This window comes from Sparus aurata, chromosome 21 (assembly GCF_900880675.1).
Source record: "Sparus aurata chromosome 21, fSpaAur1.1, whole genome shotgun sequence".
Classification (NCBI taxonomy): Eukaryota; Metazoa; Chordata; class Actinopteri; order Spariformes; family Sparidae; genus Sparus; species Sparus aurata.
Genome location: NC_044207.1, coordinates 29,138,725 through 29,682,589, shown reverse-complemented (window position 1 = coordinate 29,682,589; position 543,865 = coordinate 29,138,725). Strand labels below are relative to the sequence as shown.

General features: G+C 43.2%; 8 protein-coding genes and 8 non-coding genes across 34 annotated transcripts; 5 read left to right on the top strand and 11 right to left on the bottom strand.

Moving 5' to 3' along the window:
• Window positions 1–6,937: 6,937 nt before the first annotated feature.
• Window positions 6,938–12,374, bottom strand: LOC115573251 (uncharacterized). Its single transcript, XM_030403961.1, has 7 exons — window positions 12,122–12,374; window positions 11,381–11,526; window positions 10,960–11,233; window positions 10,450–10,595; window positions 9,455–9,728; window positions 8,945–9,090; window positions 6,938–8,257 (listed from the first exon to the last, which is right to left on the bottom strand). The coding sequence occupies exons 1-7, from the start codon at window positions 12,181–12,183 to the stop codon at window positions 7,908–7,910; spliced, it is 1,398 nt and encodes a 465-aa protein (XP_030259821.1). The 5' UTR covers window positions 12,184–12,374; the 3' UTR covers window positions 6,938–7,907.
• A 24,924-nt stretch (window positions 12,375–37,298) lies between these two features.
• LOC115572007 (vasoactive intestinal polypeptide receptor 2-like) lies at window positions 37,299–78,826 on the bottom strand. 5 transcript variants are annotated; one of them, XM_030401736.1, is made up of 13 exons: window positions 78,531–78,826; window positions 62,792–62,900; window positions 57,207–57,323; window positions 54,433–54,524; window positions 48,328–48,425; window positions 47,523–47,655; window positions 43,823–43,970; window positions 42,387–42,447; window positions 41,165–41,234; window positions 40,878–40,969; window positions 40,053–40,182; window positions 39,898–39,939; window positions 37,299–37,679 (listed from the first exon to the last, which is right to left on the bottom strand). In XM_030401736.1, exons 1-13 carry the CDS (start codon window positions 78,579–78,581, stop codon window positions 37,506–37,508), a joined length of 1,317 nt encoding a protein of 438 aa, XP_030257596.1. In that variant the 5' UTR covers window positions 78,582–78,826; the 3' UTR covers window positions 37,299–37,505. The 5 variants fall into 5 exon arrangements, with proteins under 5 accessions (XP_030257596.1, XP_030257597.1, XP_030257598.1 ...); XM_030401737.1 differs by having other exon boundaries at window positions 57,207–57,320; XM_030401738.1 differs by lacking the exons at window positions 62,792–62,900; window positions 78,531–78,826 and adding an exon at window positions 58,033–58,217.
• A 7,363-nt stretch (window positions 78,827–86,189) lies between these two features.
• Window positions 86,190–132,711, top strand: esyt2a (extended synaptotagmin-like protein 2a). Of its 5 annotated transcripts, none has more exons than XM_030403852.1 (25): window positions 86,190–86,359; window positions 87,617–88,004; window positions 102,600–102,641; window positions 104,213–104,347; window positions 104,855–104,931; window positions 105,660–105,732; window positions 108,626–108,715; window positions 115,284–115,339; window positions 119,549–119,669; window positions 120,267–120,443; window positions 120,607–120,689; window positions 121,605–121,653; window positions 121,929–122,018; window positions 122,146–122,241; window positions 123,083–123,184; window positions 125,611–125,673; window positions 127,261–127,335; window positions 127,574–127,660; window positions 127,763–127,912; window positions 127,993–128,420; window positions 128,542–128,640; window positions 128,721–128,852; window positions 128,949–129,054; window positions 129,269–129,318; window positions 130,729–132,711. In XM_030403852.1, the coding sequence occupies exons 2-25, from the start codon at window positions 87,624–87,626 to the stop codon at window positions 130,772–130,774; spliced, it is 2,808 nt and encodes a 935-aa protein (XP_030259712.1). In that variant the 5' UTR covers window positions 86,190–86,359; window positions 87,617–87,623; the 3' UTR covers window positions 130,775–132,711. The 5 variants fall into 5 exon arrangements, with proteins under 5 accessions (XP_030259712.1, XP_030259713.1, XP_030259715.1 ...); XM_030403853.1 differs by having other exon boundaries at window positions 86,190–86,386; XM_030403855.1 differs by lacking the exon at window positions 123,083–123,184.
• A 2,849-nt stretch (window positions 132,712–135,560) lies between these two features.
• Window positions 135,561–349,818, top strand: LOC115573181 (receptor-type tyrosine-protein phosphatase N2-like). Its single transcript, XM_030403851.1, has 23 exons — window positions 135,561–135,916; window positions 148,451–148,501; window positions 166,397–166,510; window positions 172,415–172,529; window positions 173,082–173,226; window positions 176,179–176,545; window positions 177,106–177,420; window positions 177,944–177,984; window positions 180,110–180,483; window positions 186,911–186,997; window positions 200,105–200,184; window positions 245,071–245,135; window positions 289,156–289,368; window positions 302,482–302,679; window positions 312,084–312,231; window positions 315,403–315,476; window positions 321,944–322,021; window positions 324,521–324,640; window positions 325,839–326,005; window positions 332,738–332,791; window positions 337,410–337,474; window positions 343,680–343,753; window positions 346,517–349,818. Exons 1-23 carry the CDS (start codon window positions 135,823–135,825, stop codon window positions 346,586–346,588), a joined length of 3,111 nt encoding a protein of 1,036 aa, XP_030259711.1. The 5' UTR covers window positions 135,561–135,822; the 3' UTR covers window positions 346,589–349,818.
• A 5,175-nt stretch (window positions 349,819–354,993) lies between these two features.
• On the bottom strand, window positions 354,994–355,075 carry trnas-uga (transfer RNA serine (anticodon UGA)). Its single transcript has one exon. It is a non-coding gene; the product is annotated as a tRNA-Ser (tRNA).
• A 1,923-nt stretch (window positions 355,076–356,998) lies between these two features.
• trnas-uga (transfer RNA serine (anticodon UGA)) lies at window positions 356,999–357,080 on the bottom strand. Its single transcript has one exon. It is a non-coding gene; the product is annotated as a tRNA-Ser (tRNA).
• Window positions 357,081–357,828: 748 nt separating this feature from the next.
• trnas-uga (transfer RNA serine (anticodon UGA)) lies at window positions 357,829–357,910 on the bottom strand. Its single transcript has one exon. It is a non-coding gene; the product is annotated as a tRNA-Ser (tRNA).
• Window positions 357,911–358,708: 798 nt separating this feature from the next.
• trnas-uga (transfer RNA serine (anticodon UGA)) lies at window positions 358,709–358,790 on the bottom strand. The gene has a single exon. It is a non-coding gene; the product is annotated as a tRNA-Ser (tRNA).
• An 857-nt stretch (window positions 358,791–359,647) lies between these two features.
• Window positions 359,648–359,729, bottom strand: trnas-uga (transfer RNA serine (anticodon UGA)). The gene has a single exon. It is a non-coding gene; the product is annotated as a tRNA-Ser (tRNA).
• Window positions 359,730–383,203: 23,474 nt separating this feature from the next.
• Window positions 383,204–386,754, top strand: lactb2 (lactamase, beta 2). The gene is made up of 7 exons (XM_030401735.1): window positions 383,204–383,438; window positions 384,005–384,165; window positions 384,379–384,499; window positions 384,692–384,870; window positions 385,272–385,420; window positions 385,524–385,611; window positions 385,771–386,754. Exons 1-7 carry the CDS (start codon window positions 383,317–383,319, stop codon window positions 385,812–385,814), a joined length of 864 nt encoding a protein of 287 aa, XP_030257595.1. The 5' UTR covers window positions 383,204–383,316; the 3' UTR covers window positions 385,815–386,754.
• Window positions 386,755–389,670: 2,916 nt separating this feature from the next.
• LOC115572684 (nuclear receptor coactivator 2-like) lies at window positions 389,671–443,125 on the top strand. 8 transcript variants are annotated; one of them, XM_030403032.1, is made up of 25 exons: window positions 389,672–389,848; window positions 391,283–391,386; window positions 391,500–391,585; window positions 399,827–399,892; window positions 414,422–414,532; window positions 415,358–415,530; window positions 420,972–421,075; window positions 422,928–423,105; window positions 423,866–424,054; window positions 424,916–425,017; window positions 425,159–425,299; window positions 425,471–425,618; window positions 428,318–429,539; window positions 432,607–432,874; window positions 432,992–433,207; window positions 433,592–433,789; window positions 433,877–433,985; window positions 434,122–434,290; window positions 434,395–434,715; window positions 435,999–436,076; window positions 436,212–436,644; window positions 437,084–437,315; window positions 437,399–437,552; window positions 438,529–438,603; window positions 438,715–443,125. In XM_030403032.1, the coding sequence occupies exons 5-25, from the start codon at window positions 414,441–414,443 to the stop codon at window positions 438,724–438,726; spliced, it is 4,614 nt and encodes a 1,537-aa protein (XP_030258892.1). In that variant the 5' UTR covers window positions 389,672–389,848; window positions 391,283–391,386; window positions 391,500–391,585; window positions 399,827–399,892; window positions 414,422–414,440; the 3' UTR covers window positions 438,727–443,125. The 8 variants fall into 8 exon arrangements, with proteins under 8 accessions (XP_030258895.1, XP_030258892.1, XP_030258893.1 ...); XM_030403031.1 differs by lacking the exon at window positions 389,672–389,848 and adding an exon at window positions 390,156–391,110; XM_030403033.1 differs by lacking the exon at window positions 391,283–391,386.
• Window positions 443,126–446,412: 3,287 nt separating this feature from the next.
• On the top strand, window positions 446,413–475,765 carry LOC115571900 (ATP-dependent 6-phosphofructokinase, platelet type). Of its 4 annotated transcripts, none has more exons than XM_030401525.1 (22): window positions 446,413–446,653; window positions 451,706–451,779; window positions 453,203–453,280; window positions 453,785–453,974; window positions 454,069–454,234; window positions 454,546–454,590; window positions 454,853–454,961; window positions 457,629–457,724; window positions 458,381–458,473; window positions 458,587–458,712; window positions 460,395–460,459; window positions 460,787–460,856; window positions 462,998–463,144; window positions 464,941–465,011; window positions 465,588–465,675; window positions 466,800–466,952; window positions 470,095–470,259; window positions 471,761–471,822; window positions 472,528–472,639; window positions 473,046–473,145; window positions 473,316–473,421; window positions 474,767–475,765. In XM_030401525.1, the coding sequence occupies exons 1-22, from the start codon at window positions 446,545–446,547 to the stop codon at window positions 474,921–474,923; spliced, it is 2,382 nt and encodes a 793-aa protein (XP_030257385.1). In that variant the 5' UTR covers window positions 446,413–446,544; the 3' UTR covers window positions 474,924–475,765. The 4 variants fall into 4 exon arrangements, with proteins under 4 accessions (XP_030257385.1, XP_030257388.1, XP_030257389.1 ...); XM_030401528.1 differs by lacking the exon at window positions 466,800–466,952 and adding an exon at window positions 469,201–469,353 and having other exon boundaries at window positions 446,471–446,653; XM_030401529.1 differs by lacking the exons at window positions 457,629–457,724; window positions 466,800–466,952 and adding exons at window positions 456,154–456,249; window positions 469,201–469,353 and having other exon boundaries at window positions 446,471–446,653.
• On the bottom strand, window positions 455,266–455,359 carry trnar-ucu (transfer RNA arginine (anticodon UCU)). Its single transcript has 2 exons — window positions 455,323–455,359; window positions 455,266–455,301 (listed from the first exon to the last, which is right to left on the bottom strand). It is a non-coding gene; the product is annotated as a tRNA-Arg (tRNA).
• trnar-ucu (transfer RNA arginine (anticodon UCU)) lies at window positions 455,780–455,874 on the bottom strand. The gene is made up of 2 exons: window positions 455,837–455,874; window positions 455,780–455,815 (listed from the first exon to the last, which is right to left on the bottom strand). It is a non-coding gene; the product is annotated as a tRNA-Arg (tRNA).
• On the bottom strand, window positions 457,066–457,157 carry trnar-ucu (transfer RNA arginine (anticodon UCU)). Its single transcript is given in 2 exon segments — window positions 457,066–457,101; window positions 457,121–457,157. It is a non-coding gene; the product is annotated as a tRNA-Arg (tRNA).
• Window positions 475,766–475,815: 50 nt separating the features above from the next.
• Window positions 475,816–485,798, bottom strand: pitrm1 (pitrilysin metallopeptidase 1). The gene is made up of 27 exons (XM_030401524.1): window positions 485,580–485,798; window positions 484,558–484,663; window positions 484,123–484,229; window positions 483,832–483,983; window positions 483,415–483,529; window positions 483,173–483,269; window positions 482,824–482,984; window positions 482,581–482,707; window positions 482,160–482,248; window positions 481,739–481,867; window positions 481,516–481,629; window positions 481,344–481,440; window positions 480,946–481,080; window positions 480,657–480,795; window positions 479,608–479,724; window positions 479,387–479,516; window positions 479,135–479,255; window positions 478,970–479,046; window positions 478,718–478,883; window positions 477,943–478,043; window positions 477,722–477,842; window positions 477,579–477,629; window positions 477,370–477,482; window positions 477,153–477,275; window positions 476,582–476,727; window positions 476,246–476,348; window positions 475,816–476,155 (listed from the first exon to the last, which is right to left on the bottom strand). Exons 1-27 carry the CDS (start codon window positions 485,624–485,626, stop codon window positions 476,062–476,064), a joined length of 3,078 nt encoding a protein of 1,025 aa, XP_030257384.1. The 5' UTR covers window positions 485,627–485,798; the 3' UTR covers window positions 475,816–476,061.
• Window positions 485,799–543,865: the final 58,067 nt, after the last annotated feature.

The following is a 543,865-nucleotide window of genomic DNA, read 5'->3' as shown; positions in this document are numbered from 1 at the left end:
CAAATCTTAATAATCTGCTTGTATGATGGATTTCTTGTCATAACAGGGTGAAGTTTGTTACTAAGGGTGACACGGAGCCAGCGCCCAGTACACCACAGGGCCATCAAGCACCATGTCATCTGTAAAAGGCTTGTACCATTGTTTAAAGAGACTGTTCATTTCATTTGTTCCTACTAATAAAGGTTGTAAACCTAAATGGCATTTTGTGATACAGTCATTTTGTATTGGGGGGGGCTCAAAATAAAATGTTGCTTAGGGCCCCAGTTTGGCCAGGGGCGGCCCTGCACCCAGGTCATCGTGGACACATTTTAACCAGCATGCATTGTGATTTAGGCTGCGCGGCGCTTCACAGTGCTGCGATCATGAACTCACCTAGTTTTTAGGCTGTCTGCTTGTGAGTGTAGAAATGACAGATAATGTTTGTACTCACTTGTTTCCCGGCTGCCTCCAGGAAGCTGCAACATTCATTTGGTTATACGTTTCAGGTTAAGGTTAATAAATCACTGAGGGAGGAGACACACACACACATACACACTGAGGGAGGAGACACACACACACACTCACACACACACACTCACACACACACACACATACACACTGAGGGAGGAGACACACACACACACACTCACACACACACTGAGGGAGGAGACACACACACCCACACTCACACACACACTGAGGGAGGAGACACACACACACACACTCACACACACACACACGCACACACACACACACACACACACACATACACACATTGAGGTAGGACACACACACACACTCACACACACACTGAGGGAGGAGACACACACACCCACACTCACACACACTGAGGGAGGAGACACCCACACACACTCACACACACACACACGCACACACACACACACACACACACACACACATACACACATTGAGGTAGGACACACACACACACACACACACTGAGGGAGGAGACACACACACACATACACACACTCTGAGGGAGGAGACACACACACACACACACACCACACACTGAGGGAGGAGACACACACACACACACTGAGGGAGGAGACTCACACAGACACACACACACACACACACACACACACACTGAGGGAGGAGACTCACAGACACACACTCACACACACACACATACACACATTGAGGTAGGACACACTCACACACACACACACACACACACACACCGAGGGAGGGAGGATACATGCATACTTGTTTTTCTATTCTGGTGGGGACTTGTCAATTGCAGGTGCCCCGTGGGGACACCACTTTTTAGTTGAAATAAACAGCACGGTTTAAACTCACAAATTTTAGAGGGATTGTTTTGGATCCCAAAAATCAATGTGCTCATCAACATTTCTCAAATTTACAAAGCTTATTTTTGTCTGTTTTTTTGTATTCTGGTGTGGACGCTCCTATTTTGTCATATTACTACCCACCAATAGATGGCTCTGTATCACATTTATTTATAGCAAATTTATTCATATACATTTACAAGCCTTTAAGGTAAAAATGGAGGGTACATTTTTTGAATAAATTAAGTGCTTCAATTGAAAGACAGAATGGTGTCTATATCACATTGGTATTTTTGTCAATCATATCTAATTTGCATATCCACCATTAACTCTTGGCATTTGTATATTAACCAAGGATCTGTGCATATTGGACTCCACTATCAATAAAAATGATAAAAGTGCTTTTTTGGGGCAGCTGTGGCTGAGGGGGTAGAACGGTCATCCACTTATCAGAAGATCTGTGGCTTGATCCCTGGCTCCCGCTCCCCCAGTCTGTATGTCGAAGTGTCCTGAACCCCAAATTGCTCCTGATGACTGTGCATTCACCTCATTCACAAACGTTCAAAACTATTCCTACACAGGAATGATTTTCTGTTCCTGAGCAGTTGGCACCTTAGCCTGATCAGTGTGTGAACATGTGTGAATGGGGTGAATGCGATGTGGTAAAAAAAGCACTTTGAGTGGTCGAAAAGACTACAAAGGGCGCTATATAAATACAGTCCATATACCATTTCACTGTGATGTGCATTGCTTCCAACAGAACTGCACGTTATCTTGATGATGAGAAACAATTCAAAATTGCAAAACTTGTGTTGGTTTCAGTTCTCAAGTGTGGCAACACCAGTTTCTTTATCTCTGTTTTAGATCTCTACAGGCACTATATTTGCCATAAATCCAATTCAAACCAATGCATTTTTATTCATTTAAATGTTTTACTGACAAATGCTTTCCATTATCAACCACAACATTATCTCACATTCTGCCCATTTAAAAAGGGCAACAACAAAAAAGAAGTTTGAAGAATGTGATTGATATCACAAACAGACATTGGGAAACAAATACTTCCTGAGTCCAGGGCAACAAAGCAGCAAATATCCCACAGACTCAATCTGGGGGTATGCCAACAGTACAAACACGGTGAATTTGAATAATAATCACACGATTTTTCAGATATGAAAAAATAAAATCACAGATACTGCATTTGAAAATGTTTCAATTTAAACAAAAACCTCAGCGCTTTCAAACATAACTCTATGGCTCCAGGCAAAATATCAGCTTACCTCTTTTCTTTAACAGAGTCTCGCCTTAAAGCGTCAAAACGATTTTTTTACATAAAATTTCACTCCCTCTGACCTCCTCCCTTTAAGTGCCACTGGAGAAGTTTCAATGCATTTAAGACACTCTGTTTTTCCAGGAACCTTCCCCGACTGGATATAGTCCAAAAGTGTTTTCTTCACGGCCTGAATTTCTTCATCTCCCCATTTCCTTCTTTTTATAGCAATACGAGGAGTAGAAATATAGGTAGTAGTTGCAGCAAAAAGAGGTTTAAATTTACAGTATATCAGTATTAAAAGGGCTATATGTAGTTTTTCAATGAAATCACGTTTTTACTGCCTATTTGTCAACTGTAGCCTCACTAAGAAATAAACACCGCACCTGTTTTCTCTGTTGCTTGGAACAGCCACTATTCTGCTTTTTATGTGAAGGTATGAGGTCTGGTTGTAGCTGCCTACGCACTCTCGAGCCTCCTGCCAACTAGCTCCCAGCACAACTCCAATCCCAAACTCCCCATTAGGATAAAAAACAATAATAATAACCAATGTATGCGCTGAAGCCTGTCGGGACAACAAGAATCAGATCAACTTCGGGTTAAACAGTCAACATCAGAAAGGCTGGAGTCACAGAGACACTTCCGCTTTGTTTTGAAACTGACAAAACTGACCCAGAGTTGGCTTTCATCCTATTGGACAGGTAAACTAACATTACTGCAAATCATGTGAAATATATTGTGATTTTGTGCTTAAGTTGGCTCAAGTAAGATAATCGTAATAAACCTTGGTTAACGCCTACCAGTTGCTAACATTATCCGGTGCAGTTGTATAGCTTTCCACATTACTTAACCAGCTAACGCAATCCATATTACTGCCCTGTGTACCACCTATGTCAAAGTGTTGATTTTAGGCTGCAAGAAATGATGTAATGGTGCGAAGCAAATGTGGAGCGATTTGTTTCTATTAGTGTACAGTGATGCAGGGCAGTTAGTTATCATTAGCACTGGTTTGCTGCTGTTTGCTTTGTTGCATTGTTCAATTTAGATTTATTCTCATTTATCCAATACTACAGCTTCTCCACCATCTCAGTCACTGTAACTTACATGACCCACTTAATATGCATGCCTAGAAGAACTATTCACTACAGTAATGTTACGTCAGGGCTCTATATTTTGCTTGCATATGCCCTATATCAATACGTGCTAACAGAAAAAATGATAACAAGCACGATGTGCGAGTAACTACATACTACCTTAACCCAACTCACCCCGCCTGCCGTGCCATTTATCATACAAATCATACAATTTTCATCAACTGAACAATCACAACCTGGATGGGGCGGGACAAAAAATTAAGTTCGACGCCCAACAGTAAATTGTTTCAAATGTTGAACTTCTTCTGCATGAATGGTTATGATTATTGATTTATGTATGAATATGTATCCAATTTCATGGCCAAGGAAGTCAGCAAGGTAGTCCATTTCATTATCCTTTAAGTTGAGGACTTTGGACATAGTAGCCATGTGCTTCTTCAATTTGGTGGAGGACAATGCTTCTGGGTGGTTTGCCCCACAGCTTCGAGCCACCTGGCGAATAACATCTTATCCTCTGGAGTAATTGAGTGCTTGTGGTCTCCCAAACACGAACTGATCATCATCAGACACATCACACATCTGATGAGTTTTGACAAGTAACTCCATCGATGCCAGCATATCAGGTGTGAGGAGAATGGAGACCTTTCGTCCATGTTTGCCTCTTATCTCTATTCACTCGAAGTGCTTCTTCTCAAGGTCAGACAAAGCAAGCTCTACATCTGGATGAGTTGACGAGGTATCTCTCAACGTAAAACCACTCAGCGACATCTTGGATTCTTCTCCTTCTCTTCTTCGAATGTAAAGGATCACCTCACAAAGTGCAATTTTTGCAAGTTCTGCCCAGGGCTTCTTACTAGTTTCTTCTTCGAGCTTCCTATGGCACTCGGTTCTTTGTACACTGAGAAACTGGTGCAATTTTAGTGTCACAGATTTGTTTAAACACCCGCACATTGTTAGTGGTATTCTCATCACCTGAGATCATTGCTTCACATTCAACAATACTTGCTATTTTCTTGAGGTTCTGGTCTAACTTCAAGGCCAAAGATGGTGTTTTGTATGTGATTGTTTACTCATTGAAGCCAGCCACATTCCTAATTACCTCTATGACAGGGAAATTAGCCAGTACAAAAAAATCTGACAACATCTTCAACTTTACATTTTCTTGTTCCTTGGAGAAGAAGGCAGCCTGTCTCACTCATCTTTTGTCTCACATATTCAAGTTTTGTGACATCATGTCCATGCTTATTGAAGACGTGCTCCCCTAATTTTAGTATGCTTCTCTCTTTGCGGACAACATCTGTTATGTTAGCTTCATGCATGTTAATCACCAGTTTCCAAAATTAAGCATTGACACTGTCTGGAACTGGCTGAGCATATGCACAAATGGTCTGGACTCTAGTTTTTCTGGACTTTAAACCTTTGACTTTCTTGTTTTGTTGACATCTCTGCATGTGCCTCCATAGTGACCTCCTCTTGAGGTAAACCTCACAGTTGATACAGTGCATGTAATCGCCGGCTTTAACAGGTACACTGGACTGCTGATGGGGTATCACCATTCCTTTTCCTTGTTTAAGCACCTGATTAATATAGGCATGGTTCTCTATATTTCTCAACAAACTCAATGTATAACTACCAAGTATAACTGCCCTTGCCACTTCTGGTTCATCTTTGTGTTTTGATTCTAAATGGCGGGCCATTTTCCTTAATGGCTTTGAGCAAAACACGCAGTAGAATCTTTTGTCGTACAGTCTGTTGCCATTTTGTTTCTTCAGCTGAAGGGCTTTCTTTATCATTTGCAGCCACGGAACCGGAACGCGCTTTACGTCTTGTCTTATGTGGTTGGACATGTGCTCCCTGAGAGTTAGCTGAAGTTGTTTGCTGTTCTTTTCTCTTCTTACCCTTGTGCTGTTTGACTTCTTCTGCTGAACTGTCCCTTTCTGTCTCTCAAACAGATTGAGGAACATACTCCTCCTCGCTGACATCAGGGCTTGATAGAGATTCTTCTGTTGTATATCCAAGCATTTGTCTGTTCAGCTAAAAAAAACAAAAAGCTTAGTGTTAGAAGAAAGAGAAAATGCTAGATTTAAGAAGAAATAGTGAGATCTCGCCTCAAGTACAATATTAAACTGGATAAATAGTATAACCACAATGGAACATTAATTAACTGTACCCAACTGTGCCTAGACTTCTGCAAGTTGGTTTCTCAAGTGTTCTTCATTGTTTCTAGGATAGATCACTTCATCCGCAGACATTAAGATGAGCAACTGGACAGCCAATGCTGTCGTCTCCTCGGTCTCTGTAGCTGTTTGGTTGTGTCCGCTTGTTGTTGTAAACTTGTTGCCGACAGCAAGCTAGGAAAGGTCGCTACTTTCAAATTAAAAGCCCCCACCAAGAACCCAGTTCTAAACTCCAACGGGGTGCAATGTCAAGCTCTTATTTTGAAGACAAATTCGTTGTCACTGTTCACAGCCCAACTTTGTGCTTCACGTCACGTCACATGTTTACGCCTACCTCAGAAGCGGCTTTTTGGAGAAAGAGGAATATTACGCCTCCATTTTAGAAAGACAGGGCGGCACATTGCCATTGCAAATGTGACGCATTTTCTATCTAAAAAGGGTAACTGAGGGAGTAGACACACACAGACAGGAAGCCAATCAGGAACAAGAGGGAGGAGACAAACACAGACAGGGATCCAATCAGAAACAAGAGGGAGGAGCAGAACACAGACAGGGAGCCAACCAGAAAAAAGAAAGAGTAGCCGAACACAGGGAGTTTTTTTTTTCTTTTTTCTCGAGCCCCTTCTGCAAACTTCTTCTGCTGGAACTTAACGTACAGTCAGCTGCTGCTGCTGACGTTGTTACAAGTAAACACATGAGCTCGTCTCATGTTCCTGCCTCTCCTCCACGACGGAGAGCTGCAGGCCTGCGTCTGTCTGAACATGGCCGAGGGGGGTTGTGGGCGTGGCTGACAGGATGAAGCTAAACGCCGTCACACAATCAGAAAATAACTCTCTATTCATCTAATCGAAGGTCTGAGGACAGAGGATGTTGTTTGATGTACAGATCATAAAAGCTCACTGGGGCAACGTGATTGTGATTTTGTGGCTGTATGAATAAAATAGATTTGAGCATCATCCTACACCTCCGAGCTCGTATCTTCTAAGCTAACACTCTGGTTAGCCTTCATGCTTTCAGGGTCAGTGAACTGTAACCTGCTAACAGCTGAGTGGGAGCGTCAGATGGACTCACTGAAGACAAATGAAGAGAAGGAATCATTCAAAGAACGTCTCAACTTTTACTTTATTTAGACTTTTTATTTGCACACAAAAAACTAATGTTGTTAAAAAAGGCACGTTTGCATTCAGAGAGACAACATGTATAGAGAATGTCATTCAAAACACAAACTGTCTGCTGCAAATGTTTTATATCAGCGAAGGTTTTACAAGATAACAGATTTAAAATTAAGTTACAAAATGTTCCCTCATCGTCTCATTCTGACTTTTATGTAACATCTGATAATTCCAATGGATTTAATTTTTACACTTATAAGAATAATTAGAATTAGAACAAAAGTAAAAAGTATATGATGAAAACAAAATTAATTAAAACATGTCATGTATATAATCATATATATTATTCTTATATTTCAAAGCTGCTACATGAATAAAGTTTGATTGATTGATTCTAACATCAGTGATTAAGTGGAAGCAAACAGATCTCAGGGTACGTGTCCACAGACGCGTCATTTTCTCATGCCTGACAAGAAAACAGGCTGCACCCGATTGGACGAATGTTACTCGACAAGCTGTGCGCAAACATGTTCCTGAAGACATTTCAGGATTTAAGAAGTCCCGCAGCTGCAGAATCTGTCTTCATTTTCACTCAACAATCTTTACTTTTTGACGGCTTTTCATCTGATTTGCATAAAGTAACCATAAATTCAACTTTATGCAAACGAGGGGCGGGCGACCCAACGCCACGTCTCATGAAACATGACGCGCCATTACCTGAACGCATCGCATTTTTCCTGCAAAGACAGTGAACGAGAACCGTGAAAATGACGGATCCTGTGGACACGTACCTCAGAACAACACAACATGATATCATCACCACACAGATTATAATATAAACACAGTATTATGGATTCAGTTCAAACACATCTTATAAAGTTAAAGCGCATGCACGTCCTAAAATATGGAGTTAAACTACTGAGATGACTGCAGGGTCACTTATATCTGCGGAGCTGAGGAAACTAAAACTTCTGACAGATGAAATTAAACTTATCGTAGTCAGACTTGCTGAACCACTTATGGCCCTCAGCTCTTTCCATGACAGCACTCCTGTCACAATCTCCTGTTTTTTCCCCTGGAGCCCAGCGGTTGAACTCCAAGCGATGATCAGCCACCCAGAACCAAACCTCCAGGATGCAGGTGTAGTGGAGGCCCAGCCACAAGAAGGGAGTGTCGGCTCTCCGGGCCTCCAGCTCAGCCAGGGTCTGGTCGTCTTCATTGAGGATGGTAGCCAGGTCCATGCCGTTCCCCCTGCAGTGCTCCAGGGCATGTTCCCACGTCTTGTTCTTCTTGATCAGCTTAAAGGGCGATGCTACAAAATAAATGAAAAAAAACATACACAACAAGGGTTTTAAAACTGTGTTCTCATCTGGCAGCAGATCTGAACATGTACTCCATCATGTCGGTGTTTCCTGCTGTAAAAGACACAAAGACATCGCTCTCATCACAGCCTCATCCTCAGGAAAAACAAGCTACAACTTTTTCATTCTCATAAAGGAACAATCCACCCAAAAATGAAGGTCAGTCTCTATTTATCCACCCAGACGCTACAGGGAGAAGAGACTAACGTCTTTTCAAAGTAATTTTTCTCTCTCTTTTTTAAAGTTTTGAAACTAGTAACACTGTTTTCTGCCGTTAAGTTTGTAAAATGATTAAAGTGTAACTGTAAGTAAAAACGTAAAAAATCTATGAATCCCATCACAGTACGATCTGTCTGTTTCCTCAGAATCAAACGAACCTTGTGGATTGGAAATAAAATACAGACTACAGACTGTCTATGTGTTCCTGCATCAAACCTTGAGCTCTGTGTCGTCACCTGTTGAAAAATAGCCAAAGATCAACAAGCCTTTACCTCAATAAGATTCAACAAGTACACAGTAAGTCCATTTAAATTCCACCTATCAATACGCTTCGTGTTAAAATGCTCGCTGTAATGGAGACTTTTGAGTCGAGCATCATCAACTCACTGATGGAGACCGGATCAGAACATTTCTTGTACCTTTTTTGTTGCCATAGATCTCCACTTCACACAGAACCAAAGGCTCTGTTCCTGGAAAGGACACGGTGACGTAGCGCCCTGAAACTTGTTCAGCACAAGTATAGTTATTCCACTGCCCTTTGTTGAAGGGTCTCATGTTTGCACAGCTGAAAGAAAGAGAAAGATGAACACAGTATGAGAGAGAGAAACAGACAGGACATGAAGAGTGATGCTTCTGTGGGATGAAATCTCTGATTGGCTCTGAAGAAGCTGACAAAGGTAGAAAGTCCCACAGTCACCTGGGCATCAAACACACCATGAAACAGAATCAGTCTCCGCCCATAATCCTGAACCTTTTGTTAGGTTTCACCACATCTGTTATATTCAAGGTTCAATTCTGCAACATTCAGTATGTTTCTGTCAGTTCTAACCCTTGAGGTCGATCATGGACACATCACATGCAGAACAAAAATACTGGACGTACAGAAGCTTGAAAATGTGAAGCTGTTTAAAGTAACATGAAGGTTTTACATTTTGTTGTTGGTGCCGTTGTTCTCACGAGAGTTCCCGACGTGGATCTGAGCACCGGTCATATCAGTATGTTTCTCATCAGTGTTGTAGATGCTGATACCAGAAATGTCGTAGAAACCCAGCAGGTCAATTCTCCACCAGTGGTCCCCCAGCTCGTCTTTGGTGTGAGCACATGCTGTCTCATTCCCATCAGTAGCTCTTCCAGAAGAGTAGGGGACATCTGCTGTGTAGTTTGATGACTGGGATGTGATGCTGTTTGTTGTGTTGATGAGATCTGTGTTAGAGAAAAAAACAATATTCAAATGTTTTTACATGACAAGAGAGAGAAATGAAACCGATCAGTGTAAAGAAATGTTTGCTTGGTGCGCCTCCTGGGACGTGTTAAATGACAGAATGTTACATATTAAATCGTCATAATAACTTCATTTATATAGCATTCTTCTAAACAAGGTTACAAACTGCTTCACAGAAAAATTAACAGCAGATAAAAAAACCCCACACAACTAGAAAATAAAACAGAAGAAACAATAAAACATCTTGGGATAAAAACGGTGTTGTTAGAGTCAAATGATGAAACCCAAAAGTATTAAGAATTTATTAATCATATTTAAAAGTTATTAATGATGCAGTCCTCCTGAAACCTGAATAAACTAACTGACTTTAAAGGACAACACACTTTGTTTATAAGTGGCGGACCCTGCCACCTTCCCAGCTACCAAACAAGAGTTCTGAGGATCTTATTTTCCTCTGAGAACAGCTTGTTTATATCCACTTCAATTGATATTATTACCTCATTAATATTGTAAATGTTAAAGTTCTGAGTTTGAATTTTTTCTCTAAAAATTACGCAGTGCTCCTTCAAGCTTCAAATGATAAAATGCAGGATGAAATAGAGACGAAGAGGGTGAGATGAAAACATTTTCACTGTAATGGAAATGTTTGTGTCGACCGTCATCAACTCACTGATGGAGACCGGATCAGAACATTTCTTGTACCTCTTTTCTTGCCGTAAATCTCCACTTCACACAGAATCAAATGCCTTTCTCTTGGAAAGAACACGGTGACGTAGCGCCCTGAAACATGTTCAGTACATCTGAAGTCATTCCACTGCCCTCCTTTGAAGTTTTCGATCTCTGTACAACTGAAAGAAAGAGAAAGATGAACACAGTATGAGAGAGAGAAACAGACAGGACATGAAGAGTGATGCTTCTGTGGGATGAAATCTCTGATTGGCTCTGAAGAAGCTGACAAAGGTAGAAAGTCCCACAGTCACCTGGGCATTAAACACACCATGACACAGAAACAGTCTCCGCCCATAATCCTGAACCTTTTGTTCGGTTTCACCACATCTGTTATATTCAAGGTTCAATTCTGCAACATTCAGTATGTTTCTGTCAGTTCTAACCCTTGAGGCTGATCATGGACACATCACATGCAGAACAAAAATACTGGACGTACAGAAGCTTGAAAATGTGAAGCTATTTAAAGTAACATAAAGGTTTTACATTTTGTTGTTGATGTCGTTCTTCTCACGAGAGTTCCCGATGTGGATTTGAGCACCGTCCACATGATCACGGTTACTGGAGTAGATGCTGACACCAGAAATGTTGTAGACACCCAGCAGGTAAACTCTCCACCAGGGGTTCCCCTGCTTTTCTTCGGTGTGAGCACATGCTGACTCATTCCCATCAATAGCTCTTCCAGAAGAGTAGGAGAAGTTTTTGTTATCTGTGTAGTTTGATGACTGGGATGTGATGCTGTTTGCTGTGTTGATGAGATCTGTGTTAGAGAACAAAACAATATTCAAATATTTTTAAATGATGAGAGAGAAATGAAACTGATCAGTGTAAAGAAATGTTTGCTTGGTGCGCCTCCTGGGACACGTTAAACGTATTAAATCGGACCGGATCAGAACATTTCTTGTACCTTTTCTCTTGCCGTAGATCTTCACCTCACACAGAATCAAATTGCTTGTTTCTGGTAAGAACACGGTGACGTAGCGCCCTGAAACTTGTTCAGTACATTTGAAGTCATTCCACTCTCCTCCTTTGAAGTTTGTGATGTTTGTACACCTGAAAGAGAGAGAAAGATGAACACAGTATGAGAGAGAGAAACAGACAGGACATGAAGAGTGATGCTTCTGTGGGATGAAATCTTGAACGCTGTAAAAGGCAGAAAGTCATCTCGGCATCTGGGCATCAAACACACCATGACACAGAAACAGTCTCTGTCCATAATCACCTGTGACTGTGAGAGCTATCAGGGAAACTACGCTGCCACCACACAGATTTTTTACATATATATAATATGGTACCAGCTGTTAATACCATTCATCTCATTCCATCACATCAAATATATTTAAGGTTTCATTCTGCGTCATTCATCTTTAACTCAGTCTTAAATCTATCATCACAGGAGCTGTGAAACTGTCAATGAGACTGAAAATTTAACTGAAGATTTAAACAATCATTGAAACATTACATGCAGAACTGTTCTCAAAAATAAACTTTACAATTGATAAATGTTTTATTCACAATAAAAATAAATATTACAATCAAAATCAGAATAATTATAACTTTATTTATAGAGACATTATATAGACAAACAGGACATGCTGAAGCCTGAAAATGTAAAGTAAAGCTATTTAAAGTAACATGAAGCTCTTACATTTTGCTGTCAATGCCATTGTTGAAGGACCCAATGTGGACTCGGACAGGAGCACCGGTCATGATGGTATCATTCTGGTCTTTGCTGAAGATACTGACACAAGAAATCTGGTAGACACCCGACAGCTGAACTGTCCACCAGGCGGACTTATCTTGACTGTTAGGTGTGATTGTGGCACATGTGTTTGTACCTCCATCAATAGTTGTCTCAGGATGGTAGTCGTTCACTGTTGATGACTGGAATGACTTGACTGTTGTCCGAATGAGATCTGCACATAAAAACAAAACATATGTAGAGTAATTCACTTTAAAAACATCATGCATTTTTAGCTTTGAAATACTGTTTTAATGTGTTTTTATATGACTTTTCCTTAAAAAAAAATCCTTCTATATTTTGTGTTTACATGCACTTGCACACATTTTCTTTAGATCTTTACTAAAAAAAACAAAAACTTTTTCTATGTGAAGACATTAAACTGATCAGTGTACAGAAATGTTTTCAGTCCTACCTCCTGCTGAGTCACGGCACCTGTCGCTCGTTATGAACTGCGCTCCTCCTGTGAAATGTTGAACACTGTTTAAGAATTTCTGTTTCCATTCAGATGTTTTTGATTTCAGTAAAGTCAAAGTTACTGGCAGCTGTGACATCATTTGCTGGGTAATACAGCAGAATTACAATATCCAGTCCTTCAACACTTAGTGCAGAGCAGTCAACAGGAAGACGATAAATAAGGACTTTAGTTTAAAATCCCTGATTCACAGTTTTGTGGATGGGCCCTGCGTCTCATAAAGAGCTGCTTACCGATCAGAGCGATGAACAACAGACGCCACAGCATCTTGACTGTGGAGGAGAAAATACAGAAGCATCGATATCAGTTAAATGTTGGACACAGACGACCACAGACAGCTCAACCAACGACTTTAACTGCACTAATGAATCTATATTTACTTCTATAAGACGGAGAAAGACTCTGTGAGGACTCTGTGAAGGTAAAAGACAGCTGAGGTTGTTCTGACCTAACTCACCTTGTTCACCTCCTCTCTCCACAGTGACTGATGCTCTCTCCTGCAGCTGTATTCGTACTCGTCACCCTTCCTGCTGCTGCCTGTATGGAAATAGACTGATCTTACCTAATGTCATCGCTCAGAGTTCACATGTTGTTTTCAGCTGCAGACCAATTTGCATGTGTCGAAGTCTGCAGGTTCGGTTTTCCACGAAGAGCGCGTTGAGTTTCACATTCAAATGACTTGGCGGTTCTTTGGTATCTCATTCAACAGAGGAGGTCTGTAAGTGTAAACATAGCAGATTGTTGTTCCTCCACTGCCTCCAGGAAGCTGCAACATTAATTTGGTTATGCGTTCCATGTACAGGTTAATAAATGGGACTTTTGATGGACTGCTGACACTGTTTATACTTTAAACAGAGAATAACATGATAATATTAATCACATCAGTAGTCCTTAAAGTCCTTTTCCACTGCAACATTCATCTACAGAACTGTAAAGACGGTTTTTAATCATTTAATCACAGCAGACGGTGCAGATGTGTCGTGCAGAGGTGTGTACTGAGAGAGCGAGGATGACGTCACGGAAGGCAGCGAGGCCCTCGGCTGATTTCAGATCCGAGCAGGAGCCTTCCTGCATGTTATTTATCAGCACCCATCTACTTAATTTTCATGCTGTAACGCCCGTTCACATCTCAGAGGACTCAAGTAATAAACACCTGCCAGCTTCACCAAAGTCGAGTCAGAACTTGCCACAGAGGGTACGTTTGACGGGACATTTCCAGCCGTGTGGTGGCGACAGAACCAGATGTTTTTCTTTATTTAAGTATATTTTTTGGGCCTTTAGATGGCTTTATTGACAGTACAGCTGAAGACATGACAGGAAACAAGATGAGAGAGGGGCCCGCTCCACCAACTAAGCTAAACAGCACCCAAGAACCAAAAGTTTTTAGGGATACATCGGGGGGGTTTTCAGCCATTTTCATGGAAACCGAAACTAGACAATTTTCACAGGAAGATGGTCGATCTCCTGCTGTGTTTGTGTCTACAGATACGAGGATTTTCAAGGATATCTGGCAAATTTGTGGTTACATAACAGAGTGTTTTTCAGGATACATGGGGAGACTTCCAGCCATGTTTGCGGTGACCAAATCTAGGTGTTTTTATGGATTTGGAGTTTATGGATCCATGAGGACGCTGAGCAGCCTCAGGTCTCAGGTCATAGAAAGATTAGAGCCTGAACCACCTGACCTCCTCTCCACCACGGTGACCTGTGAGAGGACCGCCACGTGAAAGGCAGCTAACACGGATAGGACAGGCATGCATGACATGCAAACTATCACAGCAGAGACCGCTGTGAAAGGAGGTCCGTGGTGAAACATACAAACAGCTTCACACGCGGATACAATGTCAGGTGATATCCAGGAAGTACCCGAGGGAGACATTTGCATTTGAGGTCCTGTCACGACTGACACCCCCTCACAGCTCATAGATGTAAACCTCATCACAATTATAATATTAATCACATGACTCTGAATGCTTCTCATCTCTTTGTGCTAAGTGCATGTAGTTTTCTGTCATAATGTAATTACCGTACGTCGATCTGTGAGTAAAGCAGGTGCACCACAGATTCCCAGATTCGGGAGGTCCACCGGCTTCGTGGCACCCGAGCAGGGCCCGTTCACCAGCTCATCAGCGGACGACACAAAGCACAGGACTGCCGTACAGGATCCGGTGCCACTAATTGCATAATTAGAGTCTATTTCCAAGAATGTGGTGGTGAATGTTAGTGACCTGTGAGCCGCCGTCATGTTATCGGCTTGTTTACATCTCTTTGTATGCACACACAGTAAACATGGAGGCAGCACACACATATGCTGGGTCACACTTCAGGGTCTGAATCATTCAGAGGAGCATTTGAAGGCCAATTACGTCACAACGGCGTGGGAAGGCTGTCCCAGTTCGAAGGCTCCTCCAAATGCTCCTTCTTTTCCCGGTTTTTGGAGGATGCACCGCCACTCTCCTTTGTGTCCTCATATATCCCAAGACTCTTTGCGCGCCCGAAAATAAGAAAGAAAGAGAGAAAATGGCGACATTGCGTGGCGTAGATCGTCACTTTCGTGGGCCTGGGCGGCTGAAATCATGACGTAAGGGTGAAACATCTGGTGACGCAACCAGGAAATGCTCCAAAGGCCAGACTGTCACGTTTAACAATGGCTGACGAGGTTAACAAGGTCTCTCTGAAGGACTAAACTTCAAAGACCGTAAAGGACGGGTCCTTCAGAGGATGCAGACCCTGAACTGAGACGCAGCAAATGAACAATCCCTCCTCCTCATTATATTGTGTGTTTGGACATCTATAGGAAGGGAAACCTCTTTATTATTCATGACAGGATGCAGAATACTGAGAATTCCTTATTGGCACCAAAACTGGATTTGCCAGGGGACGTATATGGGATACACTCACATCCTGATGGAGAAGACACTGTAAAGTTTAAAATATTGAAATCAAATTGTGGAAACCTTTTCATACATAACATTTAAGGAACGTCGATAGAATTTAATCCCAGGATCCCTGTCAGGGTGACGGTGTGTAGCGTGTGGTTTGGGATCGGCCTGCATACCGGTGGTCATCGTTGGCAGTGATGGAGGAAGTATTCACATTCTTTACTTTAGTAAACGTTGGAATACGGTCATTGCAAACGACAGGCAGGTGAGGGAACCAAAGCGAGTGCGACACGGAAGAAAGTCAATCGGAAGTCCATCCATTCCTACGGGATTCTCCGTGATATTTAATGTGCCTGCATAACTCCTCCCCTCGTTGATGGTGCGGTCTGGAATTTGCCATCTAGTTAGCAGCCTGTTAGCGCAGGTTGCTCGTGCTCTCTCTCTCTCCCTCAAACAGTGGGCGTCCCACATCCACTCCTGCACTTATTTGCTCCTCCACGGCTGAATAATTGATCACAGCGGAGGAGAAAGAGAGGAGGTTGTGTGAGGCGGTCGGTGATCTCCTAATGGAGAGAGGTTGTAGCTGTCAAGACAACTACAAAGTAGACTTTGTCAGCTCTCTGGGCTCCGCTGGGACCTGATTAACTGAGCAGGCACAAGTTTAAAGAAAACTCTTTCTCCTGTCTTACCCCCTCTGAATATCTGATTCAGTGCTCCAGTACAGGTGGGCTCCTCTTTGATAAAACAGATAAAGGAAAGCGTATGGATGCAGCCCAGTTGCTCCGTACCGTATTGAAGCAGTGTTGTCCCTCCTCCCCAGTCCCCCGCTGGCCTGTTACCTCTTGTACGTACGTCATCACGCACAGAACGTGACTTTACTTTTCTGTGGCTCATTTTGTGTCGGTTCTGGTCCACACGCCCTCTCAAGGCCCCCACACACCGGCCCAACCGTTGGACGTCTGAAGCATTTGGAGAGACTCGGACGAGGTCGGGAACAAATATGTTTGGTAGTGTTCAGGTGCGTCGGAAGCTTTCGGAGCCGCGCGGACATTGTCGGATTCGACTGAGCATACGAAGTCTGAGGAGGTGGGCCGTCGGACGTCTGAGCCATTGGATTCTCTGATTGGCGGTGTGCTAGCGAATCAGCGCGGTGTGTGGAAGGGGCCGAATACTGTGTGCGCATTGGTTTTCTACGCACTCCGTTCCGTCATTTCTTGTTTTCATGCTTTGGAGTACTGGCACGAGACTAGCTGTTATTATATCCATTCAGGACGAATTAATCTGTGTTCATTTAGTAATACCTCACTGCATGTTTAGTATGCAGCTGTTTTTGTCTGAAATAGTTAAGTTTCGTTTTGATCGAAAGTAAAGAGAGTTCCGTGCATAAACCTCTAGTCCAGCCTCTTTCACACTAGAGCCAGCCGCTTATTGCATCTCGTGCAAGTGCAGAATGTACACGCTACTGTGGAGCTGGCAGAACATCGAAGTGGTGTGTTCAATGCAACTTTTGTGCCGAACGGGTCAGACGAGAGGCAACAGAGTGGTCGGAGAATGGTCGAATAAGGCAGTTGGACGTCTGGGCAGTGTGTGGGGGCCTTCACATGTCTGGATTTTTTGATTATGCAAGGCAGCTTAAGGCAGCGTAACACAGCGTGATTCGACTTCATGTCCACGTTGCGCACTCCCGTTTGTGCTCGTGCATGAGCAACCATATCGTGCCGAAGCAAACCTCATCTGACCGCACCTCAGGCTGCAAAATGCACTGCGCTTTAACTCAGGAACGGCACTGATTGCCTCGCGTGAGCCCAGCCCGAGCCTTCCTTAGCCTCAGGTGTGCGTAAACTACAGGTGAGGGACTTTGAAATACAAAAATGTGAAATAATGAGAGATTCTTTTTCCTTTACCTTTTTAATTATATTGTTTATTTTTGTTGCTTTTGTTATTGGGTTTATTTTTGTAATATTCTGTCCTTCGGCTGCTGCGGCAAAGAAATGTCCCCGTTTGTGGGACAATAAAAGAATACTGATTCTGAGGAAAGTATTGATTAACTGTTATCGATATCAGATGAAAAATGTCCATACACAACACTCACTTTTTCACATTTACAATGAAGCATCCCTTAAAGGGATATTCCGGTGTAAGTTTAATCCATGGTCAAAATCACCCTGAAACTGTGTTAGACTCCCTCTCGAGAGATCAAGTTAGCAGACCGCTAATTTACGGAGTTTTATCAACCTCAGAAACGACCGCACGACAACAATACACTGCAGTAAATGGATCCAAATATAAACCGCCACCAAAAAGCCACAAATAATGCTCAGAACAGCACCAAACTTCAGCAACAGTACAAATAGGGTCTCAGCACATAGTCCGGGGCATCTAACCTCCGCTAGGTTAGCTGGATTTCTATTGTGAAGCTAAAAACAGAGTTCAACTCTCCTCCATCAGCTTCTGGGTCGGGGAAGTCCCGACGCGACGATTACCGAGTGCGGTTAGAAATGCTCAATTCCGTTCTTTTCCCTGTCCGCTCTCGATAATAACTGTTATAAACTGGCAGGTAAGACACATATGAACTTTGATTGCTTTTCCATGGAGTCATAATCATACATTTTCATCCATGAGCCGCGGAACTCTACTGCACTCGGTAATCGACTCGTCGGGACTTCCCGTCAACAGGAAGCTGCTGCAGAAGAGTGGTAAATTTAGTCAGCTTTTCAGTAGAAATCCAGCTAAGCTAGCGGAGGTTAGATGCCCCGGACTATGTGCTGAGACCCTATTTGTACTGTTGCTGAAGTTTGGTGCTGTTCTGAGCATTATTTGTGGCTTTTTGGTGGCGGTTTATATTTGGATCCATTTACTGCAGTGTATTGTTGTCGTGCGGTCGTTTCTGAGGTTGATAAACTCCGTAAATTAGCGGTCTGCTAACTTGATCTCTCGAGAGGGAGTCTAACACAGTTTCACGGTGATTTAGACCATGGATTAAACTTACATCGGAATATCCCTTTAAGAAAGAAAGTTATTTCCTCCTCTGTTTAGTTCAGATTTAGGTGCTTTGTTTTCACATTCACACAACTAACTAAAAAAACACACGATAGACTTTTTCTCAGATGCAGCGTCCCAAAAGACTTGAGGGGTAATATATGTATATTTTTTCTCCAAGCCTCCTAAAAGTTTCCCCCGCTCCAACTGTTTTTATCTTCTTTTCCTTCCTTTTGTTTAATTCATGAGCAGCGAGCTGAATGTGCGTTCTGGAATATAAAGGATACACATGACCTTTGTCTTGAGATTGGACCCATTTCAGATATATTTGGAGAGATTACAGGCTCGGTTTTTTAAATTACATTCAGGCGAGAGAAGCCCAGAAAATCTAAATACTACAGAAAAAGCATCAGCCGTGGTGACCGAGTTTTCCAACCCGGGACACATTTATCTAAATATAGATCAGATTCGCAGAAGATACTGACAGCGGGAGGAGGGAGGGGCTGTTTTTACTTTATCTTATTGATAAATCCTGCCTGATTTATCGACATGCCTGGAAGTGTTCCAGTAAATTCTGCTGCTGACTTTTACCCTGAAATTACTAGGAAACATTAACAATGAGGGTTTTTTTCTGCTTCTGCATCTTGACTTTTAATAACTGTTGTGATGAAAATACAAATCAGATTAAGTTCATATGAAGCGCTGCCTGATTAAGAGCAAATCAGAGTCAGACAAACCTCTGACCCAAAGCCTCATAGGTAATCGGATCACATCATCGTTTGAGTAGTCAGCTTAATCCAGGTTACAATATCTGATGAGGAGATTTATCGAGCACCGTCAAAACATCTTAAACTAGAAATAAAACCAGGAGAGAGACATTATTTTAATATTAAAAGCTGCATTTTTCTGAATCCTTATCGTTGCAGCTGTTTGTTTTGTCTGGCCCACAGAGTTTTAGATTGTAATTCATTAGAAAGAGGATCTAAACTGGTATCCACCTAATGAAATAGTTCTGGTTTCATGCATCAAGGTTTTTTCAGATTTGCCTCTTTTTCCACTCGACCCCCAAAACAGAAAAAAGTGAGCAGAATTTAGTCTGTGAGAAAGTTTCCACACGGTCAGTTTTTTGAGGTCATAGTCACTTTTTAGGTTCAGTCAGCTAATTTACGTGAAATAGATTAATATGCACAGGTAAATGCAGATAAAGGTGTGACAGGCAGACGGTTCAGGAGTCTGAGTTTGTTACAGCGAGAATAATAATAATAATAGTAACCCGAACGTAAAACAAAACCTTTTTCATTACACATCAGAGGAACATCGATGTTCCCTCAACCCTCTGAATCCCGAGCCAACCGGCGGGCTCAAAATACTACTAATTTTTAAATGACTGGCATTTACAAACCATTTGTCCTATCCAAAAACCGAAAAAAACTGGCGTAATCGTCACATTCTCAAGTTACCTGAATGTATCACAAGCGACAAGCGCAACATGTCTAAACAGGCCGAAGAAGACGGGAGAATTTCATCAACCTCGCTTTGATTGCCATGTCTTCTTTGAAAATGTGCAGAAAATAAACCGCTTACTCTATCTAAATTCTGTAAAAAACAAATAATTCCACCCTTCTTACTGCTTACGGGAAGCCCTAAACGACGGACATACGCTGAGTATACGCGCTTCAAGAATTCTTTGAATTTTGCGTCCCATTGCATTGTCTTGCAGGCTGCTCAGAGCTGCTCAGCACCAACGAGCAGGCTCTATATGCCTGCTCTCAGTGCCTTACAAAACTTGTTTCAGGTCAAATTTAACAACTTATTTTTCCTATGTTCCTTAGGCCTGGGGGTACCTGAAAATGTGGTGTATACACTAATTCCTTATTTTTTCAATTTTTAAGAAAGATAAAATCACAGAAATTCAACTTCCGTTTTTCTTTTTTCTAATGATTTATAGCTTTTAAATTTTGGTACACTGCATGAAGACATGACTGGGTTACATCAGCCTATAGCCATGGTTGTCCTGAATCTATAGAGGTGCAGCACTTCACTTTGCAGTGAAAAATGAGACCACAGTGAGTAAAAAGGTGACAGAAGCAAAAAACAGCCAGAAACTGCATGGGATTCTGAAGATTAAAGCAGCATTATGTAGAAACTGGTCCCAGGTTTGTAACAATTTGTCAGATGTAATATGTGTGTAACGCTGTGATTCGACTCTCACTGAAGTTACACGGTGCAGAAACACGTGACGGAGACACCGTCAGTCTATTACGAGTCACCGAACCATCAATGTGATTTTCACGCTGTTACATAACATTGTTTTAAAAAGGACACAGGTTGATCTTCGGACTCCGGCATTTCGTTCCCAGTCGACAGTCTGCTTGTTGTGCTGCGGACCTGAGATCATGTCAGCTCTCGCAGCTGTGAGCGTTGGACCATGACAGCGCAGCAGCAAGCACAGAAACTCTTTCATCCCTATGCAAAGTACTTGTGTTTAGACCGAGTCGCTCAACGCGAGGAAACATCGAGCCTGGGGGCGATACCAGCAGCAGGAGTCGGGTCATATGGGTGGAGGATGGAGGATGGAGGGTGGATGGTGGAGGCGGGGCTTCTGAAACACTGACAGCTGTAATGGAAGTGAGAAGGGCAGACATGCAGCAAAGGAATGAGCTGGCTGTCATCTGACAACAAACTTTCACTCTACGGTGTCCCGATTTCATTCATTTCCTGCCATGATCAGGAAAGCAACATGTGAAGCCAACATCATTCACACCCTACACCTCAGAGCTACATCAGCTAAGCAGCCAACACCACCTCAACACAGCTCAGGGTCCAGCGTTTCGGATGTTGACTGCTTGCATTACACAACAATTGGTTACACCGGCAGCATGCTGTCGTTATGTGAGCTAAATGAGTGACCAGAAGTCCATTTGTGATGATTAATAACAGAATATTTAATTCAACTGTCCCCTCCCGACATATATCAGATTCAACTAATGTCAGAAAAGACTAATATTAATTTAATGTTATGTTAAGCTTGCCAAGCTGTCGATGCTATCGTTGTTTGCTTGTAATTTCGCTTAAAGGGATATTCCGGTCTAAATTTAATCCATGGTCTAAATCACTGTGAAACTGTGTTAGACTCCCTCTCGAGAGATCAAGTTAGCAGACTGCTAATTTACGGAGTTTTATCAACCTCAGAAACGACCGCACGACAACAATACACTGCAGTAAATGGATCCAAATATAAACCGCCACCAAAAAGCCACAAATAATGCTCAGAACAGCACCAAACTTCAGCAACAGTACAAATAGGGTCTCAGCACATAGTCCGGGGCATCTAACCTCCACTAGCTTAGCTGGATTTCTACTGAAAAGCTGACTAAATTTACCACTCTTCTGCAGCAGCTTCCTGTTGACGGGAAGTCCCGACGAGTCGATTACCGAGTGCAGTAGAGTTCCGCGGCTCATGGATGAAAATGTATGATTATGACTCCATGGAAAAGCAATCAAAGTTCATATGTGTCTTACCTGCCAGTTTATAACAGTTATTATCGAGAGCGGACAGGGAAAAGAACGGAATTGAGCATTTCTAACCGCACTCGGTAATCGTCGCGTCGGGACTTCCCCGACCCGGAAGCTGATGGAGGAGAGTTGAACTCTGTTTTTAGCTTCACAATAGAAATCCAGCTAAGCTAGCGGAGGTTAGATGCCCCGGACTATGTGCTGAGACCCTATTTGTACTGTTGCTGAAGTTTGGTGTTGTTCTGAGCATTATTTGTGGCTTTTTGGTGGCGGTTTATATTTGGATCCATTTACTGCAGTGTATTGTTGTCGTGCGGTCGTTTCTGAGGTTGATAAAACTCCGTAAATTAGCGGTCTGCTAACTTGATCTCTCGAGAGGGAGTCTAACACAGTTTCATGGTGATTTAGACCATGGATTAAACTTACACCGGAATATCCCTTTAATATTAGCTTAATTTAGCTTTAGTGGGGTGAATGACGACATGCTAAATTGTGGTAAAACACAACAATCTTTTGCTAAGTTGGGCTGCGAGCCTCCTGCCACGTTTCTTCAAACAGCAACTGACTGAACCGCTACGTCAGCCGGCTAACGACCGTTTTAGCTCCGAGCTAACTTGAATAGAACTAAAATGCTTTAATCTTACGGCTCTTCTATACTTTCCATATTTTATCGAACAAACTGGCTCCAATAATGACAGTGAAACCAGTCACTGGATTTATCCACTGCTTCACAGCTTCTTCTTCAGCTATGTAAGCTTATGAGAAGAAAGCAATTTTTTTGGCATTACATTTAACACTCCATTCAGCCCGCCGCACGAAGATCATTACAGTCTCAACGTGTACGTGATTGGATGTTTGGTGCTCTTCCTGTCGCTCCATCAGAAGCAAACCAAACATGAAAAAAGCGAGTAAATCCACGCACTTAATACGACGGATAAAGATTTTCCCCGCTGTAATAATTATCACTGATTGTGTTTATCTGCCCACAACACAAAATGTGAGCCGGGCACTTAAACGTTGCTGCTGTTTGTCTCACACCGTGTTCCTGCTCAGATGTTGGTGTTTTTCTGTGAGTGTGTGATGAAGCGGGCTGAATCTTACTGGATGGCGGGGAACATTTAATGACTAATCTATCCTTCGCTGATTCATGATGTTTGTGTTCTTGCTGGTTTTATGTGCACTTATGTAATGCCACTTTGTGATAGCAGCATTAATACATTCTGTGCTTTCTGCAGATAACATGTCTGCAGATGAAAAGTAAGAACTCAAAATTGGCCAATTATTCCGATGGAGTCGAGCAAAAAATCTCGAGTGCACGTCGGAAATGTTTCTGTTAGTTTTGAGCTGCAACGTCATTCGTCCTGCCACGAGATACTAATCTGCTGTCAGGCAGCTCTGAGGGAGCGTCCAGACTCTTTCATGAGTGACAGCGACAGTGAGTGGTGATGTTATCCTGGATACGTCCGCCAGGCTTGTGTGTGTGTGTGTGTGTGTCATCTGAAGACGTCTTGACTCTAACACAGGTCGACACCGACCACAGACCTCGCTGCTGTTAACGACAGAAAATTCACGTCGCAGCCGAATCCACAGAGTCGATTTCTTAACCCATCATCGGTCGTATCGCTGTGGTTCTTTTGAAATACAGCGCTCGAGTTGTTTCACTCAGCTTAGCATAAAGACTGAAAAGCAGGGTGCAACGTCAGCCTGGAGCTGTTGTTCTTTTTTTCACCACTTTATGCATCCTGTGACAGAGACTAACATGTTTATTATATCAATATTTAGTGAACAAATAGAACAATTATTCTGACATTTTGCATCAGCACTGACTGCTGTGGAGTATCTTTTGCATAGTGATGAAAATTTGTGCACAAGTCGAAATACAAATACTAAAATAATGAATCAGACAGACTGCAAACCATTTGAGAAACCTACTCGAGTAGAAGTAAAAGAAAGTACCTGATTACAATACTGTTTCTGTACTTTTAACATGGTTTAACGTTTTATTCATTGGGAAAGAAAGAAAGAAAGAAAGAAAGAAAGGAAGAAAGAAAGAAAGAAAGGAGGAGGTATAAATGAGTCGACAGAGATTAGATCCATTCTGTCACGTCACACTTCAGCGTCAGCAGATGAAACATGTGTTGTGTTTCCATAAATGTCAAGCTTGTCCTTCGGGTGATTCTCCAGCACGTTGGTTTACATCAGAGCTTTGTCACACATTAGTGAGGATCACTCCACGAGTTAAATAAAGAAACTGTGAGGAAAAGAAAACGCCTCAGGATGAAAAGATCTGCCGTAATTATACTTCTGCCATGAAATATTGAAAAGTTGATCGTATCTGTGACGGATGATTCAGCACAGACACACGAGGCAACGTGAAAAGGCTGAAAATGAAACTGGAGAGAATAACAAACCCCAAGTACAATCTTTATATCAATATTTGACATATCGTTGTTGTCGCTCCACAAAGTTGTCACGAAATATAATTGCAGGATTCATGTACATGGACGCAAACTCTGAATTGTTTTATGTGGCTTTCTGCACGATGTGTTTGTTAGACCTAAATTAACATCGACATGCAATTTATTTTTAAAATAATCTCTAGGATTCGCTCGGGTAAAGTTAGAGGAAAGATTTTGATTCCAGCCACATTTTGATTAAAATGTTAAAATACTAATGAAATGTAATTTTAAGGAATTGTGGACATTTTCCATTTGAATCTCATGTTAAGTCACATAAATCTAACTTCCTCAATATTTACCAAACTCCAGTGATTCAGGAACAGTTGGAGCAGATCCTTTGTTTTCTGAGATGTCTGCAGCAGATTTGTGGAACATTTGCTTCATTAGTTTAATTGTTTTTGACTCAGAACGTCTGAGAGGTCCAGATGTTTCATAACGGATCAACAGATTGTGGAGATCAAAAACATTCAGTGCTTCATGAAACAACAGTTGTTTGACAGACAGGAAGCCGGTGCGAGGATCTGTGAACCGGAGCGATGTGGTCGCGCTGGTCGTCGTGAGTTGATCCTCTGATAAATAAAATGTAATAAATCCTGGAAGTGTTCTAATACGTGCCTTGTGTGTAGTTTATCGTCCTCTCAGCTAGATAAAAGTCTTGACTGAGATCCTGGAAGAAAAAGGACACGACGTGCCCATTTGTTGACGGGGCGAAGGTCAACAAGAGCCTCGAAAGCACAGGGAATAAATTTGACTTTCATTTGAATCGATTTTTTTTTTTCTTTTAACGTCCTCCAGAGTGACGAGGTGGAGTCGAGTGCGGATGACTGACGGCGGCTTGATGGTTTCAGGTTTGGCCCGCCGTCTCAGACACACGTCTCGGCCGCGGTCGGCTGAGGCGGAGTGACAGCTCGCCCTCTCCCAACCCCCCTCCGGTTGTTACGGTAACAACGCACCCCTGAACCCCCCGACGACGTCAAAGCCGACAACTGCCAACGCCGGGCTGTCACAGTCTTATCAAGCGCTCCCCATCAGTTAGACACACAAACACACAGCATCCCGTCCCCTCCCAGACATAATCACACCACATTCGAGTGACAGGTAGAGGACATGAAGAGAAACGTCACTTTTACTGGACCAGCGTGTTCTCAGCCACCCAAAAAAACATCAGCTGATATGTTGGTTTTCTGGCTAAAGGAGGAAACATTACAGCGCAGTTGCCGGAATAAAAAATCGGCAGAGTGAGTCCACATTTTCCAGATTTAACCTGCAAAAACACAAACATTTCCGTGTTTTTCCGTAATTTTGCAGCTGTTGTTCTGGCAGCAAAACTAGATGTTTTTTGACAAGACATCGGGACATATTCCGTCCACGTTTGTGTGGATAAAACCAGGTATTTTAACCCGAAACATTTTCCTCTTCTAACCCTAACAAAGTGTTTTTTCTGAGCTGTGAGGTTACACTGTGCGGCTGTAGGCTTCGTAAGAGGCCATCCAGCCTGGACATTTTTAACCGATGCAGTCCTCTGAGAGAATGACTTCCACCCCCACCAACTGTGGTTCAAACTTTTTTGTTAAAGTGCCGTGTCAGCAGGCTGGAGGCCATGTTTGGATAGGTCATCGCATCAGTTGTATAAGGTCCAAATTGTAGACATGGTGTTCACGATGATGACACGAGGCCTTGGGTCATCTGTCTTGGCAGCTGCTCTGTAAACATCTGACTCCTCTCCAGGAACAGGTCACTGTTCATCCAGCCGCCATCACAAACGCCAACGGCAACTTTTTCTGGGCGACCATAAAACCACTGACACCTGAGCCGCTTCTCTTTAAAGATGAGCATCGTGTGGTTAAACGTTCCTGCATGTCGGGGTCGGTCCTTTACCTCCACACAGGAATTACCCAGCTCCCCCCAAAAAAGAACCGATGTGGAGCAGAGGTAGTCTTGCACAATCATTGCAATTCTGTCCGCATACCGTCAAAACCATGTTCCTCGTCACTTCACGGCTTGACGTTCTGGTTCCTTAACATTGAGGTCTGGATTTTAAATGCAGCAGCGCCTTTTCACTTCAGAGAAGCCTTTGATAATATTGGCCATTGCATAATTAAATGCAATTCCCTGGACGTTTCCCTTTGTTAAGAAGGGGAGCTTGAAAAGACTGTCCGGTTCTTTCTCTCTGGCAGGTGCTGATCCAGAGTCAGCAACTTTGCCACCAACACACTTTCTGCAGAGTGTTTGTCATCTCCACTGGCTGTACTGACATTATCCTTCCTTTCCTTGGCGTTTTCTCTTTGCTCTTATTCTCTTCTCTGCATGTTCTGCTGCAAAATAGGCTTAATAACATCAGACCAGAGTGTTACGGTGGCGTGGGAGAGAACAGGCGGGATTTCACTGGTTAACTGAAGAGGAAGGGTTCGCCGGCAGGACGAGAGAGGAACGTTACAAGATCTGGCAGAAGGGTGAATGGAAAATGGTCTGTTGAATCTCTGCAGGGCTGATGAGGGAGTGAGTGAGAGCAGATGAAATGGGAACAGGTGTGTCGATGGGTGGAGCTGCAAGGTGGTGGGAGGAAAAAGAGAGAGAGGTCCATCAGGTGGATGGATGGTAAATAGCAGTGAAGGGAAATGTTTGATCCTATCATATCTTAGCTGTGTCCCATGTGTGGATGCATCTTGAACTTCGTACTCAGAAACATAAACAAAATATACAACTATAGATGCAAAATAATAGCAGCAGCTGCTGAAAACACAGCAGAAGCACCGACCTTCACCACCAGGGACGAGGCTTTTCTCCGTCACCGTCTATAAAGATATATTTCTTCAGTCGGCGATGCCTGATCCTCCTGAGACAGAGAGGAAATTCAAAATGATGTTGCTTTTGTCCGACCCGGTCTTCAGCTCGGCGAATGATGTGAATATGATGTGAATCCTCGCTCCTCTTCACAAAGTGAGTTTTAGTGAATCGTCAGATCAAAGCTGCTGGTGAGCAGATGTTAGTCGCCGACAGACGGAGCGACCAGCTGGCTGACGACTCTTCACACCTGCTGATCATATTTCTCACTAGTTCACCAAGTGCTCATTAAAAAGCACGATGTTTGAGATGTGGCCTTGTTGAAGCTAACAGCGACGTTCACATCCATATTGTCAAGTTATTTCCTGTTTTATTTTGAAGTTCTGTCATGTTGTGCTTTTCATTTCCTCCCTTTGTCTGTTTTTCACCCTTTATATTCCGCTCTGCCCTTCTTACTCGTGGTCAGTCTGTCTTGTGTTCAAACAGGAGGAGCGCTCGTCTTCTAAAACAGTTTAATTACATCATTTTTTGAGCATCACAACCTCATGAAATGACCCGTTTCACTGTCAGAATCTGAGTCATCCCCGTCCCAACTTCCTGTGATTTGTTTCTGGCTTTTGCTTCCCGATCCTTTTTGATTTGTACTTTGCTGGTTCTTGTTTTTCTTCCTGTTTTGTTTTCTGCCTTCTGTTGCACTTTTTTTTAGATTTTTGACTTTGGGCTTTAGTTCCCTTCCTGCCTGTGCGTCTGTTTATTGGGTCCTCCTTCGTTTAACCGTGACACATATTGTGCTGAATAGTGTCAGAGGCAGAGCCATTTTTATGTGAGAAACATCTAATTTTAGGGCGACGCAGCAGAATAATGATCCTGAATCCACACAAAAGGCATCCAAGGTGTTTTTTAATAGATAAACAGGAACGGAGAGTCAGTTACCGGGGCCTCATTCATGAAATGCTGCGGAAAATCCACACTTAATGTTTGAGTACATATAAACGAGGAAATCTACAAAAATATTCTGAATTACAAGCGTCTGCAGGAGGTCAGACTTTTCAGGCACTACTCCTGATCTGTTATAATATTATAAGTGTTATTTTAAGTGCACGGTGTGTTTCAGTGCCTCCTGTATTTGGGGATATATTTATAAAAAGGGGTTTAGCTTTAACGTCAGCGCTCTACCTACCACGTCGACATAACGAGGTCCTGGAACAGTCTGTCAGTCTCTCTGTGAGAAACTTCTGGCAGTTCGAAACTTTTACTCACACTTCTTTTTCTTCTCCTGCGTCTTTCACATCCCTCACAGACAGGATCGTGTCAATCTGAGGCGGATGATGAAAGAGGAAGGAGGGATGTGAACTCGTCTCCCTGTAAAACTCTGTGGAAAGTAGCTGTTTACTTTCTCTCTGGAGGGCTGATTCATCCAATATTAGCTTGCTAGCCCATCATATCGACTGTAAAGAGCTGTAGGCACTTTGCCAACTAAGATAAGATGAGAATAAATGAGCCTTCATTGATCTCCAGAGGGGGGAAGGAGGGAGATAAATGCAGATACTGTGAATAGAAAAGTGACAGTTATAGTAGAAAGAGAGCAATTAGAACAGAATCACAAGCCGGACGTGAGAGTGGTGCCGCTAAAAGTCAGTCAGTCTGTCGTGTTTCTCGTGTTTCTCGTGTTTTTGTTTTCTGTTTCCTGTTTTATGGTGGCGTCCATCCCTCCTCTGGTTTCAGATGCAGCGAGCGTTTCCATCTTTCTCCTCGTGTTTTTATTGACCCCTCGTGTTTTGGACGGCTCTGCCTCAGCCCAGCCCCTCGCAAATGTTTGCCTGATATCTTTTGATTTTCCCGACCTTCACGTAAACTCTGACGTAGTCATGCGCTGTCCTCGAGTTGTGCAAAGCCCAGAATCATAATATAATACAGGATAATATAGGATATGGCATATCATCTATGATCTGTGTGCAGGTCCGTATCACATCACAGGGAAGTGACAGTAGGTCTACTCATCGCTCAGATGGCGTCAAATTAATTAAGAGCTGTCGCCTCGTTAAAAGGAAGCGATTATTATTATCATTATAGCCGACATGACTGACAAACGGCCGGCTGCTGGTCGAGTCACGACACCAGGAGACGTTTCCAGATGTTTTTGTGCACCAAAACAGGTATTAACAGTCAAACCATGATGTCTTTTTTTTACGCTGTAGTGTGACAAGACAGAAATAGAAAATTCAACTTGTACAAACTTGAAGTTGCAGCGTGAAGAAACGTATAGTTTTACCTTATCTGTGGTTTTACAGGAACGTACTGAGCTAACACGTATTCTGGCAGTCAGATAACACTAGAAATATTCTAAAAGTTAAAAAAGAAAACTTCTTTCAACCGTAGCAGCAAACAAAATAAAACTAAAAACACCGACATGATTTGGGCCCAACAGCAGACTGTGAGGAGCTGCAGCTTTTATTTTCACAGGCAGCGTTGGAGGGAGGGAGGAAGAGCAGATGGCCGGCTGCCATTTTGGTTGTGGGAGTTGGATGCAGGGGAGGATGTGGTTGGCTTTGCAGGTGGAGGCTGATAAAGACTGGCTGGGGACCCCGGACAGGAAAAACAGACGGTAGAGTTTGATGCAGCATCAACACAACACGACACAGTCCAGCAGCGACCGGCTGCAGCAGCGGGGTCTTTATAGCGAGGACGCCGGGGGCCGCGGTGGTGGACAGGTGTGCAGGACAGGAGAGCAGATTTAACAGTTTAGGTCTCAAAGATACAAATCAACCGGCTGAAAGTGAAAATAACAACCACAAAGTTGATGATGTCATCTGTGTTTACGTCGGTGAACTCGCGCTACGTGGATCGTCCGACTTCGATGATCGTTGGAGTCTCACGCCTGCTCTGTTTCCCTCATGAGACCTTAGTTTGGAAAATCTTTGTCTGGTATAGTGAACAAATAGTTTATTGACCCTGTTTGAATTGTGTCATGAATCACACATGTGATATTTGTCGGCTTTAGAGTCAATATAATCAAACTAATCAAATATCAGACTGTGAAATCACGTCATTATAAAGACGACACAGCCGACAGTCTCGTTAGTGACGTCGTCTCGTAACTTAAACACCATAAAGCTGCTCCTGTTTATTAGTTAACTCACAAAACTGACCAACTCGACTGCAGCTGTCATTATGAGCAGATTTATTATGATTTCATCTTATTTATTTTCTGAGCCCATTTGGCTCCATGTTGGTGTCGGTGACGTGTGTTGAGTGAACGATGAAGTTCACTGAGAGCTTTGACACCAAACTACATGAGATTTTACTTCAGTTGCGACAAACTGAGTTTATTGTCTTGGAAATTCATGACAAACATCATACGATACGAGTCAAACAGGATCAGTTCCATCCAGTGTTTCTTCTGATTTCAGGTCCCATCGGCTCCTCCGTCCTCCGTGGGGGGGGGGGCGTGACTCTCTGAGTGATTAGCAACAAAACAAATCAAATGATCGCTCACGATATGAAGAGATGGACTTTTCTTTTACAACAGACTGTCGCAGCTCAGCCTCACAGCTGCACGATAAAAAACCTCAAACTTTTTCAGCTGTTTGCATCCAAACTTTCCCCCCCGTGGAGAAACGGCTCCGCATTCGGAGATGAAGCGGAAGAAAAAAATCCATCTGAACTCGTTCTGCTCGGCTTTTTTGAAGCCGTCCCATAAATCTGCATGACAAATTCATAGCGGGCTCATTACGACTCGCTGTTTTTTTTTTCCGTGGACTCATTTCCTGGGACTGTATTTCAGGTTTGATAAAATGTCTTCACAGTGAATCTCCATCACAAGCCTGCCTGGGTTTATTATCAGCTTTTATTCAGTTTGAAAAATGTTCAATATATCAATATTCAGCATGTAAACAGTGTGTTTTCTACAAATGCATTAATGGGGAAATACAAATCTTAAAGTTTTAATACATGAAGCAGTTTTTGATTGATTGAAATTCAACATAAGTGACAAAAGTCAAGAAATGTGTATTTTTTTCCTTCTTTCTTGATATTTTGGGAGTCAGCTGGTCATTTATCTGATCAAACCAAACAAAACCGTCTCGTAAAAAGTTTCGTCCACATGCTGCTGGTCTGAAAAATAACTTTTTTTTTTAAAGCGACGCGTTGGTCCGACACTGGAGCTGAATTATGTCGCTGCGCAACTTGTAGAGTTATTAGATGTCACAGTTTCAGTCAGATTATATAATCTTCTCTCCTCTTTTATAATGTTTCGTGTCAGGCGAGAATCAACACCTTCCGCTCTCTCAGCCTTCTGTTTTTCTCTATTAAAAAAAAAAAGAAAAACTGCAGTAAAGATTGAGTTTCTGCCTCCGGATGACTCCACACACACGAAACAACCAGCGAAAATGAAGCCGAGCGCTCAGCCGTCGCGGTCGCCCAGCCCGCCTTCTTGTTCCCAATTAGCAGCGTCTTTGCCTCGAGTCTCAATGTCAGATCTGATCAATGCCGCTCGTCTTCTCGGAGATGACTGAACATCCAGCGCTCCGCCTGGAGGCCGGGCCGACCCCCCGAGTCCAGAGCCGATATGTGGAGAGGACGGAGAAGAAGGGAAATGAAGCATCATGTTTCTTTTTGTACTGTGTGTCCCGACGCTGTTGCTGAGTGTTTGTCACTCACTTTGTCTCCTTCTTTGGATTTTCTGTTAAAGTTTGAGCCGAGAAACTGTAAGTGTCTCTGTGGACATAAACTACCCGCCCTGTCTTTCTGTTCACTTCACACCATGCAGAAAATATAAACGTTTCCATTTTTCACGAGTGGAAGTGAAAGATACTTTTCTCCGTGCGTGCAAAAGTCTCGAGCAAAACAGATATTTCACGTGCGACAGCTCCGGTGGACACTCCTGCGGTCATCGGACAGTTTCACACTTTGTTTTTCCGCGGCGCTCTGACCGGTCTGAGGAACACCTGTGCACTAATCAGGCTGTTCAATCAGCATCTACCTGACCTCCGCACTCCCAAGATGCCAAACCTCGCATCCCACAGGACTTAAAGGGATATTCCGGTGTAAATTTAATCCATGGTCTAAATCACCGTGAAACTGTGTTAGACTCCCTCTCGAGAGATCAAGTTAGCAGACCGCTAGCTAACGGAGTTTTATCAACCTCAGAAACGACCGCACGACAACAATACACTGCAGTAAATGGATCCAAATATAAACCGCCACCAAAAAGCCACAAATAATGCTCAGAACAGCACCAAACTTCAGCAACAGTACAAATAGGGTCTCAGCACATAGTCCGGGGCATCTAACCTCCGCTAGCTTAGCTGGATTTCTACCGGGAAGCTAAAAACAGATTTCAACTCTCCTCCATCAGCTTCCGGGTCGGGAAGTCCCGACGTGACGATTACAGAGTGCGGTTAGAAATGCTCAATTCCGTTCTTTTCCCTGTCCGCTCTCGATAATAACTGTTATAAACTGGCAGGTAAGACACATATGAACTTTGATTGCTTTTCCATGGAGTCATAATCATACATTTTCATCCATGAGCCGCGGAACTCTACTGCACTCGGTAATCGACTCGTCGGGACTTCCCGTCAACAGGAAGCTGCTGCAGAAGAGTGGTAAATTTAGTCAGCTTTTCAGTAGAAATCCAGCTAAGCTAGCGGAGGTTAGATGCCCCGGACTATGTGCTGAGACCCTATTTGTACTGTTGCTGAAGTTTGGTGCTGTTCTGAGCATTATTTGTGGCTTTTTGGTGGCGGTTTATATTTGGATCCATTTACTGCAGTGTATTGTTGTCGTGCGGTCGTTTCTGAGGTTGATAAAACTCCGTAAATTAGCGGTCTGCTAACTTGATCTCTCGAGAGGGAGTCTAACAGAGTTTCACGGTGTGTTAGACCATGGATTAAACTTACACCGGAATATCCCTTTAAAGGATCCACTGCCAGCGCCACAGCACCGAGCCTCCCCAGAGGTCCGGTGTCAGAGCCAAGTCTGCTCACAGACGCTCGATGGTTGGCTTAACGAGGCGTCGACAGATGCAGCAGAGCGAGCAGAATAACACAGAGGGGAATCTTTCTACCAGCTCTACCAACACTCGATACCTTTTAAAATATACAAATTAACACACAATAAACATGATAACTTTCTGCACAGATGGCTCGCTTCAAGGAAGTGGAGCCGCTGACACTTTAACAAGCTGCTCGATATAAAATGTTTCTCCCCTCGACTTGTTTGGAAATCCATCTTTATTTATAAGTATTCATTCGAGCGGGACAAGAAAGAGAAAGCTGCGACAAGTGAGCGACGTCTGACTGACAGGAAGTTCATCTGACGCGAAGCAAAAAACAAACATGTCAAACCAGAGAGACGCTGCGAGATGTACAAGTGTTTGTCCCTTCAGTGTGTGGATGGATTTCACGAGGATTAACAGCTTCCACGCCCACAAAGGTTTTCAGATTTGTTTTCAGATCCAACCTCATGTAAATGTGAGCACAAAAACAATCTGTACAACCCTTGGCGAAGATCCAATCAGGCTGTGTAAGTGAAACATGATGATCTGTGACTGTTTGTGTTGCTGTATTCACATCAGGATGGACTCACAGTTTCTGACTGTTCCTGAAATGTTGCTCACATTGATTTCAAACTCGTAGATACGACCGGGAGGCTTTACAAGCTCCTGCAAGCTGCGATCCATTGTTCTCTTCTTCCAAGTGAAAAAGCTCGTCCAAGATCCCAAAAGTCAAAGTCTAAAGTCCGTCTCCATCGACACATATACAAACACATCACCACAGCAGCACAGAGGCAGCAACTTTCACCTTTTTGATCACTTTTAACTTTACGTAGTGTTCCAATATAAATCGTGATGTCTCGACTTCGTAGTCGTAGTCGCGTGTCCACAGTAGATCCTCCCAGAGTCTACACACCGGACCTTTTAATGAGGAGAAGAGTTACATTCACACATCACAACGCTCACAAAGATCAATTTATCAATCATTTTCTTTGCATGACATTCATGGTGTCTCTGTACAAATACACATGTTGAGTAAAAGACGCGATACTCAGCATCACGTCGGCCAACATTAAATACGAAACCGCTCGACGAACGCCCTCCACCGCTCGAAGTCAGATGTCTCATGATACAGTCGTGGTGACATCGTGTTTGCGATGTATTTGGTAACACTTCTCTTAAGGCATACAGCTGATGTGTTATGTTGTTTGATACGATTTGTGTTTGTGTGATCGCGTCGACGGCGGCCAGACAACACAGAGAACTTAGAGCTGAAACAGTCGAGCCATTTGTGAACGGACAGAGAATTAATAAGCAAGAAGTTGAGTCTTTTTATACAATAAATATCTCATAATTCAGCATCTTTAATGTAAATATTTGCAGATTTCTACCTTCTTCTGTTAAAAAATAACAAATCTGAAGGCGACAGTTTAGTCACTTTTTCTTTTTTTTCCTTTAACTCCTAGAAACCAAAGAATTAAATTAGAAACCAATCAATGGAAATGATTGACTTCTTCTGAAAAACCTCTAATATATGTATATATATGTGTAAATATATATATATATATATATATATATATGTTTGTAACATATTTCACAGTGCTGCTTTCTCGTCCCACGTCTTATCTACAGATCTCCTGAAGAAAAAGCGCAGTAAAGTCTTGGCTTGGCTTATTTTTGTGCAGCGCTTGTAGTGAAAAATATCTAAAATTTTCAGAAAGGTACTTCTGACGTCAACAGGTGATGATATTCACTGTATTTTTTGTTATCACACATCCTCCGTGCTTGTTAAAAAGTAAGAAAAACTGTTGCAGCCGTGTTATTTTAGATCACACTACCTTGTTCGTCATTGACCCGCCCTACTCTGCCTCTGATTGGCTACCTCCTGCCTGTTAACTACTGCACATGTGCAGCTCTCACCGAAGATTGAACCGAGGCGAGATGTCTCACTCTGTAGCTGAAGTGGAGGTTTCAAGACACGGTGTGAAAAGAGTTGCAGAGAAGAATAATGTGTTTTCTGAAGGACGCCCAAATAAAAGCCTGAACCTGACAATTTGCATAATATGACCTCTTTAAAAGTATATTTAAATCTTATTCTATGAGTTTTTCTGTCATTTGTTATGCAAACGATGCTCAAGTTTGTCTATAAGATTTCAGGACCCTTGATGTTGACCTAAATTACCAAATTAGGTAAAACTGATTTCCTTATTTTGCCTCCATTTGATTCGAATAATTAATCTAAATGTGTATTTGGTGCAGACTTGTGTTTGATATATCTGTTACAGCACAGCGGGGTCTCGCTGATTATAAATGTACATTAGAGTGATAGTTTGTTTTGGACAGTGCTTTAAAAAACACAACTGGTGTTTCTTAAATAAGATCATCTAAAACGTGCGACTTTCAATTATCCACCTGTTCTCAGACGATCTAACAGAATATTGTTTGTAAAGCTGGTGACTAATTCATAATCAGCGGTGTGAAAATGTGACATATAAACTCTTCTGTATGCCTTGAGTCAAGTGTCACCAGGATCTCTTTTTTGTCTTGTGGTGACAGTTAAATACGACATGTTAAAAGACAAACATTGCACAAAGCAAGCTTTTTTTTTTTTGTTATCCCACGAAATGTACATCAGATTTCACAAGTAAACTGACACGTAAACAGCCGTTTATCAGCAGCGATGAAAGAAAGGCAAAACACCGAAGAGTATCATGCAACTGCTGCGTAACACCGGCTGTATGAAGAACACAAATATTACTTCCATTTATAAGAAAAGTTACTTTCGTCTCCTGTATCCAGCTGGAACTTCTGCTGTCACCGGCGACCGATGACAGTGAAAACATGTCGACTCTAAACATGTTCTCACTGATCGATGTTTTTAAGACACACCGAACAAAATAGTCTCCGATAGCTAACGCTGTTAGCTTAGCAGCTACGTCAAAGATATCAACTTTAAAAATGGTGAAGATATCGACGGATCTCAGAGCTTCCCTAGACTTGAATCATGAGCTGCATGGAGACATTTTATGGATCCCTGGTGATAATATTTAGCTGGAAATCACACAAAGAATAACTTTATAGAAACAGCTAGTCTTCGTGTAGGTCCGCATTAAACTGAGACTGTTTCAGCACCTCCTCGTAGCTGCGTTCAACATTTCATCTGCTTCAACACCTTTTTTTAATTTTTCAGTCCAAAGTCTTTTAAGATTTGGCTTACTGAACCACATCTCGAGTATTTGCATTCCCTCGGATTAAAAAGATTCCTCAATGCTTAGATGGGTCTTATTTCCCCTGTGGGATGGGGCAGAAAGGATTTGAGAAAAGAAAACAGAAATTCAGGTGGGAGTGGATGGAAATCCTGCAGCAGCAGCAGCGAGGTGTGGGTTCGAATTAACAGACCTCCTTTATAAGACTTTGATTTGACGGTTTTTGTTCCATTATTTCGTGTTTTCAGAAGCATGTACAGTGTAGATCAGCACACGTCTCTGTGGGATGTGATCCCTCACTGGCTTCCCACTGGAAAACCTCAGTCCTGCCCTCGAAATTGCACAAAAACAAATCTGTGAAATGTTTCCTGTGTTCTCTCTCTCAGGCTGGAGTCAAAGCTGGAGCTGTTTGAATAAAGCTTGTCAACGAATCAGGTGTCAGCGGTTTTGTCACCGATCTCAGCAGAAGTTCCCGTCGGACACAAACGCTTTGATTACACGACGTCTTCGGTCTGAGCGACCTGCATTTTCTTCATCACGACAGCAGCAGTGTCAAAAACAGTCGAAGCACGGATGGATCTGGAGCATGCACAGCACTTCTCGATGACAGCAGTTCATTAAATATCCATTGAAAATGATGCAGTGTGTCAGAACAGTTCAGGTTCTGGATCAATAAAAAAAACAACAACAACAAAAAAAACACCCCGCTGTTTACCAGAAGCCCAGACGAGCCGGGCTCAGGTGCTGACCGGGGTCAGAATCCATTCATGAAGCGGTGATTTTAACAAGTATCAGATGGGTGCGGCCACTTTATTGTATTGTGTACTCTTGATGGTGATCAGAACCACTTTAGGTCCACTTCAGGTGCAATTCGAATGCCTGTATTGATTCCCACCCATGTGTTACTTTGAGTTAAAATCACCTGTAACACTGTTCGACCCAGTTCAACCTGCAGACGGTCTGATTGTTTTGTTTTTTTTAAAGGGTCCGTCGGGTCCTCACAGCACCGTGGTCTCCGACTGCAGGATGGACTGCGTTCGAGAGTTGCGGTGAAACTGCACCATGTGCTCCGACCCGTTCCTGGAGGCGAAGGTGCTGTTGTAGTGGCGATCTCTGCTCAGGCGGCAGTTCAGACACATACTCCGCCACTTCCTCTTCAGCTCGCCTTGAACCTGCAGAGTTACAAAAACAAACATGCAACAGGGAATCAAACTTCAGCTTGTGAAGGGACAAACCGACCTCAACAAAACATCTCGTCTACCCGCAAAATGTTCTGATTCATAGTCGGCTGGCTGTGATAAGACCTCATGATGAAACGGTCCAAATTTAAGTGGACTTTTTGTTTAGCACATGTTAAACTACACTGTAAACAGAGACCTTATTTAACCAGAGTAAGAGCCACGCAGCTTTTAAACACTGAGACAGATTTACGACTCTTATTCAAGACATAACAAAGCTTCACTTCCAGTCACATCGTTTCACTTTGTACAGCTCAAAATTGCAACAGAAAAACCTTTGGCTTCAGTTTCATCATTCAGAAGTAAATACTGATGTCACAGTGTAATGTCTGGAGGAAAATCACACCATCCACGCAGAGATTAGTTCTTGTAAACCTCACGTTCACGGTGATGTTTGGTCTGAAACCAGGCTGGGTTTTTCACACAGACATTGTGCGACCAAAATAGAAAGAGGCGTTTGTTTTTTGCCCGGTCGCTATCAACAGGTAACGTTGGAGCAGGTGGAAAAACTGTGGGAACTGTGTGAAGACGGAGAGCGATGGGAACCGAGTGAGAAGACGGATGTTCACTCGATGGAGAGCGCTCCGGTGTGAAAGTCTGATCCCGGGTTGATGCGTGTTTCCTCTCACCACCAGGACCTGAGACTGGAGCCATGCTGCTAGCGGTAGCCAGGCTGCTAGCGGTAGCCATGTTGCTAGCGGTAGCCCGGCTGCTAGCGGTAGCCAGACTTCTAGCGGTAGCCAGGCTGCTAGCGATAGCCAGGCTGCTAGTGGTAGCCATGCTGCTAGCGATAGCCATGCTGCTAGCGGTAGCCATGCTCCTAGCAGTAGCCAGGCTGCTAGCGGAAGCCAGGCTGCTAGCGGTAGCCATGCTGCTAGCGGTAGCCATGCTCCTAGCGGTAGCCAGGCTGCTAGCGGTAGCTATGCTGCTAGCGGTAGCCCGGCTGCTAGCGGCAGCCAGGCTGCTAGCGGTAGCCAGACTTCTAGCGGTAGCCATGCTGCTAGCGGTAGCCAGGCTTCTAGCGGTAGCCATGCTGCTAGCAGTAGCCAGGCTTCTAGCGGTAGCCATGCTCCTAGCGGTAGCCAGGCTGCTAGCGGTAGCCATGCTGCTAGCGGTAGCCAGGCTGCTAGCGGTAGCTATGCTGCTAGCGGTAGCCATGCTCCGAGCGGTAGCCATACTGCTAGCGGTAGCCATGCTCCTAGCGGTAGCCAGGCTGCTAGCGGTAGCTATGCTGCTAGCGGTAGCTATGCTGCTAGTGGTAGCCATGCTGCTAGCGGTAGCCATGCTCCTAGCGGTAGCCAGGCTGCTAGCGGTAGCTATGCTGCTAGTGGTAGCCATGCTCCGAGCGGTAGCCAGGCTGCTAGCGGTAGCCATGCTCCAAGCGGTAGCCAGGCGGCTAGCGGTAGCCATGCTGCTAGCGGTAGCCAGGCTGCTAACGCTCTTGATGCACCAGCGACGCCGACAGTAATACCAGAGGGTTAGTTTTATATTCATTATCACAAAGCGAAGTCTGTTCTTGTTTACGATGATGGAGTCTGTTCCTCTTTCCGTCTGTGACTTAGTTTAAACTTCTATCTGATCCGATCAGTTCTATTCACTGGATCTGGGTCGGTTTCAGCTCTTTGAGACGCAGATGTTCGGACTGGAAGAACGATGATAAGCCGTCCATGTTTTAAACAAGAAGGCCTCGCTGTTTGAATAATACAAATCCCAAATATGTTTAATTAAAATAATGCTCTGGTGAAATGAGGACACACACTCTCACATATTTAGCTCCGACCAAAACAAATTTCCTGAAATCATTTATCGAATGTTTCCACTTACAGACCACAATGAAATGAAGCTGTGTGTTTCTAAATAAGCCTGTTATCAGCCGAGCGCAGAAGCATTAATGGGGATATTTATAATTATATATTTATAATTATATAATTAGATTTTGTTATTTTTATATTTCTTTTCTTTTTTTTGACTCTCTAAATTTAAATACTAAGAGGGGAATTAATGTTTTGTGCAATTGGATTTTGGTTGGAGGTCCAAACCGTCGGTCCTGTTTGTGTTGACTGTGTTGAATCAGTTTCACTTCTCACTTAAATCACTCGATATCACTTTACTTACACTTTACACTTTACTTTACTAACTTTACTAAGCTTACCTCACAGTTGAGGAAGCAGTACAGGATGGCCACCACCAGACCCTGAAAACAGAAAACAACAAACATCAGAGGTAATTCAGCATAATCTCAAATTTACACGAGGATCACGTGTTGTAATAGACGTCGTGGGGTGGAGGGACTAAATAGTGCAGCACCTGAAAGGATCCGAGGGCCAGGTCGAAGAAGACCTTATAGTGTTCTGTGATGGATTCGCTGAGAGAGACAAAGACCACGTAGTGGATCCCAAACAGGGGGATCAGCAGGAGAGTGGATTTGGCCAGACGCCTGAGAGAAACACAAGGAATGAACAGTTATGAGGTCAACTCGGATGCTTTGTGCTGTGCTGATGGGAAAAAAGGTTTTGGAAAGCCACAGATGTAGTGTTGTATTATTCCTACTACTCCCATAAAAGATGGACAAATCCTTCCTGCCGTTCTCATTCTCCGGCTGTCACCTCTGCTCAGCCCTACGCTGGAATACAAGATCGCTGATGCTGAATATTCACGGAAACAAACAGAGAGATTCACTGGACCGAGCCGGGCACGTCCAAGTTCTTTTCATCACCTCTTGCTTTTCCTCGCGGCTGCAGGATGCGTGAACACCTGACGACTAGGCAGCGGCTCAGATTTGTTTCCTGGAGGGTAAAACTGCCTGAAGATTAAAACACGCTGCCTGTGACTGGGCCGAGACTCCGTAGAGGTTTCACCCCCCCCCCTCCCGCTTCTCAGAGGCAAATCATGAAACGCTGTCGAGTTGCATCAGCGTTCGCACGACTCTTATCTCTGCAGGCAGCAAAACACTGAGGGAGTAAAATCTGCAGCGGGCGTTTCAGATTATCAGGTTTCTTTGTTTCGAGTTTATCCGCAGCATCTTAACTCTGACTGAGCAGGTGAAGCTTTTACTGACACATAAACGTGAACTTTATGAAAAAAAAAACAGGTTTGTGGCACAAGTGGGTGGATTAATTAAACGATGAGTACCTGTATTGTGATTGGTCGTTGCCGCCCACGTCAGGACACCTCAGCTTCTGAATCAAGATCCGAATGATGCTGATGAACAGGATGAAGTTCACCTTGGAGACGGGGGAGGAAATAAAAAAATATCAGAAGCCCGACAACCCACAAGGGGTGATTCTGTTATTGCCGTGTTGGACGTTTTTCCACCCACAGAAGACTTGATGCTGATTTGCTGCAGGGGGTTTGTTTAATCCCTAACCAGGCACGTGAAACACCTGCAGATCAGCAGGAGGGATTGAAGCTCAACTTACCGTGATGGAGAATCCGATCGGGACATTGATCACCAAGTTCGGTACGAGGTTGTCATTTGTCTCCCAGCATCTGAGGGCACAATAAAGAACCATAATGTACATATTTTTCTGACAATCTTTTTGAAGTCATTTGTTTCATAAATTGAGTTTCACATCCTTCAGGGCAGATCTTAGTCAAGTCACAAATCCATCCATTACTTCTCGAAGGCTAGATGCAAGATTTCCAGCTCCAGCTCGTCCTGGAAAATCCCAATGTATTTCCACATCAGGCGGAGAATCTATAATCCCTCCTGAATGTTCCCTGGGTTTTATTTTTCCCGTCTGTATTTGTGCACCTTTTTCTGAAAGCTTACGGATGTGGTTGAAATCGAAATTGTGTAAGGGGAGTGTCGCCCAAAGGACACGATGATGAAGTCCGGACAATGCCGGATTAAGAGCCCTGGAAATAACCTTTATCGAAACATCAGGATGTATTTAACACTGCATCGCTTTAGCCTCCACTGGATGTATTTGCTCAACATCCTTGGCAACACATGTGGACAGGTACGATAACATTCTTGGAGAAAGACGGACACATTTTCATTCGTACAAGGGACGTAAATGATCTTTAAGAATCCCGCCTACGGTAAATCGATATTTACCTGCAGTGGAAAACAAAAAGTGAGTCGATTTGAGCCGAACTGCAAAACTACTATTTCCAATTTCCAAAAACTTCCAGATAAATCTACATCATCTTTCTCCACACAGTGAGGAGCTATAACCTCGCTGTCCTTTGTCACTGTTTATGCTGAAAGTCTCTTTAACAACGCGCCCACTCAGCTTCCACTCGCTTAATAACCAGCTGTAATAATGTGCAACAGAGCAGATCCATGATACCAGGCTCCTAATGATCACCGCTCGATGCAAATCCCACCAGCTGACTTATTCAATAACGTGCTCTTTGACATGGGATCTTATAATCCAGGAAGCTGAGCCCCTGTAGGATTATCCACCGACAGAATCTAATTGATAAAATATGATTTGTGGACTAATGAAACAACATAAATGCCTGTCGAATATCGACACACCGCTTTCAAACGCTGATGATGTCTCCTATCGCATAATAAAGGAGGAGGTAATAAAGTAATAAGTGCACAACGTTCGATGGTATGTTCCTCTGATGCAAAACAAATTACAGATGATTAGCAACGTGCTGCGGAGAGGTTTGTTTGACGGCGCTCACCCCGTGTCCTCCAGGTAAATCCTCGTCAGCACCCACGCAAAGACGAACACGGTGGGGATTCCTGCAAACGATCACAAGAAAACATCGATATGAAGAACGAGGGTGATATTAAAGTTTAATTCTTGTTACGTTAAGTCTCCTTCACCCACTTCATCTGACGTTTCCCCGTAAGATTTAGAGACAGGTGACCAACGGAAACACATCGTTACCTCGAACATTTTTAGAAACATTGAGGATCATTTTAATAAACAACTCAACAAAATATATAACAATGTTCTAGTCATTCTTTCATATTTGAATGCGGAAATGTTGGCGTAGTCCACGGGTTCAAATCACAATGGAAAAGTCAGAAACACAACCACCTTACATATCATAACTTGAAGCAATAAAAATGGCTCCAGCTACTTTAGTTGTTTAGTTTGTTTGCTGCGATGCTGTTTTGCCTTGAAGCTCTAAAAAAATGTTCAAAACTTCGACCAAGAGAGAACGACTTACTCCAAAAAGCTGCTAAACTTCCTGTTGAAAGGATATTCTGGTGTAAGTTTAATCCATGGTCTAAATCACCTTGAAACTGTGTTAGACTCCCTCTCGAGAGATGAAGTTAGCAGACCGCTAATTTACGGAGTTTTATCAACCTCAGAAACGACCGCACGACAACAATACACTGCAGTAAATGGATCCAAATATAAACCGCCACCAAAAAGCCACAAATAATGCTCAGAACAGCACCAAACTTCAGCGACAGTACAAATAGGGTCTCAGCACATAGTCCGGGGCATCTAACCTCCGCTAGCTTAGCTGGATTTCTATTGTGAAGCTAAAAACAGATTTCAACTCTCCTCCAGCAGCTTCCGGGTCGGGGAAGTCCCGACGCGACGATTACCGAGTGCGGTTAGAAATGCTCAATTCCGTTCTTTTCCCTGTCCGCTCTCGATAATAACTGTTATAAACTGGCAGGTAAGACACACATGAACTTTGATTGCTTTTCCATGGAGTCATAATCATACATTTTCATCCATGAGCCGCGGAACTCTACTGCACTCGGTAATCGACTCGTCGGGACTTCCCGCCAACAGGAAGCTGCTGCAGAAGAGTGGTAAATTTAGTCAGCTTTTCAATAGAAATCCAGCTAAGCTAGCGGAGGTTAGATGCCCGGACTATGTGCTGAGACCCTATTTGTACTGTTGCTGAAGTTTGGTGCTGTTCTGAGCATTTTTGGTGGCGGTTTATATTTGGATCCATTTACTGCAGTGTATTGCTGTCGTGCGGTCGTTTCTGAGGTTGATAAAACTCCGTAAATTAGCGGTCTGCTAACTTGATCTCTCGAGAGGGAGTCTAACACAGTTTCACGGTGATTTAGACCATGGATTAAACTTACACCGGAATATCCCTTTAAATCATTTTCTGACTGACTGTAGTTCTTTTTCCCAGCTCACCCCAGCCGATGAACATGTAGACGACAAAGTGTCTGTTCTCGAAGATGACGACGAGCAGCGTGTGGAGGTACAGACCCTCCACCAGCAGCCAGAAGAAGTTGGCCATGATGAAGTACTGGAAGAACACCAGGCTGGCTTTACATCCCACCTGAAGAACACAAAGGTCAGACATCTTAACTCTGCACTGAAAGGTTTAATGTCACACTATCAATAACTCCTCAGCAGGGACCATTAACCTTTAAGTCATAGTCCCATGTAAGTCTATCGTGCACACACCGTCTGTTTCTGTGGTACAGACTCGTACATCCGCGGAGACGCGGCGGGCTAACGGGGCCTTTATGTGGGTGTACGTTCCCGTTTTCCACTGGGGGCGATCGATGAGTTCACCGGCAGGGTGAGCTTTAATTTGCAGATCGCAATGTAACAAGCAGCGAGCAGACGGGAGTGTTAAAGGTCAGACGCTACGGGGATTTTTTTCACTCTGGAGGGGAAATAAAGACTGTTAACTAGGAAGAGTCCACGAATTCAGAAAGGATCGGATGACAGAACGTCACTCAACTGAACAGTCCACGGTTGCCATCTTTATCGTTGTGCTTATTTCCTGATTCAAATAATGATTGAGTTTGATTTCATACTGTATTTTTATTTAAGATACATTTAATTAATGTAAATGTGATTAACAGGGAAGCTTCTGTTATCTGGCTGCAAGTTTATATTCAAAACAAGTCGCAGACGTGCTGGAAATTAAAAAGTAATAAAATATTTGCTCTGTATTTATTGAACTTTCCAAATTAAACCCTCACAGTGTAACCTCCAGTTTATTATGTACAACAACAGCTCAAACTAATGCAGTCTAGTGCCATCAGGTAGGAATTAAAGATGGCTCGTTTGCGAACAAATCAGTTCGAAGGAACGACTCTTTAACGGGAACGAACTGACCTGATTCCACGTTTCACATCTCTCTCGTTCGCTCTGTCGTTCTCACAGACGAGTCGCTGTGTTGTTCACTGTTTAGTCATCAGAGTGGTGAAGAGCCAATCGTATGCTGAGTCTAGGACACTGTTACACTCATATGTGTAATGGAACGTAGTTACCACTCCAGCAAATAATCCAACCCTTAGTAACGACCTAGCAACAGAAAGGATTTTCTATTCCCAGATGATGAACTCTGAGCTGACGTTAATGTTTTATCGCGGTCTCGGAATTTCCTGAAGTACCGTAAAATACCAAATAATAGCCAGGGTGTTTATTTGTTTTAATCACTTAACAGACCAGGTGTTTATTTAGGATTAGCCATTTATTCCTTCCTCTCAGCGGAGGAAACGATTTATCCAACAAGCACTTGCGGCAAACTCCTCATCTCTGCTGTCACTCACGGTGGCGGACATTTGTTTCTCCCTGATCATTTTGCGGGACACTCTCTCGTGGCGTGCCTGTTTGCTGATAACTCATCCCCGCATGTTTATCCTCCCTAGCCTTCTTCCTCCCTCCAGCAGGCAGCCTGGTCCTGTCGCTGTCCTCCTCGGACAGACACTGAAGCTCTGTTTTATTTTATCGCCAATCTCTCACTCTCTTGGGGTCGACAGAGAAACGTCTAGCGGCTGCTTCTCCAGAGTTTTCCTCTGCATATTTTACGACAGAAAGTTTGAATTTCAAGTTGCACTTTTTATTTTTTTGCTCCAGCTCTGACAGTTACTATGTTGCCACAGGCGTGCTGTCATGCTGATTTGAGAACGGTCTAAATTTTTTGTTGACCAATCAGATTGCTTGGTCGGAACTACTTGTTGTATAGTGATCGTTAGCACGATCGTTTGAGAATGAGGAGCTGAGAACTGCATTATATGATTCACCGCTAAACCACGTTGTACCTGAAACGCTCCTGAACGAACGAACGATTCTTCCTGCCGAACTGACTGACGGAAACTGAATCTCAACATCGAACAAAGAAATCCACCTCTGGCAGGTATTAAGGAGCGAGTATCTGGTACGTATACTTAACTTTTAAAGAGTTTCATCTGCGTATAATGTCAATATCTGAACTTGTAATGAAGGAAAGTCCACCAAAGTTTATTTATTTTAAGTTGAGTTAAAAACTTGATCCTTAAATCTCGTGTTTTCATCTTGAGCCACATCCTGAGGCTGTTCTGAAGTCCTGCACTGCATTTCAAATTAATCAGGTATTTCTTGTTTCTGCAAACTTGATCTTTTAAAAACAAAAAAAAGAAACCCTGTCCACAGCTTCAGGGAGGATAGCAGCAGCTTAGTTGGCCTGGATTCAAAGCAGTAAGAAGAGAATTTTTCACCCAAAAAGTTTTTATTTATTTATTAAATGTCCAGATAAACTCCTAAATCCACCTCGTCCACATTAATGGGTGTGATTCAGACGGCTTCACAGTGCAGCTACATGCTGTCAGATGAAGCATGTTCACTGGTGTTGCAGTGATTCATTTGAACACACAGATAAAGGATGGAGAAATGGACGGTGCAGCAGGAGTAGTTGTGCGTCTGGATCCCTGGTGGAATCTACTGTATGTGCCGAGCCTCCAAATGAACATTTGATTGATTTTTCGGGGAGGTTTGTGCCGAGCATGGGATAATTTGAAAAGTTTGGCAAAGAAAAACAAAACAAAATGAACATTCTGGTTCTGCTGCCGGAGGAACGGGACGTCATTTTGCTCTGTTATCAAAACATGCCAACCAATATTCGGTATGTGGCCGGAGTTTCTGCATCATCCGCGGTATCAGTTAATGAACTCAATAATAAAAATTCAAAAACAGAAAAATGTGAAGCCTCGTTTCTGTAAAACCTCATTTACATTTCATTTTACAGGCTGTAGCTGGAAGCAGCGCACTGAAACAGTGTGCTGCTTCATGTTTTTTTTCTCTCTTCCTAAGGCAAAGACTCGAGAGAGGTGGAGGTGGAGCAGTGGCGTGCACAGACTTTTTGAAGGGCAGGGGCGAAAAGAAGGGCACTTTAGTGCATGTTTTGGCTCCCAAGAGGGCACTTTAGCACACGTTTTGGCTCCCAAGAGGGCACTTTAGCACGTGTTTTGGCTCCCAAGACGGCAGTTTATCATATTTTAACCAGCCAAGGGGGCCGTTTAGTGTGTTTTGCTAACCAAGAGGGCACTTTGGCATGCTTTTTTGGCTCCCAAGAGGGCACTTTAGGACACGTTTTGGCTCCCAGGAGGACACTTTAGCGCACGTTTTGGCTCCCTAGAGGGCAGTTTATCATGTTTTAACCAGCCAAGGGGGCAGTTTAGTGTGTTTTGTTAACCAAGAGGGCACTTTGGCATGCTTTTTTGGCTCCCAAGAGGGCACTTTACACGTTTTGGCTCCGAGGGGGGCACTTTAGCATGCGTTTTGGCTCCCAGGAGGGCACTTTAGCGCACGTTTTGGCTCCCAGGAGGGCACTTTAGCGCACGTTTTGGCTCCCTAGAGAGCAGTTTATCATATTTTAACCAGCCAAGGGGGCAGTTTAGTGTGTTTTGCTAACCAAGAGGGCACTTTGGCATGCTTTTTTGGCTCCCAAGAGGGCACTTTACACGTTTTGGCTCCCAGGAGGGCACTTTAGCACGCGTTTTGGCTCCCGGGAGGGCACTTTAGCGCACGTTTTGGCTCCCAGGAGGACACGTTTTTCAACAATTGGGCCACAAGGGGGGGCGACTGCACATCACTGAGGCGGAGGTGGCGATCTCACCAGTGACGGCTGGCTGGAGCACTGCGAGGTTCGGTTGAAGAGGATGTCGTCTTTCACCAGCACGGCCACGGCTCTCAGGATGAAGGAGAAGAAGAGGTTGAGGTGGATGTAGTTCCTGGTGCAGTGGAGCTTCCTGCGCAGGAAACAACACGATGAAATAAAGACAGTAACGTTCGATCGACATCAACCTGCACGGAGTCCTGAGATCATCTGCTTATTGAAAAATCTAAATACAGTCGGGTCACAGATCTCAACGTCATGATGTGTACCGGCACAAACACTTTCTGTTGGACACATTAGGAATAATCTCACCACACGGCGGACAGCAACCGACATTTTAAAGCAGGAATCTTACATTTTATATTTTTAATGCCTTGCTGATTTATGCATGTTTTCCACGTTGCTGCTGCGGTCAGATCTCAAGTGGCTTTTTAAAAAAAAAACACTAATCCAAACAGCAGATTAAAGGGAGAAAGAAAAGAGAGAGAGAGCTCCAATCAGCATAATTCAAATTAACAAACTGAATAAACTAAATCCAATTAACGCGTAAACTGAGAGGCTGCCACACACACACACACACACACACATCTGTTGACAATTAAAGATGAAGCTGTGAAATTAGTGCTCGTTCATTTCCGACCAAATTAAACCGACGGCCTCTCGTCAGACCGCTCGCGCGCCAATCAAGCGCGTGAAGATTTAAAAAAAAGGCAAAGACCTGAAAACTGAGCTTGAAATGAAGACCACCCACTCTCCTCCTTTTTCTCTTTGTTATCTCACGTTGCACAGAAACATGCCGTCTTACCGGAACAGACAGAGGATGGCGCTGCCCGTGGTGAGGGCGATCAGCGACAGGCTGTGACCCAGAGTGTACAACGTCTGCACGACCACGTAGAAGACGAGCTGCAGGCGAGAGACGAGAGGAGAAATCACTGTTTTATTCTTAGTGTGTTTGTCACAATTGATCCATTACGTTCTCATTCTCAGGTTTCAGATGGTGTGTTGTTTGTTTCGTTGATCTTTTCGGGGTGATTTTATTTTATTTTTTTTACATTTTTTTTTTTTTTTTTTGGCCCACCACCCCTCTTCGGAGGACAGCTTTATCTTTATTCAAACATAGGTATACAACCAAATAAAATTTAAAAAATGGTTTAAGTAGCTCTGAAACCCACACATATAGATATTTAATGACAGTTGTAGTCAGTATGTGTGTTAAGAACAGTCACTGTGCAATATACTCTTTGTTTACTTGGCTGTAATTCCTGTGAAATGGATTCATTGCAGTCAATAAATTATGAATTTCTTCAGTGACACAGATATCGTGATGTATCGTGGATGAAATGTTTTGCAATATATCGATTATCGCAGAATCACTGTATCGTGATATTATCGTTATCGTGGGCAAAATATCGTGATAGTATCGTATCGCGAGGTACCTGGTGATACCCAGCCTTAGTGTACATGCTTGAAAAGGCTGCATGTGATACAGCTCAATCAGCAGACTTGATTCTGTCCTTTTTACTCTCATCCAAGCAATGATTTTTCTTCTCACACTGCTTGAATAAATATATAAATCAGTGGAGGACAGAACGTTACACTAATATATCATCTGTTGGAAAAGATGTCCCTCCTCTACGTCCTCATCTGTTGAGGTTTTTCTACAGCGGAGTCATCACACAACTGATCCCACTCAATCTCTCAGGGACGCGAAAAGAGGGGTGCAAGTTTTCAGCGTTACGTCCTGACTGAAAGAATAATCTTCATAATTGTTGGACACAGCTGAAGCTCTGGCGATGTTCTCTGAGTTCTCTGCCAGCAAAGCTCACTGGTTTCGAGGGGCAGTGAACTGAAACGAGGAGGAGGAGGAGGAGGTGCGAGCGAGGACGGCACAATGGACGATTCAGCTGCACCGTTCGTGACCAAAAGTGAGCGAAACGGGGAGAGCAACAAAACAAGACCTCACAGGCAGACGATTAATCCCACAATATCTAAAGATGAAGGTTGATGCTGCGGTTTATATCACGGATGACAGACGGATCACATTTAAAACAAAATCAGTTTAGATTCTTGAATAAAAACACCAGATAACGAGGACACTGAGACTAAAGCACCATGTGAGGGTTTGTCTGCAACAGTATGGGAAGTAAATAGACTCTGTGACCTTCTGTCCTGCTTCCAGTCGGTGTTGTGAAATGTCATGTAGTGTGTCGGCACCAATTAACCGGGTCACATTCCTTTGATTCAGGAAAACAACCAAACACATTGCATTATTTTTGACCTTATAGTGTCCAGAGTTTTCACTTTTTAGGGGACATATTTTGGGGTCTAAATGTCTACGAGGTAACGGAAGCTTTAGAGTTGATCCAGTAGCTGAGAAACAGGCTGCAACTTTTGAAAGTTTGTGTTTTAGCTACTGACTCAGAATGAAACTGGAAGTGTGTAACAGACTCATGGGAAGGATCCTGCAGAGACAAACCTTTGTGTCCTGTTGTTCGAACAGCTCGTACATCTCTCTCTCCCTTCACAGCCACCAGACTCCATTCATAAAAACAGTAATTTTGCCGTGCAGAACATGGTCCGACGGGTTCATTTGTGTGTCTTCTTCCGAGACTTTGGTGTTTTTTTTAGCCTGTTTTGTTTTGTCTTGTTGTGTGCTGTTTATGTTTTTGTGGTATGCTGTTTGTCTTCTTTTTGTGATGCACGGTGGCTCTGTGAGAGCACCCTAAATTTCGTTGTACCCCCCACAGTACAATGACAATAATGGCTATTCTATTCTCCAACACTGTTTGTTCCTGTTACTGATATAGATTAAAAAATATAAAGATGGTTGTCGGGAGTGAAGGAAGAAGAAAGGGGAAATAAACGCTTTGCAGTCTGAAGAGTTTTTACCATCATGTAATTTGTCATTTTTCATTTTACTGGAAGATAAAATGCATCCTGGTGACTTTTCAGTAAAAGAAGATCAACTTCCAGTCAAAAGCAGGTTTCATGTAGCGGTTTTATGATTTTCACGGACAAAAAGAGAAACAGAATTATCAGAAAGAAGTCCAACAAAAGAGAAAATCTGCAACTTGACCAGATAAAATCACAAACATGACGCCTCCGACTGTCCGCCTCTGCTCTTACACATCAATATGTTTTACTACTATTATTATTTATTGCAGTATTACTTTCTGGCTGCTGTGACAAAGAAATGTCCCCGTTTGTGTGACAAATAAAGGAATTCTGATTCTGACGCTAAAACAACCGATTGTTTCCTGATTTCTTCATTCTCACGCAAACTTTCCAAAACATGGCGATCAATTAATTATGGATTGAACCAGAAGCCCTTCAGTTGTTTTTCTTTGCATTGTTTGTCTGAATGTGTCTCTGAAGTTCAACAAAACTGATGTAAAAATATCGCCGAAGTAAAATAAATGCATAAAACACGAGATAACGCAGGATCAGACGATTGTTTCAGTCTTTTCTGTAGTTTTCCTCTCAGAGGTTTCATCAGGACGTAAAAGTCTGCGTCTCGAGTGTTTTATAAAATAGACGTGATGCAACGAGGCTCTGGTGCTGCGGATGAAGCTTTGCATCAGATCTGAGGGTTTATTACGCTGTAAGTGTCGGAGGAGGAGAAAGACAGAAAATGTTGTTTGTTGATGAGAAAACTTCCCGGCATGAAGCGCCGACGATCTGATTGTGTCCTGCTGGAAAACAGAAACGGAGGTTGATTAAATTGTGTGTGTGTGTGTGCCTGCCTGTGTGTGTGTGTGTGTGTGTGTGTGTGTGTGCCTGCCTGTGTGTGTGTGTGTGTGTGTGTGTGTGTGTGTGTGTGTGTGTGTGTGTGTGTGTCCTGTTATCTTGCTTCCTCAGGACAAGGTGTTATATGTTTGAGTTCCTCTCCTGAGTTTGTTTTTATGAGAACATCGAGGTCAGTTTGTTTGATGAGAAGCTAAAACAGATGTGACGTCAGATTTGCATTCTGTTCAAACGGACGAGTCCGACCGCCGGTGTGTGTGTGTGTGTGTGTGTGAGTGTGTGTGAGAGAGAGATACGCCTCATGGATAAATCACTGTCAAAATCAACACGTCTTGTTCTGGCCGTCGTCTCAGCACCTCTCAGAATGTATATTTAGCCCCTTTCAGACATTCATTAAAGATTTCGCACCACGCTCTGCAGTCTGCAGAAGTTTTACAGTCGCTTCTTTTTTTAAAAAACGGAAAGTTTGGAAAGTAAACTTTGAATGAGGCAGAAGTCTGCGAGGCCCTCCATGTACAGACTCCTAATTTTAACCGTCATCGTTAAGAAGTGAACAAACAGAACAACACTTTGTTTTCTCATCGTGACACCTCGTGTTTTTATGCACTCCTGTCTTTACGAAACGTAGTACGACAGACTGGGGGAACAATCATCAGTATCAGGTTTGATTATCTGCAAAGAGTTTGAGGAAACTTATTTTGTATCTTCTTCCTTCTTCACTAAACGTATTCTGAGATATAATTTTCATGCAGTAGGCAAGAAACAAGAGCGCTGTTTGTTTTCTCTGACTGTCGCCAGAACAAAATCCTGGAATTAAACATTTCTGCACCGCGGAGACGTGCAAACGTGCACACGTACGTACGATATTCACATTCCTGCAAAGCTGACTTCATGTCTGGAGGTGGAGCAGATAGCAGACACCACTGTTCAAGACGGAGTTTCAATCTTATTACTAAGAAGACATTTTCCAGCCATGTTTGTGCCGATCCTCGTCCAAAGAAAGTTGTTAAATGTTTGATTGTTCGCTACGTCAGAGTTTATTCTGCAGATCTGTTTCAAACATTTTGCACACGACTCTGATTCTAAAAACACCTCAAGCGAGCGCACACACTTTTTTTCTGAAGTTCTTCAAAATGCTTTACGGAAACGCGTCTCGTGTTTAAACAAGCTGACGGATTCAAAACTTCTCGTACAGGAGTGAGTTATCTTTAACGGTGCAGGTTAATTAGCAGAACACTTTTGTTTTCTTTCAGATTATTGCTTTTTTCTCTTCTCGTGCTGTGATGTGACCCGTAAACTAATTACACTTTTCCGTCTCGTGTTGAAGACGTCGTCACAGACGGTCCGAACACACGTCTGCTGCTCACAGATGAAAGTTGGCAATTTGCAAGAAAAACAAAAAAAAAAAGGGGATTTATATTCTTTCAGCACGTGAAGCTTCTTTTGATTTAAGGTCGAGTAATCCAGCTCTCAAAAGAGAAGCACGGCGTCTGTGTGGTTCTGACGGTTTAGAAAATTTGAAATGTCTCTTTTTTCTTTCCTGTATTACAAAAGCTGAAGTTCATTCATGTTCTGACAGAATTCTAGGATTCCTGCACCTTTGAATCCTTTCACGCAGATATTGAAGTATTGCGGTTAAACATGAAAAGTCTACAAGAAATATAAGTGCGTCTTTTGTCCTGCAGCAGCTGAAGGTGAAGCACCTTTGATCTGACCGGCGTGAAATGTCGTTCGAGATGTTTCGGGTGGATTGTGTTGCAGAGGGAGCTGAGCTCGGGCCGAGACAGCAACGTAGGGAAAAGCAGGGTCAGAGAAAGTGGAAGAGTGACAAACGGGAGGACGGTTAATTGAACAAACACAATGAGCGTTTCAGAATAAGAACAGTCGTGACCAGAGCTGAACCTCGGCGGTGAAAGAGGACGAGAGCTGCAATTATCACGCCGAGGTCCAGCGAGGCCAAACATCCACACGTTCCGCTTCTGTGAACCGTTTGGCTGGAGGGTGAATCACAGCACGATCAAAACAACAACAAAACAAACTCGCAAAGTTTGTCCTCGAAACACCTCTGGGTGTTTTATGGTAATGATTCACCCCAGTCGGCACCATCATTAGTCCACGTCTTCTATTTCAGCAGCAAACCGTAATGATGATTGTTTGTCGCCAGTTGGAGGACAGAAGGGGTTTGCTGACGCCGCAGAGGAGGGAAAAAGTCAAGCGGACATAAAATGAGTCCAGGATTTTGTATTTCCACCCCAACTGGGTTTCCTGCTCCTTAAACCTGAGTCTTACACCAACGACACGCTCGTCCCGACCGCCCCGCCGTCCCTAGTTCAGTAACGAACACGTCACAATGAAAGCCATTTAAAAGCTTTTATTGTGAAGCAGCTTTACAGGAAACGTGTGTTTTCAGCAGCAGTAACTAAACACGACTACTGAAAGAGCTGAAAGTGAACACGACGAAACAGCAGAAGACAAACAGGACCAGAACAGATCCAGTTTTCTCTCAGGTTTCCTGCAGACGTGAGTTCAGTATCGATCAGTATTCGTATTTATCAGGAGGATTTATCTTTGTACCTCGAGGAGAAAGTCCCCAGACTCCCTTAAGAAATTACACGATTTTGTGAGTTGTTGAGTTCAGAGAAACTTTACAAACTTTGTGAAACGCTGTCTTTTAGATATTCATAATTATTTGGACCGTCTTGTAAATTCGGCAAGTGTTTCTTCATGTCACAATAATTATGTATGTTTGTCACAGTGAGGTTCTCCACCAACAGAACTGAACTGTTTGCACGTTTGATTGAAGGTTCGGATGTGAAAGCGTCGAGCAGGAAGCAGTTTTTTCTAAACTGAATCAGCCTGAAGGGTAATCGTGTTTCCACAAGTGTTTTTTTTTTCACTCAGTGACGCAAAACACACACAATTGCTGACATTTAAACACGTATCACACTTCTGTCGGACATATTGACCTTTTAAAGATCCGGCCCCTTCAACACTAACCGGTGTTAATTAACATCCGACCCCGCAGGCTTCGTCAATTACAGGCTGCTAATGGTCCGTGTAATGTCGCAGCAGCTCCTCCTGCTGCAGTCAGAATTCATCAGTGTTCAGTGACATTAACAGCAGAGGAGCAGCGACGAGGCGACAGAGCAGACGTAGTTCACTGTACCTTGTCCTGGACGATGTCCGACCCGCACGCGCTGTTGATGTTCGGGAAGACGTCCGACCATCCTGCTGACGTGCAGTTCTTGCTGATGTTACCTGTGAGGGAGGAGGAGCGACAGTAAAATCACCTCCGCACCAACTGAGACTCTCTTTGTGAACCAACACTGATGCTACCTTTTTAAAAACTCTTCCGACAGTTTGTATACCAATGTGCGTTTAAGTGAAACTTTCATGGTCACCGCAGAAATGCACAAAATCCGCCATAATCCTGTCTGGACTGTGTTAGTGTTTTGCAGGTGGTGGAGTGTGAATTTTGGAAAATATCTTCACTGAATGTATTTTGTTTGGATGGAAGCAATGAAAAAGGATTACAGGAGGATCACAAGCAGAGATGGCTGCCAAACGGCCTGAGTTGCACGAATCTGATGATATTTCCATCGATTTTTGTCGCATCAAAAGGAGACATGGAGACGTTTCCAGCCATTTTTCACAGGACGCCAAACCGTCTCCATCTGTGGTGTTGGCGACCACATCATGATGTTTTTTTCTGTGCCTAAACCTGACCAGAGCAGATGGACAGCGTTGTGACATGCGGGAAGTAGAAAACTGGACCTGAAGAATTCGGCCGGACAACCTGGAAACATTATGTCTGCCTGAAGCTGTTGACGGTGTTGTTTATTCTTCGGGACATTTGTTCTTTGGACGAGGACGTGAGTGCGTGTTTTGAAACGGATCCTCTGAGATATCATGTCTCCTCACCATTGTCTTGTTCTGGACTCCTTCCCGTCTCTCAGGTGCTGCTCATCAGGCCGTTAGCCTGCCGGATATTTGGATGAAGGAGATCTAGAGAGATTCTAGATCGTCTCCGTCGTTGTCCTCAGTTGGTGTTTTGTTGTCCTTTGAGGATGGAAGTCTGGTCGTCCTGTTTTTGTGCATTTGTTTGTTAGTTTATTAAATCTTTTCTTAGCCTCTGGGGCTGAAGTTCTGGGCCCAGATTTCCTCCATCTTTCTGTTCATTCTGGCCTGCAGACTCCCACAGTTTTGGTTAATTTTTTGGAATTGCAATTTGCACTCTTGTTCTGCGGTACGGCGTCCTTTTTTAATACGTTGCGGGTCGCAGAAAGAGCCGACTGTCACACAACACACCGCAGTGTTACTCCAAAACACGTCCCGTTAAAGTGAAGCCTGGTTTAACTCGGCGTGTTTAAAATGAGCAGCACGTCCGGGAGGCAGTGAAGCTCCCGAGGGACTTTTTTTCTGTGTGTCCTCGACGCCAGAATGGCTGCGATGCGCTGGAAGTTCATCTTTCCCAGAATGCACTGTAAAGAAAAGCATGGAGTGTCTCTGTTGCTCACTGACTGTAAGTAACGTCACCACACTTCTGCCTCACTACCCTCTTAACAAACCCTCTTCACAGTGTCCCAGCAGGGTAAACACGACGGAGGCTGAGCGAAGCCTTTTAACGGGTAACAGTGAGTCATACGTAGGTAGAGATATTAACACGATGGGATGTTGTTTTCACCGCCGCGATGTCCGCGGAAAATCCCACAGGGAGCGGCGCTGGGAGATGTCAGACCGAACTTCATTTACATTCCCGTCACATTTAACTTTATGTACCGTTAATGAGGATAAAAATAATGCTGAGTGCAGCGGAACAAAGTCTCAGTGAAGTAAAGTAAAGAAAAGAGTCGGACGAAAACTTTAAAATGCTTTTTTATTGATCCCAGAAACATAAACTGGTGCCAGATGTTGATTTTTCTTCCCCTTGGAAAATAATCCTCATTGTTTTTTTTGTTTTCTCTGCACTTTAAAACAAAATCAAGACGTCCGATAACTTCCTGAGGAGGATGTTCATCTAGTTCTTAATGTTTCTGTCAAATGTCGTGACTTTGGGAGGGGTTGGATCGGTCCCAGACTGGAGAAGCCTCGGCCTGAGATTGACCCAGCGCCCAGCGGCTCTGAACACGCCGCTGGGTGCTTACATAATGTTTAGTCATCAATCTACATCAGAACATTTCTCAGAGTGGAAGTCCAAAGCTGCCATCTGGTCGCGGGTTCAGCAGGGAATAACAGGGGCGAGATAACTGATGGCGAGCTGACGGAGAACCAGAGATTCAGCAGTCTGTCTGTTGAGTTGCAACACAATGACCTGATTGTACATCATCCTGTGTTTCTCTTCTGTGTATGACTTATAACTGCATGTAAGACGAGAGATTATGAAGGTTTCGTGAGATGCCGAGAGGGAATCTTCCAGGAGCTCCACGGAAAAACGGGTCCGTTGGAGTCTAAACCGAGACGACGCGCCTCGCTGAACTCGGGGGGCTCCCGGTGCGTCCTCGGGTTCCCAGTCAGATCCGATCAGGACATCAACCCCAGCTCCACCGCCTCGTCTGCATCTGAACACCTCTGGCTCGGAAAAAACACGGAGATGGCGACGACCGCGACGGCAAACTTTAACGCAGCAGTCCAACCAAGCGATGGTTGACGGGACTGTGGCTCTGAGCTCCACTTCCGAGGTCAAGAGGGATTTTTTTGAACCTCATGTTTTCCTTCACTTTACACAGAAAACACCCTCTTCTCTATTTACTATCATCTCTTATTGGTATCATGGGAAACAGCTCGTCTTATCTGATGAAGTCGGATGTATTCGTACGCGGTCGAATGCACAAATTGGACTCTCGCTTCTTTCATTTTTCACCTTTTGCTTCTGGGAAATCAATACGTTGTTCTTTTTATCTCAGCAGCTCATCATCAGCTGTGAATTAATACATTTCCTACCATTCCTCCCGAACATGGTCCTGAGGGCTCTCGGACAGGGGATGGTGACGACCTCGCCGACTTCGGCCGGCTCCCAGCATGCTATGCTGTCCCAGGCTCCTCTGCATCCGGACGCTGCTAGAAAAACCAAAACCATGGCTTCATGAGCACATTTTCCCACAGAAACACCAAATAAAGAGTCACAGACACGAGCAGATGTGTTAAAATAGGACCTTGAGGAAACTACATCCTCATGAAGCACTGTTGATTTCTGAACACGACCTTTTTAGACCCTATCAGGAGCGGAATATAAAGAAATGAGCGGCAATCCAGCCTCCAGACACTAAACAAACAAACTGCTTCTTAAAATAGCTCTCCCGGCTCTTCGGCGTGAGCTTTAATGGGTGCAGAAAGTGCTGACGGCAAACTAAACAGTCGACAGGCTTTTTAGCGATGGATGAGCGGAGACGGTGTGTGTGTGTGTGCGGTGTAGAAAACGTAGCCTCGACAATCCTCGCTAGAGAAACACGGGCAGCTATCGGAGCGTCAGACCGTAACGGAGAACGAAACACTGCGAGGAAAAAGAAACCGATTAGTGTCGAGTCGTTAGAAGATGAAATAAATAACACAGCCGGAGGGATGAGAAGCTAAACAAACGCAGCAATTCCATTTTTTTTTCTGTTTGCGGCGTTGTTTTGTACAGTGAGAACTGGGTGAGGATCAATTAAAATCTCACAGTTCAAGCGTTCAGCCGACGATCAAAAGTCGTGGCTTTGAGGAGCGAGAGCCGCAGAAGACGACTCAGCACCGGCAGAGCTCAGCATCAGCAGCTCCTCTCGCATCTTACACTCAGCTTTCTGCAAAGAGTTTCATCCGCAGCGAAACAACCGAGTCTTCTTCCTCCTTCAAACAGCAGAAGTGCATCAGCGTCTCCACAAACAACCTCCGCTCTGTGATCACCTGAAACACTGTTTCCGGTTGAAAGTACAAGTCGCTTTCTCTGATTCGCATTTTTCATTCAACGTGAGATCAGATCATAAAATCATCATCATTACTTACTTCATCCTTTTCCTCCTCGTCCCAGGAAGGAACGAGATAACGGATGACGACCATCCTTCATTCGTTATCTCGTTCCGTCCTTCTCACCTGCTTTTCTCTTACTCTTGTTGTTTTCTCTCTCTCCTCTTCTTTCCCTACAGTGTTTATTCAGTCCTTCCAGAAAAACACAGAGTTTTTTTGTGATTGTTGCGGGCAAAAATCCTTGATTATGCGGCACGTTTTCTTAAAAAAATGCAATGGAATATGCGGGATATTTATGCAATTATATGCGATGAAATTGCGGGAACTGTGCTGGGAATATTTAAGTTCTTGTTTTATTTCAGACCTTAATAAATACATGGCTCAAACTTACAAAACATTGATGAGTCAAACAAGTTCTGTAGCTTTACAAAAGGAATATGCTACATCTTCTGTAAATATGAATAAATAAATATGAAAAAACTAAATGTGTTCTTCCTGTTTTACAGAGGTAGCTGTACAAAACAGACATCTTCTGTTAAAATAAGTGCTTCCAATCCACAAAGTGCATCTCTTACTGTACTGTACATTACATACTACTAATATACTGACAACTGTAAGGTTTTTGAAACTAGTATGATTTTTTTGTTGGCAGATGAGACTGATTTGCGGGCTTCATCATGGCTTCATCGCGGGGTTTATAGCTTTTTGATGATGTTCACGTCGCGTAATTACGTCACTTCATAACGTTCCCATGGCAACAGGGGAAAATGGCTGCTCTTGTGTGAAGCAAACGCAACATTTTTCAACTTTCTGCTGAGATATATGTGACTTTTTGCAAGCCCCGCATATTTTGCACGGAAATCGGTAATTTATGCGGCGAAAGTGCCCTTTGTCCTTTGTTCTGATCCGCTGTCCGAATGAATTTGCACTTCCCTTCCTTCCTAACAGCTGGACCTCATCTAAACCTCGCAAAAAAATGTGAAATTCAGTTCATTAGACGGCTGAAAAGGTTTCAGAGAGTAACGAACATGAGGGGAAAGAAGTGGAGAGGGCACGAGAGGACGAGAGGGGAGGAAGAGCGGGAGAACAGATGTCTTTGGGGTAAAATCCAAACTCATCAGTGCATGAGGAGAGCTGCATCTACCCGCTAAGTGACCCGTTCTTCACTCCGTGCACTTTCACAGAAACACTCCGGACCGCCGTCTTTAAGAAACCACACGGCAAATGCACAGCAACACACATCTGCAGGGAAGTCTTCTCTCTCTTTCTCTCTTTCTGCTGTATGGTCTTTTTATTCTTTATTCACCAGGAAGCGACGGCCCACCGAGCACTGTGTTGCCCTAATTCAATTTCACGCAGTTAGTTAAACAGACCGACCTCTTTTATCCGACCTGTGTGACGGGATTCCATTAACCTCCTCCGACCACAGACCTTTCAATCAAATGTTTGAATGCACGTTGTGAAGGGGAAACTCACATTTTCATTTTGTGCATCATCCCAGATTTCATATATCTGGTGAGGGATCACGACCGTGAGCAGAGACGAAAGTGAGATCTGGTGGTGAATCTCCTTCACTTTGAACGTCTCGGCAGGTGAAAGGAAGCAGCAGGTGACTTCACGTCAGGCATGCAGGCAGCAAAGGCATCCGTGTTCCATAAAAAGCTGAATCCTACAGACTTAAGTGATTTTCAGTGACGCCACTGTGTAGTTTTTGTGGACTTGACTGTCCTGGAATTTGGTTCCAAACACGCTGAATGGAAGAACTTTTGATGATCGCCTGACTTTTTGTCACCACTGTCTTACTTTACTTCAGTTTGGGACCAAATGTCCACAGGACTGGAGCAGAAAACATTAAAGTCTAACATTTCTACATTATAAAAACATGTTAAAATAGAATAAGGCAATATCTAACATTTTAGAACAAGCTATTGTCCCACTCAAATATCGCGATAAACAATATTATCTCTTTCTACTCCCTCGGCTCGCCATCTTCTACCACTTTAAACCGTAAATAACATCAATTTGGTCTTAAAAACTAAGTCCTCCATGTTTGTATGTTAAAGTGATGCATGCATATGATCGAGCGTTGCCTCCTTTTCAAAATAAAAGCCCAAAGATGCTGAAATAGCTGTTAAATATACGATATTGCGAAGGAAAAAAGTATTTGACTGCATCTGTAGCGATATTCCATGATATGTAATTAAAAAGAAAGTGTTAGGTGGGACTTTATTAGCTGTACATCTTAAACTGAGTTGATCCTACGTGTTAAGGTAGCGGCGAGTTTCATTTGGTCGCCTGTTGCTATAAACTGAGTCAGAAAGTGAGGAAAGAAGTTGGCGAATGAACTCAACTGGACGTAACGTGAATAAAACTTTCACCTCGTCAGTGAGCGCTCCTGCCTGATCAGGCATGGTGGATGTTCAACAGTGACAATAACTCCCATGATCCCACGCTGCAGAAATTACAAACTGTGCCTTTAAAAATGTGAGATAAAGTTTCCTTCTTGAGCTTCGTTAACAAACGATCTCCCCTCCACTGATTCTGCAGCACTTCTGGAGCTTTTAAAACTCAACTGGAGTCGTGGCTTGAACTTTTTAAAACCAGCTGGCGGTGGTAGACTTCATTAATAAATAAACCTGAGGTTGAGGGTTTGAATCCCGCCGGGGCCGAGCCTATCAACGTGAACTTCATTTCAGACGAAGTCCGACAAATAGAATGACACGACGCTGCGAGGGAGCCGCGTTCTCTCTCCCGCCAGCAGACGTTTCCCCCCCGAGAGAGAGAACGAGAGCCGGGTTATTATTTTTGCTCTACTTCGTGTCGCTGAGCTTTAATTAACGCGACGGGGAGGATTCACATCACTGGAGAGGAAAGTCAGGCTCGTTAACACCGCGGGAACACTCGGGCGAATACGACTCTACTTTCAGTCCGTGGCAGATAAAAGAAAAAGCGGTGTGACATTCACTTGAGAGACGAGACCACCAGCTGTGGCGGTCCGGGCCCTCCTGAGCACCAAAACAAGAAGAAACGTCATTACAGCTTCATTAACTTGAATTTGTTTCACCTGTTTTTTGGTTTTTTTTTATCCCCCGGCTCATTTTGAAAGCCTCCAACTGACTGTGGCTTTTTTAAAATGAATGCTTTAAATGATTTAGCCACAACAATAAAGGCTTTTAAAAAAATATTTCCTTCCGTGTTTCTTCACAGTTTATTTTTCTTGCAGTCCCTGGATCGCCGTCGGAGTCGACTGTTTCTCCCTTTTTTTCCAGGAGTGCTGAGCAGAACTTTTTCTCATATTGCACGAAACAGAGCCAGAACCTCTTCTCCTTCTCGTGCTGAGATATTAGACTGTGTGTCACCGACGTCGTCACGTGAGCGTCTTTTTGCCACGAAGATATGCAGACGACGCACGAAGGAAAAGAGAAAAGCCCGGTTAACTCTCTCATTTCAAACTATCAAGATCATATAATAAGCAGCTGATAATAACACCGACAGTCGGTCTTGTTTCATAAATGTCGAGCCACTTCGGCGTCGTGATAATGAAGTGAGAAGTCGTTACATCAGAGCGAGCGTTTCCTCCGAGGGAAAACAGAAGCAGCACATTTAATCTTCATCACCACGAGTTTCACTTCCAAACTTTTCTAAACACGGTTCAGATGATTATTATAAGACTTCAGACAGCCGATAGAGTCATTTACAGTCATTATTAGAATGATCTGGAGCGAGTAAATTAAGATTTATTGATGCTTTCCACTTCATAAGATACAGAACTTCCTTTTAATCTGTAGATGTTTGTTTTCCTTTTGTTTTATTGTCGATGAAAAGCAATTCAAACATTTTGTCAACGTCTTATTTTTCATGTATTTCGGTGCTTTGAATGTTGTTTCTTCTGATTGCTGCTTTACAAATAAGCTATAAACTATTTGAAATTACTCTTTGGGTGATATCAGACCAGATCTGGCAACCCGCGCAGGAGAATCAGCACAGAAATACAGAAAATAGTTGTTCATTATGTGCAAAGTGTCGCGTTTGTTTTTCTGTCCTCGCAATCAATACGATGCGAACAGATGATGAGAGAATACAAAAACAAGTCGCACACATTATTCACAAGTTGATCTGCTGCGATTTTTCTCTCAGACGGTCCAGATATGAGTCGAGCGCAGCAGGTTTTTTATCGAACGCAGACAGGAAGTGTGCGCGTGTTTTAGAAGTGATCTCAGGTGTGATGACATCCACGGCTGCGTCACACAGGATCTACAGCCGCCTGCTCGTGTCTGCTCAGTGAGAGGAAGGAATCTGAACTGGAATCTGATGGTTGTTTTTCATTTATAGAAGAACCGCATCAGAATACAGAGATGTGATTTAAGTTAATATTAAAGCAGCTCACGTCCTCTCACAGCAGAGGCTTGAATAAATGCACAGAGCAGCGTGTGTGAGAGCTCATTCAGTCCACGCACTCGACTTCTGCTCCAACTTTCTTGTTCTCAGATCCGGTTCAGCGCCGCAAAGTTTTAGTTTGAAGTTTCTCTCCGCGCCTCTCGACTAAAATGAAGTTTCTAACTGCGGCTCGGTTGAGTGATTGTGACCTTTATTGCCGTCGGCAGCCTCCTCCTCCTTCCGCAGCCTCCGCAGACACTCCGCCTGGTCTCTCTCCACCTCCAACAGGAAGTTACAGGTTGGATGCCGCCCATCAACCTGTGGAGGAAGTGAAGTGAAACAATCAGCCAGGTGTCACGCAATTAAAAGTTTAAATATCGAGATATATTCGAGGGATGACTCTCTCCTTTCTCTTTAGCACAGAAATAAGACATTTTGCTGTTCATTTCAATCAGTGATTAAACTCAGAAACCCCTTAAAGATGTGAAAAGCACAGATTGAATCTATTTAAAGATCTTCATCCATCCTTCTTTCTGACGCTGGAGGCTGAGCGAGGCCGTCCAGACGTCTCTCTCCCCGGAGATGTTTTTCAGCTGCTCCTGGAGAATCGCAGGTTGCTCCAGGCTAGAGTAGATAAATAATCTCCCCAGTGTGTTTTGTGCCTCCTTCGGGGTCTCCTCACACTTGAACTATAGGCCGGAAAACCTCTAATCTGAAGGAAGATGCAGCGGCTACATCCTGATCAGAAGCGCTCTCGTTCTTTCAGTCACTACCCAAAGCTTCAGGATCATAGGTGAGGATGGAAAACTTCGATCGAGTGGTAAATTGAAAGCTTTGCCTTCTGGCTCAGCTCCCTCTTCACCACAGCGTTCTGCCACAACACCTTCATTACTTCGGAAGCTGCACCGCTCCACCTGTTAATCTCAGGCTCCATTCGACCCTCACGAACGAGACTGGAGCTGCCCTTCACCTGGAGCAGCGACTCACTCCCAACCCAGAGGGAACGAACCACCATTTCACAGAAGAAAACTGCAGAACTGCAAGTATATTCTTCTAGACAGATTTATTCTCATTAAAATTAAAACAATGTTCTGAATTGCTGACGTTCTGGATTAAATACCTGAGTCAACTCTCTATTTCCTTGTGGGGAACCTTGAATTTTAGCATTTGGCTCTTTTGATAATTAAGTTTTTTGTCATTTTAAGATGATCCTGAAATAAAGACGCCTTTATTCATCAAGAAACTTATTTTTTTTACGCTACCATTTACAGTGATACATCCGCCCTTAAGATGTTTTCATTAACTCGCTTGCAACCTACGCAGCAGCTTTTAAAGCTTTTAAATAATAAAGAGATGAAAATCGACAGAACACAGTGCAGAAGAAAGACCTAATGTTTATTATAATATATATATATAATAAAATATATAATATAATGTCTAACCAGCAAAATAAAATGGCAAAACGGCTTCATATCAACGATTTCTACCTAATCTGGACAGAGTTTACCTACAATAAAATCGGTCACACTTTATTTATATTGTTTTAATTAGTTTGATTATGTCTTTTAAGTACTTTTATTATTTTTTCTTGTTTTCCACCTGCAAAATCCTCATATGTGTAAACTTACTTGGCAATAAAAGCAATTCTGATTCTCATATCTGCTTTTTATGCCCAGATAAAATCACTCATGTGATTTATTTAGTCCTAATTTTACTTTCATATTTTAGTTTGTGTTTTTCTGGGCGGTGACCGGTGGAGGGAGGTACTCAGACAGAGAGTCGTGGTTATGATTGACAGATTAATACAAGGTCAAGATAAGCTGCTTAAACCGACCGGCCGACATCCAACATTCCCTCTTTGTGAATGTGTGCGTGCAGAAAAAAAAAACAAACTCCGGCACACAACAAACCGTCCAACGTCGCCAGCGTACGTGTGTGTGTGTTTCCGTAACTCTGCAGAAGTTGCACAAGCAGAGTGTGTGTGTGTGTGTGTGTGTGTGTTAAACAGGAATAAGCCTGTGATGTGGTCTTGGCAGAAACACAGACTCATATAAACAGTGCCGTCTGGTTACATCACGGTTGTTGATACAGGAGGAATATTCCGATGTCGCTGGCACGGAGAGCAGGAACAACATGTAAACACCAGCGTGGCTTCAGCTGCTTCCATCTGGATTAATGCTTCTACAAACTAAAGTCAAAATCCTCTGATCGCCTGCAGGAAAACTCCACGAGTCTGCAGGGACAGAGAGGAACTGTAAGATGTTAGGAGGAAGTCCCTTCTCCATCATCTATCACAAAGAATCAGCTTGTAATATAGTTTTCAGTTTTTCAGGGTTTTTTGTTGTTGTTCGACCCGACACCAGAACAAATGTCGGCAATGCACATTTCATTTTTACACGTATGTCTTTATGTGGTAACTACGCGTTTCCCATCTCATGTTTTGCCAACACTGTGCTTCTGGCCCGGTTAGTTTTAGCTACTTAGTTAGATTTTGGCTTAAAATACATGCTTTGTCTGCAGAAAATGGCTGAAAATCTACTCCGCTCGTTTTCTGCCGCCTCCCAGACGAACCAGAAGCTGTAAAATGCTTCTGCCTCCTTCTCACCCGAGTGTTTCTCCTGACACTGATTGTTTAGCTCATGGAATAAAAACTTTAACAAAGTGGATACACACCAGGGCTGAATCACCGGAGTAATACAGCAGCCGGCTGCTCTGACGTGTATTTACACATGAACATGGAGGGTTATTTATTTTACAGCTGGATGGAAACACAGTGTGGCTCGCTCTTTCTTTCTTCGCGCATCGATCACACGCTGCTTTTAGTGGCTTCTACCAACTCTGCTTCTTCATTTCCATCCTCTGTTGTCTTTCTGCTCCCTGCTTCTCTTCCTCTGTGGTGTCTGAAGACGTGTCACAGGCCTCACTACCAAACCTGTCTGTGTGTGTGTGTGTGTGTGTGTGTGTGTGTGTTGTTGATCCAGAAGTGAAGTATTTATCACAGTCCTCGATGGCTGCCCCGGCCAATTCCAGTATTTCATGCATGAGAAGTTTCGCCTCGGACCTTTGAATCTGAGTTGAATGGTTTCTCATCGTGACACGAAACAGCGTCTGAAAAAGTGTCGCCGTGGAAGGATTGCACTGTCGTCCACCAGTGTGCACGAACCAGGGGAGGAGTAACAGCAAAGTGACTTCTGCAGACGCTGTCTTCTCAGTATCACCCGACCCGTTCAGCCTCGTTCAGCCTGCCCTGTTCCCAGAGTGTCCTCCAGCCTATCAGCTCCTCTCTGGTTTCTTCGCCTCATCCACATATTTATATACACTTGCTCAGATATCTAGAGGCAACTAATCAAAATGCCTCATCAAGACAGCTCCAGTCAGTCATATTTCACCTGAAGCTATAGTCGAGGAAAGATTTTAATTTCCCTCGTCAGTGCAGGATTTAAATGTGTGTCATACTCTAATAAATCCACTGCTGAAACGGCAGGTTGGAGCAAACAAACACTTCCTTTGAACGCTGTGAAAAATAAATAAATCCCCAACACGCTGTTGAATCACAGCCTCAGCGAAACCGCCTCGAGAGTCAATGTGGCATCAGACATGAACAAACGAGCAGCTGTAGTCGTGCATCTGATCCTCACAGATTGATACAAAGAGTGTTCACAGTCCTTATCATAGATGTGTTTGTGGGCAGCGAAGCCTCTTCGGTCGATCAGATTACACACACAGAGGAAAAATGTGGTTTCCTGATTTGTTTTATCGCAGTAATCACGCTGCAGGGGCGACTCAGGGCACCATGAAGCTGCACTTTCTTCAACTAGCTCATTTTCTTGCTCCACGTCTGACTCTGTAACTTGAGTTTTATCTCAGTTTTCAGCATCTGCGATCTCAGAAAAACACTTTTTCCGTCCTCGGAAATTCACGCAGGGCCTTTTTTTAGGTTCAGCGCCTTGCTCAAGGGCGCCACGCAGAGCCGGTTAGCAGGAGGGGAGGGGAGGCCGCTGCTCGTTCATTTGTCCAGCTGGTCCTTTGGGTAACAAGCCTGCTATTGTGACCTGCAGGCGCCTGCTGCCCTGAATTTCAGTCATATGAATAAAACAAGCCTCGGTGAGGATCCACAGATATGACTGTTGACCTCAGAGTGGAGCCCTGAGGCACGACTCCACGCCGGCTCCTCCATCTGCTTCAGGGTTTCACTCAAAGAGGTCAGACTCACCAAAACCTTCTCCTCTCCTTCACCGCGGACATGTTGCAACGCCACATTTCTTTATGTTGATTTTTGTGTTATGACAGCACCATGCTCGTGGTCCGGTTACGTTTAGGCAGAAAACATCCCGTTCTCACTCTCAAATACAGCAGAGTTTGATGGATAGGCAGCCTGATATATCTTCTGCTTTTGTGCCAAAATGTTATCAAAAATACAGCAGTGAGCCACACCGGTGCACCGGATTACATGTTCCTTCACTACTGTAGTTTACATCCACCATCCTGCTGCCACACACATGCTGTGTCTCAATTCAGGGTCTGCATCCTTCAGAGGAGCATTTGAAGGCCGATTACGTTGCAGGGCCCTACAAATGCGTCCTCCTTTTCCCTCTTTTATGGAGGATGCACCGCTACTCTCCTTCGTGGCCTCACATGTCCCAAGATTCTTTGCACGCTCGAAAAAGCAGAAAGAAAGAGAGAAAATGGCAACATTGCGTGACGTAGATTCGTCACTTTCGCGGGCCTGGGTGGCAGAAATCGTGACGTAAGGGTAAAATATCTGGTGACACAACCAGGAAATGCTCCAAAGGCTAGACCGTCACGTTTAACAACGGCTGACGAGGTTAACGAGGTCTCTCTGAAGGATGCAGACCCTGAATTGAGACACAGCAACACTCACTGGAGCAACATTTCCTCCTGTTTGAGTAATTTCTGCAAAAAAAAGTAAAGTATCCAAATGTTCTGGGAAATTAATGAGCCTCTTTTTTTATTTTGAAAACTGTGATTAAATGTTTGTGCTCTGTTGAAAAGGATTTTACATAATCCATGAGAATGATTCGGTTTTTTTGTCTTTCATGGGATCTCTTTAGACAAAGCCAGACTTGGGGACAATCAGCAGTGTCAATCCCATTTTGTGTTATTTATCCGATGCTGTTACGCTCCAACGTGATTTACAGCACAAAGAGCCTTTCAGTGGAGTGGATTATGAGAACTTAGAAGACACCAACACCGCAGAGAGCTGTTAATATTTTTAGTACCTCTATTATCTTCTGCTCTGTTGTGCGCTGGCTGCGTATAATGGAAGCGAGCGCTTCTTCTCATTGTGTTAGTGTTCGTGCTGCCGGCACAAAAGCTACTGTTGGTAAGCGAGTCCACACGAGGAGTCGCAGCTCTGTGCTTAATCATAATGAGTTCTGCCTCGCTGCTTTCTGTGGCCTAAATACAACGACAACAAACAGCTCTCCAGAATGTGAAGCTGGAGAAAACCATCGCCCCCACCCTCACAAAATACATATGGGGACTCCTGCAGCGTCTGTAATGACACAGGCGTTTATTTCTGATGGGACAACAAGGAGAGTACAGTAATATTATACATCATAATAGTGAGTAATGACGCCGAATGATACGGAACATTAAAACTGATTTATTTACACTCACACGTCTGTGGCTGGAGGTTTAAAGAGTGGAACTGAGTACTTTTAGTCAAAAAACATTCAGTGATGAATGTAACTAAGTATATTTACTACTAAAACATTCAGTGGTGGAGTGTGACTTAGTATATTTACTAAAAAAACACTTAAGTAGAATGTAACTAAGTATATTTACCACTAAAACATTCAGTGGTGGAGTGTAACTTAGTATATTTACTAAAAAAAACACTTAAGTAGAATGTAACTAAGTATATTTACTAAGGTGGAATGTCCCTAAGTATAAATTTACTCAACAAAAAAGATTCAGTGGGGGAATGTAACTAAGTACATTTACTAAAAAAAGGACTTGGGTGTAAAGTAACTTAGTATATTAACTCGACAAAACATTCAGGGGTGGAGTGTAAGTAAGTATATTTACTCAAGTAACATTTCAATGTGCTTGTTCTAAAAATTTCAGTGTCAAAACACTTAAATATTGATATTAAATATTGTCATTTTTACTCCACTGCATGAATTCAAAGCTTTAGTTACGTAGCAGATTTTAGATTACTGATATAAAATATAAATCCACTATTAATTTGCTACATTATCATAGATTTAGATACCCAGCAGAATATAAAGTAAGAAAGTAATTCAAATTTGCTCCAGAATGCAGGTCTTTTATTTTGAAAGGAATATTTTTACACCTGTTGTATTGCTGCTTTTACTTCAGGATCAATAACTTATAGTGTCAGTGTTTAAGGTAATGGAGATATAATGGAGGAGTGGCTTCTACACAATCAGAGAGGTTGTCTAAATTTGACAACGATCAATTATTCACATGTGGAAAGTCCGTTTTTTATGTCTCTCCCTTTCAAACGCCGTCTTCTAACATATATCAGCTGAGTTTAACTACGAGCTCGATGGATGAACGCTGAATTATTGATGTGAAAGCCCGGCTGGACCTCAGTTGCTTCTCTTCCCTCAGGTGCACGTCAGCAGATTTCCTGAATCCAATATGAGACGGACTTTTAAATTCTCTACGTGACGCTACACATCCATGAGTTTGATCTTCAGCTCTTACCTCAGCAAACAAGCTCCGATGCAGAAGTGTAAAGAGCGAGAACGAGTCGGGAACTTACTGATGGGTTCAGAAATGTTGTTTTTTAGCTCACAACATCTGGATTTCCTGCAACAAACACGGCTGTAAAACATCACAACATCTGGTCAGAAATAATCAGATGGTGTCACGCTTACAAATGTTGAAACGCAGTCTGGAACAGTGGTTCCTGGCTTGGCAGCTGTGAGACAGCTCATAGAGCGTATGTATTGTGAGCAAACTTACATTACATGACTTAAATATCCCCAAACACAAGTTTTGGTGCCTGATTAACTTAATCAAGGGTTCTTTTCAACCTCCCTTATGTAAGTTACATGACTGCCTGAGGAGATAAGGCACACAGGATCGGTAAATTCTTTTAAATCACTTCTTAAAACTCACTTTTATAGACTTGCGTTTATGTGATGTGGTCCTTGTATGTTTATTTTTACTCCAACTGTCTTTGAGTCGTGTTTTTGTTTATTTTATTTATTACATGTCTGTTATTTCGCCTACTTTATTTATTTTCATCTCTTTTATCTCACCCACTTTACCAATTCTCAATCATTCCTCTGTTATTTCAAACATTTCATGCAAACGATTTTGAAATTGTAAATTGTATTCTTGCTTTGTCTGTCAAAGCACTTTGTAAACTTTGTATTTAAAAAGTGCTATAGAAATAAAGTTTATTATTATTATTATTACTGAATGTTGTGATTTTAACCTTTTATATTGATTTCCTTAACCTAACCAAACTGTTTCACATCATCATAACAGTCCACAAAGACGTCATATGTGAAGTGCTTGTCAGAAAGCTTTATTTTGAAAGTCTAACCGGACACTGTATATTAAGTTTTATTGCTAACATGCCCGCTGAGGCATTTACGTGCAACACTGGCGCTATAGAGGAGTAAGAAGAGCGTCGTAGTGTATTTGTCACATGAACGTAAACACTGAACTGAACTGTTGCAAGTCAAGAAAGAGTCTCAACATGTTGCTGCAAATCTTAAAAACTACGTGTATCTCACATGTTGCGTCACACTCGCGTTAACCTCGGCCAAGTCGCTACTTATCAAACCGACCGGGTTGCACGCACACCTCAGACGTGCAGCTCTATATTTATCTCCATCGCCCTGCAACACTTAAAAGACTCCAGAGGTGGTGAAATAAAAGAACACTGCTGATTTCCTTCCACTAAAAAGAAACATGCTCCACTTTTGTACACAGCGGTGAACTGGCTACAGGAGCCTGGCAGTGACAAATCAATACATTACCATATGAGCGAAAAGGCAGCTGCAGCCCTTGTGTGAGGTTCAGGTGACTCATCCAATTTGTTTCCTTTAAAATACCGACAAGCACCGCAGGTATCACCTGGCACCGCCTCAGCTTTTTTTTTTTTTTTTTTTTTACCTCATTTGTACATTTCTTTGCCCAAAAAGCGTAAAAATATATCCATCAATGCATCCCTCAGATCTGAGCTCCTCGTGTTTGATGCAGCCAGCTTTGTTTATACGGCTTTAAATAAATGTTCTCCGCCGGTGGTTTTTTTTTGCAGGAAGAGACGTACGGCCGCGATCTGAGCATCAGTGTGTTTGGCCAGGCGACTGCTGAGCGTTTCTAAAAGCCCCTGGAACTTTTAATGAGTTGTTACGGTGATCAAACTTCAAAGTGATGCTTAAATCTTTGGAGAATTGATTGTCGGCTCGGAGGCTCGGCTCGCTTTGGAGCTCTTCCCCCTTCTGTTGTTCCCCCGTTAACCGAAGGTGTGTGCGGCTTTGATTGCTGCTAAAGTGGGAGTAGAGATTTTGTACCGATTCCCTGATGCCTCGTTGTTTAAAGGCAACGTTAAATTCGCAGTGGGCCCTTCGCTTCATGATTGGAAGAGACAATGCCTGACTGCGGTGTAGGTTTTTTGTGGATGCTGAAGCTTCTTGTTGATCCGTCTGGAGGTGGAAATACCTGCGCTAATCCCCCCCTGCAGTCCTCTATCAGCCCTGCTGTTCTTTATGTAGACGCTCTTAATCATTTAATACCACAGGAGATGCAAACAACACATCTGGTGGTTTGGAAAAAAGGCAATAAATTCAACCCGATGACATGAACATCTAGAGAAACTTGAGGGATTTGGTCCTCAATTTAGCAGGTCTTTTATTGGACAGGCCTGGTTAAACTAATTTCTGTGTTCTTTCCTGACAGAATCTGAGAAGAATGAAGGCTGACTGGAGGTTTTTTCTCTCGTTGGTGGAGGAGGGAAACAGAAAACAATCAGGTTGTCTTGTCGGCAGCGGCGCCAACATCAAAACCGCTCGGAAAACACAAGGCGGGCCGTCACTTTATCACACCAACCGTGTCGCTGTCATGTTTCACCTCGCCTACAACACAACACATTATCTCATAATTAACAAACAAAAGTGCAACAAAAATGAAAGTCCTATGAATTAACTTCTCCAAGAACCCCTAACCTCCACCTGACATGGACTGTGTCACTCTTTTGACTCCTTTAGGTCCTTGGCACCCATCAGTATATAGTATTTTAGTATTTTAGTATTTTATTTTATAGTTATATATATTTTTCTTCTTGTTTTTGTAGCAGGAAGAGTCGTACAGCCGCGATCTGAACATTAAGTGTGTTTGGGCCGCCGACTGCTGAGCATTTCAAAAATTCCCCTAGAACTTTTAATGAGTCGTTACTGTTTTTCATCTCTTCTTTCAGACTGGAAACATCTGATAAGTCGGGAATTAAATGTTGAAGAAAAGGTGTTTCCACCTCCGACTACGTGCATCTGCACCATCTCATGTGAGCGTGAAATCTTCTGTGTCGCAGGAAGGAGTTTCTCTTTACAGTTTCGCCATTTCCATCAACCTTTCCTCGCCTGATATAAGAAAAAAAACACCTCTAATATGTCGATACGTGCTAATGGAGACGCGGTATGAACCGTTCGTCTCTCTATTATCTCCTTTAGGTCCTTGGCACCAATCAGTATATAGTATTTTAGTATTTTAGTATTTTATTTTATAGTAATATATATTTTTCGTATCATTTTTGTAGCAGGAAGAGTCGTACAGCCCAATCTGAACATTACGACTGCTGAGCATTTCAAAAATTCCCCTAGAACTTTTAATGAGTCGTTACTGTTTTTCATCTCTTCTTTCAGACTGGAAACATCTGATAAGTCGGGAATTAAATGTTGAAGAAAAGGTGTTTCCACCTCCGACTACGTGCATCTGCACCATCTCATGTGAGCGTGAAATCTTCTGTGTCGCAGGAAGGAATTTCTCTTTACAGTTTCGCCATTTCCATCAACCTTTCCTCACGTGATATAAGGAAAAAAACACCTCTAATATGTCGATACGTGCTAATGGAGACGCGGTATGAACTGTTCGTCTCTCTATTATCTCCTTTAGGTCCTTGGCACCCATCAGTATATAGTATTTTAGTATTTTAGTATTTTATTTTATAGTTATATATATTTTTCGTCTCGTTTTTGTAGCAGGAAGAGTCGTACAGCCGCGATCTGAACATTACGACTGCTGAGCATTTCAAAAATTCCCCTAGAACTTTTAATGAGTCGTTACTGTTTTTCATCTCTTCTTTCAGACTGGAAACATCTGATAAGTCGGGAATTAAATGTTGAAGAAAAGGTGTTTCCACCTCCGACTACGTGCATCTGCACCATCTCATGTGAGCGTGAAATCTTCTGTGTCGCAGGAAGGAGTTTCTCTTTGCAGTTTCGCCATTTCCATCAACCTTTCCTCACGTGATATAAGGAAAAAAACACCTCTAATATGTCGATACGTGCTAATGGAGACGCGGTATGAACTGTTCGTCTCTCTATTATCTCCTTTAGGTCCTTGGCACCCATTAGTATATAGTATTTTAGTATTTTATTTTATAGTTATATATATTTTTCGTCTCGTTTTTGTAGCAGTAAGAGTCGTACAGCCCAATCTGAACATTACGACTGCTGAGCATTTCAAAAATTCCCCTAGAACTTTTAATGAGTGGTTACTGTTTTTCATCTCTTCTTTCAGACTGGAAACATCTGATAAGTCGGGAATTAAATGTTGAAGAAAAGGTGTTTCCATCTCCGACTACGTGCATCTGCACCATCTCATGTGAGCGTGAAATCTTCTGTGTCGCAGGAAGGAGTTTCTCTTTGCAGTTTCGCCATTTCCATCAACCTTTTCTCGCGTGATGTCCGAAAAAACACCTTTAATATGTCGATGATATGAACCGTTCGTCTGTCTCATGCAACTACCAAGAAAAAAAAAGCCTATTTTTACCGTTCTCTGATAAATGTCCTCTTGCGGTCGGGTAAATGATGACTGGTGTTCTCAGAGGTAATGGGCTGTAGTCATGGCGACCCGCTGCAGATCCTGGACCCGGCTGACCCAGAGACGGACTCGACAGGTTGTTATTATCATCAGCCTTCTGCCGCTCTTGTACAAACAGTTTGACCTCTCCATCAAGTCTTCAACCTCTGGTGGAGGAAACATCTCCAGCTGTTTCCCCCTCATCACAGCGCCGTGTGCCATTTTATCTCTCCTCGCTGAAAATCGACAAGCTCTCAAACACTTTAGTCTGGAGCATATACAATTAGAATCGATCGAGCTGACGGGCTGAACGCATGGACGGTCGGCGAAAGTAAAAAAGATGAGAGCGGCGAGCGTTGTTTCATCATTGATTTTTTTGCCGCCTGTATCTATTATTTTCCAAAGCAGTGGAAGGCTTATTTTCTAAATGCAGCTCTCACTCGAAAAACTTTTATTATCTGCTTGTTTTGCACTGTGACACAGTTTTCTGCCATGAATCAGCAGCAGGCGCACGCCGATCATCACACTCAGGCGTCGGGGAGGGAGTGAGCGAACGCAACGCCTCCGTATCGACATGTTGATTAAACAGCGCGGCAAATTCTTGTCAACAGGAGCCGTGTAGTTAATTTTACATTCTCTTTGATCGGTTCGTTTCATTTGAGCGAGGAGGAAACATGATGTCTTCATTCCTCTCGGCTCCTCGTCAGTCACAGAGCGCGTGGAACTGTTCGCAGCGTGTTTGTTTTGTGTCAAACTTCCTGTTAGAAGTGGCGAGTGAACGCGCTGCACAGCTGAGGCGGTTTGCTTCTGTTCTTCTGGCATTAAAATGGAAACCTGTGAGATTCTCCAGGTCCCTTTTTTAACATCAGTGACAAAAACTGCTTCATCGTCCTTATGTCCTTATGTCTTTTTACAAGGATTATCTATAGATAATAGGTGTAATAAAGTTGGATGGTGCGACAGAGCGACTTTCTACATTCAAAGATGTTTAATTTCTTCTGTGTTGTGCAGCTCATGAATCGGTTTGTCCCCCTGACAAAAAAATGGTTTGAAAGTTGATTATTTAAAGGGATATTCCGGTGTAAGTTTAATCCATGGTCTAACACACCGTGAAACTGTGTTAGACTCCCTCTCGAGAGATCAAGTTAGCAGACCGCTAATTTACGGAGTTTTATCAACCTTAGAAACGACCGCACGACAACAATACACTGCAGTAAATGGATCCAAATATAAACCGCCACCAAAAAGCCACAAATAATGCTCAGAACAGCACCAAACTTCAGCAACAGTACAAATAGGGTCTCAGCACATAGTCCGGGGCATCTAACCTCCGCTAGCTTAGCTGGATTTCTATTGTGAAGCTAAAAACAGATTTCAACTCTCCTCCATCAGCTTCCGGGTCGGGGAAGTCCCGACGCGACGATTACCGAGTGCGGTTAGAAATGCTCAATTCCGTTCTTTTCCCTGTCCGCTCTCGATAATAACTGTTATAAACTGGCAGGTAAGACACATATGAACTTTGATTGCTTTTCCATGGAGTCATAATCATACATTTTCATCCATGAGCCGCGGAACTCTACTGCACTCGGTAATCGACTCGTCTGGACTTCCCGTCAACAGGAAGCTGCTGCAGAAGAGTGGTAAATTTAGTCAGCTTTTCAGTAGAAATCCAGCTAAGCTAGCGGAGGTTAGATGCCCCGGACTATGTGCTGAGACCCTATTTGTACTGTTGCTGAAGTTTGGTGCTGTTCTGAGCGTTATTTGTGGCTTTTTGGTGGCGGTTTATATTTGGATCCATTTACTGCAGTGTATTGTTGTCGTGCGGTCGTTTCTGAGGTTGATAAAACTCCGTAAATTAGCGGTCTGCTAACTTGATCTCTCGAGAGGGAGTCTAACACAGTTTCACGGTGTGTTAGACCATGGATTAAACTTACACCGGAATATCCCTTTAAAGAGTTATTTACAGGTGTGATGTAAGATTGTTTAGCAGATGTGTTCAGACATCCGCCACCACTTTTTCAACATGAGCCCTCCCCTGCTTCTCATTCCACGTTCCTGAGATTCTGTTTAAAGTCCTCCGTGCTGAGTCGGGTCTGGGCTGCACAGACACACGAGCTGAATGCACCGCTGTGGCCCGGGGAGCCTGCTCACACCTGAGTCCCTGTTGGCCTCTGGTTGCGACGAGGCTGCAGATGATGAGGCACAAACTGGGACACACACAGAGGGAATTAGCAAACACAGGACGGTTCAGTGCAGGAGCAAATATTAGCTCAAGCCAGAGGTTCTCAGTCCGGGGACGAACGAAGACGTCAGTGATCGTGTCAGTAGCGCTGCAGACCGACATCAGACACAACACTCAAACCAAACTCCATTGACTTTCTTTGGAATTTACTAGAAAAATAAAGGAAAAAAGGAACATCTGATATTGAAAAAAGCTTTTTCAAAGGCAAAAAAAAGTCCCACTTGAACCAAATTGGCAAAATGAACGATGGCAATTAATGTTTCAGCAAACCACAGATGTGGAGACACATTACGTTACTTTAGGTTCTATTTTCAATCTTATTGTTCTGACACTGTGCTTACGACAGAAAAAACACTTTGTTTTGACTAAAAACACCCGCCACATAATCCTGAAGTCACAGCAGAAACATCTGGATGTCTGGAATCATCCTGTTAAAAACATCCAGTGGTGTCACGCTTACAAATGTTGAAACGCAGGCTCGAACAGTGGTCTCTGGCTTAGCTGCCGCAACCGACACCATCTTCTCCACCTCACGGCTAATATACAAGTAGTTAATATGACATGTGGGATTAGATTCCTTCTGGCAACCGAGCGTTCGTGTTTGGCATCCTTCCTTCTGGAGTGCCCTTGAGCAAGAGAGAGCCCGGACCTGAGCGGGCGGCAGGAGACTCTGAGCTCATGTGAAAAGATTTTCGTGTACTCTGGGGTGGCAGCGTTCATCTGTTAGATAATTAGACCCTCACATTTGCTCTGGGTGACGACAACATTTTGACAGCCTGGTCTGCTTTTAGTCATAGGAGGCACACATACACACACACACACACACACACACACACACACACACAGAGCAGTGTTTATCACGGTAAAAGGGCAGCGCTAAAGTGAGAGAGACTGGAAACAGAAGTGGGACAACAGCTGCAGGACGTTTGGAGATTATGTCCACAAATGATCTTAATTAATGAAAAGAGAAATGCTTTCAGGCAAACCTCAAGCTCCCTCACACACACAAACTGTATACATGATCTATTAATCTGACTTTTTTTTCCTTTCTCTGCCGTTTTTTCAGAAGAGAATAGAAAACATTTTTCAGAGCTGAAGGAGACGATTGCAATGTGCTTCTTTTCTTCCTGTGCGACCTGCAGTTCGAAGCGGACACAGATAAGAATGAGCAGATGTTCACAGTTGAGATGTGAGAAGAGAGGAATGTTTTGGTGTTTTCACTTGAATAAATGAGTTAAAAATGACTAATTAACTATCAAAACACGCGCTAATTAAAATCCTTCTGCTCATATAATCACAGTTGTGTGATTAATGTGATTACACCTCAAATTTCAGTAAACTCAATCATACTTCATTATCAATTAATAGCAAAGAAGCTTCTCAAATATGAGTATTTGGTGGTTTACTGGGGTCTTTGGGTTCTTTCGAGAGCTGGTTTAGACGTACACAACTAAGTCTGCAGCTAATGATTGCTGTCATGAGAGATTCATCGTAATAATTGATTAAAATAAAACAACTAAATTGCATTTTTCAAAGCCCAAGCTGATATATTCACACTGGTGTCGTATAAACTGTCAGATCATCTAAACCTTTATCGATCCGCGACCCCTAAAAGTCCAGGTTGGTCATCATGACCTACACACACTTTGTCTCCCACAAACACACTCAATAAAGTTTGTATTTCAGGAGAATGACATCACCGGTACATCTAAAAACCAACCAGTCATAATAATAATTGTTAGCTGAGAGAAGTTTCTGCAAAAAACCACAGCTGAGCTCAAACTGAACGTTTCGTCATGCTGCAACTTTTACATCTGTTGGTTGAATTTTTCTATTTCTCTCTCATCACAGTTCAGGTGCAGACACAAAAACCACCCAGTTCGTCTCAGTAAAACACGGCTTGGCTTACAAACAATCACAGAAGAAAACGACTTTAAATGTCCCGAGGTCTCCTAAAAACATCTGGTTTTCATGCAACAAAAACAGCTGGAAATGTCCTGAGGTCTCCTTGAAGAACATCCTGGAAATGTCTGCAGGCATCCTAGTAGTGGAACTTGACCAGCACCACCTTCCCCTCCACCTCCTGATGTAAAAGGTGGCTAATACGCACATGATGTGAACATACCACGTTTGGTACAAATATCAACCTTGTGGTTCACAGAAACGATGACTGCTCACATCACGTCCTGCAGACAGAGCTCATAAAAACTTAAAATATGTGATTTTAATTTGTTCTCCACGTCCATCTGCAGACTCCTGGGAATGATCTCATCCTCAGGTTGAGAACCAACACAAAAAGACAATCCCATCCAGTGAAATGTGATATAACACTGTGGAAAAACAGCACATATGCAAATAGAAACCAGGCGTGCACAGTTATTCAAATATCAGCTTTTGCTCTCAGGAGACTGATTACTCACTGTAACCTTCATTGATATTTTACAGAACAATCCATTAATGTTTAAAAAGATAATGAGAGATAATTTTTTGCTGTTTCATCACAAATACAGGTCTAAAAAAACAACAGATTCCAGATATATGAACATAAAAAAGGCAGGATGTACAATATGTCACTATTACCTTGTTTCCCTCTTTAACATGTGTGTACATTATAATCTGAGTTTTAAATAAAACACCACTAGTATTCAGTTTTATGTAAATGTTGTAGAAACAAGACTCACCGTGAGCGCACACGCAGAGAAACACAAGGTGACAAAGAGCCAAACTTTCATCTTTTTTACTCCTCAGGTAGAAGGAAACCTCTGATGTCCCAACAGGAGAAACTCAAACTATGACAGGACTCCACGCCAGGATTCATTTAAACTCCACCTGAGACTTCTTCATCCTGTGAACGGGCTCAGAGTGATTCTTTAATTCCATTAAAAGTGAAAAAAGAAGAAGAAGAGGAGGAAGAAGTCAGAGCCGGTGATGCCTTGTATCCACACTGGTCACCTCCACAGAGCTGAATGTGCAGACAGATCAGTTACCAGCAGCTGCCTTCAGCTGTGAAGTCAGCAGCGACCAGCACACACACTTCCTGTGCTGCATTTCAAAATAAAACAGTGTAACAGGCAACAAAAAAAACATGACTTCTTTAAATCTAGGATGTACACAGTTTCAGCTTTACAAAATAAAGCTAAAGCTAAACAGCAGCTTTGCATTGACTTCCTGTCTCTTTTAGAAATTATTTTTTAATGTTTATTACTGGTATTACTTTATTACTTTACACAACTATGAGTGTGTGAGAAGACCATTACAGAACTGACTGTGCACCAGTGATGGAATGTAACTGAGTACATCTTTGAGGTATTTGTACTTGAGTATTTCCACTTTTTTGCCACTTTATACTTCCACTCAGCTACATTTGAAGGCAAATATTATACATTTAACTCCACTACATTGATTTGATTACTTTAGTTACTAGTTACTTTGCAGATTACTTGAATATCAGATTTGATAACTGGCCAAGTCGCCAAGTCAACACTAAAACTACAGTTCAACAACTTACAGTGTATGTTTGAGTAACTTGTACTTGTACTTTTTAAACAAAAGTACATTTATCACCAGATAATTACTTGTTATATTTAAGTACATGTCAAATCAGATACTTTAAAACTTTAACACACAATATTTCCAGCTTTACTCAAGTATGACTTTTGGGCACTTTTAATCACACCGCTGTGAACACGTCTATAATCCCGTTGATGGTCCTAAACTCAGTGTTTACCAACCTGGAACCTTCAAAGTAAAAGTCCTGTATTCAAGCATTTAAGAACAGTATAATCAGGAAATTGTACTTAATTACTTAGTATTAAAATAAAAGAGACCAAATGCATAGAAACATTCTCTGTGACTGTCTTTTTAATACAGGTTATTATGACATAAAAGCAGGATTTTACTGTTTCCGTTGGCTGAGGTGGAGTTCGTTTTGAATTATCAGAGTGCAATAAACGATTCTCAAATGTTGGTGATTAATCGATTGATTGTTTGGTTTGTAAAGATAAAAACAGGGACGCAATATTTTGTCTTTCCACAGCAATCACATCAATTTTATAAAAAACACGATGTCGATGTTGTTTACAGCCTGTTTCTGTGACTCCAGAGGCCGACATGTCATTGCAGAAACCGAAACCTTCACAAGGTGATCTACAAGACAGAGACTGTGTTCAAAAAAGACAGTTGACCCACATTTCTGAAAAAATACTTTGCAAAAGCCATAATTGCTTTTTGTTTTCGCTGGTAGCTGCTGGCACACAGCGTTAACATCTGCAGTTCACACTCTATCCACCTCTTTAATTACTACGATGGCTGCCATCCAGCCCTGTTTTTAATGGCCCCATTCTGTGCAGACAGTCGGGGCGACACAGAAGCTCTGCGTGACATGTTTCTCCCACAATAGATGGAGGCTGAGCAGCACAACAGGGGCGCCGGGTCAAAACCAGGGTTTGTTTGTGTGGCACACACTGTGAACTTTGAGTCCAAACACTCTCTGAACGACCCGCGACTGAGGCTCCCATCACAGGAACTCTGAACATATATGTGAAGCATATTTGAATGAATGCAAAACAAGAAACATGGTGTAAACTACATTGATCCTGCAGCAACTGTGCATGAGATGTGCGACATGTGCTGGTGACCAAAGCACAACATGATTAAACTCAATCGCCAGAGTAAATGTTGGCAAAGTACCATTCTGCAAACCCTCACGAGTTAGAGCCTCCTAAGAATCTTTACGTTGCAGCTTTAAAGGGATATTCCGGTGTAAGTTTAATCCATGGTCTAACACACTGTGAAACTGTGTTAGACTCCCTCTCCAGAGATCAAGTTAGCAGACCGCTAATTTACGGAGTTTTATCAACCTCAGAAACGACCGCACGACAACAATACACTGCAGTAAATGGATCCAAATATAAACTGCCACCAAAAAGCCACAAATAATGTTCAGAACAGCACCAAACTTCAGCAACAGTACAAATAGGGTCTCAGCACATAGTCCGGGGCATCTAACCTCCGCTAGCTTAGCTGGATTTCTATTGGGATGCTAAAAACAGATTTCAACTCTCCTCCATCAGCTTCCGGGTCGGGGAAGTCCCGACGCGACGATTACCAAGTGCGGTTAGAAATGCTCAATTCCGTTCTTTTCCCTGTCCGCTCTCGATAATAACTGTTATAAACTGGCAGGTAAGACACATATGAACTTTGATTGCTTTTCCATGGAGTCATAATCATACATTTTCATCCATGAGCCGCGGAACTCTACTGCACTCGGTAATCGACTCGTCGGGACTTCCCGTCAACAGGAAGCTGCTGCAGAAGAGTGGTAAATTTAGTCAGCTTTTCAGTAGAAATCCAGCTAAGCTAGCGGAGGTTAGATGCCCCGGACTATGTGCTGAGACCCTATTTGTACTGTTGCTGAAGTTTGGTGCTGTTCTGAGCATTATTTGTGGCTTTTTGGTGGCAGTTTATATTTGGATCCATTTACTGCAGTGTATTGTTGTCGTGCGGTCGTTTCTGAGATTGATAAAACTCCGTAAATTAGCGGTCTGCTAACTTGATCTCTCGAGAGGGAGTCTAACACAGTTTCACGGTGATTTAGACCATGGATTAAATTTACACCGGAATATCCCTTTAAGGTTTTTTAGGTTACATTTTTTAATGTCTCTCCTCACAACGTTGTGCTTATGCTCTGGTTAGGTTGGAGAGTTTGGCCAGTAACCCATATCCATCCTCTCCCTGCTCATGCAATCAAAGAGAGAAAGACATTTTCTGGTATCCCCGCTCAGGACTGGTGAACCCAAAGACAGCAGAACTTTTCTGGTCGCTGTGATGTCCACGTTCATCATGTGGTGATTAAGAAAGCAGGGAGCGGCTCGCTAACTGCTAACAGGACAGGACAGTGACAGCAGCCTTAAAATTCTTGTTTTGGTCGTCACAATAATGCATTAAGATAATCTGACTTCCTGTGTAAAATTGCTGGTTTTGGTCGTCGCAAAAACAGCTGATATACGATGGTTTTGTACAACTGCCAACCTCGGATGAATTTCTGGTTTGCAGGAACATTAAGTGCGAACATTTCATCCTGGTGACCGGACGGAAAAATGTCATTCTGAACCCAAAATGAATGCCCTGCAGAGCGGTCCATCAGTGCAGGAAAATAACCATAATTTAAATCCCTTTTTCTTTTTTTGGTGAAGAGAGATAATTGGTAGGTAGATATCAGTGCTGGATTTTTTTTTTATCTGAGGTCAGAGCCAAGTGAGAAACTAGAACTAGACATGAGAAACTTTTAGTCGGCTGAGATACACAGGACTATAATAACTCTAATTTCTCTGCTTCCAGATTTTCAGCCACGGTTTGAAATCCTAGAAAGTGTCTTTGAATGTCAAGTAAAGGTCAGTGAACTGCCTGATGGAGAAACACGTCAGCTTATCAGCAGAAATGTCACTTTGAAACCCCCTCCGAGATTTAAAGCTGCTTGATGAGTGAGTGAGGAGCAGCTGAGCATGAAACACACACACTGAAACCGTCTCTGTTATAAACGCACACACACACACACACACACACACACTCTGAGATGTGTACATGCTTTCTGTCTCTACAGTAAACTCAGGACGGCAGAGCGAGGACGAAGTGGCACGTATTTACACAAAGATGGAGAACGCCGGCTGCCCCGCAGAGTATCAACACGACGTTGAGACGTGCAGACAGCAAACGTAAAGCAGTGGCTCTCTAGTGCTTTATGGCCTGTGTATAAAGCCTAATTTAAACAGTGTGGTGGTGTGAGCTCACTATAAACAGAACAGACCAATCCTGATCCAGATGAGGGAAGAAACTATCATCTCGTTTTGTATTTCTTTTTTACTATAAATGAATTGTTTTTCACGTCCTGCAGTCATGAAGAATAATCTTCTTTCCAGGAAGAACATCTGGAAGCCTCGGTGGAAATGATAACAAGTAACTGAAGCTTTTTAATTGAGTCTATTAAATTTTTCCTTTTGTTAGAATCATGAAATATTTGATTTAAACCGTCTTGATCTCATAAAGTCAGAGCTGAGCTACTATGTGACAAAAACTGTCGCAATTCATCTTTCATCCAAACTTTCCCTCCATCATCGTTCCAGGTCGCGTCCGTGTTTTCTACACGAGGTGACTCGAGGGTGAAAGCTGTTCAATAAGGTAAAAATGAGTTTTCAGTGAAAACCTCCACCCCAGGTCAGCGTGCAGAACGCGGTGTGCAGGTCCGCGGCTCGGCTGAGGACATTTGTAATTCAGATTTTTTTTTTTTATTTTAGGAAAAACATGTAAATTTTATTCTGCTCAATCTGGAAAATTCAAGCAGAAATAAAATGAATGCAGCACCGAATGAAGGAGTGTGTTTCGCTTACTGTCTCTAAGATTGAGGATCAACTTGCAGTCTAAACCATTTTCAGTCAGTATGGACCAGAAAGATAAAACCTCTCCAAAATAAATCGAAATTAGATCTTTAATCCAATCTAATATAATCTACGACTGGGCAACTCCATCGCCTGAGGAAAATCCTTTAATGACCTTTCCATCAAATCGTTTTCAACATAAATACTTCTATATTTTTTCAAATAACGTATTAATGTGGGGAAAATCCCAAACCTAATCAAAGTAGCTTCATTTCACATTCATAATTATATTTTAGCTTACTTCTAGAATAGATTTCCATACTTTAGTGCTCAAACACACATTAGCTTTCTCACACTGTCCAGTCCTGCAGCACTGTCCCTTTAAGGCCCCCACCTGAATACCCAGTGTCCTCTGATTGGTCAACTCTCACATGCCTGAGCCAGCAACACTCAGTGCGTTTACATGACACTCAAGAAAACCGAATTACTGCGTTAGTCCGACTATGATCGGATTTTTAGGATGCATGTATACACCTTAGTCTGACTAAAATCGGACCGGATTGGATTTCTCATAGTCGGATTAAAACACCTAGATTATTCGATTGATAGTCACATTACTCCTGCATGTATACGTTCCATCAGATCAGATTTTGTGTTCTGCGCAGGCTCAAGATTTTTTTCCCGGGGCCGTGAGCCGGAAGTAGAAGGACGGCAGCGTCTTTCCTCTGAAATCACCACAAGCAAGAGCGTCATTGTGCATCTAGTTTGTGTAATTATCATGTACACCATATACGAAATGTACAAAGATGTAGCTTCGTCTCGCTCTTCGTACGCCATCTTTCTCGAATGCTGATGCAGTTTGTTGTTGCTGGTGACGTAAAGAAGTCAGCTGGAGGTGGCTCTGTTACCACTAGTTGAAATGGGTACAGCGCCACCTATCGCACCGGGGTATGACATGCTTCAGCCAATAATCTGATTTTCTCACCGTCATGTATACTCGGACAATTGCAGTTGTCTGATTGAGTGGCACAGTCGAACTATGGCTGTAATCTGACTAAGCTGTGCATGAAAACGCACTGACTGACAACAACAGAGAGGCTTTGCTAAATATTTTTTTTCCACTGTGAAGTGACAAGGAGTTTCAGGAGCTTCTGTCAGTTTTTGATCTTTTACATGCATAAGAATCCATATAACACTGACGGAAAGAAAAAAACAAAAACACATAAAAGATCTACTTTAAAACTGCTCCAAATCAGTAGATTAGTGTAATGTAGAAAACAGTACTTACCTGTTGTGTCCTGTAAAAACATATAGAAGGTTATCAAGGTGTCATTTTGTTCATAAGCACTTTTCTTATCAACCTGCAGATCATCTAATGCAAACGTAAGTAAATCTGCTCAGTGGAAAAACTGCTCTGGATAGATTAGAGTAATTCTTTAAGATTAGCCAATCAGGGCCTGGTTCAGCTGCGATGATCAATCACTAAGTGTGAGTAAAGAAGTGATTGATGATTGAAAAACACCAACTTCAAACTGAACCACTCAAAAACAACATTTCACATCTGACTTTGTGAAACACCTGCGATGTTAAAGAATAAGAGCTCAATGCAGGAGTTATATTTCACACGTGATCTTTTATAATGGAGCTTTAAATCAGGAGTGTAAATATATCAGCCTCTAAGTAATGAAGAACGTCTGAATGACTTCCCACTCTTTCTGCATCGTCACGTCCACCACATAAGTCTGGCTTGTCGCCGAACTCTTCAGGAGGGATTTTAAAGACCACATCACACAGATAGAAAAAGGTTTTCCTGATGCTTCTTGTCAGGCTTTGACCAAACACATGATGTAGGAGCCGCTTTCACGTTCTTATACTGTAAAGATGCTTTACAGACACGCCCATGACATCTAGAGGGGAAAAGCCCTCTGTGCAAACTCTGCTATCCACTGAGCAGTGATGGTCTTTATGCTGCTAAATGATCTTATTTCATGATGTTCTAATTGGTTTTTACATATTAAAGGTTTTGTGTATATCTGGGAATTTCTGGGTGATTCTGACATCCTGTCGGCCATATTAACGTTGAGTTTTAGGAATAATTTAGGCATGTTTAGAGGCCAAAGTCGACTATATAGAAGCTGATTCCAGTAGCCTATTTTCAGACTTGATAAATCCATATATCATCAAGTAGCTGAGGGCTGCCCAAAGTGGGGTCTGCTGGCTAAATCTGACCTGCCACATGGTTCAGTTTGGTCCAATTTGTTGTGAGTGAAAGAAACAACATTAATAAATTGTAATGTTGTTTTTTTTGCTTTATTTGTATGAGTTAAAATGCTCTTTGAATATGAAGGATCCTTAAAGAAAAACAACATTTTTGTGATTAAATTCAGGCAATTAAGGGAACTTTGGATACTAGGACCAATTTGTATCTTATTAATATAATTTATAATAGGAAGCCCATTTCAGGCAAGATTTTAAAAAGATGACAATTAAGCTTGATGAATGTAAAATGTTCCCATGATAAATCAGAATGATGAGATTTAAAAAAAAAAAAAAAAAAAAGTCAGAATTGTGAGATGAAAGGCCAAAATTGAGATAAAAATCATATTTATGAAATTAAAATGTGCCACAGTTTTTCATTAATTTATTTTCTTCAATTGGAAAATGGCTTCCATATGTTTGCTTTAAGTTTAAACCATTAAACCACCATTTTTTTGGCACCCCTACAATTGCCAAATCAATAAACAGAAAATATAAATAATAAAAACATAATAACTAGATATCATAGTAAAACCCTGAATACAATTTAAAACCTAATCTCTTGTAATAAGAAGAGTATTTCATAAATAAACTTCTGCCGAGGCTCTCCATCACTGATGTTCCCCGCCACAAGATGGCGCCTGGGTCCGCCGCTGTGTCCGTGTTTCGAAGCTCCCTCCCTGTCGGAGGCTGACCTTGTTCCCGCGATGACGGCTTCCTGCGGGCTGAGCTGAGACGGACTTGGCCGCCCTCACAGCAAGATGCACCAGTGAAGGAGAACCAGGGTTACCAATAAGTTTCGCTGGCCGTCATGCAGTGGACCGTGCCGGTACAGTAGCTCATCTATTCAGCCGGGGAGAGGGTGTCGCAGGCGGATACCGGTGAGTGTGTCGCTCGGTCGTTCTGCGGTGAGCGGAGAAGAAGAAGTTGGTGTTTTTTCGCTGGTGTTTGGTTTACGCAGTCCTAGCCCTGATACGTGTCACTTTATGGAGAGAACGTCACGACGGACTCCATTCAGAAAATCTGGTAGATGAGAATCGCCGTGCTTGACGGTGAACTTGTACATGTCGTAACGAATATCTGAAGTCACTGTTAGATTAAGTTATCGGTGCTCTTTTGTTCGGCGTATATAAAACCAAACCAAACAACACATATTTCAGTAGAAGACATAATCTCCTAACCGCTTCACACTTGTCGTTGCTATCCGCGGCGGTGTGTTTTGATTGCGTCGACAGCGGTTGAGGCACTTCTCAAAGTTGATATATTACTAAAATATAGTGTTTAGGCGTATTTGATGTATGCCGAATTTGAGAGCACTTTGTAATATATCTTAAAATGCAATCCTTCAAGTTCGTACTGATTTCAGTTCCGACAGGCGTAGACAAAATGAAAAGTGGACATTTTTCCGAGGGAGTTTCGTATGACGTCTTCTAGGTAGACAGTGGAATGACAGTTCAGCCAGGAGGCTGTCTGGACAGGCAGTAAAGGCTGTAAAAAAAAATTGTAGACTCAATAAACTGTATTTTTATGTAGTATACAGATAATAAAAGGCTAATAAAAATATTTTCTCTTATGTGGATCTGTGGGTGGGTGGAGTGGAGGCTGTTTGAGCTGGCATTTGCATGCTGGACTACCAAGTTTTACTGCCAACTTGTTGAAGGAAAATTACAGTGAGATGAATCCTCTGTAGTACGCCTGTTACTACACATTCAATATTTTAAATTAATCCAAATTTAAGGACTTTTATTGATGCATACTTGGGTTGCTTCCTCACAAATTACATTATAATGTTATTAAACTTTTCAGAACATAGATGGTTTTTAGGGGAACTTGGGCTCTAAAGAAAGGAAACATTCCTTCATTCTTTCCGACATTTATGTGCTGTCATTGCAATTCCTTTTGGTAGTGGAATGAATCATATAAGCTAGTAGTTTAAAGCATCTCAGTTGTACATTGGTGATGCGTCATCATGCTTAATGTTGTTTTATTCCCTAAAACTGCATTTCTGTCATATAGTTGTTTGAACTTTGACCAGTTCAACATGAGGCCTCTGCTTTCCAGTGATGAATCAGATGAAACGTTATTAGCTGCTGTGTTTGACAAGACGCTAACATTTGCTGTCAAAAATGTCTTTCCAGTGTGGAAATGAGTAACAGGATGGAGGGTTCGGAGGGTCCAGGGGTCCGGGCGAATGGACCCATCGCACCACCCAGCAGCCCAGTGGGATCCGGTATAGGCCCACCTTTGCCCCCAGAAGAGATGGGCGATGAACCGCAGTCATCTCTGACAGATGTCACCCAAATGTGGATTAACTTCGGCAAGACTTTTGCCATCATCTTCCCGATCTACATCTTGGGATACTTTGAGTTCAGCTTTAGCTGGGTTCTGATTGGACTCGCCGCGTTGTTCTACTGGAGAAAGAACTACGGCGGTAGGGACTACAGGATAAACCGTGCTTTAGCATTCCTGGAGCATGAGGAGAAAGCAGTGAGGCAAAGTGTGCCCACTGCGGAGCTACCACCATGGGTAAGTCCTCCAGCAGCATTTTATAGTCCTGATATCATCACTATCTTGTCATTCCTGCTTTGTATTGACTCGGCTCCAAGCGTCACACTTCCCCTGGGTGTTTCCTCCAGCCAGCGTTAAGTATACGATGACAACAGTGAGGGTTTGCCTGCCAGACTGGCTGATTGAGATCACTTGATTCGCTGCCATGTCCAAAATGTAACAGTGGTTTCATTTTATTCACTCAAAATATATCTACTTTTCTTTCTCTCAGCAAAACTGAGGATTAGCGTTATCCGAAACACCTCAGACAGAACATCACTCACACCCTTTTGAGTCACAGCCGATCAATTTAAAGGATCGGATTAATTTCCTGTAATAACCTCGTTTGGGTTTAGTGGTTAATCTCTCCAAACTCTTGAGTGTGAGGTGTTCAAACTCTGCTTGTAAAACACCCAATATCTCTTAAGTAACCATACTGAGATCATTTATTGGTGGAAAAAGCTGTTTCTAAGCTGCAAATAAAGAAAATTATTGGCAGTTTGATACTCAAAACTGGACAGCAACATGAGACCATAGGTTGCCCCAGTAGTTTTCCAGTATTTAACTTCATTTCTTGTGTGTTTTTCTATACAAGTTGATTATTTTCTCGATTAATTGATTAGTTGTTTGTCAGAAAATGATGAAAAATGTCAGTGTTTCCCAAAGCCCAACATGAGGTCCTCAAATGTCTTGTTCTTCCACAACCAAAAGATGTATATTCCACTGTAAAGTAGAAGTGAAGACACTAGAAAATGATAACTGGAATCTGATCATTTGTACTGTTTTTGTTCAGTTCTCAAGATAGTTGCCGTTTAATTGAATAGTTGGCAACCAGTCCTCTCATCGACGAATCGTTGCAGCTTTAGCTCTTCCCTCAGATGCTTTGCTGGGTGTTTTATACACAGTCGAAGTATCAATGTGTTGACATTCAGAGCGACCGGGCATAAACAGATTCATCATCTCTGACACGAGACACTCTGACACTTCCATTTTAAATCCACCAGGACAAAACAAACTGTGCAGCTTGTCCCAAATAGCCATCAGAAAGGTCACACGTTCTGCACTTTTGTTGAAGGCACACGAGCTCCCCGTCCCCCGTCAGTTCCCAGACCCCCTTTTTTTAAATTGTTTCGATCTCCGCCAGCCACCCGAAGGCGTTGGAGTCCTAGATGAATAATTTACACATGGCCTCTGAGTCTGCGGGGCTCCCAGGGCAGGCGCTGTTATAGCAGGAGAGTCATTAACCTGTTCGGATTTTCACTTTCTGTCGTCATCTCTTCGGTGTGGTTGCCTGTCGATGTGCAGTCAGCTTCACCTGCCACAATAATGAACCGGTGTGAAGGAAGAGGATGCTGACCGGCGTCACGCCTTCACATAGCTGTCATTCTCTCACTGCCGAGTCATTCTCTGGTTTTGACACGTGGCAAGTTCATCCGGTCTGAGTTACCAGTCACTAGCATGCAGGGACTGGAGATTGCTGTTGGGTGTGGACACACAAACACAGCAAAACAGTAACATTAGCTTGTCAGGGCTAACCCTGCTAATGAGAGTGTTTGACCCCGTGTTGGCAGAGATCCATAAGAGCACTGTGTTACATCCCAACAGCAGGGAGGTAAATGGAAAGCTTAAGTTCAGTAATGCATGATTGTATTTATAATTTCCACAAACATGATATATCAGGAGGGATTCTCATGGGTTAGAGACAAATATAGACCATTAAGATGAAACCATTGGATGTAATATCACAGCTAGTTGAAGGTAAAATGTTAATGTTAATGTTTGGTTGCAAGAAAAATGAAAAACAAGTGGAGATCCTGTATGGATTTTTGAAAATGATGGATTATTTTAAGGGATAACACGATGCCAGTGTCCTTTATAGAGGCTCTTGGATATTTAGGACACATTTAAACCCAATCCAGTGAAAAATAAGCGATTGCTGAGGTTTTGTACAAACAATAAAATGCTGCAATTTAACTCTGAGGGCCAAACTTAAAAAAACAACATAATTTTAAAGTATTTAGATTACAAGCTGTAGGATTTTGCAAAGTCGTTTAGTTGAGATATTTCATGACATAAACTAAGAAGCATTGAATGACTCATATATATATGTTGTATTTCATGATATGTTGCCTAATATATTCAAATATGGCGACTGCGTTATGCCGAGAGGTGTTTCTCACATTTTGTCCTCTGTATTTACATACATTAAAAACAGCGTAGGCACCGTGAAGGTCGACTTCTCTGCAGAGCAGTTGTGTTAGACTGTGCAGGCGTCCTGCTGTGGGTGTATGTGTGTGTGGACTTTGTGAAGCTGGCACTTTAAAACACACTCCCGCTGAGTGTGGAGGAGCATTTCACAATGTTTTAGCTCGTTCATTAGTCGGGGTGAGGCCTGTTTATTGGGATTGCGAAGTTCAGTTCAGGCTGTACCAATTATTTCAATAGCTTCAGACTATTATTCACAGACGGAGAAAAAGAGCTGACTTTTGATCCGCAGCATGCGATATATTTGGGTCTTAACTGTTCGTCCGTGTGAATTTTCAGGACCTTTTGTGTAATTATGAAGCGTTTCACACGATTCATCACTCAGCCTTTTTTCCCAGACTTGAGGGATTTGCTGCCTCTGTAATAAAGAGGCTTCGATTCCGCCATAACATCGTTCTGTTATCAATGATGACGCCAGAAAAAAACAGTGAGAAAAGCTGAGCGGATGGCAGCACACCAGCCCGACCCCGAGCGCAGCCTCCTCCCCTCACAGAGCATCCCATCAACACACCCGTGATCACACAGACCTTGAGAAAACACAGCGCTCAGCAACAACCTCCAGGTTTGCCGCACAAGGCTTTGCCGTGAGCAGAGGCGGAGTGGTGTCGAGCAGCTGGCGTGTTTGTTGTGTAGTGAGTCAGCGAGCTTATGTCTTCTCTTTATGTTGCACGTTCGACCGAGGCTGTCACAGATGTTTTCACCCACAACAACGTGGCGTTTGAATGTGTCAAGTGATCGTTGGCTTGATTAAAGGGAAATTTAAAGACCAGTGAAAGGATGTCACAGGGTTAACACGTCCTGATGACAAACAATCAGCTGTGAACTTTGACCCCTGAAAGACACTCAGACAGTCTCTTCACACTCTTCACACTGTTCTGCTTTACCTCTGTCACACTGACCTCAAACATCACTGATAAGACGCTCATAGAACGTGTCCGAGTCATCACAATGCAAACTGAATCAAGACTCTACAAGTAAATAGCTTTTATTAGAAGCTCTGGTGTATTTATGTGAGTTGCTTGTACAACAGTGAAGTTAAATTACAACCCAATCACCAGAATGAAGCTGTGATGTTAACATGTCTTTATCTTGTAACTTTGATTCTTTAGGTTCAGTTTTTGTTTGTTATATTGTGACAACACTGTGGTTAAGGTTTAGGCACAAAATACACTTGGTTAGGGTTATGAAAACATATTTATTCATCACAAACAAGGCTGGAAATATTCCCTCTTGTAAAATATATCCGGTGGTGTCACACTTACAAATAACGAAACACCGTCTGGAACAAAAGCTGCCCAATCTGTTTAAGAAACGCGGCAGGTAAAAGGCAAAATTCACTCCTTCAGGGCTGCAAGCAGGGCTGTAAACTAACTTTTTGGGACCGGCAGATGAAAGAATCTACCGGCCAAGTAAATTTTTTACCGGTCAAATAATAAATTGCCTCTTTTTGTTGCATATACATCTGTTTCAGTACTTTTCATGGAGATAACAGTATTATATAACAATACATGCTTAGAAAAGAGGCCAAAGTATTATTTAGAAATACATTTTAATATTATTAATTAAATTTCATAACATTGCAAATTGAAAACTTGAACAGTGCAAAACTTTGACAAAGGAAACACTCATCAATTAACTATCAGGCTCTGTAATAGACTTGTCAGTGGCGACTGTACCATAATAACATTTACACTGGATTTGATAGACGTGGTTTTACACGTTTTGTGACGTGACAACTGTCTCATATTAAGCCACTTGATTATCATACTGAAACCTAATTGAAGGAAGTCGTTTAGAAATGATGCGCAACTTAAGTACAACTTCCCTCAGCTCATGAGTTAGAGGTGTCGTCATTGCTGCGCTCGAATCACAATCACTGCGCCAAACTTTTAAAGAGCGGTGACGCGCACGCTACGTTGCTTCTGATGGGGAACTATTTTCTACAGCGGTGACGTCGGGGGAGCTACTTCAGTGCGACACACAACAAATAGCTGGTTTAGCACTAACGTTTGCTTCCGTCATAATTTATCACTTTACAGCTACTACAATGTTTTGCTATATCATGCATAATTTATTGCAAGAGCACGACTATCAGGACAAACATTTACCCGCCCCGTGGCATGTATCCCTCCAAAATTCAGTCGCCAGGGGAATATTTTAGTCGCATTTGGCGAGTGGCGACCTCTAATTTACAGCCCTGGCTGCAAGTGATGATTATTGTTATATTTCATTGTTGATTAACCTTTCAGTTGTTTTCCCAATTAATTTCCCAATCAATTAATTTCTTTTTTGGTCTATAAAATGTCAGAAATTGTGAAAAAGGTTGACACCTGTTTAGTCCAAAACTCAAAGTTATTCAGTTTTCTGTAAAAAGAAAGGAAATATTCCCATTAAAGAAGCTGGAGTCAGAGAATTTTGACTCTCTCTTCTAAAGAAAAGAAAAGAAGTTAAACAGATCGATCGTTTATCAAAAAAAATAATCGATACATTTGCTCATCGCAGCTCTATTGTTAATACTTTGGTAACGATAGACTTAGTGCTTGTAACAAATATAGTTACATTAAATATAAGTTAGGTGTGTTTGGGGTCTTTTGTTCATTTGTTGATTTATTATGTTGTTAATTAGATCCCAGAAAATCTAATCACACATTTGCATAATCCCTATAAAAACAGAGAAAAGGCTCATTCTCACATTTGAGAAACTGGAACGAGCGACATGTTGATTCGCCTGATGAATTAGCATTCGGCTGCAGAATCCTCTTTAATTGACTATTCTTAGTTTTTCTTTAAGTCTCTAAAAAGATGCATCATGTTTGTTTTCCCTGTAGCAAATGTCTCAATTTGCAAAACAGTGAAGCAACAAGTGGATTTTTATCTGAATGTTTCTGTTAATTTCATCATCCTAAAAGGAAAAAAAGGCCAAATTAATGAACTTTTCACCTTCGTTGCACAGCGGCAGACACAAACACTCTGTATGTCTGTATGTACAGTCACATCTGCAGGATAGCGGCACTCAGTAAACCAACTGTGTTCATCGCTGAAATGTGGGTTTTGGTGGAGAGCCCGTCGTCTTGGCTCGCTCGCTCAGAAAATATGCCTAGAATGAGGCTTGATAGGCAGCGTGGGCAGCAGCTCGTAGTTAACAGGCCAAGAATGCCCGAGGTAATGGTACAGTTTTATCTTAGTGGAGACAAACTGCTCTGTGCGACTGCCTCGAAACACAAAACCACGCTTCTACAAAGGCAAAGACAGGTTCCCTCCCTCGTGGACATCAAATTCAAGTCATGAGAAAACCAGATTTGAGTTCATGGAGCCGAAATGAGAGCATGATGAAGCGACTTCTGACTTAAATATGTTAAAAATGCAGTTATTTTGACAGATATGGTGATTGGCTGTGATCATTTCTGCATCACAGTTTCCGTGATGTGACATTTGTTTGGATCTTCACCATGTTTTCTTACATCTGGAGAACAAAATGTTCAGGCAGTGTGGATAATATGCATTTGGCCACATTGATTGTGCAAAATAACAAATTCACTGCAAGAGAAAGACTTTTTTACAAATCCCGTGTTCTGATTTTTAGTTCATTCCTGTCCAGTTCATTCTAATTTCATCCCTTTCTGACAGTTTACATCATGAAACACCAATCTTGCGTCAGACGGCTGTCAGAGTCGTGTGTGCTTTTGTGCTTCGGCCTCAGTGTTCGTGCGGTCTGTAACTCGGTGTGTCCGGTCGGGATGACTCGATCGCCGTGTAACCCATCGATCCATATAAGCAGGAAAAGGTTTATGACGAAGAGAGCGGAGATCAGAATTGTTTAAAGGTTAATGTAATTAGCAGAGCATGACGTGAAATATAATTGCCTTTTCTTTTCTTTTTTTTTCCTGAGCTGCAGCCACCAGCCGCTGCACTGATACTGTTCAGTGTTTGTACATTTTGTTTTCTCCAAAAGCCTTTTTCGCATCACTGAGCTCGAGATTAAGATACTACAAATTAATTTTGTGTGTCTGTTTGTCATGTCTGCCTGCTCAAACACAAGTCATCTCAGTGCGTTTAGTCATTCATCGTCTGAACTGGATCGTTGAAAGTTATTCGACTGCAGACGTGCAGAAGTTTGTGTGTAATTTGGGGCTTCGGGCAACAGAATTCCTCACAGCTTGCTGCCGGTTGTCAGGACGTGATGAACGTGGGGTCGGAGGTTTGATGAAATGTCTGCAGCAACAACAGCAGCAGTCAGCAGCGCAGAGGAGGAATGAGGTCGGTGGACTGATGGTCTGGAAGTTTTACACATGCCACACATACCACACACCTGTGATGACTGAACCTCAAAGTGTGTCATGCCGTCCTACAGAACCTCTGTTACAGGAGCACAGAGGACTTACTTGTGCGGTCAGTGTGCAGTAATACTACACATTTGTTTCAGGGTTTAGAGGATTTTTCCTGGCTCCACATTTTCTTTCCTGCATTTGGCCTTTTCCTTTTACAGGAGAGAGAATAAAGGGAAAGTTTCCTTAGAGAGAATCGGACCAGGAATTTTTACCCGCGATTTTGACTCATAAACATACCGAACCAGCTGCATTTAAAAGCTTTTACAGAACAATGACTTAAGTAGGTCTGCATTAAACAGGAGAGGTCAGCACCTCAATCATTTTAGCTCTTTTCTGAGCTTTCGACGATGGAATTAGTTTAATCCGCTGCTGAATTATCTGAGGTGCGGCAGAAAGCTTAGAAACTGCAAACTAACGGTGAAACTACGAAACAGAGCAGTTTCTGGATTATTTCATCGTTTGTGTTTGGATGAATTGTGTCAGTGTTCGAGTCAGAAAAGAGGGGTGCAGTTTGTACTCTAGGTGTGGAGGTGTTGGGTGGTGCAGGAAAAATTCAGGCTCACTCAGCTGAAACTTTTCCTTCGACAGTGAAACATTAAAACAACGTGGTTTGAAACGGTCTGACTTCACCGTCAGCCCGGCAGAAGACAGATATGGAAAGTTGTTCTGACCGCAGTGTAACTGTTTCCCTCTGCGCCTGCTTCTGTGTCGCTCCACCTTCTCTTCGTCGGGCATGGGTGGGGATTCCCTGCTCGTTTTCATGTGCCAAAGGGCGGGGCTGAGCTCCACAGCACAGAGTGGACACAGTGTGGAGGAACAGAGAGGCTGTGAGCTTTTCTGTCCTCCTTTAACCTTCAGTCTGTACCAAGGTTTGCTGACAACTCTGTTCTCCAAAGTCAGGACTAGTTAAAGGGACTTTTGTCTTGGTTAGAAAGTGTTAACATCCACATCTGTTGAGCTGAGTTCACACCCTCCACTGACAAACACGTCCACACATGCTGCAATTTTGACTTGTTGATGTAAACACCTCTAAAGACCCTTAAAGGGCTTAAAGTCGGGTTTATAGTCATTTTTAGGGACTTCCTGGCCACTGATATCCAGGGAAGTCTCCTGTCCAACATCTAGTGTCCATTCAAATGTATTCAAACTATACTGTCACCTGTGAAAAGTTGTGAAGAGAAAAAACACTCCAAAAACATTCATGCAGAGCCTGACATATCGTGGAAATCCTCAATAAACATATTGAAAAATAAAAAAAATTGATATTGCTTTAATAATAAACAGACATTTTTTGCATCGACTCAGGAGAAAAAACACCTAACGCAAATGTACAAACGGACATTTTTTCCCTGAATTTTGCCGTTTGCATTCAAGATGCTTTATGGAAGCACGCTTATTGAGTGTGATTGTTCTTTCTGTTTTTAAACAGTTTTGGTTACAGGCTCTCCTGCACTTTTGTATTTTGAGTAGCGATAGACCGATACATCGGCCGGCCGATATTATCGGCCGTTTTTTTTTGCGTTTTTTACGTGTATCGGCATCGGCCGATGCAGGCTGCTGCGTTCGCCGATCCGCCATTATTTACAGACAGGCGTCCACAGGCAGCTCCGTGTTGCTGGAGACGCTGCAAGAAATGGCAGAGCAGAAAACCAATCCAGTGTGGCAGCATTTCACAGAGCACTGTTCTGCCACACCTGTTTTTAATATTTGTTAAATATTGTTTAGTTGTTCTTGTTCTATCTCACCTGTTTTAATTTCAATAAATGTTCTTTTTTTTTAAATTGAGACTCGTAACATTTGTTATCATCATTGTGTAATTTTTATGATGTAAACTGAGGGAGCAAAAGTAGTATCGGCTGCAAATATCGGCTCAAGAAAATCGGCAGTCCGTATCGGTCAGAACCCTAAAAAATCCATATCGGTCGATCCCTAATTTTGAGGGTAATTTATTTGCCATAAAAGAGACAAAACATGCAGTAAACAAAGTTAAAGACAGATTTGATCGCTGGCTTTTTTCCTCTTAGGATCATTATTGTTGTCGTGAATTTGTTCGGCCATGATAATCGTGTTGTGAAAACTCGTAGGTTCCGTATCGTAACTTTTGTACAAAACAGCACCACTAGTTTGTGATTTTAGTTCAACACAAACCCTAAAAAATGATGCAATAAATAAAAAATATTCACGCTGTTTTGTGTAATTTGTTGCTATAATATGCAACTAAAATTAATCAATAACATATATAAGGCCATCTTTAATAAAATGATGCAGGGACTATTGCAGGTTGTGTAATCAAATTCTATTAAACATCCAGTTAAAAATGCAGTTTTGTCTTGGGCCTCAGCAGCACAATAGAGCGCTCAGTTTTCCTCGACTGATCCATCTCTGCAGTCTAACCTCCTCACATCCTCGACAGCTCGTCTCTCCCTCTGAGCCTAAATATAGACGTCAGAATGGAGCAACCGTCTCGTCGTGTAGGTTTCCTGTTTCTGCACCTTTCAACGCCTCCTGCAGTTGGAAGTGGAGCCGATCGAGCAGCTTCCCTTGTTGATTTTGTTGTCACCTTGTAGAGGTGAGTCACCGTGCTCTCATCAGCGGTGATGATGGAGGCAGCGACATTTAGAATAAATGCAGGAAATGCATTTTGTTTTCATGTCAGTTGCGGTTTACACGAGTAGATTCTCGCAGTACTCCGCAGGATCGCTCATCCTCTCCACACCTCTCGCTCACATGCATTGTATGTGGGGGGTGTGGCTGCAGAGGGTTGGGGTTAGGATTTCAAACAGCTGTTACATAGTTGAACTGTGAGTCTCACCCACTTGACTCTCAGAGAAACACTCGTACATGCGTAAGCAAAAAGAGATGCTCCAACCTGATACTGAACATGTGCCGAGTGGGATGGGCTGCTGGTTCTGATGGTTTACGATGGCTGTGTTGTGTATCTGCGTCTCTGCTGTGCACAACCTCAGAAACACTTTCAACTGACTGGCAGTATGCACATGTATGTGGATGTGGCAGCGTCAGGGGTCAGCTGCAGGACTGCTACAGTGACTAAATGTTCCCGCCAACTAATGAGCTAGTTTCAGAAGGAAAGCAAGGAAAGACGCTCACTATCCATAGAGTCTCGTTTTGATTTATAGCTAATGCAAACCAAACATTTCCTACAGCTGCAGCCTCCAACTGGTGAAACATAAGTTGACTTTCACCATAAAAAATGCGTCTACAGAGCAAAACGATTGTCTTTTCTGGGGTTTGTTTATTTGCCTTTCGCTTCGACAGTAAAATCCTCAGCCATCGTTTTGTCAGTCAACTTTCTTTACTCTCGTCTCGTTACAAGTGACTCCTGCTACCCTGCTGCTGGCTGCAAATAACCAGTGATAAAAAAGTAAGGGTCGACATTTGACTCGGTTGGTAGAGCAAGTGACCCGTGTACAGAGGCTTTGTCCTCGCTGCAGCGGCCTCGGGTTCGAGTCCCGACCGGGGAGCCTTCGCTGCGTGTCACTCACCCTCTCTCTCATCCTGTTTCCTGTCATCTCAATCCATCCTATCAATAAAGCCATATTAAGGGCAAAATAAAAAATGGTACATACATGACTCCCACTGACAAGCCTAGCAGCAGTGGCGTGCACAGACTTTTTGAAGGGCAGGGGCGAAAAGAAGGGCACTTTAGCGCGCATTTTGGCTCCCAAGAGGGCAATTTAGCGCGCTTTTTGGCTCCCACCCAAGAGGGCACTTTAGCTCGTGTTTTGGCTTCCAAGAGGGCAATTTAGCGCACGTTTTGGCTCCCAAGAGGGCAATTTAGCGCGCGTTTTGGCTCCAAAGAGGGCACTTTAGCACGTGTTTTGGCTCCCAAGAGTGCAATATAGCGCACGTTGTGGCTCCCAAGAGGGCACTTTAGCTCGTGTTTTGGCTTCCAAGAGGGCAATTTAGCACATGCTTTGGCTCCCAGGAGGGCAATTTAGCTCGCATTATGGCTTTGGCTCCCAAGAGGGCAGTTTATCATGTTTTAACCAGCCAAGGGGGCAGTTTAGTGTGTTTTGCCAAACAAGAGGGCACTTTGGCACAATTTTTGGTTCCCAGGAGGGCACTTTAGCACGCGTTTTTCAACGATTGGGCCACGAGTGGGGGGAATTTCCACCCTGCCCCCCCAGTGCACATCACTGCCTAGCAGTCAGTAGGCTTGTCAGCAGCGAGAACAATGGTGTAAAACTTTAAAGGCGAGCTTCAGCAGATCAGATCAGCAATTATCATGAGAGAAACATTCACCACCGGTAAGATGTGATTGATCGAGCGGCCTGAGCCTTCATCTTCATACAGTCTGAGCTCTCTGTTGTCCCCTTCAGTAACAGACGTAGTGCTCTTCTGGACTTCTGTTGAGGAATCATCATATTGTCCGTTTTTTTGTCATGGCGGATGCGTCAAAAGCTCCTGATTCAAAGCAGTTTGACAGAAAGCTCTCAGAGAGAAGACTGCGTATTACGAAATGCGAGTGTGTGTGCCGGTGTGGACGTGTTGCTACAGGCAGCAGAAATGTGAGGCTGTTGGGTGATGCAGCCAGACGTTTGCAGGCCTGTTAGACATTCCTCAACAGCTTACACTCCAGAAAATTCAAGTTAGTTTTTAGCATATTGTCTTTAATAAAGTTACCAAACTTCGATTGAGTGAGACCTGTGCGAGTGCACGACCGAGGAGACTGTCGGTGTCTAGAGACGTCCACACTGCTTCTGTTTTTTTTGCTTTGGGTGGGTTTGATAGTAAATCTGCTGGATAAGGGTGTTCTCCGTGTGTGAGCGGAGCGGAAGGAAGGAAGGAATGACCTTAAAAAAACCTTTGTCCCACTTCAGTGTAAAGAAAACATGAAGTACCATTGTTGCTGTAAAAGACAGGTGCTCCATATTTGTTTGAGGAAATGAATCAGTTTCCTTGTTTTGTCACTCTGTAGGCCGCAGAGTATAGCACAGCATTTATTGTCTTTTTCTTGCTTATCAAAGAGCCGTTATGGACTTACTCTTTCCTCTCTTTCATCTCTGTCGGCTTTGTTTTTCTGCTGCTCGTAGATTTTGAGTTTTAATCATCAGTTTTGTGTCTAAAGCTGAGTCATATTGGCTGCTACAGTAAGAGTGTTATTTCCTGTTTACTTCATTAGTAAACGAGGTGTAACAAGGTGAACTTCTTTGGTCTGAGAGCTTTTTTTCTCAGATCCATATTCTGTTTCATTCTCTGTTGTTTGCTGTGAAAGAGGAGCGAGTACAATGAGCCACTGGCCTGTTTTATTACACAGATGAGTCATTCTTTCCTCCTCTGGCTCTGATGGGTTCCAACTTCTTTGTGTTGGTTTTTTTTTTTTTGTTTGGGATCTGTGAAGTTGCAAACCTGCTGGTCTCGCTGTGATTAGTGCTGGTTCTTAAAGGACAGAGTTCAGACCGTCAACACGGACGACCAACAGTTTGCGCTCCAGTTAAATGCTCGGCTTCATTCCAGTAACTCTGGTTTCTCTGTCCTTAGGTTGTACACACTGACAATAACTGATGTAACTTGATTCCTTTGTTATTTTGCCGTTCGCTGTGCTTCAGATATGAGTTCCCATGACATCATCACACTATCGGGAGTGTTTCCCTGATGTTGCGGCGTGGCAGCTGGTAGAACAGACTTCCTCTGGTTCAGTAATGTGAGACTGGTAGAACAAGAAACTGTAAAAGGAGTCAAATAAGACTGAAAACTGAAAATACTCTTAGAGATCTCCTAGCTTAACCCAAATAACCTCATTTCTAAATAGTCTCAAGATCGTTTCGGACAGTATGTTTAATGTTAAGAGTTTGTAACTTCCTGGGAACTCATTAGAAATGTTTGATGACTTATCCTACCCTGGGGGGTGCATATGTTAATTTTTCCGTCAATAAACACCATCTTTATTTGATGATGCTTTGATGACTGTATAATAAGACGAGTGTCACTGGAGGAGTGTGTTGCTCAGGACCGGTCACTGCTAACAAACTGACAACCAGCAGCTTCTAAATGAATATAGAGCACCGAGATGATTATTGGAGTTCCCTGGTAGACAGATACTGGCAGCTTTCTTGCTAAACTAAGTGCTAACTGCTGGTAAATGTAACCTTAGCTGCCACAACTCGGATGGAAACTTGCTTACCTAAGTGAGGAGGTGTGGCTGACTCTTCTGCTAGTTACGATGCACCGTCTACAGAGCAAAGTGATGATCCTGTCCGGCATTTGTTTATTTACCTTTTCGCTTTGACAGTTGATCCTCAGCCATCGTTTTGTCAGTCAACTTCCTTTACTCTGGCCATGTTACAAGTGAAATATGACTCCTGCCACCCTGCTGCTGGCCCTGCTGCTGCATGTTACAGATGCCTCCGCAGTTTGTAGCCGTATCGTCGATTGTCTGAGGAAGTATTGATTTCTAAAAAAGTTAAACAATGGTTGGGGCTTTGGACCAGTAATGTAACAACGGGAACTTGTAATATGTTGGTCATAAAATGAAAGAATGAAATGCACTTTTGAAGTAAACAAAGTGTACATGCTTTAACTACCCTCAAACATCAACATGCTTCAAGAAGTCCAATCAACACTGTCAGCGTCCAGAAAAAGACTTTGTTGTCAGCTTGTATAGATAGTAGCTGGAATTTTAACCTGAAGAAAAACACCATGTGAGCTTGTTTTGTTTATGTGTCCACGTGGACTGTGCAGTAAGCATTCCCTGCATGGCTTCATGTGTCACTCGAGCTGTGTTTCTGTGACATTGAGTGACCTTGCATTCTGCATATTCTGCATGCTGCAGGCTGTTGTAAGTCGGTGGTAAGTCTGTGCTCCGCCAGCATGAACTGGCATGGATAGCGGCTAACAGAACACGATAACTCTGTATCAAAACAAAGAGGATGCAGCGTGTTTATCTGCTGTAATTAGGCTGTAAACGGAAGCCTGTCGTGCGTTCTTTGTTGTAATCACAGAGCAGCAGTTTCCCTTTTAACTAAAGTTTCAGACACTATCTCCCTGTTTGTTCTGCATTTGGCTTGTGTTGGACTTACAGATATTTCGTGTCATTGATATGACAAAACATCAGAAACAGCACACCCAGTGAGTCAACAGTAACACCAATACAAGCTAAAATGTTTGATGAAAGCGGGGCGTTTAGCGTTTAACGTGGTCTTAGCCGTAATAGTTTCTAATAAACTTCTCAGTTTCTAATCATGTTCTGTCTGCCAGCTTTGGCTCTGACTTTTGGCCCACTTACTGATCTCTGTGCAGAAGTCTGCCATGATAACTCGCCCTCAATGACAGCTGAACATGTGAAACATTTGTCTGGGAACTTGATAACATTTCTGCCAAAGTTGGTGAGCTTGGGAACAACCCGACCGCCAGGATAAATGTTAGAGTGTGTTTCTGCGAAACCAAAGATAACTTACAACTGAATGTTTCTGTAGGTTCTTGTCACAGTACTGTGCCTATTCTGTGGTTAGGTTTAGCCATGAAAAACACTTGGTTAAGATCAACAAAACATTGTGGTTTGGCTGAAAACACTTGTTTTGGTCGCCACAGAGATGTCTGACTTCCCGTGATGAAGCCAGTTCTGTCGCCACAACAACGATTTGAAATTTATGCAGGATTCCTTTTAAAAAACAGATTTGTCCCCAGAGAAATGTCTTGAAATATTCCCAGATGTCCTTAAATAAATATCCAGTGGTGTGACTGGAACTGTGGTCGGCTGTTTGTCTTATAATAACAGCACCACTATCAACAAATGCCACCTTGGACGTGTCTGTGGTTTGCAGGAACGTTAATTGCCAACATTTATATCCTGACACCTCGAATACAACATTTATTTTCATTTAGTTAAAGACTTTCACAGCATTGGCTTCACATAGATAGAACAACGATTTGTTTCTGGTTCTTGTCTGTGTGAAGAAGAGCCAACCGGGTCACATTTGAATAATGATTCTGACTGTTCCCTTTCTGTCTCTTGTTGTAGGTCCATTATCCAGATGTGGAGAGAGTGGAGTGGCTGAATAAGGTACACACTCACACACACACACACACACACACACACACACACACACACACACCAACTTCACATCTCTCTCCTCTCGCCCACTGCTTCGCTCCACATCTACGTCGCTCTGTTAGCCTGTTAGCTAACAGAGGCAGACAGACAGGTAGGGAATATAAATAGGATCTGAATCTGGAGCTCTGCGAGACCCTGACCCAGTGCTACCAGCTCCCCAGAGAGAGGCAGAGAGGGGGAGTGAGAGTGATAGAGATAAATCTAAAGTGAGAGAGAGTGCGAGTGGGATAGGAAGAGCATCACTTACTGTAAAACGCCCAGGTGGATTTCCAGTAAGAAGTTAATGGATGCAGACGAGCAGGAGAAGAGCGTTTTAGTTTCCACACCTGATGCAGTGGCTCTCATGTTTACTGTCGTGCTCGTATTTGTCTTTTATGGTTATTTGCAGGTACAGAGCGTCTGATTTAAGCACAGAACATCCATAGTAATCCATTTAAATTGATCAGTGACAGTCTTGATCATTTTCCCGATGTATATATTAACATTTGAGGCACTTTAGGCGGCGGCAGGATGTTTTCGAAGGTTCAGTTCACGGTAAAATGGCTTCCTGGCCGTGACTGTTTGTCTGAGTGCTGACGAACTTTAAGATAAACAATCAGTAATTCTACACCTCATATACAAATGCACACAGTGGCAACCATTTCTATTGGTTCAGTCTCTCTTTATGCATTCACGAACCGTCTGCAGTATCTTCATTAGCACTTTACTTAATGGGTTGTATTGCAGAAGTCTTCCAACGTGCCCACATTCGTCTGTCTGCAGTCTTTCACATTCGAGCCAAATGAACATTTTGCAACACACATTTCGGAGATGCCAGCTCTTTCCCACGAATAAAAAGTTAGTTGAGTGCTATTTGTTTTGGCATATTTGGGTATTTCCTGTAAAAACAAGCTGCGGGGGAGGGATGTGTCACGGTAATTAACTGGCATTAACAGCACTGAATGTAACGAGGGGATTTTCTTTGCCAGATTTGGCTCCTGGCATCCCGGAGCTGAGTCAGCTAATACGACTGCTCCTTGTATGGCTAACTGCACCAACAGGCTACATGTAGCAGCAGCTAGCAGCTACTTTGGCAACGAAGCTACCAGCATCTGTTTACGCAGAAATGCAATGACTCACCTCGGCACGTTCAGAGGTTTTACTGGTTATCAGCTGTTTAACAACAAGTTAAGCTGTCTGTCGAGAGCTGGAAGACAAACCAGAATACTTTTATACATAAAATATGATATAATTTTGCCTTAAACAGTGAATTAAGGTGTGTTTTTCTACATTCATTCATGATGTCCGCCCCAGGATGAGACAGAAATGTTTCTTTGCAGTTTCCAAGAAATCACAAACTCAAATATACCTTTTAAGAACACCAAAAAACAGACTTTTCCTTTGCACAACAGCTAATAATATCACCGAGATCGTGGCGAGTCATCCGACACAAGTCTTAGCTCCAACCTGCTGGAAACCACGTGCGATCTGGACGTGATGCACTTCGTCTAACTCCCTCTGCCTCTCTGTCCTCCCCTCAGACGGTGAAGCAGATGTGGCCGTTCATCTGCCAGTTCGTGGACAAGCTGTTCAGGGAGACCATCGAGCCGGCGGTGAAGGGCGCCAACCCTCATCTCAGCTCCTTCTGCTTCACCAAGATCGACATGGGCGACAAGGTGATGAGATAACACAGAGGAAGACGAGACTGTGACGGCTGCGAAAACAAAGAACAGTGCAGATGTCCTGTTGGTGGTTCTGTTGATTTAAATTAACTGAACGAAAAGTAAAACACGTTCAGAATGAAATGCTGCTGGACTTTAAAGATGTAGTTACTTGTACTGAGTGGGCCTAACCATGCAAAATGACTGTTTGAAGTGCAGGTTTTTGGATCTTTCATTGGAGTGTTTTCTATTTGTGTCTGCTTTGTTGCTGTTGAACTTCCAATGAACTGAATTTTATACCCGGCCTCCGTTATAGAACGAAGTCTGCGGGAAGACAAAAGCAGCAAAGTGAAGTGTTTTCTCCTCCTCTGTTAGCTCCAGACTGTCCTCACGCTGAGCCAGACTGTGCTCACATTTCAGAGTACAGCATCACATGTGGACAGTAAACAGCAGATCTGAACGGTTTTAATCGAGAGATGAAAAGAAAGACCGGCTCATTTGTACCTCTCTGTGTTTCTGCAGCCTCTGAGAGTGAACGGGGTGAAAGTTTACACGGAGAATGTGGACAAGAGGCAGGTGATCATGGACCTGCAGATCAGGTACGCAGCAAACCCAACCTAGCTGGTTAAAGACTACAATTACCAGCTGTTTCAAGACATTTCTGACCTTTTTTAACCCTTTAAACTCTGCAAATACTGTCAATCCAGTGCCTGCATTGGTATTCTTCCTTTTTGGGATGCATGTTCAGACGCTTCATATCCCTGAAATCTGTACAACCTAAGATAAAAGGTTATGCAAGTCACTAAACAATGCTGTGTTATATACAGGGTTTGTACGGGTGCGTGAAATCCTTGAAAGTGCTTGAATTTCAATGTTGTGTTTTCAAGGTCTGAAAAGTGCTTGGATTTTAGTTTAAGTGCTTGAAAGTGCTTGACATTATAACTCTGTGTCTTTCACAAAATTGGGATCAGACTGGATAATTAATTTCTGAAGTTTTTTCTATTATGAAATATAATTTTAGATGTTTACAACATAATACAATGTACATAATTGTGATAAAAAGTGAAGAAAAAATCATAGGTATATATATTCCTTTAGATATGTATTTTACCCCAGCAATAAGCTGCTGGAAAATCTTAAAAATGACCCTTAAAAGTGCTTGAAAAGTGCTTGAATTTGACCTTGAAAAAGGCGTACGAACCCTGTATATAGAAACATGAACAAAATATTTCTTAGCACTCCTGCAAAGTGTTCCTGCGGTCGCCTGCTCTGATTCACGACACAACATTAATCCTCTCGTTGCATTGTGTCTCGGTCGTCCTCACAGCTTTGTCGGGAACACAGAGATCGACGTGGACATCAAGAAATACTACTGCAGAGCTGGAATCAAAAGCATACAGGTACGACTGCGGTGTTGTGATTGAGAGAGATTGATTAACTCTTGAACAACATGAAAGCTCAACAAAGATCGATGGAGCTGGAACAGGAATATTAATATTAACTGATATACAGAAACTTTGAGACAGATGTGGACGTTTAAAGGTGGTCGCCCTCGTTCCTTCGACCGTGACCGCTGTAATGACCCGCGACCTCTCCGGAGACACTTTTACATAATGTGTTGACACAGGACTGATAGAGGAGATGTTATCTGCTCGGCTGTTAGCGGGAGGATCAGGCCATGTTTGCTGTTCAGAGATCAGAGAAAGTGAGTGGAGGGAAACAGTTAGAAAGATTTACAGGGAGAAACAGCAGCTTGTATAAGACAGAGTCAATATTGGCCCTTTGCGTATGGTTTGAATCTTTATAGCTGCCGTCAGTGGCGGGCTGTGTGTCAGCTTTTTTCATCTGCGCTGAGGAAATAAGTAGTTCAGACACTAAAGATGTTAACTTAGAGCTCATCAGCAGTAATGAGTCATGCTGGAGGAAGATTTTCCTGAGTTTTCTTCCCTTTTTAAATGTCAAACAACATCAGTTTCTTCTTCTCCGTGATAAATGGATCCTGACACAGTTGTTATCTGCTGCACATGATTTATAAAGCATCCCCAATCAGGCGGGATTAAGCTGCAGGAGGGCGACGGGGGATAAACATGAGGCTATCTCCAATCTTTCCACTGCACCCATTTTGATGAGCAAAATGTTGGTATTTGATTACTCAGAGTGAGCTAAGACCAAATTTGGCGATGCAGACGGTCAGACTGCATATCTGAGGTTTGAGTCACTGCAGCCACTGAGAAAGCAGCGTCCCTAATAATGAAAAGCTCAGAGAGGAAACATTCGCTTTTCTTAAGAATAATCAGCCGTGTCTGTAATTTCAGCTCGACGTGAAAGAAGCTTTGCCTCGGCTTTAATCTCCACTTTGTCTTTGGAGAGTTCGGTGACTGATTTAAGCCCAGATCGTCTCTCTTGAGTCCACCGTCTCAAGTTTTATAATGCCGGCATTTCACAGTCTGATAAACATGGAGACAGCCGAATGTCAGGGAAAGAGTTTAGGCTTTGTTTCTTGAAAAGCAAGAAGCCAGTGGGCTCCAGACGACGTCATAAAATGAGGTTGAAGTTACAAAACAGAGCTGTGAGGATCAAGTGTGACGTTATGCCTCCTTAGTTGTAGATATATGCGTATGTTTCAAAAGCTCTCCCACACACAAATACAAATTCACACTTTCTGGATTTAAGTTCCTCTCTTTTACGTGTGTGTGTATCATCACACATGCAGCCTGGTAGCAATAGAGAAGGATGGCTGAGGAGAAGGTGAATTTGATGCAATTTGGACTGATGACATGTTCAATATTAATAAACTTTGATGAATAAGCGAACAGCTTATAAAAGTTTATGTCAAAAAAGAAAATTACAGGGTGCTCTCAGATCTCTCTTTGTCTCGGTGCAAGTGTGCCTAAAGAATGCCAAGTGGCTTCCCTTTTTTTGGATATAACTTTGTGTTCTCCTTTAATTTCTAAAGTTTGTGCTATCATGAAACATCATTTTAGATGTGAACAGCATAATACAATGTACATATTTGTGATAAAAAGTGAAAAAACCCAGCGATAAGGTACTGGAAATTTTTGAAAATTACCCTTTAAAGTGCTTGAAAAGTGCTTGAATTTGACCTTGAAAAATGTGTACGAACCCTGTTTACCGTACTGAGACCAGCTCATCATAAAAAACACTTTATTCAAAAACCAAAACAGTCTGGGTTTCTCTTTATACAAATAACTTGAGGTCAGAGAGGAGGATGTGAAAATATTCCAGCTCTACGTGCTGATGCTGACCCTCTGTAAATCACCTCCATACTCTTTACCCTGTCTTCAAACTGATCTCTGCTGGTCTTGTCTTCAGTCCCAGTCAACTCTCAGGCTGCTAAACCCTGGTTAAGCCCCGTCGCACCTGGTGACTCTCCTCATAATCCGAGCTCTCGTCCCAGGAAAACTCTAATGTGACTGGGCCATAAGCTAATTAGCTAACGGTAGCTAGCCACAGCCAGGGATAAGAGCAGCAGTCGACGGTTACTCTGGTGATATGCTGCCCTCTACGCTTACTAGTTACCTTTGAATTCTGGCCATATTTTACAGATTACACCTTTAAAAGGAAGACAAATGACAGCAGAAGAGCGATCCAACACAAGCAACAGTTGAACATGACATTTTGTGTATTGTGTCATGAGGCGAACGTGCACGAGGGTGATTAGGAGACAATTTCGTGTTTGTTTTTTAAAATTTTTGTTCGTTAGCATCAGCTAATGAAATAATACGATTAAATAATCAGTTGCCGGACACTCAGGCTAAAACAACGCCTTGTTAAAAAATGAAAACCACAAGTGTTTGTGGTAGAAACTTCCCTCTCAACACTTCTAAATATAACCAAGGCGCTGCTATTAAAACTGAAAATAGCAACGTGTCGTTCTCAGCTCTCCATCACAGCTCATCAATGCTTTGCTGATATTTGGGAAGTGTGGTTGTTTTCTTCAAGACTACCCATAAAACCCTTCGTTGCAACATGTGTCTTCAGGAGACCATACATCCTGCCTCATTAAATGGGGTTAATTATTAAACTTCAACGCTGTTTTTGTTCTAACTGTTAGCACAGAGTTAAAAAAAAGTCTTCAAATCTGGCAAGCTGGCAAGTTTAGCGGTGCTGTTATCTTAGTTTCACATCAAAAAATAAAAGGAGCTAGTGATCACGTTATCTGACACAGTGACCTTCTGAAAAAGACATTTCACGAAGTCTAATTGCAGCGTTATAGATGAGATATACAGCGTCCACATCACTGATTCATAATGTTTCCTGTCCTCTGTCCAGCTCCATGGAACGATGAGAGTGGTGATGGAGCCTCTGCTGGGCGACATGCCTCTGATCGGAGCCCTGTCCGTCTTTTTCCTCAAGAAACCGGTGAGTACCTCGACCTTTGACCTCGTCCTCTGACTCTGTCATGACACGCACATGCAGAGAAGAAAGCCTTCAGAAATCTCTCTCTCTCAAGAGTTTGTAGAGTTCAGAGTTTTATTTTCTGATTAATACTACTTTGATATTAAAACAAAACTCTTGCTGATAGAGTCCTTTAATATGTTTGGACGTCCCTCTCTTGATACTGTATATGTTGACCGGATTATGCATCTATGTGTTACGTACAGTTCTACCAAACAACAGCATCTTCCACTTCAGTCTTCCTGAACGTTTTCCCATCAGCAGTCTTCATTTATCAGTACATTCCTCCTCTCTGACTGCCGTCTTCCTTCCTGTGCCTCTATCTTCCAGATTCAGGCTTTTGATACTGGTACCCACTTTTAAAAAGAAAGGAAGCAGCATCAAAAGCCTCAAACAGAAATGAGAAATTTTCATCCTGAAGTTAGACGACAGAGTAGCTGTAGACGTCTGTGCATCTAACAGTGATTTGATCTTTTTCTTCTGCCATCAACATGCAAGTGATTGTTTGAGATCTCAGGCTGAGATTGAGCAAACACGATCAAATATAAGAAGAGAAGAGAACTATTTTAAGGATTTTAGTCTGGATCAGGTTTTTTTTCCACTCAGAAAGATGTGTTCATTTATATCTTGTGCATCTGGGTGGAGTCGACTGATAAGCGGTCGTTCGGGCGTTGTTGTTGTTGGATGCTGCATCTTTCCATCGTGCAGCACAAAGGAGCCGACATGACGGCTGTCACATCAGACACAGGACCGTTTGTTCAGTGACGGACTGTCATGGGGCTTTTTCAAAAACCAGTTTTCTGTGTTCACATTGAACACACAGTCGTGTTGTGACAGACATGTTGCCTAGCTGCAGGCTAACAGCTGAGTTCTGTATCCTCCTCGACTCGTATTTATTTATACATGTTTGTGTCTGGAATGTTGTCTTCCTGATTCTCCACACTGTAATTTACTATGTTGGTCTTTCCTGCACACACACCATCTATCGCACATCTGTCTTTCCTGTGACCTTGACAGAGAAACTGGATTATTATAGACTAGCTGCTAAATCAGCCAGATTGTGCTACATGTTGGGAACTATCACCAGTGAAGGATCACCTTTCAGGAAGTAAAACACTGTCATTAATACAGTAAACATACACATGTTACAAGAGTAAATAAGACGACTAGTTGAACAGTTATTGGACGACTGCGTTAGATACAGACAGCTAGTATCGAGGCTCTCTTAGTTTCAGTCTCGAAAGGAGAGCAAGCAGCAAAACTCAGAACACTCTGACCAGGTTTGGTGATGAAATATATGAAATATAGTCGCTTACAGACACTTTGTGCTTATAAAGGTTATAAAACAATCAAAGAGCCTTCAGAGATCACGGTGCATTTTGCATTACAGCAAATTAAGAGCATTGTTTTATCTTAAATACCATGTTTCTGAGTGACAGTCATGCTTTTCTTACATGACTCATTCTGTGAATTCCCCACGCTACCTTGCTTCTCTTCCTGTGCCCGCCTGGCAGAGTGGCGTTGTGGTCTCCAGCGCTAACTAGGCCACAAAAAGCTAACCGCCCACCTCTGTGGTGCTGCACACACACGCGAACACACGCCAGCAGGTCACATGTGCTCACACTCTGTACATTTCATGTGCCACACGTCCACGCAGATTAACACGGAGTCATGAGAAAGAAAAAGTCTGGCGTTAAGATTAAAGAAAAACCGATTTCACACATCTAGATCAGTTTAGTGGTCGTATTAAACAGGACATACCACAGTGGTTACATAGCTCAACATCACTTGAGTAGCTCAACGTGTATAACAGCTGTTACAAACTGGATATGTGGAGAAGAATGTGGATGTCTACCAGTGGAAAGGATCAGATGAATTGCATTATGGGAAGAGGAGAATCAAGCGTGTTCGGAGCTTCACCTGAGCTAAGAGCTAAAAGTCAAGATGTCCCCAGTTGTTTTCTGTAGCACAGATGTATTTTCCCAGGATGGTGAAGGCCTCGCTCACACTCCTCTCCCTCTGATTGGCTCACCCTGAGATATTTACCTGCAGCCATGGATAAGAAAGAGTTGTGTCATTTCTGTTTTTTTAAAGCGATGGCGGACGGTGGAGCCCCTCAAAAGCTCCTCAAAGTTAGCTGTGCATACAAGCAGCCCAGTACTGTAAATCAATCAATCAATTAATACATTATCTGTCATCTATTAACTTTCTGAAGGCGTCTTGAACTTTGAACAGTTGTCGCGACTCTCCCTACTCAAGGGCACTGAACCAGACCAACAAATTCAATGAGTCCCGACCAATCAGAGGAGGCGTAGGGCAGCTCAGTCCTTTGTCATCCTAGGAAGAAAAACATGGTTTTCTTGTGCATGTGACCGACGAAGGAAAAACTCTGTTGGTTTCTGTTGTTTTTCTGCAGATACAACAAAATTTAAGTACTCAAAAACAAGGAGCAGCCGGCCACCATCGCCTTAATGTCCTTGTTTTCACACAGGAACACCCGACCATGTCACCTTCTGCCATCTCTGACTTATACAAACACACACACACAAACACACACACACACACACACACACACACTGATGAAATGCAGCCGTCCCGCTGCTCTGAATATCTACACTGCAGATGGGAAAATTAGAAGGAGTCTGTCTGGAAGGGTAAATCACAGGGAGCGAGGAGCTGCCACAGCACCACAACAACAAAACATTTAAGGGTCAGAATGTGAAAAACAAAAGTAGCTCTCAACATTTAACGCTGCTGAGCTCAATAGCTCTCATGTGTTTGCTTGACAAACAGCATTTCCTTCACCTTTCTTAAGAGAGGGCAACACAAATCATTAGCTGCAGGCGGACATGACAGCTGATAATGTAACGGTGAGAGACATTTAGAGGCTCTTGAATGCTGTAACCATTTGAGTAATCTTACACCAGACTGCCTGAGGCTCCACTGTCTCCTACTGTCATCCGCATCCTGTTTACAAAACCATTATGAAGAATTGCACTTGAACACAATATTGAATGCAGGAGTTTTATTTTTTATTCGCTGGACAAACTACTTTTACTTAAATAGAACATCTGAGACCCTCGTCCATCACTGAACACGAGTCTTGGGTTTGAGTTCATAACTTTTAACAAGCATAATGTTTATAAAAGTGGAAAATGTGCAGAGATATTCAGCAATTTCACATGTCTGTTTTCCGCATTGCTCTTCATTTGCTCCAGTTGTAATAACGGTTTCCAGCATTTGACATTTTAAGCCTCTTTCATAACCTCTTCAAGTCAACGGTCACTCTTAATCTCACACACATACACATGCAAACATGGGCACACGCAATCCTTTCTCTGACACGAACAGTTGCGTGTTTTTAAACACAAACACACCGACATCAGGTCCACGTGTAGGTACGTTAACCTTGACAGCCGTTGCCCGGCTCACACTCCTTACATGGTCAGTGGACTGGTGTTATTTTGAGCTGAGTGCCTTCCTAACATGAGTCTGGTGATTGTCTTGTGAGCTTGACGCTGCAGTTTGTGTAACGATGATTGAACACTGACCGGCAGTCGGTCCAGATCTGCAGCAGGAACACAGCAGCCCGGTTCAAAGCACAAAACAGATAATTACGTTTCTTGGGTCTGATTGATTTGTTTACTCTCTGAAAAGCGATTTATCTTGATTATCGGGATGAAGACCTGCCCTGTCTCAACCTGTCTCACTCAGGCCTGGTAGACGTTGCTTGGCCGCCAAACCCCAGCTCCATCTAGACCTCGATGCTATATATGATTAGGACCCTGTTGAAAACTATTTTAAACAGAGTATGTGTTGCTAAAAGTATGAATGAGTAGATAAAAGCTGCATGAAAAGTGAAGAAGCAAAATGAAAAGTTAGAAAAGCTTAAGGATACAGAATATTGTCTAAGGTAGGAGCTGAAGTGCATTACCTGACCAATGGCTGGTAGCCAAACTGCATTGCTGACATGGCTTGGTAAAACGAAGTATGACGGCTGAAGGAGTATAAATAATGCCTGTCTGGGACCCTTAACTTGACTAAAAACTGTTGGCTGAACTGCATTGCTTCAGTAATTACAGGGAAATAAACTGCATTGCTTAACTACTGATGGGGACTCCCTCGACAACAGTGCTACTAAAAGGGCTACATGCAGATAAAACAGTAGTAATACAACTCCCACTGCTATAATCTCTGCTGCCGGTACTGTCAGTACTATAATGCAGATCGTAGTATCAGTCTTACCTGGTACTAAGAACTGACACCAGCGTTAATCACTGAATTCAGTAGATGTAGGGTGTGTCAGGTGTGTGTGCTGTGATTCAGCCTTGCTCAATACTGCGGTGACTGTTGGACTGTTGGATGTCGTAATGACATAAAATTCAATATGTGACTTGTCCTTATAACCAGGTTCCTCAGGTAACCCACTTTTTTGCTGAAGTGTAACAACTGGGTTATAAAACCATGTTAAGCCCCCACATTCTGAGTATGAGAACCCTGGTTGACATGTGTAAAAATGTACGTTCCTGAGTGTGATGAACGGACGTGTTCCGGCCTGCAGTGTTGAGTTTCTTCATCTCCACAAACTCGGATTTGCACATCTTTTTTGTAGGTTGTAGTGCCAAAACAAACACATTGTGGAGGGCAGCACGTCTCGGACAGATTATCATTCCATCTCTCCAGACTGTTTTTTCCTGTCTCTACTTGAACTCGCTGAAAGGCTCAGTCACAGAGGGTTGAAAGGTTAATAATAACAGATTATCTTGATAAATTAAATGGTGGAAGCACTTTTACAGGCTCCATCAGGATTCAATATTTTTTATGGAATTATGGTAATCTAGTAATCTCTTTGAGAGCCTGTTGGATGGATAACAAAGACAAATCCAACAGGTCATGGACTCGTGGTTGCAATAAGAGTTTATAGATTTATAGAAAAACACAGTTCTGGTTATTCACTGTGCATCCACTGCTTTATTTAGGTGATAATAGGGTAGGGGGTGACATTTTACAATGTCATTAAACAACATTCCCTTCCAGTGCTCAGCAAACATCCAGCTCCTGCATTGCTAACTTTAAATGTTGAGTAATACCAATATTGTATGAAAGATGTTAGATATTTTAAGGTGTGTTGAAAAGCTGAAGCTAATCTGCATTGCTGAATTTAAGAGTTGAATATTGCACATAATGTATAAAAGATGTGAAACATTAGGTTTGAATATATATATTTATTTTACTTTAAGTATAAAAGTTAGGAAAAAGTGTAGGAAAGGAATATAAAAAGTTAGAAAAGTGGGATTTGGCGTAAGGATGCCCAATATAATGTAAACTAGGAGCTAAACTGCATTGCTGACTATAACAGTTGAATAATGCACATATTTTATGAAAGATTAAACATTAGGGTTTGAATATATATATATTTATTCTGCTAAAAGTATTAACAAGCAGATACAAGTTTAAAAATGTGAGATTGGGTGTAAGAATACCCAATATAATGTAAGCTAGGAGCTAAACTGCATTGCTGACTTTAAAGGTTGAATAATGCCCATATTGTATGAAAGATTAAACATTAGGGTTTGAATATATATATGTTTACATATATATATATATATATATATATATATATATATATATATATATATATATATATATATATATATATATATATATATAAATTTATTCTGCTAAAAGTATTAACAAGCAGATAAGTTAGAAAACGTGAGATTGGGTGTAAGGATGCCCAATATAATGTAAGCTAGGAGCTAAACTACAGAGAAAACTACATTGCTTAGCTAATGTCTGGAAGCTAAACTGCATTACTTCACGACTGACGGGGAACTAAACTGCATTGCAGAAATGTTGTCTGATAACTTAACTTTGTATAAAGAAGCAGCTGAAGGAGAAGTTTCAATAGTTTGAATGTGTCTTTGATTAATGGTTGTTTGTTAATGTCACTTCCTGTCTGTGTGAAGGCTAAACCCTGGCTGCCCCCCTGTATTGATTATTGGGTCGATTTACTTAAAGTTTGGCACCTCGGCTCCTGCTGTTGCTGCTCCGCTGACTCATGAGGCTGTCAGAGAGGAGCTGATAACGTCTCGTAGAAAACCTCGGTGCTGGGAAACTTTGGAGAGCATAAAAGTTTCACAGTGACAGAGACCAAAACTTGAGATATATTCACGCATAGAGTTTGACTGACTCAGGCTTTCAAATCAGATTAATTACTAATATTTAGTTCCGTTGTCATTCATCACAAGTGACATTAAACAAAAGCTGCTGTCAGGAAGAAATTTCACTCATTTAATAGGTAGTAAACATCAGCATTGTCTCCAAACATGAACACAAAATCTCAAACTATCAACGTTTTTTAATAATGCATTTGCAGCATGAATTTTCTGGGTTGAATACAGCTGATGGTCTCCTTTAGAACAGGAACTGCTGTGGGACCAAAAGGCGACTCTCAATAATACAATTTATTTGTGGGCAGTTTATTAAATCTTTTTATGAAAATCTAAATCATGTTTCTTCTTTATTTCAGTTGCTGGACATCAATTGGACAGGACTGACAAACATGCTGGACATTCCCGGTGTCAAGTAAGGAACTGTGTGTAATGATGGTGTGAGTCATGACTGTGTGTGTGTGTGTGTGTGTGTGTGTGTGTGTGTGTGTGTGTGTGTGTGTGTGTGTGTGTGTGTGTGTTTCTATTTTAAAATCTGCATTTGCACGTCTGTGTGTCATGTGTTGCTCTGTGCATCCATTGATTTTAATCAGAATAAATCAGTTTGCTGTAAGAGCAGAACGGTCTCTCTCACACACACACATACACACACACACACACACACACACACACACACACACACACACGCACACACACACACACACACACACATACACACACACACAGCTGCTCTCTCTATTAGCCAGCTAGCTTTCTGAGGAACTGTGTGAGGAAGTGTGTGAAGCACCTGGTCATGATTATCAAAGCAATCTGTGTGTGTGTGTGTGTGTGTGTGTGTGTGTGTGTGTGTGTGTGTGTGTGTGTGTGTGTAATACAGACATGATGTCATAACTATTTTGTCGCCATGAGAACGCTCTCCCTCAACAGCCTATGTTTGGATCTCTCTGCACACCCCCGGGGTTAAATGCTGCATCAACTTCTACTTCCTTACCTGTCATCTGGCAGTGCATTATGGGAATGATTTGACCTCATATGACACTGGATAAAAATATATGGTTCAGCTTCATGACATCTGGCTCCAACTGACAGCTGCTTTTCAATGCAAACATTATGAGGCCAAAGAAAAGACCTGAGAGTGACACTCAGCCTCAGACGTGCTTAATAGTTTCTTTCAGTGACTCAGTCGTTGATATAATAATCAATAATAAGTCGTCAGAGGAATTCAACAACAGAGCCGTGCCTTATTATATTACTTTCTTCTTAAACCACAGGAATCCATTCTAACATACCTCTTCTGAACCGTGCATGTGCTGTCTTACTGCTATCTCTACCCCCCAAACCTGTAAAAGAGCGTTTTCTTCCTTGTGTTTGAGTTTCTTGTAAACATTAAAAAAGTTCTGTTTACATTCAGTTTACATTTTCTCAAACCAGCGTTATTTACATCCATGTTTACTGGCAGAAAGTCCTCTTCTCTCCGCACTTGTCCGGTGCTTTGCTTTCATCACTGCCTGCCTGTAGATCAGCGGATTAGTTTGACACCATTGGTAGGAACCCACTCCTGCTCCGAGGCGCCGCTAGAGGTCAAAAACACCACAGGTTACCTTTAATAGAGCGAGAGTTGGCACGGAGAGCGCGGCTCGCTGCCAGTTTTCCCGAGTGGCCGGCTGCAACACAAATACTCCTGCAGCCCTAAAACGCTGTTAAGAGCGAAACGAGAAACCTTGAATTATGTACTTGCAAGGTCTTATATAACCTTTTGTTTAGTGAGCTGTAAATCCATTAATATCAGTTACTTGTAAAACTTTCTCAGATCCTGGAAACTATATTTATCTTTGTGTGAAAAGTCTTTTCTCTCGTGTGTCGTCTCCAACTTGGAAGCAAACCAATAAGCAGAAAAAGCTTTTTTTAGAAAGCAGCAGATGAGTTTAAAACACATTGTCTGGTCCTGATTAAACATTCATGGCGTTCACGGATCCGCTTTATTGAACGACCTGATTCTTTCTCTGCTAGCTCCCATCAAAATTGCCGACCTCAAAATCAGAAAGGATTTTGAAACCACAGCAGGTTTCTGGGCGTCCTGCCCCCCGAGAAGTTTCCTGCATCGAAATGTAAAGAATGAAAATAGCAAAATAAGTCAAATCAAACTGCATTTTTACGTCAAAACTTGCTTTTTTTTCTCCGAATAAAACACAGAATAATTCTCCCTCTATCATAAACGTACGTAGATCTGTGGCACAAAGTCATATTCATCCCTTTTCATTCATTCATTCATTTATTCAGTTTTTCTTTGTCAGCCTCTCGGTAGCGTTTGACGTGATGCGACCCCCCGTGACTGACAGAAAAGTCGACGTGGCACATCTCACAGACCCTTTCCCTTTAAAACTTATTCAAGAAATGGGAATTCTTCTCTCCAGGGCGGCTGGAATTTGTTTAAATATTCTCCCTCCTCTCTGTTTCTCTGTCCGAGGTGCAACGGTACAGCAGACTAGTGTGAAAAATAATAATAATATAGTAATGTGGGAGAATGTGACGCCGGGCAATGAAAAACGTGATATAAACGTGATTTATAATATAAGATATAACAGTCTCTGGGGAGATTTTTGTTAACTTCTCCATGAATATACCAAAAGAGTAGAAATGCTACAGATGCAATAAAAAGATGCATTAATGTTGTTGAAGTAGCTTCTTCCTCTTCTTCACTCCGGCTTCCACTCAGCGTCATCAGCCTCTTCTCCACCAGAGAGCTGGAAGTAACGTTTTTTGTTTTCTTTGTCAGGAAACTCTCAGATGTTTCACTTAAATTCAGTCTTTTAATAGAAAACTGAGATGTTACAGAAAAGCAATTATTTTAGTCCTTGTCAGAGAGATTTGACATGTGCCGACTCTGAACTCTTCACTGCAGGAAAACTAAAAAAAAACCATTGCGAGCACTCGGCGCTCTCTCTCTCTCACATCCTCCCCGATCTGTATAATGACAAAATGAAGTCGGTGCTTTTGAAGAGACTTTCCCAGTGGACACGCAGTCGGAGCCGTCCATCGCTCAGGCTCTTCTGCTGAAACCATTACGGTAACCACCGGATCACAGAATGGATTATGACCCTTATTTTTCCCTCCACTAAGTGATGGTATTTATAGTAACGTGATTATGAAAAGGAGAGCGGCCGCAGACAGAGATGTGATGTCGGGCTGGATTTAAAGCATTTCCAGGCTCCACTTTGAAGGAAGACGCAGCAGCAACAACACACTTTACATTTAGTTGTGTCGCCCAAGTCGTGGATGTTTTCTGTTGCTGTTCTTCTTTAAATGAGCTGCAAACTGCTGCAAGATGCTTTTTAAGTTTCACTCAAAACTACAAATGTGAAGCTCGTTCTGATAAGAGGATGAAGCGTTAATTCCACGCAGATCTTTGTGTGTAAAAGAGGCAAAAGTCGGGATCAGAAGAAGTCATTAGGATTAAATCTCTGGGCAGCGTCCATGTCGGCTGTTAATATTTCAGTCTGGAGTTGCTACATGTTTTTATTGCGCGTCCATCGATTGTTTTGAATCCTCCCAGTCCAGATTCTAAATGCCAGCAGAACAACCGGGCCTGGAGCTGGTTTACTGTTTGTTTTCAGCTCACAAACTCGCTGCGGTTTGCAAAAGACTCCGCCCTGAGAAATGTAGCTCTGCTTGTTCGACGAGTTGGAGGAAAATACCAGTGTGTGTGTGTGTGTGTGTGTGTGTGTGTGTGTGTGTCTGCTTTGAAGACCTGCCCTCACCACACCCTCCTCACTCTCTTCCTGTGTGTGAGCGTGAGGGCACTTTTTTTATTTTCTCAGTGATGAAATTGCAGGAAAACCTGAGGTGACCCTCAGCTGTGTGTGTGTGTGTGTGTGTGTGTGTGTGTGTGTGTGTGTGTGTGTGTGTGTGTGTGTGTGTCTGCTTTGAAGACCTGCCCTCACCACACCCTCCTCACTCTCTTCCTGTGTGTGAGCGTGAGGGCACTTTTTTTATTTTCTCAGTGATGAAATTGCAGGAAAACCTGAGGTGACCCTCAGCTGTGTGTGTGTGTGTGTGTGTGTGTGTGTGTGTGTGTGTGTGTGTGTGTGTGTGTGTGTGTGTGTGTGTGTGTGTGGGGTACAGCATCCAACATCTATCTGGATTTAATTGTGTTTAGTGGGCGTACAGCAGCCAGGGATCAGCACATCAACACTGAAGTCAACTTTGCATTGCAAATTCTCCTCTGAAGCTGGCCCAGGATCAGCTGTTTGAGGTTTAACACAGGTGGCTGCTGCCCTCTAGAGGAGATGAGGTGAAACTCCACAGGATCGTTGTCTGTAGTCAGAAGTTCATGTGTGAGCTGAGGACGAAACGAGAGACGCAGCTCAGATTATTTAAATACCTTCAGCTAATTAAATGAGCCGTATTCATCCTCGTGCTGCAGCCTCAGCTGTTTGTGTGTGTTTAAAGGGTCAGTTCACCTAAATCACACTAAAACAAATCATCAGAACTTCTTTCACTGACTTCCATGTTTTCTTTCCCCCTCTCCTCCTCCTCCTCCTCCTCCTCCTCCTCCTCCTCCTCCTCCTCCCCCTCCCCCTCCCCCTCCTCCTCCTCCTCCTCCTCCTCTGTCCATCCTTCTCAGTGGTTTGTGTGACAACATCATCCAGGACATCATCTACAGCTTCCTGGTCCTGCCCAACCGTCTGACCATCCCTCTGGTGGGAGAAGCTCAGCTGGCCCAGCTTCGCTTCCCAATGCCCAAGGTAACACAACACACACACACACAGACACACACACACACACACACACACACACACACACACACACACACACACACACACACACACACTGAAAACTTGAAAACAGCTGAACTTTCCTTCCATCTTTAATGTCTGAACTTTAGTTTCTCCTCATAATAAATCACTACAATGAAAAAGAAGTGATGTTCATTGTATTCTCACATCCTGTCCAGGTTCAGATTCAGATCATCTCACACTGAACCTGTGCAGTTGTCTTTGACCCTGTCTGATGAAGTGAAGTGCTCAGATTTCCTCTGTATCCGTCGTCACACCAGCAGCTTCTTATTTTAGAAGTAAACTACTCATTCTGTTCTTTGTGAGCGAGCAGGGAAGCTGTTGACTTCCTCCAATCTATTTTTATCCTCAGCTGTTTCCCCTTTTTATTTGACCGCAGGTTTTCTTTTAAGTAACTTAAGTTGACAGTTTTTTTAAGGAGTCCTCCTCGAGGCTTGAAGGTGCAGATTGTCCTTTTTGGTCAAAGGGTCAATGCACACTAAATATGTCTGTCCTCTTCTGGTCCAACCTCCTCTAACGCTCTTCGTCACCCGCCCGTCTCCTCAGGGGATCCTGAGGATCCACTTCATCGAGGCCCAGGACCTGCTGGGTAAAGACAAGTTCCTGGGAGGGCTCATCAAAGGCAAGTCAGACCCGTACGGAGTCATCCAGGTCGGGACTCAGCTCTTCCAGAGCAAAGTCGTCCACGAGACCGTCCACCCGAAGTGGAACGAAGTGTACGAGGTGAGCCGCTCAGAGGGAATATGAAATCATACGTCTGAATTTGTGTTTTCCTGCAGCGTCAGTGGACTCGTGGGCCTGTTCTCTAACACCTCCAGGTGTTTCTGTCAGGTGTACATCAGTCCTGTGTTCAGTGTGTGACGTTCATGTCTTTGTGTTTTTACAGGCCTTAATATACGACCACACGGGACAGAATCTGGAGATCGAGCTGTTTGACGAAGACACCGACAAAGACGACTTCCTGGGAAGGTACGACTTTCTGATGAATCAACAAAACACCTGAGATAACTTCACATACCTGCTCTGTTTCTTTAGTTACATTCAAAAGATACAAACACCATGTTAACTTGTTGTCTCTTATGTCTGGTGGTGTTTTTATGTTTTTCATGAGTGAGCCACACAGTTTGGATCATTTTCTCTATTAATCAGTTTGTTGTTTGCTCCATTAAATTTCTGGACATTTTATCCAAAGCGACGACGTCCTCAAACGTCTTATTCAGTCTACGACTCAAAGATATTCAGTTTATGCACATTTGAGGCTGAAATCACACAATTTAATAATAATCTTCTCTTAAAAAAAATCTAATTTAACAGTTGAGAACTGATCGACTGACTGAGTAATAATTTAGTAAAATGACGTTTCTATTTAAGTAAAAAATCCACAAAAAATCCAAATCATCGTCTTGTTTTTGGTCCTAAAAAAGTGTTTGTATTGTCATAAATTCAACATTTTGTGTTTTGGACATCAAAACGAGACATTCAAAGACGTCACGTTGGACTCTAATGACTTTTTTCCCACTTTTTGATGTTTAGACTGAAGATTCAGTGATTATTTGAAGAGATGATGAATCTGTATGAAATTAATTCTTAGTTGTGGCTCATAACATTAATTTAACATTCAAAAAAATCACTTTGTTGGTGAAAATGAAAGTTAAACACACAGATATACAGTCAAAGTACTGACACTACAGACTATAACGCACACTGTGATGAGAATAGTTGCACATCTGGATGTTTATCTTACAAAAATCTTACTTGACATAAAGAGTTTGTCCGTAAGAGTTTTTCACACCGAGCGTAACGAATATATCCGTTGTGACGAGTCGGCATCGTTAACAAACCTCTAATTGGAAGTTTTTGTGTCGTGTGCGACTTGTTTTTCAGCCTGCTGATCGACTTGGCCGAGCTCCAGAAGGAACAGAAGGTCGATGAGGTAAATCTGAATCACTTCCTCTCTGAACTACAGCGTCAGATCTGCTCCTAGACTCAGAAACTGAAACCTGATCTGGAAATAAATCTCTGCTGTGTTAAATCAAGTTGTGATAAAGTTTTGAGGATGTAGAGAAAAGTTTGTAAAACATCTGTGAAAATGTGTCTTTGATTTCTGTTTCTCTTCCCATTTCTGTGAATTTTGCTCTGTTGGTTAGAAATAGTCTTTATATCTTGTTATAATATTGATATTAACAGTGACCTCGTGTTTGTCTTCAGTGGTTTGTGATGCAAGATGTGGCTACAGGGAAGCTGCACCTCAAACTGGAGTGGTTATCTCTGCTGCCCACACCTGAGAAGCTGGACCAGGTACAGAACCAAAACCACCTGCCGCCGTCTTCTTCTTCTTCGTCTTCTTCTTCTTCTTCTTCTTCTTCTTCTTCTTCTTCTTCTTCCATCGAACCAAAAACTCATCTTCTCTCTTTCTCCCTCACAGGCGCTGATGAGCATCAAAGCCGACCGCTGTCAAGCCAACGACGGCCTCTCGTCCGCGCTGCTCGTCGTCTTCCTGGATTCAGCCAGAAACCTGCCTGTAAGTCGCTCTGGTCCGACCTCCCAGCATGCACCTGCAGCATCCTAGAGTCAACAAATATGACACCTGTAGATATTTATTAAGACGAAAATGGTGATTTATAGATGCTTCATCTTTCAAGGAGAGCTTATTTTCAGCACGTATATACATTTAGGAATGATAAGATTTAAAATACTTTATTCCTTTTTTGTTCTTACATACTGTTGAGCTGTTGTTTACCTTCATGCCCTTTGTTAAAGGGTTTCTGTTTGGTTATCCGTGATGGAAGCATTGTGTTTTTTCTGTTTGTCCGTCCCGTTCTTGTGAACTTGATATCTCAGTAACGCCTCGAGGAGGAATTTCTTTTAAATCTGGCACAAACATCCAGTTGGACTCGAAGAAGAACTGACCAAAGGTCAAAGAAGTGCTGCAGAATATGAGTTGCTCTGGATGGTTTAAAACACTGTCGGTCTACATTCAGAGTTCTCACCACAGTCTCACTTTTATCTTCTTTTCTAAACTTCTGTTCTGCTCTTCACTTCATCTCGTCTTAAAGCTGCAACAGAAAGTAAACACTAACGAAAAGATTGTTCTTTACAAAGGAAACATTCAATCAGTAAATGGAGAAGAAAATCAGCAGATTATTCTGTAAGAAAAGAGTAATATTTAGTTTGCCTACAGTTTCACAGAGTAGTATAAGAATGTTTCCTCGGGTTTCCTCCAGCGCTGCTAATGAGTGATCAGTGTTAACGAGATCGTCACAGCAGAACTTTATTTCTGCCGTGCCGCCTTCACCTTCCTCTTTTCAGCCTCCTCTTCTCCTCTGCTTCTCCTCCTCCTCCTCCCTCCTCCCCCTCTGAAGAGCGTCTTCGAGGGGAACTTGGGCTCTGGATACTTAAAAGAGAGGCGGGCGGCGGGCCTGGTGTTCTGCGAGAACACGGCCTCTCTCTATCGGACCTTATTTGTGAGTTCGCTGGCTGTTTTTCTGCATCCCAGAGTAGTTTTAACCGAAGCCGAGGTGTGATTACTTCTGCTAGAGCTCATCCTCCTTTTGTCATATTTTTGCTCGTGTTTTTATTAAAGAAAAAAAGAAGGTTTGAACTGTTTTGCCTGACGAGCATGAATCCCTGCCAGTGCATGAGTTGAATTCATTAATATTGTTATTTGTCATGAATGTTACTTGTTGGAGTTTGACTGATTACAAAGCCGAGGAACGTGACGGGAAGTAGAAAATTAGGAAAATGAGAACGTTCAAAAGCATCCTTCCTCCTCTCACCAGCTTTATTTATGTCGAGCAAACAGCTTCAGTACATCGTATGTTTTTATCATCAAATATACGGAGATAAAAAGTCCTGGAAGACATTAAGATATTTTTGATTTCTAGACTCGTAGAAATGCTTTTGAAGTGAAAACATCTTGTATTTGTCCTGTTGAAAGCTTTAGTTAACAGTTTCCAAACAGATAAGGTCGATGCCGTGAACATCCTCCACCTCCCAGGCAGTTAAAAGGAGTATTTGTACTCCACGTTGGAGTCGTAAATTAGTTTTATGCGTGAGCTGTTTGAGAGGAAGGAATGCATTTTGATGGTTGAGATTACCTGAGAGCAGGGAGGGTGAATTCTCTGGATTGCTTTCCCTCCATCCTTCCTGTATGAGCTCGTTGTATGTGAGTAGAGTTTTCCTCCCCTGCAGCTTTCCCTCTGTGGTGGGTTCTCCCCGGTCCTGCCACCAGGGGGCAGCACATGGCTACTTGGCTTCATGGCAAACTGAAGCAAAAGTGATGCATTTTAAAGGAATACACAGACTTTTTTGATCTGGCTGTTTGTCTGAGTTACTTAATCGTCAATAAGTCTGTGTGTTGCTTAAAAATCGGACTCTCTGCTCGCTTCCGCTGATCTGACATGAAGCGAACTGACCCAGATTATTCATGTGAGATCAGGATGAAAAGATGAAGTCGGTTTTATCGTGTCATTTTGAACGTTTTACCAACCTAAAGTCATGTTTTTTCTCTTCAGTTAGACGTTTGTGATCACATCCTGAGATACGTTAACATCATGTGTCCCGGTGTGATGATGAAAACAGGAGTGTGACCTCGTTATCAGATAGTTCTGTTGTTAATTAAAAGATAACTCCACCAGTGTTACACACATCAAAGTGAGAGGAGCCCTGCTGCATGTAATCTGATCAGTTGTCTGCAGTGCATTGTGGGTAATGTAGGCACCAGGTTTTGAAAAGAATGCATGGAATAAAAAAGGTGATATTTCTGGTTCTGCTGTATTGATTTTAATCATTTGAAACTGTCCATAATGAGCCCAATCAGTGATGTGCACAAGGGGGGGCAGTTGCCCCTCCTCGTGGCCCAATTGTTGAAAAACGTGCGCTAAAGTGCCCTCCTGGGAACCAAAACGTGTGCTAAAGTGCCCTCTTGGGAGCCAAAAAAAGCGTGCCAAAGTGCCCTCTTGGTTGGCAAAACACACTAAACTGCCCCCTTGGTTGGTTAAAACATGATAAACTGCCCTCTTGGGAGCCAAAATGTGCGCTAAAGTGCCCTCTTGGGAGCCAAAACACGCACTAAACTGCCCTCTTGGGAGCCAAAACACGCACTAAAGTGCCCTCTTGGGAGCCAAAATGCGCGATAAAGTGCCCTTCTTTTCGCCCCTGCCCTTCAAAAAGTCTGTGCACGCCACTGAGCCCAATCATCATAGACCAGTGGACTGCTTTTCATCACCTGCTGCCTACATTACCCACAATGCAACTCACCCACTTCTGATTACATACAGCCTCCTCTGTAGCCATGAAAGACTTTATGCTACTTTTTCACATATTTTTTTAACCTGTAAACACACTTTAATGTGTAAAATTGATGGAGTTACCCTTTAAATATGTTGTGTATGACCTTCTGCAAGAGGAGGAGCTTCAACACCAACAGATTTATACAAATATACAAATATATACATGTCGTATAATTATCAGCACGACATGAAACCATCTGAGCTTCTTCTCAACCAGAACGATTCCTTCATTCCCTCTCTGTCCAAATCAACCATCATCTCATGTATTCTGACTAGAGTCCGGCCGGTATGTTGCACATTGATTTATGGAAGTTTCTGCCGATCCATCAGCTCCGTCGGCGTGATGAATCCAGTACCGGTCGGACTCTAGCTGTGACCTCATGTCCATGTTTAACTGGTGACTGACATTAACCATGTGATCATCCTCCATGTTGTCTCTCTGTCTGTGTCCCTGTGTTGTGCTGATGGTGGTGGTCCTGTTCCTCCGTCCTGCATGCCCCTCCTCCCCCTAATAACCTGCTGGTGTGTGTGTGTGTGTGTGTGTGTGTGTGTGTGTGTGGAATGCTCTCTCCTGCCTTATCCCCGGGGGAAAATCAAAGCGCAATCCGTTAGAGTTCAACCAAGCGGGGCTGAAGAAGGCCTCGATCAGTAAGGCCATCAAGGTAACGAAGCACCGACATACAGAGGAGGGACACTGAGGAGCACGGAGACAGATGTTCACACAGACAGATGTTCACACAGACAGATGTTCACACAGACAGATGTTCACACTGTGTGGCCAAAAGTATGTGGACACCAACTCGTTATTGATCCGCTGCTGCAGCCTCCACTCTTCTAGTTCCAGATGTTTTTAAAAAAAACCAGCTGCAGGAATTTACTCCCGTTTAGCAACAACTGTATCAGTGATGTTCAAAACCAGGTGGTCACAAAAGGAAAAGAGACAAAGTGTTGAAGCTCCGTATCATCTAAAAAAAACCTCATTATATGCTGAAGCAGGTCGCAGATTACAAATAACTGATTGCCATTCGTGTCACCCTCCTCTTCAGCTGCAGCTTCCTTCACCGTGGAAGACGACACGCAATCAAAGATTTGTGACGAGATTAAATCATTTCAGAACTTTGGGGGGAAAGTTGCAGCAGTGTGGATCACCCAGTTTTAGCTTATGATGTCGCGTATGACTCCGTTGGTCAAGTCAGATCAGCTGGTCAAGATGGCAAGAAGTTCTTGACCGACACCTCGTCATTTTGATGAACATGATACATCTTAGCTTCAGGATGTTGTAGCTCCGGAACAATAGTTCATGAGACTGTCTGCATACTTTTGGCCACAGTGAACATTGTGGTTTGAATGCGAACATGGAAACGTCTTTTAAAAGCTGCATTGGTGCAGAATTGTGTAGAAGTTTATTCATTTCCTCTGGCTGCTTTTTGCTGTCGTTGCAAAATGTAACACACACAATATAACAATAAAAGCCATCTGTAATCAGTTTGAGGTCTTTCCACATTAAAGATTTTAGATAAACTCAGTAATGATCCACCGACAGACCTTTAACATTTTGAAACTGGACCATGATTTAGAGCTGTGTTGCTGCCGGTCTCCATCGGGGGGCGCTGCTGCGACAGGAACTGCACCTACTGACTGACTGCTGTTGTGAAATCATTAACAAACTCCACTAATCATGTTTGTTGACTAAAAGCTGTTCACCGTGTCTTTAACAATGTGTGTTGTAAATAACAACATTGTTGTCCAGAACACATTCACATTCTTTGATTCTACAAATCTTTTTCTTTCAAACTGATCTGGTCTGTTTACAGACTTCCTGTTTCAGAGACATTAATTAATTTCACATTTAAATCAACACATTTAAGCCATCAAGTGCTGAAATGTGTGAAGCAGCTGTGGGTTGTTTGGTATCACGGTAAAGTTCTGATATCTTCGACCCAAAACGCTCCGTATGAGCTCAAAATGTGAATTTTGAACGCTCAACACAAACTGCAAAGCTACATTTCATGTTTTTGTTGAAGCATTTCCAGTGTTATAAACATTATAGAAGATTTTTAATGATTAAGTGCACGTTTTTATGATTTTACATAACATGAAAAAGATGCTCAAGCTAAAGTTAATCTTGATCAATGCATCTTTTTTGTTTGAAAATACTCTCCTGTGATTTAACTTCTAAAATACTGTCGCAGGTTTGCTCGCCGTCGCTGTTTCTCGTTTGTAAAAACCTGTTTTTTCTTCTTCTGCAGTCCGGTAAGAAAGTGACCAGCGATCCCAGTCCGTTTGTCCAGTTCACTGTGGGACACAAGTCGTTCGATAGCAAGGTGAGACTCAGCAACATTAAATAAGTTAGTATAGTATAGTCTCTTATACTTCAACACTTTGGGGAATCTGTTACGTGCTTTCTTCTCCAGGATGAGATGGATCTTTTGTTTGTTTGCAGATGACACGGTGCCGTACACAAGATTTTATTCGTTCGAATATCTTCAGTTACGTGTGTTTGTAGTCTTGTCCCTCTGTTTCTCTTCCTTCTCACTCCTCTTTGTTTGTGTCCTCCTCCAGATCAGATATAAGACCAATGAACCCGTGTGGGAGGAAGCCTTCACCTTCCTCATCCACAACCCCAAAACCCAGGAGCTGGAGGTGGAGGTACGGATCATCCGATAGCTGCTCCGCTCTCATGTCTACAGATCCTTAATTCTTGGATGTTTGAGGGGCTGATGTTGTTGTTCCCTGTCTTCTCTCTTTTAGGTGAAGGATGACAAACACGAGTGCACATTGGGGACGTTAACGCTTCCTCTGAGCCGCCTGCTGGAGGCCGAGGACATGACTCTGAACCAGCGCTTCCCCATGAAGAACTCCGGACCGAGCTGCACCCTCAAGATGAAGATGGCTCTGCGGGTAGGAGGACGACCTGCAAGATGGTGGGGAGAAAAAAAGAGTCCTTTGTCTTGACATTTGTCCTCTTTGTGTAATTCCAGGTGTTGTGTTTGGATAAGGACACGTCCTCGCCCTCGGACACCACCCCATCCTCCGTGCAGGTCCGCAAACCCAGCTCCTCCTCCACCCCGCGGCCCTCCGTCTCCTCCGACTCCTCCAAGCCTCCGTCTTCCAGTCAGGACATCCCCCGCTCTGCCTCCGTGTCGGCCCAGGACCTGCTGAACCGGCGGAAGGAGTCCGATGATCCCTTCAGGTCCCCAGGAAGCATGGACTTAGGGCAAGGAGGAGGAGGAGGAGGAGGAGGAGGTCACAGTCTGGCAGAGACCGGGAGGAGCACCTCCAACCTGGCCATCTCTGGCTCCCAGCAGTATCTGGCTGGAGGCAAAGAACCGACGCCGAGCATCGCATCGGACATCTCCAACCCGTATGCCGTTCAGGAGCTGCAGACGAGAATCCAGCAGCTGCAAAAGTAACTTCAGCCGCTCACTGTAGTTTGTATCAAACGTCACTTTGAGAAAACGTTGTGCATTTGTTGGGGACTATTTTTAGCAGCGGATGAATCCATATTTCCACTTTCTCGCCCTCTGTAGTGGTTCAGGCCCCAGTCACTTCCCCCTGGGTGAGATCCAGCTGACGGTCAGACACAGCTCCCAGAGGAACAAACTCATCGTGGTCGTTCACGCCTGCAGGTACGGACCGATGACAGAGATGAGTCTCTTTACAACTCTCTCCTGCTCTGAACTAACATCTGTCCGTTTTCCTCCTGCAGAAACCTGATCGCGTTCACCGACCACGGCTCAGATCCTTACGTCCGCCTCTACCTGCTCCCTGACAAACGGAGGTCAGGCAGGAGGAAAACTCACACCTTCAAGAAAAACCTCAACCCAGTTTACGACCAGACGTGAGTCCCACTCCCCTTGCTGATGATGTCTACTCGACATGAGGAGGGACAGAGTCGTTAATACACTGTCTGCTCTGTCTCTCTGTGCCTGGTCAGGTTTGAGTTCACCGTTTCCCTCGTGGAGCTCCACAGGCGGACTCTGGATGTTGCGGTGAAGAACGGCGGAGGTCTGCTCTCCAAACACAAAGGCCTTCTGGGAAAGGTACAGACTTCAGTAGACGGGCAGACATCAGGGCGAAAGAGTCGCTTACTTTTAGATCCTTTGTCCAAATTATAAGTCTTTCATCGTCTTTATAATAGTTGAATTGTCTGGACATAATTGAATAGTGTCATTTTATATGTTAGATGTATGCAGTCATTCAAATGGGATCTTTATTTGCACCATTAAAGTGAACTCTGTTGTCTTTTCTCATCAGGTTCTGGTGGATTTGACCCATGAAGACATCAGTAAGGGCTGGACACAATGGTGAGTCTGTTCACACAAAACTCACTTTTTAATATGTGATGTTTTAAAGGTCCCATATTGCACAATGTGAGACTGTCGGTTGTATTTCATATAAAGCAGAGTTAGGTAATGTATACTGTGCTCATCAGTCTGGGAAAGTTCACGTGAACACCCTCTTAAAGGGATATTCCGGTGTAAGTTTAATCCATGGTCTAAATCACCATGAAACTGTGTTAGACTCCCTCTCGAGAGATCAAGTTAGCAGACCGCTAATTTACGGAGTTTTATCAACCTCAGAAACGACCGCACGACAACAATACACTGCAGTAAATGGATCCAAATATAAACCGCCACCAAAAAGCCACAAATAATGCTCAGAACAGCACCAAACTTCAGCAACAGTACAAATAGGGTCTCAGTACATAGTCCGGGGCATCTAACCTCCGCTAGCTTAGCTGGATTTCTATTGTGAAGCTAAAAACAGACTTCAACTCTCCTCCATCAGCTTCCGGGTCGGGGAAGTCCCGACGCAACGATTACTGAGTGCGATTAGAAATGCTCAATTCCGTTCTTTTCCCTGTCCGCTCTCGATAATAACTGTTATAAACTGGCAGGTAAGACACATATGAACTTTGATTGCTTTTCCATGGAGTCATAATCATACATTTTCATCCATGAGCCGCGGAACTCTACTGCACTCGGTAATCGACTCGTCGGGACTTCCCGTCAACAGGAAGCTGCTGCAGAAGAGTGGTAAATTTAGTCAGCTTTTCAGTAGAAATCCAGCTAAGCTAGCGGAGGTTAGATGCCCCGGACTATGTGCTGAGACCCTATTTGTACTGTTGCTGAAGTTTGGTGCTGTTCTGAGCATTATTTGTGGCTTTTTGGTGGCGGTTTATATTTGGATCCATTTACTGCAGTGTATTGTTGTCGTGCGGTCGTTTCTGAGGTTGATAAAACTCCGTAAATTAGCGGTCTGCTAACTTGATCTCTCGGGAGGGAGTCTAACACGGTTTCGCGGTGTGTTAGACCATGGATTAAATTTACACCTGAATATCCCTTTAAGTTAGAGCGACAACTCGGACAGTCTGAGAACGTTTTGGTCCTCGAGCTGCCGGGTTGAAACATGGCGGACGAAAGTAAACATTCAGCTGATGGTGAGAAACTTTGATCAAAGTCATCGTATCGTCTCGTTTTGTCTTTCTTGTCATACAAATACTGGAATCAGCTGTCAACACGTTCCGAGTGAAGTCAGAAGAGCACGTGAATGCCGCGTTAATAACTCCTAGACCTGCTTTATAATCATTCAGACATGAACGTCTCACATTCTACAATATGAGACCTTTAATAAAACACTGACGTCGGAGCCAGCTGAAGGAAAAGGAAGAAGCTGCAAGCTGCCAAAATAAAAGCCTCTGTCTCCTCCTGCAGGTTCGAGCTGAGCGGAGACGGCCTGGCGAAGCCTCACCAACTATAGACGGCTACGACGGGAACCATCATCATCAACATCATCATCATCATTACTATCATTATCATCATCATCATCATCGTATCACCACACTTCCACTTTACACACTTCCACTTCCAGTGTGGCTCTTTTTCTTTGATTTTCATTACTCGTAACTTGAACCAGAAAAAGCAGCTTTTGACATTTAATCACAGTCAGTCGCAAGGCAAACCTCCCCTTTAAGAAGTGAAAGGCTGATAGACTAAAGGGAGTATACAACGTGTAGAAGACTATATATATATATATCTCATAATGTTCTGCCGTGGAAAGTCTATACGCCATATTTATATCAGCTCTAGAGGACGACGATATCTATTTGTTTTCTTTTGCTTTTTGCAGAAGTTTCCTGCCTCGAGTTTCAGTAACGAGCGACGATGTACAGGTTTGTAAATATAAACGATGATGCTGGACGAGACAGACGGGGTATTTTTTTTAGAGAGCGGTGTGGAGAAGAGAGAGGCGTGGTCTCTTTGTACTTGGCCAAATGATTGTTTGTAATTTTATTTGATTGAATTTGTTTTTTGGTTTTTTTTTAATGACAAACATTCTGGACGGAGTTTCTGAAGCCGAGCGGCGGTCGCAGGGAAAGACGCCACCAAAGAGACGAGAAGTATTTAACTCTGTCGCGTTTTTTGGTAACGCAGCTTTATCTCTCTGTGATAACGCGTGTTAGCCGGGTGGAAAGATCTTTAAAGATACGAATATTGTTTTTAAATTTCATGCGGTTCAGTTTGCCAACACAGATGTTTTCCGCCTGTTGTTACACTGAAGATGAAGCCACGCTGAGTGTTACCGGTGTGTTTTTGTAAAACTGAATATTTGCACATATGTGTGTTTTATTTTGTCTAGCGGGGATCATCTTTGCTCTTAGTTAACATTTTTACATTACCTAAATTCATCAAGAAAGAAAAGATGTCTGTTTTTAAAGTTGTTTTTTACGTCAATTCATGAAAAGCGTTAACACGCCTGCACCAGTGTCGCTCTGTTTCACACACAGCGGCTTTTTAAAGTGAGAGGATTTTAATTTCGGCATTTCCTTTCCTAAGAAATGGGACATTGTGTATAAATCGCTTGTTTTTTTTGTTTTATCTCGACACACGCAGCGGGCGTCTGTCGACGTCATCATAAACTCCACTACAATCATTCTGAGTCGCTCACGTTTTGTTTATGAATCAACGTTAAGTCTTAACTGAAGTGTCGTTTCCAGCGAGACGCGCCGGCGATGAGAACGACATTTACCTTTTTTTCCTTTTGTTCGGTGTTCATACAACTGTCTGCACGCACATCGTATTAAACACTGCTTCGACTTTACAGCACTCGCTCAGAAAGGGATTTATAACAGAGACAAATGCACAGAATACATAATTCTTAATATCTAACAAGATGAATAAATGCACATATTGTCTACGCGGTCATACGAAGCCAAAGAGCAGCTTGGAGATGATGAGGAGGAGCTCGGTGTGACCTTTGACCTTCAAAACACACACAGACTTTTTGCCTTTCCGTGTTCGTATCACACATCAAGAAAGTATTTTACATATATGTACATGAACTGTGCCGTTCTGCATTTTATGTCTTTTACTGTTTTATATTTGTGTTCTCCAGCCGTCACCCTCTCTGTCCTGTTTCTGTGTTTTACTCTGTAAAGAATCACAACGATTGTCTGTCAGCCGTTACACAAACGAGAGCGATGCCTCTCTGGGTTTGTCCTCCGAAAAGGCGGTCCGTCTCCTCCGTCTTCTTAATTTATCTTGTGCCTTAAAAATTCACACGACCCAGAGAAAATATTTACATGTACGAAAAGAGTAACAGAACCAACGAAATGCTCCAACAGTTTGTTTTCCGAATGTCTCCTACATGTATTTTAAAACAAATAAAGAGCTTTAGCAGCATGGAGCTGTACAGCAGTGTGTCCTCTGATGAGTCTCTTTACTGTGTGTGTGTGTGTGTGTGTGTGTGTGTGTGTGTGTGTGTGTGTGTGTGTGCCAGGTGGTTTGTTACACAGGCTATTAGCATGATTAGCATTTAGCTAGTGCCATATACTTCCATCAGGAGTTGGTGGAGACCAAAATCAGAGTTTAAAGAAAGTGAACTTCTCCCTGAATTAACTCCTTGGTGTGGAAATAGAGGAATTATCCAGATCCTTAAATAAAATAATAAATAAATAAATAAAACATATTTATATATAATTTTATATACTTTTTACTCTTTAACTCTTTCAAAGTCCTGCCTTGGAAAAAGTCAAGTAAAAGTATGAAAATATAACCGGGACAAAACTTCAGAGTATGAAAGTAAAACTACTCAAAGGAGGAAAAAGTCCCCGTGACTGTTTTATATTATATCAATATACGTAAATCTTCTTTTCCATTAATGATTGATTGGTTGATTGGTTGATTGGTTGTCACAGGTCTGTCTGTCTGGTTGTCTTTCCTGGTTTGTGATCATGACGCTGTGCGCTGACTTTGAATCGTCCTTCCTTTGCTTAAAGACACCGGCTCTGTTCTGGGTTTGTTTCTGGGCCCACAGTCAGCCAGTGACATCGCTGGATAAATCCAGGAGTCGTCTGCATAATGACGGATATCAGGTATCGTGTTTTGCACAGTTCGCCTGCAGCCTGATTGGATTGCCGTTTGTTTTACTCCTGTTGGATTAAACAATTTAATTAATTTCGATTAATCACACTCCGACCCACTTTGACTTCCTCTGGATGTTGAAGTCACACACAAACACACACAACCACACACACAACCAGCACAAATACCACAAATGTAAAAAAAAAAAAATGGCTGACATGAGTGTTTAAAAATTAAAAGTGCATCGTGCAGAATCATCTGTGGCGAGATGCTTCTTTCTAGTTTGGATTTCTGCGGCGTTGACCAGATGATTTCTGAGACTCGTGGTGGAAATGTGGATCAGATTTTTACTCCAATGAGATTCACATTGATTTTAAGTTGATTATTTCATGGTATCAGGATCGTTCTGGTGTGTTTCTAACGACTTGACCTGCTGCTGATTGGCTTCATGTGTGTTTAATCAAACCTGGATGATTGATTGGGTTCACCTGTGGACTAACACACACACACACACGCACACACGCACACACACACACAATATAGAACCCTAATCAGTTTCTTTACACATTCTTCAATATAATTATAAATATACTATAAACACACATTTTAAAGGCATTTGTGGTCATTCTTATTCCAAACCTGATCTCACTTTCCTTCAGTTCAGCAGACGTTTCTGTCTCAGTCACCAGATGACGTCACTCCTCGAGTTCACCTGCCGTCACCTCAGAACCTGAAGGATTTCCGACAGCACCTGAAAGCAGCAGTAGTGCTGAATCAGAGCGAGGAGCTCTGAGAGTCGATCAAGGCAGAGTGGACCGGATTGATCCCGGATATCGGCTCAGTTGGACTTCAAAATAAAAGTGTGAGGAAAAGTGGGCGTGGAGAAATAAAATACGTTTCATGGGACAAAAAAACTTTCTGTAAGATAAATAATATTTTCAACGTGAATATTTATGAATAGAAACATTTGATCATAAACTGGACTCAAGTCAACTTCAGCCCTGACAAAAACACAGTTTAATCATAATTTAAAGCAACAAAATTACGAATTCATTGACAATAAATAAATAAATACATGTTTTTTTCCTAATATTGATGTTCTTCTTTATTGTTTTGCCACACGAACTATAGCAACACAAGCCACTAGAAATGTTAATTATTAAAAAATAAACATAAAAGGAAGATAAAAAGAATAATTAATTGAATACAATACTAATTTTAAAAAAGCTTTATATTAATTGGTGCATTGTTTATACTGTACGTTTGTCAATAATCGTTTTATTTTGAAATTTACTACATTGTCTATGAAATGCCATGTTCTGGAAAAACATCAACAACTGGTATTTGGTCAACTTTTTAGCTCTGTTTTTCTAATTTATCTCACAAGGCCATTGTTATTATTGCTACTGATGAGGTTTACACAGCCTAAAAAAAACTTAATTTGCTTCTGGAACCCACTTGTATTGTTTCCTTTGATCTATGAACCTGTTTGCTCCATAAAATTTGCAGCATACCATATTATATAGACCTTTATTTTGAAATGTACCACATATAAAAGGACATTTTCTGGGAAACAAAAACAAACAGCGAAAAAAATATTTACATTGCACATATAAATTAAACACATTTGAATTATTAGACATAATAATAATAATAATTAAAATGAAATCTCAACACAGTTTATGCTGAATGTTTTTAAGCCCTACTCTTAAAATTCACCTTAAAAGCATTTATTGTTAAATGATCTTGTAGCTATCTGATGGGATGTACGCTGATTTTTAAAATGTCAGGGGTGATGTGGCTATGCAAGCTGTTAATAGGTGTCATCCATCTGATGTCTGTATATTTATATTGATCTAATTTTAGTTTTTATAATAAATGTCTCCTGGATTTCTTCCGGATTTCCTTTTCCTCTGTCAGCGCACTATTTTCTGCTACAGTCTAATATTTATCATCTTTCTTTTCATTCTTCAACTGGGTTTTATAATAATCTCAACTGTGACAAATAATAATAATAATAATTATTTATTATCAGTAACTTGTCCACTGAAAAGCCAAATAAACAAATTTACTTTATTTGCTGTTGGAATCATCTTAGACTTTTCTTCTTATGTCCATGTATCTAATTTGCAGCCTCCTATAGGATTCCAGACATTTATTTTGAAAATCCGCAGCGGAAGCACCTCGTCCCTCCGCTCTCACCTTGACGGTGGCAGCTCGCGCCTCCAGCCGCGGCAGCAGCAGCAGAAACGCCCTGCATCCTCTGTCTCTCTCTCTGCTCTCCTCCTCCTCCGACATCCATCCACCCTCTCCGGCTCTCCTCTGCTCCTCTAGCCGCGGAGGAGCCACTCCGAGCGGGCAGCAAGACGAACCAAACCTCCCCGGAAGAAATGGCATTTTAACACTGGAGAGATTGTTTTTTTTCTTTCTACCCAGAAGAGAGACATGGATCCGTTTTCCTTCCTCCACCTCCTCCTCCTCCACCTCCTCCTCGTCGCTTCCCTCAGCTGCGTCCCCGCTTCTGCTGACAGGAGGTTCGGTGAGTAAAACGTCCATGATGATGATGAAGATGATTATTATCTTCATCTGATCTGTCTGCAGTGGAGACTCCTCAGAGCCATTTTGCAGACAAACCGGAGGAGGACTCTTGTTTTATCATTTATTTTCTGCTCTGTGTCAATATTGTATCAGCCCGCTTCACTGCAGCTTCACCTGAGCCGAGGCAAAACAAACACGAGCGTCCTGCAAAAGAGCAGAAATAATCCCTGAACACACAGATCATCATAAAATCAGAGCAGAGAGCAGCAGGAAGCAGCTCGGACACAGAAATCACACATTCATGTATGAAAGAGGGCCTCCGGCTGCTAGTTAGGACTGTTATTCAAATAAAAGAATATAAAAAACGAAGGTATGTGATAGATAAAATGTGTAAAATATGGATAAAACATGTAAATTAATAGAAAGTAACAGTAAATAAAGGGAAATGAGCTAAAATAGTAAACAAACATAATCCAGATTATTTAAAACACTTAAAACATAACAAAAAGCATGCAATTTAAGTAAATATATTCAAGTAGCAGATTTCTAATAAAAAATGAATGTATGTGATAGATAAAATGTGTAAAATATAGATAAAACATTAAACATAAATAGTAGAAAGTAACCGGAAATAAAGAAAAATGAACTAAAATAGTAAACAAACATAATCCAGATTATTTAAAATACCTTAAGCATGAAAAAAGCATAAAATATAAGTAAATATATACATATGGTGAAATAATAAAAGTAGCAGATTTCTAGTGAAAATGAAAGTAAAGTAATAAAAGTCACATTTTCTAAGATGATAATAATAAAAATCAACTAGTAAATAAAAATATGTCACAATAATTCAATAAATTCGGAGCGAGAAATATAAAAACTGAACAAAATAAACAAAATGAAATATATATATTTAAATAAAACTTAACATGTCAGCAGAATTAATTTAAATATTATACAATATTAGGATTTAACATGTGAAATGGGCTGAGGAGTGGCGCTGCTGGGCCACCGTACACTCGCTTGTAAACAAGAACAGGCAACAACCATCAGTGATAACATCAACGCTCAGTAATGAACACTGAAGTCTCCTGTTTCCAGACGCAGAGGCAGCTATTGATCGGAAATATGAAGGTGTGTGTGTGTGTGTGTGTGTGTGTGTGTGTGTGTGTGTGTGTGTGTGGACTCATGCACAGACTCTATAAATAGCTGGTGTCTAATATTCCTCCACTGATCTGAGATCAGGGAGGCTGCAGGATGACTGATGCAGAGATGTGTTGGAGAGGATGGTGAGGAGGAGGAGGAGGAGGAAGAAGCTGGTGCTCGGAGGGAGGTGAGTGTGTGTGTGTGTGTGTGTGTGTGTGTGTGTGTGTGTGTGTGTGACCCTCCTCCTCCTCCTCCTCCTCCTCCTCCTTCAGATTACATAACCAGCACACAGAGAGTATGGCTGCCACAGGACGCAGTCAGCTGAGGAGACGAGCGGCAAAACACCAGAGAAACCACCAGAGTTCCCTTTACGTCCTCTTCATACACACATATTCATCTTATTATAAGCTTATCTACCTGTGCTGTTATCGATATATGTGATCTAATGATGCTAACAACCTCACAGGCTCTTTCAGTTTTCCATAAACGTGATAGAAATACTGTCTTTACTCGTAATGTTCTACTTTTCTGTCTGAAGCTTCAGCGTCTGCTGCTGTTCAGTGGTATTTTTACAGCACTGCAGATATGAAACAGTGCGTGTTGTTTAGCCTGAAGATGCTACAGCTCAGTGTAAACAGGAAGAGGCAGCAAGGGGGTGGAGCTTAAACTACACAGCAACATTAGACCTAATGTAATACTTTAGATTAGCTCAGAAAAACAGCACGATGGTTGCAGCGTACCAGCAGCAGGCATGCTGGACTGTTGTCGTTCAGTCGCAGCTCGGTTTGGTTCAGGAAAAGATTTTAAGGTGGTTTTTAAGAAGCTTAACAAACACCTGGACTGAACCTCGCTCTGCTCTGTCATGTCACGTCTGCAGCGCTGTGCGACTGTTCAGACGTCATCCAACAAATCGAGAGCGAGGGGTCGACCCATGTGGCGATTATCAGAAATCAAGGAGACTGTAGACAAATATCTGGGAGCGATATTCATTTTGCAGTAAAAATGAAACTCAGTTCAGTCGTCAGTTGTCGTGTGCGGGACATTGTGTGAGAGCACGCTGCATCAGATTAGCACTTTTTTTAAACTGGTTGTATTTTATCTTGCAGTCTGACAGAGAAATCACCCGTACCTGCAGGTGTACTGTCAGAAAATGCTGAATATCGGCTCGGATTATCGTCCAGAACATGAACAGATCAGCCGGATGCACCGTGTTGTTCTGATATCGGGCTTCCTGAGACGGCTGCTGTTCACTTCCGTCAAAAACTAACTCAGCGTGGATTCTCCACAGATCTGTTTTATGGTGGCTGCGACACAATATGGCAACAAAGACGAGGAAGATGTCAACATCGTATTTAATCCTCCAGTAACTGATTTTTTGGCCACAACATAAACACGCTGCTTCCCTCCAGCAGTTAAGGAGCAACATTATCGCTCATTTAGAGTCGTGTTTGTCTTTATTTACTCTCTTGTAGCTCTGTTTTTGGTCTCCACCAACTCCTGAAGAGAAAACGATGTGACTAGAGGGCTGCTGCCGGACAGAAAACATGAATATTTATCTCAATAAGCTGTCCGCACACTCGACCTATCTAAGCTTTTCCTCTGGGGTTCCTGCAGACTCGGGACTGAAGGGTTTACAGACATGCAGAGCTGCAAACTTCATGGTTGATGACTTCTACAGAGTGAAGTATTAACTTGTAATGATTACTAGTGACAGGATGCGATGAAGCATTTAGCTGAACCGGTGCACGGCTGAAACATCATCAGCAGCCGATCGTCGATGAGAGGTTTACTCGTGGGTTTGAAGAAAGGAAGTTCCTGGCCTGAACATCGTTGCGGTGTCAGTAACAGCAGCACCGTGCTGCAGAACCAGCTTCCGTATCCGGCCACACATCGTCCATTATCACTAATAGTTTCTCTTACACACTCTTAAACCTTTTTTCCCTCCGTGTTGTTTGTGCTGGATGATGAAGTGGGAGCTGCAGCCGGCGGGGGAACGCTGCCCGGTCGAGGCACTATCACAGTTTCTGCTCCGCTGTGTGTTTTGGCGGTGAGTCACGGCTCGGCTGAACAGGTGACACGAGCTGCGTTTCCACCGCAAGTCATATCACGAAGGTCGTTTCACGGGATTTTGCCCGTTTGTGGTTTGGATTGGATCTCACATGTTGATGCACGCTGACAGGAAGTAAAGAACTGAGGTGTTTTTCGGCTCCTGGCATTTCAGGTGCTGTGTGAGCGAATAGGAACACTCCCCGAGCTAACAGCAGCTGAGGTTACATTTAGCAGCAGTTAGCGGTTATTTTAGCAGCTAGTGGGGAGGAAGAGCAGCAAAGAAACCAGCAAATATTCTCTCTGGAACACATGACCCAGTTTAAACTGTTGTGTTGTTGTACAGTAACCTGTGAGGTCCAATTGCAGGATGAGTCATCAACAGTTTAATGATTTTTTTCCAGGAAGCTGCAAACTCTAAAATACCATTAAAATACCTTCAGAGTAGCTTTTTGCTGCCTGAGGCCGGCGTATAGGTGAGAGATGGAGTAACACACTTAAAAAGCAATTTTGGCTTCATGGGAACTTTAATCATATTTTCCATGAGAATTCAAATGTGCTGTTTGTCACTATTTCTGGAGATAAATGTCCAGTTTTGGGTTTTTCTGCACATTAAATCTGAATCACTGATGACGTGTTGATGCACCAGCTGTCCTTCAACGTGCTCTGCTTCAGCTTCCTCGCAGCTGGAGTCACTTATAATGTACAAAGTGACCCTTCTCATTGATGATGGATGATGGTGATGTGTGTGTGGTCTCGTCAGCTGACTGTGTTTTCGATGTTAAACCTCTCTGTGAGGCGGATTTCACCTCCGGAGATGTGTGTCCGCAGATCTTTTCACTCCGCTCAGATCTCCTAATCATTAACCTGGACCTGGAGAAGGTCAGCGCTCGGTTACGCCTGGTGGGACCGTAGCCACGGCAACGCTCATTAACATTTAATTCATGCTGATTGGTCGGCTGGGTCGGGGGCCGGGCTTTCAGCGGCTGGTTTGCAGTCAGTGTGCTGCGACACGTGTGGACAGAAATCTGAGTTCAGCTGCAGTGAAACGTCTTCATGCAGCTTTTGATTCTTGTTCTCATCAGAGATAGTTTGTGAGTTTTTGTGTTTATGTCGTGTATTATATATATGATATTGATCTGGATGATATATTCCCAGAGAATATTGGCTTATTGTGTGTTTCCATTAACATATAGATTTAAGCACATTTGTTTAAATTGAGTTTTTACATTAACTTCAGTTGGATTTTTGACCTTTGGGAGAAAAAAAAACACTTTTCTGAATCATTTCTGACGAAGCGGACAGTCGAGCCACATGATTGATTGATTGATTGATCAGCTGCGTCTGTTTCCATGATATTCCCATAAGATTCTCGTTCCCAGATTATTTCTCACGTCCCCTCAAAGTGTTTCTTCAGGTTCTTGCGCCTGTTTTCTTGTGACGAGGGTCGTTACGTCACAGAAACACGCTTTGTCTAGACGTGTCTAAATGGAAATGAAAAGAACGCCCCTTCAGGGAGCACTTTTTTGGATTACGCACGATGTGTTTGTGTGGATTTGGCTGCGATGATGATGATGAAACTCTCACAAAGAGCGGAGGCGATGTTTCCAGGTGCTCCTGCTGTGAGGATTCCTGCTCAGAAGCTGCAGATTAGTGAGGAACACGGTGATTATGAAGCTGACGTCGTCTCTGTGGCTGAGCTGCTGTTCTGTTCGTCGCCGTTTGTTTTATCGATCATTGAGCTGCATCGATTTGACGTCACTCAGCGTGGATCGATGTTTCTGGAGCGCAGACTCCCCGTGGCTCTCTGCTCGTACCTGCTGCAGGGCTGACTGATATCTCCTCCTGCTCTGGTGTCTGCTCCTCGTACAGGTGACGGCACATCTGTTCAGAGCTTCTGTCTGAGGGAAACGTGTCTGTGTGGCCCTGCAGGGTTTACTGAGCCTGGTTCTGTCGTCCTGGTCAGCATGTGTAGCTTTAAACAGTTTGGATCGAGTTGTGTTTTTAACTGAGAGCTGATCGATCGATCGTCGATCCACCTGAGTCTCTGTTGTGTTTAATAGATTAAGTTTACAGTGACCTCAGTTTGGAAAACAAGTTACCTCATCGAGTTCGTCTGTCTCATCTATCAGATTATATTCACATGGTGGTCGTCCTCATTGACTGTTTACTGTGTTTAGTGTTAAAAATAGAATATTTGTATCTTCCCATCATTGAAACCTCGAAGATATACACGGCATGGTCGTCAATATATGGTGCAGTTTGAAGTATTTGCCTGATAAACTGATTTAAAGGTCCAGTGTGCAGGATTTATAGAGGCTCTATTGGCAGAAATGGAATATAAACTTAATTGTTATGTTTTCCTCGGTGTATAATAAACAGAAACTAAGACTTGTTGTGTTTTTGTCACCTTAGATTGAGTCTTATATGTCTGAAGCAGGTTGTCTTCAGAGTCAGCCATGTTTCTACAGGAGCCCAGAGTGGACAAACTCAAATACAGACGGGGAGGGTGAGACAGGGGGTCAACGCTAGATAGTGAAGGATGCTCTTGTTAGGATCTGGTTCAGTTTAGGCACAAAGATTCTTGGGTAGAATGAGGAAAAGATGATGTTCTGGGTCCAAACGATCACCATCCAGACACGACTGTGACAAAACGGCGTTCAGTTGGTTCACACCGGACCTTTAAACTGTCAACAGCTGTCGAATCAGAAACATAAACTCTCGCCTCCTGACACTTCCGGTTTATTCCAACTTTGGTTCTTAAACGAGTTGCGTTCACTACAAAACGTATCAGCAAGTTCAATTTAGTCGCTTATAATCATAATTTAGAGGAGACGAGTGACATATCTCTAAATCTGCACATTTAATTTGACCTTTCCCCGATTCAGTCTGTATTTTTCTTTCTATAAACAATGTAAATAACACTTTAAAGCTGTGCAACTCTGCAAATTTGATTCTCGTATGCAACAAGGAGTCATTACCAGCGTTTCGAGTGCACCTGCTTTCTGTTTTACCTCCACTTAAAGTGTTTCTCCAAGCTCAGAACATAAGGGAAAGTGATAAAGTAGAATAGCACGGTGTTTGTCTGTGACACAGTTTATCACACGCGAATGACGGCGACACAAAACTCCATTTGATGCACTGGAGCTCCTTAAAAAAAAATACGACTCGAATTGTCGGAAGAATTATAAATCCACGACCTCGACGGCTCATAACGAAGGCAGCCGGCATCAGAGAGCTACAGTTAAAAGAGCGCTCCGAATACAAAGCTCGGCTCCTCCGTTCCAACCAGATGGATGGATCAATGCCGCGGCTTTGAACAATCGGGGGAAGAGGAGCAGAGAGGAGGATGGAAGCAGAGAGGATGAAAGGACGAGGGAGGAGGTTGATGGCGGCGGCGGTTTTGTCGCTGCAGGAGACAGAAGAGTGGAAGACAAAGAGAGATTACCGCCAATTTAAGCAGGGCTGCACACACACACGCCTCCTAATTGAGAAACGGATTTCCCCGCTCGACTACGACGACATAAAAAGATGAAACGCTCCCTCTGATTCCAAATCCTCACTTTTTTTGCCTCTAAATTGTCAGGTGGCACGTTGTCCTGATTGATCGTCTCTCTGAGCTGAGGCCCAAAACAAATTATATTACTGTCATCTTAAAAAAAAGAGAGGAAACGTTGAAGTCATGGTCGGCTACACCAGAGGAAACACGTCTCCTACACACACACACACACATAGATATATATATATAGATGGACGGCCAATTAGGAAAGTCCTTTTTGATCAGCCATGGGAAAAAGAACTAAGTGAGAGTGAGCCAGACTTCAGATCTGTGGAGAGAGGACTAAAAATACAACAACAAAGAAAGGGAAAGCTTTTAGAAAGCCGGCTCCCCCGACTTGTTATCAGCTGTCCCGAGATGTAAACACGCCCACGCTGATAACATTGTGTGGAGGAGAGATGTTGGAGCCGAACGCAGAGGAAGCCATTTGTTGTAACTGAGACGGAAGGCCGCTCTCCTCTTCTGTGGTGACATCGGCAGTAATGAGCTGGAGGCGCTGGCCAAACGCACAAAAGCCAAAAAGTTCAGCACGCTAATGGAAACAGTCTGTGGAGCGTATCTGGTGCTGCTACGTTAGCATGCCTAGCTTACTGCAAAGTGTAGCATTAGTAGCTAACTCGAGCCACTGACTGTTAAACATGTTTAATGTATATAAACAGGTAAAGTTAAACTGTATTTTGTTTGTTTTTTTTTGTCTCCACATTGACGAACGTTCCCAAAACTTTACACGGCCGATTAAATCATTGGCTGTATTTGTCAAGGTGACCGCTCTCTGTTCAATCGATAGCCTTCCTCCCATCCCCCGTCAGGAACCGGCAGGTGTTGGATGCGAACGGACAGATGGCATCCTGGGAAATGTAGTGCCTTTTTTGTGTCAGCGGGCGCAGCTTGTAACGTCCCTGCCAGGAGGCATTAAAGGCCGCAGCCTGGACGCTGCTCTTTGCTCACAGGGTGAAGCTGATTGAAATTCCCTTCCTCCCGCGTCGCCGGGCTTGGCGCCGGTCCACAGTGCAATACTGCAACCTATTTCACACTCTGCTGGTGTGGAGTGATGAAACCAGACAGCAAAAAACTCAGGGTGGCAGCAGAAGTCCAACAGTAGCTCGCTGAGGCCATCCTCCATATCCTCCACCTCAGACCGGCTCTTATCTGGGAGTGAAATGAAAAGGAGAGAAATCTTCTTACCTCCTCACTCATCGCTTATTTTTCTTTAAGTCCTCTTCATAACGCGTCTCTAGATCACTTCAGTGTTACCATAAAGTTTTATTAGGAACTTTTTCACCTGTAACTTCTTTATTCATTATAATAAGCAGAGATGTTTCAGCTATCTGTACTTTTATCTTCTGACAACTGAACACAAATATCTGAACTTTCTCCTCCAAACAGGATCGCTACTTTAGTTTGATTCATTTGAAGATATATTATTGATTATTATTATTGAAATGTGTCTATTTGACGTCCTGGGAATGAGACTCAACAATCAACTGTCTTTGTGGTGCGTTCAGGAACAGCTGGGACAAAATCCTACTGATTCTACCTTTAACTTTAATAGTCTTTGAATTCTATTAATATGACGTGAGCTTCAGTTAGCTTTGAGCACAAATGTCCTTCAGAGGGAGACGTTTTACTCTGATACTCTGAGTACATGTCAGAGCCTGTAATCTATTACTTTACTGGAGTAAAGAAGCTGAATCAGTACTTCTACTTTTACCAGAGTCTCATCCTCATGTGTAAGATGCAAAATCATGTATTTATGCTTCTTTAGTACACTTATTTTGACCTCTTTATAGTAAATTTACAAAGAAAATGCCAAAAGGTTATTTTTTTTACCATTTGATCCCCTTTATTTACACAAAAGGTGTTGCTTTTTAAAAAAAATTGCATATATGGACTCTAAACCATTATATGAATACAATTAATAATGAAATTGAATAATATTAAAGACATAAAATAAAATCTTTGAACCATTAAATAACCCGTTGTGTTAAAAAATAGGAACTCCGCCCCTGCAGATGTAATCTAACAGAATTAATCTGTTGTTTTGATCACTTCACCTAAATAACATTTTTATTTTCTTGAATTTAATTATAAGCTTTGACATCAAATGTCAGGAAACATGTTTTTGCATACGGCATTTTGTTTTTAAACGTTATTATGATTCCCTCTCAGCTGGAAGCCTCTTGTATATTTTGGTTCTTATTATGCCGTCTTGGAGAAAAATGGTCCAAACGCTGCGTGAAGGCGCCCAGAGCTGCTGTAATGAAGCTCTGACTCTCTGTAAACAGCGTTTCTGTCTTACATTTTTCTGCTTTTAACAAGACTGCGCCTGCCGGAAGCTGCTGCGATCACTGGATCCTTCTCCACCCGAGATGTAAACAAATACGGCCTCGGGTGATCCCCCCCCTCGTTTAATTACAGCAGAACAGAAACATAATGAATATCCAGCAAACTTGACACAAGCGTATAGAGAATGACTTCAGTCTGACATGTCTTCGTTAGAGACAAAACTGCATCCTGGGTGAAAAAAGAAAAGAAGAAACGAGGCTGCTCAAGCTGTGAAAGTGCAGATCAGGTAGCTGCTGGTGACTTTTGGTGGAGGCAGGTGTTGTTTTGTTTTCACATGTCAGAAATACATTTGCATTCATTCTAATCTGGTTTGAATTGTTATGAGGCAGAAGTTACACACAACGTATGTTTCAACCTGTTCGTGCTGCCCAGCTAGTATGAAAACACTGAATCACGCCCTAAGATACTACCTATTGTTTTTTCGCTTCTGATCTCTGCCTCCCTCCGTCACATCTCCCGACTTAAGTAATGTTAGCCACAATGTTCCACTCATTTCTAGTGGTGAAATGCCAAGAAGAGCAGCAGTAAAGCAGTAAAGCATGTAAAGATAAAGACACATTACTGATACGTACAATATGTTTTGGTCAGAAAACACAAACAGAAACTTTGCTGATTGGAAAACTTCACAGGGCGTCTTTAAAACAAGCAAAACTCAGAATTGCAGAAACAGAATTGGAATAAAAACACGAAAATCTTTAACCAAGTTGGACGACGGGTGATCAAGGAGATTTAAGGAGCTCCCTCAGAGTCTGTATGTGTGTCAGTACAAGAAAGACAACATGTGTTGTTCACAGCAAAGATAAGCAAAGCAATACTGTGTGTGATCGTGTCCTAATGGCTGCAGCTTGTGGTAGAACAGGTAATCTGCTGGAGGGACCTGTGCAGCAGAAGTGGATGAATAATGAGCTGATGTACTCAAACTGTGATGCTGAGGTGCTGTTGAATCTTTGTCACAATTGAGCTGCTCGGTGACAGAAAGCATTTTTTTTTCTCGCACACATTGAAAAAATATGAAGCCATGAAATGAGAACATGAACTCACAGAGTGTAAATGTGGAGTTGATGGAGAGAGAGAGAGAGAGAGAGAGAGCGAGAGAGAGAGAGAGAGAGAGAGAGAGAGATGAGGGGAGGCAATCGCTGCCACACTCTGATCCCTGGAAGGAAGAGAGGGCTTCAGCGGCGAGCAAGTGTTGCCATGGTTACAGCATCCCGTGGATTGGCTGGTTTCAGCCGGAGCTGCAGTTAAAGTCCCCGGAGTGTTTCCCTAATCGTGTGTGTGTGTGTGTGTGTGTGTGTGTGTGTGTGTGTGTGTGAACACTCACCTGAGAGCAAACATTGTGACTGTTCATATTATTAGCACACCTTTAGCTACATAGACCTGAGGATCATTCATGTCCCAAGTATGAGAGAAAACACCAGGAGGAAAATACAAAACACCAGGAGTAAAAGAGAAAACACCAGGATTATATCAGATAAAAAAAAACAGGAGTGTGAGAGAAAACACCAAGAGTAAAAGAAAAAACACGAGGATTATATCAGAGAAAACATCTGGAGTGTGAGAGAAAACACCAGGAGTAAAAGAAAAAACACCAGGAGTATGAGAGAAAACACCAGGAGTATGAGAGAAAACACCAGGAGTATGAGAGAAAACACCAAGAGTGTGAGTGAAAACACCAAGAGTATGAAAGAAAACACCAGGAGTATGAGAGAAAACACAGAGAGTATGAAAGAAAACACCAGGAGTATGAGAGAAAACACCAGGAGTATGAAAGAAAACACCAGGAGTATGAGAGAAAACACCAGGAGTGTGAGAGAAAACACAGAGAGTATGAAAGAAAACACCAGGAGTATGAGAGAAAACACCAGGAGTATGAGAGAAAACACCAGGAGTATGAGAGAAAACACCAGGAGTATGAAAGAAAACACCAGGAGTGTGAGAGAAAACACCGGGAGTATGAAAGAAAACACCAGGAGTATGAGAGAAAACACCAGGAGTAAAAGAGAAAACACCAGGAGTATGAGAGAAAACACCAGGAGTAAGAGAGAAAACACCAGGATTGTGAGAGAGAAAACACCAGGAGTAAAAGAGAAAACACCAGGAGTATGAGAGAAAACACCAGGAGTATGAGAGAAAACACCAGGAGTATGAAAGAAAACACCAGGAGTATGAGAGAAAACACCAGGAGTAAAAGAGAAAACACCAGGAGTATGAGAGAAAACACCAGAAGTATGAGAGAAAACACCAGGAGTATGAGAGAAAACACCAGGAATAAAAGAAAAAACACCAGGAGTATGAGAGAAAACACCAGGAGTAAAAGAAAAAACACCAGGAGTAAAAGAGAAAACACCAAGAGTATGAGAGAAAACACCAGGAGTATGAGAGAAAACACCAGGAGTAAAAGAGAAAACACCAAGAGTATGAGAGAAAACACCAGGAGTAAAAGAGAAAACACCAGGAGTAAAAGAAAAAACACCAGGAGTAAAAGAGAAAACACCAGGAGTATGAAAGAAAACACCAGGAGTAAAAGAGAAAACACCAGGAGTAAAAGAAAAAAACACCAGGAGTGTGAGAGAAAACACCAGGAATGTGAAACACCCGGAGTATGAAAGAGAAAACACCAGGAGTAGAATTAGTAGTTTGGTAAATGCAGTTGTGGTAATATTATTACCAGTAGGAGTAACATAAATGCAGTAAACTTACATTAGAAAAGATTGTAATCTTTATAAAGTTTGTTTCACCAAATAGACGTTAATATCTCCAGGGTTTAAAGAATGGCTGCGTATCACCTGAACTCCAGCCACAGACACACTGATTAAAGCGCTGATGGTGAGGCTGTGTTCGGTCCTGATCCGGAGGAGCAGCTGCTGCCTGCTGTAGCTAATCAAATAAATCCTGTTTGTGTCGGTGCATGTGAAAGCAGAGAGACATTGTGTGTCACGCTGTTGGACCTGAGAGCCGCACTGTTACCTGCCGTCTGCAAACAGGACAAACAAATAACCGTCCCCATAATCTACAGCACGTCCAGAACTGTGTGTTTAACTGTGTGTGTGTGTTCAGAAGTCGTAGAGGACGTTTTATATGCTGCCAGATCTCCTGTAGGAGGAACAGATAAAAGATGGCTGCCTCCCCTCCTCCCTCAGAGGAGGACTGGAGGAGCCAGTTTGACGGATCTCCCTCACATGCGACTGTTTACCTGACAAATACAGTAATATTAGATATAAAGCAATATACTATTACAAACAGGCTTCTGTAGGAGCAGGTGCCTCATCTTAGGTACTAATCAAACAAATAGAAGATCACAAAAACAAACAACAAACTAAAAAAGACCCTTGAAAACACCATGAACAATTACCCAAATGTATATAAAGCATTATGCTGTATGTTGTGCTTCAGTTACGAGTCGATCTGCTGACCTGTGATCTGTTTCTGTGTCTACAGGTTGTCTGTTCGAGAGCGAGCTGTGTTCACCGTATGAGATCTGCGTCAACGGTAAGATGTCGCACACCAACACGCACATCTCGATGTCTTTAAACATGCATGTATGTTCTACTCTATTAGCATCATTAGCATCACGCACAGCCAGGCCACCAGCACACCGTCCATCTATATTAGCAACCAGATCCTGTTGGTTATTTTGACAGAACAAATTATAAGAGGTAACACGTCTGGTTTGGCGTAAAACAGTCGACCTGTTTTGGTTTCCAGGTGTCTTTGTAGTAACGCTGCCACCTTCTCCTCCACCTTAGCTAATTAGCATCCAGCATGAATGTGATTTACCACGTTTGGTACAAATGTCAACCTTTGATGTATCAGAAACATTAACTGCAAACATATCCTGGAGACTGAGCGGCTGACAGCTTGAATAGCTTTTGGACTTTGCACTGAAGGAGTTAAAGGTAAAGTGTGGTTCACCAGGAAGACGTCCAACAAAAGTTTCCTAAACATTTTTCATTCTCTGCCGCGGTAATGATGTTATTTAATGCGAGCACAGAAATCTGAGCTGCTGCTTTGCCTCGGCGCTCGTTCTATCCTCGTTATGGATCGACTGCTGGACCAGATGAATCCGTCTGCTGCGCTCTTCCCTCGCGGCCTCTCTGGCATCAATAGCGAAGGAAACCCCTGCTGTGAATCAACCCAGAATCAGAAAAATGGAGCTCAAAACTTGAAAGTCGTTCACAGAAAAAAATAATTTGCATGAATTTGAAGAGAGAGAGAGAGTTTTTATCTGCGAGTCCACCGGGTCGGCCGGATGATAACTGGGTTACCCTCCGGAGGGTCACGCCACATCTGTTCCCAGCTAACCTTTTGTTTTGTGTATCAGCCGATCAGCAGCGTTTACCGGGAAGCTCTCCGGCTTCACTTTATCAACATCTCTGCAGGACTTAAGGCAAAGACAGAGAGCCAGCAGCGATAACAGAGTACTATCATCTGTTTGTATGATCTCATTAAGCATGTGAATGGTTCTGTGAGGAGGTGCAGGTGGCCGTGCTGTCGGCTGCACAGACTGCGGCTCTGACCCGCTTCCTGACGTTTGTTTATTTCAGGCGAGGCGTGTTTGTTCTGAATTCATTCGCTCGGCCGTTTCCTGTCTGCGCGGCGTCCTTTTGAAATGTGCCCCCACCGTAATCAGATTGTGACACAGGAGGCGGGTCCAGCTCTGTGAGAGAATCGTGATGTCGTCAGTGAATGTTTTTTTTTATTTTTAGCCCGAGCTCAGACCGGCTCGCCGTCTGTGTTGTGACTGCCTCAGGTGACCTTCTCTCGCTTCCATGAGGGAAAAAAAAAAGGTGTCAGCTGCTTGTTGCTTCATGTTAGTTGGTCTGTTGTGATTTCAGTTCATTTCATTCTCTGCCTGCAACCCTCATACATACATTATGCCTTAATTATTCTCCTCTACAATAAAAAGATTAATCTGCTGTTGATCCGGGTGATATGGCTGAAGAGTCCATCTCAGTAGAAATGATAATTATTGATCATTTTAATGAGCTGTCCTGTTTTTCATGACTAAAAGAACAGACCAAACATTTTAATTTGAGGTTGAATGATAATAACTTTATGGATTGTCTCCGTCGTCGACTGCCTGAGGGTTGTTTCTTGAGATGTCGTCTTATCAGTATTGATGACGTGCCAATCGCGATACATAGTGCTGTTGTTTTATCTTCCAGACCTCGTTGTCTATAAACTATATCTATCTATAATTTTTAAAAATGCTTATCAAAATCTGTCTGAGCCCAACGTGTCTTCAGACTGATTTTTCTGTCCAAACAATCACAGAGAAAAGCAGTTAATCCTCCTCAGAAACAGCCAGTCTTTGACATTTCTGCTTTAAAAAATGATCAAAACGATTAACGATTCATTTTCTTTTGATCGGCTAAGCGTTGCTGTTCTCGCTGCCGCTGAGGACGTCGAGGTTTTGGCTTCAATCTTTTCTTTGTGGCAGCTTGAGGGCTTAATACGAGAAGGACGAGGTGAATTCTCATATATTTATACATTTTGTGATGTATTATTTCAAGTATTATGTCTTGAAATGCAAATGTCAAATTCTAATAAGATGTATTTAAATTTTCTTGGTCATGTGGAGCATTAAATCTTCATGTAAGGTGGTTCACATGCTCGGGGGCTGGAGCAAAACTTTGTTGCACAAAACTGTTTTTCTATTTTAGTTGAACTTCATATTTCACAGAGTACTGAGCTGAACATTTATTGGAAGTCTGAAAACTGTTTGCAGAACTGCAGCCGATGCAAAACCAGAGCTGAAGTGTATTTACTTAAAGAAGGAGAATAATGACCCGTCCGATCGGAGCAGACTTTAATTTGTAGTCATGATGGCTCCCGACATGTTTCCAGACAGCAGTTAGATAGGAAAGGAGGACTTTCACCTGTTTTGCAGTTCTGTCCAGGGTTTTTTTTTGCATCGCTGACTTTAGCAGCCGAATACAATTTACTGCTTCGTCTCTGTTCCTTCATAGATGGTTAGAAACCTCTCAGCTGGACGGCTGTTCAGTAGTTGTGATGCCTCGTTTCCCAGCTGTGAGGGAGGACTGTGTTCCCCTCACCACTGACCTCGTGTTTCTGCAGCGACTAACAACTCCGACTCCCACCGTCGCTTTTTGTCTCTTACCTTCAGTAGGAACGTGTGCCGCTGTGTGAGATTGACGTCTGCAGCTTGTGAGGTTTACAAAATGAGAGATGGCTTCTTTTTTTTTTTTTGTTTTTGGACGGTGGTCTGACAAACATCCGCCGCTATTTATGTAGCAGTGCTAATTAGATAAGTCCTCCCACACACAGCGTCTCTGATCGTGTTACTGTTGTAATAGTCATGGTGACGGTACAGATACGGTGAGCAGGCAGCGCTTATATGAACACAGATAGATAGATAGATAAACTGTATTTCAAACTATGATGGTTAAGTTTGCAAGCATGATGATCCAGTGGCTGGTGGGGAGGTGTGTTCTCATTGAAATCATCTGGTTTCGTTGCTTCAAACACAGAAAAATATCCTGACATCTTGTTAAAGATATCAAGTGTTTTCATGCTAACAAATATTGTAATTGTTCCTCCAGCAGTGGTCTCTGTCTCGGCTGTCGTCTCTCCTACCTGCAGCAAAACCACATGAAAGTCCAGCTCATTTACGTGTAATGTGACGAAGATATGACATGTGTTTTAGATTTTGGGATATTTGAACGTTTTGGTGGTTTTCTGTGATGTAAAATGCATTTCAACATGTATGTTCTCCTGCTCACTTGACTGCAGTTAAAGGGATATTCCGGTGTAAGTTTAATCCATGGTCTAAATCACTGTGAAACTGTGTTAGACTCCCTCTCGAGAGATCAAGTTAGCAGACTGCTAATTTACGGAGTTTTATCAACCTCAGAAACGACCGCACGAAAACAATACACTGCAGTAAATGGATCCAAATATAAACCGCCACCAAAAAGCCACAAATAATGCTCAGAACAGCACCAAACTTCAGCAACAGTACAAATAGGGTCTCAGCACATAGTCCGGGGCATCTAACCTCCGCTAGCTTAGCTGGATTTCTATTGGGAAGCTAAAAACAGATTTCAACTCTCCTCCATCAGCTTCCGGGCCGGGGAAGTCCCGACGCGACGATTACCGAGTGCGGTTAGAAATGCTCAATTCCGTTCTTTTCCCTGTCCGCTCTCGATAATAACTGTTATAAACTGGCAGGTAAGACACATATGAACTTTGATTGCTTTTCCATGGAGTCATAATCATACATTTTCATCCATGAGCCGCGGAACTCTACTGCACTCGGTAATCGACTCGTCGGGACTTCCCGTCAACAGGAAGCTGCTGCAGAAGAGTGGTAAATTTAGTCAGTTTTTCAGTAGAAATCCAGCTAAGCTAGCGGAGGTTAGATGCCCCGGACTATGTGCTGAGACCCTATTTGTACTGTTGCTGAAGTTTGGTGCTGTTCTGAGCATTATTTGTGGCTTTTTGGTAGCGGTTTATATTTGGATCCATTTACTGCAGTGTATTGTTTAGTGCGGTCGTTTCTGAGGTTGATAAAACTCCGTAAATTAGCGGTCTGCTAACTTGATCTCTCGAGAGGGAGTCTAACACAGTTTCACTGTGATTTAGACCATGGATTAAACTCACACTGGAATATCCCTTTAAGCTTTGAAGAGCCATAAATGGTTTTGGAGACAGCGATACATATTTAGATATTTGTTCCCAGCTGTCGGGATTTTACAGCAGGTCATGTGATCCGATCAGGACCGAGACTTTTGGCGACAGGAAATGGAACGAGGAACGAGGCCGGCGGCAGAAGGTCAATACTTGCTGCTCTCTACCACAAATATCCACAAAAGCTAATCATTGCGATACATTGGTATTAAAATGATTAAATCGGTCCTCGTCAGCTCGGCCTCTCTTTCAGTTTAAGTTTCAGTGAGCTATGAAAAGCTCCCCGGGTGGAGTCAGGTGAGGCGAGGCTGCGCTGACAGCTGGATCTCACAGTGGAAAAGCTGCGGCGGCTGCACCTCCAGCCATTGTTCCCTCCTGCAAGCGTGTCTGACCTGCTTCAATAGCTGCTGTCAAAGCGGCCCTCGCAGGCAGTGCCAGGCTGTTGTGCTGCTGATTGGCAGCTCGGGCTCTATCAGGACACACAGCAGCTCTGATTGCCTCAGCTCGCTATAATCTCTTGGCAGGGGAAAGAGAAAACAATGAGTAGGTTTGGTATTGTTCGGCTGAGGACATTCTCTCTGTTTCCCTTTTATTTATTTTTTTTCCCAACAACAAGGGAAGTGGAGCGACACCTGAAAAAATATCTCAATTCCCGCAGGAAACCAAGTCGTTCTCTTACCTTGAAGTCATTCAAACACGACTCCTGGACGAACACGGCAGCTGTGACAATATTACTGAGTGACGATCCATAATTTCCCCGCCTGAGGAATTAAACAGTCGCTCACAAAGTAAGTTAACGCTGAATAAAACGGAGCGTGGAGCCTGTAGAGCGACGTCTGCTGCTCTCTGTGGGTCGAACACTTCAGCTGTGCTCCTTCAGGCTGCGACCAACATCAGTGTGACACATCAGGACATCCACGAGCTGATGACGGCACCAGCTGTCCCTCACAGTTAATTACCTAAATACAAACAGAAAGACTATTCTGTAACTACTGTACTCTACTGTAACTACAAAATATAATGGTATATATATAAAAAAAAGGAATTGGAGTGTCTAATCTGCCTGATCCAAAGAAGAAGAAGGAACAGCAGCTTTTTTGGTACGCTGTTGTTGCAGTGCTGCATACTCTAACATTTCCCCGTAAATTGCATGCAGTTCATGTGCGATGGTTTCAGACACACTAAAAACTCTTGCACGCTGTTTTAATGTAGTGAACAGCATGCTGGGAAGCAGTTTGTAAAGGCAAACGCTAGTAGAGATACTAAGATAACATCAGTACAGACAGTGGATAAAGTTCAGTTAACTCCAATTAAGCCGATTAATTACATAAAGATGAATTTGTTGATGCCTTGTTGTTCATGTCGGAGGGTCCAGTAGTCCTGCAGACATGCTAATGTTAGCTGTGGCTGCTGCAGGGGACGGTGCACCCTTCAGCCTTTAGATATGTCTGATGTTTGACCAGGTGTCTCCTCAGGTGAGACGTGTAGTCCTGACTCTTACTGTAGTAATATTTGGTCGATATGCTTAAAAGTACTAAGTTTAGTTCCCAACCCTTCAGGTGAAGTGTGTTTGTACTTCGGACTACCCTGAGATTTTAATGCATCCCCGAAGCAGCCTGTAAGAAAACAGGAAACACAAATAATACCTTCTCCTGTAGGTACAATACAATTACATCACATATGTATATCACACAAACATTTAAATGTGTTTTCCCCCACAAGCACACCTTTATTCTTCCACCTCCATTCCCCTCATGGCACCATTCCATACCAACTGACCTTTAGCCTCAAAACAAAAGTCATATTCCTTCAAATCGTTTGCACCAGTAGAATTGTGGCAGTCAGGTTTAAATGTTTGCACGACAAAAGCCGTTATTTAAACAGACAGATGAAGACAGCAATATTACATATTTTGTGTCTCAAATAAGCTGCAGGCAAACCTGCTTAAATAAACATGATAACACAGTGATCCTCACCTCAGATTGTTTTACCTCCTGCATAACAAACCTCATGAATTTCCAGGATTGACGCAACAGTCCAGGACTCAGTGACGGGCGATAAGGCTTTCCACCCACCCCTGTGGACTTTTTGCTATTTTCAACCGTATCACCCCGACATATCCGGGTACAAAAGGAGAAAGGGCAGGCCGGCTGCGTGGAGAGACGCTGCTCCATCAGTGACTTGACATTTTCATTGTGACTGTCATATCAGCAGACAGAGCCACGCCGCATCTACCGCCGATGCATGGAAGCGTTTAAAAAGAGGTCGGCTTTAATACGCCGCAAAAAGTGCTCCTGATAACAGCGCGTTCATAAGGCCGTGACCGAGCCTCCGAACAGAGAGGTAGATAGAGGAGTTTGACTTGTATTCGCTTCAGTTCCAGTTAATGTTGTGATAGAAGGCCACGTCACGTCTTGTACGTTGACAGGTCCACCTAATTAAATCAGATTTAAGCATCTTTATAAATAACTGTGTTTCCGTGTGGTAGTTTTCTTGCAGAGTTTGACTCTGCTGACTTTCATTTTTAGCCCCAGCGTGCAGCTCCGTCTGCAGAGACAGATAAGGACGGCTGCCTGTCACTTAGACTTAACTCACTTTAAGCTTTTCCGATGTGTTTACACGTTTTTAACCACGACTGCAACCGGCGATTATTTTAACAGCCGGCTAATCTGCAGATCGTTCTCGTGATTAATTGGTTAATCGTTTTGTAAATTAGTTGTACTTTCCTACAGCCTGAGTTTTATTTTGTCTGAAAATCCACAATCCAGTGACCAGAATAAATGTTGTATGTTTAAGCCTCATTTCTTGTTGCAACTACATTTCTTTACGTTTCATTTTTCAATTTGATGTTGAGACAACACTGTACTTATTGTCTTGTTAAGTTCATGCACAAAAACAACTTGGTAAGGTTTGGAAAGATCATGTTTTGACCTAAATGATCTGTTTGTTCAACACCACTTGCACAGCTGGATATTGTCCTGAGGTCTCCTTATAAACGTCCACTGGTTCACACTTAGAAACGCAGAAACACTGTAGTTCCTCGTCAAAGTTTGACTCACACAAATGTTTAGCGGTTTTGCAGAAATGTTAATTACAACACTTTACCCTCGAAACTGGACTGAGAAGATCCATCAGTATTCTGTGAGCAATTTGAGTTGAGACATTGCCTCTCCTGAACCAGGACTTATAATTGATAAAATACTGAAAATGATTACATGTTGAGGCCAAAGAGAATCACACACCGATGGACCTGCGTTGTTAATCGCTCTGGTGATGTGACTCAGCCGATCAGATCTGTGTGTTGTCTTAAGTTTTGTGATTCGAGTCAGAAACACACAGACGAGAGACGAGATTGGTGGCAACAGTTGCAGAAAGTAAACCTCGAAATCAGAGCTGTGCATCAAGAACCATGTTGTGAAAATCAGGTTATTTGTGTTTGTTTAACCCAGATTTAAGTCTTAAGGTGCGGTGCGACGATGCGATAACATATCTTCAGCATGTGTCAGTGACAGATGTGTGTATCGTGTGAATCAACGAGTTGTTTGCTTTATGATCACCTAAATTTAATTCAATGCAATGTAGGTTATTGCAATATTACATCACGTAGGTGTGATCCAACCTCTCACCTTTGAGCTGCTTTATTTTTGTCGCAGCTGATCAAAAACACGGAGTAATTCTTTCACAAACATCATCGATTTTTACTTCAGTTTGTTATTGTCCTCGATTGTGTGTTTCTACGTCGATGATGTTAAAGTAAATTTCTCAAAATCTGTTATAAAAAGCCATAAAACCTCTTATAAATACATGCATATTCAACTAAGGACCATGACAAATACATATTTAATACATATGTACATTAACAGCAGCTGGATGGAACTTCCCACTTCCCGTCCCTTCGATTTAAACGGACCAGATCTGTGTGTTTGCTGACGATCGCTCAGCCTCGCAACAGATTAATCAGAGTTTTACCCCCGATGACTGGAGCTGAGCTGCGACGTGATGGATCGTATTTGCGCTGTAAAGTTTGCTCAGCAGTGCCGCGTCGGGGGAAGCTGCGAGGTTATCTGAGCTCTGCTAATATTTTCAGACGGGGAGATGTGGGGGGGGGGGGGGAGACGACCGGCGAGGTGGAGGAGGCTCAATCAATCTTGTTTTCTGCTTTTGTTTGCATCGGCAGTCTTTTGGGAGTCTGGTGAATTTGTTCTCATCACGCTCTCTCTGTCTTACTGCTTGTTGGAGGTTTTATGCACGAAGCTCTGAAACTCTGAATATCTAGATTATTAGAAAAGAGCTACAAGGACAGACAAGGACACAAGGTTAAAGAAAAAGCTGTGAATATCTTCTTGTTTTGTGTTGTAAGAACAGTCGAGTTGGGACATGTCCTCCATCTCCTGCTCTATCTCTGAGCTCCCCCCCCCATCCAAGGTGTTGATTGCTTCCCTGGGCTTTATTGTCAGAGCTGTAATGGAGCTCATCTCGAAGAAGCTTGCTCAGCATGGAAACGCTGATTTCCAGCAGAGAATACGGCCTCCAGTTATGCTTTAATTGGCATTAGTTAACTCAGCGAGAGGAGAGGAGAGCTGAGCTGGGTGGTGTGCTGGAGATGAGTTTTAATGTTCCTGCGCTGTGAACAGACTGTTTAAAACATTATGGCTCTCTGGTTTTTTAACATTAGATTAAAAAATGCAGGCAGAGCAACATCAGAAATGGACGAGAGGAGTTTTTTAATCAGCCTGTTGAGTGAATCAAGTAGTTGAATGTGAATATTAAGACAGTGAGGTGGACTTCTGTGCTGGTTTGAATGTACGAGACGCCATCAGTCATTTTAGCGCCCTGCGACAGCGTATGTTGCCCTCTAGTGGCTGAAATGACGATAAAGGAAACAAAGGAGGAAGTCAGGGAAGAGGTCAGTGTGGATGAACAAAACATTGGACCTCGACAAAGGAGACTGTCCGAATTATGGTTTTAAAGTGTTGTTGCGATGTGGTTGTATGTGTATGGAGGTAATACTGTCGAAGTGTTCACTTGTGAAGTACAGCAATTTTATCGGCCAAGTAAGAAATGTAGTTAAAGGTAAATATGGCACTTTGTGGTAACTGAAACATCTTGTGTTGGCTGTGGGAGCCAAACCTTCCTCCACACAACCTCTAATGTTGAGTCTGAAAACATATATTAATCTGCAGCTAATATTCAACATGCTGCGTCACCAAAAAACACAAGTTTGTGATCTTAGATTGTTTATCTGTTCAGGAAATGTGTTGTCAAGACTTCACTTGTATTGAATAAACCTCCCATCTACTTTTCAAATGCAACACAGAGCCTGAAAATCAGACTTGTTATTATCATTTTGCTGTAATTTGGCCCTGAAGCTATAAAACTGCTCCAATTAATGTTAAATCATCTTCTAAAATGTCATTTTTCACGTGATCAGAAGGCTTCACAGACATCATGTCCAGTATCTGCATGTATTGTTTCCTGAACGCACCCCAACTGTTCCCTGCAAACCAAGCCGGAGATTCACATGCCAATCCCTGACCACACACACACACACACACACACACACACACACACACACAGTGACAAAGGAGGGTGCTCTGTTTCAGCCCCCCCCCCTCCCTTCGCTGCCTCCCCGTGATTAGCTGCGAGGTACAGAAAGGCACTCGATGGAAATCGCCATGGCAACAGGAGCCAGAGGAGCAGGGCCCATTACCCATCTGCGCCCTGTTGCGTGTTGTCTCCCTTCAAAATTGCAAACAGTGGACATGTCACGATACACACACACGGGCGGCGAGGGCTGGAAATGGTCGCGGTTCAACCATTTTGAAGTCGTTGGGAGCTCGTGGACGGTTTGTGGTTGAAGATGTTGTTGCGTGACTCCATCTTTGATTAGATTGGCCATAGCATATACGTATGCAACATAATTTTCTCCATGCTGTCACGTTCTGATCCATTTCCACTCAGCTGTCATTGCTGCAGTGTTGCATGAGTGCGTGGTACTCGTGGGTCGGACCGCACCCATTTTAAAAAAACTTAACCTTCATTTTGATCCCACTTTCATTGTTTTGCAACGACTTCTTGCACAGTTGTGACGCCATCACACTGACAAATCTGTGCACAGACCGACTGACAGACGTTTAAATACCTGGCAAAGTATTCAAAACTGCTTCTGTATTAGTTCCTGTTAGTTTCCTGGCTTGTAACAGTTCAATACAAATTAGTTTTTATAGCTTTGCCACCGACATACGACACCGGGCCCCAGTGACTCTGAGGAACCTCTGAATGAGATGATATCATTTTGCAAACTGGCGTAGATAGATTATAAAACTGGAGGACAAGATAGTTTGTGCTGTCACTAATGGGAGCTGTGGTCAGGATGGAGCGTGACCTCCGAACACTCTCACACCGCCTCCGCCATCGTCATCGCATTCGCTCTGCGCCTGTCGGGCCAGACTCATTGGCGAGCGTGGGTGGTTATTGATCAGAAAGTGTTTGGTTTGACGGCACTTTGAGAGTGAATCCTGTAAGTATTCTCCTCTCGCATTATAATGAAACTACTTTCAAAACACAAAGACAACAAGTAGCCAAACATTCATTAATATGATGAGATGACAGGCAGCAGCAGATCAGCAGAAGACGGGGCCAAAGTCTGAATCAAAGTATAGACATCCCCAGAATTTACAGTAGTCCGCCTCAAATCATTTAAGGGGAACTGCCACATCTGGTTGAATTACCACACTGTATGTGCAGGGAGCTGACGGGTTATTGATCACAACCACTGACTCAGTGTGAACCTGGCCAGGTGCTGAGTTTCTGCTTCAAAAGTCATTTTCTGACTTGTTTTTTAAGTTTCAGAACAAACTAGAGACTGTCTCTTAAAGAGATATTCCGGTGTAAGTTTAATCCATGATCTAACACACCGTGAAACTGTGTTAGACTCCCTCTCCAGAGATCAAGTTAGCAGACCGCTAATTTACGGAGTTTTATCAACCTCAGAAACGACCGCACGACAACAATACACTGCAGTAAATGGATCCAAATATAAACCGCCACTAAAAAGCCACAAATAATGCTCAGAACAGCACCAAACTTCAGCAACAGTACAAATAGGGTCTCAGCACATAGTCCGGGGCATCTAACCTCCGCTAGCTTAGCTGGATTTCTATCGTGAAGCTAAAAACAGAGTTCAACTCTCCTCCATCAGCTTCCGGGTCGGGGAAGTCCCGACGCGACGATTACCGAGTGCGGTTAGAAATGCTCAATTACGTTCTTTTCCCTGTCCGCTCTCGATAATAACTGTTATAAACTGGCAGGTAAGACACATATGAACTTTGATTGCTTTTCCATGGAGTCATAATCATACATTTTCATCCATGAGCCGCGGAACTCTACTGCACTCGGTAATCGACTCGTCGGGACTTCCCGTCAACAGGAAGCTGCTGCAGAAGAGTGGTAAATTTAGTCAGCTTTTCAGTAGAAATCCAGCTAAGCTAGCGGAGGTTAGATGCCCGGACTATGTGCTGAGACCCTATTTGTACTGTTGCTGAAGTTTGGTGCTGTTCTGAGCATTATTTGTGGCTTTTTGGTGGCGGTTTATATTTGGATCCATTCACTGCAGTGTATTGTTGTCGTGTGGTCGTTTCTGAGGTTGATAAAACTCCGTAAATTAGCGGTCTGCTAACTTAATCTCTCGGGAGGGAGTCTAACACAGTTTCACAGTGATTTAGACCATGAATTAAACTTACACCGGAATATCCCTTTAATGCCCATCTTTGAACTCGACCTTCATTTGGATCTCAGCGACACACATGACGTCCACAGACTGTCCAGCTAATCATCCGTTAACATTGCTAGCTCAGTTCAAAAACCATGAGAGGAGGAGCCAGTTCTTGACAATCAGAACAGTCCAGACCCTGCGAAGCGATGGCAGATGTCATTGATCTTGTGGCGTGGAGGCGGTGGTGAGGGATCGGACCGGTCCAGATCTCCAGAGGCTACAGATCCATTAAGACACATTAATCCAGTTCATTAGGCTGGACTGAACTTCAGCCAGCATCTCCTGACAGTTCAGACCAGAAAAAAACACACAATGAGTCGCAGAGGAATTTATCTTAAAGGAGTTGTAGATTAGTTTCATAGAAGTTCTTTTATTTGAGTTCACTAATTGATGGATATGTTTAAGCTGCGACTGTGGGCAACATCTGCTTAGCATCGCTGGTCCATCACCTCCATCTTAATACGCACTGTGCGTCTGAGAAAAGAGGCCCCTGTGAATCCTCACTTTGCTCTAATCTGGACCATAAATCACAAGAAGACATGTCTGGCTCTGAATTATGGCCCTCTGGTAGTGAACTGGGATAAATTGCAGAGCCTCGGATATGCATGAGTATAATTATGAGAGATAATTCAAGATGTTCCTTCTGGGAATCGCAGAAAATGTTGTTACATGAGATCAGAGCTCTGTGGTGCTGGAGCTTACTCACCGTCTCGTTTGTCTAGTTTGTTGTGACGATATTATTGATAACATGATATTTTACATGTTAGCTGAGACACCTGTTGATAAAATATACTTCAGGTCGAGTTTTCTAGTCTGCGTCGTGGAAATACAGATTAAAAATCTTGACCTCAGACTTCAAAGTTCTGCCACATCGGTTCCGGCTTCATCTTTACTCAGACGTTATGGATCGACTCTGACCTGGAGCCTGGAGGCGAGACCCTCCAACGCTTCAGATCACTCGCTGTGGGAGGCTTTTGGAGATTATCTCGTACCGGACACAAGCCTGACTGTTGGCAGCGCTGCTTAAAGGAACTTCGGCAGGATGCAGCACAAGCTTAAAGGCAAGAAAGTCCAGTTTGAGGAACGGCTACATTTATAACGTCTATTCCACTCTGCTCCCCTGTGTCAGAGTAATTAAACTTACGTCTTGGCTGTGATACTGTCGCTGTAGATGGGTTTAATTATGAGGGATGACTCAGATGTTCAGAGGAGACTCGTGATGATCGTCTCAGCTCTGTGAGGGTCGAGAGGAGGAGGAAGGAACACATTCGTCCGTCTCCTGCATGATATTTCCATCTGAAAAGATTTTTGTGCAAATTTTAGATGAAGCAAAAATAAAATTAAACAAACAGATGCACTGTTAATGTGAATATAGACACCTTTAGAGAAGAGGGAGGGAAAGAACAACAATTTTCAAATTTTAGAAATCAAAAGAAATCTTTTATCTGAGAGATTTCTTCTGTACATGACAGTAATGTAACATAGCTTCCTGCTATATATACATTGTGTGCAGACTGCATGGAGAAATTAAAACCTACCTGGAAGAAAACATGACTGTAACATATTATTCTAACATATAAAGACATTGTAATGTGTCCTTTAACTCTGTTTTTCTTCTCTTTGATTTATGATCCATATCTTTGATCTTTGATGTCTTTACTCCATAAGATGTGGTAAGTTTGTATGTTCCCAGATGTTTAAAAAAAAAAGGAAAAGGAGGGAGACACAAGGCAAAGAATATAAATAACTAAAATTAAAATTACAATTGCTAACATAGAGTAGAGAGGCACTTCAGTCTCTTGTCTCTGGTCTCCGACATAATTCAAAATTAAAATGTCCTCACTTGTCTCTCAGGTCTTCTGTAAGCAACACATGAGACAGACATCCAGTTTCTCCGTTTCAGAAGTCCGGCGCCACCTGTTGTTGTTGTTTAATGAGGCGTTTCATCACATCACTACAAACCATTTATCTTTATTTCACACGTAATTTATTCCGCAACCAATCGTAGCTCCGAGCAGGAATGCAACTTTCTGAAGTTTGTGTGAATGTGACAGTTTCCTGGATCTAAATTACGGCTTTATGAATCTGCAGATATCCAGCTGTGTCCTCTGAGTTTTTCTTTTTCCTTCGTCCTCACTTACCTCAGACTTCCTCGCAGCGCGTCTTTTTTTTTTACTTCCGTCTCATCTGTAAACAGCAGACTGCACTCAGTGAAACAGTGAGGAGTGATTAGTGCCGTGCAGACCCGCCGCTGGTCATCCGTCAGCTGCCTGTTAAATGGAGCTTGCAGTTTGATTGAGATGGCCACAGTGAGGAAGAGGCTATTTATAGACCACAGGCCTGAATTACAATGTACCGGTGCCGTTATGTAACATGCGTACATGAACGTACACGTGCAGATATACAGTGAGAGGCAAAAACATAAAGACCTGCAGATGCAAACACCAAATATACAATATACAAATATACAAACGGCACAAATACTGAGAGAATTTGCATCTTTTACACCAAAAATGAATAATTTTACCACTAAGTGTAGGTGAAAGCACAACGCTTAAAGGGATAGTCCGGTGTAAGTTTAATCCATGGTCTAAATCACCGTGAAACTGTGTTAGACTCCCTCTTGAGAGATCAAGTTAGCAGACCGCTAATTTATGGAGTTTTATCAACCTCAGAAACGACCGCACGACAACAATACACTGCAGTAAATGGATCCAAATATAAACCGCCACCAAAAAGCCACAAATAATGCTCAGAACAGCACCAAACTTCAGCAACAGTACAAATAGGGTCTCAGCACATAGTCCGGGGCATCTAACCTCCGCTAGCTTAGCTGGATTTCTACTGAAAAGCTGACTAAATTTACCACTCTTCTGCAGCAGCTTCCTGTTGACGGGAAGTCCCGACGAGTCGATTACCGAGTGCAGTAGAGTTCCGCGGCTCATGGATGAAAATGTATGATTATGACTCCATGGAAAAGCAATCAAAGTTCATATGTGTCTTACCTGCCAGTTTATAACAGTTATTATCGAGAGCGGACAGGGAAAAGAACGGAATTGAGCATTTCTAACCGCACTCGGTAATCGTCGCGTCGGGACTTCCCCGACCCGGAAGCTGATGGAGGAGAGTTGAAATCTGTTTTTAGCTTCACAATAGAAATCCAGCTAAGCTAGTAGGAGGTTAGATGCCCCGGACTATGTGCTGAGACCCTATTTGTACTGTTGCTGAAGTTTGGTGCTGTTCTGAGCATTATTTGTGGCTTTTTGGTGGCGGTTTATATTTGGATCCATTTACTGCAGTGTATTGTTGTCGTGCGGTCGTTTCTCAGGTTGATAAAACTCCGTAAATTAGCGGTCTGCTAACTTGATCTCTCGAGAGGGAGTCTAACACAGTTTCACAGTGTGTTAGAACATGGATTAAACTTACACCGGAATATCCCTTTAAATCTAAGAATATCAGACCTTTGTGACTACAGCACCAATCAACTCCATCAAACTGATTTTAAGTACGAGCAGCACGAGATAACACAACACGTGTGACGTTCTCCAGCGTAAACTAACATCATCTCCTGTGCAGCCTCCAATTTTTGTATTGTTATTTTCTTTTGTTTGTGTCCAGCACCTCCTGTTTCAAGTTAAATGTGCACTATTTTGTCGGCTGTAAAGTCCAGAGTGAGTTGAGGCATTGGACACGACGTCTTTATGAAACAAAATATGACTCTAGCAATTACGCTATGAGTGTTTTCCCCAAACAGAGTTAAATGATTATGCGTAAAGTGGTTTCATAAAGACAGGCAGTGCTTCAACTGAGCTGAAGGTAAATGTGTATTTTCTTGTTAGTGCTGTGGGAACAAGCATGCAGTCAAAATGTACGTATGAAAACAATGCAGACGTGTAGAGACGGAGCTGAATTATCTCTAACGCAGTTCGAAGTGACACAAAATAAATGTGTTTCCTCTCCTGTGACGCAGCATGTTTTCACAGTCTTGTGGTGATTTCTCAGCGTTAAACATCAATCAGAGCGCTGAGAATTTCATTCTCTCCTCTGCTACTGTAGATCAATAACTGCTGCCACTACAACTAAAACAACTCCAGGTATCGATCGAGCTGTCCGACGCTGCAGACAGATGTGATGTGAATTCTATATTTAGGTTCCCTTCAGGGTGAAAGGTTGTAGGAAAAAGAGAAGAAAGTGTGCAGCAGGTTTTACAGTTTCACCTTTATCACACGAGCACTCTGTAGACATTGCTTCATTATTATGGGATGTTTTACACATTGATTCCTCGGCCACATTCCTCCTGATGAAGTTCAGCTCGTATTTGAATGTAATATAATACTGTAGATACGAATTGAAAGTATCCTGAGCTTGCACAAACGCACACTGCCATCATTGCATCCTGTCCACCGGGTTAGTAAATTAAATGCAGAGTGATGTGCAGGAGACAGAAGTGTTTGTAAGCTGTCACATTCGATCCCGTTCAGAGTTTATTACCTACAAAAGGCTCAGTGCACCACAGGCTCGCTCGTTCTTCCTGGTTTTACAACAGGTAGCGTTGAGCGCTGCTTGAAAACATCTCTGTTTAAATCCGTTCTTTGACTCATCCTTCCAGACACTTTCACCGCCCACAGCTTCGTTTTTTTTTTTGGGAGACAGCTTCCCGACAACCTTTTCCTACAGCTCGCGTTAACACTGCCCACATTGTGGCTCTTTAAAAGGAAGTATGACTGAGTGAGAAGTCACGCTGTGTGTCATGAGGCCTATGTTCGGTAGAGAAGTGATGAAAGAGTCGGAGGAGGAGGAGAGATGGAGTCTGCTGAGGCTTGTTTGTAGCTGATTTGTCTCGGAACTGTATCGCTGTGATCCGACAAGATCATCATTATGTTGTTGGTAAAATCACACAACATCCACCGGGGAACACATTTGCTGTGTCTCAATTCAGGGTCTGCATCCTTCAGAGGAGCATTTCAACGCCGATTACATCAAAACGCCGCGTGAAGGCTGTCCCAATCTGAAGGCTCCTCCAAATGCAGCGTCCATTTCCCTGTTTTTGGAGGATGCACTTGTGCTATCCTTCGTGGCCTCACATATCCCAAGATTCTTTGCGCGCCTGAAAAAGAAGAAAGAAAGAGAGAAAATGGTGACATCACGTGGAGTAGATCGTCACTTTCGCGGGCCTGGGTGGCAGAAATCGTGACGTAAGGGTAAAACATCTGGTGACACAACCAGGAAATGCTCCAAAGGCTAGACCGTCACATTTAACACAGCTGACGCGGTTAACAAGGTCTCTCTGAAGGACTCGCCTTCGAAGACCGCAAAGGCCGAGTCCTTCAGAGGATGCAGAACCTGAATTGAGACACAGCAACTATCTTTAACACAAGGTCCTTATCGCTCTGTGTGTGCAGCTAGTTAAAGTCGGAAAACGAAATAGTTGTCCGAGAGGCTCGTATCCCGACTGTGTGCAGGTGTGTGAGCGTTTGAATACAAATCCGAGACGGTTCCGAGTCTGATCAGATGGTCAATAAAGACTTACCGGGTTTGTCAGAGGATTTACTGGAGTTGGTACAAAGTGAAAATCTATGTGAGAATCTTATCCTCGCAAGTTCGGTGTGATTTAGGATCTCCTCGAGCCAACTGCTCTGTGAGGGGAGGGTGTTGAGAAGTCTGGAACGTGCTGCGTTATCAATGAGAAACTGGGTCGCCGCAGTAGAAGTGCGAGGTCAAGGAAAAAGTGTTTATATTTCACCTGAACGTTTACAGCTTCCTCCGACCTCAACAGGTGGTTTTATTCACTAAAACCTGCATATACGATACTATTCCAACAGAACATTCACTTTATATTCTTTCCTCATTGATGTTATTTTCCATCTGTGTGATAACTTGTGTTCCTTGATCATATGAAGCCTTTTAACGTGCCGAATGCTAAATATAACTTGTCTGTCTGTGTGTGTGTGTGTCGACAGATGGTATGTTTGGGAGGTGTCACTCTGTTCCAGTGAAGGAGGTTTACACCTATGATGTCTCCCCATCTGTGGTGCAACGCTTCAGGATGCTGCTGGAGAAGCTCTCCAACAGAGGTACACACACACACACACACACACACACACACACACACACACACACACACACACACAAAGACACATAAACACACACACAAAGACACATACACAGATACACGTAAATATAGCTAACAGTGGACTACGTCTCCACCCTACTTAGATGGTACCTCTGTTTCTGATCATTTTGATAAAACAAAAAAAATAGAAAATATTATTTTAATTTATTTTCTCATAATATTACTTCAATTGTGTTTTTAATGATTATTTTTTAATTGCTAAGAGTTGCATCCTTCAGCGACATATACCTACCACACATACACACTGGTACAATTTGGACTTGTCATCAAGGTGTCAGTGTTTATAAATATATTCAAATTTGGGATGTTTTACTTGTTGCTGACGCCAGCTCGCTGCTATCTGCTGTTAAACGTAGCTCGCTACCGTTATCATGTTAGCTGTGGGGCTAGCGCTCTATTTACTGACTCAGCCGCTGAGCAACAGCAGCTAACATGAGTTAAATGAACATCGGTAAATGGAGTCTGCTAACATACAACACCAACTAAGTTCCACATAGCCCCTTTGTGTGAAAGCAGAAACTGATTCTTGATTCCTTATTTACTCTTTTGTGAGGAATCATTGAAAGACCAAGTTTATCTATTCAAATTGCCTGTTTTGGGCAGGAAGTTGTAGCTGTGCCTCATCACATGTGATGCTTTAATGACGTGAATATATCACTGATACAACCCAGTTTCTCCAACAAAACCAACCCCAACAACAACTGACTTATTGATAAGAGAGGTGAGAGAAGTCCACAGTTGTTCAGCAATAACTAATCACAGTGGTGATACAGTAATATATTCATGCAACAACTTTTGCCTGCTTCTATTCTGTTCACTGCTCTTCATTCCTCTGCTTAAATAAATTCATACAATTTCTGTTTTTTAAACCTGTGTTGAAGTGTTGAACCATGATCAGAAGCTGTTTGTCACTTTCTCAGGTGTAATACGCTGCTGTTACTGCAGTTCACCACTAGAGGGAGGCAGAGCCCTGTGAAACAGCCCACTGGGCTTCAGAGAGTGTTTCCTCCACTTTCATCATGCAGCTTTAGTTTGAACGACAAGAACTCGACTACGCTTTAAAAAACAGACCGTTGTACTTCGAGTCTGTGTTTCTCTTTAGTGTCTCTGTTAAGTTGTTCAAGCCTGCAACTGTTGGTAAATAAGTACAACATTTATTTTGTCAGGAGATTACTCTTTCTTGAAATCTCTCTCGTGAGTCTGATTTTAGTGCTCTTCCTCCCTCCTCTCGTCAAACCGCCCCTCCTCCAAAAAAGAAAAACAAGAAACTTCTCCTCTGGTTTAATTTGCCCTTCGGCACTCTGCGGGAGAGCCGGAGAAATATTCTGATTTCACAGAGAGGCGACGAGTTCGGAGGCATTTGTCAGACGCTCTGAAGTGAAATGAATTATGCAAATGAGCTGTTTGGCCCCGGCTGTCTGCAGAAGCCATTAGGGAGGACACAAAACTCTAAAGACACTGAAGCATCTGCATTTCAGGCACCGCCAGTCCACTGGGAAGATAACACAGTTAGCTCCCTTCTTATCTGTTTCACGGTAGAAACACACACACAGGCATATATTCACATCGACTCTTTCTTTCTTTCTTTCTTTCTTTCTTTCGCTGATGTTGCACTGACCTCTGTAACTTTTGTGGACAGTTAAAGCTTCTTCTACTTTGCTTCGGTAATTAGATTATCTGTTACTCCACTACATTTATAGATATGTTTATATAACGATAACTTTCCTTCACCAGCTAAAACATTTATGTGCTTTCATGCAGGGCTTCTTCTCCCATCAGTGTGGAAATGTAGCCTAGCTGTTTTCCTTCGTTTACAGTTTTTATGCTAGGCTAAGCTAACTGTTTCTTGGCTGCAGCTTCATGAGAGTTTGGTTAATTTAAAGCACAAAAACCACTCAGTTATGTTTACGTAAAATATTGCTGATATTTGGTTTTACATGAGATGCAGACCCGTGTGTCCTGGGTGAAGGTCTTCTGTGTTTTTTGTGAACCATGGTTGTAATATTCTTGATGAATCTGGGGTCCGATGTCTCTGTGTTTTCCAGATGTTAGTGAACACATCAGTTCTGTCAATGATAATAACGTTATTATTGACAAGATTGACGTCAGAAAACCAAACAAAAGTAGAACTACGGCCCGATAGTTGGAATAAACTGGTAATATCCTTTTATCATATCCATCAGTGCTCTCTTTAATGGCTTTCCTTTTTCAGACAGCTGCTGCTGCGTTTGTGTTCACTCTCCTCCATCCGCCCACACACACAGAAACACACACACACACACACACACACACACACACACACTGGACTCTCCTCCCACTCACTGCAAACTAAAGGCCCTGCAGATGTGAAGCCATTTAAAAAAGCCAAGGTCAGAGCCGCTGTTCGCCGTCAGCGACGACGCTCCTCTTCAGTTCGCACACAACACAGAAACACTACTTGACCTCCGTGTTCCACCTCTGAGCGACGTTAAAGCAGCGATATGTTTTATTTTGATCTCATCAAGTGTCTGTCTGGCTCCTCCGCTACGATGAGTGGTTTACTACAACTTCACTAGGCTCGGTGCAGAGTAGTGTATGTATATATGATAGTTGGCGGTGTTGGAGTGAGGAAGAGCTGTAAAAGCATCTCGCAGGAGTTTGTACACAAGCTACATTGTGCAAGAGTTGGCTGGAGTGAAGATGTATAAGATCGATGTGCCGTTCAAATGATTGTGAAGCTGCTTTAACCCCTTAAGGAACACCGTTCCAACATAGGAACATCCTTCACTAAACGAACACCCTTCGTAAAAACAAATAGTTTTTTGCTAATAGTTTTAAGCATCAGATCTTAACAGTATATACTTACTGTTGGAAAGCTGAGACTGTCGTGATTATTTTAAGCCCAAAAAAGTTATTTCCAGACCATGTAATAGCCTTCTAAACTCACCATGACACAACATTAGAAAGAGCCCTCTACCGCAAGAAGCAAGAATGCCTACATACCTTCAGAGTGTTCCCTTTTTCCACAGCTACAACGTCATGCCACAGTTTTTCTTTCATAGTTCCCCAAGAGTCCATAGAATGGGAATATCCATGTCATTTTACACAAAACTAGCTACAAGTGTCGAACAAGCAAGAAACCCTGCAGGGTCTTAGCTTTCATTTGAGACCAAGATGATGTTTCTAGGTAAAGGAGTTCTCAAGTTATAAGCCTTTGAATCTCAGTAGGCGCTCGTGGAAAAAAAAAGGACCCAAGCAAAACGCACAGACATGCCTTTAGAAAGAAAATTGTGAAAAATAAATTTTTTAGTCTTTTGACTTCAAATTTTGAGTGTAGTAAGCTGAGACCTGTGGCTGTGACCTAATTGTGTTTGCTGTGTCCATAGACATACCTGAGCCCTTATATCTTAGTTTATTGACATTTGAATTAGACAGAAACCAAAACCTGTGTTCTTTCGTGTTTGGGCTTAAAATAATCACGACAGTCTCAGCTTTCCAACTGTTAAGATCTGATGCTTAAAACTGTTAGCAAATAAAACCATTCGTTTTTACAAAGGGTGTTCGTTTAGTGAGGGGTGTTCCTATGTTGGAACGGTGTTCCTTAATTAAGAAACTCAAAAACACAAAAAGACACGCCGAGGTCAGTTTTTGACTCTGACAAACAACTTGTTTTTTTGGTAGAAGCTTGAATCTGAACTCTCTCGATTTTCAAACGGCAGTGAGTGTGGTTTCGCTTTTGGGATTTCAGAAAGTAGATTTGCATAAATGATAAAACGAGCACTAAACCGGTGAAATCTTTGCCCGTTGTGATTTTGCCTATGGTCATAATTACTTAGCCACCCTGAAAATGGCCGTCGGTGGTTGCTTAATTAAGTCAAAATGTGGAAAAGGTTGAACAGAAAACGACTGAATCTGATGAAAGAAAATGCAAAATGAGATTTTTTATTGTTTATCGGCTGACCTCTGACCTCCTCACTGTCGTCTGCTTGTATTTTTTGGCCATCTAGAAATTAAAACTAATTATCTTTGTGGATACAGACGCCCTGAAAACATCCTGCACCTCCTACCTCGACCGGCCTGCAGCCTCCTGCCCACATTTCTGCGGTGGCTTCAGCCTGTGAAAAGCACAGAGTCGCTCTGAATATCCTGGCAGGGGCTCCGACGTTTATTAACCTGTCGTGTCAGATGCCGTCTGTTCACCCGCCGCTGACGCCCGTTTTCTCAGCCACCGTGGCCGCCATTAAAAGCTCCGTTTTATGGCTCTTTGATGGCGAAAGCTGGCCCGACACGCTGCGCAGCTGTTAAAAAGAGGCTTGTGCCTGGTTCGCGGCAGTTGAGGTCGTAACTCTTTTTGCGGGGGTCTAAAGACTCAACGCTCATCAAGGCGGAAGAGAAAGAATTAGTTGTGTTAACCCAAACCGACCAATAAAAGTTCAATGGGATGTTGGCATTGTTCCTATCGGTCCAACACATCTCCTCACCGTTCCTTTGGATTGTCTCCGTCCTCATCAACGTCCTTTACTTCCCCCAGAGTTCTCAGCTGACGGCGGCGGCGCTCTCCTTCTCGTTTTTTAAGTGCGTCCTCTGTGCTGGACTCACATCTCGTGGCATCACATCTGGAGCTGCAGGCTGTATTACTCGAAATCTTTCAGGAACGTCATCGTTCATCTGCCAAAATGCCTCGGTTCATGTTGTGCTTTGCGCCGCACAGCCATATTTCCGGTAACATTTCGTTCCGCCACCCCATCTGGTGTTGGCGCCTGCTGCTCTGTTCGGTTGCCAAAAAGCCGTGTTTGGATGCATGTTAAGCATAAGAAACAGACGTGAATGCCCAAGCAGCTCATCAAACTTGTCCTTTTGTGCTCTTGCTGAAATGCAGAGGAGATTTTTCCTTGTCACCGGCGCTGAAACTCTTCACTTGCCAATTCCTGTGAATGCACAGGAATGTGTGGCTGACATTGGTGCAGAGACAGTTTAACAACAGGGTGATAAAAGTGTTGCTCAGAAGGAAAAGAGATACAAATGATCCGACTGCTCATCGTCTTGTCCTCTGGTGCACTTGTTTCAACAAGTTATTGCTTAGTGCCTGATATCAGTCGCGTAATAAATCGTATCGATTGATGCACAAATGCAACCAGTGACGTTTAGGACATTGACTCTGAATTATCAGGTGACATTAAGTGGAGGAGTCGTTGCTAACACAGAATTGAATCTGTTCATAGTTGTATATATTACAAAATATTCACTTTAGAAAGATTTTTATGCCCTCTCACTGATGATAACGTTATTTTGGAGGCATTTTTTTTTACAGGTTCTTCCTCCCTTCCTCATATTTTGCACAAAAGTCCACTTGGAGTCAAGATGAACTGATGTGTTAGCATGCAAACTTTCACTTTTTTAACCAAATATATCCAGTTTTAACCTAAACGTCTCCCGTTGTTGCCTTTGCTCTACATTTTCTGTCGTGTTGGTGATCTGCTCCCCGGTTTCAGATGTGTGAGTACACTGAATTTACAATCAGCTCATCAGGCTCGTACTACTGAACTGTGGCCGTGAAGGAGGAGAGGAGAGATGGTTTCTGCTTAGTCACTGAAACAGCCAGCCGCTCACCAGAGTCTCCAAGGACGCCGCGCTGTTGCCTTGTCTCCTCTGCTAATGAGTGACCTAATGAGTTTAGGAAAACTACTGCGCGCTCAGCGAAATCCTCGCCCTTCTCTCTGGACCGCTCTCTCTTTTTTTTTCATGCATTAAGCTCACTTTTTGAGGAGTGTTACTCACAGTTCAGTTCAGTTCTTCTCTGCTGGGACACGGACGTGTAGATTGAACTCGGAAATGAATTGAATGTGTTTGTTGATGTCCTCTGTAGGTTTGACCTGGGAGGACGACACCACCCAGCAGGTTCTGGCCCAGGAGTTATCCAAACTGAGGAGGATTCCCTACAGGCCGCAGCAGAACGGACCTGTCTACGCCGAAGACAGCAGGTCAGATGTTTACCGGTCAGCGTCTCTGTACCGCTGTGTGTTCCCTGGAGATGTCTCGCAAAAGTTATTTTCGACTTGTTTTTGTGGGTTTTGACCAAATCGCTTCTTCTTCTGAACTCGAGGTCTCGTTATCGCCTGAGTGAGAGATGATGTTTCGTAGCAGCTTTATTAAGAAGGCGGTCGAAGTTTTTAATCATGTCTGTCGTACAAAAAAAAAAAAACAAATCTAATCACGACATGAGTAATGTGTACGCTACGTTCACTGCAACGTTAATTAAGAATGTTTATTCATGTTTTATGCACTCAGTCAGTCATTCATCCGTTTGTTTGAGCTAAGCGTAAAGACGCGGGAGTAAGAAATGATGATTGAATCGATTAGCAAAGTTCTGTAACTGATGCCGTCGGGTGAAGTATGAGCCGTGGTTGTTAGTGACAAACACGGAGGGTGACGTGCGATGCAAGTTAAAGTCAGGACACGCAAAAGTCTTGATATACTGGATCTTTTACTGATTGCATTCTCCTCGTCCCTGGCATGTTCGTCCTCTCCGACAGGCCGGCAGCTGAAGCGATGGACCCAGCAGACCAGAGGGTGAAGCCGGTGGAGGTGGAGCTCAGCAGAAATCTGCAGGCGTACCTCCAACGCCTCGGCCTCCTTCCCAAGACGTCGTCTGCCTCCGGACTGAGCACCCAGGGCAAGGTGAGGCTGCCGTCTGCCATGTTTGGGCCTCTGTGGGTCTCTTAGTTGCTGGATTATAGAAGCAGAATCAATCTTTTAATGTTAAAAAAGCCTGAGACAGTTTTACAGGAATGGAAATTTACTTAAAGGGATATTCCGGTGTAAATTTAACCCATGGTCTAACACACCGTGAAACTGTGTTAGACTCCCTCTCGAGAGATCAAGTTAGCAGACCGCTAATTTACGGAGTTTTATCAACCTCAGAAACGACCGCACGACAACAATACACTGCAGTAAATGGATCCAAATATAAACCGCCACCAAAAAGCCACAAATAATGCTCAGAACAGCACCAAACTTCAGCAACAGTACAAATAGGGTCTCAGCACATAGTCGGGGCATCTAACCTCCGCTAGCTTAGCTGGATTTCTACTGAAAAGCTGACTAAATTTACCACTCTTCTGCAGCAGCTTCCTGTTGACGGAAAGTCCCGACGAGTCGATTACCGAGTGCAGTAGAGTTCCGCGGCTCATGGATGAAAATGTATGATTATGACTCCATGGAAAAGCAATCAAAGTTCATATGTGTCTTACCTGCCAGTTTATAACAGTTATTATCGAGAGCGGACAGGGAAAAGAACGGAATTGAGCATTTCTAACCGCACTCGGTAATCGTCGCGTCGGGGACTTCCCCGACCCGGAAGCTGATGGAGGAGAGTTGAAATCTGTTTTTAGCTTCACAATAGAAATCCAGCTAAGCTAGCGGAGGTTAGATGCCCCGGACTATGTGCTGAGACACTATTTGTACTGTTGCTGAAGTTTGGTGCTGTTCTGAGCATTATTTGTGGCTTTTTGGTGGCGGTTTATATTTGGATCCATTTACTGCAGTGTATTGTTGTCGTGCGGTCGTTTCTGAGGTTGATAAAACTCCGTAAATTAGCGGTCTGCTAACTTGATCTCTCGAGAGGGAGTCTAACACAGTTTCACGGTGATTTAGACCATGGATTAAACTTACACCGGAATATCCCTTTAACTCGACCAGATCTGCTTTAGACTGAATCACCTGATTTGTTTTTATTCATTTGCTCCACAATGAAAGGCCATCCTGTTCCTCACTGCACGTTCAAGCTCTTTACTGCCTGCATCTTCTGCTGTAATACATTTTTGGAGAGTCCAAACTGTCAGTAGGAGACGTATGATTTACTATCAGTGAGCTTCTGTAAACTTCAGCTTTGAAAACACGAGGAGCAGGTGGGACATTTGTTTTTAGCCCAACATCTGCGTGACGCCCGTCCTCGGCTCGCAGCCACCTGCCTCTTTAACAGAACAGAAAGACGTGCACACTCACACACACACTGGAATAAAACCTCACACAATGACACACACACAATGACACACACACAAACACACACACACACACCTTCACCACAGGGAGTCCGGTGTCATCCTTCGCTGTCACCGCGCTCTCGCTTCTCCGTCCTAACTGATGGCTTCTCCCAGCACGACCGTTGCGAGCGGAATAATACCAGCAGAGAGTTCAGGAGTTCACCGCTCTAATTAATAACTCTCCACGTGACCGGCTCCCTCCGCTGCTTCGGGGCCGAGGGGAGCGGAGCGCCGCTGAATGAGCCGAGGCCTTTTCTCCTGCTGGGGGATTGTAGCAGAGGCCGCGACGGCTCGGGGGCCTGCAGGCGTCGCTCGGGGGGCTCCTGGCCTTTTTGCTGCTTAGGTTCACGTGTTTGGTGGAAATGAAAGAAGGAGCACGAGGAGCGATGGGGTCCGACTGTGGCAGTGACAAATATCAGAAGGGGCCTCGCACATACAAATCATAAAGGAGTATGATGACTGTTACGTGTGCATTGTTATGATAATTCTGCCGTTAGTCAGGCTTGTACCGCTCCTGTGCTCCTCGGTGGGCGTTAATGGAGCCGGCAGTGACTCTTAGCTTTTGTTGGAGCTGATGGATCTGGTAATATGATTATATAAATGGATGAATAACTTGTTTTTCTCCATAAAAAAGGGCCTCTATTTTCATGTCAATAATTATTTTGTTCAGATGAAGGATGAGAGTCTTGAATAATGAAGCACAATTTGGCTCCTGCGTCGCTGCGCTCTCGCTGAATTACACCACATAGTCTTACTTAGTTCAGCTTGTACTTACATACATGTACACATCTGTTTACATCTGTTTACATGTTCTGTTAAAGTCCCCCTTTTATCAATAATGTGTTTTTCTTCATGTTCCTGCAGTTGGATGTTTGAGCGTCGCTGTGTAGAAGGATGTTTGTGCAGAGTTCAACACTAAAAGGCCGTTTTCACATTCAGGGCTCAAAATTTAAAAGTTTTTCTGAGCTCACTGATGTCTGATTGTAAGAGGCGGAGCTTACGAACAGGATTTGTGACATCACAAAGGACCTTATGGTGAAGTAGGCGACCTGTGACCAGTATGAAATAAAAGATTCAGGACTTTTTTACAGATAGAGAAGGAGCAGGAGACATTTAAAGGATTTAAACAAGATATTATAACCTTTTTGGTTGTGCTCCGTCGTTGCCATATAGTCGAACACACTGCATGATGGGGAGGACTAATGGCGTTGGGGTTGGCAGTCCTGTGAATGTCGTGTGGAAAAACAGCAGTATTATGAAGGTGCTCATGCGGGATGACTGAGCATTTTACCTCTGCAGCGTGCACTTATGAATTCAGATGCACAACCGTAATATCCGCGCTCATTATTTCGGGACGGTGTTTCAGTTTTCAGACGGACGGAGAGCAGGTGAAATGTTTCTGTCTGTCCCAGAATTTGCATAATAGCACAGACTCACCTTGACACTGGCGTCTTTTTTTTAGTTTTTTAAAGGTTTTTTGTTTACGTTGTCTGCCCTGTTTAGACAGCTGACAGTCAGACAGGAAACTAATTAGCTTTGAACATTCTTGTTTCATTCAGCTTTCCTTTCTTTTTTCTTTTTGTTTCAGATTGACCGTTTCCAGTCAGGCATCCCTGCGGACGTCTATCGCTCTAAGGCCCAGACTTCGCCTCAGAGGATGTCCTCCTCCAGCTCTCTTTCATCTTTCTTCCCTCAGCCGAAGCAGAGACCTCCATCCGGACAGCTCCTCGCCACCCAGGCCGAGGGTGACCTTCTCCTGGCCGCCCTGAGGCGATATCTCTCCGGGCATCTGGGGGTGAGCCCCGAGGAGGAGGAGGACGCCTCGGCCCGTCTGAGAACCTTCTACGGCAACGGAATAGAAAACTCTGGGCTCAAGAAAGAGAGCTCGAACCTCAGGCCTCTGAAGACGGGAAGAACTCAAGGGGCGGTCAAGGACCCGCTGACGTCTGTGGACGGTACGTGTCAGAACATCGTGAAGACGTTTGTACCGACTCATCGTTCACTTTTATTGCTTTAAAGCATAAAGATGATGATTCAACTCTTTATCGCTTATTCGTTGGGACCACTGTGACACCAGTGATTACAGATTGTGTTGTAAACATGAACGACATGAAGTGGTTTTTAATTGGTTGTAAAGGTTACCGTGCAGCTGATTGAGATCTGAATCACTGCCGTGTTGTGAGTTTTCATGTGGTGACAAACACCACATCGCTCCGATGTCCCGAGGAGTCATTATACATAAATGACAAAATAGAACCAGCACTTTTCGAAACAGCCGGTATGACTGTGCAAGAAATACGCGAGACTCTATCTGCTTCTGCTCGTTAAAGGACTGTTTTATAGTCGTTTTATGGAACTCCCAGTTGAGCTCCAAATCTCCAGGTCCTGGTGGTGAGACTGTTTTGTCAACCGCTGTCAACTTCATGATTTCAAGTTAACGTAGGTCATTGTGAGCATTTCTATATTCTGGTGAGAACTCTCTCCGTCTGACTCTGTGCTCTCTCACCTCCTCCAGAGAGGTTCATCGAGAAAGTCCTGAATAACGTCGGCAGGCAACACGTGAACGTGGACACCCTGACGCCTCAGGACGTGGACCAGCTGTCCCGCCTGATAGCCGACGCTCTGCAGGTGGTCGACCAGGACAAGGGACCAAACAGAGGCCCGACCCGGGTCAGACCTGGACCGAGGGACCTCGGCGAAGAGCCGAGGGACGCGGGGGACGAAGAGGAGGAGGAGGCTGCCAGGGATGAGGAGGAGGACAGGCTGCTGGAGGGCGCTCCGACACTGAAGCCACAGGAGAGCTCTCCTGCGATGCCGGCGGCACTTCAAGGTAATTTTTACTCTGATTCATTTTTGTGTTTTTACACGATTAAAGTATTGAGCAGAAAGCTGGAAGAACAAGTGTGTGATAAACTCAGAGTTGCGTGGGTGGGATTAAACAAAAGAAGGCGCTCCGAAGCTGCTCGCCACAAGAGTGCAACATAAAAATCAATGAACATGAATCCTGTTCGGCTCGGTATGAACACAGTCAGCTCTGACGGTTTGCACCGAGCCGGTCAGGCTCAGATACAAACAGAGACTTCAAGAAGTTGTTTAAATATGGCTGAAAATAATTAACCGTATGGAAAAGTCCGAGCTTGGCTTGTTGAGGAACCTGCGAACACGATTCATGAGTTACGAAAAATTATGTTTGATATTAAGTAGGGATGAATTTGCGATTCCTTGAAATTTGAGAAGCCGCCTTTCAGCCCTCTGCTGTTTGATTAACACCAAAGTTTTCTCTCTTTCTGTCCTCCTCTCTGACGATCACACACACTCGTATGAATACTTTTTTACTCTCTTTCTCCCGACAGAGCGGCAGGCGGATACAGAGGAGCAGAATGTGAAGGACGAGGTAAGCAGCAAGAAAAAAAAACAATGTTTAAGTGTCAGAGTAAGGCTGGTATTATAAGCACTTGTGTGATATTCTGCGTGAGGAAGGTAATGAACCAATACAGCCTGCAGTTTTATAAAGAACTGAAAGTTGTATTTATCAGGTCCCGTACAAAAGGTGACGTGGTGAGAACTCAGTATTCATGTGAGAGACGCTCAACGATCAGGTTGTACGATACTTCAGTGCGAGAAGTTTTACAGACGTTACTTGACGGACTAAATCACATATTTAGATCTTTATTTTTCAGGTTGTTTTCCCACAAATATTGGAATTCACATTTACGATAACTGATAACGACCTTCTTCTCGTGTCAGACAGCGATATCATAACCTGTAATTTCACAGTTTCTTTCCTGTATTTTAAGTAAACCTGAGGGGATTCTGCAGCTGTAGGGAGATTTCTTTTTGAGATTTTCTTCTATTTGTTTATCGGCGTTTTGCAAACCAGCGTTAAAGGTGCATACCACCACCTACTGTGTCGGAGTGTTGAGAAGATACAACGCTTGTTAATTCATTGACAGCAATTTAGATTATCGGATCTGTTTAACTTCAACGACTGATAAACAATAATATACATTTCCCAACATTTGTCTGGCGTATATGAGTCATAGTGGTTGTTTAAAGGTGCGTTCACCACCACTTTTCTTCAATTATTTGCACAAATCCGCTCTAAAATAGCCGGATTACTTTATTTTGTTTGAGTTCAGGTCAACCCTGACTGAACTCAGCACTCACAGAGACTCCGGTTCTCTCTCTTCTTTTTCCATCTTTCTTCTCTCTAATGTTTCGCTCATGAAGTAAATGACATTTACACCTGACAGGAGATTCAAGTGACACTCATAAATCCCACTTTTAATTTTCATGTATTTGAAGCATCGTTAGCATCTTGTTGTGTACAGTTAGCCACAGTTAGCTTCAGTTAGCTACAGTTAGCATGGTCTCAGGTGTCTCTCTTGTTAGTGAAGTAAAGCTTTACTTGTCCACACACATTGTGAAATAATGCAGCAACACAACAGACTCACAATAAGCTAAGTCCTTCCTGCTCACCTAGCATTAGCATCACCTCCCGTTCTCTCCTCAGCAGGGCTGCAAAACCGATTCACCCACATCAGATAATGTAGTGACGTTACTTCAGTGAACACCTGGAGAGAGAGGTGACTCTGTCCACCTGATAGCAGCACACGTTAGCTCAGCTTTTAATAAACATCTGCATGATTTCATAGTTTGACTCCTTCCAAGAATCCGTGACGCCAGATAAACATAACAGATGGAGGCAGAATGTTGTTGAACGCGAGGTGCTTCTTCTTAGGAAATGTTATAAATGAGGAGCTGAAGTCACGCTGTGTGATTCTGGATGTTTTCTGGCATCATTCTTGACAAAAAAAAAGATAAATTCACCTCTCACGATTGTGTTTCAACATGAAAAACAACATAAATCTTGAACATTTCATCCGACTCGCTGATTTTAATCTTTCCAGATGTTTCTGATTGATGCTTTTTGGATGGATTTGCTTTTGAGTGTGACCCTTATTTCTGGATTTTAAAGTAAAAGGTCTTGAAAGCCATTTCTATCTCGCTTTCCCCCCAAAAAAACAATTTGAAACTCTGAAGATTTTTGTGCTTCTAGACGGAACAGATTCTAATCAGAGTGAGTTTTTTTGGCTTCAGCGGCGCCGTAGCTTTGCAGGCTTTTTTGGATCTTGACAAGACGAGCAATTACTAGCTAGCAGCAAAAAGGGATAATAGCATATTATAAAGCTATTCAGTGTAAACTCTGACAGGTTGGCTGGTCGTTGAGTCAAGGCAATTATTTCCTCATGCCTGTAGCTGTGGATTGCCAACACACTGACAGAAAAACTCCCACCGGCTCAATCTGAGCTGTGAGACAAAAGATCCTGATTGAACAATATCTCATTACTCAAGTATAATCTATACGTCATTAAAAAGGTTTATCAGTCACCACTTTGTCTCATAGATGTCTTCAAGGGTCACGAGATTTAAATAATTTGTCCTGACGTCGAGCTCTTAACTTCGTAGAGAATAAAACTTGTGTTCCTTTATTAAAATCACACGTTTTTGTCTTTCAGCCTGAGAGCGGAAGCCTCTTCACCAAACTTCTCGCCTACCTGGACAAAACCTCCTCCAACGGCGCTCCTTCCGCAAGAAACCTGGACGACGCCTCCCTGGAGTCGCCCAGAAGCCGCCAGGTGGGGCTGGAAAACGTCCAGAGTCGGACCAGCCAGGTCGGGGTGAAGGTGCAGAAGAAGGACGCCACGCAGTCGGTGGAGGAGGTGTCGGAGGTGCAGGGTTGGATCAAGGAGGTGGCGCCGCCTCCGGCTTCGCTCGTGTACGAGGAACCGCACAAGAAGACGATGCACGTGCCCGAACTTCAGCTGGACGTCAAAGCCGGCAGGAAGAAGGCCGACGACGACGTCTTCGGCTACGTCATCACCGACACCGAGTGAGTAGGAGGAGTTATATTCCAACCAGAAACAAACAGACGAGCTGTGTCGTCTCTGTGTGCTTTTATTTAAAGTATTTTTCCTTTTGTCTTCTGTTTTGAACAAATCCACATTAATATCTCGTCCTCGCAGTAATCGAGGCAGGAAATGTGTATAAAAAAATAAACATATTTAGTTTCTCATGCATCACAAAAGAGGTGAACCTGCCTTCACACTGAGCCAGTAGATGTCCAATATTACCCAGGATGCAACAGGAGGACACCGTCTTTTCTTATTCACACTGAGGGCAGAGTCATTTCCACACTGATTTCTCGGCGCCTCGCTTCGAGATTGAAGGCCTTTTACAAATTGTTGCCGTCGCGTTTGGTTTTTGTGCTCGTCCGTTTGCGGCGACAGGTGTAACTCTGACTCGAGGCCTTTTCTTTCTCTGTCCTTCCATCCTGCCGCTCGTCATTCGGACCAGAAAAACATAAACCTTATAGATAATTTTTTTGTGCGATGTGGCTGTCGAGGTCGCGCTCGCGGCTTCAATGTGCTTTTTTTTTCCCTCCAGATTTTAAGATGAGTATTTTTCAAAAACCTCCTTCTGTCCAGCTGTTGTGAAAGAAAGATACGACGCGTTTTAACCTCCGACCGAGGGCGTTGTGTTCGCTTGTAGAGTTTGTGGAGAGAGGTTACACAAAAACTACAGAATGAATAAATGAAGGATGGCTCTCGACCCTGAATAAAACCCTTCTGGTGCCAATCTGGATAACCTGATGAAAGTCTGAGCACTGAAACGTTGTCGTCATTAAACTTCATTGCCAGTGAAGTGGACAGCGTTCGGGAGTCTTTCTCCTGATTTTGTCGGCCTTCAGTCGTCTCCTGCACACCTGTCGATCCTAAGGTGTGTACAAGCTGCACTCTGTGGTGCCAATCAGGACAAAAGAACGGATCTGGGAGTTAGTTTTCACTTTCTTTAAACAATATGTGATTTTTCAGTGTATTTAATCTCTCAGGGAATAACGCATGGATTTTCTTTTTCAAGCGTAGCTGTCGTATCGATGATGTAACGCATCTATTTGTGGCTAATGAAGATTAATAACATAATAATAACGTCAGATGAGGATGATGAAACTTCTCAGGTCATCTTCTCAACTCCAACATGAAAAAACAACCACCGGATCAGAACCTGACCCAACCAAAAGTCGCCGAGAGCCGCGAGAATTAAACCAAGACTTAATACAATACAGTATTATAGGTAAAGTCCGACGTCTGAGCACAACCAGCGCAATTAAAAGTGGCGTTTTATGTTTCTGCAATCAACAGATTAAACGCATTTGGATAGTTGTGGTGTTGCAACCAGTGACCACTGTTCAGGACAGCGTTTCATCAAACGACGGGTTGTTGTTCACGGGTTGTCGAGACGTGTTTGTGGCGACAGAACCGAGTGTTTTAATACTGAACGTGATCTTTTCTTCGCCCAAACCAAACAATTTGTGTGCCTGAACCTGAGCGGACCGTCAGCACGGCGTCGCCACATCCTGAAACTAAAACATAAAGTTGCCACAAAAAGAAATCTAACGCTTGAACACACCCGTAGTCAAATTTATTCTGACGATTGGGTTAAAAAGAATCAAAAACAACAATTTAATGATTTAGACGTTTTCCTCTCATGTTCGAGCGTTTCCGTTCAGTCGTCTCGCCCTGGATGTCATTTTTCCAGCTTATTTCTCATCAAACACTTCCGTACGTCACGCAGAGCTTCAGGGGTCATGATGAAAAGTCTCGGCTTTAAAGGTGCAATCAAATGAAACCTTCAAATGAATCATACAGTTTAATGTTCGGTCTGCAGATTTCAGAGCTTTTTAAGATGCTCGTAGTCGTCGTCAAACTCTGAATGTGTCATTAGAGTTTAGTTCACACCAAGGTCCGGTTCTTTTGGCACAATAGTGCAGCTTAATGACTTTTAAAAGGTGATAAAGCAGCGAAAGACGTTTTTAACAAATTTGCGCTCAAGGTTTGAGCGTAATAATCCTTTTATGTGCGCCGAAAACCACCTGAACCTTTGTGAGATCTGTTGTGTGTCAGAAATGGTTACAAAGGAAGAGACAGAAGACAAGTTTTCCTGGAAATACGTCAGTCAGCAGAAGTTATATAAATGTGACGGCAGGTCTGACAGCGGTGCGTTCAGGCGCAGCTCCTGTAGCTGCGTGACTCGGAGGCTGCGTCGCGTTTTGATCACCAGGTGAGCAGATATAGAAAAGTTCAAGATGTCCTCAGTCACTCAGCAGATTCCTCTCTCACCCGTCACCGCGACTCTTTAAAGCGCCTCTTGACATTTCTGTAAGATCACTGAAACTCAGAAAGAACGCCGAAGTCATCCTCGACAACCTGGTGAATCTCTCCTGGAGAGCGCAGCGTCAGCCGGAGAAGAAAACACCTTCCAGACTTCGGCAGAAAAAGCAGGAGGCTCAACCTCATGGAAGAAAATGAAACAAAGCATCCTCTAGATTACTCTGAATGTCTTTCCATCAATGTGTTGTTGTCTGAGCGTGTGAAAGACACACGGGACGGATTAGCAGCTGATGGAGAGCTTGTTTACGCGGTCGACCTGGTAAAAATGTCGCACTGCTCTGCAAAAAACAAAGTTTAGGCAGCCTGAGTACAAGAAAGTTTCAACAAAAGCGTCTCTGATTTGCGTTCTCGCTCTGTTTCCTGCTCTCCTCATCGTCGCGCTGCGATGAGACGGGGAAGTCGACAAGCTTCTCTAAATCCTCATAAAAGCTGTACAACCCCCATCATCAGAATAAATGTGATGATTTCTGTGCTCTGGTTAGGTTTAGGCACAATAAACACTTGTTTAGGGTTAGAAAACATTATGGTGTGGATAAAAAAACAACTGTTTTCTTAATTTTGTCGCCATAAAAACACCCAGCGGTGAAACTGAAAAGATGATCCACTCCCTGATCCTTGATTCCAGTTATTAGATTATTATATTTTCCAGGCGTCTCATCATCTCCAAGTTTTAGATTTCAGGTTGTCTTGTCTTCCGGTTGCAGTGGCGAGAACTTAAAATACGTGCATCAGTGCAGGACCGCGGTTGTAACTTGACAGTATTAAATGCAGATTTCTGATATTTCTGGCGTCGCGGCGGCTGAGAGGAGGAAGCTCCTGGTCGTCTGAGCACATTATCTCCTCCCGTGTCCGTGGGTGAGGAGGAGGAGAATGAAGACAGGATGATTTATCACAGCTGGAGGAAAACACCTGAGGAAAACACCTGCTCCTGAACACACACACACACACACACACACAGATGCACACACACACACACACACACACACACAGATGCACACACACACACACACACACACACACACACACACAGATGCACACACACGTGGGCACTGAGACGCTTTTTCTTTGGCCACCTTTTAAACCCCTCAACCTATAAATGCTTTTCTCTTGTCTGCCATCCCACACACACACACACACACACACACACACACACACACACACACACACACACACACCACATGAGTCATAACGCACGTCGCTGCTGTGATTTGCAAGTTTTCGCTTCTTAACGAGCTTCAGAAGACGACACACGTTTATCAGCGCGTTTAAATCTACGACTGCTTTTACTTCTTAATTGATTTCACTCCCTCATTAACTTGATTAATAAAGAAGCAGTACAGATGGAATTGGCAGGAGGAAAAAAAATGCTTCTTCTTTTTGATGTATTTGTAGGTTTTGCTGGGGTCAGTGATAATAACTGTGCAGGAAACATCTGAACAGCAGTTATCCTCAGTTAACTTCCCCGTGAGGATTCTGTCCCTCAGTTTTAAACTCTTTGCACTCACAGCAGGTTTATAGACCTGCCTATAGAAAGTGTATGAGTCGAGGTGGGAAGTAATGAAGTACAAATACTTCTATACTTGATTTTTCAGGTATTTTTCAGATAATGTTTGTCTTTCCCTCCCTAACACCTGAACACAAATATCTGAACTCTTCCACCTCAAACTTTCAAAACAGGCTCGTTGCTTTAGTTTGATGCGTTGAGGCAGTGATGTGCACAACGGGGGGGGGGGGCAGGGGGGACAGTCGCCCCCCTTCTTGGCCCAATTGTTGAAAAACGCGCGCTAAAGTGCCCTCTTGAGAGCCAAAACGTGCGCTAAAGTGCCCTCTTGTTTGGCAAAACACACTAAACTGCCCCCTTGGCTGGTTAAAACATGATAAACTGCCCTCTTGGGAGCCAAAACACGCGCTAAAGTGCCCTCTTGGGAGCCAAAACCCGCGCTAAAGTGCCCTCTTGTTTGGCAAAACACACTAAACTGCCCCCTTGGCTGGTTAAAACATGATAAACTGCGCTCTTGGGAGCCAAAAAACGCGCTAAAGTGCCCTCTTGGGAGCCAAAACGCGCGCTAAAGTGCCCTCTTGTTTGGCAAAGCACACTAAACTGCCCCCTTGGCTGGTTTAAAACATGATAAACTGCGCTCTTGGGAGCCAAATAACGTGCTTAAAGTGCCCTCTTGGGAGCCAAAATGCGCGCTAAAGTGCCCTCTTGTTTGGCAAAAACACACTAAACTGCCCCCTTGGCTGGTTAAAACATGATAAACTGCCCTCTTGGGAGCCCAAAATGCGCGCTAAAGTGCCCTCTTGTTTGGCAAAACACACTAAACTGCCCCCTTGGCTGGTTAAAACATGATAAACTGCCCTCTTGAGAGCCAAAACGCGCGCTAAAGTGTCCTCTTGCGAGCCAAAACGCGCGCTAAAGTGCCCGTCTTTTCGCCCCTGCCCTTCAAAGTCTGCGTACGCCACTGGTTTGAGGAAAATTATGGATTTGTTTTATTTGCAGCGAGACGAGACAAAGACGTAAAAGACGTAAGAAGCCGTAAACAGACAGAGAGGGAGACTGGAATGTGGAGAAAAGGCGTGTTAGTGTCTCGTATCTGCAGAGAGTTTCTGATTTCTCTCTTTGTTGCTGCTCGGGACGCTTTACCAACCCAACATGTGTCTATTTGACGTCCTGGGAATGAGACTCAACAATCAACTGTCTTTGTGGTGCGTTCAGGAACAGCTGGGACAAATCCTACTGATTCTACCTTTAACTTTAATAGTCTAGACTTTTTACTGGAGTCATCTGTTCTCGTACACATTGATTTAACTTTCTGAGAAGTCTACAACGAGTTCCTCATAATTTAAAACTCTTTGCGTCGACGCTGATGTGCGTTTACAATAACTACACGCGATCAGGGTTCCCGGTGAAGTGGTTCTCCTCGTCTTTCAGCGGAGGTCGTTCTCATTGTCGAACATCGTCAGAGTCATTCGGTATGTTGAATGGCTGCTCGGATCTCTCTGACCTCGTCTCTCCCTGTCGGCACAAACTTTAAATGCTTAAAGCGAGGGAGGAAGCGGGGAGCGATGATTACGAGCTGCACATTTCCCTCTTCAGTATTCACATCGCCATCAAACGCCACTTCCCACCTCTTGACCTCGCTCCCACCTGACCTCACCTGGGAGCGTCTGTGTTGTCCGTGAAGCATTTTTTCCTCCTTGTTTTCTCTCTCGGACTGATTGATCGTTCTTTGTAGCTCAGAGTGCACGTTCGATGTTACCAGGAGACACAGAGAGATTTTCATTCTCTCTGTGATGGACAATCTCATGTGAAACTCTCAGTATTTTTCTTCTTCTTCTTCTTCTCGGTTTGTATTCCCTCAGTATCTTCTGTCATCCACCTGGATTCTGGAGGGAAACGCTCTCAGCTTTTGACTTTTGCTTAATTAGAAAATGACACATTTATAAAGAGAGTTTCACCTCAACGCACATTTGAATTTCAAAGAATTTCCTTTGCCCTCATTACGTGTTTACCTGCCACGAGTCTAATCCGAACAGATTCTGGATTTAAGTTGCGCCACTGTGAAGAGAAAAAAAAACTATTTGCCTAATCGGTTCAGTTCGCCGCGCGTACTTCAAAGTTCCACAACGTTAACGAGCGGAGAGACGTCGGCCTGCATTTGCATATTTTTATGGATGTTTAAATGTACTCCGAGGAACTTTTTGTACTAGTTGTGAATCCGCCGGTGTCTTTGTCTGACCTACATAAGCAAACAAGACCAACAGCAACGAGACTTCATGCGTCAGGACACTTCAGACCTCAATTCTGAAGTGTTTTCTTTTTCTTTACGCCTTTCTACGGGTCGAACAATTTTAAAGGCGTGGTGCTTCTGTAGTCTGGGCACCGTTTACTTAATATTGTTGTTATTGATCTTACATAGCGTGAAATAGATGCATTCAATCGAGGGCACGCGTCCTGCAAACAGCTGTGTTTTAAAAAAAAGACAAAAGGAAATCAAGATCTTTGTGATCGTGCTCTGAGGGGTTATTTTCCAGGTAGACTTGTTTTTGAGGTGTTGTGTTTTACTTTCTCTTCCTCTTCCTCATCAGTGGGCTGCAGACGGACGAAGGCCTCCACCTGATGGAGATCCTGGCTCGCATGGCTAAGATCCAGATGACGGACTTCTCCGAGCTCTCGTATGTATCTGCTGCTTCGTATCGCTCCTTGTTTTGTCTCATTACTGCCGTTTGTTCTCCCGACTGAAAAATCACCATCCAAACCTCAAAGCTGCGATTGTTTCCTCCAGGTTCAAATCATTCATTTGTCACGACTGTGTAAAATAATAATGCAAAAAAACCACAAAGCTGCACTTTTGCTGTCTTTGCCGCCATTTTGAATCGTCTATCTCTACCGAGACGGCTGAGATCCGTTTGCACCTGTTCTGGTTACAAAATGCCAATAAATACACTGGATGTGACACATTTCACACCATTTGTTGTCAGAAGCATAAATCCAGCAGGTTCACACATCTGGCTTGAGAATTTTCCAAGATTTTCAGCGGCTCATTAACGGCTTCATTTTCACACAATCGTCCGCGGACAATCAAACGCTGCACAGCTTTGAAGCGCAGAGAGAATTTATCAGTTTGATGCCAGTTTGTTCAACTTGTGATCACACATCCAGCACAACAGTTGGGATTATACATATAATGTGCTGTGAAGGTTTCGATCATGATGAGCACTGCAAACATAGCTCATGTACCGCACCAAGTATTCATCAATCATCTGATCCGGTCCGATCGAGGGGAGATAATCTGATGATACTTAAAGGGATATTCCGGGTGTAAATTTAATCCATGGTCTAACACACCGTGAAACTGTGTTAGACTCCCTCTCGAGAGATCAAGTTAGCAGACCGCTAATTTACGGAGTTTTATCAACCTCAGAAACGACCGCACGACAACAATACACTGCAGTAAATGGATCCAAATATAAACCGCCACCAAAAAGCCACAAATAATGCTCAGAACAGCACCAAACTTCAGCAACAGTACAAATAGGGTCTCAGCACATAGTCCGGGGCATCTAACCTCCGCTAGCTTAGCTGGATTTCTACTGAAAAGCTGACTAAATTTACCACTCTTCTGCAGCAGCTTCCTGTTGACAGGAAGTCCCGACGAGTCGATTACCGAGTGCAGTAGAGTTCCGCGGCTCATGGATGAAAATGTATGATTATGACTCCATGGAAAAGCAATCAAAGTTCATATGTGTCTTACCTGCCAGTTTATAACAGTTATTATCGAGAGTGGACAGGGAAAAGAACGGAACTGAGCATTTCTAACCGCACTCGGTAATCGTCGCGTCGGGACTTCCCCGACCCGGAAGCTGATGGAGGAGAGTTGAAGTCTGTTTTTAGCTTCACAATAGAAATCCAGCTAAGCTAGCGGAGGTTAGATGCCCCGGACTATGTGCTGAGACCCTATTTGTACTGTTGCTGAAGTTTGGTGCTGTTCTGAGCATTATTTGTGGCTTTTTGGTGGCGGTTTATATTTGGATCCATTTACTGCAGTGTATTGTTGTAGTGCGGTCGTTTCTGAGGTTGATAAAACTCCGTAAATTAGCGGTCTGCTAACTTGATCTCTCGAGAGTCTAACACAGTTTCACGGTGATTTAGACCATGGATTAAACTTACACCGGAATATCCCTTTAATCACAGATCTTTTTCCTGCTCAGCACCAAAAAGCAGACGAACAGAAGTTAGCAGCTAGCTTGTTTAGAAGCTGAAGCATTTAGACAGATAGTTTGGAGTCGGTGGAGACTAAAACATCTGGAAGTCAAGCCTCATGTTGATGCTCTGTGTCTCCCAGATGTGCATCAGGTTATAAGGTGAATATGTGTTCTGCATGTTTTAAATTAACTCGTTAACGTTGCTTTAAATGAGATTATAGTTATGATTATAGCTGTCAAAACGCTGCAGACGGATCTGAGCTGCACATAAGAAAAAAAGAAAAAACTTTGAGGGGTCGTTCATTCAAAGATATTCACATGGTTGTTTCTTTGATTCTTGCGAAACCATCTGCCTGATATGAGTTTTATCAACCAGTCGGATGAAAATCAGTAACGCATCGATAATATTTGGGAGTCATTTCAACACTTGGATCATCAGAAACATTATAGGAGGAGACGGCAAAAGGCATATATAAATAAAAAAGTCTGAAACGCTGGAGACATTAAAAGGATGTTGTGTCATGAAGCCACGAGCAGCAGAAATACAACATGGGGAGAAGGTGTATTAATCTTTTTACTTTACACATTTTAAAGATAGATTATAGATTGAGAGAAGGGTTCGATCTTGTTAGCTGTTGCAGAGATGGCTGTCGAGCAGCACGACTGGCCTACGAGGACGTCTCATCCCTTTTCTCCACTGAGATCTGCAGAGAACTTTGCGTAGATCTTTACCGAAGCCTAATTCAAACATTAAATCTGCACAAACAACCGTGAAAACAAACACTGTGTTTAAATGTAAAAACGCCTTTCAGGTCCCGGAGCCGAGTCCTCGCGATGTGATGTGATGTGATGTGGGCGGGTGGGGTTCAGGTTTCGGGTCTTTTGGTAAACAGCGTATACACAAATACAAAGTTAGCTCTCCGGCAGCGAGTTCAGAAACACAATAAAAGCATTTTAATGCGTATAACGTCCTTCTGAAGCTCTCGGCGGCCTGTGATTTAACAGCGCCTGTGGAAATGTTGCCCTGCCAGCTGTCAGACGGCCAAGCGGTGGAATTAAATTTAGAATTACTTCAAATTCATCACTGTGAGGTTTTGAAAATCACAGAGGACGCAGAGATACTCAGACTGGAGCTACTGAAGGGGGCCAGAGGTCTGACGGTGACTCATCTCATCTATACAGTCGCTTTACGTTCCCCCGACATCGACCATCCGGCACCTGTGGGGCTCGAGTGGGCGGCAGTTTTACTCAAAGGGGCGAGCAGCACGTTATGAAACTCCTCAGATATCTCCTCCGTGGATGCTGCTGCTGCTGCTGCTGCTGCTGCTGATGATGATGATGATGATGATGAGCAGCATCGGGGCGAACTGATGGGATAACCAGAAAAAAGAAAAATGAAAATAGAGATTTTTCCAGCAGCGCAGGGCGTCAAAAATCAGAAGTGAGGAAAGTAAAGAAAACAGTGTCCTCGCCAAGGACGGCGCCTGATTTTCATTCTGTCAACATTTCTCCCCTGCTCGGGGTGGAGGGAGGCGGCGAGAGAAGCTCGTCGGCGTTATTGACATGTTGGAGTCGAGCCGCCGCTAACTGCAATCATTTATTAATGAGACTGAACTCTGCCTGAACCCTCCCTCCCTCTCTCTCTCTCTCTGTCGTTATCTACTCCTCTCTGTCTTTCCCTCCGTCACTCTGTTTCTTCCTCGTCTTTCCTTCTCAATCTGCTTCTTCCTCAGTTTGTCAATCTATTTCTGTCTTCTCTCTCTCTTGTTTCTCTCTCTCTGTCCGTCCTTCTGCAGAGCTCTTGCCATGTGTTTTGCCCTCACAGGTGACTTTGCGGCTGGTTTTTTGAACATTTTTAATGCGGCGAGAAAACAACAGCTTCTGCAGTGGGTCGCAGTTTGAGCTGACTGCTGGGGATTACAGTCAGTGTGCAGACGGTGTAGAGAGTCTCGTATGTGGACGTAAAAGTGTGTTTGTGGCCTCGGTTGTCACTCTGTTGACGCAGCGAGGGACAGAAAGCGTGTAAATGTGGAAGTAAAAGGTGTATTGCAGGTTTTATTTCACAGTTTTGTCCATCACTTCAGTAGAATTGTACATCTAAGTTAGTTGATCCGACATGACACAGCCTCCATCAGCAGAACTAGTCTGAGTACGAGTTTATTGAATTGATATTAGTAATTGAATTGCCTGAGATCGAAATACGATCTTGTTGCACATTCAGGTTGAAGCTTCTCATGTCGGGTCACGCTGGAGTTCAGATATCAGTCGGACGATAGTGGCCAGAACCAGGCACGTTCATCTGACCCACGTGTTTGCCAGATCCGAGCCACAAGCAGGCCGTACCATGTCAGCCAAGACCGGAGCAGATGAACCGGAACAGATCCGGCCCTGCAGAATAGAAAAGGAACCCAGATCTGGACCATATGGCTGGATGGACGTGTCTGGCACAATTTTGCCAATAAAGTTTATTTCTAAACTGTTAAAATATCCTGCCTCCATCACACATGTGTTGTTTTATAACCATATTGTAGGAATCATGGGATGAAAAAGTGTGAGACCTTTCTCTGACAGATACAGAGATAAAAGTTTAATATTTTAAATGCGTCACTAAATAAACTCCGGCAGCTGTTAGTATAACTGGGTCTACGTGTGGGGAAACTCAACAGAAGAGCTGAACATTCAGAAACAATCAGCGCTTGATGAAAACGAGCCTCCCTGACCTGTTCCTGACATTATAAAGAGCATTATTTAACTGCTGCGCTGCTCTTCAGTGTTTGACGGAGTGGAGTTTGGACTCGATGAGTGATTTCTCAGGGCAATTATGAAAATGTGATTACAGCAATCTGTGCAGAATCATTTTGGATTATTGCTCTGTTATCTTGCGAGAGCAGCATATTTGCGGTATTATCAAGTATTGATTCTTTCAATGTCAGTCGCTCGGTCGTCGGCCGGCGCTGATTAGATAATGTGTTTGTCCTCAAAGAGGCTCTGCAGCGGCTGCATGCTACTGTGTTTTTTGATGGTGTTATTAACACCGGCAACGTGTCGACTGTGTACTTGAACACTTGTCAGGGTGTGTGTATGTGTGTGTGTGTGTGTGTGTGTGTGTGTGCGCGCTGAGGTTTTCATGCAGTGAAGTCGCTCTGCAGCGTCGATGAAGCAGCTTTGAAGTGGAGTTGCAGTAACACGGAGAAGGAAGGATTCATGTGAACGTTCATGTATTTGTGAGTGTGTGTGTGTGTGTGTGTGTGTGGACAGGTGGGGATTGGGCGGCTTGGGGTCGTGCGATTCACACACACACACACACACACACGCACATACCTTCACACACACTCCCACCCGGGCCCCGTTGTTCCCGCGGCTCCTCGCCGTGCTGGGTGGCCCGCACTGTTCTCCTGTTCTAATGCACCTTTTGTCTTTGTTCTCCTATTCTGGGAATGAAAGGAGGGGAGCTTTACACTGGGGAGGGTGATGGATAGGAGGCAGAGAAAGCGACAGAGCGACAGAGAGAGAGAGAGAGATGTAGATACGGAGAGGGAGAGAGAGAAAGCTGGGGGTCTCTTTTGTTGCGAGCGCGGTGAAAGCCCAGCAGGGGGAGCCGCCTTGACAATTTGTCAGCGGCGCCACGCTTATTTTTTCTCCAGAGCCGACCCGGCTCCTCACCGCTGTGGCACCTCCAGCAGAACAAGTAAAGCCCAGAGACAAAGGCTTTACGCTGACACTGAGCCCGCTGATTTACCCAGCATGCCTCTGGCTTTTATACCGCCCCTGCTTCTCAACACCAGCAACAACTGGTTTCCACGGCTTTTCAATCTCTTTTAACATCTCAAGTTTCCTCCAATTCTAAACTCTGATATAAAGATTTAAGAAGAGTGAAATGAACGTGTAACATGTTTTAATGGCTGCATGATTGCTACAAATTGAAATGTCACACAAACTTTATTCAACCCAGAATTAAGCGCGACATGTTTGGCAGCTCCTGAAACTTTCGGGTCTCTTGACTAGAATTCATAGATTGTGTTTGATCAAAGCTCAGCGGCTCAAACTCGATTTAAGTTGCCGTGTTTGTAGAAAGAAAAAAAAAAGGCTTATTTCATCACTTCATCACTAAGATCTGCTTCTCAAGAACAAAGCTTGTTTTGGCTGTAAAGATTTTAGACAGTTTGAACGCTCACGTCATCATCAGCATCAAGAACCGACATTATGTACAGAACAAAATATATTTTTAAAGGTGCAGTATGTAGTTTTTGGAGGGACATTTTAATCAGTGGAGACATATCGTCATTGATCATTATATGATTAGTCAAACTAAATAAACGACAAACACTTTATGCTGTTTTACGTTGTTTATATGTGGCGGACCCTGCCACCTTTCTAGCTTCACACCTTGAGAAAAGATTGTTTATTCAATTATGGAAAAAAAAATAATATTTCTGAGTTTGTTTTATTATTAATTCTGATTTTGCCTTTCCTCTCCAAAAATACTTACTGGCCCTTTAAGTCTACAGCGAGTAAAATTGTGACTGATGCAAATAAAACGCCCAGAAACTGTTGATGTTATTCAGTTTAGGTGTTTTTAGAGTTTACAGGGTCCGTACAGGTGCTTGAAATCCTTGAAAGTACTTGAATTTCATTGTTGTGTTTTCAAGGTCTGAAAAGTGCTTGGATTTTAGTTTAAGTGCTTGAAAGTGCTTGACATTATAACTCTGTGTCTTTCACAAAATTGGGATCAGACCGGATAATTAATTTCTGAAGTTTTTGCTGTTATGAAACATAATTTTAGATGTTTACAGCATAATACAATGTACATTATTGTGATAAAAAGTGAAGGAAAATCAATGAGTTTATATATTCCTGTAGAAAAGTATTTTACCCCAGCAATAAGGTGCTGGAAAATCTTTTAAATTACCCTTAAAAGTGCTTGAAAAGTGCTTGAATTTGACCTTGAAAAATGTGTACGAACCCTGAGTTTATTAACGTGTCGTAAAGTACAAACATGGTTCGGTGTCGTCAGCTTGTGTCTGACTCGACGTTCAGAGACCGTTTATTCTTTTTCCTCCACAGCAGAAATGTTTCCCTCGACGTCACTGTGTTGTTTCCTGAGAGTTTTAATGATCTTCTTTAAAATAATCTCGTTGAGAATGTTCCGTATCAGCATCCTCATTGATTAGCTCCTGTTCTTTCATCAGCGTGAAGGACGGAGTGGAGCTCTGTGGTTCTCACAGAGTCTCATCAGTCGCTTCAGGGACGGATGACGAGTCGGTCACAACGCTGAATCAAACTGTTCCCGTCGGGTCAGCGCTCGACTCCCACACGGCAGCATTCATTCAAAGACAAAAAGGAAAAAAGCATTTCAGACTTTAGAGAAAGCAGTTTGCTAAATGTTTTACTCTTTAAAAGAAGGAAAGATGTTAAAATAGGTTGATAAAGGTGAAAGTCGTTCATACAAATAGAACGAGAGTAAAAATGTCTGATATTAAATGTGCTTGGTAAAATAAAATCTAACATGTACAGTATTTAGATTTATGTGTACAATCTATGAAATGGTTCAATTCTGATCAGATATTCAGCATTTTTCTAATTATTGGAGTCAGTTTTTAAAATCCGATTGCCAATAAAGTAACTAGTAATTAACTAAAGTCATCAAATGATTGTGTTTGAGTAGAATTAAACAATTTAGCAGGTAGCAGAAGTAGAAAATGGAAATGCTACAGCAGAGTAAATGTACTTAGTTACTTTCTATCATCGGAGAAATGTGAATGTATAGCCTGTTCAGCCGGGTCACTTATCTTAGATTCCTCTGTTTTAAAGGGTCATTTCCACAAAAAACAAGAGGTTTTGATTGATTGAAAGATTACACTTATTTTCCTGTCAGTCTGTTCACAGGGACGTTTGTGGATCATTAGACGCATAACAGGGCAGCAAATGTTTTACTTCAGTGTAAATCACAAAAGAAAGTCCGTCCACCTCTTTTTATATTTAGGTAGAGGAAAATATCTCCCAGGTTTACGTCTCCAAAAAAGTAGAAAAATGAAACGAATATCTTCTGTCAGGATGGAACAGTGTTTGTCTTTGTACTCGGGCGAGCTGCTCTGTTAACTGTGAGAAGTTATATCGACTGTAACAGAACTGAGAGCACTGTATAAAGTCATAGCAGTATATAAATATATTTCCCTCCCATACGTTCGTCCTGCAGCTCATCCGTTTACCAGGCGGCAGCAGCAGCAGCAGCAGCAGCAGCAGCACCGCAGGCACCTCCACCTTCCACCTCGCACAATAGCTCCAGATTAGCATATTATTAAAACAACACAAATGTCTGTGAACAAAGTAGTTAGCGACCTGCGCGACCCCGGCCCGCTGAAAAAAGACAACAAAACTTCCCTTTTTTTTTTCCCTGACAGTTTCCTCTCGGGGGGGCGGAGAGCAGCAGCAGCAGCAGAGGTTCACGCAGCCTGAAGCGGAAATAAAAAAATAAAAAAAAAACTCTGGCAACATCTGAATCATAAAAAAGTGCGAGCCTACACACTGAGCCGGGACACAAAACAAACCTGGAGAGTGACTCACACCCTTTTTACGTTTTTTTTTTTTTTTCTCTTTTGGAACAATTCGATACTGATTAGATAATCCTGACGGTGAGCGCTTTCAGGCAGAGCGGCCTTGGAAATGTTTTTAGCAGCAGCGGCGGCGGCGGTGGCGGCGGCGGCCTGGTAGTGGTTGTTGAGGGCGAGAGAAGAGGGCGGCGGGGAAGCGTTGATGTGGGTGGCTTCGCGCGGCCTTTGACTGGAGCTGGCCCGCCGAATAATGATGGCTGTTGCGTAACCGAGAGTGTAGAGTAGACTGGATGTTTCTTTTTTTTATTGGGCACAGGAGGGTCGAGGTGATGTAATGTCTGTCTGAGCTGAGGGGGTCATATCAAAGAGCCGCCACTAGGAGGAGAGAGCGGGCCTGGATGACGACGATGATGGACTGATGTAGACTTTTTAAAGGCCAGAGGTGTGAACGCTGCAAGAGAAATCTGCATCTTTATCAGCCATTTCTCCTGATTTTGAGTCTCGAGTGTGTCTGTGTTGTTCTGCAATCAGCTGATGTCGGTTAAAAGCTTCCCGGGGAACAAATTTGAGCTCTAAAAGCTTCATTTTAAAACAAATCTCCGACAGTTTTTTTGGATTAAAGCGAGCGTCGGTATCTTGAAACAACAGCTGGTATCAGCAGAGAAGAAGAAAAAAAACACTCGAGTGGGTTTTCAAGTAGAAACAACTGATGTTTTCAAACTCATTTATAGAAACTTTCAATTTAAGGACTCTATAATAACAGAATGGCTCCATAAAAATGGAGGTTTTTGAAGTGATGAAAACAATTTACTGTAGTTTTTAGGTTCATTTTCGCTTTGGGAGAACTTCCTCCTTCCCTCACTAGAAATATTATATTTCTATTTCAGCACTCTTACAGTATCTTATGACTGAAGTTAGTGGTTGCTTTCTATATTCAGTTATTTTAGCGTCAGCGTGGGATAAGACCATTAAAATTACTGTTTTGGTGTTAACTCTGAGAGGCAGTCAGGAGGATTATTCTCCTCAACTTCTGTTCAACTTTTTGTGTCTCAACAAAATCTCAAAACATACCTCAGTACATTTTATCTTACCAAAATAAAAAGAAACAAGATGCTTCATTGCACTAGAAATTGATCTATATCCCCCCCAGTTCTCCCCTTTCAGGACCTCCCCGCCACCCGATAAATGCACAAATGGGGAAACACTCGTATTCCTTAGAAGGTTTTTAAGGGATTATATTTACAGGTATAGAATTTGCTGATAAATCCGAAGTTTTGAAGAAATGTGGAGCACTGAAGAGGTTAAATATCCCTGATTATCTCATGGCTGTTGAATCATAACAGCAGTAAAAACATGCCAGATATAGAAAAATGGAAAAATGTAAAAATGTCTGCCTCTAGCGGAAAACAATGACTGAGGATGGAGTTTGATGACATCATGAAGGGGTGGGGGATCATGGGAGTTGCTTGTCTTCATCCACAGATGACATGACGCCAACAGAAATATTCAGAGAAGAGGTTTAAAGTCACGTGACGTTGAGCTTCCTTCCTTCCTTTCTCGTTTTCTGATGTTTAAAACTGATATTTCCCTCAAAGTTACAGAGACAGGCGACCAATGATGTGCACGTTAGCTTGAATACAATTACAGATTGGCTCAATAGAATATATAACATAGGTGTAGTCGTAATGTTAATGTTTTCCTGTCAGTGCTGTCACTGGAAGGTTTTTCTCTTTGTGGTATTTAACTAAAAGGGTTCTATGACGTCTTTCACCGCTGACTCATTTAAAAAACAGTGTTTATTCCACTTTGTTTTGAAGAATAATCTTCCACAACTGTTCACAAAGTAAATAAATTGTTTTTGAGATTCATTATTCAGTGTCCTTTAAAAAAAAAGAAAGAAAGGAGCACCAGTGTTTTCATCTTTTCGATAAAATATAGATGATTTATCTCTTTAACGTGAGAGGATTTGTGTCTGTCGTCAATCAAACCGTCAGATTAGCGATCAGTTCTGTTGGATGGTAGGATTTATAGTTTCAGTTATCGTCCTCATCAGCAGATCTTTTTACACAAATCAGTCATCATTCGATTAAAACATCTGAATGACCAAAACATCAGATTTCTTTCTTTTTTTTGCAGCTTAACAAAAGTGATTTTTAACCACATTAATGGGTTTTGTCAGCCGATGATGTTGAGAAACCTCCAGAAAATCTCAATCTTGATGCATCTGTCTCTCAAAAAAGATACAAAAGTAATTTTTTATTATATTATTATGATGATTCTGTTTCCTCAATGATCAATATGAGTAACAGACGATGTTGTGATCACCTCGCGTGAGCTTCTGCTGCCGGTGAGTGACGAGGTTGTTCACCAGGTCTGGATGGTGGAGTGGATGCGGGGTCTCTGTGCGGGAGGTGCTCTGGGTGGCGGAGGCCGACAGATGGATATGTGATCAACTCAACGTGAGTGATTTCCCCCCTCTTCATCACACACGTACGCGTCGCACCGCGCCGGCTGATGAATCACTTCACAGATGTGACAAATACACGGGCCTCATCGTCGCTCGGAGGAGAAATAACGGTCAGACAAAAATGAGCCGGAGCATTTTGTGGAGCTCCCCAGACGAATGAGACACGTCTGTTTGGACGCTCGTACAGCAAAGAGCAGTTTACAGCAGGACGCCGTTACAGAAGAGACAGGAAGTTGAGTTGTTTTCTTATTTTTCTGCTCAATTCGAGCACTTAGCGCACTGAGTTTCCCCCTGGGGATTATTAATTTGACCTGGTCTAATTGCACCATAAATGTTAGAATAGTACAACATCACTGCTGTGAGTCTGTTGGCGCTGTTGTGTTTGTCTTTGATGCACTGACCTCAGGGACCGAGGAACCCAATTAAAAGCCACAATAATGACGGCGTGGCGCTGAATGTCAAACGGAGGCTCTTGATAAAAACGTTTGAGAGAGGAAACTTTGGAGTTTTTCTCCTGATGATGGGTGAAAGAGGAGAAAACTGGCTGAAAAGTAAATCAGAGGTGGAAGAAGCATTCAGGTCCTTTTACTGAAAGTGACGACGAGGAACTTTTAGGCGTTTATGAAACCGTCTCGTGATGACATATCGATATGTAACCTCATTGCGATCCATCCTGATGTCTCTATCAAAGATCTTTACAATCCATCCATAAACATAAGAAGTAAACAGCTGCATGAAATGGAGAAATCAATTCCTTCAATTTGTATTTTGGTACTTGGAGCCTCCATAACTAACTGGCTGGATGGATTGACGGGTAGAGAAGCGCACATCACATACAATTAATAAAATGTTTTGAAGGTTCGGAAGAGAAAAGATCTTTTAAAGGAAAAGTTCACCCAAAAGTGTAAATTCAGGCATCACCTCCTCACCTCCGTGCTGATGGAAAGTCGTTGGGAAGGACAAAACGACGTGCAGCGTTCTCCTCAACAGCTGACGTAGCTGGAGACTTGTTTTAAAACGTAGAACAACAGCCAAGGAAATACATAAGATGGCTCCATGCAAGTCTCCAGAAAAACAGAGAACCTGAATGAATCGGGAGTTTATTGACACGCTCGCCGTGCAGTCAGACAGGATTTGAGCTTTTAGCCGCTACTGTGAAGAATTTGGCTTAAAAAACGGAGTAAATAACGTCTTTTTAAATCAATTTGGTGTCCCGGGGGCTTTTTGAGACTTTGATTTTGCCAGATTTTTACTTTTTTCTTTAGCTACTTCCGTCCTTGAGGAGAACGCAGCAACGCTTTTTTGCTGTGAAGCTCCGGAAATGTGTTTTGGACTGTGAAACGTCGGCCGTCTTTATATCGGCGCGGGGGTGAGGAGATAATGACTGAATTGAATTTTTTCGTTTTGTTGTGTTTGTTTCACTTCCTGCGTGTGTCAGACATTTTGTGCCGACCGACAAAATTCAGGAAAGAAGACATTTAGTTCACAAGACAGAAAACTGTTATCTGTATTCCTCTATTTTTTTTATCTTTGAGTTTTAAATTGTACAGTTCCTGTGTTGTGTTTGCTGAAACAGAAGAGGCGGACCGCACAGCCTGCACAAACACACTCAGCAGCCCCTCATTCAAAGTGCAACAATTCAAATCCATCAACCTGAAACGAAAACCACTTTTCTGGATCCCTGAAAAAACATCTCCGCTGTCGGATCGGACCTGCTCCAACAATGATGTCACCGTATGTTATAATAGCGCTTACAGTAGCAGTCACTTCCTATAGCGGGGCACAATACTTCCTGGAGGGGAATCTGGTAATATATCTTCCTGCTGGGCCTTTTCGTCTGAATTACAGCAGGAAAAACAAAAGGTTAATCACATTGGGAGACTCCGCTCTGCCTCCCGACCACCCAGCTTCTCTCCATCGCTCCCTCGGTGTTTCAATTCAAGCTGCTTCATTGGCATGAATGTTGGATGAACGTTGGTTGGGAGGGGGGGGGGAGCTCCTTCTAAAGCAGCTAGAAAAAACAATACAGATGTCTTTTTCTGTCCACGTTGTCCCTCTTCTCGTCTTCTCATTCTGTCGCCCTCAATCTAAATCCATCACGACGATACGCTCTCGCAATCACCGCGCGTCGAATCAAAATGTAAATGCATCACAAGAACGGGCCTGCTGGAAATGCAATCGCTCGTCCGGGGGCCTCACGTATCAGAGCGTCCTCTTGTTGATGACCGAAAATCCCTCTCATCCCCGACCCTCCTTCTCTTCATTTCCCAGCGTGCTTAAATGCCGCCGGGCGCGTTACATTGAGATTCAAGAGGTTATCTGGCAGCGGTGATGGGGATTGCAGCAGCCTAAAGGATCGCCACAGGTTAAAGCTTTTTCTTTTTCCTTTTTTTTTTTACTTCCTCCAGCGCCACGTATGGCTGAGCTTTAATGAGCACAACTCATTTTCTCCCCCCCCTGTCTGAGAAACAAAACCTCGCCACCAATGGGAAATAGATTCTGAGGATGTGTTTTGTCTCACCGTGTGTGTGTTTGTGTGTGTTTGTGTGTGTTTTCCAGGGTGGTGGGCCCGGCTGTGACCTTCAAAGTGAGCCCGAACACTCAGAACGTCAGCACCGCAGATGTGGCCAACGTGGCTGGTAGGTGTTCCTCGGCTGAGTAATGTCGTCTTTATACCGACAGAGAGAGAAAAAAAAGACAGGCCATTATCATCGGTGCGCCGCTGCACCTGAGGCCCCCAGATGGACATTTTTTCAAAAAAGTAAAATGTTATTTTATTTATTTTTCTCTCTCTCCCAGTGTGGATTCTGAACATACCCCACACTGGCACGTCATGGCGAGTTTTTAAATTCCTTTGTGTTCAGTTTGGTTTAGTTTGGCTAAGTTTTTTTTTGGGTATTGGCCCATTTTGAAAGGAAGCCAGCAGGATTTTCTGTTGTGTCACAAATCTCTAAGCAGCCATGTTTGGCTCCATGGTGGCAGAGTTTGGACGTGTGCCTAAAAAAACATTGTAGAAAAAAAAAAAAAAAAAGAAGAGAGACACCAGAAATGTGTTTTGTCGGGGTAATGAGTCGGTTCAATAATTCCTTTCGCAAATATGAAAAAGTCTTGAGTTCTGGGGGGGAAAAAGGACGCACGAGGTGGCTTCAGTCTCGTGACGCCAATCAATATCAGTTGTGCGTAAAAGAACGAGGCGAGGATAAAGTTTTCAGAAAACTTTAAAATCTGGAAAAGGAGACGTGAACAATCCAATCCACGTCAAACTTTCTGCAGACTGCCATTTTTAAAAGAACTTGATTTTGGCTTTATGTCTGTAACAATCTTTTTGTTTCTACTGACCATATTTGGAGAGGGGGGAGCCGATTGGTGGTTGTTGTGGGTGTCAATCACAGGGTAGCCACGCCTTAAAGTAAACCCTGATTTAGCGTATATTCTGCTCGTAATGGGACCATAATTTATGGAATGAATGGAAAGACGTGAAACAAATGATTGAGAACATGAACTCATTAGGAAATTGTTTACTGAGGGAGTAAACCAAGTGAGAAGAAGGTGATTTTCTCCTCCCCCTGCTGGTCATGAGAAAGAATGCAGGTTTACGGCACTTCAGTGTTGGCTTCACATTTCAGACTTTCAGACATTCTTGGTCACGTTGAGAAGTTAAAACTAGCAGAACAGTGAATTAATATTCGCTGTAAACGTTGAAAACCTCGTCAGGTGTTCTCTGATTTTGTCCGCCTCCTTCTTTCTCGTGAAACCTGCTCGTCAGTCATTCTGTTTCAAGATCCTTCAAATCAAAAATGACTCGGTTCAGCCTCTTCTGTCACTCCGAGAGGGTCCCTGTAATAATACGTCTCAGAGTGCAATCCAGCAGTGAAGACACCGTGAAGGTGTGTGGGAGTGTGTGTGTGTGTGTGTGTGTGTGCACTGGGCTACAGTGTGACTCACGATAATGAGGCGAGGGTGTTGATGAAGTGGGGAATAAAGAGAGGAGGAATGTTTGCCATTAGCCAAGCTGTCAGTCCGGAGAGAGAGAGAGGGAAGTTTCCTGATATTCCCCGGGCCTGATTCCAGAACCGCACACACACACACACACACACACACACACACACACACACACACACACACACACACACACACTTACATGAGTAGCTCACTGTCTATCTTTTTTACCCCCCCGACATCTCAACCGTGCTTGATAATTGCAACCCCACCTCCTCTCACATGCACACACACACAGGTTTACACACACACACACACACACACACGACCACAACCTCCTCTCACATGCACACACACACAGGTTTACACACACACAGGTTTACACACACACACACACACACACACACACACACACTTTGTGCTGATTATGCAACGGCTTCTCTCCTGTTTTTAAGTGCTATTGTTGGCGCTCTCGTCCCCCCCGCCCGGCTCCGCGGGGTCACGGATGAGCCTCGATTGTTATTAATGCAAACATCTGACAGAACGTGCTCGAAATGAAATATGGCGTCCTCTCCGCTAAAGTGCAATAGTGTGGGCGGGCCGTCTTTAAAGTGTCGTTTGTCATATTCAACTAGAATATCAATCCATCCCAAAGCGTGCATCCCTCCCCCCCGGCCCCCCCCGGCCAGGGTTTATAGTGCTTTTCTGAAACATTAAGCTTTACACGGCCGTCGTAATGACGACGTTCTATCATCGTTTATAGCCGCTCCGCAGCGGATGGCAGAGGCTGGACGTCTGTCTCCTCCGTCACAAACTTGTGTGTTTTGGGAGAGTGCTCTTGGCAGCTGTGTTAAGAAATAATTCAGTTTTATTTGATTTAATCTCTGCGAATACATCAGTAAGACATCAGTGAAATGCTCAAACACAGAGCGATGTACAGCGGCGGAGGAACAGTTTGGATCCTTTTACTGTCGTCGTTTCAGAGGCTGCAGTTTTGTGACGCTGCTGATTTGAACTGCGTTGTACTGAGAGGAGTGTGTGATATCCAGAGGATGAATGGTGAGGAAAGAGACATTAACCACCAAGGATACGCAAAGAGAAGTATCAGAACACTGGATAAAAGTTGAAAATGTAAAACGGAAATATGAGAATATTATTTGATGTCATGATGAGACCCAGCTGGCAGCATTTTTTTGTTTCAGGGATGTTTCTTTAGGAATAAGTGCGTCTGGTGGCATCAATTTAAAAAAATAATTATTTAATCAAGTACATTTACTTCAGAATTATAGACCAAACTCTACAGACTCGTCTGGTTGGCAGCGCGGAGGTGACAAAATGGAAATTCTCCAACTCCAAACGATCTTTTAAAGATTGAAGATCATTTATTTTTGCATGTTAAAGCAAATAAAATCACTCAAGATTGAGAGCAGTTATTTTGTTTATATTATATAAATATTTAGTATTCATATTTTTTTTTACTCTACTTTCATATGAATGCTTAATGTCATTAAAATACAAATATTCTTGACTTCTTCTACATTTCAATGGTAATGCACAAAGTAAAAAAACACTGATTATTATAAATATTATATAGTATTTTTTGTTTTGTTTTTCTACCACAATATTCTCATTATTATAATTTTTTTAAACTTTTACTATACAGAAATATAATGTAAGATATCGTCATTGGTAAGTTATTGATCCCTTATTGGCGTCAGAGTCACAAGCAGAGGAAAAAACAAAGATTGAACGATTAAAAATGAAGTCAAAGCATAAAAATGATATAAAAACGACAATCGCTATTCACCTTTAACACACAGATAAGAACAAATGGACAGAATCATTTGCACCTATAGACACATCTGCCCTTTTAAAGCATTACATCATTATATAAGTGAAGTCTTCTTAGTGACGCATTAACATGTCAGTAACATTTTAATGTTGCAGGTGGAGGTGAGGCTCATTTTTAACCCATTTATCAGTTACTGCCATTACTGAGTCATTTATATGGAACATGTGTAGCTGTCAGGGAGTGAAGGTGCTATATTCCCTCAAGAAATATAAAAGTATAGAGAATTATAACATTTAAGAATACTCAAGTATAAATAGATCGACTGTGATTATTAGTGCGACTATCGATCCAGTTGTGGACGCGGTCTCACAGGAGTCCAGTTTAAACCTCATCACTGCTCTCCTTCTTACACCCGGATCGATTCTGACCCCGGACTCCGGATGCCAAAAGGTCCAATTAATGCAGCCGGGCCGACCAGACCTGGTGCTGCATTTTTAAGAAGCCACGTAACCACTTCTGTCACGCGCGTCGGCCCATTGTGCGGAGCTCCGGGGCCACCGGGGGCCATTGTCAAACGTGGGGGTGGATGTCAAGATGGTGGGCAGCGAGGTGGTGACCCCTCATTGTCCGGCTGAGGGTGGGCGGGGGGACCCGGAGGCTACTTCCAGCGGTGCGTCACGGCCGTGAGAACGGGACCCCGTGAATAGGCCGGGGGTCAGGGTCAGGACAGCGGGCAGCTCAATTAGCACTTAAAGCAGGAGGAGAGCAGCTGAGACATCCTGATCCTGCGCCGGCTGTTCATCTGACTTCTACTCTTTCTTTTTTCTTTATCCCACCAGCACTTGTTTTTGCATACATGCTAATCATGCCTCTCAGTGTGAGCGGAGCTGCTCACACATGCCCGAAAGCTGTCCACTCCCGGGACGACGTGGACGGTTAGGACAGTTGGTCGGTCTTTTCCTTCCATTACACTCTCCTCTCAAGTTAAACTAACCAAGCCGGCTTTGTCCGCGGCAGACAATAGCCGGTCGCTCAGTGAGTCAATGTTGCATCTGAAGTTTGATTTGTGTGTTGACATGTAAATAATTTGCTGGCGGAGAGGTCACTATCAGTTTAATAAGTTAAAAAGACATCGTCCCCCTCCTCTCCACCAGTGAATGCTCGATTTACATGCTAATTAATGGAATAATCTCTGAGCAAAGTGGCGGGAAGTGTTCATCATTCCCATCCAGTTCACATATCAGTCGAGAAGAGCTTCTCAGAGTTGTGTTGGTACTTTGTGTTTGTCTCAAAAATATCAACACATTTTATTTTAACTCTCTTCTTTATTTGCAGATGATGATGTTGTCACGTTTTGTCCTCCAGTGTCATTTCTTGCCCTTTTCCTTTTTCTTTCCCCCCTTGATGAATCCTTCAAGTCAAGGTGCAGACCATAAATATTAAGATGGCATAACATGTTGAATTTACGATGCTTTATCTGAAGGATGGATACATTTGAAAGAGTTCACACCGCACGTGTAATGACGACACTGCCTAAAAATATCGTTGAGATCACGATGGAAACACTGCGAGCCAATCTAAATCTACAGGAAACGAAATAAACTCTTATATAACACACGCACGTATTTACGAAGAGAAGTACATCCTGATGAACCAGAGGACGAAAACACTGACAGTCAGAGAAATTGTTGAACATGTGAAAGTGTCCTCACTGCAGCCCGAGGAGTCAGAGACGGAGGTGGAGGATTTATACCACTCGCAGTTACACTTTTCTCTGTATGAAAGCCAAAAAAACAAAACCTTTTCAGCCGACTGCTGCAGCCTGACGTCTTACAAGGTCTTCGGCCTTTTAGAGCCGACTCTGAGATTTTTAATGAACTTCTTTCAGCCTCACGTGGTGAAAACTCCTGGAACCACAGGTGAAACTAAAATCCTCCACCGGGTGTGAAGAAGCACCTGAGGAGACCCTGGATTGATATTTTAAGTCTCAACGAGTTGTTTTAAGTCATTTTCTATTCAAAAATGTACGAGAGCGAGTGAAAGCAGTGCGGTAGAAGTGCTGCTGGGTCTGTGTGGGGATCGAACAGAGGTGCTTTTTGGAAACTTCAGGTGTAATGTGCTTATTTCATTAAGTGGAGGGTAATATGGTCTGAATCAAAATTAAATTAAAACACCTTTTTTTACATTTTTGATTTATACAGGGTCCCTGTAAGGCCTTAAGAAAGAGTTAAACTGTCTTAAATTCAAATTATGTAAGTCATTTTATAGTCTTGGGTTTTAATTCGTGAGGTCTTAATCACACCAAACATTTTATATGATTTAATTCACCAAATGTTTTAATTTTCATTTAATGAACCGTCATTTTACTCGCACTTATCTGTCGGCAAAATGTAGATTAACCGCACTAATAATCATATAAAACCTTCCTCTGCACCTGAACATGTGTATTCTACTTACCTTTGAAATAACCTGAAGAATGTGAGTAAGAAAACGATGATTTGTCTCTAAAAAAGTATAAAATATTGACTTTAAAAGAAGTAAAGAAGCGTGTCTGTCAACTTAGACAATAATATCGGCAAAAACTTCACATGTTTTGGGCTCTGATGTGTCTGATACATTGATTCAGAAGTTTCGATTATCAACGATTGCACCTGCGGACGAGGAGGTAACGTCAGACTTTATTCCTGACAGCTGACATCTTTCCGTCACCGAGCTTCAAACCCAGATCCCGACGACCGACGGTGGAGGAAGGAGTTTGTGTTACTTTCACAAAGGCTTCGGTTGCGTCTGGGCCTTTTTTCTTTCCTTCCCTCGACTTCTCGTCTCCTCGTTTTCTTCCGTCTGAGTGGATTAGCATAGATCTCGTATACTGACAGGACTGACCTTCGCTGCAGCTAAACACTTGTCAAAATGCCAAATGTAATTACTGAGCTCTTTAGGTCAAAGTAATGTGTTTCATCTACCTCACTTCGCCCCGTTATTGATGTGCAGACCCTCGGACCTCAGCCTGCAGTCGAGTCCCTCTTCTTCCCGCCTCCCTGCGTGTGCCCGTGTGTCATAACAAATCCGGTAAAATGTATGCGTAATTATGCCTAAGTAATGCGGTCAAATTGTTATCTGCGCGGACGAGGTTTGCACGGCGCTGCGATGCGAGATGTCTTTTGCGTGACTTTGTCGGCCCGCGCGCTCTCAGATCCTGTGATTATGGACAATTTGAAGTTATCTCGCCGAGCTGCAGAGTGCTTCCCTCACACCGCCTTTCAACGGCCGCCACGACCGTCTTCACCGTCGCCGTTAACTGCTTCCTCTGTAAATTGCACGCCTGTAAAATTGTTAACCCTGTTCTGCTTTCTTGACATCAGCCGCGCCCGTTTACTTGTCTTGCATTTACATCAAAAAAAAAAAAAAGGAAATGATTCTCAAACCTCTGAATCGAACTTCCCCTCTCCATCGTTTCCTCCGGCGAAATGTTTTACGGTCATATCTGACAGCCGCTCCATACAGGCTGTCATTAGTAACGCCGCTGACTGATTTTGTGTCATCGCCGTCACTACGTGGAACTCCTTTAATTGTTCCCATTGATTGGCGGAGTGATTGCATTGGAAACAGCTCCAGCAGTTGGGATCCGTCCAGCGGTCTCTCTCTTCCGTGTGCCCTTCAGGAGCAGGCGAATCCATTTGAGTTAGCTTCATTCCAACTCACCTGCTAGTCAGTTTTCATCGCACGCCGAAGGCTAATCGATTCTAGAAGTTTCTCTCACCTGTTGCTACAGAAAAGAATCGACACGGTGGGGGAGAGGCAGAGATGAGGCGTGCTGGTGTTCAGTGATGCAATTTGCTGTGGCGCCGCGCCGCGTTTTTTTCATGTCTTCGCCTGTCGTCGAACCAGAGCTGGAGGCGTTTCGTGAATTGCAAGATGCCTCATCCGAGCTTTAAAAAGCCTGCACATCCCACCCCCCCTCCCCACCCGCCGATCCGGAGTCACCTGTGGTTATTTTGGTCTGACTTCAGAGAGCGGGGAGCTGCACACTGTCCTCTGGAGCTTTTGCAAGCATCTGTGAGTCCTGCCGTCGAGCGTAGGGGAGGGATGGAGGAGCGGGGGTGGGGGCACAGGTGTTGTGCTGAGCTCGAGTTTGCACAGCGGTGCAACGTGATCTCCGAGCCAACCGCGCCGCCACCCTGCCAGCCACTCAGCCAAGCAGCCAAGCAGCCGGCCTGATTTCCCCGGCGCTGGCACCGGCCTGCTGGCACTGCCAACCCCTCTCTCCCACTCCCGCAGCTGGCAGGATCTCTGCGAGTTGGCCTGAGCTCCTGACGTTTGCTGCGGGGTTGGCAGACCCCTCCCAGATGGCCACCTTGTAGCGAAGCTGGCTTGGCGCTTGCATCACTTTTGCATCATTCCCCCAGCTTGCAGAGCTGTAGCGGAGAAGGCTTCCGATGGTTGTGCTGCGACATTTCTGCTGTGGGAGTACTGTACGTGAGAGGCGGGGGTGCTAAACTCTGCTGCAGCTCTCACACTTTCCAGCCACGATTTGTCATTTCTGCTGTTTGTGAAGCTGCTCTTCAGGAACCGGTGACAGCTCTCGCACTGGAAACAGATGCAGATAAAATGAAATACGGATCTGGTTCCACCGTCCTGAACTCACACACATACATCAGAACCAACACTCCTTTTAATTTATATGTGAACAGGCCCATAATAGTACTATCTTTTACATTCAGAATGACGGGACAGTGTCAAGGTGCCTCTCGGCTTCATATTTTATTTATAATCTAATTTAAATCCGACTGCATTACCTATAATTTATGTCCCGCTAACTTTGTAATCCCAGCTGAACGGAAGAACAGACTTTGACCTCCCCAAAACTTGTTAGCACTGGGATTGAATAATTTAATATACATTTTTTAAACTGCGGCGGATGACAGTGAAATCATTTCACAGAATTTTCTTAATATCCTCACATTTAATGACCACGTCTGTCTGATGACTGCCCCTAATTATCACATTTCACCCCACTGTTTTTTTTTTTTTTCTGTGAGGATCCTCGGTTCCAGACACACGGTACCTGTAATATCATGAAAATTCAGTTATTGAAATGTATTAAAAGACATTTTTAGTGGCATCAGAGAACACGGGGGAGGTTTTCTTTTTAGTGCTGACAGGGAGGGAGGCCGTTCTACACTCTTATCTCCCTCCGTTCTTATCGTCTTTACATCACTATTTTACCGTAAGAGCATTCCTAAAATGCACCTTCAGCTTGTTTATCATTTAAAATAAAGTCGTACTGGACTGAAATTGATGCAAATGATAAAAAACTGAGATATATTCAAAGGAAAATAATCACTCTAGCAGTAACCCTTCACATAATACTGTGATTTTAACACTAAATATCAATAATCGTATCTTTGCAGACTGATTTGTAGGCAGTAACTTGATTATTTAGTTATAACGACTCACCACAGACCGTGCATGCTGACGATGTTGATCTTGCTAGCAGGATCGTGACGTTTGAGAACATCAGACGGAAAGAAATACTGGCTGTGTGGGGCTTTAATTTGATTTTATAGCTCTTTATTCTACTTCACTTGACTTCCTCCTTTGCTGCTGTGATAAATACTACAGCCAGTAGAGGTCGCTGCTAATCAAGGAAGGCAAACATGGGTCGTAACAAGCTGCTTTCACAGTCGACGTGTGTGGTCGTTTTCTCTGATGAGGATTGACTTCTTTCTGGCGTGCATCTTGTCGATCGTGCTCCAAAGCTCAATGGACGTTGCTTCACGTTTGAACCTATTTAGCGACAACGCTAATATGATTACTTGATTTTTGGCTGTCCACCAAGGTTGAAGGAAGGATTCTGGGCTGCTGTTCGTCCACCTGAGTGTTTACCCTGACATCACGAACACTAGACAACTCAGCCTCCCTCTGCAGCGGGTAACACTTCCCTCTCAGCGGGCGGCGACTCATTTTCCAGGTCGACTGCAGCTCAGACTTTCAGGACGGTCGTGACTTGTGTCCTCTGCTGCAGTTATTACCGACTCCTGACCGAAGCCGCCTGTTGCTCGCTTGCTCTCTCTCTCTCAGCAGCGCCGAGGAGGCCGCCTGGACCCGGCGACTCATTTTTAGCCGCCTTCAAGATGCCTGATGAGATGTAGAGGCAGACAGCTGGATTGATTGGCCCCTCTTGAGCGCACAGGCCTTGATTACAACTGCACTCAAGTGCACCCCCTCCCCTGATTTCTCTCCCCCAGTCTTGTTCTCGTAGTCTCCTCTCAGCCTCCTTTCTCATGATTTTCTTTTCTTTTTTTTTTTATCCCTGCAAAGAAAGAGGGTGGATAAGGAGAGACTGCTGAGGAGAGGGTAGAATAGAGCAGAATGACTAACGAAGACTCGTCTTTGCATGGTTTCTCCGTCGGCACGGGAAAGTAGAACGAGGCGAGGATGGAGCCGCCTATTAAGGGTTTGAGATGAATTTGGAATCACGCTTTGATGTGAGAGAATTGGATCAATATTTTAAGAATTGAGCCGGGATAGAGCTGGTAGTTTACCGAATCCGTGACAGGCTGCTTTTAAGTTTGAATTTGAGCGTTTGCAACCTGCCTGTCCTGCAAATTAGAAACCCTCGCCCTCCTCTGAACCGCCTCGTGCATTATTGTCAGCGCGGGGAGACTGTTAAACTGATTAATTCAGGCTCTGCACATCGCGCCATTGCAAATTGTTTCTGGTGGGTGGAAGTATTTTGAGATTTCTGGCAGAAATCTAATCCTTTCCTTTAAATAGAAATCATAAGAGGGTGAGGTCAACCAAATCATAACCACATTTCCTTGCTTTCCCTTGAGTTTTTTTTTTTTGTAGCCTTGAGGATAACTTTCAGGATTCTGAGGGCTGAATTTCATTGGTGGTGCTCAAAGCATTGAAAGATTACATTAAGAGATGTACAGCCATGATGCCACAGTTTCATCATCATTTCAAGGGCGTTCTTTAAAGATGACCCGTGGTTCTGCCCAGACACGAAGCCTTTTTCACGTGCAAAATCCAAATGATAGAAAACTACACAAAGAGAGCAGAATCTGTGACAACAAACTGAAATCCCAAGAGGTCTCCTCCTAAAACTGGGGTGTGTTGTTCTTGTTCCTGACTGACTGTTATTGTCGGCTGTCTTTAAAAAAGCACCGCATGTCTGCACACTGCTGTTTCTTCTTCTTTAGTCTCCAGGGACTAAACTTATATTCTGTCATGCTCAGTATCCTATTCATCATTTAAAGTGAATACCTGTCTTCTGTGATGTCTTTGGATGGATAAAGACAAATATATAGTGAGCGAATACTGTCCCTTCCTTAAAGGATTGTGCACACGGTTTTCTGTATTGTCTCTCTCCTATTCGCCAGAATGAATGTTGACAATGTACGTTACTGGAAATCACAGATATGTTCAAACTTCACTCGGTTCGTGTTATGAAAGTTGTGACTTGCCGGGTTCTCCTTCAAGTCTCCTGAAAGATATCCGGTAATCGTCGTCACAAACACAGCTGGAAAATGTCCCAACGTATCATTTAAAATATCCAGTGGTTTCACTCTTACAAATGTTAAAACGTCATGTCGAACAGCGGTCTCTCGCTTGACATCCTTCTCGCCATTCGTGACATGTCACGTATGGCGAGAAGGATCCCATCCTCCCATCCTTCTCGACAAGACGTTTTAACATTTGTAAGAGTGAAACCACTGGATATTTTAAATGATACGTTGAAACATTTTCCAGCTGTGTTTGTGAAGATGGAAAATGTCTCAACGTATCATTTAAAATATTCAGTGGTTTCACTCTCACAAATGTTAAAACGTCATGTCGAACAGTGGTCTCTCGCTTGACATCCTTTGAGATCGAGAAGGATGGGAGGATCCCGCCATACCTGACAGTGAGTGAAACCAGTCTTTCAGGAGACATAGAGTAGAACCCGGCAAGTCACAACTTTCATAGCATGTCAGGTTTCACTCTTACAAATGTAGAATCGTCATGTCGAACAGCGGTCTCTCGCTCGACATCCTTCTCGCCCTACGTGACATGACACATATAGCGTGAAGGATCCCATCCTCCCATCCTTCTTGACATGACGTTTTGACATTTGTAAAAGTGAAACCACTAGATATTTCAAATGATACGTTGAAACATTTTCCAGCTGTTCTCGTGAAGATGGAAAATGTCTCAATGTATCATTCAAAATATCCAGTGGTTTCACTCATACAAATGTTAAAACGTCATGTCGAACAGCGGTCTCTCGCTTGACATCCTTCTCGCCATACGTAACATGTCACGTATGGCGAGAAGGATCCCATCCTCCCATCCTTCTCGACATGACGTTTTGACATTTGTAAGAGTGAAACCACTGGATATTTTAAATGATACGTTGAACTCTTACAAATGTTAAAATGTCATGTTGAACAGCAGTCTCTCGCTTGACATCCTCCGAAATTGAGAAGGATGGGAGGATAGGATCCTTCCCGCCATACGTGACAGTGAGTGAAACCACTCTTTCAGGAGACTTAGAGTAGAACCCGGCAAGTCACAACTTTCATAGCATGTCAGATTTCACTCTTACAAATGTAGAAACGTCATGTCGAAAAGCGGTCTCTCACTTGGCATCGCTTGGCGACATGACACGTATGGCGAGAAGGATGTCTTTAGAAGGATCCCATCCTTCTCGCCAAACGTTACATGACACATATGGCGAGAAGTCTTTAGATGGATAAAGAGCAAATATATAGTGAGCTAATACTGTCCCTTCCTTAAAGGATTGTGCAAACGGTTTTCTATATCGTCTCTCTATATTGCCAAGTTTGGCATCCTTCTCCTTGGTAAGGATGCCAAGCGAGAGATGTTGTTTGAAAATGACAAATTCCCCCCATGGTTTGCAGAAACATGAAAGCCAGAACCAACAATAAATTGATCGAACTTTACTTTGTCTCTCTATCTAAAGCCTGATATACACATACAGTGCCAGACAACATACAACACAACATCTGAATCAATCCACAGCTGGAAATAGTCCCCCAGCACTTATTCTCCTGTTTGAGTAACATCTGTTAAAAATTACGGTGGCCAGCTCATTTTAAAAAAGTGACGAACCCTTCAAAATATTATATTCGTGAGCCATTTTAATTTTAATGTACCACCTCATTTGGAACCAGTGGTGTTGGAGCTGAAAACCACAGACTCAGAAACTATTGACAGACAGACGAACACGCAGTTTGTTTTGACGATTAGAAAATAAAAAACCTGCAGACTATTGACGGTTCACTCAAGAAATATGTGAGCCTGAACACGGCGTCTGGAAAACAGTCTGGAATTCATGCAATTAAAACCAAAAATCAACCAACCTTATGTAGTTATAATTTCTGAAGATAGATGGTAACGTATCCCCGATTGACTGCGTGGGTCATTTTTATCTTAATAGACTTTCTAACGAGGACCTGGGTTTGTACAAATTCTTTTATCTTTTAGATGTTTTCAGCCAAACCAACCCAAAACTTAATAATTTGGTCCAAGTATCACATCTCACATATCTCAGTATTGGATGGTTTGCCATTAAAATGTAGGTATTCATGGTCGCTATAAGATGAATCCTACTGATTCTTTTTATTGACTGCGTCCAGAAAGTCAAGGTTTTTACTTATGCACACTTCAATCGATGACAGAAGTCTTCTACAACTAATGATTGAATGCAAAAAGCTCCTCTCTAAATAAAACAGATGCAGCTATATTCATGAGAGGAACACTGACATCACAGCTCTGTAAGAATTGCACTTGCATTCACTAACTTCTGTCAGGGGACCTTCACGTTCACCCTCAATTTGGGGGGTGAAATCATAATATTTGATTTGATTTGAAATGGGATTAAAATCTTCAATAATATCTGTAAATATTTAAACCTCTGGATGTCCTCAGATAGCAAATTATCAATTGAATTATCAATATATTCCTGCAGCAGTGTGACAGAGATAAATAGTTTGTGTTTAAACAGCGCGTCTGCTTCTGTGGATTTCACGTTTTAGATCAGCGGATGGAAAATGTTGTTATTTTTTTCTGGGTTTGTCGTCCTGATGGACTCGTGTCGGTGTACAGCTCGAGTCGGTACGTTGTGCGAGTGGAGCGCACCTTGCTTTAATATTGGATCTGTCTTCTTTTTATGGGCGTTGTACCCCCGAGTTGAAATGTCCCTCACCGCTGCTGCTGTCTCCGTCTACTGCACCGTGTTTCATGTCGAGGAGAAGTGAGAGACAAAGGCAGTCGAGAGCTTCAAAGGCTGCGGGTGACATTTAGCGCTCAGTATCTTCAAAGACCAGGCCCTCTTTTGTAGTTCTTCTTTTTGTGTATAATTAATGTAGCCTTCCTACCGATTTTTCTTTTCTTTTTCGCCTCCTTTCTGGAGCTGGATTAGAACAGCAGATTAAGGAAGAGCACCTTAATTTTCAATTTGCATTCGGGGGAACTTCAAAACAGAAGCTCCGCTGACGAGATTTCTCACCGGCTGAGCGTGTCGTGGCGGAGAGGTGAGAGAGGGTTGGAGTGTGAAGCAGTCGGTGTGGCCACATGATCAAAGATTGTTTGGGAACTTGAAAGTCTTGAAGGTTTAATGCGAGAAGAAGCTGCGTGCTTCCTCAGGAGAATAATGAACTTCTTATTCGAGTACCAGAGAGCGTCTCATAAGAGTACATGAAAGAGAACATCTCAGGTGTAGTTTGTAAGATTTATTTACGCATCATGTCAGATATTACATAACTTGGATTTCTGTTCTCAGATTATGTCACTTTAACAGCAGTAGCCGTTTTTATGCTGGGCAGCAAGCCGCCAAGAGGGCCGTCCTTTTTGCGGCTCGGTCCGCGGATTTAGACGGAAGGCGGTACAGTGGGGGTCTGTTTTGATCTGCCAATTTGACACCTCAGAGGATGCACTTCTTTCCGCCTCCATTCCTATGTAAATCAGAGCCGTTGATGTCTCTGCAACTGCATGAGATGGGCGGAGGTGTCGATGACCTGCACAGCCGGGGAGTTTTAAAACCAGGAAACAGCTGATCACAGCAGTCAGTCCATCACTTCATCCGCGGACGTCAAGATGAACAACTGGACAGCCGCTGAGATCCAGGAGATGCTAGCGTCTCCTCGGTCTCTGTAGCTGTCTTCGTTGTTGTCCGCTAGTTGTTGTAGCGGCAAGCTACTAACGGTCGCTACTTTCAAATTAAAAGCCCCCCGCTAAGAACCCAGTTCTAAACTCCAATGGGGTGCAATGTAAAGCTCTTATTTTGAAGACAAATTCGACCTGATTCACTGTTCACGCCCGACTTGGTGCTTCAAGTCACGTCACATGTTTACACCTACCCCAGTGGCGGCCAAGTGGCGGCTTTTTGGAAAAAAAGGAATATTACACCTCCCTTTTAGATCTACAAGCGTCTAGTGACATTTGACTTGTTTAGTTTAAAGGTCCACTTTGTAAGAAAGAAGGTCTTTCAGTCTCATTCCCAACTCGTCAAATGCTGACGCTTCTGGATGCTAGCTGACGATGCAAGAACAATTTCAACTCGCCTTCCAAATCCACGTGTGACGTAGCCACGTAGCCAACACGGCGTCATCCTCTGACCAAATGATGCCTTATGTAGCCGATTTAACTCGTTCAAAACATTTATTTCCTGCAAACTTTCAAAGGTCACTTAACATTTTATGGACACATAACTTGCGTCTCGGGCCAAAAAGCTGCACTCGAACGCACCACAAAGACTAAAGCTGATGTCCAACTAGCTCGTATGTGAGAGAAAATGCCTCTCCGTACCATCAGGTATTGACAGCCTGCATTTGCTTTTAAAATATGGAAATGCAAGATTGTAAATATACAATCAGTTGTCATGATAAAGCAGCGTTTTGTGACACCACTCTCTCTAATATAGCCGCTCCTGGCAAACCTCCTGGGTACCTGTTCCCAAATACACTCTGAATTCTGGGAATTATCATTTGGAACTTGGGTTTTCTGGCGCTTTACTTCAGCGCTTAGCTAACGCCCTGTATTTCAGCTGAGTCACACTGGGTGAGAGCTTTGCTGTATCCAGATGAACTCTGGGTAAATGCATCAGTTGAATGTCTGAAATGTAAAGTGACCTCCTCTCCTCTTCATGATAAACTATGAATATTAATCAAACACAGAATCAGCCAGATTGCCCCCTCAGTATTTTTGGAGCGTCTATCTGTTGTGGACGTTGCTTCTTTTTTTTTTTTTCTCGCCACAGAGCTGCAGAACGAGCCGCGGTGTACATTACCGTGCTCATTTCATGTTAATGCGCCGAGTATTTCCCTGCTGGAAAGGGCAAGCGCGGATCTGTCAGTGGAATTGAGAGGGCTGCGTTTGGCTGTCAGAGTGATGGGGAGGAATGAATTATGTATCATTGTGTTAAATTTGTCACAGTGTTGTAATTCTTGGCCTGAAACTGATAAAACACCTGAAGCTGAAATGATATTTGTTCTCCAATGAGACGTCCATCATTTGAAAGGAACGACGACCCAACAGAATCACCGTCGGAGCAAAATGAAACCAAATATTGGCGCTGTTTGAAAAGGGTAATGGTTCCTATCTTTCAAGCCTTTTCGCTTTGCAAAATGTTAATGGTTTTATAAGCAGGAAGTTTAAAAGGACACCACACCTGAAATCATCCAGAATCTCTCTGTTGTGACTCAGACAGAAAAGGTTCATGGACTAAGTAAAGTTTGAAAGTTTTATTCACGTTATGTTTGGATGCCTTGGACTTCCTTTCTCAATCTCCGACTCTCTCCTGGAACTTACAGCGATACGACAAATAGTCAAGTCGCTTTAAATAACATAATTTGCTTGGATTCTCGTGGTTCTATTCAGGCATTTCAAGACAAAACCACATCAGCAAGCTTCTATCACATTAGATAACGCACTAGCTTGTATGACGTTTTAACAACTCATCAATAAAGCAGTAGTGCATCAAACCAACAAAAACTCTCTTCTCTTATTCCCAAATATCCACTGGATCCATTTCAGCAACATGTCTAGTTCAAATCACAGTATTTCTTTATATTTGTACTAAACAGAGGCAACATTTTGGATAAAACTGTGATCACAGATGCTTTTTCACTCTTTCATCTGCAAAAAGTCTCCTCTCACTTCACTGTGGACGCCATCGCCATCGCCATCGTGATCTTGAGATTTTAGCGATTTGATTGACAGCTCATGTAAGAATGGGGCGTCTATGCCCACCCTAGAGCCTGCAACAGCCAACGAGTGATCATGTAGATAATGAACCATTCTTTTCTTCTTTCTCCTCTGTCCTGAGCCACTTACACTCCCGCCTCTGGATGATTGATGCGTAATGTAGCGAATGAGCTTTCAGATCCAGCAATGGTCTTTATAAGTTTGGAGCGGCTGTTTTTCAACCCAAGCAATTGTTTTCTACTAATTTATTTGACAATCTTAAGTGCATAAAGTTAGTTTAAATAAGGGAATAAAACCCCAATTAATTTTTTTACCCCCTGTTAATCTCAGGTTGGGGTATTTTGAGGACTTTTTTTGCCAACTGCTTAAATATGTCATCAGAAAAACATGTGCCAAGTGTTTATTTTCAGTATATAATATTATCTAATTTGAACTTTGACCATTTAAGACTATATGATGTGGAATTATCGTGTTTTCCAGCTAACAGGGGAAGTTCCAGGTCATCTGCAGACTTGTTTTTGCATTAAAAAATACATAAACAATAAAAAAATGCAGCTTATAACATTTCAGAAGAGCCCACAACAAAGATGTGTAGGATAACTTTACATACATTTCCAGGATCCAGTCGAGATTAAATGAATATATAGTTGGAAGCTGGTTGTTTTATGTATCATGCTGCCTTACAAATATTTCAATCTCGTGGACACTGTCACTATATGCTCCGTATCATCTATCATTTCTAAAACTGATCCTTATTTCAGATGTAACAAAAAAAAAAAAAAAAGCTGCTCATTGTTAGAAAAGCCAGCGCTCCACTGAACACAGCAGACTGATTTGCATCTCTTAAATTACATTTTCTGACAAGCAGCTTCCTGCAGTAAAGTCAACAATGTAATAGACCGGCAAAGGTCAGGGTGCTAACTTGCCTAGAAAGTGGAGGGTGGAGGAGAGGGGGTGGTGGTGTGTGGGGGGGTTTGATGTCGTGAATATTGCTGTCCAAACACTTTGTCTAATTCTACTTGTTGACACGCAGGTGAGAGAATCAGCGCGGCGGTAATAAGATTGAGGAAAGTGTTGCATTAGCACCTTGAAGTGTAAATAGCTTCTTATATTGCCTATTAGACCTAGATAACCTGGAAGGGTGGAGGGCGGTGGTGCTGTTGTTTATGTGTGTGTGTGTGTGTGTGTGTGTGTGTGTGTGTGTGTGTGTGTTGGTGGGGGCTTCACAGAAAAGCATATTAGCTGTGTCAAAACAGTCAAATAGGAAACACACACACACACACACACACCAACTCCAGGGAATATAATTAGGGATCTTTTTTCAATCCCTCTCTGTGTTTCTGTTTTAATCTACGATTGATGAAAGACGGGTTATTTGTTTCTTCAGCTGCACACGCCGTGCAATATCCTGTCGCCCTGGCTGCCTGCTAAAAGAAATATCTGCCATCCCTCCACCTCCCCATCCTCCCCTCCTCCCCTCCTCTCTCCTCTCTTCTCCTCTGGGGTTTTTGCATTATAAAGAGATTTCATCTCATCCACCTTTAGCCAGGTTTTGCCTTTGATATTATTTATTAGCGCCGGTATTGAACAGTTCACGGCGCTATAGCTTCTTGAATGGGCCCCCCTCCTCCTCCTCCCCTCCTCCTCCTCCTCGTCGTCTTCTTCCCCACAATCGATACTGCTCCACATTACGTATACATCAGCTCGGAGTGCAATATCTCTCGCTCTCAACCTGCAGCCTAATTAAAAAGATAAGCGGCTTCGTTTGAAGCTCGCTTTAATAGGCCGCCGCCTTGTTTCTGGGCGTGAATATTGAATAGAATCATGACTTTGCCGGAGATTCGGTTCAGTTTTTGTGTAGATTACTCCGAGGTGACGGAGGGGTTGAATTTCTGGATGCTGTCAGTTCAGGTTCGCTCCTGTTGGGTTCTTATTGCAAAATCAGGGCGAGTACAAGATTCCTGTGACGTCTCAGACTCAGGAAATTACACGCAGTAGCCTTTCGGAAGGTAATATAATTATATAATTACAGGTAAAAGGTTTTGCAGGAAATGTCACAGAGATGACATCATGGAAAGATCACGGGTTTGAATATTTAATAAGTCAACACTGACCTGATTGATGAGATCTAGAGACACAAACAGGTGTCCGACCTCGAAAAGGAACAGAAAGATGCTACATGCTACGTGCTAAATGTATGTTAGCACTTGTGTCTGCGCCACACTGGGTTAGCAGTGTCCGTCTCTAAAGAAACTGGAGGCAGAAAGAATAAAGTTAAAGTCTAACCTCTCAGTAACAAATTGGACTTTTAGATTTATTCATTTTTTTTATTTAGTGTGTCACAAAACGTCTCCTTCTTCGAGCACACAACACAAAAAGAAAGTAGAATTTGTGGGCGAGATATTAACTTTTTTTATTTAAACAGTGCAGTCATTATATAAGGTGGCATTACTTGTTTAATGACAAACCATCTCCAGGATTTTTTGTATTCTAATAAAACCCATTAAAAGCGTGATGGATTGGAGGATTTGAATAGGTGGATATGTAGGTGGGTGACTCAGTCCCTCAGCCGGTTCAATCACTCTCGCTGATCATAGAAACGCCGGCCTTGACGTTTGTGTTGGGAGTAAAGACACCAAGACTTCTTCGACTGTTATCCAGCGTCGCCCAGGCCTGTTTCTTCATGTGGCCTCCAAACAGCAAAGGGAGTTAATTAAATAGTAAAACTGGCGAAAGAGTCTGAAAGAAATCCTCGTGTGCTTCTTGGACCTTGATGAAATGTTTGATGTGACGTTAAAGGCAAGCGACCAGACGACCCGACGACACTGAGAACACAAAGTAATGATGCTAATCAGGGTGGAGGAGGGCGGAGCTGATGGATGAGGGAAGGTAAGGCAGGTGTCAGTCAGGGATTTGAACCAGCAGCCGCGATTGGTTTAACTTCCCCTTCACGCGTACGCTCGCAGTGAGCTGATGGCAGAACTCATGCTGAGCCTCGGCCTCCGTGAAGCATCAGCATCAGCTGGAGGAGTGTGTGTGTGTGTGTGTGTGTGTGTGTGTGTGTGTGTGTGTGTGTGTGTGTGTGTGTGTGACAGAAATTTGGATCCACAACCGAAGCCACATTCCTCCAGACGCGTGGCCGGGCCACCGCATCCCTGACTACCAGCTGCTGAGAGACACACACACACACACACATACACACACACACACACACACACATACACACACACACACACACACACACACACACACACACACACACACACACACACACAGAGAGGGAAAAGCACGTAAACACACAGGCACACACATTTTAACCACTCTTATTACAGCTTCCTGTGTTTTCATCAGGCCAGTGTGTACACACACACACACACACACACACACACACACACACACACACACACACACACTCTCTCTCTCTCCACTGACTGCTGGCATTGGACCAAGTCCTGCATAATGGCTCTGCCAAGGCAGATATGTTCACCAGTTAACTGGCTGCTGCCATCACCAGCCGCCTCCAACTGCAACACACACACACACACACACACACACACACACACACAGATAGATTGCCTCCGCTGTAGCAGAACTGCATGAAGTTTGAATCACACATCCTGTTGTCATGTATAAAAGAAGAGGGCGATCCAACAGCGCTGTGCTTTATTTTCCAACTGGCAAAATTGTACTCGTCATTCATTTCCATTTATGTATTCAGACAAGAAGTTTTTACTCTTTAATAAGAAGTTTAATTACCTGAAGTTAACCAGACTGTCATTGAGATGGCAGATAAGAAAACAGAGTGAGTCATTGTTGGAGCTGTCATCGTAGTCGTTTTGTTGAAGAACCGGCCATGAAGCCATCAGCTCTTGTTGCAAACTGTGATTTCTGTGCAGCCCGACAGGCTCAACTTAGAGCGAACCCGTCCAGCAACACACACTTTTAAAGTTCTCCAAAGCTTCTAGTTGTGTCAGCTAACTGACCTGAATGTAAAGAATACATTTCCAGTTGCAGTCATCAGGTTATCTTCCACATTGCAGACGGTGTGCTGCCGACACCTCTGACACTGCAGACACCTCCGTAGCATCCTGATAGAAATGTAAACTTGCATTGTTTGCAAGTTGCTGCAGAGGTCACGTCGATATCATGTCCAGCAGACGTTTTAGAGGTCAGGAGATCGGGGAGGAACTGCCTACATGCTACATAAACTTCCCTCTTAATACCCCGAGATCAAACCTGTTAAATGAGTTCAGCCGCCGGGTCACGTTTGCATTTCCGCCGCCGTCCGCCGCCGCCGCCGCCCACGACGGAGACCCCTCAGATTTTCCTGAAGTCTGTCCGAATGTGAATGCGATATTGGCGATTATCTCCGGGGGCCACGGATCAGGAAGCCTCAGCTCTGCTCCCCACCACCACCACCCCCACCACCGCCGCCGCCGCGAGGATGGGCGGGTGACCGGCTGCGGCGGCTGCGTGGTGTTTGACGGACACAGTGTGTGATTTGCAGCGACAAGCGGAACAAATGTTGGTAATGAGGTCACCTTGGGCTGCAGGTCTGCATCCGACTTTCAAGCCTGATCTCTCTCTCTCATTGTCTGTCTCACACACACACACACACACACACACACACACACACACACACACGCGCCACCACTCCAGAGGAAAATCACCAGGCATTCAGACCAATCTGAATGAAAATGAGACGGTTGAGATTCAGGAAGAAAAAACGACGAGCGTGAGTCAAAGTCAAACACGTCCGTCTACCTGTGGGTGTTGTCTTTTTTGTCTTTTTAAAGAAATAGTTTTGTCTTCATATTAAAAGTGAATACAGTCATTAGAGTGTGAAGAACTACAAAAAGCTTGTACAATTAATGTTTATTAGAAATGACTGCACACAAAACAGACGTCGGGCTGCGCTGACGACGGATGTTTGATCAGAATGTCTGAAAATACTCAATATCATTTTGTCTTTCTTTAGGAGAAATACTCGCGCACGCCGTCCACTTCACCTGCAATCAACGTTTCGGTACTTAAACCTCAGACCAGATAACCAGATGAAGGTCTGAGTACCGAAACGTTGTTGTCATTAAACATAATTGCTTGTGAAGTGGACAGTGTGCGGGAGTCCTCTTCCTGAGTTTGTCGGCCCTCCGCTCTTCTCCTACGCACTTGAATTGATTTAATATCAGTTAGATATGATTATATTATAGTTTATATAAGCCACATTTATCATGATGTCACAAACTTTACTTCATCAAGACTTGGGTTTCATTTTCACGACTCTGGATGCTGTTTTTTCTCTCGGTTTGGGAAATGTTGTACCTACCGAAGACGTAAGGTGACAAAGAAATCCAGTCGGCGTGTGGCAGCTTTAAACAGTCAGACAGCTTCTAAACAACACATAAACTGATTATCTAAAGCGCGTGTGTGTTTAGAGGTAAACATTTACACGTCTCTAAAAGAGAAAGAAATCTGTGTGGGCACAATTAAAGAAGGTACGGTCGGATCTCTCCTCTGCGCCTCAGGCACTGCGATCACATTGTTGTTGGTTTTGGTTTTCAGTGTGTTTCATCCTTCGCTCGTGTTGTCAAACTGTTTCCATCAAGACTGTAAGCTTCAAAACATTATAAACCATGATAGCGCTCAATGAAATCTTGATATAAAATCTAAAGTGTTATTTTTCTAGTGCGTCCATCAGTTTAGAAACAACGTCAGATGATTCAAGGCACAAATTCTTGCCTTCTTAACTTCCTGACTCTGAGTTCAGACCCTTCAGAATAATGGTTGAATCCCTGCAGACTGCCTGCCGGTTTGGGTCAGGGTAGTATGCCAGTCCGTTGCTACCTCGGAGGTTCTTCTCAGTGTTTCCCGGCTGGAGGATGACTGACTGAAAGAGTCGATACAGGCTGATACCAACAGGCTACATCCGTCTCGGTCTCCGAACCAATCCGCTATCGCCTGATGATGATTGAGCCTCTGGGGTGACGTCCGATGAACGTGGGGGCTTCCGGCAAAGCCAGTGGCTATCTGGAGGACGGGTAATGGATATCCTCTCCAAGAGTTCCTCCTGTCTGCGTAGGAGCTTTCTTTACAGCTCAATTAGCAACGTGAGACGAGAAGACAACATTTCGGGTAATCGCATGCGGCGGGTTTGAAAAAAAAGCTTCACGGTTCCACCCTGGTTGCTTGGTTACCTGCAGAATACTGTACTTCACAAACTACAAAAGGAAACCAGAACACTTTTGTTGTTAACATCTTTGAGCGACTTTGTTTCGATCACACCGCCTCAAATAAAATCACTCTTTAGACCTCTGATCTTACATATATTTAGGAGATGTAACAAACACAAACGCAGCTCGACAAACTCCTGCAGCAGCGTCACTAATATCTGTTCTGGAGGCGTTTTAAAGTTTGTCTTCTCCCTTTAAAATCCACCTGTGCTCCTCTCAGCAGAGAAAGGGTGTTAATGATGGTGTACTCCTTCATCCTCGTACCTGTTGTTGACAGTCGATACCTCAGAAAATTGCCTGGCCCTGCCGGTAAAAAAAAAAACCAGGCCTTGGATCCACTGTAGGCTCCGGGGAGGAGGGATATCTCCCTCTTATCCTTTGAATCTGTCCTGCAGATGTAGCTTCTGAGTGGGCGCTGGCAGCTTAATGCCAGTTTACCCACCGGTCACTTCCCTGGCTTTTTTTTTTTTTTTCAGTCTGCTAGCGTGGCAGAGAGCCCAGGCTTTGGCATCTTTTTTTTTTTTTTTTTTAATGCCTGAGGCTGCCCTTTATTTACAATCTAGATTCTATCGCTCGGGCTCCTGAGGGGGAGCGCCGGTGTTCACTTCCCCTCCAAACACACCTCCCTCCCTCCCTCCCTCCCTCCCTCCCTGCGCCGCCGCTTTCTGCTCAAAGTCATCTGGCATTTCTCCAAAGCTGAGCCATCCTGAAAGAGTTTATAATCATCATTATTATTATGTTTTCGTTGTTAATATAACCGTTATTATGAGTAGAAGGCAGCAAACATCCATCCCTGCGCCCGGCCGCCCAGATGTCCCCGCAACAGAGCCGCAGTCGCTCGTCACATTTCAGGTGTCACTTCTTCGAATTTATCACTTCACCAGATATTTTTTCCCGCCTGGATTGTAATTAGGAGCCGTGGGACAAGGCGGCTTGTTCGGCGAGGATAACGTCTTGATGTGAAAAGGCTCTCTTATCGTGGATTTACCCATCAGGCCGCTGTGCCCCCGGGCTGTGTTGATACCAGGATGTGTGCTCCGGCGCCGTCTGCCTGATGCGGCCGTCACTGTGGGAGGCAGGCCGGAGGCAGGAGATGCTGTTTGTAGACGAGAAAAGTGACCAAAGTCTGTCTTTTCTTCCTACCTCTTTCTTTTTCTCCTTTCTTTGCTTTTGCACGTATTTACTCAGAAGGTCAAAGAAATATCTGACGCATGTTGTCGGGCTGATGTGCCGGTAAAAATATGGATAAACTGTTGCTTTTGATTGGTAATGTTTTGTGAGGCGACGATGGATGGATGGATTATTATTTTAATTTGGTTTTGCTTTAAATTCACAGATGAGTCTATTTAACTTGAGCTGTGTGTAGTCATGTTAAGATGTAGAACAGCAGCTACATGTCTTCATGTCAGATTTACTGCCCTGTTTTGTTTTCCTCTCAGGACGAAACTTAGCGCACGTTTTTTTGTCGATTCAGTGTGAATTATTCATTTCTCGTGTTCGGGGGCTTGAAGACGGAAGCGTGTTTAAAGCAAGCGAAAGGAAATCTGTCAATGCTGTGAGATATTTATGACCCTTCATGGAGGAAGTTAAAGGAGCTTTCTGTTGAATAAACAAAAGTTGTGGCATCTTTCAGTCTGACTCGCCAAAAATGCATCTTGTGTGTCCTTGAGCTGTGGCAGACGAGCTCAGTTAATTTCCTTCCTGATTAAACATTTACAAAGCTATTTTTTAAAAAGTAGTGAGCAATTCAAATGTAAATGATTGAAATTCATGTGCAGTTTGATGTAGATATGGATCCAGATGCAAACTAAGAACTACAGAGGAATCTCAATGTTTAATTTAAAAGTTCTGCTGAAATACGAGCTCAAACAAGCAGCTGATTTTGAAAAAAAACATTAATCAATAAAGACTTTATAGCACCTCACATGATATATTCAAACAGTTATCGGTCGTTGGTCATATTGGAACCTGTGGCGTTCGCTTCAAAACATTTCAGGGACTTTCCAGAGACTTCCTTCTTGTGTCATGTTTACAGTCCAAGTGGAAACTTCAGACACGAGAATCTGGTTGGAGTTGACCAACAACGTCTACAATCTTTTTTTTATATCAAAAGAAAGCAAATACGATAGAAGTTGGTTTCAGAGATTGCATTTTGGTTATCGCAACCAAAGCCCGCTTAAACACGATCGATCAATAATACTTGGACTGCAAACGGGAAATCAGAACACTCCCGATCGCAAAACCTCGTCCCTTCTCGTATTGAAAATAATACAAGTTACTGTTAAAGATGCTTATTGTGAGCCACAGTGAAGTTTCTTTTTGGGATATCAGGTGAAGAAGTATGAATAGCGACAGAGTTTGTGCAGGGTGGAGGTTGGAGGAGGATGGTCGGGTCCAACCGGGGCAGGACTTTGCTCCGTCTAAAGCCAGAAGAGGACGTGTTGGTAGTGTGATATGGATCCAGACGCAGACCAAAACAGATCTTGGGTCATTGAAACAGCTTCATAACTGAGGACTGTGCAGCGTTGGCGGAGGATTCTGAATGCTTTTCGTTTATTCATCCTGGAGCTGAATTCAGCGCTTCATTCCTTTTCAGTAACTTTGCTGGATATTAGAAAGAAGTACAACTCGTAAGTGACCCTCGATTTTTCTGTTGGTATTGACTGTCCTGTGCCAGGGTCGCTCTCGCTGCATGTTCTACGAACGTTTCCAACACAACAGCGGCGCTTTTTTTTTTTTTTTTTTTTTTTTTTTTGTGGTGGCTTCCAGTCGATACGGACCTTCTGAGAAACAGCCACGATGTGAACAAGACGAACAACCTCGAGCGCCTCGCAGATAGATTGTTGCACAGGCGGAGTGAGGAGGCGGGGAGAGAGAAACGATTGAAAGCTCAAGGTTTTTCTCCTCCAGCGGTTGGACTGTTTGTCCTCCCTCCAGTGATAATGGAGGATATTTCCTCTAAGTGGAATTTCAGCGGAGGAGAAGCTTTGCGCGGTTCCCCCGTGAGAGCCCCTGCTGCCTGACTGCCGAGCCGCCTGGCCTTGGCTGCAGCGCGAAAGCCAGCGGGCTGCATGGGGAGGAAAACACACACACACTTTCATGTATGTGAGCATTTAAAGGGATATTCCGGTGTGAGTTTAATCCATGGTCTATATCACCATGAAACTGTGTTAGACTCCCTCTCGAGAGATCAAGTTAGCAGACCGCTAATTTACGGAGTTTTATCAACCTCAGAAACGACCGCACGACAACAATACACTGCAGTAAATGGATCCAAATATAAACCGCCACCAAAAAGCCACAAATAATGCTCAGAACAGCACCAAACTTCAGCAACAGTACAAATAGGGTCTCAGCACATAGTCCGGGGCATCTAACCTCCGCTAGCTTAGCTGGATTTCTATTGTGAAGCTAAAAACAGATTTCAACTCTCCTCCATCAGCTTCCGGGTCGGGGAAGTCCCGACGCGACGATTACCGAGTGCAGTTAGAAATGCTCAATTCCGTTCTTTTCCCTGTCCGCTCTCGATAATAACTGTTATAAACTGGCAGGTAAGACACATATGAACTTTGATTGCTTTTCCATGGAGTCATAATCATACATTTTCATCCATGAGCCGCGGAACTCTACTGCAAACGGTAATCGACTCGTCGGGACTTCCCTGTCAACAGGAAGCTGCTGCAGAAGAGTGGTAAATTTAGTCAGCTTTTCAGTAGAAATCCAGCTAAGCTAGCGGAGGTTAGATGCCCCGGACTATGTGCTGAGACCCTATTTGTACTGTTGCTGAAGTTTGGTGCTGTTCTGAGCATTATTTGTGGCTTTTTGGTGGCGGTTTATATTTGGATCCATTTACTGCAGTGTATTGTTGTCGTGCGGTCGTTTCTGAGGTTGATAAAACTCCGTAAATTAGCGGTCTGCTAACTTGATCTCTCGAGAGGGAGACTAACACAGTTTCACGGTGATTTAGGCCATGGATTAAATTTACACCGGAATATCCCTTTAAAAGGTAGGATTGGAAGAGGAGAAAAGTCAGTCGGAGCATCAACCCTCCATCAATTAAAGGACAAAAATGTCCTTCATAGGTTTGATGTGGTGACACATTTTCTTACTGTCAGCAGTAATGTCTTGATTAACGGAGACGATACAGATTTATGACACATCCGTACAAACACCGAGAAGCTTCTGCTGTCAGACTTCTCAGGAGGTTTCTCTGATCACATTAGGGCATTGGCAGATGTTCACCTCCGTATGGTAATGCTGCTTTTTAGCTGTTCAGCGCCCCCTCACACCTAAACCGAACAGCTCGACAGCCAAAAGTCGACCTATGTTTCAACCGAACCAACGAGAGATTCTGGCTCTCCACTCGCACCTCCCCAGAAAAAATCATGCAGAACTGAGGTCAATAATATTTTAATTTCCATCATCAACACCAACCTCTCTACTCACGATGGCAGCACATCTCTTGTTGAAACTCCTCACAAGGAATTCCAACGGCTCTGCGTAGGCCTCAGATTCAGTCATGAACAACTCAGCAAAGAAGACAAATCTCTCCGACACACCGTCACATCGCTCACAACCCAGCTTGCATGTGTTACTAAAGAAAACAAGGACTTCAATGAAATTGTTCTCCCCGGACTTTTGGTTTCATACGACTATCCACCTCGTCCTCCTCCCCTGCGGATACGGCTGTTTTTCTGCTGTGGACAGACCTGAAGCTGAAGGACTGACGATTTTAATGTCTGTAAGAAGCTTCATATGCCTGATCGACGACTCGATCGTACAGGATATGTCCAGATTTATGTGTCCTATGCATCACACCACCAGCGTTTCAGCATCTCTAAGCGTGAAACCACCGGATAATTTCAACAAGACATTTTCTGGACCGCACCATGAAACTGAAAATTGAACCTCAAACATTGCAACCTTCAGAAATGTAGTCTCTACATGTCGAGGGTTTGCAGGAACATGCAAAGCAAATATGTGAAGTCACTGCTGATTCTCTCATTTTTATTCTCCGCCATGTCAACGCGTCCCGTTCCTACTTTGTAACACGGCGCTGTAGCGTCTGAGCCAACCCATGCTGCAGTACCTGGTGCTCAGACAGAGAAGTAAAAGCAAGTGGCTCTCTCCCTCTCGCTCTCCAACATGCTCTCTCACCCAGTCAGCCGAGAAGATGAGTCATATGTACTGTAAAGGTCATCCATCAGAGGGAGAGAGGGAGAGCGGGAGATAGAGGGGGAGAGGAACGGAGGGAGAGTGATGGAGGAGGGAGGCGTTAAGTGTTGGCTTTCCATGTCAATTTTTCTGTCAGGAGCAGTAAGTGGGGCCTCTCTTCTTCTACTCCCGGTGCTTTTTCTTCTCGCTCTCACTCGGCGATATCACCTCTGACAGCAGGACGGCCGCCGAGCCAACGCAAAATCATTTCTCTACGAAGGTATTAGCATTTAGTTTTTAATGCAGCGTGTGGAATAATTCTCTTGACATTTTTACAAGTTCGGCAGTCACATTTTCAACAGGCTGTAATGTATTTACTCATGATATGCTGAACAGTGAAGTATTACTTGGAAAAACTATGATTACTGATTAACTGTAATAAAAAAAATAATTAAAGCTTCATACGTTTAGTAATAAAAGACTGTGTGTAATTACAGTATGTTACATCTCGTTCTGATTAGAAATACTGGAAACTGAAAAATAATCTTTAATTAAAGGTGACAGACAGCAGGGAGGCATTTTCTCTAAATGTGCTTTTTTTAGCCAACACAGTTTGTTTTTTCATGGCTTTATTAATGAGAACAATCTCAATATATTTGACCTTTAATCAGTGCACAAATAATAATGAAACGAAAGGACACAACTTTGGTTTTAGAGGTAATTATTTACTGCAGCTTTTTATTTAACCTGCAACAACCTGATTGTTTTTCTCACAAATGTTGCGTTCAGGTTGAAAGGTATACACACAGAAATGTTGTGTTCACTTTATAGGTATTTACACGCAGATGTTACATTCAAGTTTAGAGGTATGAACACGCAAACATTGTGTTCACTTTAAAGGTATAAACATGCAAGCGTTGCATTCAGGTTTAAAGGTATATACACGCAAATACTACATTCGGGTTTATAGGTATATACATGCAAATGTTGCATTCAGGTTCACGGTTTATATACGCAAATGTTACGTGCAAGCGTAAAGGTTTATACATGCAAGCACTGCGTACAGGTTTAAAAGTATACACATGCAAATGTTGCATTCCGGTTCACGGTATATACACGCAAACATTTAAAAGTTTAAAGGTATACACATGCAAACGTTGCATTCAGGTTTAAAGGTATATACACGCAAACATTGTGTTCACTTTAAAGGTATAAACATGCAAGCGTTGCATTCAGGTTTAAAGGTATATACACGCAAACATTTAAAAGTTTAAAGGTACACACATGCAAGCGTTGCATTCAGGTTTAAAGGTATATACATGCAAATAGTACATTCGAGTTTATAGGTATATACATGCAAATGTTGCATTCAGGTTCACGGTTTATACACGCAAACATTTAAAGGTTTAAAGGTATACACATGCAAATTTGCATTCAGGTTTACGGTATATACACGCAAACGTTAAGTTCAAGCCTAAAGGTATATACATGCAAGCATTGCGTACAGGTTTAAAGGTATACACATGCAAATGTTGCATTCCGGTTCACGGTATATACCCACAAACATTTAAAAGTTTAAAGGTATACACATGCAAACATTGCATTCAGGTTCAAAGGTATATACACGCAGACGTTGCGTTCAAGCCTAAACGTATATACATGCAAGTGTTGCGTTCAGTTCTAAAGGTATATACACACAATCATTGCATCTGTACTGAAAGGTGTATACGCACAAACGTTGCATCACCAGTATATTGCATCCGTTCTTAATAGGTTAACAAGAAGATTATCATTCATTTATTTATGCTTTTGGCCACCTGATGAATTAATTTACCCTCTTTTAGCTCTGATTTTGGTCTCCACCAACTCCAGAAGGAAATTCCTGACTCTTTAGCTGCTGTGTTCACCAGCTAGTCTCTAACTGTGTCTGTCTGCCGATTTCTACAGAGAAGTGCTCTGGGTTTTTGTTTTTTTTAAAAAGCTTTTCTCTGAAAGTGTCTGCCTGTTGCAGCCAAAAACAATGCTATCAGCAGTGAGAGTGAAACAATACAGTGAACTTACAGCCAGACAGCTATACAATAAAGTGAAAGACACTTAAACCTTCCGCAGAGCCGCAGAGAGCTGCTGCTCACTGTTATATTTGATGAAAGGAATCAGAAAGGAGCTAAAGCACTGAGAACACAATACCCAGCATATATATTAGCCATTATTCAGCCTGATATTTATGAGTATGTCACATGTATATAAGGACCTGTAATTATACGCTGGCACAATTCAGCTGTCACACACTCTGATGGAGAGTCACGCACACACACGCCTCACATGTTTCTTCCCACTCAGTGCGTGCACATGAGAGCTGGTCATGTCAAAGAGGAGTGTTAATGGTGTCTGAAGTCTGTCTGTGTGATGAGGAGCTGTCTCACCACTCCCCGTCGCAGCCACTTCACACATTTCCCACTGACATTTTACATAGGAACATGCTATACGGTCATCAGTAGTCTGATTACTTCTCAAACCTGCTACTCAGTCCGAAGCGAAGGGATTACTCATCCCCCTGTGGACTGAAAAGGGTGGCTGTTAAAAGTTTGCAGTCTGGTCCTTCAGAGAGAACAGCGGCCGCAGTCAGTTTGAATTCACGTTGATGGATTCCAAAGGTCACCTGTAAGAGTATGAAACACGCAGAAAGCCTTCACACCAGTACATTATCCATGTTTGCACCGTCTATCTGCGTGGTTAGCATGTTCCCTGAAACCTTTACCTGTCTTTCAGTGGGACATTCAGACGTGATTTGCCAAAAAAACAGAAGAAACTCCAGGGTGCATTAGAGAACTTTGGAAGGTTTTTATTGTCACCTTGATTCTGTTTAGTGAGATGCCAGTGGACCCTTTTTCAATCAAAGATTTAAAAAAAAAAAAAAATAGCCAGATGCTGCTTCCATTTCCAGCCCATAGGGCGCTTTCTGCATCCTGATTTTTGAATACAGCAACTCTCACCCCACGTGTGTGTGGAAAAGGCTTTTTGCAATTATGAATATGATTGGAAAAAAAAGAGGTAAGGGTGCCTCCTGGACTCAAATTAAGTTTGTTAGACGTGCCCTCCGAAAAGGGATACGTGTCAAATCACAATAAAACTCCAAGGCACTCTCTTGTAAACTGTTAACTTGCCTTTACGGTCGCAGCATGGTCGTGTTAGACGTTGACAACAAAATCTGACGTGTTTCAGCATCGAACCTCGATCAGGGGAGTCACAAACATTGACTAAATATGATTGATTCCAATGGCGACCCAAACATTGATTTGAGTTGATGTTGGTTGTCATCTGGAGCTGCTCCTTGTTTAGTTGATACTGAGAAAAACTTAAATCTTTACGGGTTTGACTTCAGCCAGATGTACTCCATTTCTTATGTTACTTATTATTAATTAACAAGTTGCACATCATTTTGTCTCTTTTCATCCCAATAACAACATAATACATACATAATTCTGTTTATTCTCCTCTGCAGTCGTCGTCTTCTCCGACCTGATTCGCCCGGACGCAGTAAATACTCGCCTGTCTGGCGCTAAAACAAACACTGAGCATTATTTACAGAAACTATCCAGTGCATGTCAGCCGGCCTGTCACTGAGCTCCCCTTATGTCTGGATGGAGATGGAGAGTCGTTACCTTTTTTTTTCTCCACGTCCCGCCTCCCTCGCTCCTCGCCCGGGTGGATGCTTGGCTCGGCTTGTGGGAGGTTTGATAGATGGCGTTCCCGGCTTTGGCAGCCTTATCTCCGGCCCCGCCAAGCGATCGTCATCTGCCACTTATCAGCCCTATAAACACCCCCCACAAACACTCTGCTTTGGAGGGACAGCGAGGGAGTAGGTGGAGGAGGAGGGAAGGAGGGAGGAGGATAAGAAATGGAGGAGAAGAGGGGAGAAGAGAGGGAAGAGGAGGAGAGGAAGGTGAGAGTAGAGTATAGAATAGAGCACAGGGCAGAAAAGGTATCGTCTGAGTACCTTAATTTTGGCATCATTACAAAAAAACTTACTTTTATAACTCTGTTTGTGCCTGAACTTGAACAAGAACTTCACCTGAACAAAATACAAAAATGTACCTTTGCTAAAAGTTGGCAAAACTTTGATCTAAATCAGGAACTTCTGCCCAGAAAATAAGTACAAAGATCACAAACCTGATCAGGCTTTAAGTGCCAGCTGTTTGGTAGTCGATACGCTCAGACTCAGATCAACGTGTCCACCAAACTACACAATTAGAAAGGTAATCTATAACCAATTTCTGATCCGGTGCTCCCATCGTCAGGACAATATTGTATGATCGTGTCTTTAAAAGTTCGTCATTAGCTCACGTTTTCTCCCAAGTACGCCACTGAACTCATCTAAGGTTCAGGTCTGTTTATACGTCTGGAATAAAAGTTGTATAAAGTATTTTTTGGCTCCAGAAGGAGCTGTGCAAATTCTTATAAATTCCCTAAAAAGTGATGTCACATGAGTCAGTGTCAGTCGGGTCTGAAGAGTACAGGTTTGGAAAAGAAAACAATTGAGTTGTCGGTGGTTGAATTACGTTGCAGGTGATGTAAACGCTGTACTGACAGCAGCAGCGACGGTCACTGAACGGGACCTGTCTCTTCACTTGGTCGCAGTTTGTTTAGGTTTAGGCAGCAAAACTGCTTCGTTAGGTTTAGGAAAAGATCGCGATTTGGGTCGAAATAAATGCACTAGTTGCGTTAAAGTCGCGTAAGTTAAATCACCGTCGGGTTTATGTTTCACGCGGGACAGCGCTCTCCTCAGGGAAAGTTTGTTTTTTCGTCTATAGGTCACCTGCTTTTCTCACTTCATTATAACCATATTACTTTATTTCTAATTACTGCAATACAGTAATGAGTGAGTAACAATGACAATAGTCAAACAATGGAGTTCTGTTTTAAGGACAGATTGCGATCACGGTGTTGACAGTTGGTCGGAGGCGGGATATGAACAGCAGTCAAAATCTCAGGGTTTGTTAATGAGACCAAAGTGTGGATACTCTCTGAGAGGAGAGACGGAGCAAACCTTAACCAAACAATTGTCCTGGGAATGTTCTCTGAATGTTACAAGTGACTTTAATGTTTTGCAAAAGTCGTGTAACAAGGAAATACTGATACTGGAGTAAGAGACGAGGCGGGTGATGGAGAGGAGACAAGAACGGGGAGGGGGGAGATGGATTGTTGAGGAGATAAAGAAAGGAGACCATAAGGTGAGGAGAGAATAGTGACTAGGAAGGAAGGTAAGGAGGGAAAGGTGGCGAGGAGAGGACGAGTGGAGGTGGTGGTGCAGGAATCAGCCGCGATCCACAGGCAAAATTTGCACAAATCCAGTTTGTCGTCACATTTTTCTTTTTCTTTTTAGTTTCTCCCCCCACGTACTGCAGGTCAGCTCCATTTGTTGGAGTATTGGGTTTTATGACTCAAGACTCAATTTCTCAAAGGTCACCTCCACTTGGGGAATATTAGTTTTTTATGACAATTCCCTCTCAGAAAGAAAAACCTCTTTTACACACTTCCAAAAACCGCTCCAGTGGGAGAGTGGCTTTGTGAACGCCAAAAGACGGGACACAAAAAAAAAAAGAAATCTCCTCGTAAAAAAAACAGAGATTAAAAAATCTGTCGTTTTATGTGCTTGTATATATCACAGTGTGAGCGGCGATGTGCTAATGAAGGCTTGTTATTGGAGGAAGGGCTTCCTGTCTCCGTGCAGCGAGGCGTCGGCTGATGCAGGGTCATTAATTGTTGTGGGTGGTCGGGACGTGTTTTCCTGCCGGGGTCCCCGGTGTCATATCAGCTTAATGAATTGTTTATGTAAACTAATAGAGGTGTTTTAATACCTGCCTTTTAAAATGTGAACGAATCAAACGGAGCAGAAGCGGAGAGCTTAAATGCCATCGGTTAAAAGCGGCGAACGGCGTTTCAACGCAACGCGGTAAACAAACACATTACGGCTGTTGTGTAATTGTGGCTGAGCAAGTTCAGCTAAACGTGACATATGGGAGGTGTTGGACTTGATGACCGTGATGTTGGCTTAATAGCAAGAGGTTGGCACGATGCTGTAGGAGGACAATTCACATCTCATTTTATGGATGAATGTGCAGAGGATATCTGTAATATTTCCACAGTCTCACCGTGATGTTTAAAGGCAGAATCGCACAGATTGTTGAGAAACCCAACAGTTACGCTCTGATACTGACGGAGTTTATTTAACATTCAACTCAATCAGGTCTTTTCTGACAGTAACAATGAATTTAAAGGGACTTGTTCCAGTTAAAAACCTGCGAAGAACAACAACACCTAACTCTGCGATGCCGCCGAGGTTCTTCGCGTCTTTTTGCTCACAATCACCGATGGTTTTGTCTCAGCGCCTTCACCAACGATGTGATTAACGGCAGCAGGCAGCTGTTTTTTCTTTTTAAAAAGCCACCTTGAAAAGCTGAAATAAACCCACTGCTCAGATACCTGCCCGGCAACAAACAGCAGAGTTAGAGACTAACCGGTGGAAAAAGCTGAACAGAGCAGCTAAAGTTGGTGGACTAAATCTAACCAAACTGTAACTGGAGACCAAAATACAACCAAATAAGTGTAAAAATAATAAATACGTGTTAGAGCAGATTAAAACATTGTAGATGAACAACATGCATCACAGCTACATCCTGCAAAACCTCATCCTGGGGAAATATCAAGCTTTTACGGCGTTTCGATCAACTCGAGCCGAACTGAAACCGCTCGACCCGATTCTGCAAACTAGTTCTGCATCTGACATCATATTAATTGCATTTTATTATAGTTTTTGTATGCAACGACTGTCAAGGTATCAGCACACACCCCAGCCACAACCTGCTGCAATCTGGGAAAAGATACAGAAGTATCAACAACAACACGCCATCGATTCAATGTCAAAAAAGGACATTAAATGTACCTCGCTCTACATTTAAGAGTGGGTTTAATGTTGTGACAAGTTTATGTTTTATTCCACTGCTCAAGATATCCGATCGTTCTGGGGACCAATATGAGTTTTGGGGGGAAAAGTAAATTCCTCGAAAAAGAAACTTTTATTGAACTGGCAAAGCGAAAAGCGTGTCTCCTTATCTGAGGAGTGCTACAAGTTTTTCTTAGTTTCTTCCAGACTGAAAAATGAACCAAGCTAACTTCCTTTAGCTTCGTCATTTAGCATGTTGATATTGGATCCAAGCTGCAGTTGTAGTGCTTCTTTACTTCTTGTTAGAATTTAGTTTTGTGTTTCCAATCCTTTCCATCTTTTGCTTTCCTTCCTTTGTCTTCTTTCTTTTCTCTCCTGTCTTTCTATCCGAGTCTCCTCCATTCCCCCTTTTAGTTTCTCCTCCTCCTCCTCCTCCTCCCTCACCCCTTCTTTATCTGTCTCCTTCACACTTTCTCCCACCTCTCAATTTGTCTCCCCCATCTGTCTATCACCCTCTCTCCTCCTCTTTTCTCTCAGTCCTCACATCTCTCTCTCTCTCTGCCTCTTTCTCTCCTCCTTTAATGGTCTGTCGTCCCCCAGGTGGCCCTGGATGCCATTTCGGCCCCCTGCTTTTGAATTTAATTACACATGGCATTGTCTTCACAAAGCCACCGACACACACACACACACACACACACACACACACACACAAACGAAGACTGCATCCTAAATTACTGCAGGCAATAACACCCCGGGTGTGTGTGTGTGTGTGTGTGTGTGTGTGTGTGTGTGTGTGTGGAGATCAACAAGGAACAGATTGAAGGCTGAAAAGTTGATATCGGAAATCAGATTAATGCAAGTGAGAGCGAAAGCATATCTAATTAAGACGCCGCTGAAAAAACGAAAGCCAAATCTGTCCTGACAGAAATACTCACGACTCCGCGGTGTCGATTATGAGACGAAGAGTTCGTTTACAGAAATGTTGGAAGCGGAAGGAGAAATCTGCTCCGTGTGCGTCAATCGCTTCATGAATGAAAACTTCGATGTCTGATCACTTGTTAACTCTTCGTGGACTCACCGTGTCGTTCATGTGTGTGGATGCAGGTTTTGTCGCATCATTTCATCATTTTTATTCTATCTTTGCTGTTGAAACTGCAGTTTGGCCGCACGTTGATATTCTATCGTATATTAGTTTGTTATTAATTACATTTTATTCTGTTTGACTATAGTTTTTTAAATCTATGTTGCTATAAAACTCATCTTTCCAAGTGTTGATCACTTCTTTTATAGCTGGACACGACTCAGTTTGAAGAAAAGTGAACCTGTTGCACTTTTGTCTGGTAGTTTTGCTAAATTGTCTCCCTTTAAACGTAACCTCCTTTATGTCCTAGTAGTCTGAACATTCAATACTTGAATTTTCTTCTGAATTGATATTTAGTTTGTTTAGTTTTTTATCAGCTCACAAACTTATTTGTCAGAAGAATCCAGACTTCATTTTTACTTTTTCAGTAAAAACAAACCGGTCCAATATTCTACAATTTAAAGTTACCAAACAAAACAAAGTGAGACATTAAAAAAAAGAAAACAGATCTACAGACAGACTTTCAAGCCAAGGCTGCACAGGTATCAACATTGTACAGGTGTTTTTACAGGTTTGTGTTCAGTGGCGTTTTCAGGACCAAGGACAATTTTTTATTTTTTTTCCATCGTATTGAAGGAGGAATTAAATATTGTTTTTCATCCTAGTAAGTAAAAAATTCTGTCATTGTGATATCCGTGATGACTTTTCATGTTTTAGCTGTCTTAAGAGAAAATAATGGTGATGACTGAATCACTAGACTTATTTGTTTAAGGATATTTTAGCCTAATATCCAGTTGAATAGAACCCAACAGATGATGCCAATACCCATATGAGGGAGTCAGCGAAGTACACATGTATAATATACACACATGTTTTTGCAGTGATCCCTCAAACGTGATCACCAAACACTGGTTTACAAGTTAGCCGATATATATATCGATCAGGCTCTACTGGTGAATATATTGTAAGTGTTCTGCATTTCAAATTAAACACAACAAAACTCTTCACCGTCTGAAACAAAAGGCTGAACCTCACGTCCCATAACTTGTCCTGACTTTAAGAATCACAAACATTTCTTCCTGCTTGCTTTTTTATCATCTGCGAGACGTTCACTGACGGTTGGGAGCATCGGACTCAGATCTTGCCGGGGCACAGCGAGCGATATATTTTAATTTGCTCAGGGATCGTCGCTCTTATGATCAACTAATGTGATTACATCTCTGCACCGTGTCACTGCGGTGACGCTGCTGTGCCGCTCGGCCTGCCTTTGCTTTTTGAAGGATGGCTGTTGTTTCCTTCTCATTATACGGCTCCTGAAATGTACCCAGGAGGGTGAGTGAGAGGTATGGAGGTGGGGTTGGGTGGGGGTTGGTTAGTGGTTGAAATAACGACCCCTCGGTGCTGCGAAAGCATCTATTCTGTCGGTCCAGGCCTCGTGGAGCCGGCCCGGGCCTTTCCCTTTTGTCAACGGTGAAAAATGAAGCATTTCTGAATCCCCGGCACTCGCTGTGTTTCCCTCTAGGCGCCTCAGATACATTGAGTTAACATAAAGCAAAATTCAGGACAGGGGCGGCCCGGGTGACAAATGAAGCGCCTCCGTGTGTTTTGGAGGGAAAATAAAGGGGCCCCTTTTGTAGAAATGAGATTTGGTTCCCGTTACTTCCTTCAGGCCCAGTTTCTTTCCCCCCGCAGTCCAAACGCATGTGAGAGCCACAACGGAAGATGGAATATTCTGGAAAATGGAATAATCCGAGCATAGATCATTTTCCTTCAACTCGATCTCAGTCTGTAGTCCGTCGCTGCTTTATTCCCATTTTGTCACATTACGGCTTATTTTCACACCGCGCCGCGAGCCAGGCTAAAAGAAAAGTCGCCAGTCGCTCTGATCACGACACCCAGCCCGTCGCAGCTTCTTAAAAATGGATCCAATTTGGGTTTTGGAGAGAAAGCTCGCCGTGGTACAAATGAGGCACCTCGGCTCGCCTGTTCGCGAGCAGTGCTCTCATCCGACTTGGACTCATTTGCAGTCTGCAGGAGAGGGAGTAGCAATGGACGGTCCAGACAGCTCTTGGCTACATTTTGGGGAGAGGCCGCAGTGCCGCGTGTGTTGGGAGGTCCAAAGACGCGTTCGCTTAATTAGAGGCAGCTCGGCGTCTGTGATGTAGTCACGCTCGCTGGCCGCGTGGCAACTCACTCGGGGGAAGCAGACGGACGCCCGCGTGGCTGCCGAGTTTTCTGATTCCAACCCAACGAAAAATCATGTCGAGAGCTTTCATGTTTGTTTGTGTTTCTGTGTATCAGGCGTTTTACTCTGATTCTGTATCAGTGTGTAAATGTGTGTGTGTGTGTGTGTGTGTAGGTGTGTGTGTGCCTGTCAATTAGGCTTCCCCGCAGATGCAAGTCAAATAGGTTTTGCCTCACCAATTACCAGCGGCACTTTAGGCAACAGACTCTTTCCTTGTTCCACTGAGTTTAGTCCCAAAGTTGCCGTCTGTTTACCATCTCTGCCCGTTTCATTTGAACTTAATTAATCCTTTAAAACGTTTTTTTTTTTCAAGGGGAAAATCAATGCATTGGCACGACTACGACTTTCCCTTAAACTAAGTGACAGTATCTGCAGTTGGGAAAAAGAAGTAGAACTAACAAAAAGACGGACAGGAGCAAATAAAACAGATTCAATCTGTAAAATGAAAGTAAGCTAAAGCTGCAATAATGTGTTGTTTACTGCTACAGGCCGGAGCTCGTGGCTCCAGAGGCTGCAGAACAAACCTCTCCTCGACACTTTTCTTCCCCATCGCTCCCAAAATGAAACTTATCAGATTGAGATGTCGTATCTCGGGGAGGAAAAACAGACGAGTCCACACTTTTTGTCCAGCAGCATGACATCATCCAAAAACTGTCTCCATCAGTTCTGTAAGAAATGGTGGCTGCGGTTGTTTTGCCTGGTGGATCAGATAAAATGCTGGTACACTTCAATACATTATTCGCCACCTTGCTAGAGAATCTGAAAGTCTTATCAGCTGACTGACTGTAGTCTAGAGTCCAGGCTGACAAACTGCAGAAACTAGCTTGGGAAACCCTAGTTGTGGTGAGGAATGAACTTCTCCTTCAAGCTCATTGTCTTAATTCTTGGTCGAACCATTTCTGTCACATTTCACGTAAACAGTCGAATGCAGTTCCGGGAATGTCTTCCAGGAGAGACTGTCTGAAAATTAGCATATTTGTATTTAGACAACGGTACATCTCTCATACTGTAGGACAACCGGCTTTTTGTGCTGCAGTCTAATTTCAAAAAACAGTCAGATAACACGTCGAACGAACCACTTCCTGGTTCTGAGTGACAATTCTCACTGTAGCACCAACCACAGAGAGACAAAGAGTGAGTTAAAGGAGAACTTCAGCCGTTTTTAACTCATATCCCTGTTGATCGAGGTTACTGAGGGCTGTCAGTAGGAAAAATAACGTGAATTCTTTTGCACACTATTGACCAGATATCAGGACGGCAGCTAAAGCGAACCTATGGGGGCAGACATAACCGAAAGTGAAACTTAAGGATGTCTGCCCCCATAAGTTCGCTTTAGCTGCCGTTCTGATATTCAGTAAATATTGTGCCGAATGTTCTCGTTATTTTTCCTAATGGCAGCACTCGGTAACCTCGATCAACAGGGATATGGGTTAAAAATGGCTGACGTTCTCCTTTAAGCTTTTTAAATGATGTTTTACGGTACATGAAATCATTTAATTCATCTATTTTGTGATGCATCAACATGTAGACCTTCTTAAAAAACATGCTTGTATTTAATAAATATATTATATATCCAAGTAGTTATTCTTGTTGCCTTGGTTTGCCGACATGCAGTAGACAAATGCGATGAGTTCGACCCTCATGTCTTCTTTTTGGACAATTTTGACGACCCTATCCAATACTGATTTAGCAATGTAATATGAAATAACCAGGACGAGGTTCAGCTAAGAGCAGTCTACAGCTTTTAAAAACAAGTCTTGTAATTGTGAGTTAACAGTTCATTAATACAGCCTCCAAACGCAAATCAATAGCTGCACTGTTGACCACGCCCCCGAGAATCAATCGACATCTCCATCAGAAACATGTTCCTCCAACCCAGAAGCCTCTTCAGATGCTCCTCAGTGGACAGAAGACGAGGCGACGCTGACAAACCAATTCAGCCACTTCAGCTTCTGAAGGAAGCCGAGGCTGCAGTCGCTACCTGCTGACCGCGTTATTGAGACATGACGGCCCTCTTGGCTGTTGCACACATGGTGTTCATACGTCTCCGTCTGGAGCCTGGACGCCGACCAGTCAGCCAAGTCTCTAAAAGAAACAGTCAGAGAGGCTTTAGTAGTGTAAAGATTAGTCTATTTTTCACCTACCGTCATTAAACATGACCGAAACATGTACAAACTCGTCTGCTACCTTCTGATCAGCTGACTGGTCGGACGTTGTTTTTCTGTCGCCTTCTTCATTTAACTCACCAGATTTTTGCCACAATTTCTCGCAGCCAGTTTGTTCTCCTCTCTGCTGCCGTCAGCTGTCATCTCATTGCAAAATCGTGCAACCCTCCTCCACCCAGTTCGCCTCCAGTACTTCATATCCAGAGCCCAGGTTGGCTCGCCAGAATCAAGTTCCCATCTCATCAGATTATCGGCTATTTTCTTCATCCATCACCACCACCAGCAGTGTCAGCGCTCAGTCTGGGTGTTTCCTTTCCTGCAGCTCTTCAGATGACTGTGACTTTTAGATTCTCTCATTATCGTTCACTCAGAATAAAGTCCCTCCTGACTGAAACATTAAAGGGATATTCCGGTGTAAGTTTAATCCATGGTCTAAATCACCGTGAAACTGTGTTAGACTCCCTCTCGAGAGATCAAGTTAGCAGACCGCTAATTTACGGAGTTTTATCAACCTCAGAAACGACCGCACGACAACAATACACTGCAGTAAATGGATCCAAATGTAAACCGCCACCAAAAAGCCACAAATAATGCTCAGAACAGCACCAAACTTCAGCAACAGTACAAATAGGGTCTCAGCACATAGTCCGGGGCATCTAACCTCCGCTAGCTTAGCTGGATTTCTACTGAAAAGCTGACTAAATTTACCACTCTTCTGCAGCAGCTTCCTGTTGACGGGAAGTCCCGACGAGTCGATTACCGAGTGCAGTAGAGTTCCGCGGCTCATGGATGAAAATGTATGATTATGACTCCATGGAAAAGCAATCAAAGTTCATATGTGTCTTACCTGCCAGTTTATAACAGTTATTATCGAGAGCGGACAGGGAAAAGAACGGAATTGAGCATTTCTAACCACACTCGGTAATCGTCGCGTCGGGACTTCCCCGACCCGGAAGCTGATGGAGGAGAGTTGAAATCTGTTTTTAGCTTCACAATAGAAATCCAGCTAAGCTAGCGGAGGTTAGATGCCCCGGACTATGTGCTGAGACCCTATTTGTACTGTTGCTGAAGTTTGGTGCTGTTCTGAGCATTATTTGTGGCTTTTTGGTGGCGGTTTATATTTGGATCCATTTACTGCAGTGTATTGTTGTCGTGCGGTCGTTTCTGAGGTTGATAAAACTCCGTAAATTAGCGGTCTGCTAACTTGATCTCTCGAGAGGGAGTCTAACACAGTTTCACGGTGTGTTAGACCATGGATTAAACTTACACCAGAATATCCCTTTAAGAGGTTTCAAACTTACAAATCTTGTCTCTAACAGTATTTGAATGCACCTCAAATCTTGTTACTTGTAGTTATTAGCCGGGTCAGAGTGTTTTCTTTGCCTATAGGTGAATAATGTGGTTGTACATTATAAAGAGCTTCTCATTTACACACGGGTGTTTAAGGTCAGGTAAGTCTGTGGTTACGCAACGCTTGGCAACACGTGTGAATTATGTTCTGACAGATTGAAAGAGTGATTATAAAAGCTGTGGGTGAATTTGGACGAGTCAAGGCTCGCAATTTGCATATCCTTCATCTGCCTGGTGTGTCAACAAAGGGAGACTCGCTCTCGTTCTCCACACAGGTGTATTCAGATGCAAAGTAAAGTGCACATAATTATGTATCCTTTCTGTGTTTTTTCCAGAACATTTTGTTCTTGCTTTAATATGCGCTCCGCCGTGTATTTCAATTGCAGCCCTCCATTTGTTTCTGTTTAAGGTGACGATAAAAGAGAGCCCTGTGCAGCGTTTAATTCTATTTGTGTGGAAATTTGCTGTAATATTTGCCTGGCGGCAGGTCAGGTTTAAAATTCATATTTCATAAAGTGAAGATATGCTACAGTAATAGCTCATTTGCTTCTGGAACGGCAGAATTTATCGCGGAGCCCCGCGGAGGTGTTGTTGGCCTAATTCAGCGATGCTTTCATGTCTGGGAAGTGCTCACATGATAACCCCAGTGGCATCACCACCTTCACCACCTGCACCACCTGTTTGCTTCAATCTGAAATTCATTGTAAGCTTGGCACTGACCTCGGGTTAAAGGATAGTTGGAGTGTGGTGAATTTAGAAATATGTGAGTGGAGAGAAGGAGCAGAAGTGAAGGACAGCGTGAGAGAGAGGATATTCTTCGTTGAACTTTCTCCAGAGCCTCATAAATGTCTCACTCAAGTGCCGATATGACCATTCACTAACTTTACTACCTGATTTTAACCTCCTCACAGCGTCATGACTCGAGATCTGAAATGTGTTCTCTAACTTGGCTCACATGATAACCTCCGCTGCTTGAAGAACAGTGGCAGTTTAGTGGATGGGGAGCAGCTAATATCGTAGTGAACAGGGACAAATAAGAAAGAGAAACTCAAACACCGTTATGGTGCCGTTATTGCAGCTACTAGAGCGAAAATCCTTCCTACACATGAAGTCGTAAATCAACAAGACTTAAGAGTTTACAGCCACACAAGCAGCGCTCTCAGGCTGAGCTGCTAGCGAGGCTGTAAACTCTTAAATCTGATTATTCTTTTATTCTTCTCACTGATTGTTAACGGCAACACGCCACAGTGACGATGCTAACACGATGGTAGCTTGCTTTAGCAGGTGGTCTGATCGTGTGTCACTATGCAAACAATTTGCAAGAATAACTAAACACGAAGCCGAGGTGGAAGAAAATAGAAACATGTTCATCACGACAACACATCCTCAGACCGACAACTGATACACAAACAACTATATGTTGATTGCCAGTGATTGCCAAGAGGATTTATATCACTGTTTCCAACACAACACGACTGTTTAAGAAAACATTGTAGTTTCGGTTACTAGCAGTTCATTACTTATATCACTTACATTTTCTATGTGATGTAACTTAAATACGTGATTAAGTTAAAACAACTCATCGTTGACTTTAAGTCAGTGGTCTCCTGTGTGAATGTTCCAACAAGGGTTCCTCAAGATTGTCGATTCGATTCGATTATTGGTGCCACGATTCTTCAATTATTGTGATTTTTAATGCTTCTTTCCCATACACGATTGATTTTGTCTTCATCTGTGGCTACACTTGTAAATAAATAGCCTACCAATTAACTCAGTTCCTCTGAAACTACACTCATTAAGTAAATAACAAGGTTTTTTGAACATTTGACTTGATTTTTCCAAGACACAAAATGTTTTATTTTATGACTATGTAAACATTTGCACTTTGACCTAGTTAACTTTGAGCAGGGAAAGCTCCCTTCGCACAAGAGCCCCCTCTAATGGCGGAAAACACTGAAAACAGCAAATCGCGTAGGTCCTGTCAGTTACTGCTCCGTTTGTTGTGGTCCCACTCACTAAACAGTCCGGGCGGCACGCACGCGAAGGTTCCGGTTACGTGTTTTTTGTTTCGGTCTTGCGGCAAAGCATCAACGTTAATTAATCGATGCCAAATCATCACGTGACGCATCGTGATGCATCGCCACACCGATGAATTGCACCAACCTCTAGTGAATGTCCTGTGTTTGTTTGAGCCGACCATCCAGCTGCTCTTCTCTGGTTATAACTTGGTGTCTGTCCATTCTGCCCAACTGAAGAGGTCGGTGTGTTTACTGGGGAAAGTACCACTGCCAGCAACGCAGAAACAACAATGTGTTAATGCACACAACAGCCTGGACGACTTGTGCAACTACAAATCAGCCTAAACTTCCTTCTTTGCAGCTGCAATATTTGCCATGGCTACTCGAGGTAGCCATACTAATTTAATTAGCATAAATATGGATAGTTATAAACTCCTTGCACAGATAAGGTTATAATAATTCATGTGGAGAACAATACATGTTTGTGACAGATTTCATGGTGATCAGTCCAGAAGTTGGGAAGATATTTCCATTGATGATTAAAAGTTGTGATGAGCTGGAGGAGTTCACCTGCCGATCCTTTAATGTGTCAGATTTTAATGTAGACCATGAAACTCTCATACCTCCCTGATGAAGCCCACCGACTGTTGTGTTGATCGTTTGTCAGTAGGATCTCGACACACGGGGTGTTGGTACATCAGACTTTCATAACTTTAAACTGTTTTGCCTTGCTGCCTCTCGGGGCCTTTAGAGTATTAAGCTGCTTGCTTGATAGTGAAGACAGTAACGCACCGTCAGATCAGATTCTTATTTTCTGTTTGTGCTCTGCGGCTCTCGAATCAAAACAACATAATGAATGTGATATGTGTCTCAATAGAATGAGGGCAGAACATTTCAGATTCAGGATGTCTCCAGTCATCTGTGAGTTTCTCTGGTTGGACCAAACTGCATTTCTGAGGCGTTCGATCGATGGCGTTCTAGTTGTGCCGTCTATACGTTGTGTGTGTTTAAAGCTCAGGAGGAAGCATCGATTTTCTGTGAATCAGTCGAGTGCAAGAGTTGAAAAGCTGGTTTGGTGGAATTCGTGCCATTGATTAATGGTAGCGTCCGCACACACATGGATGCATACTGCACATTATTGAGGACACTAGAGATTAATCAGATTTTAAACTGTATGGAGTACTGGAGAGTACTGTAATGTAGATTTTCTGTTGTTTTTACCAACTCATTTGTATTTGTTGGTCTATTTTGGTTTAATGGGGTGTTTTTTCGTGTCGGGGTTGTTTCAACACAAACAGGCTGGGAGAATATTATATATTATTTACTGAAAGTCCTTTGAAAACATGTCGATGTTTTTCAGTTCACTGATGATTGCTTTTCTTTTTTCTTACTGTAGTTAAGCAGAAAGCAGCTCTGGAGAAGGAAGCCAAGGTCAGCATCCTGGAGGCCGGAGTCGCTGATGTGAGTACATCAGTTCACTTTACTTTTCACTTGGAAATCAAAGGGTTGGATGATAAGAAACAGATCATGATATGAGAGTTCAATCAAGCAGAATCATCCTACACTAAAGGGCCAAACGTGTGCGGACTGCCCCGACCATGTGCATGAATCTGCGGCACTGTATCGTGGCATCAGTGCGACTCTTGAGTCCAGTAACGAGGTCTGGCTCACATGTGGTGTTTCAGATCATCCTGAGGTTGAGACTCAACTCTGTTCACTTCCCTTTCTTTCCTTCTGTGCTCACGTCTGTCACTCATTCAGTACGTTTACATGCACAGCTTAGTCGGATTACAGCCATAGATAGATAGATACTTTATTTATCCCGAGGGAAATTCAAGTGTCCAGTAGCATACGAAATACAAAACATACATTAGACATACATTAAGCATACATTAAACTAAAATTAAAGACCCTAACCTTAAGAATAGAATTAAAAATAGAATAAAAGATAAAAGATAATAGTTCGACTATGCTACTCAATCAGACAACTGTAATTGTCCGAGTATACATGCCGGTGAGAAAATCGGATTATTGGCCGGAGCATGTCATACCCGGTACGCTAGGTGGCGCTGTACACATTTCAACTAGTATTAACAGAAACACGTCCGGCTGACCTCTTTACGTCACCAGCAACAACAAACTGCCTCGGCATTAAACAAAGATGGCGTACGTAGAGCGAGACGAAGCTACATCTTTTTTATACAAACGCCATCCGTCTACTTCCGGCTCACGGCCCCGGGGAAAAATATCGTGCCTGCGCAGAACGCAAAATCCGATCCGATCTGATGGAACGTATACATGCAGGAGTAATGCGACTATCAATCGAATAATCTACGTGGTGTAATTCGACTATGAGAAATCTGATCCGGTCCAATTTTAGTCAGACTAAGGTGTATACATGCATCTTAAAGATCCGATCATAGTCGGACTAACACAGTAATTCGGTTTTCTTGAGTGTCATGTAAACGCACTCACTGTCAGTACATCCTTTATAATTGTACCTCAAATCAATCAATGACTCACAAAGTAAACAAAACAGAAACACTAAGCAGGACCTCAAGAACAACATCTGAAAATCATTTCTGATGTTCGGTGTGCCGCTCCATCCCTGCCACCTCTCCCTTTCAATCTCAGCCTCGCTCCCTCTTGGTTTTCGTCTGGTAGCATTGCTATTCTCCACCATCTCTGCGGGAAATAGACTGCTGAGCGTCTGCACTCGCCTATTGATTCAAGAGTTAGTCTGCACCGATGACGGCACGCCATTCACCATGCTTATCAAAGTGGCAGCAGCGAGGTCTCACAGAGAAACGGCTGAAGAAAGGAGGGAGGAAGTGAGGAGAATGAGAGACAGAGAGAGAGAGAGAGAGAGAGAAGTCTGGAGGAGGAAGGGTGGAATGGAGGGTCTATTGAGGTGATCAATACCTCGCTGCAAACAGGAGCCAATTATGGCCAATCGAAGCTCTGTTGTAAGAACGAGAGGGGGAGAGAGGCAGAGAAACTCCCTCCATCACAGGCTGCCAGAGAGAGGGATAGCAAAAACAAGTCGGCGGCTCACAACCTGCAACAAAACATCCATCATCAGCCCATACGGTGTTTATTATAGTTTTATCATACACTGTGAAATAAGAATATTAGCATACTACATCACAGCTGACAGGTTAAAAATGCAAAAAAACAGAAAAAGTTACTTTCTCAAGAGTGCAGCGGAGACGATTTGTTTCCCACTCGAGTCTGCGAGGCGATGCCGGAGCGGCCTGCGGGTCGGAGCGTCGGGGCGGATTCTGCAGGCGGAGTTGTGCATTCTCATTTTCTCACTGATGCCTGCGTGTGTTTGAAATGAAGACAACATGAGAGCTTATTGATCCCCGTGGGGAAATTAAGTTGCTGCAGCAGCAGCAAAGGTAATGGGGAAAGATTGCGTGCAATAAAACCAATAAAGACGAAACAGTCGAACGGCAAAACACAACATAAATTACTGTGAGGCTGTACGAGTTTATGCACCTGACAGTCCCGCATGGGAAGTGCACTGCAACTTAAACACAGATAAGAGTAGTTTAAAATGATTTAGTATTTTGGACTTACAGAGTTAATTGTCTAATGTGTTTTTGAATATATGATAGGTCTATTCAAACAGGTTGTAAGTGCCCACAGACCACATTTGATTCTGCTTGTCTTGATTACTGGGCAATAATTGTCTTCGTCTATTGACTTTATTTCAGTCTGACATTTGCACTTATCTTGATTTACCTCCCTGAGAGTACGTTGTAGAATAATGAGAGAAAGAAAAAGGAAACCATGGCCACCTTCGATGGCCACAATTATGTCAAGAATCTAATCATTTATCACAAATAGTTGTACATTTAAGATCTGCTCTTGGCGTGTTGTCATCGTTCTTCGTGAAATGAATCCACGCTTTGGACCGTTCACTCCTTCCTCTCCACCATGACTTCCTTCTCGTTGCAAGTTTTCAGGAGTTGATTGTAAACTGTCAGAAAATATACCAACACTGATGTGGCAATTGCTACGAGAAGCATGGAGACATACGAATATGATGGATCGGATGGATTTTATATATTGTTTCTCATTATAGCAAGTTTTCCTCACTGGAATCGAGAGTCTAAGACCAGAGGATGTCGTTCTAACTCTAACCCCGCTGAGGCAACGTGATTGTGATTTTCTGCCTATATAAATAAAATGTATTTGATTTAATTGGACAATTAGAAACCACTTCCAACGGTTCCGGCCTTTGATTCCCATTGGTCACCAATCACAAAAGCTAACATGAGAAGTGAACGTGTTGTGAAAGAAAACATGTGAGCCTGAAATCTTAAAAACTGTCCTGTGCATGTCAACTCACCTGAATTTAGATTAAGTTGTGGATTTTTCTTTCACCTCTGCGGTCTATAGGCATGTTTCATCCTTATGTATGATCTGGATAAAGGTTGAGAAACCAAAAAGTCTCACACGTCTCGGTCGGTTGCAGGATCGGGAGCGTACCTATGTTCCCCAGGTCCTATGTTCCCCAGATCCTATGTTCCCTTCCTTTTTTTAAAAAAAGGGTCCTATGTTCCCCGCTTTTCCTTAACGGACCCAATAATATAACCCCCTAACCCCGGTTCCATACAAAGTGGGGAACATAGGACCCGGGGAACATAGGGATGATCCCGCAGGATCCGAGGTGTCGTCCTTCAGCCGCCTTCATGTCCGGCCCGATTGTCTCTGAGTGAATCAGCACATCTCCTGCTGTTCATTGTTCGTGGGTCAGTCACAATTCGTGACCGCACTCCCAAATTCCTCACGTATGGTGTTTTCTGAGAAACAGAGGCCGTAATTCACCTTTTTGTTTCTCTCTCTCTCTGCTGCTGTCCTGGTCTTTAGAATGGCATCGAGGGAAAACGCATCGAAGCTTCAGTGAGCATATTGATGTGACGTGCTCGGTGGGAATATCTGCTTTTCTCACTCTGAGTGCAGGCAATTAACTAAATAAAGGAAACACTCGAATAAATCTGGGGGAAATACTAAATACTCAGAGAGCGGGGAGACGTCGGTTTGTTAACCAGAACATCTCGGAGAGACACTTATTAGTTTAAGAATCCATTAATTCAATTATGCTTCTCAAGTGTAGCAGCGCAGCTGATTTGACAACAGGAAACATCATCGAAAGTTCATCGTTCCTTCTTCTCTGCTTTGACCTTAGAATAACATTTCTGTATTTTTATGAGTTCTCTCAAATGACTAATTTATGCCCCCGAACATGTTTAACTTGTAGATGTGATAGAAGTCTTGTTCTTAGTCTGCGTCCCTTCTTTCATACGGAGGACAGATTCATGTTGTTTCTTTGTCACGATGAGCTGCTGAACCCTCCAGCTGTGTTCTGAGGAGCTGGCTGGTGTCAACATTACCATCAGAATGTTTGTTATCCTGTAAAATACTGCGTATGTAAGGAATGTCAACAAGTTCACAAACCAAACCGAGAAATAAATGAGTTGAAGGAGAGGAGAGATGAACTGTACGTGGACCTCCTTCCTCCTCCAACGGGTTAAAAGCAGCGAAGGCAAAGACATTCTCATTGGAAGTCTGGATGGGGCGAGGACGCTGTTAATTTCAGGAAATTAATTAAGTAAGTAGAGGGAATGAGCCCCTAATCTGAGGGAACGATTTATCAAATACTCTCTCTCACACCCACCGGGACCCTGATCCAGTTCTGATATGCTGGTTCCGGTTCTAAGCGTATTAACTGTGTTTAATGGTTTTCACCAGTTATGATCAGCTTTGTCAGTTTCCTACACAAAGCGATAAACTGTTCAGTACAAGTACACATCACCACTGTTACTATCTTTATATACTCACTCGCCAGTACAAATACAACTGCTCAGACAACATTTGTTTTATGAAGATGTATAGATATTTTTAGTTTTTGTCGACACTGTTGGAAAGATGATATTCTACTTTATTTATCATAGGGGTCATATTAGATGGTGACATTATATTGGACTACAAAATGACACGTACTGTATGACCACTTCTAATACTGCATTATTTAAGCAACGATTGTAAGTGACGTAAATCTAGTACGTAACGTAGTCGTCATTTTAAAATGTAGGGCTGCAAAAGCACCTTGTCGTCTTTAGGTAAAGGTCAGGGTTTTGGTAAATAGAAGTATGTAACGTTATATTTCATCATGTTATGTTAAGTTATCCTACGTTACCTTGTGTCAAACTACCTTACGTTACGTTACTAATATTGGTTCTCAAGGTTAACGACTCAATTAACAGTCTTCTGGGCTCTCGTCCTGCCCAACCTCCCCCTTGCATGGACTTTAATCTTTTTCATGATTTATTCTAGGTCACCTGACTTCCTGTTTTGCTTCCGTCATAATCACCACACCTACTAGAGGTCTCCACCAACATTAACAACGCTCGTTTGAACCCCAAAACGACAGGTGTAGTCGTTTTTCTGACTAGGATTGGCTTTAGACCTTTCTGACAGACTTAACAAAAACTGAAAGTACGCAAAATTGTACTTTAACACAATCCATATATAGCCCAGTTCCTGGTGGCTTTGATAGATTACAACCCTTCATTAAAATCTCAAACATCCTCATTTAAGTTCTTTATAGCGCTTCATACGACCTGCTGCTGCTTGTTGAATGACGTGCCGTTACCTCACGTGGCTTCACGACTGAACGCGGCCTCACCGAGGCCATGAAGAACGCTGCACTGTTGTTTCCACACTGAGACTTGCGTCCAATTAAGAGAAAGTGTGTGTGTGTGTTGGGAGGGAGGTGGGAGATAAGGTTGCCGTGGCAGCAACCAGATTATAATTGTCCTGGAGTGGCACTAATCCCCCTCCACCCCGGCCAGCTCGTTTTGTTCACCGCAAATCAAGGCGCTTCCAATCTGTCTGAAAGAGCGATTTCACAAGTAGAGGGAAGCGGGGGGGACGAGGAGGAGGAGGAGGAGAGGAGGGAGCTAATGAAACAAACAAACAGAAAAAAACAACAGTAGATGGTCCTTTCCATCACTACTTAACACAGTCAGTGTCCGAGAACACCGGCACAAACACATATACACGAACACAGACTGGTTTGTTGCCTCAGATTGATTCAAGGTTCAGATGTGGTCGTGCATGCGTGATGAGCTTGAGCAGTAATTTAGCCAGTTTGACAAACTTGAAGGGGAAGTTTAACCCAAAATCAAAATGCCTATTATCTGTAGTGCTAATCGTCCATCTAGATTGCTTTGGTGCTGATTTTTGGAGATATCTGCCTCCCCTCCAATAAACGATGCAACTAAATGGCACTCGGCCTCGGGTGTAAAATTTGAAAACCTCAGTAGCGGGATCCCCTTCCAAAAATTCATGAATCCTGTTACTCGAGATAAGCCACAGACTTTATTGTGAACACTTTTTTATCGAGAGTATTTTCTTTCAAGAGCAACATCCGCCAACTGAATCTACAACATCTAGTCATGGACGAGAGGCTAGCTAACTAAGATTATTAAGCTAACTAACCTTACGGCTCAGCTGAGAACACATTTACGTCACGGTCACGAGCGTGAGCTTTGTTGTCCATGAGTAGGTCTTCTATGTGGTTGATCGCCCCCTGGTGGCTGGTTGCAGTATAGGTCATGAAACACCAAGATAGCAGCGCCTGTAACTGACATATTTTTGGTATATGAATATGAGTATTTGCCCTAAAGGGATATTCCGGTCTAAATCACCGTGAAACTGTGTTAGACTCCCTCTCGAGAGATCAAGTTAGCAGACCGCTAATTTACGGAGTTTTATCAACCTCAGAAACGACCGCACGACAACAATACACTGCAGTAAATGGATCCAAATATAAACCGCCACCAAAAAGCCACAAATAATGCTCAGAACAGCACCAAACTTCAGCAACAGTACAAATAGGGTCTCAGCACATAGTCCGGGGCATCTAACCTCCGCTAGCTTAGCTGGATTTCTATTGTGAAGCCAAAAACAGATTTCAACTCTCCTCCATCAGCTTCCGGGTCGGGGAAGTCCCGACGAGTCGATTACCGAGTGCGGTTAGAAATGCTCAATTCTGTTCTTTTCCCTGTCCGCTCTCGATAATAACTGTTATAAACTGGCAGGTAAGACACATATGAACTTTGATTGCTTTTCCATGGAGTCATAATCATACATTTTCATCCATAAGCCGCGGAACTCTACTGCACTCGGTAATCGACTCGTCGGGACTTCCCGTCAACAGGAAGCTGCTGCAGAAGAGTGGTAAATTTAGTCAGCTTTTCAGTAGAAATCCAGCTAAGCTAGCGGAGGTTAGATGCCCCGGACTATGTGCTGAGACCCTATTTGTACTGTTGCTGAAGTTTGGTGCTGTTCTGAGCATTATTTGTGGCTTTTTGGTAGCGGTTTATATTTGGATCCATTTACTGCAGTGTATTGTTGTCGTGCGGTCGATTCTGATGTTGATAAAACTCTGTAAATTAGCGGTCTGCTAACTTGATCTCTCGAGAGGGAGTCTAACACAGTTTCACGGTGTGTTAGACCATAGATTAAACTTACACCGGAATATCCCTTTAAAGTCACTTCTCTTTGCTTTATAACCACAAACCTTTGTTCACACTTAAAACTGTTAATGTCAAACAAGAATAACATCTAAAAGCCAAAGTTTTACTCTTATATAAAAACACACACATCATTCAACACGTCATTTACCACTATCGTCCAAGATTATATCACTAAGACCTGGATATGGCCGTGCTTCCAATTTTACCCCAGTGGCTACTTGCGGTATTGCAGCAAGAAATTACCCCTAAAGTCATTTTTCCCAGTTGATCACCATTATAGAAGAGTGGACTATAAAAGTGTTGAGGCCAGCAGGATACTCTACTGTGCATATTCATTGAAACCACAAAACCAAGAAGGAAACCTGGACACTAAACACTCTCCTGGCGTATACACTGGGCGCACAATCTCATTGGACTGAACTGGCGCCATCTTTGCATTCAGTTCCTCGTTCTAATTAAAATCTACACTTCTGCCTCCATCTTCACTCCAGCTTCAGTTGCGGCTCCAGTTGCCTGTAATCTCAACCCTAACTAAAACTGCCTCTCTTGTTTAAAACGTAACTGTGCGCTAATCTTTTAATGCAGCAAACAGATAGAAACAGTCTGTCCAATTTGTGCTTTTGTCACATTCTCCAGTGCTCGGCGGAGGAATGTAATCTCCACGTAATCCTCATCCACAACAGATAATCTGGATTTCAGAGTTCATCCTTATTTCGCAACATCGCAGGAGACGTTGTTGAATAGAGCCTCCCAGCGTGGAGGCTCTATTTGTTGTCCTGCTCTCCACCCACTGAGCCACAGTGAACGGCTTTCATGACGATTTCACTGAGAATATATTCCTGTCTGTGGTTGCTGTGGTTGGAGGGAAGCAGAGTGATAGCATCGCCCGTAATGACACAGTGTTATTGTTTGCTGCCTGCCCAGGTGCCTGAAAACAGAGCTGAGATTTGAAAGAGAATATTCATGAGGCAGAGACACACACACACACACACACACACACACACACACACACAGGATCAAGGTTGTCTTTTCTCCACCGTGCCCTGTTCTACCTTCAATTTTCATCACAAAGAGGAAAATAAATCAGAGAGGATCAGAACAAAGGCACGCGTGTGAGCTTGTGTACATACGTGCATACAGTGCTCACCTGCATGTGTGTGTCCGTGTGTGTGTTTGTGTGTGTGTGTGCGCACACACATGCATCCATCTGCATCTCCTGCGATAGATATTCAAATGGCTCCATGTGAAAAATTGAATTGAGAGGCTGTTGAAGTGCTGGCTCTTCTTTTTCTCTCTGGCCGAGACACGGAGCCCGAATGGCCTTTGATATGGTAATACCAGCTCACTGTGGGGGCCCTGAGGGCCAGATGCATGCTGGGATATGTCCCAGGTGTCAGTCATAGTGTGTGTGGTCTACCTGGTTGTAGAAGACAGTATACCTACTTTTTTATTTTCACATTTTTAAGCATGACGTTAAATATGCACCAGTAGAGGATTGTGCAGCATAAGTGTCTTTATAAGCTCTGTGGTTTGAGCATTACACAGTTTGTTAGTCAGCGTTGACCTTTCATCAGAAAATATTGAACATAAATTAGAATTATTTTATATTTACATGATTAATTGGGTTTTTTTATGTTAATTTGGAAAATATTAGTTCAGTTTTGTTTTATTTGTGCATAAATACAACAACAAATAACATGAATTTAAGGTGTGTCAGACGCGATGAAGCCAAATGTTTACGCAACGGACCTTCCCTCATTGATCATCAGCCTCACCGGAGAATCTCAGAGGACTAGAATGGAGTTTCATGACGTCAAAGCAGTAACGCAAACTCATCCACCGGTAAACAGAAAAGGAGTCATTCGGCTATTTTTAATCAGTTTACACACGTTTTAAAAACCCACTTTTATGCACTTAGTTTGGTATAAAAATGGTTGCAGTACTCAGTACTTTAACTCAAAAGAAACCAATCGTTAAACACGGAGGGTGCAGAACATAAAACACTCACATTAGCTGTTTTTCCCGAACGGCCATTTTTGGCCAGAAATGATAAATTGCCCATTTTATTGTAGAGGCATGAACACTTGTTGCCTCAGCTGAGGAGTGACGTCACGCTGTTATTCCCACAGCATTTGATTTTCCTCCTGAATCCATCGGGGTAGTTAAGATGTTAAAGCGCAGAGAGGAGGCTGTTAGCGGCTGATGGTCTGCTCGACAACGGCCCCCTGTTCGGTTTATTAGAAATCAATGGCAAAATAAATGTTGATGTAACTTATTTGAAGTGCTGCACACACTCCCTTTAGGCGCAGCCGGAAAAAAACAAAAAGCACAATGTGTTTTTCCTCGTTAGCTGAGTTTGTCACTTTATCTGGGCAGATCTGTGCGTGTGTCGTGGTGGTGTGGATCCTCCTCTCTGCTGTACTTACAGACACACATATTGTTCTCTGAGCTATGCTTCAGCCGACCGGCAGGCCGCTGCTTGCAGAAGCTCTGGACGCCCGCTGGGCTTTCTGGCAAACAGCATGACACTACAGACAGCTGGCATACAAGGCTCACACCCTCTCTTCCTATTTTCCCCAGGCGCTAAATGGGTTGTTAGGTACAGTTGAGGTCATCCAGGAAATGAATGCCCTGAATTTCAATGCGCCTCGACAGTCTGGATCGCCTGTTCTCAGACAGAACGCGCTCCCGAGAGGCTCCGCCGTAGCAAACAAGGTGCCGCGGTGTGTAATGACGACAGCATCCGGCCCGATATTGCGCACCTGTAGGCTCAGTCTCACGCCCTGAATACTGAGCTGTAATTAAGACCGGACGACGCTCCGCAGCACTGTTGTCTGCACACATCATTGAGCAAATGGCCCGATACTCTGGAAATGGCCCTGTCTTATTAACGACGTCTCACGCCTGATTAGCCAGCGGCATCTCGGTATGATGGTTAGGCGGCTGCGTCGTCCAATCACGCGTTAACATAAACAATATCGGCAAATGAAGAGAAAGACGAGGACGTGCGTGAATGTTTACCGAGAGACAAATACACACACAAATGAAAACAATGTTAAAGATGTTCTCTAACAACTCCAGAGCATCCGTGCTGCCGACGTGTTGCTTCTTCAGCACATGTAGAAACAGATGAGACTACTCCAGTAAGGTTTTACGTGTGACGTCAGCAAGTCAGTATTTGTGATGTCACCTGATCATGTGAGCTCCTCAAAAGGTTAGCGTCGCTGCTATAGGATCCGTTATATCAGAACTGGAGAGTTTATTTCTTTAAAGAGAAGAGAATGTTACGAAAGGCTTTTCGTGATGGAAAAGATCTCGTCGTTCTTCTCCTGACTTGCTTCGGTGAGAGTTTGATTTACTAACTGGCTCTGCTGGGGGGCGGAGCTATCCTTCTGTCGATCTGATTGGTCGATGTTAGCCTGTGATGAAGACAGATGGTTCGTCCAATCACCTGACAACTGCTTCTCACGGCTCCTTTCCAGATGATTTTGTGAGACAAACCACATCGAACATCAGATTCTAATACTTCACACGCTTTACTGTAATTCAAGAAAAAAATGGCTTGTAATAACGATAATGTTGCTAATAATGTTCAAGAAAAAAGAGTTGTGGCATCGGTATCTGTGAATATCGGAACTCCGGCATCAGAATTGGATCAGAACTAAAAAAAAAAGCAGATCGTGCTTGTCTACTGAAAGTATGAAGGCACAAAATACTCTGGATGTAGTCATGCTTGATTTTGTGAACAGTCGTATGAGAAAATTCTCAACCTGAGGCTTGTGTTTGGAGGACATGGACATGAAGATAAGGTGGAATAATAATATTGTTACTCTCGCCTTCAAGCTGCTAAACGGAGGATTGAAGAGGGTTAAAAAGAAAACCTGCTTCATGAACAAAATATAACAAATTCACGTGTTCGAACGACAGAAACAGAAAACAAGAGGAAACGTACATAATGTTCATGTTTGTACCGACTGGTTGCTTGTTATTTCTGAGTTGTTGCTGTGTTCTTCATTCTCTGCACATCTGCCTTCCCCAAATCCCTCCTCCTCGCGGTGATCAGCGCGGCAGCACCACACACTGCGTGGCGTCTGCAGCTAAAGGTTTGTGTTAGCTGGGAGGTTTGCTGCCCGTCTGCCGAGCCGACCAGACGCTGACAGGCAGGCTCGGAGATGCCGTTACCCAGGCACGGCACTCCCCAGGTGGGCACAGAGAGGACTGTCAGGGCCCGGAGGCTCAGCCATAATTACCCCCTCCCACCACAGCAACCATTACCAGCTCTCCCTCCCTCTGTGGGGCGAGCAGGATGCATCAGAGGCCTGGCTGGTGTGCTCTGCAGTCCTGCAGCTGATGGAGCTAATGTGTGATGGTGGGCTGATCTGTTTATACAGCTGTGGTGTGTGTGTGTGTGTGTGTGTGTGTGTGTGTGTGCAGGCGGCGTGCCCATGGGAATGCAAAATGCATGCATGTACATAATTGCATACGCTTCAGTCACACAGCCTTCATGAGCATCTGCAGAGATACACGCAACAGGGAAGCTGCAATTTGAAGACACCAGCCTGATTTATTACTGACATGTTAATACCTTTTCCCGTCAAGTGATAATTCTAAATTCTAATTATTTAAAGACTGAAGGACTACGCATCCCATAAACCATTGCAAATGGAAATGTATGATGAGCACATGGCCTGACATGTTGTGATTTTCATACTCTGTGATAAACGTAACGTAAACGATCTGATGGTGGCAGACAACCCACAAAAATCATGACTTACGTATTGAAGACGTTGCTGTCACACTTTAGGATTGTGGGTAATGTAGTACCTCTTCATGACGTGGTGAATTATTCTGAAACGCATTTACAGAATAATTGATGGGGTTGTCAACCTCTGGAACCTCACTACTGCCTCTTGAACAAGTCGCTAGTTGGTTAAGTCATGTAACAGCTATACCTGGCAGGTAGAAGGTGTAAATGTTTAGTACTAACTCATTTAAAGGGATATTCCGGTGTAAATTTAATCCATGGTCTAACACACCTTGACACTGTGTTAGACTCCCTCTCGAGAGGTCAAGTTAGCAGACCGCTAATTTACGGAGTTTTATCAACCTCAGAAACGACCGCACGACAACAATACACTGCAGTAAATGGATCCAAATATAAACCGCCACCAAAAAGCCACAAATAATGCTCAGAACAGCACCAAACTTCAGCAACAGTACAAATAGGGTCTCAGCACATAGTCCGGGGCATCTAACCTCCGCTAGCTTAGCTGGATTTCTATTGTGAAGCTAAAAACAGATTTCAACTCTCCTCCATCAGCTTCCGGGTCGGGGAAGTCCCGACACGACGATTACAGAGTGCGGTTAGAAATGCTCAATTCCGTTCTTTTCCCTGTCCGCTCTCGATAATAACTGTTATAAACTGGCAGGTAAGACACATATGAACTTTGATTGCTTTTCCATGGAGTCATAATCATACTCTTTCATCCATGAGCCGCGGAACTCTACTGCACTCGGTAATCGACTCGTCGGGACTTCCCGTCAACAGGAAGCTGCTGCAGAAGAGTGGTAAATTTAGTCAGCTTCACAATAGAAATCCAGCTAAGCTAGCGGAGGTTAGATGCCCCGGACTATGTGCTGAGACTCTGTTTGTACTGTTGCTGAAGTTTGGTGCTGTTCTGAGCATTATTTGTGGCTTTTTGGTGGCGGTTTATATTTGGATCCATTTACTGCAGTGTATTGTTGTCGTGCGGTCGTTTCTGAGGTTGATAAAACTCCGTAAATTAGCGGTCTGCTAACTTGATCTCTCGAGAGGGAGTCTAACACAGTTTCACTGCGTGTTAGGATGGATTAAACTTACACCGGAATATCCCTTTAAGATCTGTGTGAATCTCCATTAACACTAAAACCTGCGTTTCAGTAGGAGGAGTTTGAGTTTAAGGTCTGACTTCTAAATATCCAACAATGGATTGGATTTGTATGGTGCTTTTCAGTCACCCAAAGCGCCTGACAGGGTTCCAGGTTCCATTCATTCACACTCAGTCATACTGGTGGTGGTAAACTACGATACAGCTGCCCTGGGGCAGACTGACGGAAGCGTGGCTGTCATTCAGCACCTACGGGCCCTCCGACCACCACCTCAAACATACAGCAGTCATACACATTCACACAAGGCAAGGTGGGTGAAGTGTCTTGCCCAAGGACACAACGACCATGAAGCAGTTGGCTGGGCGGGGATCGAACCGCCGACCCTCCGAACATAGGCCGACCCGCTCTACCACCTGAGCCACGGTCGCCCCAACCATCTAAAGACCCGAAAACCTTGTAAAATCGCGGCGTTTACTCGTTATTTTTACTATGCAAAGGTTACATATTTCAACTCCTGCCACCACAGAACCAGAAGGAACGAGTTTCTCCTGTCGGTATTGAAACAGCAGCTGTCAGAAGTAGGAATCTCAGAAACTGACAAACTCATAGAAACGCACACAAAGCCGAGGTGCTGTCTCAGAGAGGTACGGTCTTTGTGCAGCGGCAGCAGGTGAAGGTGAGTGTCACAGTGCGAGAGCGTTCCTCCCTCTCCTGGCTGACGGCCTTGAGTCGCATTGTGCCTGCGACGCTCTGCCAACAAACACGGCAGCTGAGCTACAAACCGCACTCGCCGCTGGATCGAAAATCCACTTTCTATGGAAAATAACACAACCCTGACATTACACTCACAAAACCACGAGTATTGTATCTCTTCAGTTTTCTAGCATGTATCGGTGAAATCTCCAGCGTTTGCTCAGTACGGCTGAGATATCCTCCACTTTACAAAAAGATGACCATTCTTCTTACACAAAGGCAGAGCACACACTGACAAACACAACTAAAAAAGTGCTTTTTTAATAAATCACTACACTGCAGAATGAATCCTCTGCATTTCAGACAATTGGTATTTTTTTGCCTCTCTAACAGCAGATTGTCGTCTTCTCCCCGACACTCCTGGTGATTCACCGCTGTCTGCCGACATTTGGATTTTTTGTTGAGCAGACAGCAGGGCGAGTGATTACAAATATTTAAATGTACATTTGAGGCATTTAGCAGATGCTGTTTATCCAGAGAGAGACGGCCGCTGACCACGGGAGCAAAATGAAGCATCATTCCGATGATGAAGGACGTGAAGTATCTCCTTTGCTAGAATGCTGTACGGCAGGTAAAGCTTATGGCGTGAAACAAATTAAAAAAAACACTTTATTCCTCGAACAAGATCTTGTCATGCAGAGGACGCAGCGGAGTGGGATGTGGCGATGTGATTCACTCCAACATTTACATTTTAATCATTCAGCTGATGCTCCAGTCTGAAGTGAATGCAGCAGTGGATAAACTGTCGGGTCCCATATGGGCAGCGTTACATGCCTGCAGTATTTGAAGCGATTTAAACTTTTGCACAGCTCTAAAAAAAAAAATCCTGCTGGGAAGCACCGGGACTCAAAGGTCACGGCAGTATCATACTGTTCGGCTTGTCTCCTCCGCTGTACGTCACTGAGTGTGTGCTGAGGCTGTGGTTTGTCTGCAACAGGTAAACAAGCACTTTAACTGTTCACAACTTCTGCCACAGCAACTTTACCATCTTTACTGGAAAGTTACGTGTTAGAGTGACTGGTTTGGGGAATAGTTTCAATGTCTGATACTTTGAAAATATAGTATGTCACATTTTATAATAAACTGTTAGATCTTTGTTGAGCTGTGTATGCGCATTATCCCGAATGTTGCCAACAAACCAGTAAAATCAAAGTTATGTTCAAGGTAACTCTCGTTATAACTTGCAAACGAGACTTAACGTAACTTGAATAAAACATTTCCTCGTCTGTTTAACTCCCATGATCCCCCCAGTGACAGAAACTACATACTGTTCCATTTAATTAATGAAAACCGGAACAACACAAATTGTTTGTTTCAAAAACAGCAGAATTAACCTGTATTTGTCACCAAACAACAGTAGTTTAGAGTGAAGGTTTGATGAGTAACATGAAGATAACGCCAGGTATTTGTTTGCATCAATGTCATTGAATAAATAATTCAGGTTCTTCTTCCGTCCCGATACGGTTTGACAGGTTTTAATCGTAAGTCTGACAAAACAAAATGGCTATTGACCATATCACACATCTTCATCGGGGGGTGGCTTTGTAGGAATTAGTTGCAAAAAATGTATAAAATACTTATAATTATGTATTCGTTGGTGTGTAATTGCCTGAAACAAAAGACGCTGAGCCTTTAATACCTCCACAGTGAGCGGGACCTCTTCCATCTTTTTTCTACAGTGGCCCAGAAAGGACATCCATACACCGGGCAAAACGAGGCGTGATCATTTGGTCGCAATCTCCAACCGCTCGATTAGAGCTGTGCGATATTAGGATATATATCGTAGTGCGATATAAAAATGTCTACGTAGGATATAACCCTCTGTTGTTTATATCGTAATTTTAACGTGTAGGCTACTTGATTAGCACTGTTGCTACACTAACGTTAACGTACGCTACGGTTGTAATTTAATACGCCGTCTAAAGCACAACTCAACGTCGGAATGACCGTTGGATATCGACATTTTGAGTTCAAAACAAGTTTATTGTATGAAAGCGAATGTAACTGCAGCAACGCTACTGCTTTGTGGGAGCATTTTTACGTCAACCGCAAGGACTCGTTTCCGGCACCGGTCGCTCGGGAGTAAACAGAGGCAAAGCAGCACGGCGGAGACGGAGGAGAGCACAATGGAAGACGAAAATAACATGACTAGTAACGTTACATCAGACGCAGATACAGAAGCAGAGCCCCAAGAAGATTTGTGCCGAAAAGGGGGAACCGGAATTCCATCGTTTTGCTTTGGTTTGGGTTTAAAAAGTCAGACACCGACCAGACAACGGTAATCTGCAAAACATGCCGCCAACAAGTTGTTACTAGCGACTCGAACACATCTAATCTTTTCTAGTTTTTATTGTTTTTAATTATTCTTCTTTTTATTTATTACCTGCTGTAAAGCACTTTGGTACACCGAGAGGATTGTTGTAAAGGGCTGTATAAATAAAGTACATTTACATTTACCACTTAAAGACGCCGGGATATATATCATTATTGGGATATAAAATTAGCTATATCATGATATAACATTTTGTCCATATTGCACAGCACTACGCTCGATGATACGGAATCCTACAGGCTGGACCTTCAGCCATGATAATCACCATTTTTTTGACTCAATATTAACTCGTCAGACTTTTTCAGACTATGCTTTTCATCAGCATATTAAGTCTGATCTCTTGACGGGGAGATGGATCCGGTTAAAAACTGGCATATTTGAATGTTCAGACACATTTTATTTCTAACGTATTCCTTGTACTATAATTAACACATCAGCTCTGCATCCTGTTACAGTCAAACTGGCACAAGACTAAACTTCATTATTAGAAATTAGATCTTTGATTACTGATCAACATGATCACATTGGTTGCTGAGATAATTGTGCTGATTTAGAAATTAACTTCCCTCTGCTCCCTTTGTGTTGTCTAACATTTACAGTCGCAGCAGCAAACCTGACTCCTCGTTTGTTCAGTTGCTACTCACCATTTGGTTGCTCCGTGTGCATATAATGGGCTACTTACTGCATATTACCGCTGTTTGTCTTCTTCCTGTTGGCTAATGTAGCTGTTCTCAATCGCAGCACGAGCCGTGTGCTGAGCAATTAGCACAAATTAATCCCCCCTTTATCATATCACTGTTAGCTCCTGTGTGTCTTTGCTGATCACAAACAGTGGGGAACGCATTTCTATGCTGATGATGACGGAGTCACTCACCGGGGGGGTTGGGTCTAATTTGATCCAACATTTGAAGGGTTATACAATGAACCAGGTGGAACGAGGGCAGAGTGGGAAGTCAACACTACCTTTAAAGGGATATTCCGGTGTAAATTTAATCCATGGTCTAAATCACCATGAAACTGTGTAAGACTCCCTCTCGAGAGATCAAGTTAGCAGACCGCTGATTTACGGAGTTTTATCAACCTCAGAAACGACCGCACGACAACAATACACTGCAGTAAATGGATCCAAATATAAACCGCCACCAAAAAGCCACAAATAATGCTCAGAACAGCACCAAACTTCAGCAACTCTCCTCCACCAGCTTCCCAATAGAAATCCAGCTAAGCTAGCGGAGGTTAGATGCCCCGGACTATGTGCTGAGACCCTATTTGTACTGTTGCTGAAGTTTGGTGCTGTTCTGAGCATTATTTGTGGCTTTTTTTTGGCAATTTATATTTGGATCCATTTACTGCAGTGTATTGTTGTCGTGCGGTCGTTTCTGACGTAGCTTTAGCAAAATGTTTCTCTCGAGAGGGGGTCCTACTCGGTGTCACGGTGTAACCGTTAACCTGAGGTGCTTTGTGATGCGCCAGAAGGAAATCAGAGCATTCAAATATGAAAGGAAACACATGGGCTGACATTAAAGTGACAGCGACAAAAATCATATTTGACCTCGAACCTGTACAGCTATTAAACCATCTGCATTGTTTGGTGTTTTGGAGATATTAGCTGTAAAGACGTCCGCCTTCTCACCAATAAAATGGAACCAGATGGCTTGTGGTACCAAATAATACATTTAAAAAACACAACAGCAGTGTCTCGTTCCACAAAACCTGACTCCAATACTCAAGACAATCCACAGACCTTAGTGTTTTTGTTTCAGACTATAGCTGAAGCAACTTTTAGAGGCACCACTGCAAACGACTGTGGGAAGACGTGAGTGTTCCCAGCTGTGAAAATTGAGGCGGTAATGTTTCCCCGCGAGTTGAAATTGTTTCAGCTCAAACGGAAAAACTTGGCACTTAAGCCGAGGCTTCACTGCTCCGTTTGTAAACTCGCAAAACATGCAGAGACAAGAGGGTGTAGAGATCAGTCGTAGATGTCACACCGACACACTCTGCACACACCCGGCCTGTGCATCCATTAGCTCCAGCTGACACCTGCACAGTCGGTGCATCGGGCGACTGTGGAAAAACAACCCAAGCGGGTAAATTAGTGCAAGGAAAGTGAGGCAGACATTTTATTTCTTTAAACTTTGGTCTAAATTGGCTGTTTATCCAAATCCTTTGTATTCTAGTTAAGAAAAACGAATGAAAGCATGAACGGCACAAAAAAGATGATGTGTAACGGTCTAATCAGAGAGTTCGTTGACACACAAAAGTGGTCTCATGTTTGTCAGCCCACTACACCATCAAAACACGCCGTAATGGTCCAAATTTTTTAAAGAAAGTTTGATGTACCACACATTATTGCACTTCAGCCGCCTCTGCTGCCGTCCCCAAGCAGTTTGTGCTCCTTTAAAAGTGCTCTCCAGGCAAACAACCCCGCGCACACATAATGTTTTCGATCGAGCAATCTCCCATAGGTCTGACCTTGGCAGCTTTTATCAGGTGATGAATACTTGGAAAAGATTGCATTGTTTTTTTTTCTCCCTTTTTTTTTTTTAGCTGCCCACCAAACCACTGCAATCCTCTCTACCTCACAGCGAGAAAATAAAAAGATAAATCCTCGATTGTAGATTTCGACAAATTGATCATTCCGTCTCGGTTTTTGCAGGGGGGAAAAAAAAAGATATGAATGTTGATGAAATTGTTATCTGTTATCTCTGAAAGGACATCTGAGACAGACCGGTCCCCTCTTTGAAATCACAGGTCCTGACAGAGCTCGCCCGCACTCTGTAGTTTTCTGAGGGTGACTAATTAAAATGTCTGTGTTTTGATAATACTTATAAAACAGCCAGTGTCTAACGCGCACCCACCATGAAATGAGAGCGACGCCGAGCGCAATGGATGAATACCTGTCTTCTAGGTGTCTGTCACGAGCCGCTGATTGCCAATCAATTAGAAAACGCCACGACGGAAAGTTGATTAGAGCGTTCACTGCAAAGAAAATGGAATGTTGTGGAGATTCTTCTTGTTTATCTGAAACCAAGATACCAAAAAAAATAAAAGTATCAGATGACTGTTTTTGTTTTTTTTACCGTCTCTGCTGCTTTTAAAATGAAGAACTATTCTAGTGAAGTGCTGACTCACTGATGTCAAAAGAAAGTGGAGGAAATCTGCATATTCATAATGATGTAATCTTTTCATTTTACATTCTATTAATGCTTCTGCACACTTAGTTTCTTCTGCGGGATAAAAGTCAGCAGTCATCCTACCGGATCACATTATAGCTTCGAGGATAACTCAAAGAACTATCAGCAGGAGTCCAAAGACGAGTCGTCCATAACCAAGAAAAAGCCTCCAACATCAGTGAGTCCACATTCAGGGTCTTAGGATAGAAGGTTGTGCGATTGTTAAGCCCTGTGAGGAATTGTGAATTCGGATTTGTAGCTATATTAATAAACCTGACATGATTTTGAAGTTGTGCTTCTAAAGTTGACTGAAAGTTAAAAACTTGAGGGAAGAACTTCCTTTTTTTTCATAGATGTAACGTAATCATAAACACACAGAGTTAAGTAAAGAAATAGGATTGTTGTCTGGAGGGAAATAACTGAACTAAGGTTAATAAGTTTTGAGATCAGTCAGAGACCCCGGGGCAGTCGATGTGGGCAAACACACATTTCCTGTGTGTACTGCCGGCTAGCTCAAAGCTAACCTCTGTGTAGCTGGTGCCTCGGCTGTTCAGGCCGAATTCTCCATACATACAAAATGTTTAAACAATCTAGAGGTCGCCTTAACTTTTACGTTAAGCACAAGAGTTCAAAACAGATGACAGATGTGTGAAAAACGACATGATATCTTCGGTCCTCTGTCGCACTGTGAGAGTTTTAAAGATTGGCCATTGTCACTGTCTTGTGACCAAAGATATCCTGAGACTAAACACACAAAATAAACCATCTCACAATGTGACTATTGGTTCCAACGACCTGCATCTACTAACCGATCAAAAGCGTTTTACCTCTATAGCAGCACAGATGGATGACGCCTCTACGCTGATGACTGTTTGCTCTCTACTTGCGTTGTGGCTTTTAATTCATCGTGCAATCTCCACACATCAGACTTGACAGCACGCTCGAGGTTATTAGATTCATGCCGCACAGCAGTGTGGCTTACAGTAAACTCAGGCTGAAATCTCTCAATCTGTAGACACCATAACACGTTCAACATTTACCACAAAGCAGGAGGAATATTAGTGTACAGAAAAAGGAACATGTTTTAGTTATATAGTTATATAGTTCAGCTATGATTGATTTCTCCTTCGAGCATCAGTTTTGTACATGCAAGGCTTCATTTTAGACTTTCAAAATAAAAATTAAGGTTGTGAAATGGTCACAGGTTGGTTAGGTTTAGGAAAAGACCTTGGTTTTGGTTGAAATATCTAATAAACAAGTCAAGAGATTCAAACTCTCCTGGGTCAGCGTCCTGTGTTTGACCCCTATGGATTTAGATTTCTTTTCATGAAGCCTCTATGATGGGTGCCACCAAAAATGGAGGTCGAGTGGCACCTACAGCGTCACGGCAGCTGAACATACGGTTAAGGTTGAAGTCAAAGTTTTTGGCCATCGACCAAGCTGCTGTATTCGATCTGTAAGAAGTGACAACGGGCCGGAAAATCAGATTGTGATCCTCTTTTTTTAAGGGAAAATGATGAATGATTGGAAAAAAAACATTAGACAAAACTGAAAAGACATTTTAGGGTCCAATCTAATATTTAATCACTTAAATCGCCTGAGTGTGATGTTTACACCGTGCTGAATTACCAGTTTATCTGCATTAACACCCGGACAGTAAACATCTCTGAAGATCATTAATTTTTCTGTTCTAAGTTCACAACTCATTTGCAGCTCCTCCCTCCATCATCTGTCCTTCCCAGGCGGGATCGCACCACACACTCAGGTTGTAAATCCTCGCCACCTTGTCCAGACGCTTTTCTCCCGGAGAGCGCTGGCCGCCAGCACGCGCCGTCTCATTAGCATTGGCTCGGTTTCCTCAGATTAGCCATAATTAAACTGTGAAATTGGAGCCGTTACCTTAAGTCAGGACACGGCGAGGACACCATGAGCTCGGTGACAGCGCCGGGCGGGATGCTGGGGGGTGGAGGGGGTGGAGGAGGTGGTGTGAGGGGGCGTCCTGGCTCTCTGCCACCAGTCCTCCCCTCTGCTTTCAGAAACAGACGGCCAGTTCATGAAATAGGGATTCCCAGTGAGTGGCCTGGTCAAGATGAAGTTGCAGCATTGTTGCTGCCGCTGTGCCTGTTTCCAAGTGCAGCCAGGGGAAATCACTTTAACCTGTCAGTCATGCAGCTCATACACAGTCACGCTGACCACTACAAACACTGTCTGTCGCTGGCAGCCGCCGCTGAGTCTTTTTCTTCTGGTGTTCCTCTTCAATTTTGAAACGTCTCCGAGGAGCCAAATCAGTGCGAGTTCTTTTAAAATCGTCTGGAAACTCAGTTGCAATCGTTGGCAGTTTCCAGATTCGATTGCTCTGTTACGTAATCTGAAAACTTTCTTTCTTTTCTACCCTTTCTCAGACTCTTCTTTTAAAAATGTGCTTGAATATGAAGTTTACCGACGTGCTGGCCAATGTGTGCAGGCCTTGCTTACAAGCTTCTCACTTCCAGTTCAGCAGTCAAGACCTTTTTAAAGATTTAATTTGTAGAATAGTTGATTGTTGAGTCTCATTCCAAAGCTCGTTAGATACTGACGCTTTGGGTTGGTACTGTAGGTAAGTAGTAAGTAAATATAGAGTTCTGTTCGAGGATCAAACCGGGCTTCTTGTGATTCATTTTCATCGTGATCGATTTATCTGATCCCGTCACGTTGCTCAGGAGATTCATCATTAGACCTGTCAGCTAAAACACCTGAAGACATCCGAAACAAATTAAGCTTTCATGCATCGAGCAGCGCTGCTGAAGTGCAGCCAATTTTCTCCGGCTTCTCCGAATCGATGCTCTTTTCTTATCAGACAATGGACTGCTGCTTTTAAAGAGAGAGTCGGTAGCATTAATGTTGCATTAAATCAAATGATTGGCTGTTGTTGTTTTTAAAAAAATCTTATTTCATCGTCATGCTTCAGAGTCGTTCAGCACATACCGACGCACGACGAGTCGCATCCTGCTTCACGGTGAAGTTTTGTGTGGATTTTTCAACATCCGGTACATTTCTGCTCCAATATGAGGTTGTTCCTAATCTTCCCCTGTGCATTGGCTTTGAACAAACACACTGTAAACTTCTGAGTTCATGTCCCTTACTTGGTTTTTGATGTACTGGCTGAGGTTTGATGTCCTGTTGTGTCACTGTTTGTCATTCTTTGTGTTTCTCTTTCCTCTCTCTGGATTTTGTTTGTCTCACGTATACAGTTTTTATATCCTCTTTCTTCTTGGAGTTTTGTGAAAAATACAGGAAGTTTAAGTGAGACTGTCCTCTTACTGAAGCGTACGTAGAGGATGTTTGATTGGATATCTTCGACTGTAAATACCAGGAGGATTTAAATACGGAGGTCTAGTATTTGTATTTTCAAATCCAGGACGGCGGAATTATGCGAGACATAATTAAGCTCTAAAAACTTTCAACGTGTTATTACCCTTTATTCAACCTGAGCACCAACCTCTGAAAACAAGCTTGATTAATGTGTCCAGCAGCCTGAAAGGTGAGCGGTGAGGTGACAAGGTAACAAGTAACTTCTTTGATGAGCCGCAAATCCTTTCAATAAACACTTAACCTATGATATTCACCAATTAACTGGGTTATTAAAAAGCTGCTTTATCAATAGTCTGGTAGACTGTTTTTTAACCTTCAGCATATAAAACATTCCACTTCACATTTTTGTGATGGCGTTGCTTCTGCCGATGTCTGGTGAGCAGCTTCACTGAGGCAGTTATGTGCATTCAATTCAAAACAAGTTATTTGAATTATTCACCGTCTGACATCAGTTCAGCTGACTTCAACTTAATCAATGTTTCTCTCAATTATTTGTTATAGGGAGTGTTACTAACTGACCGATAATGGGGCTCTGATTTGTAACTTCTAGTTGATTGTTTTCACTGTCGGTTAACTTGTCGATCCGTCACTTTTTTTCTTGATTAATCGATGAGTTACATGGTCTATAGAATATCAAAAAAACAAACCCAATCGGCAGAATAAATGTCCATTGAGCACATTTCTGCAGAACCACAGATAAAGTCAAACTAAACGTTTCTGCGATTGTGCTCTGGTCAGGTTTCGGCACAAACACCACTCGGTCAGGATTAGGAAAACATTGTTGTTTGGCTCTGGTGACCACGATCACGGGTGGAGATAATCCAATTTCCTTTGAAAAATAGCCACTTTTTGTCAGAACAGAAACAGCTGGAAATGTCCCCAGATCACCTTTAAAATATCAACTGGTGTGATCGACAGGGTTAGGGGTCAGCAGGTCGGCAGCGTTGTTAGCCTGGGTGTTTTATGTAAAAGGCTGAAGACTGATGTGGATTTAACTCTGATGTTTGTTTATTGATTTGTGTCTGAACTTTGCTGCTTTTCTCCAACCAGGTCATTAACGTGTTGTTGGTTAAAATGCAGACATGCTTGCAGCTTTTGTGCATCCGACCTGCTGATGGCAGCTTGTGTTTGGCAGTACAGGATTTTGTTATTATCATGATGAAATGTTGGATTCAGATCAATTCCATTTAGTTGATTCAGGTCGACTTGTCGGGTCTTTGCGAGTGTGTAAGGAACATGGCCGACAGCGGTGAGGCCAGATTTGCCGAGTGTTTCTGTGCCAGGCGAGGAGGACGAGCGAGCGAGCATCACGCAGCGCTCCTGCACGCCAGAGAAATGCCTGGCGGCCATGTTTAGCGAGGAGGCCGTCCCGCTGGAGTTGTGCATTTAAGGGGCGGGCGGGATGCAGTGGGAGGTGATGGTGTGTGGGGGGGGGGGAATGAGGGGATTCAGGCCCAGGGGGTCGTTGTCATGACGATGACATGGGTCTGGACCGATGGGGTGCAGCTAATGATGAATAATTATGCAAGGTTTTTTTTTTCTTTCTTAATATCGTTGTTCTTTCTCTCCCTCCTCCTGTTGTGAAAATTGTGACCTCGCCCCTGATTTCCTGGTGTTTGGCAAAAAACAAGAAATGACTTTGATGAATGGAGACTAAATGGTGTTGCGGAGAATCCTGTTCGCCGTGGAAACAACACTCCCCCCCTCAGGCAGGGTCGCTGCCATTTTGTAATACGTGCTCCACGGGTCATATGTATTTAATATTCCACGGCTGGCTGTTTGCAGCCTTGCCAAGTGCGGCTAATGGCACAGTGCTAGCTTGTGCACGCTGCATTAATGGATTTAAGCGCACGCTGTAGCAGGGCGGGTGTAGCTGACAAATATTAAGGGAGAGGGGAGCCCACAGTCGGCCGTCATGAAGGTCATCTAAAACCTGAAGGCTCAAATGTTTGTTGTGCGTTCAGATTTAAATAAGAGAACATAATTACGACTGCAGGAGTGTCAGAAATGAAACAAGCAACGCACCTGTTGTATCCGATTTCTTATATACAGCTTTTACATCGTACACGTGTGTGTCTGTTGGTTTGTGTGTTTCTTGACTTCCTCACAAGATTAAAACTGGAGCCTTTTCGACGCCAACAATTTCCTCGTGGCTTCTTTGAATCGTCGGGACGTGGACGACTTCGCCAAAATCACCGTTATTATTTTCCCCATTGTGTCGTCTCTCCTTGCAGACACTCTCGTTGAGGTTTTTAAAGACACGTTCCAGAGATTTCTGAGTGGCTGGAAACACACAGTGGTGAACGAAATGACAAAAAAAAAAAATCTGTTTCACCAAAGCAATTTCCTCATCTCACACTGTGAACACTTCTTGGTACGTTAAGTACTTTTTCATCCTTTTATTTTTGAATTTGAGTGAACCAATCCTTTGATGGTGAAGGGGAGACCAACAATTTCTTAGTCCGTCAAGACACTCTGACTTACCCACCATGTCTGTGGCACTCACATGCGTATTATAATTACTAAAACAGCTAAAACAAACCAATTTCACTGACATATTTGTGGATGTAGTGAGCGTTTAGGGCAGCAGGACGTTTTATGTGGGAGTGAGTCAAAAGAAATGACAGTGTGTGTTCATGGTAGAGATGAAACATGTCACCCGGAGCAGCACTGAGGCTTACTGACGCATTTTTAACTTCCCGGTCTCCAGAATGAAATATCGTCGTTCTTGCATCAACGTCTTCGTTGTTGGAAGGCGAAGTGAGATAGCCGCCAAGCCAGAGACCACTGTTCAGGACGGTGTTTTAACATCTGTCATCATGAGACCACTGGACATTTTAAGGATACATTGGGACATTTCACACCCGTGTTCCAGACTCAAAGTCAATCACCATTAAATTTCGTTGAACAAATAAATCCCTGTATGGTTTTCTTTTTAAAAATCAAAAATCAAAAATAATGAGAGCTAGTTATGTGTGACAGCAACGCTTTGCACATCCAGCTCTCTCCCTCTATCACTCTCTATCTTTCACTCTCTCCGTCTCTCCAAACTAACGCTGGGGTGAAGCCGCCGCGAGCAGCCGCCTCGTTTGGTCGCTGCTCATTTAACCTTTAAGGTTTCGCTTCCTTTCAGTCCTCGTGAGCACGAATCCCTGAAAACGCTCCCTGAAAGAACTTCCGACGGCTCCCCTTTGACTATCAGCCTTGGGTTTATTTTTTATTTTTTTGGAAAATGTGCTGCTGCTGAGCTGAATGTTGAAAAGGAAAATATGTGCAGGAAAACATGCACTGCAGTGACACACACACATGCACACACACACGCACATGCGCACAAGACATCTCTACAAACATAGAAAACACACAGCCATGCACAAATATATATTCATTTCTGACACACACCTCCTAATCACCTCCTAACCCTTGCACGTAACTCGCACTTGTTCAAGACATACTGCCTCATACATGCCATCACACGCACACACACACACACACACACACACACACACACACACACAGGCAGCCAGCAGGCGGACGTGTGGGTGATTGAATGTGAGGGAGAGGCGAGACGACAAGCGTAGCATTCACCTTGATCAACAGCCTTTTCTCGCCTTTGAAGCGCAGTGCATGCTAACGCCGCTGCTCTATTTTAACAAGCTAATCTGGGCAGAGAGTCAACGGCAACACACTGCAACTACACACACACACACACACACACACACACAATGTTGCTGTGTTTGGAGGCTCTGTGCATGTACGTATGTGTAGGTTTGTCTGGTTTGTGGGGGAGGGTCACGCTGACACTTTTGGTGTGTAGTTGGACGTTTAAGAGAGCAAATCAGATTTACATCTTTTCTTCAAGCTTAAATGAATTCTGCCGTATCCAAGACAAATCAAATCTGGAGAGTTATATTTTGTGTTGTTTGTTTGGGCGATATCGTCAAGTTAAGGAAGCTAATATCCGTCTAACATTTAGTCTTCATGCCTCCTGGGGCGATCAGCTAACTCCCTGATAGCAATATTGTTGTGTCCACTCTCGTTGGCCAAAAGTTAGCCAGGTGTCACCGTCACATGTAAGGACACAGGTAGAAAGAGGCTCCAGTGATGCCTCTGCACACAGTACAGCTGTATGCAAGCTGCACCAAGCATTTATCTGATGTATTTATCTGTGTGCAAACAAGAGCAAAGTGATTGTCTCAGTTGTGGACCATCCATTAGAGTCAGCATGTGAAGCTGTCTATTGTTTTCCTGCCATTTTTGACCAAACAAGAGAAAAGTCGACCGTAGTGCTTTAAAACCACGATGGGTTTCAATCAGATCTGTGAGCAGGCTAATGGAAACACATGCAAGTCATTTTTAAAATGCATCAGTGTTGACTGGTGCTTCAGAAGATCCTAACCCTTAACTCCAATGCCCTCAGTGCTTCCGTTTTTTAAATGAAAACTCCTTTTTTAATGAAAATCTTAGCAGTAACCCTTCGTGTTGGCTGCAGGCCTGCCGCCGTACGGCAACCGCGCATCCATTAGATATTTATTTGTCACACGGAGGGAGGAAAACAATCCACCGGGACCCACAAGCAGATGTAAAAACGTCTCTAATGACGTGAGAAAAGTCATTGTTATCGCCTTCCCCTCAGTCTGCGGCTCATAAGAAAATAACCCTCAATTTATTTTGCACTGCTCTGAGGCATCCTCCTCACAGCGCAGGAGATGGCTGATAAAGGTGATGGTTGAGGGGGGATCCATCCATCCATCCTTCCCTCCCTCCATTGCAGCAAAGCAACCTGCCTGCGCTACAGAAAAGACTCCATTTGATGTGCGAGGAGGCAGGGAGACAGAAAACGCTCCTCTGTGCTTCCAGACAAAAGCCGACTCTTTTTTCGAAATGTCATTGCTTTCTCAGCCAGGAGGAGGACACACTCTGACCCGAGCCGGTCGGATCGAGTGTTGAAATAAGTCTGGAGCCTCGATGCTGTCATGACTGAAAAATAGATATTGGCTGTGAGAAGGTTGGCTGTGGCAGGGATGTCATTTGTGATGGCTGTTGATGAAATATATATAATATACAGTATAACGGGTGTAACAAAATATCGATACTACGATATATCGCGATATTTCGTCTTGAGGTACGTTATCGATACACTGGCTCAAATATGTAAGGGAATTATTTTCCGCCGTTCTATACATTATCTCGCTTATTACATGGTTACTTGCCAACACACACGTGTCTTTTTACAATTTATTTGTTACCGTTCATAGTGTTTTTCAGCAGAGAAATATAGTTCGCCAAACCGCTTCTCCCTCTTCGCTGCTTTCCTCTCTTTTTCTTTTCTTGACCAGTGACGACAACTCAGCCTTTTGCCAAGAGTTGAAATCACCGTATTTTCCAAAAATCTAGTTATTGTGAAACTCATCCATACTAGCGGCCTAGGAGTACGTTTTTTTCTGATATGAAGTAGACTACAGTCAGCTGACATCGCTTAGCGACCAAAGACGCTGTGGTGATAAGTGACCAGACTACTTGCGGAGCAAAGATTTTAGAGCGTGGAGTGCTACGAAATACGTGAATCAGAGGCAAAAAGGCCACTTTCCTTGACGACGGTCAAATATGCTTAGCAGCTGTCAATTAATTAGTAATTGACCGCCGAACATTGGGAAGGCCCATTCAAGTGAATGGAGCATTCTACTGCATTAAGAAGAGTCGTGTAATAACAATATTTAACAATATTTAAGTTGTGTGTCAGTGTGTGTGTTAAGAACCACTGTGCAGTATACACTTTGTTTTACTTGGCTGTCATTCATGTGAAATTGATTGACAGTGTTTTGTAATTCCTGTGAAATGGATTCAGCGCAGTCAATAAATTCTTAATTTCCTCAGTGACACAGATATCGTGATGTATCGTAGATGAAATTCCTTGGAATATATCGATTATCGCAGAATCGCTGTATCGTGATATTATCGTTATCGTGGGCAAAATATCGTGATAGTATCGTATCGCGAGGTACCTGGTGATACCCAGCCCGACAGTATAATGTATGCAGAATAAATTGTGTGAAAATATTAACGTTTGCTAGAATTGTAAACAGACAAATACTGGCATGTGGCTGTTTAATGCATCACTCCCACCACCTTCGTCTGGAGCTGAGCTGCAGCAGAGGCAGTTCATGTCAGGACAGACAAAACAAGCAGACGGTGGTTTAAAATGAATTCAGTGCGGTGCTGAGTTGCAATATATATAACAACTCACCTGTAGTCACCTTCACACAAGTCCTCAAAATAGGTGTTTTGCCGGTGCACACTGTAAAAATGACTCCTATTGTCTGATCCGTCACCTGGATGGTTACGTTCTGGTTGGGTTCAGGAAAGTCAAACCTGGTCGTTAAAAGTTTTGGGAAATGATTCAGGTGAGAGAAAGAAAAAATACTGATTTCTGACAGAAAATGGGAAACAAATCATGCTCTCTGGCGTTGAACCAACCAACCAACAACCCCCACCTCGTTAAATGCGTATTTGTTGGAAACCCTCACCTCTTTTGCTGAGTGTTACTCGTACTCGACGCCTAATAAGGACACTGGAGGACAATTTTGGGCTCGATCCCATCTCCAGCTTTTACCCCTGCACTCGCTTTCAATTGCCCCCTTGCCCCTCAGAGCAGAGTTACAAGGAGTAGTGGTTAAAATGTTACGACTCTTCAAACCCTCATACTTTCATAACGGCAGCAATCCTGGTGTTATCACGAGGCCATTTTTCATTTGAATGATCGAAATGGAAAAAGGTCGGCACTCGCAATTCATTCACAACTCAAATAAAAAGAAAGCTGCAACAGCATCCTGGGGTTAAACGCTGCAGGTCTACCAACCTTTCCCCCCTCGTCAAATAAACATAAACAAATGATGTTTCAATAAATGACCGGCGCTGTTGTTTTCTGAAGAGGACGATCGCGATTATTCTCCCTGATTGTGAGAGGTCAGTCGTCAGGCCGACATCAGCAGGAAAAACATCTACATGCTTGAACAAACGACCGGCTGTCGTGTTTTCTGGTGAGGACGGTCTCCCATTACTCGATGGCAGGTAACAGCAGTCGGCGCGCGGTGCCTTTAAGCTCTCAGGGTGTGATTGGACTGGTGAAATGGAGCTCACAGACTTAGACCGGCTGGCGGTGATGCAGCTCCGGCCGAGGCTGTCAGGAGAATCGTTTCATGCTCGTCTGTGCGACTGCAGGGGGAAGACAGTTACATCGGCCTCCACTGTCAAGCCATTTTCCAGCTCGCGGAGTGAGCTTAGCTCTAGGTACAAGACTGTGTGTGTGTGTGTGTGTGTGTGTGTGTCGCTGAGCCTGTGCACGTCCATGCAAATGAAGTTCAAACGTGGAGGCATCAACCAGTGTGTGCATGCTAAATATTTGCATTTATGTAACGGAGAGGGTTCTCTGTCGATCGTCAGGGCAAAAGCTCAGCAAAGATACACACTTTATGTGTGTGTATACTCCTGAATACAGAAATGTGTGTGTCAGTAGTCTGGATGCCTCAAATGATGTCATTAATAGCTGGAAACACACAACATAAACATATAAACATACAGAATACACATGTGGTGAGGTGCCCAAACTTCATAAATCCTACGTTATAAGTAATATTGCTGCATCTAGATGTTTTTTCTGAGTTTGAGTATCAGCAGTGACAACCATTTATCACCAGTTCTGAGAGACTTCATGTTGATGAAAACAAACCAAACCATAAAAAGGAAACAATGAAAGAGGAAAAGAGGCAGAAGAAGTATCCAGTGAACACAAAAACTAAAAAAGGTGCATCACAAATGTTGGTAACTCACCACTGAGCTCAGAAAAGCACATGATCAAGAATCTTTTAAGCACTAATAAATAAGTGATAATTTTTCCAGCCCTTTCTGCCTAGTCGCTCCAAAACGATGTAGTTTTAGTGACCGTTCAGGACTTTTCACAGTCGTCTCTGGTGCAACAAAACTGGGTATTTGAAGAAGACATCGAGACAAATTGCAAAAATCTCTGAGATGACAAAAATGTATATATTTTAAGGAGTCTTTATCGTTTATTTCAGCTGTTATTGAGTCAACAAAACAGTTTTTTTAAGTGTTGTGGAGTATTTTGCAACGATATTTGACTCACAAGATGAACTACTTTTTGCAACTGTCCTTTAGTCAACAGAATACGGATTTTTAAGGTAAAACATGATCTTTCCCAACTCTAACATCGTGTTTTGTTGGGGGGCTAAACCTAACCAGACCTTAATCACAGCATTCTCACAACATAAAATTGGAAACTTGAAATTAAAGAACCCATCTCTCATTGGCAAACATTTGCAATGCCAACATTTATTCTGGTGGTTGAGTTGAATCTGTGTTGTTCATCTTGCAGTTACCAGCAACAACATGAAACATAAAGCTTCTTCTTGTTGCTTCGTAAAACAAACTGTTTAGAAAACGGCCGTGTGGAAGCAGAACGTGTCGTTCCTCTTGAGTAAATGTAGCCCAGATTTTTTTTAAAAGGCATCATCGTCATCGAGTCCAATGAGCTGTGCAGACTTTCCGTTGCAGCGTGCATCAAACCTCGTCACGGTCAGTTTGTCAGTCAGCCCAGATGTTATGCTCGCGTACTGTATGTTGAAGATTTATGTCCCAGGGGGCGTCAGGGCCGAGGGGCTACCATATCATGCGAATGATGGCTCTTTTGTCTTGGGTGCCATCCCAGAAGACGAGGCGAGCGGGGGCAGGACGGTGGGTCACAGGAATCCAAAATATGTTGCACCGCACAAAGGACATCAGTTTGGTGGTCCGGGGCTGAATGAGCTGTCGTTTTGGTGAAAAACAAGAGAGAGAGCGCCTTTCATTTCGTATCCATCGGTGACCGTTTGAATATCACACAAGCCGTTTGCGGGTATCCAGGCGATGGCCAATGGTGGCCTCTGATGTCGCTTCCATCTGACAGAGCTGACGGCGGAGTTGATGTGCGTGTCGCGCTGACAAAGAGGCCGACGCGTCTGTTTTTTAAGGTTTTGAGATGAGTGATGTTTTCCCGAGCTCATTATGAGGAGACTGTTGGTCTAAATATCCTCCTGTTCGTCCAAAGTTAATGACAGCAGAGACGTTTTCACCCTAGGTGTCCTCTTCCAGCGATGGCGGGGGATGAAGTGGAATGATGAGAACTTCATTGTCACCATCAATCACAACCTGCAACACAACCATACTGATTAAGAGGACAGTTGATCAGGAGATCGTGGAAACGTACTGAAACATTGGATCTAAATGTTGCTTTGGATCAACTTAAAGGTTTTACTAGAGGCCTTTTGATTAAACGTTTAAAGGTAATGAGACTTGATTGAACAAATGTTTTACTTACGGTTTAATTTGATAGACAACCTGCACAAAGAGGGATATGTTCTTCATATGCAAATAAAGCTGCAACAACTAACTGACTTATTGATTAATTGCCAGCTATTAAATAATTGCCAACCGCTTTGCGCTTCTTAATATTTTCTGCTTTCTTTACTGTTTTTGGTTGTGGACAAAGCAAGATACTTGGAAACGTCCTCTTGGGTTTTTGGAAACAAGGATCGACATTTTTTACATTTTTACTGACATTTTATAAACCCAACAACTCATCTGTTAATCTAGAAATTAATGAACAGATCGACTATTAAAACAATTCTTAGTTGCAGCCCTGAAGGCAAACAGAACGACCATTTATGACCTAAGGCAGGGAAGTGAAGATAAAATAGCTTATTCAGGAGGAGTGTAAAACCTTGACAGTGTTAGTCTTGCTCTAACAAACAATTTAAATGTTAAAAAAGGTTTTTTTGTGATTGCCTGAAGCACCGTTTAAAACCCATGTTGGTCTCATTTTCACTAAAAAAGATTCAGGTTGCAGTTTTGGGAGAATTTTTATGTTTTTCTCAAAAGATGTTTTTTGTGCTATGATGCAAACGCGGCGTTGGTTGGTTTCAGGTCGATGATTTGACAGCTTGTATGATGTTGATTTGATTGTTTATTGTTTTTCAGACTCTTGGATGTGAAAGAAACACTAAGCTGTCTTCCTGCAAACAGACTGTGAGGTCGTTTAGATTTAACTCACGATGGATCGAATGATCTGTCAAGATTTTTCGCACATGATTCCATCAGAGAATCACGTTGTATCCTTCAGGTCAGTGACGTGCGCAGACTTTTTGAAGGGCAGGGGCGAAAAGAAGGGCACTTTAGTGCGCATTTTGGCTCCCAAGAGGGCACTTTAGCGCATGTTTTGGCTCCCAAGAGGGCACTTTAGTGCGCGTTTTGGCTCCCAAGAGGGCACTTTAGCGCATGTTTTGGCTCCCAAGAGGGCATTTTATCATGTTTCAACCAGCCAAGGGGGCAGTTTAGTGTGTTTTGCCAACCAAGAGGGCACTTTAGCACACGTTTTGGCTCCCAGGAGGGCACTTTAGCACGTGTTTTGGCTCCCAGGAGGGCACTTTAGCGCACGTTTTTCAACAATTGGGCCACAATTGTACACATCACTGCTTCAGGTCACATTACAGGTGTTGCGCATTGACTATCAGAACCACAGGACATGGTCATTTATCCATTTCTTGAACTACTTGACTTCTTGAATGATTCATCGAGTACCTTTAGCTTTTTCACTCTTTAACTTCTTCCATATTTTGATTACGTTCACCCGTTGCTTTGAGATCACGACTTCAACCGATTATCGCTTACTTCCGTTGTCGGATGTGGAAGAAAGTCTCATTCTAAACAGTGTTGTTTTTGGCAGCCATTTTAGATTTAGTCTTAGTCTTTGCTTTTTAGTTTTAGTCATTTCTATATGTGATAGTTTTAGTCCAGTTCTAGTCGACGAAAACTCAAACAGGTTTTAGTCAGTTTTAGTTGAAAAAACAAAAGAAGAAGTCTTTTAACAAATTCATTTAGGTCAATAAGTACAAAAGATCTACAAGCTCACAATGTGTTGCAATGTGTTGAACTTGTAGATCTGCTATTTTCACAACTTGTGTGTGACACTCTTGTATGAAGAAGTAGGGCATCAATTCATGAAAAAAACTGTTGAAACATGGAGATAAAAAGTTTCCGTCCAACAGCACTCTCCAATACTTATGGATTATATTTAAAATACGTCCATATATCTGGCGGTAGGTGTAAACATGTGACGTGACGTGACGTGAAGGTCGAAGTTGGGCAGTGAACAGTGACAACGAACTTGTCTTCAAAATAAGAGCTTTACATTGCACCCCATTGGAGTTTAGAAGTGGGTTCTTGGCCGGGGGCTTTTAATTTGAAAGTAGCGACCGTTCCTAGCTTGCCGCTACAACAACAAGCGGACAACGAAGACAGCAGAAATGTCACGTATTTTGAACGTCTGACAAACCACCCACTAACATTTACGTCCATTCTCGTCTCGTCAACGTAAACTCACATAGTCTCGTCAAGTTTTAGTCATCAAAGAGCCGCGTTTGTCTCGTCACCTTCTCGATATCGCCATGAATAAAAGGGGCATCAACGGAATAATTTCGTCGTCGTCATCGCTGACAAAAACAACACTGATTCTAAACTCGTCAAAAACTCTGGGCCAGCCTCCACCCCAGAGCATCAACTGGGAATGACGCTCAAAAATCAACTTTCTCACCAAATTGGACTTTCAAGCATGGCTTTTGAAGGTTACACAGTAAAAACACACAGTACGCAGATGATGAACTTCTATTTATGTGCAACTTTTTCAGCCATTTTCCTGTTAATTCTCATCTAGACTCCTCTGCCTGTTGCAAGCTATGTAGTGTTCAGGTGTGACAGCTGATTCAGTAAGTGGAAACATATATATATATATAGACATATTTGTTGCGCTTCACCTCTTGGCGTAGAGCAGAAGTACCCCCTGTGGTGCAAGAACCCCTGGTTGGGGATCACTGGCATCAAGGGCTTTGAATTCAAAACTGGTGGGAACACGAGGGCTCAGATGAAAGAACATGTTTAAATCAGTCTTCAACATACGTAATGGGAGGGATCGGTTGATGTCAGGGAAGATAATTACAGCGGGAAATATCTTGTGTAATGGTGCGTCCGTAGGGCAGAACCTCGGAGCTGAAATTACAAAAAATACCAGCACAAAATGTTGAGTTCACAAGGATTTGTGATTCAGGTTCAACCAATCATGACTGATTCTTGGTGTAAGGCCACAGGTTAGACCATTTCATAAAGTGCTGGGAAATGAAAATGACTCCCTGACTGGTGTAACGTATAGAAGACGCCGGCTGAAGTTCGGTATACGCTGACATTAATAGATTCATGGATGCACCGGAGTCGAGGCGTTTCCACCGAGGCGCTGACAGAAACCAGCGAGCAAGGTGGATAAACCTGCTGCTTGTAAGCTGCTGTTACAACTGTGATGCTGACAGAGACACAAAGAGGTGGAGGTGGAGGTGGTTACGGTTTGTGTGTGTGTGTGTGTTTCGGGAGGGGGGGGTGTTGTGTGTGTTGCTGCTAAAAAGGAAAAGGAAATGAAATATCGGCGCCCAAAGCTCCCGTAACTCTCTCCGCCTCTCCCAGTTCGGTTAGCTTGTGTTCAGAGTCGGGGAAGGTGGGGGGGGGGGGGGGGGGGGCTGCAAACTGAAAAGCCCCCCTCCCAAATCTCCTCCAACCAACAACCACCAACCAACTACCCCCCCCAACACACACACACACACACACACACACACACACACACACACTCAGAGCTGAGCAGGGTCCTCACTGCCTGCCACCTCCAGCTGTCGCCAACGGGGACAAAAGGAGGTGTGGGGGTGTCTGTGAAGGAGTTGGAGGGAGTGGGGGGGGGTGTTGAATAGAAAGATAAACTGAAGAGCCCCCCACCCCACCTCACACACACACACACACACACACACACGCACACACACACACACACACACACCAACCAGGAAGGGCCTTGTCATCTGCATTAGGCAGCATCTCCTCTCTTTCCCCCCTCACTTTCTTTTTCTAAGCCCAACAGCACACAGTGGTTGGATGGCACACACACACACACACACATGCGCACACACACTTGCGCACACACACTTGCGCACGCACACATGCATATACACATGTACTACATCTTTGGCTCATTCTTACAAAAATGTATATCCGAGCGTGGAAGTCAAAAGGTATTAACACCTTTGTCTCGTAGCTTTGCACAAATAGACACAAACATAAATGCACACACACACACACACACACACACACACACACACACACACACACCTTCCCATGTTAATTCTCTTGCCCTCCTCCCGTGTTTGCTGCAGCTGTTGGCCCTCCATTGGTCGCAGCGTCTCCTTCTCCACTCTCCACAGCTAATAACCCATTAGCCTTATTTGTTGATTAGACCTGAGCGTAGCCATGGTGTGTGTGTGTGTGTGTGTGTGTGTGTGTGTGTGTGTGTGTGTGTGTAAGGGTTTGGTCATCTCTCTCCAAGTAAGAGTGCAAACTGTTACTGTCTATTGCACCTTCTGTTTGCCAAAGAAGATTATGTCAGAGACTCTGATGAAGCCACAGATCCGTCCAACGTTTCACAAAAGGGGAAATTCAAATCATTTTTATTTCTAACAATGATTTAAGGAGGAAATTTGCTCCCTGGAAACTGAAGGACTCTTGTAAATTGACTGTGTTTTTGTTAGTTGGTTTCATTTGGAGTCCTCGGTCTGTTTTGTGTGGAATCAGCAGGGTTACACTCGATATTTCAGAAAGTCTAAACCCTCCGAAAACCGCGCAACTGTCGTCCAATTAGACTGAAGTAAAACCGGATTAATTACTTTTTTGGTGCTTTGGTGTTCGATAACAAGTGCCGGCAGGCTTTTACGTCAATTTAGTGTTTTAAAAAAGGGTTTTTTTGTGTTGTGTTGTGAGCTGGTTGTTAGTTTAGTTAACAGGACTCCATTTTTTTAACGTTAGCGACTGTTGCTACCTGTTAGCGGAGCAGAGAGAGGCTGTAGGATCCGCAGCATTATTAAACAATTTAAAGCAACAAAATGTAACTTCCTGCAGAAAGATATGAGATCGTTGGGTCTAATCCCTCAGACGGTCACGTACTGATGCTTTCAGAGGCTGTTGGGGGTCTGACGCAGCCCGAAACGACCTGGGAATGAAACTGTCGAGGACGGTTTTATTTGCAACACTTGTTTCTGAAGGAGATCCTTCTAATCAGGTTGCTGTGACCTTTGGTGACCTCGTTGCGCGAGCGAAAGGATTATTTGTGTCCTCTCTGACGGACAAAATATGCAGTTTCTTTTCTACTGTTTCTAAATCAACTCGCACATTTTGTTTTTTTGCTGTAATTTCTGTCCCGCCGTCTCGTCTTCCTCGCGGGCCGCCGACACGCTGGTTCTGTGATAAGCTAAGATCCAGGCGAGTCAGTGGGGGCTGCATTCGTAATCATCCTGAGTGGAATCCATCACACGACGACGGAGCTCTCAGAGAGAATGCAGTAGTCATATATTCACATATAATACGGGATAATGTAGTAGAAAAGTGAGTGGAGAGGCTCAGGCAGAAGAATAATGCGTATACGACACTCTCGTGTGCATTTTCTGAGTAGATGATTGAATTTTTTTAATGTTGTTTATCCCATGATGACCCGAGCGACTGGATGTTCCCCCTAATTGGCTGTTGATCGCGTCATTTCACAACTGAATGAGTCAAAGAAGATTTTTATTTTTTGGCGACAAGTCACGACGCATCAGCTTTGAGTTTGAGCACAAACATCCTCTCAACACGCCGCACTCGATCATAAAGTCTTAAAATCTTATTAAGGCGGTTGGCGAAGGAAAACACCGAGACGCCAGTGGAGATAATTCTGCTGCCGTTGAGAGAAACGTTCGGTCGCGGGAGTTTCCCTGAGTGGAGCTGCAGTTTTCTTGGCGTCGGGCGGCTGATCTGCCTCCGGATATTTCCACTCGTCTCCAGAAAACAAGTGAACGTCGGCACGCAGGCCGAGTGAATTAAAATTTGTCTCGAAAAAAGGAAAATAAGATTTGGGGCGCTAAGCGTGACTGTCAATGCGTTGTAAAGAGGAACGCTCTCATTTCTCTCCTCTCCTTCCTCTCAAACCTCCTCCTCCTCCTCCTCCTCCTCCTCTTCCCGCTTCTTCTCCTCCTCTTCATTCTTTCCCTGTTTCCTCATTTCCCCCCTTTTGCCTCACCCACCCCTCTCTCTCCTCTCTCCTCTCTCTCTTTTGCCTCCACACCTCCTCTTCCTCTCTCCTCTTCCTCTCTCCTCTTCCTCCTCCTCCTGTCGGCAACATGTGGAGCCGTCGCCATGGCAACGAGGGGAGGTGACATGTGCTGTAGACAGGCAGGGGGAAAAAAAAAAAAAACGGAGGGAGGGATGGGAGGAATATAAGGAGGAGCCCCACAGCGCACTTTGTAGTCTCTCTCTCTTTCTCTCTCTGGGAAAAAAAAAAAGAAATAGCATCTCATTCCTCTCTGTGGAAGTGGTGGAAGCTGCCGGTCCTCCTCTCCTCTCCTCTCCTCTCCTCTCCTCTCCTCTCCTCTCTTCTCCTCTCCTTACTCTCTCCTCGTCTCTCCTCTCTTCTCCGAATTGCGTCAGAGAACAGAAAAATTGGTGCATTTTTTGACTCTTTTTTTTTTTGCAACGGATGAGAGCGAATGGCGGAAAAAAAAAAGAAGAAGCAGGAGGAGGAGGAGGAGGAGGTGGAGAGGAAGCCGGGAACTTTCTTTTTTTATTTTTTTATATTTCAAAGGAGAGAGAAAGGGGATGAGGATGATGATGATGGGAGGTGATGAAACTCCCTCTCTTTCCCACTCACTCTCCCCACCTCCTCCTCCTCCTCCTCCTCCTCCTCCTCCTCCTCCTCCTCCTCTGCCGCCGCCGCCGGTGTGCTGCTGTCTCTGAGTCGGTGCAGCCGGACTGGAAATGGGAAATAGACGCGGGAGGAGAAGGAGGTGTCTGTTGCATCACCTCGCCATGGATCTTTGGTAGGATATAAATGTTGTTCTGCATGTTAATGTGATCTGGTTTTTCCTGCGATGCGTCCGCTACTGCTGCCGTTTGTTTTTCTATACCTAAAGAAATCTTTACGAAATGTGAAAGATGACGAGTCCGTCCTGCTGTCGCTTCTCCTCCTCGTCCCTCTGTTGGATTTGGGGAGTTGCGTTCTGCATATTTTAACACTCCATCCCTTATTTTATTGTGTTTTCTCACGCCGTGCACGTCATTATCTTGCAGCCGGAGGGAGATCCTCGCTCACAGAAATGCTTCGGCACATTTTTTTTTTTAAGAAATTGATTAGTCTCGGCCACAAGTAAGCATCCTGAGGTTGGACGCGATGATGGGAGTATCCGTGGAGTTTAGACGCTGATTGACGGCGCGCCCTGGCTGAGGGGGGCTTCATGCAGCTGCAGCTCGCCGTAACATCGTAATAACATTTCATTTAACGGGATTTGCTGCTGTTTTTAACGGCCTCACACCGCTGGAGTGCAAAACTTTAAACGTCGCTTTGCATTTATTTATTTTTTGGGGGGGGGAAATGTTGCAAGTGGTTTTCAAGTTGGTGGAGTCTCCTCATTTGTATGCAATGTGTGATATCGCCGAGAAAATTGATGCACGCTGGAAACATTTAAAGTGATCCTCTGCGTCCGTGTTGGTGAGGTGAATTATGGTATTTTTTGGGTGTTTTTTTTTTTTAAGTGTGCAGGCATGTGCAGTGTTGGAAGTGTTTGAGTGTGCGTGGGTGTGTTTGCAAAATGACATGCAAGTGTGCAACCTGCAGATGTGAGTGTGTGAAATTTAAAACCCACTTTGCAGATCAGCCCGCACGAACGCAGTCGACAGATCCACCTACTTACATGTGCAGGCTGGTGTGTGCGCGCTTCACGTGCACGCATGTGTGTCGGCGGTTGCGTTCCTGTTCCCGTTTGCTGAGAGCTTTTGGCTAAAAGAAGAAGAAAAAAAAAACCCCCGGCTGAACTTTTTTTCAAAGGATGAATCGGAGGTGAGGGACGGATCTTTGTTTCCTACAGCAGTCATCGTGGAGGAAAACAATAGCCGGCCGCCGCTCTCCCTCTGACCTTTTTTCACCCGTCCTGAATAAGCCGGAGCCGTGCAAATCCATCTGCCTTTTGTCTATGGAAGCCTGGATAATCCACACACACACACACACACCTCCCCTTCACACACACACACACACACACTAACCAGGAGACCTAACCCCTCCACCACCAAACCTCCATCTCAAATCCTGAATCCAAGAGCCTCACACACACATTTCCTCGCCTCACACTCTCTGAAACCCGCTTTGATTCCGATTTCTGAATTGATTTCGACTGCAGGTTCTGATCTGAACGCTTCCTGCACGTCACGCTTGGGCGTTGATGGCGAGGGGAGACGGTTTTCAAGCAAATCTGAATGAAAAATGAAAAAAAAAAAAAAAAACATTAAAAAAAAGCCTCCAAATTGTCTCCTTTCCCTCGCTTTCTGAGCATTTCTTGTTCTCTCCCCCTCCTGTTCTGAGACGCCTGCCCGTCTGTGGGGAGTGTGTCTGATATTTGCTGAAAAGGGTTGAACCCAGCAGCGTATACAGCCAGTCAGCCAGTCAGCCAGTCAGCCAGCATCCCTGACAGGGCCGATGATAATGCCTTTCAGCGAGGAGGAGCTGCACACTGTATGTCAAATCACGTTTGCCTATGTGAAATGAAAAATTAGCAAGTACAATCGCTTTTTTTTTTTTTTTTTTTTTTTTCCTAGCGGGGCAGATGGACAATAGGAGGTGGAGGCATGAAAGGAACTCCCTTCTCCCCTTTCTGCCTTTTTTGGGGGAGAGAATATATTTTCTCCTTTCATTTTCTGCCGCCCGTCTGAGCAGACCTGATCGAAACGTTTGATTTTCCTCCAGGAACAAACAAACAGGAACATCTTCTGTCCTTTTTTTTTTTTTCTTTTTTTCCCCCTCCTGCGTCATATGATTTAAATAAAACCTGACACACGAGCCAGGAACGGTCCAGATTAAAGCCTGGAGTGTCATTTCTCTCTGGCTGTGATCCTTCTTTGACTACTGAATTAACACCAGAGTCACACTGATGTATTCCTTTATCTTCTCCTCAATCGCAAACGTTGAATTTGCCGTATTTTCCGCCGCCGTTCAGCCTCTCTACATCGAACCCTCAACATGTAATTTGATTGAAAGTGCTAATCCGCAGGAGGGAGAGTGGAGAAAGGCCTCGGAGCTGCAGAGCAGAGCGCGTAACCCTCTTATTATACAAACAGGAGCGCAGGTGACACACTTGTGACGAGAATGCAAATACGGCTGTGCAGATTTGGGCGTTCGACACTTTTTCTGCTCAATATTTAAGTGTTTCACGCTGCGTTTGCTGTGCACGGCAGCGACTGCATGCTCGTGCGTGAGAACGCTCCACCTCCCGTCCCGAGCAAACATTTGATTTTGAATCATTGCGAATTTCTGCCACAGTCGTACACCCCCCGAGTCACACACACACACACACACACACACTGGACACACACCTCCCTTTTTTTTTTTTGCTGTTACTAACAACTGCAAACCAAACTTGATTAAGCAGGTGGGGTCAGGCTACATTTGTTTGAATCAATAGACAGACATGCTAGGCAGCCATGATGAAGAGACCGGGAGGAGGAGGAGGAGGAGGAGGAGGAGGAGGAGGGGGTGGAGGTGGAACCAGTGAGTGTGTGTGAGGAGGCGGGGGAGGTGGAGGAGGAGGAGGAGGAGGAGGAGGGAGGAGGGAGTGCTTTGGAAAACGCCGGCATCTGTCCCGTGAAAGATGACTGAGCTGTTGCAGTTAGAGCTTTGAATTATGGGCCATTACTAGCCGGGGCTCGATGCAATCCCTCTCCATGAAACTTAATTTGACAAAACAACGAGACGACTCGGGGACCAAAAATGACAAATGAAGTTATTTGATCCGCGGTTGTAAAAAAAAAAAAAACACATTTGTTTTATTTTTGCACGAGAGATGATTGCAGGGGAAGCATGTGGAATCAGCAGTAATGCATTATTAACGGCCTCGACGCGGACGGGCGACCGCTCGCCTACTTTTTTGTTGAGAACGCTTCCTCGACGGCTGATTTTCCGTCTTTTCGTTTCATTTCTCTGCTGCGATCTTTCACATTAAGAGCACGTGAATAACCAGATGCATTAAAGACACAAACTCCAATCAATTTGCGGCTGCTTTTTCTTTCACGGACACACAAACAAAAACAGAATCCGTGTTTCACGAGCAGCCTCGGTAGTAGTTTGCCGCTACGAGCAGGCAGATCTTCCGTACGCGCTGCACTTTCTCACATTTTCTGCTCCGTTTTATTATATTTTTTCTTCTTTTGGTTCTTTAGTGCAGCGCCCCCCCCCCTCCTCCCCTGTCAGAGACGCCCACTGTTTCCTTTCAGGGCCGTCACATTACTATGCAACCAGCTTTTACAGTACGGCTTAGAGCTCCCCAAGCAAATTGGACGCCCCACAAAGCGTCGGACAACTGTTGTCGCCCCATTGTGGGTCTTTTCTGCAGGCGCTCTTTATCAGGTGCTGAATGCAGAAGCAGCAATGAATGAAATCATGGGGGGGGAGGGGGGCACCGTCGAGTGGTGGTGGTGGAGTCGGTGGAGGTGGGGGTCACTCCCTGAAACCTCACAAGAATTCCAGAACAATCCGTGTGCAGGCGAGAGCGCTCCTTTTCCCACCTCCCAGGGTTTCAGGGTTCCTCTGTGCTGACAGGCAGGCAGGAGGGATTCGACAAGGCCGCCCCCCTTTTTTCTCCCGACCGCTTTCAAAGCCTCCTTTCCATTAACTCACCACGCCGCACCTCGCCTAATCTCTGTGACCTCTACCACCGAGGGACAGGGATTTTGGGTTTTTTTTCCTCCTCTCCTCCTCCTCCTCCTCCTCCTCCTCCTCCTCCTCCTCCTCCTCCTCCTTTCACAAGCCCGGCTGCCTTTCTTGTGAGGCTGAGAGCACCTTTCTCCTCCAGAAAATGAGACTAAACAAGCTGAATATGTAGCACAGAATTACCGAGGAGAAGGCTAATGGCGAGCTACAGGCAAGCTTTTTTTTTTTTTTACATTTCTGTGCCAGTAAATAGGAGGGAGAGTTTATCTTCAGCTGAGCTGCAGAGATGTGAAAAACACTTTTTTTTTTTTTGGCGATTGATTTCTTTTGATAATTCTCTGTCGGGAGGAATCGGAGGCCTTGTCGTTGGCAGCGCAATTTGTAGCTCCCTCTCTTCGGCGCCGGCTCTCTTTTGTTGTCAGGAATCATTACGCCGCGTGGTAATAATGGGGAATTATGTCGCCTATTGTGAACTCGTAGTCGTCAGGTAGAAAACGCAACAGGCCCATTATCTTGAGCTCGCTTAGTGTCTGAACATGAACAGCGAGCGGCGGCGGGAGCTGCAGCTCGTAACGTTCAATAAGACTTGCTTCCACTCGCTCGAATTATTGCGGCGCTGGTTTCTTTTTTTTCTTTTTTTTTATTCTCACGCACTCTTCAAACAGTGATATTCGCTGTACAGTACGCGTCCATTGTGTTATCGTGAAGCAGCAGACCGTGTGAAAAGAAATCTTTCATCTCCGGTTGTTTGCTGAAGGATCTGGTTCTCACGCGCCGGATTAAAGTTGCTGCCGGGGTTGAAACCGGGCAGAACGTCTGTTGCCGCCATTCGTTCACAGACGTGGAACGTTTCCTCCGGTGCGGTGGAAACGGTGCGTCGGCTGTCGAGGCACATGCACAAACGCTCTGCTAACGCGGGAGTTTTATGCATTCTGTGCACTCCTGGGCACAGATGGTGGAACAAACGCTTGTGATTATACTTTTCATCGAGCACAGTGATATGCATATTTATGTCTTTCCCGAAAAAAAAAAACAAAAAAAAAAGGGAAAGAAAGGACCCATGTGATGTTCGCTTTCATCTGTGCTGATGTACAATCAAACAGTTTTTTTTGGGATGAAATCATTGGAAGCACAAAAAAAAGAATCAATGCTTTTAAGAATAAAAAAAGGGGTTCAAATAGATCACAGATGATTTCAGTGCATGTGGTTTGTTTTGTGGAACATTTGGCGGAAGCTTTTTTTTAATCCGGAGGTATCAAACCGTGCGCCACGATTCGCTGCCGGTTCGTCTCCCAATCAAACACTCCAGCAGATGATGTCACAGATTACATCCTCTCGTCCTGATTGGTCGGTGAAACCACCTCTCGATCACTTTTTTTGGTGCATAGCTTCACACCCCTGCAGCTTATCTCCAAAAAAGCTGCCATCACGAGCTCGGACATTTTTAGCGTAGTGGATGAATCAAAGCTCTTGTGTTCGCTGTGAGAGCGCCGCGCTCTGCCTCCTGAAACCTCTCACCTCACGCAGAACAAATAATAATAGAAACACATTATTAACCCTCTTCTATCTGCTCTTCTTCTTCTTCTTCTTCCGACAGGGAAGCCAAATCAACCAGATCCCCACCAAGTACAGCCAGGCCGAGTCGACCAAGTTCCTCATCCTCACCGTCGTCTCCATCCTGTGCATCGTCGGCGTGCTGCTGGCCTCCACCGTGGTGTACTGCCTCCGCCACCGCTCCCACCACAAGCTGAAGGAGAAGCTCACCAACCTGGGAACAGACGCCACCAGCGATGCTACCGCCACCTATCAGGTAGGAGGTGCTACTGCGTAATGACATCATCCGTTTTTGTTTTTTCCAGTGAAATCGACGCTGGGATGCAAAAAAAACCATCGTGTCCAGTGATGAATCATATTTCACTCACATTATCCTTTAGAATCGTTGCACTATAAATTATTTTAACATACTGTGGAGCTCTGAAACCAATAGTTTGAAAAAAATTGGATACAATAGGAAGTGTGTAGCATTAGCCGCAGCTAACGTTAGCCGTTTGATGGTGAGGTTGATTACTGGGGCAGATATTCTGCATTTATCAGTGTTTTTTTTGTGTCCAGCTGACAAAATTGAATCATTCAAAGATTCTCTGCTTTGGCTGTGACGCTGCGTCTCTATCTGTGTCGTCACCACTCAGTCCCGCCCACAACGCTCTCTGATTGGCCACACTGACGAGTCTGAATCAGCAAAATAACTGGAACGTTTTCAGATAAACGAAGTGGATTGGAAGCATAAACTAGCACATTAGCCTCCTTAAATACGAACAAATATCAGGTAAAAGACGTCACGGTCGTTCCCTGATCATGTTTAGAGGTAAAACTACTTATATGAAAACACCAGAGAGGGAAAAGAAGGAAAGACGGATGAAATGAAACATAATTTAGCAGAATCATGTAGCAGCCCTCTTGGATTTTCCTCGCGACCTCTGACATAAAATCTAAACAGAGTCATTCCGACATTATTAAACATATTGAGCCGAAGCTTTAGCAGCTTTTAGATAAGAGCCTTTTTTTATTTTGCAGTGGACCTCAGCTGCAGGTTATTTAAAGCCATCTTGTGCTCAGATTGATGCTGTGTGCTGATCGCTGACTCCTCCCGGTCGCCCTGCTATAATTTGTTGTTTGACACATGAAGCGATTTCACCAATCCAACAGGTTTTTCCACCTCGAGTCGTTTTCCATTCCTCCTCCTCCTCCTCCTCCTCCTCCTCCTCCTCCTCCTTCTTCTTCTTTGCTTGCTTGCTGTAATTATCCTTTGGCCGGAATAGCGGGGTGTGAAATTTAATTTACAGAATCCAATATTAAGTGACTTTTTTTTGAGCAAAGAATTAGATTGAGATTTTTTCTCTCTCTGTCTCTCTCTCTCTGACCTTTTCCCCACCATGTTTTTAAATGAGAGTGGTCCTGTGAGCATTGATTTTATAATGAGCCCGGCCCGTCCCCTAAGTGCTTACATTTTATGCTCTTCTCCAGGAGGATTTTTATTTCTTTAACTCTTGAAGTAGACGCTGCTGCTGCTGCTGCTGCTGCTGCTGCTGCTGCTGTTAGAGGTTTACCTCGTCACCTGTAGAGAGTCAGAATGCACATTTCTGCATAAAGACTTATTGTGGGGGAAGAAGATGGAAAATTATATATGATTTTTTTCAGTCTGTGTGGATCAAACTGAGTGTTTTTCACCCGGTGACCACAAATCTTTTATCGTTCATGCTTCTACTTCTTCATTCTGCAACTTCACATCATGTCTGCTCTGCATATATTGAAATACAAACAATCTTAGCAGGATTTTTTTATTCAAATTGTATATTTATACTTCATAAAAGTTCAAAAACACAAGCAAAGCAGATAGAAGTCTAATTTTCAGGCTTTTTTTGCAGGACATGTATTGAAAAGAACATTTTTTTTTTACAATAAATTGACATTTTTTTCACCTGAAAGTTCATCCAGGTGTCCTGTTTTTAATTTATAGAGCAGGAGAACTAAAACCCTCACAGGAGGAAACATATAGTTTATTAATCAATACGTGTTGTTGATGGTTTATGCAGGCCTGGATTTTCAGGAATTATCTTTTTTAATTTCAACTTTTTGCTTTTTACAAGTAAATTATAAAATGCAAAGACTCAAAATGTATTTTTTATTAATTTCTGGTCATTATAACCTCCTTTTGTTTAAGACACAATCACCTAGAAATTAACTACTCGTCACTTTGGGAGATTTTTTACTTATTTATGGGCAGAAAACCTAAATTTTTTATGTTTTTACCACATATTTTTGCAGCGTTGAAGAAAGTTGCTGCATTTCTGATTTCATTTCCTTTAAAACAGTCGATGTAAGCTGTTAATCTTATATTGTGATGACATACTAAAAGATAAAAGTGGATCATTTATGTTAAACTCTGTTGTTGGTGGTTTTTAGATGTAGTTGTCTGTGTTGTGGTGGAATCTATTTTCAGACAAGTTCTGAATGTTTTGGTGGGTTTGTTGAGTTTTAAGATTACAATGACAAAATATCTGATACAGGCACATTAAGAGTACGTTGTGTTGTTGGAGTTGCGTGCATGTTACTGACCAACAGGTAACACCTGAAACAACCTGCATGTAGAGAGTGAAGTCGGTTTCTGACAGGCGTCGCACCTTCAGCTGTCTACGTACAACATTAGCTTTTCCCTCAGTGAGACCAACTTTTATCTTCACGCTCGCTCGCCTCCGAGATTCTGCATTAAGCCTCTAATTGGAAAAATGCTAATTAAAAATGCACACGTAGAACTGTGTTTACGCATTATTTATCTGATTAATGGCTAACGGGAGAAAACACTGGTGTTGCTGCCTCTCTGGGAGGTTTGTTCAGCTCCCGAGAGCTCCTCCGCTCGCTTCTCTTCCCCTCCGTCGTCTTTATCGAGTCTCGACAAGCGAGCCGCCGTCATCCTCAGTGAAAGACCTCAGTGTTCAGCTCCCATCTTAGCCGTGTAAGCCTCGTCTCTTTGTCAGCGCCGCCGTGTAAGAGGGGTTCCCTGGGCTGGATTCTGTGTGTGTGTGTGTGTGTGTGTGTGTGTGTGTGTGTGTGTGTGTGTGTGTGCAGTCTCTGGGGCTACATGCAATTAAAGCAGACAGGAAGCGGCAGGCTGCCTGACGGCCTTACTGCTGCAGCTCCTTCATACTGTGCTGTCAAACACACACACGGGGTACACACATAAACATGCACACACACACACACACACACACACACACACACACACACACACACACATGCATGCACACACTCACCAGCTCCTGCATGTTAATGACTCTTGCCCTTGGCGGCGTTCGATTGTGGCCTCACTTCACACACACACACACACACGTTTTGTTTTCAGTCTTCCCTTCACGCCGCCACCACCTCCCTCTGAATCTCCTCCACCTTCGGCTCTCCCCGGGCTTGTCAATCAAGCGCTCCCGGTGAAAACGCCGACATGGGATTGGCCGACGCCCGACAAAGGAGACATTGATTGACAGGCGTCGACGGAGGAGCGCGTGGACCGTGTCTGAGCGCTGGGCGGGGAGACGGCGGATGATGCTCGTCAGTCCGTCCGTCAGTCAGTCAGTCAGTCCCTGGATTACTCTGCAGCCGACAGGGAGCTAACAACATCCGTTTTATCTTCACATCTGATTCAAACTTTTTATCTCCTCCTAAAAGTCTCTCTTTCCCCCCTCGAAGTAGAAGAAACTATCCGGCAGCAGGATGAGATCGCCGCTCTAGATTGCAGCAGAACCCCAAATCAACAGATATTATCTTGAAGTTATCTCATCCTCAGATATCTTCGCCCGCGCCGTGAAATGTCTTGAAAAACGTGAGAAATACTTTGGAAGCTATAGACGAGAATATATTTGCATATTTTCTCAAGTCTTTAGCACACAGGACGAGATCTAATGACTCTAATGACGACACTTCTCACCCCGTCTCCGTTCCATTTCAAGGACCTTCAACAGGCGCGATGACATCGTCTTTAAGCTGTCAAAGAATAAGAAAACATTTTCCAGTACATCCCAATTTAGATTAAACAAGCAAACACAACTCATGTTCCACAGGATTATTTAGCAGCAGGACTATCAGCGGCACCCGTTGAGTTTGTAGCTTTAAACTGGATCTCAGTGTGAAGTTCTGGTGTCCTGTGCAGAACAGCGGTGAGTCTGAACGGGCCTCCATGTCACGCAGACTCAAAGGTAACTTATCTCCACCATTTTCAAAGTCCTCCACCATCCGGCTGCTGCAACAACAAGCGTTGGAGTGAACAAACTGTGCAGGACGATGTGTAGATACTTGAACGCACAGCGAGCAAAAGTTTGGAATAAGTTTGATTTATTTTTGTACGTTCCCAACCAGTAATTTGTGTTATCTCTTTATAACGATGACGGCTATCTTCCGTCCAATATTGAAGAAACTCGATTGTTGAGTCTCTGAGATGTTTTGGGTCGGTTGCCACAATCCCAAAGCGCCAATGGGAATGCAACTCAACAATGGAGTTTCTTTTGCTGTATATTGGAACTTTAATCACGTTTAGGACTCCAATCATTACTTGAAAGCGTCAGATACCATGTGTTAGCTTTAGCGTTGAACATTTCCATCAGATAGCGCCTCAAAGACCTTCAACACAGTCGTGTCGGTCCTCCACAGTTTTGATTTCACTTACGCAAAACTCGGTGGTCGTCAGGCGATGTGAGTCCTGATTGTCCTTATTCAACATTTGAAATGAGCAGACGCTGTGAGGATTAGCATGCTAGCTTTGTTTTACCGGAGCTGAGTCTTTGACATTCATTTCTCTAGTTGCTGCTTTCATTAACACACAGTAATGAAGTGGCAAAGTAAGTAATGAGCCACTTACTGTTTGGTGGTGATGATGTGTTTTTAAAATAAAACATTTTTACGTGCCAGTAGGACGAATGTGTCAACTTTAATCCCTCGGTGGAGCTTTTTATTCTTTATAAATAGGAGTCTCGTTCTTGTACTTTTTGTGGATTTATTTCCTGGCATGGTGAACGGCCACATTACAATATGTTAATCACCGGCCGAATAAGCTTTTGGCAGCTGCGGTCCAGACGTATTGGTATCAGAACTGGATCAGAATCAAATACTCTCCTACGTTTCTCTTCCGTCCCCCTCGTCCTCCCTCCCTCCGACTCCACCGTGTTGTATCACGTTCCCCCTCTTGTATTTGTTTGTTTGTTCAGGCGCTCGGGTGAAGGCCCCAACATTTGTTTTGGCCAGAGGGGGCATGTAAACAGAGGCGCCCCTGTGGGCCCGGCTGACACACCCCGACCCCCCCAAAACACCCGGTTCTGCCTCCCCCATTAGCGGGCTTTAATAAAGAGAGGGGTCGCTTTGGTGGCGGCACACGCCTCCCGCCACCGACACGCCCGCCGTCGCCCCCGGGGTTGATGCACGATTTGAGACGGTCATGTGGCGCCAAGTGGATTCCCTGGCATGGCGCCACATGAGAGGGGCTCGTTGGGTTTTTTTTTTTTTCTTTTAACATTTATTCATGCAGGGAGGGCCGATGAGGCACACAGGCGCCTTCACAAGCTCAACGTCTCCCAACATATTCGTTGTCGCGCTTCATTTTCTGGTTCTTTTTTTAGATGTTCTGTGATTTTATTACTTTATTTTGTGTCGTCAAGGCTTTTGTTTTATTCTGTCAGACCGGGAAACAACATTTAAAACACACGAAACAAGGACTTTCGTTTCGTAGCAGCTTTGGTATAGATAGAGTTTTTCTTCCGTCTCGTCTTTTAGCAGCGATGGAACCGTGTAGTATATTTTAGTTATTCGGATGACGAGCTCATCTGGGACGTATCGATGGTTCACGTGCTGGGAATCACTTTTACAAAGTCGCATCATGTCTGCCAAGTTTTTTACAAACGCTGCCATCAACATGAAGATTGATTCTCTCTTCATCAGACGGACATTTGTTTTCATTCATTTCGGCTCTGTTTTTTTTTTTAAATCAATTTGACTTAAGACTTAAAGCTCGTGCAATCCATCACGGCGAACATTTATCCATCTTTATTTATGATTATTCAAAGATAATGCAGTTGCGGAGAAATGGATGTTGGATTTAAGACCTGACAAGACGCATTTCATTCATGAGCTGTAAGAAAAAGATCCAGAAGACAGAAAAATAAGCTAATGTGGACGTCGGGCGTGTCCTTGAACGCTGTCCTCAGATCAGTCTCTGCATGCTGCCGTGTCTCCTGCAATAATAATGTAACGTTGAAGAGATCTGAAAGTTTTAGTCATTGTTTTAAAAGTCTCTAAAGTTTCTTTGTCCACAGAACATCTTTTGAAGCTTTTGTGCTAAACTGTGTTGCAGCAATCTCAACTGAAGCCGCTGGGATTGTTTTAAACATTAAAAAGACAACCAAAGGAAAAAGAATGGCTCCAAACAGCTCATCCAGCATAGGACAAGTCTCTGGAAGCCCTGAAAGCCAAGATTTATATGAGAAGATGTTATTTACACTCTTGATGTGCGGTCAAGCTCGTGTGCCCAGACAAAGTGGACGCTAACGCGTTTAGCTTAGCAGCGTCAGTGAAGATTTCAGGGTGTAAATCTTGTTTTTCCTGATGAATTTGGGCAGATGAGGTGTTTCTGGTTGTCTTCTTTTACATTTAAAACATTCAGTCATTTCGGAGAATGTGCTGCAGCTCTGTTTTGCTGTGAAGCTCCAGAAAATGTTTTGCAGACTGCCAAACTTCACCTGAATATTTCTCCATCAGCATCTGGGTGACTGAATTTGCCATTTTTGGGGTTGAATTGTTCCTTTAAGACAAGGTCCAAGTAGATTTTAATAACATACTGGGCGTAAACTGACATGAACTGAAAACCAACAACTTACAGGAAGGAAGGAAATCACTTCAGTAGAGGCAATTTATGCAAATCTGTGGTGTAACCAACTAAAATCTGTGTTTCAGTGTCTTTAAAGAGGTCCGATGTGACCACAGAGACTGTGGTGAGCTTGTTGATAGTCTCACCTGCTCTGTCATTAACTCTATAAGTTCACAAAGAACAGGCCGAGCTGGAGGATGCACACCGGGCTCCCGTCCTGATTATAACCCGGAGTGATTAACGTGACGCCGCTCGCCACCTGATGAAGTGCGTCCCGTCTAAAAATCAATACACAGTAAATAAAGACGCTTGTGTTCGTACGGCTCCAGGAGGAGGCTGTAAATGTGTGCTGTTTGGACTCTAAACCTGTCCTTGGTTATATTGTTCCTTCAATTATTATTATTTTTGTTGCCTTTTTGTCCCCTAATTGGCTCTCCAGGGGGAAGCCGTTTTGAACCAGTTTTAATTACATCATAAAAGAATTTGCTGCTGCGGCAAAAGTTCAGCGAGCGGGCTCGCCGAGAATACGAACGCCGTTGATCGATGTAAAAAACACCCACAATGCAGCGTGTCGTTGTGCTGAGGATGAAAACGCTCGAGGCGCAGACAGGAAACCAGACAAACCGGTGGTGTTAGAACAGTTTATGGGGCCAATCTTTGGATTTTATTAGACGGATGGAATTGGCCAGTTAGTGCGTGCTTAAAAAAAACGACTCTGTCTGTGAAACGTGCAGTGACATTTATTCACTCACCAGGAAAAGTTCTCCACGATGCTCCGAATGATGATGATAATGATATAAAGGAATTTTCCAGGAATTTGTTAGATTTTGTTGATTTCTCAGGCGTATTTGTGCCTCACAAATACGCCTGAGAAATCAACAAAATCTGATAAATTCCTGGATTGGTCCCTTCATACACATCCTCGTCTAAAGCTGACGGGATCTATTCTCGGCTCTCTAAGTTTTGTGGAAATCCCTCCGGTGGTTTTTGTGTAATCCTGCCGACAATCCAACCAGCAAACAAACAGACAGGTGATAAACTTTACTTTTGAAGCGGCTTTCATACAAGTGCTTTACGCTAAAAGTGAGGACGCAAGAAATAAAGAAAGTTCGCTTCACAGTTTTGGTACATACAAGTCGGTTAAAAAGTGGCAGAGTTGATGTTTTTTTCTTATGTTGGCGACAGTTTGTATTCTTCAACAAAAGGCAGCAGAGGATTCACGAGGCTGTGGAGGATTTATAAAAGGACAAATCGTTGAGTTTTGTGAAAGCCACTTTAAAAAAACACAAAGAGACACTTTAAAACCAACCCTGAGAGATTCTGGATGCTGATACGTGTCTCTTTCTTGTTCTAGTTAAAAGCCTGGCTGCAGACTTCTCAATCAATCGTAGTTTATCGATAGACAGACGCCTCATGAACACTAAAAACAACTGAATATTTCATTTTACTCGACATTTTTCAAGTTCCATGTCAGTAAAAAAATCTGCACGGCGGTTAATTCGGTCCATCAAAGTGTCCTGATGCAAAGCCTCATTATACATTCATCCAGTCATTATGCATGTAACCATTAAAGGAATTAATCATTCGATGCAGAATATTGATTAAAAATGGTCTTATCGTGAGATATATACGGTGATTTACAACAGCTCTGCAGATCTGAAACCACAGACGCACAATTAAAACTGATAAATCATGTCAAGCCTCCAACTATCAATCAAACATTTGAATAAATTAAAGTGATTTTGTAGAAATGTTGTCCAACGTCAGGTGTTTTTATCTGCAGCAAACCGGGGATACGTTCCAACTTTACATTTCTTTTGTCTTCACTTTTGAATGTGTTGTGTCAATGCTGTGTTTAAAGTTTTGGTCGGGTTAAGGGCAGAAAAACAACGTGATTCGCGTCAGGAACCAAATCTTGCTGTGCCTTGTGATACCTGGTTTTGTCGGCACAAAGATGTCATGAAAAATCAGAGTATATCACCAAAAATATCTGGTTTTGTCGCCACAAACTGTGCTGGAAATGTCCCAAAATGTCATTAAAACATCCAGTGGTTTCACATTTATGAGATTTCAAACGCTAAAAGAAATTGGCCAATCAGAGTTGAGTCAAAGAAATCCAAGTAGTGACTCAAGAAATTCTAGAAATTGTCGTTTTTCTCTTGGTAAATAACTTTAACCATCATCAGCACTAAAACATCCATTAAAAACGGAGCTGCAGGATTATAGAACTCAGCTCTTCCTCCTGCACGGTGTCCGTCTGCCTTCTCATGCCAGCATGTTTGTGTTCGCCTCCCACCAGCGGCGCTGTCAGAATCTTCTCCACCGGGCCCGAAGGTATCGAAGCACTTTAATAACCTGCACACATTTATGAGTCCGTGTCCGAGCTCGTAGATCAGTGTCAGCGCGCCGACCTACGAGGATATCAGCCTGGATCAGATACGGACTAATGAAGGCCTGCTCGCATTACCTCCACCGTCAATCAAACGCGCCCGTTAGTTAATCACCGGCATCGCTCTCATTAAGAAACACAGATACCCGGAGAGATTAAAGCCGCGGGTTCTTCTGCTGCATGTGTGTGATTTATGGTTTCACACATAGAGGATGTGACAGGTGTATTTTACGTTACGTGCAGAAATGTGACGTCCAAGATTACGCAGAATGAACCGAGCGGCGGGAGTTTATTGTCTCACACGAGGGCACATCGATCTGACATATTGATTACCGATGTATTAATTGTCACGCGGGCACTGAACGTGTATTTTACTGGCTCTCAAACCTCAGAAGAAGTCTTTCCCTTTCATGTAAATTCACACTAGGCTCTTTATTTGGAGATATTGCTCAGTCAGTGAAATGTCTCAACAGCTACTGGATGGATTGTAATCACTTTAACGATCCTTCTTTTATCTGGCGCAATTATCACAGCAAACTTCTTTTAGTTTTTGACTAAATAACTAGAAAGTGAGGTTCCCATCAGCCTCATCTGGGATTAATCTTTAGTCCTGATTACCAAACGCTAGCACGCTAAAACCCTACATTAAGATTAGGGGTGTACCAAAATATCGATACTACGATATATCGCGATATATCGTAGTATCGATATTTTGGTACATTCTGAATTTCTTCAGTGACACAGATATCGTGATGTATCGTGTATGAATATTGATTATCACAGAATCGCTGTATCGTGATATTATCGTTATCGTGGACAAAATATCGTGATAGTATCGTATCGCGAGGTACCTTATCGATACACTGGCGCCAAATATCGATATTTAATCATATTTAAGTTGCAGTCAGTGTGTGTATTAAGAAGAGCCACTGTGCAGTTTACACTTTGTTTACTTGACTGTCAATCAGGTGAAATTGATTGACAATGTTTTGTAATTCCTGTGAAATGGATTCAGTGCAGTCAATAAATTCTGAATTTCTTCAGTGACACAGATATCGTGATGTATCGTGGATGAAATTTCTTGCAATATATCGATTATCGCAGAATCGCTGTATTGTGATATTATCGTTATCTTAGGCAAAATATCGTGATAGTATCGTATCGTGAGGTACCCGGTGATACCCAGCCGTAATTAAGATGGTGAACATGGTAAACGTTAAACCTGCTAAATCACTGAGAGTGTGTTGAACATTATGATGTAGCTCACAGAGCTGCTAGCATGGCTGTAGTTCTTCTAGTTTTGTTAACAAACACTTGGTTACATTAAAAGTCTTATTAGACTGTCTTTTCTTTTCAAACATAACATTTTCTTGGTTTGTGGATAAATTAGTTTGTTGTCGATAAAGTTTTCAGTGAGAAAACATCCAACAGTGTATGTTTTCAATTTATAATTTGCTAGTTTGTGCTTTTGAGTCATGCATTAGCTGTTTTTTACTTAGCATTTCATTTTTTTGCAAATACCATATTCGGGAAAACTAGGAAGTCTGAAAGTTTCGTGGTGAAGAAGGTGATTTCATTGAATATCCGCCCACATTACAACAATATTTACCTCAACATGTATTGAAGAAATGACCCCACCATTATTTAATGATAATATTCTATTATGCTCCAATAAACACCTTAAATACATTTCCAGGAAACAGCCAACTGTTTCGAACTTCCCTTCAACAGGCCAGCGAATTAAAGTTCATCACAGTTGTTGCAGCTTAATCTCCAAGTAGTTTGAAACATATGATTAGATAATGTTGGGGTTATTTTCTATACATTTTGAGGTAAATGCTGCCGTAATTTAGGGGTAATTTCTTAGAAAATGTCAAACATGCTACTCGGTAATTACCACCTGCTCACCGTGACATTTGAAGACGCTGATGATGTTACACTGTTTTCTCAGAAGTTCAGATTGATCCTTCCGCAACAGCATGATGTGTTTAAATTTGCAGCATCATCTTGCAGATATCAGAGATTCAGACTCTCGTCGGAGGTTTACAGGTGAATCAGTCTCACCTTTATCATCTCTCTGTAAAATAAAACAGGCGAAATCTATATTTGGAAAGACGGCGTCTTTGTACTCGTCCTCGTGTCTGAAGTGCGACAGTCATTCACATCGTAGCTCATTGAAGTTGTGTGTTGGAGACGAAGGCGTGGAGGAAACAATGATTGTCAACATTTCATTGTGGTCACGTATCCAGACAGACAATGACGGTCAGTTCAGAAGTCTGAATGGAGAAGTTGTGGGGTTTTTTTTTTTTTCTTTCTGCTGAGACACTGACAGACTCGGCCAGGAAACTTTTCTTGTAAAGTTGTTATTTGTCTGGGGAAAGCTTGCTGAGCATGCACCGCTGTTTTTCACTGACACCCTGGACGCCGGCCAGCACAACAGCAGTCTGAGGTTAACTGCCGTGCGCTAGAAAAGTTTTTTTTCTCATTTGGCATTCTCGCACAGATGTTTTGCAGCCAGTCTGCAGGATTTCAACGAGCTGCCTCTCGCTCACCTCTCCGACCTTTAACTCTGAGCACAACACAGAAAGTCTTTACTGAAAGTTTCTTCCACGAAGGTCAGAACACATTAATCCCATTTCCTGTCGCCTGGATCCTCCCATTGTGCTCACATTTGCTCATTAAGCAAACAGTGGCCATTTCTACTTTTGTGTGTGGTTTTTTTTTTTTTAAGCTTTTGAACTTTCAAGCGCAGAAAGAGAGGACGAAATAATGAGGATAATCACGAATGAGCTTTATAAAGAGGACAATTTCTCGGCGAGACACGATTCGCCGGCCTTTGATGACAAACCTGATTATTGTGGCTCTGCTTTGACTCACAAATGTTAAAACTAATCTGGAGTTGCAGACGTTTTTATCCACTTATCGAAGTGTGTACGGCGCCTTCCTGCCGTCCAATCACAGGTGGTGTTTAAACAAATCACACTTTTTAACAAAGCAGGTCTGAACAATCCGACCCCGACCGCGTCTACGCATCTGTGAAAGTCGCACTGAGGTTTAAAACTCTGGCACTTCCAATTAGTCGGTAGAACTAATGAAGCTTGTTGCATCAGAAGTAAATCATTGTCAACATTACTCACTATTATATTACAAAACCTGGCGCGCCGGATGGTTTGTTACACACAACTATCTGGAAGTAAGTGGCTAAAAACTGATTGGAAATGGGCGGACGCTTTAAAGGGATATTCCGGTGTAAGTTTAATCCATGGTCTAACACACCGTGAAACTGTGTTAGACTCCCTCTCGAGAGATCAAGTTAGCAGACCGCTAATTTACGACGTTTTATCAACCTCAGAAACGACCGCACGACAACAATAGACTGCAGTAAATGGATCCAAATAAAAAAACGTCATCAAAAAGCCACAAATAATGATAAAAAAAACAAACTTCAGCAACAGTACAAATAGGGTCTCAGCACGTATTTTGAGGCATCAAACATTTGATATCATTGCCGGATTTGTCGGAAAAGATAAAGTTCTTGCAGTGTATTGTTGTCGTGCGGTCGTTTACGAAGATGCTAAAACTCTGTAAATTAGCGGTCTGCAAACTTGATCTCTCGAGAGGGAGTCTAACACAGTTTCACGGTGTGTTAGACCATGGATTAAACTTACAACGGAATATCTCTTTAAAGAAAAATACTTGACAGGTTATTGGATGAACTGTCTGACATTCATTGTCCATCACGTGCTCTGTTCAACCAATCGGACCAACAGTAGGTGAGTTCGTAAATGAAATCAAGCGCACGACTCCAAGCCGGGCACGATGGATTACTGAGATCACATGATCACGTGACCTTGCAAGGTGAATTTCAGTCACTGGCAGCAGAAAAAATTATGACACAGTGTGGAAAATATACAACATAAAAATGCGAGAAAGTCAAATTTATCTGCAGTTGGACATGTGACAGCTGATAGTTTTCACTTTCTGGTCATTAGAGTGAAACTGAGTCATGCAAAAGAGTCTTAAATGAGTAATGTGATCTGTTTTGTTGAAGTCGTCCTCTAAACATCTTGATTTACGATGCTGGTAGTTCCTACGTTGACTGATGTGTCCTCTCTCCTTCTCTCCCGCAGGAGCTCTGTCGGCAGCGCATGGCGGTCAAACCCCCGACCGAGCGCCCGGAGCCGATCTCCTCCAGGATCAACAGCGTGTCGTCGCAGTTCAGCGACGGCGGTCAAGCTGTCAGCCCGTCGGCACGCAGCAGCATCTCGTCCTGGAGCGAAGAGCCCGCCCACTCCAACATGGACATCTCCACCGGCCACATGATCCTGGTGAGTCCTGTCCTGTGAACCAAATCAAAATATTATAAAAATCTGTGCTAACTCACCGAGGACGTCAGTGGTTTGTCGGTGACATTAGCTGATGAAACTGATTTGAATGATGCATTCAAAGACTCGGAGGAGGACTGAGGGCTGTCTTTCAGCGCCGCACAGAATCCTTGGATGACTAATGACTTCATTTGTCGCTCCGGCTGAATCATTCAGACTGATGTTGGCATGTTAATCTAATCCGCCCACTTCACATATTTGGTGCAGCCAGAGCTGGTGAAAGGAGCAGACTCGGATTCACGTCCAAACTTTATTCAGCACAAGAGAAAGGAAAAGGATATTTTGAGAGGAAGGAAGGGTTTCATCGGTGAACGCCTTGTTCACACATCCTCGCCCTGATTCCAGACCTCTGAACTGCAGTCCACATCCAGGGCCGCACATAATCCTGACAACATAAATATACTGAACGCCCGCTCTACTCGAAGCGCTATGAGTCATTTTGTGTTGTTGTGCATCAGAGGCGCAACTGCGGTCGACCACATGACCTCAGAAATGTACCAAAACTGATTACTAGCTCTTGTTGGCGTGAGTTCCCGTGCTGTGTCATAAATAAAAGAAAAGAGGAGGAAGAAGGGAAGCTGGCAAGGAGGCAACGATAGCCAGGGAGCCGGCGTTAAAGCTAATATTGCTAACAAAGAGAGAGCTAACACCAGAAAGGGAGAGAGGTTGGCGTCGACAGTGACGTTCTGCAGGACAGAGAGCACGAGCATGTAGTAATACGAGTAATGCAGATTTTGGGAGAGCACATTTTTAAGAGGTCTGAAGTTCAAAATAACGACTGTGAGCTGTGTGGTCGAGGCCAAATGGACACAAGATGGTGATTAGCACGTGTTTTGGGGTTTAAGGACGGAGGAGGTCGTATGTTGCACAGTTTTTTAAAAGCTCCTTGAGGTAAATTCCGATTTATTGCTCATACTTTACTTACGTCATGAAAAACATCACGATAACTGCTCCCAGGAGCCGCGACCTCCACGTCTCTGACTGCTAACTAGTCCGGGCAAAGAGGAAAAAAACAAAAGCGTCTCACATGAGGTCAGATGAGAAGAAGATATCGTGGGTTTTCTCCGTAATCTTCGCGCCCTGACAGTCTCTGTAGTTTCCACCTTTGCTGTCGGTGATCCGTCTTCAGAAGCAGCTCCCACAGATTTCTCTACGTTTTCCTCTTTTATCCAAAACATCCCGTCACCGTCTCCTCTCTCACCGCTTTCAAACCATTTATCTCTCGCACAACCGGTGGAGCTGTTGTTTCTGTCTCGTCTGCATCTCCACATATATCACTCTTTTCTCATCTCTCTCCCTCTCTCTCATCTTTTTTGTCCCAGTGTCTCCTCTTGTTTTTTTTTTTCTTGTTTCTGCACATCTCATTACACCCACAGTTTCTATAAGCAGGCTTCTAACCCTCTCCCATCCTGCAGATGAAAATCTCTATTGAACCTCGGTCGCATTCTGTCGAGCGGGCGTCGTAAATTGCGATATTCACTTCAACCGCCCACAATCCTCGTTACCACCAACTCATCCCAACCCCCTCACTCCCTCTCTCCCTCTCTCTCTCTCTCTTCCCATGCATTATGGAGCTTTCGGCGAGATGTGACAGCGCGGGCTTTTTGATGTGTTCAATAGGCACAAAGATACTAATTACCCCAGAGATTTGCACCAGCGTTGTGTTCAGGAGAAGCGACTCCCTCTGCAGAGGAGAGCGGCTCCGCTGCTTTGACACAAACGCGCAAATCCCCCCCGCTAAAGTGTTTCTTTGGCAGCCGCGACACGACGCGAGCGGCTTGATGCACCTTCGGTCACGTGAGGATGAAAATAGATTTGCGACAGCGAGGTCGGATCTTTCTTCAGGTGCGTTTTGCTTCGTCTTCTGCCAGACAAACACACCTCGGCAGAGGCGGCGTCACTGGAGAGACGAGAGGGATGAAATGAAGCGTTGCTCATGTTCTTGTTACGTGTTTGCTCGCCGTGTGGGCCACAGTCTGGTCAGGAGATGACTGAGCTTGTGTCTGAGATGGACACTCGGGTGTAAACGGTGTGAGGGACGGAGAAGAAGAGCGTCTGATCTGTGTCGGTGATGGAGATGAATGTCCTCTTCAGTGTTAATATTCCTTTTAAAGCCTCTTCAAAGGTTTAAGAGACCAAAAAAAAAAGAAACGTAACTGTTTCAGAGCCTCGTAACGGAACAAACCCGCTGTAAATCTTCCTGTTTCAGTCCCAGAGAGAGAGAAACGTGTAATAACATCTTCATGTGACTCTGAGGCTGAAAGAGACTTCCTCCCGTAAGCTAACGTCGTGAAAGAAGCATCTCCAAAACAACCATTCGGTCCGATAGCATTTGGAAAGTCCACAACGCGGAGGATCAGGGAAGTTGAGGTTTTCTGGGTTCAGAGCGCCACAGAGCAGCTTTTGTCGGAATACATTGAGCTCTTTGGTTTCATCACGAGCGTGAAGCGTTTGCTCCAATCGTGGTCATTCACGAAGAGTAACAAAAGGACAGCCATCTTGTCGGCTCCGTCTCTCTGTTGGTTCATCCACGTAGCGCCGCTTCGCTTCTCGACAAACAGAAGTAAGAAGGCGCTCCGTACCGTAATCTCCCCAGTTAATCTGAAGAGGAGATTGTTGACGGCTTTGGAATCAATCTACATTTAAAACCATCAGATTTGCACAACCTAATTAAATTCCAATTGAATTCAGATAAAGGCGTTATAATCCTTTAGTCTGTACACGAGTCGTCGTTTATAGATACCAAACAAACTCAAATCACTCGTGCGCGACACGTAAGAATGAAAGTGTCCGCGTGCGCGGCCTTCATTAGACTCCTTGTCATAAACATGGAGGCATGGTGACGTTAATACAGTCCTGCAAAGCAAAAACATGTATAAAAGCCGTCATCATCCAGGTGCATAATGGAAATAACAGAGTTCAGAGAGTCCAGTGAACATTTATTACATCCACGTGTGACGTTTCAAACCCGTCTTCAGCCTTGAAACAAGAACTCGCGCAGAGATTACACAAAAATACAAGACAAACATGAAATACTCGACCCTACGAGTGGGATTTATTTGTAGGATGAACCCTGTAAGTATTCTTCAAATGTACGATATAATCCTTTAAAATGACCTGAACACGAGGACCACAGTTCAGACTCTTCTCTCCTGTGCACCGTCAGTGTTTGTGTCTCTACGTCCGACCTCACTATCAAACACAAAACTGTCGATATCGGACGATTAAACAGTTTTTAAATCGTCTCAGTCAACAGTGTCTGCAAGGAGACATCATGGCCTAACCTTGTTGAGTTGTTCTGGTCTCAGGACTTGCTGGTCTAATCCAAGTCAGGACCAGGCATGCTGTGTTTTCTACCCAGCATGCATCAGTGTATAGATCTGCAGTCTAGATGTGGATTGATGGAAGCGTATGAGAGAGCGAGGCAGGAAGCGAGGGAGGCATTAGAAGCCTGATCGGGAGCGATGATACACGAGCTACAGCGGTGATCAAGATCAATACGAGTGAAAGTGAGAGATACACATTCAGCATCCGTCGCATTAAAGGACGGTCGGACGCGGCGAGAAACAATCTGCCTCCGTCTTCTACCCGCGTGACTCAGCGAGCGAGGGGGAGTTTCCGTTCCATCCGCCGCAGCTTCCGTTTAACGTACGGATTATAAACACGAACGCAAACGGGCTCCATCACTGCTACGCACCGACTGCGCTGATGAGAAGTTGACGGCACATTTACCTCCACGTTTTCTGGTGTTGTATTTTTTTTTTGTTTTACTCCAGCGAGTAAATACAAAGAGGAGCGAGCGGCGAGGAAGCGAGGGGACGCTCATCGTCACGGAAAGTGATAACGAGAAAGTGAGCTGCAAACTTTAAGCCGCCCTTTTTTGTTTTTTTTTACTGTAATCTTGAACGCTGAGCTCTAAGTGTGTTTCAGCACCATGGACAGCTCCACACACACACATACACACACACACACACACACACACACACTCACACACACTCTCTGGAGCCAAACGGCAGCTCTGATTGGTCCAGAGCGTCTCCCATCCTCCCACAACAGAAACATTAGACAGCAGGGGGGGAAAGTTACATAACACCATTGTCATATCTTTAAAAAATAAAATAAAAAGTCAGCCTCTCTCCTGCTTCATCCTCACTGGACGTCTCTGTGTTTCCACCTCCATCAGCCTCAGAGGTCACGTCGTTTCCTCCGCCCGCAGAACTCCACAGAAACCTTTTGTCGAAGTTAAAAAAAAACCCAGAAAGAAACCAGAATCTGAGTTTTTTTTCCCCACATAATGGTGACAATCTGGGGAAATTGCTATTTGATGTCTTCCACCGCCCACCAGCCTCCGTCTTTAGTAAAGATTTTATGGATTTTGCAGCCACTTTCCCTCTTTTCATCCACCCTCCATCCTCCATCTCCCATTCATTAGTTTCTTTCTTGCACTTTGATGCTAATTTTATGTTTTTTAAATCTGTTTTCTGTTCTGATCTTTTTTTTTTTACACTCCCTCCATCGCTTCTGCAGCTATAGCTTTCTTTCTTTTTCCTTTTTTTTTTTTTTTACTGTTCTCTCACTTCTGTCCTTTTATTTTTCTGTTTCACAATTTTTTCTTTCCACTTCTCTTTTTCTTCCTGTCTGTCATTTCTGTTGGGACGACGCCTCTTGTTGCTGCTTATATTTTCGCTGTCAGCTTTACACGAAAAAAAAACAAAAAAAAAAGAAAGAAAGAAATATTCACACTTACAAAAGAGCTCATTTCAGATTCACATCATGATGTCAGCCGGAGAGCGGAGCGGGGTTTTTATTCCAACAAAACCGCGACCAGTCGACACGGTTTTTATTTTATTCTTTTTAAACTTTTCTGTTTCCCTTCTTTCCTTCGGCGAGGCATCACAGCCGGAGACCGAATCCATCACAGAGCGAGACGCCGCGGTAAAGCAAATATTTCATCTGACGCCCTGTCGCGCGCTCGAGTGAGGCAACTGTTGAGCGATTAATAAAAATCACCGGCGTCGAAGAAACGCGTTAGCTGATGAGCCACGCCGCCCGACCTCTCCCACCTCCCCCCGCCCAAAAAAAAAATTAATTGCCTCCCGTAAACCCTGGGCAAATTCCATGTCATCATCCACCCACTGGTTTTAATTTGAGGAGAAACAGCTTTCACCATCTTATCTGAGTTAATGTATTACTCGGTCCCATGTGACGGGGACCCGCTGCTCCACCACCACCACCACCACCACCCAGCCTACATCCTCTTTGCTTGTGTCTTAAGAGGATTAGTCGACTCTATATATAAAGCACATTATCTTGTCTTTTGTTGCCGGCCAAGTAAGTGTTATAGATTATACAGCAGCGAGCGCCTCCACCCAGATTAACCGTGCTGGGAATTTATTGTGGTGGCGGGTTTTTTTGTAGCTCAGTGGAAGGGGAGGGGGGGGGTCGGAGGAGGTCGCCAGGGGCAACGAGGGGCCTTTTAAATCACTCTAATGTCGGTCAGCTGAGGAGGAGTCGGACTCGTGTGTCAGGATGATGTCAGCTCTAAACTTGATACGACGGGCGGACGCAGAGCGATTGATCGCGTGTTTGTGGAAGGAAGTCATAAATGGGAAAGAGCTCAGACTGATTATCAGATGAAAAATAGCACAAAGAAGGAGATTATTCTGGGAAATATGTGATACTTTGAGGGATATTAGCTTGAAATGCAGTTGTTGTGTTAAATATTGGTGATAAATTCAGTTATTTGTAATCAGAAATAAACGTACTTCAGACACCGCGGGCTTCAATTTGACAATGTTTGTCACGTCTCTTAGAAAAAAGTATGATAGCAAAAAGAAAATGTAACTATTTTCATGTAAAACGGTGGAAATAGAGACAAAAAGGTAATTTGTTTGAGCCTTTGCCGTCACAGCTCCTAGATTTGACCCGCCTGATGAATTCTCATCTTTCTGAAAACACTTTCAATTATCGTTTTTGGTGTTTTTATTTGCTTCACGACATTCTGATTCACTTTCCCTGTTTTATTGACTTGCACCTTGTTTTGTTCCGTCTGTAAAAGACTTTCTAACTTATCGTTAAGTTTATTAAAGGTGGCCTAACACAAAAAACAGATTTTTGTTACGTAACCGTCGACGAGAAAACAAACAAAACCTTCAGACTTCAACTGTAATGAGGTCCAAAAGTTATAAAAACACAGATTAAGCGTTGCAAAACAGTTATGACCTTTTGTATCACCTGTCAGACATCGTGACTTCCTGTGAGCGGTGAAAGAAGCGTTCAGATCCTGAAGTGAAAGTATTCACTCACGGTTGTAGTTAAAGGGAGGGCAGCAGAGTGTTTAGCTTTAATGGTTTATTATTAAAGGGATATTCCGGTGTAAGTTTAATCCATGGTCTAACACACCATGAAACTGTGTTAGACTCCCTCTCGAGAGATCAAGTTAGCAGACCGCTAATTTACGGAGTTTTATCAACCTCAGAAACGACCGCACGACAACAATACACTGCAGTAAATGGATCCAAATATAAACCGCCACCAAAAAGCCACAAATAATGCTCAGAACAGCACCAAACTTCAGCAACAGTACAAATAGGGTCTCAGCACATAGTCCAGGGCATCTAACCTCCGCTAGCTTAGCTGGATTTCTACTGAAAAGCTGACTAAATTTACCACTCTTCTGCAGCAGCTTCCTGTTGACGGGAAGTCCCGACGAGTCGATTACCGAGTGCAGTAGAGTTCCGCGGCTCATGGATGAAAATGTATGATTATGACTCCATGGAAAAGCAATCAAAGTTCATATGTGTCTTACCTGCCAGTTTATAACAGTTATTATCGAGAGCCGACAGGGAAAAGAACGGAATTGAGCATTTCTAACCGCACTCAGTAATCGTCGCGTCGGGACTTCCCCGACCCGGAAGCTGATGGAGGAGAGTTGAAATCTGTTTTTAGCTTCACAATAGAAATCCAGCTAACCTAGTGGAGGTTAGATGCCCCGGACTATGTGCTGAGACCCTATTTGTGCTGTTGCTGAAGTTTGGTGCTGTTCTGAGCATTATTTGTGGCTTTTTGGTGGCGGTTTATATTTGGATCCATTTACTGCAGTGTATTGTTGTCGTGCGGTCGTTTCTGAGGTTGATAAAACTCCGTAAATTAGCGGTCTGCTAACTTGATCTCTCGGAATATCCCTTTAAGTAAACGCTGACTTTTTCCCAGTCACCTTTGCTCTCGGGCCTTGCACCATTATTTATCTGTAGGCAGCATTGTGATTTTGAAGCTGGTTTGAAGCTTTAATCTATAATAATCGCTCTTATTAATCACAAAAAAGGACGAATCCTTCCTTTTAATATCAGCAGCTGTGTAATAAACGTAGCGGATCAGCCAGCACGCTCCCTCCCTCTGACGTGTCGTCTCTCAGAGCACTTCAGCTGCACTTCAGAACTCCACCTGCCTCCTCCGTCTCCCTGCAGAGTAACAGTATCCCCCTTTAGTGCGCTGCCGATCCAAAATGGCCGCCGCATTACATCACCTCCCTCATGCGGCCCCGGCTGGCTTTTCACGCTGCCGTTTTTCTTTTTCCTACAGGTGCTTCAGATGGTGCGTCAGAGCCACAATGGCAGCATCATCGGGCTGGAGTCTTATTGCGTTGCTTTTTTTTTTTTATTGAGCACCTTTGGCAGCTGTAAGCCCCCCCGCAGTAAGGGGATTATTCAGTGTTTGGCCGACACATGGTGATCTCAGCACCTCCTGATTGGATTGCAGTAATCCCTTTACACAGCCACAAAACCCTATTACTCTGGCATTAGAGAGGGAGAGAGAGGGTGGAGGTGGTGGAGGAGGAGGGGTATCTGATGTAGGACTTGGTGTGTGTGTGTGTGTGTGTGTGTGTGTGTGTGTGTGTGTGTGTGAAATTCTGTTTGCATCTTTGAATCGATGTTGAATATTTGCAGGTCACGTGTTTCAAGTCAGTGTGTGTTTGAGTGTCAGCAGGTGTCTGTACTCTGAATATACCTGGATTTTGTGTGTGTGAGTGTGTGTGTGTGTGTGTGTGTGTGTGTGTGTGTGTGTGCAGTGTGGGGGTGGACTGTGTTTTTGTGACCTTATAAAGCCTTTATGTGCGGATTGTGCTTTAGAAGTGTGTGTGTGTGCATTTTTCTTTATCTTTGTGTGTGTGTGTGTGTGTGTGTCTTCTGATGGATACGGACCTCCTGCTGCTGTGTGCAGGTGGAGGGTCTCAGCTCGCGGCTTCTTGTTGCATCATTATATAACGACATAACAGAGAACTGATACAACAAGGAAAGGCGAGTGTTGCGCTGTGTGTGTGTGTGTGTGTGTGTGTGTGTGTGAGCAGGTGACATCATCGCTGACAGATAACACACCTGCACGTCTGGACAGGGTTCCTTTTTGTTCCTCCGTCAGCTGGACGTCTGTCCGCTCCGCCCTTTTTCCATTTTTTTTACAAACTCCTCTCATTTTTAGCAGAAAAGCCATTAGAGCCCCTTTTTTTTTTTTTTTTTTTTTTTTTGGAAGCTAATTCTGATTAAGATCAGCCCCCCCCCCATTTGTAACTGCCACCATAAATCATCGCCGGAGCCATTTAAAGAACCACGCCGGCTCATTCCGTTCCCTCATCCATTACCAACAAGCGCACCGGTCATATTCTGTGTGCTCGGGTGGCGCTGATTCTAAAAAGGCTGCTAAAAAAACAAAGCAGCGCCGGCCTCCATCAGATTCTGGCGGCTCCTGCTGCGGTCTCAGCGCCAAGATCGTTTGCCAAAGTGACGTCGTCTTCCTTAATTATGAACATCAGGTTGGTCGGTGATGGCCGGGCAGAGCTGGAGTAGATCAGACTCTGATTGAGATTGGCTTTGGTACAGCTAATAAGCATTTATCTGATAAGCGTGATGAAGTTTAGGAAAGATATCAGACTCTCAAACTTCCAGCAGGTTAAAACAGCACGACCATTGTTTCATTTTTCGCGTCCACGGAGCGCCAGATGGGCGGATTCGCCGAGCAGGACGACAAGAGCGAGTGGCAATCACAGGAAAGAGCGTCGGGATATTTTTGGTTGACTTTTTCTGTGATTGACAAAATAAGTGTTACCTGCTCCTCCATCTGGTGCTCCTCTCAGACGCAAACAGCCGCCAGCCTGCCACTTTAGGGAGAGCTTGTTGTTTTAAAGTTAAAATGACAGGCTTTGTTCATCAGGAGGACGAAGACGGCCTTCGCCAACGATTAACAGTCCTAAATACCGACACGCACCAGTAGATGTTGGTTATGAAACTGCTGTAACCCTTTGTTGTCGCTCCAGCTCTGTTTTCTCACCTCCTCTTCTCTCTCCTCTCCTTCAGTCGTACATGGAGGATCACCTGAAGAACAAGGACCGCCTGGAGAAGGAGTGGGAGGCGCTGTGTGCCTATCAGGCAGAACCCAACGCCTGCACCGTCGGCATGAAGGACGGCAACGCCAAGAAGAACCGCTCCACTGCTGTTGTAGCATGTAAGCAATGCATTTTTTCCTTTGCACGCATTGAATCAATGAGCCTCGATATTCAGTAAGTCTCATCATGAAAATGGTCGCAGAAGTTGGAAAAATCAGCAAATCGGCGTCTGCAGCTCCAAATCAGAAAAAGTGCTGAACGTTAAAGCTAAAAAAATAAATGTGTTGCCATTATTTTGATAGATATGACATTTGCAATGTGAGTTTTTGTGGAAATTGTCATTTTTGCATCCCGTTACCACTTAAGATAATCAAAAAATGATGATAATGTGAATTTTGTTCCAAATACGAATGTTCTCCTTCTACCTGGAGAACTGATGCGTCCCTAATGTGTCCATATACTTCACATCCAGGTAGTGAATGATCCTGCTTTATGTGCAGTTTGACTGAAGGAAGAGAAAAGAGAAAGAATCCAAATATATTAATTAAAAACCCTCGGATGGAAAACGTTTGCGTCTCGATAAAGAACAACGAAAAACGCCGCCACATATTTAAACATTTGGCCTTCATCATTTCATCGTTGAACTCACAGATTAATAACTTAGTGATCTGCCTCTCAGTTGTTGCCCAAGCGCTTACATTCCCATTGCGTAATGTGCCTTTAATGGTGTCGTGAGTACCAAAATAAAAGCCCTTGTTTGTGGACGGAAGCTGTGAGGCTCAGTTTGTAATATGCAGGAGATTTGACTTAAGACTTTTTTAGCAGGATAACAGTCGGACTGTAAAGTAAAGCGCTTTATCTCCTCCTGGTTAATGGAGCGCAGAAAAACTTTCATTTCTGAGTGGAACCAGAATTCATCCGTTACGCCCCCCTGATGTCGGTCCTCCAAACGCGGCGACATCACACCTCGCCAACCTCTCCACGGCGCTCCCAGAACACTCTGAGCCCGGGTCTCTTATTATCAGGAACCGGGAGCAGATGCAGCGAGCAGAAGGGTTGTAAATTAGTTTTCTATTAAAGCTCTCCTGCACCGACCTCATCAATGATTAAAAATTTCTAAGCTTCTGTGGAAATAGCCCGTCTAAAAAAGTGCTGTCCCATTCTCTCTCCAGCAGGCGCCGGGGCTTAATGAAATCCAGGTTGTCAGCAGGGAAAGCAGTTTGTCAGGAATAAATTGTGCTTCCTATTTGAAGCACCACTGGCTTTCTGCGAGGAAAATTAAAAAAAAAAAACTGGTGCGCCACTATCACTGGAGACTTCTGCTGGCCAGAGTGAAACGGACAAACTATATAAATGTGTCCCCTCTGGATGGCTGAGGTCCAGAGACGATGGAGGGCCGGTTCTCCTAAAACCTGTCCTCCTCACACGTTCAGTGTTTCAATCCGACTGCACAAACCACAGATCTGCTGAAGCTTTATGCACAGTGCTGCGCTCGTGGTCTGGTTAGGTTGAGGGTAAATAAACAGTTGGTTAAAGGGACAGTGTGTAACGATTTAAGGAATTTATTAACTCAAATCAACGTCTTCGTTCATAAGTAAGTCGTCATTGGTGTACAGTTACCTCTGCCAACAATCTGACTTATCCTCCTGAGCGAAGAATTACATCTGAATATACATAGCACGGGCAAGCTCTATGGAGGCCGCCATGTCTTCCCGGTTTTAAAAAAACTACGGACTGCCGAGAGGGACACAAAGCACTACGTGGTACTACGTAGTAAGGCTAAACGCGTTTTCGCTCAGAGCTAGCTTGACTGAGAGGGAACCTCTAGTTTTATAATAACTAACTACATCTTTACCTCATTACTTGAATCAGTAGAAATACTCGACGCTGTTGGGAAAGAGTCCATATTTTGAAAATGAGTTTCTTGTCCGTCAGGGCCACCGTAGCTTCCGGAACGTCTCCAACGTCTTCAGAACGGGAGGGGTGAGCGAAGGAGTGTTGCAGTGTAGAACCTCACAGCTAGATGGCGCTAAATACTTGATATATTACACACTGTCCCTTTAAGGTTAGGAAAAGATGTTTTAGCTTAAAGTACGTGGCTGAAAAACAGCTGAAAGTGTCCTGACATCTTGTTAAAAACTCACCACAATCACAGCTGGAAATGTCAGGATGTCTCGTCAAAAACACGTCCAGAAAATGTCTCATTAAAAGTATGAACGTTCACACTACAAAATGTTGAACTTGCTCAATTGCTCCACCCCATCCTGAATCCTTTAGTATACACATTTCTCAGCTTCAACCTGAAATATGTGCTATATTTTGAAAACTTTCGGATCTCTGGTAAACTTTTCAAATTCAGTCCAGTTCCAGATCTTCACCTTTGGCCGCAGGATGATCTAGTTTTGCCCGTTGGGGTTCTGCTTTCTCCTGGATGACTGCTTTTTCTGGAGTGGTGCTGAATAGTGAGAGGAGACTTCTTAACCTTAATCAAGTAGTTCTGGTGCCTGAACCTTACCTTGTCGAGGTCGCAGGTAGGGGTGGGCAAAAATATCGATACGGCAATATATCGCGATACTTTGCCGCCCAATACAATATCGATTTTTCAACTCCTAATATCGATATATCGCTGAAGAGCGACTCTGCTGTGCGGCGGGTGTATTTCTGTAGTAGAGAGAGTGGCTGAGGTCTTTGCAAAATGGATGGCAAGTTAACAACGCCTCCGCAATTAAAGTTGACGTTTGGAAGCACTTTGGCTTCAAAGTTAAGAGAGATAGCAAGAACAACGAGCTGGACAAAGAGAATATTACTGCCCGGAAATTTCATGGGAGTTAATAAAATGGAGAGGCTGTTTTGAATGAAATAGTTTTGACTCAATTTGTCCTCTGATCAATATCATCTGATGTACATATACAGGTACTTGTGTTTTCATCTTTATTTATATCGCAATAGCGTGATATCGTGATACGTATCGTGACCAAAGTATCGTGATACGTATCGTATCGTGAGGTTCTTGCCAATACCCACCCCGAGTTGTAGGTGTGTTGTGTAGCTACGTTGAGTCTGCAGATAGATCTAAAACTGAAACTGGAACTATTCTGAGATGAAAATCTTGAGAAACCAAAGGATAATAAACTCTTTCGGTCGTGGAAATGTACGCCAAGGCTCCACTGAGAGTCTCGTACACTCGACAATATGCAGAGAAACACCTAATTACAATGCATGTGACGAACCTGCCGAGCTCCTGCATTCCTGAGACAAAATGTGCTGAATTCCTCCGTTTGTGTTTCCAGATGATCACTCCCGAATCACCTTGAAGGTGGAGAACAGCCAAGGCAACTCTGACTACATCAACGCCAGCCCGATCGTGAGTACACCCTCTGCATTCTAACTCTGCGCTCCACGCCGCCGATGCTCCGGGCTCCCACGGTCCCCGCGGGGGCGTCACGGGAACAAAGGCAGCCTACCGTTGTACAATATAAATTTTGATGCAACGCTTGCTTAGCTTCACGCTAGTGTGTATGTTCTGCGCCATGAATATTAATGGTTGTAACACAGCAAACACCCCGGGCGAGTATTCGCTCGGGGAGGGGGGGAAGGCGTGGGAAAGGACGTGCACGCGCCTCTCGCCTCGCTTCCCGTTTGTGAAAACAGAATTGATCTGTGGGGTCTTGGGAAATGATTGTTTCTGACCTTGGGTTATGCTAATTTGACACTAGTTTGTGTTTACTGTTACGGTGCGCGCAACTCGCCGAGGCCTTTCCCCGGCGCAGCGCGGATTTAAACAGCAAAAAAAAAAAGGAAACAGCCCGTAGGAAGGAGACGGGATGAAGAAAAGAGCCGCGTGCGTTCAGTAAGTGAGTGTATCAATTTGGAAACCAGTGTTGGAATAGTAGGTCTGTGTTTCCCCCCAAGGCGGATACAGTGGTATTCCATTAAAAGCAACAGAAACGCTATGCATTTCAAATCTGGGCGTCACACCAAGATGTAGCTGAGTGTGTGCGTTCATGTGTGTGTGTGTGTGTGTGTGAGAGAGAGAGAGAGTGTGTGTGTGAGAAGGAATCAGAACTATACAGGAACAAAGGAGCAACACTGTCAAATGCCACAAACACGCAAAAAATGCAAAAACAGCTGCATCGTGCACACACACACCCCACGTGAAACACACTTTGATGCAGAAGCATGCACGCTCACACACACACATGCACGCTCACACACACATGCACGCTCACACACACATGCACGCTCACACACACACATGCACGCTCACACACACACGCACGACATCCTGCAGACGCCCACACAGACATGCAGAAACACACACCGAAAACACAGATCCTGTCGTGCATACATATGTTACTCTCTCTCCTCCCACACAATCACAGAACGTATACGAATGTACGGCGACACGTCGAGGTTATTTAAAGAACCTCTGCTGCCGACAGTTTGATTTCTCACCCGCGATTTGAAGGGAAAGACGACGAGAAAGCACGAGATGTTCGGGATCTTTTCCCGTTTCAGTCGCCTGTCCAAAACATCTTCTTATTCCGTTGCTCAAAGGTAGATGGATTGGATATCGCATTGGAGAAACGTTTTATCTCCACCAGCATCCATTCATAGACTGACGCTTTGGGTTGGTACATCAGGCCGGCAGCTAACCCACAGCGTCAGAATTTAAGGAGTAGAGAATATTTGTTTTGTTTCTTTTGGTTTTAAAACATCACAACACAACAAAACGCTCATATTTTAAGTAAAAATAGACTTTTTCATCCACATTCAAGGACTACTATATGTTCAAAATGATTAGAAATATCAGTAAGAAAGAAAGAAAGAAGAACCCCACACGTCCGCGTCTTATCTTCCTGCGAGTTGCTGTAAGTCAGATTTCCCTCCGCAGACCTCAGTGAGGTCACAGCGGCCGGATGATGTGATTGGTCGTCCTGTGCAGATGCAAAAATACAGTGAAAAAAGTCTCACTAACTCAGGTGTAGAGAGATCAATTAAGAGGTCGAAAGAATCAAATCAAAAGAAATCAGCAGATGAACAAACATTTTCAGACCAACTTTAAACTTTTTGCTAGTTTGAAACACAAACGAAACATCAAATAACAGCCCAGCTAGTTATATATTCATCCTTTTATACAGATTTTGGTGCTTTTTTTTTCTTGTTTTGTTAAAAACACAACCTGCGTTAACTGTCCGACACACACACATAATAACACAGTAGCACAAACTTACTCACAGACACAATCAATCACTCTCTCTTTCTCCTTTAACACTCACAGTTAGTCTAAAACAGACTCAATAGTTTCCTCACACACACAATCAATCACTCAGGTACGACTCAGTCACGCGTCACACACACACACACTCATTCGGATGCATGTCGTGTGCTGATAGCGCTGCCTTTAAAATCCTCCTCACACCTTTTTATTGACGGTTAAATTGACTTTCTTTGATTGGGAATTTAAAAGAGCCGAACTGAAGAAAGTGGAAAAGGCTGCAGGTCAAACTGTGTCCTCTCTATTCACTGTAAAGCGCCATATTACAGAGAAAAAACGACTTATTAAGACGTCTCTTAATGAGTTTCAGGAGATAATGTTGCAAAAAATGACAGTTTTCATGTCCGAATGACTTCACCTGGAGAACAAGAGATCCGACTGTAAGACTTTAAAGGACTTTCAGCAGGTGTTCCTTCCAGATTCACACCGCTGAAATGTAGTTATAAATGAATTATGTGGTTATGGCTGCTGACGGGAGTGAAGTCGGTCCAAGTTTGAGGGAAACTTTGAGGGAGGGAGTTGGAAAATCTGGCGGGAATGACGTCCTGTGGTTCACCTGTTGAATCAGTCTCCATGTGTCGTGTCGTGGGTTAGAGACGCCGTCGAAGAAGACGCATAACGTGGACGGCATCCATCTTTCTGAGGCTTTCTGAGCTTAAACTCTACCAGACTGTGACCAGTAGATCAGAAATAAAGTTTAATGGTCTGTTTCTGTACACTGACAGACAGTGGATGTACTCAGCGAATGCCGCGGATGGTTAGGATTCAAAGTGTGAAAAGGAGCTCGTTCACCTCGGTGTCTCTTCAGGATGATTGGTGAGGACAGCTGATAACGCTGCCTTCGTCTCCAGGGCAACGGAGGAGCATTTGAAGGAGAATTAAGTCACAACGCCGCATGACGGCTGTCCCAATCCAAAGGCTCCTCCAGATGCTCCTTCTTTTCCCTGTGTCTGGAGGATGCACCGCTACGATCCTTCGTGGCTTCACATATCCCAAGACTCTTTGCGCGCCAGAAAAAGAAGAAAGAGAGAGAGAAAATGGAAACATCACGTGGCGTAGATCGTCACTTTCGCGGGCCTGGGCAGCAGAAATCGTGGCGTAAGGGTAAAACATCTGGTGACGCAACCAGGAAATGCTCCAAAGTAGACCGTCACATTTAACAACGGCTGACGAGGTTAACAAGCTCTGAAGGACTCGCCTTCAAAGACCGCAAAGGACGAGTCCTTCAGAGGATGCAGACCCTGAACTGACACACAGCTACATACTGTAGATGTATTTTAGGGGTGAATCACAAAACATCCGAGTCTGTTGAACCTCCTTTAGTATCAAGTGGACCACTTTTCAAGAACTCCTTCACACAAAGTCAAATGTTTCCCACTAAACTGTAGTAACAGTAACTAAAAGTGAACAAGTATAAGTACATCAGATGTGTATGTTACAGTACTTGTTTGTGTACTTTACTGGGTATTTTTTCTCTCTACAGCAAATAAATATTGTTGAGCACATATTGAGAAAAATCAAACCTCCGAAACAAGATCATTATTTTAATAAATATGTAAAAATTACAGCAAATTTCTGTGTTTGGCAGCCACACACACACACACACACACACACACACACAGACACACAGACACACACACACACACACACACACACACTGTCAGCGCCAGCCCCCACTGAGGTGTCAGACAGTAGTAACAGTCGGCTCCATCACGAAACTTCATCAGACAGAGTTGTGGTGATCACACACACACACACACACACACACACACACACAGACACACACACACACACACACACACACAAACATTAGACTCCTTCCAAAGTAAAGACATAAAAGACGATAACGTGGATAATTGCACTTGTCACATCCTCCATTTTTGTTCCCCCATTAGTGTGTGTGTGTGTGTGTGTGTGTGTGTGTGTGTGTGTGTGTGTGTGTCACTCTCTCTCACACACACACACACACACACACACACACACACACTCGTGGGGTGTCGTTAATGGCAGGGTTGAGACACTTTGAGACATCAGGAAGCATTTTGTGTCCAAAGACTTTGAAAAGGAGACGGAGAGCGAAAGAGATCTTTCTTTCTTTCTTTCTTTCTTTCTTTCTTCCTTTCTTTCTTTCTTTCTTTCTTTCTTTCTTTCTTTCCCACCCCTCTCTCGTTCTTGTCCATCTTAATTTCTCAGCACCAATTTGTTTCTCCGTCTCCTTCTCTTTTAATTTCCTGGACACCAGCGCCGTGGATCAGACGGGACATTGTGTCATTTCTCTCAGATTCCTTCCAGATGAAACATGTTTTCCTCCTTGTCTTCACACTCTCGGGTTGGACGCGAGGACATTCTGTCATTGTTTCAAAAACACGACACTGTCATCTGCAAGTTAAATTTTGATTCGTCCCGATTTAGACCAATTTTGGGCTGCTGAAGCTGTAGTTGTGTAGTTTGCAGGATGGGAAAAGGTGTGAAAAGGATTTTACACTAAATGTGGTTGATTCCCAGCAGATTTTGCTCTCAGATGGCGTTCAAGATTGTTGTTGTAGGCACGCTATTCTCCAAAATATCATTATTAAGACCAGACGGGGGTGTCCACATACTTACGGCCATGTTCTGCTCTGTAAGTTGGTCCGACCCTCTGCAAAAAAAAACACCTGAAAGGTCCCAAACATGCGCTCTCCTCCCTCCAGCTACTTCCTGCTCCGTGACGCAGTTCCGGCCTCCCTCGCCGCCCTGTCACCTTCCTCTCCGACACTTTAAGTTCATTAGAAGTGCATTATTGTCTGGCATTCATAAAAAAAGGGAGCAGAGGAACATTAAAGACAATTTCGTGTGAGAGAAAAAGCCCCAGAAATTATCTGTCTTCCCCTCTGTAATTGCTTCCAGCTAAATTGGTCGTGCCAATTATTACATTTACCGTACAATTTGCATGGTAATAGGCAGGGGTGTCACTCACGTCCCCGCAGAAATTCACCTCACGTTCCGTCTCCCTGTCTTCGCTCGCTCCCCGACGCCCACGCCGTCTTCCTCTGTAATTTCCATTAAGTGTGGAGGATGTGGAGAAGGAAGTTGCTGAAAAACTCTCACCTCCCTCACAAAGACGCTCTCCAGCTGTGACGACGAGGAACGAAGTGAAACACGGGGGAAAAAACGGAGCAACTTTCCGCGGGTCGTTTTGGGGAAAAGAAAAAAAACTGACAGGAACAAATGCGGCGAGGTGTCGCGGTGATGCATGTCGCGTTTGTGGGGTGTCGTATTTCACGGCGCTCTGAGGTTCATTACAGGCTGCAGAGCACTAAATCACCTGAGCGGCTGAGCGGCTGAGGTGAAGTGGTCCTCGTTGACCACTCGCAGGTTGTTCCACCGCTATATTTGTTATTTATGAGGCGTTTTTTCTTTTGCCCTCTCATTTATTCTCATTCTGTTATAAGTTTTCTTTGAAAAAACTCATCGTGCCGACCGACTTTCCCAGGACAGATGGTTGATGAATGCCCTCATGACTAACGCAGACTTTAATAAGGAAGGTTTTAGTCGAAAAGTTAAAGAGTTAAGACGACCGAGCAAATAGTTTTGATTAAAAATTAACAGCACGGGAACTTAACCTGATTTTTTCTTTTTTTTTAAAGTTTTGCCTTTGAGGTCGTCCGACTCTCTGGAAGTTGCTACACTAACTATGTTTGAATTAATTAACTTTAACAAGGTTGGAATACAGCACTGAAAAGTTTGAAGGTAATATTGGAAAAGTTTTCCTCCCACTTCAGGACTGCAGGTTGTTAAAAGCTTTTTTTATTTAAATAATTAGCTGGCTCTTTAGAAAACGCAGTCGCCTCATGCGCACGTTAACGGAACCTCATGGCGACACAGTTTCCTCCTGGAAAGAAACATGAAAATGGCTTCGTACATGTCGTCAGGTGGATTCTGTAGTTTCAGGAAGCGCCTGAGATCCCAAATTGATTTGGTGCACATGTGCGAACGCTTCAGACGGAGTGCATGCTAACGCTTTTAGCAGTGAAGACAGTGAAGATGTCGGCTTTAAGAAAGGAGGCAAGTAACGTCTTTTAAAATAAGTTTGGGATCAGTTGGATCACGTCGGGTGAACTGTGTGGCGCCGTTTCATGTTTTAAAACAACTCCCCAGCGACTCAGTTCTGCTGTGAAGCCCCAGAAATGTTTCACAGAGTAGAAACTTCACCACTGACACACATTTAAAATTCAGTCATTATCTCGTCACCCCCCCAGTGAGCAGATAATGACCAAATTTTAATATTTGAGCGAACTGCTCCTTTAATACTCCGGGTAGAGTCAGTTCTTGTTTCACCGTCCTCTCTTCTTCTTCTTCTTCTCTCCGTCTGCCGTTCATCGTTAAAAAAAAAAAAAAAAAGGCACATCCTACTCACCGTCCTTGTAAATGTAACGTGAGACAGAATTAGCACAAGTTGAGTAATCGAGACAAACCAAACATGAATCTTGTAAGAAAGAAAAGAAAAGAAAGGAAATTAACTTCCGTATCAACCTGACGTCAGCTCTGTTTCCTTCTCCCTCTCTCCTCCTCAGATGGATCACGACCCCAGGAACCCCGCCTACATCGCCACTCAAGGCCCCCTGCCCTCCACCGTGGCAGACTTCTGGCAGGTAAGAACCGCACACACACACACACACACACACACACACACTCACACGCTCAAAAATCAATACGTTCCCCTCTCTTAAACAAGAGTTAGCTGATTTTTATTAGCGCAGCGAGCCGCGCGGGAGACCAGCTTGTTCGGTGGATGTCCTTATTAATCTCTCCTTCACCATCACGCTCGCTGCCCGGCAACACCTCTCTGCCACCACACACACACACACACACACACACACACACACACACACACACACACACATTGTTAATGCAGGGGGACGGCAAACACTTTTCCCACTGTCCCAAATGTTGGATTGGGTTTGGATCTGAGACCACGGGATCGATAAGTTATTCCAGCCAGTCGAGGCGTATATGTGTGTGTGTGGAGGATGTGTGTGTGTGTGTGTGTGTGTGTGTGTGTGTGTGTGTGCTGGAAGGTCGTCCCCTTGTCAAACACGTTGTGTCCGCGCTGCGTTCCCAGTGGAGCTGGTTACCTTCAGGCTGGAACGACAGAAGTCTCCTGTAGATTCGGCGCTCAGCTGCTGTTACTGTATAAAGTCACATAAACATCTAATTTCAAATATACATCTCATATATTTTATTGTCGTCGAGCCAAAGACAAAAACATCCCTTAGATTGAAAACTCAAAGCCAAAAAAAAACAACATTTAATCTGCAGTAAATCAGCGTTGTATTGCCAGTAATTCATTTTCTTTTCACATTATATTTATTTTGTTTAATTGTCGTTTTCTCTGCCGGCTGATCATTCAGAGCGAACTGTTCAGCAAATGTGCGAGTTCTGATTCGAGCCAGTGTCGCAGAGAGCCGGTGAAATGTGTTGTGATCCATTCAAAACGCTGTCATTTTTGTTTTGGCTCCTTTTATCCTCACATCGCTTTTCTTTTCTTCTACGCTTCAAAAGAAGCCAAATTAAAGCCGGATTTTCCTTCAAGTAAAAAGTTTCAAAACCTTTCAAAATTAGAGCAATTTGCTGAACGATACGACCGCGTTCGTGTGAGTGAAACTCTGCGGTGCGGTTAGTTAATACAGATCGAATACGCAGGAGAATAGAAACACACAAACTGCTTAATTGTGGTGATTAGAGGAAGCAGAGATGCGGGTCGTGCAGGCGGGTCGGTGATGGTGCAGTGGACTGCAGGTTCTGATACCTGACACGGGAACAAATTATAAATCAGGAGACATGCAGGAAATAATCAACCAGGGAGGAGACGGAGAGTTCATGATTCATCTCAGCTTCATTAAGCGACCTCTCTCTGCTTCCCTGACGTCTGTACTCAGGTTCTATCCGGGCTTCCTTGTTGTGTTGTGACCCGGTTAACTATCAAGAGTTATTAAACCTCATCCATCACATTACAGAACATCGTCTCCAACAGGACGAACTTCACACTGTCCAGCTCTCTTTTAGAGAAAGAGCAGCGCTGTGCAGTTCACTTCACTTCTTCTTTTTTTTTTCTCCAGGATAAATAAGAGTTTCAATTAAATTTGCATTTTAACAAACCAAACGGGTTTTTAAAAGAGGGCGCTCCGTCCTCCCAGCGCCGGCCGAGTTCCCACCCTGTCAGCTGAAGCAAATTAACACCATTTCTCAAAGAAGTGCACCGTCACATCTTTAGATCCGCGAGACCAATCAAGGAGAGCAGTGGGTGCTGGGACGGCGAGGGGAGGGAGGGGAGGGAGGGAGGGAGGGCGCGTGGAGGTGCCGTAACTCAAAACCCGCCGCAATTAACTCCCGTTAAATCTCCCGGCAAGGTGTGGCTGCGCTCCAGACTGAGCGGCAGGTGCGGCCATCTTGATTATCTAAGACGATGATGTGGGAGCGGTTTTGTTTTATGGCTTCCATTAACGGCTGACTGTTACCTCTGATCAGAGTCGAAAATGGATCTCCAGAGCCGGCCCACCCTCCGGCTGTGAGAATATGACTGCCAGCAGGAAAAAAATACGACCGCGTGCCGGGTCTCAGTGTGGAACGACCCAGCTGGGGGCGGGAGGGGAACCGCCTCGACAGCAATTACTTCTCCTGCCGCGACTTCCTTATAGTTTTTTTCCTCCCCGAAAGTTTGAGACACAGTAAACATGTCGAGGAGCGCTCGGTCTCTAACTGAGATTTCATTTTCACCCCGCCCCCCCAAAAGCAGACCCTTCCAACACGATGGATTTGAAACTGATTATGGACCAAAATCCAGAAAAAAAAAAGAAGAAACGCGTGGGCGAGCGAGGACACATGTCAGTGTTCCTGTTAGCAGACTCTGGGAGGTGTTGACAGCTTCGTATGAGAAGATCTCCTTCCAAATTAAGCTCGCAGCAACTTTAAGAACATGACTCTGACTCTGAAAAGTGCTTTCAAACTTTTTTTTTTTTTTTGAAGGACATAAACTAACATAAGGCTCCGAAAAGAAACTGCAGACGTTAGATTCATCTGATTGTAGATTTCTGAGATGTCGCTCCGGTGTTTCCTGACGCGGTCTCACTGAGTGTTTGTTCCGTCTGCAGATGGTTTGGGAGAACGGCTGCGTGGTGATCGTCATGCTGACGCCTCTCGTGGAGAGCGGGGTGAAGCAGTGCTACCACTACTGGCCCGATGAGGGATCCAACCTGTATCACATCTACGAGGTAAACCTACTCTGTCGCTGTTTAAAGGGATATTCCGGTGTAAGTTTAATCCATGGTCTAAATCACCGTGAAACTGTATTAGACTCCCTCTCCAGAGATCAAGTTAGCAGACCGCTAATTTACAGAGTTTTAGCATCCTCAGAAACGACCGCACGACAACAATACACTGCAGTAAATGGATCCAAATATAAACCGCCACCAAAAAGCCACAAATAATGCTCAGAACAGCACCAAACTTCAGCAACAGTACAAATAGGGTCTCAGCACATAGTCCGGGGCATCTAACCTCCGCTAGCTTAGCTGGATTTCTATTGTGAAGCTAAAAACAGATTTCAACTCTCCTCCATCAGCTTCCGGGTCGGGGAAGTCCCGACGAGTCGATTACCGAGTGCGGTTAGAAATGCTCAATTCCGTTCTTTTCCCTGTCTGCTCTCGATAATAACTGTTATAAACTGGCAGGTAAGACACATATGAACTTTGATTGCTTTTCCATGGAGTCATAATCATACATTTTCATCCATGAGCCGCGGAACTCTACTGCACTCGGTAATCGACTCGTCGGGACTTCCCGTCAACAGGAAGCTGCTGCAGAAGAGTGGTAAATTTAGTCAGCTTTTCAGTAGAAATCCAGCTAAGCTAGCGGAGGTTAGATGCCAATTTGTACATGGATTTAATTTACACCGGAATATTCCTTTAAGATGTCACTTTAAGTCTCTGATCTTTGAGTATGGAGAGTAAAATAGCTCACATTTACCTGCAAATGCATCCCAGTTAATCATGATAACCCATAGACGTTGTTGTGAGAAGTTTCATACACGGACTGTTTTTTCTTTTTCGCATCGCCGTGCTGAAGGAAGCTCTCACGGACGAGAGGCTAGCTCACTGAGCTAACTAAGCTAGCAGAAGAAGCTAGCAGTGGACGCTCACAACACCGTCTGTAGATTATCTTCAGTAGCTGAGTGATGATTTCTGGAAAGAGACGTTTGAGAGACATCTCTACGGCTGATATCTCCAAAACTCTGGATAGATTCGCAGTGTAGCACAACGAGTGTTTATGATTTTTAGTGTGAACTGTTCCTTTAAAATCTTACCCTCATTACTCTTGATTCAGTCAGCATGAACAGGAACACAAATAAGACTTAGGCGGCTAACGAGTCTCGCTGTCGCGTGCTCATCGTACGTTGGCGTGTCCTTGCAGGTGAACCTGGTGTCCGAACACATCTGGTGTGACGACTTCCTGGTTCGCAGCTTCTACCTGAAGAACATGCAGACCAACGAGACGCGGACCGTCACTCAGTTCCACTTCCTCACCTGGCTCAACCAGAACGTCCCGGAGACCAGCCGGACGCTGCTCGACTTCCGCAGGTAGGCGAGACGCTTTAAGTTAAAAAATCTGTACAAAAAACATTTAAAACCTAACGAAGACTTCCTGTTTGTCTTGAAGTTGCTTTCTTGCCCCATTTCTTTTTTTTCGGATCTGTGCTGTAGTTCTTGTCAGTGCTGACTCTGCTGTTGGCACGTTGAGGTAGGAGATACGTGTCTTTAAAGAACCTGCAACAGGACTGCGACCCGCCACTGCGTTCTGATGATGCCCGAACAAATCCAGAGTTTATTTAACCGAGACCGCTTCTTCACCCACGCAGAGTTTTTAACATATTTTCCGTAGCAGCCCGGTAACAAAGGCTTTTTTTTTTTTACTGTTTCACTTAGCGCCTTTATTAGAACTCCTCTTTTCAAACGCATAAAGTACTAAAGCCTGCTTTTAATGTTGATAGTGGAGGCATTGAGGTTTTTAGAAGGCCTTAAAGAAACTTGCGAAAGTCTTTTTGAAAGAGTCCTTTGATAACAGGATTCATTTCCAAAGCAGAACTTAAGAAGACGAGCACAAAAAAAATAAAATAAAAAGACACACTGCAGTCGGTTTCTCAGAGGCGCTGGTTACCTCACTGTCTTCGCTTCTGGCCACTCAGAGAGAGAGAGACGTGAGGAAAAAGACCTCAGAACCGTGTGACAGCAGCTTCATCTCTCCATCTACAAACTGGAATTCTTTTGCTGAACTTGCCCGTGAACCCGACAGCTATTCTTGCAGGCAGCGCATTCACTCCTCTGGTAGCAAGAACAACCTTACAACCTCCTCTGTAACGACCGTCCACAAGCGCGGACTGAAACAGAAGCACAAAAAGCAGAAATGTGGGCGCCAGGTGTGTAAGTTTCAACCTACAAAACATGTCCTTAAATGCACCGCAGTCGTCTTAAGTTTTCAAGGGTGCCGTTTCTTTAGCTTCTTTTCTAAAGCAGCCGCTGCTGAAAAGACCTGCAGGGCTGCCGAGGAGAATGTGCGAGGGACGGTGTCTGTGTGGACTTTTGGACGTTTTAGTTTTATCCTTTAAAACACAAACAAAGTGAAGGTCCTGGAGGTCCTGGAGGTCCTGGAGGTCCTGGAGGTCCTCGCTCCATCCCCTAAAAAAACCACCACAGCGGCTCTGAATGCTTCGGTGTCTCGCTGGCGGCGTAATAACTTCAAACCTCTCACTTCTTGCAGGAGTTCTGACTCGTGACCCTGAGATGCGGGCAGAGAAAATATCTATATATCCTCAAACATCCTGCCCTTTTTTTTTTTTTTTTTCCTCCAGTCGATAGCGGTGTAATTCAGGATGCATTGGGGGAACTCTGCCGGAGCGATCCTTTATCTCCTGCGCCTTTATAGCCGCTCCACCTCCTTCGACCTCTTTTAAACTGATATACTGTATTGCCTATTAGGTGGGCCCCCTCTCCTCTGATTCACTGTGATAGACCCCGACTCGGTTTTATATTTTTATATATTTATATATATATATATAGCCCCGCTGTCGCCGAGCTGCTGGAGCACATCAATTAGGTGAGATATCAAGAGTGAGAGTTTGTGGTCACAGCCATTATGAAAGAGGTCTGGTGGGCGTCACCACCCACCATCAGTTAGGAAATATTGCCTTTCCTCACAGGGCGGTGGGGTCAGAACACAATGAAGAAAGCGCAGAGGAGATATTTTTCACTTTTATTACCGGGGATGTGGAGCTTTCACAATAACAAGCTGCCCCGGCTTCTTTCTTTCCTTTTTTTTTCTTTTTTTCTCGTCACCTGGATGGTCTGAGGATGTCGGCTCACCTCTTCCTTCTCTTGTGCTCGTGTCGGCATGTTTTTTTTTTTTTTTTTGGTAACCTCACTCACATCTGACTGACTGACTGAGCCGAAGCATTGCTTTACAAGTCCTCTCTGCCCTTCTTCCCCCTGTTTTACCAGCTAACTAGCGGTTGCCAGTGTCATTTTTGTGATGTTGCAGCTAGTAATATAAGCCCAGTTGCATAGTCACAAAAGTGATCATTGGAGACTGTGACTCTGCAACCAAAGGGGCCTCACGGACCCCTCCCTCCCTCCTTCCCTCCTTCCCTCCCTTCCTCCCTTCCCCTCCTTCCCCCTCGTCTCCTCCCCTTCCTCTCTCTCGCTGTGCCCGGTGACCTGAGGTGACCTCTCGCCTTTTTGCTTGCTCACGGTTTGCCTGACTGCCTCTTTTTCTCACCACACCTCCCCTTCCTCTCTCGGACGCTTTTGTCTTTCTCTTCTGTCCCATTCGATGGTTGTTGACTTCTGCTCTCAGAGTACACGCCGTCCGCACTGAAAGGGCTGTAATCTGTAAACGGTCGCCTCGTCTTGTAGTGCGCAGGAGAAACAGGAGCCCAGGAAGATACAGATGGAGGTTTTGTGGCCGGGAGGTTGAGATGAATCCTTCACAGTCACAAAAATCTTTTGAGATTTTGGGATTACAGCAGAGAAACTATGTGATGAACACCTTCGTTTCCTCGCTCCGAGTCTCCTCTCTCCTCTCTCCTCTCACCTCGTCTCCTCGAGCTGCATTTAAGGAACTCAAAGATTTCCGGGTCATGAGAGGAGAGAGGACGCAAGGAGCTAGCACAAATTAGCATAAAGAAAAGCTACAATACCTTGGCCCAAGTGTTGTATAAAGTCCATAAAGTCACACTTAATGGAAGTTAAGATGAGGTGGTCGCTCGTGCAAATAGTACCTGAGTTAAAGTCTTAAGGTATCTGATAATAAAGTAAGTAGAAGTAAAAAAGTATTCGACCAATTTCCAGTGGATGGAGCTAAAAAAGAGCAATATTTACCTCCAGAATCGACGTGTAAAGTACTCGAAAATGGAAATACTCGTGTAGATTACAAGTACCCTTGAAATAGAGAAAAGTACTCCAAGTATTTGAGTAAATGTTTGACTACGTCTTGTGTCTGTACGATGGGTTTGTTGGGTGCACGGTCGCCAAATGATTCGGCTCTCCACGAACTGTTCGAGAGTCAAACAGAGACCAATGCTAACGCTAGCAGTGCCGCTAATCACCTCACCTGTCACCTGTTGTAACACATCGTCTGAGCGGCGGTGTGCAGGTCGGGACCTCTCAGTGTGGGCGGCGGTACGAGAGCAGACGTGTGGAGCCGCAGTGTGTTTCTCTCAGCTGTAAACAGCCTTTTCAGAGATGAGCCGGCTCAGTGTGGATCAAGTCTGAGCCTCTCATCTCTCCATCGGCGCGTCTGTCCTCCATCTATCACCTCCTTTTCTCATCCTCTCTCTCTCTCTCTCTCTCTCAGTCAAGCTTGAATCTCTCCTACGGGCTGTTTCCCCTTCAATCCCTCCCTCCTCCCTCCTCCTCCCTCCTCCTGCCTCCTCTCTGCCGGCTGTTTCCATGGTAACATCACTTTTAATTGTCTGCAGTGAGCTCTGACTTTTCAATTTCGGTGGGGTGGAGGATGAAAATGAGTGGAGTCTTTCCTTTTCTTTCTGTTGTTGTTGTCGGTGGGAAGACTTCCCTTCCTCCGCTGGTTTGTGTGATGTGATTCCTGCTGTGTGTGTTTTCATCTCTCTGCAGCAGGAAATCCTCCTGAAACCTGCGAACCAAACGTGCATGTTGTCGTCGTGGTTCAGCTCCGGAGTCGTTCGGTTCTGTACGTTTTTATTTTTCTGGAACTTGTAGTTAACAGTCGCAGGTGTTTCTATATTATTTTTATACTCTGGTGGGATGAAAAGCACTTTTTGCAAGAGCATATTGTAATTTTCTTTAAATTAAATTTTGTCTCGCTCAGCTTCACGATTCTCTGAATTTGTGATTTTGATAATAAGAAAATGTTGAATCTCCGTCTGGATATGAATATTTTACGATTATATTTTACGACTGCGAGTTCATGACTGAGCTCATTAGAAAAAATTGTCCCGAGTGTTAATAAATCCCCAGAGATTGTGGACTTCAGTCACCGCTTTGGACTCGCAACTTGAATTTGACAGTAAATGAGCAGAGACGTGACGACTCGAACGACTTGTTTGTGTCCATTTTATGTTTTCAGCTTAGGTCTTTGTTGTTTGAGCCTGGCTGTCCGTATTTTATTGTTTAGAAATGATGAGAAAGTAGAAGATAAAGAAGCTTAAATGAGGTTTTTTTGTTTTTTGTTTGTTTTTATTTCGTTCTCTGAATATCTAGAATTGCAAAACAGTTCAATTCATCGTCGACAGCTGAATCAGTGACTCGTCTAAGGACTCGTCTCGACTTGAAACAACCTGTGACTTGAACTGACTTGCCTAAAAACCCCAGAATGACTTCACCGTCCATCCACCTGACTGTGTTTGAGCAGCGAGCATCAATGACGTAAACACTGAGTCCACCTCGACTCGTCCGGTTGTAGTTTTGCACTTTCCCACAGCTTGATCCAGCAGCTCTCTGTAGAGACGAGGATGTCCTGATCAGCCAGGAGCAGCCCTTAAATCCAAGTTAGCATGGTTAGCATGGTTAGCATGGCTGCCCATCCTGGATCTCTCCCTTCTTCCGGCCCTTACACTGTCGTAAACACGCTGTGGGCAGTGATCGTGTCAGAGTCTGCTGCTTTAAATCCAAAAACCCTCGCTTTCTTTTCAAATGAGGTAGCAGGCGATACGTGTTTAAACGATAAAGCCGGAGACAGTCAGAGAACAGAAAGTGCTAAATTTGAAGGAGCTACCAGTCGTTGCAACAACTCTTTGGACTTTCTGGACTAAAGCCGATCACAGAAACACAGAGTCCTAAGACGAGGTGGAGATCGCTCAGTCGTCGTCATGTGACCGCAGACAACCAAAGACCAACTAAAGAAGGTCCAAGAGGTTGAATACGCTGAAAAAGTTTTGGAAAGAAAACATGTGTGGACGCTGTGTACGATGAGAACTTGAGGAGGTTTTTAAAAACCCCGGAGGTCAGGAAATCTGCTGTAAACACAATCGACCGTGGAAACCTTCAGAACAAAGAAAGGAAAGAATGAAGCAGGTCTGAAGTTTCTCTCCTTGACTGAGTGATGCATTATGGATCACACACACACGCACACACACACACACACCTTAATATAAGATGTTCCTGCTGAATATTGTTATTTAGAGTTATCACCATGAAATAGAATCCGAGATGATCTCCAGCTGGGATCAAACTCTCGGCTCTCTGCTTCTTGCTCAGATAGAAGCTTTATGTTTGTGATTCAGCGGCTGCCGCGCATTTTAATGGCCGAGGTGTGAATTTAAAAAAAGAAGGACGTGCCGTTTCTCCAGCACACGCTTTGAGGCGTGTATGAAAGCAGCAACAAACATGAACAACTCGGCTGTTGTGTAAAATTCATGATACAGAGATGTGAAGGAAACAACCAGAGCTGTCAATAACACAAAATATGGATTTTTTTTTTTTTTAAATCCATGAGCACTCGCAAGAAAATGCTCTGTTTTTCTCTATTTTCAGGATTGTTTGGAAGAAAGTTTCCATCAAAATGCTTCTTTTGGCATCTTGATAAGTAATTGTGAGTCAGTGCGACCAAAACAAGAGAAGGAGCTTCTTCTTCTTCTGCAGAAAATGAAGCTAAATCTTCAGAAATTCAGATGGCTGTAGATTTAGAAACGACGTTCCTGATTCTTGATCGTAAAACCAAAGAAATAACAGGAGGCCGCAGGGTTTTATGGGAAGCATCGCTTTTATGATCGTCTGCTCCATTTATGTTTTTATCTCATAAAGATAATCACAGTCGAACAACTGTCGGCACGTAGTTGAACATTTCTGCAAACCACAAATGTGTTGAAAGTTTACATTTCTTTAAGTCAAATTTTCAAATCTATGTTGTGTTTCCCGATGGAGTTGCAGTCCGGTTAAGTTTAGGCTCACAAACCAGTTGATTGGTGTTGGTTTTGGCTTGAAACTCCTGGTTCTGTCACCACAAACACGGCTGAAAACTGTCCCAAATATAAGAATGCAGCATGAAAACTTAAACCAATCTTAGGTTTTTGCAGAAATGTAAAACTATACCAAGAGAACAGCTGTTTCTGCACCTTTAACATGCCCGCTGCTGCGTTGAAAGTACCTCAGATGTGTTTCGTCCAAATCCAGACATCGCTGAGAATCACGTCTAAAGTTTCAGAGCGTGCCCATCATCTCGTCGAGAGTCTGCTCTGAGACATTCGTAGCTCCACAGCGCTGAGGAACGACCGTCTTCCGAAACTTTGAACTGAAACTGACTCTGATTGGATCGATCCTGTCTCCTGGACATTGTGTTGGCATGTTGCTTAACCGATCTTATAATTGCTAAACGACATGATCGCTGCCTGGATTGTGTTTAAAGTGAATGTGAGTGTCACACCAGAGTTTCAGGGTTTCTGGTCCGGACTCCTGACTTTGGTGGCAGTTAGAACCGTCGCTCTTTTCCGAACCGCGTGCTGCCAGTGACCAAACATAACCATAAGCTTTGGTTTGCTTTGTGTGTGTCTGGTAAGTGTTACGGCTGGAAGTTCAAGCGTACACACAACTTTTTGTGATCATAATCAAAGTTGTGCAACTTTCACCAACTTCATAAGATTCCTGGCAGTCCTGAGGAGCGTTTCTGTCTATTTCTACCCAACAGAAATGAGGATCAGCGGTCCTGTGCATGCTGTTCTTTGTGGTTATTATCTGTAAAAGTCCAGAAACATGATGTCCTGACTGTGTGTGTGTGTGTGTGTGTGTGTGTGTACCTGTGATTTTAACACTGAGATCGTTTTTTCTGTTCTGTTCTTTTCACAGGAAAGTTAACAAGTGCTACCGGGGACGCTCGTGTCCCATCATTGTCCACTGCAGGCAAGTATTTTAATCACTGAAGCAGTCTTTCCTTTTTTCCTTTTTGTTTTTAAAGGGTTCTGACTGAGAAGTGACTCTTTCTAATCTTTGTTAATGAGCAAAGAAGAAGAGCAGATAAACAGCTCTTTCACTGATAACGCAGTCGGCTCTGATGATCTGAAGCTGAACTTGGCCGGAGTCCTCGCTGCCGTTTTTAATTTCCGACAAGTTTCTCTCCTCGCGGCGGAGGAACACGAGCGATTTCAAACAAGAAATTAGCGGAAAAAAAGTTGTAATTTAGTCGGACAAACTGTCCGCAGAGGAGGGAAACTTTTAATTGGGAGGCACTTCAAAGTTTGCAGCGCGGCGGTTTCGGAGCCGGCGGGTGAGCGGGAGCGAAGGGTAAACAGGAGTAGGCCGGGCTGCAGCTGTTGTGTGATATCACATCTGCACCACCTCCACCTCCACCTCCTCCACCTCCACCTGAGGATATAACACCGACCAGTGAGACATAATTAAATCTGTATTTAACAGAAAAATCTGCCACAGTTTTTTTTCTCTCCCTCTCGGTGGAAACACACGGCCATGTTGGATTAGAGAAGAAGCTTTCATATCAGATATCTATTATGTCTGTCCGCCCGCTCCACCGCTAAGTGATCTATTATTTAATATGGTGTAATGGCTCTTCCAGGGTGATGAAACTGTACATTTTCTCAACTAAATTGCCAGACTGCAGCAGCAGCAGCAGAGTGTGAAATCCCGTCTTTATGGAGCAGCAGCGGCAGCTGGATCGTCTGCAAGTTCCTCCGTTTAGCTTTACGACGCTACGAGTAAAATATAGTGTCCGGAAACAAAGTAAAACCTCCTGGTTTGTCGCCTGGTTTACATATTTTACTTCAGTACAACCAACAGGAGGTTGATCACTGTCTCCCAGAATATATACAAGAACATATCCACCTTATTCCTGACTTCGTGAGTTTACCCATGGTTCATAGCGATATTCGGTTATGCTCTTCCGGTTGAACTGGCTGACCTCGGTGTTTATGCTAACGTAGCTGTCATGCTCGCTCTAAAACCGGCTTTTAACACAAAGAAAGCGACAGAATGGATAAAAATCGGCGGTGGATACACAGTACAGATGTTTTAATAAGTTGTGAGATCAGTTCTCACTGTGCCTCACTCGTCAGTTCTCACGGAGTGGGCAGATGACATGAAGCATTAGCACGGCATTAGCCCGACGTTAGCGATGTAGCTAACGTCGGGCTAATGCTTATCTTATATTTTCTGAAGATGTTGACGGAGGAGAATTACGCAGTTACAAAAGCACAGCATACAACTACCTGCACAGTAACAACATAGGGAAAGTACTGTCGAAGAAACACAGCAAGTTTATATTTCTGAAGGCAGCAGTAGCGCCCAGCCAGAGTGTACAACATATACATACAGTATACAACAACATATATAACCAAAATTATAAGGAACCAGCGACCTTCTTCATACAGTCACAGCTCGGTTAGGTTAAGGCAACAAAACTGCTTGGTTAAGTTTAGGAAGAGAGTTATTTATGTGACATACACACAGGACACGAACAGTAGTCTCCCATTGGTGGATTTTGCGGCTCTTCTGTCAGCTGACTTCCTCCTTTGCGGCGGTAATACTTACTACAACCACTAGAGGTCTCTCCTAACGCTTAACGTAAAATATAAATCACAATAAGCTGCGTCCACAGACGCATGTGATCGTTTTTTTGGGATTAAGGACCGGCTGGAATTTGTGTAAGATGCTTTAATGACCAAAAGTAGCGCTAATTGTGAAGCTAATATACTGATGCTAGTTTGAAACGTCCTGTTTTCATTTATCGTGTCACTGTTGGCTGCGAGATTTCAGTCTTTCTGGTTTGGCGACTGCAATTTCCAAACAGAGAGAACGACTGTAGGATTCATTATTATTTATCTGGTGTGACGACAAGTCTAGCAAAGAGGGATAAACATCTTAAAGGCACACCGGACCGGTTTATAGACTGACATTGGGCCGGGCTATGAGGGGAATATGAGGTGTAAGTCATCCACACGGAGGGTTCTTCAGGACCTTTGCAGCTCTTTAAACATCCTCGCTCGTGACCTCAGATTCGATCCAGTCGGAGCTCGTTCCTAAACCCGAACCAGCAGCCACGGATGTTTCTAACCGTAGTGAATGAAAGCGCGGAGACACGTTCATCCTGCAGAATTTCTGCTTTCAAACGAGTTTGTCAAACCCACCTGTGTGCCGCCATTTATCACCCTGATGCGCACAGAGAGCAGAGTGAGTGACGCAATCAGGAGGAGAGAGAAGAGAGAGCGAACAGACGAGAGCGCAGATGCAGAAATTCAATAATCACGCAGCATTCAGACGACGACTCGTCCGTCTCTCTTTAACATTTCTCTCCGTCTTCTACATCTCCCTCCATCTCTCGCCTCTCCTCTCTTTTGCCTTCCCCTCTCTCTCTCTCCCCTCCGTCTCTCATTTTATATAGAGTGAGAGGAGGCAGCAGACATCTTGACGTGTTTACTCACAGCCCTCGGGCACACACACACACACACACACACACACACACACACACACACACACACACATCACATATCTTTGATCGCCTTGTAATGATCCTGGCAAAGTGCAGCGATACGACAGATCTAATCACGCCGTAATAACCTGTACGACACACACACACACACACACACACACACACAAACTGTCTGAGATCAGAGTGATAGTAGTATCTGTGAAGACGACACACACACACACACACACACACACACACACACACACACAGATATGCTGCGGTGGTGCTGCTCAATTACTGTCACTGGGTGTGTGTGCGCTTGCAGAAAATAACCAAGGCCCTGGTGAAAATGAAATATTCAGAGTGTATGGACGCATGCCAGCACACACACACACACACACACACACACACACACACACACACACACTTGAGTTCGCTGGATTTACACACCAGCCCATGAAATAGAGCGGTCGGGGTGCAGACATCAATTTTCAACACTTGAAAAATAAATCGAGGGTACAAAATATTCCCTCCACATACATCACAGAGTCTAATTCTTCTTCTGTGCGCCCGCGTCGCTTTTTTGATGCACACTTCTTTATTTATTTATGTATTTATGTATTTCAGAGTAGCAGAACACGCTTTCACGTCCGCGTCAGACAAACAGGTTTATATTTTCGAACGCTTTTTAATTCCTGACCAAAAATAAAACGCCTCCTTCAGCCTTTTCTGTTCCATAATTATACGCCTTTGAAGTTGTTTATCCCCTTGAAATAGCATTACAGGACTCATAAACCTCCACATATTAAATCTCTCCGACTGCTCACCTGCTTAGCGCCGCGGCGGTGTTACATCTGCCTTTCGCTCCGCAGGGAAACAATAACGCCGAGATGATGGAGGATCGGAAATAAGTTGTGTTTCCAGGGTAAATCTGCGGGTGTGTGTGTGTCGTTCCGATGATATCACTTCACCGCGAGACGTGCCGACGTGCTAAGCAACGCTGCCGCTGCCAAGGATCTCTAAACGCTTGTTAACGTCTCAAATGTAATCATTTTCACTCGTTTACAATCTTGTGTGAATTTGCATCAGAGAGAACGTTAACTCGTCCTCGTCTGGAGAGAGAAACCAACACACACAGTCATCAAAGTCATCATGATGGAAGATCTGAGCAAGAAAACAACAATCGGGAAGTTTAGGTTCGGTTCGCTGTAACAGTGTTTCCATGTGAGGCTGGAAAGGATTCTGTGGATCGTGTAGTTAAATGTAACTGGACGGAAACAACCTACGTGGATCCAATAAATTATCACAGTTAAAACTTCTGAGGAGTGTCGGCAGTGTACGTTCCTGCAAATGTTTCACTGATACGTAGAAATGTCGCGAAAAGGCTTAAAAACGTGGCTGAACATCAAAAATATCATTTTATTTCTGGCCACAAATGCGGAGTGACTCTTACAGATGTTGAAACACGGCGCGGCTTATCGTCAAAGTTGCCTCAGTAGTTTCACGCGTACGAATCTTGAAACACAAATCGAACTGCCGTCACTCACTCCAGACCTTGAATTCAGATCACAAACACGTGATGTGAGCCTGATGTGTCGAGCACAAATTAGCTGAGCTGCCAAATCCTCCCGCACAATACTTTATGAGAGATGAGAGAACTTCAAGAACGTGAAAACGAACTTCCAAAGTCATATTTTCCAGAAATATATGTCACAGTTTAAAAGCAAAGTCCACTGTGAGACAAGAACCGTCATAAAGCAGCTGCAGTAGATCAGTTTTACAGCCTTGTGCAATCAACAGGTAAATATGTTATGCAATTAAAAACTTCGAAGATGAAGGACAGACTTATGTTCTGTCATGTCAGTCATTTCCCTACAAAATCAACATAATATATATTCTTTATTCCCATTAAATTATAGATATGAGCAGTAATAACCCTCTCACTTCTATAGAAATATCAGAACTGTGCGTTTACAGAAACATCACACTCATAGCTGTGTGAAAAACACCTGAACTGATGATAATTAACAATCTGAAAATAACATTTCCTTTAATTAATTCTCGTCTCTCTCTCTCTCTCCCTCATTCTGTGTCCTGCAGCGATGGATCAGGCAGAAGTGGGACCTACATCCTGGTGGACATGGTCCTCAACAAGATGGCTAAAGGTGGGTGTTGTCTTCTTCTTTTATTTCCCTCCGCTGCTTCTGTCCATGCGTTACCATGACGACACCCTCCCAGCAGTCACTTAGCTGCACGTGGAGAAAAACACGGCTGTCAAAATATTGTCACTGTTAACAACCTTTATTTTAATAAAAAAACGAGGATGATTGCCTTGAAAATAATGATGTTTAATTAGATAATTATATGATGGGTGATCCAGAGAAAACAAGCCGGGTATTTAAAACATAATTTTTTTTTAGCGCTTATATCTATTAGTTTTTGCTTAATTACTCCTAATTAATATCTGTTTCATGATCACAGCTGACGCCGTCCTGGTTTTGGCACCATACGGCAGGTTTTTTAGCTCCTCCTGTCACGCCGATTAAACACATTTCAACTCCGTGATGAAAACAAACCAAAAAAAAAAGAAAACGTGACATCCACAGTGCGTTGAGAGGAGCATAAAAAAGAGATTCCTTTAAAGTGAAACTGTTTGAAATCGCTCGGAGACGACCGTGAACACTTTATCTGAAGTGTCATCAGGACTCGTGGTCAGTGAGTTTTAAACACATTATGAGTTTATGATCATTACGATCATTAGAGTGTGAAATAATAAACACAGTGCATTAATTAAGTTAATGACACGACGGTAAATTAAGTGTCATTCCGTCAACTTCTGACGATATATTTAATTTTAAAGCAATATCGAGTGTTTACGACTCCTTTTTTGAGAATAAGTGACTTTTATTTATTTAATTAAAGGAGTAAAATTATGCTTTTTCATTAGTTGTTCTTTCCTTCAAGGTTCTTTTGTGCGTAAGAAAATTATTGAAAGTTAAAAAAGCCTTCATCAACAGAAGCTCCCCTCTCCCACGGAAAACGCTGCTCCTGAAACGCCTCGTCAGTAGTCCCGCCTTCAATTCCGTGACTTTGTGACATCACACTACATCATTTGCTTAAATTCGCACATAGGAAATGAGTGAACACAGCTGCTCTGTTGTTGCGAGCGGTGCTGTCTCAGGCATGTGTGAGCTGACCAATCAGAGGAGGCCGGGTGTTCGGGAGGCTCTTAAAGAGACAGGAGCAAAAACTTTCAGACAGAGGAGGAATACAGAGCTGCAGGAATGGATAGTTTGAGAAATCAGATGTGTTTATGAGCATTAAAACATCTCAAACATCTCAATCGGTTTGAGTAGAAACCCAAAATACAGTTATGAACCCGAGAATGAGCGACACGTTGCTCCTTTAATTGACTCTTTGCTCCTTTTTCTTGTCGTCTCATCGCCTGAAGAAGATTTCAGACTTCACATGTGTGAGTGTGTGTGTCGGTGTGTGTCTTTTTGTTTCTTTGTAAGTGTGTGTGTGTGTGTGAAGTGTCCCTCGGTGGTGGCGGTGCTGCTGTAGCAGAACGAGCTCCTGGGTCTTTAATTCCAGATCAAAGGGTCAGTCGGGCGTCAGGGCCCTTTTTTCACCCCGGGCTGTCACACTGTGATCGGGAGGCCTCGGGGCCCCTCCTCGGCACCCAGGGGCCGGGTCGAGGAAGAAGGCGGGGTTGGGTGGATGAGACGGGTCGGTGTCCTCGGTACCCTTTTATCTCCGTCATGTGAAAAGAAAAAGTTCTCAGCATCCATTGTTGCCGTCCATCCAGGGTCAGCTCCAACGCCAACAACAACTTTATCGTGTCTTTGGCGACGCTGAAACAAAACAGAGTGAAATTTACAATGAACCCTAAATTTTGATTTTTATCTTATTGCTGCAGTTTTTATAGCTTCACAAGACGGCAGCCCGAAGAAATAAAAGGCAGGATTTCATCACCCGGCATCATTAACAGAATGTCTGTAAATTATTCCTCGTTTTTAAAGTTTCATTACTTCGCTCTCTGTCTGAGGAGTTCAAGCTGATAAAAACCAAAAAAGGGGGATGAATAAAGCATCATTATAAAACCGATGCCAGACCTTCACGATGTTCTCTGAGACAGAAATAAACAGAATATCTGATGAACGACCTCTTTGGCGGCGAGAGAGCCGGCCATTTGTTTGAGGTGGAAAAACACACGATGGGATCAGAACAGGACGTGTCTGAGGTGTTAGAGAGGTTTCACTGCGAGCATCAAAGTGGATTTCACCACCTGGAACACAATGTGCAGTCTCAGTGTGTTTCACTTCATCCCGCCGCCTCTGAACAGGTTTCATAAAAGCCCCGAGGCCTCGTGGAAGAAGCGTAAACAGGGAAACAGGAACGTGTAATCCTTCAAGTTAACACAGGAACGATCCCAAAACGTGGATAAGATCACCTGACAAGTGATGACGTGAGATCTGTATCATGTGATCGATGAGAAAAGGAGTAAAAATTTAGCCTGATACAATTATAAGCTGTATATTTCCATGATAATAATAATCCAACGCGACATAAAGACAGAAATATCAAAGATTTGTGTCCAATTTGAATCAGCGCTTCGATTATATACCTTGTATTTTTTAAATCAAGCATCAGATGGGTTCTTATGGCCAGTATTTAATATTAAAACACTCTTAAAACTCATAATCCAGCTTCCTCGTAGCTCCTCAAGAGCCACGAGACATTTTAATTTCATCCTAAATACCTTTAATACGTCTGCTGGTGTTAAAAGTGCAGGTTGGCCAACATCTCATCCAGGTCGTAGCCATCGAGTCGTTAAAATATCTGTAAAAACACACATTAAAACACAGGCTGAACTTTTTATTTATTGGCTAGCCGATGCTCATAATGTACGCTACACCTCAGTCGGGATATCAAGACCTTTATTTTGAAGGGGATGTAAATGTATCTCATAATAACGGCCTTGAATCTGATCGTCAAATGCAGATAAACTAATATGGGTTGATAAAATCTCTTCCTCGTTGAACCCGTCTGGTTTTCCCTCCACTACGTCGCTCTCTCTTATTTTGGAGGGTTTTTTTTGTCTGTCCTGAGAAGCTGGAGGCCCCCAGGTTTGCAGGCTTCCCCCATCATGATCAAAGACACTTCTTCCCTCCTCCTCCTCCTCCTCTTCTTCCTCCCTCTCAGACACAGAATCACTCCAGTTTCCCTCACCCTCCCTCCCTCCCCCGTCTCTCCCTCCATTCCCACTCCCTTTTCTCCCAAGGAATGAATTGTAAATGCGTGCGGTGTATTATGGTCGGTGTTGCAGGGTTGAGGAGGTATTGCTGTGGTTCTCACGTTTTTTTCCCCTTCTTCTTTTTCCAAAAGCCTCCCCTCATTTCCCTCCACCTCCTCCTCCTCCACCACCCACCACCCTTCTCTTCATCTTAAGAATCGAATGAAACCCATCGAGAGCCGGAGAGCTTTTCAGCATCGCTCCGTTTTCTTTTCGCTTTTTTTTTTTTTTGTCCGACTGGTGAGCCCGGCCCTCGGCTCCGGCTTTCTGGGGTCTTTTGCGGCCTCCTCAAGGGTCCTGTCTTTCTTTTTTTTTTTACATATATATATATATACTCCCCCTTCGCACACTCCTTAGTCCTCCTCCCCCGACCTCCACCCCAAAGCGAGGGTCTTGCTGAGGAGGGAAGTTCAAAACGAGGCCGGGTGTTTTTTTTTTTTTTATACCATTCCAAGCCTCCACCGTCTCCTTCAAGGGAGAGTTTTGCAAAGAGAGAAAGCTCAAATAAGGAGATTTCAAACCATTTCAAGGTTTATCACAACCTGCACAATAGCCCTCGGCTTGTTAAGTCCTCCTCCTCCTCCTCCTCCTCCTCCTCATGCCCACAGAAAACTAAAGCAGTGAGTTGTGTGTTGCAGCTTTTTCCTGGCTAGAAGGAGGTCTATTGTGTCGCCGAGAGAGAAAAAAGCTCACAAAACCTGTGAAACAGAATAAGAAAAATGGTGTGAATGAGCGGTTCTCCCACCGTTCGTCTCCCTCTTCACGCAGAGAAGAGAAAGAAGTGTTATTATGTGTCGCAACAAGAAGGAGAAAAGTAAAGAGAATTCTTGCGCTTTTTGTTTCCTCTGAATTTGGATGGAGGGGGAGGAGGAGGAGGAGAGAAACGTGTGGACGGAAAACAAATTAATTTCTTTTCTTCCCCTTGTTCTCCGTGAATTTAATTGTTGCTCCCGCCTCTCTCGGCTCTTTTCTCTTCGACTGTTTCTCTTTCTTTTTTTTGTTTTAGACGTCTTCCTTCCCCCATTAGCATCTATTTTTCTCATCTCTCTCTCTTTTCTTCCCAGCTAATGGTTTCGGTACCTGTAGCCATTAGTTTTGCCGCTATGACATTATAAGGCGACACGAGCGTCATTATGAGCTTAATGTGACTTTTTTTTTTAAGAAGGATAAACTTTTATTTGCTTGCCAGGAGAAATTTGTCTTCAGCAGAAATGTTGCTCACTAAAAGAAAGTCACATTAATGCATATTATATATTATTCAGACAGAAATATCTCTTTAACACCTTTTTTTTTTTTCTTCATGCAAACGCATTAAGAGTATTAATCCTTTGTTTGTTCGTCTGCATGAATGCTTCACATCTTCAGCAGTTTCAGCTTAAATGTGTTTTTCACTTTGATGTTTTAGAGTACAAACAGACCAGATAACTAATTTATCAGCCAGAGTTTCTTTTCTGCATAAAAACTTTAATACAAGAACACTTTTATATAGATATATTTCACTGTAAGAGATGAAAAATAACCTTTACGACCTTGAAATGACATCCAGAAAAGTAAAATTCACTGATAATTGTATCGTTAAATGTGTTAAAATACAATTAAATGGTCGATTCGAGACTCATCTTATAAAACCACGACACATGTTGACGTATTTGTGATTGTACTGATGTAGAAAACACATAAATAAGTCAAATCTGTGCAGAAATTGTCTCCTTTGAGACTTCATGTGGATTTAAGTAGTGGAAAGTAACTGAACTTAAAGGGTAACGCCACCAATGTTACACTTTCAAGCGTGTTAACGGGTCATTTAGTCTGATAAATTGCCTCCAGTGATGTCACACAGTTGCATCATGGGTAATGTAGGCAGGAGGTTTTGAAAAGCAGTCCACTGGTCCAGATTTACACTCTTATAACTGTTGGGACTCGTAATGAACAGTGAGCAATGAATGTTTCAGACTGTGTTTCGAAACCTGGTGCCTACATTACCCACAATGCACTGTGACATCACTGGGGGTGATTACGTCACTACATTTAGAGGCAAATGTGCTTTTAACTCCACAACATTTGTTTGACAACTTCAGTCGCTAATTACTCTGCAGATTCAGTTTAATAACACAAAATATAATTTTTTTTAAATCAATTATTATGTAATATTAGAGATGAAGATAAAACTGTATTGATGCCTGAGGGGGAAATTCAAACTAACCAGCACTAAGCCAACACATTAATGCATGTATTTAATTAATTTATTATAATGTAGTAATATACAATTTGGAGTTTTCAGCACATCTTGATGCTCATAAAGTATTTCTTTGCTGTGGTTTTGCTGCTTTTAAGTACAAGATCTCAGTAACAAGTCAATAAAGAATAACGAGGGGAGCTTATTAAAACCTGCAGAGATTAACTTCATTAACCTGAAAGTAATTAACACACTGGTCACATGACGATGTAGATGTAGATACATTTCTCTCGTGTTTGTCTCCAGAAGGATTATAATCTGTTCGGAATGTATCACAGTGTCGGCTAATCTGACCGGCGTTTGGCCACTCAGCTGACGGCCGGCAGCCACACCACCGCCGCCACCGCCGCCGTCAGCTGTGGGGCAGCGTGCCAGTCTGGCGACAGGCCGCCTGCAGCCCAACACACACACACACACACACACACACACACACACACAGGCAGGGTTGTTGGCAGGGTCTGACAGAGCTCTGGTGGGCAGCGTTCATGAGCTCAAAGGCTACAGGACGACTATCAAAGCCTGACGAGGGGCTTTAAGATCGGCTCAGTGTGTCTCAGAAACAAACATGTGGGCCTGTGATTTCCTCTCCAAACGCTCCTCTTTCCCCTCTTCATCTTTTTTTCATCCCGACACCAAAAACACCACCACCTAGCTGTTTGTGTGTGTGTGTGTGTGAGGATGAATGTAATCGCCTCGTGCTGTTCTGAAGGGAGCCGCTACGAAACACCAGACTGACAGATGTTAGCCGGATTATCTTGCCGCGCTGTGAACACGATACAACACAATTTCTTACCTCTGTTGTTGTTTGTGTGTGTGTGTGTGTGTGTGTGTGTGACAGGTGCCAAGGAGATTGATATCGCTGCGACTCTGGAGCACCTGCGGGACCAGAGGCCGGGAATGGTTCAGACTAAGGTAACACACCCACAAACACACACACACACACACCTGACTCTGTCTGTTCATGTGGAACCATTTTTGTACCATTTTCCAACGTGTGCGTGCAGATATTTTAAGATACAGTGTTGACTATTTCCCCCGTTGCCAAGAGAGACAAGTTTACCTTTCTGTTTTTTAAATTCCCTTTCAATTAACTGGAAAAACAGAGAAGGGAGAGAGATCAGACTGCATCCAAAGTCTTCATCCATTATGTTAAAGAGAAAAGTCAGATATCAGCGGATGTTGCAGCCGGTTTGTGGCGACAAAGACAGTAATTTTAAGCCAACGCGTGACTCCAATGAGATGCTTTTTATGCCTGAACTGTACCAGATAATAATCACAGTGTTGTCTAACTAAAAATGTAAAATTATAACAGGTTTTATATTAGTTTCAACACATCTGTGGTTTGCAGAAATGTACGATTCCATCATTTAATCTGCAGATTGCATTGTGAAGGAGCCGGGCTAGCTGTTTGCCTTTGTTATGCTAAGCTAACCTAATCAATACCCAACTCTATCTCCAAGCTAACGGCTAATGTGGCGGTAGCTAAAAGTAGTAACACACAGCTTTAAGGGACCCTGAGAAAAAGTAAAAAACCAACCTGAGTCACAAACATCATCTTCTCGTTCTTAACTCTGATATTCAGTCGTTGACAGTCGCGGGGATCAAACCTGTGACCTCCTGGCCGCAGTCTCTCTCTTAACGATCCATCAAACGTCCATTTAAACTTCATTTTTCTCAAAGGTTCGGGTTGGCGAGTCGTCTCAGGTTCCCCGCTGTGAGATAAGCTGGATCTGCAGGTTTTTTTCTTGGCGTCCGCTCCTGCACGTCAGGAGAAGATCAATCGATTTCTAAAAAAAGTGAAGCGAGCAGGTGTTTAAAAGTCGGGTCGGCCCGGATCACAGAGGAATATGTACTGAATTCAAATGGGTCGGCACCAGAGGTTCTGCTGCTGCCTCGGCTTTATGAACCGAATAAAAACCCCAACAAAGTATTTGAAATGGAAATGAAGCTTTTCCATTTTTAATAATCGTGTTAATTATTCAGACAGTGAGCGATCGCCATCACAAAAGTTAAGCCCCTTGAATTGTAAAGATTTTAACTTTCAGGTCATTTTCTTTTTAAATATGACATTACAGAATATGAACCCTTTTAAACAAAGTGACCATAAATGCTTTATTATGATGATATGAGTCACCTGAAACAAACCAGAATCATTCCCTCGGACCGCCGCCGCCGCCGCCGCCGTCGGGCCGGTCTGGAAACTTCAATTACCGTCTGTGGACGTAATTAGAGAGAAAAGCCAGGATGTGTGTGAAACATCGGCGGGATCGATCCAGGTTTTTATTAAAGCATGTATCCTGAGCGAGCGGCTGTCACGGCGCTCGCTCTCCTCACACATTGATTCCCCTCGTGGTCCGGAATCGCGGCCTCAGCACTCAGATTTCATTTCTGATTTTGATGAGGACGGGGTGTAATGTTGTTGTTGGGGCCATTAATCTTCCACTTCCTGTAATTACACAATAAACTAAAGGTTAATCATGTGTAGGTCTTTGGAACAAGACTAAACACGACTTCTAGATATTTCAAAATAAAGTTCCTATATGCCGATTTAGTTAAAATCAAGTTCCTGATAGATTATTCTGTGTTTTTTGGGGGCCTTCCTTGCTGTCGCCATCTTGTTTTGTAGATCAAGAGGCGACTTTATCGTCTATTTGACCCTAAACTGGATCATCGTTTCCAAAATGAACATCATGCTGTGCTGAGGAAGACTTGAAACTAGCGACTGAGAACACAAACTCACAAGGAAGTCATTTTTTTCATAAGCTTATATGCAAAGAGACCATTAGAGTCGCTCTCTGCTTCCACACCGGCTTCACTTCACATCTCCCAACAAGCTCGACCAATCACAGGATTATGGAAGCCTGTGAGACCAAACGCGGGGCAAAAAATATGTTAATTCAGTTTGTAAGAAAGGTAATTTTAAGTCGCGATCCCAACCCGTCAAATACAGGCGCTTGTCGTTGATGGCTGGCCCGATCTACCAACCCAAAGCGGATGAATGAGACGTAACAATGTTTTCTTACAACTTACAAATCGGACCTTTAAGTCTCCAGAGTCTCCAGAGTTTCCAGCTTCCTGGGAACAGTTTTCTAGCTGCCTATTTCCTGTTTCAACATGACCGTGCTCGCTCCATGCACAAAGCAGCTCTGAAAATAAATGTTTGTTCCAAGTCTGGTGTGAAGAACTCGACGGGCCTGCACAGAACCCCGACCCGAGCCGGTACACCGACTGCGAGCCCGATCACATAACATCACTGCGAGACCTCGCTGATGCTCTCGTGGGCTGAGTGGAAGCAAATCCCTCAGAATCTGGTGGAGAGCGTAGAAACCGGGAGAGTTGATGCTGCTCAGAGCAGATTACCGCTCACACAGTCACACAGAGCTCCTCTCAGCTGGACCGTGATGAACTGACGCCGTTAAAAAAGAGATTTCAGCTCGTGAAATCGAACTAAAGTGGGATTTTTTTTCGAAGGACTTTGTTCGCCAGCCAAAGCCGATCTTCAAAGTTGTTGTTTTCTGCAGGCGCTGCAGGTTCACCGTCTTGCCGACGGGCTCTTTGGCAGCGCTGAATTCAAACCGGTGACTAATCCATTCTGCTTTCCAGGAGTTTTGGCTCCTTCGTGTCTGTTTTTAACTTTCCTCCTCTCTTTTGTTCCCCGCCTTTGTCTCCCCGCAGGACCAGTTTGAGTTTGCGCTGACGGCCGTTGCGGAGGAGGTGAACGCCATTCTGAAAGCTCTTCCACAGTAGGAAGGAGCACCTCCTTCTGATGGACCTCCTCCTCCTCCTCCTCCTCCTCTCCTTCCACCGCTGACCCCTTGTGTTTTTCCTTTCCATCCATCTTTCCTGTCTTCTTTTAACATTTTCACGATGCTGCCTATTTTCTCCTGTCTCTCCCGTCCTGTCCTACCTAACTTATATTTTTGACGTCCTCTTGTTTCCTCGTCATCATCTCCTCCTCTCACTTGTTCTCCATTCTTTCCCTCCTCTTCCCTCCACTTCCTCTCCTCTCGTCCTCTCCTTCTCCATCTCGAGTCAACATTGTGCCAGTAAAACCGTTAAAACCAATCCTGTACATAGATAGACCTTCCTTCTATTGTAACGATCCATGCAGCCTGTTTTCCAAAGTGACATCTCAACATGTTTTGATAGATTGATAAAAAAATAGAAAATGTTCCTCTATGTTCTGTTAAAGAGTATAATGTTCTTAGTTTCTGTTTCTAGACGAGGGGTTGATCTCGTGGGCGTCAGTCCGTTGTGGGCGTGGCTCCAATCAAAATCAAATTAATGTTTGTTTTTCTCTTTCCAGTCATTTCAAATTTAACACGTTTGGTTTCCAATTTGACGACATCACCTCTGCAAATGTTCACGATATTCTGAAACTTAATTGGCTTAAAAAAAAAACATGAATCGATTGATAGAAAGGAAACAAAAGATATGATTCTAAATTACTCAGATTATCGTTGCCACTCTGCCGTGAACTGACGCCCTCGATCGCTCTGTTTTGAGTGTGTGTGTGTGTGTGTGTGTGTGATGTTGATCATCATGTCCGTATCACAGGCTCGTGTTTGTGTCTCTTTTTTTTTTTTAGCGCCACGCTTTTCTGATGTGTTTTCACGCAGTGCGCTAGAGAGTCGCGGTTGTCGGACGATTAGGTAGACGTGAAACTTAAAACGAATTATTTATTTTATATTTTTCAAAGAGTCTGCTGCTGGGTGTGAGATGAAAAACATGGATATATATTATTTTCTCAATGTGCAAGTCATGTTAGATCATCATCCTAGTAGAAGCAATATGGTGTTTCTTCGACCCGACTCGTTATCTCTCTCGTGGACGACCGATATCGTGGCTTGTCAGTGACGTTACACTCATGTCTGCCTTAATAAACACACAGTAGACGGACGCGTGGAAACGAGGCTAGTGTGCAAACGCTTCATTTTAAAATGGCCTCGCTCCGGCGGATTAACCCGTGGATTAAAGGTTTGCTGTGCTGCTGCTTAATGAAAAAACCTCCCAGATAAACACTGACGAACGTGCCGTCTTTCATTATAATCCGAGGGGCAGGAAGTTACCGTCTGTCCAGAAGTGTCTCAGAACGTTTGGTCTGTAAAATAATGGAGGTAATTTGATCCACAGCACGCTGGGATGAGGCCGTTTTTAAATATAAAGTGTTTCTGACTCGTACTAAAGAAGATAGTCTTGCCTCTGAATAGCAGTTCTTCTATGTAGCATTAATGGATGATTTGTACTTGTACAGTAGCCAAACTTGTATTGCATTGAGAAGTAGTTTGCGGTGACACTCGTCAGCTGGTTTTTTGTTTTTCCCAAAAGCAATTTTAGATTAACTGGGCAATAGCCGGTTTCTTTTGGTCCTTTTGGTTTCAGAGCTGTGGTGAGAACGACAGAATCTTAATTCATCAAGAGTTTGGACAGAATGACGTGTATGTATAATGTTGCTAACTAATGATGCTAACCATCAAAGCCCTTCTTGGCCCAAAGCTCCATGGCCTACTGAGCTAACTGGCTAACGGTAGCTACAGTGAGCATTAGCACCAATTCTTTACCTGTAGCACCTTTAAATAGTCGGATGCATTTGGATGGCACCACCTGTCAAATTACCTGCTTTTAATTGCTATAAACCAAATCATGCTTGTGTGTTTAGCATTTCTGAACACACAGTATTTTAATATGTTATGATAAAAAGCCTATTAGCCAACTATTTATTGTTACAAGATGATGCAGAGCTGACTTCCCCCATAAAAGTAGTAAAGTTAGACCAAAAATTTACGTCGCTGCTAATTAGTTTTTTTGTTATATTGTACGTCAGTCACTGGAAATCAATGGATGCTCTGCTTTCAGATCCTACAGTGTGTCTCCATTGGTACATCTAAGTCATATTATTCATAAATTGGCTGTTAATTGGACAATTAAGATACATGTCGAATACGAGCATCAGCCCAGAGATCCAACTCTCTGTTTTTTTACAGCAAAGACGTAAATTACTCTCTTGTTTTTTGCACTGAGGGAAATAATTCTGCTCTTAAACTTTTTAATCTCTTGGTAAATTCTTGTCGACTTGGACTAAAATCGAAGCGAGTCCTCAGAGATCAGAGATCCGGATCACCTGAACGCAACACGTCCATTATCTAAAGATGACTTTTGGGAAAACCAGCTCATGTTTTGTGTAAAAAAAAATCTTTATTTTACTGCTTTCAATTGGCTGACAGATTCTATCCATCAGATTCTAGTGAAGTCAGTCCGGGCTTCTTTGAATCACTCAATCGATGACGTGACTTGCGTACACTGTGCTACTATTAGTGCATGGCTATTTATTCAGCAAGTTAGTGTGCTGTACTTTTTTTTTTCTTTTTTTTTTTTACCCGTGGCCTCGAGACGATCTCAGCAAAACCCTCCACTCTATTTTCTTTTTCCCGTATTGCACGAGAAGCTCCTTAAAAGAGACCTTAAAAGTGCAAAAAAGCCAAGGATTACCATCTCTGAACAGAGCAGGTCGCGGTTAAAGGTCAGCGCGGTGTCGATGTGATGTAACGCTGCAGCAAGACGGCGTCAGGAAGCTGCACATCGACTCCATTTTTCATCACCAAATCGAAAAATGCTGCAAGAAATGCTCCTTGTAACGGTTTGTTTCATGTGGGGGGACAATCTCAATCACGCTGCCTGTTTGAGATTCTGTGATGGATGTGATGAAAATGTGGAAATGTGGAACTGAAAAGTGAAAAGTGGAAACTGAACTTGTTATAACGGGTGTTTATTTTGCAGCGAGGTCATTTTCCCTCCCCGGTTTCTTTCACACACTCCATCAAGAATCAATAGATGGCTGGTCTGTTGCATTATCACTGTACATAAACCAAAAAAAAATAATAAATACACAAAATAACAGAAGATATTTTGTTCTATCGGTGTAAAACAACTTGTGAATAAAGTCTCATTGTCGATGCAGTATTGTAACGCAATCCTGACTTGTGAGTTTGGTCTCTTTATTTTTTTTTCTTGGTGTGCATAAAACTTAAACTGCTCGGGAACGTAATGGTACCAAAATCATCTTTTACCAGCCGGGTGGGCGGCGAAACATCTGCTCTCGCAGAGCGGCAGACAAACAAGCTGCATTTTAAACGAGGCGCGGTGTCGCCGGGTCAGGCGTGACACGCAGCTCCATCCTGCAGCGCGTCGTTCGCAGCGTAACAACTTTTTATGCTCGACACTTCACCCAGTGAAAGTTTTATAACAACACCTACTCTTCTCCTTCAGCATCACTTTGCGCCTCTTTCACAATTTCATACTTTAAAGTTGTTCTCGGGGAAGAGCCGACGCTTTTACCGAGGGCGCTAACACAAAAGTCAAGGCTGAGCGTAATTCAGCGTCTCTGGGTCGCAGTTTGGTCCGACAGGAACATTTCAGGTGTGCACAGTCATTACACCTGCTGTAAAAAGGCATATGGTCGATAAAACTACACCTCGCACTCTTTATCACAAATCCAAGGTACCGTGGAAAAAACATGTAATATTTGAGCTGTGGCGATTATTTTTCTTGGTCATTGGATCTGTGATTTAACTTTGATAATGTAGGAAACCAACTAGCATCATTTTCTAGATGTGAATCTCTAATGTTGTTAATATAAAGACGCAGAGAAGTCCATGTTGGGACGAGGTTATGGTGGTGGGATTTTAAGAGAAAGGAGAAGAAGAAGAGTCTTTATTCTTCATTTATGTCACATAACGAACAATATACAACACGGTAAATGTAAAGGAAACTGGTACTGTGCATTTAACCCTTCACGATGGGGCAGTGGGCATCACACACACCTGTGGACCGACTCCAGGTGTTAGTCAGAGCCTTTGTCAAGGTCAGAATACCAGATAATGCACCTACTGTGTTAGTGATGTGACACTGTTACGCTACGTAACTTCATCGACGTAAGTAAAATACTTATTTCCCTGAATTGACCAAGTAGTTTCTGTAGTTTGTCATTTAAAAGGCATCTGTTTTATCGAGTCTTGAGTGTTGTTATTCACGTGCATGACTGAAGGGTCAGAGTGATACGTACAGTGTCGTAGTTTGAATCTTGAGGCCACCGACCAGGGTGACGTATTCGTTGAGTTCGGACTGAAGCACAACAGGATGTGTCCTCCGCTCGATTGAGGGGGGCGTCGCTAAAATACAACGTCAATCTGATCTCTGTTGCATCCAGTAAAGTTGGCTTCTCCTGCTCTCACGTGAACTAGCATATCATGCTAAATGGACAATTATGACTCCATGACATGCTGAAAAAATGATAAGAAGAGCTTTGGATTCAACACCACGGGTGGAGAAGGTAAGAACCTTTGCTGACACCTGAACAGGTGCTGCCAAAAAAAGGAAGAGCAACAGTCCAACAATCTTATGATAGGAGAGCGCTGCCACCAGTTGAGCCAGTAGAGAGAGGAGCGAAAACATCTTTCCAACGTAGAAAATCCTCTCGAGGAGCCGCCATTGTTGTTCTCAGTCACGTCTTTTTGCTGGCCGTCACACCTGAACCTCACCTGCAGCTGCCAGAAGCTCCTCAAATGACTCGGATTGACCTGGACAAGTGGTTTTTAGACACAAGTGCATAGCTTAGCATAGCATAGCATAGCATAGCATAGCATAGCATAGCAGCCTGACAGGATTCCAGCTGCCTCTCAAGGTAATAAATGCTCCACTTAGATTCCTAACTCTGTAAGTTTGTTGAGACTGAGACTGAACCGTACAGTATTTATGCTAATTCTACATGATTTGAGCACTACAAGCTACTTTAAAGCCACTAATGGGAATCAGCTCTGCAGTTAAAAGCCATTCTGTGTCCACGATGTCTTTATCTGTCTGCACACGAGGGCACGACAGCAGCGCGTCATTATTATTCAGCCGCCGTCTGTTTTTCGATGAAGTGGAGTGGATGAAAAGCTTTTTTTTTTCTTTTTAAGAGCGCTTATTCAGGTGAAACACCAGCTCGGTATCGATTGTGGAGAAAAACGCTCCCGGTACATGAGCTAGTGTTGCTGGCCGGCGGTGATGACTTAGAGAGGAGGAAGCGGGGAAATCGATTTTTTTTTAGCGAGATGCTGCTTCTACTTGGACGATGAGTCATACGAGCAGATTCGGAGCGTCTTTAAGTGTTGTGTTTTCACACCGAGCTGCACACAGACGCCAGCTTTCACTGTTCCTTCATGCAGCTGAGAGGAAGAAGGAGCTCAGTGCCCTTATATTATATATATTTATATACTAAGTTCACATGATAACAGCTACAAAGTCAAAGCTGCTTTGTGTCTGATCCTTTTCCATCACTTCAGGTAATTTATACTACAGCTGCAACGGTTAATCCTTATATTGCTTAATTGACAACTATTTTGATAATCTGATATCACTTTTTAAAGGAAATAAGTGTAATTCCAGCTTCATAAATGTGAATGTTTTCACTCTATTTCCTCGTCTATGACAAAACGAGGCATTTGAGGACGTCATCTTGGGCTTTTGGAAACACGACTCAACATTTTCCACCGTTTTCTGATATTTTATAGACCAAACGAAGGAAGATAATCATTAGTTGCAGCCCTAACTTGAACTGCTGCTCAAGCAGTGATAGAAAATATCTCCATCGTACACCCCCCAAATCCACACCAGGTTCAGACGGACAACACGTTTCACAGCGGTGGTTAAATAAACTTTCTGATATTTTGCATCAGGTGTCCTTTTGTTGATCACCTGTCCACCCCTGTGTCTCCGCCTCCCTACATCACCTGACCTCCACGTCCATCTGCACCTGCTCCCAATCCCCTGATTAAAGGGATATTCCGGTGTAAATTTAATCCGTGAAACTGTGTTAGACTCCCTCTCGAGAGATCAAGTTAGCAGACCGCTAATTTACGGAGTTTTATCAACCTCAGAAACGACCGCACGACAACAATACACTGCAGTAAATGGATCCAAATATAAACCGCCACCAAAAAGCCACAAATAATGCTCAGAACAGCACCAAACTTCAGCAACAGTACAAATAGGGTCTCAGCACATAGTCCGGGGCATCTAACCTCCGCTAGCTTAGCTGGATTTCTACTGAAAAGCTGACTAAATTTACCACTCTTCTGCAGCAGCTTCCTGTTGACGGGAAGTCCCGACGAGTCGATTATCGAGTGCAGTAGAGTTCCGCGGCTCATGGATGAAAATGTATGATTATGACTCCATGGAAAAGCAATCAAAGTTCATATGTGTCTTACCTGCCAGTTTATAACAGTTATTATCGAGAGCGGACAGGGAAAAGAACGGAATTGAGCATTTCTAACCGCACTCGGTAATCGTCGCGTCGGGACTTCCCCGACCCGGAAGCTGATGGAGGAGAGTTGAAATCTGTTTTTAGCTTCACAATAGAAATCCAGCTAAGCTAGCGGAGGTTAGATGCCCCGGACTATGTGCTGAGACCCTGTTTGTACTGTTGCTGAAGTTTGGTGCTGTTCTGAGCATTATTTGTGGCTTTTTGGTGGCGGTTTATATTTGGATCCATTTACTGCAGTGTATTGTTGTCGTGCGGTCGTTTCTGAGGTTGATAAAACTCCGTAAATTAGCGGTCTGCTAACTTGATCTCTCGAGAGGGAGTCTAACACAGTTTCACGGTGATTCAGACCATGGATTAAATTTAATCCGGAATATCCCTTTAACTCCTGAGCATATAAACCTGCCTGTAAATCTCTGTTCCCTGCAATGTTACCTGAGTGTCATGGCCCACTACCTGCTTTTAACCTGACCTTGTGTTTCACCTGTTAAACTTCTCGTCACCTCACATTCATCTACAAGTTGTGCATTTCATTTCACAGTTTCTCCCAGACAGCAGACATGCAGATGTAACATCACTGTGGCCATCAGTCCTCCCGCCACTCCAGCTGAAATATTATCAGTCATTCTCCTGCCAGCTAACGAGGTCGCCTGAGCGTCAGCAGTCGTGTCCGCGTGCAGATCAGAATCATCTACGGCTGTTTGTAAAAAAACGTAGAGTATCTGTCTGCTGCGTCGCTGCCGGGGGGCCGCTAATGGGCCATTGTTATTCTAGCAGCGAGAAGAAATCACAAATGCTTATTGCGGTTCACAGGCGGATGCAGGAGTTTTGTTTCTGAAAATGAGACGTCTGCAGTTTCACAACAGCAGCTTGAATATTTTGTCCATCCGTCTGTGAGCAGCGTACGCACGCCGATGTGACTGTTCGGTGATCAATAGAAGGCGCCGTGGACGGCGTGACTCATCGTCTCTGAAATGTCACAGTTAATGGCAGTCACACACACACACACACACACACACAGTCAGATTATTTATCTGACAGTTTTCTGAGCGCACATAGAATAAAACTGGCTCATGAAAACACATTTGCTAAATGTCTCACCTGAGAGTTCACAGCGGCTACAGACTCCTGTCGCCGAGCTGTCGCTGAGTTCTCGTCTGGAGGGCACAGAGGGGCTTAAAGGAACAGTTCACCCAAGGAAGTAAATTCATTCATTATCCACTCTACATTAAATACTCGCTCCCATGCTGGTGGAAAGTGAGGAGTATGAATGTATGAGTGAATTACTGTGAGTCACTTTGGACTAAAGCGTCTGATAAATGCCCTAAAGTGTAAATGTACAGTCGGTTGTCCTTGGGGAGGATGAGGTGAGGTGTATTCAGTTGGTCACAATCTGCCACCTCACTGTGAGTTCACACTGAATCGTCACCTTTAACTTTAAAAAAAAGGTTTGTACGTGCTGAAGATCTTAACCATGTGAGGTTTCATGGTCCAGAAATATATTTCTAAAGCTTCGCAGCAAAACAGTTTTTTAGGTCTTCAGCCATTTAATTTAATTTAATTGTATTCACTTGTTTTTTAAACATTTTATAACAAGTTTCCAGCTGCTTCAGTTGTTTAGAAGAGTGCTGCTCCGCTGTTTCATTGTGAAGCTCCAGAAACATCTTGTGGACTATGAAACTTCATCAGGAGCAGTTTGGGTTCAGTATCTTGCCCGAGGACAATTCGACATCGAGAATCCGATAAGAAAACTCTGGCAATACCCCTCTGAACCACAGCTGCCACAGAAATGTGCATCGTGTTAAGGAAATATACATTTGGAGGCTGGACATATAAAGACAACGTGACTCATCGCTGTGAGCAGGGTTCGAACCTGCGCGGGGAAACCCCATTGGATTTCAAGTCCAACGCCTTAACCGCTCGGCCATCACAGCTCATTTCTCCTGAGCTGCTGTGAAACATGTGGGTCCAACATGGCAGATTCTGTGGGAGAAATATAAATATATATGATATAAATGTGAGGCTGAGGTAATAAAAGCACAGCAGTTCTTAATTCCTGGTGATTTTACACTAATGAGAACGTAAATGTGAATATTTATTCTCCTGGCCAGCAGAGAGCGAGATCGCTGGTTTCAAAAGTCTGATTATATGTAAGCTTATGAGAAAATTACACGACTTCTTACTTGATTTATTATTTCCAGTAAACAGTTTCAAGTCTTCTAGGATAAAATATGAATTCTTATCGGATCATTACTGTCTGTTTCCATTGAATGGGTCGATTACGGTACCCATCCTGTGGACTTCAGCATCAAGAACGCCAACAGAAACCTGTTAAGTGAGGAAATAAATAAATCCAAAAACAAAACAAAACAGAAGTCATGATCTTGTTTGATTTGAGTCTTTGATTTTTCTCCCCGGATGTCCCTGGAATTCAACACCGTCTTGACGTAAATGTTCCCAAACTGCAGGTTTCTTCCCGCTCTCGTGTTTAATCTGCTGAGCGACACGATCACAAGGTTGTTTCGCGGGTGTTAACTCGTCTCAACGAAGGTGAACGAGGGCGGTTTAAATGATTTGCGGCGATATTCACGACCTCATTATGATCATGGCGTGTTTGTGCGGGGTGTGAACGCTTATCACTTCGACCTGCGCCTCAAAGAGACATGAAGGAAATTATCCAGATGAAAAAAATAAATAAAATCTTTAATTTAAATCACCCCTCAGATCTTTTTCTCATCACTGCCTCGTCCAAGTGGATCGCTAATGGCCACGGCGGCTCTCGGCGGCCGTCTCCCCTCCTGCCCGGTTCACCCGTCGTGAGGACACTTCTGGCATTTAGTTGATGATTTTCATCGGTGTCACACGTGCGGTGGCCCCAATATCGCCCGCCGTCGCTCATCATTAGCGCGTTTATAAGCACGCGTCCAATGGTGGCCCTCACGGGGAATTTAACCATTTGCATAGAAAAATTGCTTTCCTGCGTGCGATGAGAAAGGACTGTTTTGCATAATTACAAATGATGTGCGGCTGCCGGACCGGACTGACGTGTGCACGTTGGAGAATTAGGAGGAGAATGGGCACGGTGATGGATATGATGTGTGTTGGTGGACATGAAGGACGATCACGGATGAAACTGCTTCAGTTTCACGTGTTTCAAGGTGAAGACTTTTATTTTATTTCCTGTTCCGAGTGCAGGTTTTACAGACAAGGATTGAAATCATGAAAGAACATGATTGTTAAAGGCCATTTTTCTTTCCAGTTCCTCATTTTCTATTATAAATGTGATAATATTTGATGCTATGACTCCCTGATACACCCTTCATTTACGTGTGTTGAGCATATAGTTTAGTTACACTCTGAGAAAATAACCAGTTCATCATGAGTTCATATTTTTTTGCTTTGGGAGTCGCAGGATTTAAACCCTGCGTGGGAGAAGATGAGAGGTGTCCTGTTGCCTTTAATACAGCACATAGAAGAGGAAGTGTAGTGCCAAATAAGTGACACTATTTATTTTAGATCTTCACGTAAGTAACTTTAATCCAACGGTACCTCATTCATCTGTTTCTCTCCACTTGCACCAAGATTCCACCAGATCTGTGTTCAGTCCCTCTCTGATCCGCAACGGCAGCGTTGTGTATCCAAAAGTTTGTCCAAAGTAACTTACAGTATTTCATTCATACATTTAGGATGGTGGCTGCAATGCATCAGGAGCAGTTTGGGGTTCAGTATCTTGCCCAAGGAAACTTCGACATGTAGAATCCGATAAGAACACGCTGGACGGAAATGTGCATCCTTGAATGTATTATAGTAAGCAACATACATTTGGAGGCTGGACGTATAAAGACAATGTGACTAATCGCTGTGAGCAGGGTTCGAACCTGCGCGGGGAAACCGCATTGGATTTCAAGTCCAACGCCTTAACCACTCGGCCATCACAGCTTGTCCCACTTGGGCTCCTGTAGAAACATGTCGGTCCATCAAGGCAGATTCTGTTGAAGAGCTCCATCTGTAGATATAAATGGCTGATGTGACAAAAGTCTGATTCTATGTAAGCTTATGAGGAAATTAGACTACTTTTTTATTAAATGCATTACCACAGTAAACGGTTTCAGGTCTTCAACAATAAAATGTTTTATCTTATCTTAAAGTAATTAATTTGTACATTCACACACTGACGGTGCCGACCAGCATCATCAGGACCAGTTTGGGGTTCAGTAGCTGTGTCTCAGTTGTTAAATGTGACGGTCTAGTCTTTGGAGCATTTCCTGGTTGCGTCACCAGATGTTTTGCCCTTACGTCACGATTTCTGCCGCCCAGGCCCGCGAAAGTGACGATCTACGCCACGCGTTGTCGCCATTTTCTCTCTTTCTTTCTGCTTTTTGGGGCACGCAAAGAATCTTGGGATATGTGAGGCCACGAAGGATCGTAGTGGTGCATCCTCCAAAAACAGGGAAAAGAAGGAGCATCTGGAGGAGCCTTTGGATTGGGACAATCGGCGTAGTGATGTAATTGGCCTTGAAATACATCCTGCGAAGGATGCAGAACTTGAATTGAGACACTTCGAGATGCAGAATCAGATAAGATCACACGGGTGCTATCGCCCCCTGAGCCACAGCAATGTGCATTGTGTTAAGGAAATAAGCGCCAGAACTGTCAGAGGCTGGACATATAAAGACAGGTGACTCATCGCTGTGAGCAGGGTTCGAACCTGCGCGGGGAAACCCCATTGGATTTCAAGTCCAACGCCTTAACCACTCGGCCATCACAGCTTGTCCCTCTTGGGCTCCTGTAGAAACATGTCGGTCCATCAAGGCAGATTCTGTTGAAGAGCTCCATCTGTAGATATAAATGGCTGATGTGACAAAAGTCTGATTCTATGTAAGCTTATGAGGAAATTAGACTACATTTTATTAAATGTATTACCTCAGTAAACAGTTTCAGGCCTTCAACAATAAAATTTTTTATCTTAACTTAAAGTAATTAATTCGTACATTCATACACTGACGGTGCCGACCAGCATCATCAGGACCAGTTTGGGGTTCAGTAGCTGTGTCTCAGTTGCATCCTCTGAAGGACTCGGCCTTTGTGGTCTTTGAAGGCGAGTCCTTCAGAGAGACCTTGTTAATCTTGTCAGCTGTTGTTAAATGTGACGGTCTAGCCTTTGGAGCATTTCCTGGTTGCGTCACCAGATGTTTTACCCTCACATCACGATTTCTGCCGCTCAGGCCCACAAAAGTGACGATCTATGCCACGTGATGTCGCCATTTTCTCTCTTTCTTTCTGGTTTTTGGGGCGCGCAAAGAATCTTGGGATATGTGAGGCCATGAAGGATCGTAGCAGTGCATCCTCCAAAAAGAAGGAGCCTTCAGATTGAGACAGCCGGCGTAGTGACTTCAATTGCTCCTCCGAAGGATGCAGACCCTGAATTGAAACACAGCAAGTATCTTACCCAAGGACATTTCGACATGCAGAATCTGATAAGAGCCACCTTGGAAATGTGCATTGTGTTAAGGAAATAGGCAACATACAGTCGGAGGCTGGACATATAAAGGCACAACGTGACACATCGCTGTGAGCAGGGTTTGAACCTGCGCGGGGAAACCCCATTGGATTTCAAGTCCAACGCCTTAACCACTCGGCCATCACAGCTTGTCCCACTTGGGCTCCTGTAGAAACATGCTGGTCCATCAACAGATTCTGTTGAAGAGCTCCATCTGTAGATATAAATGGCTGATGTGACAAAAGTCTGATTCTATGTAAGCTTATGAGGAAATTAGACTACTTTTTATTAAATGTATTACCTCAGTAAACAGTTTCAGGTCTTCAACAATAAAAAATGTTTTATCTTATCTTAAAGTAATTAATTTGTACATTCACACACTGACGGTGCCGACCAGCATCATCAGGACCAGTTTGGGGTTCAGTTGCTGTGTCTCAGTTCAGGGTCTGCATCCTCTGAAGGACTCGGCCTTTGTGGTCTTTGAAGGCGAGTCCTTCAGAGAGACCTTGTTAACCTCGTCAGCCGTTGTTAAATGTGACGGTCTAGCCTTTGGAGCATTTCCTGGTTGCGTCACCAGATGTTTTACCCTTACGTCACGATTTCTGCCGCCCAGGCCCGCGAAAGTGACGATCTATGCCGCGTGATGTCGCCATTTTCTCTCTTTCTTTCTGCTTTTTGGGGCGCGCAAAGAATCTTGGGATATGTGAGGTGACGAATGATTGTAGCGGTGCATCCTCCAAAAACAGGGAAAAGAAGGAGCATCTGGAGGAGCCTTCAGATTGGGACAGCCGGCGTAGTGACTTCAAATGCGGCCTCCAAAGGATGCAGAGCCTGAATTGAGACACAGCAAATATCTTTTCCAGGGACACTTCGACATGCAGAATCTGATAAGAACACAAGGGCGCTATCACCCCCCGAGCCACAGCCTCCATGGAAATTGTAGGTGTTAAGGAAATAGGGAACATACATTTGGAGGATGGATATATAAAGACACAACATGACACGTCGCTGTGAGCAGGGTTTGAACCTGCGCGGGGAAACCCCATTGGATTTCAAGTCCAACGCCTTAACCACTCGGCCATCACAGCTTGTTTCTTCTGAACTACTGTACGCTTCACAACGTACATGCAACCAGTGGATTTCCCAGGTGAGGGTCAGTAAAACACTGAAAGCTGTTATGTCTAACATGTTAGTAAGATCCATATTGCAGACGCCATCATGCAGTCATGACTCTAATTGAATACAATTTTGCTCGGTAAGTTTACTTTGGTTGGACTCGTGTTCTTGGCAGGTTCTCCTGGGTCACATTTGATTTAAGGAACTATCTGACTTCAAGATTCGCAGCTAATCTCTAGTTCTGATGTTCTGATTAATAATCAGGTGCAGGGTTAACACCTGAGAGCAACGCAGGGCTGTAAGATGAGCTTCTTCAATCGATGCAGTTAACGAAGCATTTTCCCGTCACACTGCGGATCTCTGGAAGTCAAACCAGCAGCTCTCTGAGTAAAATCATCCACACGGCCTCAGGGTCCAGCGGCTGCAGCATCAACAGAAAACTGACGAAGGTTACTCCCATTTAAGCCGAGCCAGGACTCTACACTCCGATGAAAATTTGATGCGCGGTTTGGATTCTGTTTGGAGTTATGAAGCGATGCGGTCCAAACCTCCAGTCGGCCCTCCCCGCAGGCCGGGACATATATTATGGAACAGCTGAGTGAAACGAGTTCAGTAGCACTAATCAGTCCCCGAGAGAGGAGTCAACAGGACTCTGTCTGTCTGTCTGTCCGCGCTCAGCATTCACAGGTTTAATGTCGAGCTTTATTAACACGGCCGACTGCTGCGACAGCAAGTCTTCCTGGGGTACAAGGAGAGAAGACAAGGGCGCTGAAAAACTGCACGGATAAAAATGTGTGCAAGATGATGAAGTCATCGGTAAACTAAAGGTGCAATATGTAAGAGTATGGATGTATGTCTAAGTTAATGTGCTGCAGAGAAATCTACGGATATAAACATGCTAACCGGTTAGCACCTAGCCACTTTGTTGGGTGAGAGTCCGATTGTAAACGACAACACTCCCACCAAGGTCGGAGCTCCTTGAAGTCCAGGCAGTGTCAGCTAACTGCAGCTACAGAACAAGATATATTGTGAATCTTCGTATTTACATTTAGTTGTTTTTATGTAAATCGTAATAAGAAGGCCACAAAACAACAAAACCAAAGTCCAAACTGAGGAAATGAAAAAAAAACTGACCTCAGGAGATAAAACAAGGTGAACAGCACTCGCACCATCTGACCAGCTTTCCTTTTCAATAACCACGTAGGAAATGGAAAAGCTAATGTACTCGGATGTTCACTAATAGAAATACGATGTGATGGAAAAGTCATTTAAAAGGTCGACGGCTACGACAAACACCTGTCTTTGTCACATGTTGCACAGTGAGGCTGTCAGATAATTGGTGACAGGGAGAAGGTTTTATTCTCAGTTAAACGTTGGGAAGCACAAGAATGACACAGCGTTTAAGTCTGTGATTGGCAGCGGCCGATTCAAATCCTCATCCTGTCGCTTTTTGCCGTCCCTAACGTTGTGTAGACTGACGTCAGCGGCCTCCTCGATCCACCGGGCGGCTCAGATCCACTGTCACACGGTAACATGGCTGCGTCGTGTTTGCTAAAAGGTTCTGAGCTCAGAGTTTTTTCGCCGGCGAGCAGAACTTTCCATCGATGCCATTTCTCGGCCAACTTCCTCCTCTATCTGTCTCGCTCCGGTGGCGCTGGCAGCGGAGGAGAGAGCTGGGGAGCCGAGGAAAGAAGACTGGAGGTGATAACAGAGCCGGAGATAAAGCAGACAGAGGAAACGCACACACAACGAGCTGCGGCGTGTTCAGACGGATGTGTTCGAGAGCTATTAGTGCCTGTCACAGTTGGCTTGTCACAGATCTGGCACACACACACACACACACACACACACACACGTCCCAGTACCTTGCACAATCCTAATTCTCACAAGTGTACACACACTGGCTGACATACTCCCGACTGTGGCAATCATGCACAGACACACACTCGCATCCTTCCTACGTGTCTCTCTATAGCACTGTCACTCATACACACACACTGACACACACACACACACACAGACACACAGACAAGTGTCTGCCAGCCTTCTCAGGGAATCAAAGACTGCAGCAGCAGGTATTTTCGACGTGCAGACTTGAGCAGTTTTCAAAGATAAGAGCTGCGACTGAGTGGCTCCACCGCCATCTGGGTGGTGTGTGTATGTGTGTATAAGTGAGTGTGTTTGGGTGTGTGTGTGTGTGTGTGTGTGTGTGCGCGAGCGATGAGAATGAAAGACCACAGTCCAAACACTTCTGTCTCTGCACATATCATCCAGCATCACGGAGGAGGAGGGACACCTGTGGCCAGGTGCGCTGGAGAAAAATGGAGCGCAGTAAAGTTTTGGAGGACGACTTGAGAAAGTGTTTATCTCTCCTCCTCTCTGGGAACTTTAACGACATAAACTATGGTTAAAGTGTGATTAATTTAAAACCTGGATCCCGTCTTCACATGTTTCGGTCTCACCTGGCAGCTGCGACGTGGCTGCCGTGTCATCCGACAGTCTGAGGTTGTTCTTCTAAACGTCTGATAACATTACGGTGATGAATCCGACAGGCAGAGATCTGTATTTTAATTTATAAGTGATTTTTGGAAGCGTAAATGTTCATTCGAGGAGACGTCTCACTCTGAAATCTGGTGAAAGGCGAGCTGCAACAGTTAGTCGATCCAAACAAAATGAATAATTTGCTAATCGATTAAGCAAAAATGGAGGATTGGCTGTTTTTCTTTGCCATTTAGGAAGTAAATAAAGAGCTTTGCGGTTCTGTACTCCAGGCCTGTAGGGGTCAGTGCCACAGTTTTAATGATGGTTCCCATTGTTTTGTGATGAGGAAGTCTTTTGATTCATCTCACAAGAAATTATTGCCTCAGCTTTATGTGAAGGAAGATCCCTGGTGGTGCAATCACTGGAGCACCAGTTGGTTAGCTTAGCCGCTAATCATTTAGATGCTTTGTTTCCAATCTGGCACCACAATAATATGACTTTATGAATGAAACCTCGGGCTCAGTGTTTATCTACACGAGGCTACCGAGCAGACGCTTCTATCAGTTCACACGTCAGGAAAATGTTGCTGTATACGGAGCGTCTACAAGAAAGTCTGTCCGAGGGAAAGTGGAGCTGGCGTGAGTGCAGCTTCACCATCAAGCCAACAGGAAAGACTTTGATCAGACGGAGAGGCAGCTCTTTGATGCAGAATGACCCAGCATGTCTTCTGAGTGGTGAAGGAAAGAGCACGTCAGCACTCTCACCAACTTGAAGGTAATGATGTTCAATTTATACATTTGAAGTCTGGCGTTGTTGTGTTGCAGCAATGAAGGAAACTTCATGAGGTTAGTGTTCATGCGAGCAGCGAGAAAGTCCAAATCCATGTGAATCTAAAGTAATGTTTTAAGATGGAAGTGTGAGAAGAGGAACTTTTAATGTTGCAGCGCAGGGCACGTAATGTATTCTCGTTAATTTCTGCCCTTATCCAAGCCCCAATTAACCAAGTCACTCCTACACTCTGTTAGGACGCTCCTACACTCTGTAAGGACACTCCTACACTCCGTAAGGACGCTCCTACACTCCATAAGGACACTCCTACACTCTGTAAGGACACTTCTACATTCTGTAAGGATGCTCCTACACTCTGTAAGGATGCTCCTACACTCTGTAAGGACACTTCTACACTCTGTAAGGATGCTCCTACACTCTGTAAGGACACTTCTACACTATGTAAGGATGCTCCTACACTCTGTGAGGACGCTCCTACACTCTGTAAGGACACTCCTACACTCTGTGAGGACGCTCCTACACTCTGTAAGGACACTTCTACACTCTGTAAGGACACTCCTACACTCTGTAAGGACACTTCTACACTCTGTAAGGACACTCCTACACTCTGTAAGGACACTTCTACACTCTGTAAGGACACTCCTACACTCTGTGAGGACGCTCCTACACTCTGTAAGGACACTCCTACACTCTGTAAGGACACTCCTACACTCTGTGAGGACGCTCCTACACTCTGTAAGGACACTTCTACACTCTGTAAGGATGCTCCTACACTCTGTAAGGACGCTCCTACACTCTGTAAGGACACTCTTACACAGGGTTTAAAAGCCTGCGACTTAATTTTCTGCCCTTATCCAAGCCCCAATTAACCAAGTCACTCCTACACTCTGTTAGGGCGCTCCTACACTCCGTAAGGACGCTCCTACACTCCGTAAGGACACTCCTACACTCTGTAAGGACACTTCTTCATTCTGTAAGGATGCTCCTACACTCTGTAAGGCCGCTCCTACACTCTGTAAGGACACTTCTACACTATGTAAGGACGCTCCTACACTCTGTGAGGACACTCCTACACTCTGTAAGGACGCTCCTACACTCTGTTAGGACGCTCCTACACTCTGTAAGGACACTCCTACACTATGTAAGGACACTCCTACACTCTGTAAGGACACTCCTACACTATGTAAGGACGCTCCTACACTCTGTAAGGACACTCCTACACTCTGTAAGGACACTTCTACACTCTGTAAGGACACTTCTACAATCTGTAAGGACACTCCTACACTCTGTGAGGACACTTCTACACTCTGTAAGGACGCTCCTACACTCCGTAAGGACGCTCCTACACTCTGTAAGGACATTCCTACACTCCGTAAGGACACTCCTACACTCTGTAAGGACACTCTTACACAGGGTTTAAAAGCCTGTAACTTAATTTTCTGCCCTTATCCAAGCCCCAATTAACCAAAACAGTGTGGCTGTTGCAGCGTACAAACAACAGGTGTACCGCACCTTAACGCAGGTACATTTGATGTCGCGTTATCCATATTGACCTCTGGTTTCATGCTGGACATGAGCATCTGTCTCCTGGAGAAAATCCTTTTACCCAACCCATTTGTCTCTGACACCTCCGCGGTTACATCACCTGACTTCCTCCCTCTCCGTTGTATTAATTGCCGCGGCGATTAGAGGTCGTCGCCCGACAACAAATGGGTCCACAAAATGGGTCGTAACGAGCTGCTTTCACAGCCGACCTATGTGGCCGTTTGTCTAGTAATTGTACAGCCCTGATCACCTCCTTCTGTCGGGTCCTCTTTCCTAACAAAGTGACACACACACATTATCTGTCTTTATGTGGCTCGCGCACAAGAAGAGCCTTGACTTAGATGAGCAGCCATGAGGATTGAGGAGAAGCTGAGGTTTTCCAACAGCTGGGAGGTTTGAAGGAGCACGTTGGAGGGCACTTTGGATTAGTTACAGATGTCTGGTGGCATCAGAAGGAGGAACTCGCCGTGGTCCAAGTGGGGGATGAGGATCTCGACCACCTGGGCCAGGAGAGATCTTCAGGAGGGGGCTGCTGCTGCTGCTGCTGCTGCTGCTTCGTTAACATTTGCATATCTCTGTACACAGAAGCAGCTCCTGTAATTGGACTAAAACTTAAAATGCTGTCCAGAAAAAAACGAGTTTAATTACAGACTGACATGGCAAATATTTAAAAAACCCACCTCCCCCTGTAATATCAATCCCAGCTGAATGTGACACCTTGTACAACCTGCTTTGGCCATTAAAGCAAATTTGAATTGGTGATAAAAGAGGAGAGAGCGTCTGAGTGATGGACAGAGAGAGAGAGAGCGATGACAATAGAGCGCGAGAAAGCGTGATAGAGAACGACAGAGACGGACCGATGAGCGAGAGTCCAGTCATCAGCATTTCAGATTCGCTCCTCCGCGAGAAATCCAGCCATCCATAATGCATCACACGTCTCCTAGCAACAGCCGGGAACCTAGCAACAGGATCTTAGCAACAGCAACAAACTGCCGCCTCCTCGCTTCGCCGGCCAATGGCGGAGCGGCCCGTACGACCGCACGGCGGCCAATCGGGGGGGAGCGGGGGGCCAGGTAAGAGAGGGAAGTGGGTGTGTTTTCCTCGCACAGCTGATTGGACACACACACACACACATTGTCAAACACACTCACTGTCACTCAGTGAGCAGAGAACACACACACACATACGAGCAGGTGCAGCACACACACGTCAAATCCTGCGTCTTCTGACATCATGTTCATCATAATTAAGGAATGTGTCGCACTAATGCAACAATATCAATCAACCTTTATTTCTAACACCGGGTCAAAACATTAATTCAAACATTAACGTATCTGTTAAATTGGCTGCTGTAATTTTTATTATTAGTTTACATTTTAATTATTTTATAGGTGCAAATGTAAGAATTAACCACCTGTAGACTTTATTCTCAAAACAAATAAGAGGGCATCGTTTCGTTAGAGTCACCGCAGACTGCTGCTAACTGCAGCTGCCGTGAGGGAATTAGCTCAGTTAGCTGTGCAGCTAGCAATCTGGATCGGGGGAAGTTTTGGTGCTTACACTGCTGGCACAAGAGCTTTGGACCAGGGTGTGCCTGGACTAGCTTTTAGCTACTTTTGCACAAACATCTTTACATCCAAACTGTTATTTCTTCACGTTCTGCTGATCATTTCTTCTGAGAATGAGTGATGAGAAAGAAGTGAGATGTCTCAGTCCGCAGCAACTTCCATCAACGGCTCCGGAAGAAAACAGGCCGTCTGATTCAGGATGTTATAAAGACTTTTTAAAACAATTTTAACGTATTCTGGATGATGTTTGATCAGGTACATGTGCTGCTGTTATCTACCGCTCCTTGTTTTTACAGTGAATCCACGATGGCGAACGTGACATGCAAGAGAAAAAACAACAAAAGAGAAAGACAGATTCTTCTCGGATAATGACGTGGTATTAAACTCTTGGACATCGTGACGTTGTGTAATACAAATCACGTGAAATTAGCATTTTTGCAAACCACGCTGGTGCAGATTCCAACTTTCAAACGTGAAACTCGATCATCAGGTTTTAAGAGTCTGGCAGCTTCATATTGATGGTGTCTGGAATTCTTGATACAAACTGTTATAGTCTTAAATAAAACATAGAGAAGCCGGCATTAAGTTTGGGTTTTCTATCTAATTTTGACTTGAATATTATTGACTAGCTTCTTTGTTCAGACTTTAGTGTTCAAACAGGCTTTTTTGGGTCATCTTTCATGTTGTTTTCACAGCTTTATCACAACTACGTCACTCCTTTTTCCCCAAGTTAGAAATATAAAGTGAGCAACAGTCCGCCGTCTCTTCTCTCACAGACGTCCTGCCTGGTTTTTAAAAGCCTTCCCTCCTATCTCTTCTCTTCTCTTCTCGCTGTGTTGTTCTGCCGGCTATAGCTAATATCAGCCCTTCACTCAGAAGAGACTCTATACGCCCCAGGGCGAAAAGAAAAAAAAAAAAAAAGAAAGCTCCATCTTTAACTTTAAATGAGCTGTAATGACGTCCTAGATCCAATATGGCCTCGTATCCTGCAGCCACACGGGGGCTTTTCAATTCCCGGGGCCAAAGGTGTGAGTATTATCTGGAGATTCATTCCCTGGGCTTAAATGGAAGAATGAAAAGTGAGGCTTAACTCACCTGCCTGCCTTTTTTTTTTGGTGAGCTCGACGCAGCTCATTCTTCATTCAGCGTCGAGGCAATCTTCAAACCAAGAGTGGAGGACGAGGAGGACGAGGAGGACGAGGAGGAAGGGTGCTGTTCAGTCAAAATGGCTCCCCCATTGTTGATGTTTGCAGTTTGATTTTACCAATTTGACGTGTTCAAACTCAGGGAATCACTTCTTATTTTGCAGAATCGGTGACTTGTTAAATCTGTCTTATTTCCAGCACGTTCTTTTTATTATTACGAATGTTTTTATCTTATATTATAGTTGGATTGTTTTCCATTTTCTGATATATTTGCTTCGTATCAGTCCTGGAATGTTTTTACTCCTGGTTCAACCATGTGAGGGACTTTATAGGTTTGGAATATTAATATCATTTCCTCTCAGTAATGAAACGAACCAACACGAAGATGATGAGAATCTCTATAAACCGACATCTTGATAAGAACGCTGCGATGTGTTGATCATGTTTGAGCGGGTTTTGGTGTGATGCAGGTGAACGTGTCCCTGTGGACCGCAGTGGGTCCGAGCCGGTCTCGGTTCTATGTTCTGGACTCCTGCATCAGTACAGGTGCTACAGCATCATCCACCTCTCTATAACTGATTAGTGGTGTGTGTCAGAGTGTGTTGAGCATATGAATCACAGGTGTGCAGATGGATTATGGGGCTGTTTTTAGCAACTGATTCATCGTTTCCCTCATTTGCTGACGATAAATGTCGAACATTCAGTGATCCGGCTCCTCGGATGTGAGAATTTGTTGCTGTATTTTAAGATCCAGAGTGTCGTGTGATCCGGTGGCGTCAGTCGGCGAGGTTGTAGAAATACCCGTCGTCTATTGTTGCCACTATGAGCGCAAAAAAATACAAAAGGCCCGTCGTTTAGAGCTTCTGTAGACACAAACATATCCCAGTGTCTGGATGAGGACCGGCTGTCTGTGTAGATATAAAAGACTCACACTAATGAGAACATTATAGGAATATTATATTCAATTTCTGCCCTTAATCCTCCCTAATCCAACAAACAAGACCTTAAAATGAAACAAATGTTCATGATTAGAATACAGTTATAGTAGAAATCAATAAAGTGGCCAATAGGTCGTCTATTCACTGTTTCAAAGCAGTTTTTCAGAAGAAGAATGTGAAGCTGAGTGACACTTTAAATACATAATCAACGGGGAACTCACAGTTGACATGACACACAATCATCCAGGATCAGGACTGGACTTTTTTGGATATTTTAATATTTGAACCTTTTTCTCTCCGCGGGTCGCAGATTGTCCGTCGTGGCATTTTCAGAGGGAGAGAGCAGAAACAGACGACGGTGTGATGAAGCCTGTGTGGGTCGGATGATGACCGGTGATGGAAACACAGAGAGAGAGTCTGTAAGAGGGAGAGAGAGAGAGACGACTGCTGGAAAAGAAAGAGGATTGTTTAGCATTTCATTCAGCTGTGTTTAGGGGTTTTGACATTTGAAGCGTGGAGTTGTAGTGTTAATACCTCCTGTGAAGTTTAAAGCAGCCTGTGGCTCTGACCTCTGACCTCTGACCTCTGACCTCCCTGTGGACTCAGACACAAGAGAAACTCTCAACAGGGAAGAATTATCTCAAACGGTTTCATTGTTTATTAACAGCATGTGAAGTGATGAGGGAATGTTGTTAACCACAACTTGACAAAGAAAGAAAGAGAGAGAGAAAGAGAGCACAAAGAAATGAAGGAAGAAGAAAGAAAGAAAGAAAGAAGAAAGGAAGGATGGAAGGAAGAAGGACAGAAAGAAAGACAGAAAGAAAGAAATAAAGGCAGAAACAAACAAATGAACGAAGGAAGGAAGGAAGAAAGAAAGGAAAGAAAGAAAGAAAGAAAGACAGAAAGAAATGATGGAAGAAAGAAAGAAAGAAAGGATGGAAGAAAGCAGGACAGAAAGTAGGACAGAAGAAGAAAAAGAAATTACAGAAAGAAGAAAAAGAAACAAAAATGTAAGGAAAGAAAGAAAGAAGCAGACAGAAAAAAAAGACAGACAGAACAAACAAACGAGGAAGAAGGAAGAGGAAGAAAAAGAAAAAGACATAAAAATATGAAGAAAGAAAGATTAAAAAGACAGAAAGAAAGAAAGACAGACAGAAACAAACAAATGAACGAAGGAAGGAAGAAAGAAAGAAAGGAAGGGAGGAAGGAAGAAAGGAAGGAAGAAAGAAGGACAGAAAGAAAGAAAGACAAACAGAAACAAACAAATGAATAAAGGAAGGAAGAAAGAAAGAAAGTGAAAGAAAGAAAGAAAGAAAGAAAGAAGAAAGGATGGAAGAAAGGACAGAAAGACAGAAAGAAAGACAGACACAAACAAACAAATGAAGGAAGGAAGGAAGGGAAGGAAGAAACCGAAAGAAACAAACAAACAAACAAACAAAGGAAGGAAGGAAGGAAGAAACCGAAAGAAAGAAACAAACAAACAAACAAACAAACAAACAAAGGAAGGAAGGAAGCCACTGGTTGCAAAAGGAAGTCCAGTTATATAGAAGCCTATGACAAGATGACCCGACTTCTCACTTCACTTTCCCAATGACTTTATGGTTTCAATCTCTAGTTTCAGGTCTTCTTCAACTCAGTATGACGTTCATTATGTAAATTATGATTTCATTTAGAGTAAAATAGACAATTATCAAGTCGTGCATAAACCTAAGCAGAGCATAAACACAGCGTTGTGACACAAAATACAAAATTCAACTTAAACACACATAAAGTACTCACATCACCTCTTAATCATCTTTCTGTTGAAGTAAAAACGAGTCGTCGTTGAGTTTTGCTTTCACACCCGGTGACATGTCCTGTGATTGCTCACCTGTCCATCAACCCTAAGTGGACTCTCTCTGTCCTCACACCTTCTCACCTGACACATTTCTGTGCCGTCTCTGGACACATTCTCTCCACGGGTGTTAATAAGAAAGATCGGTATAAATTTGACTCTCCTGCAGACGAGCTGAGAGCCTGGAGACTCGTCTGCCTGTGTAGGTGTTGTCGACAGGTGTAACTATCAGGAGACACAGACTCAGAGCACACTGCAGTGTTCATGACCCACCTGTCCTGAGAAGGACACCAAATCACCCTGAAGGGGCAGAAGGACGTGGGGACTGCCTGACACTGTTACCTGAGGAGTCGGTGGAAACTGACACTCGATTCAGCGTTAGAAATGTTGCAACAGTCCACAAGATTTCACCGTCTGCAGCTCGTCCGCCTGTCACTCCTCCTTGTTTTTCCACCCAAGTCCAGTGTGGGCGTCCAGGCCGAGGAGAGCCAATCACTTTTATTTATTTATTTATTTATTTATTTTCAGTTGACGTGTTGTCAAAATAAGTGTTGCTTGGTGGCTGGATGAACGCCGAAATTAATAGTAGACCTGTTAGTGAGTAAAACGCCACACTTCCTGTCTCCTTCCTCTTTCTCTGCGTCAGTTCTTTCCCTTTTCCCTTCAGATATTCTCCCGCGTCTCCTCCTCGTTTCCTCACGCCCTCTCTCTCCTTAATTTCTCCCCCCTTTTCTCGCCCCGCCGTCTTTATTCAGTTCAATTTCGATTCAATTTGCTTTATTGCCGTGAATGTTGGCTGAGCAGTGACGCCGAATCAGTCGAATAAGAAAAAATAATAGAGAGCGTCGACAACATGACAATAAACGGCTCTCCCTCTCCCTTTTTCTGCCTTTTGTCACACCTTGTTGAATTTCACTGCCTCCCTCCCTTACACACACACACACACACACACACACACACACACACACACACACACACACACACACACACACACACACACACACACACACACACACTGCCTCCCAGCTCTCCCAGGATTTTTCTCTCCATCACTGCTCAGATTAATCAGCAGCTTCCTGCCAGTGTCTGACAGTTTTCCCCTAGTTGGCCGGCCTCCAAATCAGACGGTGTTAGCTCGCTGTCCTGTCTGTCTGTCTCTCTCTCTCTCTCTCTGTCTGTCTGTTGTCTGTCTGTCTCTCTGTCTCTCTCTCTCTGTCTGTCTGTCTGTCTGTTTTATCCCAAATGGCTGTAAGATGTCACTGCAAATCTTTTGTATTTACGTTGCATTCTAAGTCCGAGTGCGGCTGGATGGAGACGGGATGCTCGTCACACAACCGACGCTGTAACTCTGAATCCACACGGTCATGACGATGTTTGGTCTCGCTGTGACGGGTTTGATAATAAGTACAGTCCGACTCGGGGAGTAATGGGATACATTTAACAGGATTATGTAATCAGGATACTGTATTCTGGTAGAGTACAAAAGAGGATTACCGACCGGATTGCAATAACACACTCGTCGTTAGGATTAAATAAAAGTCATCTATACTGATTCTTCTCTCTTGTCTTTATTTGTGTATGTTTGGTGTCGAGGTAATCCAAAAGTAATTAATCCAGTGTTTTAGTTACAGTTACTGTATTAGATTACATTTTCAAAGTAACCCTCCCGACCCTGCATACAGTCTGTTTAGTCTGAATCCTCTTAAGAAAATCATTTGTAGTTTGATTCACACTGTTACAAGACCTCATGACTCATAAGCAGCTTTTTATCTTTAAAGATATGATATGTAACATTTCATAGATCTGTCATTATATTCCTTTGGTCGCCTGGTTGCTATGGCGTCCAGGGAAACACCAGCTAATGCATCGGACAGTGAGGTAGGACGTAAACATAACGGGAATTCAACTTAGTGAGTATTTCTGTTTATGTCTGTAAGTAAGCGAAAGTTACTCAAGCAGGAGAAAGACGTGTATGTGTTGGGGACTATTTTCAGCTGCGGATTAATCCACATTGCTCCAGTCGGACGGTGTGTGTCACAATAAAGTACAGTGTGTGTGTGTGTGTGTGTGTGTTCATAGTAATGAAGGAGCATGTCAGCCAGTATGACAGTGCGGCTCAGTGATGTGAATAGTTTTTTGGACACTAATGGAGCTCCATCACACGGAGGAACAAGATGTGTCAGGCATCAGGTACACACACACACACACACACACACACACACACACACACACACACACTTACTTATGCTTTTGGGTTTTTTTACTCTGGAGTTGTTGACAGCGAGACAAACACTGAGTATCACCGGCATTACTCTTTAAGACTTGTGGCTCTTCTGTCCATGGAAAAAAACAGCACAACAGCTGGCCACTTCTGGGTAACCTGTCAAAGTGAGTCGTATCTTGATTCAGAGTAAAACAGTGAATCTATGGGTGTGTTATCTGGGTTTGTTCAGCCGCAAACTGCAGCTGCGATGAAGGTCTGCATTCTGCTCATGACTACAATTAAAAGGCTACATTTAAAAGGATATTCCGGTGTAAATTTAATCCATGGTCTAACACACCGTGAAACTGTGTTAGACTCCCTCTCGAGAGATCAAGTTAGCAGACCGCTAATTTACGGAGTTTTATCAACCTCAGAAACGACCGCACAACAACAATACACTGCGGTAAATGGATCCAAATATAAACCGCCACCAAAAAGCCACAAATAATGCTCAGAACAGCACCCAACTTCAGCAACAGTACAAATAGGGTCTCAGCACATAGTTCGGGGCATCTAACCTCCGCTAGCTTAGCTGGATTTCTACTGAAAAGCTGACTAAATTTACCACTCTTCTGCAGCAGCTTCCTGTTGACGGGAAGTCCCGACGAGTCGATTACCGAGTGCAGCAGAGTTCCACGGCTCAAGGATGAAAATTTAGGATTATGACTCCATGGAAAAGCAATCAAAGTTCATATGTGTCTTACCTGCCAGTTTATAACAGTGATTATCGAGAGCGGACAGGGAAAAGAACGGAATTGAGCATTTCTAACCGCACTCGGTAATCGTCGCGTCGGGACTTCCCCGACCCGGAAGCTGATGGAGGAGAGTTGAACTCTGTTTTTAGCTTCCCAATAGAAATCCAGCTAAGCTAGCGGAGGTTAGATGCCCCGGACTATGTGCTGAGACCCTATTTGTACTGTTGCTGAAGTTTGGTGCTGTTCTGAGCATTATTTGTGGCTTTTTGGTGGCGGTTTATATTGGATCCATTTACTGCAGTGTATTGTTGTCGTGCGGTCGTTTCTGAGGTTGATAAAACTCCGTAAATTAGCGGTCTGCTAACTTGATCTCTCAAGAGGAAGTCTAACACAGTTTCACGGTGATTTAGACCATGGATTAAACTTACACCGGAATATCCCTTTAACGGAAAGCATTTTCAGCTAACGTCTTAGTTTAGGAGCTGTGATGTCTGCTCTCCTTCTCGTCAGTCCTCTGCTGTCTGTCTGCCTGCCTGCAGTGAGTCAGCATGTCGGAGGGTGAGTCACCTTAATTTGGTCCGGAGGGAACCTTCGTCTGCTGCTGAATAACCGTCTCTCATTTGGAGCTACACACACAGAGTAAACAAGCAGGCGCTCACACAAACACACACTTACAGGTGCGACTAAACGTTCACCCAGGGCCATGTCGCACTCACACACAGACACACTCGTATATTCAAACAGACACACTCAACCTTAAGTGGCCCATAAACCAAAAAAACGCCAGAGGTGTTCAGAACGTGTGAGAACAAATCTGCACGGCGTTTTTGTTTTCTTGCTGTTGGTTACATCAGAAGATGCACACCAGCTAGCTTAGCTTAGCATAAAAATGGAAACAGAAGTTACGATATCCACGTGCCTGTGAATGTATTATATCTCACATGTTGAACACGATGTGTAAAAATTACAATTTTGCTGTTCCAGACTGTTTCTTGGCCAGACAACCGGTGGAGGTTCCAGGAAGTAACTCGTCCCGGCCAAAAATGAACAAACCCCCCCAAAAAAAGTGTCCGCTGAGCCGTCAGCCTCGGGCACAGTGACTCGTTTTCTACGGAAGCAGCAAGTGAATGAAGTGAATCAGCAGCAGAACATCACGACCGGATTTGCATTTTGGACGTCAGCGTGTTTGCTTTGCGAGTTAATGAAGCGAACCGACTGAATTATCGGTGTCGAATCTTTGAGCTCGACTTCACAAAATGATTCAAATCAGCACAACTATTAATTAAATTTACACGTGAGGAGCCCGGTAAGCTTTAAAATAAGAAAGCGCGTGTCTAATCATCCGATCCTGAAAATAAAAAGTTGTAGGAAACTGAATATTTCAAGCCGGCAAACTTTAAGTTCGACATTTAACTTAATTTCTTTAAGTTGTGGGCGTCATTACATAATGTTTGCTCCAAGTCAGAGTGACATATTAAAAATCAAGTTACTCAGAAACATTTGCTTTATGCAGGAGGACTTTTCTTTTTTAAATTTCATCATTGGCCATATTACATTTACACTTTAACCCCTGCGAGCAACTTGAAACTGATAAGAAGATAATTGAGATTTTACCGTTTAAAGTCTGGAGTCTGGATTAAATCAAACGCTGACCAAACAGGGATCATAATAAATGAGACAAGTCAACAGATCTTTCTCACATTTTCTTCCGAATTACAGATTTATAAGATATCAAAATGTTCCTGTCACATCTTCCATGTCCACTTCTCACAGGGATTGGTCTTGTTGTGAACACTTTGCACAAACTGCTTCTTTTACAGCCTAAAATGCTTCGTCAACTACAGCAAAATCAAAAATGAAAACCTCCTCCTCACACTTTCTCCCATTACTTTCAAACCTCTCTCTCTCTTTCTCTCTTTCTCTTCACTTATTTAATTTGGTATCACATTAACGCTCGGGAGCAGAAAGTTAATTACGCAGGATTTTGAATTATGGATTGCGAAACAGTTTAGTAACATATTGCCTCATTTCTCTCGCTGTGGACCGAAGCTGCGATGAGATTTTTCACAGTTACTTTGCAGGTATCAAAGGTGCCATGTTCACTGGGATCTTTTCTTTTTTTTATACGAGCTGAATATTATATTAACTTGATATCATCTTCTGCGAAAGCCCACATGACAGATGACGGCCTTCATTCCAAAATGCAATATCATATGCATTAATTATGGGGCGGGAAAAAAAAAATCGCTATCTGAAATTCCTCAATATCTCTCACTTAGCAGCGAGCCGGTATATGGCCGTCCTTAATGGCAGTTGTTATAAGATTAGAGGTTTTTTGGTTATATTAGAGTCTATATGAAACGTATAAAAAAGTTGACGACATTTAATTTCAGATGAGGGCCAAGTTATGGTCTTAAACATCTTAAATTCAGATGTAAAAATTGAAAAAAAAGATGTCTTAGATGGTCAGTTCACTAAAATAACAAACTTTATCCCCCTCTGCTTTTTACATTCCTGCGTTTTCAAATCTGTACGCGTCAAATCACATGAGATGCATATGAGCAGACTTTCATGTTGGTAGATTGACGAGAGGGTGTTCGAGTCTGAGTTTCATGATTTGTAAGGGTCAAACTTCTGGATAATTTGAAGCAGACGCGTCCAGTCATGTTCGTGGAGAACAAAACAACAGGTATGTGATCTTTCCTGACCCAAAACCTCACAAGGCTATGAGCACACCGATGTCACAACCGACAGTTTTCAACATATTGTTTGCAGAAATGTGCGATGTCAACATTTATTCAGTTGAATTGGTTGAAAGTTAAAGGAGAACTTCGGTCGATTTAAACATGCAGCTTCATTGCTTAAGCTACCCTTGACTTGCCAGTACCGAAGACGCGAACACATTTGGTCCAACCATTACAGAGCTCTGTGAACGGAGATTTAGCATTGACTGCTAACAGCATGGGGTCAGAACTTTACACTGGGTTTTAAGCGTCTTAACATGCTTAACATGGGATAAAGTTTGGTCTAGCTACCGGAAGACACGGATGTCAACAAACAGGTGAGTAGCTGCTTGCACAAACACACTGTTTTAACTACTTTTTTATTCATTTTGAGTCATACACGCTACAGTGCTGTGTTGTAAGGTGTCTGCTGATGTTGCACAACATTAGGTGTGAGATGTGGAGCATGTTCAGATGCTTAAAACACAGTGTAAAGTTCTGACCCCATGCTGTTAGCTGTCAATGCTAAGTCTCCATTCACGGAGCTCTGTAGTGGTTGGACCAAATGTGTTCGCGTCTTCGGTACTGGCAAGTCAGGGGTAGCATGAGCAATGAAGCTGCATGTTTAAATCGACCGAAGTTCTCCTTTAAGGTGGAACGCTCCTAAAGCTTAGTTCCATATAAATGCAGGATAATTTGTTGTTTTGTCGTTAGCGAAAAACAATATTGACCTTGAAGTTGAAAAATGAGCCTCATATAAGAAACAATACTAAAATAAAAAAACGGAAAAGTCACGTGAGATATTGCGTCGCGTTGTTGCTGGAAGACAGTAGTTCCACCTTAACTGTCCTCCATGTTACGTTGCATTCTGAAACTTCTGGGTATTTTGAAGCAGACACGTCCAGTCATGTCTGTAGAGACCAAAAATAGGTCACAACGTACAGTTTTCAACATTTTGTTGGCAGAAATGAACGATGCCGACAATTATTCTGTTGATTTGGTTGAAAGTTTGAAAACTATTTTCCTTTAAATGGGAGAGTAAGCAGAGTGACTCCCCAGCTCGACCTTAATCATCCAAAAATGGTCACTTGTGGCTCCAAAATGAACCAAAATGGCGACAACAGTAATGCCGAGAAACCTCTTGCTTTCTCTAGGAAGTGCTCCTCCGTTATCCTCAACAATCCTGGGACACGATGTCAACAACTTTCAATAGTGTCTTTAGCCAGACGTGCTAAATTCACCATTTACACCAACTGTGTTCTGGTGTAGCTGAACGCTTCAGAGACAGATATCTTCAGAATCGACTACGTGTACAAACGAAAGTGAGAAAATGTTGAGAATCCAATTAAGTTTCTCTCGTCGCGCTTCACATCTGATATTAATGACAGCTCAGACCGCAGCGACAGTCTGAGGTCCTCAGTCCACATTCAGTTTGTACACGTGATTATACAGACGAGCAGGACGTTCAGTAAATATACGTACAGATTTGTGTGGAGATCAGACTTCACATTTACACCATACTGTCCCTGACCTCCCTCTCTCCCTCCCTCCCTCCCTCTCTCTCTCTCTCTCTCCCCCAGTCATTTACATTTATATTGAATTAGAAGCCGCGGTGGAGAGCGAGTGGAGGCAGCCGAGACTGATTATAATGGGAGATTACGGGCCGACTGCACCACCATTATGTCGTGTAATTACAAAAGAGAGAGGAAAGAGAGGGAGCGAAGGACGGGGGCCCTCGGACGCCCAGATGTCAGGATCTATTTCATTTAAGGAAATAATGTCTCTCTGCTTTTTTTACCCCCTCCATCCATCCTACCTGTAAATATTACAGAGAGCTGACTTCTTTTTTTATGGGTCATAATTTATTGGAGACAAATATCAAACAGGGGCGTTAAAGAGGATGTGTAGCTCGCAATCAGGCGATTTACCGATCCACTTTACGGCTTCATCTGACTGACATCGATCTGGATGTCGTAATGCTTGCAGGATGACCGGCCGTGCACCCGAGAAAAGAACTAATGGCCTCGACGTAATGTGAAGCCTGTTGGAAGAGATCATCTGTTGTGTTTTCCCTTTAAAGTCAAGTGGCTGATGGATTTTTTAGAAGAAGTGACCGGTGATTCTAGTGTTAACAGTAATAGCCAGGGATGTGTGGGTCAATTAATAAGCAGGCAATGAAACTCACATACGTATCCATAGATTTTAAAGGAACAGTTCACCCAATAATTAAACTTAAGCCTTATTATCTACTCACCTGAAGGCCGAGGGAAGGTTAGATGAAGTTTCATCGTCCATCAGTGGCGTGCGCAGACTTTTTGAAAGGCAGGGGCGGAAAAGAAGGGCACTTTAGCGCGCATTTTGGCTCCCAAGAGGGCACTTTAGCGCGTGTTTTGGGTCCCAAGAGGGCACTTTAGCACGCGTTTTGGCTCCCAAGAGGGCACTTTAGCACGTATGTTGGCTCCCAAGAGGGCACTTTAGCGCGTGTTTTAGTTCCCAAGAGGGCACTTTAGCGCGTGTTTTGGTTCCCAAGAGGGCACTTTAGCATGCGTTTTGGCTCCCAAGAGGGCACTTTAGCACGTGTGTTGGCTCCTAAGAGGGCACTTTAGCGCATGTTTTGGCTCCCAAGAGGGCACTTTAGCACATGTTTTGGCTCCCAAGAGAGCACTTTAGCGTGCGTTTTGGATCCCAAGAGGGCACTTTAGTGCGTGTTTTGGCTCCCAAGAGGGCACTTTAGCGCGCGTTTTGGCTCCCAAGAGGGCACTTTAGTGCGTGTTTTGGCTCCCAAGAGGGCACTTTAGCACATGTTTTGGCTCCCAAGAGAGCACTTTAGCGCGTGTTTTGGCTCCCGAGAGGGCAGTTTATCAATATTTTAACCAGCCAAGGGGGCAGTTTAGTGTGTTTTGCCAACCAAGAGGGCACTTTGGCATGCTTTTTTGGCTCTCAGGAGGGCACTTTAGCGCGCGTTTTTCAACAATTGGGCCACATCACTGTCGTCCATAAGATCCCAGATGTTTTCGAAAAGATGTTATTTAGCCTCACACCCTCAACATGTGGTCGAGCTTTTAAGCTTAGCAGCTGCACAAATTGTGCAAATAACTTTTCTTCAAAATACATTTGGGATCTTGGGGCTTCCGTAGATTTTTCATTATGCCAGACAAGATCCATTCTAGGTTTATTTCCAGCTGTGTTTAATGTTTTAAATCAAGTCTCCAGCTGCTTCAGGTGTTTAGGAGAATGCTACAAGTTTGTTTTGCTGTGAAGCTCCAGAAATGTTATTGTTGACTGCTAAACTTTTTCTAGACTTTCACCCACCAGGGACGACTGAATTATAGCATCTCGTCAAACACTGGCAGTCGGCCCGACCCACAATCCTGCAGCCAGAGTGTTTAACGAGTTGGGAATGAGACTCAAAAAATGTACTTTCTCACAAATAGGACCTTGAATTAATTTCTTTATAGCATAAATTTAGGATGTACTGGTTGGCACCTTGCATGGCAGCCACCACCATCAGTGTGAATGTTTGAATTACTGTAAGTTGCTTTGGACAAAAGCATCTGATAAATGTTAATAAATCCCAAAAAAACAAAATTCAGTAATGAGCGATTCCTTTCTGACACTTGTCTCATCATGTTAAAATAAACTGAACTCTTTTTTACTTATTTGTGTGTCTGTAGAACTTCAAGAACAGCAAAGTTGATCCAAAGTATTTTACAGCGGAGAAAAATAAAACATTTTTAAGGGAACATTGTCCTGCTGGATCGGGACAGACGAGAGTCTATCTGTGAGAGCATTTCAGGTCTCAACGTGGATTATGGGGACAAGAAACTTAAATTGTAATCACACTCAGAATCATTCACTGGCTTGTAGATTAACATCAGGAATTTTAAAACACAATAGAGGAGCGAGTGAGTGCGGGGAGCTGAGGAGAGGAGTTCTGTGTCCAGCTCTTTGTGACCTTGTTAAAAGCCTTGCGTCAGCATTTTGATCTAGATGGAGACATGATAAAAAAAAAAAAAAGTCTGAGTGATGCTAAAATACAAAGAGCTGCGGGAATCAAAGCAGGAGGAGATGAAGGCACGGATGATGACTTCGTCCAGGTGGGAGACGAGGAGGGTTGTTGTGAAATATCGCACAGTGACAAGGTGTTATCGAGACTGATTTACTGGTCGATTTGATGCAGAATCAAACATGACTCAGAGGGCTTTAGCTGTTCTGTGAGAGACGGAGACAAAACATCCGACTGCCCTCAGCGCCCACACTGACGTCCCACTGCTGTTTTTTAACTTTTGAATGATTCATTATTACGTCCTGTTCTGGACAAACAACCTGTTTTAAAAGAAATACGTCATAAAACAACATGTGTGTGTGACATTGTTTTTGCAGGGGATTAAAAAAAAGTATAATCACCACATTAAAATCTCTAAATTGGGATCCTGGACTTAACAATACATAAGATATTATGGTTTTCTCTGTTTGCAACTGCATATTTAACGGTTGAAAGATGTTTTGTTTACAGTTAATTACTGACAAACAGCTCTAATATAAACCTGTTTACGATAAACCATCTAAAAATCAATATGTATTCTGTAAATCTAATTACAGTCTATCGCGGCGATAAACACGGTACAGTTGTATGATGTATTACACTAATTTGTTGCAAGTCGGCACAGCTTGAGGCAAATTACGATGAAACAACCAACAAAGCAAACTGTAAACAAAGATACAGACTGGACTGGACTGAGACTGGACCAGAATTTCCAGTGAGCAAAGACACAATCTGAGCTTTGAATGTGTGACAGTCTGTTAGTGTCAAACTCCACATCATTCCACACAGTGAAGCACAAATATTGAACTGTAAGAACAGAAAAAGGAACCATGTTTTTGACTGGAAGGCTTTAAAAGTTACATCCAGGACGCTCCATTGATTCTGTCCTGTCGATATTCATCCTTCGTCAGTCAGCCTCCGTGTTTGTTGAGGTTTATGTTCTCAGGCGAAGTGCAGAAAGTGTCTGAGTGGAGTTGTAGCAGTGAAATAACACCTGAAAAAACCCAAACAGATGTCAGCTATAATAGGCTTGTGCTGTGTTTTCTATATGTTGCAGGTCATACCAACAACATTTATCTCCGACTCGTGATCCCAATGTGGAACATGAAGAGGAGGCTGCTGGGAAACAAAAGGAAAATGTCTGTAAAGTGATAAACTGCAACCGTTTGTGATTGTGGTTTCACCTGCAGGGAAAATGCAGTCAATCCAATACTTGCAGGAATAATCAGTTTACCACCTGCTGCACTTCCTGTTTCCATCAGGACAAACTCCTGATTCTGTTTTCTTTACATTCATGTTTAAAGATGTCGTGGATCGACACCATCCGCCCACAGGATGGCAGCACTGTCCACAAACAGCCCTGCAGATATTTAAGATACAGGTAGACAGTTTCCTGGACGTCGACACCGACAGGTCTAAATGAAGGAAATTAATGAAAGTGGGTCAACATGTGTGACTAATAGTTTTTAATTTCAGTGTTAGCGTTTTGGCATTGATGAGCAGATGATTCAGAGGGCCAGATCACATCGAGTACTACTGAGGTGGAGATGAGAAAAAAAAACACCTGAGAAGTGGCTGACAACATGAAACTTCCCCTTGTTCTTGTTCTTTAATGTTAAAATTTGCTATATCAAGACATAAAACTACAAATATAAAACTACAATAAGCATCTAGATGTGTATTCTCTGCATCTGATCTGAAATTAAACATGTTATGGAAGCAATATAGCCTGAAACATGCATGAAAGACCACTTTACATTTAGCAGAGTAGACATTAATGGCACAACTTCACCTCTAAGTTACATGAATTAAGGGAAAACACAACCATCAGAAACTTTGAAATTAACTTACAGACAAAGAGAACGAGCCACTGTGCCAGTGAAGATGTCGTAAAACGCTTGTACTGTCCAATAAACTTAATGAGGCGCCTGGAATCTGTGTAAACTACAAGACTTGGATGGTGGAATTACTCTTAATTACAGATAACAGGAATAGTGTTGATCTTTCTTCACTGTGGTGGTACGTTCACCAGGTCTGAGGTCAGCAAGGTGGTGAAACTCCCTCACGACGTCCCTTAAACCTTCCTTAAATTAGATATAAAATCAATAAGTCTCCATAACGATGTTGATATGTCATTAACCTCCCTTTAAAGAGCTTAAAGGTCAGGATCGGATGCAGAGCGGCTTTTAATGCGTCTGATTTCTGATTTCCTTCCGTGTGAGCAGTAATAAAAACAGCCATTTAAAAGATTTGGGATTAATGAGGACAATAACAACAGTCATTAAGTCGGATAGCGTCTGTGTTTGAGAATGAACTGTTACGAGTTGGCAGGCGTCATCATCATTACCAAGTAATAAAACGCTCATTCTGTGAAACGCTGATAATCCAGGACCCTGAGAGCTCCACAGGTGACTCCATGGCCCCACCTAGTGTTTGGTGTGTGCTAATGACGTTTCATTTGGTGGTCAGATGACATTAACTTTGACAGATATTCAGTAAATATCCACTAATGGGCCTGTTCAGTTGTTAGCAGCCTTGTTGGAGCTGCGTTTGCTTGTGTTTGAGTGCTAACTGGATGCATTTATTAGTTTAATTGTGAGGAAGCATTTGCACGGACAGCTTATGTGGCATTAATGTGATAGTAATGTGTGCAAGAGAGTAGCCAATGTAGACAGATGAACCAGGAGAGGTTAACACAGTGAAGCTTTTATTATAAATCAAGATGAGAAAAACAACACTGCACATACTAAAAGGTGCGCTGGGTAGTTTTTTGGGGGAAGACAGTTTATTCTGACAGATATTTCCATGCGTAAACAAACAAAATAATCAACGTATCTTATTTTTAGTGACTGTTTTACTTTGCTTATATGTGGCGGACCCTGCCACCTTTCTAGCTTTAAACAGTGTTATGGGGACCTTATACTCCTCTGGGTTTATTCACTTATATCTGAGTTTGTATCAGTATCTCATTAATTGGAATTTGCTTCTTCAAAACTACATGATGCCCCCCTTTTTTAAAAAAAAAAAGAAAAGAAAAAATGGAGACATATAGAAATACAGAAAAGCAAACAGATAAACAAAATATTCAGGGCACCGCACCACAAACCAGCTGTGGAAATAACTGTGGAAAATAATTGACAAAGTGAATAAAAAAAAAAAGAATAGACGCCTGGATGTTAGAACATTATTAGTTATTGCAGCCATGAAAATAAAATAATGTTATTAATCTTAAAACCACAATATATTACATGTTCAGGTGATAATGCATTAGATATATTGATTTATAATAAAGCAATTAACTAAGTAACTGTGAGTCTTTAAGTTATGTGTAAATACAGCATGTATGTAAAATATTATTCGACTTTTACTTTTACACCACTTTTATTTTGAAGGCTCTATTGACATACCGGAAGTAAACAGTGTTGACATGCAGATTCCTCCACACATCCTGTTCGAGGCGTTCTTCTTGGACTTTTACCTCCGTGTGTGCTGAGTTATTTTACTTTTTAGCTGAAGGTAGATCGGCTCCAGCTATGAGCGCCATTATTCCTCGGATAGAGCAGCTGTCTGCGAGAGTAATCCGGGTTCTGGGCTGTAACCCGGGACCGATGACCCTGCAGGGAACCAACACCTACCTGGTCGGCACCGGGGAAAGGTGACAGATGTCATGCTAATGCTGGCGATTATTTAGTTGGGAAATTGAAGTTTGTATTCCAGAATGTTCTTAATATCAAACGAACACTGGTCCAGAATCGTTACAGTTAGTTTGTACGTCTTGACACCCCTCAGTGTGCCCCTGTTAGCGCATGGAAAAGGACGTCACGCCGAACTCCATTCATTTTTTACTAAATTATGTGTTCCTGGGCTTGTAGACTAAAATAAATCAAGTCCAGACCAAGACTGATGATATACACTAATTCGTGAGGAACCACTGATTATTTCGGCCTATAGTCAATAAAGGAAACATTTATAATTTGGAGTATACTTTAAAAACATTAGATTAAGTTTAAAAAATGTTCTTATGTTTGCAGTTTATGCTTGGAAATATTTTCAGAACCCAAGACAACAAAAAAACATCACTATGTTTGAGTTGTGTATGTGCAGAGTCAAAAATAAAACAGAGTAAAAAGTAAATTAGCAGAATTGTTGTACATGAATACAAATTGCTGCATTTAAAGCCTTTAACATGCATATTGTTTGTAATGTGTGATCATATTCCAGGCGAGTGCTGATAGACACTGGTGAACCTGCCGTGCCAGAATACGTCAGCAATCTGAAAAAGGTACTGAAGCAGTTCAACACCGGCATCCAGGAGATCATCGTCACACACTGGCATCATGACCACACGGGTGGAGTGGAGGACATCTGCAGGGACATCACTGGTGAGGACAGCGTGTGTGTGAGACAGGTTTAATGATGCTGCAACATCATTTGAAATGGAAATAGTTGAAAAAATACACTCATGGAAACTTCGAAGGGTCATAAACTAATCAAAATGTATTACTAGTTGTCACTTTAGTACCTGGTGGTTGCAAAAAGGTCAGAATAAAGAGTTTAAACTGAAGGTATTTAATCATTTGCTTTCCCTCCTGCAGGTTCTGAGATCCAAGTCAGCAAACTGCCTCGTGCCAGCCGAGTCAGAGAAACAGCCGGAAACAAAAGCTTCACTTACCTCAAAGATGGAGACGTCGTGCAGACGGAAGGCGCCACACTCAAGTCAGTTCAGTTTACGTAAATGCAATTTTTTTTAAGGTCAGAAAGCATTTTAAACTGGCTTTACAGAAAAAAACTGTAAAAAAAAATATGCACTTAGAATAAAAATGTGTCAGCAGTTGACGAGTATATCATACCACACACTGTTATGGCTGATCTTCTAACAGAGCCATGTTTGATATTCATTTTTCCCAGAGTGCTGTTCACCCCGGGCCACACTGACGACCACATGGCCTTGCTGCTGGAGGAGGAGCGGGCGCTCTTCTCTGGAGATTGCATCCTGGGCGAGGGCACGGCCGTGTTCGAGGATCTGTACGACTACATGAAGTCTCTGAAGATCCTGCTGGACTCTCAGGCAGACCTCATCTACCCTGGTGAGAGAGAACACGTTGATATATTTTGTACACTATTCTGTGTCTTGAAACGCTCTCTGCATAATCTGCATTTTTTGTTTTTCTTTCTAAAGAAACTGCCGATCACACTTTCTCAGAGGCCCAACTTACATCTTCATATTGCTTATTTTGACTGATCAACCATCCAAAACCCCAAAATATTAAATTTACAATCATATCTGACAGTTTTGATTGATAGATAAATCCAATGTTGACAAAGATATTGTCTGTTGCTCAACTTTGGTTCATCATTTCAGTGCTTAAAATTGTGCTCCTTCACATTTCTGATATACAACATGTGTGGTTTACTATATCAGTGTTATGCTTCGTTTTTAAATCATTCAGATGTTTGGTCTAAAGCTCTGCTGCTGCTCTCTGTGCAGGTCACGGCCCTGTGGTTCAGGATGCTGGCTCAAAGATCAGACACTACATCGGCCACCGGGACCAGAGAGAGCAGCAGATCCTGGCCGCCATTCAGGACGGAGCAGGAAAACCGTTCTCCTCAATGGAGCTCGTCAAGATCGTCTACAAGGTCGGGACGTAACCGCCTGCTGCTTTGAAGCTTTATCCAGCCTGTCGTTGAGGGCTTAGCGCTGTGTGGTACGCCTTAACTTAATTAGCTGCTTCTCCTCCAGGACACACCTGAACACCTGCACCCAGCAGCTAATGTCAACCTGGGCCATCACCTGAAGAAGCTGGAGAAGGAAGGCAAGATCGTCGTGGGTATGTCATCTCTTACTACCACTGCTAAAAATACAATTTATTATGGTATTAAGGTTAAATTAAGGTCCATTAAAATCAATTAGATACGCTGTTGGTGCTTCATAAAGTGAAGCTTTGCACGCACCGACTGTACAAATGTGAACTTTCCTCTTTCCTCAGTGAACGAATCTTCACAGAACATCAAATGGAAGAGCAACCTGTGATGTCCACAGAGACGGAGACGAAATGCACTTTTGATTGGCCGGGATGATGAAAATCCATCCGGTCGACAGTTGATTAAAAATCTAAAAATCGTTGCCTTTCTGGTGGAATGCCTCAGAAATGCTGATTGACTGATCTGTAAATGGAGAATCAGGGATGGTGGCCACACGTGTTGCCTTGATGTTTCCTGCCTCAGAGAGCCAGAACAAGAGTTAAACCCACCAGGACTGAGTTACAGCTTGTGTCAAAGTCTAACAAGAACAACATTTTCCTGAAGGTCAGCTGAATTTTTGCCCGTGGCAGAAAAAAAAATCAGCCCCATCCTACAATGTGATCAAAGTGCCACAGTGCCCCTCCTCGTCTGAGTTGTTTTCTTTCTTCTTCTTTCTTCTCTCCTCTCGAAGGTTTGTTTCTCCTAGTTTAGTCTCTCCGGTGGCACTTCTGCTTACTTCAAACAAATCCTGCTGCCTTTGCTGAAATGTACAGCAAACTCCAGCCACGTTCCCAAACCAAACCAATGAAACAGAATCCTAGAAAGCTAATCTTTTAGCGAAACAACTGCTTTATCACTGGAGTTTGGTTTACAATCCCATTGTTGTCCTCCTTTTTACTCTTCCTGTCCTCTTTTCCATTTTAGATCTGCAGCTATTGCAGGACTTTGACTTTGTCAACAGTTTATCTCGGTATAAAATGGATTGTAATATATAAGAAGAGGTGGTAGTTGCTCACATGTAGTCTGCCATATGAGATGTACTATAAAGGATGATGCACATTTATATAATGATCTTATATAATGAAAGAAAGGCCAGTAGCAGGATGAAGACATTGTTCTCAGACTGTTGACTGTCACAGATGAAAGATATCATGATGAGATTATTATTCAGACCACTAACTAGAGCTACTTCTCATCCGCTGTCATCTTAATAAAACTTTTAATCAATCCAGTCTCTTTGTCTTTTCCGTTCTAGTAATTGAACACTTGTTTGTTAGTGGCAGTGCACTTTGTCAGTCGGACACTAGGTGGCAGTAACTGCTAAATAACTTCTTCGGGAGCTAAACAGTAAATTATAATTCACACTTCTATTGAAACATATGCAGATTACATGACAAATATTTGTTTTAAAAGAATAAATGTGAAGAATGTGAATGTGTGTTTGCTTAACTACATTATGAAATGATATTTGCTGTCCATGAATGAGAAATAGTGTATGTTTTTGAGGGATCACTCGTGGTAATATTAACAGAAAAATCTCAAATCTAAACTGAATATGTAATAATTACGATGATCTAATATTCCAATGACTAATAATCAGATTTTTTGCATGAACCTGTGACCTGGTTGACCTTCATCTGTTTTCATTGTGACTAACAGCTCTGATGCAATGTGACTGTCTGGGGGATTTTTGTTTTTCTCAGATGCAGGAAAACTTTCTTCTGTTTTTCTACATAAACTGCATATTTTGGAATGACAGGTGACTTTACTGAAAGTGACGTCACCACTTATAATAAAGAACTATACTGCAGGCCTACATGTTTCAGGCAAACTTAGCGAAAGTGCCACAGAAACGCTGCGAGGTTGCTGTCAGACTACAGTGGAAGGTTTCATGTGGTGGATTACAACATACGCCACTCAGAATACGTGAATGTTACAGTCATACGAGAATATAAGGGGCAGAATATGAGATGGAGTGATAGTAATGGTTCTTATTCACCTGGGAAATAATATTGTATTTGTTTTTTAGGGTACATTCCAATGACATATGGCCAGAAACTACAAATACAATTTCTGGTGGTAATTTACAATATTACTGCAGATCAACAGCAATAAACTGTTCAAAGAAAATGAACTGTAGGTATATCAGTGCAATATTAAGAGAAATAGCATTAGAAATATAATTTCCGTGAGAAAAGGGTATTTTTATTGACGATATCGAGGCCGGATTTGTAAATCTCAAAGGGTTATTACAGCGCATAACAACATCTTAGGAAATGAAAAGACTAAAAAGTTCCTTTAAATGTGTCACTGAGGAGGTCTCACATTAGCACTGAGATGAAAACATTCAAAAGAATCATATGGTCAGTGTTTAATTAGTGAGAACAACAGTCATTACAGGATTATTATATTAGTAGATAAGAGAGGAGGCTTTATTGATCCCACGCTGGGGGAATTCCCTTGTTAGAACACAAGAGTCATAAGTGTGGGAAGGAGTGATTGATTCATAAAAATGAAACAAGACAAAGCAAATCAAAAACACAGAATAATAGAGAAAAATAAATAACAGACTTTAGACGTATAGATGTATTCATCTTTCTCATAGAAGCTATAAAAATGACCAAGATGCACTGATCTCTACAACACATACATACATATACATGTAATTGCACAGGATAGTTACAAAGTGTAAATATGAAGGATAAACTGTATACATATATGCTAGATTTATTATATATTAGTGTTGTGCTTTTTGTAAGGCTACTAGTTAAGAGCTTTAAACCTTTCAGCTAAATAAAAAAATACATTATTATACATTATTAAGGTTTTACTTCACCTTAAAAGGGTCAATATGTCAGATTTTTTGCTGAAAGCATTCAAAAATGATTGAAAATTATCTACATATTGTGAATAAATGGCAATGTTGACATTATTATGTTGATGCATTGTGTTGCAGTGATATATATACTGGAGTTAGCATGCTAACCAGCAAGCGCTGGGTCCAAAGGTCTCACACTATTATCCCCTTTTCCTCTGGTCAAAAATCCTTCTTATACTACGATTATTTATTAGTTAAGATCGGGGTTTTGTGTGCAATGGGAATGTGTTAACTCAGCATTTACACCTGGGTCAAAGGATTCTGCAGTAGACCGGGTGAACACGCTAAATTCCATCGTGCAAAGTGATGGTGCATTATCAACATCCGGTGGTGACGGGTAAATAAAGAAGGAATTTGGGATGCGGTTTATTAGGGATGTTTTATTAGTGGACTCAGCGTTGGAGGTTTCAATTAAAGCTGCTCAGTTGTGTTTTGAAGCCAAAAAAACTCAAAATTCCCAGCTGTGAAAACACCTGAATCGCTGACCGAGCTGGCTAACTTCCGGTTTTAGGAGGATAATAAGATACTTGTGAATAAAACCACGTGACGTCATTAACTTTCAGTTAAAAATCACAGACTTGCCTGCGAGAAGTGGAAACGGGGTCAACAGGTGATTTTTAGCAAGTGTACCTACGTTTAAAAAAACCTGTGTAGACCTGCTAATGTTGGTGGAAAAGCGGCGTAACTGAGCTAACTAGCCACGGGCAGCAGATAGCGGCTACTTGTTTTGAGCACAGTTGCCAAGTCCACTTATTACAAGCGACTTTGGGCTTGTTTTTCTGTAAAGTTGCTTGTAAATATTGGTAGTCGCAGGTTTTTTGGGCTTGTTGTTAAAGTATTCCTCTTCCTATTGTATTGTATGTCATATTGTTTTGAAGTCCTGGAACTAAAACAAAAAAAAAATCTTAACATATAACAACAATAATAAATACAATGATACAGTGCAATACATTTCTGCATTCAGGGTGATATTTATGTGTCTGCAAATTGTGATAATCTCTTCTTCTTCTTTTTTTTTTTTTTTTTTACCACGACCAGAGAAGTTGCTTGTTTTCATAGGCCCACTTGCTTGTTTCTCTCGCAATATCTGGCAACACTGGTTTTGAGTATGAATTTGACAGGTGGCCAATTCTTACATATTGCACCTTTAAAAAGCTGTCAGCGTTGTGTGTGTGTGGATGGTAGAGAGACACTCAGCTCTGCAGTGTGCTAATGAGATGAGTGGAGGTGGTGGAGGAGGAGGAGGAGGTGGAGAAGGAGGAGGAGGCGGGGGGGTCTACTGGTAAAGATAAACAGCCGAGGAGCCTCTGAGCCAGAGGAACATGGCGGCCCCGGCTCTGGACGCCACTGCCGCTCCGTCCCGCTGCTGACCGACACCTTACCGACAGAGCGACGACACGCACCCTCAGCTTCTTCTTCTTCTTCTTCTTCTTGTCAACTCTCAGGTAAGTTTCCTCTCTGTCATGTCCCCCCTCCTTCCTTCCCGTTAGACTCCTTCAATCCCACCTCCACCCTCTAAAAATTAAACGCTTTCTCTCCTGTAGTCTGGTGTGAAGTGACAGTTTGTACCGAGGTTATCGCACTTTTACGCGGCGTTTATTTCCTCTTAAATAGCCTCGCGACGTGACCGTTATGACACTTGTGTGGCGTTCAGGAACATATATCGCAAGGGTTAAAGGAGTTGAGTCCGGGAAATTACGCTAGAGTCGACCGGTATTTATCGTGCAGGTTGTTTCCACGGTGTTTTTTTTTTTTCATTTTAATTATCCTCTTTTAGCGGGTGTACACACGGGAGACTGACAGCTATCAGCACATAACCGGGCTGTTAGCTCAACACAAAACAAAAAGAAAGAAAAGGAAATCTCGCTAGCTAAACGGATAAAAATGCTACTTTCTGTCGGGTTATCTGTTTAAAAGTCTGCGTTGGGAAGCACACAACAAATAAAAAGAAGTAAAGGCTGGTGTGCTGGTGTTTGTTTAACGTGTTCAAACATCGTGTGATAAGTGCTCGTCCTGAAACAGGACTTTGCTGTTTAACTTTGACAGTTAGATGTTAAAAGCCACCTTCCTGACAGAGAAGCGACAAAACTGCGGGGCTTACGAGAGTCCTGAACCCCCCGAATACGTTAGCTTAACTTCGGGTCGTTTTTTCGCTTTGTGCTGTCGTCAAAGTCGGATGTCAAGACCCCAAAATGAAAGGCTCTGTTGATTTTATACGTGTTTATGTGATTGGGGTGAACACAGAGTCGTTTCACGGTGAAATATTTGACTTATTCGCGGTTGATATTGCTCGGACTTCCTCAATCAACTCCACCGTCAAGAGTGGTTAGCATAGCCGGGCGTTTCCGGTTTTGTTGGTCTCAAAATAAAACGAATACATTTTTATTTTATTTTTTTGAATTTAGCTTTTTTCCTTAGATTTACTTGTATTTGTCATTACATTTTGATTCATTATCCGGGGCGGAAATGTGTTATTTCCAGCTTACTAGCACCTCGCCTGTTGTTGTGGTTGTTGTGTCAACGCTGCTAAAGAGGAACCTTCAAAATAAATGTGCCAGGTCGTGTCGGTTTGAAGTGCTGTATCATAAAGAACTGGACTCGTTTCGGTTTCTTCAAGACGTTTCACTTCTCATCCAAGAGACTTTCTTCTTCCTCTAGGACTGAAGAAACCTCTTTAATGAGAGTACAGTTGTCTATGACAGAACAGGTAGAACGTCAAAATAAATGCAATATCACAGGATTGTTTATTGAGTTGCAGCCAAATTAATAGCAGCTATATACAAGAAACCAGGAGTCATTATAACAATATTTCACTTCAGTGATTTTGGTATATTTTTTTGCGTTTATTAATTTTTTTTATTTATGCTTATATTTTGAAGAGTGAATCAGCCAGCTTCCGCCCCTCGTCCTGTTAATCTCAATAAGCTTGACTATGCCCTGGCCAGTGATGAGAAGTGATGCATAATATATACATTTTTTTCAGGTCAGTAGTAGTAAACAGTGTCAAACAACCAATGATATACAATGGATCCCGGAAAATATGCACTCTGAAATATCTCCCACTTCCTGCTGAACACTTGGCTCTCCTCTATGCAGGTCTCTTTTTGGACTTGAAAGCAGCATGGCATGGGAGGAGCTGCAGGACTGTGACTTAACGTGCTGTTCAAGTTTAAAAGAATAGGGTAGGAGTACAATGCATCTCAAACCTTATTGTCTAACAGTCAGGGAGTCCTTTGCCAGCGCAGCGTCAGGAATTTGTCTTTATTTGCAGTGGTGCTGGTTTGTCTGTGTTTGCTGTTGTGCTGGTATGTTTCTGTAGAGAACCTGTAAGTTTGCCTACGTGACTGGTGCCATCGGACTCCTCTGGTTTTGTTATCTTTGAGGGCTGGACTCATGGTTTTTTTGGCCCTTTTAAAGCTTATTTGCTCTTTCCCGCACCCCAAAGTGAACTTTGTAAAGGATTGCAACATGTGTGCCGGGGTTGTCTGGTCCATCTCTGAGAGCTGATTTCTGTAGTCTGTGTTGCTTTTTTCAGTTTCCCCAGTTCAGCAACATGAAACAAACATTGTGCACGCTTCTTTTTTTCTATTAGAGTACTAAGTATTAACTCCACTTTAATGTACCAGCGTAGTGTTAAATGCCAGTGTGCTTCAACACCTTTTCAGTGCCAAAACTAACTTATAGAGCTGCAGCAAGAGTGCAGGAATGTATTTAAGACCAAGATCTTAACATGAGATTGGAAGCCTGCCCAGTGAGGGATTCTTAGTGGCTTGAATTCACTGAACCACGTGAGGGCTCAAATAATACCCTGACCAATGACAACAGCAGCAGACAGAGGGGGAGGAGGAGGAGGAGGAGGAGGAAGGGCAGAGGCTTGACTGTGCACTTCTCCACAGCAGGTTTTCCACCAGGTCTTATCCTCAGCAAGCAAATCCATGCTAAAGAAACACATGTGCATGTCTTTTTTAAACCATCAAATTCTTGCTGTGTTGTGCTATTTCCTGTTTCTGTTTAAATAACCAATGCCTTCATGTGGGAATTGAATCGTACTCATAGTAATCACGGGAATCAGATAGACGGACACGAAGGTAGTGGCACAATGGCTGTGGGTTACACGGACAGTATTTTTTTTTTAATCGTAACTGTTAACATGGACGCTACATAAAGTGATCAGATAAGATGAGTGATTACATGGGTCTTTATCGACACCTGCAAAGTGGTTGTGCGTGATGTGAAGCGTCTAATTGGCTGCAAATATAAAAGAAGACGAAAAGTAGGATGATCTTTTCCCAACTTCACATCGTCCCTCTCAATCTGATTGGAAATTGATTGCCATTGGTGTGTGTGTGTGTGTGTGCTTCTCTACTGTGTTTGTTGACGTCCGGCTCTTCTCACTGCCACCAGTTTATCACACACACACTCAAACACACACACACACACACACACACACACACACTCTGCCACCTGGCCTTCTGTCACGTAGCAGAGACAGTCGTCTTCCAGGTCTGATCCTCCTGGGACCAAGTGCTCTAATTAACCAGCACCACACAGACAACACACACATGCACAGCCATGTCATGACTCCTCCGACAGCCTCCTGTAGCGCCCGGAGTCTATAATTACTATAATATACACTCAGCAAAATTTAATTTGAGGATGTGCTTAGAATATATATATGAAGTGCAGTACAGATATTCCATGTGCAGCACATTCATTTGGGTAATTTGCATAATTTCATAGTCTTAACACTCAACGTTGTTTTTTAAACCTCTGCCAAATATTCTAGTGGTTTTGCGAAGTTTGTTATGATTTGCCTCGAGGCTTTCCTTCCTTTCAGATAAAGCTATTTGTTGATCTCCAGTCGCAACGTAAAGCACACAAGAGGCACCGAACAAAGCACAGAGGTTTTATCTCATCTTCCCCGAGTCTGTTGGGTCTTCAAAGCCAGTCAGACGAGGAGAGGAGCGCTCTCACTTCAAAAGCAGCAGTCGCGCTTGTAGTAGACAAGGTGATGCAGAATGAGATGTAGCTACACCTTGAAAGGTGTGTGCACTCACTTCAGATATATCAGAAACACACAAAAAAAAAAAATGTGAAGGGAAAGTGAGAGTTTCATATAACAGAATATGATGCAGAGTGCAAAATATGCCAGCACGTGCCACATACAGGGTGATGGCAAGATGTACAGTATGTGTAGGTGTTGCAGGTGTTGCTAAAAGCCGTTTCAACAAGTTTTTGTCTGTAAATGCTGAACTGAGCAGAGCTGAAGGACCTCTGAGGTGTTGTAGGTTGATCCTGTTGATCCTGGTCAGTTGTTAAATAATAGATTGCACCTGCAGTGACAGGATATATAAGCACACACACACATGTACCAGCTGGTGTGTGACACATTATATCAGTTTTCACAAGTAATGCGGTTTAGTCAACATATATGAAAGAAATCTGAAGACTTGGAATTAAGTAGCACCAGATATAGTTGATTGGAGTTGTTCCCAGTCTGAGAGACGTCACCCTGGGCATCTGGGAAATCGTGGTGAACATTTTATAGACTCGATACAACGATTCATCTTGAAAATAATCGTCAGTGGTGATGATCGTTAGTCGCAGCAGTAGTTTCCGGTCTGCACAATAGTGTGTAGCTGTCGCCTTCGACAAACAACATTGATCCTATTAGAAAAACACCTGTCCACAGCACTCTGTCCAATTGGCCTCAGAGCCTGCCGCTGCTCCTTGGCGCCTCAGTATCATGGACTAGTCATAGATCAGATACGATCAACTCAAAGCGGTGCTGTGTTTCAGACTAGTCGTGAAGTATTATAGAAAATCAGCTGCACTGCTCGAATCAACGGCTCATCAGATGATTTACAATTCCAGCTTCCTCTCACAGAAACTTGACTTCACTCTGTTGCGTTGAATTGTGACTCTCCGGGATGTCGTGTTGTAGTTTTCCTTGCAGAAAGTTTGAACACGTGACTCGACATGACTAATTCTCTGAAAAGCAGCATTATATTAAGCTTCTTTTGCATGTCTTCTCATGACTTTAACCTTACATGACATGCAGTCAGCTTTGCAGCAGTCAGCAGGTCCTTCCCATGTACAAGCTGTAATGAAAGCTGTGCAGGGTTGAAGCAGCAGACCTAGGAGCCAAGTCTGGCAGGTTGCATAACAAGTGCTAATTTGGTTAGCTGGACTTGACGGTGGCTGTAATTCTCCAGCGCTGTGACAGCAGAGCTGAGTGAGAGAGAGAGAGAGAGAGGGGGAGTCCACAGTCCTTTAGCCAGATAATACAAGCTAATAGCATAACAAGCTTTTGCAAACAAACGCAGGCCGTGGCCAGAGCTAATTGTGGTTTTGGTCACTGCATTTTGGCTGCAGGACGTTGTTTCTAAGAAGACAGCGAGGGAAGTGCGCAAGTCAGAGAGGCGTTGTTGTGGTTATTGCAGCCAAAATTCACGGAAATCCTTAATTTGGAGAGTCTAAAAGTTATGCTTGTCCCATTTTCAGACAGTCAGAATCACCGAAAACTCAGTATGCAAATTTTACTCAATCCATTAAGTTTACATATTTTGCATCAGGATATCCACTAAAGAATTTCAACTTCAGTCTGCAGACAACTTCTCTTTTTTCTCAGATCCAGTCAGAGCGGCTTTGAGACCGAAACAAGCGTGTTTGTTGTGTTTTGATTCCAGCATCACACATCTGGAGGCTGCATGCTGTGAGGTGTTTGAGGATAAAGCACGCTTGTTTGAATAAAAGCCAGGCTAATCGTTGAATCACTCTTATTGTAATTTTTTGAGGAGTTTTTCAGCAGACATGTTTCACTAGAAGACTGAGAAGGTTGTTAGGTCACAGAGAAGTGAGGCTGACAGATGAGTGAACACACACACACACACACACCTTCCAAATCTCGTTTTTCTGCCTGGAGTTTGAGCGTTTCTTCCCGCAGAGCGTAGAGAAATTAATTCTTGTCATCGTCCCGTCCGTTTACATTGATCAAACCAGTTTTTCCACGTCATTTCACAGATGTAGTGGTTTGTTTACACCCGAATGAAACTGATTTCTGTTTCCTCATTTCTTCTATGATTTCTTCTTGGCTTTTCTTTAGTGGTTTCTAAATGTGTCACTGCTTCCTATTGCAAATGCTCCTTTGTTGTAAGACTGATTGGTAAACATAAGAGAGGCACACAGGACAGACGTGTCCAAAAAACCACCAATGCAGAGATCACACTCGGCGCGATGTCCTGTCTGGGAAAAGAGACTTCCTTAGCGTAACGAATCGAACACTGTCATGAAAAATTAGACGACGGATGTGTTGTTTTTCAGACGAAGCATGAATGCTGTTACACTTCTTGATTTCGGTGGGGATTATGAAACAGCGGTCAGCGTCTGTTCTGTGGTCGTACAGTAAACCAGCTCTGCGCTTCAGTCTAGCTGCGGATCTCTTGTGTTACCATCGAGCTGCTTGGTAACACAAATTAATCACAGTCAGGAAGTAGGCCGTCTCTCTGTGTGTCTCTCATTGACTTTCTGTGGCTCTCTTACTCTTCTCTCTCATTGTGTCTTATAAAGACTGTGCATTTATGTGTGTGTGTGTGTGTGTGTGTGTGTGTGTGTATGCAGTGTGACTATACAAGTTCTATCTCAGTTCCTCATATGCACATAATTTACAGTGAAACTCTCCGTCACCAATAGCGCAATTTAGGTTTCAAACATGAATCATGACTAAGACCGTCTCTGTGCGAATTTGTGTGCGTTTTTGCTCCCTCTTTGTAAGGACAAAGCTGGTGGAAGTCCACTTTATACTATAGAACGCCTTCAGGAAATGTTATCAGATTTGGAACAAACATTCGCTCGGACTCGAAGATGAACTGATTAGATTCTGATGGTGAGAGGTAAAAGGTCACTGTGACCTCACAAACACACATTTGTGGTCATTACTCATTATGACAAAATTATTAGCGCAGATGTCCAAACTGATAAAATGACAAAGACATTTCCTATCAGAGAGGTCAGAGGTGAGCTTCACTATGACATTTATATTCTTTATGATATATTCTGTTAGTTATTCAACACTGTAGCTCATGAACAGCAACCTTACGAGTGCACGGAGGGATACAACCCCCATGCAGTTGATGGCGGCAACTTCTTGATCTAGGAACCGATAAACTTCTCTATATGTAGGTGATAAAATCATTCAATATGGCAGCTTTAGTCAGTGATCATAAGCTTCAAACTTCAACGTTTGTTAAACACGGAAGTCGAACTCGAGTCTACAGGATGGAAGCCTTGATTGGAGACCCAACCATTCCCCCGTGCAGTCTTGTCTCTTCCTTTATTTTGCTCCCCAAGAGGAGCACCTCCAGAAATGTTTCTATAAGGTACCTTTAGTGCCGTTGTGTGACGCTTTGGGCTGCTGACCAAGCTGCCGTATTTGATGCATCAGAGTGAGAACAGGCTGAGACAGCAGCTTGCCACGCACATCAACAACCCACATTAGCTTTCTAGCTAACATCTCATTTTCAACAAACAATCCACAACAAACCTAATGTCTTGTCCTGCTCCTCTTCTTGCTGACAGTGCAGGAAACCGCACTGCTAGATAGCTAATTTAGCTAAGCAGCTGTGTTAAAAAAGTTCCTCTATATTGGCTAGTTTAGATGCTGGTGTGGTCCTTAGCTGTCAGTATCGACGCTAACAAGACGAGTTTGTTTACTTCTTCTCTCCATGCCTCTTTAATGGCTCATCCTGCTGTCAATCAAACATCGACTCTGACATGATGACGCCAAGGGTAAAAGAGAGAAGTAGCTCCTCTGAAACAGAGATCTACAAAACCCCAATTAATTAAAAAAAAAAATCCCGTTGACATTGTTTGTGACTGCAAGAGCGGCCGGCTAATTGTTTTTCGGTTTGACTTGATCACGCAACAAACTCCCTTGAGGGACAGTAATTAAGTTATTTGCATTTCCCTCCCCCACTTTTAGCTTTAACTGTCAAACACAAGAAGCCTGTTCTGAGCTGTCCTCATTGAAGGGTGCTTTGATTGAGCACAACCCCGTTTCACCAAAGAATATCCGAGTCCCAATGAAGGAACGTCTCTATCTGGGGAATGCAGCGCAGAAAAAAGTTACAGCTTTCAAACGCACAAACTGAGCTGAATCACGGCCTCGTTCTCTCATTGTGTGTGCAGGGAGAAAAACAAAACATTTGTAGTTGCATCTGTGCTTGCTTGTGCAATTCACAAAGCAGTTGGGTATAGATCAGCTGTCCATCCCTCCCACACACACACACACACACTCACACACACACACACACACACACACACACACACTCTGACACATGTACACATATGCGGCTATCTCTCATTGGTGGCAGGTGCATGGTGAAGTGTTGTGTGGTTTGAGTCCGCTGTGTCCAACTGACTGAGAGGGCGGCTGTCTCACCCCTACACACACACACACACACACATGTGCACACACACATGTGCACACACACGCGCACACACACACACACACACACACACACACACACTCTGACACATGTACACATATGAGGCTATCTCTCATTGGTGGCAGGTGCATGGTGAAGTGTTGTGTGGTTTGAGTCCGCTGTGTCCAACTGACTGAGAGGGCGGCTGTCTCACCCCTACACACACACATACACACACATGTGCACACACACACACACACACACACATGTGCACACACGCACACACACACTGAGTAACAACACGCACAGCAGGGGGAAGAGCCAGCAGATGTTTCGGATTTGGCAGCTGAACAAAAAAAAAACTCACTTCTTCTTTTACTACTTTTCATTTGGTGCTCTTGATTACAGTCCTGCCTCCCGTCCCATCACGCCGACACACGCTGCGCTAACGAGCACATTAAAGATGGCACCTTATTAGCTGCTACGATTCAGCAGGTCACTCTCTTCTGCCGTGGTTCACGGTAAAGACTCACCACTGCACCGCACAAATACATCAGATCAATACACTTCAAGTTTGACATCTTGCATTTTGACATCAGTGTATCGTTATCAATTTATTGTAGCTATGTTTCCAACCAAATACAGTGCAGATGTGTAGCATCTATGCTAACGTCTTGAGAACCTCATCAACAGTGAGAGCCTCAAGATAAATGTGGGACCCGTTTTTAGTTCATTAGACTGAATGAGAAGATCACTCTTGATATGTTAAATGTCACTTTGCAGACTTCAGGAAAAGGTATTTATCTGAAGATCTGACTTCCAAAAAGTCCACGCGACAAACCAGAAATAGCAATAATTAGGGTCAGAGTCATAGTAACCTTTCTTACAAGAAATCTGTGTTACATGAAGAGGGAAGTGGTGGGAGAGAGGATGTGATTCACTGAGGAGAGCATGTGATGCGTGATAATTCCTGAAGAGATGGGTTTTCGCTCAATTACATAAAACAAGTCGGGACTGCAGAGGGACTGACTGACACCCAGCGAGCAGGTAGACGCTCGCCGTCTTTGCTCGAGGGCACAGCATCAAAGAAATGCGATCTGACTTTTCAGCGGAGACCCAGTTCGTCAGCGACGTGAAAATAAAAGTTGAACGTACATACTTTCCAGCTCAGGCATTCAAGACAAATGGTTTTTGTAAAATAGGATGTTTGCGAATGTGAACCCGAAGCCAGTGGGAACTCGATGAACCTGGACCAGCACCGCATGGGCCGGGTCAACCTCACAGTGTGTAAAAGGCCTCAAAACTCTCTGAATCGTCCTCCCAGGAAGGGTCAGTGTCTCGGAAAAGCAGCGGGTTTTCTTGTTATTGTGGGCAAGAGCGAGACTTCCAGCGTTACCACTCGTCGATGTTTGAGGTGAAATTCTGCCGAATGATTTTAACCTGTAGAATCTCTTCAGCGTTACTTATGAAACTCTCACTTACATACATTTGATCCCGGGTGTGGCCCAGAGTCGTACTTGATGACGGATCGACTCCCGCGGTGAGGCGCTCGCTCAAGAATGCCTCGATACTGGAAACCGAGCATGATTCATCCACTTTAGCATTTTCTCGTTATACATTCAACATTAAAGGGAAAGTCCGCCAATTTTTACGGACCAAAGTTAGTTTGCTGTTCTTGGGAAGTATTGCTCAGCCTGTGACAACAGTTTGCGAGAATGTGACCAGGGTTATTTCAGATGGGCGTTAGAGAGTAAACAGAAAGCCTGACATATAAACTAAGTATGTACAAACATCTTTACATGGACATTGTGGATGAAAGTCTTCTGTTGAATTGTATCACAGGAAGTCTAGGATGCAGCATTTAAAGAGGCCTGAAAAGTGCTGATATCTCGACCTCTGCTGCATCGATTCTGTTCGTTCTTTCACAACTGAAAGACCAAATATCTGTATTATTTGTTTTAACATTTCATCATTCTTCTTGTTTGATGTGTCTCACAGAGAGGACTGAATGATGTCACAAGGTAACCCTTTGTGGAGGTCTACCCAAGATGTTCTGCATATAAGGTGAGTCAGCACATTTGATTATGATAATTATATGAATGTGCCAGTTTGATATATTGGTTATCTTTATGGATCACGATCACAAAGTGGATTAGCAGCTCTGTAAAACCACACAAACAAATCTCAAATACTTTGGTGTTAAAGTTAAGTTAAGCTTTTTATTTCACAGATGTAGTGAATAAGTTGAGGTCATGACCCCAAATTAATGTTATGGAAAAGGTCGTAGGTCATTTCCAGGTCAATGACGAAGATTTTTTTAAATGTGTAAAACTTAAATGTGTTTGATATAATATAGAATATAAAATCCAACATTCAGAATAACTTGGCAACCGACATGATAACATATGTACAAATGTTTTACTGCACAGCACCACACTTATATTCAAATTCACACAAGTTGATGAGCCAACTTGTGTGAATTTGAATTTAAGTGTGATATGTCTTAGTAAATATCATAAATAAGAAGTGAGGTCAGATCAAAGGTGCCAGTAATTACAACGGGCTCATAAAGCAAACATGGACGCCCTGGCATGACAACATGGAAAGTGAAAGAGAAGGAAGATGTTTCTGTGTGTGTGTGTGTGTGTGTGTGCGCCTTTTTAAGTGAGTCAGCTAACGGCAACAAATGTTGTGTGTTTGTGTGAGTACACGGGCTAGCTGTGTGTGTGTGTGTGTGTGTGTGTGTGTGTGCGCGACCTGTGAAGAACAGCTGCTCCCACCAGCGTTCACAGCTTTTGTCATTTTTGAAATTACCCGTCTCTTTCTCCTTCTCTGTCTCTCTCACTTTCACTCGTGTTTCTGCCTTCTCACTTTGTGTGAAGCTCATTTTCAAAAACGGGGATTGATATGTTGAAACTGTCCATTTCCTCATGCTGCAAACTTTATTCTTCTTTAGGTCCAATTTGACATTTTATTTAGTTTTATCCTGTACTTACGGCCTCGTTAGATTCAGGCACAGTAAAACACTTGGTTAGGGTGACAGAATGATCATGTTTTAGCTTAAAATACTCTTAATATACTCTTATCTCTATACTCTACTCTTGCCTCCACCTTCCAGCCTGAAATTCAGCACGTATACAAGAAATGTAAATGTTAATTGACCCTATTTTACATTTTTATTCTGGACATTGTGCTGGGAACTGGTAATAAATATATATATTTTTCAAAATATTCAGCTTATTTTTCACAAGTTCGAATATAAGCATCAATATCTGCGTTAAAAAAATTAAAAGGAAATGACACTTGAGTGCTGCACTACCACAGAATGTAATGTGAGAGCAAAATGTAAGAACAACAGGTCATGTAAATCATTCAGTATCTAGAAAGGCTGTGTGTGTGAGAGAGAGGGAGGTTTTTTTCAGCACATTGGCTAATAGGAGGGAGGAGTGTGTGTATGCGTGTGTGTGTGTGTGTGTGTGTGTGTGTGTTGTGGGAGGAGACAGGGAGGAGTGTGTGTCTATGTGTGTGTGTATGTGTGTGTGTGTCTACATGATGGGGGAGGGGACAGAGAGAGAGGGAGAGAGAGAGAGAGAGAGAGAGGATTTGTGGCATGTAGTTTGTCAGCTGTCATTAGGCACAGATGACACACACACAAACGGAGGTAATCGCACAGAGAAAATAGGGGGAAATACAAAAAGAGTGTGTGTCTGTGTGGTGTGTGACTGTGTGTATGGTGTGGTAACCAGTGTGTCCGCCCACCCGGCATGGGATGGTCAGCCGGCTCTGGACTGGTTATGGACTGGTTTAGCCAAAGCAGAGGTAAGTGGCTATCAGCACTCTGACTCTATTCTACAGATTTAAAGGCACAGTGCATATTTCATCTTTAGTTTACCATTTTTTATTTTGAGCTACATTTACTTTATTGATCCAGTTGTTTAAGCAACTTTGAGTTGTAATTGAATATTTCTGCCAGCCCAATTTGAAGCAAACCTTAATTAATAATCATAATAACTTAGATTGAGTAGTGAGTCCCTGTGTTGAAGTACCTGTCAGTCAGTTTTGAATGAAAATAGTTGAGCTGTTGTTCTGATGACTCATGGCTTTTAATTATGAATACTGGTGAACTTGAAACTCTGTGTTATCTCCTCTCTAGGTGATTATACTTTCAGGATAACTTTTTGTTGATTATATGAAGCTATATGACACATCTGAAGTTGTTTAATGATAGTTAGAATATCACGTTTTTGTAGGAAATAGACAAAATGAGCAGCAGTTTGATGCTCACAGTGTCGTAGTCAGGCTTGGACTTTGAGCTATCATGTATTATTGTGGGTTTTGACACTGTGTGTGCGTGTGTGCATGTGTGTGTGTGTGTGTGTGTTGTGGGGGGAGTGGTTATGAATGACTGGCCTCACTCTGACACACACGCACACACTGACAGAGTGCACAGTCAGCAGGCCTGTAGCTGCTCTGTCACCTGAGGTGTAACCAGCCCACTGTTTACACAGTTTGCTTCAATAACAACTGTTGTGAACAGTCATTCAGAAAGCAGCAGGTTCACTTCATGCACGGCCGCTAATTCAGGGGGGGGGGCCATCGTCAGTAGACCGGCAACATCCTCGCAACTTTTCCGAAGCGAGTTGGTGAACCGAAGTTTCATGGCGACAAAAATACGAAAAGGTGTTAGTTTTGTGTGAGTAACGGTTTTCTTACACAGGACGGTACGTTTCCAGAAGTTAATACTAATGAGCCTTTTGTCATAAGAAAGGCTGACTGAATGTTTCGTTTCCAAATGAAAAACATGACATGAAAGGAACAACAAACCGATGTTGTGGCTCCTCTTCATGACAAGTGATGACTGGATCTGCTGTTTTTGGAGGTACCGAGCAACATTGTCTGAGGTATTTTCCAGTATGGAGTCTTTCATATGCACACTGCACCAACAGGAGAGTTGTATGAAGCCACTCAGCCGTAACTGTATGTTAATTTTCACACTCGCACTTGCTACAACAGCAGATAAGTCAATCAGTGGGTGGACTGTGGAGTTTAACCTCCAGGCCAGTAGAACAATGTAAAACTCCAGCAGCAGTAGGCCCAAGTGTTTTTGCTTTCGTTTTGGGTTGCACATATATTAAAGATGCGTCACTCGTCCTGTCAGTTAACTTACCAGGAGTATAACGGGTGTTGGAAATCCTTGAGAACCTTATGAACTTATAATAAAGTCCTTAAAACTGATTGAATAAATCTAAAGGTGACACAAGGTGGTTGGTGAAACATAATTTTGATGTTTACAGCACAAGAACATCTGGTTTAATCTGACATAATGAGTAACGTAATAGTGGAAGTTATTATTTTGATATAAATGTATATAAATATGTAATTTACCACAGATGTAGCTTCCTGGAAGTGCTTGAAAATGCACCTTGAAAGTGCTTGAATTTGACAATGAAAAAGATGTCAACCCTCTGCTTCATCTCCGGTCAGTTAAACCGTCATATCAGATGAAGCTGCGTTGTATTCAATCGGTTTTGTGTTTTTATGGATTTGATATCATTTATTATCACAAGTGAAATTTAATTTAGCAATATTGGCCCGCACAGTGTCGCACAGCGCAGTGTTATCATGGCTTCTCATCCTCAGAGGGAATTTAAATGTGATGGTTGATTTAGTTTTCCGGATCCATCTGTAAAATGTCACAGAGAATCATCTGCTGTCACATTTTACCAAATCTATCCTGAGTGTATCAACCCATCCTGTGTCCTGACCTGATTAATAGCTTACCGTACGGTCACACCCCCACTATGAATTCTTGGGAATTTCTCTCCTTCGTTTGTAATGATTTTCTGAGAAATGAAGCTCGATTTGGCCCGAATGTCGGATGTTGTATGTGGCACAGCACTTCAGCTGCCACACAGGGCATGATGAGAGAGCAAGTGTCAGTGACAGTAAACAAAGCCTCTCGCTCTCTGTCTGTACAGGCTTCACTCTGACAGCCTGACCGCCTCATGCATGCATATTGGAAAACTTTGCACGTTCAAGGGTCCAGAGTTCGACCTCTGCACCAAATTTGGACACAAATGTTTTTTTCTCTGCTGTTGTCAGCTTTCAGCTCCGTCAGATTCACATGGTTCTTTGTGTTTTTAAGTAGTATACCTATAATTAGCTGCTTCGGTTGTCTTGTTCTCTACCAGTAAGTTAACCGATAATTTGATAACATGATTTGTGATAACATTTGATTTGTTAAAACTCGTCCACATGCGTAGCTCTGCTCAGATGCAGCAGTTTGAATCCATGAGTGCAACAAAAGCGTGCTGCACTTCTTCTTCTTCTTCTTTTTTATCTTTTTCTTCAGCTGCATCCAAATGTCTGGACCTCACAGCTCTTGCAGACTTGCAGACTTTGCTGGCACCTTCCTGTAAAGGCTGTCCAAACCCACAATTAATTTAATTCAAGGGCTCTAAAGCAGACTTTCTGCAGACTTCCAGAGAGTCCTTTGGGACTTGTCTGATTCAATTACCCACAATTTATTGCAATACGGATGTGACTTTGTAGTTTTTCCCATTACCGACTAAAAAAAACAAAATAAAAACGTATTATTAAAATGTTACTTGAGTCATTTAGGCCAATTCTAATATTCATGGTATGTTCGACTGAAGTCCGAGAGGGCTCTGTCCGCAAAAGTCTTTTTGCATTCGGTCTTCTTCATCCTCTTCTTTTGTGTTGATGCGACATTTGCTAAGACAATGAACGCACATTCGCTTCATATTATTGGCTCCATTTATCAGCAACAATTTCACAGATTCTGATCAAAAGCCACAAAAAGTAAATAAATATTGGCACATATATTGTGCTTAACAATGTTAAGTGTTTGTTACTCTGCTAGTTTGACTTAATTTAAAATGTTGCTCCAGGGTAACACAATCATGGTGTGTGTGTGTGTGTGTGTGTGTGTGTGTGTGTGTGTGTGTGTGTGTGTGTGACAGAGAGAATGACTGTTAGTCTCGCTTGTGCAAATTGGTGCACATGGGATATTGCCTTTGGTGTGTGTTTTTTCAAATGTCGGATATTGGCATTGTGTATCTCTTTGTGTAAGTGTGTGTGTGTAAGTGTGTGTGTGTGTGTGTGTGTGTGTGTGTGTGTGTGTGTTCACAATTGAGTTAGCAACTGGGCAAGCATGTTCAATGTTATTGATTCCGCTCTATAATCGATCGGGCTCTCACATTACATGAAGCTGCACATGCAGAGTAATGAGCAGCTGCTGGCGGAGCCGCCTGTAAACAAGATGTCCAGAAACTGCTTATTTAAAGTCATAACATCTTTTGTCTCTCTTGATTTCGATGCTTGTTGCATGAGTTTCTGCACAGAACTTGCCTGAGATCAGCCTTAAATCAAACAACTGAGATTCTATGGCATTAGAATTTGTACTCAGATAACCCTGAATTGTTACGACACATCACTTTTACTTGTCGTATTATTCAAATACCAATTAGTCTATATTTGTTGAGGCAGGAAAGGGCGTGGCGGAGAAGCTGGTTAGCCAGTATAAAGGGCATCAGTTGAAGTGGGTTAATGTGTACAGCTTGAACTTTTACAGCCACTCGTTTCACAGCATACAGAAAGGCGTTTGCTTTCCATTTCAGCACACCGGTGTCAGGAGTCCACGGAAACTTTGACGACAATTCAACAAAAAACAAAAAAAACACCAGGCTGCCAGGTGGCTTTTAGACGTAAATTGGTTGACCACCTGTCAAAATCCCCATCTAAAAACATGAAAGTGGAATGTGAAATGTCTTTTAGGGAGTTACCAGCAAATCATTACTCTAAAAATGGTGGTAAAAATTATGTGGTTTCGGCTATCGATACAGAAACGTTACTTAAATCTTTCATATACAGATGATAAATATGGTGAAATATGTCCTTGAAAATAGTAATTAAACAATATTCACTGTATTCGTTGAGTTGGTTGTGAATAACGGGCTGATACCTGATTTATTAGTTAGTATAGTTTTGATAACAGACAGCTGGTGAAGGAGAAAGATGCTGCTGGATACAACGATCTGGTCTTCAGACTCGACGTTCATTGGTTGTTGGATGGTCGAGTGACGTAATCAGGGACCTAAATCGTTACCCCATATCCAGTGTATTAATGTCAGCCACATAAATTCCAATTAAGCTCCAAATACAGGCAACGAAATAGCTAATCTTTAATGATCTATTTTTGGTTGTAACAGTTTTTTTTTTTCAGGGCTTTGTGCAGCATATCAGTTTAGCCCTTATCTCACTTGCAGAGGGCTGAACACACACACATACATCCAATTGCAACACTGGCGTTGGGAAGTAAAATAAGAATAGATGAGGTACGTTCAGGTCACAGCATGGAGGTTTTATCTTAAAGGCCATAAAATCAACTTTGGATCCATTGGACGCATTATTCTTCCGTTGTTTGGTTGAATATGAAAGGCAGTATATCTTGGTTTCTTAAAAGTTGACATCTTGGACGTTCAAGGCTGTCACAGGATTCATTTAGACTCTAGAGAAAAGCTTGATGAAAGAGGAGTCAAGTTAACTTCTAGGGATGTTCTTAAGGCAAAAAATTTCGAACCCAGACTATTCAACTAGTCTCAAAGTAAGAAAACAGTCAGAAAACAGTCAAAAAGCACATATGTTTGTAACACTGTCTTGAAAGATATCGTCTTCGTCTTCTGTATACCGAAACGTACTTATTTTGAACGTGTTCACAACTTACAAAGGACTTCCCTGAGCCGGTGTGTCTTTATTTGGAACTCACCTGTCTGACTACCAGCATGATTAATGAATTCTGATAAAATTAGATGGACTCACTTTGATTAGCTGTAATTACGAACTTAATGGAGATGCAGTCTTGACCGTCTCAAGAGTGAGTAATCAGTTTCGATAATGTGTTCAGCCCAAACACCAAGATGGAGAATCGTTCCTTGTTGGCAGAAGTTTGTGGAGGAGTGCCTTGTTCTTTGTAGTCTAACTTGTTATTCATATTTGTGCTCTTTTTACTGTTAGTTTAGTCAAATGTTTCATCAGAAGTCTAACATGGTTTGCTCTAATGAGCCTCAGGGTGTCAACAGAAGCACCTGTACAAGTTTCCCTCCACTGTCGAACTTTTTAAATACAAGTTTTGTGACAGTAGTCCTTGTAAAATGAAAAGCTAGGAAGTACCGTCTTTTCAAGATGAAGTTACCGTGATGTATAGATGTTATTGTCTCTGATTCAGCCCAGAGATATGAAGTGAGCTAGATCAACAAAATGCTTGTTGTCCCCAGCAACAGGCGGTAAACCACAGACCATAAAGCCACCGGCTCAGAGCAGCATCACCGTGGCACTAAACAGCAGAGATGCACATAAAGAGATTGGACGTATTGACGTGGACACGCCGACGCACAAGCGATGCACTCGCACACAAACAAGCAAACCCACCGTGCATATGATGCAGGCCCTTCAGTGTGGGAGAAGCCTCTGTGCTTAATCCAGCCTCAGCAGGGTATTAAATCTACTTTATGTGCGTGTGTGATGGGAGGGTTTGCTGGCTTAGACCGAGGCTTAGACATCAACGTGGGGAGCGTCCCACCTCTCATTCACCGCCGTCAAACAAGTCATGTTTACATCCTCCCCGTGCTAAACATGATCCTCCTTTTTATTATCTTGTTCCACTGTTTTCTAACAGAAGACTTTTTCTTGATGAAAACAGAGAACGCTCTGGGTATCAGCTTTGCATCACCGTCGTATATATTGTCTCAGGAATTTTACATTTGTTCCAGAATATTTCGGCTTGTGACCGCTTAAAAAGAAGCTGTGTCGGCTTCTAAACCCTCACTGAAGATTGTATTCTTATATATTAATGTAAAATGTTCAGTCAGATTGTTTTATACATTTTCTCATCCTTATGCCCAAAACAAGACCGTTGCAGTGTACCAGCAACAACTGGAGCTTAATTGTTTTCTTGCAGTTTGGTTTCGGTTATGCAAGAAAATGTGCTGGTTTGGTTTAGGGAAACATTGACGTTTGGGTAAAAATAATAACGTTATTTACCTACGTAACTTCTGTCGCTATCTTAAAAAACAAAATACTTTTCCGGGATATTGTGTGTTGCGATTAAAAAAAAGTTGGTTTATCTTCCCTCCCGTTTATCAACCTGACTGCAGCAGTGATCTGCATTGTCGGGTGTTTTATGTTCTGTTATGTTGACTGCTGACTGGAGCTGCGGGAGGAAATGTACTTTATTTCACGAGCCTAATATTACAGAGAGGAGAGGAGAAAAAGAAGAGGGAGAACCAGGATCTCCGGTGAGAGCTGAGTTTACTGAGAACTGACCTAAATTCAAACACACACACACACACACACACACACACACACATGCACGCCCTCGGTGTGTGTGGTGTTGCTCACTAGCTTACGGCTAATGTACAGTAAAGTAATCTGGTTGTTCGGGGTGAATAAACACAAATGATCCTGCGGTCAAACTAGCTCGACTGGTGGTGAACACACTCATTAAGCAACCACCGTTGCTTCCTTTACTGCAGTAATAATTACTAAAGTCAATAAAGGTTGCTACCTAACAAGAAATGTAAATATGGATTTCTAATTAGCTGCTTTTACAGTCAGCCTGTGTGGTTGATTTCTGAGGAAGACTGAGGAGATACATAGGTAATAAGAAAATAAATAGACACAAAAGATTAAAATAAAGTATGAAATAATGAAGCTAGGTTTATGTTGTGAGCCGTGCATTGTTTTCAGGCGGTGAAAAGCTGATCCGTGGACAGGTACAATGCTGCTGGATGTAATTCTCCTGACAACATCAGCGATTATTTAAAAAATGCACCAACCTGAAGGGGTTAATGATTCAGGACCGCATGTTTCTAGCTGGATTTTCTTAAAGGGATATTCCGGTGTAAGTTTAATCCATGGTCTAAATCACCGTGAAACTGTGTTAGACTCCCTCTCGAGAGATCAAGTTAGCAGACCGCTAATTTACGGAGTTTTATCAACCTCAGAAACGACCGCACGACAACAATACACTGCAGTAAATGGATCCAAATATAAACCGCCACCAAAAAGCCACAAATAATGCTCAGAACAGCACCAAACTTCAGCAACAGTACAAATAGGGTCTCAGCACATATTCCGAGGCATCTAACCTCCGCTAGCTTAGCTACGGAAGTCTATTGAGAAGCTAAAAACAGAGTTACAACTCTCCTCCATCAGCTTCCGGGTGCGGGGAAGTCCCGACGAGTCGATTACCGAGTGCAGTAGAGTTCCGCGGCTCATGGATGAAAATGTATGATTATGACTCCATGGAAAAGCAATCAAAGTTCATATGTGTCTTACCTGCCAGTTTATAACAGTTACTATCGAGAGCGGACAGGGAAAAGAACGGAATTGAGCATTTCTAACCGCACTCGGTAATCGTCGCGTCGGGACTTCCCCGACCCGGAAGCTGATGGAGGAGAGTTGAAATCTGTTTTTAGCTTTTCAGTAGAAATCCAGCTAAGCTAGCGGAGGTTAGATGCCCCGGACTATGTGCTGAGACCCTATTTGTACTGTTGCTGAAGTTTGGTGCTGTTCTGAGCATTATTTGTGGCTTTTTGGTGGCGGTTTATATTTGGATCCATTTACTGCAGTGTATTGTTGTCGTGCGGTCGTTTCTGAGGTTGATAAAACTCCGTAAATTAGCGGTCTGCTAACTTGATCTCTCGAGAGGGAGTCTAACACAGTTTCATGGTGAGTTAGACCATGGATTAAACTTACAACGGAATATCCCTTTAATAATTCAGGACCGCATGTTTCTAGCTGGATTGTCTTAACATGCAGTGAAAACAGTAACTGATGGACGATTCTGGGGATAATAACTCTGACATTATACATTTAATGCCCCTAAAAGTAAAAGGTGACAAAGCCGTTATTACAGTAAAGAGTAAGTTTTCCACCATCCCTGTGAAAACACATTAGGTTTAATTCTGTGCTGTCAGTCATTACATAAGACTGCGTGGTCAGTTGTTTTTTTTGTTACATGCTCAAAACCTCAATTATTCTGCAGGCTAATGCCTGACGATGACTCATTACTTTAATAACAACCCATAGTGTGCTTTACTTCCATGACAACTATCATTTTGTCAGGGTAGGCCTCTCATGCAAATGGTGATTGTCACATCCTGCCAACCATTTATTCAGCTTCACAGCCAGTCAGTATTGTACAGAACTGTTGTTGTTATTATCTGGACCGTATTAAAAATCCGTCCCTGTGCTTTTGTGTGCTATTTCATTATTATTTTTTAATTTCAGCAGACAATCATATTTACTGTTAAATAGGTTGCACCGCTGTGTTTCCATCTCTCTCTCTCTCTCCCCACCTGACCTCCATCTGGCTGTAACCTGACACCTCCCTTCATCCCTGTCACCTGTAACATACCAGGAAGTGTGTTTCAAGGGATGTTCCTTGAAAGCTGAACAGACCAGAAAGACCGTTTGTATTTAAATAAATGATAACACACCTGAACCAATATAGGAAAACCAGTCCCCCTAGACTGACTGCAGGCTTTCACAGCAAGCAAAGTATAATTCTGGATCAGCATTTATTAGGTGGTGTTTAATTTCAATATTTAAAGTTTGTACAGGTTAGCATGACTGCAAACAAATGAGCAGATGGTCTTGTTTGTTAGATTGTGGTTGATTTGTGGTTGTGTTTCTAATAATTAACACCCAGTTTAAACCTTTTCCCTCCTTTTTTTAAAACAATTGATCAATTAAACAGAACACAAACACACCTGTGAAAGCCTCGCCCGGCCACCAGAGTTTTTTTAAGAAACTCAAAACAAAGAAACTGCGGAGCGATGGTTTCTATTGGAGACGGAGTCCCCTTAAGCAGCCTGTGATCGATCTCCAGCTTTAATTCTTTAATGGCTGCTTTGACCCTCTGGCCTCGTCTCCTCTCTCCGGCTCAAATTGTTTTTAAATGGCTTCACTTTGTGAAGCTCTCGGCTCCTCTGATTGCATTAGTATCGGGCTGAACGGGGGCAAAGGCTTTTGTCGCAGGCTACATTAGTGTTAATTCATTGTGTGCTTGTTTGTGTGTGTGTGTGTGTGTGTGTGTGTTTGTGAGATCACAAAGCCATATGCCTCCTCTGTCTGGTATGCATTTGTGAAAAGTGGGCACATGTGGATCTTCAGACAGTGATTGAAATGTTTAAATTAGTTCAGCGGCTTTAAGTGAGTGTGTGTGTGTGTGTGTGTGTGTGTGTGTGTGTGTGTGTGTGTGTGCGTGTGTGTGTGAGTGTGTGTGTGTGTGTGTACACCTTCAGTAAGGCTTTCATCAACTTCTGAGGTCACCCAGTCGTGCTCGCGATGATGATGATGATGTTAGTTTGAGTCAACACGATGACCACATCACCTTTTTCATGATACCAATAACAACCTGCTGTCAGTCATGACAACACATTGAGTTTTTACATGTCTGACACTGTGTGCTTACAGTGATTTTATTTGTTTTTTCCTACTTAAAGTTCTGATAATAAGCTCATTTTCTAGAAAAATCATGCCTGTGACTCGAGGCCTGCCTGCTGTATCTTGACGTTCTGTCTTGAAGACACATTTTGTGAATATGTTCCGTGTGCATTTCTTTGTGGATTGATCATATTGATACTTTTACAGTTTTGGCACCTACGTCTGCTTGATAATCAAAAAAGACATGGATATTTCTTTCTATATAATATCGAAAGGATTAATACAATCACACTGATGCCTGTTTCAGTGAGCAGCTCCTCTCCTCTCCTCTCGTGGTGTAATTAGGCCATATTCTCCTCCTCTCCTCTCCTCCTCTCTCCTCTCTCCTCAGGCCACATTATGTAGAGCAACAGATGCCCCTCTACCCATTTTCCTCCTCCTTTCACCCCCATCCACACCCATTTGTCTTACTTCACATTTGCACTCAGCACATATGCACCGATAGTTATTCTCCACCCGTTTCATCCTTTGCCTCCCCTCCGTTCTGCTGTGCTTTCCTCTTCTACCTCTTCTACATTTCCCTTCCTCTATCCATCATTTTTTTCCTTCACTTCTCTCTCATCTCCTTTGTTTTCTCCCTCCCTATCCCTCCCTCTTGTTTTCTCTCTCCCTTATCCCTCTTTCCTGCCTTCATCTGCTCTGTATCAGCCCCACAGACCGGCTGTTATGTAACAGTCAGGTGATGTGTTGGCCTGTTGAAGGGCCTTAAAGGCCCACCGTCCTGACGAGCACCGCTTCTCCCTGCATTAACGGCTGCTCTGTGTGTATGATCGTATACGCACTGTAATTAACAATATGTCACATTCAGCAGCACAATATAAAATAATATTTCCAATTATCTTTATTTTCTTTTAAAATCTTCTCATCACCTACTTTTTTTTTCTTATTTGTTTATTTAAAAGGGACAATGCACATCAGTTGACATTTTCAGTTTACACTCAAAATGTAAATATGCCAGAGTTAGCAAGAAAGCTAATTTTCGTCTGTAGTCCCTTGGCAGGTTAATCAGCTTGTTTGAGGAAATCATCATGTTTAAGCTTCATCAGAAGACACGATTATGGCTACAAACTAATTTTTTTAAGCTGTATTTGAGCTGCACAGTTAATCAAAAATATTTCCCAAATTGGTTTGTTCAAATTTCAGTTGTGCAATGTGCAATATTAAAATTGCAGAAGCTGCAACAGTCCCCATTTATACTCGCTAATAGACACCAGCCGCCTTAATACGCCTGTTTTTTTGTTGGTTTTTTTTTCTTAGAAAAAGTTAATTGGGTCTATTCTGGGCAGAGATCCATCCTCCATCTCAATTTCGTGGAAATCCACTCAGTAGTTTTTGTACAACTCCGCCGACAAACCAACCAACGAACAAACAGACGTGGGTGAAAACATGACTCTCTCGAGCGGAGGTGATGAACTGTAGATCTGTTGGGATGTCGTGGACTACATATTGTGATTTTAATAGTTTTTGCAGTCTAAAGAATAAACTGTGATGTAAAAAGAATCATTCCTAATTGTGAGTAATGTCGAATTATCTATAATAATCATCACAATATGTATTAAGCAGCCCTAAACTTACCATAACTGACTGCCACAGTTATTGATCCGACCGACAGCAGCATTATTGACTTAATTAGAGTCCAAATAACTGCAAGTGTCGATTTCAACCTTGTCGGACGACTGACACTGAATCTGCTGCTGTTTTTAGTGGAAGCACTTAATGCTGTTTTTGTATTTCTTCCAGCTCTTGTGCAAAAATCATCTCATCACCAGTCAAAAAATGCCATAATGGAGATAATGTAGAGAGCAAAAAAACCACATCTTAATTAACAATTAGCGTCAGAAAAGTGATAATAGAAATCCAGCGGATAGTGTCAGAACGTGCTGTGAACACAAACACCCAGGAGTTCACATGACAGTGCTCTTTCTGTCAGTAAGAGTGATGCAGACATGCTGAAAGTGGGCCGTTAAATCCCACAAAGACAAACGCAGTGTTGGGCCAACAAGACGAGTTTTGTCATCAGTGTCTTGTTAGAAGGTCTCGCAGCATGAGGCGACCATATGGTGCAACTTTCCCTGCCAAAGGGTGTTTCATCTTCTTTCCACCTCCCCTATACTTTACTTCTCTTCAGTCTCACGCAGCACGTACAGGATCTAGTAAACACTATCATGACAATTTGAACTTATTTGCTCAAAATGTTCACGTATATCCGTGTGAATGCCTGCATAAATTAGCTGTTTCTAACTGAAAGTAATTATTGACACCTACTGTATTCCCACTGGGCCTCCCACATATTGCCTGCAGGCACATTACACAGATACATTGTCTACATGAGTCATGAGCACACCCCCTGTTTGATTAAGCACCATCAAACAGGTCGTGTACATCTGAAGCACATTAACTCTTGTCTGTTTATAACCGCAGTTAATAATGCTGTCGGAGAGATAAGGACACTTTCCAACGTCAAAGTTGAGGTTTTTAATTTCCACCGTGCTGCACGGAGCCGGAGCGTCCAGCTTAAAAGCATCCTCGTGGGCTTTTTTTTACATTTCAATAAAGAGGCTGATCAGGACTCGAGCTGCAACGATACGTTTATTATTCAATTATGATCACGTTTGGGCTCTGAGAAAGGAGAAAACATTTTCAGGTAATTGGATGGAAAGCGGTTAATCCTAAAAATGATCAGAAGAATAATCGATAAAGAAAATAATCGTCAGTTGCAATCATACTTTGAATATCTTTTCAAGTGTAAATTCCCAAAGAATATCACTTCTCTGGAAGATGAGCTCCTGGTGTTCACGCCTCGTACGTGACAGTAGCTAAATATTATTATAGACAGCTCCAGGAAGTCATCTGCATCTGCGATGAAGAAACAATTCTAGGAACAGTTCTTCCTGTTGCTTTGTAATTATTTAAATGTTGCTGTTTCACTCTCGCTGTGTATGTTATGTGTGAGAAGAAATACTAATACCAGGAATCATGATATCCTTACATCTGTTTTAATATGTTCTGACCAAACGTCCGACTAATGAACGTGTTGTCTTTTTCATTCTGTCCTCTGTCAAGGTGCTGATATTTGCTGAAGATGAGTAGTGGGGGGGGAAACACCCCGGAGCCCCCCAGAGGGGGGGAGTCTGTGAAGAGGAAGGAGTGTCAGTCGGACGTCCTGGGCCCCAGGTGAACACCTTCAGACTGAGTCCACATGTTCACAATAACCACACTGTAACATGAACACGTCTCGTCTCAGTAACCACACATATATAATACACTTTAGGATGCTTCATAACCTTACTAGTACAATACAGTGCAATATTCAGCATTAACATGAACATTAATGTGCTTTTATTCTGAAGAAATAATAATTAATTTGTTGTAAACGATTCGTATTGTTGTGAACAGGTAAAATAAATTCAGGAGTTTTATTCCGGGGGGCGAGAGACAAAGCGAGGCTGGGTGGGTTGGGGTGAGGCGGGGGAACGGTTAGTGAGATGAGACAAGGCTCTCGCAGGTCGATGAGGAAAAAACGCCGCTGCAGCACTTCTACAGACGACAGTTTATATGAAGGCTAACAAGTCATTGTGCTTCGGCGTGCGAGAGGATGTATGAAGGTTGTAGTGACGATGTACCGAGTTGTACCGCGCGGAGGTTAGGACGAGGACACGTGGATGTTGTAGCTCAGGTTGTTAGGAAGCCGACTGGCTGTCGGCGCTTCACAAAGACAAACTAATCACTACACAAAGTCATAAAAGAAGAGAAGCCCATTAAACATAATGAAGCCTCTCATATGATATATGAGTGCAGCAGTGGTGGTGTCCCCAGTTGGAGTCATAATGCGATACAGTTTCGCTAATGCTAGCACATCCAGCTCAGGTGAATGTTCAACTAGTTTTCTTTATTTGACCTTCGAGAGATTTCACATCGTAGACGGTATTTCAGCACTTTCTTTCCTCACTTCACCCATTTTTCTGCGTGAATGTTGACGATGTCTTTGTTTCCCTGCAGCCCTAAAAGGAGCACTGAGAGGAGGAACCGGGAGCAGGAGAACAAGTACATCGAGGAGCTGGCCGAGCTGATCTTCGCCAACATCAACGACATGGACGACCTCAACGTCAAGCCGGACAAATGCGCCATCCTCAAAGAGACGGTGAAGCAGATCAGGCAGATCAAGGAGCAGGGTGAGTGTCCTCTCTGTGACGGTTATTAGAAGTTTATTCACCCTGAAGGCACAGAGAATAATACAAAGGCTGTTTTTAAAGAAGCAGCAGGCCAGGAATCTATTTTAACAGAGCAGAACCAAGAAGAGAAATGTGAATTTTCTAATGAATGTGGCTGTTGGAGGTGAAGAGTCACAGGTAATGCTTCTGAACACAGCCTCATTTTTACTCTGCGAACCACATTTTTAACCAAACCTGCCACGTCAACAAACTGCAACACAGTTAACACAGACTCTGTAATAATAATGTGTGTGATGGCGACTGAGGCAGAGCTGTTATGTAACTCTGACCAACATGATGTAAGTCAGGCAGCGCTGCCCTCCGCCCGGTCTCCCAACCTCCCTCACCCTCCATTCATCTCTGTTCTCTCCTTTCCCTCATCTTCCCTTCTTTTCACCGTCCCTTTCACCTTCTTTATATCTGCTCTTCACTCGCCCCTTTACTTTTCCGATCCCTCTCTCACCCTTCCACAAACTATCCTTCTCGTTTAATGTCCTTTATTTCCTACACTTTTCTTTTTTTCCTCTCCATGTGTCTCTTTCCCGTTCTTCTCTTCCTTTAACTTTGCAGTCACTTTCTCTTTCATTTGTCTTTCCTTTCCTATACAGCTTCCATCCATCTTCTACCACCTTCTTCATTAATTTGTAATTTTCTATATTTTCCTTTCCTTTCCTTTCCTTCAAGCTTCTATCTTTCCTTTCCTTTGTTTTCCTTTCCTTTCCTTCCCTTTCCAATCCGGCTTCCATCCATCTTCTACCACCAGTTTAATTTCCTTGTAATTTTCTATCTTTTCCTTTCCTTTCCTTTCCTTTAGTTTGTTTTCCTTTCCTTTCCCTTCCATTCCTTTTCTTTCCTTTGTTTTCCTTTCCTTTCCTTCCCTTTGCTATCCGGCTTCCATCCATCTTCTACCATCTTTTTAATTTCCTTGTAATTTTCTACCTTTTCCTTTCCTTTCCTTTCCAGTTTCCGTCCATCTTTTACCACCTTTTTTCATTTCCTTTTCATTTTCTATCTTTTATTTTCCTTTCCTTTCCTTTGTCATCCTTTGCTTTTCATTTTCTATCTTTTCCTTTCCTTTCCTTTCACTTCCTTTCCTGTCCTTTCCTTTTTTATTCCTTTCCTATGTTTTCCTTTCCTTTCCTTTGTGTCTTTCATCTTTCCTCAACCATCTTTGTGGTTTCCTTTCCTCTCCTCCTTGTCCCCTTTTTAAATTCTTCCTTTCCTATGAGTCCTCTATCCGTTCTCTACCACCTTACTTATATATTTTCTATTTTCTATCCTTTGTATTCCTTTTCTCTTTTTCCTTGCTCTTCACCCTTACTGTGTATCCTCTCGTCTCCTCCCACCCCCTCCTCCTCTTCCTCTCCTTCCTTCCCTCTCTCCATCAGTCATTTTCTCATCCTCCCTCTCCTCTTTTCTGTCCCTGTGGTCAGCCAGTCGGCGTCCACTTGTTTTAGCACTGTTTGTGTCTGAAAACAACAGCTGAATAAGCACAAGTACACACACACACACACACACACACACACACACACACACACACAGGATACACAGTCACACAGCTGTCTGCTCGACTTCAGTTGGTCGACTTAGTTTCAAACCAGCGATGTGGATTTGACACACAGTAAATTGATATGAAGGAAAAGTTTTGGACTAAGTAGACAAACCTGGACCAGTAGAAGCATGTTGATCACTACAGCTTAGCTTTTAGTGCAGTCACCTGATGAACACACACACGCACACACACACACTAAAGCAAACAGTGTGGTGCCTTCTTCTTCTTGTGTGTGAGTGTGTGAGTTAGTGTGTGTGTGTCAAACGACTTAGCAGGGTGTGTGTTTGTCCCACAAGTCCCATTTAATTGCAGGGTCGTATTATAGATGGAAGATGAGTGTGTACGTGTGCTTCCATTTCTGTCAACTCAGCAGTTGTCCGTTGGAAAAACAGCAGTACCTAATAATAAATGCCGTGTATATACTGCATATATATGTGTGTGTGTGTGTGTGTGTGTGTGTGTGTGTTGCTGAAAAGCTCACTTGAGAATGCGGCCATATGTAAGGTGGGTGTGTGTGTGTTATATATAACATATGGCAAAGTGTTACACATGAAAACTGAATAAGAAGATTACACAATAAAGCAAACAAACTCCTGGAGGTCATACGACTAAAACAAAGGATGGATGTTTCCATTTAGTTTGAAAACTCGCCACATTCACGATCCAGCATGATGTCGGATGCGTAACTGAGTTCTGATTGCATCAACCTGATATCTGTCATTGGAAGTTTACTGCTACTGATTTATTTTAAAGGGATATTCCGGTGTAAGTTTAATCCATGGTCTAACACACCGTGAAACTGTGTTAGACTCCCTCTCGAGAGATCAAGTTAGCAGACCGCTAATTTACGGAGTTTTATCAACCTCAGAAACGACCGCACGACAACAATACACTGCAGTAAATGGATCCAAATATAAACCGCCACCAAAAAGCCACAAATAATGCTCAGAACAGCACCAAACTTCAGCAACAGTACAAATAGGGTCTCAGCACATAGTCCGGGGCATCTAACCTCCGCTAGCTTAGCTGGATTTCTACTGAAAAGCTGACTAAATTTACCGCTCTTCTGCAGCAGCTTCCTGTTGACGGGAAGTCCCGACGAGTCGATTACCGAGTGCAGTAGAGTTCCGCGGCTCATGGATGAAAATGTATGATTATGACTCCATGGAAAAGCAATCAAAGTTCATATGTGTCTTACCTGCCAGTTTATAACAGTTATTATCGAGAGCGGACAGGGAAAAGAACGGAATTCAGCATTTCTAACCGCACTCGGTAATCGTCGCGTCGGGACTTCCACGACCCGGAAGCTGATGGAGGAGAGTTGAAATCTGTTTTTAGCTTCACAATAGAAATCCAGCTAAGCTAGCGGAGGTTCGATGCCCCGGACTATGTGCTGAGACCCTATTTGTACTGTTGCTGAAGTTTGGTGCTGTTCTGAGCATTATTTGTGGCTTTTTGGTGGCGGTTTATATTTGGATCCATTTACTGCAGTGTATTGTTGTCGTGCGGTCGTTTCTGAGGTTGATAAAACTCCGTAAATTAGCGGTCTGCTAACTTGATCTCTCGAGAGGGAGTCTAACACAGTTTCCCGTTGATTTAGACCATGGATTAAACTTACACCGGAATATCCCTTTAAGATTTGTTAAGGATGCTTGAAGCTCTAAATATAAAAAAATATGTGGGAAAAATTTGGATTTACTGGTTTGGTTTTGGCGTTTCGTCGTGAGTTGGGAGTTATTGAGAGCTAATGAGCTGTGCATTTATCAATACTGCAGGCTGGAGGATATGCTAAGCTGTTAACGAGCCGTTCATATGCACCGGAGACGTCAGATAAACAACACAACACGGGTATATTATCACATTAAGATGATGCTTAGCACAGAACAAGCAGCACCGCCTTGTCTCTGGGGTCGCACTGCAGGGGGTTCATCTTAGCTGCCTGTCCGTCAGTTAGGATGTATTTATACATTTAAACAACAAAGTTATACATTTACCAACCAGATCAGAGCAGCGGTGGATTAGTAGCTCCCTTGTTCTGCAAGGTAAAATTACTGTTTTCATCAAAGCAGTGTGGTGGATTTGAAGAGATCACAGATGGATACCACAGCGTCAGTGCAGGGAGCAATTAAGCTTGCTCACCTTTATCACACTGTCTTTATAATTTTGCGTCCTCTCTTATATAATACAAGTTGATGACATGACACGTAAACGATCAATAGGTCTGCTGTCGTCATGAGTTGTGACGTGACGTCCGTTGCTTTCTGACCGCTTTCATTCGCAGCGTGAACGCTCTGAAATATCGACCTCGATCCGTTTAAAATATTGTGTCGCTTTCAGTATATAAAGAGCTTCAGACTGCCGAGCTAGAGCCTCATTCTGCAGCGAACAACTCGATTTCATCTGATGGCGTTTCTGCTGTCATTGTCATCTAGCTGGTCAGGAAGTGTTACACAAAATCACTCAATATCGAGGGAAAATTAGGGGATGCACGCTGATCATGTGTATTAGGTTTATTGATTTAAAATAAAAAAAAAAGGGTACTGTGACTTTAATACCCTCCAGCCTACATGACTGCCACTCCGGGCTCTACAGTGACAGGGTTTAAGGGCTGATGACTCTGTACAGCTCTGGTCCCACATCAGGAATGTCAGCTATGTGGCCTAATGGGGCCATGGGAGGCTTAACAGTCCAGTGGTACAGCCAGTGAGGAGAGTGGAGACCGGCCTCTAGTATGACTAAATGTGTGTAATGTACCGCACATTAGCCCGGTGATACCTGCCCTCCGTGACATTCCAGGGACTCAAACCTGCAGACTTGATAGTGCTGCATCACATCGGTGTGGGAGTCGGTTTAAAGTAGCGGAGAGTATAAATTGAAGGACTAGCCGTTAATGTGATGAGCGGAAAAAAAAAAGGTCCTCGTGTACACATGCAAAACACAAAGTGTGTGAGGGGGCGTGCGATGGCCCGAGGGCGACATCATCACAAAAACAACCCCGTCAGTGTTTTCCAGGGAAAGGAAAATATCCACAAAGAGGCAGCGCTGAGGAAAAAAAAGCTTCCTGCTCACAAACACGCTGTGTGGTAAACAGTCAGTTAGTTCATATGATAACAGCCTTCCTTTTGATGTTGGCCTGAACTTTTCGCACGCAACTTCCCCACATCATTAGTGAGTCATGCATTCACTAAATTCCTTCATAATACAATGTAAAGTTTTTCTCTTCAGTTCTCAGAAATGGAAATGGATGTCTTTTCTTTTTCTTCTTATCTTCTGGTTACTCTCAGAACAACTCAACAGCCAGAATGCATGACGACAGCGTATGTTTCTGCAAACTGCGGGGTTGAAACTTTATGTTTCAACTTTTCACATTTCTTTAGATGCAGTTTTCATTGTTTAATGTTCTGACAGTGCTTATTGTCTCGCCTGGTTAGGGTCAGGAAGAGTTCATGCTTACCTGGTTCTGTAGCCACAAACAAGACAGCAAAATGTCCGGATGTCTCGTCAAAAATATCCAGTATTTCACGCTTACAAATGGTCAAACTTTCTGGCTTGGCAGCATTTTCACCCAGTCTTCACTGCACTTCACCTTCTGACATGAAAGGCAACAAGCAGTAGAAATGTTGGCTTTCTAAGCATGATGTCTACAACTGTGAATGTATACGTGGTTTGCAGAGGCGTAAAAGGTTTGTAACAAGGTTTCATTCTGGAAACTAGGCTGTTCAGGATTCAATTGTTATTTGTCGTTTTATGTTATTTCTGCTCATAAAAAGAAATTAATTTAAAGCTTGCACACACACATCTCCAGTGTTATAACCCCGTCTTTTCATGTCTCACGTTTTTTGTCTTACAGAAAAAGCTCCAGTGGCCGATGCTGAGGAGGTGCAGCAGGCAGACGTCTCCTCCACAGGACAGGGTGTCATCGATAAAGACGCCCTCGGGCCCATGATGCTGGAGGTATGTCGAGCCAAACTTCGGTCCTCCTCTGTTTTTATGCCCTGAGGAAAAAGAGTCTAAAGGTCAACGTGATAGTGACACGAGAGCAGAGTGATTAATCAGACAAGTATTTCTGTTCACAACAGAAAGGGACAACTGTTTAAATTCAATCATTTTACGATTAAAAAGCGGACGCGGTAGTATTTTCTAAAATGTGAGAATTATCGTCGGAGCTGACGTGTTCCTCCAAATGCCCCCAATATAGTAGTTTGATTGTTATAAAAGAACTTTAAAAAGGAAATATATCTTCAGTAAAGGCTGCAGGGTTTAATATATGTTTCTGTCTGTAACTCATTTAGAGCTGGAGGAGCGTCTGTTAAACGGCGTTGCACTTTAAAGTGACGCAGAGAGATAAGAGGTCCTCTGGCTAGCGACAATGCCGTCATCAAGCCTTCTCTAGTGTGTGTGTGTGTGTGTGTGTGTGTGTGTGTGTGTGTGTGTGTGTGGGTGTGTGTGCGTGTGTGGGGTGACGTATAACATGGGACCCAATGAGGTATAAATACCTTTTCTGAAAAGCCAGATTAGACCAGGAGGGGAGGAGCTTGACCACCACACACACACACACACACACACTCACACACACTCACACACACTCACACACACACACACACACACACAGCTTTACACAGCTCTCACCAGCCACAGCATTGACTGAGAGGTTGTTACAGCCAAGACCATTTCTATTCTGTTTTTGTTCTGTTCAATTCTTTTCTTGCACCAGCGCTGGTTTGATAAGCAGGCAGACGTACAGTAGGATGGTTGTGTAGCCGCGTGACAAAAGGACAAATCACTGTTTGTACATATAGGTGGAAGATGCTGAGTAGGGAGGAGTGAAAGGAAGGGAAGAGTGCTCGAGAGGCCACCGTAGACTCGCCGTTACACCATGAATTATAGCAGCACACTGCAACTTTGAGGCGTAATTAAGGAGCTGCTTTAATTTGTAATGCTTTTCACGACACCATAACAAACACATAGATTTATTTTAAGGGGAACAGATGTTTTGCAAGACACATTTTAAGTCCAAACCGAACCAAAATGCAAGAAGACAATGTTTAATGTTACTTTACTAGTAATAGACCGTTAACCCGTCTTCTAAATTCTTCTAAATGTCTAAAATCTGTGTTTGTTTCAATCCAATTCCTCTAAAATGGAAGTATAAAGAAGAGTACAAATACCTTAAAGTTTGAGTAAATTTGTACTTGATTACATTCTATCCCTATTTAAACGGTACTTTTGTATCGATCTCCCTGATTACTAATTACCTGTATCAGTCTCAGCCTTATTAAAACAAATATGAGTCAGTGACAAGTTCCTCTGTTGGTGATCAAACATCAGAAAACACTTCTGGTAAAAATATAAAGTGACAACTAAAATAAAAGAATATGAAGAGACAACTTTTCTCGTGCAGAATGACATAAATGGTGAAACGTTAAATATATATTTTAGCAGGCAGCAGAATAGAAACTGGAGGAGTGAAACCTCAAGTTTCACATCACTTCTGTTAATTGAGTCTAATCAGCTTTGGGTGGAGAGTTCAAATGAACTTTAATTAACATCCAATCTTCTCTCTTTATCCCTCTTACCTTTTTCTGTCTTAATTTTCTTCCATCCCTTCTTTTCCCTCTGGCTAAATGCTTCTTTCTCTAATCTCCCTCCCTACAAACTTACTCAACATCCCACCTTCTTTTTTAACACTTCCATTTTCTCCTCACGGCTCTTATCTGTACTTTCCACCGCTTCTGTCTTTCCCTTTTCTTCTCTTTACTCCCTCCCTTCTTCTCCTCTTCCCTCCCACTTCCACCTCGCCCCTCAGGCCCTGGACGGCTTCTTCTTCGTGGTCAACATGGAGGGCAACATAGTGTTTGTCTCGGAGAACGTCAGCCAGTATTTGCGCTACCAGCAGGAAGAGCTGATGAACACCAGCGTCTACAGCGTGCTGCACGTCGGAGATCACGCCGAGTTCGTCAAGAACCTCCTGCCCAAGAGTCTGGGTAAGAAACGGCGGAATATGTCCTGATGGAGGAGGGATTCAGATAATGTGGCCACCAGAAGTCCTTAGCTGGTGGCTTCATTTTGTAGTTCACTATTGCGTGTGCAGGAGATACAATTCATTCTCATGTTTTGGTTAATTCATGTGCACGAGATAAATGTAGGTACAGAGAGCCAACACACGATCCCTTTTACAACCTACTTTACATGAAACCACGCCAACTTCCGTCTGATGGAAACCTTGATGCTTCATTTCTTTCCCCCAGACCTCAGAATTCTGCCTGTGATTAGCTCGTGTTTGTTCCCTTTGCTGGTTTTGGTAAGTTTGGTTAGTTTAGAGGGTTAGTTAACCCAATCGCAGGCAGAACAGAAGCGAGTCTTCCCGGAATACATGTGAGAGGAACAATGACGCCGGTTAGCAGCAGTTAGCGGTTACTTTAGCAACAAGTAAAGGAATATGTGACCCAGTTTTACTGGATAAAGTTATAACGTTGGGTTTTCTATTGTTTTTCCGACATAATTTGAGCTTTTTGTGGTCGGATAAAGATAAAATCCTCAATTTCAGTTCATGATTTTGTTGGCAGGGGAGATAAACCACCAGGGCTCCTCAATCAGAAGCCTCATCATCACTTCTGTCCTACCCTGATGAAACACCAGACCACATTAGCTTCATCTTCTGTCAGCAGCTGTGTGGTTTAGACTTTGCAGTGTTTATGCTGGCACATCCTTACTGCATGTTGCTGTTTGTCTTTATCTCCCCAGTCAATCATCGCAGCAGTGATTCATCCAACAGGAACAGCCACACCTTCAACTGTCGCATGTTGATCAACCCTCACACCGACGGCGAAGCCAGGCCGGCGTCCGACCAGCAGGACGCGTCACAGCAGAAGTACGAGACCATGCAGTGTTTCGCCGTCTCGGAACCCAAGTCTATCAAGGAGGAAGGAGAAGGTATCGTCCTGCTTTGTCTTTTTTTGTCTAACTGTCTGATTTCATTCCTCTTTTTCTCTGTCTTGGTGTTGAACTGAATCTCTTGCTCTGCCTCTCTCGAGTTCGTCCCTCTTTTGTTATTCCACGTTTCCCTCGTCCTTCCTTTCATCCATGTTCTCTCTTGCTTGTACTTTTCTTTTTTTTTTCTTCTCCATCTTTCAATCTCTGTCGTGACTTTCTGTCCTTTCCCCATCACTTTTTCAATCCCAACTTTCCAGAGTCTCTTGTGTACTGTCCTCCTTTCATCACCACTCCTCTCCACTTGTCCTCCCATTTACCGAGAGAGACTAATTAGTGCATGGCACTTTGTCATCCTCCCATCTTATCTTATCACACACACATACACACTAGGGAAAAGAATCTGTCTGGCACTCTAATTTTAGATGTCTGACAACCAGATATTGTGCCAATCTCTCCCCCGACAGGAGGAGGATGTCTGGTGGACAGACGGAGGGGCTGAAGGTTGACACTGAGGTTGAGCTGATGTTAAATCTCAGGCTTAGTCTCATATTAGGAGGTCTTGACATGATTGTTGACGCGGAGGTTAACGCATTAGCCTCAGCGTTGTAGCTTCATTTTTGAAGAGGTGCACATCAGCTTTCAGGGCTACGTGCAGATGTTTTGAAGCATACATCTTCATGAAGATACAGACTGAAAGCCAGACAGCATGATGATAATTGCCTTGTGTTTTTAACGAGGAAAGCTCTGAAGCTACGACAGGTGGAGAGCCAGCACAACACCACCTGAGAGATGGAGACAAATGTGATAAATCCTGCCGTGTTAGTTGGTGAAAGGTTATTTTGATTCTTTCCAATCCTGCAGATTTCCAGTCGTGTCTCATCTGCGTGGCGAGAAGAGTCCCCGTCAAAGAGAGACCTGTGATGCCCACGTACGAGAGCTTCACCACGCGGCAGGACCTTCAAGGTAGGACAGAAAGAGGAGGTTCTGTTGATCCGTCGTGTGATTAATGTTGCGGGCTGGAAGTCTTTGCCCCACTTTAAATACGGACAAACATCTAAAAACATGACAGTAATCTATTAACATTAAGGTTTTCTACCTGTCCAGGTAAGATCACGTCCCTTGACACCAGTCTGCTCCGTGCCACCATGAAGCCGGGCTGGGAGGACCTGGTCCGGAGGTGCATTCAGAGGTTTCACCTGCAGAATGAAGGCGAGATCTCCTTCGCCAAGAAACACATGCAAGACGGTGAGTACGATGAGCTCACTGCCAGTTACAGCCTGTAGCTGATCAACAGAACTTATCAAAGACGTTTACAGCTTGGTTTCTTTTTAGGGAAACAGTTTGTAAGAAGCAAATCATCTCAGTCCTCTTACGATGTTGTTTTTTTAAATATGTTATGTCTTTGTCTCCGTGCAGTGTTGAGGAACGGCCATGCGCTCAGCCCTCTGTACAGATTCTCCCTGGCAGACGGCACCATCGTCTCCGCTCACACCAAGAGCAAGCTGGTCCGATCTGCAGCCACCAACGAACCGCAGCTCTACATGTCGCTGCACATCCTGCACAGGTACCAGCCACTCGCTCTCTAGACGCTTTTAGACGGAGCACCGAGCCGCCAATTTGCCCGTCCTTTTGACGGCTTTTCCGCCTCGGAGGGTACACTTATTTCCACCTCGCCTGCTATCTAAAAACGAGGCGGCAATGTGCCGGCCTCTGCGTGAGGTGGACGGAGGTGTCGATGACCTGCACTGTTGTGCGACCCACAGCCGGGGAGTTTTAAAACCAGTAAACAGCTGATCACAGCAGTCAGTCCATCACTTCATCCGCGGACATTAAGATGAGCAACTGGACAGCTGCTGAGATCCAGGAGATGCAGCGTCTCCTCGGTCTCTGTAGCTGTTTGGTTGTGTTAGCTTGTTGTTGTGTCGGCAAGCTAAGAACGGTCGCTACTTTCAAATTAAAAGCCCCCCGCTAAGAACCCAGTTCTAAACTCCAGTGGGGTGCAATGTAAAGCTCTTATTTTGAAGACAAATTCGTTGTCACTGTTCACAGCCCAACTTCGAGCTTCACGTCACGTCACATGTTTACGCCTACCTCAGAGGCGGCTTTTGGAAAAGGAGGAATATCACGCCTCCGATTTAGAAAGACAGGCCGGCACATTGCCGCCCTTACCTTGGAGAAAATGTGCTGCCTTTTCTATCTAAAAAGGGCTTCTGACTCTGTCTTTCTCTACAGTGTATGTAAGAGGTGGCACATTTCACACTTCATACCACTCTCAGTAACAGTAGATGCACTGATAACCTCAAAGTTTGAGGACTTTCCCAAAACTAACCTTCCAATTCTGATGAAATCATAATAATGAAAGATAACTGATATTATTTGCAGCTGTTCCCCGTGATTTATTTCCCTCTTGTCGGTTTGTGTGTTATCACATGTTTCTCTCAGTGTTTGCAGTTTCCCCCCCCTGATTTAGACAAACTGGAGGGACACAGTAATGTAGTTTAAGAACAAAGAGCCTGTTATTCAGAACCGCCACCACATGTATTGACAAAACTGACACAAGCGCTACCAGTCAGTCCAGTCTACAGTATCTCCGTCCCTCCCTCCCTCCCACCCACCACCGGGAGCGACCGCGACTCCACTCAGCGTCCAGCCTTTGGTATGACCATTCAGAGTCAGCAATTGGACAGCGGTCAGAAAACAATGCCAGGACTGTTACCCGGAGCTTTCGGAGATCAATGGCGAGAACTTGGCCTTTTTACTTCCACAAGTTTCACATTCAAAATTATCACTGCAGCATTCAGCACAATCGGAGCTTTGTGTGTGTTTGGTGTGGGGCCGAAGCCGACCCATGTTTTAAAAGCTCTCTCTCTGTTACGGCTTTAGACCTCGTTACAACTTTGTTTTCTCAGTTGTGTGCACTGTTCCAGAGCCGCTCTCTGTTTCATGTTATGACACAACTGAAGCTGAAAGAAAGGGAGTTATTTAACCTCTCTGTAGTGTAATTACTTTGTAAAAATGTGCTTCCTCAAATAGAGAGTCACAATATCACTGATTGTTTTAATATTGGGCCATGCTTGTTTAAGAACCAGTGCCAGATTTGGAAATTATATGGCTTAGATTAATATTAAACCTTGTCAGGAATTATGTAAAAGTGGTTGGGGGTGTGGTTGACACAAACAAATAAAAGCCAGTCCCCAAATAATGCCCCCGAGGAAAAAAAGGGTTGATAAACTGTAGCTGGCTGTTATTATATATTATATGGAGGCCACTTTAGATAAGTACGGAAGCCCTAAACGGCCATGCGTTCATACATTTTATTTCCTCCGTTTTCCCGTGATAACGAGATCATTTTCTCGAGATCTCGAGATAACGAAACTTTGTTTTCTCATGATAACGTCTTAATTTCATTTATTTTCCCGAGATAACAGGATAATTTTTGTCGAGATAACGAAACGTTGTTTTCCCGAGATAATGATATAATAAAGTGTGTGTGTGTGTGAATGAGTCACTCAGTTAGTGTAACGACTGTAAATGACCTTTAATGTGATAATTGTTAATAAGAACATCTTGTTTTCCTTTAGTTAACTGATATTCTTTGAAACCAGGTTATTCTTTGATTAATCATATTAGACACTAAATGCGGGACTTTTATTTTGAAAGCGTCTCGCTGTGAATCGAGAACATCTGTGTTCCTGTGAATCGCGTGTGTGCGTGTTTGAGATGTGCCTGCATGATTTTTGCTGAACGTGATGAAATGATTAACTGAGCACCTGCTGATAAAGGGAACAAGCTCTTACGGTGTGTCCGAAGGTGTGTTATCTCGGGAAAACTAAGTTTCGTTATCAAGAGATCTCGAGAAAATGATCCCGTTATCTCGTGAAAACTGAGAAAATTAACTCGTTATCTCAGAAAAACTAAGTTTGTTATCAAGAGATCTCGAGAAAATGATCCCGTTATCTCGGGAAAACGGAGGAAATAAAATATATGAATGCATGACCATTAAGGGCTTCCGTAGATAAGTATGGATACTTATCTTCAGTGTTGTTGTCTGATTTCAGTCACTGTGGGTGTGTGTTAATCTCTGAGACAATCTTTATTTTAATATTGTACAAGCGCCAGTATAAGATGGCAGTAGCTACATTTCACGCGCCGTATTGGATCCTCGCAAGTCAGGGAACATTATCACCCGTAACACCCGCGCTGTTTACTAACAACATCATTTCCAAAATGTCTGATTCATGCGTCTGTGTTCTTTTCCTTCAGGGAGAACATGAGTGGCATGACCGCAGACCAGGGCATGGCCAAGCCAATGACGCCAACCAGTGTGAGCGGTCCCTCCCCTTCCCCTGATGCCAGTGTCACCAGCAACACACACCACTCCACCGCGGCCTCAAGTGGCCGTGGTTTCGGGGCGGCATCAGGTCGGGCGGCCACGCCTCAGGGAAGCAGCCACGCGCTCAAACTGGGCAGCCCCTCAGCGCACGGAAGCCCCAGCGTCACCTCAGGGGTCCAGGGCGCCATGTTGTCTCCTCGTCATCGCCAGAGCCCCAGCATGGCAGCTAGCAGCAGTAGCTGCGGTAGCCCTCACCTCCCCCAACATCCACCGGGTTCCTTCTCTCCTGCAGCCGGCCTCCACTCGCCAGCATCTGTGTGCAGCAGCACAGGAAATAGCCAAGGGTTCAATTCCCTTAGTGCGCTGCAGGCCCTCACCCAGGGCCACAGGATTTCCCAGGGACTCACTGAGGGCCAGCATCCAGAGTCACCTGACAGAAAGCCAATCGGCCTTCAGAGCCCTCTTGACAGTAGCAGCGCTGGAGGCCAGCCAGCCAAGAACAATCCCAGCTTAGAGGCTGACTTATTTGGAACTTTTGAGGAGCAGCACGACTTGTTGTCATCACAAAGCCAAGAGGGTGAGCAGGAGGAGGGGAGAGACGATGACCCTGACAGCTTTGGAGGTGATGGAAGCTTAGGGGAGCTCGGCGACGCCCAAAATCGCCTTCTGAACACAAAAGGGCACACTAAGCTGCTCCAGCTCCTCACCACCAAATTAGAACCCTCTGATCCCTGCTCACCAACGCGAGCACTAGGGGATGACCAGGACTGTAAGGATGGTGGGATCGGGGGTATGGGTGGGGCCGGGCATAACAACCACTCCACCTCGTTAAAGGAGAAACACAAAATTCTCCACAGGTTGCTGCAGACCAGCACCTCACCTGTGGAGCTGGCCAAGCTCACAGCTGAGGCTACCGGAAAAGACGCCATCGGTCCAGAGTCGGCATCGGGGGACAGCATGGCCGCCCTCGGTGAACTGAAGCAGGAGCCGGGAAGCCCCAAAAAGAAGGACAACGCGTTGCTTCGCTATCTGTTGGACAGGGATGATAACGGCATTCTGGATAAAGCCATCAAGATGGAACCCGGCGAAGGACCGAAGCTGTCCAATGTTAAGACCGAGAAACAGGAGGCGGGTTTCAACATGCAGGATCAGGTCAGTGTTGTTGACCGTAATACTCCTGCTTAGTGCTGTAATGATTGACCTGTCAGTGGATTGTTGCTGGATAATCTTGATCTCGATCATGATTTAAGAAATGATCCACTAGATGCTAGCGTGTAGCGGTTTAACAAACATAGGCCATGACGGGAGGACGTTGGGATGGATGGGTTGATTTATTTACAGGAGGCCAGAGTTCAGATAATAGTCACTGTGATTGTTTTTTACGGAACTTGTTATTTTGAGTTTTGGTTCCTTTTTATATTGAAAATGTCACCGATGTTGCATAATTATCGTTGCTAATTTCGAACATGGAATGGGAACGTGTTGTTTTAGAGCATAGGGGAGACCAAACACAACATTAAGAAGGTACAGTATGTGTGTGTTATTTTGGTATAGTAACTAATATAGTAGCACAGAGAAAGCTGGGCTGGACTTTGCTCTCTCGTCTTCATCCGACCCCTTACTGAAAACAATCACCCCTCAGAATTTAGTCTTACAAATTTTACCCAGGTACTTCTGACTGCTAACTCACTGCAAGTTCACTGAGAGATTTAGACTCCCAAAACTATAATCAGCTCGATATTTTTAGTCGAGACAACAGATGTGTTGCAGAGTAAAGTGTTGATGAAGGTTCTGAGTCATACAGGTCAGGGTAATTCAGAGTTCTGTATCGTAGGCAACTGGACTTGTTTGAGTATCTTGAAGATGTTTCACTTCTCATCTGAGGGGCTTCTTCAGGAGGAGTTGCAGGCTGTTAAACTCTGTGTGGGAGTGTCCTTACAGAGTCGTTAAGGACACGTGTGCGCTCTGACTTTCAGGGTCGTTAGGGCCACTTGTGGGTTTAAAAAGTAGTGGATAAAATTGTCCCGGTGGGCATTTAAATGGAATACGTTCAAGAGTCTGTGTGCGTGATTAACACGTTTCTCAGATTTGATTCAGACAGATAACGACGCAGGCTCACAGCACTCCTCCCTAATTGATTTGAATATGGGTCGGACGATTCACGGCTGTGGTCAGCATGTCTCCTGCTCACCGCAGGCAGGCAGGCAGCTTGAAAATGGATGGAATGGAAGTGTAGCAATCCCTCTTTTTGATGGCGTCGGCTGCGTTTAAACACAACAAAGCGCAGCCACTTCAGAGTGTTGTCTGGCTTGTTTTTTTTTAAAGCGCAGGTGCTCTGAAACAGTTGAAGTGAGCTCCAGGAAGAGGCTGAAGGTCGGACGACTGAGGTTCAAAAGTCTGACAGTAGTTGTGCCTCCGGATGGCGGAGGCTGCTGCCGGCGGGGAGGTTGCCATTCAGAGGCTCCCGTCCTGGATGGTTCGGTTTGAAGTTTTCAGATTAAAGTGTTGCTTTGTTGAGTTTGTTTTGGTGATGCCAGAAACTTGCTTTTTTTTCACCCTTTCCCGACCATTTCACTTCCGTCCTCGCTGTTGTTTTCTGACGTGCTTTACTCGGAGAGGTACAAACTTCTCCTCCGTTCTTCTCTCCAGCGCAAAGAGGAATTTAGTTGATCTTTGACCTCTGAACCTGGCAGGAAACACAAGGCAGTGCACGTCTCTGTGGCGGTTACTTAGGAGAGGACGGCAGCAATCTCCATTGAAAGGAACGGCCTGTGTCGGTACAATGTTGCTCTTGTTGCATTTGGTATGAAAGAGTAAATTAAAAGTAAAAGGGATCACCGGTAAGGTTTCTACTAACATCTAGTGGCAGCGTTGGGAAACTCCAGCAAAGTTTGCAAACTGTAGTTATCTGCTGAAATCTCCGATGTTTTTAAAGCTAATTTGCTTCCTTATTTACTTGGAAGCAACCTGTAAGCTAACTGGTACGAGATCAGACGTGACACCTGAGCCTGCATATCATCACAATGTCTGGTATGCACCCACTGTAACTGTTTACACTGACAGGTAGTGCGAGCAAGACTCACGCTGAGGTGGCACCGCTCCGCTCAGGCTAGCAGTCAAAGCTAAAGTAATTGTGCTGATATTCAAAGTTGCAGTTTTGTATTTGATTGTTCGTAAACGGACAGATTATTCGAGGAACAATGCGACAACAGTTCGGTTTGAAATAGTGACCAACGACAAAGCTTCGGTAGACAACACGCTGCCCTTGATGTGTCTCTCTGCTGTGTTCACTGTGTGTGTGTGTGTGTGTGTGTGTGTGTGCGCTGTGGCTAAACAGAGCTGTGGCTGTGTGTCTTACTGTACATCACACATGACCTCATTAGTGCCGGCGGTTTATTTTTAGCTCCTCTTCTATTCATCAGCCAAACGGCCGGAGGAAACCATTCCTGTCAGTGCTGTACACAGTGTGTGTGTGTGTGTGTGTGTGTGTGTGTGTGTGTGTTGCAGGTTAGATTACACAATAATACTGAAGGGGGTTTTCAGTTTGCGTCAAAGGTGGATATCAGATTTTTCTGTCAATACGTGAAATTTTCTTTTCTTCTAGTTGTTGTTGTTGTTTCGCTTCTCATCCTGATGCCATTTAGTTATTTCATGTTGACTATATTGACTAAACAACACAGAGTATGAATGAATACTGTTTTCTTAATGCATATTTTATACTATATTCATATGTCTTGTGTGTAGCAGTTGTTTGAAGAATCCGAGCTTGTCAAAAAACACCTGAGCTGAAAGTTCCTCCTATAAAATGTCTTCAAATGCAAGATCATGTTTTAGAAATAAGGTTTTCCTTTGCAGTAAAATACAAAGTTTTCTCTCTGTGACGTTTTTTTCCCGGTGTTGAAATCGTATATTGAATTCAAGGATAATGCCTGGATTACCAATCAACATGAGGAAAGACCCAATTGGGGAAACACTGTAAGAGAAATGTTAAAAAATTCAGAAATCAAAATCAAAAATCAAATCCTGTGAGTGCGTTTTGGACTTTCTCTTGAGAATGAGATTTTTAGCCTTTGAATTTCAGCAGTAGTTTGTATTAATTGAGACCCAGAAGTGAGAAACTTTCCCAAAATAATGTTGTGGTTGTAGGAATGTGTCCTGTAATTTATGGAACAAAACTACTTTTCTTCTAATCCTGTCTTTTTCCTGCGGCTGATCTCAGTCCAGTGAGCTGGAGGACCTGCTGGAGGACCTGCAGAGTGGCGGCCAGCAGCAGCAGCAGCAGCAGCAGCAGCAGCAGCAGCAGCTGTTTGGGAGCCAGCCGCCGGTCAGAAGACCAGGCTCCTCTTCATCTGGATCTTCGTCTGTGCCGCCTAGTTCATCTGTGGACAAACAGACCATCATCAGCAACATCCTGCAGATGACGGACAGCAGCAACAGCAGCAGCCCCCCCAACCAGCACAGAGCCTTCCCTCCCATCGGCCCCGCAAGTACGACCGGCAGTTTCTGAATCTTTAAGATGTTTTATTGAATAAATCTTTATGAGAGAATACCTTTATCATATCTTTGTCTCAGGATATATAAAGACAATCTTATCTTCCGCCCAGCAGGCTTTAACAGTGCCAGGCCGGGCCAGCCAGGTCGAGGTGCTCCTCCGGTCAGGAGCGCGTCTCTAGACGGCAGCATGGGTCCAAACCCCAACGCTGCCAGGCCATTTCCTCCTCAGCACAGGAACAACAACCCCTACTCCTTACTGCAGCAGCAGCAAAGCATGATGGGAACCCACGCAGGCATGGCCAACCAGGCTGCGATGGCCAATGCAGGTCGGAAATAATAAACAGCATCCCGTCGATTCTGCCTTAAAAACACTGTTTTCATTCTGCATCAAATACACCGACACGTACAAGCTGACGTCGTATCTTCAGATCATTCTTTGTAACTTCAGATGTTCAGCACTTTGGGATTCATTAGTTTTAATTACTTTTAATTAATAAATCATTGCTGTCAACTTTGAGCTTTATTAAATGCAGATGAAGGATTATTTCCAGGTGGATTACTGAAAAAAAAATATAATCTTGAATAAAGTTATTTTACATTGGATACACATATTATTAAGTATTTGCCTCCTCTGAGAAAAATAAAGTTTTAAGTTACAAAATGACACCAATTATGTGAAATTCTGATTATTTCTGTTTTCTTTAAACCAGGCATGATGAATAACGGGTCGATGCGGGGCTCCATGCAGCAGGGCTGGGGTCCACAGGGGCCCATGGGGGGCACCGCGGGGCCGATGATGGGCCAGGGGGTCGGACCCGGTCGCATGGTCCCCAACATGAACACTGTGATGGCGACGAGAGGCCTGCCCGGGTCCAGAGCCATGGTCAACATGCAGATGATGGGCAACGGTGAGAAAGGAAGAAATTCACGCCGACGTCAAACTCATCAAACCTGAAATGATTCTGATGTTTCATGGGATCTTTTCTCCCCTTCAGAGATGGAGATGGCGACACCCGCCTACCCTCAGCAGCATGCTCCACCCAATCAGACTGCACCGTGGCCTGACAGAATGATGGCGATGGATCACTATGGAAACCAAAGCAGGTGCGGCATTCATTTCATCCTAAATCATAAAAGAAGAGTCAACCAATAGAACGTAGACACGAGCTTCACTTTTAGCGGTGCAGACATATTGGCCACTTTGACTCTGATGTGACAATAACACCGAGTTACCTTCCAGGCCGCCGTACGGCGTCCCTCAGGGGGACGGGATGGGTTGCTGCGGTACCGGGCCCGAGGGCCAGCCAGATGAAGGAGCCCTGCTGAGCCAGCTGTGCTCGATGCTGAAGGACTATGAAGGTCTGGAGGAGATCGACAAGATGTTGGGGATCCCGACGCTGGCTGGACAGGTGAGCCCCTTCAAACTGACCTGAGGAGTCGTCAGGCAGGAGAACAATATGAAGACACTTTGAGAGCATTTGGTTTGACTTTTTATTTTATTCCCACCCTGCAGGCACCCATGTCAGAGCAGGACCAGTACCTGGGCTCCTCGGACCCAGCGACCAGCATGAAGCCTCTCATGTACAGTCAACACTACGGCGGCCAGCCAGGCTACGGCGGCATGCCTCCCGACGGCGGCTTCCACGGCCCGTCTATGAGCGGCCACATGGGGCCGCAGAGGATGGCGCCCGCCGGTTACCACCCGATGATGAGGATGCCTGGGAGCGTGGGGCCCAGACCGGTCGGGATGAGGCCAGGAGGGCCGAATCCAGGAGTGCCACCTCAGCCCAACAACATGAGGCTCCAGCTGCAGCACCGACTCCAGGCCCAGCTGGTGGGTGGAACCAAGTAGTTTATAATTTTATGACTACTGGGAGGTACTATTAGTTGTAGCTCATATCCTTCCTGGAAAGATGGATACAAAAGGAGAAACTGAACTTTTTGATTCTTAGTTCTGCTGACATGATTCTTGTTTTATGCGTCTGATACTGATATTACAGAGCAAAACATTCTGATATCAATATATCAGCTGATTTAAACACGTTCTTTTGCAACAAATGTGATTATCAAACACTCGTGACAAAGATATTTAAATACATCTTTTGCATCACGGTCTCTAATGCAGAATACTGGCCAACATACACTCTGATACCTGTCGGGACCTTCTGAGTAAAATAACAAGACACGTTTTCTGTTTGCTCCCTGTAAACATTCTGAGGAAGTGTTGACACACGTTGAATCATCCGTTTATTCATCCGTCAATCCTCATTTACATGAAGCAGACATGGTTGTCTTCACAGGCGCAGCCTCCGTCTGCTCTCTGCTCTTTTTGTCTTTAATATATTTGATGCAGCAGCGCCGGCCGTGGTGCCGACAGGGTTCACCGAGTCCAAACAGCGGCAGCCAGAAAGGAACAAATGTGTTTCAGCTTTCTGCCTTCATCAGCAGTTCCCTGCCGCTCAGACACTTAGCAGTGAACACACATGACATGTACACACACACACAAATTAATACACTCTCATAAAGATAATTGCGCACACTGAATGTACCCTGTGACTGACTGTTGTTAACACACCTGACCCTTTCATGGCACTGTATGTACGGTGCCGTGTTCTGATCCTTTATTTGCTCTAAGTGTGTGAGAATGTAGAATACAGTTTGTTTTCCTTTTGTGTATTTTGTGTCAGTCCTTTACATTTCAAAAGGAGGGCTTCCTTCCTAATCTGAACGTCCATATTTACAGGTTTCATTCCAACGTATTTCAGTCTCGACTGCCACCTGGTGGAGAGCTGAGGGAAGACAGCTTGTGCATATTAACCTAAAATAGCTCTGACAAGTTAGCAGCTCGTTCAGATGTGAGACACGACTTTTGCACTTCAGTTGGCGCCGGTGGGGAGAGAGTGAAGGTGAAGTTTGAAAGAAAGTTCCAAATGAACCATCTGCCATCTGCAAACACTTGAAGGAGTCATTTCAGATGGAACTCTTTAGAATATGCTGCAAGACGGCAGTGATACAAACAGTGGATTTATTCAGTATCATCCTGAATATTTGACCCTTCAGAATATCAAATATAAATTTCAATGAATTAACGAATCACTCTGTCTGTCCCCGACGTAGAACCGTCAGCCGATGGTGAACCAGATGAGCGGAGTGTCCAACATGAATCTACCTCTACGGTCTAACGTACCAAACCAGGTCAGTCTCTGCATATGTGCCTTGAACACACTGGCTCATTTGCATATAATTTACTACCCATTTATAGTCCTGCAGCCTGTGAACCTCCTGATTTTTTTGTGTTAATGTGTCACCTCCCTGTGTTTCTTCACACAGGGAACCCTCAACGCCCAGATGCTGGCCCAACGTCAGCGCGAGTACCTCAACAACCAAATACGCCAACGCCAACAGCAGCAGCACGTGCACCAGCAGCGTGCCATGATGATGCGGACCCAGGGCATCAACATGCCGCCTAGCATGCCCACCGGGGGCGCCGCTCCCACGCCGATGCCCATGGGCGGCACCAACCCGCGGCTCCCGCAGGGAAACCCGCAGCAGTTCCCCTACCCGGCCTCCAGCTACGGTACCGGCCTGCCCTCTCCTCCTCCACCTCCTCCTCCTCATCCCGGCTCCTCCAGTCCCTTCTCCTCCTCTCTCTCCCCCAGCCATCATCTGACTAGCCAGGGCATGATGGGAAATGTAGGCGGGCAGTACAGCGGGGTTATGAGTCCACCATCACAGCACAGTGCCTTCCAGTTCAGCAGTTCAGGTATATTATTACTAGAGAACAGCCGCGGCATCACAGCAGTCTGTGTGTGCTTCGTGGGCGGTGTAGTTTCTTTTTCTGTTGTGGTGGCGGGAATCAAACATAATCATCTGTTCAGACTGAAATCCTTCTTTAAACTGACTGGGTGTAGTTGAATGTTGCATGATTGAGGTATTCTCTTCGTTAGATCTGTTTTTGTGTGCAAATCAACGATGTTTCTGCTCTTACACTCAAATTAACACTTTTTCATGATTTTAACTCTGTCATCAACCAATGAGGAGGCAGCATTCAGTCGTGTTTCTAGGAGAATAGCTCTTGCGGGGGTGCTAAAACCTTCTCTCTCCTACTCTTTCTTTTGTTTGGTGATGATTTTTGTCTTGTGTGCATGTTTAAAATCTGTTTTGATCTCGTTTGACCCCCAAAAAATGTTGCTTCATTGTAGGAATGAGCCAGCAGCAGCAGCAACACCAGGACCCAGTATCAGGCTTTCCATGTGGGGCCGCGACCCCGCAGAGCCCTCTGCTGTCCCCCAGGATGGGGCAGGGTCAAAGCCCCATGCTGCAGCAGAACCAGGCCCAACCTCAGGGGCCGAACCAGGGAGCACCTCCGGGCTACCAGGCGAGCACCGACCACAACGGATGGCCCCAAGCTGCCAACATCTCCACCAGCAACAGGTTGGAACAGATGCTCGAATCACCAGATCAACACGATTGGAGTCTTTTTGTGAGTGTTGTTGACCCAGATTGCCTCTTTACAGCGTGTACCCCCAACAGTCCCAGTCACAATACTCCACACAACCCAACGGAGGAATGTACAGCAGCAACAACAACATGAACCTGGCAGTCATGGCAAGCAACGGTGGCAACATGAACCAGATGTCGGGACAGATGAGCTCCATGAACACCGAGCAGGTGAGAGATGGACAGTTTGCTGTCTGTTTACTGTTTTAATGTTCATTTCATCATTTAATTTAAAGGGATATTCCGGTGTAAGTTTAATCCATGGTCTAAATCACCGTGAAACTGTGTTAGACTCCCTCTCGAGAGATCAAGTTAGCAGACCGCTAATTTACGGAGTTTTATCAACCTCAGAAACGACCGCACGACAACAATACACTGCAGTAAATGGATCCAAATATAAACCGCCACCAAAAAGCCACAAATAATGCTCAGAACAGCACCAAACTTCAGCAACAGTACAAATAGGGTCTCAGCACATAGTCCGGGGCATCTAACCTCCGCTAGCTTAGCTGGATTTCTACTGTGAAGCTAAAAACAGATTTCAACTCTCCTCCATCAGCTTCCGGGTCGGGGAAGTCCCGACGCGACGATTACCGAGTGCAGTTAGAAATGCTCAATTCCGTTCTTTTCCCTGTCCGCTCTCGATAATAACTGTTATAAACTGGCAGGTAAGACACATATGAACTTTGATTGCTTTTCCATGGAGTCATAATCACACATTTTCATCCATGAGCCGCGGAACTCTACTGCACTCGGTAATCGACTCGTCGGGACTTCCCGTCAACAGGAAGCTGCTGCAGAAGAGTGGTAAATTTAGTCAGCTTTTCAGTAGAAATCCAGCTAAGCTAGCGGAGGTTAGATGCCCCGGACTATGTGCTGAGACCCTATTTGTACTGTTGCTGAAGTTTGGTGCTGTTCTGAGCATTATTTGTGGCTTTTTGGTGGCGGTTTATATTTGGATCCATTTACTGCAGTGTATTGTTGTCGTGCGGTCGTTTCTGAGGTTGATAAAACTCCGTAAATTAGCGGTCTGCTAACTTGATCTCTTGAGAGGGAGTCTAACACAGTTTCACGGTGTGTTAGATCATGGATTAAATTTACACCGGAATATCCCTTTAACATTACTGTGTTATTGTCATCATTACAGGTGAGTGACAGCAGCCTGATCCTGGAGCAGCTGGTGGAAATTGACATGTTGTCGCAAGAGAGCGAAGCCAATTCTGTAAGTAAAGACGTAGAAAACACGCGACTTTCTTTACAAGTTCAGCTCAAAGAAGCTTCCATCTTTTTATGTACTTTCACTACGATTCTGATTTTCCGTCTTCTGTTACAGAATTTCTGCTGACCCCGGCTGTGGCTGAGACAAGGTAACACAGGAGCCAATGCAAAAAGAAAAAAAGAAAAACACTGACGCCTCCTCAGCTCAGCTCTCGGTGGAACCGCGATGGAAACACTGCTCACTCGGTCACACCAGCCAACACAGAGGCACGAGAGAGAGAGAGAGGACATGTAAAACCTTCTGAACTGCATCACTTCGGCGTGTTTTACTACACACGGATTTAACATTTTATGCAAAAAAAGTCAGAATTCACAGGGAGACTGAACCACTGAGCAGGAGGATCCAAACATCTGTGGACTCAGGGTGTCGTGGGAAACCCTGTTTTAGATATTAACTGTGAGTCATGGTTTGATTCTTAGTAATTAGACAACAGCAGTTATATTTATCTGTATTCTACACTCTGTAAATTCTCACATACACCCTGGTATTCAAACAAATTAAGCCTGCTCCAAAAACAAAAGATGTTTTACGATACAGGTCATTCAAGAACGGGAGGTATCTTTTCAAGGAAGGATATGAAACAAACACATTTAAAACAAACAGCAGTGAACTAATGTGAGGTAAATAAAGTTCCTGGCCACTATTTGAGAATTTACAGTAGCTGTAGCAGTATTAGTTTCAGTCCCAGGTTGCGGTACATGGACCCACACATGCAGTGTTAGCGAACAGTCCTCGCTCTGGTCAGATGAATGTATAATCCCTCTCGAGTCTCTGAAGCAGTGTTTTGGTGCTGTGTGTGTGTGAAACTGAAACAAAATGGCGTCACGCTTTGACGCCGGAGAAGTCGATTGGTCGACGGGTGTAAACGGCACCTCTGGATTATTATTATTTTTTCATTTTTTACGGTTCTGTTTTAGAGCCTGACTGAAAAAATGTCAAATGAGAGAAATATTTTACAGGTATTTATAGTTTTGAAGAAGTTTTAGAGATTATTTGTATGACACAAATCAAGGATATCTTTCTTTAAGGAAATCTCTCAAAATGGTACATTTTGATGTCGATTTTAAAATTAATATATTTCAACTGCTGTAGTTACAGGGGAGCTGTATCCCTATTTAATGACTTTTTGAATGAAGGTGAATGTGTATAGATTGTGTACATACTTAGATTTATATAAACAAAACAAACTTTTCCTCTAAGTGATATTGCAAAACAGCAGTTTGGAGTTTTAGTCCAAAACATTTCTCAGAGAGCAAAAATATTTCATTGGTTGAATTAAACTTCAGTGTTTGGAGCTAAAGACCGACGAGACAACGAGACTACGGGTCCATTAACGGACTTACTTCAATGTCAAAGATTTTACTGGACAAAATGTAAACAAAGTGTTCAGATACATGCAGTATGGTTGAGCACTGGTTAGTTAACATGCTAGCTAACTAGCTCTCCTAGCTTAAAATCAGCTAGCTATTGCTATTATTGGCGAGTATCACCAAGTAGAAAAAGGCTTTGCACTCTAAGATATTTCTTTCTCTTAGCGTGTTGCTGATGCATTTTATCCATTCTAGCGACAATGGGAATGTTGATCAGTCCACCATTTTGGGTCAGGGTCAAATATCTTGACAACTTTTGGAAGAATTGTCCTGAAATTTGTTACAAACGGTCAAAATTCCAGTACATGAAATATAAAAAACTTTGATATAATTTAGATTTTATCCCTAACTTTGTTTTTTGAACAAAATACCTGCAAAACTAACGACATTCCCATCAGTCTTTAGCGAAACTTAACATGCTAACATGCTAAAGCGGAAGATAAGCTGCCGATCCTGATCAGAGTTGAAGTTCTATTGGAAAAACGGTTGTTTTTTTTTTCTCCGCCCACTGAGATTTGACCAATGAAATGATTTCTGCCTCTCCAGCAGCTTTGCCTCTAAAAACAACACGTGTACATCAGCTGATTAAACTCCACGCTACTGCGGTTCGTCTTGAAATGACACTTTATGGCTGCGATGTGCCGGCCTCTCACATTACGAGCTCTCTGTCGGGCTGAAGGACGATTCAAAAGCTTTGTTATCGCTGTGTCGAGACATAATAATAACGTGATGATCATAAATTCTCTCAGATGAATGTTCAGTTTGACCTGGTCCGTATAAAAACAGATGAATAATGCTGAATTAAAGTTAAAGGAGACGACTAACAGCCCGAAGCGATGCGAGCTCAAACTGTAGCATTTTTGGGAAATGTCTCATCAAATCAATTTGAAAGGTGCTCTGTTTCCTCATTAGGTGCTGTCTCATATAAGCTTTTTAATTGTGAAACTGGCAACGCAGACTTCTGAATCCCTCTTGTCTTTTCTTCAGCCGGTCCAGAAGTCTGTAAAACACACACTGTAAGAGTACTCTGCTTTAAAAAAAAATGAGAAAACAAGAATGTGAAAATGCAAACTGACTGCAGAATGAAACACTGAAGAGTTTGTATTTTTAATTTTATCGTCAATCCCCGTGTTTCCCCCTCGCGTCCTGTCAGCTCTCGGTACGGTGAATTATACCTGTGTGCGAGCAGATTGTAAGAAGAGAGAGCGTAAAGCCGCGCAGCGCTCCTGAATGTCAAACTCTCTGCAGAGATTTTAAAAAAGGCAACCAGAGAGCGTGACGCGAACGCTCGTGTACAGAAACTCCCGATGTCGTCAGATGAATCATTTCCTCTTGATTTTCACTGATGCGGTATACGTGTATGTTGGAAGAAGTTTTTTTTCTTAATTCATAGATGGATATTTTATCAACGGCTAAATACTGTAATTCATGTAAAGTACCTTAAGATGCTAAAAGACGAAGCATAATGCCTTAGATCTGTGATTCTCTGTCTGGTGTGGAGCTGTTGACGGTTTACACGTGTTTCACGTCCTGCTGAGCGAGTCTTCATACTGTAGTTTTAACAATTACACAACCAGGATTTTTACATTTTCCTCCCAAGAAGTGACGCTGGACGAGCTGTTTAAACCCGCCAGCTCATTAATTAACAGATGAATAATTCTGTGTTGGAATTTTGTTATCAAGACGCAAATAATTTGTTATTTCAGCGGATCTCTACTGACGTTGACTTTATTAACGTCCAGAAATGGAGCGACCCCTCATCCTGATGCAGGATTATTAAATTCTGACATTTAATTTTTTTTAAAAAGTTCAAATGTAACCTAATTCCAATCACAACAAGAAATCCTGTTTGTGAAGATTTCTCTGTGTGCAGCTGAAAATCATTTTGAAGTTTTTCTCCCAAACTTTTTCTCTGAAATGTTAAACTTTGTAGCCGCACAAAGACTAAAATAAAAAGCTCAAACAGTCCAGACTTTAAACTTTAAACCTTCCACGGATTGAATGTACATGAAAACAGATATTATACTAAATAGAATAAATGTCAAAATGAAGCAGGCAAATACTTTTTTGTTTGTTCAACAACTGGAGTGGCATCACTGCGCTGTTAAAGGAACATTTCACTGAGATGTTTTGTCATTATTTTTAAAAATGTGCTTATTTTTCCTTATAATTTTATTCTATTTAAAGCCACAATGTGTAGAACTTTCTATAAATCTTAAATTAGTCTTATGAAGTGAAATGATCCTTTCAGATCTGTGTTTTTTGGGTCAGGCGGGTGTATTTAGTGATTCTCCCACCGGGTGGCGCCGACACACACAGAGGCTTTAAAGACACAGTTCACCCAAAAATTACAAACGTGGTCATCATCTCCTCACCTGCAGCTGATGGAAAGTCAGGTGAAGTTTCGTGGTCGACAAAACATTTCTGGAGCTTCACAGCAAAACAGCGTCGCAGCGTTCTCCTGAGCGACTGAAGTAACTGGAGACGTGTTTCTTGCACGAGATCAATCATGCGATGACGTGAAAATAACATCTTTTCAAACACATTTTGGATCATTTAGGCAAATTCTGCAACACCGTTTTGCTGTGAAGCTCCACGAAACTACAAAACTTCACCTGACTGTCCATCAGTATGTGGCTGAGAGGAGAATGACTGAAGAGAGTCTTTTAAATGTCTGCAGGTCTGCAAACAAACAACAATGCAGGCAGAACATTTAAAAACACATTTTCCATTTATACTAAACAGTAAATCAGTGCTAAGCAACAGGTGTTATTTTAAACAGATTGTGCAGCTCAGTGAAAAAGACATAAATCTCAGAAAGCGTTGAAATACTCTCTCAGTAAATCTACCGGGCCTTCACAGACGTCGCTGTCGGCGGTTCTGAAGAGTTCTGCCCTGATGTTCATATTAAATATCTCAGCAGCGACACAAAGTCCAGCACGTACAGTTTATTATCACAGTGTGAGTGTGTTTATTATGCAAAAGTCCGGACGTTCACACCACTTTATGCAAGCTGTCGACTCTAATGTTGCTTTTGCCAATGCTGCTCGTTAATTTATGATTCATGCCACTGTAAATAAATTATTTTTATTGAGCCGGAACGCCTCTCGTCTCTTTATTTCACCCAGCGCCTCTTTATTGTTTATTCATTATTTACAGGAACAGTAATGTGACACTGACGGACTGTAAGTGAATGAATTATCGACCATGATGAAGCAGAAAGTCCTGATTGTTCATCACTGTTGTGGAGTGAGTTGTTGTGTGTGCAGTGAGCTCAGAGCAGCAGCAGGGGGCGACGTCCTCCAGGAACTTCACATGAACACAGGGTGATCATCAGGATGTAACTAAGTACATTTACTCACAGCTGTACTTAAGTATCATTTCGAGACACTTTTGTATTACTTGAGTATTCACACATTCTGCGCTGACTTCCACTCGACCACATTAAGGAGGCGAACATTGTACTTTTTGAGAATTACAGATATTTGATAACAATAGTTACCTTCTAGATTTCACTCTACATCAGAGCCAAATTAATTTATTCTACTCTAATTAATTCAAAACAAGCAAAACAAAGATATTCAGAAAAATGCTGAAAATTGAATCTGATAATCGACAAGGCCGATATATATCTCCCTAAAGTTACTTGCTATCAATTATGACTTTTTGGGTTTTACAGCACTCCATATTAATTTAGTGTCATGTCATTAATCCTGCAGATGATCTCTGGACACTCATTGGATGTCTAAATACGTACAGTTTATAATAAGTGTATTTGTTGCTAATATGCTATAAAGTTATAAACATGTGACGACCTCTCCCAGGCTTCTATGAATGAATATCATGAGGGTTATCTTGGCTTATCCTTTGACACTAAACCTTTCTAAACAACACTTATAATAAGAAAGATATCTCGTTGTTGTATTTATGTCTGATCCAGCTATTTTTGGAGCTGAACTTAAACTTAAAATCTGTCTCTGGAAATGCCGCTTAAATCGTCAGATTAAACTGATCCTCCACTTAAAAAAAGGACAAAGTTATAATGCACATCCACATCTAACAGGCCAACAGTTGGAACGTTAAATTAGCTGGAAAAATGTGAAGCTGCTGCAGTGACACACCCAGATTCATGTGGCGTTCATGAAGTTCCTCATTTCAAATGTGAAGCCTGGATGCGAGCGAGGAAGTGAGCCGCAGCCAAATGTCTTCAGTCACGAGGGTTTTATTAATAATACATGTGCAGATTTACACCACATATACGTACACACTGTGTCGCCTCGCCAGACTACGTCTCCCTGCAGAAAGGAACTTGAAACCGGTCCAGGACCTGATGTCCTCTGCGTGCCCTCTTCCAATCTAATCACGCAACAATGCCGCTGTCTGTTCCAACTCACTCTCAAATAAAACCCCTTGTATTATTATGAAATATAACGACTATTCACCGCGACACACACGAGATGCCGTGCTGTGCTTGGACAGATAGAGTCACTGAGATAAAGCGTGCAGCTGATTGCTGAAGGTCATGAATTCATGAAAGGTCATGAACTCTGTCTAGTGTAGTGTTTAAACAATCATGTAGTAACAGTTAGGAATGGTTGCAGACAAGTATCATATCACTTTATTGCATAATATATAAAATACACACTAAAAAAACCCAAAGATGCTGCAAGACTTCATATAAATATTTTAGAGGTATCTGAGATTTTCTTATCTGCAGGTTATTGAATTCTTTGTTTCATCCACCACATAATAAATGTAGTAATCTAATCTCTTTGTGCTGCAATATGTCAACTTATTACAACACACTTCTTTATTGTTTGTATTCCAAAGAAACTCATGAATTGTTCCAAAGAAACTCATGAATTGTTACTGGAGGTGTTTCATTTCCTGACTGAAGGACATATTCTCACCGTCATTGGTTGTACTATATTTCCACGGTACGTGATGTGGACGCTCATTGGTGGATTCAACTGTCAGTCACGAGAACACGTCGGTCATTGGCTCTCAGGCTCTAGCTTTGTCCCAGAGAGGCAAAGAGGGTTAGAAAAAGTGAAGACCTCTCACTCTGACTGTACTGCGCAAAACTGGGAATGAAAAGTGAGCAAAACATGACATAGTTGTCTGTTTATAAAACAAAATATACTAGTGATTAACTGCAATAAAATTATATCAACTTGAATAACAACTCAAATTATTCAGTGCATTTTTATTATTATTTGTTAAATTGTGACAATCATTATTTTTTTTTTGCTGTTAAGAAAGTTTTAATGTTCTTTGAAGATTAGTTCTTAGATCATATTAACATCCTGATTTCTTTGATATGACTTTGAATATTGAGATTTTTGGTCATGTTTGCACTTATAGCTCCATGTCTAACAATAATGGATATATTACTGTGTATTCATGTGTTTGTTCTCAAATATGCAACGAAATGCAAAAATATACATTTTGTCTTAAATCAAATCATTGCTATTACAATGCATTTAATTTATTTAATGCATAAAATATTATTAATTAAAAGGAAACATTTTGGCATTGTGCTAACGCTAGCTAATGTGAAAAGCAAAAACATACAAATAAAACATTTAAAATGCACAACTGGGGTGTTAAGTATGTTATTTATTTTAATACTTCAATAATAGATTTAAAAACTACAGAAGTTGGAGGTCGGTCAAAGGTGACATGGTGTCGTTGGTTACATTTTGTGACAAGCTAACGTTAAAATACAGTCGAGTGGGGTAATGTAGCTGAACTACTGTTGAACTGTTGACCAAATAAGAACTACAGAATAATGGCACAATGCATTTCAATTAGTTTTCCCAAATAATCTGCATGATTTGATTTGTTTGTTTATCTTTCTATCTACAAAATTAGATAGCACAAGTATCAGGCAGTCTAGCCTAGCTAAAGTGTGCGTTAGCCAGCGTTAGCCAGCATCAAAGTGTACTGAGTTGAGCAGAAGACTTGTGTTTTATGATATCAAATCATAATTTTGTATAAAATTATCGTGTTCTTTCTTTCTTTCTTTCTTTCTTTTTTTAATCGTATTAAGTGAATATCACATATTCATGTAGGCTGCTGTACTCTGGCTAATGTTATCGCAGCATAGGCTAACTGCCATTACTGAATCGGTTAGCATGTAGCCACCACTCTACATCATTCTAAACATATAGATATTTATTTAAAGGTAAATAAACTGGATATTTGTGCTCTAGAAGCTTAAACCACAATTAATTACATACCTTTCTGTTGACTTGTTTACTTTACAGTGTGTAAGTAAGCGCTAACTAACCCTAACTGCCGGTCTTGGTAAACCGTGGAGTGAGTCATCTCGCTCCGTGTAGGATCTTCGGTCAGGGGGGTGTGTACGTGCGTCCTGAGGGCGGCAACCACTGCAGTCCTACTCCGGGATCTCCTCATCCTCTCACCCCGACAGAGCCACTCGCTGCCGCAGGCTTCTTCAGTCGTGCTCGCTTCATTACTCGGCAGGTGACAGGGAACCGGGAGACAGACGATGGCTGGCGCGGCGGCACCAAAGCGGCAGGACACCCGGAAATTCTTCGAGAATCTGTCCGGCGCTGGTAAATCCATCGCGGTGCTGACCAGCGGAGGAGATGCCCAAGGTAACGTTGCGTGACAGGAGTTCCGTTATCGGACAGTTGCGTTGCCGGGTCTACCTTTCACACCACTGTTACCTCAAAAAGTGCGTCTAATAACAGCAGGGAAACTAACCAAGCTCCCGATTCACGTTTTCTGGCTTTATTTTAGAAAACGTTGAGCTAATTTTGACCGCTTTCTCAAAGCGACACGACCGTTAAACCAGCAGCTTTAAGCTAGCTTAGCTGGTTTTAACATCAAACACGCATTTCCCTTTTAGACTAGCTGTTGGCAGGTTATGTGGAGAATATCTTGCTTTTATGAGGATGTTCATGATGGAGGTCTGTCAGAAGTAATCACCTGTATTTGAGTGGAGGAATGACAGGAGCGCGTTAGCCTGAGACCTGTCCGATAATGGACTCAGGAGTGGACAGTGTTCTCCTGCTGTGGAGCAAATCAGCCAAGGTGCGGGTTAAAACACGTCTCTGTGCGTGACAGAGAGGAAAGTTTGCTTTATTACAGTCCTGCAGCTGTATTAGTTTTATTATTATGCTTCTAATTTGTCATTTTATTTATTTATAGCGTGTTAAATGAAGCTGAATGGCGGTTATGCAACAGCTGACGCTCCCATTCACATTTCTCTGCAAGGATGCTGCAATATTAATCAAACAAATGTGCGTTCAGTATAATATTTAACCATATTAATAATCCAGGATTGCTTTTTAAACATTAGCACATGTTGGAACAGGTGCTTCTTGATCAATAAGGCAGCTCTGATATCAACAAGTGATCGTGATGAGTGGAGAATTCAAAGACATCTCCATCTTTATATATGTGGTGTTTCTTTATCAGCATGCATCCTGCAGCTCTGCCTGACATTTACTGTATAGGAGCTGTGTTCCCTGCATAATGCAGATGGTACGTGTGTGTGTGTGTGTGTGTGTGTGTGTGTGTGTGTGTGTATGTGTGTGCGTGCAGAACATGTGATTTAATCATCAAATGGATCATTAGGAGTCCAGACAGAATGCAGCGATCTTACTGAAAGTCTAAATAATAAGATTACTCAAATCAGACTGTCTATGTTTTCTCTCTAATGATGCATTATGATGAATGCACCATGTATTAATAACTGCATTAAAGCCCTGTCGTGCTCTTTTGCGAACATGAAAGCATTCAAAGTTGCCAAAGTTATAATAGAATGTAAGTAAAAGTTAAATGAAGTAACTGTGATTGAATCAGCTTCCGGTCAGAAGCCTGCACATCACAGTAGATGTGTAGAAACACGTGTCTTGCATCACGGAGGATGAGTCGTGAGAGGACCAGAGTCAAGCTAGCCAGACCAAAACACCTCACATCCGAGTGACCCTTTCACAGTAAATGTGCTCTGTCCCAGTTTGAGATTCGGTGCTTTTATTCTGAAGGATTTGTCTGTTGACTTCCGGCCTGTGTGCTGGCCTCTTGACACATCCTGTTGCAGGAGGGATGTGCAGCCTACGTGAGGAGCAGCAAGTATGCAGCCGTGTCTCATGTGCTGGTGAATGGAGGAAGAAAAAGGGAATTAACGCAAATAAAAAAACAACATTTCATGCCTTTAAAGTCAGATTTCTGTTATATAAATCATTATTATTGTATTGTAATAATGATTAATAATCATGCAATATCTCCAGAAATTAATTATCCTAAATTATCACCCTACATGTATTTTTACCCTGACACGTATCCAACAGTATACATCCTTCTATGGTTGGTGCTCTGCTATCTCTTCACACAGTGCTGGAGGTTCACCACAGCTATTGTTGGCTTGTTGCGTAACACCGTGTGCCTATAGGCTGCTGCTGATGTGATATCTGACTGCAGTGAATCACAGCTGTTCACTCTCGTGCTGGTATCACAGTCGGCCTCTGCGGTATTAACGTGTAACGGCGTGTTTTAATCCTGGCGGCATGATCGAAGCTTCACGTCGGAGCGGTGCTGTAATGTCGAAGTGATGCACGGTGTCAAACATGAGTGTACTGGTCACAGCTCAGTTCTTATGAATATCAGAATATTGATATAAGGTTTCTGACCTAATCTGTGTTTGCCTGGCTTCTCAAGGTTCTCTAAGATGTTTTAGCCATGCACATTTATTTCTTTGTTGGTTTGTCAGCACGATTACACAAAAACTCCTCAACCGATTTCCACGAAACTCGGATGGAGGATGGATCTCGGCCCAGAATAGACCCCATAAACTTTTGGTGTCGATCTGGATAAAGGGACAACTACAGAAATGTTTTCTCGATCACTTTACTTATGTGAGATGGAGCTTTTTTTAACGATAGACCTTGACTGAAGTATGTGCTTTACTGAGGAACATTTTAGTTTTTAGAATATGTTTTTTTTCCAAGTTCAATTCAGACTCAAAAACTAGATTAATAAACAAATATCAAATGAACAAAAGTGACATCACACAAATGATGATTTATGATGTTACTATGAAGGGATTATCGGGATTTTTGTCATCTGATATCTGTAACTAGTCTGATGAAATGACAGATATCTTCCCCTTTTCTGTATTTAATGCTCACCTAGGGGTAGGAAAGGCTCACGTGTTGCAAGCAAATATATATGATTTAATAGTTCTTCTTCGTCTTCTTCTTCTTCTTCTCTGTTGCTACGGTTACTGGACCACCTTTAAAGTTGCCAAAAGCCCTCCGACAGTATCCAGTAAAGAATATTCTCAAAGTATTTCACTGTGTAGATGGATGAACAGTATGCGCAGAGTGTAGAGAGTAAATTCTCTCTGTGCTCGTTGAAAATCTGTTTTTTAAGAGGCGACATTTTAAGTTGTAAGTCAGTCCTGCTCCAATATTCAGCAAACACAAAGCGTGACGTGGAAACCTGAAGCCTCCAGAGCACAAACACTGAGACCAGACTTTACTTAGTCATTTATTCTGAACTTTTAAATGAAGGGAGAAGGAATAAATGCCTTTTTTATGGGATTTTATGTGGGAAACCATGTCGGACACACATTAGAGAATTATGTATGCCTTCAGTACATGTGTGGAGAGGATCTTTAACCTTGGCCAGAATTTTCCTCCCACCCTGAGGAGAAAACACACACACACACACACACACAAACACACACACACACACACACACACACACACACACACTGGAGATGTTTAGTCACTGCGGCAGGCTGGAGGGAAACTCTCACAGCGTGCCATGAACTGTGAGTGTGAGAGCTCAGCTGGAGCCCAGAGATGAGAAGCATGTAGCTCACGACCATTAAGAATTCATTTGCTGTATTCTGTTTTTATAAGACTCCTTTGTACAAGTTGTACATATTGTCCAAGTTCACATGTTTTCCGCCGGTCCCCCTTCGACCAATCAGCATCGTCCCGGTCTCTTAGCAACACTACCTCACCCCCTCAGTGCTCGTTAGCGTACAGCGCGACCTGCGAGCGCATCCAGGCCGGCACACTGTGTCTCTTTCTGTGAGGTTTCCCCCCTCCGGCGTGCGTTTATGCATGTTACCCACATTTGAATGTTACGACTGCATCCTCGAGTGCAGCAGCAGTCACAGAAATGGACTGTTTAATTTAATTCTTTCAGGTAACAGGCAAGGGTATGAATACTATCGGAAACACGTCCAAAAAGATCTCAGATTAACAACTTTTCGGTGTTAATCCACAACTAGGAAATGTTTTTACCGCGTGTTGTTCATACAGACAACATGCAGCGCTGTCGTCCTCGTCCAGTAGTCACAGCCCATGCAAATTCTGTGGACGAGCGCCAGTGAATGGAACATGTTGTTTGAAAGCATGTCGCGTGGGAGGATATTTGGCTGTGAGGGGCAGATTGTGCCTGCCGCCTGCTCGGCTGCACTCAGGCTGCCACACAGAGCGAGCCCAGAAATATAGAACATGTCATCATCTTTGTGTCGTATGAAAGAAGAGCAAGGACGGTTGAAATTAAAGTTTTAAAAGGCGTGACAATTAAGCGGTTATTTTAAAAAAATGACGCATATATTCACAAATGTTCATGTGTGGCCTATTTGTCTTATCGGTGATCTTTTTATTGTTGTCTCCACGCCCAGTCTTTCCGTCAGGCTCATTAAAGTTTTATCACCGCTCTCAATCTGCATGCAGGTCACAGCGCCGAGGCAAAGTGTCAGACCGTCTCTCAGCCGGTTGTTCATCAAATATATATATATCTGTATTTTTTTTTTTAATCCATCAATACTGTCGGGATGTCAGCCAATTTCACTAAGTGCTCCGGCAGACACATCTGTGTTTTGGCACAAGATCCCCAAGGGCTTTCTCTTTCTCTTTCGACCTCTTTACCTCTCCTGCTGTCTGCTGGTCTGTCTGGCTGCTGCCGCTCCCTCTTCCTTGTTTTCTCTCTCGGTCTCTGTGTACAAATTCTCCAAAGACTGGAAGAAGGAAGCTTTGTTAACCTTCACTTGGAGTAGCAAATGGAGCTGCAATTAGTCAAATGAATCGATAGGTTGATGATTTGCTGCTTTCTGTGGGCATTAATGATGACACGAAGAGTCCAGGAGTTTTGGACTGTCGGTTGGTCAAAAGAAGAGATTTGTAGACGTCACTTTTTCTCAATTTTCAGACATTTTAAGATCGATTAATGGTAAATATAATGGGTAGATTGATTGATAATGAAATGGTTTGTTAGTGGCACTCTGAGCTGGTCGAGTATGATAGAAAAACAGTGTCCTGAGCTTGTTTCATGTAAGAGTTTGGCTGTAGTTTTGCCTCCAGAGAGATCAAACTGTTGTCACTTAAGTATAGCAAAGACTCCTGAATTACATGTTTTAAAAACAGCAGTGTGAAGTTCACTGGATAATTGGATGCTCACAAATACGCCTCACACCTCCTGGAAGTCTGAATTCTTGACTAAACTTACTAAATGTCACAGCTCATTTCAACTGCAGAACCTGGAGACAACACGCGCCTTAAATCCTAAAGTTTTATCCTTCATTCTCAGTTTATGTACATCCCTTGGCTATATGGATACTGTGTCAAACACATCAGGACAGGCAGGAGAATGCTTTTTGAGAACTCTTCTCTTTCGTCCTTCAGGTATGAATGGCGCGGTCCGGGCTGTCGTCCGAATGGGCATCTACGTGGGGGCGAAAGTCTACTTCATCCACGAGGTGAGACGTGACTCATGACTCGGGCTCCAGACGGGGCCTCCGGGGAGTCTGCAGCTTCCATCACATCAACAGTGAGACAGATTAGTGCTGACGACCTGGGCTGGGGTCGTCTTTGAGAGAGCCAGCAGGAGCCAAAGACCTGGTTTTACTTTACAGGTGGTGACAGAGCCCTGCAGAATCTGGATTTGTTAAAATAAGTTAAGATAAGTTTGGTTGGGTGTTGTTTACATTAATGCAGCGCTCTAACGCCTTCATCTATACAAGGTCCGCCTCCATGTCATGTTTTCTCATTTGTCCCCAGAGGGAAATTACACTTCCTTGTTTCTGACGGAAACTATTTACATTCCCTATAGGATCCATCTTTATTTATAACCCAGTGGAAGTGAGGCAAATATTTGCATTCATATCAGCTGAATGTACAATGCAGATTCTTCTGATGCATCCATCCTGAACACTGGCTCGTTCATAATGAAAAGCCTCATTTCAAATGCGTTTATTACAGATAATGATGAATCTAACAAAGTCATTTCTCATATGCCAAATAAAAACAACCTGTGGCATCTCCACCCAGGTGTGCATAATTAATATTCCAGGTAAACTGTTTGTCTTGATTACTAATTATAGTTAAACAGCGTTAAAGTAAGATGAAGAGAATCCTGTGCGGCACTAATTAAGGATAACCTGCACCAGAATTATTTATCACAGTGATTTAATATCAAAAAAGGAGAAGCAACAATAACTCCCTGCCTCCTGAACTCCATCCAGTTCTTCCATATCGAATGTCTGAGGATATATTTACAGTTTCTAATCAGCATGACGCCACTGATGGCAGTGACACGGGCAGATACAGACGATCTGGTTTCAGTGTGGATATAATTGGATTACCAGGGGCAGACTTCATCCTTCACTGTCTGCACTCCCATCCCCATCAGCCTCGAGTAACCACTGGGCTGTGAGTAATGACAGCAAAGTGCCACCATTTATTTTTGGTTTGGACTCCAGCTGGCTGCAAGGGCTGCAAGTAATGATTGTTTTCATTGCTGATTAATCTGTTGATTGTGTTCCTGAGTAACGGATTAATTGTTTGGTCTATAAAATGGTGAAAAATGTTGTTCAGTGTTTCCTTAAAGGTCTTCTTTTGTCTACAACGCAAAGATATTCAGTTTACTGTCAAAGAGGAGGAAAGATAACAGAAAATATATTGACATTTAAGAAGAGAACAGGTGGTCGTTAATGTCATTTAATTTAAGTTCTGAAATATCTGCCGACCGGATCAACAGCTTGATACCAAAAAAAAAGCTGAAACTTTGTTGGTTAAAGCTTCTTAAATATGAGTGTTTGCTGGATGTCGTTCTAAATTGAATTTAGGTTTTTAGTCGTGAAGGGTCCGGTGAACACTCATCATATTTGTTTCTCCTCTCAGGGGTACCAGGGGATGGTGGACGGGGGCGACAACATCAAGGAGGCGACGTGGGAAAGTGTCTCGAGCATGTTGCAAGTGGTGAGCGGAGCTTTCTGCTGCTGTTTAAAGGCACACTGTCTTAAAACAGTCGTAACGGGATGATTAAACTGTTCATATTTCCTCTTCTTTCTTGCTGAACCTTGTAAACGTTCACGTGTCATTTAAAGGCTTGGTCTCGTCTTAATGTTGTAACTGCTGCTGTATATTTCAGCACCGTGAAATGTCATGTGTAAATGCATTCTGACAGAGCAGCAGCAGTATTTGTGCTCAGACCGACGCAGCAGAATATCTGCTGTGTGAGGAACATTGGTAGTGACTCAGCAGCAAAGCCTTTAGCTTTGAGCCAAACGAGTCTGATTGAATTAGACCTTTTCACTGTTTGTTGTAGTCTGACATTCATTATTTAAAGTGCAACAGGGAAACCATGCTGCCCTGAATAAAAGATTCAATACCACAACAATGTGATCTTAAAGTATGAAACCAGAATCGAGCCAGCAGAAGAGAAAAAATGTGATTTCAGATTTTAATGTATGTGTCCTTCAGGGTGGCACGGTCATCGGGAGCGCCCGCTGTAAAGAGTTTCGTAACCACGAGGGTCGCCTGAAAGCCGCACACAACCTGGTGCAGCGCGGCATCACCAACCTGTGTGTGATTGGTGGAGACGGCAGCCTGACCGGAGCCAACCTGTTCAGAGAGGAGTGGAGCGGCCTGTTGGATGAGCTCCTCCAGCAAGGTGGCTGCTCACTGCTTTTCCTTTACGCACCACACGGCTGTAACTCTACAGGTACATACAGAGAACTCATCTCCCGCCCTGACTTGTTTTTCAGGTCTGATCGACGAGGAAGCGTCCCGCAGAAACTCTGAGCTCCACATTGTCGGCATGGTGGGCTCCATCGACAACGACTTCTGCGGCACCGACATGACCATCGGTACCGACTCGGCGCTGCACAGGATCATCGAGGTGGTGGACGCCATCATGACCACCGCTCAGAGGTGAACAAATCCCTTAAAGGTGATGAGACGAGTAGATGAGGAAGAAGTAAAAAAAAAAACTGAAGACATAGCAAGATAAGACGTAAGGAGGTTAAGCCCCTATAGCAGGCTGGCTTGTTAGACGAGATAACTTTCACAGACCTGTCAGAGTCTCTCCAAACCTTAAAGACATGTCCTATTTAGATAAGACTGAAGGTTTCTGTGTCTGTCCTGTGCCGACCCGTTTCAGCAGATCAGTCCACAGGGTTTCACTGATAAGTGCTTTTCCTTGTTTCTGACATTCCCTGTGTTTCTCTCTCTGTCTTTCCCAGCCACCAGAGGACATTTGTGCTGGAGGTCATGGGCAGGCACTGCGGGTATGTACTTCCTTTTGTGTCAGAGTACATCAGCGAGAGATTAAAACACCATGAGAACATTTATTTACAAGTTTGAAATGCTAAAGTCAAATCTACTGCAAACATCTTCATCCAACTTCAACTTGAATCCTCACACTCTTTTTTTAAAGCATATGTTAAGCTTTGAATGACCCATGGCTTCGTGAAAACACTCAATAGTAATGATATTGATGACTTCCGACTATTAAAATGTGTGTGTGGCTGGATGCTTGTGTGTGTGCAGATACCTGGCTCTGGTCAGTGCCCTGGCATGCGGTGCCGACTGGGTTTTTATCCCAGAAATGCCTCCTGAAGACGGCTGGGAGGACAGCATGTGTCAGAAACTGTCTGAGGTAACACACACACACACATACACACACACCTTCATTCAGACGAACACACACACTGTAGTAATACACTTTGACATCAAGTCGAACCCACAACCTTTTAATTACATCTCTAAAGGAGCCCGTTTGTAATCAGGATTGATGTATAGAAGTCACACAGATTGATCGGCTTCCAAACATCGTACTATGTCCGACAGATCCGATTTCAAGGAGGGAATCGATGTGCAGCGACTAAAGGAGCCGTTTATAATAAAGATAAAGATGCAGGAGTGTGTTGACAAGTATCTCAAAGCCTCTATTAGTGCAAAAGCGACTCTGGTGGGACTCGAACCCACAACCTTTGAATTGCATCTTAATCATGTTTAACTAGAAGTCCAACGCGCTATCCATTGCGCCACAGAGCCACTTATTTAGAGAGGTCAAACTCAAAGAGCCACTTATCCAGCTGTGGCAGGGACCAGTGGGTGGCCAGTTCAAGTCCCGCTGAGAACCGTCATTAAGGGGTGTGAACTGGTAGCTGGAGGGGTTCAACTCCTGAGCAAAAAGCTCTTTTCCACCATTTGGGATATCAATGTGCATGTCAGCAGCTTCAGGAATCTATTTAAAAAGAAGAAAGTACACGTTTCATAGTCTTTCTTTGTACAAGAGCAACTCTGCTGGGACTCAAACACACAACTTTTGAATCACATCAGTAAATAAAACCTGTTAAAGAGCCCTTTAATATTTGAAGCAGGTAGTTAAAGCTCCCACCAGCAGGAAAAAGAGGTAGTTTATAGTGAAAGTCAATATGCAGGAAAACAAGGATATATTTTTAGACAGAAGAGTGACTCTGGTGGGACTCGAACCCACAGCCTTTGAATTGCATCTTAATCGTGTTTAACTAGAAGTCCAATGCGCTATCCGTTTGCGCCACAGAGCCAGCTTTTCTAATAAACTCAAACAATCGTACTTGTAGAATCACCTGTTTAAATAAACTGAAAGCCCGCAGCGTAGCTTTAAGCTAACTCTTCTGTACAACTGCACACAAACACACACACACACACACGCACACACACGCACAGATACACACACACCTCTTCAATACATTCTGACATTGATATTAGCAGTTAGCTTAAACAGTACACGTTTTGCATTATCTGCTACTGCCCGACACATTTCCAGTGGATTTGATGTGTTGAGTGTGTTTGTTATCGTCCAGAGCCGATCTCGTGGTTCCAGGTTGAACATTATCATAGTTGCTGAAGGAGCCATTGACAGACAAGGACAGCCCATTACCTCTGATTTTGTGAAGGATGTGAGTAGAGCTCAGTTTCAGACTGACGCAGAGGGAGAAAAACCAGAAGCTGGACCAACTGGTGGATATCAGTACGTCTGACAAACAGACGTCAGTGACGGTTTCAGTGCAGCTTTCTCTCAGTGTTGTGATTCTCTGTTTTCTTCTTGTCCAGACACTTGCCACATTCTGAGGGAAGATTTCTGTTTTTATTGTTGGTGAAAAAATAACTTCAGCTGTTGGTGTCAGTGCGATTTCTTTTGCTGTCATTTTAAACAATCATACTGGAAGAAATGTGTTGGAAAAGAGACAATATTTTGACAACCTCCATTTTCAGATGCAAGACACATTCCTGCTGACAGCAGAAGGGATGATTCTAATGTGTAGTATGTATTTAGGTTGGGAAATCAAACTTAGCAAACATTTTAAGGACATCTTCCTGCTGCTGGAAACATTTCACTGGTTGCTAACCTTTTAAAACACTCGATGGAAAATGTTCTAAGTTGTGCTTTTAAATACTTTTGCTTCTATATCCCTCCAGAATCGTGCTGATAGGAAAAAGGCTGAACATGATTATTGTAGCTCTTGGTGCCACAACAAGGCAGCTCAAGGAGAATGTTGAAGCAAGATAAACATGCAGGAGTGTTTCTTCAGTACAAACTCGAACCGGGACTCAAACCCACAACCTCTGAATCACATCAGCTGATTGACTGTAAGAAAAGACCCATATAAACTTTGAAGCAGGTAGTTAAAGCTCCTACCAGCAGAAAAAAAGAGACAGTTTATAATAAAATTCAATATGCAGGAAAACAAGGATATATTTCTCGAACAAAAGAGCGACTCTGGTGGGACTCGAACCCACAGCCTTTGAATTGCATCTCAAGTGTTCAACTAGAAGTCCAATGCGCTATCCATTGCGCCACAGAGCCAGTTGTCTAGGGTATTCAAACAAACGTACTTCTAGAGTCAACTGTTTGCTTGAACTAAAAGCCCACAGCGTAGCTTTAAGCTAATCCTTCTGTCCTATCCCACCAGACGTAGGTACCAGAATGTCTTGTAATGCTGTGGTGTCAATCTTTCCCCACATGTGGCAAGTGTCTCCTGAAGAAACACAACCAGCTAGATGTCAGAATGTCCTGGTGATCATCAAGGTTGTGTGAGTGATTCTACAGAAAGATAGTTGATTGTTGAACATCACTCTAAGGTCGTTGGTATTTGACGACTTGGTAATGAGGCTCAACAATCAGTTACCTTTCTCATGAGTCACCTCACCTTTACAAACACACAAAGGTTTATCAGATAGTGATCTTTGGTTATCCTCCATTACCGGATCCAGCTTTTGGCAATGCAAAACGTTTTCTGTCATGTTTTGAAATGCATTTGCTTCTATACTCCTCCAGAACCGCGCTGATAAGAAAAGGCTGAACATTATTATTGTAGCTGAGGGTGCCATAGATTCCCACAACAAGGCAATAACTCCTGATTATATCAAGGAAGTAAGTACGGTGGGGAAGTCTGGTCACGTCACGGAGCCACAAACTCTCCTTCAGAAGCATGGACCTTTTTTCCCTTCATGGTTTGCTGTTGGTTCGCTTCAGTTTTTCATGTCGTATTTGTCATTTTTCCTTTTTAATCTTCATATGCTTTCATGCAACTTTTTTCACCAAAGTACTCACTTTCTTATATTTCTCCAATCCGCATATTTAAAAATAAATAAATGTTTCATTCCATTCCCACCATCTGCACCCTTATTTTTTACTTTTGCAAGTTCCCGTCTGCATGCTCATTATTTGGCACTGGGTCACATGACAGGAGATGTTTTGCATGATTTCTCCATCTGTTGTTTTGTTTTTTTCCAATGTTTCACACTTGCACAGTCCCTTTTATTTCTGCAGTTTCCTAATTTTAAAATATTATGTTATCTTACAGACAATTAAGCATGTTTTAATGCTTTATTAAAGAGCTGAGCTGAGTTTTTATATGTTTAAACTGTCGTGAAAGCAACTCTTTGTTTAGATTAATGTTACAGCTCTTGAACTTAAGTTTGATAAGATATAATGATATATTGTAGATTTTACCGGACATTATTGTGCACATTTTCTATATACTTTATCCTCACTGTCGTCCTATTTCACTTTCCCTCCTTATCCAGCTGGTTGTACGCTGCCTTGGTTTTGACACCAGGGTCACCATCTTGGGCCACGTGCAACGAGGTGGGACCCCCTCTGCCTTTGACAGGATCCTGGTAAGAGACAATATCTTTAAAAGTTTCCAACCTCAAAAAATCCCTTACATGTTTTTTTACTAACACCACAGACATTCTGCTTCTTAGTATTGACTTTTAAATGACCTTTGCAGGCCAGTCGTATGGGCGTGGAGGCAGTGCTGGCGTTGCTGGAGGCCTCTACCAACACCCCGGCCTGCGTTGTGTCTCTGGTTGGAAACCAGGCTGTTCGACTCCCACTTATGGAGTGTGTTCAGATGGTAAGAGTGTGTGTGTGTGACATTAGTCATGCAGAGACCTTTTCTGTGGAGTACACAGTGTCACAGAAGAGTTGTTAGCATATCAATCACTTGAACTGGTTAAAATATATTTTTATTGTGACATTTTAAAAGAGTAGTGTCATCTAGAGTAAGCACTAGTGGGAATAAAATCCACAACACTGAATATGTTGTTGTGACACTGAAACGTTATAAAAACAATAACAGGAGCAGGATATAAAATACAGTTTAAACAACACATTTGCACTTAACGATATCTGACAATCGCAGTTGTTAGCTTGAATTATTCTTTGTTTTTCGCCATGAAAACACGTTTTTCTAACAGTTACCTTCAAAAACATAGGGTGTCATTTCCCTTAAAACCTTTTTAAAAAGCTGCATCTGTCATAATGTGAAGTGTGCGCGTCTCCGCTTTATTTTGACCTCCTCCGCCACCGTACGCGTGACCTTTGCCCCTTCGCGCGGGAACACGTACGCACCGCGCGCTCTTTACGTCCTCGGCTTAGCTCACCGGCAGCTAGCCGGCTAGCAGACGTCAGAGCGAATGATGGGCACAGATAATCAATACACTGAGGACAACATGGCCATCGCGAAGAAGCGCAAAGTGGACCAGGAGAACCATCAGTTTAAATCCAACTGGACGGAACCATTTAGTTTTATTTCACCGGACAACACCAAAGCTAACGCGACATGCTAATATGAATGCAGGCTTTTAGCTAGCTGTCAGCTAAATCAGCACGTAAACACTGAGTGCTGCCGGTTTTAATGCCAACTAGCCTGCAAAGTCAGATCATCTGAAGCACAAGATAATAAACATGCTAACATCGTACAAGAAGTCCGTTTCTACTGTGAATAAGTCGACATCGGCACCTTTCATGGACCCTTAGCTAACATTAACGTTACTTTGACGCTGAGTGGCACCAGAACAGAAACAACAGAATAGAGAACCGACACCAGAAAGTTTGCATCTTCCTGTCGCTCCCACTTCTCTCACTGATTGGTGATTGAACATTCATTTATATGTTATTGTGGTACAATAATAATTACAACAACCATAATGATTTAATTTTTATGGTGCTGAGATTAGAAAACATAACAGTGGATAAGGCAGGGCTACTAACAACACCAAACTAGTTGGTCAAATTTAATACAATAATACAATAATGTAAAAATAATATAGAAATAATTTAAAATTATATTATAAAAAAATACATCGTTTTTGTTAGTAATACTATAAATAGCACCAACAACATCTGCACATGAAACAACTTTTACGTTACTGGTTCAGTGATTTTCCAAATGGCGTAAATATGATTTCATTAAAAAATGTGCTACTTTGGCTCTGACACAACAAATTATTTATATATAATATACAATATTTACTTCCAAAATGTTGTCAAGTGGAGGTACAGAGTACCAGAAAATACTAAAGTACAACTATCTCAAAATTGTGCGAAAAAGTTCAGTACTGGAGTAAGTGTGCTTCACATTCCATCAATTAATAAATCTCCAGATCATTTGCAAGATACTCTCAGTTTTACAAACCCTGCCCACTTTTTACCTGCCGGACAGACGGGACGACAAGCCTGTCACAACAAAACAAATGACCACATGACACAGCTTGATATGAATGGTGAAGATGATCTTTTATGTTTTGTCATCAGACTCAAGAAGTACAGAAGGCCATGGACGAGAAGAAATTTGAAGAGGCTGTGAGACTGCGTGGCAGGTAATATGTAATTTTAGCTACTTTGATATGATCAAATATTTCAACGTTATCTAAGATTCAGCTGTCTACAGATGAGTTTATTAGGCAGGTGGCAGCTGATAGAGAGCTAGCAGCACTGAATCGTTTCATTACTTTCCCCACCAGCTCATCAGAGGGTCTGTGTGATATACAATATTTCACAGATTACAAACAGCACTTGGTCTTTTGTCTGTTTGGCAGTGTGCCCTGGTTTAACTGTGTTTCCATTGATTTCTGATTGACTCTACAGCGGCAACAGAGCCGACATCCATTGTAGCTAACATTATTTTCCATATCTTTTATGTGCAGGAGCTTTGAAAACAATCTGAGCACCTACAGACTCCTCTCCCACCGGAAAGCAGATTCTGAACTCCCAAATGTAAGTTCCATTACAGCCAAATAAAACAACAAAACAATGATTGTATCGATGAGTAAGATGATCACAGTTTTAATTCTTCTGATGTATCTTTCCACCAGTGACTCTGAGACTTGCACGGTAGCATAAGGTACTTCCTGGTTTAGGTGCCTTGTGGGTGCTGCAGTCTTTTTGTGACACTAACAGAGTTTGTTTTTCTGTCACTGTCTCTGTCCTGAGGGAGAGGAGGAGGCGGGTGATGAAGAGCGAATCAGTGTATGTGATGAGTAGTGAGGCTGCAGCTGAACAAGCTTCATGTCAGCTTTTGCAGGCGTAGTTCGCAGAGTAGATCAGCTTTTCAGCAACTAGTTTAGACCTTTTTGAACTTGTTCCTAATCATTTTGACTTCTGATTTCTGAGATAACATTTCACATGAAAATATAAGGATTTGATTTATGGTCTTAACGTTTCGCTACAGAGACAAAAATCCTAACTACATTTGTTGTTATGGTAACACAGTGCCACAAAATGACAGCGTCAGTGCTCATTATCTGTTGCTATGTCTGTCATGGCTTATTTCTTCATGGCTCTGCTTAGAAGTGTAGACCTGCAAAGGGTTGCTGTAGTGCTCCGGTGAAGGCGTCCCATCAGTCCTGCTGTCGAGGACAATCACACCGTCTGCTTTGAACTGCTTCAAATGAACCTGAAGTAGTCCTCCTTACAGTTACATGTCAAGTCTGTGCAGTCTGAAGGAGTCTTTGTTCACTCATAGCTCAGACTGGACAGGCTCCATGCTCTCGCTGTTCAAAGTGGACAGTGGCTGCAGAAATGAAAGCTATAACAGGTTCGGGGAGCAGTAAATATGATTGATTTGCATTTATGTGACTGGGTTTAGTTGCCAACACATTGTGTAGGGCTGACAAGATTACTTCAAATCTACTACTGTTGCCATGTTCATCAAAGAACAAGTCCATTTCCAAATGCTTCAGAGGAAGAAGACGTTGAGTTGGCTGCATTGAACAAGAGTCAAAGGACTTAATTAAGTGTGTGAAATGGAGCTCCTCTCTGTTTTGTAATTATTCTCAATACCTGCACATGTATGAGATGCTCTTGCACAGAATGGTTTCTGGAGCGGAAAACCATCCTTGCGAGTGAGCATTTATGCTTTACCTGCTCCAAAGTGTTACTCGGAGCAGAAGAAAGTTTATCAGTTTTAATTGTACATTTCAATGGAGTAAATAGATTTATCTTTATATATCTGAGTTCATCAGCAGCTGAGAGTTGGACGCCTGTCCATTTTGAGCGTCTCCACATTGTCCTCCTGTTCATTACTCCAGTCCATGGCCTCAATTATCTCCTTAAAGTTGCAGGAGGAAAACCTTACCAAATACTAATGAGGCCTTTGTAGCTGAGTGTATGAGGCTTGCATTCAAATGTGGGTCTGATACACACAACTTCATGGTCTTCAACTGAAATATGGACAATGTGCACTTTGATTTTAGGAGTTATAAGTTTCTGTGCAGCAATATTGGATTGTGCGCTGGAATATTTTACACTCAGCAACAAGTAGCACGGACAATCAAAGTTTTAAAGGCAAGATAACATTGTTAAGTTATGAGGATTTGCATTTGAGCGTTGATACTTCCTGTTGTCATGAGAAAGCAGCTGCTGCTTCACTGCGTCTTTTAGCAGCATGTGGCTTCTTGCATGCGAGGTAATCTTTGCCTGCTGCCATGCTGCTCTGAGGCAAAGTCTTGCCTGGCTACAGTTAATGAGACATGGATGGTATAATCAGGCAGTGGAGACCACCTGTCATGAGAGGCATGAGAATGATTATAAACTTAATTTGCAGTATAATGCTGTGGTGGTTAAAAGTAAAAAAGAAACAGCAAAGAGTCTGATTAGTCTCCATCATGTCTGCTACAGAAAGTCTTCATTGCCTCCCAAAGTTGCTGATATACCATCTCCTTCAAAACAAGCATCGTACATGCTGTGATTTTACCCTGAATGTAAGATTCACACGAGGTGTGAAGATGCTTTTAAATGTGACAGAGCTTTGGGGGGATTGGAGCATATGGCCGTACTGTACAGAACTGCCAGGTTTGGCTCTGTGTGTGTGTGTGTGTGTGTGTGTGTGTGTGACTGCTGCTCTCTGTCCCCCACAGAGCTCCTTTAACGTGGCCGTGTTGAACGTCGGCGCCCCGGCAGCAGGTATGAACGCCGCCGTGCGCTCCGCGGTCCGAGTGGGAATCACTGAAGGCCACAAGATGTTTGCTGTCAGCGACGGATTCGAGGGATTCTACAAGGGACAGGTGAGACTGAAACTAATACATACAACTATGTGGTGTGCGTCACATGATCGGTGAGATGTGAAGCAGCATCTTTAAATGACTCGTTTTGTCTGACCAACAGTCCAACACTCAAACTAAAAACTTAGCACTGCAGCAATTAATTAAATTGTTGACTCTTATATTAGTTTAAATGTAATGTTTTAATATATCAGAGTTGCAAATACAGTTCAGTAATGAAGCCTGTATTCATTTGATCTTGCGCAATAATCTCAGCGTTGTGAGAACTCCAGTTCATCTTAAATAAATATTACAGTCATGCTGTGTACACTGTAGCTCCGTGCTGCTACGTTACTCATGTCTGTGCAGAACTTAACTCGCCTGAACTTGTCACTGCCGACACGTTAACATATCTTAAAACGTGATCGGTCTGCCCTTCACTCTGTGCCTCTCTATCACAAATGTCTTTATTGCATTTCACATCTGAATACTGTGACTTTGGCTCCTGCATTCCTCAGTGATCCAGAAGTAAACTCTACTCTCAGTCCGTGCATGCGACTGTTAACTTGCATAAAACTACCAGCACTCATTAATCAGAGTAAACAATAGAGTTGAGCTACATTCCTTGGAGGTCATAGTGACGTGACTGACCAGTAGAAGGGAGCAGGAAGTAGTGGTGACTCTCCTCTCTGTGATAAGACTTAAGTGTGTCCAGATAAACAATGCTGCTTACTGTAAGCCAATTACTCCTCTCCCACAGCAGCAATACCATGTAGGCCTGTACACACACGCATAGTCTTTGCCTTACTTGTTTGCTTCTTGTTACACTTACGCTTTCTACAAACACGCACACCCTTTTACAGCCATGCAGAGAGTAGCAGTGACCTGTTGAAAGCAGTAAAGCCCAGAGGCGAGTTCTCTTATAGAGGGATTAGAATGATTGAAAAGTGAAGCTGTGATCCCGAGCTAAAACCCGAGCTAAGTAGGACACTGATTACTTTGGAGCTGCCAGTTAAATGTAGCTACACTGGCACAGTAACACACATTACAATCGATTTGAGTAGCACTTTATTTGCCGTGCTGAATGCATTTAAAGAACTTGCAGCGACATTTTCTTTTCCCCAAATCAGTGTCCCTCTTAGTCCAGATAAGATTTCAAGGGACTTTTTTTCTGTATCAGATTGATCCAGTAGATTCTGTGACTGTGACGTCTGTCGATCTGTGTGTTATCACGTAAACATCAACACAACTAAATACTGAAGTTAAGTACAGCCATGATTCCAAAAAAGTTTGGACGAAACAAATGCAACAGAATGTAATAATTTTCTCCCTCTTTTAAACATTTACTCAAATTTTGTACCATTACTCTATGTTATATGTTTATATTGTATATTGTTTATCCTTTACACTATTTTTTGCACTGCTACTGGAGTTGGCTTCTTTTAATCTCATCGTACATTGTGTACAGTGACAATAAAGGCATTCTATTCTATTCTATGAAAACTGTACAAAGACAATATATTTATTGTTTTACCCCATCAACTTCACAGATTTTTATATTGTGTATATGCTTAATGTCATTTTGATGCCATCAATGCATTTCAAACAAGATGACACAGGAGCAGGAGAAAAGAAAAAGTTGTAGAAGGCTCCAAAAACACCTGTATGACGGCGAGAGTTGTTTACAAATGATTACATATGTTTTAATTTACATTAACACAGCGTTCCAAATTTCTTTGTAGTCAGGGTTGTACTTTCATAGTAAACTTAATGAAATGTGAATAATTACAACGCAGTTTTCTTTTTGTTTTTTAAATCAGATCAAGGAGATCAAATGGGGAGATGTCGGTGGTTGGACTGGTCAGGGAGGTTCCCTGCTAGGGACAAAACGGTAGGTTGACGTGGAAGAAAAAGTTTCATTTGTTATGATTGTGTTGTAGATTACAGAAGCTGTGATGAACAACTGATCTATTGGTTTATCTTTGTATTGAGTCTATGACCTGAGAACTGGTGAAAAAAGTTCCATAATTTTCAAAAATTCCTTAATTTTCCCCCCATTTTTTTGGAGGAATCTTTTCTTTTTTTCATGTAAACTGGGTTTTTTTTTTTTCCGTTAAGGAGAACATTTCAAAACTTGTAAAAAAAAATAAATAATAATTCTCACTCATTTTTCTTTTGATAACTTTTCTTCACTCAAAACTGTCAAAACTTGTGTTCCTGAAGTCATAAACACAGGAAGGAAAACTTTTAGATCAAACTTATCAAATGGATCACTAGAAAATAAAATAGAAAGAAGTTGTAGATAATAGTAGTGAGCTGGTTACAGTTTTTAATCCTATCAGAGCAGGTCTCAAAAAACTAATCTCAGGGGCTTCTTATCTCATCTTAGCTCAATAAAAACATCAGCTAAACAAGAATGAAGTGGAAGATTGTTTGATTATTGAAATGTTTCCTTTCTTTATGCTAGAACTCTTCCCGGCAAACATCTGGACAAGATCGCTGAGCAGATTAGGATCCATAACATCAACGCCCTGCTCGTCATCGGAGGATTTGAGGTATGTAACTTTTTTTATTTTTCAGTATAATGGCTTTTTTAAAATCTAGATTTCACAATATTTTCATCACGTGGAAAACGTAGAAAAACAAGCCTGCTGTTTTAGTATTTCTTCATAATTTTGATATGTTTCTTTTGTACTGTTTGTATTTTCAATAAAGCTACTGATACTTAAATGAAATGAGAATTATTGAATATTGTTAAAAGATAAACGATGATAAATGATTTTCAGCCTTTTTGTTCTGCCAATCAGTGTTGTGCATATTGTGTTGTTTAACATTATTGTTGAGTCCATTTCATTGCCACTGATTACCCTATACAGCATTTCAAGTTGCAATACATGTCTTAACTTCCAACCATTTTTCTAAAAACACACCTGAGACACATTTAAATGTTATAGGCTCTCTCCTTGTCCGTCCATTTACAGTTAATACTTGATGGCCAAGCTGCAAAGCCAAACCATGGGATGATTTGTGTATAAACACTCAAATTAGAGTAAATAAAAAACGTCATTAACCAAAAGATGAATTTAATATTAAGCAGAGCAGTGAAGAGATGTCTGATATTACATTTTGTGTGAATATTGTACCTTCTATGGAACTGAAATTAGATACAACAAAAAAATTAAACAGTAAATAAATAAATTAAACATGAAAAGTACATTTTCCAAAGTACAGATTTTGACTTTATCAGCTTGGTCAGAAGACGAACACTGTCTCCCTCCCTGTCTTTGTCTGTGTGGAGCTACAACCTCCTGTGTGTCTCACCGTCCCTCGTGATTGGTCTGGCTCTCTCCTCTTGGCTTCTCCTACCAGTAAAACTCCTCCCAGGCCTTCGTCTGTTCCCTCCGCCATTACTGTCTCTGATCCTGCTTAGATCCATCTCCCACCCAGCTTCCGCTTTTGACTTTTTTAGCTCTTTGGTTTGGCTCTTTGCTTTGGCTTCTGAGCTCATTGGCAACTGGCTGGTGAAGAAGATGAAACATTCTGCATCCAAAGAGCTCCTCCCACCATGTTTTTGTCCTCCTGTCCACACCTTGGCGTTAGGCCTCTTCACGTTTCTACAGCACCTCACTCCCTTGTTCTGTACATCCTCAACAACAACCAATGGCTCTCACTGCTGCAGGGCTACTTGGGATTACTGGAACTTTCTTCTGCGCGGGACAAATATAGCGAGCTCTGTGTGCCCATGGTTATGGTCCCCGCCACCGTGTCCAACAATATACCCGGTTCAGACCTCAGCATTGGCTCAGACACGGCTCTGAATGCCATTACTGATGTAAGTGTGGCTGGGTTAGAGAGCGTATGTGTGTGTTTGTAGCCTCACACACACTCTGTCCAGCCTGAAAGAGTTTGGGGCTTCGCTGATCAACAGCTCGCATCCTCGCAATGACAATCAGAAGGTTGACAAGTTAGAAACAAGGGGCCACATCAAATTCCTTCAATACAAATAACTTTTTGTCAAAATGCCATCGTTAGTAGCTCAAACCTCTGCTAGAATAGTTGCAGATCTTTGCAGATATTTTGATTTAGAAATTCAAAATTAATCATGTTTCTTTGTTTACCTTTTTGAAATTGTGGGTTTCTTTTTCAAAGATCCTTTTTACGGCTATGAATCTGGTGTTTGAGCAAAATCTGGACGCACAAGAGAAAAAGCTTGAGAACCTGCGGAGTGTCAGTGGGCTGTAATATTTTCTGTGTAAACAGGCAACCTGACACTCAACAGCCAAACCTACAGGTAGGATTTCTATAAGGTAAACGGAATTTCCAGGCTCGACCTTCTGCTTTCACATAAACACAACCGTAGCATAATGCTGGTAGTGGTACAGTATACAGTACAAGTATGAAAGCAAAGACACAGGCGCGACAATTCAGACTGGAAACATATTCTCAAAACAGATTGAAATAACAGCCCCGAGACATCAATCAATTATAGCTGAGTTTAGTTGTTAAGTTTACTGAACTCAGTCACAATTAGCACAGAAGCTAATGTCCACACATTCTGCATTACGGCACATTTAGCAGAAAATCCTTGTTGCTGATTGTCGTTGTTGGAGGCGAGCTGGTCGGCGGAGGTCCCAGGTAAGTGTTTGGGCATGCAGTGACGTGTTGTGGCATGTTTTTTTGCGCGTGGCCGTGGCGTGTTCGTGCAGCCCTCTCTGTGTTTGTTTGGGAAACAGCAGATGACCGGACGGCGATCTGGTTCAACACAATAGGGAAGCTCTGCTTGCTCCCACTCAAATGGCACAGAGTCAGTGTGGTTGGACAGTAAGTAAGCATGCTGTGTGCACGAGCACGGAGTCTAGCATCACTGAACGAAGTCCACATCTCAGTCTTGTTCTTCTTCAACCGGTCTGCATGCCTGATTTTAAAAAAGATAAAAAACAAGCCCTTCGTGTCTTGAACATAAAAGGAAACATCGCTGGGAGCCTCTCGAGTTCCTCCACAGTCTTTATCTTGTCGCGTCAACACCGTTACATGTCAGCCAGGGTGAATCCCTCACTCCCCCCCCATCCCATCTCCTCTCAGCCAACGGGAAGCCAAAGCCCCCTCTGTCACCTGGAGAGAGCCAACCAGTAGCTCACACACTGTGGAGCCACACACATGTTACAGAGCTGCATCTCCATGGTTTCAGTTTCATTAGAGGACTCCCTGTACTTCTGTCCTTCAGCCTTGGTGGTGAAGTGCTGATGGCTAGAAAACAGCTTTTTAATCCTCAGTCGATTATTAGTGTCTCTATTAAAACCAAATAGTTCCAAATATGTTGTGATATCCAATTTTTTTAAGATTGGAGAAACTCCTGAAACACCATTTAGTTTATTGAGGAGATTGTTTTCATTTGCTGTTCCTGTGTCAGATTCTAAGAATTAAAACTATTGGTGGAATTGAGGCGTCTCTGGTGGTACAGCAGGAGATATTTTGGTATTTCTTGCCAGACAGTAGCAGAAAAACTTGTAGGCCTATATATATATATTAAGTCTTCTAAAAAAGATACTAATACCAGACAACCGACTCTATTAGTCGTACCATTATTTGCAACCAAGACATAAAAATGTTAAAAAAAAAATGTTTAATTAAGTGTTGCATCTTTCAATCACTCGCTTCCAAAATGATTGCATGTGTTATTGTGAATATACACAGGATGTTGTAAAACAAAGCTGAAACAAACAAACTTAAATGAATATTCTCAAACAGAATGTTATTGATATGGAAGAAAAAGTATTAATTCTAGGAGGAATATTTTCCAGTGACAGTCAAGAAAAGAACTGAGAATTGATTTTTTTCCCTCCTTGATAACAAAAATAGTTACTATTTCTAACATTAATGCATCATATGTATTGTAAACCATTAATATATATCAGTTGCCAAGGTAAAGAAGGACACAAGCCAGGAGAGCCACTGCGCACCATGAAGCAGCTTGTAAAACAACAACACTAGTTTCCCACACGAGGACACAATGAGCTGCTCTCAGATATGCAGTGTTGCCCCCCAGTGGTCTAACAATATATTACGGCCACCACCATCAGGCCTTTGAGTCGCTGCTGCAGCTGTACGAGGCCCGGGCCGACTACGAGGAGTTTTGCATCCCAGTGTGCATGCTGCCTGCCACCATTAGTAACAATGTGCCCGGCACTGACCTCAGTATCGGCGCCGACACGTCCCTCAACGCCATCGTGGAGGTAAGCGCCCAGAACAGAGAAGAATGTTAACAGGAGATAATCACAGCTGGAGTTATTCTACAGTGTCAGCTGTTTGATAATGAATTATAATGTGAGGAAGATCAGCAGATTTTATTTGATGTGATTTGAACTTAAAGTTAATTAATTCCTCTATAAAACACCCACCGACCTGTCAGTGTGTTGATGCTCTATAATCAGTGAGGAGTTAACCTGTGCATCAGAATATTTGATCTCACTCCTCTTGTAGTGTGGACTCTGACAGGTAACTGTGACTGCATGTTTACTCGCTGTTTGACTTTCTCTACTGAAGTAGAGCTGCTGCTGATCATTCTTATCATTTTCGTTTTTTCATAACTGTTTTGATTTGATTTTTTTCAGTCTATAAAGATAATTTGATTATCTTTTGTAATTGTATTTTGATTTAAGTTATCCACAGTCCAAAGTGACAGCTTCAGATATTATATTAGATTTTATTGTCACCAATTTATTTCAGATTCATATTCAAATAGATAAAAAAGCAGCACATCTCCACATTTGAGAATCTGAAGCGGGCAAATGTGAAAGTGTTTTCACTTAATTATTGATCTGATTCATTCTCCATCTAAAATCTGTTCATTGAATAATTGATGAACTGACATGATCACTGCAGCTCTACTTTAATGATTTCCTTTTGCTGTTGCATGTAGTGAACAAATCTAGCATGTTGCTTGGTAATAACTGGTAAATCTTTGTGTGACGCAGACATGCGATCGCATCAAGCAGTCAGCCAGCGGCACCAAGCGGAGGGTCTTCATCATCGAGACCATGGGGGGCTACTGCGGCTACCTGGCCACTGTTGGCGGTCTGGCCGCGGGCGCCGACACGGTCTACATCTACGAGGAGCCGTTTGACATCCGGGACCTGCAGGTCAGAGACGCAGTCTGCCTACAGCAAAATGACGTTGTGAAACTTTATTTATATATTTAGTAAAGCTGTTTAATAATGCAACATTTAGGAGTTGAAGCTCTGGCTGTGTTGAAGCAGCACAGATCACACGTGAGCACTGCAGCATGTTTCATCAGGTCATCGCTGCCTCTGTCTGGAGGTTTCAGGAGTGTGCAGGTGACCCAGATTACAGCTCTGCGTATGAAGCAAAGTATTAATAACCTCTGAGCAGCATCACTCATTCCATGAGAGACAGATCCCATCAACACAGATCAGGTCAGCGCGATTAGAGGCGTCAAGGCGAGCGCCGTGTTTATGTTGTTACTGCGTCAAATCGAGGCCTCAAACACCTGTACAGGTAACTTTAAAAACAGAGTTTAAAACAGAAATGTCAAACTCGGATGTAGAAATATCGTGATGTCCACATTTGATAGTAATGCTACACACACAATAAGACATAAGAAGTGAATGTTGCTGTGTTATTGTTTCCAAAATTCCTTGTTTCTGTAATCAGTGAAAACTACAGAAGCCCAGAGGGACAAATTACATCTTTTTTTCCCGAAAAATAAGGCCTTCAAAAACTTTCTTTTTCTTTTTAAAACAGAGTGAAAAAACATTTTTACAATCATTTATTTTTCTTTTATTCATGTGTGATTCATAGTTGGAAAAAAATTTGAGAGAAAAAAAATGTTTTAAAAATTTCCCTTTATTTTAATCACATGTGTTTTTTTCCCTTGAATTTGCACATGGAAGGAAAAAACAATCTTCCTGAAATCATTTTTACACTCAGTTTCATAAAGAATTCTCCTGATTATTTTTTTCTCCAGACTTTTCACAGAAGGGAAACTTTATTCTGGCAAAACCTTTTTTTCCCTACGAACAAAAAATGACCAAAAAGAAAAAATCAATACTTTCTAATATTTCTAATAAATACTTGTGTACGTGTCGCCTAAGAAAAGCCAAACACACAAACTTTAACTCCATTACATTCTTTACAACTTTATTTATCTCATTAAGTGCAATCTTATACAGCACCTTTTATTTTACTGTCATGTGTGAGCGCCATTGTACTTCTATACTTTTTCTTTTTTTCATTATTTTTGATTTAGTTTAATTTGGTTGTTGGTAAAATAATTATTCTCCCTCTGTTTTTATAAGATGTTTTTAAGCAGCTGTTCTATCTTATCACACATTCCTGCTCAAGAGTGGAGAAATATTTTATTGGGATTGTTTTTATATCCTGATAAGACAGAAATGATGATAAATGGAATCAAAAGCTGTATTTAAACCCCTCTTGGCTTCATTAGGAGTGTAGAAATACTGATCATGGCGCCCCCTGGTGGTTCAAACTCCACCCTGCACTTCTCTATTCCCGGGGAGTGTTGAGACGGAGGCGTGTGATTTGTGGCTGGATCGGCTGCTCGTGCAGGTCGCAGGCCGCCATCGCTCCGGTTTGATGTGAGGCTTCGCTCTGTGTTTTCAGGCCAACGTGGAGCATCTGACGCAGAAGATGAAGACGAGCATCCAGAGAGGCTTGGTGCTCAGGTGAGGCTCAAATACTCAAATACCAGACTGTTTGTTCTCTGTTTTTATGATGCATTTCTGAGCCACAGCTGTTTTTCCATGACATTACCTTTCCACACACACTGTGCAGCCTGTGGGATGTTTCATGAGTGAGTGAGTGTTTGACTGAGGGAGCAAACAATGAAAAGAGAGAAAAAACATTTATTATTTTATGACAGATTATTTACATGTTGCGATACGTTATTGTTGATATCTTTTATTGTATTTCTACTCGTACCTCTGACAGCTGATCGACCTCACACACGTTGTTCCTCGCGTCGTCCGTCGAGGCTATTTTAGTCCACTGCACCATCACGCTGTTTAAAAGCTCCCAGCAGGACGAAGGTGTGTGGAAATAGGACAAGTGTAGTATTTTAGACGGTGTGTAGGTGACATTGTGTGCTGAGGTTTGCACCTGCATAATTTCACTATTACAAGTCGAGCACAGTGGTGCATCGCAAGCAGCTCTCGCAGGTTGCAGTAGACGGCACACTGGTGCTCTGGCTCAAGGGCACCTGAGCACTGAGGAACAGAGAACAAAGCCTGAGGACACTTTGTAGTATCTCATGGTGCAGATTGGTTTATTTGTCCGGGTCATTTCTTAGTTATAAAGCAGATCTGACAGAAGGTGAATGAACTCTTTAATTGACCTGTTGCCCTTTTTTAAAATGTGTGTGTGTGTCCCAGAAATGAGAACTGCAACGAGAACTTCACCACTGACTTCGTCTACCAGCTGTACACTGAGGAAGGACGAGGCGTGTTCGACTGCAGGAAGAACATCCTCGGTCATATGCAGCAGGTCAGACACACACACACACACACACACACACACACCTCTGTATCCCTGGACGAGCTGTTTGTTTGTTTGCAGCCACTTCAGTTGTTCAGGGAGAACACTGCAAAGCCCTTTTGCTGTGAAACTTGATACACTGAGAGAAAATCTATCAGGGCATCTATTAAATACTGAACATTAGGGCTGAGTGAGAACTCAATGATATCGATCATGCCGAATTACTCTTCTACTGAATTCTATTTTCCGGAATAATGAATGAAACAAACTAAGAAAATAAGATGCACAGCCCATAAATGCATCAAATATAACTTGGATAATCTCAGTAGAATATACAAAAACCCCTTTGTAATGTTGCAATATTACAGTTTTGGTTTATTTTGAACTGAGCGACGTTTTCTTCTTGTTTTCACAGGGAGGAGCTCCGTCTCCGTTTGACAGAAACTTTAGCACCAAGATTTCAGCTAAAGCCATGCAGTGGATCACACGGACGCTCAAGGACTCGTTCAAAGGAGGTAAAATCATTACGATTTAATCAGGTGGTATATTTGCATTTGGGTGCTTGTTTATTTGACTTTAATCAGGGCTGTGTAAATGTCAGTGTCTGTGCATGACAGCACACACCTGAACCGCGCGCTCTGGTTCTGGTTCTGGTTCTAAAGGCCGATGCTTCTCTCTCCCGCAGGCCGAGTGTTTGCTAACTCGGAGGACACCGCCTGTCTGTTGGGGATGCGTCGCAGAGCTCTGGTGTTTCAGCCCGTCTCGCAGCTCCGGGACGAGACTGACTTTGTGTAAGAAACATTTTCAGTTCTGACCTCTGATGCAGTTCAGCTGCTGCAGTTACATTCACTGAATGTTAGTAGATGTAATTATTTACAGAATTCACGAATGAATCCACTTTTTATGGAAGCTCTGAAGGCCAAGTGAGGACACATTTTTCCCCCAGATCATCGATTTTTTAAGTTTGATGTGAATTGATTCCTCTGCTGTGTTGGACTTGAGAGCTGGTTCCTCAATTTTATTTCCATCTGTGAAAAAAAAAAAAATAAGTGAAAATTCAAAGAACACATTTTCTCACTGGTTTCACACATGAAAAAAACACATTCTCAGTAGGAAGATGATGAGTTCAGAAGATTTTTTTGTTTTGTTTTTCATGTGGGAAACCAAGTGTGGGAACAAAAAAAAGCACCCTGGTTACCCTGAAAAAAATATTTCTACTCTGATTCAAACATGAAAACAAAAACTAATTTATAAAACTTTCCACTTGGTTTCTGGGTTTGTTTTCCATGTGTGGAACAGAATATACAAGAAAACATTGTTGCATGTGTGGAAAACCAAGTGGAAAAAGAGTTTGTGCAAGAGAAAACCTTTTTTTTTTTTCTTAGAAAACCTGATTTCTTTTTCTGTTTCAAACATGAAAAAAAAAACCTTTGTCTGGAAGAGAATAAAAGAAATGAGAAATGATTCGTTTTTGCATGCATGAAACAGGGGAAACGTTTTGGTAGGAGACGCAATGTTTTTATTTTATTTTCAAACCAAACAAAAACATTCTACATATGAAAAAAAATCCAAGTGGAAAAAAAGTGTGGGCAAGAAACATATTTTCTTTCTTAAAATAACAAGAAAATAAAGAAACAAATTCCAATTTAGTTTTTTTTTTTTTTTCCTTCTACTCAGTTAAATAGTTTTCCAAGTGTGCAACAAGAAGTTAGTCTTTTTTGTGTGTGTGAAACAGAGTAAAAAAGAAAAGTCATGAGAACATTTTTGTCTTTTTATTTATTTATTCTCATGTGGAAAAAAGTTTGAGCAAGGGAAACTTTTTTTTTCCTTAAAAAAAAAAGAAAAAAGATCTGATGTCTTTTTCCCCACTCTCTTTCAAACATTGAAGCAAAACACAAACTTTAAAAGATTTTCCTCTTGGTTTCTCAGGTTTTTTTTTTTTTTCGTTTTGTGGAAAAGAGTGTAAAAGAAAAATCCTGAGAAATGTTTAGTTTTTTCATGTGTGAAACCAAGCGGGAAAACAAATCTGAGTAGGAGAAACCAATTTCTTTTTTCTTAATTTTTTTTTACTGAGTGAGGTGAAGCCACAGAGCCGCTTCAGCTCTTCATAAAATCTTTTGTCTTTCGTCTCCTCAGCCACAGGATCCCGAAGGAGCAGTGGTGGCTGAAGCTCCGCCCACTCATGAAAATCCTCGCCAAGTACAAGACGAGCTACGACGTGTCCGACTCCGGCCAGCTGGAGCACGTGACCCGGGTCCGACCCAAAGAGAGCAACACCTCTGCGACCATCTGAGCCACCGGAGGAGAACTTCACTCCCGACGGCTTCACGAAAAACAGTGACAGCTACTCACACAATGACTGATCGACTGCTGATTGACTGCGAATAAATTATGGTAGATTTTAAAAGATAGTGAAGTCACGACACGATTCAGAAGGAAGCGTCCACGTTTTAAAGAGTGACAGATTAAATTTGAGGGTCAGATGTTTGGCAGAAAGCTCTCTACATAGCACAGAGCTAGCAGTGCTGACATTGTATTTTCTAGATCCCCAACCAAAGTAATTATAGACTTAAATAAATAAATATATATACGCACTCCTCATCATGTACTGTATAAGTATTAAAGTTGTAGCTCTATCTGAATTCTTTTAACGCTGCCCAGCGTTTGAGAGGCTGAGGTGGGCGATGCATCCACAAGCTTTTGTGATTTTTATTATTTTCTTACAGCACTTTGAGCCCCGTAATTTAATGTAAACCCCCTGAAGCTGCTCATAAAGAGAGAACATATATATGCGAGGAGGATCACACGCTGTCCGCCGGCTCACAAATCCTTCGAGATGAACACTTGCAGGACAACGTGAGCCGAGCAGGCCGTGTGTGTGTGTGTGTGTGTTAGTGCGTCCCATCACCTGCTAATTGTGTGTACGAGTGTGTGTGTTGGTGTCGCCTGTGTGTCCCACCCTGGGCTTTGTATGTGACATCTTCCTGTTAGTGGTGTTTGTGAGTAGGGTCCTGCTGTTGCTGTAGTTTGGCGGTGAAGTGGAGGATGTCTGAAACCTGTACACAACATTACCTTTATGCGATGGCAGCCTGATGTGTCTCGTCACAGAGTAATAAAGCTTTTATTGTGTGGAAAGTTTTGAATCGAGACTTTTTCTTTTCCCCCCCACAACGAGCCGACTCAGGTTTAGTATTTCAACGTCATGATGTAATATTCACATTTTCATAAATATGTACATAACGGAATAGACAGAAAAGCAATCTGAAGAATCAGATGATGAGTTAAAACACTGATCAGGCAGCCGTTCTTTGTTTTGTGCGTTCTAACTTTCTTGCAACCGTTTAAATCCTCACAAGAGAATTTGTTTTGAATATTCAGAATCTCTCGCCACTGTAGTACAACTGTAGTCGAGTCTAAATGGTAACAGCTGATTATTTTACAATCCATGACGGGTCTTTTTTAATGGTGTCGTTCTCTGGACCCAGGATGGTGACGCCACACGTCCTCTGACCGACACCGAGGTATCTGCAGGAAAACAACAACATTTGTTTTATACCTAACAAACACATTCTGAGGATTTTGAGCCGTTACACGCAGGAGTGTTAAAGATTTTACCTTTCAGCCACGTCCACCAGATTTTTGTGAGTCACGGCGAAGAGTCTTTCTCTGTGACTCTGCTTCATCTCATCTGTGACGCCACTGAGGAACAGACCCATTCCTGCAAAGCAACGAAACAAATCGATTTAATATGACGGCAACACATCCGTTCAACAACAGGTGTGGCACAGAAACATCAAGAGAAAGGTTTAGTAACAAAGATGGAAATAAGTGACTGTAGAAGATTAAATGTTGCCATAAATGTGCTTAAAATATCTGAAGTGAAGTGAAGTTATCGGTCCAGCCAGCTGCCGTCAGGTCGCATCACTTCATCTCGCGGCGGGAGAGTCTCACCTTTGTTCGATGGCGCCACAGGTGAGTCGACGGCTGAGAACACCGACAGTTTGGCTTCATCGATGTCCTGCTGAGTGAACTGTCCTGACTTGGCCCAGTCGACGCCTCGACGGAACGCAGACAAGGTCTGCACCGAGTTCGGGTCCCTTAGAGACACACGAAGAATAACATCTGGTCGTCACACATTTTATACATCGTTACTGTTTTCAATATTGATTCATCTGTTTATTTTCTAAAAGTTCGCTCAGTGTCTTCTTGACTGTCAGGCCACACTGAGGTGGATTTAATACATTTAACCAGCAAATGATTATAGTTTTTTACATGGATTCTCCAAGATAATTCTTACTAAGCAGAACTGTTCCTGAAGCAAACAAGCGGATGACCTTTTTCTGACTTTTAAAGTTTTTCTGAAGGCTGAGGATCCCTGAACGATGTGAAATGTCTCTTCCAGATGTGAAATGCTAAAAGTGTTTTCAGCAGATGCTGTGGTTCCAATGTTTGATTGCATTTCCACGTCTATGTTGCAATGTTTTCTGTAACTGTAGACCGGTGTGATGCACTTCCTGCTCACCTGTACGAGTAGAAGGTGAAAACTCCTCCTCCCATCCTGGCCCCGCCCCCGTAGGCTCCTCCCTTCTCCCGGATCTCTCCGTGAAGAAACTTGGCCGTCATCATCCTCGCCAGGACGCACAAACTGAAAGAGAAAACAGAGAGAAAGTGGTTATCAGACAGGATGTGGAGGTAATAAACACCTCACGCTGGTCTGTGATATGAGCTGGTGTGGTTACCTGGCGTAGTCCTCGTGGGAGAACGGCACCGTGCGAATACTCTCACTGACAAAGTTGACGGGGAACGGCATCGGGAATAAAGTTTTCATCTGACACGGACTGAAGTTCAGCTCCTGAAGAGTGAAGTAACAAACACAAACTGTTCAATCCTCATTCAGACTCTGGTTGACTGACTATGAAATGAAAACAGCAGGAAACACAGAACTTACAGAGATGAGTTTCCTACTCGGTCCGGAGTCGTCTCGAGGGTCAAGAGGCCTCTAATAAAGGAAGCACAGCAGAAAGAATATTATATTACGATTTCATAGACAAGTCAACTGGACACATATGAATAAGCCTGTTGATATCTCACCTCAACGATATTACTTCTGACAGGTTTACGCTCTTTTCTGTTTTCAGACACATCCTTCATGAAACTCTCCAGCTGTGCGGCTGTGTCGGACATTTTCTGCGGAGTCGTGTTCACGGCACACCTGCAACGAACACACGCTTTTAATTTGTAGTGATAAAAAAGAAAACGTGGCAGCAAAATAAACCGACTCCAACAGAAACACGGATGTAAAATGAGCCCACCTCATGTTGTCGGGGTTGAGGAGGTGTTTTTTGATGCGGGGTAGTGTTCGGATGACTTGGCTGAGGTCTGACATCTCTGCTATCCTCTTCATGAACTTCACCTGATGTTCAGACGACAGAAAAACAGCTGTCTTACAAACCACAGGTGCCGAGAAACAACAGCGTGGAAAACAAAAAAGTCTTATACGAATTAATTAGTTGTGATTGTTGAAATAAGTAAAAAAGTTTTTTTAAAACAGAGATGTTTTCTTTCCATGTGTAGAAGTGGGAAAAATGTCAGGAAGTGTCAACTAACACATTTCAGCAACATTTCTCACATAAAAAAATTCAGAAATGTCTGAATTCAGGAGACATTTTCTTTCCATGTGTAACCGTGCAAAAAACAAATGGCAGGAAATGTTTTCTATCAAATTTCAGGAGGAAACATGAATGAAAACTTTTTTTTTTTTTTTAAATTCACGTAAACATTTTGCAGATATTTTTTCTCGCATCAAAGGAATTTACTTTTCTTCATGTGTAAAACTGGACGAAAAAACAATTTTTTTCAGAAATGTTTGAGAATGTTCTGAAATTTCAAAATGGTAACTTTTTTTTTAACAAACACATGAACAAAAAGTTGTTTTTTCTAATTTCACGAAAAAAAAATCAGGAAAATATTTCTAAGAAAAAAAACAAAAACACAAAATGTCTGAAAGTTTCAGAAAAAAAAATAAAAATCTAAACTTTTACAAAAAACACAATTAGTTGTGATAGTTGTTAATAAGATGATCTGTACCTGGTCCATCCCACTGAACGTCTCCCGGAGGTCTCCTGCTGGCGTCAGGTGGCGGCTTGAACGGGTCATAGCATACATGTGACCAGAGTAGGAGATCCCATTGGCCAGCTCTTGTGCTGACATCATCACCAGCACTCTGAGGCGCTCCTCGTCATCCAAGTGCGGGCTAAGAAGAAGAACGACTTGTTTTAACACCACATGCAGATAAAAGATGACAGTAAACTTTAATAAGCAGCTGATTTAAAGACGCACCTGTTGAATATGTCGCTCCACAGCTCAAACATGTGCGGGAGGTTCCGGTCCAGGCACGAGGAGTTCAGGAGGACACCCTGAAACAGACAGCACACGACCCGTTTCACTTTAAATGCTCATAACACTGTAAATAATCCAGTGAGTTGTCTGTGAGCTGGCGCTGACCTGCTCGTACATGTCCAGCTGGGTGGAGTCCTGGATGACCTGGGTGGAGACGGACATGCCCCCCGTCCTCAGCTCCATCTGCTGGGACTGCTGCCTGTAGTCCAGCGCTCCACAGCCCATCCTGGTTACACAAACACAAACACACCACCCAGTCTTTACAAAATGTGATTTTCCAAGTTCAGAAGCATGCACAGTGTCAACATCTCACATATTATTCTTGTTCTGGTCGTGCAGACTGACAGATTAACTCACTTGGTGATGACGCTGCAGAAGAGCGGCACATAAAGCCTGAGCTCCTCCGGCATCGTGTTGAGGCTGCACATGGCTCTGAAGTAAACCAAGCCGTTAGTGGGCTGCTCACAGTACTGGACCGGAACTCCTCCTGTGGGGATCAAGACAGGAGAGCTCTTCAACAAACAAGACGAAAATACAAAGCAGCCGTTACTGTGTGAATATGATATGAAGAGCTGAACCTGCTGTGCTGATCTGAACGGGGGTGACGGGTATCGTGGGCTCGATGTCGGACACTTTGAGCGCAGGTAAACAGGAAGCGTCCTGGGTTTTACTCTGAGCATCCAGCAGCTCCAGACCTTCACAGAAAGACACAATATATAGAGACATCTAGTTTAAATCTGAAGAGCCTTAAATGACATCCTGTATGTAATGTGTTTTTTCATGTATTGAGACCAGTTAAAAAACAATTTCTGTAAAAATTCCAGAGCTTTTTTCAGGAGAAAGTGTTCTGACATGAAAAAAGTTTTTTAAAAACAGAAAAGATGTTTTCTTTCCATGTATAGACGCGGGAAAAAAAACAAATGTCAGGAAGTGTCAAGTAATACATTTCAGCATAACATTTCTCACATAAAAAAAATTCAGAAATGTCTGAAAAATTACTGAAAATTTTCACAACATTTCCAGAAATTTGTGAAATTGTTTTTAGAGTTTTTGTGAATTCAGGAGATATTTTCTTTCCATGTGTGTAACTGGACAAAAAACTTATATCAGGAAATGTTTTCTCTCAATTTTCAGGAGGAAACATGAACAAATATTTTTTTTTTCCACGTAAACATTTTGCGGACATTTTTTCTCACATAAAATTCCTAATATATAGAAATATTTATAATACATAATTTCTCAAAAACACTAAAACTTTTAGATTTTTTTCTCAAATAAAAAAAAATATCTTTTTCTCAAATGAAAAAAAAATCTGCATTTTCTTTTTTTTCATGTGTAAAACTGGACGAAAAAACTTTTTTCCCAGAAATGTCTTAACATTTTCTGAAATTTCAAAATGTTCTAACATTTTTTTTCTCAAATTTCAGAAGAAGACATGAACAAAAAGGTTTTTGTTTTTTTTATTTCACGGAAAAAGAAAAAAAAAATCAGTAAATGTCTGAAAAGTTTCAGATAATAAAAAAAACAAACGAATTCCAAACTTTTTTCAGGACTATTTCTTCTCGCATAAAAGAAAAACAGAATCAGAATATTTGTGAAATGTGTGAAACCAAATTAGAGTTTTTACCTTTGTCATAGATTTCTTTTCTGTCACCGTCAGACAGAGCCTGGATCTTTTTCTGAAGCTTCTCCTCTTCAGCCTGGGCCTGTTTCTCCAGGTAGGATTCATCCGGGCTCATCGACAGAGTCAGTCTGTGTGTGTTCTCCTGCAAAGACCGAGTTAGGGTTTGCATTAAATATTACATCCTGGAATTAATTTGAAGACTGAGGAAAAGAGGGCAACAAGCAGCAATCAACTTACAACATCACTGGAAACACACAAAAACACGCCTACACAGATATCTAGTTTAATTCACCTTAAAGTAGTGTTTGACTTTGTCCTGGAGGAAGCGAGGGTTTTCCTTCAGGGCCTGTCTGAACTCAGAAACACTCTCGTTGATTTGCAGCAGCTCCACAGGGTCGCCGTCATGATTCCACGATGATGCTATGTACTAGAAAAACACACAAAAAAAGTCAAGAGTGAGGACGTCCAGCAGGAGGGAGTCAGCAAATAAACTTCTCCGTACACAAGATAAGTTTCCCCAGACATGTTTGCATACCCGACTCTTACAGAATTATACAGAGAACAGAGAACACAAACAGAAACACGAGATTTCATGCACAGATAACACAAACTAACATACCTCCCACATGGAGGTTTCTAAATACATGTAGCGTCCTTGTGGTTTTAGATAAACACGAGCAGTGAACTCACCGAGGCCAGAGACAGACCGAAGTTGGTGGACTGGTGCTTCATCTGGATCTCGATCTTATGCAGGAGAGCCTCGATTCTTTCCTCCTCGAAGCCGTTTCTGTAAACGATGATGAGGAGGAATGAGGAGTGCAAATTTAATACATAAAAACCAGAATGGGACGATGGGACTTACTCTATAATGTCATCGATGGTTTGGCTGATGATTTGTTTCACCCTCTCTGTGTCCTCTGCAGACATCCCCTGCAGTCCGATGCTGAACGAGGCCTCTTTGGTGCTGCCATCGTATCTGCACAACAGGACATTTCAACACACTCTCTACAAATACATTTATGTTATAAATGCGAGCTATGTTGTCAACACGGTCTATGCAATCAGCCGAATCGTTAGCTACACACCCTACGACAGAAGAGAAGTCGGTTCCTATCTTGGGTTCGATGAGAGCTTTGTAGAAGGGAGAGTTTGGTCCGGAGATCATCAGCGAGGACAGCAGGCTGAGAGTGAATCCTTCAAACGTGTCAGTGATGCTGCACACAGAAACCACAACAACAGATCAGATGTTTTACAGACCAACAGGCTCAAAGCTTCACCTGCTGTGCGATGTCTCGTTGTGTTGAGAGAGGACACCCGTTACAAAACTGTCAACACGACGAGACAAGCCAGTGGAAATAAAAGGTCAAACAACTAAAGCAGAGAACCAGAAGATGAAATGCCCGATGCTTCAGACTCTCATAAATGCCATCCTACTTCAAAATGACATTGAGTATTAACGTCTCTGTGAGGCACAGCAGGGAATGAAGAGAAGTGATGTGATCTTACTCTCCCAGCAGGTAGCTCACACACAGCGTGTTCTGCCTGGCTGGATCTGGAGCCAGAGCGTCGGGGCTGCAGGTCACGTGGTCCTCTCTCTGAGAAACACAGGAGACTCACAGTGAGATCAGACGACCAGTCAACGTTTCTCCCTTTATAAAGATAAAACTATGGAGCCGTGCATGCAAGAATGTTAGACTGTGATAATACTGGAAACCATTTTTCCAGAAAATTCAAATGTTCGATGTGACTTGTGTCCTTTCTCCTTCCATACTTAATCTACCAACTTGTACGGTTAAGACTGCAGACGGAAGAAGTTCAGTGCATGATCTTACTCAGCTGAAGTTCTTTTCGAGGATTTTAAAGATGTATTTGTCAGAAGCTGCAGAGAAGCTTTCATCATTACGTGCAACTTGAACTATGAACTCACAGGGCGGCTCCAGTGTGGCTGGGAGGGCACCTCGGTGTTCGGGTTGATGCGTTCAAACTTGGACAGAGCCTCCTCTTCGATCTGCTGCAGATGCTGCTCCAAAGGCAAATCTCCATATGTGAAGAACCTGAGGAATATATTGAAGACACTCTCAGGGCTTTATGTTTGTTTTATACATGTTTAAAAAGCTCTGTCGTCCTTTTATAGCAGAGCAAAACTGTGTTAGCTTGTGTGTTCCTCTACCTGGCGTTGCTGGGGTGGTAGTGCGTGGCGTGGAACTGTCTGAGCTGCTCCCAGGTGAGGTCGGGGATGGCTAAAGGTTCCCCTCCTGACACCACAGAGTAGGTGTGGTCTGGGTACAGCTTGTTCTGGAGGTGCTGGGCGTACACGCGCTCGTTGTCTGACTGGAAAAATACACACTCAAATGTAATTATGTCAAATTTTAAATCTGCTGACATGATAAAAGCTCACCCGTTAGCATTGGTTAATTTTTAAAGACTTGATATTCTCCTCTCCAACCACATTAGTTTGTTTAATATATGAAGTCATATTAATGAAGTCTTAAAGACAGTGAGAGTGAGTGTTGGCTTACAAAAGCACCCTTCATTTCATTGAACACGACGCCTTTAAACACCAGAGGAGTGTTGGGATCTGTGGGGTTTTCGTTCTCCAGCCTCCAGCCCTCCTGCCTGGAAATGAAGACACACAGAATCAAACATGCTGCTGCTGATTTAGTGTGACTGCGATATGAATCACAACAAAGAATCACAACAAAATCCAAAACTGTCTTAAAGTTTTAGCATGTAAAACTGTGCAGCAATGGTCACAACTCACCTGAAATCCTGCTCTCGTAAACAAGGGAAGAAAACTGCATCCAGATAAACTGACAGAAGATTCTGGAAGTCCTTCCCGTTCTGAGTGGAGAACGGATACATGGTGTAGTCGCTGGCTGTTCACCAGGAAGCAACACAGACAAAGCAAAAGCTCATCAGCCATTTAAGAAAAATATAAACATCATTTAATCAAAAATCATTTTGATTAGTGAACGAGTGACAGTAGCTTTTATATCTTGAGTCTGAGGGCTGAGGGCTGCATGTAAACAGACTTTTATTTTCAACAATTAACACATATAATACGTTCAAAAAGTCCAAATATGCTAGTTAAAATATAAATATGTGAACACATTAAACCTGTAAAACAAAATTTTGCTCTCAGACTTGCTTCTCTTAAGTCATAATTATTGTTCGTTACCTGTGAAAGCGTTCATGAAGGTGGACAGGGACCTGGTGAGCATCTTGAAGAAAGGATCTCTGCAGGGATACTTCTCAGATCCACACAGCACCGTGTGCTCCAGGATGTGCGGGACTCCGGTGCTGTCCATGGGGGTCGTTCTCAACTGGACGCTGCAAGACAGCAACAAGTAGAAGAGACATCCAATTTTTTAAAGGATGTTATGCAGACAAAAAGAGAAAACAATACAAATCTTTAGTCTAACGTGACATAAATGGATGGTGAAGAAGAAGAAGACACATTTAAACCAACCTGAAGAGGTTATTGGAGTCATCTCTGGCTGCGTGGAGGTACTGAGCTCCAGTTTTATCGTGGGTCAACTTCACGGCGGTGAGAAACAAGTCAGGGACCACTGCAACCTGTGGAGAGGAGACACCTTTAAAGATTCAGGTCTGATCTCAGCCACTGAATCAAACTTTATAGTAATGGTCATGTAGGAAGATCAACAAAACTATAATCATAAAACCATAAAACAAAACTCACAGTTTGGAAAATGGTTAATTTATGTATAGAGCACTGACTTCTACTGTGGTCATACAACATTACTTACAAGTCATAAAAACGGCAATGATGCAACTGTTACAATTAAAACTACGTTTACCAACCTTGACAGATTTTTTTAAGACATGTGTTATTGTATCATAAAAAAAGTTAAAGCTTTGAATGGAAGTGTACCATCACACCCACCTCTCTGACTGTAAAACCATGGATTTTCTGTCCCGGCTGGTACTGAACAGCCCGCTCTCTTGCTGATGTGCTCTTCAGCTTCCATGTATGCCGCTGTCCATTCAAACTGCCACAAAAAGAAACAGTTAACAGTAAACGGATTTGCATTTATAGAACGCTTTTCCAGTCTACTGAACACTCAAAGCGCTTTACAACACTTGCCACATTCACGCATTCACACACACGACATCAGGAGCAATTTGGGGCTCAGTATCTTGCTCAAGGACTCTTCGACATGCAGCTCAGCCTGGAGGAGCTGGGATTCGAACCAGCGACCTTCTGATCACTAGATCACTACAGCTGTCACAGTACAGAATAATTCACCAGACTTTCACAAACACAGTTTATGGTTTTAAGATTTTAAGTATGTTTTTTTTTTTTATGACAATCCTCAGCCTTGGGTCTATGAGTTAATAATGATGCTTTAACATTAGTTTCAAAGATGACAAATAACCACTGTGATATTGAGAAATACTAACCTGAACTAGTTTACATGCATTCATCTTTTAAGTTACAACTGCCAGGCCAAATAGAATTACAGATGTGTGAGGATGTGAGACTATGTGCACATCCAAATCTAAGTTACCAAACTATAACACATATTACACAACACAGAATGATGTAACACCATTGTGGGCTGGTATGAAACTGCTATCAAGACATTCCTTTTGCTGTGACACCACAAACAACAGTTATTGTTACTATTAAAAGAACAGTTGATATAGAAACTACACATAGTAATGTCAGTTGACTCCACAGGGGTTGTGTCCTTCTGTTGCATCAGCTGTTTAATCAATTTACCTTCAAATTCAAAGCACTTTATGTAGTTATAATACTATAACATCTAGTCATATTGTCACAGACAGTTAGCAGACACTGTCATGTCACTACAAAGTCATTACAGCACACAGAACCGACGTGTAGCTGGTTAGCAGGGCGCCAGGTGTGTTCATGCTAGCTTACTGTACCGTTAGCTAACTTACTTAAGATAGCGAAGTTTCTGGAGCGCCGCCTTCGTTTGTCGAAACATCGCGTTGGCCGTTGCTGAACTATTCAAGTATGTTAACTCCGAGTTTCTCCGGCTATAAAGTCACACAAATTCAATCAAATGTTGTCAGTAAATCCACATTATTCCGGAGGAGCATCACCGCTCCGTGTCCTCTCACGCCGTGTGTGTAATACAGTTGACACATGAGCTCAGTTGCGCACATCAAAATGCCTGTTACACCTGCGCCGAACGCGGCTCTAACCGCCATTTTGTGCCCGGTTAAACCTATCCCTCTGCATTGAAACTCTACACGTACCGGCTGAGCAAATTTGGACACCCGCGAGCTGAACTTCCACCTAGCAACAAGCTTGTTTCCGGTTGGTCGAGCTGGTAGGAAGAGCGGATATGATTGGCTGAACGTCACATCACTAAGGTTACCAAACCATGACACGTCTGAAGAGTTTTTGAAGGGCAGCGGTAGTTTTACATACATTTAACACAACTAATGAAAGACTTTACCTCGGTTACATCTTCTTATGTCACATTAATTAATTTAAAACTATCTGCGGATTTAATCTTGTATTATTTACATTTTAGTGTAATTCATGTTCTTTCCAGCAGGTGTCGCTGTGAGATCATATTTAACTGTTGCTAAGTAACAGAAGAAGCTCAGCTCATAACTTTATGTCAGTCATATTTTCCCCTAAATGTTCCAACATGCTCTGCCAAAGTAAGAGAAAAGTGCAAAACACATATTATTAAAGTGCAACTTAACACCTTTATTGTGAAATAAGTGCAGCCTTTCCTTTTAAATAAACTAAAACAGAATTCAAGTGCTGATCGGCAGCTTTTATATTCCAATACCTTGCGGTGAGGTTGTAAATGTAAGTCTAATTTACTGTGAATGGAGCTTAAAGTCATGAATCAAGAATTTGTTTCAATGGTTGTTTTTTCTCCTTGGTGATTTCTACAGTTGACGTGGGTTGGTGGTGTTTTTTTTAATTTTGCTTCATGTCTTTTTTTTGTCATTTAGATAAATTTAAAGTTCAGTTTAGGTTTCAATTCTGTACAGGTTATGGCTGGATTAATCTGTGAAAAGGACATTTAGTGATATGATTCTACTTGGATTCATGTTTACTGTGTATTCATATGACTTAACACAAATAAATAAAGAGATATGCACTTTTAAGAATAAGAAATCTTAAAACCGGATCTTGAGTTTGAGTGTTCAAACTTTTAAGATCAGGGTTATCAAGCAGAATCCGATCTTCCCATTTGGTACTTTAGCCTTGAGTATGTTGAATTTAAGTAGGGTATCTAATCTTTTTAATTGTAATCACATTCCACAATTAAACGATTATTTGGAATGCTGTTTACATGACAGCAGGACTTTAAAACACAGTATCACATTAAAGTTAGATATTTTTTTGTCAGAAGCTCCATCATTGGACCACCTGCCCTTTAAAGTAGATTTTTTTTAGTCTCGCTCCAACTTGTCAAATAGTGACACGCTGGGATTGTAGCCAGTGTTTGAAGAGTTGGGAAACCCAGAGCGAGGTGCATGTTATAGTTTATGTGTACGGGCTGCACCTCTTTGCAGATGCTGAGACCATTTCATATAAAAAATATCCTCCAGATAAAATGCAGCATTGTTTCTTTAATATGCAAAAATCAGTCACTGGTATCTGAGAGGTAAGAAGCAGGAAGTAGCTAAAGATGATGCTCCTCTTCCATTCTTTCTCGTCTGTTGAGTAAAAACAACAAAACAGAGAAATAAAGAATATCACAGAGGTTATAAGTACGTGAAACAGTTATTATAAACCTACAACATGGAGCACACAGCGCCACAGACTCACAATGAGCTCTGATGGGATTAGAAAAGGAACGGTGGGGTTGGTTCTCATCATGGACTCTCCAGCACTGCGCCAAACTTATTTTCTACCACGCAAAAAAATAAAAAAAATCACTCTGCCTGTATTGACAGCAGCAGCAGACTGCCTTTTCTCTTCCCTTCTTTTTTTTTTGAATATCTTTTGAGGCATCCCACGGTCATCCCTTGTGTTTCCACTGACAGCATGTGGGAGCTTTTCCACCAGCATGAATAGAAGGCCTTGGTGAGGAGGCAGGAGGGTTTTTTTTTTTTTTTTTTTTTTTTTGACAGAGCAGGAGCGTCCTCCAACATGTGTAGCTGGTTCCAGTCTGCCGCTGCATGTTCATTATCGGAGAGAAAAAACCTTGATGGCACGAAGAGACGCTGCAGGAATATTCATCCTAAACACTCGGGTGCACCAAAAGAGCAAAATGCGGCCATGAGGTGACACAATTTCGGTGGAATTTCACTTTCTCCAAGGATTTACAAGTTCAGGGATTTTGTGTCGTTCGGATTCCTTTTCTCTTTTTTTCCTAAATTCACATAAATCCATGCTGGCAAATACTTTTAATCTACAGGAGGCGAAGGAGCCTGTTTAGCGGCGTGCATCCTGCCTCGTTAATTTGATTGGCTCCTTGTTGAAGCGGGTCGTCGAGGCAGGACACGAGACGATCGATCAAAAGTGTAACATCGTTCCAAAGAAAAAAAAAAAAAAACTGGCGCTGCGGGGAGGACTGACGTAAAGTTTCAGCACTTACGTTTACATAAGATTATATTATGGTGTGAAAAAAATAGCAAACAACATGGAAAAGTCGATTTTTTTGGTTTCATGGTGACTTTAATGTCAACTGAAGGATTATATGCGCCTCTACAAACGGTTCAACAAACGCTACATTTACGCTCTTAAAGCCAATATTTGAATAAAGTAATACGCACACAGTGGTCGAAGGATCAACTCGGCTGTTTTGGATTGTTTTAGATTGTTAAATCTTTAAATATAATGCAAGTTTCATCCCTCTACATGCAGGATATATATATATGTTGTCAGGGATGTGAGTGACTGGTGCCGTGTTGCTGTTGATGTGCTCTTTCCTCCAGGTAATCCACTCGGATTTCATAAAGGTCTGGACCGTCCCGACGCTGGTTCATCCAGGCTTAAGCTATCCATCAGTGTCAGGCAGAAAACAAAAACCCCGGCTCGTCACGCTCGTCCTCACCTCTCACAGCGTTGTTATCCGGGGACAGTTCGCTGAGCGCGGCAACACCTTCCTGTATATTCTTACACTTAAACACACTTCATGGACGAAAGTACGCAGACAATCCAGGTCCTTCTGCTTCTGCTGTGTAGTTAATTCATTGCTTTTTCACCCGTGACTCAGTTGAAAACATTCCACTTCTCACAGTTTGCTCTTGTTGTTAGTTTTGCAAATACAGGTTTTTTTTAAACATCAATGATCAATGTTTTGAGCCAACGACATGCAATGATTAGCTCGCTATCACTCTCTTCTTACACTCGGAGCCAAGCTGCCAAAATAAAATCGACTGACGTACACCGTCTAGTGAAAAGTGAGCAGTAAAGCTCCGACCTTGACGTTGGCCGATTCTACTATTACGTGTAAACGCAGAGCTGTTTAGGAAGGGGGCTAGGTTAGCTGACAGGCTAACCTCGCTAGTTAAAAACACCTCCGTGATTATCGAAATGATACAAAATGCTAACAAGACGACACAAAAACGAAATGTAAACTACTAACGATACAAAGTGAACTGTGAAAGACGTGTACTGGAGAGTGTCTATAGAGTGCTGAAGTCGCGCTCTGTCCGGTTTCCTTTATTTTCTGAAAACTTCGTATGGTGGTGAACGGAGAGAGGCAAATCATTCATTGACCCTGTTTGAATTGTGTCATTAATCAGGCACATGATTAAAGTAATGTCTCAGTTTGTCATCAGCCTAATGAAACATCAGACGTCATTATAAAGTCTTCTCGTTGAACCGTCACCAAAACCTGTAACTGAAACATTGTTGAGCAGCTTCTGTTTATCAGCAGCTCCCAGAACTGAACCAGAACCAGCTCTCCTTTCACATAACTGATATTTTCAATATGATCAGACTGATTGTGATTTTCATCTCCTCAACCAGCTTTTCTCTGCCGAGGCGGCGGCCATGTTGGTGTGACTGACGTGCATTTACACGAAACTTTTACACAAAACTACATGAAAATTTACTTTATTTACACCAAACTGCAACTTTCCTGACAAACATCTTGTGTGTGACTCATGGCACAATCCAAGCGGGATCAAAAATGTATTTGTCTCTCTCCGTTTTGCCATAATAACGTCCGTTGAGGAAAACCAGAGAGATGTGTTAGCATGCTAAGATTGCTAATCCACACTGGATACGACGTGCAGCTGTGACCAGGTCTGATTCGTTTTTGCACGCTTTGTTCTTGTCTGACCGGTCGACCTTGGCGCCCCGTCAGCCATATTGTAAGTGTGGTGCAAAAATCATGTCTGCTCGCTGGTACGAAAGTAAATCTCGGCGCTTTATCATTTAAATAATCCTCACATTTCTGTCTTTGTCAGGCATTGTGTGTCCTGCAGTAACCACCGTCGTACGCGGTGGCATTTCGTCTCGCGCTGGTCAGCCGCCCGCCGTATCGGTGCTAAAGTTTATCACACGACGCCCTCGCTGTTCCTTTATCACTGCCCCTCACAAAGGGCAAATAAAGGTTGGGCTGTTTGATAAAATAAATTATCATGGGCTGTTTACTTTAAGCCCGGTCCATCTTGGGGGAAGACGGAGCTGTGCTTTCTCCCCCCAACAACACCAAGCTGTCTCTTGCGTCGAGGTAATAGACGCGAGCGGGATGAGGATGTTTGTATATGAAATCTTATATTGTGCAGAGGAGAGTGAGCTGTAATTTTGAGATATTGAACAATATCCAGCAACATTTCTGTCTCCCTGAAATTGGATTGATTTGGGGAAATGGGTTTTGGGGAATAAAGCCGTTTCAGGCCGCAGCTACAACAACATGCGTGGAAGTATGAGGCGTGTGCTGCTTTGAGAACGAGCGGCGAGGCGGAGAGGAAGCGGCGAGGGATTTAAATGTTCAACCTCTCTCGATGTGTGTCCTCATCGCAGTTACTCATGCGAGCGTCTAGACAGGATGAAAAGCGTTTCTACAGACATTCTGCATGTACAACAGAGGTCAAACTCCGTGTCTGGACAGATTTGCGATGAAAGATAAAAGTCTGTTATGCAGAGTCTAATTAATACCTGTATGATGTGAAATATTGAGTTGCTCTCAGAGTGCAAATCCCACCGGGCTCCTTGTTTGGCCACTCGCCGATCTGACACGGCTTCGCTCTTTTTGCACCGAAATGTCAATTTCTCCCCAGACCGTTTCATTAGCGCACATTTTGAGATGGATAGCTGGCCCTGGGTCTGCACTCCCATCCCATCCACTTTCCTCCTCACCTCTGGGGCCAATTAGGGGCGCTGGAGCTGAAAATAAATGAAACGCGGTGGCAAAACAGCGTTTACTTCAAAACCTCGCACTTAATTTGAAGATCTCTCTCTGATCTGAAGTTGAATTAGCGGGGTGATATTCCCTTTGATCTCACAGGTTTTGCATTTGTTGCCAACTTATTGAGTGGAGACTCCAGAGGAACAGCCAGTGTGAGTGTGTGTGTGTGTGTGTGAGGATACACGGGGTGCACACACACACACACACACACTGTGAAAGTGCATGTACAGTGCAGACAGTCTGCAGAAACTCATGCTACTTTTTCCACTCGTATCAAGACAGAAACACAAAAGCATACAGAACGCACCATCCAGACAATTACACATACAATATAAGACACACACACACACACACACACACACACACACACACACACCCCTCAGTGGCCCGATACTATAGCCTCTAACCCTAACTAGTCTCTGAAAAATACCAAACTAAGCACCCAGCTTAGAATTTCCCTTCAAAGGGATACTGATCTAAAATATCTCTTTCAAATATTGACTCACGGTCAATGTCGGCCTTTAAGGTTATGAAAAGTTTGTGCAGTAGATGCTCCCTCGTGGAGGACAGCGGCTCTACCAACTTACAACTCAGAGGCATGAACCAAACATGGGTCAAAAGATACCAAATCATAGCTAATTACACCATATTAGTGGATATGTAAATCAGAGCGACGTGCCCTCTTGGCCGGTGGTTTGACGCCATCGTTAGGACGACTGATGAAGTGATGTGCTACAACAAGTAGCTCATCTTTGTACAGACGCATTGGTTCAAAAGTGATAAATAATCCTCAGGGAAAAGCCTCAGAAATGTCACATATCTCCCTCTTTATATCAATCACTTTACCGTAGTGTGTTGGCCATCAAATAACTAGATAAATGAGGCTCTTGCAGGAAATCTGTTTGGATGAGTCATCATCAATTGATCTATTGTGTCTGACAACTGAACACTGAGTTTGTAGGTGGGGTGTTTCCTGGTTCTGCTGCAGGAGACTCCTTTTTTTTCCTCCTGTGACTCTAGAAACTTAGTTAAACTCAGAGAATATTTACTTATTCTGAGCGTTTTAGCAGCATTTCACAGTCTTAGTCAGCCGATGAAGTCTGCTCACCTGTCACAAACGGTTGTCACTCACGAAGGATAATGCTTTAAACTTTTCAAAGCCACTTTTAAAAGATTATCCTCATTAAATAACTAGAAGACAGATTTTTGGTGGAGTAAACCTGATTCAAGCGAAACTTAATCCTAAGTGAAAACTTGTCAGAGAGAACAGACAACAACAATAAAAGTTTCTAACATGATGCACACAGTAACCAGACACACACACACTCTAACACACACACACACACACACACACACACACACACACATCCCAGACAGTCACCTATGTCCGCCTGGTTAAATCCGGAGCGTCGATGGAGTGTTTGACACTAATCTGTACGGACCGTCTGGACGGACGCTCGCTCGCTCGCCTGGCGTACCTCAGACTCAGATGGCTCTCCTGACACACAGCCTCGGGCTCTGCTGTTTGTGTTTGCACTGTGGTACATTTAAAAAAAAAAAAGTAAAACATCCCACACACACACAGACAGACAGACACAATGCAGCCAGCTGAGCACTATAGCGAGCCGCACATTGTGTGAGGGAAAGATCAATAACATGTGAGGCCGCTGGGTGTGAATCATTATTGGCGGTGGATTCTCCTGCTCAGGTGTTGTTGTGGCGTCCGTATTGAGCTGTTTGCCGGCTGCTAATCGTCCTTCGGTGGGCGTGTGCGCCGCCGCAGCGCTCACTTTGAATGGGATTGATTCCCATTCCCAGAATATCTAACTGTAAAAAAAAACCCCACTTGAAGAGCAATTAAATGATCAGAAATTGTTCTCATGGTTACAATTAACAACCACTTCTGATGTCTAAACTTTGCGAGCAGTGGACTTAACGACCGACTGTCAGTTATACTGCAGTGCAGTCTGAGACTGCTGCTGTTTTCACCTTTATACATCCCACTGAACAGCAGATGTATTGGAATGTGTTAATTATGAGCGACGATGGAGACTGGAAGCTAAATACGGAGCTCTCACTTGACTGCACAATTCTCCTGCAGGCTGTCAAATGTTTCATAACGGTACCAGTGTTGATCAGAGATGATCCGGTGCTGTGACGGGTCCACAGATCCAATCTCAAACACGCTGGACCGCTCACAGACTCATCGCTGCCGCACAGATAGGATCCAACATATTCGATATTTATGATTTTAAACCCTGATGATACATCCGTACTCTCTCCGGAAGTTCTCTCTGACCACATCTCCCTGTTTGATAATCTTTATTTAGTTTATGTCTACTTCCCCATGTGAACATGTGAGAGGCATAAAGTGTTCGAGCTGCATCAAAGTCAAGACAGAACTTTCTTGGGACCTCAGCAACAAACTGGTCAAGAATAAAGTAGATCAGATGAATTGTATCTCTAGTCCAACATTAACCAGACACGACAGAGAGTCACTGGTTTGTAGTTCGATACAGGTCGTCAAAGAATCATCTAATATATTTGATTAAAGCCAAAATGCAACCAAGGCTTTATTTGTGATTGAATATGAGTCAAACCTTCATGTAAAAGCATAATTTCGACGAAAGAGGCACTTTTAAGATTTACTGTAGTTTTGTTTTCGGGTCAAACTCATTTTCAATGGGAGTGCTACGGGCACTTTTACGATGGCATCAAAATCTCTATTTTTAAAACACTAAGAAGTCTTGACACAACATGAAACTTTGCTGGTAGTATCACCAGGGTCTCTACACATGAACACGAGCATTGAGAACATTGTTTGTGTACACAGAGTTTATGAAAAAGAAGGTTTTTGAACAACTCACGTTAGCAGTAGCTTGTTCCGCTCGCCGCCGTCCTGCCAGTGGAGAAGTGTCGATCTCAGAATGTGACGTAACCTGGAGGACAGTTAAGGTGGAACGCTCCTAAAGCTTAGTTCCATATAAATGCACAGATAATTTGTTGTTTTGTCGCTAGCAAAAAACGATATTGACCTTGAAGTTGAAAAAGGAGCCTCATAAAAGAAAGAATACTAAATAAAAAGCCGGAAAAGTCACGTGAGATATCGCTCGGATAGTTGTTGCTGGAAGACAGTAGTTCCACCTTAACTGTCCTCCAGGTTACGTCACATTCTGAGATCGACACTTCTCCACTGGCAGGACGTCGGCGAGCGGAACAAGCTACTGCTAACGTGAGTTGTTCAAAAACTTTGTTTTTAGTAAACTCTGTGTACACAAACAATGTTCTCAATGCTCGTGTTCATGTGTAGAGACCCTGGTGATACTACGAGCAAAGTTTCATGTTGTGTCGAGACTTCTTAGTGTTTTAAAAATAGAGATTTTGATGCTATAGTTAAAGTGCCCGTAGCACTCCCGAGTTTGCCCGAAAACGAAAATACGGTAAATCTTAATAGTGCCTCTCTCATCGTAATTATTCCTTTACATGAAGGTTTGACTCATATACATTCACAGAAAAAGCCTAAGTTGCATTTTGCAGAGAGTTACACTTTAACTCTGGCGGCCTGCGATGGTCCTATCAGTCATCAGTATAGCTTGAAAGTGCTTTTACAAACAAAAAAATAAGTAACTTGAATAACCTGATGTGATCTGGAGCTGGTTTTAAATCTCAGAAAGACAGATACAATAGTCACCGCTATAATAAAACAGAACTTATGTTGGGAACGATTCTCAGAATGATGTAAGAAAACACTGAAAGTTCAAATCAGGAGCTTTGCTTTTGGTCTTAATAGCAGAATCAGACACAAATCTATCCGTCTGGACATTTTCTCTGAGGTCTGGGGGACCAAGCGACGGCCGACATCGTGCTCTGTGAGTTCAGCATGTAGGAGTTTTTTCTTTCCTCCTGTTCGAGGAGCCTTCCCAGCAGCCTCGGCCGTGACCTCTAGAGAGGACGGATAATAACTTGACTGCAATGAATGTTCAAAGTTAGTTTGCCCTCCACCCACAGCAATATCTCCAGTTTCTGCATTCGCTTTCAAGCTCTCCTCACACACACAGACTATCTCTGAATCTGTGTGTGTGTGTGTGTGAACATCCGGCCTGTCTCGTTCTCCATATCTGTGTGTTTAAGATTCACTCTAATCCTACATCGCATGTACATATTTCCTCTCAGCATCTGCTCTCATAGCAAAGAAACACCGAGCCCGAGAAGATGCATATTTCACCTTTCTATGATCTTGCTAACAAATATGCATCCTGACACTGAAAAGCTAAAGGTTTTGTTTTCGAAAGAGTCGGCGGAGCAAATCCAGAGTGGCGTGAGAGTGAATGTTTGGCTCACATTGATCAGGCGGACAGAAACGAGTCTCTAAATAAAAGATAATGTTGCTAGCAGCTGTTTGCTAACACGTTAGTGACAATATTACACAGTATGCAGATGATATGTCGAAGCTGTTGGTCGGTTTTCCGTCGTGTTCGGGGCTTCGCCTCTACGAAGGAAGGAATTTTAGTTTTTTTTATAACTATTGGTGAGGAAATGACAAACAAAACCACACGTCTGCTTGTGCTGTTATTATAATCAGCTGCCTGTTTATTGATAATAACTATATTACGATCAATCCATGTTGAAATCGTCAGGAGAGCTAGTTAGCTGTTAGCTGTTAGCAGCAGGTGGGGAGCTAACAGAGCTAAACGCACAACAGCAACTGAAATTCAGTTTAATGTCACGAAACAACAAGTTCACAGTGAATAAATGTACTAAAGTCCTTCAGCTGACTACTGTTTAAAAATACTTTAAATGCTAATACTTAAAAAAAAAATAAAAAAAGGATTGTCACCTAAAAATTGAGTTTATAGGCGCCGACTTATTCACAATAGTTGGTTTGTTTGGAAAGAAATCCAGATTATTCGTGCTCAGATAAAATCAAAATATCATATCACCATTTTTATTGAGCTCTCAAAAGTTACATCAAAATGTACTAAGTGTTTGGAAAAAAGCACCTTAGTTATTAAACGCAGCAACATTAACTTATAACTCTGACGTTTTTTTCCAGGTTTCTTTCCTTTCGTTCACAGTTTCGATATGTACGTTACATTATTTATCTCTTCGCACGTATATCGTTATCTTTTATCTTCTCTTCTCTTTGTTCTGCGGGGAGTTTTAGACGGGACAAACGGCGAGGATGCTTTCAACTTCATGTTTGATTCACAGCAACATTACTTCATCCGCCGTTCGTCTGTCAGATCCCCCCCCCAGCGCTCATCACCGCCGACGATGAATGTTTGGTTTAAAACCTGCGGATTGTATTTTTTTTTCTTCCTCTGTTTGTTAAAATGTTGCCTGCGCTCTTGCACACAGCGGGGTTGTTTTCTGAACCACTGTCATGCAGATAAAGTCATTGACTACAAATTAAAGTGCATGAAACGAGCCCCAGATCGACGGCTGTTTGCCAACAACGCCGCGTGCTTCCACCTGCTGCAGCCGGCTGTAACCTTGTTAAATATTTCATATCTGCCAATATGTTTCTGTGTCACACTTCTGAAGTCGTGGCGTTCGAATTTCACAGGGGGTGAATTTTTTTTTAGCGGATTGTGTTTTTTTTTTTTTATTGTTTTGCTTCGCCTTTTTTCTTCTTTTTTTCCCACCACAACAATGTCAATTTAGCATGCATCGCTCATCAAACGCAACCTTGTCTGCCAGCTGCTGAGCAGAAAACCTTTCTCTTTTCCGCGCCTGGCTGTTGTCATACATTTAAATTATTCATCCGAATTTTAATAGACAGGAATATGATTATATAGTTTGACAATGAAGAGGAGGAGGTGTTGGTGCTGGTGGTGGTGGTGGTGGGGGGGGGAGAAAAAATCCTCCAAAATTCATTTCAAACATTCATGCATATTTAATAAGCTGGGTGCCAAGACTTCACACAGCAGTATAATCCCAATATGCAGCAAGTCGTTATCGCCATCATAGGCAATGTGCAATAACTCTGCCACTGTGCACCTCTTTGGAAGACCAAACAGTTTGGTGCAACCAAAAAAAAAAACCTCACGATTTCCCTCAACAACAACACGCACTTTGTACTCGACAGCACTCCAGTCGTCACAGGTGCCTTCTCTGCTTTCTGGGTGTAAACGAGCGATGTGTGGGTAGCATCTCCAAAACACGCCGCGTCCCTCCAACCTCCCGGCAACCCCGACACGCGGTGAAAAAACAAAGTAAATATGAGGTTTTTATTCACTGGTTCTTCTTTCCAAACTATAAAGAAACTCAAATTTCAGAGGAGAAATATTCATCAAAAGGTGAACGCAGAGATCTCTTTTCCTTGTGGACGTTTTTAATTGCAGGCTCTCCGCATGTCCCCGCGTTGAAGACATGATCAGAAAATATGTCAGAGAAAGTGTTCAATAATGAAGCAGCGCCGGGAGAGCTGTTAAAATACAAACACGTGAAGACGGGGAGGAGCGGAGGTGTTGGAGGGGGAAGACGTAAAACCCTCCCGGGCTTTTACCCCCCGATGGGACCACGAAAAGAGCCAGACACGTGATGGCTTTATCTGCACCTTAAAGAGGATCCTTCCTTCCATAGTGTGTGTGTGTGTGTGTGTGTGTGAGGAGGTCATGTGTTGTGATATAAGCTCATTGTGCCGGTTCGTCTCATCGGCGCTCAGCTCATAGATCATTCATTAGCCTCGTTCAGCCAACAGGTAACACACGGGTTAGATTTACAGCTCCTGCTGTGTCACACCTGCATAAATCATAAATCACATACACACTGGAGTCATAATAAACATCCCGGCTGACTAAAGGTCAGTTTTTGTCCCGACCGCGACACACAGAGCGATATTAGCATGCTGTGACAACGCTGTGCTGCTGATGTCTACCTGGTTTCTGTCACTAGATAGTTTTGAAATTGTTCTAATGTCTCCGAAAAAATTCTGGGTTTTGTTTCCACTCATGCGTCTGGAAAACGTCCTGACGCTCCCTAAAATAAATGAAGTGGTTTCACATGTAGAGGTGTTGAAATGTGCCGTCTCGCCCTGAGCTCTCCAGATCTGCACTGCCAACCGCCAGGACAGAGACACAACGCAGAGGGAATCTTAATCACCATCGTGTTGTCGAAGAATAATGGATTTTTTTTAGTCGGATCCACACCTCACCAAACGTTAATGAACATAAACTAATTTCCCCTTTAACTGCAGCTCTGAGTGTCGTGGTCGAATGTTGGATGTGCTTCTCAGATCAAAAACACATAGCGATATAGACTTTCTATCTGATTAATTGCACTGCAGGTTTCATTAACGTGCACATCTACAGCTCAGGACGGATCTGACTCGTTCTCTTCCCTCTGTAGGTTCTGTGGGTCGTGATAAGCGAGGAGCTGATCGCGACCAGCGCTTTTTTTAAAATACCGAAGGCAGAAAACGAGCCTTTCATACGCCGCTGAACAAAGTAATGGTGACACGACGGCTGGTTAGCAGCCAAAGTGGCTCACTCGGAGAATATACAGAACCAGATGTCGTTGTAAAAACTGCAAATTCATCCTTCGCAAAGTCAGAAAGTGCAGATGATTTAAAACTCCGGGAACATTTCGACCCAGAAACGTGCCCCCCTCTCTCTCTCTCTCGCTCTGTCAGAGTTCAGGTGTGGAGGTGAAGCTGCTGGTCGTCGCGGCGCCTGACCATTTCAAAAAGGCTGTCGAGTCCGAACAAGCCCCCCGTCACCCGTTAGAGAGCCGGTGTCCGGCAGCCACCTGCTTCCCATGAGCCTCTGGTGGGCCGTTGGCCTCCATTCATAAACGTCGGGGAAATTACACATGTCGGCTCTGACCTGGACGGCCAGGTAATGGGCAGCACGCATAATTAACCCAGAGAAGGTTTATTAGCCCCGATGGCACTTTACGCATGGTGTGGAGGTGCAAGAGGGAAATAGGAAAGTGTGTGTGTGTGTGTGAGACATCTGAAGAGTGTGTGTTTTGCTTGAGAGCACGAGAAAAGAAAGTAGAGAGCTCGTGTGCTCTTAAACTGGCTGCTTAGCGGGGACCGATTTGAGTTTTACACCTGGAAAATGAGGATATTTTTCGAAAGTGGCGACGTTTTTTGATAAGTGAGGACATTTTTTTTGCCTTTCTGAAAGGTTTGAAAAAGGTTTGTGGTGAGAATAGGAAAGATTTTACAATGAAATGTGAAATTTCGAACACTGATACGGAGCATGATCCGAGTATGAGCTGCTGAACGGCTCCGACTGGCTTTACTTCTCACGTTTTCTGTTTTCATAGCTTTTTTCTGACATATTGGAGATGGTGTGCGAGCTGGCATCTTACTGTGAGACCACTGGATGTTTTAAACTAAATTACGGCCCCTTTCTAACGCTAACCTAGAGTTTTATAGTGCCTGAACCCAACAAGACAGTAAGCACAGCGTCGTCACCGCTAAAATTTTAAACTGAACGCAAAGAAATACGGAGTTGCAACATAAAGAAATTCAGAGTTTCATCATGTCTGTTTGTTTGCAGGAAATGTTCAACGCCAAAATTCATTCTGGAGATTTTGTTTCTATCCTCTGCATGTCAATCACATCCCAACGAAACTGCACCAACCAACAGAAAACATTCTTAAATGTTTGTTGGATATAAAATATATCTGTGGATGTTTAAATTAAACGCTTTTAAAGGTGCATTATGTGGGTTTGGGGCCGCAATTTTTATCAGAAGATAAAGATCTTCACTTTTATTTTCTAATATCTGAACAACCTAAATCGATAAACTAACTCTTTGTTTTCACGACTGAATAAACAAACTGACCTTAAAGGACAACACACTGTGGCGGACCCTGCCACCTCTCCAGCCTCACACAGTGTCCCGAGAACAGCTGGTTTATTCACTTACGAGAAAGATAAATATATTTGAATTTATAGTTACCACATTGATATTGTACACATTTCGGCCTTCTTCTCCAAAAGTACACTGAGCCGTCTGTCGGGAATCAGAATAACTTGGGGAAAAAGTTTGATAAGTTCGTGGATAACACGAGAAACAGCCCTCTCTACCTCGCACTTTGTGTGTTTGTGTGTTTGTGTGTAACCTCCAGAGAGTGTTTGCTGAACAAGCCCTCACATAGTAAACAGAAAAAAAAGGCTTTTTAATATGAAACTCAACCTGCAGTCCAGCGGTGAAGCCTCTCATTCAAATTCATCATCACTCACCACTTAGTTCCATCAATCATCGGCCATTTTTTTTTTTTCCTCTCTCCTCTTCACTCCGACAACAAAGTGAATCTCGTTCTGGAAGCAAAACAATTACCCGGGCTCTGTCACAGATCGGTCCGCCGAGTGCCTCGGCTCCTGTGAAAGTATGCCAGATTTTTGATGGGTCTCTCCCTCCATCCCTCCCTCCCCCCGCACCTCCCCCCTTCCTCCCCCGTCTCATGGAGATGTTGGCCGGCTATCGCTGTTGGCCAGTCGTCCCGCTGTTTGAGATGTGCTCCCCGTGCTTCAGTCTGGAGGGAAGCGGTGACAGGCTTATCTCCCCTGACGCTCACTCACCTGGAAAAAAGGGAAGACGGGGAAAAAAAAAGAAGCTGAAGGGGGTTTCACAGCTCCACTGAGCACCTTTTTCTCCAGAGCCGAAACCCCAAACTGTACCATTTCAAGAATTGGTTTCATTGGGAATTAAGTTTGCGGGCTGGCGAGAGATGTGTTAGACGAGGGATAAATATTACAAATATCACCTTCGCTCGTCGAGAAAGTGTGTTAATGCGAGGCGATAATGCAGAAGGACATTTTGGCAGCTGAGACGGGACAAGTGTTCATTTTGAAACGCACATGTTGACCGTCTGATCTAGAGGTGACATTGTCAGAGGAGAGTCCGACCCGGCAGGAAAGCTTCAGAACCGGAGACGCTGCAGCGCCGACTGAAGGTCGCTGCTGCTGCTGAGCAACAAGCAGTGATGGAATGTAACTGAGTACATTTACTCAAATACTGAACTTAGTTAACAACTTTGAGGTAAATATTCTGCTTCTTACTCAACTACATTTACTTGACAGCTATAGTTACTAGTTACTTTCTAGACTACATGCTGCATCAGGGCCACAGCAGCACGTTTTTACCTTTATTTTATCCACAATCGGATAAAAAAAGATGAATTTTGAATATCCGATCTGATAATTAACCAGGTAGATAACATTCAAGCCGATAACGGGAAGTCTGTAGTTTATACATACGTGTAAATATAAGTTTAATGTACTTTTACTCGTGCATTTCATGACACTTTTACTGAATTACTATTCCGATGGCTGTCTTCCACTTTTACCAGGGCGCTATCTTAACACGACATCTTGACTTTGACTCGAGTATGACTCCGTCTTCGTCTAATTTTCCTCCGACTGTTTATCCGGTAAACATATAAATATGGATTCAGCTGCAGTTTGTTTGCCCGGAAACAGCCGATGCACTTTAGAAAAATGTTTTAAAAATAAAAATTAACTGTCTTTCCCCGGCGTTCATCGTGCTCCCGTGGATGCAGGTACAGGTGAAACGGTTTTTTTTTTTTTTCGTGACGGCTGCACAATCACAAAAGTCTTTCATTAACACCTTGCCCCCTCAGGTTTCCATGGAAACAAGCTTGGCAACCGCACACATGTGAGCGTCTTGGAGGGAGGATGGTCTGTCTTCTCACTCACTGGGTGTATGTGTGTGAGGGAGAGATAGCATATGGCAGCGGCGGCGTGCGCGCGAGCGTGTCGCCGAGTAAATATATCTGTGTGCGACTTCACTCCGTATACGGCTGCGTGTGCACTTTGGACGCTCTCGTGCATGCTGTCGTGCTGCATTATGTGCATGTGTTCACTTTGTTTATTCTCTTTTACATGTGCGTGAGCGTGTTTTATGTGTGACCGCTCGTGCATTTGCATCCGTGCATTCGTTTGCATACCGAGTTATGTTTATGCAAGTAAGCGAACGTGCAGACTGCAGGAGCGCTTGTGTTTGTCTTCACGTGTCCACACTTGTTTGCATAAGTAAGCATACGTGCAGCTGTTTGCTGACGTGACAATGTGTGTGTTTGTGTTTGTGTTGTTTCCGTATGAAAGTGTGCGAGAAACAAGGAGTGCAGTTATGAAAATGAATTTTAATACGTTTGAATGTTTGCATGTTTTGCTCGTGTCTGTGTGTTGCCATCAAAGTGGCTTGAGTGCGTACATGTACTCTAACATTAGTGTGTGTTCATGTGTGAAAAAGTGTGTGTAAGTGTGTGTGTGTGTGAAGAGGCAGCGTGATGGGTAAACATGCCAAGAGGATAAGTTAACAACCAGTCTGAAGACGAAAGAAGATATCCACTTTATCTTCTTCGTTTCTTTCTCTGCTGATCACCATCCTCCCTCTCTCTCTCTCACACACACACACACACACACACACACACTCCTTCGTAGCATCGAGTGTTTCGAAGTGTTCGTCACCCATCAGCAGCTGGCGGCGGCGGCGGCATCCTGCACTATCTCACCCAGCAGACACAAATTACTCTCCTGTGACATTTCAGTGCTAAAAAAGAAAAAAATTTCATTTGACCAATTTGGCTTCTGCTGGACGGCCGCTCCGACACTCACACATGCAAAACTCTCCCTCACACACACACACACACTCGTACACACACTATTAACTCCGGTCGAGCGCTGCCTTGAGGGAGGGGAAAAAAAAACAAAACCCAGAGGCTAATGGGGACCTGAGGCGAGTCGGAGGATTCTTACATGCACGTCCATTTGCGTCAGCTTTGATCTCAGTGGTATGATTAATTAAAGTCCTCTCCACCTACACACACACACACACACACACACACACACACACACACACAGACACACACACTGCTGCTCTCAAATTTGTTCATTTTGGCTTTTCTCACTCTCGCTGCCATTCAGTTCTTCTCCTCTCGTTTTGACTTCTTTCTTTCATTTCCACCTCGGGTTTCTCTCTCCTTGTCCTCCTCTTACAAGACGAGACACAATTTATATTCTTTATTCTTCATATTTATTTATATTCTTTGTCTCTTTAATATGTTTACATCTCAGCTTTGAGACTGATTCTGGATAGGATCTGTAAACACTGACTGACTTTGCGTCTCTCTTTCTGAATCTTTTATTCTTTTATTTTCACTCTCTCTCTCTCATTATCATTTTCCTCGTTCGCTCCGTCTCCTCGTCTTCTTCTTTGACTCTCCCCTCCCACTTTTTAGTCCCGAGATATCAGACTGCATCATCTCCATTCTTCCTTTCTCTCTCTCTCTTTCGCTCTTCTTCCCTCCTTCTGTTTTATTCTGTGCCTGTGTTTCCCCCCCCGTTCTCTATTTTTTCCCTCTCACATTCTTTCTTTCACTTCACACGCTGGGGTTTTCTGTCTCTCACTTTCATTCAAATCTGTTCCGTCTCTCCTCATCTCTATTATTAGATTCTTTCATTTTCACTCTCTCCGACAAACATATATATATATTTATAACACACAAGTCCCATTCATTTTCTGCATCGGCGGTGTTAGATTACTGACAGTTGGAGAACCTCAAAAGCGTGGAAGGATGTGATGACTCTCAGTTCAACCGTGTTAACTCTTAATTCATCAGAACCAAACAACGATACCTACATGAGAACAACTTGAGCCTTGATGAAAAGTCAAAAGTCAAAGTACAAACACATAAAGAGAGAAGTCGTCTTTGAATAACGAGGTGCACCTCGGAAAGAAACATCTAATCGCTACGATGAAAAGTCTGTTTGTGCACCGATTACTTATATAAAATAGAATTAGATTAAGTGTTGATTACGGAAGATTTCAGTAATTAAGTGTGTTTTGTTTCCAGTTGTTTTTGGAGCCATTTGCCACGAATCCTATCCCATGTGATTAAAACCGACGGCGGTAAGATCGTTCCATGTTTCTGTGGACGGATACGATTCGAACAGCTCATCCAGATCTGTAAATGAGCGCTGAATGTGAGCCCTTGGACAAATACATTGATCCGTTATAGTTTGTATTAATTTACGCTGATGACAAACACTTTTATCTCTCTGTTGCTGTGTCTCATTTCAGGGGAAGCATTTGAAGGACAATTACGTCAAAAATGCTCCTTCTTTTCCCTGTTTCTGGAGGACGCACCGCTACGATCCTTCGTGGCCTCGTGGATTCTTTGTGCGCCCGAAAAAGAAGAAAGAAAGAGAGAAAATGGCAACATCGCGTGGCGTAGATCGTTGAATCAATACCAGAACATCCCCACCAGAAAAATGTCTGTATAGTTTAAGAGTGTAAGTGTTTGGTTTTTTTTTAGATGGCGACCTCTAGTGGCTGTAGAATTAATGACAAGAGCAAGGGAGGTAATCAGGTGACGTATAAAAGATCGTTTAGACGGGGTTATGTTACTGACGTACCTAGGCTACGTTAACACGATGACCGTCTGAACAGGAGACGCAAAAGTGGCGTCGCGTCTTCACTTTTTATTCCGCGTTTAGACGAGCGTTTTCGGGAGGAAATCTGCGTGCATACGGTGACGCAAGAGTGTGTGGAATTCAATTGGGTATGCATGCCAGGCGGCTAGGGTCTCGCCCAAAGCCGCCTGGGTCGCCTCTGACGAATTGGTGCATCCAAAATTTGATAGAGGCAATTACAGATCCTCCTCTGTCCAGTAACACTATCTGTACATATCCTGTACATTTCGTGGAAAGACTCCTGTACGTTTATTAGAGCTGCCAGAGCAGCTTGAAGGTCCGATGCATGGAAATAATCCGACATGTTTGTTTATTTCCCTGTGCTGGCGCATGTAAGTGACGTAAACGCGTACGCGACGTGAGCAGCTCTGAGCAGAGTTTTGCGTTTTGCCAGCGTACACGGAAACGCTGCGGCGGAGCGTATTCAACTTTTCCACTCTGCAGGGTGGTTTCAGATTTTTGCGTTTTCAAGCCCCAAAATCGTCGTCACCGTGTAAACGAAAGGATAAAATATTCCGATAAAACATTTTGTCGTTTGTACCCGCAAGCGTCCTCGTGTAAACGGGGTCCTAAACCCAAACTATAAATGTAGCTAAGCGTAACCAAAACTCAACCATCTGATGTGCTGCATCTCATCCTCACTCTCCCTCCTGTCGAATAAAAGCAGTAAAATCCCCCAGAATAATTAAAAAAGAACAAAAATAAACCCTCCCGCTGCTTCGCAATGTTTCCCAGGTGATGATGAAGGTCTGGAACATTATTTGTCCCGCAATCATACACGATGTTGTTTTGGAAGTCGTTAGTAATCAAGCTATCAGACGTAAACGTTCGAGGACATCTTCAGTTGTCTTGGTGTGTTTTCGATGCGTTTTTTGTTTTTCTGGTGCTTTAACTGAACCGCTCTGTTCCTTTCCCTTCTTTTCCATCACTCACTTTTTATACAACTCATTCCCATTATCTCCTCCATCTCCTTTCTTTCTTCCTTTCTTTCTTTATCCCTCTGGTCTCTTTCAGTTTTATTCTCTCTCTGTCTGTCTGTCCTCGTGTTGCTTGACTCTCTCTCTCTTTTTTTGACTTCATCTCCGTATGCCTCTCTCTCTCTCTCTCTGTCTCGTTCTCCGTCTCTCCCTCTCTTTATCTTTGTGACTCAGTCTTTCCTCCAGTCCCTTTTTTTCCACGTCTGACTCACTCGCTCTCTATTTTAATCTCTCCCTCCGTCTGCTCTCCCACTCTTTCTTTTTCTGTCTGAACATCCAAATCTTTTCTGTTTGTCTGTGTCCTTCATCCCGTGTTTTACCTTTTCTCTCTCTCTCTGTCTTGTCTGGCTCTACCAGTCGTTCTGGCTGCTGTGTCTCTCCCTCGTTCTTTACATCTCTTTCTGTATCCCCCCTCCTTCAGCTCTCTTTTCAATAGACATCTCTCTCTCTCTCTCTCTCTCTGTACTCGGTAGTCACACCGAATATGGGCGCAAATCCTCCTCAGCCTTTTCTGTCTATCATCATTCTCCCTCTGTGTACAACCTGATTGACTTACAGCCTCCACACACACACACACACACACACACACACACACACACGTTCCACCAAAAAGCACTCACTCCACGCATATGTATCTGAATTAGCCTCGGTTTGCCCGCGGCGACTTCCATCTTAATAAGTGCGTTGTTTATGGGCCTATAAGCAAAATGTTGCCTGCACAGCTCATTACTGCTGAGTGGGGAGGGAAACTCCCAGGAGGCAGCAGCGCGCACACACACACACACACACACACACACACACAGACGACTCGTTTCGGTCTTATATCCGTCACGTATTTATATCTGCAGTCCTCACAATACAAATAATCCTTACAAAATATGAGGAATTTATTGTTTTTATATCACTTTCTAATAAGAAATCTATTAAAAATTGCCTGAGAAATGTTTCTAAAATCATTTAATGTTCCTTTATACACAACTTTTGGTTTTGCCAGGTTCCTGCTCTGGGGGAAACTCCCCCGACGGCTCATTGTTAGAAGTGCAACAGAACATCTGTACCAAACTAAATTAATTTCTTAATAATACATGAACGTTAACCGCTGCAGACGGCTTGTTGTGGGAACCCTTTTATTAACGGCCTTTCAGCATTCGTAACCGCTAACGACTGACTCGTTTTGCTGACAGCTCTTTTAGAAAGTGACAAACCCGTGAGCGTTTATTAATGACCTGCTAACATTTGACTTAATGGCTTGTTAGGACGTGTGAAAAAACCCAAAGGTCGTTCTTATAAATGGCCCTAACTGATCTATTTATATCCGGTTTGGATCTGTTGGTGTGTAAGGTTGCATCTCAGCCCACCAAATTCACCAGAATGCAGTTTACAGCAGACTGCATCGTCCGATTTCACCACAAAGGTGAACAAACACACCTCTCTAAAAACATTACGAGGGTTGGATTTATTGCAGGGCTGCGTTTTAGTTTTAGCTCCGAGTATCTACGTGTAATAAACTGGCAACTGAGCTCCCAGTGTCTTTTTATAAAGTGAAACTGATATTTTTAAAAGGGGGGAAAACTTTCAGCTCATCCATCCAGTTCTTTTTTTTTTTGCTACCTCACTTGGCCAGAAAGAGAGAAAGTCTTCTTGTTCCCCTCCTCACTCAATCTGTCGCTCTTGGCAGCGCGGAGAAAGTGAAGCAGTCGGCATGAATCTCGTCTGACTCCCACAAAAGCAACATGCATCTTTTTGTGTTTTTGCATGATCACACCAACTGAACATTGTTATATTTCTGGAACAGGTTATCACGTCTTTGAAATATCAGTCAATTAGAAAAGTGCCAGGTGTAGCAATTTAACGGGATAGTTGAGTTTTGTGGGAGCAGTCGGACGAGATATTGATTGTTGGCCTTTTTGAGGCTCGAGGTGTGATTTCACTCAGAGAACCACCTTACATCACTTTTCTCAATCGTTACTTTTATCACAACATCTTAGCCTCTTGATACATTTCAAACCTTGGAGTCATTCTTCCTCGTGGTCTGATGGTAGAGCTTTGCAATTCAGCAGCAATAAAATATTGAGCTGGTTGAAAGAGGCTTCTTCAGTTCTAACTACCTGGAGGGGAGTCGCCGGCTTTTAAACTCTGTGTGGGAGTGTCCTGACAAGAGTCGTTCAGGACATGTGTGAGCTCTGAGTTTAAGAGTCGTTAAAGCCACTTGTTGGTCGTTGACCCAACCGGGCTTCGTGTGGGTTGCTAGGACCAGGTGAGCCCAGCTGTGAATGGCGCCAAAATGCAACCTGGGGTCTTTTTGTGAATGTATCCGAGTCAAACGTTCATTTAAAAGCATAATTACGACGAAAGCGCCACTTTAAAGATTTACTGTATTTCTGTTTTCAAGTCGAACTCATTTTCAATGGGAGTGATACGGGCACTTTAGCGATAGCATCAAAATCTCTATTTTTAAAAACAGTAAGAAGTCTCGACACAACATGAAACTTTGCTCGTAGTATCACCAGGGTCTCTACACATGAACACGAGCATTGAGAACATTGTTTGTGTACACAGAGTTTACTAAAAAGAGAGTTTTTGAACAACTCACGTTAGCAGTTGCTTGTTCCGCTCGCCGCCGTCCTGCCAGTGAAGAAGTGTCGATCTCAGAATGTGACGTAACCTGGAGGACAGTTAAGGTGGAACGCTCCTAAAGCTTAGTTCCATATAAATGCAGGATAATTTGTTGTTTTGTCGTTAGCGAAAAACAATATTGACCTTGAAGTTGAAAAAGGAGCCTCATATAAAAAACAATACTAAAATCAAAAGCCGGAAGAGTCACATGAGATCTCGCGTGGATAGTTGTTGCTGGAAGACAGTAGTTCCACCTTAACTGTCCTCCAGGTTACGTCACATTCTGAGATCGACACTTCTCCACTGGCAGGACGGCGGCGAGCGGAACAAGCTACTGCTAACGTGAGTTGTTCAAAAACCTTCTTTTTAGTAAACTCTGTGTACACAAACAATGTTCTCAATGCTCGTGTTCATGTGTAGAGACCCTGGTGATACTACCAGCAAAGTTTCATGTTGTGTCGAGACTTCTTACTGTTTTAAAAACAGAGATTTTGATGCTATCGTAAAAGTGCCCGTAGCACTCCCACTGAAAATGAGTTAGAAAAAAAGACCCTAGGTTGCATTTTAGCTTTAAGGAAGGACTGTAAGGACACTCCCACACACAGAGTTTAAAAGCCTGCGACTCCCCTCCAGTTAGTTAGAACTGAAGAAGCCTCTTGGATGGAGAGATGAAACATCTTCAAGAAACTGAAGTGCAGTTGCCTGCGATACAGCACTTATGTTTCAATGTGTATTCAGTTTGCAGAAATGTATGTTGCCAATTTTTAGTCTTGTGCTGTCACAACCCAGTCGCCAGAACAAATGTTAGCTCGGTAAGTTTCTGCACAATCACAGATAAGTTAAATAGGTTGGATTAAATATGTCTATCTTGTTACAATGCCTCAGTTAAGGCACTCAGGAAAAGATCACGTTTAGACTTGAATTACCCTGTTTTTGTCACCATGATCAAGGATGGATTCACCTCCTGTGAAAAATACCTAATGGAAGATGTCCTTGAATATATCCAGAGGTGGGACATCAACTGTGGAAGGCCATTTGGTATCCTGGATGTCTTAAAGTAAATAAAAAGTGTTGCCAAAGTTTTACTATAAAATCTGCAACAGTTCATTTAACAGATACAGAGGATCGTCTTTTATATATCGGGGAAACAACTGACGCAAGTATTGTGAGGCGTTGGTCCAAATAGGCTACAATAACAGACAGTTAGAACGGAGAAGATTGGCAGATCATTTATGAGCATCCACATTGCCTTTGGCGGGGAAACAGGTAGAGGGAGTTGCTCCTCTGGTACAAACAGAATTGAGGTTTCAGAGTTTGTGGCGTGAAGGGTGAAAGGTTGATAGAAGTACGACTTCTAACGTGTTTCTCCCTCGGAGGGAGGGGGAGGGGAAACAACGGCACCGCTGCCGTGAAACCGCTGTGATTCCTGGCAACTGTACCGTCATTTCACAGTTAAGAGTGATATACTGTTTGAATTCCACGACAGCGAGGTTTCGAGTTTATGCCACCGATCATTCGAACAGATGTCACATTTATACAGATATCTCAGAGCAACTCATCTGTTCATATCCACAGCTTATCGTCGCATCCTCCACGCTGCTTCCTCCGCCGACTTTGGGGGAGCTGGGAGACATTGTGACTGTGGGAGCGACAGTATGTGACACTTGAACACATGTCGACACCGGGAGCGAGTTGGGAAACAGATGGCGGCGCGGTGCAGCAGGAAAGACTTAATGCCCGAACTGTGTGTGACAGAAGCGTTTCTCCGCGTCGCCTGACTGTGACATCAGGCGTGCAGAGACGAACACACAAATTAATACATACAGAAGACGCACAAACAAAGCAGGCGTGCACGGATACAGTGTGACAGCTGCGACACCGCTGTGGTTTATTACCGTCTTCGGGTCCCTCTGGAGCGCCGCTGATGGAGCCGCGCTGTCGAGAGACGCGGGGTCAAACTGTCAAGAGCCAACGGCGTACGAACAACAGATAATCTGGTCCCTGTTAGCACCTTTTACCTTGGCGCCTCGCTGCAGCCACACAAGACACTGTTTGTCAAAACTGAATTGAAGTCAAACAAAAAAAGAGCAGATTGTTTGAGGACTCTTAATACTGACATTTAATAAGGAGAATGGAGCCTCTTTCATTCACACTCCGTGCTGCGAGAGCCTGTTTCTGCACTTTGTACAGCAGCTTCAGTTGTTAACAACTATCACTGGTTTTGGGGAAACTGGATCATATTTTATGGAGGAAATGTCCTCTGGTTTTTCTCTCAGATGTCCTCCAGCTGCTCTGCTTCAGCTCGCTGGGATTTACAGAGTCTCCTCATGGACAAATAGCTCTATTTGTTGCTAAAGTAACCGCTAACTGCTGCTAACTGTAGACGCCATTAGCCAGTTAGGTCTGTTAGATGTTTAGCTAGCTAATTCTGCAAACAAACAAAAACAGAACAAATCTTGCATTATGTTACTTTAATATTTTTTAGCCATCTGTAAAACAAACCACTGATATATTATTGATAACACTTAGCAAAAGAAAATAATTACATGTCTAGCAGAAGCTGAGCACGTTTAGCATTTAGCCGCCAAAGAGGTAACACAGAGGTTCTGCTTTTGACTGTGTCTGTCTGTAAAAAAACATTGCAAGCATGGCGAAGTGGCTGCCCACGGCTCCGTCTTCGTCGGCGAAAAAGCTGAGAAACTTGACATTTACCCCTCAGTACAGAGCCGAGCAGTTCCCGAACGACTTGTATGTGTCAGGTGCACTGTTGTTTTGCAAAGAAGCAGACCAGAGAAATCATAATCAAAGGTGTAATGCGTCAGAGTTAGCCACCTGACCGATTCATATTATTTGCATATAATACCAGAGTGACTGTTAACTGCTGCTAACAGTAGCTGCTGTTAGCTAGCTAGCCCCGTTAGCCACAGCCTTCTTAGCTGACTCTGCCTGGGCTGGGAGGCTTTTCTGGATCTGCCTGAGAGCTGACCATGTTTTTATTCAATGAAACCCATAAAAACACAAAATATACTACTGTATGAAGACATGATGAAGTCAAAATATTTTTGATGCACTTTACTGTACTGTACGGTACAGTATTGAGGAAATATGTTTGTCCCCTCAATTAATTTAAGGTAATTTCTATTTAATTTGTGTACATTTGAGTTATTTACATTGAAAACACACTGTTTTTAGTAGTTTAATAAGAGTAAATCAGGATTCCCAAAAATTAAAACGGAAAAAACGGAATTCCCAAAAATTAAAACGGAAAAAACGGAATTTGGGAAAAAATAAAACGGAATTTGGGAAAAAATAAAACGGATTTCATAGGGCCCTAAGTTTGTTGGTTTGTTAGCAGGATTACACAAAAACTACTGAATAGATTTGGACCTAACTCGGATGGAAGATGGGTCTCAGTCCAGAATAGACCCGATTAACTTTTGGGGTGGATCCAGGAAGAGTTTGTTTATTTGGGTGGTATCTGTGAGTGAGCAGAATTTGACACAGATCCAAATCAAATCCAGATCTAGTGGCTTGATTATTGAAAGGGGACTGTTGGGCCTTGGTGGAGGTATACGCTCTACTGAGTGCGGTCAAATAGGTTCAATTTTACTCTCTCCTCACCTCATCTGGCTCTTTAGCTGTTACATGTTAGCTAGTTGCTAACTATGTTACATTACTCGTTCCGGTTTTATTTATCAAACTTAGGCAAAATTTGAAAAGTGCTACTTTTCTGCTTTTTCCAAGACGTGGTCTGAACAGGCGAGTTTTCAGTCTGAGATGGAGGACGTGTAAAGTTTTCTGCTGTCCTGAAGTCGAACACTGTGGAGACAGGAGAGCCAACAGTCATGAGTCAGTCTGTCTGCTGTTTGGTGCTCGGCAGGTAAAAAACAGTGAGTTCTTCTTTAACTTTTTTGCTGGAAACAGCTGCCTGCCACTGCTAAAAAAATTAAAATGGCTTTATAACAACAGTAAATATGCCCTTAAACCAAAAATACGACCTAGAAGAGGCAGAAAACGGCCCGTCGCGTTGGGTGGGACTTCTCTCCGCATCACATGTCTTTATTTGATACATAAAAATGATAATTTGAGCTCAAGGAGCTTAAAACTGTCTTTAAGATATGTTGTTACTGTTGTTACAAAACAATGATTACATGACAGACACAAACTGGGGCTCGGGTAATCCACTGTCAACAACATTTTCAACCTCATTTCCTACATCCACCTCCAAAATCTCTCTAGACACACACAGACAGTCGCACAGCAGCAGCAGCAACGGCGTCAGAGCGATGCTGAGGAATCTGCTCTTTGTCTAAACTCCCGAGAGACAGAAATAATTACTTTTCCATGAAATTCACACATTGTGAATGTTGTTTTCCTCCATAATTTTGCAGATAATTGAATTCAATACCCTCGAGGCATCATATCGCCTCGCAAAAAAACACAAAACCGAGTAAACAAACAGGCAGAAATCCGAAAAAATTTGTCTCAGTGTCGACTTATTATATCTGTGCCATTAGACGACTTATCTGAATGTGCTCCATGTCAGTCGGGATAATGCCGGATTGACTGACGCGGCCAAAAACCAAAATAATTGCCTCAAAAAAAAAATAACAAAAGCAATCACGGCGGATATGCACAGACACTCACACACACACACACACAGGAACGCACTACAGGCCTACAGACGCATTCAAACACATCTACTCTTACAGGCGAAGGACTACAAAGCTCTTGGCGGATCTGTATTTGCTTGTTGAGCTTTCATTAAATGTGATGGAGGTGTGAAGGTTTCGTTTGATCACTGTCTTATCCACGTCCCAATTACTCCAGCCTGTTAGCTGCCAACGGGAGTGAATGTGGAGAAGCCAAGACGGCCTTGAAGTCCGTCCACCCTCCCGTTACTTTTCCCCCCCCTCCACTTCAAATTAGGTTTTCTTTACTCGTACTTTAATGGATTTATTTTTTTTTTTTTTAGCCTAACATATATTTGGCTTTGGGCCTGGCGAAAAGCAGCAGTGGGGGGATTCTCCTCCTTACTGAGCTTCAGATGAAAGGAGTGTGGTATCTCCAGTGATCTGATCCCGTGTCAGATTAAAATTCACTTCAGTCAGCAGCTCTCGGCGAACGTAAACAAATGAACAACGGTGCGTTTCGGCGTCGCCGCTGCTGAGACGACGACGGCGACGACGAAGTACAAACGCGAGCAGGAACAGCGAGATTGCTCGTGTTTCAAACTGACTTTAATCTTTTAATTGGTGGAAAGTAATTCAACTGAAGAAAATAATTAATAAGAAGAATAATAATTAATGAACATTGATTGCTATTTCGCGGCTTTAAGAAATAAACAGACTACAAAGCAGAACTGAGCTGAATGATCTGAATCGGCAACGAGATGCAGAGTTTCTGCTTCTACACAACAGAGACATCAAAGTTCATCTTTTCAGTATTGTTCTTACATCATGGCAGTTTTAGACACAATAAACATTGCTGTTGCTACGGTTACCTGCAGATCAGTATCCACAAGCTACCTGGGGACACGATGACGGGCGACACGTCCGGCTGCACGGCGAAAGTATCGTAAGCAACTAACGCACCGGTGGCACTTTCAAGGCTTTAGAAACGATGGCACAGCAGGCTGAGTAAGTGATAATGTATAGAACGGCGGTCATTATCGGGAAAATAACTCCCGACAGGACGAACCGGAAGCGAAAAAAAACTTGACACAGTGTGTCTTTTTACAATTTATTTGTTACCGTTCATAGTGTTTTTCAGCAGAGAAATATAGTTCGCCAAACCGACGCCTTTTCGCTTCTCCCTCTTCGCTGCTTTCCTCTCTTTTTCTTTTCTTGACCGGTGATGACAACTCAGCCTTTTGCCCAGAGTTAAAATCACCGTATTTTCCAAAAATGTTAAAGTTAATGTGAAACTCATCCATACTAGCGGCCTAGGAGCAGTTTTTTCTGATATGAAGTAGACAACAGATCAGCTGACGTCGCTTAGCGACCGAAGACGCTGGGGTGAAAAGTGACCGAACTACTTGCGGAGCAAAGATTTTAGAGCGCGAAGTGCTACGAAATACGTGAATCAGAGGCAAAAAGGTCACTTTCCTTGACGACGGTCAAATATGCTGAGCAGCGGTCAATTATACGAAAATAATTGACCGCTGAACGTTGGGAAGGCCCATTCAAGTGAATGGAGCATTCTACATCATTATGAAGAGCCGTGTTATTATCAATAATAATAGTGTTATCAGTGTTCACCCGATAAAGTCGCTATTAGATCTTAATGAATGAATGATCAGTGTACCAATCGCTCGATGCTCCTGATCGTAGAAAGTCCGTCAGAATATTATAGGAACACTGAAGGCAACAGCTGCTGTGTCTCAATTCAGGATCTGCGTCCTTCTGAGGAGCATTTGAAGGCCAATTACGCCACAACGCTGTGCAAAGGCTGCTTCCCTCTTTTTGGAGGATGCACCTCTACGATCCTTCGTGGCCTCACATATCCCAAGATTCTTTGCGCACCCGAAAAAAGAAGAAAGAAAGAGAGAAAATGGCGACATCGTGTGTCGTAGATCGTCACTTTCGCGGGCCTGGGCGGCAGAAATCGTGACGTGAGGGTAAAACATCTGGTGACGCAACCAGGAAATGCTCCAAAGGCTAGACCGTCACATTTAACAACGGCTGACGAGGTTAACAAGGTCTCTCTGAAGGACTCGCCTTCAAAGACCACAAAAGCAGAGTCCTTCAAGGTCCTTCCAGTTCTCTATGATCTTCCCGTCCTTCTGCGACATTCACTTGGATCATGAAGGTGCCGCTACTCTCCCGTGTATATAATCTATTATACAATATAGGGTTGAGTGAGGATGTGTTTTAGAGAATGTTATCGATCCAAGATGAATCTAACAGAAGTCACGAATGCGTCTGCTGCTTCAGCACCACGGACAGCACCGAGGATTCGATCAACACGCGGCATCGTTCGACTGCTGATATCTCCGAGCGACGGTCAAGGCCACAGACTCCAACTCACAAACACAAACTTCAGTTGGATTCATGATAAATAAGTCAGACTACAGCAACACATTCAACCAAACAACCCCTCCCTGTTGGAAGCATCATCACAGTGCAGACTCCACTTCTTCTTAAACTGTCGTTTGCCATTTTCCAGCGCAATGAAGGTTAAATACTGACACTTTCACGTCGAGCTGCACCAAGTGTTGTAGATCATCTGGATGAGCTGTTATCTGAAAGTGTTAATGCTCCTGCTTCTCGTCCCATCAGACTTATTTTTAGTCGTATCGTGTTCCCAGATCGCACCGATTACTTTGGTGAGTACGGTGTGTTATTACTGATCAAAACGATGGCCAGAAATTTTGAAACAAAACCCAAGGATTCAATCAATTCACGAAAGCAGCTCGCTCCAAGGACTGTCGAGGCAGCTGCAATGTTTTTTTTACATGTACCCGTTGCTGGATCTTTGATTTTTCATGGATATATTTTTTGTTTGCACTCTATACCGCCTGCCTGGTCATAAAACTGCCCTCAGCACAAACATAAATCCAGCAGCAGAAGAATAAGCATAAAGAGGAAAAAACATCAGTCCTTCCGCTCCCTGGTGGACTGGTGTAATATCTGCAGTCAGTCATTTCCCATTATATAACAGCGCAGGGTACCGTGGTGCTGCACAAGGCTCAGCTGTAGGGAGGTCAGGTGTGCACTGCTATTGACCTCATTCACTATTCTAATCACACACTCACACGGTCGTGTCTGCTCGGTCTGCAGCCTGCAGCCGGAGGCCGCGACGGCGGAAAGAGACAAGTGTCGGGATGCGAAGTGACACGAGGAGGAACGGTCCTCTGTCTGTCTCCAACACGCCGCAATCACAAGTTAATAATACTAGAGCCCAGTGCGTATCCCATGATGCACAGCTGCAACGCGCAGCTAGACCGTCACGACCCCCTTTCGCTCTCTGAACGGAGAATTTGAGTTTAAGTGCATTTTCTTTTTATTTCCAGATGATTAAACTAATATATGATTATTTTACACCGCTGGAAACTTACTGGACTGGATTATAACTGCAAAGCAATGTTATTTTATCTTAATCTATCATTTATACGTCTTTCTATATAGTGCTGCCTTCCTTAAAATGTCCTAAAAGAGGATTTTTTGAGTCTCGTTCCTAAGGGGATGTCCACATGGAAATGCTTCTGTGTGTAAACGCATGTTTTGCATAGTTTTGGCCGATCGTCCACATTGATCCTGTAAACATACTTTTTTGAAAACGGGTCACAGGGTGGAAAAATTCAAAAACGCCACCCTTGCGTTCTCGTTTGGACAGCAAATCTGCATACTTTGCGTATCGATGACGCCATCGCCCAACCCCTTGACCTCTAGCCTTCGACCTCTGAACCCCGCGACGTCTCATAACAACAACAACAACAATGGCGGACTTTATGCTCCTGATCGTGCTGCAGAAAATCTTGAGTCGCAGCAGCAGTTCGACCTCATTATCGGTTCACACAAACGATTCTGGTTTCCTTGCACTAGCCATTTTCTGCTTCTTCTTGTTATGTTTGGTTTCTTCTTCTACTGTCTGTTTGTATACAGCGCACAAGCTTTATGCACATGCTCCGTCTGTTCATTTCAAGCACCACCTATAGGCCTGGAGTATGAACTACAGCATGCTGAGTTGTTTACGATGGATCCGATCTGCTGAGGAAGACGGGGGAAAAAAAGATAATTTGGTACGTGCGGACATGGTCTAACTCGTCCAATATCGATGCTCTGGGTTTCCCATCATGTCAAGAACTGATGCTTTGGGATGGTAGCCGACCAGTCTTGCAATCCCAAAGCGTCAGAGTTGGTTATGAGACTTACAAATGAGCTTTTCTCACAAATAGCACCTTTAGAGCCGTTCATCTCTTACGTGAGGCCCTTTGAACAGCCGTGTTGTTGAAAGCTAAATAAACTGGCCGTGTCCTCCGGCTGTTTGTCTCCTACTTTGGGCTTCAAACTTGCCTTTTTCTGAAGTATTTTCCTTCACCTGGAAGCACAAAGCGAGGGATCAAAGAATCAAATATATAGTCAGGAAGTCACTGACACAAAAAAAACACGTTGAAATATTTACTTTTCAGCTTCGCCGCCACCTTTTTCCATGAGCAGTCGAGTACTTTAAAGGTTATTTGTCAGTTTTGATCTTGACATACAATGCACAGTCTGAATTTCTTTCTCTTTTTTTTGTTCTCTTTTGCTTTTGTGGCGGTTCCGAGAAATAGAGCATGAAAAGAGGGAATAACTTTTCTCTACCACAGCGGACAGAAGCTGCTGAAAAAGTGCTGTGGACATTTAAACGTGACGTGATTATAACGTTTCATTCGTTAAAGTTCTGTTTTCTTTAATCAGGCTACGTTGTACACAGTTTTCCTGGAGAAACATGGTTTCTTGACCATGTATGCATCCAACAGTTCAATTATATAATGATTGAGTGCCTCAGACTTCTGAACGAGTAAGATCCCGAGGAACACCTTTTTTACACACCTTGCAGGGTGTTTTTAATTTTTTTGCACTTAGGGTTATGACAAAACACTTTGAATGTTTTTTGCTCCTTCTCTTAATCAACAAGCATAAAACAGTGAGGACGGGCTTGCTGACGTCTTGGTAGCTAACGAGCTAGCTTGCTAACGTGACATATTTATTGCTGATTTGCATTTTGACGGATTTCAATGTTACATTCCCTACAATTGATCGGATTTGACACCCAAAATTCAACTTTAAATCCAAACGCTTCTCTTTTATCAGCGCAGACTTGCAGGGCAGGAGCATGAGGTTGCTAACGTTAGCGTTTAAAAGTAGCCAGGTAATGAAGCGGCGCGCTCTTTGATCCGATGACTTGATTGAAGTGAGCGTCCACGCTTTTCTGTCCATCTCTGTAGCGTTCAGTCGTTTGTTCAGTGAGAGACCCAACAAATGAAAATCTTTGTAGGTTTAAAGCCCGTCGTTACCTGCCGAGTCTCTGTAGGCTGTAAAGATCTTCACGTCTGCTCTCATTTCATTTTCACAGATCAGTTGTGACAAAGCTAATACAGGGGAAGCTAAAGACCTTGGTCCATTGTACAAAAGATAATCACACTCTTAATCATTTCTATTGATCACCTTCCCACACGCATGTGAGTACGTCTAATTCCAAGATGATGAAAGGTTGTCGCTACGCCTCGCTTTCCTCGTTTCTTCTTCAGAAAATGAAAAGTTTTGTTTGGCTCTCATCTCTCCTGTGTTCATGTGTGTCAGCTGCAGCCGTTCACACACATCACAAGAAGAAGCTTTTTTTTTTCTTTCTCAGAAACGTCTGATTTTTTCTGCGAAAGCATCAAATCTCTTTTGTCACAAAGAAATGAGCTTGTAAACAACGGGCTGCTGTTCTGTTGTGCGAACGCCACGGCTCCAAACACAAAGGAGATTGTTCCTGTGTAGTTTCCAGGCTTTACTGTCGTCACAAGAACAGCGACCGTGTGAAGACTTCTTTGTCTCGTTACGTCTCGTGAAAGGCAATAAAATCATAATTGTTTCGTGGCTTGAAAACAGCTTAGCGATCTCTGTGAAGTTGGAGTTTTCTTGGTTTTGCTGTGTGTACAGAAACATCCCGGCGTTAAGTCTTGGTTTCATCACAGCTCATTATGTTGCGAAGAATCAATACAATCATGCAATTATGGGTTTTTCTGCCTTGATCTCACTCGTCTGTTTGGGGAGAGTGCGCCCTCCTCCTCCTCCTCCTCCTCCTCCTCTCCGTCAGCCGCACTCGAACACACACCTTCTCCCTTTCATTCGGTTTATTTCCATCGTTAAGATCGTCGGAGGATAATAAAAACGATTAAAATCATTTGCTCTTAAACCAGATTTACCGTGTCTCCACAGTTTCTCCTCCCGCCTGTAAAATAAAAATCTATAAATTAGCTGATTGGTGACAATGACACAGAGACAGAACGAACAGCCAGAGGTGTCGTTAGCATGCAGCGCCGTTAGCTTCTAACCTGCCCTCTAATCAGTCACCCGCTTGTCTTTCACGCTAATGATGTCTACTCAATAAAATGCATAATTCATTTAAACTTTTAAATATATATTCATTAGCTTCAAATGAAATATTGGACTGGATCTGGACTACTAGAGCCACGAAAAACTGACATGTTAATTTATTTAAACTATATGTTCTCAGTGGTTGTCGGAGTGTTAATGACGTTTTGTTTTTCGCGTTTTTAAAAACGAACACACCGCCTGGATGTCACAGCTGCATCGCTTTGGGTTCGTTGGATGAAGTGGACAGGACGGGTGGCGGCGCAGCGGCCTTGTTGCTCCACCTAACGAGCCTAGAGACACTCCTGCAGTCCGGAGAATAAATGAAGAGGTCAGAGTGTTATTGAAGCTCAAACACTGCTGAAAACAGACACCTGAGTATCTGTGTAACCCCGAGATTCCACCAGATACGTGTCCGCTGCGCTGCGTATCTGCTCCGTCCAGCTCCGGCAGTCCGAGGCCCTCCGGCACAAATACGCAGGACTTCTATTTCTTGTGGATGCCGGAGCACGACGCAGCAATTCAGCTGAATTTAGCACCGAAACAACAATATGACATCCGGTTACTTTTCAAAATGAAACACTCACAACAAATCTAAAAAAAGACACAAATACAAGCTCTTCTGCTAATCCTTCGGTCGGGAACACTTCCTGTTGTTGTTTTTACAACACAGACCTATAACTGCAGTCGCCGGAACTCCTCGGTCTTGCAAAACTGGATCGGAGCCGTAATGCAGCAGACACGTATCTGGTGGAATCTCGGGGGTGACAGTCACACAGTCAAGCATGAGAACGAAAACCAACAAAGCCAACCAATCAGATGCAGGGTGGAATGCATTCGTACTTATTTCCCTTGTTAGATCCACGAATCTTACGAGCAAAGTAGCCTCATGATAAGTTGGTAGATATCGTCACAGTCTAATGACGGTGTAGCAGCATTTTTTAAATATAGGGATATCGTTCCATCCAAACTAAACGATCCTAAACTCAAGCTAAAGCCTAAAAATATGTTGTTTTATGGCCTCTGATGAATCATTTAATGCTGTTTGTCCTGAGAAGATGTCTTAGATTTAAAAAATGTTACATCAGCGAATGAAAGAATGACCCGAACTGTGACGACAGAATCCAAATCACAATAAACTACAACTTTCTTCTCCACCTCTTCTGCTTTTACTTTTAGTCGAAAGTGCAAAACACCTTTTTGATCCAAAGGAATTTATTCACGTCAGCGTCTCGTGTGAAGGTGAAAAATGATCAAACGATTCCTGTAAACTCAAACGACGAGGCCTTTTTTTTTTTCCTTCTCTCTATCGTATAACTTTTCATTATTAATCTTTACTCTCACACATATCAAATTACTAATTCCTACAACTTGGAAATAACCGCACTCCCCCACCTTTACCGCTGCGAGTACTACTGTACAACACACACACACTTTCTCTTTGAGTGTACGCTGCGTTGCTCCCAGTGACAGAGGACTTTTTGATGTTGGCAACAGTGCCGGATCAAAGTCAAACACAAAAGCTCAGTGTGTGTGTGTGTGTGTGTGTGTGTGAGAGTGTGTGTGTGTGTGTGTGTGTCAGACTGACTGGGTGACTCCTTGGGGGAGTTGGGGGAGGGGTGCGGTTGAAGGAGGGGGGTTGCCCTCTCTCTTGTCTCTCCTTTTGCACCCCCCCAACACACACACACACACACACACACACACACAAAGTCTCCACGGATACACAGCGATGAGATCATTCCTGATGAGATCATCATGTCTCCCTCTTTCTCCTCCCTCCTCTACCTGTCTCACTCTCCGTCTCACTCTCCGTCTCACTCTCCGTCTTTATTTCATACGATAAACACATTTTTAAGAATAAAAGACGTCACAAGCAAAAAACAATACATATGATAAATCATCAGGAGCTGAGGGATCCGGAGATTCCTGGAAGATTACTGGACGACCCGCTTCAGCAGATCCTGAACTTTAAATGTCAGAATTGTGTGATTTCTGTTGGGGGTTTTTGTTCTAAAAGAGACTAAAAACTGTATTAAAATCTTAAAAGTAACTGAGGTGGTTTAATGTTTTACTGTCAGGAGCAGTGAATGGAAATGATGCGGCGGATGAATGAATCATTACGTTGTTTAATTGAGCCTGGCAAATACTTCAGTGTGTCAATATTGCGAAGTTATTACTTTAATTTGGAGTATCGTCTCCGCGGCTGCAGCTCACAGTAAATCCTGACACATCCTCACGCAGCCACCTCGTTTATACCTCTGAGTTTCTCTCATTATCGTGCCCATCTGTCTTTTAATCTACGTCACCTTTATATCCGTTTCTTTCCGTTTTGCCGTCTTTCAGTTCACTGCTTTTTCCCCCAAACTCTTTCTCTCTCCATCTTCTGGTCTTGCTCTCACTTTCTTTTCTTTTCGTTTTGTTTTGCTGCACTGGCATCGAGAGGAGCAACACTTCCGAGGCTGTTACAACATGCTTTTGTCATTCATCCTGTAAAAAAACAAAAAAACGCCCGAGACCACGATGAATACGCTCGACCCCCAACAACACCAACACACACACACACACACACACGGAGAACAACTCGCTTCGCTCCCGGGGTGAAACGAGCGGAGTAACATCCCTCTAAGGCCGCGCAACTTTCTTAATTAAAGGCATAAATTTCCTCTCCCGCTTCTTTTCCGCGACAGAACTACGGGGCGTTCGCTCCGTTCGCCTCGGCTGAGCCTCCGCGAAAGACGGCGGTGATGAAAAAAAAAAGAAATAAATAAACGGAGGAACCCTCAGCGACTCAGATGTGCTACTGTAGCAGGTCCTAGAGGAACCCTATCCTGAGAGTGCCGTCATTTACATATTGCTTTGATGAGAGAATACATTTATTTGGTTTTTTTATTTGCATCAGTGGGACAAGAGAATCTTTATTCGTCTTCTTCTTCTTCTTCCGCTCGTTCTGCTGCTCCCAACTCAGAAAAACTGGAAACAGATGCAGACGTGGAAAAAGAAACAAAAACAACAACATCTTGTTTTCAGGTCACATTGAGATGCAGGGGTTAATATAAAGGTGTGTTTGAAGCTTTTGTTTGCGTGCGGGGGCTCGTGTTGCTGAAGATGAGCCGTGTTGTTGCTCGGTTGAGATCGCTGTGATCCTATTTTTATCCGAGCTCAGCAGCGATATTAAGGACGACCTCAGCTGATTTTAGTCTCGCTGTTGTTCTCTGTCAGCTTTACATCAGACTTCCACTGTGGCTGGGGACGGTTTCCATAGCATCGTTCAGAAACACTCAATAGTCCAAAAAATGTCCTAAAAGACCTCACAGACGTCCCTCCAACTGGCGACTGGGGGTTTGTTTTGGTCTGCCAATTTGACGCCTTGGAGGGTACACTTATTTCCACCTCCATTGCTATATAAATCCGAGCTGTTGATGTGCTGGCGATTGCGTGAGATGGGCGGAGGTGTCGATGACGTGCACTGTTGGAGTTTCTAAACCAGGAAACAGCTGATCACAGCAGTCAGTCCATCACTTCATCCGCGGACGTCAAGATGAGCAACCGGACAGCCGCTGAGATCCAGGAGATGCTAGCGTCTCCTCGGTCTCTGTAACCCTTTTTAGATAGAAAATGTGTCACGTTTGCAGCAAGATAAACGCTGCAATGTGCCGCCTTGTCGATCTAAAAGGGAGGTGTAATATTCCTTCTTTTCCAAAAGTCGCCTCTGAGGTAGGCGTAAACATGTGACGTGATGTGAAGCTCGAAGTTGGGCTGTGAACAATGACAACAAATTTGTCTTCAAAATAAGAGCTTTACATTGCACCCCACTGGAGTTTAGAACTGGTTCTTAGCGGGGGCTTTTAATTTGAAAGTAGCGACCTTTCCTAGCTTGCCGCTACAACAACAAGCGGACAACGAAGACAGCTACAGAGACCGAGGAGACGCTAGCATCTCCTGGATCTCAGCGGCTGTCCAGTTGCTCATCTTAACGTCCGCGGATGAAGTGATGGACTGACTGCTGTGATCAGCTGTTTCCTGGTTTTAAAACTCCCCGGCTGTGGGTCGCACAACAGTGCAGGTCATCGACACCTCCGCCCATCTCACGCAGAGGACGGCACAATGCCGCCTCGTTTTTAGATAGCAATGGAGGCGGAAAAAAGTGTACTATGAGGTGGCAAATTGGCGGACCAAAACAGACCCCCAATTTGCCGCCCTCTGTCTAAATTCGCGGACCAAGCTGCAAAAAGGACGGGAAGATTGGCCCCCACCAAAAGCCCCCTGCTAAGAACCCAGTTCTAAACTCCAATGGGGTGCAATGTAAAGCTCTTATTTTGAAGACAAATTCGACCTGCTTCCTGTTAGCTGTCCTGAGGCAGCTAACGGAGGAGTCGAGGCGCTCCGCCGCGCGATTCTTTTAATGGCGTGGGTTTAACATTGCCGTGTGTTTGACTGAGGAGGCCACGGGTCTATAATTAAGTAAATCTATCAAGTGTCGCCACATTTGATACCACGGCATGACGAGGCAGCGGCCATTCATGATTAAGCTGCACCCGCCGGCCTTAAGCGAGCGGCTGCATAGCAGTTCTGACTGACACTGGTAACACGGGGCTAAATATTCTTCCGTGCATATGTTGTACGTCACTGTTCACGCCCAACTTCGTGCTTCACGTCACGTCACATGTTAACGCCTACCCCAGTGGAGGCTTTTTGGAAAAGAGGGAATATTACACCTCCCTTTCACGTAGGCAAGACGGCAGTTTGCAGCCTTTACCTGGCTGCAAATGTGGCGCATTTTCTAACTAAAAGGGACTAATGATTCATTTTAACTTCAATCTAATCGTTAAACAATACTGGAGAGTGAAATCTGCCTCTTTTATATCATCTGGCAGCGCACAGAGCATTTTACTGCATGAATAAACGCAGAGAAGATGGAGAAGAAATGCTCGTCAGATTATTAATGTGACTGTAGGAGGCTTTTTAAACTCGCGTTGCCCCGGTCGCACCACGCGGGGGAACGAGAGTTTTTTTTCGTCTGATCTGATTTGCAAAGCTGGATCTCCTTAACAACTAACAACTGGTTCTTTCACAGCGTTTCACACTTTATTATATCGATGCTGTTTCGTAAGATGTTACAGCAGCAGCACATTCTTCCTCTGTGCGTTTACGTACTCGGAACCTGGTAAGATTGTCGTGACTTTGTGACGTCCAGCTGCAGAATAAACCTGAATCACATGAAACATCTGTTGGTTTCTACACCTGACAGGCTGCACGCTGAGCTACCTGTGACTCATTTCAGACTCCGTTTTTTAACTCTAAACTTCAAAATCTGATTAAATTCTGGTAAAAGCATAACTTTCTCTACTATTTTCGAGCTCAGCCTGAATTCATCTGTGTTTTAAATGAGCCGTGTTCACAAGTAATCTAAAGAACTCTGTCTCTTTCAGCTCCATTATCCTCCCCTCACACACACACACACACACACTCAGCCTTGTTTTGACGAGTCTGTCATCGTCCTTTTTTCCCCTTCAACTGTGTCAACACGGATTGCGGTCGTAAAAAGCGTGTCTGTAAGAGGAGCTTCGCCTTGAGACCGAAACTTTCACTGTCGTTTATTTTACACGCCATTTCAGCGACCTTCACTCGGAGGCGGCTTTGTTACGGCGCAACTTGAACTGTAGCCGGCTCGATAAAAACCCCGTTTGAATCACTTTACTGGCTGCGCGGCGCGGCCCTGGTCTTTTTGAAATACAGTGAAGGGAGCAATTGTTTTTGAAACACACTTACGAGAAATAAAAGTAAATCCAGCTCCCGCCAGAAAAAAAGAGTTTTGGTCGAGTGCGCTGTGATGGGGACGGGATTAAACATTTGCTTTCATTTTCTTCATAAAATGGAAACTTCTCATTATTTATAGGCTGTAAATCTGAACCGTAACTCACCCAGTCAGCTGACGAAACAAGGACAGGTGGTTCCAGCACCTTTAAATAGTTCCTTGGCAAAACCACCTTGATATTAGAAGGGTACGATAAAACAAGCTGTCACCTCAGATGGCAACAGATGTTTTTCATCCAGGTGTTAAACACAGAATACAATACAAGAGGTACAGTCGTAATCTCGCTCGTGTCAGGTGTCAATAATGGCAACAGAAAATATAAAGATGAGAAGACATTGTTCCCTCCCTTCATCAAACCCCACTTGGTACAGTCCAAACTGTTCAGCTACATTTTGTTGGGGATGAATTTACACCTGATGAAGAACGAGGCGTCCAGAGATGTCTACTGAAGCTAGCATGCTAACCAGCTAGCCTCAGCCCGTCCTGTTCGCAACACCGCTTTGAACCGAAGCCCGATAGTCCGACAGCACCTGTAGCTTCAGCTGGGAGATGTAAAAAAAAAAACAAAAAAAAACATGCTAACTGGGAGGTGAGCTCAGCCCAGTATAATACAGCCACGTAGCTTCACGGCTAACACAGCTGGTTGCTAACAGCAGCTAGTTGCTGCAGCCAAGGAACTCTGGTCGTTTCTTACAAATGACACTTTTAAAATGAATATAACCAGATCGAACATGTATTAAAGATAATAAATAGTATATTTATATAAAGATTAATATAAAAAATAAACATCAAATCAAAATGAATTGATGCAGGTCTTTTTTTCCCTGCTTGGTAACCGTCCTCCATGAAACAGACATTCAATCCACGTAAAGTTGAGTGATTTTCTCTTGCAATATTAATTATTGCACCCGTTAACTTTCTGAGTATATGAGCAGCACTCTCTGTATGTTGTCTTTCATGTTATGAATGCAGGCGGCGTGGCGCACACTATATCTGCAGCTGCAGAGCCTTAAAACTGTACAGAAAGTAGTTCACTGAAACAAAAACTTCTCGTTCTGTCGCCTCCTTGTCACATTTCCACTGAAGCGAGCTCCTGCCTTTTACATTTCTCACCGCGTCGTCTGTCTCTCCTGCAGCAGCCAGCAGCTCAGTAGTATTTTTGTCTCGGTTTCGCGCTGAATAAAAAGGGAAGTCGTCCCCATTCAGGTTTTGTTAAGTGTTCAGTGTCGCGTTAAGCAGCAACCCACCGTAGAGCTGCCAGATAAAGAGCCGCGCTGTGGATTGAGACATCCGCTGCTGGAAGGGGAAACAGAACAACATCAAAAAACGCCGGGATGAAATTAAAAAGCAGGTTTCAAAGTCAGCGGTCAAGTTAACAATTAGCTCTTTGTGGGAACAATCTTTCTTGGCGTGTGAACGCGTGAATCCAGGAGGCAGAGCGTCTCCAATATGAACACTTACAGTTTTGTTTCCACTCAAAGGCAATAAAAGCTTTTTATTCAACCTGCCAAGTTGGACAAAAACTCCCAACACTACCCCATAATTTTCCTCGGACAGATTTCCCCCCCCCTCCCTAACGAGTAAACATTTATTTGCATACTTGACACTAACGACCGATCGGTTATTCCTTAATGGCCTCATATTTCTCTAATTGGATGAGTGTGAGATGCTAATTAATTAGCAATTACCTGCTAATGGCTGCATAGACACGAGCCCACAGCCTATTAGCTCCCAATAAATACTTATTAAGAGGCCCGGCTTGCTGAGGAGCTTATCATCAACATGTTCATCGTCTGATAATTGCAGTCTGTTCACTTTCTTGTGTTGATAAAAACACACACAGTGGCGCTGACGGAGCTGAGGGATGAATGGAGAAGACTCCAAAATAAAAGCTGACATTACAGTGGACTTGTATTAGATGCTGGTTAAAAAGAACGTTATAATCAATCTAAATCATGTTCAAACACGGGGTAAAAGAAACAAACTTCTTTCAGTACATTGTGGGGATTTATTAAAGGTTCACGTCCACAGAAACACACTTTCACTTGGCTGAGAGATCGATAAAGCGACGGTCCAACTTCTTACAATTTAGGTTTTATCCCACCAAGTAAACAACCGCAATCTGCTGAAAGGCAGCGCTGTTAAAGAAGGACGACAGAGCAAGAAGCACAGGCAGTCGGACAAATGTTTTTGGAAGAGAAAGGCATTATTATCCAAGATGTCTGCTGTGAAGCACAGTCTGAGATCTCCATGTCGGTCGGTTCCAAGTCTCGTCTCTTGGCAGCCATCTTGGCAACGTCCCGGTGCAGTTATTTCAGGCTAATAAGTCCGGGCCCCTAATGAACGGGGAGAGAGCCATAACTTCACTCTTCAGTGGTCACCGGGACATAAAACCCTTATAAAGACTCTTGTCTTTGACTTTTTGCATCATTACAGCTGATTAGTCACCTTTCTGTGATGTCACAGCTTTGCAACTCTTAAAAAAAGTCAAAAAAATGAAACACATGGTCCACAGTTTAGCATGATTTCTCCCAGGAGACGGGGGGTTTGTGTCCCACGTGGAGGTTCTGCTTGACCCGTTCAACCACGTCGTCCTGCTCCCTGCTGGTCCTGGAGCAGCGTTAATTCTGATGCTGTAGGAACGACACCAACACGTTGACGTCAAACAAAAACCCAGTTGTTAAAGGGATAGTTTGAGTTTTTTGATATGAATCTGTATGGCATCCCCGTCAGCAGTGTCGTGCATCAACACTCACTTACCTCCGACAGTGTCCTGTGCGCCGAGTTCTTGCCCGGTTTTGGTGCTGACGAAAGTAGTCCGGCAAGTTGTCTGGGGTCATGAAAATAAAGCCTTTTTCTTCTCAAAACAAATGTGTTCAAAAGAGTGATACATTTGCATCACAAAACCGTTGTCCACGAAAAAGTCAGTCCTCATAATCGCTTGGCGTTATTTTCTCTCGATTCGTATCACCTCGCGCTGCCGCCAGCTGACAGCCGCGCACGAATCCAACACTTTTTTCAGTTGTTTAGCAGTGTTTTACGTGCTCGGACCAACGACCACAGCGACGCGAGAGAGCTAACGTGAGAGCTAGCTAGCGATCACGTCAGCTAGCTAGCGATCACGTCAGCTAGCTAGCAATCACGTTAGCTAGCTAGCGATCACGTCAGCTAGCTAGCGATCACGTTAGCTAGCTAGCAATCACGTCAGCTAGCTAGCAATCACGTTAGCTAGCTAGCGATCACATCAGCTAGCTAGCAATCACGTCAGCTAGCTAGCAATCACGTTAGCTCTCTCGCGGGGATGCCATACAGATTCATATCAAATAACCCGAACTATCCCTTTAACATCCATCACAGTTAACGGACTTGTCTTACTTATATTCACACAGGTTTCTCCTGCAGTCGCGGATCGCACAAACATTTCAGGTGCGTCCGCTTTCACATTTACCATCAAATAAAGAGGTTTACATAATCTGACAGATATTCGGGGTTGTTTGACTTCTGCCAGAGGAGCACACGCTTGAGGTTTCAGACTTGCGGAGGTGGAATTTCTTACAATAATTGAGACTTTTGGGTCAAAAGAAATTCATGGAAATGCAATTCAAAAAGAAAAAATGAAGCCGGAGATGAGGGAGAATCTTTTAAAAACCTTTAAAAACGAGGACGGCTTGATTCAGTTTCTCACATTCACATCTGGAGCTTCTCTGCTGTCGGACACTGAAAAGCTTCTCTCGCGTCTTTCTGAAGGGCGGTTTGACGGCGTTTGTCTTTCGCTCGACTCGATGTGTCACACTCTACGTTTGATTTGTCTTTGAACCTGCAAAACTCAAAACTCATCGATGATTTAACGACTAACGAAACTAGTTCACCTCGGCTCGTGACCCTTTAACACTTTTACGAGCCTGACTCTGTGTTTGAGGAATACTGAATGAAAATGTTTTGCACGTTTCCCCCGGAGTGAGTTTAAAAGCATTTTGGAGCAGAACTCTTCAAAAAAAAAAAACAGCATCCCGTTGAAAATACCAGCGCTACAAGGACGGCGCCGCACCTGTGAAACAGCTTGACACCATTTTGATCAAAAGAGGCAACTTTTTGAAAGTGCATAATCAAATAAAAGGAATTATTCATACAAAATGACACCCGGGCTCCCCACATCTCGCTGCTCTGAATGCAGCTTTTGAATTTTTCCAAATGAAGCGTTGTCATTTTTTCTCTTGCTGCCTGTCTGTTGTGTGTCTACGAGCGCGTGTGTGTGTGTGTGTGTTTGTTTTAATCACCACATTGCTCTTCCTCCGTGTAAACACAACATATATCCTCGTGCTCGGCGCCCAGAGACGCCCGTGGCTTATGAGGTTGTGATGGCAACGGAGGGATGCACTCAGGCTTGCTTCCATGCAGCTGGGACCCGTGCTGCGCTGCAAAACCTCAAGGGGGAATGCTGGGAAAAGGGGAAGTGGAGGGGTCCGGGGTGGGATGGAGGAGGAGGAGGGTGGAGGAGCGCTAACTGGGGATTAATTGTGTTGAATCAACTGTCGTGACTCAGAGCGAGGACGCGTCTTTTTAGTATTTCGTTTGTTTTTTTTCAGGAATTCCTTCCTCAGTAATCGAGAGATGTGACGGATGAAGACTTGAATTTCAAAAAAGCATTCAGAAGGAAAATGAGAAGTGTCGAGTCAAAGCAAACAAATAAAAACACACACACACACACACACACACACACAGAAAGAATGAAGCAATGAATCTGTGAGAGAGATTCGAGAATGACAACGGAGAAAATGAAGTCAGGAAAGTGTGTGTGTGTGTGTGTGTGTAGCGAGTGGGAGGATGTGTGTGTGTGTGTGTGTTCAAAGAGAGAGACATATGAGGACGGAAGGGAAGGAGAATTTATGCGTCGAGCTACTGAGGAAAGAGCTTCTAATACCTGTCAAAAAACATTGAATCAAAACCACTTTACTGCGACGTTCAGGGAACCGTTTGCATTTCTTCTCCCCAGCAGTTTTATCACCAAACGCAGCGCAGTAAACCACCATTTCCACATCAGTGGCAGAAATATTCCTCCAATATGAAGAGGCTCGTATCGGAGAGGGAGATATTCTCCAGCTCCTAAAAATCGGTTTTATGGGGGATATTCGAGCAGGTTTCAGCGTGAAGCTCAACGACGTTATCCGAAACATTTCTGTCAGCTAAATGTGATGAGTGTTAACAGATCTGGAAACGAAAAAAAATCCAATAATCTGTGATTCTACAACCACAGATCGTCAGATTACGTAACTTCAGAGGGCCGATTAGACCGCTGAGCTTCGACTAACGCAGTCAATAATTGAACAGCTCGTCAATAAATGTTACCTTCATGGGGCTTATCGTTGCTTTGTGTTGAAATACTTGCTGTATAACGTAACTTCTGTTTTTCTGCTTGGAACAAACAGGAAATGATGCTCTAGGTCTTTGATTTCTTTACTATGCTTGCTTCCTTTTATGTGCATACTTATTTTTGGCGCTTCTCTGGTGCGAACACTCAATAAAACCTTCTAAGAATTCTAACATTGTGAGAGAAAAACAGGATGCAGACACACCATCTCATAGCGACTCGTGGATGAAGGAAAAAATCTACAACACACAAGGAATTACGTAGTTTTCCCTCCCCTGGAAGTAAATAAAAGAGTGCTATGATTAGAAACCTCCAACGCGCCGTCGGTATGTCATCTGGCAGCACTTGCACGTTTTTTCTTTTTCAGTAGAGTATTCCCAAACAGTACTTTAACTTAACAGGATCGTATCCACAGACAAAACAACTCCACACACAATTATGAAAATAGTCGCTCTGGACCAAAACTTCAACAACAACATCGTCAGCTGGTTTCTTTTAACCGTGATGAGATGTAGTGACACTGAAATGGGTTTTTACATCAGTTCAGACTGTCATGTTAGTTGTACAGGTGTCCGTTCCTCTGCCAGGGAGGTTGTTGGTTTATTTGTTGGTTTGTCAGCAGACACACAAACTACTAACCTGAACCTCAACCTGGCTAAAACAACATAAGATGCACATGATCCACATAATGCAGTGAAATCGTTAAATTACCCCGTTTTAGTTCTTGTCTTCCTTCCTGTTTTATTTTGAAATGCCTCATGTGTCTCGTGTTGTCTTTCAGTTCCTCCCTTTGTGTGATTCTCCCTCCTTCTACCACCTCACTCCACCTGTACCTGTTGCTGTGTCTCAATTCAGGGTCTGCATCCTTCGGAGGAGCATTTGAAGGCCAATTATGTCACAACGCAGCGCGAAGGCTGTACCAATCCAAAGGCTCCTACAAATGCTCCTCCTTTTCCCTGTTTTTGGACGATGCACCACTACGATCCTTAGTGGCCTCACATATCCCAAGATTCTTTGTGCGCCCGAAAAAGAAGAAAGACAGAGAGAAAATGGCGACATCGTGTGGCGTAGATCGTCACTTTCGAGGAGCCTGAGCGGCAGAAATCGTGACGTAAGGGTAAAACATCTGGTGACGCAACCAGGAAATGCTCCAAAGGCTAGACCGTCACATTTAACAACAGCTGACGAGGTTAACAAGGTCTCTCTGAAGGACTCGCCTTCGAAGACCGCAAAGGCCGCGTCCTTCGAAGGATGCAGACCCTGAACTGACACAGCAGGTGTGTTCGCTCCCTCTTGTCTTTGTCAGATCGTTCTGTTTTCTCCTGGTTTTCCTTCCTCTGGTGTTTTTGTCTTGTTTCTCTGTCTGACCTCATGTTATGTACTAGTTTTACCTTCCTTGTGTTTTCATCGATTTGTACTCCCGAGTGTTTCTGCATTTGGGACCTGCCCTTCCCTGTAAACTGTAACACTGTTAAGGTGGAAAGAGCGTGAATCTGGTGGCAGGAATCTGTTGTGCTGCCAGATCAGAAAAGAAAAACCCCAAAACACTCATGTGAGTCATTTTGGAGGAAGTTGTCGAACAAACTATTTTGTCAACGACTTTTTTTGGTAAAAAAGAAACACACACACAAAAAAACACCCTCAGTCTCGGATGACATTGATGCTAATCGCGCGGCATCTCATCTGACAAAGCGTGTGGATGTCTCAGCACCGCCCACGCCGCTTGATTGACGGGTGATGTCTGAAGAATGCAGCGCGGGAACATCACGGGCGAGGAGCGCTCGGCAACAAAGCAGATTACTAGTCGTGTTTGTGAGTTGTTTTTTCTCCTGAGGAAGGTCTCAGTGGGATTAAAAATGTGCTTTAAAAGAGATCTGCAGCATCGACACTGAGGTACAGAGTGACTGACGCCGTTTATCGATTTAAATATTAGACGTAAAAGTGCCTGTGAGCATCAAACAAAAGCTCACAGCCTAATCCATCTAGATTCTAATGTACTGTACCATCAAAACACTGACAGTAACAGAAGGCGAAGAGGCTTCTCAAGCGATGACGTCACGGAGGCTGTTCACATCTGGTATCGGCGTCTGTCCCGAGGGATCTGATCACAAGTGGACAGCTTTACGCCCGGCGGTTCACACGTGGCATCAACATGCGTCTCCGTCTCAAGTGACCACTCGTGATGGCTTCTCACTTCTCTGCTCTTTCTGTAAAATAAAGAGGCAGCTTAAACATTTGCCGAATTAATAAGAAGGTCCAAATAGTCGCGAAAATCTTGTAGACAGCATTTCAAAACGTTGATAAAGTGTCTTCGACTCCAGAACTCGCAGAATTTGGTGATTTTTAAAGGGAGTCTGGGATTTTTCTCAGTGGGTGTCAATGCACAAACTGACACTCTTTACAAAGAAATAAACAACTTAATGTGTCGTATTAAATGCTGAATTTACAAGAAGGCGTGTATCATTTAGAATTTGTTGTAGCCATTTTGCAAAGTTTATCACGTTTCTCCTCACGCGACAACTCTTAAAAATCACCTGATTTGTTAAGGGAGTTTGGTGATGCTGCAGTTAGTAGTTCTGTGGTTAGTTCTGCTGCTAGCATTTGCAGGTTAAGAGGGCCCAGACGTGTGGTTTGCATTACAGCGAATCACCTGAAAGCGTGTAATCCGTTGTGTTTGAGTGTTGCGGCTTCCTGTCAGCTGATCAGGCGGTCCTTCCTTCGGCCCGGGACACAAGAATCAATGTCACATGTGGCCAAACGCGTCCTCAATGTGTCTCGTGGGGTCGTTCACACCTGCACTTACAGCTGTCCGTTTGTGGTCGCATCAATCAGGATCACTTGAGTCTGTTTGCGGCGGGCGTGTGTGTGTGTGTGTGTGTGTGTGTGTGTGTGTGTGTGCCATCTAACACAGAAGCTCTCTGAAACCGTGAGACGCAGCTACAAACCTGCTCCTCCAGAACAAACAATAAGTAGCAAGGTACATTTATAAACGTGGAGAAGAATGAATATTTGCCTTCTGACGCCTACTTCTCAAGGGCGCGCAGGATGATCACAGCTATTCAGCACAAGACTCTTTTAATTAAGACTAAAATAACGACGCAGCAGAGTCACTCCTCCACAGCAGCGTGAAGAGTCTCTAACTCTTAGAAAAACTACAATATTCAACTTTCCAGCTTTCAGATAAGGAGTGTATCGTTAGTCCCACACTTTCACACACTTGTCAGTCATCTTGACGAGCTGTCAGCCAGCCCGAGGCTGAGGTAACCGGCATCCACAGAGCCTCCGCAGGCGTCAAGGAAGCAGACGCGGAACCCAGTCGATCTGCCATAACAAAAGGCAACACTGATGTTTACTGTTTTTGAACGCCTGGCGTTGCTGTCCTTTCATCTCCTGCTTCCTCGGTGCACAACCCCGCTCACTGCAGGTCACAGGAAGCGCTTCACACTAAAACAAAACATCTCTTATATCACCGAGGCACCGGCAAGACGGAAAAACGCTGGATTCAGGCATCAAAAGATAAACAGAGAGCGGTGATTTATAGTATTTTCTATCATTTAATGGCCTTTAAATATGAAAAAAAAAAACTTCCAGAATGGAGCTGGAGCCGCCGCAAAAAATCTATAATGTCATTTTGGAAAATGTCACCGACACATATGAAGCACTGCGTCCGTTAACTGGTAGAGGAGCTTGTATCGATCCTAACAGGTAACTAAATCTACCTGTCAACGTAACGCCTTGAGCTCAGAGCTAATATATCTTAGCGAGCAGATATATAGCGAGCCGCTATGAGCCATCGAGGCGGGTGCGTCGGGGGGTAACAAGCCCGTTGTTTGGCCGACATGTCACATGAATCAGGCCAATTGTATGATGGCCTTTTCTGCCGCGGCGGCCTCGTAAACACCAAGGTCAGCCGCAACAGTGGATGGAGACATAAATGGGTCATATATATTGTAACAAGGCCGCGGGGGTCAGCGCAGACATGACCTTGAGCACAACCTCGCTTACACTCCCCCCCCCTCAGAGGACTCATTCTCCCAGACTCCTTTATTGCTCATTTCTATGACAACGGTCTGCTCAGCGGCTCGGCCTCTTAATAGTTAATAGCCAGCCTGCTCTTATGGAAATAGAAAAAAAAGAAAAGTAAAAAGTGGAGCCGGGGTCTCGCTTCATGATGTTTTTATGGTGACTGGAGCGCCGGGCAGCTGATTTTTTTTTCCCAGGGGCGTTTGATTCGCTGCTCTGTGCGCTCCCATCACCACAACCCCCCTCCTCCCTCCTCGACCAAACACACACACACCATATACTCACTTCCACCCTTCGCCCATCTCTGCTCCCAGGTCGTGCAGGCCCACTGGGGCCCCTGAGGCAGAGAAACAAAGATAGTAATTGGCTCGAGTTTATCGCTCGCTGCATTGTGCGCATCCCCACATCTGAACTGCTCTTTGGTGGCAGGCAGGCAGGCAGCGACGGCCCAGAGAGGCTCCACGAAGACGGTGAAGTCATCCGTGAAACATCCCTCCAAAAAAAAAAAAAAAAAAAGGCTGAGGGGCGATTAGGACGAGCAGCTCCATCAGGTGTAGAGAGAGAGAGAGACGGTGATGACCTGTTGTTCATTATTGTGTTCTCAACATTAAGATCAGACCACAACACAGGAGGAGATCGCTTCGCTGTGGTGGCCAGCAGCTTCATTTAATTTGTCAAGCTTTCTTGATTTACTGTTGGATCCACCGTGTGCCATTCAGACGCAACAGTCTGCAGGTTTTCATTTCAAACCAAACATCTGCAGGCCGAGCGTAATTTCTAACATCTGCTCAGCCTTTCTTTGCAGTTTTTGGCCATTTTCTTTTAGGACTTTCTTATCCTATAATTGCTGACTTTCATGTGTATTCTAGCGGTGGTTAATTGCTGTTTATAGAGCTGAACAAATAGTTCTGATCGGAGACAGACCGAACACGGATCTGGTGGAATTTAGGAGGGTCGGTCTTGATTGCGTCAGTAGCTGTTTTTAGACAGAGCACCAAGCCGCCAATCTTTCCGTCCTTTTGACGGCTCGGTCCGCGGTTTTAGACAGAGGGCGGCAAATTGGGGGTCTGTTTTGGTCTGCCGATTTTCCGCCTCAGAGGGTACACTTATTTCCGCCTTGCCTGCTATGAGATGGGCGGAGGCGTCGATGACCTACGCTGTTGTGCGACCCACAGCCGGGGAGTTTTAAAACCAGGAAACAGCTGATCACAGCAGTCAGTCCATCACTTCATCTGCGGAAATTAAGATGAGCAACTGGACAGCCGCTGAGATCCAGGAGATGCTAGCGTCTCCTCGGTCTCCGTAGCTGTTTGGTTGTGTTAGCTTGTTGTTGTGTTGGCAAGCTAAGAACGGTCGCTACTTTCAAATTAAAAGCCCCCCGCTAAGTTTGCAGTTCTAAACTCCAATGGGGTGCAATGTAAAGCTCTTATTTTGAAGACAAATTCGTTGTCATTTTTCACAGCAAAACTTCATGTTACGTCACATGTTTACGCCTACCTCAGAGGCGGCTTTTGGAAAAGGAGGAATATTACGCCTCCGTTTTAGAAAGACAGTCCTTACCTTGGAGCTAATGTGCCACCTTTTCTATCTAACAAGAGCTAGTGTCGTGTCAATAATGAGAGTAAAGCGCACCCTCTTGTGTTTAAAAAACGACATTTGTTGGCGGTAATCATGACAGCACGAGCTCTTCTGTTCAAGCTTGTTGCCTACATCTGAAATAAATGACTACTTATCTACTTAGAACAATTTTCCTGAACGCCGTCGCCTGTTGTTTCGTTTCGTTTGGGTTAAACAGTCACGTCAACGGAGTGAACGGGAGAGTAGAAACGAGAAGGTGAATCAACAGCAGGCGACGCGGCTTAAAATACGCAGCCGGTGAAGAATGCAAGGCAGGAAGTACGATAGGTGATTACCTCTCACTCATTGTGAGAATGAAAATCTTAGAATAGAAACAGAAATTTCACAGAGAAATACATGTTAGGAGGGGGAGGGAGGGAGGGAAGGTGAGGGAGGGGTGAGGAGTCAGAGGATTTTTAATGCTTCCTTTCACAGATAAAAGCCGATATCATCTGGAGAGGCAGCGTGATGCCAGTTGTTTTCACGCTGTCTTGATTTTTTATTTATTTTTTCATTTTGTTGTCCTCCTTCTACGCCGCACTTAGGCAGCGATTCAGGAATGAATGGACACCAGCTGTGAGGATGAGATAAATGTAAAAAAGGAGTGGGTTGAAAAGAGAAAAGAGGGGAGGAAATACAAGAAAGGGTGAGAGTGGGAATACACGGAGGATGTGAAAGGGAGGCGATAGAGGAATATGGACAGTGACAGAGTGGAAGGAGGAGAGAGGAAGAAGATGAGGATGGACAGACTCGGGGATGGAGTCCAGAAGACGGAGAGAGAGGTAGCGGTGAAGTGGGAGCTCTTGAGTGCAGCTTGATTTATCTCACCCAGGCAGTCAGGTGGCCACTTCTTCTTTTTAGGATATTTAGGCACCTGGCAGGTTGAGCCGGCTTTAAATCAAGAGCAGCTCGAGTCATCTGGGGAGTGGACGGAGGAGCCAAGTCGACACTACACCGGCATTGACCTTTTATTTAAAAAATTGCATTGGCTTCAGTCTTGTTGTTGTCGAGCCCGACGTGATGGATGTGACACAGTGTGATTGATGATATTTGCAGTACAATTGACCTGACTGGTTGTCTGAGACAAGCCCTGTTATACAACATTCACAGTGTAATGTTAGCTTTTTATCAGATACTGTGCAATGATGCATGAACTCATGATTATTACCGATATGATAAGAAGTTAATCGGACTGTGGACGTGGCGACACCACTACGAAGAGTTTATAAAAGGCAGGAACATGAGCTGTTTTCTATTCTACTGCAATTTTATTTGTCTTACTCGAGGAGGTTTTCCACAAAAATGACTCCAGTTCCTCCAGTTAGAGATTGTTGGGACCAGTTTAGAGCTGAACCATTGATACCTGAGTTTGCCTCGTCATCAGAGGCACAACGATCTGCAAAAAAAATTACCTATAAACTTCAGATTTGCATACAATCTGCAGCAGTTTTGTTTCCTGCACTTTCCTTTTTTTGTTCGAAATGCTCCACCTCGATCAAAACTAGGTGCACGAACCAGAACAGAACTGGTTTCATGTTTGATGAAAAGGGGTATTATGAATAAAATCCTGTATTATACGAAGACAACGAAGCTGAAGCATGAACCCGTCAATACTACTCCATTAGGGATGAAACTGAAAGTGATCCAACTTGAAGTGAACACAGAATTGTGCAGAAAAAAATGGGTTTACTTTACAGTTAAGTCAAAACTGAAGTTGGAGGTTTGGTTGTTTGTCGCCAGAGTAAAATGGTGACATTAAACATTTCTGCAAACCGCGACGACGTTCAAATTTGTTTGTGTCGTAACGTATAATATCAACGTTTCTACAATCATGTCAGATGTTCAGATTACATGTATAAGTGTTGACTTTTACATCAGGAATAAGATGGGATGATGAAAGCGTTCCAGCTTGAGCCAGAGACCAGTGTTCAAGACTTTGTTTCAACATTTGTAAGCGTGAAAACACATTTTGCAGCCATCTTTTCGGCAACAAGCTTAATATTTCTGATGAGACATCAGGACAATTTCGAAGCCGTGTCCTGACTGAAACAGGTAAGCACAGCATTGCCTCAACATATAATTGAAAATTAAACATAAAGAATAGAAAAGTTGCATCATTAAACACATTTAAAGTTCAACATATATTGATATATTTGAATATTATTATAAAACTAGTGCTATGTCTCCACAAAGTTATTGATGAAAGTAGATAAAAGTAAAAGTCACTGCAACGCGCTGTTCTGACGAGTTCTTACATTATCCAGCAGTTATTAATCTATGAATAACTTCACTGTGAATCACTCCACAGGTGTTGCCGTCTGATGGCGCTTTATTTAATGAGTACATTTTCAACTTTAAGTTATCAAGTGTGAGTCACTTCATGACTCAGTGCCGGCCTCCGTTTCTGCGACGAATACCAACAGCAATGTTTGAAAAACTCCTCTTGATAAGTTCCCTTAACTTTGGTTGTTAGAGAACAAGCAGACGTATTGTGTGGAAAGTTTTATAGTCGTAAAAAAAAGAAAAAAGACTTGTCGCTGGTGTTCAGTGGATGAATCATGTGGTGCTATCACTGTTTCCAAATGACCTCAAACACGTTTTTCAGTACCACACTGCAGGCTCTTGTTGTTACTGGCTCTAATACCGGATGACCGAATGAGTCGGGATGCGACGCCGAGGTATTTTCTGGTGTTGTAAAGTGGGTCATGACTAAATGGAGTGTGATGGTGACTTCAGAGGCCGGTTCAGAGTCCAAACTGTCCCTACAGAGTGTGTCACACCGACCACGGGAGGAAACTGGGTGCAGCTCGGGTCGGCCTCCGGTTCCATTAGAGGCGTCAATATTGACTGTGGACGCTGTAAAGACCAGAGGTTTGTGACCGGAACACTGTACGGCAGCGGAACAAAGCCAGGGGAGGACCGGATCTGCTGAACCCAGGTCACACACACACACACACACACACACACACAGACACACAGCATCCTTTTCCATTCACAAAGGCACATACGAAAATGCATACGAATACGAACTTTGACGTGTGCATGTTCTGTTTATGTTGGTCAAACTGCAAATACATTTTCTTTTACCCTATTTTTGAATTTATGTTCATGTGCAGGTATTTATAGTGTGTTAAAAAGCAGAAATTAAGTGGAAATGGCTGAATCCAAACTAAAGATCAACAGGGAGATGATGTGTCCACCTGGAGAACCTGTTGGAAGAAGATATCTGCCAACAGATCCCAGTTCCATTTCCATCTCCTCGACGACTGTTCACCTCTGTTTGTTTTTCACAAGAAAGGGTGTTTCAAAAAATATCTTTGTATCTTGACAAACTGTAAGATGAATACGAAGACTTTTTGAAGGGCAGGGGTGAAAAGAGGGGCACTTTAGCGCGCGTTTTGGCTCCCAAGAGGGCACTTTAGCACGTGTTTTGGCTCCGAAGAGGGCACTTTAGTGCATGTTCTGGCTTCCAAGAGGGCAGTTTATCATGTTTTAACCAGCTAAGGGGGCAGTTTAGTGTGTTTTGCCAACCAAGAGGGCACTTTGACACGCTTTTTTGCCTCCCAAGAGGGCACTTTAGCGCACATTTTGGCTCCCAGGAGGGCACTTTAGCGAACGTTTGTCAACAATTGGGCCACGCCCCCCCCCCCCTTGTGCACATCACTGCTCGGTTTGGCTTAAAAAACACCTGTTTCGGTCACGACGATCACAGATGGAGATGATCTGACCTCCTGTGACAAATAGCTGGTTTTAGTTGCCATTAAAAAACGGATGAAAAATGTCTCCTGGAAAAATATCCAGCGGTGTGACTCAAGCTCCAATCGGCCGTTTGGCAGTTGGATGAAACAACTGCACCAAGTCTCTCCTCCACCTCCTGCTGCTACAGATAATAAGCGTATAATGTGAAGAAGATATGCCACGTTTGGTACGAAATGTCAACCTCGGACGTGTCTGCGGTTTGCAGAAATATGAACTGCTAACATTTTATCCTGGAGACTGGGCTTAACATAACATTTTGATGGTTATTGTAATGATGTCGTGGATCGACATTTAATTTTTTGGCCAGAATTACCGTGACAGGACATTTTCATATTGTCCAGCAGCAGTAATGATCTCCCTGATCCCAAGGTGAGGTTTCTGTATTGTTTGTTTTGTCTGAAATCAAATAATGAAAATACGCTAATTTCCTGACTGGCATTGTTTTGTGTTATTATCACAACCGATGCCAATTAATTATCAGTTGATCCACTAGTCTGGTCATTAAATACACAAAGAAATATCTGACATATTGCCCAGGAGACAATCTGTCCCTCTTGACGATTCATTAACCCGATCAAAAATGAGTTTTACAACGTTTTCATTTACCTCCTTTTGTGTTACGGATACAAAACGAACAGTGCGGCTGATGGTGTAACATTTACTGTATATTTGCACCTAAACAATGTCAAGCTGTCTCCGTTTCTGTCGTGAGATTCAATTATTTGTCCTCTCGCCTGAGCAAACACAGGAAAACACACGGTCCATTTCCACTTTCATGCTTTCATTCATTCAAAAAAAGGACTACACACACACACACCACACACACACACACACACACACAAACAGAAAGCCGTTCCTCACACTCAGCTGCTTCCACTCTGTTTACAACCCTGAATCTTTTGTTTTGGCCCATTCTACTGTGTGTGTGTGTGAAGGGAGGAGGAATCCCCTCAACCTTGACTGGGCACCTCAGCGTTGCTTTTTCAGTTATGAATAGATAAGAATAGATAACATTCTTCACGGGTATTGAACAGTGGAGAGCGCACAGTGTGTGTGTGTGTGTGTGGTCCTGTCACACAAATGATTTCTGATTTCTGAATCAGTCGCAAAGGAGGAAGCACGTCGTCCAAATATGAACTGATAACGGGAGATGCTCTTTTGTGTTTTCTTCAGTAGGAGATGTTGTTCAAAAACCGTAAAAAAAACCCATAAATGATTTAAACGTTCAGCCGTCGAGTAGATCCTCTGCCACCGTCCTGCCCCGGTTACACCTCCTCCCCAAAGCTCCATCCGTCATCATCCGTCATCATCTGTCATCATCCTTCATCTTCATCCGTCCTACATTCATCACATTCATCCAGCAAGCATTAGAGGAAAAAAAAAAACCCACGCTAAAACACTTAATCAAGGTTACAAAAAGGCTGTTATCGCTATACAGCCTGTGCAAAAAGATGAATGTGTGGTATTTGTTGTAGTCTCAACAAAGCACAGACACAAATTACATGTCGTGAACTTGAACATGAACATTAACGAGCGAGGAAAAGTTATTACCTGACTCCTGATTTGTGACATATTCAGCAAAATATAACATCAAGGAAACTGATATATAAACAGCCCGTCTTCACTCCCAGTACGTCAGAGGCAAAGCACAGCAATGTCCTCCTGTAGCGTCTTTTGGCTCATTGTTTTGGTTCCCTTAGCGTATAGACTGATTGATTGAGTCAACAGAGGGCAGAAGAGTTCAAGAAAGTTGAGTTCTGTACCGCTAAACAGGAGGCACTTAACATTTAGCTGCTAACATGCTAACTAGGGTCATTTTTTGAAGCCGAAGCGGATGTCAAAACCCAGATAATTCACACCAGTAGTGTAAGAGCTCTGCAACTGTATGTGGTAGAATAAGAGAAAAGTCTGCAGTGTGAAGTATTTTTCTCTCACACAGATTGTATAAAACATCACGCTCATTTCCAAAAATTCGAAGCGACCCGGCAGCAAACTGGCATTTCGTACGCACACAAAATAATCCCCACAGAGCCGATATGAACTACTGCTTCAATTTCCCTTCAATTTTGAATCCATTTGTCCTTGTAGCTCCGCATGTGAAAGCAACGAAGAGTGTGTGTGTGTGTGTGTGTGTGTGTGTGTGTGCGCACTCAACAAACACTTGAAAATCCTTGAGCGCAGTCCCAGAAGTAACAACAGAGTACACATAGGAAGGACGGAGAACACTCCTTGACGGGAAGCTCCGCAATGAAAAAAAAAAAAAAATCTCTTTTCATTGTCTCTGCCAATAATCTGGCATCAGACCAAGTTAAATATTTGATTAATAAGAGAGGAACAATAACAACACCTTGCAAAAGGTCCAGAGTCAGATCCCACAGGAGGCCTTCTGGGAATGAGAGCACACACTGCGGTCCAGAGCCGATGTTCGAGCATGTGTGTGTCAGTGTGTGTCAGTGTGTGTTGTGTGTTACTACTTCCAGCAGTGGCTCATGTTGCAGATAAATGTCAGGTTTTTTAGCAGTCAGAGGGGGATAAGCACCATTTGAGTAATGTTCTCTGTCAGCTGCTGCCTTGCTTGTTAGCTGCACATATTCGCACACATGCACACATGCACCACCACATTCGATCAGGTGCATACGTGTATGTAGCCGTACGTAGTCCTGCGATGCATCCTGACAAGCGTGACCGCAAACTGGCACTCGGATGCAAATACAGTCTGGCAGGCGCTCGCGTACAGACGCGTAGAAATACTGTATACAGCTGCGAACATATGTGCTGGAGTAGATACTATTCATAATCATCATTATCTGTTTTTTTATATAACAGTTACAGTTTCCTCTGCACACCGAGACGCTGAGAATGAAAGGGTAACTCCACCAATTTTACACATTTAAGTGTGATTACAGGGAGTCTCAGGGAGGACTATACGTGAAAAAATGTAAAGCTGTTTGTGGCTGTGCATGTAATCTCTTAAATTCCCTACAGTGATGTCGCTCCGTGGTTAAGATGCATTCTGGGTAATGTAGATGCCAGGTTTTGAAAATGAAGAAGAATACATGGAATAAAAAAAAAATATCTTTGGTTCTGCTATATTGATTTTGATCATTTGCCCTGTTGGTGGAGTAACCCTTTAAAGCAGAAAGAGAAATAAGATAACCTTTTTGTGTACAAGCTCAGTAGGCAAAGTCTTGTAAAGTTTGATGCAAAAGCTGCATCAGCATCACCAACCAAGACCAAAAATCAGCTAGCAGGCTGATTAATAGCAGAAGAAAGAGAAGAATAATCTTTATTTGTCAGTATAATGTAATAAAACTGTATTTAACCCATCACTGAGGAGCAGTGGGCACCAAAGTCAGCAGGAAGTATAACAGAAATAAGTATGACTACACTAGACTGAGGTTAGATATTAATTGCGTGTCAAAGGTCAAACTATGATACAACTGATTATGTTTTTAATTATTATTTTTTTGCCTGAATAAGAGGAGAATTGTGAGAATATTGCAAACTCCAGTGGACCTTGAACGGAGCCTTGAGGAACACCACAATTATATCAGGCTGCAGAGGATGATGGTCACATTCCAGCTGATCAGATTCAGTCAGAGAAGTTAGGAAATCAAAAATAATATTATGATCCAAAGTGTCAAAAGCACCACTGAGATTAATATAATTGAAGATTAATTAGTCATCTTTGCCAAAAACTATGATTTGAAGATTTGTACTTTATTGTAATTAGATTGGAACAGTTTCTACAGTGATGACAGAACAACCTGCTTTTAGAAAAGCACGAGCGATCAATGAACTGTTGAGGATATGCAAAAATAATTACGAAAGAACAAGTAAAAGCATTTTAGCAGAGACGATGTCTGATTTCACTCGGGAGACGATCCCGTCATGTGCCGAAGGTGTGATTATCTGAAACAGGATTAGAGATTAGAGTATTACAAGAGATGAGAAGATTAATCACCTGCTAATAAATAATTAACAAGATATTTCCTTGTCGCTTCACACCAATATTCAGAAACTGTACCTGTGGGGCAGCTAATTATAGGAATTTGGAATTAATTCAAACAAGAACCTTCAAGGAACAAACAAAAAATTCATTAAAAACTTCTCAGTGATCACTAAATAATTGGTAAACTGATCCTCTGCACACAAAACAGACCTGCTGGATGTGAAGCACTGACGCTGTTGCA

What these genes read in the sequence shown, in the direction of transcription:
- LOC115572007 (XM_030401736.1), bottom strand. Translation starts at nt 78,581, where the DNA reads ATGAAAGTTTGGCTCTTTGTCACCTTGTGTTTCTCTGCGTGTGCGCTC. An exon ending in GGCTGCCGACGGCAATAAAG is followed by an intron (nt 57,324 to 62,791) that starts GTCACAATCACT and finishes TGGTTTTTCTAG; the next exon opens with CAGCGTCCGGATGCAGAGGA. An exon ending in AACGACCAATCACAATACAG is followed by an intron (nt 40,183 to 40,877) that starts GTACTCATCGTT and finishes TGTTTCTCTCAG; the next exon opens with GCGTCTGGCCAAATCCACTC.
- LOC115573181 (XM_030403851.1), top strand. Translation starts at nt 135,823, where the DNA reads ATGGATCCGTTTTCCTTCCTCCACCTCCTCCTCCTCCACCTCCTCCTC. An exon ending in TGGAGGCCGGAGTCGCTGAT is followed by an intron (nt 245,136 to 289,155) that starts GTGAGTACATCA and finishes TTCTTCCGACAG; the next exon opens with GGAAGCCAAATCAACCAGAT. An exon ending in CCTCAACAAGATGGCTAAAG is followed by an intron (nt 337,475 to 343,679) that starts GTGGGTGTTGTC and finishes TGTGTGTGACAG; the next exon opens with GTGCCAAGGAGATTGATATC.
- esyt2a (XM_030403852.1), top strand. Translation starts at nt 87,624, where the DNA reads ATGAGTAACAGGATGGAGGGTTCGGAGGGTCCAGGGGTCCGGGCGAAT. An exon ending in TTCGCTTCCCAATGCCCAAG is followed by an intron (nt 119,670 to 120,266) that starts GTAACACAACAC and finishes CCGTCTCCTCAG; the next exon opens with GGGATCCTGAGGATCCACTT. An exon ending in CACCTGAGAAGCTGGACCAG is followed by an intron (nt 122,019 to 122,145) that starts GTACAGAACCAA and finishes TCTCCCTCACAG; the next exon opens with GCGCTGATGAGCATCAAAGC.
- LOC115572684 (XM_030403029.1), top strand. Translation starts at nt 414,441, where the DNA reads ATGAGTAGTGGGGGGGGAAACACCCCGGAGCCCCCCAGAGGGGGGGAG. An exon ending in CAGGCAGATCAAGGAGCAGG is followed by an intron (nt 415,531 to 420,971) that starts GTGAGTGTCCTC and finishes TTTGTCTTACAG; the next exon opens with AAAAAGCTCCAGTGGCCGAT. An exon ending in GCTCCATGAACACCGAGCAG is followed by an intron (nt 437,553 to 438,528) that starts GTGAGAGATGGA and finishes TCATCATTACAG; the next exon opens with GTGAGTGACAGCAGCCTGAT.
- LOC115571900 (XM_030401525.1), top strand. Translation starts at nt 446,545, where the DNA reads ATGGCTGGCGCGGCGGCACCAAAGCGGCAGGACACCCGGAAATTCTTC. An exon ending in CTCCTGATTATATCAAGGAA is followed by an intron (nt 457,725 to 458,380) that starts GTAAGTACGGTG and finishes CTCCTTATCCAG; the next exon opens with CTGGTTGTACGCTGCCTTGG. An exon ending in CGGGACGAGACTGACTTTGT is followed by an intron (nt 473,422 to 474,766) that starts GTAAGAAACATT and finishes TCGTCTCCTCAG; the next exon opens with CCACAGGATCCCGAAGGAGC.
- LOC115573251 (XM_030403961.1), bottom strand. Translation starts at nt 12,183, where the DNA reads ATGACCGGTGCTCCTGTCCGAGTCCACATTGGGTCCTTCAACAATGGC. An exon ending in AATGGCATTGACAGCAAAAT is followed by an intron (nt 11,527 to 12,121) that starts GTAAGAGCTTCA and finishes TCTCTCTTTCAG; the next exon opens with GTGTACAAACATCACAAACT. An exon ending in GATCTACGGCAAGAGAAAAG is followed by an intron (nt 11,234 to 11,380) that starts GTACAAGAAATG and finishes TCTCTAACACAG; the next exon opens with ATCTCATCAACACAGCAAAC.
- pitrm1 (XM_030401524.1), bottom strand. Translation starts at nt 485,626, where the DNA reads ATGTTTCGACAAACGAAGGCGGCGCTCCAGAAACTTCGCTATCTTAA. An exon ending in CTTCATGAACGCTTTCACAG is followed by an intron (nt 483,530 to 483,831) that starts GTAACGAACAAT and finishes CCTGGTGAACAG; the next exon opens with CCAGCGACTACACCATGTAT. An exon ending in TACCACCCCAGCAACGCCAG is followed by an intron (nt 482,708 to 482,823) that starts GTAGAGGAACAC and finishes TATATTCCTCAG; the next exon opens with GTTCTTCACATATGGAGATT.
- lactb2 (XM_030401735.1), top strand. Translation starts at nt 383,317, where the DNA reads ATGAGCGCCATTATTCCTCGGATAGAGCAGCTGTCTGCGAGAGTAATC. An exon ending in CATCTGCAGGGACATCACTG is followed by an intron (nt 384,166 to 384,378) that starts GTGAGGACAGCG and finishes TCCCTCCTGCAG; the next exon opens with GTTCTGAGATCCAAGTCAGC. An exon ending in GGAAGGCAAGATCGTCGTGG is followed by an intron (nt 385,612 to 385,770) that starts GTATGTCATCTC and finishes CTCTTTCCTCAG; the next exon opens with TGAACGAATCTTCACAGAAC.